The 576,716-nt window shown below is 44.1% G+C and overlaps 1 protein-coding gene and 1 non-coding gene across 2 annotated transcripts; both read left to right on the top strand.

The window, feature by feature from the left end:
- Positions 1-100,913: 100,913 nt before the first annotated feature.
- On the top strand, positions 100,914-100,988 carry Trnat-ugu. The gene has a single exon. It is a non-coding gene; the product is annotated as a tRNA-Thr (tRNA).
- A 121,614-nt stretch (positions 100,989-222,602) lies between these two features.
- LOC124803345 (tetraspanin-5) lies at positions 222,603-532,704 on the top strand. Its single transcript, XM_047264531.1, has 10 exons — positions 222,603-222,647; positions 223,248-223,316; positions 419,373-419,493; positions 453,313-453,386; positions 471,795-471,869; positions 473,188-473,286; positions 478,018-478,146; positions 486,784-486,834; positions 514,197-514,313; positions 528,505-532,704. Exons 1-10 carry the CDS (start codon positions 222,603-222,605, stop codon positions 528,571-528,573), a joined length of 849 nt encoding a protein of 282 aa, XP_047120487.1. The 3' UTR covers positions 528,574-532,704.
- Positions 532,705-576,716: the final 44,012 nt, after the last annotated feature.

Genomic DNA, 576,716 nt, shown 5'->3' with positions numbered 1-576,716 from the left:
AGGTGGTCGGACGACATCGCGCACCGCGTGGTGGCGGTCGTGTGATGCCCGATTCCTTTGATGACGGCCACGTCGAGCACGTCTGACCGCCCCCTGGCCGGGAAGATGGTGTGTTCCCGTGGGCCCAGGACCAGGGCGCCATTCCTCTGGGCAGCGCGAAGAAGTCGGCGGCCACTGATGTTCGTGAGGCGGGAGTTCCATTCCGGGTGCTTCGCGTTGAAGTCACCCGCAATGAATGCCCTTCCCCCAAACGTCAGCAGCTCGTCGATGTCCGCCTCCTGGAGGTGTCCACGCGGCGGCCTGTATGCGGCCACGAAGGTTATTTGCCCCGCAGCCGTGGTGACGTTCACCCCGGTGGCTTCCAGGGTGGCCATGGCTGGGAGCTGCACCTGGTGGTGCCGGAGTGAGGCGCGTACGTAGATGGCGGTACCCCCGCCTGCCGTCGGCCTGTCGTTCCGGTAGCAAACATAGTTTGCCACCTTCACGCGAACTCCTGGCTTGAGGTGAGTTTCGCAGATCAGACACAGGTCGATTGCCTCGTCCTGCATGAACTGACGAAACTCACCTTGTTGTGGGAACAGGCTGTTGGCGTTGAAGCCACAGATGGTCAGGCCATGGATAAGGACATTATCCATGATGTGGCTTCGCGGCGACGGTAGCGGCCTGGAGGGCCCCCGTTACGGCGGTGACGAGCACCGGCAGTTGCTGTAGCAAGGCAGAGAGGGAGCTCAGCATTGCTCCCAGGTCTGCTGCTTCCAGTCCTGGTGTTGCAGCTGCAGGTGCCGCAGTTGCGGCTTGCGGCGTGGCTGTGGTGGGGGGACGGGTTTGGCGTCCGCCCTGGTGTTGGACCTCCCGGGTGCCGGCTGCCTGGTTAGGCGGCGTGGTGGCCGGGAATTCCGCCTGCCGCCCCCTGGGGGCGTCCAAAGACTCCCCCTTGGTGGCAGAGGCGAAACTGGTGCCTGGTTGCACCTTTCGTGCGGGTGCCGCACGTCCTTGCTGTCGTGGGCGGCGCTTGAAGGCGGCGCAGCCTCTGTAGCTCGCCACATGTGGCTCGCTGCAGTTACAGCACTTGGGCGCCTCCTCCCTCTTCTTCGTGCAGTCCCGACTCTGGTGAGAGTCGGCGCACTTGACGCAGCGGGCCGGCATCGTGCAGTAGCGCGCCACGTGGTCAAGGCCTTGGCAGGAGAAGCACTGGGCGCGCCTCCCCTTGGCCTTGAGCGGCTCCACTTCCACACCAATCCTGGCCACCATCTGCAACTGGAAAATCTTGCGGTTTTCGAAGTTGTCCGGAAGGACAACTAAGAACAGCGGCATGGGCCTCTTCGTCCTGGGAGACTTCATGAGAGTGACCGAGCTGGCCATGTAGCCCAGCGCAGCTAGTTCCCTCTTGAGATGTTCGGTCTCCATTTTTAGCGGAAGGCGGCGGAAAACCACCTTCAGCTGCTTCACTGGCTCAGCATTGTGGGTGAAGCAGTGAAGCTTCTCCACCTCTATGAGCCGCATGGCAGCTCGGTATTCCTCCATCGTGCTGACCCAGACTCTGTACAAGTCCCGACCAGCACATTTGATCTTGGCGGAGGACGTCACCGCCTGGAACTTCTCGAGGAAGGACTGGTACGTGTCCGTCCACGATACAGTGATCGGTGGCGGAGCGGGTGCCCGCCTCTTGGGTGCCTCAGCAGCATCCATGGCCTCCTGTTCGTCGGGTACGTCGACGAATGCGTTCGCCGTCGGCAGCGGCTGCACAGTCTCGAGCCGCTTGGCCCGAGCAGTGTGCCGCCGCTTCGGGACAACGAAGCCGTCGTCAGTCCCCTTTTCTGCCTCGGGGGGGGCAGGAGCCTCCGGCATCTTCTTCCTCTGACTCCGCCTGAAATCAGAATCAGAGACTGCGGAGGACTCGTCCTCCTCCGACGCTGCAGGCCTCTTTCTAGAGGGCTGCGATGTGTCCATGTCTGTCCCCTCGATCAGGTCGCCCAGGTTTGCCTCTGGGATCACGCTGTCACGTGGCAGGACGGTGACGTCTTCTGTCGTCACGCCTGGCGGTGCAGCAATCGGTGTATATGTGGTCTCTTCACTGGAAGAGACCGGAGTGGCAGTCAGCAGGACTCCAGTTTCTTCTGTAACTGGGCCTGGTGGTGCAACACTCATCGGGGCCGCCACTGGCAGAACAATGCCGTCTTCATTCGACACGCCTGGCAGGGCTCCCGACGGTACTCTCGCCTCTTCGTATACCACGCAACCGAGTGACCTCAGGTGCTGCTGGAACAAGCGGAGTGCTCGTTCGTCAGCAGCGTATTCAGGGTAAACATTGCCCCGTGATAATCGGTGTACAACGAGGTACACCTGCTCTGGCGTGAGCGGGCTAATGCTCCTTGGTTGTACCGTTGCGTAGTCCATCGTCGGTAGCTGCGTCGTCGTACGTGGGGGGCCGGACGGGGCCGCCGACGGGGCTGGCTCGGTCGCCCGGGCCAGTCCCGCCGGGCAGCGGTCCGCCACACCCTGCGCCTGAGTAGCGTGGTCCTGCTCGCACGGCATGCTAACTCGGAATGAAACGGAGCGGCAACGCTCCAACAGGTCGTGGTGAGCGGGCGCGGACCGCAGGGGGAACGCTTGGTACCCCAGACCGTATATGAAACCCCCAGGAGCGGGTTTGGTGGGCGCGGACCGCAGAGGGAACACCTAGAACTGCAGCGGACGGAAAACGGAGCAGCGACGCTCCAGCACCCCCCTTCCTTATACCCCAGAAAAAAAATAATGAACAGAGCCAAAACAGAACAACTTTAACCCCATGGCTGAAAAGAGCCCAACGCATGCTCTATAACAGCCCGCCCTTCTCCATCTGAGAAGGGAATGAAAAGTGCAAAAAAAAAAAAAAAAAAAAAAAACAAAAACAAAAAACTCCAGCAGGTCGCAGGGAACGGGCGCGGACCACAGAGGAAGCGCCTGCAGCCGTTGGTGGAGGTGGAAGGCCATAGGCATAAATACTGGACCAGGTCCACCCTAGGAGTAGTCTTAGGTCGCACCTGATGAAGGTTACGAGCTACGTGACCGAAATATCGTGCAAGTACGACGCTGATATCCAGCAGAACACCCGACAACCCAAGATGTCAGTATTATCCTGACTGTTTACTGTTGACCTCTTCTCCGGGTCATTTTCCAGAATTAGCCCTTGTGCACCCCAGAAAACTGCGGTCTGTGTATTACTGAGATCAAATGATTTTGGGGGCCACATAAGACCCCTGGCACTCGTGGAATATTCCTACAGCCATTATAACACGGTTCCAAAGTGAATAATGGTGGATTGTCTTGTCGACTGCAGGCGAACCGTCAGCTAAACTGAATTGGATGGTTCCCGCATCGTTCGCTGCTAATGGACGGTGGCAGGGACGGATACTTCACGGGAATGAGAGGAAAAAAGGTCCTACGAACATGTGTCCTGATATCATTGCTACGGTAAATGCCGCTGACGAATGAAAGTTCCTCTGATCCCGTGTTTTCCTTGTGCGTTGCAGGCTGCGTGGTTGACGCAGCGTACTTTAAGTGGCAGATTGGTGCTGTATTGATGTCGGGAACAAGATGAAATGGTGTTTGTGTGCGGCCAAGCAGACGGAAACGGTCTAGAGGTAGCACGGCTATACCAAAGCAAGTACCGTCACATAAACCAAACACATTACACAACATTTCAAGCCCTTTTTGGACGTTTGTGTGATTATGGGTCCTTTCAGTCAGACTAACGTGCGTACTCCAGATTTGGAGAACCGTGTTCTACAGGATATTGAGACGACCTTGGTATAAACTTCATATCTGTTGTACGCACAGTTCGCCGCCTCCCTGCTCGTTCGTCTGTCTGAGAGGGCCCATGATCACGAAAACGCCCAAAATGGGTTAGAAAAGATGCTTGATGTAGTAGTCGTCTGTGACGAACTTGTTTTGGTGTAGTCGTGCTGCCTGTTAATCGTTTCCGTCTTTTTGGCCGTACACAAAACGCCATCTCGGGTTGCTACCGACATGAATACCGGACCATTCTGCTGCGTCAATCACACAGTCTACAACACATGAGGAACACATGACACGCGGTCAAAGGAACTTTCATTCATTAGCGGCGTCCTCCGTGGCAACGATGCATTTCCGGACACACGTTCGTAGATCCTTTTTTTTCCCCTCCATTTTCAATCAGGAATTCGTCCGTGCAGTTTGTCGGTTTTATTAATGTTCACCTTGTATATAAATCTACAGACCTTCGTACCCGTTGTCACTTACGAAAAAATTTCTAGCCGGCCTCTGTGGCTGAGCGGTTCTAGGCGCTTCAGTCCGGAACCGCGCTTCTGCTGCGGTCGCAGGTTCGAATCCTGCCTCGGGCATGGGTGTGTGTGATGTCCTTAGGTTAGTTAGGTTTAAGTAGTTCTAAGTTCTAGGGCACTGATGACCTCAGATGTTGAGTCCCATAATGCTCAGAGCCATTTGGACCGTTTTTGATAAAATCTCTTGGGTTTTGAGGCCGCATCATGTTGCTCTTCAACCTTCGTCAATGCCCGCATTTTGAATCTCTCTACTGGGATCTTCTTCAGCATTCCAGTTGTGTATCTCGATGAGTGAACACTGTCGAAATACAGTGTCGCGTTCACTCACAAAACGCTGGTCTCTCGTACTCTTTAGGAGAACTGGAGTTACTGGATAGAAATATTCTCCGCTGCTATTGATGGAACGTCTCATTGGGTAAATACTGAAAGTAAAAGTAGTTACAGCAGAGGGGGGGAATTCAAAATATTATTGTCGTTGTACCGCTTCTGTTCTTTCCTGATTGTTGTTTATGTTCCTCACTCTCCGCAGCTAGTTGTTCACTTCTTTGATAGCGGAGCCTGTGGCTGTCATCTCTGTTGAAATTATAATTTTTTCCTCGATATTTCGACTGCTTCACGGGCTTTCCTACTACAAATATTATTTTCTCTGGCCAGCAAGCATATATTCTTAAAATACATAACATGGTCAAACTCGTTTAGGTGCTTTGCCACCACTGTTTTTACCTTTTGTGTTAAATGTTTATGCCGTTCATGCTCTTTAACTGGATCTTCCACTGTCCTTCCAGTTCCGCCGATATATATACTTGGCACAGCCAAATGCCACTTCATACACGGTGTAGAATACCCGTTGGCATTCAAAACATCTTGCAGTCGTTTCGGAATGGACAAATACAGGTTCTGTGTGGTTTCCAAGCAAATCTTATAGCATTCTTCCTGCAAAATTGTGCCAAGTTCAGGTAACGATGATAGCGCTCACGTATCCTTCTGTCCAAAGTAAATCGGATAGTCCCAGTAATACTGGTGACTAGTGGGCATATCAGATGTGACAATCTGTCCTTGTCCTAACAGAACCAATCCTGGACGACGCCAGCTATGTTAATAGGAGCTCTGTCGTCTTGGAAGTCAGCATAGCCAGTGGGGAACAAACATTGTGCTATGGGATGGACCTGATTAGCCAAAATGGTCACATAATTCTTGATCGTAAAGCGGTCTTGCCGAGTACCCACGGAGCCCATGGAATACCACCGGATGGCAGCGCAAATCATCACTGAAACCCCGGCATGTTTTACTCTTTGGACGCTAACTCCTCCAGAAGTTAGAAGCTGCGTGGAGCAAGACTCATTCGACCAAACGACTTTCTTCCATTGCTCCATACTCTTCGCCAACACGTTTTTTTGTTATGCACATTTGCGTAACTAATGTATGGTTTTGGAATTACAGCTCAGCCTGCAGTTCCTTGCTTATGGAACTTCCTCCGTTTGGTCTTAGTGCTGACAGGATTTTCGAATGCAACATTCAATTCTGAAGTGACTTCTATAGCTGTCGTTCTCTTATTTTTCGCCGCAATCCTCCTCAGTGATCGTCTGTCACGATCGCTTATCACTCACGTTTCTCCTTGTTGTTCTCATGTTTTTCCGGTTTCCCTGTATGAGGTACAACTCTTCGATAAGGTGCCTCTTGAAACACCAAACACTTCGCTCCCTTGGCTATAGAAGCACCCACCATGCACACACCAACAATTTGCCCATGTTCAAACCCGCTCTGATTACGACGAACTCTTGCAGCGTGTTTGCGGACGTAGCATTGTTGCCGTTCGCCGTCAAATACAACAGCACAACTTAGTCCCGGCTAGCATCCACATTTTTGTTCAAACATGCATTTCTCGCCGTGTGTCCATATTTTTGTCTAGGCCGTGTGCTCCCGCTGTGTTCAGGCTGTCATTCACATCTGTTGCAGGTCGGTGAAAGTCTTTTATCGTGTGTTGACTGAAAAACGTAGTCCCTAAGCCAGTGGTTCCCAGGCTGGGGGTAACTATCCCTTTAGGGATAAAATGTAATTTTCTGAGGGCTAGAAATTAAGGGGGCAGCTGTGTTTCTGTTTAAGAGATCATTACTATAATCGTTATTTCGTGAGATTGTGATACTGTTTACTTAAATTTCCAGTAATTACTTTCTTTCAGTTACTAGCATTAACACGTGACACAATGTGGTAGAGGTTACAGATTGTAAAACAAATGTACGAATATCTTCCTTACACTGTCCTGTGAATACGGCCATACTTTGTACTATGACAGTAAATTTCGACATATATGTCACCTATGTTGAAATATCTCATGAAAATACCTTCATGTAGTTAGTTCCCACAATAGACCAGACGTTGCTTCACTATGGCTACTACACAGCCATAGGTCCTACACTGTATTATTATTATTATTATTATTATCTTTACTTTCTCAGACGTTATGTCTGGTTAAAAATGGAAAGTGACGCGGACCTTGATCAAGCGTGACCTCCTTTTAACTGTACGGTATATGTTACATTGCATTTAGGAACTTTCGGGTAATTGAACATGCATCAATAATTACAGATATCTGTAGTTGTATATATACGTTTGGATGTAGCTGTGTTGCATTGATGTACTGGTGGATATTGTGTGGTATGACTCCTGTAGTTGATAGTACAATTGGTATAATGTCAACTTTATCCTGATGCCACATGTTCTTGACATCCTCAGCCAGTTGGATGTATTTTTCATTTTTTCTCCTGTTTTCTTCTGTATATTTGTTGTATTGGGTATGGATATTTCGATTAGTTGTGTTAATTTATTCTTTTTATTGGTGAGTATGATGTCAGGTTTGTTATGTGGTGTTGTTTTATCTGTTATAGTGGTTCTGTTTCAGTATAATCTGTATTCATCATTCTCCAGTACATTTTGTGGTGCATACTTGTATGTGGGAACGTGTTGTTTTATTAATTTATGTTGTATGGCAAGTTGTTGATGTATTATTTTTGCTACATTGAAATGTCTTCTGGGGTATTTTGTATTTGCTACTATTGTACATCCGCTTGTGATGTGATCTACTGTTTCTATTTGTTGTTTGCAAAGTCTGCATTTATCTGTTGTGGTACTGGGATTCATTATTATTATTATTATTATTATTAAATTTATTAGTGACGCTGGTCCGACAGAAGGTATTATCAGCTTGAATTCTTCGAATTTCTGCCGGTTCAAAAGTAAGGAGTCCAGCAGTCAAGAGTTTTACAGACACTAGGCCTAAGATTAGAGCAAACATTTTAGTTTGGTTTAGAATGTGAGTGAAGCAAGTGGCAGTACGGAGAGAAGTGGTGCAGAGGAATCATGTTTTATAACAACCGTCTACCCTCGTTGAGGAATGTTAGCTTTCTTTTCTGAGGAGGAGCTGTTGGTGGCACTCACGATGCACTGAGAATAGCTTCATGATTTTTAGAGATAAATAGTTGAGCTGTGTCACTGACTGCAAAAAATAAGTACTGTATCATTTATCTTCCATCATTTTAAAAATGATTGTTCAAAGGAAGTTTAATTGTTTGGTGGTGATGGTGGTGGTGGTGGTGGTGGTGGTGATGGTGATGGTGTGTGTGTGCGTGCATGGGAGTGGGTGACTAAGTAATACATGACTTCACTCAGGGGTAATGGGCTCAGAAAGCTTGGGAATCACTGCACATAAACCATTCTTCCAAAGGATTCTGTCTCTGCAGTCGGTTACTGTATTCACAAATGATGATCTTATGTAGTGTGCAGGAGGATCCGAAAAATGTGAGGCCGCCTAAGGACTCAGATGATGCCATCGAGTAAATACTGATTACATGAGAATGCATCTAGAAGTTGCCTGAGTGGAATCATGTTGGCATATGGGATGTATCACCGCATGGGGTTTTTGATGTACTTTGCCAGCTGCTTCTATCAATGCTCACTTCTGCATTTTTCCACATCTAGCTGTCCCTTGCCTGTATTTCTGCACCCATACTTACCTCTGTGTTGTGTGAGCATAAGCAGACCATGTGCAAAATGACCTGTCAGTGGCACAGACACGCGTTTTCTTCTTCAGCACTGAGCGATTCCACAGGGGCAGCCATGTCAGGTGATGACTTTATTATATCTTATCAATATGATAGTAAGTGACATTGACTGAAAAGCTACTTTTTTACGTCCTTTCTGTGAGATTTTCTTTTACCAGCTTATGGTTGACCTTTTTCTTTTTTTTTGTTTGATCCTTTGTTTACACAACTATTTCTTTTTCGGAACTGCTATGCTACAGGGTAGGGAAGGGAAAGAGATTAAAATTGTTTGTAAGTTAACGGCAGCAGAGCTACAGGTGACACCAGGCAGAGGTGGTGACATAACTATGTGGCACAAAGAAACAGTCAACACTGTAAGTCAGTCGCACACATGAGCATATGTTGCTACATCAGCATCTACCGCTAGGCAAAAGTTACACATTCAGCAAACTTTCAGCAAGATAGATAGATAGGTAGATAGAGAGAGAGAGAGAGAGAGAGAGAGAGAGATAGATTTATTAGCTCGTGCCACATGAAGCAACAAGGACTACATTAGATGCAATAACACATTTCAGAGACTTGATAGTTTTGTTAAAAACTTGTAACAAATAATCAAGCAAACACAGCAGAATGAGGACCGCTGACCACTATGTTCAGTCATAATGATCAGAGCCTCTCATCATTACCTTCTGCTCATCTCCATAAATATCGCAGTTCTCCAGCTCTGAACTGAGTTGGCCATTGGATTCGATAGCATTTGTACCAAAGCACTCGATTCAATGAATTGTTTATTTATTCATGTCAGAAGCACCAGCAAGTTACACATTATGATGTATGGAACATTCACACACAAAATTTATACATAAAAACATAATACAGAATTGTAGAAATAAAACTGTTTCAATATTACAGTACATCAAATATAAAAAAATATGAACTACACATCGTGATTTTAAGCTAGATCTAAACATTTCTTGCTCAGAAATGGGTGATATCAGTTGCATTTGACTCTGCTGCCATAAGATCCGCTACAGTGCGTTTGGCAGGGCACAGTGGACAGGTGCACATTGAAGCATGGTTTGTAGCAGTCTATATTTGCAGAGATTAGAGTCCACAGGGTAGTCCCATCTATTAAGAGCATCTCTTGAACTTATGGTGCCAGAATGTCCAGGCTCCCCAGTTTTCATCACAGCCTGGTGCTTGTTCGTCTTTCGGCTCCATCCTGTGTTGAGTAGAGTCTTCCTCCAAAGGGGTGCTTTGGTTTTAGATTCTTCATAATCTTCCATTAATCTCAGGAAACTTCATCTTCATTTTAATCGCTGGTGAGCTGGTGGCAGACCATAGAGGAGGTGGCTTTCAGATTCTGCTGATTTAAATAATTTTTTGAATGTGCTGCCTCTCTACAACTGGCTGGAGAGGCATTGTCGGCTTGGTGGAGGATTTTGTCCAGAGGTGTGGGCTTCTGACACCCGACAATGATTTAGCTTGTCTGTCATTGCATATGCTGATGTGTTATGGTGTAGTGGCATCCATGTGTTAGATGTTTCAGCATTTCTTGTGAGTAGTCTGTTTGCAGTTCCAAGATAAAACATTCAAATAACCATGACCAATCACTCATGGAATTTCACAATGGTCACTGCCAACAACATCGCAGTGGGGAGACTGAGGGTCTTCCAACACCAATAGAACTCCTGGTGTTTGTCACATTAACATCACCGTCACTGCTGGATGAGAGGGCCATTTGTTGCCTCTGTTCCTGATCATCCCTGTAGGCACTTCTGGGTGGCAGGGCTACCTGTAAGGTGTGGCCTAGATCAGCTGACTATACTACTTCCAACAGTGTGGTACATCCCAATGGGTGATCGCAGGTCACTGTCACCTTCTGGGATGGGATTGAGGACGCTATAACAGTGCTGGAGAATATTCACACTTGACGGATTTGCCTGCAGACTGCCAGGGAACAGCCCCTTGACTTCTGCCGAATTGCTGGTGTAGCAGCCTTGGCGACCAGCCAGCCGAGTTGACAACAGGAGTCAGCAGGATCTGACTGTATCGCTGGCGTGAGGTGTCAGCCGAGCCTATAGAGAAGACGCAGAACTCTAAATCTGAACGAATAAATGTTAACTTGGTAATCACGTTTTATTAGTTCCGGGAGATGCTCTAAAGGTTTCGCAACACCGTCCTGACGTAAAGGTGTGTGTGCTTGGCACCTCTACAGTACACCAGTGAGAAAATACTGACTATATTTGTCGAATTATAGGTCATATTGACATATCCTGTTAATATTATCGTTTTCAGACTCGCTAGCAGTTGCTTAGAAGTTATGCAATATGTGTGTTTGCTCATAGGTTTCAGCTGCCGAACTGCACGTCCCCTACAGCAAGGTGATCATTCACAATAAAGCCCCCACTTCTGCCAATGCCATGTACTCTATCGCACCTTTTGTACAGGTGCGTGCGAATTAATTTGTTCGCACTCAACGTGTGAGGCACAGTGGCTCCTGTACCCCATAGTGATCAAGTGATTCTGATATACCTGTTCATCAGTTTTAATGAAAAACTGAACTGGTGAATTTGATTTACTCTCTGACCTGTCTATCCTTTGTTACTCTCTACAATGGCGAGCCCCCGCATTCAACACCTGTGGTGGTGGTAAGTTCCTACGGGACCAACTGCTGAGGTCATCGTTCCCTAGGCTTAGCCACTACTTAATCTAACGTAAACTAACTTATGTGCCAAGGACAACATACATCATACATACCCTTGGCCGAGGGAAGACTCGAACCTCCGACGGTGAAAAGTGGGGGGGGGGGGGGGGGGGGGGAGTTGCGCGACAGATGTTCTGGTGGCAGAATGATGATATGCATCCTCTTCTGAACAGGCCAGTTTCCTTCCCTGTCCTTGTCCTATCGCCTTGTTCTCCATGCGTAATGCCCTGAATGACCATGGCGCATTAGAAGATTGTCTTCCATTTCCTCCTTCCACCTTAAGAAGAACGATTGTATTAATTTTTTGCTCGGTGATCACAAAGTGGACAACACTTTTCATATCTGGAAATACGAGAAAAGAAAGGTATTCGCAAAGGAAGGAAATAAGAAACACAAGAAAATGCCATCAAATTTCAAAGTCTACTGAGTAGCCAACACTGATTAAAACGTGGTAAGAGAGAGAGTAGCTTTCAGAGGCAACATTAAGAAATGAAAATAACGGACCGACTGGTTCTATTTCACTTCGCAGTTTTGTGTTTCATACTGCGGTCTGGAACGTAGCGTACTTCCAATACAAAGCTGGAATTCAGCTCTTTCGTTAAGCAGTCACAAAGCAGAGGATACATAATGAAAGCCGAGTGGACTGAGCCAGAAGCACGATCAATAGCGTTTTGTGACACATTATGAATTTGGTCCCGGTTTGACTGTCGCAGACAGTACTAGTGTACAATTGTCGCAGATAATAAACGGTGAGAAATCAGTCGCGTGTGCTACAAATGTGTCAGTGCGTCTTGTAGCGCTGAAAGCGTAACGACCTCGATTTTTAAACGTTAAAAAGTTAGAGGGCTTTTGAGCACTTTATCATAGAAATAATGACGTGACTACCGCTGCGTTAAATGAAGTGTATTCACCTCAGTTTGTGGTGCCCATATTCTTAAAAAAGCATTATGATAGTTATTTTTTAATGTTTTTGTTCAATTTAATACTATTCTTTTTTAGGATATGTGAGATCCCGTTGTAATAAGTTTATCAGGAATAGTTAGTTTCATTCAGCCACTTTCATAGTGTTTCATACAATTCAACTGCGATGTTTCAAAATATAGTGCATTCATCATCAGGTTGTTGACAGTATGCGGTGTTTCTTAAATAAAATAAAAGAAAAAAGCTTACATAAAGTTCGTCTATTAGATGTCAAGAGACTGCTTTTCGAAGCTTAGTTCGCAGGGCGATCAGTCTGCTAATGAGTAAGCAGGCTAAAAAGACAGAATTGCACGTTATTACATAGAAGGAATTAACTGGAGAAAAAATAAAGGTGCTCACTGTGCCATATTAGGTAACAATTTTACAAAAAATAACGAATATTTTTAAGTTTCACGGCCTCATGGAAGCCATTCAGACAAATAATTTAGTCTGGGATAGAGGTCACATTCAAGGAACACAAAGACGCTTCCAGACTGATAAATTACGACAGATGAGTAGTAGCCAATATGTACGAAAGTACCTGCCCTTAATCATTACCTGCCGAAATTGTGAGACAACGAGCCAAACGATTTAATATTTAACGAGAATATTTCCAAAATAACCAAAAACAAAGTAGTGCATTATAATACATATATCGGTTTTAAACTGTGTACGAAATCCAAGTGGATGGATATTCCGCCAGGATACATTCATTGTATTTGACAGTTATTTGCTTCTTGCTTTAGTAATATCAGTTTACATTAACTAAAACAATGCGATACGAGGTTATAATCATCAAAACTCTCAGAATAGTGTCCTTCACGTCAGCAGGGCCCGAAAACTACCGACGAAATGCACTATCAAAACAAAAGAATGTCAGTGCATATATCCAACTCCCACGTTGTTTTGCTAGAAAGAGGAAGGGACTTAAAGTCCTGTCGGGCAGAAAAGAAACGTTATGGAGGATGACTAGAAAATCTTGCACCTGGAAAAGGAAGACAGAAAGCTGGACTTTCTGGAACGATCAGAAATAGCCGTTCATTAGAAATTCGGAAATGAGCTTAATGTGTAAGCTTAGGGACTAATGACCTTATCAATTAAGTCCCATAAGATTTGACACACACTACAGTAGTACCATGCGGGCATACAGGCCCTGTCAGTAAGGTTGCTTAAGGCCCTCGCAATGAATATATGTTATGTTGAAAAATATTGTTTTGTATCCAGAAGAGTAGTGCATAATATAGTGTATCGGAATCCTGAACAAAACTAACCTGCTTTCAGGAAAAATGTGTTGGTGTAAGCACTGTATGATGTAGCCACTACTGTCCGGTTCTACGGGTGTGTAATTTTTGCCGCTAAGCTGTTGTGGATGACGTACTACATTTTTTTACTGTAAACCTGTAACCTCAATATTTTTCTTTTTATAAATCTGAGGATGGCAGTACATATTGCCGAAATTAATAATCATGTAACTGCGTTTACACAGCGATCTTAGCAAATAAATTTGTTTTCAAAATTATACACTACTGGCCATTAAAATTGCTACACCAAGAAGAAATGCAGATGATAAACGGGTATTCATTGGACAAATATATTATACTAGAACTGACATGTGATTACATTTTCATGCAATTTGGGTGCATAGATCCTGAGACATCAGTACCCAGAACAATCACCTCTGGCCGGAATAACGGCCTTGATACGCCTGGGCATTGAGTCAAACAGAGCTGGGATGGCGTGTATAGCTACAGCTGCTCATGCAGCTTCAACACGATACCACAGTTCATCAAGAGTAGTAACTGGCGTATTGTGACGAGCCAGTTGCTCGGCCACCATTGACCAGACGTTTTCAATTGGTAAGAGATCTGGAGAATGTGCTAGCCAGGGCAGCAGTCAAACATTTTCTGTACCCAGAAAGGCCCGTTCTGGTCCTGCAACATGCGGTCTTGCATTATCCTGCTGAGATGTAAGCTTTCGCAGGGATCGAATGAAGGGTAGAACCACGGGTCGTAGCACATCTGAAATGTAACGTCCACTGTTCAAAGTGCCGTCAATGCGAACAAGAGGTAACCGAGACGTGTAACCAATGGCACCTCATACCATCACGCCGGCTGATACCCCAGTGTGGCGATGACGAATACACGCTTCCAATGTGCGTTCACCGCGATGTCGCCAAACACGGATGCGACCATCATGATGCCGTAAACAGAACCTTGATTCATCCGAAAAAATGACGTTTTGCCATTCGTGCACTCAGGTTCGTCATTGAGTACACCATCGCAGGCGCTCCTGTCTGTGATGCAGCGTCAAGGGTAACCGCAGCCACGGTCTGCGAGCTGATAGTCCATGCTGCTGCGAACGTCGTCGAACTGTTCGTGCAGATGGTTTTTGTCTTGCAAACGTTCCCATCTGTTGACTCAGGGATCGAGACGTGGCTGCACGATCCGTTACAGCCATGCGGATAAGATGCCTGTCATCTCGACTGCTAGTGATACGAGGGCTTTGGGATCCAGCACGGCGTTCCGTATTACCCTTCTGAACCCACCGATTCCACATTCTGCTAACAGTCATTGGATCTCGACCTACGCGAGCAGCAATGTCGCGATACGATAAACCGCAATCGCGATAGGCTACAATCCGACCTTTATCAAAGTCCGAAACGTGATGGTACACATTTCTCCTCCTTACATGAGGGATCACAACAACGTTTCACCAGGCAACGCCGGTCAACTGCTGTTTGTGTATGAGAAATCGGTTGGAAACGCCCCTCATATCAGCATGTTGTAGGTGTCGCCACCGGCGCCAACCTTGTGTGAATGCTCTGAAAAGCTAATTATTTGCATATCACAGCATCATCTTCCTGTCGGTTAAATTTCGCGTCTGTAGCACGTCATCTTCGTTGTGTAACATTTTTAATGGCCAGTAGTGTAGATTGCCTGCTGCGCTGACTGGTTGTGTCGGACAACCATAGGCTAGATTTTAGCAACGCCGATGGAATTTCATTGACTCCTGCTGACTTTTTTCATCTAGTGCTCTGTCAGCCTGCCGCCATATTTGTGTATTTCGCACTTCGTTACTGACATGAGTATCAGAACACTGGCATTCCTTCTCTGTGAAAGAGTTGACCACAGCCTAGCCGGAGGGCACAATTCCCAGTGGAAAGTCAAGGTTCGCGTAACAGCGTGAAAGCCTCGATGCGGACCGGGACGCTACGCCTGAGTGAGCCCCTAATCAGGCAGAAAGTATTCCCGTGTCGGGCCGGGCAACGGCGGCCTGCCCTGAAGATGCGCCGCCAGTGTCTGGCGGAAAGCTGGGACACTCGCCGGCAAAGGTCACCAGGCCGGAACAGCCGCGAGCGCTGCCTGCAGCAATCACTGCGAGCAGCCGATGCGCCGAAGGGAAATTCACCGCAAAATGTTATCCTACTGGCCTATTTTATGAGGCTACTTGTTGCCACCACGCCCTGTTTTTTAAAGGCGACCCAACCGAAACGGAAATGATATTTTTTGTCGTTTAACTACCATTGGGATGCATGTGTGACAAGGAAGATTATCCGCAAAGAACCAGCGGGAATTTGCTCATATCGCTATATATTAGTTTCCCACTGCGAAGGGAAGCCTGTTTACAGTGCTGTTTTTAAGTTTCGTGGGTAACCATCTGATCCGCTCCGCTCCATAGTGTCACGTGGAAATACAATGAAGTGCCAGCGAAACTGGTTTAGGAATGCGTATTCAAGTACGGAGATACGTGAACAGGGAGAATAGGGCGCTGCGGTCGGCAACGCCTTTATAAGACAACAAGTGTCTGGCGCAGTTTTTAGATCGGTTACTGCTGCTACAATGGCAGGTTATCAATATTTAAGCTAGTTTGAACGTGGTGTTACATTCGCGCACGAGCGATGGGACACCGCATCTCCGAGGTGGCGGTGAAGTGGGGATTTTCCCGTACCACCATTTCACGAGTGTACCGTGAATATCAGGAATCCGGAAAGAAATAGAATCTCAGACATCGCTGCGGCCGGAGAAAGATCCTGGGAGAACAGGACCAACGACGACTGAAGAGAATCGTTCAACGTAACAGAAGTGCAACCCTTCCGCAAATTCCTGCAGATTTCAATGCTGGGCTATCACCGTCAGCGTGCAAACCATTCAACGAAACATTATCGATATGGGCTATCGAAGCCGCAGGCCCACTCGTGTACCCTTGATGACTGCACGACACAAAGCTTTACGCCTCGCCTGGGGCCGTCATCACGGACATTGGACTGTTGACGACTGGAACCATGTTCCTTGGTCGGACGAGTCTCGTTTCAAATTGTATCGAGCGGAAGGGCGTGTACGGGTATGGAGACAACCTCATGAATCCATGGATCGTGCATGTCAGCAGGGGACTGTTCAAGCTGGTGGAGGCTCTGTAATGGTGAGAGTCGCCGTGTGCAGTTGGAAGGGATCCCTGATATGTCTAGATACGACTCTGACAGGCGGCACTTAACGTAAGCATCCTGTCTGATCAGTTGCATCCATTCATGTCCATTGTGAATTCGGATGGACGTGGACAATTCCAGCAGGACATTGCGACACCCCACATGTCCAGAATTCCTACATAGTGGCTCCAGGAACTCTCCTCTGAGTTTAAACACTTTCGCTTGACCTTATCTGGGATGTCTTGCAACGTTCTGTTCAGGAGAGATCCCCACGCCCACGTACTCTTACGGATTTATGCACAACCCTGCAGGATTCGTGATGTCATTTCCCTCCAGCAGTACTTCAGACATTGCATGTCACGTCGTGTTGCGGCACCTCTGCGTGCTCGCGGGAACTCTACACGACATTAGGCAGTTGTACCGGTTTCTTTAGCTCTTCAGTGTAGTTCCCGCCTGCAAGTCGGCAACCAAACTAACACGTCTGCAAAGCGTGCTCGTGTAGCGCCTTCGTGGACAATTAGTGTCATTGTATTGCACGTACGTATTGAAGTTTTCTGCAGTGCTGAATCGTGTAAACCTTTACGTTTGCGCTACAATGTGGTGGCCTATAACCTTGTGACCTACAAGAGTGGTAATCACAACTAAATTCAATAAATTAATTATGCATATAAAAAAATGAACTCTTCAAATGTATTTCTATTTTATAATTTATAGTTTAACATTCCGAGGAACAAGGAAAAAACAGAAAAAAGTTACGGTAGCAGTGGAAATCGAACGCGAGCCACCGAAGTGGCACTGCGCTACCATGCCAATATGTGAAGTGCTGCTCGAAAATTCCTCAGACTCCACACGTTATTCTTTAGAGAGCGCTTTACATTCTACTACGATTCACTCAGGCTAAATTAAAAACTTGAAAGGAAGTCTACATGTTTCTGCTCACAAAGTTCGAGTCAAATCATTAAGCCTCAACTCACGCCCTCCGCTTTTTAGTTTTAAATTTGGAATAGCCATAGAATAACCATGTTTGGTACTTTTCTTACACAAAAATCATTTTTATTTTTTTAAGGAATCGTCCTTGAGTAAATGGTGCTTTTATAAGTCGCCTAAGACAGTACACCACACCCAGTGGGAAAGAACGAACCGATTTTCTCAGTTTACATGGGCTAGAGATAGGGATGGGAAAAAACCACCGGTTAAAATCTATGCTGGTGTTTTTGTTCAGAATAACTGCTATTTTTCGCTATTGATTTGGTCTCAGTTGTAACATGTTTTTATTTTTTATAATAACTGGATAAAAAACCAAAATGCCAGTTAGCCAGTGCAGCAGTGCTAAAAGTGTTCGTATACATCATTTTTAAGGAACGAGTATGTATTATTTGTAAAATTTGCATTTTTTTCGAATATTGCGTTATTGTAGAAAATGGGAAAATCAATCAGTGCTGCTTTAAATGGTTCAAATGGCTCTAAGCACTATGGGACTTAACATCTGCCGGCCGAAGTGGCCGTGCGGTTAAAGGCGCTGCAGTCTGGAACCGCAAGACCGCTACGGTCGCAGGTTCGAATCCTGCCTCGGGCATGGATGTTTGTGATGTCCTTAGGTTAGTTAGGTTTAACTAGTTCTGAGTTCTAGGGGACTAATGACCTCAGCGGTTGAGTCCCATAGTGCTCAGAGCCATTTGAACCATTTGAACTTAACATCTGAGGTCATCAGGCCGCTAGACTTAGAACTACTTAAACCTAACTAACCTAAGGACATCACACACATCCATGCCCGAGGCAGGATTCGAACCTGCGACCGCAGCAGCAGCGCGGTTCTGGACTGAAGCGCCTAGAACCGCTCGTCCACAGCGGCCGGCAGTGCTGTTTTAATTAGATTGCCGACAGAAACGAGCAACAAATACGTTGCGCAAGAATTGGTACAGCATTGCCTGGACAATAGAGTATCTGTTACCAATTTGGCCGCGCGGAGTGACCGCGCTTTTAAAGGCGCCATGTCACGTGATGCGCCACCCATCCCGCCGGAGGTTGGAGTCCTCCCTCGGGCATGGGTCTGTGCGTGTTATTCTTAGTGTAAGTTAGTTTAAGTAGTGTGGAAATCTAGGGACCGATGACCTCAGCAGTGTGGTCCCTTATGAATACACACACTTGAACATTTTGAACCATTTGGCGTGGCCTATTAGGTAGGACGCGTGTACAAGCAGTGTGCAAGATTTGCCCCGTCTGGTGTGTATGGTAGTTTCTCACTGCTGCCATCGGTCGTAAATTGTGTTACAGATTGACACCATTCCTAGTCTGGAAGTATTTTACAAAGTACGGTATCAGTGAAGTACTATGCTCCGTTTGCTTTAAAAGATTAAAAAAAGGCAGGAGCCACAACGAACTTTTGATATAAAATAAGGAGAAAACAGTCAGTAAAAATAGAAAGTAGCTGATCTGCTGGCTGTGTCTACATAACATGCCTCCATCTGCTTATAGCTCATGGATACAGACAAATTAATCCGAAAAAAAAAAAATCCTCAGCCTCGGTTTTCACAGTATCACTGACCATTCGTAACGTCTAAATAGTGTTATGATCCCCGAATATAACATTATTTTTGACCAGAGTTTCAAAAGATTAGAATAAATGGGAGAGTAGTGGTGATTTTTTCCAGAAAAGCAGCGAACAGTGGACGGCCCAAGTTTTTTTTATTTGCCTATTTAATTTAATATTTTGATTCTCTGTTTTTTGAAACTGAGGGAGGCAAAATTTTTTAATTTTCGTCGAGTTCTACGTTTATTGCCGGAAATAATAGGGGTAATAGCTGAAAAAGCATTATTTCAGAAACTGTTTGTTTTGAGCGGTTTTAACATTCCGGTTAAATGGCGTTGAAAGAAAAAACGATATACCGTTATAACCAAGAACCGCTTGTTTCAGCAATAACCACCCTGTACTGTATGACAGCTGGAGTATACTCTTTCTCCTGATAAGTATACAAATGTTCGCTGGGCCAAGGGCTATCCAAAACTTTTGACTTCTTATCTCTGTGATCAATTAAACACGATTTGCGGCCCCCTGAAAAATCGCATTTTCGCACGCTGCTTTTTAGAACATATTTTTACAGTGCACTGTCCTATGCGAACCGATTGAATTTTGTTTCCTGGTAATGGCATGGAATTACGAGAAATATTATGTTCTGTCAGGTAACATTTATGAAAAAAAAATCGGACATTGATCTGTCGAAGCTGGGCAAGGTCGCCGTCCGTGCGTGGACCGCCTGCCATTCAGTCTGTTGTGGCGACCGTTCACGGTGTGATTGGTGGTCGGATCAGCGCCGTAGCTACGAAACTCGTCTTGGCACAGAGCCTAACTGTGCGAGGTCGCCTTTGATAACCCGTGGCGTGTTTGGGAAGCGATTGACCAAGCTGCACATGTCAGAAATTCCGTTTGTCACCACCGAGCGAGGTGGCGCAGTGGTTAGCACACTGGACTCGCATTCGGAAGGACGACGGTTCAATCCCGCGTCCGGCCATTCTGATTTAGGTTTTCCGTGATTTCCCTAAATCTCTTCAGGCAAATGCCGGGATGGTTCCTTTGAAAAGGGCACGGCCGACTTCCTTCCCTAATCCGATGAGACCGATGACCTCGCAGTCTGGTCTCCTCCCCCAACACAACCCAACACAACCCCCTTTGTCACTGTGACAGTAATTTTTAGCACGCCAGAATCAGGAACGGGAAGTGAAACGCTAAAGGTGTGCATTTTACTGTTCTAAATTAATAGTCCACGGGCGATGGACAAACTGTGGATCTAAAACAGTGAAGAACATATCACACTTCTGAAGATTTTTTTTGGCGCATGCTGATGTTTCAGGTATGTCGTTTAGTCACTTCACAAAATACGCATTTAAGCTGTCATCTAGCAGTGATAGTAATGGGACGCTGTGTGTCAGAACTTTGCAATCTGGTGTAGCCTTATGTGAATGGTATCTCTCTCTCGCACGGATAATACGAAGGCAACGATCCAAGCAATACAGTCCAAAGGAATGTAATGCATGGGGGCTCTTGTGTGCTGTTCCATTAGCGCAATTAATTGGTACTTAATCACGTCGTTATTGTAGCCATTACATACGGGACATAGTCGTATTACTGTACTAAATTAAACCATGTCCGCTAACTTATCGTGCTCATGTAAGACACATTCACGGTTGGCATACTGGTGCAGATTCGCGTATTGTCCGCAGCAGTTGTAGAAGCCGTGTAGCAGGCTGTAGGTGAATTGTTAGATGGTTTATATCTCGATTGGTATCTTGTCCCATAAATAAAGAGTTACAAAACAGAGATTAGAAACTATCTAGATAAAATAAGCTAAAGCTATTAATAGTGAGTAGCAGCATTGGGGACAAATTTACAAAGAAGCACAATCGGGTTCTGAAACGTTCTGCACCATTATGTTCTTCCTCATATTTAGTGCTAACACACACACACACACACACACACACACACACACACACACACACACACACACACACAGAGAGAGAGAGAGAGAGAGAGAGAGAGATAGAGATAGAGAGAGGGGTGGGGGGGAGTCCGATTAATTAAAAATTTTGAGAGTCAAACATCGTGGCGATATATGTACATCTTGCTCCAGAAGCCACTGCATAGTGTATGGCGGAGGATATTTTGTACACTACTAGCCACTTCTTTTCTTGTTCTACTCACAGCTGGAGCAAGGGAAAAGCGACTTTGTATATGCATCAGTACAATTCCTAAATATCTATTACCCTGTCTTCATAGTTCTTCCGAAAAATTTTCGTCGACGGCAGTAGAATCGTTCTACAGTCAGCCACAGATGTCGGTTTCCTATTTTCCTTTGTATTTCGTGTGTTTCAAGTGAAACCAACCACCAGTGCTGATCGAAACAGTGTGAGGACCTCTGGAAATTTCACGCTCGAACTGTAGCACAGACGTTGTAGGTAATGCATTTACCATGCTTCGCGACCATGCACCCACATACCGGCAGACAAGCGACAAGTCCACGTGACCGCACCCGCTGGGAACACGCATAATGTGACACGACTGTACGGTTCGGTACAGACAGACGGCACGAAGCCCTCAGAGGACGCGTCATCAATTAAAGCGGAACCCACCATTAGCGGAACGTACCGGCAGATAAACCGCTCCGTGGGTGGTGGGAGAGGGAGGGGGGGCGGGAGTGCGAATGGCTAGTGACCGACAGCGGCTTCCACTGCCCTGAATGATGCTCGGCTTCCCTCTGCATCGCCTCCCTTCATCCTGCTGCCCTGTAGGAGGTATCTCAGTTGTTAAGCTGGCTTCTCGAGCCAACTAATTTCAGACTTAATTATTAAGTGCTGATGTTTAATGGTAAAGAAAATATTCCAGTATTCGATACAAGAACAACTGTCAACCATAGTAGGCCTAATATGGAACTAGTTAACGTCGGTGTATCTTCCTATCTTAATCACTTCATAACCTACTGTCTGGCTCTTCAGCATACATTACTGAATTACCATTTGCGCGAAAAAGTGCAAGGCAGCTCAAAATGAATATCGTGATTACTTACGGCTGTGGCTATTCGATGCGTAGCGGTACCTCGCTAAAGAATCACAGTGAATGTAAAAGTAAGTTCAGAATTTCGAACGTTGCGGAAGCGCAGAGAATGGGAATACACATAAAGTGGCAAGGTTAACCGGAGAAACATTCTAATGTGAGGAACGGAAAAGTGTGCGTGTGTAATTGATCACTGGCCTAACTCTTCGGAAGTTACTGGATACAAAGTTCTCGATAAACTTACCGCGTCAATTTTGTATAAAATACCGAGTTTTCGATGACTACCTACATCGTCGTCGTCTGGTGCTATGTCTGACTATGTCAGCAAGTGTACCGAGAACTTTTTATCCAATAACTTGCGGTGAGTTAAGCTGATGTTCAAATAGCCCCTAACGACGATGATGACGATAGTCATCGAAAGCTAGGGATGTTATCGAAATTTGAAGCGGTGAGTTACGTTGATGGCCAGTTACACACGAAGTCAGATGTAGCCCCTGAAGACGAAGCAGTCGTCGAAAACTCTGGAATTTATCGTAATTTGATACAGCAGGTTTACCGAGAACATTTTATCCTAGGATTCCATCGCGTCACACTTCGTAGCCATAATAAAATTTACGTTTTTTGTTCGATCAATTTTTCCTCATTGAGCGAAGTGTTTTTTTAAAAACATTTACCAGGACATGGTAGAGAAATGATTGATGCCACAGCTTGATACCGATTTCACGGATTACGTCTTTCAGTAAGATGGAGCTCCCCTCATTGGGGTGCGGATAGTCATTCATTTTAAAGTTGACGTCTTTGAAATCGTTGGAGCCGTCTTACTGGACATACGCCGCTATCTTCCACTCTTGGCCGCCTTGGTTTCCGAACGTGACATCCATGGGTTGCTTTTATAGGGTTGTGTGGAAGATCTTGTGTATGCATCTCCTTTAGCGAGAACAATTCCATTACTAATGCTCTCGCGTTGGGGCCTGCTATATGCGGTTCAGAATGCACGGCGCGTTATGGATTATCGCTTTAGCACAATCAACTAAAAATTCTTGACATATTAAATCAAGGATTCAATCTTTATCAGTCTGCCAACTAGCATTTCACCGTTTAAGATATTAACTCGTACAGGCTACCATGTAGGAGTTTAAACAGTTTCAGTACTATGCAAGTTGTGCTATGATCATCCCCCCCCTCCCCCTCCCCTCTCCATCCCCGGCTAAATATTACTAATCCTTTCAAATCGTAGATCGTCAAGCACTCCACTTTCTGTATCACGTTAACCTTCACTACCTGCGTCTTGCACCAGCTGTTGAAGATCCGTCTCCTCAGATACCAGGAATACCTTCGCCAGTGCTAATTTTTCCATGCTAGTTTTTCCACAGAATCTAATATCGGCACTCCACTGTATCCTCCATACTTGAGTATTCTGCCTGGCACTGGACTTGCATTTGCGGGGCGCAGCAGTTTCAGTCCTCGTCCGTCCATTCAAATTAGGTTGTTCGTTGTTTCCATAAATCGCCTAGGGCAACCTATGGGATTTTTTCCCTGAAAAAGGAAAGGGCGTTTTTCTGACCAAACCTGCTCCAATCCGACCTTGTGCACCATCTGTATTGACCTCTTTGTGGACGGGACATTAAGCCAAAGTGTCCTTCTTCCTGCCTGCTCCGAAAGTATGAAAACGTTCCTGCGATCTGCCCGTCCCATTAACTTTAACCTACCCTTTCCCTTCCATTCCAGCTTAACGCTCCAACTCACCGCTTCCCTGCATAAATGGACTCCCCACCTTCTTCCTACTGTCCAAATTCCGTCTCATGGCGGTTCCGAAAACTCATCAAAGAGCCTTTCTCGTACCACTTTGTGAGAATGCCGTAGTCACCAACTCGCATAAAATAATAGAATGACTGTTGTAAAGCAAATTTGAAATTTTTCTATCCGTTAGGACGCGTTTTGCATACCGTATTGCAACTGAATGTATTGAATCATCCCTTTACTAAGAAGGAACCATCAGCGGATGTCCTGGGATGTTACGTTATTTTGGTCTAGAGATATTGATTTTAGATTTAAAACAGTTCGCACGTAAATTTTAATGTAAAATCCAAGGTTATTTACAGTTAAAAGTTTGTCTCATTTCGTGACCATTGTAATGCTTGCACACACGCCGTAACAGTTTTAAAGTTTCAGTTTGCATACAGCACATAAAGTGTGGTGAAAATTTGAAATCAAATCTCCGTCACTAACATAGGCCTGACACAGGAATTCCTGCTGCTCTCTTCTATTGGAACCACAAGCATATGCCTCCATCTACACTCCTGGAAATGGAAAAAAGAACACATTGACACCGGTGTGTCAGACCCACCATACTTGCTCCTGACACTGCGAGAGGGCTGTACAAGCAATGATCACACGCACGGCACAGCGGACACACCAGGAACCGCGGTGTTGGCCGTCGAATGGCGCTAGCTGCGCAGCATTTGTGCACCGCCGCCGTCAGTGTCAGCCAGTTTGCCGTGGCATACGGAGCTCCATCGCAGTCTTTAACACTGGTAGCATGCCGCGACAGCGCGGACGTGAACCGTATGTGCAGTTGACGGACTTTGAGCGAGGGCGTATAGTGGGCATGCGGGAGGCCGGGTGGACGTACCGCCGAATTGCTCAACACGTGGGGCGTGAGGTCTCCACAGTACATCGATGTTGTCGCCAGTGGTCGGCGGAAGGTGCACGTGCCCGTCGACCTGGGACCGGACCGCAGCGACGCACGGATGCACGCCAAGACCGTAGGATCCTACGCAGTGACGTAGGGGACCGCACCGCCACTTCCCAGCAAAGTAGGGACACTGTTGCTCCTGGGGTATTGGCGAGGACCATTCGCAACCGTCTCCATGAAGCTGGGCTACGGTCCCGCACACCGTTAGGCCGTCTTCCGCTCACGCCCCAACATCGTGCAGCCCGCCTCCAGTGGTGTCGCGACAGGCGTGAATGGAGGGACGAATGGAGACGTGTCGTCTTCAGCGATGAGAGTCGCTTCTGCCTTGGTGCCAATGATGGTCGTATGCGTGTTTGGCGCCGTGCAGGTGAGCGCCACAATCAGGACTGCATACGACCGAGGCACACAGGGCCAACACCCGGCATCATGGTGTGGGGAGCGATCTCCTACACTGGCCGTACACCACTGGTGATCGTCGAGGGGACACTGAATAGTGCACGGTACATCCAAACCGTCATCGAACCCATCGTTCTACCATTCCTAGACCGGCAAGGGAACTTGCTGTTCCAACAGGACAATGCACATCCGCATGTATCCCGTGCCACCCAACGTGATCTAGAAGGTGTAAGTCAACTACCCTGGCCAGCAAGATCTCCGGATCTGTCCCCCATTGAGCATGTTTGGGACTGGATGAAGCGTCGTCTCACGCGGTCTGCACGTCCAGCACGAACGCTGGTCCAACTGAGGCGCCAGGTGGAAATGGCATGGCAAGCCGTTCCACAGGACTACATCCAGCATCTCTACGATCGTCTCCATGGGAGAATAGCAGCCTGCATTGCTGCGAAAGGTGGATATACACTGTAGTAGTGCCGACATTGTGCATGCTCTGTTGCCTATGTCTATGTGCCTGTGGTTCTGTCAGTGTGATCATGTGATGTATCTGACCCCAGGAATGTGTCAATAAAGTTTCCCCTTCCTGGGACAATGAATTCACGGTGTTCTTATTTCAATTTCCAGGAGTGTAGTTTCACATAGTTGAAGTTTTACGCTGCGGGGTTGTGCATGGCTGTCGATTTTCGCTGTAAAATTTATCAGCTTTTCTTTATATTGTTTTAAAGTCTCGCGCAGTTTGGATTCCTACCTCATAATCGTTAGAGATTTGTACCACGGATTCGCCTTTTCTAAATTACCTTAATTCAAATTTATTTTCGATCGTTAGAACAACAGGTTTGCGTTTATCTGTCATCTTCCTAGCACATGTAGACCGTTCGTAACTTCAACAACAACAAGAAGAGTGAAATAGGTTACCACTCATTTCCAGCGTTCTATGTTAGAAACTGCAGCGTTGCCGAGATCTGTCAGCGAGTAGGAAGTTACAACAATGCATTTCGCCTCACCATGTTTAACAATATCTATTCAATTGTATTAATACAAAACAGAATTTCTGTTAGGAGCCGTCCGAGAAGAAAATCTTAATATTTTTCTTTTGCTATAGGCTGTAACTAAATTGCATATGATCGGCCTTTAGCTTCTAGAAAAATGGGTAGGCAAACATGTGCACAGGAAAGTTGCTCCTAACAAGTTACAAGTATTTTTCTGAAGATGGAATGAGAAACAACAACAAAATATTTCAGAGATATTCGACTGTTGGATTGAGGCCTGCATAGTCCTACAGCGGCTAAACATGAATGAGATCCGTTCTAGTGTATTGTAATGTATTCTAGACGAAACTGTATTTTCAGGAGGTGGTGCCCCTCAGCCCGTAGATATTTGAAAAAATGCCATATTACCGCCCTTAACTGCTGATAAAATTCTTTATTTACACAACCAGTTTCGGTCGACTGACCATCATCAGCTACATAAAAATATTCACACCTTCATGTTAGGCAAAATATAAAATCATTAACGTCACATGATAAAACCATGAATTTAACGCTGCTATCATATCGTAAAATACACTGATGAGCCAAAGCATTATGACCACTGTCGACAGCGACGTTGGATGCCGCCTGGTGGCATTCAGAGCACGTGACGCGTTAACAAAAGTTGGTAAGCGGAGCAGACACGGACGTGGGATCATCCTAGCGAAGATAGGGGCTGCAAATGGGGAAATCCGTTGATACAATCGACTTTGACAAAGGAAAGATTATTATTACGCAGAAATTGTGAACGGGTATCTCTAAAATGGGGGAGCTGGTCGAATGGTCACGTGCTACTGTCGTGAGCATCTATAGAAAGAGGTAGAAGAATAGTGAAACTACAACTAGGCGCTAAATGGCTGGACATCCAGAGAACGTGGGGTTCGGAGGATTATCTGCTCTGTAGAGTAGTATAGATGGTGATCTGTGGCATCTCTGCAGAAAGAACACAATGCTGGAGCATGCTTAAGAGTTTAGGAGCACATCGTTCATCGTACATTGTTGGACATGGAGCTCTGCAGCAGACCATCCATACGTGTTCACGTGTTGACCCAATGACATCTTCAATTCAATTGTAGTGGGTACGGGACAATCGAGATTCGACCGTCGACCAGTGGAAACGTGTCGGATCTTTGGGTGAATCACATTTTTGCTACACTAGGTCGATGGCCGTCTCCACAAACGCCGCCATCGAGGTGAACGGCGGCTCGAAATGTGTGGCACCCCGAGGACGCAGGCTGTTGGGAGCACTATTATGCTAAGGGAGACATTCTCCTGCGCTTGCATGGGACCCGTGGTAGTAGTCGAAGGCACACTGACAGCTGCGAACCACCTTAATCTCTTCATGCCTGATGTCTTCCCCGACGGCGATGTCATCTATCAGCAGTATAACTGTCCGTGTCGCGAAGGCAGAACCGTGCTACAGTTGTTTAAGGAGCATTATAGTGAACTCACGTTGATGTCTCGGTGACCAAATTCTCCTGATGTAAACCCTAAGGAACTCATTTTGGTCGCTATCGGGCGCCACCACCGCATACATAAATCAGCGGTCCGTTAGTTACACGAATTACATGAACTGTGTGTAGACATCTAATGTCACATACCTCCGCAAAGCTACCAACAAACTGTTGGATCCCTGATACGCAGAATCAGTTATGTATTTCGTTCCAAAGACGGACGAACAAGCTATTAAGCAGTTGGTCATAATGCTTTGGCTCATCCGCGTACAGTATAACTTCAAAGAGTAAATTACTTTGCGCGGTTTTTATAGACTGACTATGAAATTTATTTTACGTTGTGGTAACAGTGTCTAATCCATGGTTGTATCATCTGGCGATAATGATCTTACTTTTAGTATAGCACGAAGTTGTGAATACTCCTTCATTTATGAACCTGGTGCTGGTCAGTCGACCAGAAATGTTGTGTGAAAAAGAATTTTACCAGCTCAAGGCTGACTTTATTCTGAATATTCCTTGCTTCGCTTTTTGTATTTTTCGTTCTGTGCCATGTCAAATGTTTTTACAAAGATTTAGGGAGAGGCAAGCTCGCCCATATTTTATGTAAGTGGCCAGTCAATGACAATTTACTATGGCATTCTTGTTGCTACGTTTTCCCTTTCCTTACGTTTTACTTTCTTATTTGGCGTTTTCCTTCATTTCTTGCTTTCTTTGCGTGTGTGCTTCAATTTTATTAGGTCTGCCCACATTCGTTCCCTTTGTGTGTCAGGGCGCTGATGACCTCGACGTTGAGCGCCCGTAAGCCCCAACACACACACACACACACACACACACACATACACACACACAAAATTCGATGAACCACGTACGGATAACCCGCAAACTAGATAATTCGCACCCGGATAATCGGGAGCTTGCAATGCCTCACTCAGATTTTAACTCTCATTGGCTCCTCTCCTATTATTAATAGTTCTGTTCGATAGCTGAACAACTTGGTCATTATCTTCCCTCTCTGCTACAGTGTACAGCCAATGTAAATAACAGATAGGAAAGAGTGCGACATTCTTGAACCCATTTCTCCAGAATGATGCAGCTCTGTCTCCTACTGGGAAATTCTCGCTGAGAGAAGGCCCGAACGGCAGTCCCTAAGTCGCTTTTCAATTTGAGCCTGGTGATGCCAGCCAGCCAGGTATGCCGGTAACTCTTGCCTGCCTGCCCGTCGCTGTTTACACCTGTCGCCAGCCAACATCCCGTTTGATATTGCGAAATCGACAGCTCTGTTTGTTAGAAAGTTGATTGGAAATTTTAATTCGCTACTGCAGCGTTATCTGCCCCACAGCCGCGTAGCCTCCTTCTGCAAATATTAACAGAACAAACACGGAATGCATTTATACCGAGAGCGGCTGCTCGCGCTGCGTGCAGTTGCGAGTGTTTTTTTTTTATTTTTTATTTCCTCGCTTTTCTATCAGTACTCTTTTCTTTCGTTTTCCCGTCGCTACCAGCTGAAGCCGCGGTGGTCTCATTTTATTTCTATTCGAACTTCGCTTTTCGCTCTCGCTGTGCAAACAGCGTGCCGCTCCCATCTTGGACGTCACAGTGGGCGGGCCCATCCGCCCACCCTTGCCTTCCCCCGCTCCGACGAAGTATGCGCGACCCGCAAAGCAAATTTGTTTGCCCGAAACACTCTCTTTGTTCTCCACGAGGTTATCTTTCTAAGAATTGCTACTTACCCTCCGTCAGACTGCCGCTCATCCATTTGGTCATCAACCCACGACACACACACAAACACACACACACACACACACACACACACACACACACAAGAACTCTGCTAAAATTCCAAACGCACATGGACAGTAACAATAATTCTGAAAATTGGGAATATCACAGAATATCCAGAATAAATATTCACTCGCTGATTTGAAACTTCCTGGCAGATTAAAACTTGTGACATCCGAAGAGCGAAGGTGCTAGAGCAAGGTTGGTGCCACGCAACGCAATCACAAGAAAACATAATCGCTGCAAGCCGCATCGACTAATCAACGACAAAGCCACAGCCAGAAACGTTTCGCAACGTCGCTGCCTTGGATCTTCTTCTAACAATGACAACGCGGCAAGTGCCATACTTCGAAGTCCCAGGAACTTCGCTCAGCAGAAGAGCGGTCAAAATAAGGGAAAACGTGCCTCTGCTTATCCGTAGGTAACTAGACCAATTTTGAAGAAGAAAGGCGATAAAACTTTTCCAGGTGCATTTTACTCCGCGACATTCTCAGACGAAATGGTGACACACTTGTTAGCGCCGCGACTTTTTAATTTTGCGCCCCGTGTTCGAAACCCGATTTTAATTTTTTATGTTTTTCATTTGTATACCCACGTCTGCAGAAGATTACTACATGAGTGTTTTACAGTGTGCGTTGATATAACGTTCGTCTACTAATTTATGACAGATGCATGAATTAAAAAGAATGGGGAAATTATTTGTAATTGTTTTCGGTTAAATTCTTGTAGAGTATCTTGATTCATAATCTATTGCAAGTTCCAGTTTTCGGAAAGTGATCCATTATGCGTGGTTTGCCGCGAAATTATTTCCAAGGCACGAAATATTTAGCAATGGTTGTAACCTTTCATCATACCGCACACACATACATGATCAGCTAGAACATTGTGGCCTTTGACCTATCCTATCCGTCCGAGCGATAGCAGTGTCACCTGGCGGGGAATGATTGCTAGTCAGACACACGCACGATGCATGTAGTATCGGTAAGTGCGCTGTCCATGTGTAGAATGGGGAAGACGCGCCATCTATCTGTGTTTGACCGAAGGCAGATTGTGATGGCCCAGAGGCTCGCCACGAACATTTCGGAAACTGCTCCACTTGTCGGGTGTTCAAGGAGCGCTGTACTGTGTGTTTTCAACACGTGGCGAAACCAAGGTGCATTCTAGAGATGGGCAAACTCGTTCATCCTTGGCAACTAGTTCACTGGTGACCGCTCTTTTTTGGGAACCGTTCATTTTTACTCGTTCACCGTTCACATGTGCATGGTATATGGTTCTTATGAAAAATTAGTAGCATAGGTGACTCAAGATGGAAGGCGCCAAGAGGGATTTGCCTCACCTCTGGAGTACAGAGGTTTTATTCATTACAGGATTATCGTAGAAGTAATTTTCGTGATTCTGCAAAAGCTCTCCTATAGTCAAGTGTAGCGTTATGTGACTGATCGCAGTGAAATAATATATGGTGCAGATTGCTCGCCAGTTACGCACGATTTGTTGACCGCTACGAGTGGAATAGATAAACAAGTAGTAATTAGGCAGTGAAGAAATAACAAATAAGCTAATGCAGACAACAACTTTGAAACAATAGATGACGCTTCGTGGGTGACAATGAGCAGCCTAGTACCAGGGGCCGATTTTTCAAAATGGTTCAAATGGCTCTGAGCACTAATGGGACTTAACAGCCATGGTCATCAGTCCCCTAGAACTTAGAACTACTGAAACCTAACTAATCTAAGGACACCACACAACACCCAGTCATCACGAGGCAGAGAAAATCCCTGACCCCGCCGGGAATCGAACCCGGGAACCCGGGCGCGGGAAGCGAGAACGCTACCGCACGACCACGAGCTGCGGACGCCGATTTTTCGTCCGCCACCCTGTACCACTGAAATAATATAGTAGGAGTTATCATATTCCCTTTACAAAATGTGACACTAGACACTCGATTATGGAGAGCAGGCTTCATTCGGTTGTAAGTCGGCTTACCTTCCATGACAATGAACATACTGTTTTACTTTGGATAAAAAAGACGGAAAATGGCCACTCGTGTGTACTGTGCCGTCTTCCTTTGCATGTTTAATAACAAAAAAAGCTTTGCCTTTTTATAAGTATGTCTTCTGCTCTTTGCCGGCCGGGGTGGCCGAACGGTTCTAGGCGCTACAGTCAATTCCCATAGTGCTCAGAGCCATTTGAACCATTTTTGTAATGCAGTCTAATGGGACATCTACACCTTCCATAATAGCCACTTTGTTTACTGCAGCGGATAGAGTAGCGAGTTCCAAGAGAAGTATCTTTAACACTGTGAAGACAATATTAAGCTGCCCGTTACTGACCCATCAAAGAGCGATATAGAGGTGGTTCGAGAGTACAGGTTCAGCCACTCTGTTGGTTCTTCTTCGTTGCAAACAGCGGAACGTGAAAATCACATGGAGTTTAGTACGACTCCCTTTGGCGTGGCTGCTTGAGCGTTGTAGAAGCTTTTAAGACATGCGCTCAGTAGAAGACACGCCTCTTTAAGCTCTGTTACTTGGAGAAAATCGGCTTTTTGAGGCACAGCCTTGAAACCTCACTCGATATCGACAGTTGACTATCACTATTTAAATCTGTGTAGAATATATTTCAAATGCTTCCTGATAAATTAAATTCTTTAATACTTTATTGAAAACGTTTATTACATCGATTGGAGCGGCTCCGCCTCAGAATCTTTAACCACGAACCGCCACTGAATCTAAGTAATAAGAGGGGAACTTTCGTAATTAATGTATTTTCTTGTAAATACATTTTAATCTTTGTGCAAAATTCTGACATGCACCTGGGGTAAACAAAACAAAGCCGCGGAGGAAACCAATTAAGCCGTATGGCACAAAAGGGGCGACTACCTTTTGTGTAGCTCCGCGCTTTTTAGCAGGCGCTCTAATATAGGTCTTTTCATTTCGTGGTTCTGCATCCACTGGCTAAAATATCTTCAGACCGTCTTCTCAGTTAAATTTGTGGTAAGAAGCTTAGTTTAAGGCAGAACTTAGCGTTGTTGGATAAGAAGACGAATGTTGACGAACGATGAAAGGGGAAAGTCTGGCGCCAGCACCTGTCGTGTCGCACAAGTTTCGCGCTGCACTCATTTTGCTGCGGCTAATTAAGGAGCGGTAGTTGGTGTCGGTACCGTGTAACGTTGCGGTGCGTGCCTTGCGTCTTGCCTTTTGCGCCTCGGAAGAAGTAATTCCCAGTTAGCGGTTGCAAGAGCAGCTACGGCAGCTGTAATTAATCGAAATAGCAATTATTTGACATCCTACTAACAAATTGCTGAGGGCATCCATTTCATATGGGAAATTATCTCCTTGCTTCAGAGTATGATGTAATGACCTAAAATTAAATCTACATCTACGTCTATACTCAGCAGACTACAGTGAAGTACATGGCCGAGGGTACTACCGGTCATAGGGCCTTTTCCTGTCTACTCGCGTATTGATCGTGGTAATAACGATTGTTTAAATGAATATTCGACATTCCTAAGGGAACGATACGTAATATAGTATTAGATTACGCTCTTAAAGTTGCTTCTTGAAACTTTGACACTTTCGCGGTATAGTTGGCGTGTATCTCTCAGTCTGCCAATTCAGCTTTTTGGCATCTCAATATAGCTCTCAGACGGATCAGACAATCCTGTGACCATTCATGCTGCCCTACTTTGAATAGTTTAATATAGCTTGTTAATCTTACACTGCGTGACAAAAATAATGGAACACCTTGAAGATAATCGGATATCTATGTGACTTCGAACGCGCATGCACCATCAGGTACATAAATGACTTGCCAGCCCAGCCATGCAGTTACTAAATATGTGTTGGAATTGGATGCATATGTTCATATCATACCTCCCTCTCGCTCTGTCCGTCACTTCCTCCCCCTCTTTCTGTCCAGCAACTCCTCCCCCCCCCCACCCCCCACTCTATTTCTGTCCATTATGTAACACATTGCGCATGCATAGGAAAAGAAATTCACTACTGTACAGCTACACTGTTGATGACAAACAGCTGGAGACAGCGTCTGCCTTTAAGTATCTAGGCGTAAAATATCCAGAGCTACATTAAGTGGAATGGCCATATAAAACAGATAGTGGGAAAAGCAGACGCCAGACTCAGATTCGTCAGAAGAATCTTAATGAAATGTAACTCATCCACGAAAGAAGTGGCTTATAAGGTGCTTGTTCGCTAGATTCTTGAGTATTGTTCATCTATCTAGGATCCCTATGAGGTAGGACTGATAGAGAAGATATAGAAGATCCAACGAACAGCGGCGCGTTTCGTCACGGGATCTTTTAGTTAGCAAGAGAGCGTTACAGACATGCTAAACAAACTCCACTGGCAGACGTTACAAGAGGGGCGTTGTGCACCACGGAGAGATGTTCTATAAAATTTTCGGGACAGCACTTTTCAGGAGATGTCGGACAACATATTGCTTCCCCCCACATACATCTCACATATTGACCACGAGGAGAAAACTCGAGAAATTGGAGCCAACACAGAGGCTTACCGACAATCATTCTTCCCACGCACTATTCGCAAGTGGAACAGGGTTGGAGGGATCAGATAGTGGTACCGAAAGTACCCTCCGCCACACACCATTAGGTGGCTTGCGGAGTATGACGTAGCTGTAGATTATCTCCTCTCCCGTTGTCCGCCCCAATAGCTGAACGGTCAGAGCGCTGGAATGCCACGCACGGGGGCCCGGGTTCGACTCCCGGCTGGGGTGAGGTGATTTTCTCCCCGCGGGGACTGGGTGTTGTGCTGTCCTCCTCATCATTTCATCCCCATTGTCGACGCGCAAGTCGCCCAATGGGGCGTCGCACTCAATAAGACTTGCACTTGGCGGCCGAACTTCCCGCCTGGGAACTCCCGGCTACTGACGCCATACGCTCGTTTCCATTTCCTCCCGCTTTCTCTGTCTATTTCTTCCTCCTCCCTCTGTATGTCCATCCCTCTCCCCCTCGACCTCTGTCCCTCTCATCTTCCCCCTTCCCCTCATCTTGAGGCTTGTTTATTGATATTGCAAACAAAACCTTGATTGGGGACTGAAGTCGCTTAAAATGAATGAGTAAATCGCGTAGGATTTTTGGTATACTGGGAATGAGAGAGACCTCTCTAGCTGCTGAATCTACGAGGATAGTAGCTTCAGTGACAGTATTTCGCACAGTTTAAAGCGGCGAACGGGTAGCGCGACAAAATTTCGAACGATTCAGATTCCGTAGTAGTATCCTGACCATAAGCCAGTAAGTCATAGAAACAACTTTCCTGCTTTCAGTTAAAACTCAATGCGAGGAGGAAATCAAAACAACACATTCTTATGTTTCTGTTTACCATTATTTGTAAGTTGAAGGAGTATATATGAGGCAAACAATTTGTCTAATGGTTTAAATGGCCTACTGTCGTAGTTTGATTGCGAGAAAGGAAATTAAACCACACATTTAAGCAACACAGCACCATTTTTTCTTTCTCTTAGTTTAAACAGAAAACCTCCCCAGTCCGCATTGTTATTTATAAAATGTATAGCCTATGTCCGTTTGGATATTTATTGGAGTATCGTCTAAACAATCGAAGTAAATCGGTCTAGAACATTTCGAGATTCTTGGTTACAATCTTTCCCATTATAAACTATTAGCTGAATATCCAGCATTGCCCACATATGTGTATTTATTCCAGTCTCCTAGTAGTCGACATCCTCTTTCCCCCTCTTTCTGTGTATCTTCTCCTCCCCTCCCCTCTCTCACCATCTCCTCGTTCCCCGCCACCTTCCCCCCTCCCTTCCCTGTACACAACTTCCATCCCCATACTCTGTCCACATATTCCATCCAAACCCCTCCCTCTCACACCATCTCCTCCTCCCCCTGTCTCTGTGCACCTCCTCCACCACCACCACTCTCCGTCCACATCTTCCACCTAACTCCACTCTCTTTCCATCTCCTCCTAAACCTCTCTCTGTCCATTTTCTCCTCCCCTGTCTCTCTGTCCATTTGAACCTACCCACCTGTTCCTCTCCACCTTCCGCTCTAATACCGATTCCTCATCCGTCCTCTCTCTTATTCCACCTCCCCCCCCCCCTCGCCATGTTACCACTTCCACCACAATAGGAGGCTTTTGGTTCTTACCCCACAATATTTCGTTGCAGATCGTGACTAATATATGTAGCAACTTTGATTGAAATCGTTCCAGGAGTTAAGGATGAGCTTTTTACCCGTAGCTTTGCTTGTCTATATAGATTTCACATGTATTTAATATAATTCACACATGTTTTTACACATACAGGGGGTTACAAAAAGGTACGGCCAAACTTTCAGGAAACATTCCTCACAAACAAATAAAGAAAATGTGTTATGGGGACATGTGCCCGCAAACGCTTACTTTCCATGTTATAGGTCATTTTATTACTTCTCTTCAAATCACATTAATCACGGAATGGAAACACACAGCAACAGAACGTACCAGCGTGACTTCAAACACTTTGCTACAGGAAATGTTCAAAAGTCCTCCGTTAGCGAGGATACATGCATCCACCCTCCGTCGCATGGAATCCCTGAAGCGCTGATGCAGCCCTGGAGAATGGCGTATTGTATCACAGCCGTCCACAATACGAGCACGAAGAGTCTCTACATTTGGTACCGGGGTTGCGTAGACAAGAGCTTTCAAATGCCCCCATAAATGAAAATCAAGACGGTTGAGGTCAGGAGAGCGTGGAGGCCATGGAATTGGTGCGCCTGTACCGATCCATCGGTCACCGAATCTGTTGTTGAGAAGCGTACGAACACTTCGACTGAAATGTGCAGGAGCTCCATCGTGCATGAACCACATGTTGTGTCGTACTTGTAAAGGCACATGTTCTAGCAGCACAGGTAGAGTATCCCGTATGAAATCATGATAACGTGCTCCATTGAGCGTAGGTGGAAGAACATGGGGTCCAATCAAGACACCACTAACAATGCCTGCCCAAACGTTCACAGAAAATCTGTGTTGATGATGTGATTGCGCAATTGCGTGCGGATTCTCGTCAGCCCACACATGATGATTGTGAAAATTTGCAATTTGATCACGTTGGAATGAAGCCTCATTCGTAACGACAACATTTGCACTGAAATGAGGATTGACACATTGTTGGATGAACCATTCGCAGAAGTGTACCCGTGGAGGTCAATCAGCTGCTGATAGTGCCTGCACACGCTGTACATGGTACGGAAACAACTGGTTCTTCCGTAGCACTCTCCATACAGTGACGTGGTCAACGGTACCTTGTACAGCAGCAACTTCTCTGACGCTGACATTAGGGTTATCGTCAACTGCACGAAGAATTGCCTCGTCTATTGCAGGTGTCCTCGTCGTTTTAGGTCTTCCCCAGTCGCGAGTCAGAGGCTGGAATGTTCCGTGTTCGCTAAGACGCCGATTAGTTGCTTCGAACGTCTTCCTGTCGGGAGACCTTCGTTCTGGAAATGTGTCTCGATACAAACGTACCGCGCCGCAGCTATTGCCCCGTGCTAATCCATACATCAAATGGGCATCTGACAACTCCGCATTTGTAAACATTGCACTGACTGCAAAACCACGTTCGTGATGAACACTAACCTGTTGATGCTACGTACTGATGTACACTCCTGGAAATGGAAAAAAAGAACACATTGACACCGGTGTGTCAGACCCACCATACTCGCTCCGGACACTGCGAGAGGGCTGTACAAGCAATGATCACACGCACGGCACAGCGGACACACCAGGAACCGCGGTGTTGGCCGTCGAATGGCGCTTGCTGCGCAGCATTTGTGCACCGCCGCCGTCAGTGTCAGCCAGTTTGCCGTGGCATACGGAGCTCCATCGCAGTCTTTAACACTGGTAGCATGCCGCGACAGCGTGGACGTGAACCGTATGTGCAGTTGACGGACTTTGAGCGAGGGCGTATAGTGGGCATGCGGGAGGCCGGGTGGACGTACCGCCGAATTGCTCAACACGTGGGGCGTGAGGTCTCCACAGTACATCGATGTTGTCGCCAGTGGTCGGCGGAAGGTGCACGTGCCCGTCGACCTGGGACCGGACCGCAGCAACGCACGGATGCACGCCAAGACCGTAGGATCCTACGCAGTGCCGTAGGGGACCGCACCGCCACTTCCCAGCAAATTAGGGACACTGTTGCTCCTGGGGTATCGGCGAGGACCATTCGCAACCGTCTCCATGAAGCTGGGCTACGGTCCCGCACACCGTTAGGCCGTCTTCCGCTCACGCCCCAACATCGTGCAGCCCGCCTCCAGTGGTGTCGCGACAGGCGTGAATGGAGGGACGAATGGAGACGTGTCGTCTTCAGCGATGAGAGTCGCTTCTGCCTTGGTGCCAATGATGGTCGTATGCGTGTTTGGCGCCGTGCAGGTGAGCGCCACAATCAGGACTGCATACGACCGAGGCACACAGGGCCAACACCCGGCATCATGGTGTGGGGAGCGATCTCCTACACTGGCCGTACACCACTGGTGATCGTCGAGGGGACACTGAATAGTGCACGGTACATCCAAACCGTCATCGAACCCATCGTTCTACCATTCCTAGACCGGCAAGGGAACTTGCTGTTCCAACAGGACAATGCACGTCCGCATGTATCCCATGCCACCCAACGTGCTCTAGAAGGTGTAAGTCAACTACCCTTGCCAGCAAGATCTCCGGATCTGTCCCCCATTGAGCATGTTTGGGACTGGATGAAGCGTCGTCTCACGCGGTCTGCACGTCCAGCACGAACGCTGGTCCAACTGAGGCGCCAGGTGGAAATGGCATGGCAAGCCGTTCCATAGGACTACATCCAGCATCTCTACGATCGTCTCCATGGGAGAATAGCAGCCTGCATTGCTGCGAAAGGTGGATATACACTGTACTAGTGCCGACATTGTGCATGCTCTGTTGCCTGTGTCTATGTGCCTGTGGTTCTGTCAGTGTGATCATGTGATGTATCTGACCCCAGGAATGTGTCAATAAAGTTTCCCCTTCCTGGGACAATGAATTCACGATGTTCTTATTTCAATTTCCAGGAGTGTACTTGATGCTGTAGAGCAATGAGTCGCATGTCAACACAAGCACCGAAGTCAACATTACCTTCCTTCAATTGGGCCAACTGGCGGTGAATCGAGGAAGTACAGTACATACTGACGAAACTATAATGAGCTCTAACATGGAAATTAAGCGTTTCCGGACACATGTCCACATAACATCTTTTCTTTATTTGTGTGTGAGGAATGTTTTCTGAAAGTTTGGCCGTACCTTTTTGTAACACCCTGTATATCACCTGCATCTCTAATGAGTTTCGCCCTGCAGTTTCATTCTCACGCAGCTCTATGTTCATGGCGTCGTATCTCCTGAATTGTGTTTTCTAGAATGATATAATTTTGCAGTCAGATTCAGTGGTATATGTGGCTACTGTCTGCGAAATGTGTTGTAAATAGAGTCGGTAGTAATTAAAATACCACGCATGATGTGGCACTTTTTCACGCGTCTCAACTTTCATGACGTCACATCTACTGAACTATGAGTCTTGCCATGATACAATTTTGTAGACGCAGTCACTGGCATATGTGGCTCTGCGAAATGTGTTGCAGACAGAGTTAATTGTAAAAAAGTAGTAAATTAAAACGTCATACATTATGCGGCAGTTTTTCATGGGTCTCAGTGTTTGACGTCATAGGTCCTGAAGCATGTGTCGTACAATGATATGATTTTGTTGGTACATTCAGTAATAAATTTGAATACTGTCTGCGAAATGTGTCGTGAATTGGAAATTTGTGCGGTTCTGGGCGCTACAGTCTGGAACACGCGACCGGTACGGTCGCAGGTTCGAATCCTGCCTCGGGCATGGATGTGTGTGATGTCCTTATGTTAGTTAGGTTTAAGTAGTTCTAAGTTCTAGGGGACTGATGACCTCAGAAGTTAAGTCCCATACTGCTCAGAGCCATTTGAGCCATTTGAACCGTTTTGGAAATTTGTGGTAAGTTCCTGTAGGACCAAACTGCTGAGGTCATCGGTCCCTAGGCTTACACACTATGTAATCTAACTGAAAGTAACTTACGCTAAGGACAACACACACACACACACACACACACACACACACACACACACACACACACACACACATGCCCGAGAGAGAGCGCGGCTACCCCGCGCGGCCATGTGTCGTAAATGCAGTTAGTAGTAAAGAAGTACTAAACTGAAACGCAATGATTTATGCGGCAGTAAGCGATAAGCGGTTTTCCTTTCAGCGTTTTGTGGAGGTTGTCACCGAGAGAAAGTTTCGTAAAGGTTTGAAATTATGACTGAAGTTTGTTACAAATCACTAGTCGCTCTCATTCTCAAATACTGGATGAATAAAGTATGGGTATTCACGCTTCGTGGGATACTCTGCTTTTTCAGAGTTACTCCATCCGTTTCATGGGTAGTGGTTCTTATCTCCACAGCAATTCCTTTCAGGCAGTAAGTGATATGTGTGCCAAGTTTGACTGAGATCGGTCCACTGGCTGAGGAGGAGATGTGGAACTTACAAAAGGTCAAGAAGTTTTCGTTATTTTTGGTAACAACGGTAAACAACGACTTATCTCTCGTAGTAGAATAGTTCAGAGTTCCAGTTATCAGTGACTGGTACAGCGGGCACAGAATGCATGTTTAGTATTGTTACCAGGCCTGGTAGCGTATAGAAGGGTAGTGAACAGCGCCAGGTTTTGAGTAATGACTGTGAAGAACACGGAGGTGCTTCGTACTCGCCTAACACTACGTTATGAGCATCTCACACAGTTTGAAAGGGCCTCATTGTGGGTCTACATTTCGCCAGATGGTCGAATCGTGCAATATACAAATTTATGGGGCATTCGGATGTAACAGTGGTCCAGTGTCGGACCACATGGGAGAACGAGGGCAGGTGTGGTCTTCGTTAAGGTTACGGTCGACCTCGTCTAACCACCAGAAGCCAGGATCGCCGTATTCTGCTCCAAGCACGTCTGTCTCTGCCGTCCAAGAACAAGTAATGGTGTCCCTGAAACGTTCTATGTCATTCCGCACCTGCTGGTCGGAGACCAGCAGCTGGATTGGGAACTACCATACCGTGAGTAGGTTGCCGTTAACACAACAATACGAACGGCTGCGTTTTTGAGTGCCGCCGTTACGGGAAGCGTGGACTGCTAATGAATGGCGTCGCATTGTATTGAGCGATGAATCGCGGTTCTTCACTACCCGAATGACCATCTTCGATGCGTACGGCGGCGACCTGAGAAGAGGTTCTGTTCTTCGAAAGTCGTAGAGGGTTACTTCGGTGTGACTCGTGGCGTCTGGTGCGTAGTTGCCATCGGCTGTGGTTTCAGGTTATTCTTAGTAGTGATTCAGCGAACTCTGACGCCAAGATGACACAGCGGTAAATCACGGACATCCTGCGCCATGTGTTACTTCTCATCATATACACTGCTGGCCACCGTAAATGCAACACCAAGAAACACAAGAGGTGGCATAACAAAATTTATTTTGTAGATAACATGTTGACCAAGTATCAAATGATTACGTTTACAGACGTCTGTGACATGTGGTTCCTGCCAGAATCAGTAGCCAGAGTAGCCGCCATTGTTGGAGATCACCGCTGCCACACGTCTCGGCATTGAGTCAAAGAGACGTTGGATGTGTTCCTGGGGTACAGCAGCCCAAGCAGCTTCCACACGTTGCCAAAGATCATCTGGTGTGGCAGCTGGGGATGTAATCTGGGTCACTCGTTGAGCAACCATGGACCACATGTTTTCTATCGGCGAAAGATCCGGAGAGCGAGCCGGCCAGGGAAGCACTTCAATCTGGTTATTGACGAAGAACCTTTGGACAATGCGTGCCACGTGTGATCGCGCATTATCCTGTTGAAATATGGCTGTGGCCGAGCCCTGAAGGTAAGGAAGGACAACTGGCTCCAGCACCTCGGATATGTAGCGCCGGCTATTTAAAGTACCGGCAATGCGTACTAGAGGCGTGCGAGAGTAATATCCAATACCGCCCCATACCATAATACCCGGTGCAAGACCAGTGTGGCGGTGCATAATGCCGCTGTCCAGCATCCTCTCTCCACGGTGTCTCCACACTCGAATCCGACCATCGTGGTGCTGCAGACAGAAGCGTGCCTCGTCAGTAAAGACAACGTCATTCCATTCTGCCGTCCACATCCGTCTGTCATCACACCATTGGCGACGGAGACGTCTGTGGTTCTGCGTCAATGGTAGACGAAGCAATGGACGTCTTGCGGACAGACCACTCTGCTGTAAACGGCGTCGAATGGTACGCGCAGACACTGGATGATGCGTTACAGACGCAATGTGCTGTGCTATGGTTCGGGATGTCACTGAGCGATTCGTCACTGCCATGCGCACAATTTGCCTATCAGCACGTGCAGTGGTGCACCGAGGTGAATGCGATCGACCACGTCGGTCCGTCGTACCCTCCTGCATCCAACGGTCACATATCCGCATTACAGTTGTTTGGTTTCGTCCAACACGACTAGCGATTTCTCTGTATGATAATCCACAATCTCGGTAAGCCACTATCCTTCCTCTGTCGAACTCGGATACTTGATCAAACGATGTTCGCTGTTGTCTACGAGACACAACTGATCGTCTTGTGAAACAACCATAAGGTAAACACACGTTCCGAACGTACACTCGTCGAAATTGCCAAGCCTTAAATGGCGCTATGAGGTGGCGCCACAGGCGCGCGTGATGTGCGTCTGCGCTGAAATTCTAATCAGTTGCATATCTCATCGCTGCAAACCCATGGTGTAAATTTCACTTGATTCGGATGCTTCCGTCAGGGTGTTGCATTTACGGTGGCCAGCAGTGTATGTCCAGATAGAACGTATGTTGGACCAGCTCGTATTTGATACAGGATATCTACATCTACATCTACATCTACATCTACATTGACACTCCGCAAGCCACCCAACGGTGTGTGGCGGAGGGCACTTTACGTGCCACTGTCATTACCTCCCTTTCCTGTTCCAGTCGCGTATGGTTCGCGGGAAGAACGACTGTCTGAAAGCCTCCGTGCGCGCTCTAATCTCTCTAATTTTACATTCGTGATCTCCTCGGGAAGTATAAGTAGGGGAAAGCAATATATTCGATACCTCATCCAGAAACGCACCCTCTCGAAACCTGGCGAGCAAGCTACACCGCGATGCAGAGCGCCTCTCTTGCAGAGTCTGCCACTTGAGTTTATTAAACATCTCCGTAACGCTATCACGGTTACCAAATAACCCAGTGACGAAACGCGCCGCTCTTCTTTGGATCTTCTCTATCTCCTCCGTCAACCCGACCTGGTACGGATCCCACACTGATGAGCAATACTCAAGTATAGGTCGAACGAGTGTTTTGTAAGCCACCTCCTTTGTTGATGGACTACATTTTCTAAGCACTCTCCCAATGAATCTCAACCTGGTACCCGCCTTACCAACAATTAGTTTTATATGATCATTCCACTTCAAATCGTTCCGTACGCATACTCCCAGATATTTTACAGAAGTAACTGCTACCAGTGTTTGTTCCGCTATCATATAATCATACAATAAAGGATCCTTCTTTCTATGTATTCGCAATACATTACATTTGTCTATGTTAAGGGTCAGTTGCCACTCCCTGCACCAAGTGCCTATCCGCTGCAGATCTTCCTGTATTTCGCGACAATTTTCTAATGCAGCAACTTCTCTGTATACTACAGCATCATCCGCGAAAAGCCGCATGGAACTTCCGACACTATCTACTAAGTCATTTATATATATTGTGAAAAGCAGTGGTCCCATAACACTCCCCTGTGGCACGCCAGAGGTTACTCTAACGTCTGTAGACGTCTCTCCATTGACAACAACATGCTGCGTTCTGTTACAACAGTTGTGGGTCAGTTCGCCTCAGGAGGTGGTACAACGGCTTATGACATCCTTCAGAATCGAATCAGTGCATGCATCCAGACCAGAAATGGTGCAACATTACAATGACGAGTGGAATCATCCTGCTAAGTTCTTGGTAAATTTGAATCGATTTATTAGTCACTGAAACACTATCATTTCTCTGTGAAGTTTCATTTCGTTTTGTCCTGTCCTTCTGGGTTCTTCACCTTTTTTGTCAATCAGTATAATGTCAAGGGTCTCACATATTTGAGCATAAACTGGATTAGCTTACACGATAGTTTGTATGCAGTTTTTTTTGTTGTCTGATTGCATTTTTCGTCGGCTGATTACATTTTTCCAGCATCCTTCCAATGAACTGAAGTTTTCACCTACGTGACATAGAACTGCATCTGTTGATCACCCTATTTCATTGCCTTAGAAATTGCTGCACCCAGGTATTTGACTGATTCACATTGATGTTCTCGCATGATGCTGCATAATTATCGTTTTTAGAAGTTTTGTATTTGTGAGCATTTAAAGGAAGTTAATTTTGCAGCTTATTCACATCGCACTTCATCATAGACTACTGAATGAGTCGCAAAAGTCTCAGTTTATTACTAATGGTTTATGCCATGTCATTAATATACCCCTTAAACAGTATTAAGTGTCGTAAGTTCCTTTGGCACACAGGGTTTTACTTCTACACCACCTTCAGTACCAAGAAATCCTAAATCCACATGCAAATTTCGTTTCTTACTTCATTCTTGTTTTATTAGCGGTGGTGTGGTATTGAGTAATATGTATTTCGGGAGTGAAGAAGTACTGAACCAATGTAATACCTTCATCCATATCTTTCTGGATGTTAGTTAGGGTAAGCGTGCGATGGGATATAAAGATAATCAAATTCATTATTGTAACAAAAAGTATACGAACTATTCCGCAAGAAAAATTAACGTTAACGAGTTAGGCTCGAAATTAAAATTACACAATGTTAGAGAAGAGACTTTATGAAACTACGTACTTACAAATGATAAGAGGAAATGTTCTTAGTTTTAGTATTTTTATCAGTTGGTAGTTTTTGGTGTTGTTTGTAACATAGAACGATAAACTGTGAAATTTCAGTGCAGTTAATTAAAAATTGTAAGTTATATGAAAATGTACGTCCATGACTTCGGAAATGATCAAAATATCATCATACAAAAACATATAAGTGGGTTTCTAATTTCAGTGCGAAAACAGTAATGAAATAGAAAGTAGTTGGTTATGACGTGAAAGTGATATTAAGGAAAATTGATCAAGTAGACGAAAGCACATAGACGACAAGTATTAACAGAACTTTATACAGAATCTCTGACCTTCGGAATTCCGCGTTAATGTGAAGTCCCCATGTTCTGCTTTTGAGAGCCCCTGAACGTTCTCGCTTGCAGTGAAAGAGAAGATCGACGTGTTCCCGGGTAATCTCACTCCATTTGTGTAAGTGTCAACAATGGTTGACGGCGGACTACGATTGTTAAGTTGCTGACCAACTATATCTCTGACATGTTGAAAAAGCGTGCTGTCGTTACTTTGCGTAGACAATTACCAGCTCATTGCCGCCTGCTATCCTCTTCTAACAGCTAGTTCCACACATGTTTGCAACGTGGTAACGTGCATTGTACGAGGTGAAATGTCACGATATGAAAAGCTCTTTTTCCAAAGGTTGATCAGTCTGCTCCGTTCGAGTTCACTTGCTGGTATTGCGATCTTTTACGTCAGTGAAGCCCAATGAAAATTATTGTCACGTTTCTGATTCTTTTTACCATCCTCCCCTGACTGAACTTGTTGTAAAACTGTCCATTCTGGTTAGAAAAGGTAGAGCAATGTTAAGCCTCTGTGTACCACATCTGTCTGCAATCTTCATTACGAGTACAAGACAAAAGTAAAAAAAAAAATTAATAAGTTTCAATTGTGAAAACAACATTGCAAGTGAGATCATTTCTCTCCATAACCGCCGTCTACTTCAGTCCATTTGAGACTTTTGTTGAGAAGCTTCCTAATCCCGTGCAGGTCCATTCTTGCATTGCCTCCACAACCTTGTCATCCAGTGCAGACTTGGTTCTGTGCAGGACCAAAAAGGTGAAATGGTTCAAATGGCTCTGTGCACTATGGAACCTAACATCTGAGGTAGTCAGTCCCCTAGAACTTAGAACTACGTAAACCTAACTTAGCTAAGGACATCACGCACATCCATGCCCGTGACAGGATTCGAACTTGCGACCGTTGCAGTCGCACGGTTCCAGACTGAAGCGCATAGAACCGCTCGGCTACATCGGTCGACCCAAAAAGGTAAAAATCACTTGATGTTACGTCAGGAATAGACACCGGTTCTTGGCAGCAGCTCAAACCAAGAGTCTGAATGAGGGCGGGTATGATCTGGAAGCAAAATGACACGTTTCGAAAGCTTCCCACTCCGTTTTGATTTCGAGTTTCGAATCTCGCTGAAGCTGACATTAGCTGTCACTACTCACTGCTTGATCTGTAGAAGTATAATGAATCAGTGGTGGACGTTTCATATTCCAAAACATTGTCATCATCAAGCACCTGCAAAAGCTTGGCTTTTGTGTCAGTTGAGGTGGCTCTGAACAAATACAAATTCTGCAATAGTTTCGAAATGCATGGACGATCGCAAATTTTTGAATTGTAGCTATTGCTCAACTCATGCGCAATACCAATAATTCTGGATCGACTATCATCACGAATCATTCGCTGAACCGTCTGAATTTTCCCGTTCGTTTTTTAAAGGAATGTCCTACATATCGCAGACAGAATAGAAGCTCACTTTTAAGGGAATCTGTCCGCTCGTTCATTTTTCGTTTCCTAAGAGAGCTATCACCATATTGCAGCTGCATTCTGCGAATAATCTCCGACAGAAAACCCCTCGTTTCCTCCTTGGTGCATATGGACAACAAGGCACTCTTAATAAAGTTCTGTGAAATCACGACGAATAGAATGGTTCAAATGGCTCTGAGCACTGTGGGACTTAACTTCTGATGTCATCAGTCCCCTAGAACTTAGAACTACTTAAACCTAACTAACCTAAGGACATCACACACATCCATGCTCGAGGCAGGATTCGACCCTGCGACGGTAGCGGTCGCGCTGTTCCAGACTGTAGCGCCTAGAACCGCTCGGGCACCCCGGCCGGCACGACGAATAGTGATATTGACCAAGATCAACAGTGAAGTTATGGAGCTGAAAATTATTTTATTTTTAATTGATCGACTCTCGATTTTATATTTATACTCTGTTTTACACTTCCTCCGACGTTGTATCTTTTCAGGTTATTCTTGTACTTTTTACGAACGTTACTACAGATAAAAAAAATGTTCTGTGTATCTTTATTTAAAGGGCAATAGGTTGATCTCGTTTAGGCAGTTATACAGTGAGTATTACAGCACGGCAGATTTCGTGCTTATCGGACATCTAGTGCCAGGATGAAATGCGTGTTATCATCCATGAAAGGCGTTATGTCCACTGCACGCACATGAAATTTTAAAGTGTGTACGCTTGCTTAATTTTGTTGTCCCGTAATGCAGTACAGCGACATTTATGTCGGAGCAGCGATAAGCGCCTACAGCGACAAATATCTTACCGCCGAAAAGTGTAAAGGTGTAACATAGTTTGTATTGAAACATCTCTGTTATCCACGTTTAGAGGCCGAGAGCGTAAGGGCACTGATAGTCTATACGTGAGTTGTATTCGCTAATATTGACGATGGGTGTTGGAAGTTTTGTTATATTACCAGACCAGAAAGAAAAAAATCGTCCACTTTAGGATTGTTTAGAACACATTTTCAATGAAATGACAGTTAAATTGAAAGAAATATGTTACTACCGTATGTGCGGCGTCTGTTCTTTCGGAAATGTCCCAAATATCAGACACCACACGTCTAATAGTAATATCTGTACGCCTTGGGGGCACTTCATGGTATCTTCAGTGTGGGGGCACCCTAGGTCCGACCCCTTGTGTGAGTCATAGTAAATGCTGAGAGCAATGAGGATGGTGAACAGGGGGTGCTACGGAAGTAGTGTGCGACAAGTTGGGAATTTGGGCTGTACGGGAAGCGTGCTCGGATAGTCCAAGCGCTGACGGTGACCGCTCACGTTAAGCGGGAAATTCGGGATCGAGTCCCGGTCCGGCACAAATTTCCAGTTGTCGCCACTGAATTATTTTAATGGTGTCGTGTGGCTGACGTCGGTATTTTTCTCACTTGTTGAAAGTAACTTGTGAAAAATTTTATTTTCACAGTAATAATTGTAGAAGTAGGTAGAACTAGATGTTGACAAAGATAGCCTAGTCTTTGAAGAGATCATAAACATTTGCAGCCGTTTGGTTTGTTTTCTCGGTGAAAGTTGTTTAGGCGACACGATTATTCTTTGTGAAGCTGCTTTCCCTGTAATTTAATGTTCAATAGCATCTGTGGCAATTGTTAAATTAGTCAGCAAGCAAAGGCATTTAGCAGTATCATCTATCACATCTATAGATTTTTTTGGACCTACGTGACTAATATTCTCCAATTAGAGTAATTTAAACGAAAGGCACGTTCAACTGTTTTCGTCTTCACGCGAACCTGATGTTGACGTATTCTTTGTCAGCATCTAACTGATGTCCGCCGCTAGGTTTTAACAAACTGAAAAAATATTGGGTGTTGGTCGCTCTTCAGCCTGTATGACTTCCATTATGGTCACACTGTTGTACACAATGGGATGCCCTTCAAAAGTATTTAGTGCATACAGAATGTTCTTATGTTTTCGCCATCGATATGCATACATTTGCTTGTTTCTCCTCTACGTCAGATGCCTCTGTTAGTGGGCAGTATGCCCCAATTCCGGTCTGACAAATAAGTGATTTTGAAGTTCAGCTCATGTTGTTCAACAAGATGTTCTTTATCAAACAGGAAAAGTTAGATAAGCTTCACAGTCTCCAATAACAAAACGTATGCCTTTACGGCTGTGGCAACAGCAATTTTGAGTCTTCCGTTTGACAAACGCAGAAACAAAACTGAAGACGTAAATCTTCCACCATCGCTTTGTTTTTCGTAATTACCAACATTATTGGTTATGAACTTTATAATTATCTTGAAAGAGTCCTTGTAACACAATAGAGCATCTTGTTTATAGTTTTTGAACACAGAACCAGAATGAGAAGGGCAACATAAACGCGTTTTCCTCTGCACTTGCTAAACAGTTAGGAAGATTCCAAATATTGTAGCACTCATCGGCTATTTTTTCTTAGATCATCGGCGTCTTCAATTTCAATTTTGACAATTTGACAACCTGTGCATCGAACATTAGGTACGATTTTCACAACAGTTGTGACTCCAACATGAAACGAAAACATTAGGCTTGTAAATGACTGAACAGTAGACAGAAATCTGAAGAAAAAACGGAATTCGGCATCGAACGGGCATTTTTTCAATTTATCTTGTGTTTATCATTTTAATTATCAGCAACTACAGTACGAAATGAATGGAAAAATTCGCATGATAAATTTAGTACTACCTTGGATTCCATTTCAAAGCCAGAACAAATACGGTACTCAGAACTTAGTTGTTGCCGGCCGAAGTGGCCGTGCGGTTAAAGGCGCTGCAGTCTGGAACCGCAAGACCGCTACGGTCGCAGGTTCGAATCCTGCCTCGGGCATGGATGTTTGTGATGTGCTTAGGTTAGTTAAGTTTAACTAGTTTTAAGTTCTAGGGGACTAATGACCTCAGCAGTTGAGTCCCATAGTGCTCAGAGCCATTTGAACCAAGAACTTAGTTGCACTGTGCTATCAAAGCTCCGTAATCATGACCCGATATAAGCTAAGGTTCATGCTTTGATTCAGTAACTGCTCTCTTCGACTCTGTGTGACACAGCTCCATTATAAACGACTCCTTCGGCATCATCGCATGTCACCGGTTGGACCTGGTTGCTTCCTGACAAGGCTTGAGCTCTGGGAGCCGTTATCTGAGAATTAGAGTGAAACTGGGTAGCGTCGGAACGAATGCTAAATTGTGCGTGATTGAACGTTGAAGTGTACTTAGCTATGCATTAAAGTTATCGTGCATGTGCAGAATGCCACAGAAATGTTGCGACAAACTTCGAGGGGTTGTAGAGGGTGTCTTGGGGAACAAATAGAGGATAGGAACCCATGTGGGAAACTCATCCAACAAAGCTACAGAGCTTCGAAGTTACAGGCACCAATGCCTGTCACCAGGCCATCCCTTCGGCAGCTAACGTAATTTTGTACGCTCGAAACGTTTCGCACTCTTGTTTGTTATTCATTCGGTGATCACGACTGATTGTCATGATCGCCGGTGGAGAAGATGTAGCTAGCTGCTGCGTAGACGGGCCTTGTCTCCTGCGAACTGGATACTCTTTTTTTTGCCTTGGTGGATAACGGTTTCAGACACGGATTTCCATTTGCAGTTTATTTTTACCCTATATACCGAAAAAATATCGCAGATCTTAGAGGTTTCTCGGAGAAAATAAATTACAGAAGGAAACCTATGTCCGAAACCACTATCCAACAAGGTTCAAATGGTTCAAATGGCTCTGAGCACTATGGGACTTAACATCTGAGGTCATTAGTCCCCTAGAACTTAGAACTACTTAAACCTAACTAACCTAAGGGCATCACACACATCCATGCCCGAGGCAGGATTCGAACCTGCGACCGTAGCGGTGGCGCGGTTCCACACTGACGCGCCTAGAACCGCTCGGCCACACCGGCCGGCTATCCAACAAGGCAAAAGAACATCGCATTCATTGAAGACACTGCCATTCCACGCAGCAGCTACGAGTAGCTCCATCTCTTACAGTAGCGTTAGCGGCAATCAGTCGCGATCACTGAATGACGAAAAAAATTGCGAGACGTTCCACCTACTGTTCGTCATCGTACCAAGTTACGTTTGCTGCCGAAGGGATGACCTAGTGGCAGACACAGGTGCCTGTAACATCGACGTTCGGTACGTCGTTGGATGATGTATCCGGGCAGGGTTCCTACTGTCGATTTGTTCCTCGAGACATCCTCTACAATCCCTCGAAGTTTATCGTAACGTTTCTGGGACACCCTGTATTTGCAAATAAAAGTTACATAATAAAGGAGCAATAAAGTTTTGACTGATCGTCATGGATGAAGCGAGGACACACATCACTTTAACGTGTCTCATCTATCGTGAGTACGGACACGGGCAAAGTTAGGGATGTCGAGACAATGACCAAGTGTTGTCATGAGTTTGCTGTAAGGAAGAAGAAGAAGCCCATCAAGGAAAACATGTAACCAAAGTTACAGTGGTCCAAGTGTGTGTGTGGGGGGGGGGGGGGGGGTGTAGGACCCAGCTACTGTTGTGGAAATGTTCCAGCACTGACACAGCATAATACACTCCTGGAAATGGAACACATTGACACCGGTGTGTCAGACCCACCATACTTGCTCCGGACACTGCGAGAGGGCTGTACAAGCAATGATCACACGCACGGCACAGCGGACACACCAGGAACCGCGGTGTTGGCCGTCGAATGGCGCTAGCTGCGCAGCATTTGTGCACCGCCGCCGTCAGTGTCAGCCAGTTTGCCGTGGCATACGGAGCTCCATCGCAGTCTTTCACACTGGTAGCATGCCGCGACAGCGTGGACGTGAACCGTATGTGCAGTTGACGGACTTTGAGCGAGGGCGTATAGTGGGCATGCGGGAGGCCGGGTGGACGTACCGCCGAATTGCTCAACACGTGGGGCGTGAGGTCTCCACAGTACATCGATGTTGTCGCCAGTGGTCGGCGGAAGGTGCACGTGCCCGTCGACCTGGGACCGGACCGCAGCGACGCACGGATGCACGCCAAGACCGTAGGATCCTACGCAGTGCCGTAGGGGACCGCACCGCCACTTCCCAGCAAATTAGGGACACTGTTGCTCCTGGGGTATCGGCGAGGACCATTCGCAACCGTCTCCATGAAGCTGGGCTACGGTCCCGCACACCGTTAGGCCGTCTTCCGCTCACGCCCCAACATCGTGCAGCCCGCCTCCAGTGGTGTCCCGACAGGCGTGAATGGAGGGACGAATGGAGACGTGTCGTCTTCAGCGATGAGAGTCGCTTCTGCCTTGGTGCCAATGATGGTCGTATGCGTGTTTGGCGCCGTGCAGGTGAGCGCCACAATCAGGACTGCATACGACCGAGGCACACAGGGCCAACACCCGGCATCATGGTGTGGGGAGCGATCTCCTACACTGGCCGTACACCACTGGTGATCGTCGAGGGGACACTGAATAGTGCACGGTACATCCAAACCGTCATCGAACCCATCGTTCTACCATTCCTAGACCGGCAAGGGAACTTGCTGTTCCAACAGGACAATGCACGTCCGCATGTATCCCGTGCCACCCAACGTGCTCTAGAAGGTGTAAGTCAACTACCCTTGCCAGCAAGATCTCCGGATCTGTCCCCCATTGAGCATGTTTGGGACTGGATGAAGCGTCGTCTCACGCGGTCTGCACGTCCAGCACGAACGCTGGTCCAACTGAGGCGCCAGGTGGAAATGGCATGGCAAGCCGTTCCACAGGACTACATCCAGCATCTCTACGATCGTCTCCATGGGAGAATAGCAGCCTGCATTGCTGCGAAAGGTGGATATACACTGTACTAGTGCCGACATTGTGCATGCTCTGTTGCCTGTGTCTATTTGCCTGTGGTTCTGTCGGTGTGATCATGTGATGTATCTGACCCCGGGAATGTGTCAATAAAGTTTCCCCTTCCTGGGACAATGAATTCACGGTGTTCTTATTTCAATTTCCAGGAGTGTATATGGTGTCACACACACTCAATATCTTGGTGATGGAGGCTATCAGTCTTTTAAATCTGTAACCGAGACTATTTTGTGACAAAATTAGGTGGTGTGGGCCGTGTAGAGAAATACGTTGGAACTGGAATGAGTTATTTGCTGCAGACAAAGACAAGAAACTAGAAGATAGTAAACTATTAGCTGAAGAAGGTCGTCTCTCTCATTAAGAAATTCATCATGGAAAATAAAAAACAACGCTAGCGCTGATGCTATGAAAATTTCTGCGTGGGCTGTGTTCTTCACATGCGTTCTACCAACAAACATACCATCCACTATTTGTGTCCTAAAGATGGGTGGTGCAAGGACAAAAGGAGAATAGAGACAGTGTTACATCCAGGAGCATTCCCTACCAGAAGCCACGGAATCCATTAAGCCTATATTCAGGTCCTCAGCTTAGTTCAGATTCTTGAAGCGCAGCCTGGTCTGGCTAAGATACCCAAAAACATCATTCTATGATATAAGTGTTATCAATACAGCTTCGCCTCATGCTATTCTATATTTGAATGGACAGTAGCGGTAGGATTGAAGTATTTAAGAACACTGACTCAACCCTGCAGTTTTTGCAATTCATACCCGCCATCATATCGACTCGTGCGGGATTGAAAATGAAGAAGCTTCAATTGCTCAGCTGGAGAAAATTGCCAGACAGGAAAAGAGGACGAAAAGAAGACAAGAAGACTGATTATTTGGAGGCAGCGCAACCTAACTGTGAGTGAAGTACAGAGAAAGCTTCCAAGTGCCATTTTTCCACCTACGATTTTTTCAGTGCTTAGGTACATTTTTCTCAGGAACTGAAAGGTATAAGGTGCTGGAATTTTCTGGGATGTTTTGTGAAGTCATGGTACGACTTTGTATGGGCATGTACAGCCTTTATTTGTAAATATTAGTGGTATTTAGAAAGACAATTTTACTCTACTTTTCGCCATTCAATATTGAAAATGTCACAAAAATTTTGCTTTCCATTATATTTTAAGAGTTATATCTTTCGGGATATTTGTGGGCTGTGTCACTACCCTCAAGAAACAAAGCAATATCGTCAGTGCTTGACCTGTAATGTGTGCTAATTCAAGGAAGGAATATTTATTTGAAGTGGTTGTACCGGCACCATTTCCTCCATGTAAGTCTGTTCTGTACTTCGCCTACCGCCTCATTAGACAAAAAATTATGACCACCTGTTATTACGTACAGCTCTGGAAAGCAATACAACAGCTTTTCTGAATGGCACGGACCCCGTAAGTCTTCTGTAGGTCTCCGGAGGTATGTGGCGCCAGATGTACACGCAGAGGCCTCCGAATATCCGCAAATTACGGACCGGTGTTTTGTGGACGCGCAGTTGGCGCCGTATAGCACCCCATTTGTGTCCTATCGGATTCAGATAAAATGACTTTCGTGTCCAAGAGATCAACGTGAGTTCACTGTCGTGCCTCTCATGCTACTTTAGCACGGATCTGACCTTGTAATATGGACAATTATCCTGCTCAAATAGGCCATCGCCATCGGGGAAGACATCAAGAACGAAAGGATGCATGTGGTGCGTAATAATGTTCACGTTGACCACAGGGGTCATTGGGATTTAGATTACTAGCACAGATGCCGTGGAAGACAAGGTGAATGCCCCCTACAGCCTAGCACTGTCCCCAGCGGCCTGCGTTCGTGGCGCGCTGCCTGTTCCAAGCAGCCACTCACCTGGATGACGGCGTATCTGGACACGACCATCGACCACGGGTAACAAGAAACGTGACCATACCGCCAGGCAATACGTTTCCATTGATCCACTGACCGATCTCGATGAACTCGTGCCCACTGCAGTTGTAATTGACGATCTCGTTGTGCCAGCACTGGAACAAGTAGCAGTCGTCCCCTGTTGGGTGTAATTTATATAAATATATGTAGGGTGAGTCTTGTAAGACGTAACACTCCCATTATTCCGGGGGCGATTGCACGTATCGACAAGCGGTGTTCGGCGAATCATAGCCGACTATGGGGCACATACTTTGGTACATACACAATAATCACAACGTTTATATTGTCCGAGATAATGAGGCAAGTACATGTTTTTTAAATGGGACGCTGTACTTTTTTTTGCCATCATTCGAACACTTGGAAAAGACACGTATAGTGATGTAACACATGTTGCTATTGTGATTCAAACTTCGCTTAAAAGACGCTGGGAAATATTGTACGATTGAAGGTCGAGGCGGTCGGGAGCGGCTGCAGACTATAAACACGCCTCGCGCGACCCGCAAACCGAGTTGCCGTGCTCTATGCAGCATGCACGGCCTACGCTACTAAGGTAAATCCTCATCCGCCCTTATTTAAGCAAAGTTTGAATCACAGTAGCAACATGCGTTAAATCACTATACGCGTCTTTTCCTGAGCGTTCGAATGATCGTAAAAAAAAGTATAGCCTCCTATTTAAAAAAACATGTACTTGCCTCATTACTCGGTCAACATAAACGTTGTGATTATTGTGCATGTACCAACGTATGTGCCCCATAGTCCGCTATGATTCGCCGAAAACCGCATGCCGATACGTGCGGTGTTACGTCTTACGCGACTCATATAGAACTGAAATTTCTGGAAGTCCAGGTCACAAATAATTTTTATTTTATTTTGATTACTATTTTCACCTACACACGAGCCATCTTCAGATCTAAAATATAAAATTGCACATAAAAATACAGCTTATAGAATTGAAAATTCAGGTCCAAAATAGAAAATTACACATAACAATACAGAAAAATTCAAAATTATAAGAAGAAGTAATTACAGGATACATACCATAAAACGCTCTTGATTAGTGTAATTACCATAATGTCTCAACACATCATTAAAATGTTTTTAAAAAAATTACAAAAATCCATACAGAATGTATAGGTAAAATAACTTTACATTGTTCATTACCAGTCACGTAAAACGCAGTTCCTAAAACTGGAAAATGTAAAATAAGGAAGCAACAGTAAAAATGAGAGAACATGTTTACATAAGCCAAAAAAAAAACTAGTTAAACCTAACTAACCTAAGGACATCACACACATACATGCCCGGGGCAGGATTCGAACCTGCGACCGTAGCAACAGCGCGGTTCCGGACTGAAGCGCTTAGAACATTCCACTGGGAAAAATATGTATGTAGAAGGTATTATCTTATATAAGGCGTTATTATGGCGTCGAAACTTAGTAACGGACACATTTTGATCGGTGTTTGTGTTATGTCATAACAGAGATTATCATAAGAACATTTGTACGACGTGGTGTATGAGAATACCATGAGAGTTGGTGACAACAACATTGGAAACACACAACGTGTAAACATCTGTGGACAGTACTGCAGTAGAGGGAGTACTGACGGCCACTAAGTTCGATCAGCTGCTTGAGGCGGTGATTGCTAGATGGCGTTAGCAGTCCGCTTTCTAACTTACGTAAAATATTAAAATTCTAAAAAAATTAACTCAAGAACAGCTGTTAGCTTAAAAGTAGATATCCTCAGATTAGTGAAGTAACTTAAATCACTTAATAAACTCAAATCTTGCGGTCCAGACTATATACCAGTTCCGTTCCTTTCAGAGTATACTGATGCAATAAGTCCATACTTGACTATCATATACAACCGCTCGCTCGACGCAAGATCCGTACCCAAAGACTGGAAAGTTGCACAGGTCACAGCAGTATTCAAGAAAGGTAGTAGTGGTAAACCACTAAATTACAGGCCCTTATCATTGACGTCGACATGCAGCAGGATTTTGGAACATATATTGTGTTCGAACATTACGAACTATCTCGAAGAGAACAGTCTACAGACACACACTCTACATGGGTTTAGAAAACATTGTTCTTGTGAAACATAAGTAGCTCTTTACACACACGAAGTGTTGGGTGCTATTGATAAGGAATTTCAAAAGCGATTCCGTATTTCTGGATTTCCAAAAGGCTTTTGGCACCGTACCACACAAGCAGCTTGTAGTGAAATTGCGTGATTATGGAGCTCGTACGGAAAGATATAGTTGTTCGTTTCTTCTGCGCGCTTTTCGAGACTGGAATAATAGTGCATTTTTACGGAAGCAGTTCGATGAACTCTCTGCCAGGCAATTTAGTGTGATTTGCAGAGTATCCATGTAGTTGTAGATGTAGCTGTGGATATAAATTTATTTATAACTGAATTATTAACGTTAACTTATTTCATCTTATAACTGAATGAACAGGACTGTAATTGATAATAACTAGAAATGATAAAAGAGCCTGCTAAAGTTACATAAACCAAGCCATCCAATTTTATGTAATATTCTAAAAAACTGATTTTTAAACAGTGTACTACACGTCTTCATGTAGATGACTCATGTGTAGCTGAAACTAGTAATCAAAATAAAGGAAATAAAAAAAAAAATACTTGCATCTTGTCTTGGACGGTTATCACAAACATGATCGACAATGTACTTTGAACGATGTTCTCCGAATCACTTACGCCTGCACGAGCAATGTAGTCTGTCGTCAGATCTGCCACAGATCGCCGTCTTCCTGCTACACAGAGCGAGCAAGTCCCCGACTTCCACATTCTGTGGTGAGGCCTGGACTTGCAGCACGTTGCTATCTATTTCACTGCTTTCCATAGATGCGTACGACAGTAGTACACGAATATGCATCCGGCTTCGCCGTTTCAGAGTTGGTCGTTTGCAGGCGCCGAGCCGTATCACTCTGTCCTTTGTCAAAGTCGCTTATGTCAGTGTATTCCTCTGCTGTCCGTATCGTCGCTAGGAAAATTCCACATTGTTCTCCGACCCATCCGAATACTTTCCTTACCGCGTCATGTGCCCGCAGCGCGACCAGGTGGCTTCATTCTCGCCGTGGGCTGTGGTGGTTGTGTCGGATGAAAAAACACTCGTCGACACTGTGATGGGTTCTTACATGTACTACTGGAGGGGGCCGATTGGATACTACAACAGACACAGGATGTTAGATCACTTTATTATAACTTGAACAAGATGAAATACTTAACTTTGAAACAGTCTATGACCGGAGAGCAGCCTGTGTATACAGGGTGTTAAAAAATGTACGGACACCAGAATGAGATTTTCACTCTGCAGCGGAGTGTACGCTGATATGAAACTTCCTGGCAGATTAAAACTGTGTGCCGGACCGAGACTCGAACTCAGGACCTTTGCCTTTCGCGGGCAAGTGCTCTACCGTCTTTTTGTTGATCGTTGTGTTTGGTCGTTGCGGACGTCACATGACATCCGTTCAAGATCGTTTTGTTGATCCTTCCACTCAGTTTTTTTATTACAGAGGCCAACCAGCTCTCTGACCAAACACGCTGAGCTACCGTGCCGGCGTCCATCTGAGCTACCCAAGCACGACTCACACTCCGTCCACACAGCTTTACTTCTGCCAGTACCTCGTCTCCTACCTTCCAAACTTTACAGAAACTCTCCTGCGAACCTTGCAGAACTAGCACTCCTGAAAGAAAGGATATTGCGGAGACATGGCTTAGCCTTTCGCGGGCAAGTGCTCTACCATCTGAGCTACCCAAGCACGACGCACGCCCCGTCCTCACAACTGTACTTCTGCCAGTATCTCGTCTCCTACCTTCCAAACGTACAAAAGGCTAGAATCATGGAGAACGTGCACTCTTGGTGACGCCCGGTTACTTTGTGCACAGCCAGTGTTTTGTTTTACATGTTCCTGTTGCCACGCGACGTACGTCATTGCTTGTTTACAGGCAACATCAACTGTTCTAGCGATCAGGACGACTGTTGCAAGCACACAGAGTTAGTCACAGACTTGCCTCGTGCGATGGCAGTGTACTCAAAGGCACTGATGGCAGATGCCCATTTCATATATGGATTAGCTGACGATAGTGGCTCTCGCGCTCAGCGTATGTATCCGGAGAGATTTCCAGGACGAGGGTGCTACGACAGGAAAACGTGTGAACCGTTGATCATCGGTTTCGGGAACAAGGGGCATTTAAGACTGATACTCGTGATCGGGGGAGGCGTAGAAGGAAGAGGACACCGTAACGGGAGGCTTCAATTCTTCATCCAGTTGACGACCCTAGTGTCAGTAAAAGACATGTAGCTGCAACACTGAACGTTGACCACATGATTGTCTGGCGAGAGTTACACGAGGACCGACTGTATCCATACCATTTACAGCGTGTGCAGGCATTACCAGCAGCTAATTTTCCTCTGCGCGTACTCTTCTGCGAATGATTTATTCAACAGTGGATTTTCACAATCTACCTATAAGGACAGACGTCAGCCCTCAGGCAACTGTTGAAGCAAGTCATCAATAAAGATTTTCTGTCAATGTTTGGGCCGGCATTGTTGGTGATTGCTTAGTAGGATCTCACTTTCATCCGTCCAGGCTCAAGACACAAAGCTGTCATAATTTCTTAGAGAATGTTCTACATGATCTTTTAGCAGATGTGCCTTTGGCTGTGCGACAGAACATGTACTTCATGCACGATGGAGAACCTTCTCATTTTAATGTTCGTGTTCTTCGGCTCCCAAATAACAGATTCGATGACAGATGGACAAGTAGAATTGGACCTAACACTACTGGACCTTTATTTTTATGGGCATTTGATTGCTCTTGTGTATGGTACGGAACCACGCTGCTGCTAAGGTCGCAGGTTCGCATCCTGCCTCGGGCATGTATGTGTGTGATGTCCTTAGGTTAGTTAGGTTTACGTCTAGGGGACTGATGACCTCAGATGTTAAGTCCCATATAGTGCTTAGAGCCATTTGAACCATTTTGAGTGAAAATGGTTGTGTAAATAAACAATTTTACCAGCAGCTGAATGTGGTAATAGGACATGTGAAGAAATTTAATAATTTTTTTCTTGCTGATAAATGCATAGATAATTATTCGACTCTCATAGCAAAGATTCATTTGAAGAGTATTTAACACTGTTGGACAAAAGAAGCTTTACGCTCTTCATTTATTAGTTTTAGTAATGGTTATCTTTCGTTGTTCTCATGTCCTGGCGATAAGATGTATAAACGAGGTGCTCGGTAGTTTCAAATGAACCATCTTGTGTACGGAACCACAGTACAGCGTGTTCAGAGTCACCGTGCCCATATTATGGAAGACTGCGAAACCATATGCAATACTCTAGGGACACATCTGCGCATCCGAGATACAGTACGGCGGCGGGCTGATACATGTGTCAGAGCCCATGGAAGGCATATTGAACATCGCCTGTGAAAAAGAGTTGCCTATGATATGCTGGTACCTTCTGTTCGTGTGTGTGTCCCGTGATAACTGAGTTGGAGAAAGTGAGTTGTAACATGTAAGTAAATTGTTTCCAGACCCATTTTGATACAGAATAATTCTTGGTGTACGTATGTAGAATGTGTCCAGTAATTTGTGCCGTACATTTTATTTACCGTCGGCGAACCTCAAAGTTTTTATTTCTTCTCCATGGATTTTAATACCTACCCCGAACTTTTCTCTTGTTTCCTTTATTGCTTGCTCAATGTACAGATTGAACAACATCGGGGATAGGCTACAACCCTGACTCACTCCCTTCCCAACCACTGCTTCCCATTCATACCCCTCGACTCTTGTAACTGCCATCTACTTTCTGTACAAATTGCAAATAGCCCTTCGCTCCCTGTATTTTACCCCTGCCACCTTCAGAGTTTGAAAGAGAGTATTCCAATCAACATTGTCAAAAGCTTTCTCTAAGTCTACAAATGCTAGAAACGTAGGTTTGCCTTTCCTTAATCTTTCTTCTAAGATAATTCGTAGGGTCAGTATTGCCTCACGTGTTCCAACATTTCTACGGAATCCAAACTGATCTTCCCCGAGGTCGGCTTCTATCAGTTTTTCCATTCGTCTGTAAAGAATTCGCGTTAGTATTTTGCAGCTGTGACTTATTAAACTGATAGTTCAGTAATTTTGTCAGAGACAGCAAAGGACTTGGAAGAGCAGTTGAACGGAATGGACAGTGTCTTGAAAGGAGGGTATAAGATGAACATCAACAAAAGTAAAACGAGGATAATGGAATGTAGTCGAATTAAGTCGGGTGATGCTGAGGGAATTAGATTAGGAAATGAGACACTTAAAGTAGTAAAGGAGTTTTGCTATTTGGGGAGCAAAATAACTGATGATGGTCGAGGTAGAGAGGATATAAAATGTAGACTGGCAATGACAAGGAAAGCGTTTCTGAAGAAGAAAAATTTGTTAACATCGAGTATAGATTTAAATGTCAAGAAGTCGTTTCTGAAAGTATTTGTGTGGAGTGTAGCCATGTACGGAAGTGAAACGTGGACGATAAATAGTTTGGACAAGAAGAAAATAAAAGCTTTCGAAATGTGGTGCTACAGAAGAATGCTGAAGATTAGATGGGTAGATCACATAACTAATGAGGGGGTATTGAATAGAATTGGGGAGAAGAGGAGCTTGTGGCACAACTTGACTAGAAGAAGGGATCGGTTGGTAGGACATGTTCTGAGACATCTAGGGATCACCAATTTAGTATTGGAGGGCAGCGTGGAGAGTAAAAATCGTAGAGGGAGACCAAGAGATTAATACACTAAGCAGATTCAGAAGGATGTAGGCTGGAGTAGGTGGTACTGGGAGATGAAGAAGCTTGCACAGGATAGAGTAGCATGGAGAGCTGTATCAAACCATTATCAGGACTGAAGACCACAACAACAACAATTCTTGTTACTGAACACTAACGTAGCACTTGATACAGTACAACATAATAGTCTCTTCTCTCAATGTACAATTGACAAACTTCGCTACATAGTTCTGTCTAGAAACAACTCCCGCACTGCTGGCTCTGAAGTGAGACGATGCTGTCGCTTTCCACGATGATTGCATCGTGGGGCTGAGCGGCACTCCGCTATAACGTTGAGTCAGACTGCAGCAGCGGCGGCGTGTGGAAAGTCTTGACGACGTATTTACGCCGAGCCTTTCATTCGTCGCGGCGTAGGGCAAGACAGCGCTTACTTGGGGTTCCGTCGCGAGTTACCAGTTTCGTCATGGTACTGTGGAGATTGTTTGCCTACGTAATTCACTTAAACTAGGTGCAGTGTAGTAGTGTGTGTCAAGCTAGCTGCTGTATAAGGAACTGTTTTACACATGGTTAGAAGCGACTCTTTTATTGAAAACCGAGTTGTTACACTAAGAGAGGAGTTAGTCTCACAGTCCGTGGAGGAGGTCACTTGGTAAATTCTACGGCGCTGAGTAAAGGCGCGCATGGCAACCGCCTCTCGCGATTAGCATCGGCGGCCAAGATCAAGTACAGTAGAGTCCCGTTAATCCGAACTAATTGGGACCGGACCTTGTTCGGATTACCGATTTGTTCGGATTAGCCGGAAAAAGGTGATGAGTTTCTAGAATGAAGTATACCAAGCAGATAAGTAGGTACATCATGGTAACAAATGGAAAGAAGTGTGAGAACAATGGCTCATTCTCACTCCCTGCCCTTCTTGTTGTGCATTGTTCAGACCTTTGTAGTGTCTGTGGTCAGTGCACTGCCAGTTGGCTCGCAGAGCGCTTGGTTATGCTAGTCATCGATCGCTGGCACGCGTAACAGTTGTGTTGTATTCGTTCAGGTTTAGTGGTGTACGTATTTTCGTCATGAGTAAACGGGAACATACAACGTTAACTCTCAAAGAAAAACTGAATGCTTTGGAGCGGATAGACAATGGTGAGAATGTATCTAAACTGGCAACGGAATTGCGTGTTGGTGAAGCAACCATTTGTGATTGGAAGAACCTAGTGAAGCTTGAACAGTCCTGTGCAACGTCTTCGGGAAAAACACTCGAAATTCGGCATACTTTGCAACAGTCCCAGTACGATAAAGAGGATGAAGCTCTTTTCCTTTGGTTTACGTAGGAAAGAGAAAGGGGAACTCCTTTGAGTGGAACACTGGTTCAGGAGAGGGCTGTTTACATGAACAAGTTAATGAATGGTGATGAGTCTTTTAGTGCGAGTACGGGTTGGTTGGACAGATTCAAAAAACGTCATGAAATCTGTGGTGTCACCGCCAGACACCACACTTGCTAGGTGGTAGCCTTTAAATCGGCCGCGGTCCGTTAGTATACGTCGGACCCGCGTGTCGCCACTATCAGTGATTGCAGACCGAGCGCCGCCACACGGCAGGTCTAGAGACACTTCCTAGCACTCGCCCCAGTTGTACAGCCGACTTTGCTAGCGATGGTTCACTGACAAATTACGCTCTCATTTACCGAGACGATAGTTAGCATAGCATTCAGCTACGTCATTTGCTACGACCTAGCAAGGCGCCATTACGTTACTATTGATGCTGTAAAACATGTACCGTCAAGAGCGATGTTCACCAATTATGGATTAAAGTTAAGTATTCCAGCAGCTCCGTACTTTTTTTACTAGTCTCAATTCCTTTTAACTGTTCCAGACCTCACGCCAGCCTGTGTGAGCTTAAACGCGTGCCTTTCGGCTTCCTCCTAGTGGATTGGCTGTCTTGCCAGTCCACAACAGAATCCATCAGCTAACAATTACTGGAGAGAAGCTTTCTTCTGACCGCGATCCAGCGAAGAAATACTTGGGCGAGTTTGAAAAGATGATAATAGAGGGAAGGTATTCTGCCGAACAAATTTATAGCGCTGACGAGATTGACCTTAACTTTGGGTCATTGCCAACAAAAAGCCTGGCATCAATAGCAAAAGACCATGCACCTGGTTTTAAAATTTGCAAAGATCGTGTGACTTTATTAGCGTGCAGCAACGCTGCTGGTAGTCACAAGCTGCCTTCAATGTTGATCGTTAAATCTGCTAGGCCCAGAACTTTTAAAAAATGGTTCAAATGGCTCTGAGCACTATGGGACTTAACATCTATGGTCATCAGTTCCCTAGAACTTAGAACTACTTAAACCTAACTAACCTAAGGACAGCACACAACACCCAGTCATCACGAGGCAGAGAAAATCCCCGACCCCGCCGGGAATCGAACCCGGGAACCCGGACGTGGGAAGCGAGAACGCTACCGCAGGACCACGAGCTGCGGACCCAGAACTTTAAAACTGCAACAAGAAGTCCCTGCCCGTATATTATTGCAACCAGAAAAAAGCATGGATGGATGGTAAGCTGTTCAAAGAATGGTTTCACGGGCAGTTTGTTCCCTCTGTTTCACAGTTTTCTAAAGAAAACTCCCCGTGCAGTCCTTTTGATTGATAACGTGCCATCTCACGCCACCACTGAGGAATTATGTGATGGAGAAATTGTGGCGAAGTTTTTGCCGCCGAATGTTACACCACTTCTACAGCCGATGGACAAGGCCGTACTGCAAACATTAAAACTGATTTACAGAAAACAGTTTTTAAGAATACTAATCCAAGATGATAGCATTCCTTTAGTGGACAAAATAAAAAAAAAACAGTGTGAAGGATGTTGTTTATTGGGCCGCTGAGGCATGGCAGAATATTTCAGAAAATACTCTGAGAAACTCGTGGAGACAACCTAGTTGAAAATGAAGAGGAAAATCAACTACAAATGATACAGACAATCCCTGGTGAAGAAGCTAGTGAAGGAGACATAGATGAGTGGATGCAAGCGGATGGGGCGCGTGTGGAAAACCTTACTGACGCTGTGAGTCAAGACCAGGAAGAAGTGGACTGCTGTGACGGAAGTGACAATGAGCGTGAAAGCGACAAAGGAGAGCTGGTGCCACACAGTAACGCAGCAGAAGCCCTTGACCTCGCGCTACATTATTTGGAGCAACAGCCCACTGCTACACATGCTGATTTTATGTTTATGAGACGATGGCGCAACGATGCGTCATATAACAGACTGTCTTCATTACGCCAAAAACCAATGAGTTTTCGTCATCTGAAAAGTAGGGATAAAATGTCCGCCGTATTTTAGTAAGTTTGACAGCTTTTCTTTCATTGTTATGCCTAACCTTTTTTCATGTTCAGATTAACCGAACATTCGGATTACAGGGGTTCGGATTAGCGGGACTCTGCTGTACGAAGTTCGCTCGGTGGTACCAACGTGGACACAAAACACACCGAGTCGGAATGTTTGTGGCACGGGTTTGTCACTCACCGGGCTGCGTAGCAGGTGTGGAGACAGCGCGGCGCGGGTCAACCTTCAAACTAGTCGGCGCGTGTCTCGTGTGTCGCCACGTGGCGTGCCCGTCGAGACGCGGGCGCGGGACCGGAACGTGCTGACACGACGAGGAGAAGATCCAGAGTGCGCGAAGACAGGCTGGCGTAAGCCTCGCCACACCCCGAGCCTACCTTCTTTGCTCCGATATCCAGCGACAGTAGTGTCCCCGTATCCGGTCGCGTGGCAGGGTCGATAGCCTGTGGCAGAAGTCGGCGCGCGAGGAAAACTCGCTGCGCTGCCTTAGCAGACTGGCCGACACACTACCATGTTCTTCGAAAGACACTACAGTGATCATAACGTTTTGGCTCATACGTGTATGAGCGAGTGTTAGTACACTCACGTTCAGAAAAAACAGAACGCTTTGAACGACTAGAGACGGGACGTCCATATTCACAGGACATGTACATTAGTACACTACTGGCCATTAAAATCGCTACACCACGAAAATGACGTCCTACAGACGCACAGACGCGGAATTTAACCGACAGGAAGAAGATGCTGTGATATGCGAATGATTAGCTTTTCAGAGCATTCACACAAGGTTGGCGCCGGTGGCGACACCTACAACGTGCTGACATGAGGAAAGTTTACATCCGATTTCTCATACCAAACAGCAGTTGACCGGCGTTTCCTGGAGAAACGTTGTTGTGATGCCTCGTGTAAGGAGGAGAAATGCGTACCATCACGTTTCCGACTTTGATAAAGGTCGGATTGTAGCCTACTGCGATTGCGGTTTATCGTATCGCGACATTGCTGCTCGCGTTGGTCGAGATCCAATGACTGTTAGCAGAATATGGAATCGGTGGGTTCAGGAGGGTAATGCGGAACGCCGTGCTGGATCCCAACGGCCTCGTATCACTAGCAGTCAACATGACAGGCATCTTATCCGCATGGCTGTAACGGATCGTGCAGCCACGTCTCGATCCCTGAGTCAACAGATGGGAACGTTTGCAAGACAACAACCATCTGCCCGAACAGTTCGACGACGTTTGCAGCAGCATGGACTGTCAGCTCGGAGACCATGGATGCGGTTATCCTTGACGCTGCATCACACACAGGAGCGCCTGCGATGGTGAACTCAACGACGAACTTGGGTGCACGAATGACAAAACGTCATTTCTTCGGATGAATCCAGATGCTGTTTACTGCATCATGATGGTCGCATCCGTGTTTGGCGACATCGCGGTGAACGCACATTGGAAGCGTGTATTCGTCATCGTCATCGCCATCGCCATACTGGCGTATCACCTGGCGTGATGGTATGGGGTGCTATTGGTTACACGTCTCGGTCACCTCTTGTCGGCATTGACGGCACTTTGAACAGTGGACGTTACATTTATGATGTGTTGCGACCCGTGGCTCTACCCTTCATTCGATCCCTGTGAAACCCTACATTTTAGCAGGATAATGCACGACCGCATGTTGCAGGCCCTAAACGGGCCTTTCTGGATACAGAAAACGTTCGACTGCTGCCCTGGCCAGCACATTCTGCAGATCTCTCACAAATTGAAAACTTCTGGTCAATGGTGGCCGAGCAACTGGCTCGTCACAATACGGCAGTCACTACTCTTGATGAAATGTGATATCGTGTTGAAGCTGCATGGGCACCTGTGCCTGTACAAGCCATCCAAGCTCTGTTTGACACAATGCCCAGGCGTATCAAGGCCGTTATTACGGTCAGAGGTGGTTGTTCTGGGTGTTGATTTATCAGGATCTGTGCACCCAAATTGCGTGAAAATGTAATCACATGTCAGTTCTAGTATAATATATTTGTCCAATGAATACCCGTTTATCATCTGTATTTTTTCTTAGTGTAGAAATTTTAAAGGCCAGTAGTGCATGTCCTGCAGAAGTGATTAGCATTTGAACGATGTCGGCGTGCGGGTTCAAGGTCAACATCGATATCGCGGCACAACACCATCTACTGGTAATCTGTACCTGAGGCTCTCGTTGTTGTTATAAATCGAAGGTAATGAATCGGTGTGGCTTGAGCAGACGTGCAGGATGCCTTGGAGACGGATGTTCGAACCGTACCGCCAAGTCAGTGAGTTTGAAAGAGGGCGCATTATTGGCGTGATTGAACGTGATGTGTCGATCCAGGAAATTGCAGCACGTGTGGGGTGAAGTATTTCGGCAGTGAAACGCGTGTGTGCCGAATGATTCATGGAAAGCTGTAGAAGACGACGCGATGGGTCAGGTTGTATCACACCCTGGAGAAGATCGACATCTCATCCGAATGGAATTGCAAGAGAGATCTGCGTCCTACTCGGCACTACCCCAGTAGTGGAACAGTGTAAAACATCACACACTATCAGGGGTGACAGTCCATCGCAGTTTATTACGGCATGGCTTACATTCACGCCGTCCCCTTCTCCTCTCACTTTTGACCAATGTGCAGAAACATGCTATACGACAATGGTGTATTAATGGGCGTCACTGGAGTCAGGAATGGCATCGGAAAATGTTTCCGGAGGAATCCAGGCTCTGTTTATTTGGAAATGATGGCTGGATTTAGGTTCGCCGCAGACTGGGGGAGCGCCATCTCAGCGCAAACTCAAAGCCCTATGGTGTGGGTTGCTATTACGTTTAGGCCGGTGTGGCCGTGCGGTTCTAAGCGCGTCAGTTTGGAACCGCGTGACCGCTACGGTCGCAGGTTCGAATCCTGCCTCGGGCATGGATGTGTGTGATAAGTTAGTTAGGTTTAAGTAGTTCTAAGTTCTAGGGGACTGATGACCTCAGTAGTTAAGTCCCATAGTGCTCAGAGCCATTTGAACCATTTTGCTATTAGGTTCAACCAGAGATCACAGGTGGTGCGTGTCCAGGGCACTGTGACTAGTGTGGCCTACGTGAATGACATCCTGCTACCCGTAGCCAAACCCTTTCTGCACAACACCCCAGACACCATTTTTGAGCAACACAATGCACAACGACATGTTGCTGCATAAACACATGCCTTCTTGCAGGATGTCAGCCTTGTGCCCTGGCCTGCCTAATCATCTGCCGTGTCGCCAATGGAAAACGCGTGTGATATGGCGAGATAACAGGTGTAGTGCTGTGACCTAATGCCAGCCACCACAGTTGAACTTTGAAACCAGGTGAATGCTGCATGGACGGCAGTATCACAGGACACCATTCGCGCCTTATTGTACTATGATGTCATCACGCATGAAACAAGTTATCAAGGTCCATGGCGGACCCTGCGCCTTCTAGGCAACAGGACACATGCTGAACCGAGATTACTCAAATGCTAATCATTTCTGCAGAACATATTAATGTACATGTCCTGTGTATATGAACGTCCTATCTGTAGTCGTTCAGGGTGTTCTGTTCTTTTTGAAAAGGAGTGTACATAAACCAAGCTCCGGAATATGCGAAGGAAATTTGAAAAGTACTTTGTATTCAGATGATTAAACTGACTTTGACATTTGACACTTTTGAGGCACCATACAGACAAGAAAATAAATCTCAGACCTATGACGTGAAAGCCAAAGGCACTGAATAGCAACATAGAGCGAGTTTCACGGTGCATGTTCGCACAAAACAACGTGGGTAATCAGTAGAGCACGTATTCCATTAACACAGAGCCGGCCTGCCTTGCGCAGCACGCTTCCGTCAGTGTACCGCGGAGTAGCGCCCATATCCACAAGGTCTATTCAGCGCTTCCAATAGGACAACGGCAGCCGTGCGGGCAACGGGTATAATGCGGTATTTGCAAATCAGTCTAGGTGCAACCGTTACCCTTTGTGCGGCAAAGAGCTGACGATCCGCCGGCCGCGGTGGTCTAGCGGTTCTAGGCGCGCAGTCCGGAACCGCGCGACCGCTACGGTCGCAGGTTCGAATCCTGCCTCGGGCATGGATTGTGATGTCCTTAGGTTAGTTAGGTTTAAGTAGTTCTAAGTTCTAGGGGAGTGGTGACCTCAGAAGTTAAGTCCCATAGTGCTCAGAGCCATTTTTTTTGCTGACGATCCTGTAGGGAAACGCCATTGGCGACACTGAAATGCGTCGGTAAAGCTGTGTCAGAGGTTCTCAAACTGAAAGAAGGGGAAGGAAGGGCAAGGGGAGGGGGGGGGGGAGCGTTGAAGGCGTCACCATAATTTAGAATTACAGTTCGTCTTTTTTTCCGATAAAATGGTTGTGATATAAGAAAAATTTATTCTGAATTATTTCGCTACATTTAACAGTTCGTATCTCGATGCAACTCGGCATTTCACACATTAATGAACGTTGCCAAAGGTGAAAGAAGTGATATAAAACTCGTAGAGTTGACCGGTAGTCGAACAAGATGCTTTTGGCTCCGTCGTCTGCCACTTTGCCACCGAGCCACAATGATTCGGAAATTGGCTACAATCGTTTGCTTCCTGTCTGCGGTTCTAGGCGATCTGTGTAGCTCCGTAGCGACCTCAACGACGTACTGAGTAATATGTTGCTCTGAAAACACTCACATACAGATATTAAGTTACGTCGGACAGGAAATATCAAGAATTCGTCCATCGATTTAGAATTTCCTAGTAACGTGCCCCAGCTTTGCGCGGGTAGCACCAAACTGTCTACGGCCGGACAACTTGGATGCCGTAGCGATAATAAATTACACATAATGTTCCAGAAGAAATAATCAGTATGCAGGGATATCAGACGGACTATCATTCGACGCAAAAAAATGCAGTAATCATGGGCTCTAAAATGCATACCTTAAGAGCTATGAGCACCTCTTCATCTTCGATAGTAGCAACATATCTGTTCTACTGCAAGCTCTGTGCTTTCCGTGTTTTCGGAGGAAGTACTATAAAAGTTATGGGCACTGGATCATTTAGTGCTCATAGCTCTTAAGGTATGCCTTTTAGAATCTTTGTTTACAAGGCCTTTTTGCTTCGATTGATCATTCCAGTCATATCCCTGAATACTGACTATTCCTCGTGGAACACCCGGTATACGTACACAAACAATCCCCGTGAATCAGACTGTGTGTTAGTAAAAACCGTATCAGAATCTCTACATTAATCCCTGAGATAAGCTTTCACGCAGCGACCAAAGAACACAGCTGGTACTGTCGTTTAACTGTATACATTCTGTTAGATGTATAGATGAATATGTAATATTGTATTCTGATTACCTGCGTGCACACAGGGTTTCACTTTAATCGTAAAACAAAAGATGAAATAAATATTAATTTCAAGCCGGCCGAAGTGGCCGTGCGGTTCTAGGCGCTACAGTCTGGAACCGCCTGAGCGCTACGGTCGCAGGTTCGAATCCTGCCTCGGGCATGGATGTGTGTGATGTCCTTGGGTTAGATAGGTTTAAGTAGTTCTAAGTTCTAGGGGACTGATGACCTCAGATGTTAAGTCCCATAGTGCTCAGAGCCATTTGAACCATTAGTTTCAATCTGTGGACCACTAAATGACACCTTGAAACTTGTGAAGTTAATAAAAGTTTGTAAAAACATAGGTAGGTCGCAAATTTAAAAGCACTGAGAACTTCTGGTGCTACTCTTTCGGGCAGAGAGCCATATCACAGAAACCAATTTGTGAAATGGACTCTTGCAAGAGCCATTAACGCGTTAAAGAGGAATAACAGCTTCGTAATTTGACTTAATTACGCTTTGTAATAGATATAGAAAGGACTGACTCGAATTTTGTCAATCTAGAAATCATACCTCTACGATCCATTATACGTGTAAATGACCTAAAATAAGTTGAGCTGTATGATGCGTGTGCAAGACACACAGGCCCCCCACCATCACAGACGAACGATCCATTATACGTGTAAATGACCTAAAATAAGTTGAGCTGTATGATGCGTGTGCAAGACACACAGGCCCCCCACCATCACAGACGACAAGCAGCCTTCGAAATAAAGGCGAAACGATCTAGATCTGGATACATTATTTTCCTTTGCACATTTCTCTTTAGTGTAATAATGCAAATTTTTCAGTTATTACGCTTCTTGATTACAGATTTCTGTTTCGTTACTCATACGGTTTTTTATCTATTCTTTTTATTGTTTATTTTAAAGCCTTACATGTTTCTACGTGCTATATAATAACAGTTCAGTACAGCACAATTCACTATAGTGCAGTTGTTATTACGTGCACCAGTTTAAATCCCCATTCGCAAACCCAAATTTAGCTTTTCAGTGGATTCTGCAGTTCTGTTAAGGCGAATACTAGGATGGAATCCTTTAAAAAACAAGGGCCGATTTCGTTCTCCATCCTCTTCCAATCTGAACCATTTCTCTGTCTCAAGTGACCTCGCTGTCGACGGGTCGTTAAACTCATCGTTCCTTCCTTTTATTAACCGCTACAAATGTAACCAGAAGATGAGTTTGCAAATTATAGAAAAATAAATTAATGATTTTCTCAGTCTGCTGAATGACGACTCTGTTGTGCCAAAACTCAGATTAAATTTTACAAAAACTGTGTGTAGCCTGCAGAGAAGTCGGAGAGAAAAAGCGGACCAAGGATGTGATAAATCCCACGACTGCTCATAAATTCGTTATTGATACCACCGACTAAGATATTCACGAAAAGAGGAGCGCTTATGAGTATTCAGTCACGATATAGAAACTTCTAAGGAAACAAAGACTGCTGTGTTGTAGGCGTAAAAGAAAGCATGCGGTGACAGGTGGAGAGAGGCTGATTGAAACGCATTTGGCTGTTAAGAGGGTGTGAAGTCTTCAGCGAATACCGTAGCAGAAGATAATTGAAAGATCTCGCACAAAACTCAAAGAAATTCTGGTCATGTGTAAGGGCAGTTAGAGGCATCAGAGTTCGTGTCCACACACACGTTGATGAAAGAGGAACTGAAATTGAGGGTAGCAGAGCAAAAGTAGGAACGCTGAACTACGTTGCCAAGCATTTCCTTACAAAAGAAAACGCAGGAGTAATGCCAGAATGTAATTGTCGCCCCATTGCAAAGTTGAGTGTAACATATATTAGTGTCAGTGACAACGAGAAACAGTTGAAATCGCTTAAATTGTATTAAGCTCTAGGGAATCCCTGTCAGGTTCTATACCTAATTTCGCGCTGTCTTAGCATCTCTTTTAACGATAATATACCATAGATCGCTTAAATAAAACCTGTACTCAGTGATGAGAAAAAAGCACAAGCCACACCTGTCTACCAGAAGGGTAACAGAAGTGACCCACTTACTTACCGTCCAATGTCCTTGACATCTATTTGTTCTACAATGCTACAACACATTTCAAGCTCAAAAATAATGGCGTATTTCAAACAGAATGGTATTTTCCATGCCAGGCAGCATGGATTCTGTTTACATTGATCATGCGAAATCCAGTGCGCACGTATCTCATATGACAACCTGCACACCAGAGATCAAGGCTGTCAGATAGATGCGCTAGTTCTTGACTTCCGAAAAACAAGACTCAGTACCCCATCCACGGTTGTTATTGAAAGTACGTCCATGTTGCATATAAAGCGAAATTTTGTGAATGGATCGAGGATTTATTGATAGGAAGGATGCAGCATGTTATCGTGGATGGTGATGTTGGGATTGTGTTAACTGAATCCATCTATTAATTTAGCCGAAACATCCATGGTAGCAGAAAAGTGGTTTTACCGCTATAGTTCCTTAAGGCTGGCAGCTTTCACACTGTAAGTACCAACTTATGCTTTCGCTTGACAGGGCAGCTATATCAGAAATGTGATAACACAATAAGAAATAATCAATAACTTTTATTAAGAGTACGTTACAAAATGGTACTTAACTTTGGTACCATTTGATGTGTGGTACTTGATGTCCTAAACCCAACACAATGATATCTAAATAATTTCGCTGTTTGTTAGCAGTCAGTGCTATTTTCGCCACGTCAGGGTAATACTGCAGACACTCAGTTAATATTCCCAGTTCTCCGTAAATAGTGACTACTAAGTCGGAATGTTATCTTCTCTATGGAGGGCACTAAACTGTCGTTTAACTTCAGGATTGGAACGGCGTTGAGAGTACGCGATAGGTTGTTATTTGTGCCTGTCGGAGGGAGGATTTCTCTCTCTCCTAGTACAAGGTGGGAGCAGTGTAGTCCACAGATGAATGCTCTTTCTTTGGTAGCAGGAAACACTATCGGCAGACGAGTACGCCGCAGAGGTGGACTGGCGCGGAGGCATAAATCAGTCTGAATTTGTCAGCACTATCTGGCGGATGCTGCTCGGGTCTGGGAGGCGCCAGGAAGTGGTTGTACCCGTGCGGTGACGGCCTTTCATGATATTGCTATGCCCCCTTCAGCCTGGCACACAACAGGAGAGATTGACAAACGTAGTAGCAGCTTCACGTGTTCCTAGAGTTGTAAAAAACGGCCATAAGCTAGTGTGTACTGCGGTAATTTGCATAGTAGCTTGGTCCGTTAAGGCTGTACCGCTATACCTGTATGCTAGGCGCGTTGCATACCTATTGGCTCAGAACGATTGCTTTCTTTACTTATGCGGCCAGTGTCTTACTAGATTCACCAAAAAACCAGGAGCTGTGAACCGTCTAGAAATTGAGTTAGGGTGTACAAAGGGTCTGGTAGCCTAGGAAACATTGTTGTTCTACACAGTTATCTTCCTGTCTGTTACTTAAAAGTAAACAGTGTTTATAGCAAAACTGAAGTTGTCAGTATTTTAGATTTTATTTGAAAAGTATTGATTTATAATGTGAAACAGAGGGCTATTCTGTTAAAAATAAAGAAAAGCTCGCAGACTTATCAAATAGCGCTAGAAAATGCAGTTTCCTAAACAAAACAGGTAAAATAAAAAACTGCAAAACAAAAATATATCAAGCAGCATTCCAGTACTTCGTCGAACTTAGAGAAAATATGTTTCTGTTATTCATAAACCGCTTTTGCATTTATTATTAATAACAGAAAACTCTTGCGTTTGATCATGATGAAGAATGTTTTATTCATTACAAAATAATAACAGTGTTTGTGTATGTAAATTGTGCTTGGATAAAAATTAATTACTTTTCGTACACAAAAGCACAGAAGTTATTTAATCAACTAATGTTTATTACTTACAAAATGCAATTTATATTCTGTAATGATAAGATATACACCATGGAGTAACACTGAATGATGTCTGTTCTAATTATGTGCAAAGCAAAGAGAAGTCGGTGGCCCCCAGGTTCTCCCTTACACATTCATTTATGTTTCTTTCACAACCGATGTTATCAGTACCACCGATACTCCCACTATTTAGTACGTCATTTAGGTAGCATACCAAAACTACCGAACCGTAGTTTTGGTAGAGTGCAGCTCTACGTGTGCCCCTGGGAAGTGTGTTGCGACTTTTTCTGTTCATGTTGTACTTAATGTCCGTACACTCAATGTTAATAGTTATCTCAGACGGTTCACGGACAATGTGGTTGTCTTTAATGAAGCACTGTACAAAACCTCGTATCATTTGGGCGTTGATATCATTTTAAAATGATAAAAAAATGGCAGCTTGCTTTAAGTATCCGGAAATGTAAAGTTGTGCATATCACAAAACGAAAAAAAGATCATGGTGCCCTAAGACTAAAAAGTCAGTGACACCTAGTTATAATCGGTCAAGTCATACAAAATGGGGATATGAAATGGAACTATCACATAGGCTCAGTCGTAGGAAATGCAAGTGGCAAATTTTGGTTCATAGGTAGGATATTAGGGAAATGCAATTAGTCTGCAAAAGAGCTGACAAAACACTCGAGGAACCCATCCTAAATTGTGTGAGTCCGATACGAAATCGTACTAGTTTCGACGAATTGCAGCTTAGACAGAGGCTTTCGAGCAATCATTATTCACGCGCTCCATACGTGACTGGACGGGAAGAAGCCCAAATAGCTGGTACAATGGGAAGAACCTTCTGCCATTCTCTTCACTGTGGTTTGTAGAGTATAGATGTAGATGTAGAGGGCGTGCAACTACTCGTATTGCGTCAAACCATTTTAAAATCGAATAGAAAATTCATTTCAATTTAAATAATTTTCAAGCAGTACGGAAGTAAAAACCCAGAGAAATTTGATTTATTAGAATGAAGAATGTTGGTCTCTGCAAAGCCTGATTCATAAGTCGAGAGAAATCCATAAACTGTGCTTTTTACTTAGTTGCGTCCTAGTGTCCACCCAATGTTATTATTACCACCTAAATGCATCACGCATGAAAAGCCTGGAAGAGGGGCAACTGTTAGCTGTGGGTATTAAGAGAGTTTCTGCCACATAATATACATACGCGAAGTCCATATACGGTGTTTTTGCGCATATACAGGGTGTTACAAAAAGGTACGGCCAAACTTTCAGGAAACATTCTTCACACACAAATAAAGAAAAGATGTTATGTGGACATGTGTCCGGAAACGCTTAATTTCCGTGTTACAGCTCATTATAGTTTCGTCAGTATGTACTGTACTTCCCCAATTCACCGCCAGTTGGCCCAGTTGGAGGAAGGTAATGTTGACTTCGGTGCTTGTGTTGACACGCGACTCATTGCTCTACAGTACTAGCATCAAGCACATCAGTACGTAGCATCAACAGGTTAGTGTTCATCACGAACGTGGTTTTGCAGTCAGTGCAATGTTTACAAATGCGGAGTTGGCAGATGCCCATTTGATGTATGGATTAGCACGGGGCAATAGCCGTGGCGCGGTACGTTTGTATCGAGGCAGATTTCCAGAACGAAGGTGTCCCGACAAGAACACGTTCGAAGCAATTGATCGGCGTCTTAGGGTGCACGGAACATTCCAGCCTATGACTCGCGACTGGGAGGACCTAGAACGACGACACCTGCAATGGACGAGCCAATTCTTCGTGCAGTTGACGATAACCCTAACGCCAGCGTCAGAGAAGTTGCTGCTGTACAAGGTAACGTTGACCACGTCACTGTATGGAGAGTGCTACGGGAGAACCAGTTGTTTCCGTACCATGTACAGCGTGTGCGGGCACTATCAGCAGCTGATTGGCCTCCACGGGTACACGTCTGCGAATGGTTCATCCAACAATGTGTCAATCTTCATTTCAGTGCAAATGTTCTCTTTACGGATGACGCTTCATTCCGACGTGATCAAATTGTAAATTTTCACAATCAACATGTGTGGGCTGACGAGAATCCTCACGCAATTGTGCAATAACGTCATCATCACAGATTTTCTGAGAACGTTTGGGCAGGCATTGTTGGTGATGTCTTGATTGGGCCCCATGTTCTTCCACCTACGCTCAATGGAGCACGTTATCATGATTTCATACGGGATATTCTACCTGCGCTGCTAGAACATTTGCCCTTACAAGTACGACACAACATGTGGTTCATGCACGATGGAGCTCCTGCACATTTCAGTCGAAGTGTTCGTACGCTTCTCAACAACAGATTCGGTGACCGATGGACTGGTAGAGGCGGACCAATTCCATGGCCTCCACGCTCTCCTGACCTCAACTGTCTTGACTTTCATTTATGGGGGCATTTGAAAGCTCTTATCTACGCAACCCCGGTACCAAATGTAGAGACTCTTCGTGCTCGTATTGTGGACGGCTGTGATACAATACGCCATTCTCCAGGGCTGCATCAGCGCATCTGGGATTCAAAAAATGGTTCAAATGGCTCTGAGCACTATGGGTCATCAGTCCCCTAGAACTTAGAACTACTTAAACCTAACTAACCTAAGGACATCACACACATCCATGCCGGAAGCAGGATTCGAACCTGCGACCGTAGCGGTCACGCGGTTCCAGACTGAAGCGCCTTTAACCGCACGGCCACACCGGCCGGCATCAGGGATTCCATGCGACGGAGGGTGGATCCATGTATCCTCGCTAACGGAGGACATTTTGAACATTTCCTGTAACAAAGTATTTGAAGTCACGCTGGTACGTTCTGTTGCTATGTGTTTCCATTCCATGATTAATGTGATTTGAAGAGAAGTAATAAAATGAGCTCTAACATGGAAAGTAAGCGTTTCCGGACACATGTCCACATAACATATGTTCTTTCTTTGTGTGTGAGGAATGTTTCCTGAAAGTTTGGCCGTACCTTTTTTTAACACCCTGTATAAACGTTAGCTGTAAGGATTAGACGAGTAGAGAGTTTTTGCTTAGTGTGTAGTTCATATTCGAACCAGGCATAGTAGTTCATAACATTGTATTGATTTACTACGTGTATTGCACATATCTGATGTCCGCTATCAGTTAAGTTGCTGATTAATTTATGGTTTTCTTGTTTCAGGTGAGTACACTCTTCTCGTCGCGTGAAGAAGTTAAACGAACTGCTGTTGTAAGTAACAGTATTTACATTTGCAAACCCATAACGAAGCAGCATGTAATTTCTGGTAAGATATTCTAATGGTCGGACCCGTTTTCTTGAAATAGAGAAATGATAACAGTTCTCTTTATATCTCTACATAACTTCCTACACTGTACACTGAAGTAATATAACAGTTGTTATAAGGAAGGAGTATGTTTTATTTCAACATAACACTTCAGTTATTTTCTTTTATATTTTCTTCAAGACAACGAACGTTGCCTCATTTCTGCCTGTGTATGTCCAGTTCAAACATTAGATACAATTTAGCTTTGTGAATCTGTCACAGACACCATTAAGAGCCATCATTCGATTTTTATCACACACAAAATGTACAATATTTTTCTGTTCAGTTGCTATAGATAATTATACTGCAAATGTGTTACCCATACGTTCTTTGTAATATTATGTCATAAGAAGTCCAACTTCTACAAAATCATACTATATATAATCTTTCATTTTCTTTAACTGCACAGATTGATGCCCATTAAACACATTATTCTTTGCGTCTCAGTCTATTCTTTTCAGTTGAAGCCTAATATTTATTTTGTTAATTTACATTGAGCTTACATGCTCTCATCTGACAGTCTCTGACACGGCACTGTCCTCTCTTGTTCCATTAAAATTCCCATTTTGGCCAATACAAGGCGCCACAAGAGTGTCCTTTTCTGTACTGCTTGGCGTGTGCGAATCACACAGTATTCACAGAAATAAATTATCCACATATCGAAACATAGTCTCACTGAGTTCTTACAAATGACAAAAGTAAATGAAACAAAATTACAACTAAATTGTTTGAAACATTTTATGTTGTGAAGGATAGCTTGTTACCATAAGGAACTGTAAAGAAAAAAATAAATAAATAAATGCGATACATGTGAGCGAACTATATTGGCCCGTCGCAGCGCGAAACAAAGACGTCAGCGCTCTCCATATCTCCACGACACCCACATAGCAAGTGAAAAGAAACGAAAGACGTTGTAGTTTGCATCAAACTAAAATAGTATTGTAATAAATTCATTAGAATAATTATAGACGCTTCGCACGGCTTGCACTAAGTGTATATGGCCAGACGGCTTGTTTGGCCTATCAGTAATAAATTACTTACACAAACCTACATCATGAATCAGTATATCTATTAATGAGAACTGTATCAAACTAGCTACAGTAGTTCCTGCGATTAGTCTTTACATGAAAACAGAAAAACGCGGCTGGGAACTTCAAATTATGACATGTTTAGATTGTGCTCAAGATTCAGTGTCCTCAGGAACTGCGGCGCAACTTTCTTGTTTTCCCGCCAGATACCATCTCCTCTGTAGCTGATTAGCTCGTAGCTTTGCCCCGAAATGTCGCACCAAACGCCAGTTAATTTTGAAACAGATAACAATACATATATCACACATTCATAATTACTATAACAATGAATTACATACAGAAAACGTCCACGTAAATTAGTCTATTTATTATTGGAAACCGGATCAGAATCCCTATGGTAGGTCAAGTCTGGAGATTGACCATACATTCAGACAGAAAAACACAGTAGGGGTTCAAAAATGGCTCTGAGCACTATGGGACTTAACTTCTGCGGTCATCAATCCCCTAGAACTTAGAACTACTTAAACCTAACTAACCTAAGGACATCTCACACGTTCTTGCCCGAGGCAGGATTCGAACCTGCGACCGTAGCGGTCGCGCGGTTCCAGACTGTAGCGCCTAGAACACAGTAGGGGACTTCAGTTTGTATGTAGGGTGCTAATAATTAAACTTTCGATACTTGAGAGGGCTCCGATTACAGACGTACGATCGTAAGACAATGATTCTCTGTGCAAACGTTTGTAAGGTTATGCGGAATAGAAATAATGTATAAACCATTGAAAGGAACACATTTTAATTTCCTCATGAAAGAGTAACATTTGTTAATTGCGTACCAGATTACTATTCAGGTTACAAACGTTGCTCAATGCCACGATCGTATGCATCCAAGACAGTTTGGAACAGCACTACAGATTGCGCCACTGCTGGAACATAGAATGGTCAGCTCTCGTGACACAGCTAACGCGCACTGCTTGAAGATCACATTTTGCGTCCAGCATCTACATCTACATCCATACTCCGCAAGCCACCTGACGGTGTGTGGCGGAGGGTACAGGGGAGGCAGGGCTAATGTCCATTTTATTGTATTATAGGTTAACCGGGGGCCTAGAAACGACGGAGAGGCTCCGTCCCCGCCGCAGCCGCAGTGGTCCACAACCCCACGACGACTACCGCAGTCCACTTCACCCCTCCGCCGCCCCACACCGAACCCAGGGTTATTGTGCGGTTCGGCCCCCGGTGGACCCCCCCCCAGGGAACGTCTCACACCAGACGAGTATAACCCCTATGTTTGTGTGGTAGAGTAAAGGTGGTGTATGCGTACGTGGAGAACTTGTTTGCGCAGCAATCGCCGACATAGTGTAACTGAGGCGGAATAAGGGGAACCAGCCCGCATTCGCCGAGGCCGATGGAAAACCGCCTAAAAACCATCCACAGACTGACCGGCTCACATGACAAATCCGCCGGGCGGATTCGTGCCGGGGACCAGGCGCTCCTTCTCGCCCGGAAAGCCGTGCATTAGACCGCACGGCCAACCGGGCGGACCTAATGTCCCTTACTGTTTTATTGCTAAAAGGCATAGGATGTGGTTAGGGAGCAGGTGGTAGGATGGGGGGGGGGGGAGGGGGGAGACTTCAGTCTCTTACGTTAGCTAGGCCAGACTGGTACTAATCATTATATTCGGGTAAGTGAGTATTGTAATCAAGTGGTTTCCAGCAATTTCGAAATTATCCGTATCTTCCCATCCCGTGATCATCCTTGGCAACGCTTCGGTCGGTTTGGAATCGCGGTCTAAGTTACTTTTAGGGGGTAAATTTATCTGTCAGGTTTACCAGCTCATTGGTTATGCACGCAATCGACCCATTGTTGCATCCCCGCCCAGACGGCAGTAACTTCTTAATTTGTGGCGCAGTTGGCCGTGGGCCTCTCCCGGGAGAAATTCTCAATTAGCCAGTTAATTCTAACTTCCGAATCATGTTCTTCAACCCCGGTGCATAAAGGAATACCTCTCCATATCCCTTTAATGCGTCGATCTTCATGAAGAGCAGCGGCACTATTGCTGTTGTTTTGATAAAACAGTTTTACGGGTAAAGACCTGCTCATTTTGTCCAGACCTATGTTGACTGCCTGCAACTGTAATGCACACTGAAGGTTGTGCCTCAGCCCTCCCAACGGCAAGCCATACAGTAACACAACTAACAACGCAAATCCAGCAGCGCACAGTCTGAACATCATTCCTGTTAAGTTGGACATGACTCTGCAAGGACGCGAAAGAATCTGCGCTCCAAGAAGAGAGTTCTCCGTCCGAACAGCACAGAGATCAGAGGTGTACCGTCACATCTCGACGGTAAAGTTCCGACATTTAAGCTGCGCGTGCTGCGTCAGCGGTACGACTCGCTGGCGGTCGGAAACCGTAACAGCGCCATTTGCTTTTCCGCGCACCACAAATTTTGATCGTTTTATATTACGCGCTCTGCGGGCGCTTCGCATCAAACTGTAGCGCCGCTGAGGAGAGACATAAACCAGGGGGCTGCCAACGGTCGCCGGCGAAACTTTGCCGCGGCGCTGTCAACGCAGCGCCGGAAGCGAAGCGCCGTATATTCTGCAATCCACTTCTACAGATTGGCTCCGCGTTCGGCCGCCGCCGCTGTTTGCTCTCGGGCGCTGCGCCTTGCGCTTTCAGCAGTCCCGCTGCCGTAAAACCCTGTTGGTTCTCCAAGAAGTCTCCAGAGTACACTTAAACGGAGATAAAGCGGTGAAGCAAATATGAGTCGTCTCATTTCTTAGCGATCGAGTAGAATCAAACTAGGGCAGGCAGCAGTACCAGTTTAAATATAAATGAATTTTTAATAGACCACTTTTTAAATCGGACTAAAATTCTCCTATCCCGATACAAATTCCTAACACCATACAGATAGCCCTGAAAATTTGTGATTGCTTATGTTTAATACACTACTCAAAAGAATTAGGGGAAAACGACTCTGAGCGTCTGCCATACTCAATTCAGCAATATCTGAGGACTGGCTATGTTACTAAACCCTCAAGTGACTCGTTACTTTGTTACTCCGCTTTTGTAAATATATTGCACCGAAACTACCTGCACACTGTATTAATTACTGTGATACTGTGTTACTACTGCAAGTGCTGTTTCTGCAGTTGGTTGTGGACTTTCATTATGTCAACTTTGATGTTGTGTGAGCCTAAAAGGAACATGAAGTACGCTTTCAGGTGATCTGTTTTCACGTTACATCTTGTGATGATGGTCTATGACCGAAACCGGTAGTCAAGTAGTTTTATTATAAACATCTGATGCTTTGTAATGCACTTTTTCAAGTACCTGCAGACCATTGTCAGAGGCCGCGCGGGATTAGCCGAGCGTTCTAAGGAGCTGCAGTCATAGACTGTGCGGCTGGTCCCGGCGGAGGTTCGAGTCCTCCCTCGGGCATGGGTGTGTGTGTTTGTCTTTAGAATAATTTAGGTTAAGTAGTGTGTAAGCTTAGGGACTGATGACCTTATCAATTAAGTCCCCTCAGATTTCACACACGTTTGAACATTTGAGCCAATTTCAGATGCGTATATTTGAGGCACTGTCGGTCTCCGCCTCACAAGGGAAGGCCTAAAGCACGGCCAACCGATTTGGCTCATATTTGGCTCGTCCTTTGTATACAACCTAAAATGAAAGAGCCTAAGATGTTCTGGGTCAACAGTCTCCGGTTTTCAGAAAACCACCACTAAACTGCATGGCGCAGAATCAGCTTAAAACTGATAGGTTCGATAGATACTTGAAAACTGAGCAATTTTCGTCATCGTATATGGAGTCTGCAAATACATTTTCCTAGAAATTGAGGAAATAAATTTTTGTGTCTGCCATTTCTGTACCCACAGTGTAAACGCTGCGAATGAAAAAACCGCTGCTGTAGCGACCAAGATATCTAGCTGGAGAGCAGAGAACCTGTGTCTCGATTCTGAAATTCATTCTACAGTTTTTTTGTTTGTATTTTTCTGCTATAGAATTTGGTAACAATAGGAAGATTAATAAGGCAGTCAGTAAGGAATAATAATAATAAGATAGGCAAATAAATTTCTCAAATGATTCACAGAATTTCTCATAATGTATTGCAGATTGTCAGTATGTCCTTACTGGATAAAATCCCATATAACGTCTTTCTTTTTTATGTATTGACATCTATTCATATAAGCAAAATTCAGTTTTATGTTATATGTCACTAACACACTCTTGGTAATTGGACACATTTGTACTCCCACTGGAAAGGCGGTGTACACGTTGAACCAGAAATCTAGCGACAAAATATCGACGGTTGTACAGTACTGTGGCAGCCGCCCTATGTTTCAGGAGTGCGGTTCCTTGGCGCGAAGAGCCCGATCGACGTGATTCCACAGATTCTCAATTGAGCTTAAATTGTGGTGTGGGGGGGGGGGGGGGGTATAGTGGTCAGGGGAGCTCGCTAAACTAATGCTGGTGTTCTTTGAACCATGCACGTACAGTGTGAGCTATGTAACACGTTGTACTATCCTGCTGGTAGATGCAATCGTATCGAGGAAAAAGAAACTACACTTATGGGTGGACATGGTCCTCAAGGATAAACGCATACCTGCGTTCATCCATTGCGCCTTCCACAATGACGAGATTACTCAGGGAATGCCACGAAAACATTCCCCACACCATAAAACTTCTTCGTCCCACCGGGACCCTTCACACGATCGTTCCAAGGTGTTTGCTTTCAGACATTTCACGCTGTATCCGCAAACAGCCACCTGTCCGATGGAGCATAAAACGTGATTCATCAGAAAAGGCCATCTGTCGCCATTCAGTGACTGTCCAGTTGAGGTACTGGCGTTATTCACTGAAGAGCCAAGGACACTAGTACACCTACCTAATATCGTGTAGGGCCCCCGTCAGCACGCGGAAGTCCAGCAACACGATGTGGCATGGACTCTACTAATGTCTGATGTGCTCCTGGAGGGAATTGACACCATAAATCCTGCAGGGCTGTGCATAAATCCATAAGGGTACGAGGGGGTGGAGATCTGTTCCTAACAGCACGTTGCAACACGTCTCAGGTATGCTCAATAATGTTCATGTCTGGAGTGTATGGTGGCCAGCGGATGTGTTTAAACTCAGAAGAGTGTTCCTGGAGGCACTCTGTAGCAATTCTGCACGTGTGGGGCGTCTCGTTGTCCTTCTGGAATTGCCCAAGTCCGTCGAATGCACAATGGACATGAACGGATGCAGTTGATCAGACAGGATGCTTATGTACGTGTCACCTGTCAGAGTTACATCTAGACGTATCAGGGGTCCCCTATCACTCCAACTGCACACGCCCCAGACCATTGCAGAGCCTCCACCAGCTTGAACAGTCCCCTGGCGACATGCAAGATCCATGGATTCATGAGGTTGTGTCTGTACCCGCACACGTCCATCCGCTCGGTACAGTTTGAAACGAGACTCGTCCGGCGAGGCAACATATTTCCAGTCATCAACTGTCCAATGTCGGTGTTGACGGGCCCAGGCAGGCGTAAAGCTCTGTGTCGTGCGTCGTCAAGGATACACGAGTGGGCCTTGTGCTCCGAAAGCCCACATAGATGATGTTTCGCTGAGTAGTTCAAACGCTGACACTTGTCGATGGCCCAGGAGAGAAATCTGCAGCAATTTGCGGAAGAGTTGCACTTCTGTCACGTTGAACGATTCTCTTCAGTCGCCCTTGGCCCCATTCTTGCAGGATCTTTCTCTGGCCGCAGCGATGTCGGAGGTTCGATGTTTTTCCTGATAATCACGGTACACTCGTGAAATGGTCGTACTGGAAAATCCCCAGTTCATCGGTACCTCGGAGATTCTGTCTCACATCGCTCATGCGCCGACTATAACACCACATGAAAACTCACTTAAACCTTGAGAAGCTGCAATTGTAGCAGCAGTAACCAATCTAACAACTGCGCCAGACACTTGTTGCCTTATATAGGCGTTGCCGACAGCAGCGCCGTATTTTGCCTGTTTACGTATCTCTGTATTTGAATATGCATGCCTATACCAGTTTCTGTGGCGCTTCAGTTTAATTTCAGCCGTCGTCGCCGATGAACAGCAGTCAGCATGAGTGTATGAACCAGGCACCTTTTGCCGATGCTCACACGCAGCAACTTTCGATCAACGGTCGTTGTATGCGACACTGTTTGTAGCCCCGTGGTTCATCTGGGCTGTCAGTTGGTCAAAAGTCCCACATATATTCGGCCGTACACATCTCCCCATCTGCCGTTCACTCCTGTGGTCTATACCCTGTGGTACACCACCCCTCTGCGTCGGTTTTGGTTAGCGCCATTTTGCCATGCACGGTATGCCTTAACCACAACGGCATGCGAACGGTTTACAAGCCGTATAAGAATCCTTCCACTGTTGTCCCGAAAGCTAATGATCATGTCCTCTTAGGCGTCAGGTGAACCGTTCCGTTTCCGCATAACAACTGGGCTGTTTTCCGTGTCCTCACTACACGCTTTATGCAGGGTGTATCATAATTAATGACGTAAGCGCATGCAGTTGAAAGTACACGATACTAGAAGCAAAAAAGACACATTAAACGTAGGGTCGAAAACGCATACCGTAAGAGCTACGAGCAATTTTTCATCTTTGATACTGTGAAGCAAATCTCTTCTACTGCAAGCTCTTTGCTTTCCACATTTTGGGAAGTAGTAGTATGGACCAAAACAAGATAAAAATGTCCAGTAAACATGTGCTCTAAAGTGCACATCTTAAAAGCTATGAGCACGTGCTCATCTTCGTAATTGGAAACACAACTCTTATAATGAACAGTTGTTCATAACTTTCAAGATGTGCATTTAAGAGCAAAGGTTTATGTGACCTTTTTTTTCTTGTTTTGGTCCATACTACTACTTTCCAGAATGTGGAAAGCAAAGAGCTTGCAGTAGAAGAGATTTGCTTCACAGTACCGAAAGCGAAAAATTGCTCTTATCTGTTAAGGTATGCATTTTCGACCATATGTTTACTTTTTTGCTTGTAGTATCGTGTACTTTCAACTGAATGCGTTTACGCCATTAAGTATGAAACAATTTGACTGTGTAGTTACTTGATTTGTCCACTTCTTTCTTCACGTCTTTTTACCGAATACAGGACGAAGTAATTGGAGCAAGTCATTAAAAATTTGTTTTTGCATTCAAAGAAAATTAATGTCTTAATTTTCTTCATTCCTTGGTCCTGGTCCAACTATTCTTGTCTTACTCATCATAAACAGACCGAGGGAAGTGGATCAGTGGTTAGCACATTGGACTCGTATTCGGAAGGACGACGGTTCGGCCATCCTGATTTAGATTTTCCATGAATTCCCTAAATCGCTTCAGGCACATGACGGAGTGGTTCCTTTGAAAGGGCACGGCCGACTTCCATCCCCATCCTCCCCTACTCCGATGGGACAGATGACCACGCAATTTAGTCTCCTCCCCGAAACCAACCAACCAAGCAACCATAATAAACAATGCTCAAGTTAATGCAGGTAATGAACTGTCTGCATTAACAGACATTTTCACTTGTAAAAATTAAACATTTCGGGACGGGATAAACAATAGCACAGAGCGAAGAGATCTGTATACTAGCTTTGATCAGGTTTGAGAAACTAAGATTGTAAACTTGGGCGTTGTTTGTCGTACCCTTGAACAGATAACAATGGTACTGACAAACGAGATTCACAGTTTACAGGCTACTTACCGCTGGCTATTCCGCAGTTCTCCATGCGGTTTGAGCGCTGTTGAATACGTAGGGCTCTTGCCCGCAGGAGTATTGAAGGGGTTATTCGTCACGCTCCTCGACCGAGGCAGAGCAACCGAGAAACACTTCTTTTTATATTGCTGAGTGATGAATTAACAACTAGCAGGAGCTCGTTGCCCTTGGGGGTGATTTTTTCTCTTTCCGGTGAGCGCAAGTGTCTACTGAGCCTTCTACGTGACAAAATTCACCACAGAATTAGTTCGTAGACGCATACAGAAGACTTAAAAGTTTGAGACGGGAAAGAAAAGTGAGAAACAAGACTACTACACTGTTGTGTCGGCTATGCAATCGGAAAAGAAAGGAGGGGACCCCCAGAGCTGGCTAGAGCACATGATTCAGTGTCTGTAAACAATTTATTCATCATCAATGATTGTGAGCATTGGCGAAGCGCTGGGTATTTGGCTGTAAAGAGCAGTTGCAATTTAATAGTCTAAATGCCCCCAGGTTTAATATGTCCATTCAGAAGCGTTTTACTCATATACCAAATATAATAACCCATTCTGTAGCTGATTGGCGCCGTTTACGCTTTTCACGCGGCAGCGGACGTGACAACACCAATTTCAACTGAAATGCGCGTCAGTGAGTGGCGTCAGATGAATGTAATTGTAGCAAGCTGTTAGCCACACGAGATTTATTATTGATTTATCTACAGACATTACAACAAAAAGTTTGTTATTATACATACACGGTGGATCACAATTAATAGAGAAGACTGACGTGCAGAAGTGTACAATAACAGATACAAAAACCATACTAATAAACGTGGGTTCGAAACGATTCGTTTGCGCGCGCACCCGTGTGTGTGTGTGTGTGTGTGTGTGTGTGTGTGTGTGTGTGTGGCTACGAGCCGGTACGAACTTAGTGGTAATTAACACAAATAGATAATTTTTTCGTCTGAGTCTCCATTTAAGTGGGCTCTAATTTATGACACACCGTGTGTACAAATTTTGCTCTTGGTTCCCTTTGACTCCCCTCTCAGCTTCGTGTCCCAAGCTGCTGCTCGTGTCGCATGGGCATTAAACCCGCCCGGTGCTTGGAGGCGTGTAATATACAATATGTGTAAGAAATGAAACCAAAAAAATAAAAATTGCTCGAATTAAAAAGTTTGTAAGGCAGAGTTACTGTTCAATCTATACAAAGAAACAAGCTTTTTCTTTTTTTGCGTGTGTCCCGCATCTGCGGGTGATCAGCACGACTACTACTGGATTTGGCCTGGTTAATTTTAAGCCTCCGAAGATGTCGACAACAGTCTCGCCGAGTAACCACTCCAGAAGTCCCGTGCCCGACCCAGGGCGAATCCGCCATTTAGATCTGAACAATCGTACGCGGACACCTGTGTAAAAGCGGCGGGACTTCACTTAATTGGATGTGGAAAACCATCTAAAAACCACTTCCAGACTGGCCTTCAGACCGCCCCCCTCTTCGTTAATCCGCCCGGTGGATTCGATCAGGGTCCGGCGCATCTCCTGCCGGCCCGGAGGTAGCGCTTTAACACACACGGCTATTCGAGCGTTTATACATCCAAGAAGCAATGACGGAAATAAAAGAAAGGTTCGAGACAGGAATTTAAACTCAGAGTGAAAAGATATCAACGATAAGATTGACTGATCATATTGTCACCCTCAGTGAGAGTGAGGAAGAATTGCAGCACTTGTTGAAAAGAAAGAACTGTCTAATGAGCTTGCACAATGTATTGAGAGTAATCCGAAGAAACACGAAGGTAATATCATGTAGCGGAAACGGGTTTGGCGATAAACGTAACATTCAAATTGAAGACCACGAAGTAGACTGGGTGATCCCAAATAACTGATTGCGGACCAAGTATGGAGGACATACAAAGCAGACTTGCACAAAGAGGGCATTCCTAGCCAAAAGAAATGTACTGGTGTGTAACATTGGTCTTAATTTGAAGAAGACGTTTCTTAGAATGTACTTTGGAACACAGCTCTGTATGTAATCCACGACTGTAGGGAAAAACGGAAAAGATTAGAATCGAAGCGTTTGAGAAGTGATGTTATAGAAGGATGTTGAATACCGGTTGAATTGGATGATAGGCCATGTTTAAAGACATCAGCCGACGTCCTCCATTGTACTAGAGGGTTAAAATTGTAGGGGACTTTTTTTCTTCACCAGGAAGCGCTTACTCCAGAGAAGATTAAAATAATTATCTCTTAAGAAAAGTCCTCTTGGCGTCGAAGTCATTAAAGAAGAAACGTGGGGGGAAGGAAGTCAGTCGTACACGTCGTGCTTCAAGAGCATATCGACATCCGCCTCAGGTAATTTAGGAATAATAAAAAGGAGAAAAATATGTCTTAATCTGGATGGCCACCAAGGATTTGAGCTCTTGTCCTCTCGAATTGACGATGTCAAATCGTGAATTATACACTACTGGCCATTAAAATTGCTACACCAAGAAGAAATGCAGATGACAAAAGGGTATTCATTGGACAAATATATTATACTAGAACTGACATGTGATTACATTTCCACGCAATTTGGGTGCATAGATCCTGAGAAAACAGTAGCCAGAACAACCACCTTTGGCCGTAATAACGGCCTTGATACGCCTGGGCATTGAGTCAAACAGAGCTTGGATGGCGTGTACAGGTACAGCTGCCCATGCAGCTTCAACACGATACCACAGTTCATCAAGAGTAGTGACTGGCGTATTGTGACGAGCCAGTTGCTCGGCCACCATTGACCAGACGTTTTCAATTGGTGAGAGATCTGCAGAATGTGCTGGCCAGGGCAGCAGTCGAACATTTTCTGTATCCAGAAAGGCCCGTACAGGACCTGCAACATGCGGTCGTGCATTATCCTTCTGAAATGTAGGGTTTCGCAGGGGTCGAATGAAGGGTAGAGTCGGGTCGTAACACATCTGAAATGTTGCGTCCACTGTCCAAAGTGCCGTCAGTGCGAACAAGAGGTGATCGAGACGTGTAACCAATGGCACCCCATACCATCACGCTGGGTGGTACGCCAGTATGGCGATGATGAATACACGCTTCCAATGTGCGTTCACCGCGATGTCACCAAAAACGGATGCGACCATCATGATGCTGCAAACAGAACCTGGATTCATCCGAAAACAAATGACGTTTTGCCATTCGTGCACCCAGGTTCGTCGTTGAGTACACCATCGCAGGCGCTCCTGTCTGTGATGCAGCGTCCAGGGTAACCGCAGCCGTGGTCTCCGAGCTGATAGTCCATGCTGCTGCAAACGTTGTGGAACTGTTCGTGCACATGGTTGTTGTCTGTTCACTCAAGGATCGAGACGTAGCTGCACAGCCATGCGGATAAGATGCCTGTCATCTCGACTGCTAGTGATACGAGGCCGTTGGGCTGCAGCACGGCGTTCCGTATTACACTGCTGAACCCACCGATTCCATATTCTGCTAACAGTCATTGGATCTCGACCAACGCATGCAGCAATATCGCGATATGATAATTCGCAATCACGATAGGCTACAATCCGACCTTTATCAAAGTCGGAAACTTGATGGTACGCGTTTCTCCTCCTTAGCCCCCTGCGGGTTCGGGGGTTAGAATAGGCACGCGGTATTCCTGCCTATCGTAAGAGGCGACTAAAAGGAGTCTCAAATGTTTCGGCCTTCTGTGATGGTCCCCTCTCGGGTTTGACCTCCATCTTTCTAAATTGTTCCGAAGAGCGAGCCAATTGGGGAAGGGCGCCTTACATGGTGCACTGTATCTGTCGTGCATTGAGACCTTTAGCCGGCTTTCTCGTCGTTGCAATGGTGTCCAGCTCATTTTCCATCTCTTGGGCGAGGATACGTCCATGGGTGCGATTTCCACGCTGCAGTGTGTAGTGTTGTTTTTCGCTGCGACGACGACCTCATACATTTTTGCACCTAAGATCCAGCACGGTAGCCAATCCGTTGTGGTGGGGCCGCCATGGACCCTGTTGGTTTTAGCCCCCTGACAACACAGGGATCGGTCTACTGATGGTTCAAATGGTTCTGAGCACTATGGGACTCAACTGCTGTGGTTATCAGTCCCCTAGAACTTAGAACTACTTAAACCTAACTAACCTAAGGACATCACACACATCCATGCCCGAGGCAGGATTCGAACCTGCGACCGTAGCAGTCGCACAGTTCCGGACTGCGCGCCTAGAACCGCGAGACCACCGCGGCCGGCTCTACTGATGCCTGCGCCGTTTACTCCCCATGCATGCCAAGGAGTAGATGCCAATCTCCTTGGGGCATCAGGACTCCCGGCAATGGCCATCCTGCCAGGTGGCCCTTGCTGTGGCTGGGTGGCGCCCATGGGGAGGGCCCTTGGTCGGAGTAGGTGGCATCAGGGTGGATAACACGCAATGAAGCGTGGCACATCATCTCTTGCTGGTGGCCAGCCACCAGCAGTCTCTAAGCGTTCGAGGGCTCATTTTAAAGGTAACGTTTATGACCCCAAATCGTTCCCATCCCTGGCCACACCATGGGAGGGACAAAAGGCATTGAATGACAGTGACACGTATTCGCCCCGGTATCTCGTCTGTACCAGAGCTGATGGGGAATCCTTTGTCTCCGTGAAGCCTCAGTTCTTTGTAGAGCATTTAGAGGACAAGTTTGGGGAGGTGGAAGGCTTGTCAGTTTTGATAAAAACGGCATCGTCCGCCCAGTCACGCAAGTTAATTGCTTGTGACAAGTTGGGGGATGTTAACGTTACCATCACACCACATAAGAGTTTAAATATGGTCCAGGGTGTTATTTTCCGTAGGGACCTACTTTTGCAGTCTGATGACGAGCTGCGCGCCAACTTAGAGCGTAGAGGTGTTCATTTTGTCCGGCGCGTTCATCGGGGTCCGAGGGACAATCAGGTTGCTACCGGTGCCTTCATCTTGGCCTTCGAGGGTGATACATTACCGGAGAAGATCAAGGTGATGGTCTACCGTTGTGACGTCAAGCCCTATATCAGTCCCCCGATGCGGTGCTTTAAGTGCTGGAAGTTCGGCCATATGTCTTCCCGCTGCACTTCCAGCCTCACATGTCGAGATTGCGGACGCCCTTCTCATCCCGATACTCCATGTGCTCCGCCTCCCATCTGTGTCAACTGTGGAGAGCCTCATTCACCTTGCTTGCCAGACTGCAGGATCTTACAGAAAGAACGCAAAATCATGGAATATAAGACCCTGGACTGACTGACTTACACTGAGGCTAAGCGGAAATTTGAACGGCTACATCCCGTGCGCATGATGGCATCTTATGCCTCAACTGTCACTCCTGCTCCAGCTCCTTTAGCTGCACCACAAACAGTCAGCTCTCAGAGTCAAAGGACCTCACCTGCCCCCTTGACGATGGGGGCCCCTTCCCTCGCTGTTGCTCCCACACCATCTACCTCGGGTGCAGCACCCACTAAACCACCGGGGACACCAGTCCCCACTTCTAAGCCGGAGAAGCGTAAATCTTCTTCGGCTTCTCTCGCTCGGAAGGGATCCCTTGGGTCACTCCCTTCCCAGGTTCCTACCAGCGGCACAGCAGACACCAACCAGTGGCTGAAGAAGCCACAGGTCGCTGGTCGTCGAGCTTCGCGATCATCTTCGGTCCCGGAGACTGACTCCAATAAGCCCTCTCAACAACGACAACCAAAGGAACAGCGAGAGAAAACGACATTGAAGACCCGTAAGACCAAGACACCTGCGGTGGCACCTACTCCATCGCTACCTACAAGCTCTGCGTCTGAGGATGCGGTGGAGATTCTTGCGTCCACTGAGGACCTCGATCTCGCCGGTCCCTCAGACGCAATGGATAGCACTTGCACGGGTGCTCCATCGGAGGCAGCAGGTGACCCAGAGGCGTAATCTGCCTTCCCAGTCCCGTCACGCCTTTCTCTGCCATGGACAATTCCATCCTCCAGTGGAACTGCAGCAGTTTCTTCCACCATCTAGCTGAGCTCCGACAACTTATCAGCCTTCACCCTTTCTTCAGCATTGCTGTTCAGGAAACTTGGTTTCCAGTAATGCGAACCCCTGCCCTCCGTGGCTATCGGGGTTATTATAAGAACCGGGCAGCTTATGAAAGGGTGTCTGGTGGCGTCTGCATATATGTCCTTAACTCTCTTCACAGCGAGTCTATCCCTCTACAAACAGCTTTAGAGGCTGTCGCTGTTCGGGTGTGGACGCCACAGGCTGTTACCGTCTGCAGTCTTTACCTTCCACCGGATGATGATGTCGCGCAGCATGTCCTGGCTGCACTGATAGCCCAATTGCCGCCACCTTTCTTATTACTGGGCGACTTCAACGCCCATAACCCTCTGTGGGGTGGGTCAGTGGCGACAGGTCGAGGCGCCACCATTGAGCATTTATTGGCACAGCTCGATCTTTCGCTGTTAAATGATGCTTCCTTCACACACTTCAGTGTGGCGCATGGCACGTACTCCGCCATTGACCTTTCGATCTGCAGCCCTAGCCTCTTACCATCTGTCCAATGGAGAGTGCATGACGACCTGTGTGGTAGTGACCACTTTCCGATCTTTCTGTCACTGCCACAGCGTCAGTCTTCTGGGGCCCTTGCAGGTGGGCAATGAATAAGGCTGACTGAGACCTGTTTTCCTCCATTGCTGCTATTGAGCCTCTCTCTAATGATGGCATTGATGCGGTGGTTCAATCGGTCACCACTGGCATCGTTACTGCCGCCGAATCTTCCATTCCCAGTTCTTCTGGGTCCCCTCGGCGGCGGACTGTGCCTTGGTGGTCGCCTGAGATCGCCGAAGCGATTAAAGATCGCCGGCGGGCGTTCCAGCGTCACAAGCGACATCCCTGCATTGAACACCTCATTATCTTCAAACGTCTGCGTGCGCGGGCCCGCCGCCTTATCCGCCAAAGCAAGCAGGAGTGCTGGGAGCGGTATGTGTCCACCATTGGCCTCCATGTCTCTCCATCGCAGGTCTGGGCCAAGATCCGACGCCTCTATGGCTATAGGACCCCTGTCAGCGTCCCTGCGCTCTCACTGAATGGAGCAGTTTGTACAGACTCCGACGAAATTGCCAACCGCTTGGCAGAGCATTTTGCTCTGAGTTCCGCTTCTTCCAATTACCCCCTGGCCTCCCGCTCCATTAAAGAGCGGATGGAACGTCGGAGCCTTTCTTTTCGCACCCACCATTCTGAATCCTACAATGCTCTATTCAGTGCGTGGGAATTTCACAGTGCCCTTGCCGCTTGCCCTGATACCGCTCCTGGGCCAGATCGCATCCACTGTCAGATGCTGAAACACCTTTCAGTGGACTGCAAGCGACGACTCCTCGACGTTTACAACCGTCTCTGGGTCGAGGGTGAGTTTCCGTCGCAGTGGCGGGAAAGCATTGTCTTCCTGTTTTGAAACCGGGCAAGAGCCCTTTGGAGGTGGACAGCTACCGCCCCATTAGCCTCACCAACGTTCTTTGCAAGCTTCTCGAACGGATGGTGAGCCGGCGCTTGAATTGGGTACTGGAGTCTCGGGGCCTTCGGGCTCCGTCTCAGGGTGGGTTCCGTAAAGGCCGCTCCGCCACCGACAATCTGGTGAGTCTGGAGTCGGCCATCCGTACTGCCTTTGCCCGCCGTCAGCACCTGGTCGCTGTCTTTTTCGACATGCGGAAGGCGTACGATACGACATGGCGTCATCACATACTTTCTACGCTTCATGGATGGGGTCTTCGGGGCCCTCTGCCGATCTTTATCCGAAATTTTCTGTCGTATCGTACCTTCCGCATGCAAGTCGCGGCCTCCCATAGTTCCTCCCGAGTCCAGGAGAACGGGGTACCACGGGGATCTGTCCTCAGTGTCTGCCTGTTTTTAATCGCAATAAACGGGCTCGCTGCGGCGGTGGGAAATTCTGTCTCCGCTTCCCTGTATGCTGACGACTTCTGCCTTTACTACCGCTCTACTGGCATTGCAGCTGTTGAACGTCAGCTACAGGGCGCTATCCGCAAGGCGCAGTCTTGGGCTGTAGCGCATGGTTTTCAGTTTTCGGTTGCCAAGACCCGCGTTATGCATTTCTGCCGGCGCCGAACAGTCCATCCTGAGCCACGGCTTTATCTTGCCGACGAACTCCTTGCTGTGGTGGAGACTCACAGGTTTTTGGGTGTAGTTTTTGATGCCCGGCTGACTTGGCTGCCTCATATTCGGCAACTTAAACAGGCGTGTTGGCGACATCTAAATGCTCTGAGATGCTTGAGCCACACCCGCTGGGGCGCCGACCGATCTACCCTGTTACGGCTCTACCAGGCGTTAATCCAGTCTCGTCTGGATTATGGGAGCCTGGCTTATGGCTCAGCATCCCCATCTGCGCTGTGGGTACTGGACCCAATCCTACACAGCGGAATACACCTTGCCACTAGTGCTTTCCGGACCAGCCCAGTGGACAGCATACTTGCGGAGGCAGGTGTCCCTCCATTGCGGTTCAGGCGCCAAAATTTACTGGCCGCTTATGCTGCCCATTTTTGTAGCTTGCCCGGGGATCCAAACTATCGTCTCCTGTTCCCGCGATCGGTGGTCGTCCATCTGCCAGAACGTCGGCCCCGGTCAGGTTGTACGATCGCGGTCCGCGTCAAAGAGCTTCTCTCCGGGCTTAGGGTTTTCACTGTTCCACCTCCTTTTCGGGCCACTTTGCGTACACCCCCATGGTGTGTTCCTCGCCCTTGCCTTCGGCTCGACTTGGCACAGGGCTCGAAGGACTCAGTCCCTCCAGAGGCCTTCCGCCGCCGCTTTTATTCCATCCTGGCCACGTATCAGGGCTCTGACGTTGTTTACACTGACGGTTCGATGGTTGCTGGTTGTGTCGGTTATGCGCTAACTCTAGGGGACCATTCCGAACAACGTTCCTTGCCGGCTGGCTGCAGCGTTTACATTGCTGAGCTGGTCGCCGTCTTTCGAGCCCTAAAGTATATCCGCTCCTGCTCAGGTGAGTCCTTCGTGATCTGTAGCGATTCCCTGAGCGGTTTACGAGCCCTCGACCAGTATTTCCCTCGTTCTCGTCTGGTGATGGCTATCCAGGAGTCCCTGCATGCTCTTGCCCGTTGCGGCCGCTCTGTGGTCTTTGTGTGGACCCCCGGTCATGTCGGTATCCCGGGCAATGAACATGTTGACCGCCTGGCGAAAGAGGCCACCAGGCAACCATCTCTGGATGTTGGCCTCCCAGAGACTGATTTGCGAGTGGTCCTCCGCCGAAAAGTTTTTGCGCTTTGGGACGCGGGATGGCGCGATCGGATCACGCCCAATAAACTCCGTGCCATTAAGGAGACGACGACTGTGTGGCGGTCATCCATGTGAGCCAACCGCAGGGACTCAGTCGTCCTTTGTCGGCTCCGCATTGGCCACTCCCGGCTGACACACAGTTACTTACTGCGTCGGGAGGACCCTCCTCTGTGTCGCTGCGGGGCGGCTTTGACAGTGACCCACATTTTGTTGGCCTGCCCCCTTTTAGCTGTGGTCAGGCGGACATTTGCGCTGCCTGATACGCTCCCTGCCCTTTTAACTGATGACCCTGATATGGCTGGCTTAGTTCTACGTTTTATTCGGGCAGGGTTTTTTTCATTTAATTTGAGTGTTTATGTTTTATTTTATTGTTTTGTGTTGATTCTGGCCTTTGGCCTACGGTTTTAAACTGAGTTTTTAATGTGTTCTCGGTGGTTGGCTTTTCCCTTTTTATTCGATGGTCGGCCAACCACTGCCACACTCCGTGTGATTTTAATTTGTTACGTCTGTTCTTTGTCTGAGTTTTTCTTGTTCTGTGTTGTCTGTTGTCTCTATTATCCGTTTTTTACTCTGTGTGGTAGTTTTTAAGTTTTGGAACAAGGGACCGATGACCGTTGCAGTCTGGTCCCTTTAATCCCACAAACCAACCAATCTCCTCCTTACACGAGGCATCACAACAACGTTTCACCAGGCAACGCCGGCCAATTGCTGTTTGTGTATGAGAAATCGGTTGGAAACTTTCCTCATGTCAGCACGTTGTAGGTGTCGCCAACGGCGCCAACCTTGTGTGAATTCTCTGAAAAGCTAATCATTTGCATATCACAGCATCTTCTTCATGTTGGTTAAATTTCGCGTCTGTAGCACGTCATCTTCGTGGTGTAGCAATTTTAATGGTCAGTAGTGTATTTCGGAATACCACATATTTCCATAGCTGAGAGTTTTCGCTCGTGAATAAATTCGTTGCGGATTCGATACGCACGCGGCGTCTTCGCAGTGGCTGCCCCTGCGGTATCGGGTCGTAATAAGCTGAACTGGCGGGCCGGCGGCTTAATTTTTCAGCCACCGGCCGTGCCAGGCCGGGGATGATGCAGATTGCAGGACCACCGTTGCACCCACAGGATACCCCCCCCTCTTCCACCCACAGGATACCCCCCCCCCCCCTTCCTCGCTCTCCCCCCTGCCGCTATGCTGCGCCTCCTCCTCCCTGCCAGGAGGATCCGTGTTTGCTCCTTTTCCCTCCACCCGATTCTCCTTCTTCACCTCTTCTCCCTCGCCGCGTAAACCAACCTGTTCGCGTCAGCGTTCTCTCCCCCTCTCTTTCTCTTTCTCTCTCTCTTGCGGCCAGGACCGGACCGGAAGGCTGGATCGGCAAAGTGGTTCTGCGCGATTCCTTTTATGAGCGTTTTCTCGCAGACTTCATCTGCACTGGCATCTGTAATTAAGAGCCACCGGTGTCTGTCCACAGGTTGGAACTGAAGCACAAATGCGATAAAGGAGCGCAGTTATTGTTGCTACCTACTGGAACATACCTGCTACCTGATGACTTTAATTTCACGCTCAATCATAATTCTGTTCTTCCAAAACACAGATGGTTAGATGTTAATAAACTTGAAATTGTAATTCCTAATTTAGATCGATTACGTGTGTAACTGGCTAATTTTCTTCGTCAGGCTTCTGAATGGGCTGAAGAGGCCTATCACGATTTTAACTTCACCCCTGTGTCAAACTCTTTACCTCAGAGTAGCACGTGCTCCCAGCCTCCTTAATTATTTGCGCTGTATACTCCATTCTGTATCCTTTCCTGCAGTTTTTTCCTCTCCTACTGCGCAGTCACCACGTGTCCTGTTATCCTGTCCTTTCCTCTAGTCAGTGTTTCCCATCTATCCTTTTCCTCGCCATTTCTCCATAGAACGTCCTAATTTCTTATATTATAAATTTTCAGCTTTCTTCTTTAACACCGCATATAGGATTGCCTCAATTCTCTCTCTCTCTGTCTTTTTTCCCCTAAGTTCACAATTCAGTTCTGTGCTCGAGACAGTTTCAGGACTTTCTGTGTTAAATTAAGTCCTGTGTTACGTAATAGTAGAATTCTTTTATCGAGGAATAATCTCTTTGGCTGTGCTAGTGTACATGTAATGTCCTCCTTGCTTCGTCCACCACGCATTATTTTGATTCTAAAGTGAACAGCGCCAAATTAGTACACGGTGTGCTTTACTAAGACTTTTCTTAAGTTCGAATTACACATTAATTTATTGCGTCATCTGGCTGAGCTAATTTCGGTGTTATTCTTTAACTAGTTGGATCAAGTTTTCACTTTTTTTTTTTGAAGGGTCAGTGTCACTTCTTCTAGATGTAATTCGACAGACATCCATCTGAATGTGTTTTTCACCGAACACGCGGCAGCTATAAACTTAACATAATAAATAGTTAAAGTGTGGCGTAGACGCCTGTTGCAGGCAGCGATATTTAGAGGAGTCGCAGATAGAAAATAAGAAATTGTTATATGTGACTAGATAATAAAAAAGTGAAAAGATGTAACTGTCTTCGATATCAAATAATGGCAATGTCTGTACATTTCTAAGGCAGTGAAGTCTAGAAACTAATAAACGTGGATACTAGAAAAGAGATAAAAATGAACCAATAAAACATGCAATAGATGAATATGGAGTTAAATTGAAGGGGCATGTGGAAAGAAGGTTACAGCGGCGATTACCACTAAGATTCATGAAACATGTACGACATGGTAAGAAATTCGAAGACCCTGGAAGAGTTGGCATGGCTGAAGCTGAGCCACGATCACTAAAGAGGTGTTACTTCTAATTCCTTAAAGTGAAAATTACCACTATTTGCAGTCTTGCTGTTTTACGATGAATCAGTATGCGCGCGGCGGCTATTACGTTCGTGGCGTCGTAAATATTTAGGACCAAAAGTGCTGACAGCAGACAATCGTATATATTTCGTGATCAGGAACCAATCATAGGAAATTAGTACTTCAGCTGCTGCGAATCTGGAACACTGTACGAAGAAGTAAATAGCACGTTGCGAGCTGCAGCAGTTGCTGGAGACTAGCTTTTGTTGACCTCGAGAGGACGTGGCTTCAAGGGGATGTTGTACCGTCCCACTTCGCTATTAATGTCCATGAGCACCTTAACAGTTGGGACCCTCATCATTTTATTGAAAGGGGAAGTTCTATCCCGTGACCAGTATGATCGTCGGATCTCACTTCTAAGGAATTGAACCTTGTGCTCTAGTAGTAAAGCGCGTGCATCGAAACCGAGAGGTCGTGGGATCGAACCCTAGCTGGTCCAGGGAGATGTTGAGTATCCCATTAAACTGTCGTCAAGGCTCAACGATACGAGCAGTTGCCAGGAACGACACGTAGTTCTGATGCCACGTCAGGTTGTAGGTCCCCTTTCCCCGGTTGGATAACTGGGGTAGGTTAGGGATAAGCAATTCGCCAAAGTGACATGTAGCAGGAACAGTGATACCAGCCTACTGAGCCACACGAAACTTACTAGAAATATTTTGCTTCGTGGATAGTTGAAGTCGTTGGCGTACAGGACTCTAGAAGAAACTGAAGAGAAGCGGTTTGGTGGGATCCTATGGCGGGTCTCTTTTTATGACAGACAAGATGAACATTTTAGAGAGGGCAACAACATTTTGTGTGCTGTTATAGTTATACTGATGGTCCTCACTTTATAGTCGCTACGATCTTCAGTTATTGTCATACATGTGTATATACATTCCGCAGGCGAATTTACGGTGAGTAGCGGAGGGTTGCTCATGTACCACTGTCCATTCCTCCCTTTCCCGTTCCACTCGCGAATAGTTCGAGGAGAACGATTGTTAGTAAGCCTCCATGGGCGCTCGAATCTCATTTTACCCTCATGGTCCTTTCGTGAGGTATCCTTAGAAGGAGGCAGTATATTTGTTGACTCTTGTAGGAACGTACGCTCGCGGAATTTTAACAGTATACCACCCAGTGATGCAGCATCTGCAACTGGAGTTGGCTGCGCATATCCGTGAAGATGTCGCATTTACAAAGGGATAAGGCGAAGGTTGTTGACGGCAATAAAAACCAAAATATTCATTTCCTCTTATCTCTCAGTATTCAGTTTAGGACTTTTTGCCACCAGTATAATTCCGACCAAAAGTTTTGGGACGCAGTGTAAAAGCATTTGCATTTATATCTATTAATTTCATACGTGCCTTGGTTCGGTTACTCAGTGACTGAAGAGCCAGACTACTTATCCAAAGGTCTGGGGTTCCACTCCCGGTATCTGTCACTTATCACTTATGTCAGTGCTGCTTAATGTGAAAAATGCTGAGGTGCACCGTGGTTCGGAGCCCATGCTCAACTGTAGATGCCCCTACAACTGCCAGGATAAATCGGTTCGAAGGTCCGAAGAAGGCTAAGCTGTACCACCTCAGTAGCACCATGCCTACGAAACTAGCCTTTGGGGCTAGTGGGAGCTATACCTCTTTCCAGTGTTTCATTTCTGCTCCCTCACTCTTCATCCGTTCTCCACACTTTCTAACTCCCTTTGGCCTCTTCATACTTGCAGCTCACGTTTCTGTTCCTATCCGGCCTTTCGATTCCTTTTTTGCTCCTCCTCCCACATTCTCTCTCTGTCTCTCTGTGGTAATTATATTTCTCTCATTCTTCTTCTGTTTCTTTCTCTCTGTGCTCTTGTCATCTTTGGTTTTACATGTGACTCTCTTACTTATAAATTTAGATGCTAGCCAAGCATGCATGTTGCGCTGTTGTAGTTGACCACGAACAACACCTGTGCAATATCCTCATCGTTGTGAGTGCATTATGTCGGAACTCGGATAATTAGAACGTGGACAAATTGTTGCAGCTCGTGTGGTGGGTGCTTCTGTGACTAAGTTAGCCGAAGCGGTTGGTGTTACCGTAATAAAAAAAATATACCGCATTCAGGGAAATCGAAAAAAAAAAACCATCATCCGAAACTCACAACGCAGACGAAAGTGTGATCTGAGTGACCGTGACAAACGGTTACTGAAGAAGATTCTGATGACAAATGAGGAAATGACAGCTGCCAAAGTCACTGTGGGACTGAGTGTTGCACTCGCGAATCCTGTCAGTATCAAAACAATAAGAAGGGACCTCCATAACTAAGGAACTGCTGGGCGAGCTGGAATTCAAAACCACTCATCAATGTTGGAAATGTCCGTAAATGGAAAACGTTATGTCGCAGCCATAAAGCCTGGGCTGAGGAGCAGTGGAAGATGTCATTTGGTAGGATGAGTCTTGTTTCACTCTGTTTCGAGTTTCTGGAGGAGCTTACGCCCCGATAGTGAAACATTTCGGGGTTCGGACATGATTTGGTCGGCCATATAGCGATATTCCATGGCCCCTGCGGTTATTCTGCAAGATCACGTTACTGCCGTGGATTATGTGACCATTTTAGCTGAATATGTTCATCCCATGGTACAGTGTTTGTTTTCCAATGGTGATGCTTTGTTCTAAGACGACGAGGCCCCTGTCACACATCTTTCACCGTCTCCAGGACTGGTTTTGAGGGTGCGAGGATGAATTGTCCCATGTCGCTGGCCTCCGCAGTCACCAGATTTCAGTGCTATTGAGCCTTCGTGGTGTTTTTGGATAGTACGGCGCGTTATCGTTATCCGCCTCCATTGCCACTATTTTTCAGGAAACATGGTGTAAAATGCATTGAAAACCATACAGGACATTCATACATCCATTTTGAGACGACTGCAAGCTGTTTTTAATGTCAACGTTTTTTCTACATGGCTACATGGTAATCTCATTTTTGTGGTATATGAAGATGGTATCTGTTCTTTCGGACATGTCCGAAAGAACAGATACCATCGCTGACCATTCAGCTCTCTAGAGTTAAGTGATAATTAAATCACGACCTTAAGTTGCCGACAGGCTTTGATATACGTCAACGGGGCCTGTTGAAAATGTGTGACCCGACCGGGACTCGAACCGAGATCTCCTGCTTACATGGCAGACGCTCTATCCATCTGAGCCACCGAAGGCACAGAGGATAGCGCGACTGCAGGGAATTATCTCTTGCGCACTCCCCTTAGACCCACGTTTCCAACTTTGTGTCCACGCACTACATTCATAGTGCCCCTGTCCATTACACTCATTACTCACGGCAGACAATCTTACCGAGTCCCGGGAATTCAGGCAATGCGTTTGCATCCGCACAGAAGAAGAAGGTCAATGGCCGGTTAGTCTTAACTATATGAAGATGTCCGAAAGAACAGATACCATCTGTGGCCACGCTGCTCTCTAGAATGAAATGATAATTAAATCAAGACCTTATGCTGCCGACAGGCGTTGATATACTGTACATCAACGGGGACGGTTGAAAATGTGTGCATCGACCGGGACTCGAATCCGGGATCTCCTGCTGCCCTCGGTGGCTCAGATGGATAGAGCGTCTGCCATGTAAGCAGGAGATCCCGGGTTCGAGTCCCGGTCGGGGCACACATTTTCAACCGTTCCCGTTGATGTGTATCAACGCCTGCCAGCAGCTTAAGGTCTTGATTTAATTATCACTTGTTTTTGTAGTGTTTTCATATTTTTGTCCACCCAGTACATCTAATTTCAAGGTCTTTGCGTCAAACGTCTAGGAGTGATAGATGACGGCATGGGGACTTTTGTTATAGTCAGAATGTTCACAGAGCTTGCAGGCGACGTTATGCGTCTTTTTGTATTGGTTACAGCTCTGAAAGATGGCACGGTTTGCATATGCACTTTGTGTTGCCTCTAATCCAGTCATCTGCCACGTGTGAAATTACATAAGTCCAGAAAAAATATAGTTTCTAAAATATTTTTCGACGCTTCTCGTTGGAGACACTCATCCTTAACGTTGTCTTGTTGAAGATCAATCGGTTTACTGGGGTGGGTTGTATGCGTGATCAGTAGACACTGCCACTGAGGGGACATCTTGTCGTCCCTGTGTGAGAGCCTAGCGTCGTCGGAAAGCGTAAACGAACATTTTGTCTCCCCGTGACGTGACCTGTCACCCCAGACGGTTGATGTAAAGACAGTGAAACACCCTATATATTTATGTGACCATTTGTCAAAAACTTGAACAAACACCTTTTGCAACGTGGACTGCTGCCAGACACCGACAGCGATGTGGAGCAATGTCGACTCAAGTGCTGTGGCCAGCTGCGCTAGGTTTCTCGGTTGAGGATACATGGTGCGAACAGGCCAGACGAAGTGGTCCTACAGATTGTCGCCTGGGTTTATATCCGGGGAGTTTGGTGGCCAATGATTATACGCTTTTGGACGTCGGATAAATTGCTCCGTTTCCGCTTTAAGACAACGACTGCACGTTTTACGCGTCCGCCAGACACATTATACGAGGTGCGACAATAAAGTAATGAGACTGATTTTCTTTTCGAGATGTGGCAACCCTGCAGGCTTGCGTAGGCATAATATCTTTGACCTTGGTCTATAAGCTCAGAGCACTATGGGACTTAGCATCTGAGGTCATCAGTCCCCTAGAACTTAGAACTACTTAAACCTAACTAACCTAAGGACATCTGACACATGCATGACCGAGGCAGTATTCGAACCTGCGACCCTAGCGCTCGCGCGGTTCCAGACTGAAGCGCCCAGAACCACTCGTCCACACCGGCCGGCTGAGAGTATGGTAAAGTCATCTTGATGCTGTTCGAAGCACGTACGCTACGAGCTGTGACACGTTTCATTATGGTCGTCGTCGATGACATCGTGCTGAAGAAAAACAATCTACTAGTAGGACTGTACATGCTTCCCAAGGACTGGAGCATACTTGAGTTGATGCATTGTGCCTTCCAGAATGACGAATGCCACGGAAACATTCCCCAGGCCATAACGCTCGTCCGGCGTGCATCCGTCCGACAAATTTTGCAGAGCCTCCTGAATGCCAACAGCCATCTGTCCTATGGAGCATAGAACATGATTCATCTGAATATGCCACGTGTCAACACTCAGTGAATGTCCAGTTGCTGTATTTGCGTGCAAATTCTAGCCTTCATTGCCGATGAGTAGCAGTCAGCATGGATGCATGAACCAGTGGCCCACAAGGAACGACGTTCGCTGAGGAGATTCTGTTGGTAGCTCACTGGTTCATCTGGGCGGTCAGTTGCACGTCTGTTCGCATGTACACATCCCCGCAGCCATCGTCCACCCCTGTCATCTATGGCACGTGGTGGGCGACAGTTGCCTCGGCACCGGGTTTTGATAGGCCCATTTTCCATGCATGGCCGCATGCGAACATTTTACAGACATAGTCTTTTCGGAAATGGTTCCAGCTTTGGCCTGAAAGGCAATGATTATACCCTTTTGGACGTCTGATAAATTGCTCCGTTTCCGCCTTAAGACAACGACTGCACGTTTTACGTGTCCGCCCGACACGTTATACGAGGTGCGACAATAAAGTAATGAGACTGATTTTCTTTTCAAGATGTGGCAACCCTGCAGGCTTGCGTAGGCATAATATCTTTGACCTTGGTCTATAAGCTGCTTCTAAGTCCAAGTGGCACATCGATGCAACTGCTTAGTCGTGAGTTGTGCTCTAATAAGTTAACACGTCCTTAACATTTGCTGGTTCTGGACTGCATGCCAACAACTACTCGGTATGTGTAGAATATTGTTCTATCCGTTTTTTTTTTCGTCCTTCCGACAGAAAGGTGACCTGTTTTTCCAATAGGATAATGCTCTCCCACACATTGCACGTGAAACTCAACGTGCTCTTCAAGACGCGCAGCAACTTCCCTGGCCAGCACGATCTCTGAACTTAGTGAAAAATTATGAATTACTGTCCTGGTAAACCTCTTACGTTATTTGATTTTCAAACAGCTGAACAAAACTGAACGTACTCAGACATTTCTCTCTTTCCTTATTTAGATCAACACTAAACTGACACAATTTTTTTTTAGCGCAACGCAATCTGACTTTCAATAATCCCTACAAAAGAATGGCCGTGACTAACAATAACCTATACCTTTCACAAATCACTTACCTCACAAAAATCTTCGTTACTCGAACCACTGCAAGACAGCGAGCGCCACTACTGCCAGCTAAATGAAAGATTCAAACTACGGAAGGCACTAACTACTGACAGGCATAGTTAGCAAATGAAAGATTTTGATAGAGAACAAACAATGTATTTACCTTAATAGTGTTCAAAAGTCATAATATATATAGCAGTTCATGACTTCCATTCTTACAAATGTGCTGTTTCTGATGGACACACGTCCAGATCATCCGCTCTCAAAAATCCGCCATCTCACTTCCCCACATCCACCACTGCTGGCGGCTCACCTCCAACTGCGCAACGCTATGCGCTGTTAACATCCAGCTGCCCAACACTACAATGGCAGACAACAATGCAAACTAGCCACAGACTGCACACAGCACAGCCAGTGATTTTCATACAGAGCGCTACGTGGCGTTACCAATAAGAAAACCTAAACAGCCTACTTACAGTGTTTTTGTGTCTCTAGTCACGGAAATGGAACCGCATAATACTGCGCAACGGTATGCCATTTCGTTTTGCGTTAAATTGGGTGAAACCGCGACGGCAACTTACAGTAAGCGTCAGAAGGCTTTTGGAGAGGAGGTTATGGTTCAAATGGCTCTGAGCACTACTGCACTTAACAGCGGAGGCCAACAGTCCCCTTGAACTTAGAACTACTTAAACCTAACTAACCTAAGGACATCGCACACATTCGAACCTGCGACCGTAGCGGTCGCGCGGTTCCAGACTGAAGCGCCTAGAACCTAGAGGAGGTTATGTCAAGAGCTCAAGTTTTTGGTTGGCATAACATGTTTAGTGAAGGCGGAACGAATGTTGAAGATGAGGACCGCAGTGGACAACCATCAACCTCACGGACGGATGTCAACTTGGCCAGGGTGCGTGAACTCGTACGATCTGATCGAAGATTATCCGTGAAAATGATTGCAGAAGAACTAAACATTAATCGAGAAACGGTTCGTGTAATAATAACTGAAGATCTTGGTATGAGTAAGATTTGTGCAAAAATGGTCCCCAAATGCGCCATCCCATACTGCTCTGTCAGTACAGCATCTTTTAACCTCAAAACAAATTTCAGTACTACCACAGCCACCTTATTCACCAGATATCGCTCTGTGCGACTTTTTTCTATTTCCAAGAGTCAAAACGGCGATCAAGGGACACCATTTTCAAACAACACAAGGTGTCCAAGAAAATGTGACGAGGATATTACAGAAGATGATTTCCAAAATTCACCTGCCTCGAGATGACTGGGTGTTTGTGTTGTCCTCATCATTTCATCATCATTCATGCAACTGGCAAGATTGGACTGAGAAAAGGTTGGGACCTTGTACGGGCGTTGATAACCGCGCAGTTGAACGCCTCACAATCCAAACATCATCACGAGTTACAGAAATGTACCATCAATGGCAGAAGCGCTGGGAAAAGTGTGTGCAATCAGAAGGGAATTACTTTGCTGAAGGAGATAACACTAAACTTGACTAAAACGGTAAGCAACTTTTTTTTCACATCAGTCTCACTACTGTATTGTCGCATCTCGTATATACCCGCCACTGCTAGTGCTGCCACCAACCGTGTGTGTGTGGTTATTGCATGTTGCCATAGGCGGTGGTGACATTAATGTGATTGGACCGTACATATAATGTGCCCTCGTTATGTATGGAATCCCTCGTCGTCCTGTCTGCGTATTTATCTCCCTCTCATTTCGTCCTCTCTCTGTTTTCCTTTTTCTTTTTTCCTTCGTTTTTACAGCTTAAATAATATATAACCCCACATGTCGAGGTTTTACGTGTGCCTTCTCAAAGGGGAATGCCATTTCGACTGCAATTACAGTTTGACTTTTACTTCGCCTCTCGTCGTGCTCCAGAGCCATACAGCCCTCCCCGGAAGGCTAAACTCGTGGAGATTGGGGGCGGTTGCCGACTGCCGACGTGACGTAGGTCCCGTGTTGGTGCGGCAGCGTTCCCTCGGGCGCTAGAAATTGCCGGTACGTCGGCTCAGCGACTCGCGGGAACTTTAATGTCTCGCGGGGCGAGTGCTATTGATTCAGGGCGGAATGCATCAGGGTTGCCACTCCACTTGGAATGAAAAAGGGAAACCTCTGCCTGGCTGCGCTCGGTTCCCGCGCGAGCCGTCGTTTTGAAATATGGAGCTCAGCGGTGCGTCTCCGTGGAGCCGCTTCCCCCCCTCTTGAGACACAAAGCTTTTGAGCGAGCCAATTTCATCCGATGAAAAGCGAGCTTGCTCGTGCGGTATCACAGAGGGACTTGTAGCCTCTTCTCGTTTGTTGAGTGTTTTTAAATTTAATTGGATTCAGCTATGAGTATAGATTATGAGGCTAGACTCGTTTATTTATTTAGTTATTTATTCCCATTTCTTTACGGCCAACTAGGGCCCAGGTGACAATTTATGTTCCTTTTCCTTCCTCTTCTCTTTTCCTCCGAGTCTTTCATCATTTCCTATTCCTCTTCTTCTTTCTTCAAACCACTTCACGCGTGTGTTCTCTCACGGCTTCTGTCTTCTAATACACTCCTGGAAATTGAAATAAGAACACTGTGAATTCATTGTCCCAGGAAGGGGAAACTTTATTGACACATTCCTGGGGTCAGATACATCACATGATCACACTGACAGAACCACAGGCACATAGACACAGGCAACAGAGCATGCACAATGTCGGCACTAGTACAGTGTATATCCACCTTTCGCAGCAATGCAGGCTGCTATTCTCCCATGGAGACGATCGTAGAGATGCTGGATGTAGTCCTGTGGAACGGCTTGCCATGCCATTTCCACCTGGCGCCTCAGTTGGACCAGCGTTCGTGCTGGACGTGCAGACCGCGTGAGACGACGCTTCATCCAGTCCCAAACATGCTCAATGGGGGACAGATCCGGAGATCTTGCTGGCCAGGGTAGTTGACTTACACCTTCTAGAGCACGTTGGGTGGCACGGGATACATGCGGACGTGCATTGTCCTGTTGGAACAGCAAGTTCCCTTGCCGGTCTAGGAATGGTAGAACGATGGGTTCGATGACGGTTTGGATGTACCGTGCACTATTCAGTGTCCCCTCGACGATCACCAGTGGTGTACGGCCAGTGTAGGAGATCGCTCCCCACACCATGATGCCGGGTGTTGGCCCTGTGTGCCTCGGTCGTATGCAGTCCTGATTGTGGCGCTCACCTGCACGGCGCCAAACACGCATACGACCCTCATTGGCACCAAGGCAGAAGCGACTCTCATCGCTGAAGACGACACGTCTCCATTCGTCCCTCCATTCACGCCTGTCGCGACACCACTGGAGGCGGGCTGCACGATGTTGGGGCGTGAGCGGAAGACGGCCTAACGGTGTGCGGGACCGTAGCCCAGCTTCATAGAGACGGTTGCGAATGGTCCTCGCCGATACCCCAGGAGCAACAGTGTCCCTAATTTGCTGGGAAGTGGCGGTGCGGTCCCCTACGGCACTGCGTAGGATCCTACGGTCTTGGCGTGCATCCGTGCGTCGCTGCGGTCCGGTCCCAGGTCGACGGGCACGTGCACCTTCCGCCGACCACTGGCGACAACATCGATGTACTGTGGAGACCTCACGCCCCACGTGTTGAGCAATTCGGCGGTACGTCCACCCGGCCTCCCGCATGCCCACTATATGCCCTCGCTCAAAGTCCGTCAACTGCACATACGGTTCACGTCCACGCTGTCGCGGCATGCTACCAGTGTTAAAGACTGCGATGGAGCTCCGTATGCCACGGCAAACTGGCTGACACTGACGGCGGCGGTGCACAAATGCTGCGCAGCTAGCGCCATTCGACGGCCAACACCGCGGTTCCTGGTGTGTCCGCTGTGCCGTGCGTGTGATCACTGCTTGTACAGCCCTCTCGCAGTGTCCGGAGCAAGTATGGTGGGTCTGACACACCGGTGTCAATGTGTTCTTTTTTCCATTTCCAGGAGTGTACATCTGAATTTCCTTCTGAAAATATTTCTTTCTGCTGCTGATTAGGATTTTATCTCGTGAATTGTTAAATATTTTCAACATTTTCGATCAAGCTTGTTGTTAAATTCTTCTCCCAGAGAGACCTGAAGTTCTGTCAGCCTATTCTCATGCATCATGAAGAAATGTCGAATAAATATCAGTCGTCTTTTCCTGATTGTTTCTGTTTTTTTCTTTATTGTGGTATATTTCACCATTGCTTCGAAATTTTCAAGCTTCTGACATTGTTATCAGACCATGGTTCTCAAAAACGTTCAAATGTGTGTGAATTTTATGTGACTTAACTGCTAAGGTCATCAGTCCCTAAGCTTACACATTACTTAACCTAAATTATCCTAAGGACAAACGCACACACCCATGTCGAGGGAGGACTCGAACCTCCGCCGGGATCAGCCGCACAGTTCATGACTGCAGCGCCTGAGACCTCTCGGCTAATCCCACGCGGCATGATTCTCTCACTAATATTTCTACACTACTGGCCATTAAAATTGCTACACCAAGAAGAAATGCAGATGATAAACGGGTATTCATTGGACAAATATATTATACTAGAACTGACATGTGATTACATTTTCACTCAATTTGGGTGCATAGACCCTGAGAAATCAGTACCCAGAACAACCACCTCTGGCCGTAATAACGGCCTTGATACACCTGGGCATTGAGTCAAACAGAGCTTGGATGGCGTGTACATGCACAGCTGCCCATACCGCTTCAACACGATACCACAATTCATCAAGAGTAGTGACTGGCGTATTGTGACGAGCCAGTTGCTCGGCCACCATTGGCCAGACGTTTTCAGTTGGTGAGAGATCTGCAGAATGTGCTGGCCAGGGCAGCAGTCGAACATTTTCTGTATCCAGAAAGGCCCGTACAGGACCTGCAACATGCGGTCGTGCATTATCCTGCTGAAATGTAGGGTTTCGCAGGGATCGAATGAAGGGTAGAGCCACGGGTCGTAACACATCTGAAATGTAACGTCCACTGTCCAAAGTGCCGTCAATGCGAACAAGAGGTGACCGAGACGTGTAACCAATGGCACCCCATACCATCACGCCGGGTGATACGCCAGTATGGCGATCACGAATACACGATTCCAATGTGCGTTCTAGAGATGGACAAACTCGTTCATCCTTGGGCACTAGTTCACTGCTGATAGTTCTTTTTTGGGAAGCGTTCATTTTTACTCGTTCACCGTTCATTTGTGCTTGGTATATGGTTCTTGTGAAAAACTGAAAACTAGTAGTGTAGGTGACTGAAGGATGGAGGGCACCTCCCCCCTGGAGTATAGAGTTTTTATTCATTACAGAATGCTTATACACTTTTAGAAGTAATTTCTGTGATTCTGCAGAACCTCTCGTTTAGCCAACTGTAGCGTTGTGTGGCTGATCGCAGGAAATAATATAGGGTGGCGCACGGAAAACCGGCCCCGAGTACAGACTGCTCGCCAATTACGGACGATGTGTTGTCCGTTACGAACAGATACAACAAACAGACAAACATGTAATAATTAGACAGTGAAGAAATAACAAGCTAATGCAAGCAACAATGGCGAAACAATCGATGACGATGTGTAGAGAGCTGGAGAAGAGAACATGAAAATCTCACGCGACGCGCATGGGCTATAGCACATGTAGTCTTGTAAACCTGTTGGTGGCTGTTTTCCAACTTAACAGACCACAAGTGTCTTCTATAAAATTCTTCGATTCGACTTCCACTACATAGCTATGATACGGTGTAAACAATAATCCTTTACACCCTATATATACTTCACGTTGTCTCTGAGTTCGTAGGCGAAGTAGACTTTATGGAAGCATAAAATAAAATTTAGTTTTCTCATCATACTTGCGTCACACGCTTAGTAAAAATTAGGTTTTTATGTTGCATTATTAAAGTTAATGAAGCAATAATAATAATAATTAAGTTCGCAGTTGTAAAGTTTTTGGTTTGAAAGCTCCTTCTAAACAAATGTTTTTGAGATAATAAGTAAATACGATTTTATGGCAATATATGTCTTTTAAAATGGAAAAGCACCGTTTTTCCTACTGAGACAAAATGACCCACAACCCATTTCTTTTTTTCAAAGAAACCAAACTAGCAGGTAATGCAAATTAGAAACAACCAAACTTAAAAGTAATTAGAGCCTTCCTAAATGTAATGTTTTGTATATGAAAGATACACGAAAATCGTTTTATATGAATTTTCTTACACTAAAAATTTAGGAAATTATTGAAAGTTAGTTGCTAAATCAAGTCGATGAAACCAAAGAATGTATGAATAACAAAAAAAACTTGCCTCGTTATAAGTATGTCTTTTGCTGTTCATCGATATAATGAAGTGAGCTGATATGCCCTTTTGTTACCTGAAAAGACGTACCTATTACATACAACGTGATTTTTATGTAATTTACGTAACTATAAAATACAATTTGATTACCGGTCGTGGACGCTGAAGAGCCAGACCCAAGTGGAGGAACAGTTTGGAACACATGTGAAATGGGCGAGTGCAGTGAACGAAACGAACTAGATACTGAACTAACTAGGAGCAGTCGGTAGTGGAACTGAGACAGGTGGTCATGCGAAGAACGACGAGTGCGGCCGAGGGAGACCGAGACTGAGACGAGCACGCCACCGAGGCTGGAACGAGAACTGCCGAAGTGACCGCCGCGACCGAAGTGAACTAGTGAACTATGAAGCGATCGTTCCTCGTTCCCGGGAACTATAAGTAGACCGCCGCGTTCCTTGAAATTCGTTCCTCGGTCCTTTCGTTCATCTTGGTGAACCGTTCATTGCACCCGTTCGTTCGCGAACTACTCATCTCTAATGCGTTCACCGCGATGTCACCAAACACGGATGCGACCATCATGATGCTGTAAACAGAATCTGGATTCATCGGAGAAAATGACGTTTTGCCATTCGCGCACACAGGTTCGTCGTTGAGTACACCATCGCAGGCGCACCTGTCTGTGATGCAGCGTCAAGGATAACCGCAGCCATGGTCTCCGAGCTGATAGTCCATGCTGCTGCAAACGTCGTCGAACTGTTCGTGCAGATGGTTGTTGTCTTGCATACGTCCCCGTCTGTTGACTCAGGGATCGAGACGTGGCTGCACGATCCGTTACAGCCACGCGGATAAGAGGCCGCTGGGATCCAGCACGGGGTTCCGTATTACCCTCCTGAACCCACCGATTCCGTATTCTGCTAACAGTCATTGGATCTCGACCAACGCGAGCAGCAATGTCGCGATACGATAAACCGCAATCGCGATAGGCTACAATCCGACCTGTATCAAAGTCGGAAACGTGATGGTACGCATTTCTCCTCCTTACACGAGGCATCACAACAACGTTTCACCAGGCAACGCCGGTAAACTGCTGTTTTTGTATGAGAAATCGGTTGGAAACTTTCCTCATGTGAGCACGTTGTAGGTGTCGCCACCGGCGCCAACCTTGTGTGAATGCTCTGAAAAGCTAATCATTTGCATATCACAGCATCTTCTTCCTGTCGGTTAAATTTCGCGTGTGTAGCACGTCATCTTCGTGGTATAGCAATTTTAATGGCCAGTAGTGTAGTTTGCCTAACTTATAATTCAATGCTAGCACACTCACTAGTGTAGAGGCACTCTGGTTTCGTTGCCATACTGTAATGCATTATTTATGCATGTCTTGATTTTTACTCTATTTAATCCACACGCTCTTTCTACTTTTTGAATCCATTCGTTTATAGTGCATTTTTCTAACATATTTTTATCAGTTTTCTATCGCATATAGTCCAACTTTTTGATCTTATGTGTTTCAGCCACGTCCGTCTGTAAAAAATTTTCATGTATTTCTTATGTTAATATCTGCAGAGATTCGGAATCTAGCTCACTGACGATCTGTTACAAGCGACTGATTTGTCTTCTGCGTTTCCTAAATTTTCAGGTGAAACAGAAAAATCGTCTGGAAAAGCCACTCTTCGTCAGTACACAGTTTCTTTCTTTTCAGATTTATTGTTGGTACTTGATATTCTTTTAATATTGAATTGTTACTATTTTTTATAACGCACACTCAGAGTAAGGCGCCGTAGCAGTTACCACACTGGACTCGCATTCGGGAGGACGACAGTTCAAATCCTCAACTCGCCATATAGATTTAGGTTTCCCGTGATTTTCCTGAATCGCTTAAGGTAAACGCCGGATTGGTTTCTTTGTAAGGACACGGCCGGTTTCCTTCCCCGTCCTTCCCTATTCCGATCTTGTGCTCCGTCTCTAATGACCTCGTTGTCGTTCCTTCTTCCTATGCACACTTAAAGAGGCTGGAGATTTTTTTTAAAAATTGGCTTTATTATATCAGATGCTAGTGTACTTACGTTGCTGCACCATGGAACATTACCTCTCTGCAGGGTATCCCACGCCAAGTGAATGCTGTTAATGTAAATAAAATATGTGCAGTTACTGTTCCATTTGTAATATACAGATAACAACTTCACGTTTTATAATATTATTTTGTTATTTTGTTTATGGCTGTAATTTTCTGCAACCTTTGTGTATATATTTTTCAGAATTATCTTTTGCGAATATATTTTTATTACGCTTTACCGGTTTGTCATTTTCAGAAGCTTAGTATCGATTTAGCAGATGCAAGTATCTTCTTCATAAGAGCTTAATCGCAAGGTTCGTCCAGAAATGTACGTAATGTATGTTATTATTGTAAACACAGATTGACAGTTTACAGTAACTGACTCACATCTATGTATTTTCAGGCTTGTGGTTCAAATGGTTCAAATGGCTCTGAGCACTATGGGACTCAACTGCTGAGGTCATTAGTCCCCTAGAACTTAGAACTAGTTAAACCTAACTAACCTAAGGACATCACAAATATCCATGCCCGAGACACGATTCGAACCTGCGACCGTAGGGGTCTTGCGGTTCCCGACTGCAGCGCCTTTAACCGCACGGCCACTCCGGCCGGCTTTCAGGCTTGTGTGTGTATGTCGTCGTATGTTAATGAATATGCGCATTGTGTGTACATGTGGTGTGAGTTGTGTTACGTAGGTGGTATTTTTTCCATTCTCCTCCCCTAAAGGTAGAGAAGGCCATACGAGTAGACTTCGGGACTCCGCAGCTAAATACCACGCAAGTAGGTAATAGGGTCAAGAGCGTCCCAGACACAAATACACTGGTGTCCAAAATTAAAGCAGCAAATCACTATTTCCTCGTCCTGAGTCTCCAAGGAATATTGAAACTAAAAGTCAATCGCTTGTCACCAAAGTTATCAAGCACTCGCTAACAGCTAATACACCCCCCACCCCGCTCGCAAAAAAAAAGTTGTCGGCTCTATCCCCCTCTCTCTCACTCATACACAAACACGGTATAAACATCATAACTAGAAGTTAGTCTCGAACATATGCTTCGTTAGGTTGGCAACAGGCAGGTAAACATAAAAAAGAAGATGAAACACATAATGGAGTCGCAATATTTACGTTGTGAAAAACAGTGTACGACGGAATAGTTGTATCGAGTGACGAAAGAACAATAGTCCACCACCAAAAAGAGTGAGAAACATGGTGAACAGTGTGTGGAAGGCGCGAACACAAAGATGTGATTGTATGGCAGTGATGAAAGTGGTAGTGCGACCTCCAGACCAGATGTGAGTCAACGCAGATCAGCAAATCGTAAGTAATTACTTTTTTACAAAAACATCGTGAAGTGAACTGTTTAATGATCTAAAACTAGCTCTGCTGTATCGTTATAGATCCCACTGATGATGCCTTAGAACAGGAGAAGACGAAACGCGTATGGGATAAATAAAGTAACTAGCAGCAGGAAAAGGCAGTTTTATTTACAAAACAAGAATAATCCTCTATACATTGGGGATATGCTTTTCTCTCCTTAACGCCAGACATTTTGCGACTAAACTCACTAAAGACGCCGGGGAACACTTGCACGAAGTTAACGGACAGGTTACACTGAACTTTACACGTGATCTGACAACAGATAAGTAGTTTTTCCACCAAGTTATGGCACCTGCTGCCGTTATTCAAATCCTCACATTTCGTGAACAGGCGGTAATTTTCGGGCTATTGTCACCTACTCCAAATGTTTGCCATGTATCAGTGCGCAGTAAGCAGTAAATAACGTGTGTGTGTGTGTGTGTGTGTGTGTGTGTGTGTGTGTGTGTGTTTTGTCATCACTGATCCAGGATTAGCAACTGATCTTCAAGGCAGTGAGCTGTTTCCCCTCCTCGGGACACGCACATGAGCATAAGGGCGATAACTTCGCGCTCAGACTGAAAGCGTTAAAATTTAGAAGGTGGAGAAATGGGGTTTCGCATGTATGGAGTAAACAATCCTTTCACTGGTCAGCTGCAAATCCAAAGAGAGCCGAGCTTCAGCGGGAAAAAACTAAAAAATGCGTACCGGGTGGAGTACGATGCGAGCTCCTCGCCCTGTGTGTCAGATGCCGACCGAAATGGCCGTGCGGTTAAAGGCGCTGCAGTCTGGAACGGCAAGACCGCTACGGTCGCAGGTTCGAATTCTGCCTCGGGCATGGATGTTTGTGATGTCCTTAGGTTAGTTAGGTTTAACTAGTTCTAAGTTCTAGGGGACTAATGACCTCAGCAGTTGAGTCCCATAGTGCTCAGAGCGATTTGAACCGTTCTGTGCCAGATGGTTCAAATAGCTCTGAGCACTATGGGACTTAACTTCAGAGGTCATCAGTCCCCTAGAACTTAGAACTACTTAAACCTAACTAACCTAAGGACATCACAAACATCCATACCCGAAGCAGGATTCGAACCTGCGACCGTAGCGGTCGCACGGTTCCAGACTGTAGCGCCTAGAACCGCTCGGCCACCTCGGCCGGCGCTCTCTGTGTCCCAGGGGTCCCTTCCACAGGCCGGACTGAAAGCAGTCGCAGGCCGAGTCCACCAATGGCGTAGAATATGCGGAAGTGTTCAGTGTGGGTGAGGAGGGGTGAGAATTTGATGCTATGTTAGATGAACCACGTTGGGGACAGCGCTTTAATGTGAGACGTTCTTCACTTTAAAAGTCAGACCAGCTTCTGCGTGATAGCGAGACGGGTGGCACTGAACACCGTGTAGTAGTGAAACAAAGCAGGATCACCCTCTCTTCGAGTAGTTGCTTGCCACTCTGTTCTGTGCTTAAATCCGTCTCGACGCTTGGGTGTTGGTCCTCTGTCGATGTAGCAGGGGCTCGGGATCTCTTTCCGCTCACCTTTCGCGAGACAGGGTGGGAAGTAACGGCGGACAGATAGCATCTGCCTCGCGGCAGGGGCAATCAGAAACGCATTACGCGCCGTCATTCCGCCCATAGCTCTGCCACTGCGTCTCTCCGTCCGATTAAAAACCACTCAGGCGCGGCGTCTGCAGGTCCCCGGCGACAGGGAATGCCGATGTTAGAGCCCCGTCGCCTGCCACATCCTCGGCAGACACGACGTCGGCGATGCCGTTTCTCTTAAATCTTCCTGCGAAGCGACACAGCTGCCGAATTGCTGATAAAAATACAGGGTTATTACAAATGATTGAAGCGATTTCACAGCTCTACAATAACTTTATTATTTGAGATATTTTCACAATGCTTTGCACACACATGCAAAAACTCAAAAAGTTTTTTTAGGCATTCACAAATGTTCGATATGTGCCCCTTTAGTGATTCGGCAGACATCAAGCCGATAATCAAGTTCCTCCCACACTCGGCGCAGCATGTCCCCATCAATGAGTTCGAAAGCATCGTTGATGCGAGCTCGCATTTCTGGCACGTTTCTTGGTAGAGGAGGTTTAAACACTGAATCTTTCACATAACCCCACAGAAAGAAATCGCATGGGGTTAAGTCGGGAGAGCGTGGAGGCCATGACATGAATTGCTGATCATGACCTCCACCACGACCTATCCATCGGTTTTCCAATCTCCTGTTTAAGAAATGCCGAACATCATGATAGAAGTGCGGTGGAGCACCATCCTGTTGAAAGATGAAGTCGGCGCTGTCGGTCTCCAGTTGTGGCAGGAGCCAATTTTCCAGCATGTCCAGATACACGTGTCCTGTAATGTTTTTTTCGCAGGAGAAAAAGGAGCCGTAAACTTTAAACCGCGAGATTGCACAAAACACGTTAACTTTTGGTGAATTGCGAATTTGCTGCACGAATGCGTGAGGATTTTCTACCGCCCAGATTTGCACATCGTGTGTTCACTTCACCATTAAGAAAAAATGTTGCTTCATCACTGAAAACAAGTTTCGCACTGAATGCATCCTCTTCCATGAGCTGTTGCAACCGCGCCGAAAATTCAAAGCGTTTGACTTTGTCATCGGGTGTCAGGGCTTGTAGCAATTGTAAACGGTAAGGCTTCTGCTTTAGCCTTTTCCGTAAGATTTTCCAAACCGTCGGCTGTGGTACGTTTAGCTCCCTGCTTGCTTTATTCGTCGACTTCCGCGGGCTACGCGTGAAACTTGCCCGCACGCGTTCAACCGTTTCTTCGCTCACTGCAGGCCGACCCGTTGATTTCCCCTTACAGAGGCATCCAGAAGCTTTAAACTGCGCATACCATCGCCGAATGGAGTTAGCAGTTGGTGGATCTTTGTTGAACTTCGTCCTGAAGTGTCGTTGCACTGTTATGACTGATGTGAGTACATTTCAAGCACACCATACGCTTTCTCGGCTCCTGTCGCCATTTTGTCTCACTGCGCTCTCGAGCGCTCTGTCGGCAGAAACCTGAAGTGCGGCTTCAGCCGAACAAAACGTTATGAGTTTTACTACGTATCTGTAGTGTGTCGTGACCATATGTCAATGAATGGAGTTACAGTGAATTTATGAAATCGCTTCAATCATTTGTAATAGCCCTGTAATGTATGTTCTGCAAGACGTTTTGAGCCCCTCTTTATTGTTTTAGTCATATTCGCCAGAATTATTCAAACGTTTACGTCCCTCTCAAGGTCAGTGCTTGGTATAGGCTTCCACACTTGTCCCGCGTTCGTTCCTCCCGTTTGCAAATTTAAGACTTAATGTATTCCAGGCCGGAAAGGAACCTTGCCGTTATGTTCGAATATTGTGAATTACCTCAAAGAAAAAAAAACCGATTTATTGATAATTAGCCAACACAGAGTCACAGAATATCTTTCTTGCGAAATACACCTAGCTCTTTATTCTCACGAAGTAGTAGGTGCTATCGACGGGGAGGATCTCAGATTGATTACATATTTGTAGATTTCCTGAAGGCGTTTCACAGCGCTCCTCACAAGCGACTTCTAATCAAATTGCGTGCCTGTGGAATGTCGCCTCAGTTGTGCGACTGGATTCGTGAGTTCCTGTCAGAAAGGTCACAGATTGTAGTCGAGGGGCGTTCAATAAGTAATGCCACACTTTTTTTTTTTCTTGGCCAGTTTGAAAAAATGCGAATCTCGTTCTGGGATAAGGTGGAATATTCTCGCATGAGTCGGTATAATTTCATGAAGTTCGCATAGTTGCCTTCAAGATGACGTTTGTAACGGAAGTGCGTTGCAGGCAGAGAGCTGTCATTAAGTTTCTTTTGGCTGAAAACCAGAGCATCACAGATATTCATAGGCACTTGCGGAGTGGTTGCCCATATCTGGCATTGAACAAAACTAAGGTGAGTAGTTGGGTGTGTCACCTGTCTTCATAGCAACAATGTCGCGCAAAGCTGGCCGATCTCCCGCTGTCCGCACACAGCTGTGGCGCCTGCAATATGGGAACATGCGGGCACTCTCATTACAGGAGATCCATGGATCACAATCAAATACCTCATCTGGACGTTTCAGTTGGCAGTACCGCTTGGGGTACTCAAAAGGTGTATGTCCCCTGGATTCCTCGCCGCCTAACAGAACACCGTAAAGGACAACGACGGATCTCTGCGGAGTTGCTTGTGCGTTACGAGGCTGATAGAGAAAATTATTTGTCGAATATCGTCAAAAGCGATTGAACATAGAGAAAATTATTTGTCGAATATCGTCAAAAGCGATTGAACAAGGGTTCATCACTGCGAACCGGAAACAAAACGGCACTCCGTGAGGTGGCCACACCACCTCTCCTCCGAAGAAAAGATTCAGAGCCGCACACTCAACCGAAAAAATAACGGCGTGGTTCTGATGGGTCTCTGAAGGGGTTATTCTGTTTCATCTCTCCCTCGTGGTGTATTTATCAACTCTCAAACGTATTCTGGTACCCTCAGGAAATTGAAGAAACGATTTCAGCATGTTAGTCGCCACAAAAATGCTAGCGAACTTCTCCTTTTCCATGACAAAGCAGGGCCTCACCCAAGTCTGCGCACCCGAGAGGGGCTAACAGTACTTCATTTGATTGTTCATCCTCATCCACCCTACCACCTCGGCTCTTGCACCTTCCATCTGTTTGGCCCCATGAAGTACATGGGCCGGCTGGCATGGCCGAGCGGTTCTAGGCGCTACAGTCTGGAACCGCGCGACCGCTACGCTCGCAGGTTCGCATCCTGCCTCGGGCATGGATGTGTGTGATGTCCTTAGGTTAGTTAGGTTTAAGTAGTTCTAAGTTCTAGGGGACTGATGACCTCAGAAGTTAAGTCCCATATTGCTCAGAGCCATTTGAACCATTTTTTGAAGTACATGGACGATGAGGAGATTACTGATGCAACAAGACGTTGGCTCCGACGTCGCCCAGTACTGTGGTAACATGCGGGCATACAGACCCTCCCAGTAATGCGTCGTAATGCCGTCATATTGAACGGAGATTATTTTGAAAAATAGGGTTTGGTAGCCAGAAGAATGGGGAATAATATGGCGTATTGGAATCCTAAATAAAACCGACATGCTTTCAGGATAAAAAAAGTGTTGCAATATGTATTGAACACGCCCCCCCCCCCTCCGTAATTGACGGAAAGGCATCAAGTAAAATGGAAGTGATATTTGGTGTTACCAAAGGACGTGTGATAGACCTTCTGCTGCTCCTGATCTACATAAACGACGTAGGAGAAAATCTGAGCGGCGCTATTAGGTTGTTTGCAGATGGTGCTGTCATTTCCCTACTTGTAAAGTCTCATATTAAATAGCGTGTAAGACAGGGGATTATTCTTTCGCCCCTAGTGTTCACTCTGCACATCGAAGGAGCAATTATAGAAATAAAAAAAGGTTCCAGAGTGGAATCAAAATTAGAGATGAAAGGATATCAGTGACAAGATACCCTGACAACATCGCTATCCTCAGTGAAAGTGAAGAAGAATTACAGGATCTGCTGAATGGAATGAACAGTTTAATGAGACCAATATGTGGATTGAGAATAAATCGAAGAAAGACGAAAGTAATAAGGTGTAGCAGGAATGAGATTAGCTATAAACTTAACAGCAGAATTAGGGACCAAGAAGTAAATTAAATTAAGGAATACTGCTACCTTGTGGTAGCAACATAAAGCACGACGGACGGAGCAAGGAGGACATTAAAAGCAAACTAGCACTGACCAAGAGAAGTCTACTAGTATCATATATGGGCCTTAATTTGAGGAAGAAATTTCTGATAATGTACATTTGGAGCACAGCATTCTATGGTAATGAAACAGGGACTGTAGGAAAACCGAAAAAGAAGAGAACCGAAGCATCTGAGATTCAATGCAACAGAAGAATGGTTGAAAATTGGGTAGACTGATAAGGTAAGGAAGAGGGGATTCTCCGCAGAATCGACGAGGAAAGAAATGTATGGAAAACATGAGAAGAAGAAGAAGAAGAAGAAGAAGAAGAAGAAGAGTCAGGATGGTAGGACATCTGTTAAGACGTGAAGGAATGACTTCCAAGGTACTAGAGGAAGCTGTATATGTTAAAAACTGTAGACGAAGCCAGAGATTGAAAACATCCAATAAATAATTGAAGACGTAGGTTGCATGTGCTGCTCCGAGATAAAGATGTTGGCACAGGAGAGAAATTCTTGGCGGGCCACGTCGAAGCAGTCATAAGACAAGTAATAAAAATGATCAAAACCAATTGCAAAATGATTTATTCAAGATATCTCTATGGCTCAAAAAGTTACAATTGATTCGAAATGATGAAAAGTGTGGAGTTATGATTGTTAAAGGAAACCTGGTAAATTTCGATTATACGATAAATCACACAAATGTAATGCCCACATGCATAGGGAGAAATGATCATCGTAGTAAACTAAGAGGCAGCAGACCTCGTACAGGAAGATTTAAGTGTTCCTTTTTCTTCCGCGGTATTCGAGAACGGAACGGTACAGAACGAGCTTGAAGTTCGTTCGATGAATCCTCTGCTGGGCACTTAATTGTGAACTGCAGGGTAATCATGTAGATGTAAATTAGAGGATGGGCACTGGTCACAATCGGGGTTTCACACACACGCACACACACACACACACACACACACACACACACACACACACACACACACACACATATGAGCGATTAATGCAAATGCTCCATACGTCCTCTGAGATTTAATTTTTTTTTTCTCCACTGATACATTAGACGGGCGAACAGGTACACATACGTCAAACCGTTGCGGAAGCGAGCTAGATAGTCTCTACTCTGCGCAGTTTAAACATTGCATGCTCCAAATTGTTACGTAACAAATCTCGCACTAGCCCGAGCTGCCTGTATTGAACTCCTCACTTTTGCCGCCATCTACGAGGAGAAACCATTAAGTAATAGGTCTTGCGTTAAAAATTTTGTCGAAGGTTGTTGCCTGTTATGACCTTGAGTCCGAAAAATTTCCACAATAGTCATTAGTTATCTAATATACCAGCGTAATGTTTAGCGTTTTTCTGTGGCACCACATTTCAAAAGCGTCTTCTCTCTTCTTGTCTGAACTGCTGTGTCATCCACGTTTTATTTCTGTACAAGACCAGACCCCAGGCACATACCTTCATAAAAAATTCCTAAAATTTAAATTTCTATTCTGTGTTAACAAATTTCTCTTTCCCACAAATGATGTTCTTGTTACTGCCAGTTTGGATTTTGTAGCTTTACTACTTCGGCCATCGTAATGTAAATCACTTACAAGGAACCCTTGAGAGCGAGATTGCAAGTTCAGTCTTTAGTAAGGCCTATTTGAATGTGTTGTGTGAACAATTATGACAGGAAAAATATTAGTTGCTAATGACTCACCGTGTGCACGAGGAGTGCGACGGAAAATGAGTGTTCGGGAGGTGCAGACATCCTTTCAGGCGTAGCTGCGATAATGTGATAATATGCTCTATAGACACGTACAAAACAAACATCGAGAGGCTGAATTTGCCCAGTGGTTCTATGTAGTATGAATTACAGTGCCACGCACTTTTCAGGACGGATAGTTTGCTCCACTGGAGTGTGATTTTTATTTGCAGACCAGGGCTCAAGCAAAAGGAGGTCATTTTGACCAGCTATTAGCCAAAAGCAATGCTCATACAATAGTTGTAGTTCTCTTGGTCCCGTTTTACCACTCTCACTTGCTGTGAACGAAAATATTCCATAGTGCCCTTGCAAGATCACGCACACGAGAAGGAATCTTAGGGGGGGGGGGGGGGGGGGAGGGGGGGGCAGAGCACCTGCTGCTTCTCGCAGCACAATAAGTAACTTTCCAGCCATTTTACCATCCAGATTAACAGTCTGCATACTTGTACACGTTAGCTGATCTTGGCACAACTCTCTTGGTACCTCTAATTTCCAGGGGTCCTTTCATATGCATTTCCTCTTCAAACCCCGATTGGTCGGAGCTGAAAACAAATGTCTTACTGAACGATGGGATAAGTTTGTATATCTCATTTACAAATATCCTGGCCGATTTCGCAGTTTGCTGTGTTTGTTTGATATTTCATTATCTTACGTCTTCTAGTTCCGTAGCACTGTTTGAAGTTAAGGAACCACCCACCGATTCCCTTGAAATCTCTGTAATCTATATCGCACGCAGTTTGATGTGTATGACGTAGTAGGCAACTGTCACACACGTCCTGCAAATTGTATCGAGAATCCCTGAAACGCGTTAACACCAGTTTTTCTAACAAGTACGCCTTCACTTACTTTGAATGTCCGTAGTTTTTTTAAACACTACACGGTCATATTGCTGTCGACTTATTCAAAATGTATTCATATATATATATTTACTGTGCGCGGGTGATCTTCCATGTCTGTAATTATGTTTAGTACCCGCTACTTGGACAACGTCTGTCCTTTACTACATTTCATCGGAGAAGGGATTTGTAGTTCCCTAACCGACAAGGATGATGAACTACGAGGTGCATTCAAGTTCTAAGGCCTCCGATTTTTTTTCTCCGGACTGGAAAGAGATAGAAACATGCGCATTGTTTTAAAATGAGGCCGCGTTCATTGTCAATACGTCCCAGAGATGGCAGCACCGTACGGCAGATGGAATTTTACCACCAGCGGCGAGAATGAGAACTGTTTTAAATACTTAAAATGGCGACGTTTTCCTTACTTGAACAGCGTGCAATCATTCGTTTTCTGAATTTGCGTGGTGTGAAACCAATTGAAATTCATCGACAGTTGAAGGAGACATGTGGTGATGGAGTTATGGATGTGTCGAAAGTGTGTTCGTGGGTGCGACAGTTTAATGAAGGCAGAACATTGTGTGCCAACAAACCGAAACAACCTCGGGCTCGCACAAGCCGGTCTGACGACATGATCGAGAAAGTGGAGAGAATTGTTTTGGGGGATCGCCGAATGACTGTTGAACAGATTGCCTCCAGAGTTAGCATTTCTGTGGGTTCTGTGCACACAATCCTGCATGACGACCTGAAAATGCGAAAAGTGTCATCCAGGTGGGTGCCACGAATGCTGACGGACGACCACATGGCTGCCCATGTGGCATGTTGCCAAGCAATGTTGACGCGCAACGACAGCATGAATGGGACTTTCTTTTCGTCGCTTGTGACAATGGATGAGACGTGGATGCCATTTTCCAATCCAGAAACAAAGCGCCAGTCAGCTCAATGGAAGCACACAGATTCACCGCCACCAAAAAAATTTCGGGTAACCGCCAGTGCTGAAAAAATGATGGTGTCCATGTTCTGGGACAGCGAGGGCGTAATCCTTACCCATTGCGTTCCAAAGGGCACTACGATAACAGATGCATCCTACGAAAATGTTTTGAAGAACAAATTCCTTCCTGCACTGCAACAAAAACGTTCGGGAAGGGCTGCGCGTGTGCTGTTTCACCAAGACAACGCACCCGCACATCGAGCTAACGTTACGCAACAGTTTCTTCGTGATAACAACTTTGAAGTGATTCCTCATGCTCCCTACTCACCTGACCTGGCTCATAGTGACTTTTGGCTTTTTCCAACAATGAAAGACACTCTCCGTGGCCGCACATTCACCAGCCGTGCTGCTATTGCCTCAGTGATTTTCCGGTGGTCAAAGCAGACTCCTAAAGAAGCCTTCGCCGCTGCCATGGAATCATGGCGTCATCGTTGTGAAAAATGTGTACGTCTGCAGGGCGATTACGTCGAGAAGTAACGCCAGTTTCATCGATTTCGGGTGAGTAGTTAATTAGAAAAAAAATCGGAAGCCTTAGAACTTGAATGCACCTCGTACATGCCTCGACACCTGTTTCAGTATCACTTTCACATGTTAAGCACGTATCGTTATCATTGTATACTCGTCTACATCGTCCGCACAGACGAGCGTATACGAACGACACATTCCCCTGACTCATATTGCAGAAACGCCAATATTTCATCTGCCACTTGTTTCTCACTCTGCGAAATTCCTTGTGTTCCTTCCTGATAAAATGTCAACTTTGGCAACTGTTGTTGTAGATATAATACAGTGTTTGCTTTATTTATCGTTGCCATTGCTGTGCTTTGTATCAGCAGCATTAGTACTGCAACACTGCTGTAAATTAATCATCAACTAAGCAGTTCAGCGACGCTGCGTAGCCTCATCCTCTGCTCACCACTGGATACCTCCAGTCCCTCCGCCTGTTGCCATTAGCAACCAATATGTGGTTGCTTGGTAGACAGTATGTGGGCCGTCGAATGCCGTAAACATTATTGACGTTTTGCGACCTCGCACTCAAGGCGTTCCTAGTAAGCTGTTCAAATGTGTGTGAAATCTTATGGGACTTAACAGCTAAGGTCATCAGTCCCTAAGCTTACACACTACTTAACCTAAATTATCCTAAGGACAAAGACACACACCCATGCCCGAGTGTGGATTCGAACCTCCGCCGGGACCAGCCCCACAGTCCATGACTGCAGCGCCTGAGACCACTCGGCTAATCCCGCGCGGCTCCTAGTAAGCAGCGCCTATTATATTTTCATTCCATTACTCTTGTTTTACTTTTTGTGATGCTCACTTTGTAACCTCTTTTCAGTAGACTTCCTGATGACATTTGGTATATGTACCTTTTCCAAAATTATGCCGGAACCTCGATCAAACTGGAACAGAAGTATCGATACTAAAAGTCTTTCTTTACTAGAGTTTATCCCATTGTACTGTGTTTATGATTTGGAAAATTCGTTTTGTTTTTATTTTTGGTCGCTTAAGGATAGGAAGTCGTCTATGCCGCCTGTCTGTGAGCCGTATAAACGGCATTGTGTGTGTTGTAGTGTTGTTCGCAGCTCGTGGTCGTGCGGTAGCGTTCTCGCTTCCCACGCCCGGGTTCCCGGGTTCGATTTCCGGCGGGGTTAGGGATTTTCTCTGCCTCGTGATGACTGGGTGTTGTGTGCTGTCCTTAGGTTAGTTAGGTTTAAGTAGTTCTAAGTTCTAGGGGACTGATGACCATCGATGTTAAGTCCCATAGTGCTCAGAGCCATTTGAATCATTTTTTTGTTGTTGTAGTGTTCTGTTTTTACGTCGTATTTTCTGAGGTATGTGTCTGGTACCATCCAAGCATTTGTACACACGAGCGTGGAAACCCCTCTAAAAACCACATTCAGAATCAGGAAGACTAGTGTACCAGGCCAACCGTCGGTAAACGCATCACGGAACGATTCGCCCACGTCCCTGTGTCGTAAGTTAGCGCGTTGCGCTTTAAACCATATGAGCAGCTCTGCCGATTGAAAATGACTGGTATTTTTATGTATGTTTAAACTTTCTTTTAACACAAAGAACGCAAGGCTATATTTTCATGAACAAAATTGAGTATAAAACCAAATACGCAACTAAGCAGTAAATGAGAAGTTAAAGGAAAAGATAATCATACGAATGTCAACATGATTCCCCCTTTTCTACTGCAAAACTGTGCTACAGTTTTAAACAAGCGGAAACGTTCCATGTCTTAGTGAGTAGTATAAATTACGCTGACAGATGTGAAAAGTGTTACACTATGGCCGCGCAGGATTAGCCGAGCGGTCTAGGCGCTGCAGTCATGGAATGTACGGCTGATCCCGGCGGAGGTTCGAGTCCTCCCTCGGGCATAGGTGTGTGTGTTTGTCCTTAGGATAATTTAGATTAAGTAGTGTGTAAGCTTAGGGACTGATGACCTTAGTAGTTAAGTCCCATAAGATTTCACACACATTTGAACATTTGAAAATTTGTTACACTATGTACACCTCGACAGAACTTTACCAAACAGGTACTCCAGTATTTCAACGCCTATAGTGTCTGTTGATTAAAATGTCGTCCTTATGCTGGTTTATTTTCAATACAGAAAATGCTATTCTAGCAGATGAAGAATGGTGTGAGTGCATGATGGCTGTTGGATGTGACTAATGTTGCTGGAACCCTTCAGGCGGAGATCACTCCACATCATACCTGTAGGACAAGCATGTGAATCTCATCATTATCTTTCTGACTCTGAGAAAGTTCGAATCATTGGTATGTGGGACATGAGAATATCATACCGACTGATCGCACAGATAACTGACAGCAGAAGGAGTGACGATGAAATAGTCTCAGGACAAATATGGCAAGAAGAACTACACCACATAAGAAGATTGTAGAATTGTTCGAACTCGCCCTGACAAACAGACGGCTGGCAACAGCTGATATCCGGGCAGAGGTTACAGAGTGTCACTGGCAACCATTGGGAACAGATTACTGAAAGCAAGGTTGAAACCTCGAGTTGTCATACGTCGTTTACCTCTGACACTGTAACACAGAAAACACACTTGCATGGTGTACAGAAAGAGCTGACTGGGACATTTAGTGGAATTCTGTGGTGTTCAGCCATTATTTCCGCTTCTTTTTGTGACAATGAAAATGAGCGTTTAGCGTCACTGGCCGGAAGGACCCTTACGAGGCAGGTCCGGCCTCCTTGGTGCAGGTCTTATTACATTCGACGCCACATTGGGCTACCTGCGCGCCAGATGGGGATGAAATGATGATGAAGACAACACGACACCCAGTCTCTGAGCGGAGAAAATCCCCGACCCAGCCGGGTATCGAACCCGGGCCCCTTAGGACGGCAGTCCGTCACGCTGACCATTCAGCTATCGGGGCGGACTGTTTGTGACAATAAGGACGATGCAATGTGGTCCATGGACGACCTGGTGAAAGGTCATAGTAAGCGGTTATTCTCGATATCCATAGCTCTAAAATTCTGGAATCATGGTATGGGCAGGTACTGGATATGAGAACACGGCTGATTTGGTAAATGTTGAAAGGAGACTGAACGCTCGCCAGTAACTGACAAGAATGATAGGCCTTGTTGTAACGTCCGTCATGACCAGGGTACGAAGTGGCGCATTCCACTAGGATACTGCAAGACACCCCACTGCTCTGCACATCGCAGACGCTTTGAGCACGTTTGGGATGGGATGGAAAATATACTCCCATGCCAGCCTCAAGCAAGCAACGTGAACTGACACTGGATGCGTTTCAGGGATGGTAAGAAAATCCACAAAATGCATTCGGTGTATATTCACAATGCTAAATTGATATTATGATAGACATCGATTGCGCTGCCCCTCCCGCCGGAGGTTCGAGTTCTCCTTCGGGCATGGGTGTGTGTGTTGTTCTTAGCATGAGTTAGTTTAAGTAGTGTGTAAGTCTAAGGACCGATGATCTCAGCAGTTTAGTCCCATAGGAATTCACACACATTTGAACATTTGATAGACATCAGTTCCGAACGGAACGATAGTTTAATCGTTTAATGGTCGTAATACACTGTCTAATCAAATTAATGTGTCCATAGAACAAAAACCTGCGTAACTACCTATTGTCAGCCAGATTTGGCTAGCTCTCCGTGCTATGGTCTAGCGCCAGTGTCCTAACACGCATCCCTACTACGTTAGCTAACATCATATTGGCTCTAGGCGCGGTTTGCTAACAGTTACCTCTGCAAACGTAGCTCACTGTAATATTATGTACATAGACCATCTTTGCTAATCCAGTGTAGACGTTTACTATGCAAATCGAATAGGGGTTTGTCTCTGCAGTCATATCCAGTGATTTACGGGATGTTTCTTAATATGCGCATCTCACATTACTAGCGTTCACACACCACAAAAGGAACGTTAAAAGAACGGCGTCATAGAACCCCCAAGAGCTGTTGTAATTATATTTATTCATTTATTCGCAGATAACCATTTTTGGTCAATCGACCGCCCTCAAGTCACAGATTAGCACCACATCAAGAATAATGAAGGTTCCTTGGCTTCAAATACATAGATGTTTTTAGCTGCAGCGTCTGTCTTATATACATGCATTTATTATGTTATTATCTATTATCTTCGCCAGCCACAAGTGCAAAAATCGACAGTCAGTGCCAGTGGCAGTTTATGAGTAGACTTTGGCCAGACAGTACGCGGATCACTGCGATGTACTGCCAGTTTTTGCGCTTTTCGACTGAACGAAAAATAAATAAGGTAATACGTGCACGTTTGTACATCTCTGTATACGTCCAAAAACAGCCTCATGGAATATCCGACGTTATCCTAGATAGGAACTGGACAAATATATTGAAACACCGCAAGATTTGCAAGCTTCAACGTAAATTCAGATGATATCCAAGCCTACAGGCTGCGCTGTTGTTCTTGAGCTCGAACGACAACTGTGCAATGTCCTCAGTGCGTTTGTCGGTCGTGATCAGAACAGTGCTCTTTGTAGTTATGTCGGAGCCAAGTGAATTCGAACTTGGGTAAATTGTTGGTACACTTACGGTGGATGCTACAGTAACCAGGGTAGCCGAAGTGTTTGGTGTTGTAAGAGGCAACGTATCGAAGATTTATACCGCATACAGGGAAAGCGGAGAATCATCATTCTAAACATATCAAAAAAGTTTCGCATAACCCCAGTTCCCAGAATTTCTGAAGATAGACGTTGACTGTGGATATTATATCACAGACACAGTCCAAAGGGACTGTTCAGAGATGTCACTAAACCCACCCAAAGATGTAAACAACCATGCATGAGCAGCGCCTATTAGACGGAGAGAGTCCGACAGCCGATCAGTTTGTCATTCCTCCAGGAAGGAGGTGTTGTCTGTAGTTCGACCTTGCCTAGACGGCCAATACCGCGGTTCGATCGCGTCCGCATTGTTACTTTGTGCCAGGAAGGGCTCTCAACAACGGAAGTGTCCAGGTGTCTCGGAGTGAACCAAAACGATGTTGTTCGGACATGGAAGAGATGCCGAGAGACAGGAACTGTCGATGTCATGCCTCGCTCAGGGTGCCCAAGGACTACTACTGCAGTGTGGATGACCGCTACGCACGGATTATGGCTCGAAGGAACCCTGAAGCAACGCCACCATGTTGAATAATGCTTTTCGTGCAGCCACAGGACGTCGTGTTACGACTCAAACTGTGCGCAGTAGGCTGCATGATGCGGAACTTCACTCCCGACGTTCATGGCGGGGTCCATCTCCGCAACCACGACACCATGCAGCGCGGTACAGATGGGCCCAACAACATGCCGAATGGACCGCTCAGGATTGGCATCACGCTCTCTTCACCGATGCGTGTCGCATATGTCTTCAATCAGACAATCGTCGGAGACGTGTTTGGAGGCAACACGGTCAGGCTGAACGCTTTAGACACAGCGTGTGCAGCAAGATGGAGGTTCCCTGCTGTTTTGGGATGGCATTGTGTGGGGCCGACGTACGCCGCTGGTGGTCTTGGAAGGTACTGTAATGGCTGTACGATACGTGAATGCCATTCTCCGACCTCATCGGCAGCGTAATGGCGAGGCATTCGTCTTCATGGACGACATTTCGCGCCTCCATCGTGCACATCTTGTGAATGACTTCCTTCAGGATAACGACGTCGTTCGACCAGAGTGGCCAGCAAGTTCTCCAGACATGAACCCTATCGAACAAGCCTGGGATAGATTGAAAAGGGCTGTTTATGGACGACGTAACCCACCAACCACGCTGAGGGATCTACGCCGCATTGCCGTTGAGGAGTGGGAAAATCTGGACCAATAGTGCCTTGATGAACTTGTGGATAGTATGCCACGAGGAATACAGGCATGCATCAGTGCAAGAGAACGTGCTATTGGATATTAGAGGTTCCTGCGTGTGCAGCAATCTGGACCACCACTTCTGAAGGTCTCGCTGTATGGTGGTACAACATGCAATGTGTGGTTTTCATGAGCAATAAAAAGGGCGGAAATGATGTTTATATTGATCTCTATTCCAATTTTCCTTACAGGATTCGGAACTCTCGGAACCGAGGTGATGCAACACTTTTCATTGACGTGTGTATAAGTCACAACGTGGACGAAAGTGTATGTTGAGTGATGGTGATAATAGTTGAAGGGGATTATGACGAAAAATTAGAGGACGCTAGCTATATAAGTCACTGCAGAACTGAACTTCACACTCGCGAACGCTGGCGGCACCAAAACATCAAGAATGGAGCTCCAGAGGCAGGGTACTGCAGAGCGAGCTGGAATTTCAAAACCAGTCATCAATGATGCAAATGCTCTTACCAATAAAACGTGGTGTCGAAGCCATAAGACCTAGATTATGGAGCAATGGCCACCATTTAGTTGGACAAGCTTACTACCCCTTGGTTTGGAATTTTTGGCCGAGTTTACATCCCAGGAGTGAAACGTGCTGGGGTTCTGTGATGATTTGGACGGCCATATCGTGGTATGAAATGGGCCTCATGCAAGATCGTACTACTGCCAAGACGTATGTGACCATCTTGGCTGATTAGGTTCATCGCATGGTACAGTGCTGGTTCCCCAATAGTGATGCTGTATTCCAAGACGACAAGGCCCCTGTTTACACAGCTCACATCGAGCCGGGCTGTTTTTCTGAGCCGTGGATGAGCTGCCGCATCTGCTCTGGCGACCACAGCCACCAGATCTCAGTATTATTGAACCTTTGTTGTCTACTTTGGAGAGAAGGGTGCGTGACCTCCATCCACCTCAGTCATCGTTAACTTACCACTATTTAGCAGGAAAAACGGTGTAAGAATCCCTTGAAAACCATACAGAACTTATATTTCTTTATTCCGAGACGACTGGATGCCGTTTTCAATGGCAATAATTTTCGTACACCGTATTAGGCATGGTAATGTGTTCGTTGTTGTTATATATTTTTGTCCATGTTCTGTAGATCATTTATGCAAAATGTAAGAAAAGGTATTCCACGTCTTGAGACATCGTATGGATGAAAACAAGAAAAATATGTCAAGTAAATGTGGGTTTTAAAACGCGTAGGCTGTGAACACTTCTTCAGGAGAAGACATGTATTTCATAGGAACGAAGATGAACAAGAGCTCATAGCACTTAAGGTTTGCATTTTAGAATTCATATACCATTATATTGGCCTGTTTTTGTTTTGGTCAGTACTGCCTCCTCCAAGTATATGGAAGCGTGAAGTAGAGTCGATATGTTTCACAGACGAAGGTGAAGTGCTCATAGATCATAACGTATGTATTTTAGATCCCGTATTTACTGGACATTTTTTTCATGACTTGGTTCTTACTACAGCCTCTGAAAGTTGCGTACCTTACAGTCTTAGCAACAACAGTATTTCGCTGTCAGAGTACCAAAAGATTTTCGTTTATAACTTCCGACTGCATAGTTTGCGGGCCATGGCCTCTTAACCTTCTCCTTCATCCCTGAAAGTTTGTGACATCATAAAGGAATCATTCTTATAACGTTATCTTGTGGTACGTCTCAAGTGACTTTTATGTGTGAAGATTTCTTTCTGTTAAAAATGACATACTGTGTTCTATTTGCTAGCATTACCTCAGTCAAATCATGAAGCTGGTCAAATCATTAAGCGACATTGCGGATATGTGTGGAATGTATTCCAGAAGTCAGAGAACACGGCATGGACTTCGGCGCCAGTATCTACTGCCTTCTGCGTCTCGTGGACGAACACAGTGAGCTGGGCTTCACTCGAATGTTGCATACACACCTACCACAGAAGCGGCGGACATGCCCGCGTATAGATCCCTCGCGTGACATTTACAACCAGGACTGCGCCACCCTCCAATTTTATTTCCACCGCTGTGTCGCTGACTCGCGAGCTGCCTACGTCCGCGAGCTAAAAAGACTCGAAATGGATGCTTTGTTAACACAGCCTCTGCCCCTGTTCCAACTTGTCGGTCGGTGGCTGTTGATTAGTCACAATGAACGACCTGTTCTAGGTAGCAGGTTTGTCTCTCTTCCTCTCTGCTGCATTATGTTATCCTCATTAATTGGGGCCGATTTGGGCGAGCCCCTGTCCGAAATATTCAAATCCGAATTACGGATACATTTTCTAAAATAGCTGCCTGGTTATAATTAGAAGTATAACATACAGTGATACAGCAATTTATTAAAACCTGGATGAATTTAAATAGTAATTGAAATAATGTAATATAATGGTAGTGCAGAATGGCAGAACATGGCTGGAGGTCAAATGCGGGACCGTAGGAGCACGTGAAAAATAAGTACCGCATGTGGGAAAATTAAAGGGACTTTTGGAGTAAAGAGAAGCAGGTATATATCAAGAGCTCAGATGGCAAGCCGGTATCAAGCAAAGACGGGTAAAGCTGAAAGGTGGAAGGACTATATAAGGGAAGTAAACTTGGAGACCGTATTATAGAGAGAGAAGAGGAAGTAGCGGAAGAATAGACGGGAAACACTGTACTGCCAGGATAATTTCACAGAATACAGAAAGACCTAAGTGGAAAAAATGGAATAGACGACATTCCCTCGGAATTCTTGAAAACTCTTGGAGAGCCACCTGTGACAAAAGTTTTCCACTTCGTGTGCGAGATATATGAGACAGGTGAAGTATCCTCAGATTTTTTTTTTTTAAAATGTGATTATTCCAGTTTCAAAAAATAACTGCTTCTGACAGGCGTGAATATTACCGAACTTTCGGTTTACCATATCATGGTTTAGAATATTCATGCTAATTAGTTTCAGAAGAATAGAAAAAAAGAGGTCAGGCGTGAGTAGGATTCGCTCTCTGAGGGTTCCGCACAAACTTAATTATGTATAAAGACAATTCATTCATCCCCGGAATCGAGAATTTATACGATTTTTGCCTGTTATCGACGGCAAAATACCGATACCGGGAATTCCATGACCTCGAAATTGTTTTAATTTTAAGTTCGAAGTTGGATGATAAATGACAAAAAAAAAATATTTTTCCTTGTTATATAATCACAAATTAACACTTCCCGCACTTTTTTTTTCTTCTTGTACTTTTAAGTATTGCTTTTGGCCGAATTTTATGATTCTAGGTTAGCAGGAAGTATCCTACAGATTCTGAGATTGAGTTTGCGAGTGTCAAAATATGTGACGTAAAAGGCCGTATCTTTTAGTTGCATTGACTTAGAAGCTTACGTTTTTGACGCCGCCAAGGAACGATAGACCTCCCTTAATGTGTGACATAAATTTTAACTTGATACGTCCACACGTTCCTGAGGACAGACAGACACACAGACGGACAACAGATTGATTATACAAGTGCTCAGTATTTACCGAATGAGGTACGGAACCCTTAAACTAGTAAGGCCCAACATGAGGACCGTTAGTCTTCGTTCCTACGGCTTATCTTAGAAGATAGGTTAACGAAAGGCATACCTAAGTTTATAATATTTTTTGAGTTTGAGGAAAGTTTTCGAAATGTCAGGACTACACTCTTTGAACTTTTGAAGGTAACAAGGGTATAACACACAACGTCAAAGGATATCTGTAACTTGTACAGAATACAGACTGCAGTTTTAAGAGTCGGAGAACATGAAAAGGAAGCAGTAGTTGAGAAGGGAGAGAGACAGGACTGCAGCTTACCAGCGATGTTATTCAATCTCTACATTTAGAAATCAGTGAAGGAAACGAAGGATAAATTTGGAAAGGGAATTTATGTTCGGGAAGAAGAAATAGAAACATTGAGGTTTGCCGATGACGTTATAATTCTGTGAGAGACGGTGAAGGATACGAAAGAGCAGTTAACAGAATTTGGGGGGCGCCTTGAAAAGAGGTTATAACATGAACTCCAAGAAAAACAAAACAATGGTAATGGAATGTATTCTAATTTAAAGCGGGCGATGCTGAAGGAAACAGATTAGGAAAGGAGATGCTAAAAGCAGTAGATGATTTTTGCTATGTGAGCAGCATAATAACTGATAATAGTCTGAAATGGGGAGGAGGTAAAATACAGACTGGCAACACCAAAAAAAAGAAGCATTTCAGAAAAAGAGAAATTTTTTATCATCAAGGACACATGTGTAAGTATTAAGAACCTTTTTCTGAAGGCATTTGTGTCGATTGTTGCCTTGCACGATAAGCATTTCAGACAAGAAGGGAACAGAAGATTTTGAAAGGTATTGTTACAGAAGAATACGGAAGATTAGGTGGGTAGATCGAGTGCCTACCGTGGAGGCACTGAGTCGAATTGCAGAAAAACGAAGAGAATTTGGCTATTGGGGGGGGGGGGGGGGGCAGGCACCGAAAATTGTAGAGGGAGACCAAGGAATGGATACACGAAGCACATTGAAGTGGTTGTAGGTTGCAGTAGCTAGGCAGAGACGTCGAACCATATAAAGCATGGGGAGCTATATGAAAATAAGTCTTCTGTCCGACGTCCACCACAGCAACAGTGATATCACAGTAAAGAATAACAGGGTTAAACAAATGACAGTTTAAGCCATCAAAGAGATGCAGTTTTAAACATCTCGTCACATTGAAAAGAAGTTGTTTCACAATAACTACTGTACCCTTTAGCGCGTTATACGTTAAAATTTAGTGTGCGCTCGTAGCTGTTAAAGGAGAAGTGTTCCACTTGTGGTCTTCGCATTTTAGTGCAGTATTGCACTCATCTCTATACTGAGTTACGAATTCTTTCGCAGATCTCCATGTCATCTTGTAATGTTTGAGATGACTGTACAATACTCTGCTTCAGTCCTTCAACTTGAATGCTGTGCTCTTAATTTTTGAGATGACACTAGGGAGAAAAATTCAGAGGACTGAGGTAAGGGGATCTTTGACACCAAGGTTCAAGCGCTGTTCTGCTTGCCCATCTTACCCTGTCCGCCGGATCATTTATGTACATTGGAAGTAAGAGCGCTCCTGTCACACTTCCCTGAGGCACCCTCACCATCAAGGACAACTTACTGGGTTCTGTTACTGAAGAAGTCTTCAAGCCACTCCCGTAACTGGCAATCTCTTGCATATGTCGTACGTTTGTTAACAGTCTGCAATGGGGCACGGCTTCAAATACTTTTCTGAAATCTAGTAATATGGACTCTGCCTTGTCACCCTCCTCCCATCACTCAACAACATCTCATTATCTTCATTCATGAAGAGGGGAATAATAAAATGTATGTAACTGGACCGTTAAGGGTTCGAGTCAGATTCCCGAGGATACAACGAGAACAATGCTACATCATCGCAAGATCAGAAGAAAAGCAGGTAAGTTCGGAAGACAGACGTAGGAAAGCTTGCAGGACACAAGAATTAAATGAACGGATCAAGTGAAGGAGAAGAAGCAACACAGGAAGGAAGGAAGGAAAGAGAGAAGATTAGAGTTAAACGTCCAGTCGATGGGATGGCATTACTGTCGGTAACAGTTGAGCATATGTGTTCTGAAGAGTAGTTCGCCACGCGTGTAAGGCAACGTTCCGGACGGCGATGCAGGCGGCTTAAGAGGGATGTCGTCTTAACATCAGAAATAAATTGTGGCGGTGTCCAGTCATGCATGTACCACATTCCCAAACCATGGGTCGTGGGTTAAATTGCGTCCGAGTTCGATGAGACTTACTCAAGGAGTTCATATTTCAGATACATTTGTACTAACTGAAGTTAGTGGCAGAACGAAAATACGTTCACAGTCATCTCTAAAACAGCTCATTGGTGGATCCATGTTTAGTGGAAGGTGTTTGAACCTATTCTGTATTCTTTGACTCGTGTCAGTTTTCGTTATTTTTTGTGCTACACCCTGTTACACGCATTTACTTACAGGTGTAGTTTGTCAAGGAATGGATATGCCATTATACGGGAACTACTTTATTTTTCGATCTCCGATCTGTCGTGAAATGGAAATCACAGCCAAAATCAGAAACGATTTATTTGCAACAATTAGCTAAATTTTCCAGCTACTTCTCTACATATTCGATATTTGTCGTAGAGTGGTTCCAAATTTCCAATATTCTTGTCATTAACTTCGTCGGTCTGCACCTTGTCGTTCGTATCACATTGCTGTCCTCATAGCCAGCGGATCATGTTAGCGAAGAGATGAAATTCAAAGACAGCGAAGTCCGGGCCGTAGGGTGGCTGATCAAACACTTATCACCGAAAACGATGTAGGGACATCTTCGTTGCACCTGTAGTGTGCGGCCGAGAATTGCCATGAAAAAGGAAATGCATGACGATTACGTTATGTGAGTTGTATGAAATCAGGTGGGACCTCTGAACAGGACTTCGTTCTTGGCGGGTTTCACTTAAAAAGCCCTCGTAGTAGGAACCAGTCTATTAGTTGCCTGAAGTAAAGTACGGTAACCATGTAAAATCTGTTTAAAACAGCGCAACCTAAGGCGTTTTATACCTAATGTACGATACTGCTCTACTTACAAATTCTTGCAAAGAAATTTTTTTCATAATGCAAATAATAGCTAGTGCTACACTGTTCAGGTTAGCAGTTATCTCTCAAACGGTCGTTTGCGGCCCCATGTTTACTGTGACGTTTTTGCTTCTGCTGGTATTATCGTGTGCTTTCATCCGCATTCCATTTTCGTTATTAATTATGATGCGTTCTGTATAACTGGTAGATGTGATGTCCTTACATTAAATTAGATTGACACGACATTTACCTCTCGCACGCGCACACGCACACATACCCGAGGCCAGCCGGATCGATGAGGAGGGGTGGGTCAAACTGCGTAGCCGGCGACCTCCTGCGCGACGCTTCGCTCTACCATGTTTTATACATCAGCGATAATGCCGCTGCCGGTAACTAATTCGGCTAGCGCATCTGGCGAGCTGCGCGGTGCTAGCCCGCATATTCCGGGACGCCGTAACACGGCGCCGACGTCGGAGTGAGAATACGTAATTCCGCAAAGTGCAGCAGCGCCTCTCCGCGGACTAACGCGCCCATTGAGCGCCCCTGCAGCGTTAGGCAACCCGCCGCCCACGTGAGACGCCACTGTGCGGATATCGGGACTGGCTGGGACGGGGCAACGTAGCGTGGCCGTTGTCTGCGACGCGCTCTTTGCAAGTCGCTGCTCCGCTCCGGTTTCATTTGTACTTGTTCTTTAATGGTGCATCTGAGAATGAGATTTCCCTCTTTAGCTACCTGCGTCGCCGTCTGGAGCGTTGCACTGCACGCGTGGCGAACAACTCCTCGGAACATATCTGTTCATCCGTTTAGCCGTCGCCGTTGACTTGATGTTAACCTTTAATCTTCCTTCTTTCCTTCCTTTCTTTTTTCCTTCCTTCTAATCTTGCTTCCAGTCCTTCAGGTCAATCGTTCGGTGATTCCTGTGTTGTACAAGCTTTCGTACGTCTGTCTTCCGAACATTCCTGCTTTGCTTCTACTTTTGCAATGCTGTAACTTTCTTTACGTTATAAACCCTGTTACAGTGTTAAATTACAGTATTAAATGGGTATCCACGCAACATCATACCTACCTAATACGTTTCATCTACATCTACATCCATACTCCGCAAGCCACCTGACGGTGTGTGGCGGAGGGTACCCTGAGTACCTGTATCGGTTCTCCCTTCTATTTCAGCCTCGTATTGTTCGTGGAAAGAAGGATTGTCGGTATGCTTCTGTGTGGGCTCTAATCTCTCTGATTTTATCCTCATGGTCTCTTCGCAAGATATACGTAGGAGGGAGCAATATACTGCTTGACTCCTCGGTGAAGGTATGTTCTCGAAACTTTAACAAAAGCCCGTACCGAGCTAATGAGCGTCTCTCCTGCAGAGTCTTCCACTGGAGTTTATCTATCATCTCCGTAACACTTTCGCGATTACTAAATGATCCTGTAACGAAGCGCGCTGCTCTCCGTTGGATCTTCTCTATCTCCTCCATCAACCCCACCTGGTACGGATCCCAAACTGCTGAGCAGTATTCAAGCAGTGGGCGAACAAGCGCACTGTAACCTACTTCCTTTGTTTTCGGATTGCATTTCCTTGGGATTCTTCCAATGAATCTCAGTCTGGCATCTGCTTTACAGACGATCAACTTTATATCATCATTCCATTTTAAATCACTCCTAATGCGTGCTCCCAGATAATTTATGGAATTAACTGCTTCCAGTTGCTGACATACTATTTTGTAGCTAAATGATAAGGGATTTATCTTTGTATGTATTCGCAGCACATTACACTTGTCTACATTGAGATTCAATTGCCATTCCCTGCACCATGCGTCAATTCGTTGCAGATCCTCCTGCATTTCAGTACAATTTTCCATTGTTACAACCTCTCGATACACCACAGCATCATCTGCAAAAAGCCTCAGTGAACTTGCGATGTCATCCACAAGGTCATTTACGTATTTTGTGAATAGCAACGGTCCTATGACACTCCCCTGCGGCACACCTGAAATCACTCTTACTTCGGAAGACTTCTCTCCGTTAAGAATGACATGCTGCGTTCTGTTATCTAGGAACTCCTCAATCCAATCACACAATCGGTCCGATAGTCCATATGCTCTTACTTTGTTCATCAAACCACCGCGCTCGTACCTCGGGTTCTGTTGACGGTAAAATGGTGGAGTCAGATGCCTTAGATAGCCCCTGGGTTAGGGACCATTTATATACCAAACAGAAGGATCGTCTTAATGTCAGTATCCTACAGTACAGCGTCAAAGTATGAGTATTACACACTTCCTCCTGCTTAGGCAAATGGAATGAATAGGTTGGTTCTTTTTGCACTTGATGTGGTTCAAATGGCTCTGAGCATTATGGGGCTTAACATCTGAGACTATCAGTCCCTTAGAACTTAGAACTACTTAAACCTAACTAACCTAAGGACATCACACACATCCATGCCCGAGGCAGGATTCGAACCTGCGACCTTAGCGGTCGCGCGGATCCAGACTGAAGCGTCTATAATCGCTCGGCCACATCGGCCGGCCACTTGATATGGTTTGCGATGGGCTTGATGGGACTTACGAAGGAACCATTAGTTCATGGGCGGTTTCTCTGGAAACCCCACAAAGACGGTTCTTCTTTTTTTTAGTACATCTTTGCCGTCACCGGCGGACCAAAACCCAACCGAGGATTTCTAGACAACTATGCATACCAGATGACTGAAACTTGTACGATATATTCCTAAGATCCTGATCTCCTAAGAAATTCTGAAGATTTTTAGATATCTTTCCAAAATACAAAGTTTTATAGTTGCCCTACTTATACACGCAGAATATGCACGTAAAAAGCTGTGTGAGGCGAAAACGTGACTTGTAAAGTAACTAAACTATCTTAATTTTACCGAACAATACGTTTCGTTTCATATGAGTTAAATGCCCTGCTGTAGCACGGAAAGGAGTGAACTAGCAGAGAAATGCTCCTATAGGAGCACAAAAAATGCAAATGCGTTCCTGTTTATTTAAAAGACTCTAACCGGAAAATGGGGCTTTAGCTGCCTCATTCTACCTTCCTCAGCACCAAAAATTTTCCAAAAAAATTGGTACGCGAACATATTCGCGTTTTTTTATGCTTAGAGAGAAGAGCGCAATGGCAGTGACAAAGAGACGGAAAAGAAATAAATACCGGAAGATAGTAGATAGTGATTGTGGTATAGAAAGAATGAAGTACTGTAATGACAGTGTGAGAGATAAGAGAGGGACACAGTGCCAGTGGACCATAGTTGACAGTGACTGAACAGTGCTAAGGGGGAGGAGGGGGAATAGGAAGTGGAATTGGGTGGGAGCCAGTGATAATGAGGGAGAGACAATGATGACGAGACACTGTAAAGGGAGAGCAGCAGTAGGAAGGAAGGCCTCATTCCTTCCTTCTTTCCTACTGCTGCTGTCTCTTCTCACTGCAGCAAGGGAGCAAGAGGGAGACAGTGACAGTGAGAGGAAAGGAAACTGTAGGCGCAGGAAAGGAGTGGGAGGACTGTTGCTGGGACACAGGAGGCAGTGACAGTGAGGCACAAGGAGATAATGAGTTGGGCTGTATGAGTGAGTGAGGGAGGGGAACTTGGAGTGGAAGGGTATGAGTGACTTAAGCGATGGACTAGCGGGTGTGAGTGAGTTACAGTTAGGGGAAGTTGTGGAAAAGCGCGAATACATTCGCCGCCAAAATTTTTGAAGGTATTGAGGAAAGTAGAATGAGGCAGCTGGTACTATCAGTCAGTCTCTTTTAAGTAAACATGAAAATATTTGCGTGTTTTATGCTACGACAGCAGCGTTTTCCCGCCTGTTAATCTTCATGAATGAAGATAATGAAATTTAAACTGTTGCTGAGTGATGAGAGAAGGGCGGCAAGGCAGATTCCATATTCCTAGATTTACGAAAAGCATTTAACACCGTGCCCCGCTGTAGACATTTAACGAAGGTAGGGCGTGCGGAATAAGTTCACAGGTATGTGAGTAGATCGAAGACTTCTTGAGTAACAGAACCGAGTACGTTGTCCTTGACAGCGAGTGTTCATCAAAGACAAGGGTGCCGTGAGGCAGTGTGATAGAACCGCTGTTATTTTCTATATACATTAATGGTCTGGCGGACAGGGAGAGAAGCAGTCTGCGGCTGTTTACTTATTATGCTGCGGGTACGGGAATGCGTTGTCGTTGAATAACCGTAAGAGTATAGAAGATGACTTAGACAAAACCGGTGGCAGCTAGCTGTAAATTTAGGAACATTTAAATTAATCCATATGAATAGGAACAACAAACCCGTAATGTTGAAATATGGCATTAGTAGTGTTCTGCTCGACAGAGTCATTTCGATTAATATGGGTGTAACGTTGGAAAGCGATTTGGAATGGAACGAGCGAGTAAGGATTGTATTAAGGAAGGCAAATGGTCGACTCCAGTTTATTAGGAGAATTTTAAGGAAGTGTAGTTCAGTTGTAAAGGAGACCGAATGTTCGAGGCTAGTACAACCTATTCTTGAGTACTGCTCGAGTTTTTGGGATGCACACCATTTCGGGTTAAAGGAAGACATCGAAGCAGTTTGGAGACGGGCTGCTAGATTCTTTACCGTTAGGTTCGAACAACACGCGAGATTACGTAGATGTTTGTGAATTCAGATGGGAATCCGTGGAGGGAAAGCTACGTTCTTTCCGAGGAACACTATCGAGAAAATTTATCGAACCGGCATTTGAAGCTGATTGCAGAACGATTCTACTGCCGCCAAAGTACATTTCTAAGGAGCACGGAGATATACAGATAGTCGTTTTCTCCTCGTTCTATTTTCGAGTGGAACAGGATTCAGAAACGGCTAGCAGTGGGTACAAGGTATCCTCCGCCAAGCATCGTACGGTGACTTGTGGAGTATGAACGTAGCTGTAGATGTAGAAGTGGGAAAAGATCTTTTTATTAATAGTTTAGTTAAAACCTATTGCATGTCTACCACAGAGAACTACCGAGCCGCCGGGCAGTTTCGGGAAATGGAGTTCCCCGGAAACTAATGTGGATGCTCGGAACACTCGCCACGGAGCAAGAGGCAGTACATAAAGCACCAGCGGATGTTTTCTGAATCAGAAACAAATTAAAATTTGATTACAAAACAGTCTGTCGTTCCATTATATTTATTCTGGACTGAAGTGTTTATATGAGGATTTGAGCGTTAAAAGTGGCCTCTGTTTATCTACAACTTATACAAAATAGGTAAATGTTTCAAATTTTTAGTAGCCGGCCAGAGTGACCGAGCGGTTCTAGGCGCTACAGTCTGGAACCGTGCGACCGCTACGGTCGCAGGTTAGAATCCTGCCTCGGGAATGGATGTGTGTGATGTCCTTAGGTTAGTTAGGTTTAAGTAGTTCTAAGTTCTGGGGGACTGATGACCTCATAGTGCTCAGAGCCATTTGAACCATTTGAACCAAATTTTTACTGTAATTCAGCGTAGTCACCAGCACTGTATACACCACATTTCCAGCGTTAGGGAAGTCGTAGTATAACCTTAGCAGCATTAGTTGTGTTGATAGAGTGCAGCGGCCTATTGCCCAACTAATCTCTGTAATAATTCTGAAGCGAATGTCACGAAGTGCTTCCTTCGGCTTAGGAATGAAACTGATGTTTCAAGAGCTTAAGTCTGGGGTAGTACAGCATTTCTCAGCTCCGTCGATCGAACAATTCAACCACAACTTGCGCCCTATGCGCCCGAGCATTGTCCTGAAAAATGATGGGCGTGTCCTGGAGAAAGTGTCGGCGCTTCTTTCTGTAAGCTGTTCATTTTTGGAACACAACCTGCGGCCAGCGTAGGGAAAAAGCGACAACACTGTCTGCAAGGCCCGCTCATCATTTTCCCGGACAATGCTCGGGCATTAATGACTTCCCAAATTGAAGGAAGAACTTCACGGCATTCGCTTCAGTGCTGTTATAGAGATTTGTCGGAACATTGGCCGCTCTACTCGAACTGTCAATACAACTGGCGCTGCTAAGGGTATCCTACGACATCCAGCAACGGGTTATACACAGTGCTGATGACTACTTTGAAGGAGAGTAAAATTTATTTAAATAAATAGTTGTCACTGTTAAAGTTCCAGTCCTCCTAGTTGCGCCCGGCCAGGGCTATGTCACCTAGCATTGATATTTTAAAAAGCATTTATGAAGTTTAATACTACGAGACGCAGTGCCCGTAATTCCGTTGGGGAATGCAAAACGTTTTTAAACCAGTGGCCAGTCTTTCCTTTAGAAAATGAACTGGTCCGAAAGAGTACTCTATTTATTTCCAAATAAGTTTGCTTAATTTTCAGTTTTAAATCCTGCGCCGAGCTAAAGTTGTTTCTTCCATGGATTAACATTTTGTGTTCAATTGTTTTGTTAATGACGTTTGTAGCATGTATGACCCTATTTATGATTTTTGTACTGCTAACTTAATTTTTACAAGTGATTTTTATTTAGGTTGCTTATTGCGGTGGTTCACCTGAAACAGACTCTAAAACGACCATACATCCAGGCTGAACTGCAGCCCTCCGGATTGGAGTCTGTCTAATAACTTTTAAATACACTAGTGTTTCTTTTAAGAAACGAAACCTCCACAACCTAAAGGAAGACTTATCGCGAATCTTGGCGAGCGAAATGAATGAATGCAATGTGATTGTCACAGTTTGACGTAAGAATTACTTGTATGGATGATGAAAACGGAATGTCGTGAAGAGTAGCGAAAAAAGTCCTCTTAATGTACTTTTAGCACTTTACTGGTCACGTGAACGAATATTTCGTCGAGTATTTTGTGACAGAACCCTGTTTAAGCACTAGCTCTTTCGCCAGTTGGTTCCACTATTTTTAACGCGGAATTCCACAGAGACAACACTAGGCGTCAGGTTGCCACAAGTCGCATGCTACATATTATCTAGTGTTGTCATGTTTTGGTGTGCGACATGAAACTCTGTTTCGAAATTGTCCAGAAAAATGTGTCGCAGAATGCAAGTTGTCTTTGTTTGTACAATGCTCCTCACTCAAGTGGTTCAGATGGCTCTGAGCACTATGGGACTTAATATCTGAGGTCATCAGTTCCTAGACTTAGAACTACTTAAACCTAACTAACCTAAGGACAGCACACACATCCATGCTCGAGGCAGGATTCCAACCTGCAACCGTAGCGGTCGCGCGGCTCCGGACTGAAGCGCCTAGAACCACTCGGCCACAGCGGCCGGCTGCGTCTCACTCAGTTCCATTGAAGCAACATCAGAGATTTGCACCATGTCCTTGCAAACGGGAGCAGCAGCTATGTTCTTGGTCGTAGCGTTTAAGAACGAAAGACAACGAAAAAGAAGAAAGCCAAGATGGCGGAGAAAAGAATTTATTGTTAAGGGTCAAGAAGCTCGTAATGAACTTTTTAGGAAATGGCCATGAAGCTTTGTTACAAAATTACACCAATAAGTTTAGACAATTTTAGGTATCTGCTAGATAACCACATGCCTATGATAAGATGATCAGTCACTAAATAGCAGTACCGGCTTTGTCAGGTTGGTAGCGACTTTGGAGATACTTAGCTACAGTCACCTCTCATTGATGTACATGATACGGATCTGTGAACCAAGTACCTCAACGATTAGCCCACAAATATGCAGGACTATAATGTGTGTCATTCAAAACGATTGCACAAGTGATACATACGCATCGCAATGCTGTCTTTAAATTCTTGATTTTCTTCTTGATTGCAAACACTGTAATCATATTTTAAGGTAAGCTTATCGTTCTGTAACCTGTGATCTTTGTAGTCACTTCTTTTAAAGTCTCAAATACACGTGAATTTTACAATCTTTAATAAGTGAAATCTTTTTCTCAATCGCTCACCGCATATTGCAAGTCAGAAGGCGTACGGATACACCGACTGACGGATGGCTGCTAACAAGGTGCAACACGTTCGTTCTTGTCGACAGGCCGGACATGTTGCTGCCATGCGGAGAATTGCTTCTGTCACCCTGCTCGAAGTGCTCCTTTGGAAATGCGCCTTTACTGCATCGAGAGTTGGTGGTTAACAAAGCTATAGTAGTAATTAACGGTATAGTGTTGAAAGAATAGTAGCAGCCTCTTTTCATCAGATAGCACAAAGCATCATGGTTATTTCAAATTGACACTGAGTTTCAAGGGTACTTTCAGTGTGAGGTCGATATGCCGTGATAGCATAAAACCTCTTCATCGACCTTAATTTTGTATTTCGGAAGTTCGCCGGCCAACGTTAGCGGTACCGAAAAGTTCTTCTGCACCGTCCACCATACTGGCGTGGGATCTCGTAAAGCCAGACGGGCGTCGGTGGGAGGAATCTCGTGGCGGCACAAATTATGTGAGGGACTGCAGCAGTGGTTAGTTAATCAGACAGTTAACGGGTGACAATGTCAGCTATCAGTACTAATACATTTGTGAAACATCGCGCGCCTCGTCTAGACTGGCGAGACAGTGATAAATATTCTGTAATGATAAAATGATTCTCAATATTTTCTCTGAAATTAATATCTTTCAGGACTACCTTTCACAGTTATAAAAATCCTTTGGAAAGACATAATCGTCGTTTTTTACTTTGTACGCTATTCATTCATTAACTCCACTGTTGCTAATTTGTTCGTTTTCAAGTGAACTGTTGCCTTATATAGGAAGTACTTCACAGGAATGAAACATTCCATACAACATACGTGCAAATTTTACTGGCTACAGAAAAATAAGTGTTAGAATGTAAACCCAGCAAATATAGAAGACGACAAGCAAACGTAATTGATTAGCTTCAGAGTTGCCTTCTGTAGATTCCACTTCCGGCTGCAGTGTGATCTCGAATTCTCTTGACGATACCACGTGCAGCTCTTCTGAGATCGTCTTGGCGTTCTTTTTTGTGAGCCGCGCTATTGATAATCCGAAGGATCAGTTCGTCTATTGTGCTTAATTTTTCTTTTTAGGTTTTGCCTTTCAACCATCACTGTATGCGAAATTTCAAAACAGTAATGGTCGGGGGGCTTGGTGGCCAAGAAATATGACCATTTCTGCGGAGCCATGTTGCGAGGAATGTTAAGTTTTCACCTTTGTTAGATGATGTGGCACGCGACGACTAGAATCTGCAAGCGCGCATTCATGTTGGAAGAATATACCCATTGTTGTAGCCGAGGAAATTTGTTCCAGTAACGCTGGAAGCCTGTTTTCAAGAACGTTTATATAACAGGACGTTGTAAGATCGTGCAGTAACATAGCAGAACTAATCAACTGATTGTCGGCCGGGGTGGCCGAGCGGTTCTAGGCGCTACAGTCTGGAACCGCGCGACCGCTATGGTCGCAGGTTCGAATCCTGCTTCGGGCATGGATGTTTGTGATGTCCTTAGGTTAGTTAGGTTTAAGTAGTTCTAAGTTCTAGGGGACTGATTGTCTGTTACGCTACAGTACAAGTACATATTTACAGGGAAGCGTTCGGTAAAATGTGTCTGCACAGAGGCATGTAGAATTCGTCGGACCTCCGAGGTGACTTACGAATGCTACTGATGCCGTCGCGAGGGGAAGTACCACAATCAATAAATAGTGTTAATGGAATTAGTCGGCGGTTTGCAACTAGGCAACGACAAATTCCAATCGTCCACCTTTATCTCTTTTTCGAAGGTGTGGAATCTGCTGTCAGTTACAAGGATAGAGGCTGTACACACGTAAAATCCAACATGTTGTTGCATATGGACCACCGATACGGGTAGACTTCTGAGTGTGCTTGTCGAAGCATTACGTTCTACAAACTAAATAAGGTCTTCTATTTCACCTGTATTCTGTTCATTCGCACGTTCAGATGAGAAGTGACGGCTGAACACTTCACCAGTCATTCACAGTTTAGTGAAAACCCGAGTAAACACGCTTGAATATGGTACTCCGCGGTTAGGAGATCGTCTACCGTATTCTTTACAAGCAGCAACAGCAGCGCTTCCATTACAAAACTCGTACAAAAAACCATAACGTCAGATTCAGCATTTGTAAATATGTGTGCCATGTTTAAACAGTGCAGTGGGATTAGCCCGCAACCCACAGTATCAGTAAAAATTTGGTTATGTAAGTTCAAGTACAACTTCTCAACTTTAACTTTCAAACCAAAAGAGATCGATAAATGGCAGCTGGAGTGCCAAAACGCGAAATGAAGATCTGTCTTAGTAACTGGCTTTATCTCCATTACCAATAAAAACTGGGCGCATGTTATTTGTAACGTTTTATTTTAAATGGTTTTTGGATCACTTCCTAAAATATCAACTGCTTTTCCTGAAACGCCCGTATATACTTAAGCACTCCGTCGTCAGGCCACGAGTGGCCTACCGGGACCATCCGACCGCCGTGTCATCCTCAGATGAGAATGCGGGTAGGAGGGGCGTGGGGTCAGCACACCGCTCTCCCTGTCGTTATGATGGTATTCTTGACCGAAGCCGCTACTATTCGGTTGAGTAGCTCCTCAGTCGGTATCACGAGGCTGAGTGCACCCCGAAATATGGCAACAGCGCATGGCGGCTGGATGGTCACCCATCCAAGAGCCGGCCACGCCCAAAACCGCTTAACTTCGGTGATCACACGGGAACCTGTGTATCCACTGCGGCACGTATGTACTTACGAGATATTTAAAATTTTGACATGTGCTGAAAAAAATTACTGTACTACACTTGAAAATAACTGCATGTCTGAAATAACAGTAATGAATTCTCCGAATAAATAGTTGTAACAGTCAAAAGGAACAATGATGTCTTTCAGAAAGGTGTATAGGGAGCCAATACACCAGGAAGAACATATGGTGGCATGAACTGCCGCGAGTCTGTTGAATTGTAACGAAAAGGCACTGAAGATGGCTATTTATAGGCGAAATCTAGATTTTCAAGAATAATAAATACTAATGGGATTGCGACTGACTGCTGTGTGCCTCTCCTCCCTTCTTACTATTTGTTCGCATGCTTTTGCAACGCACCCATTCGTGTCCACTGGTGTTATTCACACCCGTGTGAACGCTGTCAGTTTGCGTACTCGCAACGCGCTACACTTTCAGATCGATGTCCCGTAAATCTCCGTAGGCCGACATGCATCCAGCAGATAGTGGGCCAACTTCCGTAACCCAGCTCCTTGCCCTGTGAAACATGGAGCACGCCAACGACAGGCCACACAGCTCGTGACCTCCATACAGTTCTTTTCTCCACGTTCACAAACTTTCGTTATGCTCTTTCTTTTGCGCCCATTCCGTAATTTCCTTTTTTGTTGACTACAAATGCAATTCATTTAATTAAGTTTATAATATTCATCATTTTTATTTGCAGCTCCTTGTATTGGCCGCGTTTGCAGTTAAAATTGTTGGATGTGAGCCCCACCAGAGCAACAACACACACACAAATCAAAATGGCACATACTCACCTACAGTAACAAGATTGTTCACAGAATAGGCAACATATTAAAGAAACAGGGACTCCAAATTGGATACAGGACGGAGAACACAACACAGAAAAATATCAGAACACAAGAAACACCCATTGCTGAGCATTATGGAACTTAACATCTGTGGTCATCAGTCCCCTAGAACTCAGATCTACTTAAACCTAACTAACCTAAGGACATCACACACATCCATGCCCGAGGCAAGATTCTAACCTGCGACCGTAGCGGTCGCGCGGTTCCAGACTGTAGCGCCTAGAACCGCTCGGCCACTCCGGCCGGCGATAAATTTAACAGATCAGGAATATATGAACTCACATGCAATACTTGCCAGTGAGTGTACATAGGACAAACATGCAGAAACTTCAAAACAAGATATTCAGGACATCTCAGAGCTGTAAAAAGCAACAGCTCCCATAGCACATTTGCTGACCACCTTGTAGCCAACGATCACCAGAAAAACAAAATAGAAACAGACTTAAGAATACTAAAACCCAGCCACAGCCTATACAGCAAACTGACTATTGAGGAAAACTTCCATATGCAGAAGGCAATAGCCGTAGGAAAAACAGGTCTTAAACGAATACACTACACTCTGCAAGGGCACACTATTTAACACATAAAAGGAACTTTACAGATAAAAACAGCATAAACAGATAGTCTACATACACACACACACACACACACACACACACACACACACACACACACGAAAAATAGATACACTAAAATCTGCAAAGACGCACCATTTACACACAAAAGGAATACCATATAAAAGACAACACACACAGCTAAGAAGCACACAGAAAACGCACACACACACACACACACACACACACACACACACACACACAAGATAAAATGCAAACAAAATTCAAATTTGGCGCCGAACTCTCTGGTGAACAATTTAACACTGACTGGGCTGGGACACACAACAAACCACAACCACACTGTGTTTTGCTGAAGTGAAAAGTGTTTTACTACGTTATTTGTGGAAAATACTTATTATAGTTACGTGTGCATCACAACACCTCAGCATGGTGCGGAGAATGGAAGTGCTTGCCACGCGAAAACGTAAGTAAAAACGAAAATAGGCGCGAAAACATCGCGAAAAGCTAAATTACATTCTAGAAGATAGGTTAACTCCCAGCATAAAACTTTCTCATCAACACCGTTTGGTTGCAAATGACGAGCTACCTGTAGTAATTAACACAAAAGTGATCCAGAAAATTCATGCACACCAAATGTAAAGGTATTTACAAAAAGAAACGATCGGTTGTTTAAACTAAAAATGCACATAATTTTATAATTATACAACAAAAATGTTCACATTGGAGAATAAATATAAACGAAAACCCACTGGTAATGGCACAGTGGTGCCGAAACATGTTTGGGTACTGTGAAAAACGGTGTTTTGCATAACTGGCGGACCTCACATCCAATAAGTTTATAATGTTTATTTATTTTCCAGTCCAACAGGTTTCACATATTCGTATGAGGCATCTTCAGCATTTCTTATACCTCCTAGGTTCCACGCAAGAGCCAATGAGTACATGAATAGGTGTACCCATTGGCTCTTGTGTAGAACGTAGATGAATACAACTTAAGTTCCACTAAACTATATGCCTCAATTAGTCATTGTCACTATTAGACATAAGCGTGCTTGCTAATTGTGACACGCTGTTAAGTGGAAACATGTTTGGTTGAAAACGAAGGTAAACATTCAAATATAAACGACTGATAATATTAACTATTATCTACAGATTAAACATCATATACATCACAGATGTTTGAGTCTTGAAAAACATCTCTGGAATCATACAGTTTCGTTTGATTAAAGTGGCTGTGCTTGCATTTCAGGCAGAACCCCCGTTTCATATGCAGCCGAGGTGCTACTCCAGTACAGTTGGAGAGCCTCTACAATGCTGTTTGAGTTTAAGGGTAGTAACAAGTGGGCTGAGAGGAATGGGAATTTGGATTGAGGAGGGAAGCGTGTAATGGTAGTCGGTACAGTTGTGCGAAACAGCTGTACCACGGTTGCGTAGTGGTTAGTGCATCTGCCTATTGAGCAGGAGATCCAGGTTTGAATCCTGGTCTTGATACAAATTTTCATTCGACGCTTCAGTCTGGATATACGCATAAATCAGAAACTAGAAAGTTGCTTCATGAAGTTCTTCCCCCTCTAGTTCAATGTTGTACGTCTTTTTAATTACTCTATCTACTTCATCTAATCGTCAGTACACTACTGTAACTCTAAATTAACAAAAGGCTTATATTTTCTTTTACTTTGAACTGGTTATCGTCCACGTTTCATTTCCGTATAAGGTTACTCTACAGATAAATACTTTAAGAAAAGACTTTCAGAAACGTAATTTTGTATTCGACGTTAGCAAATTTCTCTCTTTCAGAAACGCTTTTCTTGCTGTTGCCAGTCTGCACATCGTATTCTCTCCGTCTCACCCATCGTCACTCATTTTACTGCCCTAGTAACAAATCTCCTCCAGTACTGGTAGCTCTCATTATCTTATCTAATTCTCTCTGCATCGCCTGAATTAATTTGACTGCATTTCATTACCCTTTTTCTTTCGTCTCATAATTTCTTCCGAAGACGCTATCCCTCACGTTCAACTGCTCTTGGAAGTTGCTTTTGCCGTTTCTGATAGGATTACAATGTCATCCGCCAACCTTACTGTTTTTATTTGTTCTCCTTAAACTCTAATTCGGTCTGGTCCCTTTAATCCCACAAACCAACCAACCTAAACTCTAATTAATTTTCTAATTTTTTCTTGGTTTTCTTTACTGCGTGCTACAGTTTGAATAACATCGGGGATATGCAACAATGCGGTCTCACTCCCTTTTCAGTTGCTACCTCCGCCGCGCGGGGTAGCCGTGCGTTCTAAGGCGCCTTGCCACGGTTCGCGCGGCTTCCCCCGTCGGAGGTTCGAGTCCTCCCTGGGGCATGGGTGTGTGGTTGGGTTGTTTGGGGGAAGAGACCAAACAGCGAGGTCATCGGTCTCATCGGATTAGGGAAGGACGGGGATGGAGGTCGGCCGTGCCCTTTCAGAGGAACCATCCCGGCATTTGCCTGGAGCTATTCAGGGAAATCATGGAAAACCTAAATCAGGATGGGCGGACCCGGGATTGAACCGTCGTCCTCCCGAATGCGAGTCCAGTGTGCTAACCACCGCCACCTCGCTCGGTCCATGGGTGTGTGTGTTGTCGTTAGTGTAAGTTAGTTTAAGTTAGATTAAGTTGTGCGTAAGCCTAGGGACCGATGACCTTAGCAGTTTGGTCCCATAGGAACTTACCACAAATTTCCAAATTGCTGCCTTCATTTCATGCCCTTTGACTCTTATAACTCCAATGTGGTTTCTGTACAAGTTTCAAATAGCTTTCTCTCTCAGAATTTAATATGTAATAAGTTTTTTCGCATCGGATGCCGCAGTCACAAAGTTATTAAAAACAATTCCACTGTCCGTCTTGCCTGTATTACGATCCTCAACATTTACTTCACACGACCAGCTCATTTCTGCGATTTGCCATTTCGGAGTACTTACGCTTATCGTCGTTTTTCATCGATGAGCAGACTGGAACTGATGTCATTTGAGGAGGTACCTGAATGAGAATTGGCGGTTCCCAAGGTCTGCAAAGTCAAGGTCGGGAGATCAGTTTGCTGACCCCGGGTCCCTTCATATCGCATACAAATGGCACCATTGACATAGAATGGCTCGACGGTCAGTCCTTCACGATTAGGACGTCTGTGACCATAACGGTGGAGCATTACTCTTATTCCAGTAAATTTTTGCAGTCATTTAAATGCTGTAGTAGATTCGAACGAGAACAACGTTACATACTCGCCAACGATTAAAATGACATTACTGCCATAATGGCATACATATAGTGGTCAGCCAGAACATTATGACCACCTCCCTAATAGCCGGTAAGTCACCCTTTGACACGGACAACAGCGGCGATGCGCCGTGGCATAGTAGCAATGAAGCCTTGGTAGGTCGCCGAAGGGAGTTGTCACCCCATTTACACACGCAAGTCACTTAATTCCCGTAAACTTCGGGGAAGGGCCGATGGGCTGTGACGCCACGTTCAATCACATCCAAGATGTATTCAATTGGGTTCAGATACAGCGAGTTGGGGGGTCAGCACATAAATTGTAACTCGCCACTGTGTTTCTCGAACCATTCCATCACACTCCTGGTCTTGTGACATGGCGCATTATCTTGTTGAAAAACGCCACTGCCGTCAGGAAACACGATCGTCATGCAGGGGTATGTGCTCTGCAACCAGTGTACGGTACGCCTTCGCCGTCATGTTGCCTTGCACGAGCTCCACTGGACCCATGGCTGCCCACGTGAATCTTCCCCAGAGCCAGCTTGTCTCCATCCCGTAGTACAGGTGTCAAGGAAATGTTCTCCTGGAAGACCAGTGTGCCCAGCCTATGACGTCCGACATCTGGAATAAGGGATGACTGTCCAACTCTACGACATCTGGACGTGGTTTCACCTTGGTTTCGCCACGTGTTGAAGACGCTCACTAGAGCACTCCTCGAACACCAGGCAAGCTGTGCAGTTTCCGAACTGCTCGTGTCGATCCTCTGGGCATCACAGTGTGCCCTTGGTCACACTCAGATAGGTTCCTCGTCTTCCCCATTCACGTATTATGCAGCAACACCAACAGGTTTATGTTAGTTTTGTGTGAGTGACCCACATAAGCTCTATAGGGAATTCTAATGTACTATTACCGCCCTTGGTAATTATTTCTAATTGTAACATGTTGGCTTTGTGAAGCATATAACGCACTTGGCGAAGCCACAGCGTCTGTCCAGACTAGTCCCAACCACAAAGGAAGAGATAATAATAAAATTAATCCTTTTATTGTGATCACAGATTCGAACTTCCAATAAAATTCCCAGTAAATTGATACCAAACAGAGAACGCTCGGCCAATAAACCAACAAGTCGCAATCTTAATAACTCAATTAATACTAGTAATTTTCGCAGGACCGCAGGTATTGTCTTCAAAGAGAATCATTGGTTGGAGTGGGGGAGGGGGGGATAACTTTGGCATTCCCTATTTATTTAATGCAGAAAACGTTCAAGATGGCGAAATCTAGCTTGGTTCCCTACCCGTTATTTCGGATGTCGGTGAAGATACGTGGTGGAGGATACAAAGTCATCCCCGTTCTGGAAATCTGCCCCAGTTCAGGCCACCCACCGTGAAGACAAGAATTCGGTCTCTCCAGTCGGCCACAACAGCCGGGACAATTCCACCTCTATCTTCTGTTAGGTTGGGTACAAAGACCTTTTTATACACCACTGAGGTGCATTATAGTTCGCCGACCGATTCTTTGAATAGTACGGGGAGCAGTTCTCGTCCCCTTTCCGTTGCAGTTACGGAAGGTGTCGACATCGCAAGGTTCGTCGTGCGGCATTTACCACCATTTTGTGACAAGTATCGCCCTCCATTATATTGGGAGCATCCTCGGGTTAACTAGCCGCTGATTGCTGGAGATGTTTACAATTACGAAGCACGCTGCAACTACGACGGTAGTTACATCTGCACCGCGTGATACCGCGCTGAATATCGACAAGTAACGTGGTAAGTTGTGTAGCCCGGCCCCTGTTATTGTGACGGCTGGCTTCTTTGTTGTAGTGATTCATATTAATTCATTTTGCTCTCTCTCTCTAGGGATTGGTACGAAGAACTTAATTATCTGTCAGATCGTTTCTTCTTTTGGCGTGTCGTACAGCTACTCCATCATTGCTTGTCTGACGGCTGCTTTATTGTGAGTGATACTTTAGGAACATGGGACAAATCTGCCTCTCATTTATGTGTCCATTTCTGAATAGATGCTTTGTTAGACGATACTGACTCTGATTGGTCCGTAATTTCCCTGCAGTCTCTTTAATTAATTACAAGGCGACTAAACACCGTCTGTAGGAAACGAAGACCGACGTCTGGGACGGAAGATATGCAGGTGAATGATTTGCTTGGGAACAACGATAGTTTTACAATTAATTCAGACTCTTAAGAGATGACAGAGACCCCAGCCATAGCTACAGCTATTCTCCCAAACACCTCACACGCTACACACTCAGTAACTAACTGTAGTTTGAAATTCTCCCGGCGTTCCATAGTTACGTTGTAACACACACACACACACACACACACACACAACAGAGAGAGAGAGAGAGAGAGAGAGAGAGAGAGAGAGAGAGAGAGAGAGAGATTGACTTACTGTTCATATCTACTTTGGTCACAGACGTTTACCGGATTGGCTACCAATGTCTTCCGACTATTTCCTGTGGGGTTATGTGATGCGTCAAGTGTTTACACGAACAAAGCGAGAACTATTCCTGAGTCAAAAGACAAAATTGAGCGTGTCTTTTCGGAAATATATCCAAAAATGTGCGAGAATGTCATTAAAATTTTCGTTGAAAAATGTTTGTAAACAGAATTTTGGCAAACAATTATCCAACATTGTTTTCCATAAGTCACCGCATTTTAAGTCGGGTAGTAACTAACACGTAAGCTTTTTTTAAAATTATAATATTTTCTGAAGTTGGTACTGGAACGTTATTCGCACTGAATAATACTATGTATGATATGTTACTTGGCAGAGTTATAAAGCTCAATTTCACAAGAAAAAAAATTCGTTGGTTTTTACGTATTTTGTCCACCTTTTACACTTTGGTTGTTTAAATTTTTGGAAAACTACGTCGGTCATGAGATTATTATGTGTAAATCAGTCATTTCTGCCGCAAAAATGTTTTGATTGGATCGTACATGATTACAAATAGAATATGTCCAACAGCTCACCTAGATTGTCAAAAAATCTGTCAACTTGTTCCTTGCTGAAACTTGCTACTCGGTGAAAGCTCGTGAATTCATCTGTCCTCAGCCCGAAGTCCTCATGTCTGTTCATAAAATCTTAGTAAAAACATTTTACTTGCTGTAACTTTTTTTCTTATTGAACCAATGCTTTATTTTCAGATACTGTACATGTTTATATACTAGATTTAAGAAGTCGTATATACTCAAAGACGTAAGCTGGCTATATAAAGTTTTGCACTGATCGTACATTACTGTTTCCTGTTCGTCATTGAAAGTTCTTGGAGAGGATGTATAATTTCCCAATGTATTGATTGTAGCTGAATAGTATTTCATAATTGTTGTTCTGATTGTAATTTTAGCAAGTCTTAGTGTTTCTGCCGTTTTCGTCATGTTATTTTCGTCCCATTTATGTCCTGACTTCCCCATCTTGCCCGTTAAAAATGTAAACTGTAAAAATTCAACATATTACGCTTTCAATTTTGTGCGAACCTGAAAATGTTCTGTGCGATACAACCCTAACGTGGAGATGTAGTTTTACATCCCCATTGCTATTACTTGGGTTAGATATTGTCACAGCCTAAATACATAGAATAATATCAGATGTATCTAGAGTTGTAAAGCTACAGGACGCTAGTGTAGACTATCTTAAGTAAGCGTAGCACTCTGTCTTCAGGCCATAAGTGGCTCATCGGGACCATCCGACCGCTGTGTCATCCTCAGCGGAGGATGCGGATAGGAGGGGCATGTGGTCAGCACACCGCTCTCCCGGTCGTTATGATGGTTTTCTTTGACCGGAGCCGCTACTATTCGATCGAGTAGTTCCTCAGTTGGCATCACGAAGCTGAGTGCACCCCGAAAAACGGCAACAGCTCATGGTGGCCCGGATGGTCACCCATCCAGGTGCCGGCCACGCCCGACAGCGCTAAACTTCAGTGATCTGGCGGGAACCGGTGTACCCACTGCGGCAAGGCAGTTGCCAACTAAGCGTAGACTATGGTAATTTTCGTAGTAGCTTTAGTTAGTCAAGGTCGCAACCACATTACCTATATGTTAAATGAGTTGCATAAATATCGACCGTCATCTCTTTTCGATCGGTTTGTTTGCGTGTGCGATCAGTGTCTTAGTAGATTCCTCTAGAAATCGGAAGTGGTGAACTGTCTAGAAACTCAAAGATACACTATAAAGGCCCACGTAACCAAAATAACATTTTTGTTCTACACAGTTATTCCCCTGTCTGTTACTTAAAAATAAACAGTATTTATAACAAACTTGAACTTGTCTATGTTTCATTCAGATTTCATTAGAAAATTGTTGATTTGTAACATGAAACAGAGGGTAGTTGTAAAAATGAAAAAAAAATAACAATACATATGTGTAATTCAGCGCTAGAAAACGCAATTTTCTCAACAAAAAAAAAGGTAAAATTAAAAAGAAAAGTAAGACAAAAACATTTCAAAAATGGCTTCAGTACTTCGTCGAGCGTGTATAAAACATGTTTCTGTTATTGCTAAATAACTTATCAGTTGTTTGCTAAACGCTTATGAGTAATAACAGGAAACTCTTGCCTTTGATCTTGATGATGAACTTTCTGATGAGTACAAAATAACAACAATAGTTCTGGATTTTTTGTGTTTGTGCACGTAAACTGCACTTGCATGACAAGAAACTGTTTTGGTTAACTAAAAGCGCAAAACTTACGGGAGCAGCTAATTCTTGTTTCTTATAAAATGCAATTTATATTTCCTAACGATATAAAATGTACAGTGGACTAGCGCTGTATGATGTGCGGTTCTAATTGTGTGCAAAATAAAATAAAAAAGAGCAGCTGTCTACTCCTAGTTTCTCTCCCACGCATTGGTTCAAATGGCTCTGAGCACTATGGGACTTAACATCTGTGGTCATAAGTCCCCTAGAACTTAGAACTACTTAAACCTAACTAACCTAAGGATATCACACACACCCATGCCCGAGGCAGGATTCGAACCTGCGACCGTAGCAGCAGCGCGGTTCCAGACTGAAGCGCCTAGAACCGCTCGGCTACAGCGGCCGGCTGGATGGTTGTAAAAATAAAAGAAATAACAATACAAATTTGTCATATAGCGCTAGAAAACGCAGTTTTCTCAAAAAAATGTAAAATTAAAAAGAAAAGTAAGACAAAAACATGTCAAACATAGCTTCAGTAATTAATCGAGCGTATATAAAACATGTTTCTGTTATTGCTAAGTAACTTCCGCGCTTATCAGTAATGACAGTAAACTCTTGCCTTTGATCATGATGAATGTTCTGCTGAGTACAAAACAACAACAATAATTGAGGATTTTTCGTGCTTGTGCACGTAAACTGCACTTGCATGAAAAGAAATTGTTTTGGTTAAGTAAAAGCGCAAAACTTACGGGAGCAGCTAATTTTTGTTTCTTATAAAATGCAATTTATATTCCCTAACGATATAAAACGTACAGTGGTCTGACGCCGTATGATATGCGGTTCTAATTATGTGCAAAATAAACAAAAAAAAAAGAGTAAGTGTCGGCTCTTAGTTTCTTTCCCGCGCAGTCATTTATGTTTCTTTCCTTACCAATGCTACCAATATTACCGGTAATCCTACCATTTACTACGTCATTTACGTACTGTATCAAAACTATCGAATCGTAGTTTTGGTAGGGCGCAACTCTGGTTGTATCTAAAGACACAATAAAATGTTATACTACTTACTTATGGACAAAGCAGGGCATTGCAAAGTTGAGTTGGTGCACCGGAAAACTCACTAGCAACAGAGACCATGTTATAATTCCGAAACGCGCTGTTAGTTTGATTCAAAATCTCAGGATTGGTCTTGTGTCTTCATAATTCAGACTGCAGTGGCGCGCCACAGACGCTGTCACTAGCGCTAGAGGTTTCGATCTTAGAGTTTAAAATAAAAATATTTCAACATCTAGAGTAAGTAATGTGTTTGTTTGAAAAAACTGCGCATTCTCATTCGAACACCCTTTATAAATGAGTACAGTCGTTTCTAATGGTATCGGAGCTTGCGTCTTGTCACGTCGGACGCTGGAAGCCGGCCTGCTCACAAATGAGGAGATCCTGTGAGGCTGCAGTGGCAGGGAGGAGGAATGAGTGGACGTAATTGTGGGCCGACTTGGCGCGGCGGGGTCCGCGAGGGATCAATGTGATAATAGGGATAAGCGGCACGAGAAATAACATCCCATCCTTCCGCCCGCAACTGGGTCACCGCCCTAAAGGGGATAGATGGCTGGGTCGGTAGGTAGGGGGCGGGCGGCCGCGCACAAAGGGCGCACCCCCAGCTCCTGAAGGGCTGGAGGGGCAGCGCGTGTCGCGGAAGCCTCGGTCTCGCCGCGTTAAAGCTCTGTGTACGTTACGTACTAGCCCCAAAAAAATTGTTCAAATGGCTCTGAGCACTATGGGACTTAACATCTGAGGTCATCAGTCCCCTGGTACTTAGAACTACTTAAACCTAACCTAAGGACATCACACACATCCGTGCCCGAGGCAGGATTCGAAATTGCGACCGTAGCGGTCGCGCGGTTCCAAACTGAAGCGCCTAGAACCGATCGGCCACAGCGGCCGGCCAACTGTCTCCACTCTGTGCTTTATTCTATTTCACAGTTGCTGTCATCTTGACGCGGAAGACCGGTTTCATGGCGTCTATCGATGCAAGTCTCCTCATCTTCTTTACCTACATCCATTTGAACCTGCTTTCTTGGCCGTAGCCTCCTCCATTATTAAACTTACGATTCTTTGACGGTGTAGGGTGACTCCTACCAAACGATCTCTTCTTGTACTCTAGTCTCTCTATAACCGCAGTTTGTCATCCTCCTGTATACCGGAAAACACTGGAGAGTTTAGAGCAGTGGTCGCCAAACTTTTTTTTCCCCAAGAGCGAGAACGGACATTGTGTTTTATCACCTCGTGCCGCTTGTGTACCAATCTTATTATTAACTGGTAACCTACATAAATTGGTATGCTATGAGTCTAGCTGTTGTAAGGGCACGATACGTTGGCTGCCGCTCCGCCCACAGCTCGTGGTCGTGCGGTAGCGTTCTCGCTTCCCGCGCCCGTGTTCTCGGATTCGATTCCCGGCGGGGTCAGGGATTTTCTCTGCCTCGTGATGACTGGGTGTTGTGCGATGTCCTTAGGTTAGTTAGGTTTAAGTAGTTGTAAGTTCTAGGGGACTGATGACCATAGATGTTAAGTCCCACAGTGCCCAGAGGCATTTATTTTGGCTACCTACCGCCCCCCCCCCCCCCCCCAAGCACTGTTCGTTGAAAGTCGGCACCATTCGGAGCACTTCGTGTGTATTGTTCTGTTTCAGATTCAAGCCTCCTTGAGCTTCCCCAAAGCATTGTAATTGCCTGGCTAAGTTTTATTGTGTTGTCAGTGTAAGCGAATAATTAATTTTTTTGCAACAGTAACTCTAAATGCACTGCTGATTCTGAGACACGATCACAAATAATGTTTACTAAGTGTTTTGAATGTCATTTTTGTCCTGCCCATTGTTTTATATTACAGCATTCTTAATTTAATTTCATATTCCTTGCTACAAATGTGTACCGCGTTTTAATATCACCGTCTCTATAATGCACATTGACGAATCCATGTCACTTCTGTGTCAAAATTTGTACCGTAGCAATGCATTTGTACGAGTCGCGCGTGCTTGTCGGTTGTCAGTACTGCAAGAAAAAACAGTAAAACATTCCCCGTGTCACATCTCTGACTCCCCTGCCCGTGAGGTCAACGACCAACTTTACTTAGCTCACAGCCGAATTCATCAGCGTCAATTAAAATTAGGCAGATCTTAGAATGTTACTGTTAATACAGGGTGAGTCAGGAAGAAAGGTACATGCTTTGAGGGGTGATAGTATTAGTGATTCTGAACAAGAAAACTTCATTTGGTCGAATGCCATATTCCGAATGGTTTCCGAGATAGAACATATTTAATACCAATTTTGTACGTTTTTCTTGAATAGCTCGAAAACCGCACCCTCCAGAGAAAACGTGTCGCAGTACAAAATTAAACTATATTAAATTTCCTGCAAAAAAGATCCTGTTCATTGTTTCCTGGAACTGATGGTTTGTGCGAAGAGAGCGCGAGAATGTTGAAAAACTCGCTCGATGCGCTATAGCTTACGTAGCTTTTGTAGGCCAATGTGAGGTAGTTTCCTGACTTGAGAGACCACAACTTCCTCTATCAAACTGTTGGTGTCAACCTGCTGCCTCAATATGCTACCTCAAATTGGCCTACAAAAGCTACGTAAGCTACAGCGCATCCGCGTCGAGCGAGTTTTTCAACATTCTCGCGCTCTCTTCGCACAAACCATTAGCTCTAGAGAAAAAAATGAATAGGATCTTTTTAGTAGGAAGTTTAATATAGTTTAATTTTGTACTGCGACACGTTTTCGCTGGAGGGTGCGGTTTTCGAGCTCTTCATGAAAAACGTACAAAAGTGGTAGTAAATGTGTTCTATCTCGGAAACCATTCGGAATAGGGTATACGTCCGTATGAAGTTTATTGTTCAGAATCACTAATACTATTACCCCTCTAAGAATGTACCTTTCCTCCTGGCTCACTCTGTGTAAGTGCCTTTGTCTGTTACTGACCTACTCTCTTGAAAAACACTAAACGTCAATTTACGTTTTTGGATTCGGCTGTTATTTACAAGATGCACGTTATTACAACACACGGCTGAGAACCGCAGGCTGCACTAATAACTGGTTCGGGCCGAATGCGGCTTCTCCACAGCCAATCGTGGCAATCAGTCGGCTACGGTCCGTCAGTGTACAAGTCATGTTTGTTGCAGAAAGCGTAGTGGCAGTCGCCGGCGCCTATAACTTGACGTTCTGTAGCCTCGTTGGATGACGTTTCCGGATACGGGGTCCTATCCTCAATTTATTCCTCAAGACATCCTCTAGAACTCTTCGAAGGCCGTCGGTATCGTATCATCATTATCACATGCACACCCACACCCACACGGTTGATAATGGAAACGAGACTAAAAAAAGATCAAGACACGTTCATTGGATTTGTTGACCTGGAAAAAGCGTTCGACAATGTGAAAACTGTACTAGATGTTCGAAATTCTGAGAAAAATAGGGGTAAACTGTAGGGGCAGACGGATAATATAAAATATGTACAAGAGCCAAATGGGATTAAAAAGGGTGTACGACAGGGATGTAGTCTTTCACTACTGCTGTTCAATATATACACTGAAGAAGCAACGGCGCAAATAGAAGAAAGATCCAACAAAGAAATTAAAATTCTGGGTTAAAAGATATCAATGATAAGATTTGCTGACTATATTGCTACCCTCAGTGAAAGTAAAGAAACATTACAGGCTCTGTTGAATGGAATGGTCTAATGAGAAAAGAATATGGACAGGTATCAGAGTTGATGACCATGAAGTAGATGAAGTCCAGGAATTCCGCTATCTAGGCAGCAGAACAAACCATGATGGACGGAGCAAGGAGGAAATAAAAAGTAGAGGAACATTGGCACAAAGCGCATTCCTGGCCAAGAGAAGTCTACAAGTATCAAACATAGATCTTAATTTGAGGAGGAAATTTCTGAGAATGTACATTTGGAACACAGCATTGTATGGTAGTGAAACATGGACTGTGAAAAAACCGGAACAGAAGAGAATCGATTTGAGATGTGGTGTTTCAGAAGAATGTTGCAAATTAGGTGCACTGAATGAAGACCTTCTTCGCAGAATCGACGAGGAGAGGAATATGTGGAAAACACTCACAAGAAGATGAGACGCCGGCCGGGGTGGCCGTGTGGTTCTAGACGCTACAGTCTGGAGCCGATGGACCGCTACGGTCGCAGGTTCGAATTATGCTTCGGGTATGGACGTGTGTGATGTCCTTAGGTTAGTTAGGTTTAAGTAGTTCTAAGTTCCAGGGGACTGATGACCTGAGAAGTTAAGTCTCATAGTGCTCAGAGCCATTTGAACCAAGATGAGACGGGATGGTAGGACATGCGTAACACATCAGGGAATAACTTCCATGGTACTAAAGGGAGCTGTAGAGGGTAGAAACTGTAGAGAAAGACAGAGACTAGAATACATCCAGCGAATAATTGAGGCATAGGTTGCAAGTGCCACCATTAATGTTTACTTTTCTATGTGTAGCAGGTCAGATAGTGGGGAGGACAGTGGAGTTAAAGCGGGTAATCTATAATTATGTGATGAGTTTGCGGAAAGACTGTTAGACACAGGAAAAAAAAAAAAACATCCAATACACTCCCCTCCCATCGGGTCGCCAAGTACAAGTCTTTTTAACTGACGCCACTTCGACGATTTGCGTATCGATGAGGATGAATGACGATGAAGACAGTACGCCTCCAGTTCCCGAACAGAGAAAATCCCCGAATTAGCCGGGAATTAACCTAGGCCACTCGCGTGGCATTTTGCTGCACTGGCCACCCAGCCTTTTTTTTTTTTCCTCGGAAATCTTTTATTGTACTTGAACACAATGTTATACGAAAGTTGATACAAACAACCACTCTCAAAAAATTCTTCAAATTGTTACATTGATGAAAGAAGTGAGCTTTAAAAGAAAATAAGCAAACAATAAATTAAGGGGTAATATCGGTCAGTATTACCATCTACAGCAAGAACTGATTTTAACTTCTTCTTGCGGAAGATGTTCTATGGTATGTTGCTGTGTTGCTTGAGCTGCTTATAGATAGAAATTAAGTAACAGAATTTTTTTTTAAATGTCAGAGAATTTGTCAAAAAATATTTTTTTATTTTTTATGTTTTTTATGCTTGCTGCTGTTATTTTGCGCCCATCCTTTCAAAACAATTTTATGAATTTTGGTAAACATTTTTGGAACACAGTGATCAATAGATTATTATATTTTGACTAAAGTTCAGTCTTGATCACACCATTTAAGTTTCAATGACATAGGTAACCGGTATCGGTTATTTTTACATAACAATTGTCAGACCTGTGGATTAATTTTAGGAAATACTAGAAACCAATGTTTAAATAAAATGAAAGTGTCTAATGACGTCAAAATTTAACAAGGTAAGATAAAATTAATTATACCCATGGCTCCCTTAGGATGGTAGGCGGAGCTCTCCTCAGCTGCTACGAAGTCAACTGATGGTTATGAGTGCTGAGCACGAGATTGGCAGTTGTGAAGTAATGTGACAGGAAGTAGGCGGAGCCTCTGCATATTTAAGCTTGTGCTCAGCACTCATAACCATCAGTTGACTTCGTAGCAGCTGAGGAGAGCTCCACCTACCATCCTAAGCGAGCCATGGGTATAATTAATTTTATCTTACCCTGTTAAATTTTGACGTCATTAGACACTTTCATTTTATTTAAAGATTGGTTTCTAGTATTTCCTAAAATTAATCCACAGGTCTGATGATGGTTATGTAAAAATAACCGAAACCGGTTACCTATGTCATTGAAACATAAATGGTGTGATCAAGACTAAACTTTAGTCAAAATATGATTTTATGAATGTTTCCGTACTTCTTTTTGTGTTGTGAGTACTTAATAATTTTATGTTATTCACACTTAATATAAATGTGCAATTCAATACTCAAGTTGGTGTATATTAAGGTAGCAATTATTAAATGTGCGCCTACCCCCCTAGCAGCCTTTATATAAATCATATCCCGTATTAGGGATACAACCGCGTGGCGGATATACAGTGCGACAGCGATATGCACGTATACAGATGGTGATAGTATCGCATACACAAGGTTTAAAAGGGCAGTGCATTGGTAGAGCTGTCATTTGTACCCAGGCAATAGGTGTGAAAAAGGTTGCGACATGATTGTGGCCGCACAATGGGATTTAACAGACTCTGAACGCGGGGTGGTAGTTGCACCTACACGCACGGGACATTCCGTTTTGGAAATCATCAGGGATTTCAATAATCCGACATTCATAATGTCAAGACTGTGCCAAGAATACAAAATTTCAGGCGTTACCTTCCGCCACGAACAACGCTGCGGTGACGGCCTTCACTTGACGACCGAGAACAGCGGCGTTTGCGTAGAGCTGTCAGTGCTAACAAAGCAACACTGTGGGAAATAACCGCAGAAATCAATCTAGGATGTACGACGAACGTACCCGTTAGCACAATGCTGCGAAATTTGATGTTAATGAGCTGTGTCAGCTGATGATGGACGCAAGTGCCTTTACTAACAGCACGTCATCGCCTGCAACGCCTGCCGTGGGATCTGGACCATACCGGTTGGACCCTTTGGTGGCTGCAAAACCATGACCTGGTCAGATGAGAGCAAACGCCACGCTGTCCTAATGGATACGTTCATCGTACGTCCCACATTGCTTTCTGCGCTTATTTCCCGCATTGTTACACTACTGGCCATTACAATTACTACACCAAGAAGAAAAGCAGATGATAAACGGGTATTCATTGGACAAGTATATTATACTGGAACTGACATGTGATTACATTTTCAATTTGGGTGCGTAGATCCTAAGAAATCAGTACTGAGAACAACCACCTCTGGCCGTAATAACGGCCTTGATACGCCTGAGTCAGACACAGCTTGGATGGCGTGTACAGGTACAGCTGCCCATGCAGCTTCAACACGATACCACAGATCATCAAGAGTAGTGACTGGCGTATTGTCACGAGCCAGTTGCTCGGCCACCATCGACCAGACGTTTTCAATTGGTGAGAGATCTGGAGAATGTGCTGGCCACGGCAGCAGTCAAACATTTTCAGTATCCAGAAAGGCCCGTACAGGACTTGCAACATGCGGTCGTGCATTATCCTGCTGAAATGTAGGGTTTCGCAGGGATCGAATGAGGGGTAGAGCCACGGGTCGTAACACATTTGAAATGTAACGTCCACTGTTCAAAGTGCCAACAATGCGAGCAAGAGGTGACCGAGACGTGTAACTATTGGCACCCCATACGATCACGCCGGGTGATACGCCAGTATGGCGATGACGAATACACGCTCCGAATGTGCGTTCACCGCGATGTCGCCAAACACGGATGCGACCATCATGATGCTGTAAACAGAAACTGGATTGATCCGAAAAAAATGACGTTTTGCCATTCGTGCACCCAGGTTCGCCGTTGAGTACACCATCGCAGACGCTCCTGTCTGTGATGCAGCGTCAAGGGTAACCGCAGCCATGGTCTCCGAGCTGATAGTCCGTGCTGCTGCAAACGTCGTCGAACTGTTCGTGCAGATGATTGTTGTCTTGCAAACGTCCCCATCTGTTGACGCAGGGATCGAGACGTGGCTGCACGATCCGTTACAGCCATGCGGATAAGATGCCTGTCATCTCGACTGCTAGTGATACGAGGCCGTAGGGATCCAGCTCGGCGTTCCGTATTATCCTCCTGAACCCACCGATTCCATATTCTGCTAACAGTCATTGGATCTCGACCAACGCGAGCAGCAATGTCGCGATACGATAAACCGCAATCGCGATAGGCTACAATCCGACCTTTATCAAAGTCGGAAACGTGATGGTACGCATTTCTCCTCCTTACACGAGGCATCACTACAACGTTTCACCAGGAAACGCCGGTCAACTGCTATTTGTGTATGAGAAATCGGTTGGGAACTTTCCTCATGTCAGCACGTGGTAGGTGTCGCCACCGGCGCCATCCTTGTGTGAATGCTCTGAAAAGCTAATCATTTGCATATCACAGCATCTTCTTCTTGTCTGTTAAATGTCGCGTCAGTAGCATGTCATCTTCGTGGTGTAGCAATTTTAATGACCAGTAGTGTACCTTTCTGTTAGCTGACAACTCTACGCAAATGTTGCTGTTCTCTGTCGTTAAGTGAAGGCTGTCAGCCACTGCGTTGTCCGTGGTGAGAGGTAATACCTGAATTTTGGTATTCTCGGCACGCTCTTGACACTGTGGATCGCGGAATATTGAATTCGCTAACGATTTCCGAAGTGGACTGTCGCATACTTCTAGCTCCATCTGCCAGTCCGCGTTCAGTCTGTTAATTCCGGTCGTGCGGCCACAGTCGCTTCGGAAACATTTTCTCGTTAATCACTTGAGTACAAATGACAGCCGCGCTAATGCACTTCCCTTTTATATCTCGTGCGCGCGATACTACAACCATCTGCGTATCGATATCCTATGACTTTCGTGACCTCAGAGTATAGTTAAAAATGATTCAAATGGCTCTGAGCACTATGGGATTTAACATCTGAGGTCATCAGTCCCCTAGGACTTAGAACTACTTGAACCTAACTAACCTAATGACATCACAAACATCCATGCCCGAGGCAGGATTCGAACGTGCGACCGTAGCAGTCGTGCGGTTCCTGACTGCAGCGCCTAGAACCGTCGGCCATCGCGACCGGCTCAGTGTATAGTTCCAGCGAACGATAGCTCACATTACTTACTGCTAGCAGATCACAGTCGTCGTCTTAAAAGTGCACCCCACTTCAATGAGGTCGGTGATGGGTTTGAAATATGCTAGTCCCTGCTGTGGACACGCAGCCCGCTACTGCTGTGTTCCCTTCGCGTGCCTTCTCTTCCCACTAAAACCGTATCTGCGCGCCAGTGCGTGGCGTGCCGCGGTGTTCGCTGTTGACGCTGGTGCGGTGGTGGCCAGCACAAAGCCGCGCTCACAAAGTGCTAATCTGTTCCTGCGTGTCCGGCCGCTCTTTACACAGCCTCTGTCGGAGAGCTGCCGCTCCTAATTGAAATCGATCGCAATGTGATATTCAAGCCGGTGGTCGGCAGCGTGATGTATGAACCCCGGGGACGTACAGCCCGTGTCCCGGTGCACCCGGCAAGGGTGCGCGGCGTTACGTCTGGAAAACGCAATATGCAGCGAGCCGGGACTTGCGGGATGGCCTGCTTTGCAATTCATGATCCGCGTGATCGCGTCGTTTGCAACCGGAGGCTGCCTTTGGCGCTGGTCCCATTCGCGCACATTCCCGAATGTCTGTCGGAGGGCGTTCCGGCCGACGTCGAACCATTTCATTATGTAATTGTCAAGCCCGTTCGTCCAGGACGCACAGGCAGAAGTAGAGAGCGCGTTCCTTGTTTTTCGGAAAGCGCAGTTACGGTTTCGCACTGTCGCTTGATGCTAATGAACAAAACACGAGCGTACCGTATATCAAAACAGGGGTAACTTCGGGCGTGGCCCAAGAGTGTGCTTTTGCGCCATTACTTTTCACAATATACAGGTTGACGCAAATAAGACATGCCATCCCAGATATATACGGAATCAAGTTAGAGGGTGATTATAATGGGCCGGCCGGTGAGGCCGAGCGGTTCTAGGCGCTTCAGTCTGGAACCGCGAGACCACTGCGGACGCAGGTTCGAATCCTGCCTCGGGCATCGATGTGTATGATGCCCTTAGGTTAGTTAGGTTTAAGTAGTTCTAAGTTCTAGGGGACTGATGACCACAGATGTTAAGTCCCATAGTGTTCAGAGCCATTTGAACCATTTTTTTCTTATTATAATGAAATACATTTTCGGGATATGGTGCCCCACAGCCCTCGTATATTTGAAAAATGTCTGTAACCGCCCTGTTACATTGTTAGAAACTTAGTCAGCTGGTGTCGTAATTTTGAAATGAGAGTTAGTATGCCGGCCGCGGTGGCTGAGCGGTTCTAGTCGCATCAGTCCGGAACTGCGCGACTGCTACGGTCGCAGGTTCGAATCCTACCTCGGACATGGATGTGTGTGATGTCCTTAGGTTGGATAGGTGTAAGTAATTCTAAGTCTAGGAGACTGGTGACCTCAGAAGTTAAGTCCCATAGTGCTCAGAGCCATTTGAACCATTTGAAGTTAGTATGAATGTCGTGTAACAAATATTTCGCGTGCAACGCCGTTGCGACACAGGCAAAGGTCAAGTGTGGAAACTACGCCATTGAATATTAAAAGTAACGTTATTAAGGAATACATCTGACTGGCTACGCAGAATAAGAGCGCACGTACATTCGCGATTGAGTGGTTCAAAATAAGAATTAATACTGGAAGGAAAATTGGTCGTAAGTATAGTTTCGTCGGTACACACTCAGTTGTATGTGAACGTATAGTTAGGATAGAGACACATACGTTCTAAGTACTATCATTCACCGTGGCCCGGGTAAAAAAGAATTGTGGAAAAAATGCATTTATTCATCTAAGAAATAAAACAATCGGACTTCGTAATTAAATGAAAATAATGATTGCAGGTTGTGAATGTCGCGGCAAATATGACCTAAATATTGAAACTGATATTGGCGGCCACGAAGGGAAAGAGATGAACACATTCACGTACCTCTGTTGTTGAGCAGCGCCGTCGTGAAGATCGTCGCATCCATCTAAATTCTCCATACAAAATTAAAATAATAATAATAATAATAATAATCTTCCAGAGTTACAGGGATACATGGTGTCGTAAATGAGAAAATCGTATTGTTTCAGAAGTTGCTTTCATTATTTAGCACAATTTCATCTGAAACTACCGAACACTTCGTTTGTACATCTTATCGCCAGGACATGAGAACAACGAAAGATAACTTTTACTAAAACTAATAAACCAAGAACGTAAAGCTTCTTTTGTCTGTCATTGTTAAATACTCTTCAAATGAACCTTTGTATGAGAGTCGAATAATTATCTATGTATTTATCAGTAAGAAAAAAATAATTAAGTTTCTTCACACGTCCCATTGCCGCTGCTGGTAAAAGTCTTTATTTACACAACCATTTTAACTCGTATGACCGTCATCGGGTTCATGTATTCGAAATAAAATAATACATAAGTAGCATTAAAGGCTTAAACTGTCACGAATCTGCTAACTGGTGTAAATGTTAACAACACCACACACGTAATAACTCACGTACTCAAATAAAATTATTCCCAGCGTCACATTAAGCGAAATATAAAATCATTATCGACAGATAATAAAACCATAAATTACACACCGAAAATAAAAGTATACCATAACACAATAATCTCACTCATTACGAAAACCACATATCAAAAAAACATAAATGGTTCACATTTGCACAGAGTTCAAATGGTTCAAATGGCTCTGAGCACTATGGGACTCAACTGCTGAGGTCATTAGTCCCCTAGAACTTAGAACTAGTTAAACCTAACTAACCTAAGGACATCACAAACATCCATGCCCGAGGCAGGATTCGAACCTGCGACCGTAGCGGTCACACGGTTCGAGACTGAAGCGCCTAGAACTGCTCGGCTACTCCGGCCGGCCATCGATAGTGACTAGTGTCTTGTTATTATCAAGTCGTGTGACAGTCATAACAGAAACGTTGCACTAAATGCGCGGTGACAGAAAACAAAATGTAAAGATGTAACAGCTTGCATGTACTCATAGGAATTAATGTGTAAAGAGCTATAGTCACATTCATATGTGCACCGCTTCCATCGTACTGTAACTTTTATGAGACGTTTTTAAACTTTTGGCGCTTGAGAGGGTCCCCATGAAAAACGAGTTATTGTAGGACAGTGAAACATTGTGGAAGCATTTGCAAGGACGATTGAAAGCGAAATAACAAATAAACCTTTGAAAGAAACACATTTTCATATTTACATGATTGCGTGCCACGTTTCCGTTGCAGGCTACAAATGTTGTTCGGTGTGATGACCAGGACAGCCTCACTAAAGTGATGGAGAAAATTTCGTTGTTAATTTTTCATCGCTACGGCATTTTCCTGTTGTAATTCCTAATAAACTGCCGATGTTTTTGCGCTTGAATGCGATGTATCCTGCCATGTATTTTAACGTATCGCTGAATCACTAAGGTCGCACCCTCCAAGCAAAACCTCATCTGAAATATCGTTATTTGACGTGGCAGTTGCTTTGTTGCACAACTAACTAGAAATGAAATTCTCAAATTCGCCCACTATTTCTTCTGCAGAATTTTCGTCTTTGTCCTCCACAATGGAAGCACCAAGTGACAAAGGTATGTTTGTAACATTACCAATCAGTATTAGTGGAGGTGTTCTATTTTTCACGCCAAAGAGCGTAGGTTTATTATAAAATGCACCAAGACCCCGAATACTAGTAAAGAAATTTTAATCTTGATTCAAAATGGTTCAAATGGCTCTGTGCACTATGCGACTTAACTTCTGAGGTCATCAGTCGCCTAGGACGTAAAATTAATTAAACCTAACTAACCTAAAGACATCACACACATCCATGCCCGAGGCAGGAATCGAAGCTGCAACCGTAGCGGTCGCTCGGTTCTAGACTGTAGCGCCTAGAACCGCACGGCCACTCCGGCCGGCCAATCTTGATTCAGTCAGGATGTAGGTTGCCCCGGCATTTTTCACATCTGAAAGTCCAAAAAAGCGAATTTATTGATGTAACAAATCCTTTTTTAAATGAGAGCAGATTGTTTCTTTTCCCTGCTCGCATATTCGAGCAAATTTCCAAAAATCTACTCAGTGAATTTTTTTGAATTTAGAGGTTGCAGCCATAACCACTTCTAAGAGGTACTTTGTGACATTGGGTGTATCTCGAGTTCAACACATCGAAAACGCTGTTTGCGGGATAGCCGCACGGTCTGAGGCTTCTTGTCACTGTCCGCGCGGCTACCCCGTCGGAGGTTCGAGTCCTCCCTCGGGCATAGGCGTGTGTGTCGTCCTTAGCGTAAGTTCGTTTAAGTTAAATTAAGCAGTGTGTAAGGTTGGGGACCGATGACCTCAGCAGTTTGGTCCCATAACACCTTACCACGAATTTCCAAAATATTTTTCACATTCATATAAACTTCCGATATGTGATAGGTGATCGAAAGATAACTTGTCTGGTGCTACTAAAGATCTTCAATTACAGTCTTTGTAAATACTGTACCTTCAGGAAAGGTGATTCCTCCGTGAACCAAGTGATTTCTTAATAATCTTAGTTAATGCGGTACGTCGTAGAAAGCCCATATTTTCCTTGTATTGCCCACAGGGTTCGAAAACCACGTCGTAGTTGTGGGTTCATCGCGTTGTTTCCATAGTTTTTAATTCTTCGCACCCGTATCGCATGTGACCGCAACGACACGAAACACAACTCGTTCAAGCTCTGTAATGATTGTCTGCAACAAATTACTTACCACTGTCACATCAAAACCGTAATATATTGGCTGCTTACACTTTGAAAATGAGCCGCCTGTCATGGCTACTTGAACGTTCTTGCGTCGTCCAAGTATGACATCGTCAGATGAATTGTAGCTCACACGACTGTTAATGTTCATTTCATCAAAGATTATTGTAGCCGTGGCCTCAGATGGTGTGAACATCGCTGACATAGGCGTAATTAAATCCAGTACTTCCTTTACGATGTTTGCTTGACACTTAAGCTGTTTGGTCCATTTTTGGAGTGTTGATCGATAGGATAAAGGATTGTTCGTAAGTAAGCAAGCTCACAAAGTAAGGGCATTTGTAATGTCCTCCGAACACAACTTTCCACGGTGTTTTTCGTCATAAAGTACCAAATTTATTCTTGGGTGAAACCCTGTATGGTATTAACATCCTAACTTACTTCTCCCATATTCTTCCTAGCAGGAACAGATGTTTTGAAAGGCACACGTCGTTTCTTAGCCTTCTTCGTAGTTGCAATTTTTTGCTCCAGTAATGGGTTTCTGCTCTTTACATCAGAGGAAATTTCTGTGTTAATTGACTTGTCAAGCTTTGTTTTCTGGGAGACCAAACTTCCAGTGTTTTGGGAGTCCTATTCCGCATTGCTCAGACGTTACGACGACGTTCTCTCTGTGTTACGTTGTTTTCTTTGTGGGCAGAACCTGCAGCACCAGGTTTATTTCCATGCCAGTTAGGTATTTTCTGGGCTGGAACTGCATCTGACTTCAGCAACTTTCTTGTAGATAAGCCCAGCAACACATTTTGCGTGTCCCGTTTTTAATCTGGCCCGTTTTTAATCCTGTGGTCGGAAATGTTCAGAACGTATCCCTGTATTTTTAATATTGCTCTTGTAGCCACCTTTACAGTGAGAGAACCATTCAGGTTGGAGTTCTGAGTCTTTCGAAAACCGATAGCGGAGAGCACCTTCAGTTCTATGCCCCAACTTGACAAAAGTGTAGTAGGATTTCTTTTTTCTCATTTTACTCGAGAAATATTGTGAACAAATTCTAATATTAGGAAAGCTCCATCTCGTACCGGAATGCGCCACAGGTCACGAACTACTTCCAGGGAAGCGGGATCACAGCTCTGCAGGCAGCGGTATGTCCGGTGAGCGCTGTGCAGTGGCTGCCCACTGACGTCGCGGATACCTGGAATACACCCTCTGGGGCTGGTGGACATAATTGCGAGATTCCACATAGCTGCCAGTCAGAGAGAAATACCTGCGAATACGCTCGGCAGTAGACTCGAAGCATTGTTCGAATTTATGTTGGGAGAATTTTGTCTGAAGAATGTAAGCTGACTTATATGCAGAAAGGTGCGTGTTGGTGATTATTTGCATCGAAATGTGAAATCCTTATCACGAAGAGCTACGCCATCCTATAGATCGTCCAGTTTAATGCAAACTGGAGTAGTAGTATGAACCTGCAGACACAGTGAGTTTTAGGAGGGTCACTCCAAAAGAAATACACACTATTTTTTTTAAATACATCTTTTATTCTACGTGTTTGAAAGTTTTACAGTGTGTAGATACATGATTTAGGATATTTTCATTTCTCCGGATAATATCCATCCCTCTCAACTGCCTTACGCCATCATGGAACCAGCGCCTGTATACCCGCACGGTAAAATTCTGGACCAACCTGTTGGAGCCACTGTTTGGCATCGTGCACAAGGTAGTCATCATCTTCCACGAAGAGAGTCTTTCAGTTTCCCAAAGAGATGATAGTCACATGGAGTCAGGTCAGAAATGTAAGGCGGGTGTTTCAGTGTTGTCCATCCGAGTACTGTGATCGCTTCCATGGTTTTTTGACTGACATGTGGCCGTGCATTGCCGTGCAACAGCAAAACATCCTGCTTTTCCCGATGTGGTCGAACACGACTCAGTCGGGCTTGAAGTTGCTTCAGTGTCGTCACATATGCGTCAGAATTTATGTTGGTTCCACTTGGCGTGATGTCCACAAACAACAGTCCTTCGGAATCGAAAAACACCGTAGTCATAACTTTCCCAGCAGAAGATGTGGTTTTGAATTATTTTTTTTCTTGGGTGAATTTGCATGATGCCACTCCATTGATTGCCTCTTCGTCTCTAGTGAAAAACGATGGAGCCATGTTTCATCACCTGTCACAATTCTTCCAAGAAATTCATTTCCACCATTCTCGTACTGTTCCAAACGTTCGCTGCATACCGTTTTTCTTGTTTCTTTGTGAGCCACTGTCAACATCCTGGGAACGCACCTGGCACAATCCTTTTTTAATGCCAACACTTTCAAACACTTCCTTCCCGTATCCCAACGTAGCGTGACAATTCGTTTACTGTGATGCGTCTGTCAGCAGTCACCAATTCGTTAACTCTCTGCACATTGTCTGGAGTGTGTGCAGTACGAGGCCTGCCGCTGCGAGGACAATCCTCAATATTGTCGTGCCAGCTTTCATCACGTAACCTGCTTGCACACCGACTAACTGTACTGCGATCGACAGCAGCATCTCCATACACCTTTATTCAACCTCTTGTGATTGTTTCCCACTGTCTCGTTTTCACAGCACAGGAATTCTATGACAGAACGTTGCTTCTGACGAACGTCAAGTGTAGCAGCCATCTTGAAGACATGCTGTGACGGCGCCACTCACGGGAACAGGTTGAACTAAGTTTGAAAACAAGCGGGAAGGATGTATCTACACACTGTAAATCTTTCACACATGCAGAATGAAAACTGTATTTTTACAAAAATAGTGTGCATATCTTTTGGAGTGACTCTCGTATTTGGAAGAAGAACCTTGCTCTTTTCTGAACGAATTAATGAATTCTACTGGAGAATCTGTCATCCAGTTTTCATTTATTACGCTGTAATAGCGCATCGATGGATTCCGGTCGCTCTATAGCGAGAGAGTAATGACTTTACCTGAGGTTTCAGGTTTCGCCGTGAAGTTGCAGCTTTGCCGACTAGCGGCTGACTAGATTCTTCAGCAAGCTGTGTAACCACTGTCTTATTGAAAGTATAGTAGAGAATTTTACGCCGTTCAGTATACTACTCTAATTCAGTATACTACAGTAATTAGAAGCACAGAATTTTCCAGTTGTTTACGCCTCTAAATAGAGGTGAATCTTTGTGCAAAGAACTTGGAGTAAGGTTCTCCGTCTGGAATTTAATACTTTTCATAATGTTTAAATCAACCAATACGAAGTTATTTCAAGTTAGCGTCCTTTCCTTTACTTTCATTCATTTTTAGAGAGAGAGAATAAAGTGGCGACCGTGGGAGGACACAGATTTTCTTTCCAAATAATAAGCTTGGTTGAAATCGATCCAGTGATGGAGGAGGCAGTGTGGAACGTAGATACAGAAATACTATGATTTTTATAAATATGTAGACTTTTATCTCGAATGTTATAAATGTACAGCACAGAGGTAGGAAATGAAATATTTGATGCCGCGCGGGATTAGGCAAGCGGTCTTCGCCGCTGCAGTCATGGACTGTGCGGCTGGTCTCGGCGGAGGTTCGAGTCCTCCCTCGGGCATAGGTGTCCGTGTTTGTCCTTAGGATAATTTACGTTAAGTAGTGTGTAAGCTTAGCGACTGATGACCTTAGCAGTTAAGTCCCATAAGATTTCACACACATTTGAACATTTTTTAAAATATTTGATGAGCTGAAACTGTCGCAGTCTGTTTGGGGCTCACGACCGTAGCAGAACACCTCACGAACTAGTCACTGTGCGCATGTCCCGTTTGCGTGCGCCCCTGGCCGCGTGGCGCGTGCGGCTACGCACGCTTCATTACGCACGTTGTCAGCACAGCCGGCGGGGCTGCCCCGAGTGTGCCGCCTGCCGAGTCTCCCATGTGTCCCAACGCGTCTGAATGGGTGCGCATAATGCATGGGCCGAGAGTCAGTACTGGCGTTCCCTGCAGGTCATGAGGTGTGGGAGGGGATGACGTGAGACTCCTGACCGCCCCTCCCCCAGGCCCTCCCAAAAAATAGCGCATTCTAGTAGAAAAAAATGGCTCGAAGCACTATGGGACTTAACGTCTGAGGTCATCACTCCCCTAGACTTAGAACTACCTAAACCTAACTAACCTAAGGACATCACACACATCCATGCCCGAGGCAGGATTCGAACCTGTGACCGTAGCAGCAGCGCGGTTCCGGACTGAAGTGCCTAGAACCACTCGGCCACAACGGCCGGCTTCTAGTAGAGGCGTTTATATTTTTACATACAGGCTTGTTCCGGAATACATCTGGGGGTTCAGGACAAGAAAGGGCGAACACTACAGCACATACAGAAAAATGACAGTTATCATTTGACAGACCATCTCTCCAGGTTTTGATTCTTAACACACGCCATGGTGTGTACCTCCACCTGGGGACGTACGGGTCAAAACACAGAGACGAACCATCAGTTCAGTATTGTCGCATCGAACTAGTTCATGCTTGCAAATCGGCAACCGAATGAACAGGTTCCTTCTCCTTCCCGGAGAATCCGCGTCAGCGACTTAAATGTATTGCATGCATGTAATAGATTTCGATAACATCCGGTACTTTAGCAACGTATTTTAACCATTACTCCACATCACCGTTCTGCGTATTGCTCCATTTTTAAACCTCTCGAGAATCACGCGAAATTCCGTTTTTTAGAAATTTCTCACAAACGAAAGCTCACTAGCACGAATGGCTGCAGAGTGTGATAGTCGTACCTGGGTCCTTGTTTGAAAAAGTCAATCCCCGGGACCGATCCTCATAAGATGTATCAGGTTGTTTCCATTATTCTTAGTAAAATAATTATATGACTACTTAAATTTTCAGACATACGTTTTTTTAGATACTATATGTTTCTGAACTGTAATTTATTGAATGTAATGGTAATGAGAAGCACCAAGTACTGACAACCACAAATTATTATTACTACTGCTATTATTATTATTATTATTATTGTTATATTAAAGAATTTTGCAGTAATTAAACAATTAATTATTATTATATTGAAAGAGCTGTATATTTTAATCTAATTTTTATTAAAATCGTAGACATCTGTGGCACTTCAAGATGACACCAAGCTATATTTGTGATTTGGGGGTTTGAAGATGGTACCAAACAGCACTGATATATTGCGCGGGCTGGCCGCGCGCTCTAGGGCGTCTTTCCATGTTCGCGCGGCTACCCCCGTCGGAGGTTCGAGTCCTCCCTCTGCCATGGCTGTGTGCGTTGTCCTTAGCGTAAATTAGTTTAAGTTAGATTAAGTAGTGTGTAAGCCTAGGGACCGATGACCTCGGCAGTTTCCATAGGAACTTACCACAAAATTCCAATTTTTTGCACTGGTGTCACGTGCGTATGCGGTCAGTATTTTACTGCGCATCCAAGAATAACAACAAAACGTACACAAGCAGCTGTCGGCCTCTTCAGTCTTCATCAGTAGTGGGGAGAGGTGGCGGGCGCCATAGCGTGTCATATCTGCTCGAACATTAATAAACGAATAACCCAGTGCACGGTGCACGGTCCAAATTGCAGACTGCCCATCTAACGGATTCCAGAACCAAAAAAATTAATTTTAAATGTTTCAAGTAATTATTGAAAAAACTTATGTTAAAGACTTAACGCAGCAACACAAGTATTACAGTTAGAAACTATATATATGTTTTAAAGCAGTGTACCTCACGGCCTGCAAATTGCGTAGACTATATTCATCCAGAATTTGAGAATGAAAGAAACTATATGTATGTTTAAAAGCAGTGTACCTCACGGCCTGCAAATTGCGTAGACTATATTCATCCAGAATTTGAGAATGAAACCACTAAGCTACTTTCAACAAAGTATACACATAATTTCAAACCTTTACGAAACATCAAAGTGTTCGACGTAATTTAGATGTGTTTTAGTGGTCGCTCACATTTTTGGTCCCGTGTTCGAAACCCAATTATTGTATTTTCTTTATTTACACTATTGGCCATTAAAATTGCTACACCACGAAGATGACGTGCTACAGACGCGAAATTTAACCTACCGGAAGAAGATGCTGTGATATGCAAATGATTAGCTTTTCAGAGCATTCACACAAGGTTGGCGCCGGTGGCGACACCTACACCGTGCTAACATGAGGAAAGTTTCCAACCGATTTCTCATACACAAACAGCAGTTGACCGGCGTTGCCTGGTGAAACGTTGCTGTGATGCCTCGTGTAAGGAGGAGAAATGCGTACCATCACGTTTCCGACTTTGATAAAGGTCGGATTGTAGCCTATCACGATTGCAGTTTATCGTATCGAGACATTGATGCTCGCGTTGGTCGAGATCCAATGACTGTTAGCAGAATATGGAATCGGTGGGTTCAGGAGGGTAATATGGAACGCCGTGCTGGATCTCAACGGCCGAGTATCACTAGCAGTCGAGTTGACAGGCATCTTATCCGCATGGCTGTAACGGATCGTACAGCCACGTCTCGATCCCTGAGTCAACAGATGGGGACGTTTGCAAGACAACAACCATCTGCACGAACAGTTCGACGACGGTTGCAGCAGCATGGACTATCAGCTCGGAGACCATGGCTGCGGTTACCCTTGACGCTGCATCACAGACAGGAGCGCCTGCGATGGTGTACTCAACGACGAACCTGGGTGCACGAATGGCAAAACGTCATTTTTTCGGATGAATCCAGGTTTTGTTTACAGCATCATGATGGTCGCATCCGTGTTTGTCGACATCGCGGTGAACGCACATTGGAAGCGTGTATTCATCGTTGCCATACTGGCGTATCACCCGGCGTGATGGTATGGGGTGCCATTGGTTACACGTCTCGGTCACCTCTTGTTCGCATTGACGGCGCTTTGAACAATGGACGTTACATTTCAGATGTGTTACGACCCGTGGCTCTACTCTTCATTCGATCCCTGCGAAAGCCTACATTTCAGCAGGATAATGCACGACTGCATGTTGCTGGTCCTGTACGGACCTTTCTGGATACAGAAAATGTTCGACTGCTGCCCTGGCCAGCACATTCTCCAGATCTCTCACCAATTGAGAACTTCTGGTTAATGGTGGCCGAACAACTGGCTCGTGACAACACGCCGATCACTTCTCTTGATGATCTGTGGTATCGTGTTGAAGCTGCACGGGCAGCTGTACCTGTACACGCCATCCAAGCTCTGTTTGACTCAATGCCCAGGCGTATCAGGGCCGTTATTACGGCCAGAGGTGGTTGTTCTGGGTACTGATTTCTCAGGATCTCTGCACCCAAATTGCGTGAAAATGTAATCACATGTCAGTTCTAGTATAATATATTTGTCCAATGAATACCCGTTTATCATCTGCATTTCTTCTTGGTGTAGCAATTTTAATGGCATGTAGTGTATCTTATTTTATTTCCTTCACTTACCTACTCATGTCCGTAGAACATTACTACACGAGTGTTCCTTACCAAGTTAGAGGATGCAAGAACTTTATATTTACTGTAAAGTTGCAATTGGGTTTCACAATAAGTGTCGTACATTTATTATGTAATAGATGTGCGCATGGTATTTTCAAGGATAACAATCTTTATAAATTCTAATAGTCTTATATTTTTCTTATTTAAATCCCTATATTAATTCTTACATTTTGTTCTTATTTTTATTTGGTGCATTCACTTGTAGAAAATTTAGAATCATAGAAATTCCAAACACCATGAGCATCACGTGAACGCACGTTTGCCGCAGCGGCATTTCTTCAGATGTATTTCACTAGGGGAAGAAAAATCCTCAATACTGCTGAAAATTTCAAGCATTGGAAGTAATTTCACAGCAGACAACGCATAACCGATCATTTTTCCGAAAGCTGGCGCAAGGAATTGGTTATGGATCAAGATACACTCAGGAATTTGGTCGAAAACAGCTTCAAATATTTTTTTCATTCAGTTATCTTTTTTTTTTAAGTTCATTCACTGGTCCTAGTACTATTAGACAAATAAGGACAACGTTATTTCAAAATACATTCCAAAACTTTCGTGTAGTAATCTACAAACATGGGTAGATCAACGAAAAACAAAGATAAAAACAAAAATCGGGTTTCGAACACGGGGCGCAAAAGTGTGAAGGCAGCCACTGTGCCATCGCTTCCGTCGAATCATTTGCTCGCTCAAAGGCACATAAAGTACCTCGAAAACTTTGACCGTCGTTTTCTCAGAAACGGTATAGTATCTAAGCCTCAGCCGATCCACGTGTTCGCTTATTTTGACCCTTCTTCCACTGAGCGGCGTTACTTGGGAATCGGATTATGGCACTTGCCATATTCTCCTCGTTAGTGCAACACGCGCAGGCTGTCGACAGTAACTTTACGGGTTATGATCGGCGCACGAGCGATGGGATACAGCAACTCCGAGGTAGCGATGAAGTGGGAATTTTCCTGTACGACCATTTTCACGAGTGTTCCGTGAATATCAGGACTCCGGTGAAACACCTAATATTCGAGATCGCTGCGGCCGGAAAAATATGCACCAAGAACGGGACGAACGACTATTGAAGACAATCTTTCAGCGTGACGGAAGTGCAACCCTTCCTCAAATTGCTACAGATTTCAATGCTGGGCCATCAACAAGCGTCAGCGTACGAACCAATGAACGAAACATCATCGATATGGGCTTTCGGAGCCGAAGGCCCACTCGTGAAAAATTTTGCCTCGTCGGACGAGTCTCGTTTCAAATTGTACCTTGCGGATGGACGTCTACGGGTATTGAGACAACCTCATGAATCCGTGGACTCTGCATGTCACCAGGTGACTGTTCAGGCTGGTGGAGGCTCTGTAATGGTGTGGGGCGTCTGCAGTTGGAATGATATTCGACCTCTGAACGTCTAGATACGACTCTGACAAGTGATTCTGTCTGATCACCTGCGTCCATGTCGATTGTGCATTCCGACGGAATTGGGCAATTGCAGCAGGACAGTGCGACACCCCATACGTCCAGAATCGCTACAGAATGGCTCCAGGAACACTCTTCTGAGTTCAAACTCTTCCGCTGGCCACCAAACTTCCCAGACATAAACATTATGGACCATATCTGGGACGCCTTGCAACGCGCTGCTCTGAAGGGATCTCCGCCTCTTCGTGTTCTTACGGAATTATTGACAGTCCTGTAGGACTCATGGTGTCAGTTCCTTCCAGACATTAGTCGAGTCCATGCCACGTTGTGTTGCGGCACTTCTGAGTGCTCGCCGGGGCCCTGCACGATATTAGGCAGGTGTACCAGTTTCTTTGGCTATTCAGTGTATTTCTGTCGCTGAGCATTAATTTATCACTTGACATAGAACAAGACAATGATCTCTTTCACTGACGATAAACACATATGCAGCGTTCTTTTTAATAGTATTCTTGTGCTGCCGGCTCGGTAGAGAGCCGACGTTGTCGTCTTCTGTGATGATTGCTGACTGGTCTAGAGGGGCACTGCGCTGACACGTAAGTGAGCGAGCTGATGCGGTGGCGGATGGGAACTCTTCCGGCCGTGTCTGTGTCACCGTCTGTCGTTCAGCGTTGCTCCTAGCAGTGACTCTGGTTCCGTCGCGAGGTACGAACGTAGGCATCTCACTCTATGGACGACACCACACAAACAATGTAAACCCCTTTTTGGGACACCCCGTGTGTATGAATTGCAGATGGTTAACTTTGATTTTTACTTTTAGCTATGTTCGAGTTTTTGAATATTTTAACGCGTGAATTTTCAAAGAATATTCTTCAGAATTTATTTTATTTACTAGCGTTTCATCAAGAACATTAACACATTTAACCACACTATGTAAACATGGAAGTAACTGATGAAATCATAACCAAATTCCTTTTAACAAATGGGAGTTTTATTCACTTTAATAGTGCCTAAAAGCATTTTTTTTAAAAAGAAACAGATTTAAAATTATAATCAGAAACCATCCTCCAAATATCAAAGTTACAATTTATTGAGAGGCAGAAAGAAACAAGTTTTGACTGTACGAGCTTTTGGGCAGAAAACCTTGCCGCTCCCTTTTTACACGGCCGTAGTTACGACCGCTCACAACAGCCTCTGAAAGACTACACTGGTGCAAATCTGCAACACACCAGATAACTTTAAACTAAGAGTTTTAGCAATTTACACAAGCACACAAACTATGCAACCCCCCCCCGTAGGAGGGATGGAAATGGTACAAAACACTAACAGTTAAAATATTAACCTTGCCATCGGAGGTGCAACTTGATTTTAACTTCTAAGAAAAGTCTTACGGTGAAAGGGTAGCAACTTTATATACTAAAATCACCATTTAAATAAAAGCCCATGAAATAATGCAGTCTTATATAAAATTATACAAGATTGGCCAAACAAGTTAACGTGCTCTACAATACACAGATACCGCCTCTCAAGATGATAGGCAAGATCAAAATATGTTTCAGGAATTAGGCCGTTACACTCCAAGCAATAAATTCGTTAACACACCAAATCCGCCAAACTTGACAGAGGCAGCTACTAACGTACGGTAGATTGATAGGGAGATTACCGAACAACCCGCACCGCAGGTTGCTCTAACCCGCCCCTATTCCACAAGGGAAAAACAGACCACCCAATTCATAGCCACCTTCCCGCGGGTGGGCAAACGGAGAAGAATGGTGGGACGGCCCCAAAACAAAGCGGCTGGTGACCTCACCAAGAAAACAAGTAGAATTTAACAAGTAAATGAAACAACATATCTCCAATCACTTAACTTCTAACAAACTGCGATTTCTCGTGAAGACCTGGCGCAGCACCTCCAATGCTCTCCCGAACCGTCCGCTGCCACCCGCTTCAAGGAAGGCGCGCCTATCTCCCGTCTCACGGCGTCGCAGCTCGCACCGACCAGACTGGTGATGGTGTGGGTTGACTGTCGTTGCTGTCGTGTCGACCGCGAAGTCACTACCCCTCGCTATACGCCGCAGCCCACTGGACTCACGTGGCGACCTCACATGAGCCGACGATCAAGACGGACAGGTCATCTTGTGTCTCAGTGCGCGATCGACCAACCGATCGATCCAACCGCGAATGACCATTGCCTGAGCAAACTCGAGCAGACTGGCGGCCTAACGCACAAACTCAGATGCAGGATCTAAGCCCCGACCGGGGGACCACTCGCTGAGTTCTCTTACTGGCGGAGTGGAAAGACTCTCATTTTGCCGGCTTTAAAGGTTGATCCGAACGACAGAGAGACACTAACCGCCTAAAAAATGCGGACGAGAGACAGACTAGCAAGCTGGGGACGAGAGACTGACCCAGACTGACCGACTGGCGAGCCCATAGCACCCCTTAAATGCACATGAACTGGCAACCTTTCCCCTCTCCCACCAGAGGGAGACACCAAAGCTGGGATTGCGTCAGCGGTGCCACCGCCAGAAACGAAGGGCGACTGCTTCACACTATGCGCCGCAGCACGCTCTTCAAAACAGCAATTTTTACCACGGCTCAGCGCGGTTCAGTCAAAAAATTATGAACAATGTTTGCATTAAAATACAACCGGCTATTGTGCAGCCACCGAATCCAGATTTGAACCACTGAATAATACTGAAAATGGAAAAAGCGCCTTCCGTGAAATGAATCAAACGATCAGCCGTACAGTTATTAATGTCACCGTAATTCTGACATACAGCTTGTTTTACGCCGTAAGAATGACATCGCAAGCTATAATAAAAGAAGCCGTGTCAGCTGACAGGATCGTTGTGGGAAGTTCTACAGACTGTTCAGTGATTTAGGCGCGTTACTAGCAAGCGACTGGAGCAACAGTTTAGATGGTTCTATTCTAATAAACAGTTTGGTGGCAACACGGCACTGAAAAGTTCACACTACGGCGGAAACCGTTGCGTGTGAAACAAGGCTCAGAACCCTGTAGCGAAACATTCTGAAAATGCGAGTACTGAGATCGATGCACTAGACTCGTTTTAAACGCCTCCAAAGCAAGGAGCTACATCTAATATAGAAGTTTTATTGCCAGTATAGTTTCGACACGTTTCGCTTGCGGTCCATTCGAAGGCAATTAGGGCCCGCCTAGCGCCTTGCAACGGCCTTTGTTGGTGAGCACAGCGGGCGGGCGAGCCGGCGGGCCGCGGCCCTTGCGGCAGCTTTTAGTCGTCGGCAGCTGTTGCTGGGAGTTGCCGGAAGTTGAGGGCCGTTCACCTGCCAGCGCGCGCCCGCCTGTGAAACCAGCTCCGGCCGGTGCCGGGCACAAACTTTACTGCCGGGCAAACCCTCCACAAGTGGCGGGCTTTCCTGCGGCCGCTACCACATTTATTCGACGCGCTAATGATCGACAGCACACGCGTCCGATGCCTAAATCGTTTTACGAGTGCTATCCAGAGCCGAGAGGCTTGAAAGTGAAGCAGTGGTTGGGAAGGGAGTGAGACAGGGTTGTAGCCTATCCCCGATGTTATTCTATCTGTATATTGAGTAAGCAGGAAACAAAAGAAAAATTCGGAGTAACAATTAAAATCCATGGAGAAGAAATAAAAACTTTGAAGTTCGCCGATGACAAAGTAATACTGTCATAGACAGCAAAAGACCTGGAAGAGCAGCTTAACATAAGGGACAGTGTCTTGAAAGGAGGATATAAGATGGACATCAACAGAAGCAAAACGAGGATAATGGAATGTAGTCGAATTAAATCGGGTGATGCTGCTGGAATTAGATTAGGAAATGAGAGGCTTAAATAGTAAATGAGTTTTGCTATTTGGGGAGCAAAATAACTGATGATGGTCGAAGTAGAGAGGATATAAAATGTAGACTGGCAATGGCAAGGAAAGCGTTTCTGAAGAAAAGAAATTTGTTAACATCGATTATAGATTTAAGTGTCAGGAAGTCGTTTCTGAAAGTATTTGTGTGGAGTGTAGCCATGTATGGAAGTGAAACACGGACGATAAAAAGTTTAGACAACAAGAAAATAGAAGCTTTCGAAATGTGGTGCTACAGAAGAATGTTGAAGATTAGATGGGTAGATCACATAACTAGTGAGGAGATATTGAATAGAATTGGAGAGAAGAGAAATTTGTGGCACAACTTGACTAGGAGAAGGGTCGGTTGGTAGGGCATATTCTGAGGCATCAAGGGATCACAATTTAGAATTGGAGGGCAGCGTGGAGGGCAAAACTCGTAGAGGGAGACCAAGAGATGAATACACTAAGCAGATTCAGATGGATGTAGGTTGCACAAGGTACTGGGAGATGAAGAAGTTTGCACAGAATAGAGTAGCATGGAGAGCTGCATCAAACCAGTCTCTGGACTGAAGACCACAACAACAACATCCAGCAAGTAACACACAGTTTGATATAAATATTATCAATATGAACTAAATAAATTTTATTATACAGGACTACATTTTAAAGGTACACTTTTAATCTACTTTCTACATAATCTCCATTCAGTTTACGGCATTTCCACTGAAGCGCCAAAGAAAATGGTACACCTGCATACTATCGTGTAGGGCCCACGCGAGCATGCAGAAGTGCAGCAATGCAACGTGGCATGGACTCGACTAATGTCTGAAGTTGTGCCGGAGGGAACTGACACCATGAATCCTGCAGGCCTGTCCATAAATCCGTAAGAGTCCAAGGGGATGGAGGTCTCTTCTGAACAGCACGTTCCAAGGCGCCCCAGATATGCTCCATAATATTCAAGTCTGGGGAGTTTGAGGACCAGCGGAAGTGTTTAAACTCAGAAGATTGTTCCTGGACGCACTCTGAACCAGTTCTGAACGTGAGGGGTGTTGCATTGTCCTGCTGGAATTGTCCAGTTCCGTCGGTATGCACAATGTACATCGATGGATGCAGACGATCCGACAGGATGCTTACGTACGTGTCAACTGTCAGAGTCGTATGTAGACGTATCAGGGGTCCCATATCACTCCAACTACACACTCCCCACACCATTGCAGAGTCTCCACCAGTTTGAACAGTCCCCTGGTAACACGCAGGATCCGTGGATTCGTGAGGTTGTGTCCATACCCGTACACGTCCATCCGCTCATTACAATTTGAAACGAGAGTCGTCCGACGAGCAACATGTTTCCAATCATCAACAGTCCAATGTCGCTATTAACGCGCCCAGGCGAGGCGTAAATCTTCGTGTCGTGCAGTCATCAAGGGTACACGAGTGGACCCCCTCGGCTCCGAAAGCCTAAATCGATCATGTTTCGTTGAATGATTCGCACGCTAACACTTGTTGATGCCCCAGCATTGAAATCTGCAACAATTTGCGGAAGGATTGCGCCTCTGTCACGTGGAACGGTTCTCTTTAGTCGTCATTGGCCCTGTTCATGCAGGATCTGTTTCTGGCCGCAGCGATGTCGGAGATTTGATGTTTTACCGGATTCCAGATGTTCACGGTACACTTGTGAAATGGTCGTACGGGAAAACCTCCACTTCATCGCTACCTCGGAGATGCTGTGTCCCATTTCTCGTGCGTCCACTGTAACACCATTTTCAAACTCACTTAAATCGTGATGACCTGCCGTTATAGCAGCAGTAACCGATCTAACAGTTGCGCCAGACACTTGTTGTCTTATATACGCGTTCCTGACCGCAGCACCGTATTTTGCCTGTTTACATATATCTGTATTTGAATACGCATGTCTATACCATTTCCTTTGGCGCTTCAGTGTATACTACCTGGCACACAATTTTCAGTATCCTCGCTGCAGGAATCTTCCGCCCACCATAGCAACGGCCGGTTTACACCAGTAAACACTTCGGCTTCGGTATCAGAGTGTTGTGTAGAGCTAAATCCGGGTTGTACGATGGATGATCAAATATTTCACATCCAAAACCCCGCAGTAGCTCTCGGATACGTTTGGCCGTGTATGGACGTGAATTGTCGTGAAGAAACGAAACTTTTGCGTTAAGTTTTCCCTAATGCTTATTTGCGTCGCCCGCCTTGAAATTTGTGGCACAGCTTTCGCAAGAAGAAGGGATCGGATGGTAGGACACGTTCTGAGGCATCAAGCGATCACCAATTTAGTACTAGAGACAATCGTGGAGGGTAAAAATCGCAGAGAGAGACCAAGAGATGAATATACTAAGCAGATTCAGAAGGAGTAGGGTGCAGTAGTTATGACCTCTGCAATTTGGTCCCATAAGACCTGACTACAAATTCCCAAAATTTAAATTCTTAGGTTTTTTTTCCGAGACATCACAGTCGCCATTGACTGAAAAATTATTTATTTTCATCCTTGAAATTTCGGCCTGAAGGCCATTACCGACTAATATGCTGCAGAAAGCTGTCCTTTAGCAGTTGTCAGAAGCAAAAAATCTTCTGACATGTGTAAATGAGACTGTCGTAACTGCACGTTGAGTCTTTACAGTGTAAGAATACTGAAATGCGATAACACGACATGGGGGCTCCGGGCGTGGGCCCTTAGAAGCAAATGCAATATCAAATTTTATTTCTCACAACAATTATTGCGTACACTCTAGCATTAAATACTCTTGATCATGAAAAGCTGAAACCCCATGTATCTCAGAGAAAACAAGAAGTCATCATTTGCTTTAAAACTTTACATCCAGGTATAAACACAGATACGTTATTGAGATTTATTTCCATCATGAACTGCGTGCTCCACGACCGCGTTAATGAGATCGAATACGGGAGGAAAGTCAGCATCGGTAGTAAATTTTTAATCTGTTTAGTGGAGATGGATTTCAGCTACTGTTTAACTACCGTCAGTGTATTTATATCCGAGTCATTATGACCCATCATCAGTAAAATCGCAAATTGTACCACGGCGCCATTACAGATAACAAGCAGTTAACTGATAAATGTACCCCATAAGTATAAATTATTTTATGGGTCCAATACCAAAACTGATTACGTGAAATAAAGACCAGCCGCCTTCAGTCACAATCGTGACTTTATTTCAATGCACGATTCATTTCGAGCCTGGGGGTTCATCTTGACGTTCTTTGACAATTTACATCGATTATTTTACAAGTTTAGGTTTATTCTGGTCCTGGTAAGATTGTTGTTGTGGTCTTCAGTGCAGAGACTGGTTTGATTCAGCTCTGCATGCACTCTTCGTTTCCGAATAACTACTACAACTGACATCCTTCTGAAGCTGCTTAGCGTATCCATCTCTTGGTCTCCCTCTGCGATTTTTACCCTCCACGATTCTCTCTAGTACTAAATTGGTGATCCCTTGATGCCTCAGAACGTGTCCTACCGTCCGATCCCTTCTTCTTGCCAAGCTGTGCCTCAAATTCCTCTTCTCCCCAATTCTATTCAGTACCTCCTCATTAGTTACGTGATCTACCCATCTAATCTTCAGTATTCTTCTGTAGCACCACTTTTCGAAAGCTTCTATTCTCTTCTCGTCTAAACTGTTTATTGTCCATTTTTCACTTCCATACATGGCTACACTCCATACAAATACTTCCAGAAAAGACGTTCAAAAATGGTTCAAATGGCTCTGAGCACTATGGGACTCAACTACTTAGGTCATAAGTCCCCTAGAACTTAGAACTACTTAAACCTAACTAACCTAAGGACATCACACACACCCATGCCCGAGGCAGGATTCGAACCTGCGACCGTAGCAGTCCTGCGGTTCCGGACTGCAGCGCCAGAACCGCTAGACCACCGCGGCCGGCAGAAAAGACGTCCTGACAGTTAAATCTATTCTCGACGTTTACAAAATTTCTCTCCGTCTTAAACGCTTTCCTTGCCATTGCCAGTCTACATTTTATATCCTCTCTACTCCGACCATCACCACTTATTTTGCTTCCCAAATAACAAAACTCATTTTCTGCTTTAAATGTCTCATTTCCTAATCTATTACACTCAGCATCACCTGATTTAATTCGACTACATTCCCTTATACACGCTTTGCTTTTGTTGATGTTCATCGTATATCCTCCTTTCAAGACACTCTCCATTCCGTTCAGCTGCTCTGCCAGGTTCTTTACTGTCTCTGACAGAATTACAATGTCGTCGGCAAACCTCAAAGCTTTTATTTCTTCTCCATGGACTTTAATTCCTACTCCAAATTTTCTTTATTTTCCTTTACTGCTTGCTCAATATACAGTTTGAATAACATAGAGGATAGGCTACAACCCTCTGTCACTCCCTTCTCAACCACTGCTTCCCTTTCTTGCCCCTCGACTCTTATGACTGCCATCTGGTTTCTGTACAAATTGTAAATAACCTTTCGCTCCCTGTATTTTACTCCTGCCACCTTCAGAATCTGGTAAGATTACAGTGGTATAGTACAAAGTGGCACATTGTGAATATAAGTTTACAAACCTGAGACAAATGGAAAAATAACTTACTGTTTCCAGTAGTGGATATATTGTGTATGTTTATGTACTTTTCATCCTACAGCACATTTGTAAACACAAACAGATCAAAGATTTTCAAATTTGAAAAATGTGCTGTAGTGTGAAAAGTGTAGAGAAGTATTAGTCCACCTCGTTATTATTGCACCTGGAAGTGAGGGCATTCGGTCGACTTATCGTGAGTTTCTGTTGTGGGGTTTCACGGTGACAACCTGAATCTTTTGATAGTATATGCGCAACTGTCTTGAAATAATTCACAGTGCGTTGAATTTTCCTTAGTCACCATTGTACTTTGTCACCGAGTTTTTCCGACAACGGCCACTAGAGACCAAGCGAAATAATCTCGTGGTTGGCTAGTACGTAAACATGTTTACTCATACTGTGGTTCAAAGCAGTGTATACACCACTCGAAACAGTAACCTGCTTTTCAATTTGTCTGAGTTGTGTGAACTTCTATTCACAGTGTGATCGTACCAGGACCAGAAATAACTTAAATCTGAAAAATTATCGATGTAGATTATCAAAGCAGCAGAAGTTGAACCTCCAGCACTCCAAATGCATCATGCATTGAAATAAAATCACAATTATGACTGAAGGCGGTTGTTCTTTCTTTTTTTCCAAAGTAATACAGTCACAAGAGAAACACTGATAGCAATGGATAAAATTAAGACAAAATTGTTTAGTTAAATCTGTACACAACTGCTGTATTCAACATCCAAAGCTTAATCTTTAAGCTTAAAATCTATAAATCGCAAACATTGTTAAAAAAAAATTACCCATACATTGACGCACATTGAAGGCGAATCAGTTAAACAATTTCTAAAAAAACATGCAATAACATTAGATATGCGCTGGACCAACCAAAGGCATGCATCACGCGAACCCAAGTGGCCCAGCTTACGCCTCCACAATGTGCCACGGGACAGACAGACCGTCGCTCCTAGAGAACGGACGCGTAAAAAGAGGAAATTACACTTTCTAAAACAGACAATCACCTTGCAGTTTCAAGCTTGATAACACTCTTAAAAGGCACGAGGCTAAAACACATGCCTCGAGCATGGATGTGTGTGATGTCCTTAGGTTAGTTAGGTTTAAGTAGTTCTAAGTCTAGTGGACTGATCACCTCAGATGTTAAGTCCCATAGTGCTCGGAGCCATTTGAACCAGCTAAAGCCGGCCGCGGTGGTCTAGCGGTTCTAGGCGCTCAGTCTGGAACCGCGTGACTGCTACGGTCGCAGGTTCGAATCCTGCCTCGGGCGTGGATGTGTGTGATGTCCTTAGGTTAGTTAGGTTTAAGTAGTTCTAAGTTCTAGGGGACTGATGACCACAGATGTTAAGTCCCATAGTGCTCAGAGCCATTTGAACCAGCTAAAACACATACATATTACCGTCACAACATTGCCTTTTAACCAACGACTATAGTTAACATAGTCCTCTAGTGCACGGTGAAAATTGCTGCACAGTGATTACTTATGGCCGTCGCCTTACTTTTGCCTTGAACCAGGACATAACTTGCAAGAGTTAAAATATTGAGTGCACGAAGAGAAATGGTGCACAGTGAATTTTGCAAGCGGCGAACCTCTTGTCTTTAGAAAATATCACATCACTAAAGGTACCGCGTAATTTAATTGATTACAGGCAAACAGCTTGCCTTACAGCTGCCTTTAACGTTCTTTGAGAAAATCAACAGGGTTTTCAGTGCCCCGATGAGAAGCGTTGCATGTTTAAAAACTTAAGGAACAATGCCAGTGAACGGACGTCGAGAAAGAACCGTCTTTAGGAGTCTTAAGCATTAACAAACCGAAATAGTTCCTAAGGCCGGTATTACACTATCAAATTTTCTTTGACAAAGTTACACTGTCAATAAAATTTAATAGTGTACTACGGAACTTTGTCAAAGTTCGATCTTGGTCATCGAGCGAGGTGGCGCAATTGTTAGCACACCGGACTCGCATTCGGGAGGACGACGGTTCAAACCCGGGTCCGGCCATTCTGATTTAGATTTTCCGTGATTCCCCTAAATCGCTTCAGGCAAATGCCGGGATGGTTCCCTTGAAAGGGCACGGCTGATTTCTTTCCCAATCCTTTCCTAATCCAGTGGGACCGATGACACCCCCCCCCCCCAGAGCAACCAATGATCAAATTTTCTTTGATGACATGTAGTGCCTTACTATTTATTTGGTTAAAGAAAGCGTTCGTCTTCCGTTTATTGCATGGAGAAATGTAACCACGTGGAGCCCTAGCTTTGAAATTCTTATGATGCGTCGCATTTACAACTAAATTGACAGAAATGTTCGAAGCAGATGAAACACAGTATAACTTGCGGCATCCTGAATACAAAAATAGCATAAGGAGAAGTGAGAGCTGTAAAAAAAAAAAATCAGCGGAAGCCATTAGCCGTGAAGTACGGTCAGCATGTACCCCGAGGATATAATGGAGAAAATCTACTACTTATATAAAAATGAAAATATTTCCTCTTGGCTATAGTAGGTACTAAACAGTTATTTACCTTCAGATATTTCTCCGTCAGTGCTTTATAAATAGCTTCACACATTTCTGGTGTTATTTTCGTCAACGTGCACTGCGACGTTCGAATGCTGTACCGTAAATTTGAGTATCTATCATCTATTGCAAGAAATCACAATGATACAGTTAGGCTGGCCGGCCACTGTGGCAGAGCGGTTCTAGGCGCTACAGTCTGGAACTGCGCGACCGACACGGTCGCAGGTTCGAATCCTGCCTCGGGCATGGCTGTGTGTGGTGTCCTTAGGTTCGTTAGGTTTAAGTAGTTCTAGGGGACTGATGACCTCAGAAGTTACGTCCCATAGTGCTCTGAGCCATTTGAACCAGTTAGGCTGTCTTTTGCGGAAATGGCGTTTCTGAGGTTCTACGTCGTAATACGATGTTCCACTCTCTTGAGCACATACTGAAACGTACTGTCGTCCATTGGCAACTAATATTCGTACGACGTTACGTCTTCGACTTGCAGTTTCCTTAACAGATTTTATGGAATACCTTTAGCATCTCGCCGTGATACACATGGCTTCACCCAAATAATTTCCTCCTTCTTTTCTTCTGCTCCTCTTCCAAAGGTAAATACAACGCTGTTGCGGAGCAAAGTAATAACTTTCATCGGTCATTCCGAAGGAACTATGACGTCAGAGATCTTTCTCAAAGAAAATACGATAGTGTAGTACCGGTTTAACCCCTGCTTAGCACAGTTTAACAACGACAAGGATGGAATGACAGCAACGTCGTTTAGCAGAACGGCTCACAACCACACATCATTGATAACCAGTTACCGCCAGGGGGAATTTTAAAGTAGACTATGGCGGCAGCCAGAATTTGTATCGAGGAGGGACACGTGCCAGGGTAATCCGTGCCGTTGTATGAACCACTGTGCCGCTCGGCTTATGGCTAACGCTTGTATCTAGTAAACAAGAGACCAGGTTTCTATTCCCGGCCTTGGTACAAATTTTCACTCGGCGCTTCAGTCTATACACGGTTCACGTTGCCACATTACCACATTGCCAAGAAATTCAGAGCTCATTTTAACAATGATTCTCACCGTTCCCAAAACTGTAGTCTATATGTGCAGGCCCACCCGTAGGTGAGCAGCAAGCACACACACACTTGCTCTATCGCACCCAAACACACCACCATCAGCAACACTCCTCTTGTGTTCGTCTACCACGCCTTCTCTGCTCGTCGAACAGGAAGCCGCTCTTCACACATTGCACCATACCGCCCGCTTACGTCACGTGGACACGTGGCGTCCCTCCATTGTCGTTCTGGTCCGTAACAGCACTCTCCCTGTCCAGCGCATGCTCCAGCCGTTTACTTCTCTCACTCGTACGCCAGGCGCTCTCGCGTCACAAAATCTGGAACTCAGCGCTAGAAAAATGGCTCTGAGCACTATGGGACTTAACATCTATGGTCATCAGTCCCCTAGAACTTAGAACTACTTAAACCTAACTAACCTAAGGACGTCACACAACACCCAGTCATCACGAGGCAGAGTAAATCTCCGACCCCGCCGGGAATCGAACCCGGGAACCCGGCTCAGCGCTAGATTAAGAGACGCTGTGAGCACGTGTGTTAATATAGCGTTGTAAAGTACATCAACATTAAACGAGTCGACGCTACATATCTCGCGGAAATGACACAATTCACATATACTCTTAGCAATTTTAACACTGTGCCGTTCGGCGACACCACAGTGGTGTGTACATAGTAACGCGCAGTGGCCGGTGACAACACTTTAGTATCTTTTTCATTCTGTTGATGTTTTGTTCAGATAACAATAAGTTACACACAACAAGTTTTTTGTTTTGTTTTTATAAGTACTTGTGCCCTTTCATCATGGCAGACGAAAGAGCCGATATGATTATTTACGATAAATGCGCAGACGTGTTGTCTGACGTCCCGGACAACTTGGCCGATTGGGAAGAAGACAACGGATATGAAAAAAAAAATGAAAGTAAAGCAGAATTGTCGGAAGATAGTGAAATACGTCCAAGAAGAATTCGGCGAACTCTACGATTGCCAACTACTTCGGATGAGTCAGCCGAAGAAGACAGAGTATCATTTACTGAGGACCAATAATAAATTCGAAGGATCTCCGGATCCACACGTATTTCCCAAAGATACGCAGAGCGTCTTGGATATCGTAGAATTATATATTGGGAGCAATCTATTTGAATATATTAGCAACGAAACCAACAAGTATTACAGTCAAAATTTCTGTAGAACCAAGAAAGTGGTTTCGGATTGCTAACCTTATGGGCATTGTAAAAAAAGCAAGGATCGATGATTACTAGTCAATGAATCCGTTGATAGACACACCGATATTTCGCAAAACGATGTCCCGCAACCAGTTCAGACAAATATTATCATTTTTATCTTTTTCCTACAGCAACAAGAAACCGGATAATGCCGACCGGCTTTTCAAAGTGCAATTCGTAATTGATTATTTCTCCAGAAGTTTAAAGAAACGTTTAATCCAAGTCAAAACATCTCAATTGATGAAGGAATGACACCGTGGAGCTGACAGTTTAAAATTTAAAGTTTGAAATCCGTCGAAAAGTACGAAATATGGCATACTCATTCGGATGCTGTGTGATTCGAGTACTGGATACATTTCGTCATTCAAGATATTGCGAAGGCATTGCTAATTACGCATATAAATTTTTTTTCGTAATTTTCTTTAGGTTTCTGTTCTTTTTCTTTTGTTAATATGGACGTTTCTAATTGTGATTATGTAACATTCTACTGTGGTTTTTAAATGTAAAGATGTAATTGTGATTATTTCGTTTGCCAATGGATAAATATGTTTCTTGCTTTGTACCTGTGGTAAAGTTTGTAAAGTTCTCTTTTGGAATGTTATTAATTGTGAAAGATGCAGTCAATAACATTTATTAAGATTTATGTAATTTACGATAACGATATAACATCTGTAGACAGAGGACAGCGATAGTTATATCGATAGTCGAAAGGATGTTGTGTAGTACAGGGGATGGTGGATGGTGTGTCTGTGAAGCGTGCGCGGAAAAATAGTACTGTGTTTTATGAAAAGCATACGTAATTGTATGGACAGTGATACCGAACTATCAGATTGTTAATTCTCTTTACCATTGCGGTATGTAATGTCATCGCCAGCAAACTTTAAGAGCAAATAAACCGGACTGTGAAAGTGCCGCTAACAATACTTTGTTGTGGCCGACACGAACAGTGCTTTTATGCGAATGAACTTTGCTGGTATTGGTTTTGGGTGGTGGAACTGTTGTCTATCACATTCGATCAAGCCGTGAAAGTGAAGACTTTAATTAACTGTGCAATGTAAATGACTTTCAGTGACGTTGTCGAAGTTTGAAATGCGAGAACAGAATGGACATTGTTTACGGTGTGCTCCACACACAAGAACAATTCTATGAACTGTGTATTTATGTCTAAGACTAGATGAATGTGACGAACTGTGTACTTATAGACGATAGGGCCACGGACAGTGCATAGAGTGTAAAAACGAGCGATGTCTACGTAATGTACTTTGAAAGAGAGGACATGTCAACAACGGTCGTATACTGGCGTCTTGTGGTTTGTTAATCACCACGGGGTTAATGATACAGCTGTGCCGGAACTTTATTTGCGTTTCGCCGGAGAAGATTAACCAGCGGAACTGCCTCTGTCCTGCTCTCATCATCGTAACCCGCCGACATCGTGCTGCCCAACGCAACGCTTCGCGTGCAACAAAAAGTTAAGAGATTTCCCCGAACGCTATCCCCTGACCTAGAAACTTTCTTTCTCTATTAAAAGTAAAAGAATTACAGACTCTATTCAAATAAATTCTTTGTTTAGTTTATGTTTGCTTTCAGATAACGAAAATAAAATTACAATTAGTGAATTAAAAGTTGCCTGGTAGTCATTGTTGAAACACCAGTAAATATAAACTTCTTCCTCTCATTAGAACTAATTCTCCTCGCATGTCAAAATTATTGTAGTTATTTTATGTAGTTTTATGTATTGTTATGAGACTAGATATATGACAGTGACTAATAAGAGTATTTTGTCGCGAAATATGGCGTTGCGCAAAAATTACGGCGACCGCCATAATTGCTTGCGTTCTGAACAATAACGTAAAAGCTGATATTCCCGTATTGGCGCATTTCGTGACGTGAGCGTGAATTATAAATGTCAGCTGTCAAATCACGTAGGGACTGTTAACCCAGTAATAAAAGTTTTTGATATTGTATTGCTACGAGTCGTAGTATTAAGAGATACTGGTTATACTCAAAAGTGGGTAGATGTATGGTGAACCCCCCAGTGTTCATGCAATTATTAGCAGTATTGTGTGTGATTCACGAAAGTTTGTCACTTTTGCTAATTCCTTTCAGATATTGTCTTAGATGTCTTTGAAGTTTCAGAGAATATATACACAATTTTGTCGGTTCAGGTTAATTTCAGAGCAGTTTCTCGTGAATATTAGAGTTTTCAGTTCATAAACAAAGTGGGATTGTGACTAATTGAGAAGTGTAACAAAGAGTGTGGTTTTCCAACTAGAATTTTGGATGACTTCACAGTTCAGATTTTGATAATTATTTTTCCTGTCCTGGACAACCTTTAGCAAAAACAGTGATGGAACTATTGACACCTTCTTATGGAAAGTGGCATCACCCCTACATGGATAATTATTATAACAGTGTAGAACTTGCAGAGAAGTTACTTGAAAAGAAAATTCGAATTTGTGGAACGATACGGCAAAATAGAGGATTTCCGGAAAAATTAAAGGGCGCAAAAGTCAATGTGTTTGAAGCTTGCCATCAATTGAAAGGTGAAAAGCAGCCGGCGACAAGCCAAGTAATCCGAATTAGCACTGCCGGCGGCAAGCGAATAAATCTGTACGAGACGTGCGGACGGCAAAGTGTTAACATCTCTTATATGAATACCACCAAGTTACTATTCCTTTACTCTGTTTACATGCCGGTAGACTACGAAATTTAATACACATATTTGCACCTCTGGCAGCAACGACGACTCATCCTGGATGGGCACCGAGGCAATCTGAACTTGGAAACAGATGCGGGCACGTCATTCCGTGCTGCTTGAACTCAGTGACACAATTCATCAATTGCAATGACTAGTGAGTGGTGGCATTCCAGCGTCTGGGAAACCCATGACCAGAGAATTTCAACGTGCTGGCCGAGGAAACAGTTGAGCACCCTCTGTGTCGAGGTAGGTCAGAACAGTACGGGCAACTTGCGGTTTTGCTTTATTTTGTTGAAATGTGACGTGGTTGAGAGATAACGCCACGTAGGCGTCGAACATACGGCACAGCCACCAGCCTCAATGCGTCACAAATGTAACGACTGCTGTCCAAATTAGCAGCTATCCGAATCGGAGATGATCGTGCTACATACCCACACTCCCCAAACCTTCACAGCAGTAATCGATACCTAATCAACTTCAAATTATCTCCTCGCAATGAAATATGAAATGGGCGAGGGGAATTTCCCCCTCCCCCCCAATCTGCAGGGAGGTTTAATCCGTCTGAGCTTGTTCCCATGGAGAGAGGACCACTTTTCATGTCACTTTCCTCTCGAAATTGCATTCATAATTATTATTATTAATATTATTGCACACCTAAGATGCTAAACTTCGCTGGCCTCAGTCTACTTTTAGTCTTTATGTTGTTGTTGTGGTCTTCAGTCCAGAGACTGGTTTGATGCAGCTCTCCATGCTACTCTATCCTGTGCAAGCTTCTTCATCTCCCAATACTTACTGCAACCTACATCCTTCTGAATCTGCTTAGTGTATTCATCTCTTGGTCTCCCTCTACGATTTTTACCCTCCACGCTGCCCTCCAATGATAAATTTGTGATCCCTTGATGCCTCAGAACATGCCCTACCAACCGGTCCCTTCTTCTTGTCAAGTTGTGCCACAAACTCCTCTTCTCCCCTATTCTATTCAATACCTCCTCATTAGTTACGTGATCTACCCACCTAATCTTCAGCATTCTTCTGTAGCGCCACATTTCGAAAGCTTCTATTCTCTTCTTGTCTAAATTATTTATCGTCCATGTTTCACTTCCATACATGGCTACACTCCATACAAATACTTTCCGAAACGACTTCCTGACACTTAAATCTATCCTCGATGTTAACAAATTTCTCTTCTTCAGAAACGCTTTCCTTGCCATTGCCAGCCTACATTTTATATCCTCTCTACTTCGGCCATCATCAGTTATTTTGCTCCCCAAATAGCAGAACTCCTTTACTACTTTAAGTGTCTCATTTCCTAATCTAATTCCCTCAGCATCACCCAACTTAATTCGACTACATTCCATTATCCTCGTTTTGCTTTTGTTGATGTTCATCTTATATCCTCCTTTCAAGACACTGTCCATTCCGCGTTCAACTGCTCTTCCAAGTCCTTTGCTGTCTCTGACAGAATTACAATGTCATCGGCGAACCTCAATGTTTTTATTTCTTTTCCATGGATTTTAATACCTACTCCGAATTTTTCTTTTGTTTCCTTTACTGCTTGCTCAATATACAGATTGAATAACATCTGGGAGAGGCTACAACCCTGTCTCATTCCATTTCCAACCACTGCTTCCCTTTCATGCCCCTCGACTCTTATAACTGCCATCTGGTTTCTGTGCGAATTGTAAATAGCCTATCGCTCCCTGTATGTTACCCATGCTACCTTTAGAATTTGAAAGAGAATATTCCTGTCAACATTGTCAAAAGCTTTCTCTAAGTCTACAAATGCTAGAAACGTAGGTTTGCCTTTCCTTAATCTTTCTTCTAAGATACGGCGTAAGATCAGTATTGCCTCACGTGTTCCAATGAAATAATGTTTGCCGTTATTAGCAGTGACGCTGAGAAGTTATCAATATTTAAGCGTAGGTCACTTCAGTGTAGTTGTTCTGCATTGAATCTGAAATACTATAGTAGCTGTGCTTCATTATGAGCACTTTCGAGAAACATATGATCTTTCGTTATCATTAGCGGAGCGCAGTCCACCAGTGCGCTAGAATTCCTCACTGCGTGGAGGCTGAGAGGGTAGCTGTGGTAGACTTGTATTTAGTATGGAAATTAAGGTTGAAGAAATATATACCCATGCGTGTTTTGTATCCCGCCTGGAAGGCGGCGCGTGGGTCTGCTCATGAAAACTGAAAGGTTGGCCGAATGACGAAAGCGAGTAGGAGCAGGATAAAACACTTCGTACTGAGTGTAAAATTATAGATGTTTACTATACGCAGAAACCAAGTTAATAAATGGTTACATAACTTTGCAATGATGAGCACGTAGGTGCGAAGTCTTAGACCCGTCGTAAGTAGCGCAAAATCTCTATATGAAGCGAAGTGTCCCGGCCGTCTGCTCTTGATCAAATGGGGCAGAATCTACAGTGGCGCTCGTAGAGCTGAACAGTGCCTGCTAGAGGGCGCTGTCTTCGGTGTCGGTGTAGTGCCAACATAAGAACTTGCACCTACGCCGTGGCATCGTAGCTATCGATACCACAACGGGCATTGACTGTAATGCAGATTCGTACTACCCAAGCATCCTGCACACATTGCCACGAGTTACAAAAACGTCGAATGCAGTACGGGTAAGATAAAAGATCGAGTAAGTTAAAGAAAATGCGTGAAACGTATCTTATGTAATATGCAGAAACTTTCGTTTTAAAATCACATATATATTGGCTCTGAGCACTATGGGACTTAACATCTATGGTCATCAGTCACCTAGAACTTAGAACTACACTCCTGGAAATGGAAAAAAGAACACATTGACACCGGTGTGTCAGACCCACCATACTTGCTCCGGACACTGCAAGAGGGCTGTACAAGCAATGATCACACGCACGGCACAGCAGACACACCTGGAACCGCGGTGTTGGCCGTCGAATGGCGCTAGCTGCGCAGCATTTGTGCACCGCCGCCGTCAGTGTCAGCCAGTTTGCCGTGGCATACGGAGCTCCATCGCAGTCTTTAACACTGGTAGCATGCCGCGACAGCGTGGACGTGAACCATATGTGCAGTTGACGGACTTTGAGCGAGGGCGTATAGTGGGCATGCGGGAGGCCGGGTGGACGTACCGCCGAATTGCTCAACACGTGGGGCGTGAGGTCTCCACAGTACATCGATGTTGTCGCCAGTGGTCGGCGGAAGGTGCACGTGCCCGTCGACCTGGGACCGGACCGCAGCGACGCACGGATGCACGCCAAGACCGTAGGATCCTACGCAGTGCCGTAGGGGACCGCACCGCCACTTCCCAGCAAATTAGGGACACTGTTGCTCCTGGGGTATCGGCGAGGACCATTCGCAACCGTCTCCATGAAGCTGGGCTACGGTCTCGCACACCGTTAGGCCGTCTTCCGCTCACGCCCCAACATCGTGCAGCCCGCCTCCAGTGGTGTCGCGACAGGCGTGAATGGAGGGACGAATGGAGACGTGTCGTCTTCAGCGATGAGAGTCGCTTCTGCCTTGGTGCCAATGATGGTCGTATGCGTGTTTGGCGCCGTGCAGGTGAGCGCCACAATCAGGACTGCATACGACCGAGGCACACAGGGCCAACACCCGGCATCATGGTGTGGGGAGCGATCTCCTACACTGGCCGTACACCACTGGTGATCGTCGAGGGGACACTGAATAGTGCACGGTACATCCAAACTGTCATCGAACCCATCGTTCTACCATTCCTAGACCGGCAAGGGAACTTGCTGTTCCAACAGGACAATGCACGTCCGCATGTATCCCGTGCCACCCAACGTGCTCTAGAAGGTGTAAGTCAACTACCCTGGCCAGCAAGATCTCCGGATCTGTCCCCCATTGAGCATGTTTGGGACTGGATGAAGCGTCGTCTCACGCGGTCTGCACGTCCAGCACGAACGCTGGTCCAACTGAGGCGCCAGGTGGAAATGGCATGGCAAGCCGTTCCACAGGACTACATCCAGCATCTCTACGATCGTCTGCATGGAGAATATCAGCCTGCATTGCTGCGTAAGGTGGATATACACTGTACTAGTGCCGACATTGTGCATGCTCTGTTGCCTGTGTCTATGTGCCTGTGGTTCTGTCAGTGTGATCATGTGATGTATCTGACCCCAGGAATGTGTCAATAAAGTTTCCCCTTCCTGGGACAATGAATTCACGGTGTTCTTATTTCAATTTCCAGGAGTGTACTTAAACCTAACTAACCTGAGGACATCACACAACACATGTATATTCCCTAACAACTGGTACAATAATAATTATTAGACTTTTTTTTATAAAGTGCGTTTTAATCATCAGCTGCTCGTTCCATTAGTCATCTACCGGTTCCAGTAAGTTATTTCCCATCCTCCAGGATGTGGGATATAACAGATTAGTTAAAAGCATCCCATATTTCTTTGAATATGAACAATATCGAAATTATTCAGAGAAATTGTACAAACACCTGACGTAATTTGCCTTAGAATACTGACAGTCATATCCCTTGTCAAATAGACAGACATCATATTCCAAAGGAATATGGAATGCCTTTAAATAATCTGTTATACCCTACGTCCTGGATAATGGTTAGTAGCCGAAACCGTTAGATGACTAATGGCACAAATAAACAGCTGATAGTTAAAATGCATTTTATAAAATAATTCACAGTTGTTGAACCTCTCCTTATGGAAACATTGGAAATTTTAGACTTGTCCACAGAAGCACGTCTTTCTTCGTTATTCGAGAAAATCATATACCACGGTTGGAACTCTAATAGTGGCAACTATTTATTTACAGCACGTACAAAATAGATACGTATTTCAAAGTTTTACTGACCTTCAAAGTAGTCACCAGCGTTGTGCAGATTCTGTTGCCAGCGATGTGGAAGTCATAGGACACTCTTAGCAGTGCCAGTTGAGTTGACAGTTGGAGCGGCGCGGTCTGTTGCCCGACGAATTTGCAGCATTTCTGAAGCGAATGCCCTGAAGTGTTTCCTTCAGTTCAGAAATCGAGTTGAACTCACGAGGGCTTAAGGGAGTGCAGTAGGTAATATAGCACTTAGCAGCCCCGTCAGTCAAACAAATCAGTAACAGCTTGCACTGTACGTGAGTGAGCATTGTCCTGGAAAATGATGGTCAGGTCCTGCAGAAAGTGTTCCTGCAGAAAGTGTCATCACTTCTTCTCTAAGCTGGTCGTAGGTTGTGTGCCAAAAATGAACAGCAACAGTGCCTTAAAAAATGTCCTATTTTTAGCACCTCTCGTACTTTATCACTATATTGTTACTGTTCTATGATTTGACTGCGTTACCTATACCTGTACATTGTACATTACGAGATGTATGTTGCATTTTTATGTTCATTAAGGTCCAGCCAGAGCACGACACAGCTCATATCAGCCAGTAACCTGCCGACAGTACAAAGTTCTCTGTCCTAACTGAAACAGATTGTACCTGAAAGTGTTAACTACGGAGGTAGCAATGGCGAGTTCCGAATAACGTACAGGGCTATTTTCTTTTTTTGCCTAACCTCAGATCGGTATCGAAATTAAAACTACAGTGAAAATGCTTTGAAGCTTTGTGAAGATGTGTTGCTCAGTGCCTCTAGTGTGCTCATTACTTCCATTTTTCCACTCTTCTGTAAGTATGCTTGCGGAAGCCCGCCCGGTTAGCTGTGCGATGTAACGCTCTGCTTCCCGCACGGCAGATCGGTGTCGAGGTGCAGTGTACCGGCCAGCCTATGGATGGTTTTTAAGTCGGTTTTCCATCTGCCTCGGCGAATGCGGGCTGATTCCCCTTATTCCGCCTCAGTTACACTATGTTGGCGATTGCTGCGCAAACACTGTCTCCACGAACGCGTACACCAAAGGTCCCGAGTTCGAGTCTCGGTCTGGCACACAGTTTTAATCTGATAGGAAGTTTCACATCATCGCACACTCCGCTGCAGAGTGAAAAATCTCATTCTGGAAACATCCCCAAGGCTGTGGCTAAGCCATGTCTTCGCAACATCCTTTCTTTCAGGAGTGCTAGTTCTGCATGGTTCGCAGGAGAGCTTCTGTGAAGTTTGGAAGGTAGGAGACGAGGTACTGGCAGAAGTAAAGCTGTGAGGACGGAGCGTGAGTCGTGTTTGGGTAGCTCAGTTGGTAGAGCACTTGCCCACGAAAGGCAAAGGTCCCGAGTTCGAGTCTCTGTCTGGCACACAGTTTTAATCTGCTGGGAAGTTTCACATCAGCGCACACTCCGCTGCAGAGTGAAAATCTCGTTCTACATTTCCACTGGGGTCCGAACCGCACAATAACACTGGGTTTGGTGTGGGGCGCTGGTGGTGTGAGTGGACTGCTGTTGCATATTTTGGGGTTGTGAAACACTGAGGGCTACGGTGGGGTTAAAGGCTCTCCGTCGTTTCTAGGTCCCCAGTTCCATACAATACAATACTGACGGGAAAAAAACACAGCACCGAGAAGTAATTGTGCGAGATAAATGAAAGTTGGTAAATGTGTTTCTACATCTGAATGATGATGTCAAATCCTGTTTCGGGACACTATACTCTAGTAGCGCCGCTATGTAAGATACAAATCAGGTTTTTGCTTTAAATACACGATGTAACGGTCGTGAGCGTTAGTTACCTTTGAAATTGGACGTGGTGAGTTGACGCCATTATCGACACCTGACTTAGTTTGAACGAGGGCGCTTCTACAGGCTGTTTCACAACGTAGTACCGGCCCTGCCGCGGCGCGCGCTTTAAATCTGTGGCGACGCCGTGTACTGATACGTCCCGGCTGCTGCGTTCATTTTTAGACAAATGCGTTAAAACCATAATGAATACAAAAAACGATAGCTTCTTCGGAACAAAACATTATAGAGTAAATAATATTAACATAAGAACGGAAGTCAGGATTCTACTACAAACATAGAGCCGAATGCCTATTCGTGTTAATGTATGTTCCTCTATTCATAAGACGAACCAGATATAGTGCAATCAATCTGTAGAATTTGAGGCTTATTCTTACTTTGTGTTTCTATTAAAAGGTAGAAGTTTTCTTTGAAAGGCTGCACTGAAACTTGCAGCACGAAGAGTGTTTAAAAAGTAACCAGAAATTTATAATTTCGTGTGTTGTATTGGTTCGATTTGCACTACTTTGTCACTGTCTTCGTAAACATGTCTGAAAAGTATCTGTACAATGTTATGCACATTGGATATTTACTCTACTGTCAGCTGTCAAAAAGGTCACATGTGTTTTGGTACCATCAACTATTATTGGTTTTGTGTAAAAATAGATTAGAGAATCTGTACTAAATTTTGTTATAAGAATGGAATAAAGTGTATCAAATTTTTAGAAATGTTAAATATTGCTTTTGGTGAATCTCTTATGAGTAAAAAAATGGCTCTGAGCACTATGGGACTTAACTTCGATGGTCATCAGTCCCCTAGAACTTAGAACTACTTAAACCTAACTAACCTAAGGACATCACACACATCCATGCCCTAGGCAGGATTCGAACCTGCGACCGCAGCGGTCGCGCGGTTCCAGACTGTAGCGCCTGTAACCGCTTGGCCACCCCGGCCGGCTCTTATGAGTAAACCAAGAGCATACAAGTGGTATAAATATTTTAAAGCAGGCCTTAAAGGACAGCGGTTTTACAAGAATGGATGAGATTAAAAACGCACAGTTAAGAGACCTATGAACTATCCCGAGGAAACAGTTTCTAAAATGTTTCGGGAATTGGAAAAAGCACTGGCATGAGTGTATAGCATGTAATGGGAAATATTTTGAAGAGTATTACTGTGTTGTAGATTAACAAGTAAAGTTCTTACCAAAAAATAAAAATTAATATGTGAACGCACCTCGTATGTCAAGCTTTTTACATAGAAGTCCAGAATCGGTATACATGTTTGGAAAGGAATATCAGCAGTGTTTAGAAAAGCTATTGGACGCATGTTTTAAGCAATATGTCTTAAAATCATGTGAATAGTAACCGAGTTAGAGTTTTAGTGACAGAATACATTCAAATGCTGCTGCTCTATAAGCATCAAAGGTTTTACGTAATTGAATCACGTTCTACTAGCGAAAAGTTAATTGATTTTACTATGAAGATCTCAAGTTATTCCTGATTTTGTACAACTAGTGATAAAGATGTTTATTGCTTTGGATCACATTTGTATTTTTCTTCGAAAACTGTCTAACACTTCTACTATCATGTAGTACATATGTACTAAAAGAAACTTTATAGTGTACGAGCAGTGTCAGGCTAGTTTTCATTCGCGGTGATTCTAGTAAACCATGCGTCCTATTGTGGCGAGGCTGACATTTGCATAAGCTGTAGCCCTTTGATTGGGACTGGAAATATTAGCCAACAGTCCTTTTTGTGTCGCCTCCTTAACACACGCTGTAATAACGTTAGAGACAATCGAACGCTCGTTACTCCGCGCAAGTACCTCCTTCGAATTCCGCACATTTTCTTGCAATGCAGGGCGATTATCCATCACTTCCGGATATCGAAGTATATCAGTGAGTACACAGAGTCAACTGACTGACACTGGCAACTAAGATCCCACGAACAGAAACGACGTATATCACTACACGCCGATCTACACTGCTAGGCAGGTAACGGGCAACAGATTTTGGGTGCCCCTATAGGCCGGTGGCAGGGTTCTTCCGCGAAAGGCCACTTCCCCCACCAAAAGCGCTGCTCGCTCTTCAGTTTACAGACAGACTATAGTGTAGCAGGACTACGAGAATCTGGATTCACCCTCTGCGACGGTGCAGAAAGACTAGGAAAGAATGTTGGCACAGTACATGAGGGGCGCCGACGGTGGTCACGAGAATGTATGGCCGCAAGAAGGCCGGGCTCGGGACGGCCAAGTGGCACTAATGGCTTATTGCTTTGGCGCATCGAACTGCATCTGCAGCAGCAATCTGAGCAGCATTTGGTGTCACAGTGGCACAACGAACGGCTACGAAACGGTTACTTCCAAGAACAGCTCCGAGGCAGACAACCTGTAGCGTGCATTCCGCTGACCCCAAACCGCCGCCCTTTGTGACTCCAGTGGTGTCAAACGAGAGCTAATTGTAGGTCAAGGTGGAGGTCTGTTGTGTTTTCCGGTGAAGGATAGTTCTGCCTCGGCGCCAGTGGTGGCTGTGTGTTGGTTAGAACGGGGCCATTTGAGGGCCTGCACCCAACCTGTCTGCATGCTAGACAAACTGGATCTACACCTAGAGTTATGGTCTGGGGTGCGATTTCGTATGACAGCAGGAGCATTCTTGTGTTTTTCCCACGTACCCCGACTCAATATGGTGATTCGACATGTTTGCTGCCACTTATGAACAGTGTTTTCCAACGTAACACTCGCCCAGATAGCGTTGTTGCAACCCATCATACTCGACTGAGTGTCGACATGTTGCCTTGGTGTGCTAGATGATCAGATCTGTCTCCAATCGAGCACATATGGGATGTCATCGGACGACAACTCAAGCATCATCCACAAACAGCATTAGCCGGCACCTGTACGGGACAATGCGTGCACGTTTGCTTTCTTTCGTTCAACACGATGGCGGTTACACCGGTTATTAATGTAACAGCATTTCCCATTTGCAATGGCTTATCTCACGCTTACATTAACTTGTGATCCTATAATGGTAATAACTTCAATATGTTAGTGGACAAATGTAATCCCGAAATTTCATTACTGTACATAAATTATTTTTTGGTGTTGCGATTTTCTTCCGTCAACGTAATCCGTATCAGTATATTACAACTATAATTTAGCAAACTAATCTTTCGACAATATTCGCATCTAACTATAGAACTTCATTCCTTTGAGAGAAATAACGTCTATAGTTTACATTGCTTTCAGTGATTCGCAGTACAAGCACAGCAGAGTCATGTTGGCTTATGTAAGGCATTTTCATATGATGGATTATTTGCGAACGGCACTGTAATAACTCCAGCAGCGACTGGAAGCGCTTTAATATCTGGAGCCGAATGAATTTTTATGAAACGGGTCGTCATTTGCTGGTAAACGTTATTTACACTTCGCGTCAGGGGCGGAGAGGTCGTTTGTTTCTGCTGGTATTCGTTCCACAATGGGCACCAAACATTAATTGCAGTAGCCTGCTTCTATTCCAGCACTATCGATTTATCGCTAAAAAAGATTATCGCCGTCTCTCGCTTACAGATAAAAATCATATTGGTTCTTTTGTGCGTTCCTGATTGTTTTTGCCTTTTTTTGCATTGTGTTTGGCTTACGCCGTAATGCGGCTTGGACTATTTTATTTTAATCTTTGTGTGAAACAGGTAGCGTTTAGACAGCACCACTGTCGGTTTACGAACTACTTGCTGTGTAAGTGATCCCTGAACGATTTGAAAACGAAAGCATCGAGATAGGACATAGTGTGGTACTGGTCGACCTGCAACTAAAGCTGAAAATAATCTTTGCTGGCTTAGGTGCATCACAACAGAGAACACAGTGAAACTTACGTGAAGCATCAGCTGCAAGAAAGTTCGGTGTAATGTGGATCTCCTATTTCGTGAATGCCGACCGGAAGTAAGAACTAATTTTTTACACTTTCAGGATTTTATTATGTATTTTTTCAGTCTGATTTTATGGATTGATTTGCTGGTGTAAATCTGAGGTATTCCACAGCTGCAAGCAAGAGCATAAACGGAAATCGAAGTAGTGATTGAAAGTACGTGGCCATACGCAAAAAAAAAAATGCATTACAAGAAACACTTGCAAACCGTTCGTTACATGTTGGTGTAGTCTGAGTTTGCCTCTCACATAATTCTTAGCCATCCAGTACAATTCAATAGTAATATTTAACTTTTTATTTTCATCATGTAAATTAATTTCTTCGGTTTAGCAAAGACATATTTTACTGTACTTGTGTATCACACACAGCGTGCATAATCTCGTGGCCATGGCATCTTATTGTTGACGCTCGCAGTTAAAGCGATAGGTATAACCTTCTGAAGAAGCACAGTAAGTGCCAGAAATCGTTAAAGAAATTAAATTTCTTTTATACAACTGGTTGTTTACAATTTTTTAAGATCTTTACCGCTTTTGTATGTTTGAAACTAAAGTTTTGTTAAGTATGTGAAGCTGAGTCCCTTTTTGTAAAAATCAAACTTTCGTGCAGCCATAAAACGTTGAATGGCACGTATTGAACTAATGTTCCGAGAATTTAACGGCTAGCACACACTACGCGTGCCAGGGTGTGTAAAATTTAAAATGTGTAACAGAAATGCGCGAGAAATTTGTCGCACAAAAGTAAAGCTTGGTCACACTAGCACTTTTACAACGAAGAATCTGATTTCACATACACTCCATGTGGTTTACCAAGTTGGCTTCCTTTGCATAGTCTGTTCTCTCGTAAGTGTAACGTTAAGTGAATGTGAATGTAACCCTATTCGACGAGCGTATCACCAATACAAATGTAGATATTGTTAAATCATCGCTGTAGTCTAAATTTCATCATCGATTTGTAAAACATTGATATTTTTAACGTTGGTGTTTAGTTTCCTGTGTCAACGTTCGACGTTCTTAAATGAGGATTTTGTATGATGGCATAAAAAGCAACTTACAAATGCATCGAATATCTTTTTTATTAATCGATAAATACAGCAATAATTATTATGTCACATCCCACAATCAACGTTCTGCCCATAGATTGTAAAAATAATATTTTTGCTACACGTTTCCCTTCCAGCCTTTTGCGTTGTTGACGGAGACCATAACCTGCTTTTGAGAACAGCCTTTCGCTATCTCACGATGTGGCTATGAATCTCAAATATTTAACTGTAGTTTTCTGTGGCTTTGGATAGGTATCACTCATGATGGGATTGAATACTTCTTGCTTAAGATCTAGAAGGCGGTCTTTCAGATAATATCTGCGCTGTGATAGTAGGTCTCTTTCGAAACGAGTTTGGTATATATTTCTTTCCTGTGTTATTTTATAATGTTCACTTCATAAAACAAATCTGGTTTGTGTGCTATTCTAATGTATCAGCGTGTTGTCCACACTACTTGAGACCATGGTTCAAATGGCTCTGAGCACTATGCGACTTAACTTCTGGGGTCATCAGTCGCCTAGAACTTAGAACTACTTAAACCTAACTAACCTAAGGACATCACACACATCCATGCCAGAGGCAGGATTCGAACCTGCGACCGTAGCGGTCGCTCGGTTCCAGACTGCAGCGCCTAGAACCGCACGGCCACTCCGGCTGGCACTTGAGACCATGAAAGCATGAAGTGAATAAGCAATGAAAGGAATTAGCCCACACGTAGCTACAACAAAAGCCAATGATCCTCCGCTAGTTTTTTCATAAATATTGCTTTCACCCCAGATTAGACGTTTGATAACTTGCAACTGTGTTGCTCTTGTGTATCTATGAGAGATGTTGAGAAATTTGTTTATAGTGTTGACAAGTAGCCTGGCTTTTTTGCAAACGTCGAAGGTCGATATTTTGCCTTTAAAGTAGGTGGTATGACGTTACGTCTATATTGAAACTACGTTACCGATTATCCTTAAACAGCTTCAACAGTGTCATATGTCAACACTTGAAGTAACTCTGATATTCAGGATCGTTACGCAATCAGCTACTGAAGGGGTTATGACATCCAAATTTGATTATTTTTCAGACCTCGAATAATCACACTTATGAGGAGTTAACAACAGGAGAGACTCTGGATGAAATATGTTGATATAAAGGAAAAGTTGTCGAAAAATTTTTGACGGAAAAAAAATAAAGCGTCGAGAATTTTCCTCCTCACTCTTAACGCTAGTGACACACCTGTTTTGAGAGACGTCGTTTCTAAGACATGAACAGGCAACCGGGCATCCCGAACGCCGTCATAAGATGCGCCTTTTCAAGAAAATATAAATGTTATTCAGTATATTTTCTTCAGTAGTACGATGAGCGGTGCTATAGCGAACGTGGCAATAAAGCGTAATTTGTGACATTATTGTCTATTTCTTGGTAGGAGGGATGAATAGTCGTCGACATATGTAGAGGTAAGTCCAGGCACGCCCCAGGATAGAGTCATTGAACGCATGTTGTTCATGTATAATTTAATGACCCAACAGACAAAATTAGTAATAAGTTACGACTTACGGAAGTATTCAGATATACGAACAATGAAAGGCAACAAAATTGTCCGGCCCGAATAATTTACAGTCCAAGAAGAGAGCACTGCGCGTGCCCAAGTTCAGAAGTGCCAGTGTTCACGACTCTAGCATTGTGTGGAGCCTCAGCTTTGTGTTTACATCGTCAAGTAGAAGCAATATAATAGTTGTGTCAAGATTCATTCAATTTAACTCATCGTGTCTCTTCTTTTGAAAATCATTATTCGAGCACGTAATGGTTGAAATATAAGAACTCCACGTCGGTAGAACAAGTGCAACGACGAGCGTTTCACAGCTCTTTGAACGGCTGAGTGGATTAGCTGATGGTTTACAAACGTAAAGGACGAGAATTCGAATCTACCTGGAGTCAACTGTCATTTTGTTTATTATTTAGACCTTTACAGGTAGTCTTTAAACCTTAATTCGCTACAAATTGTGCAGTTGTTGGCTTTTCTACGTTCTACATTCTTTCAAAAGATTCCATTTTATAATAGTCTAATATTCAAACAAACAAACAAATGGTCATAGTAAAAATATTGAAAATGGATGTATGTACTTGTAATTATTTCGACAGTCGCTGTATCTCTATGATTATCAACCAGGAGAAACGTATCAGCTGATTGGTATACGTCATAGTCATGCCACAAAATGGCTCATGGGAATGTTCGCGAGCGAATAACTGCTTTGAAAACGGTATTTATGCATCTGAGGCGGGACATCCTTATGGCGTTGATGCTTCAACAGCAAGAACATGGATTAGATGGTTTAGAGATAATAGTGATATAGCGAAACGTCCAACACCTGGAAGACCACGCGGAGAGAAGGTGAAGAATTGGTCGGGGCGGCCCTGAACGTTCCTTTGTCACTCATCCGGGAACGAAGGAGAGCTCCACAATTGCCGGACTTCTCCGACGGGTGCGCAGCTGAGTCCACGAGCAGATTCCCTGCTCTGGTTAAGAGCACACAGATGGGCAACGCTGTGATGTGCGCTTCGTGACATCTCACACTAGCATTAGGATTCGTAGCTGGTTTCAAAGGAGGGAGACTATTACTCAATGCCTTCCGTGGCCTCCAAGGTCACCTGATCTCTATCCCATAGAGCAAGTATGGACTCAAGAAGTTGGCCAGACCCTCTTTCGGGAACTGTGCATGACCTATGGGATTTGGTTCATTCTTCAGGGTAGAGAATTGCGACGCACGAGGACTTTTCTTCCACAGGCTTGTAAATTCTATGTCTCGAAGGATCCAAGCTGTTCTTGATGCTAATGGCAGTGTACAAAATACTGATGCTATACGTAGCGTACTCTTTATTTTACGGTCTAATAGGAGAACTATAGTTGAAGAACGAGTATTAAACTGGAAGCAAAATCCTAACTATTAAACTGCTTCTATTTGGTGATGTAAACTCCGAGCTGGAGCTCCACAGACCTCTAGAGTTGTGAACACCAGCATTCATGAACTTGGGCATGCGGAGTGCTGTAAATTAATCGAGTCGGGCAATCTTCTTGCCTATCACTGTACGTGAGATTTCAAAAAGGTACGAAGACTGGCAGCTTCCTTTAAATGTTCAGAAAAGTAAATCAGTGTGCATCACAAAATGCATAAACGTAGTATTGCATGACTACAATAACAGCGAATCACAGTCGGAAACAGTCAACTGATGCAAACACCTCGGTGTAACAATTTATAGAGATATAAAATGGATTGATTACATAGGCTGCTCTTTGATAATTGACAGACTTCGCTTCATTTGTTGGAAGCTGGGAAGATGCAACCAGGCTACAACTGAGACTATGTATTCTCATGTGATCCTAGAATAGTTCTCAATTGTGTTGGACCCACAATACGAATGGTAGGAGATATTGCACAGAAGGGGATATGTGGATTGTAAAGTACTCCTTATTTTCAGATCTTATATTATTTCCTTATTTTTCCAGACTTACATTTTGTATCGCGTCTGCAGATAACAGTACCACTCAACGAGATCAGACAGTACTGCAGAATGCGTAGCAGGGAGTAATATTTCAGTTCCCACGCTGTCTGAAGTAGTCGCTGAACCATCTGGCGTTGCCAGCAGCTGATGTGGTGAAGCGTTATGGCTAAGGCCGGTATTACACTATCAAATTTCTTTGTCCAATATCTTTGTCCAGTATCTTTGTCAAAGATATTTGATAGTGTCAACGAGTTAAAATTTCATAGAGTGGCTGAGATACTAGTTACAGCGCTCCTAGCGGCAACCAACGCTAACTCGGCCGCCATGTTCTCCTTAGTCAAAACATTAGGAAAGCGTTACTGTTGTTTGTGTTGGAAGTGTGTCAGCTGTTGTGATATTACTGCAATATTTAACTTTTCTAGTTGACTTTTTTGTTACAAAATATGAAGTCAACATGCCTGCAGTGTGTTCAGCGTTCAACTGCACAAATCGCAGCGATAAAACAACAAATATTTCATATTATAAGTAAGTATATTAGTACCGAAATACGACACACGTTTTTTAATGTTTATTAAAGAGTCATTTGCATTGGAACTGTAATTATGCTTAAGACAAATGCAGGAAGTAATTTATTTATCGTTGATTACAGATTTCCTTTAAAAGATAAGGAAATTACAAAAAGATGGGTTATAAATATGAAGCGAGAAAACTGGTTTCCTACTACAGCCAGTTACCTCTGTTCAGCTCATTTTGAAGAGAAATATATGTACCACACAAGTGTCCAGAGGCGCCTTTTGTCAAAACCAGTACCTACTGTCTTTAACTTTCCACCACATTTACAAAAGCAAGATAAAGTATTACGACCACAACCCAGAAAGCGATCTTTCGACAATTTGCAAGATAGTGCTATTACAGTGACATCATTAGCACAAAGTAATTCAATAATTTAATTTTACTCCGTGTTCTTATTACTTTGAATTACATACTTTCTATTATAATCTTATGGTGTAACTCTGTTATAAACTTATGATGTAACTACATTCTTTCAGCGCCTGTCGGACCCACATCTGTTTCTGCTGACCACAATTACTGTCTACCAAGCCCTAAGAAGTTGAAAACACAATATAACAGAGTACAAGCAGAGAATGTGCGACTAAAGAAGCGGATAAAGCAAATGAAGCAACTTAGTGTACGACACAAAAGAAGAATAGTGCAGTTACAGACTTTAGTTGCTGGTTTGAGAAGAAGGCTATGTAGTTCAGTTTCTGATATGTTAAACAGTGAACATGTAGTTGGTTTGTTGAAGGAGCTATTGGAACTTCAGTGCAGTGCTAAAGTATGCCATTATTCTCAGCAAATAAGGAAATTTGCCTTGACCCTACACTTTTATTCTGCCAAGGCATACAGCTACTTACGAAAATTTGTGAAATTACCCCACCCAAGAACGCTTCGACTTTGTTATTGAATTACTATGCTTGTGTTAACTACTTGTAAGACATATTTCAAATAAATTCTCGTTCACAGTGTACTGGTTTTTGAGGCTTTGACTGTTTACTTTGAAATAGCGACAAAAATATCGCATTTCTGCGCCCGTTACTGTTTCTAATAGTTACCCACAGCATGTTTAGAAGTTTCACCGTAATATTCTGGTGGTACCTGCTCTAATTGCATTAATTTATGGGCAACAAGTAACGTTATAGTGGATTGACAGACTTATTTGAGTTGTCTTGTAGTGTTATCTACATCTAAAAGTTTAGCCATATTTCGACAAAAACATCCCTTTTTGCTGTCAGTGTACACTGAAATCACTGCTGTCTATTGCTTGCTCTAGAAAAAATAAAGCTAGTATGGGCTATTTCAAGTAAGTCGAACGCAGTTACAAGGGGGCGGGACACAGCAGACGAATGCCTTGACTAAAGAAAACATGGCGGCCAGAACTTCAATTTGCTTCAAACATGGCGGACCTATAGCCACTCTATGAAATTTTAACTCGTTGGATAGTGTAATAAGGATCTTTGACAAATGTCGTCCAATATTTGATCAAATCTAGGCCGAGGCCGTATATTTGATCAAAGAAATCGCTTGTCTTCTGTTCACTGCAATGCGATATGTTACCACGCGGAGCGCTAGCATCGCTGCAGCGTTCTGTCGTCTGTAGTGTTTTTATAACCATTGCCGGTAAGTACAATTGGTGTGTGCCGACAACTACAGAATTAATAGAGATGTCTGAAGCTTATGAGGCGCTTTACAACGTGAGGCACCCTGAATAAAAAATAGATTAAGAAGATTGGAGACCTAACCTGACCTAACCTAACATAACATAACCCTCTCCTGTAGCAAGGAATCGGAGTGTTATAGTGAGCCTGTCTTCTGAAGATGTAGCAGTTCTTAAGTGAATATTGTACTTTGTGATATGAGGATACACTTCATTGAGCACATACAGAAATGTATGCTCATCCATTCTTAAGTAATTGATGTACGACTTGACGTCTTCCACTGTAAGCTCACGTAACAAGTTTTGTTGAATGCTTTTATCGTGTCGTCGTAAAACCCACGGCTTCACCCAGACTAGATTAGTTTTTCGTTCCATAGATCCGTGCTGAGGAGATCCTCGTGGATATGGAACATGTCGATTTTTTTAAAGCTGAAATAACAATACTAATAGTATGAATAAATACATCATTTGCTTCTATTAAAAATTTCGCCAATGGAGTAGAAGGAGTTGGCCAGTAGTAATTCTTTCAGGCTCCTTTTAAACTGATCTTTATTTCTAACTAAATTTTTTATGTTTCCTGGCAAATTATTGAAGATGAGTGTTCCTGAGTAGTGGACCCGTTTTTGAACTAAAGTAAGTGCTTTTAAGTCCTTGTGTAGATCATTTTTGTTCCTGGTATTGTATGTATGAACTGAGTTGTTTGTTGGAAAAAGAGATATATTATTTACGACAAATTTCATTAAGAAGTAAATATACTGAGAGGCAGTAGTTAGTATACCCAGTTCTTTGAAGAGGTTTCTGCAGGAGGTCCGTGAATTTACTCCACAAATAATACGTATTACACGCTTTTGGACCTTGAAAACTTTTGTTTGACTTCAAGATTTACCCCAAAATATTATCCCATATGACATTATGGAATGAAAGTATGCAAGCTTTTTCATTTTTATGTTGCCTATGTCTGCTAACACTCGAATTGCAAATACAGATTTGTTAAGGCCTTTCTGCAGTTCTGTGGTGTGCTCCTCCCAACCGAATTTATTATCAAGTTGTAATCCCAGGACTTTTAAGACTGTCAACCTCGTATGTATGGTTCCATTTTTTCCCTCCACTTCTTTTCCGCATGTGCACACAATGCAATTGGAGTACGTAGAACTGCTGCGGTTAATAACAAGTTGTTGTCAGCCATCTTGAACTTTGACGAAAAATTTGATGACAGTGTAATACCCCTTCTAGCGCTACGTCAAAGATCTTTGTCAAATATATTGGACGGAATATTAGATCACATCTTTGATCAAATCTTTGACAAAGAAATTTGATAGTGTAATACCGGCCTAAGCTGTGAGAAAGACATTTACATCAGAGCAAGATACGTAGGGAAATCACAGCCGTTCCTGCGCGAAGCAAGTGATTTTGTGCAATAAATGTTTACTAATAAAAGCCACTTTTTATGCAGCAGGTATTAGGAGAAGCCTGCTGGTCACAAGCACTTTCTTACAACAGTATTACCAGACAAGAAAGCGGACGTTTCAATAAACAACTGAATAGTGTCTAAGATAACGAAGTTTTACGAACAGCCATGATGTTTCGTGATTATAAGTACGAGATCTAGAATGCGCGTCATAGTCACTAGTAGCCGATAGGATGTCTTCCGGAATTGTTCTATCGTAAGAACACGCTCACAAGAAATTGCCAATTTTGAGTTAATAAATGATATATTGCTTCATTATTATCAGATTATGTTGTTATCGTAAATAGCATGTGATAAGGGCAATCACAGACATCATTTCCAGGAATCTAGCCTCCAGCAACATCACTTAGAATTACAGGACACAACGTTGCACTTTCCAGAGAATCTGATAACGCTGATGCTGCTTCTGCGAAGGCCATCAATTACGAGAGCTTTGCGGCAAAACGGGTGGGAAGAAATCCTACACGGCGACTCACTAAGATAATCCACGGACGGGTTGTCATAATCTCCGTATATCTTGGAAGGAAAAGTACGGCCAGTAATACTGTAATCCTCTTATACCATCTTCTACGGCGCAATAACTAAATTGAGGCACCGCAGGAGGCTTAGTAAAGTGGTAGGACTTTGCAAGAAGCTTATTAAAGAATGTTATATTCATTGTCTTTTACTGTTAACTATCTCATCGAGTCAAATAGGGAAAATAAGTAGTGTGCTACGAACCCCTCATGCGAGAGGGTCCCACGGTAAATGTTTATGTGATGTCTAAAGCATTTCATATTTTGTAGTCCCGGAACGATAGTGGTTCCGATTTGTCCTCTTCGAAAGTATTTCAAACGATTGTCCCAGTCGTCGTTTCCTTTTCAGCGCACATTTTCCCAGCTTCCGGTATCAAGCCGACAGAGCTAGCAACCAGATGGAGCTGAAAGCTCAGCTGTAGTAAGGGAATGGCACTTGATAGGACCCGTTACTGCCTTCATCTACTTTAACGTGCTAATCCTGGAAGTTTGATGTTGCAGTCATTACGGGCGTTCGTGATATCGAGCTGCCCGTAGATAATTCTGTTCAGTTAATTTTAACGACTGAAAGATAATATCTCCAGACCATTAACGAGCAGTGATGGACAAAACGAATGACTCCGACAAGCCGGTTGCATCCCGAATGTTTTCTGAAATAACAGACAGATTCATACGGATGTTTTCATTCGTTTTCGTTGAGCCGATGTTATTCCTATTAGCTTTGATGCTCGTCCTGTTATGAAAAGTACCATACATTTTTGTTATTATGTTTACCGTACGTTCAATCGTTCTCATTTGTGCAGTCTGTTTTTGAACAATTTCCTCGCATTTCTGAATCGAAAAATCTTCTGACATTGCCAGCAAACGTTGTGTCCGGTGAAACTCACTTAGTTGCGGTAAAGTGATTTAGGGCAGCCGCTTGTTTAGACGAAACGATTAAGAGCTTCGAATTTCGAAATTTATAAAGGTCCAGCTACAGACGTTATTTTTATTCACCGATAAAATATTAATTCCAGCACCATTTCAGACTCTTAACGAAGAAGCGAGTTAAGGAGCAGGTTTGCAGATATGGAGTGTCTCGAAGACTTCTTAAATAATAGAACTCCTTACGTTGCCCTCAACGGCGAGCGTTCATCAGAGGCAAGGATATCGTCAGGAGTGCGCAACATAATTACAGGATTAATCCAGAATGAGATTTTCACTCTGCAGTGGAGTGTGCGCTGATATGAAACTTCCTGGCAGATTAAAACTGTGTGCCGGACCGAGACTCGAACTCGGGACGTTTGCCTTTCGCGGGCAAGTGCTCTACCAACTGAGCTACCCAAGCACGACTCACGCCCCGTCCTCACAGCTTTACTTCCGCCAGTACCTCGCCTCCTACCTTCGAAACTTTACAGAAGCTCTCCTGCGAACCTTGCAGCACTAGCACTCCTGAAAGAAAGGATATTAAGGAGACATGGCTTAGACACAGCCTGGGCGATGTTGCCAGAATGAGATTTTCACTCAGCAGCGGAGTGTGCGCTGATATGAAACTTCCTGGCAGATTAAAACGGTGTGCCGGACCGAGACTCGAACTCGGGACCTTTGCCTTTCGCGGGCAAGTGCTCTACTAACTGAGCTACCGAAGCACGACTGACGCCTCGTCCTCACAGCTTTATTTCCGCCAGTACCTCGCCTCCTACCTTCCAAACTTTACAGAATCTTTCCTGCGAACCTTAAAGAACTAGCACTCCTGAAAGAAAGGATATTGGCGGAAGTAAAGCTGTGAGGACGGGGCGTGAGTCGTGCTTGGGTAGCTCAGTTGGTAGAGCACTTGCCCGCGGAAGGCAAGGATCCCGAGTTCGAGTCTCGGTCCGGCACACAGTGCTAATCTCCCAGGAAGTTTCATTTACAGGACCACTGTTTCGAAATCCCACAATTGCCTTCCATTGCGTCGTAATTTTGCTCAAAGGAGCGGACCACCTTCTTCTGTAATGGTACAAAAGCTTGGCACCCTGCGACTGCACCCTCGGGATCGACGACGCTGCTAACAGCAAAGTGTCGACACGTACGAAAAAAAAGAGACCAGAGCTGAGAAGTTCGTGTGAGCTCTAAGAAGGGTTAATGACGTCACCTTGGCACCAAATTTCGCCACAATTCCGCTGAACGCCACCGTGGACATGTCACACGATGCTACCCACAGTTGATCCTTCTTTTGACGTCTCTGCGATAGGTGTTAGAACTGTGACACCCACAGTTTAAATCACGCGATTTTCTTATGCATGGCCGAGGAAAACATTTCGGACACACCGCTGTTCAGAATCGACACGAAAAGGCGTCAGTGGGTGGCATAAACGGCGTCAATGAAACGACCCTTTCCTTGAGGCGTTGATCCCCACACAATTCGCGGTCGATAACGACAGTTCGCAGGTGATGAGCAACAGCAGTATTTCTTGACATCCTTTGATAGTGCTGACACTCTCGTATCTTTCAACCCTTCTCTAAGGATATTGTGAGGCTGAATCCCCATGGAATGTGATCGCCTTCCTTGGAGCGCAGCGCGACCGCAATTTTTGTTCTCCATTACAGGTTCGAATCACTAGTGGCCGTTCAAAACTATTCGACGAAATTTGAACATCATCCGAAACAATAAATTGTATTTAAACTTTTTCAATCCTGCTTTTTCCATCCGTCTGTGGCGTGATCACTCATGAGTGCAACATTAACATGCGCGTGAATAAAACGGCAAAGGGTCCTTCTAAGGCCTCCCTCACTTCTGCGAAGAAAACGAAGTAAATATTCCTGAATTCAAATCAAGGAGAACTACCAAGATGAGAAACGTAGAAGTAGATATCCTCGGAGTAACGAAGCAGCTTAAATCACTTAATAAAGGCAAGGCCTCCGGTCCAGATTGTACACCAGTCAGGTTCCTCTCACAGTATGCTGATAAAATAGCTCCATATTCAGCAATTATATACAACCACTAGCTCACAGAAAGATCCGTACCTAAAGACTGGAAAATTGCTCAAGTCACACCAATACCCATAAAGTAAGAGTAATCCACTGAATTACAGGCCTATATCACTAACGTCGATTTGCAGTAGGGTTTTGGAACATATACTGTATTCGAACATTATGAAGTACCTCGAAGAAAACGATTTATTAATACATAGTCAGCACGGATTCAGAAAATATCGTTCTTGTGAAACTCAACAAGCTCTTCATACTCATGAAGTAGTAAGTGTTATCGACAGGGGACGTCAAATTGATTCCATATTTTTAGAGTTCCGGAAGGCTTTCGACACCGTTCCTCACAAGCGTCTTCAAACCAAACTGCATGCCCATGGAGTATCGCCCCAGTTGTGCGACTGGATTCGTGATTTACAGTCAGAAAGGTCACAGTTCGCAGTAATAGACGGAATGTCATCGAGTAAAACAGAAGTAATATCCTACGTTCCCCAAGGAAGTATCATAGGCCCTCTACTGTTCCTGATCTATATTTACGACGTAGGAGGCAATCTGAGTGGCCGTCTTAGATTGTTTGCAGATGATGCTGTCGTTTACCGTCTTGTAAAGTCATCAGATGAGCAAAACGACTTGGAAAATGATTTAGATAAGATATCTGTATGGTGCGAAAAGTGGCAATTGACCCTGAATAAGGAAAAGTGTGAAGTCATTCATATGAGTACTAAAAGAAATCGACTAAATTTCGGTTACACGATAAGTAACACAAAACTGAAGGCTGTAAATCAGCTAAATACTTAGGGATTACAATTACAAATAACCTAAATTGGAACGATCACATAGATAATATTGTGGGTAGAGCAAACCAAAGACTGCGATTCATTGGCAGAACACTTAGAAGGCGCAACAGGTCTACTAAAGAGACTGCTTACACTACGCTTGCCCGCCCTATTCTGGAGTATTGCGGTACGGTGTGGGATCCGCATCTGGTGGGACTGACGGATGACATCGCAAAAGTGCAAAGAAGGGCAGCTCGTTTTGTATTATCGCGAAATAGGGGAGATATTGTCACAGACATGATACGTGAATTGGAGTGGCAGTCATTAAAACAAAGGCGTTTTTCGTTGTGACGGGATCTTCTCATGAAATTTCAATCACGAGTTTTCTCCTCCGATTGCGAAAACATTCTGTTGGTACCCACCTACATAGGAAGAAACGATCATCACGATAAAATAAGAGAAATCAGGGCTCGCACAGAAAAATTTAAGTGCTCGTTTTTCGCGCGTGCCGTTCGAGAGTGGAACGGTAGAGAGACAGCTTGAAGGTGGTTCATTGAACCCTCTGCCAGGCACTTTATTGTGAGTAGCAGAGTAATCACGTAGACGTAGATTTAGAGAACACCCTCCGTGCCACCCACGCAACTTTACTGAGCACGTTGGAGACGTGCCTGTCAGAAACTTTGACACCGATTCCATCTGGCTACTGCTTTAACGCGTAAAAATTAACCAAACCCTTCGCAATCTTACGTCGGTTTGCCTACCTTCAAGCGCTAGAACAGCCGCCGGGCTGAATTGGTGTCTACGTTTCTCGCAAGTATGTCTCCTCGTACGGCGACATAGGACTGAAACACAAGCATCAATGTGCATTACAGTTGCAGACAGTCAACATTTGTCTGGACAAAGTAAGCTAGGCTTTACTCGTAAAGTCGTTTCATCAAAACAACAGCAATAGTGCTGGTGCTCTTCGCGAGTATCGACGTATTAAACTAATACGGAGAAACCCTCTTTTCTCTTTGGGGTTGAAGAACGTGATTCGGAAGTTCGAATTAACTGGCGATTTGGGAATTGCTCCTGGGAAAGACCAAAAATTATTAGAGAAGTTACTGTTGTCATTACTGTCAATGATGGGCGCAATGTGCGATATTCACGCAGTGCACGAGCTGTGTAACGACAGCTAAATAGTGCATTGTCCACCGTTCGAAAAGTGACGCGAACGACTGTGAAATGGTGTCTGTACAAAGTTCACATTAAACTCTAAAACCTAAACTCCGAACAGGCCTTAGAAGGCCCAACGGCGCCGACCGGCCGCCGTGTCATCCTCAACCACACGCTGTCAGTGGATGCGGATGTGGAGGGGCACGTGCTCAGCACACCACTCTCCCGGCCGTATGTCAGTTTCCGTGACCGGAGCCGCTACTTCTCAATCAAGTAGCTCCTTAGTTTGCCTCACAAGGGCTGAGTGCACCCCGCTTGGAAACAGCGCTCGGCAGACCGGATGGTCACCCATCCAAGTGCTAGCCCAGCCCGACAGTGCTTAACGTCGGTGATCTGACGGTAACAGGTGTTACCATTGCGGTAAGGCCGTTGGCACAAACGTCACAGTACGCACCTACTTTAGCCACATGACACAAGCATTCGAGTAGACTTCGCTCTTACGTTTCTTGCAAGGGTTGAAGTTGACTGCATGTGGCACTGGAACATTTTGTGGAGTGATGAAGCCCACTGGGGCAGCGAACACGCAGAATTTGGGAGCGTCACTGCCGACGAACGTTCCCGTGCGTAATGAACGCGTCACTATGTAATGTGACTTCACAGTACAGTTGATCCATTTTTCCTTGAGGAACTCGGACCCCAAGAATCAAGGACATGCAGCGAGGACGGCACACATTACTGTGATCTGCTTCGCCAACAGGTGATTGCTGCTCAATTGGAGATAGCTGCTTTGGACTCAAGTGTTTTGCTGCACAACGGAGCTCCGTCTCACATTGCTCTTAAGTCGGATACTCGGCAACACTTTAGGAGAAAACCGAATCATTGTGCGATCGTTCCAAACTGCGTGGCCACCAAGATCACCAGATTTGAACCCGTGTGATTTTTGGCTTTGTGGTTACCTGATGGACAGGGTTTATCAACAGGACACTAGGACACGCTGGAGATTGAAGATGAATATAGTGAGGAAGGTACCCAAGATACCACCTGACATGTTTCGGTCAGAAGTAGAGAAATCTCTAGACCGGTTCCAGCTATCGTGGATGCAGTTGGTCGTCACACTGAGTAATGTTTGTAACCTGGAACGTAGATATGGTATGCTATTAAAAGTGTTAACCTCTCACGTGGAAATTAAAATTGGTTCTTTCAATTATTTATCCGTCGTTTCACTTCCGAATTTGTCTTCCACATGTCTTAACAAATGTTTCCAAACTTCCATTGTCCTGCGATCCCTCGTTTGTCTTGGGGGCCCTCTCAGGTACCGAAAGTTTAATTATGACCTCCCTGCAGACGAATTTTCGAGACTTTTGTTGAGTGACGGAATAAGAACAACAGCTGAAATAATTGCACTGATAATTTTGTGAAATATCGGCAAAGAACTTCTAAGCCTTCACCCCGCTTTGCATTCAGGGAGTGTAGTATCGTGGAATGCGGTGAACACTAGGAACAATGGTGTCAGAGGCGCAGCGTCCACAACCTGCCGTTGTTTCTGAAGAAACAATTTGATCAGTCAGTTGTTGGATTGTATTCGTCCTGGACTGACCGCTTTATTGTTACACCAGAGCTAAAGCAGTTATCTTTAATTAGTTTTCACCACTGCGTAAATGTCGATTCTGTAATTAGCATTTTTATACGGTTTACCGAGGCTTAGCCTATGTGATCTCGAAATGCTGACATGAGCAACTTTTCACTAAGATAGTTATATAACTATCCCTAAAGAAAGATTAGTAAAAAGGAGGGATAATATTCCTTTCTTTGCCCAGCAGTAAATCCCCTAGCTGAGTGTAAGTTTCATGGCGGGGTGTGTGTTATTTGATAATATATGAAGCAGTCGGGCTGTGCCATACCATTGAGAATGGCTAGCCACTAGCTGAAATCTGGATTTGCGTAATAAAATCTAAAATTGGACGACTGATTGCTGTACTCTATAATTTATAAGCCACATAAGTCTCCGAGTGCACCCACTTTCCGAATGGAAGGTAACCTGATGTAATTGATCTTTGTTTATCGTCATTCCTCTCTCGTTAATTACATAAATATTTTGACTTAAACATTTTATTGTTAGTTTTATATACGGCGTTCGGAAATTCCCGTTGCAAATTCTAGGACTTGTAGAGGGGACTGAGTACGTAATATTTGGAATAGGAACCCCATATACGTTTTAAGACGGTTTCAGTTCAGATGTGTAACGTGTCCACGTCTGCCGAGGGAAAGAGAAAAGTCGCTTGTCCTGATATACAGGACGACGTGTACTACGTCAAACGGTCACATGATTTCACTTAATGTATGCTAAGTTTGATTTGCGAGACTCCACTCCTGTACAGACAGAGAAAGATCTGCAGGCAAGAGTTCTGGCCGCTGCACTAGAAACTGAAGATACCGTGTTTGATGTTGAGTGTGTAGCAGAACATGCTTCGTAAATACAGTGTCTGTAACAACCTCATGGTCGCAATATCGAACCGCTGTCGTAATGCATCAGCTCTGTTCTGTACGTATAGTATGCTGGGTTGTTTTTTGTTTTGGAATAATGTTTTTGTAACCCGCCTGGGACGCGGCGCGAGGGTAGGAACGGGAAAAGGTAAGACAAGTCGGTACTGCAAGAAAATGGCTTACTGGTGCAAAAACAAGGTGATAAACGATTACATAACTTTGTACGTAGGTGCGATACTGAAGGGAAGTACCCTGGCTGGCTGCACCTGATGAAATGAACTGACTGCTGGCAGCGGTGGTCTAGCGGTTCTAGGCGCTCAGTCCGGAACCGCGAGACTGCTACGGTCGCAGGTCCGAATCTTGCCTCTGGCATGGATGTGTGTGATGTCCTTAGGTTAGTTAGGTTTAAGTAGTTCTAAGTTCTAGGGGACTGATGACCACAGATGTTAAGTTCCGTAGTGCTCAGAGCCATTTGAACCATTTTTTTTTAAATGGACTGACTCTGGAGCGATGCTCGTAGAGCTCACCAGCGCCGGCTAGATGGCGCTCTCGTCGGTGTCGGTGTCATAGTGCCAACTTAACTGGCACCTAAGACGTGGCATTGTTGCTATCGATACCACAAATGTAAATACGTAACGTTTAAGTGTTGATACAAACAAATTTACTTGAGTGATAAATGGATGTTTCCTTTCGAATTGTTGTCTAGTAACTGTACTGCATCACCCCTAATTCAGTTGGGTTGGGTTGTTTAGGGGAACAGACCAAACTGCGAGGTCATCGGTCTCACCGGATTAGGGAAGGACGGGGAAGGAAGTCGGCGGCGCCCTTTTCAAAGGAACCATCCCGGCATTTACCTGGAGCGATTTAGGGAAATCACGGAAAACCTAAATCAACATGGCCGGACGCAGGATTGAACCGTCGTCCTCCCGAATGCGAGTCCAGTGTGCTAACCACTGCGCCACCTCGCTCGGTCCTAATTCAGTTCATCAAGCAGAAGTGTATGAGTTATATATCTCAATTGAAACCGTCGTAGAAGGGAAACGGTACGTTTCCGGATGTGGGCTCTTTCTCAAGATATTCTGTACTCGCTCCCCTCTACAAGTCCTGGAAGTTTGTAACGGCAATTTCCGAACATTCTGTGTGCAACATTATGTAAGTACCAAACATCGGCTATTATATAAAACAAAATAACGAATACAGATGATTGATTCACATCCTTGGCGCTAATTAGCGGCACCTTGCAATGGCTCTGAGCACTATGGGACTTAACTTCTAAGGTCATCAGTCCCCTACTTAAACCTGACTAACCTAAGGACATCACACACAACCATGCCCGAGGCAGGATTCGAACCTGCGACCGTAGCGGTCGAGCGGTTCCAGACTGTAGCGCCTAGAACCGCTCGGCCACCCTGGCCGGCAATTAAGGTGTCATGCCACGCTTCGTTAATCCGCACTACTGCCTCTTGGCGTAGTAGGCTTGCTCAGAACTAATAGCTACGTCAGCTGACGTCAAACTTGCAACAGAATGCCCGTTCTGCCGTATCACTCGTGGTGCTGGGACTACGAATTGGTCGCTTGATTCTGTTTCACAGTCGCGTGTCTCAGAGCCATTACGCTTTTGAAAGAACGCCTTTGACGAGCAGGCCCGGTATTTGTTCCGTCCTTTTGATGGCTCCCAGCCAAACTGCCGACTGCCCTCGGGGCACTGCGGCGAAACAATAGCCTAGGCGCTGGAAGAGCCTCCCTCCTTACTCACTCTTCTCCGGCCTTCGGCGCCTCCGCCTATGAATTCCTAATTTCCTCCTTCCCCCTCAACTTGCCCCGGTGGCGTAGCTTTAATTTCGCAAGCCCCTTCGCCCCGGAGCGGCAGCGGCAGCGGCCAGTTGTGCAAACAAAGAGAGACGCAGCGCCGTTTCTTACTGCAGCTGTTACGCTCCTCTTCCTCTGTGCCTCTCCTGCCCTCCTCCTTATCCAGGACAGCCTTCTTGGCGCGGGCCCCTCTCCCGGCTCCCTTCCTCCCGCCCTCGAAAGCGTTCGCCCGCCTCTTAGCGGGATATTTACTCGCGCGCGCGCATCGTTTATTCATCCGCTTTCACGGCGGACGAACGCCGTCGTTTTGCTACCGCCGGCACCGCGCCGCGCCAGTAAATTGTTTGTTTGTCTGTTGCAGGTAAGCGGATTGGCAGAGCTGGCGGCTGTGGCGGCTGCGCGGCGCAACGCAGAGCGAACCCCGCCTCCCGTGAGTCCGCGCTGCGCCGATAAGCTAAGCCCATCCCGCGCTTGTTCCTGCCCATCTCGCAAACGCACTGTTCGTGTAACGCTTTCCCAACTGATGCGCATTTCGTGCGAACGCACTTAATCGCCTGTCTGTCTGTCAGCGTATGCTCCTTTGCGGAAGGAGCTCTACTTAACAGCTAAACACCGAAAATTGAACGTGTCAAATGTACGCGTTCTACTCACGAAACAAACCTACCATCACTGATGTCACTTTACGGACTTCCACTTTCTAAACCAGTGGCTTCCAACCTGTGGATGATAAACCACTGATATAATTTAATCTTCTGAGAGTTGTTATAATTTTTTTTTTTTTTTTTTTGCGTCATGTATGGAGGTGAAACATGGACGATAACAGTTTGGAATAGAAGCTTTCGAAATGTGGTGCTACAGAAGAATGCTGAAAATTAGATGGGTAGATCACATAACTAATGAGGAGATATTGAATAGAATTGGGGAGAAAAGGAGTTTGTGGCACAACTTGACAACAAGAAAGGACCGGTTGGTAGGGCATGTTCCGAGGCATCAAGGGATCACAAATTTAGCATTGGAGGGTAAAAATCGTAGAGGTAGACCAAGAGATGAATACACTAAGCAGATTTAGAAGGCTGTAGGTTACAGTAAGTACTGGCAGATGAAGAAGCTTGCACAGGGTAGAGTAGCATGGAGAGCTGCATCAAACCAGTCTCTGGACTGAAGACCACAACAACAACAACATTTGGCAAATGGCTCTGAGCACTATGGGACTTAACATCTGAGGTCATCAGTCCCCTAGAACTTAGAACTAATTAAACCTAACTAACCTAAGGACATCACACACATCCATGCCCGAGGCAGGATTCGAACCTGCGACCTTAGCAGCAGCGCGGTTCCAGACTGAAGTGCCTAGAACCACTCGGCCACAAGGGCCGGCTTCTAGTTGAAGCGTTTATATTTTTACGTACAGGCTTGTTCCGGAATACATCTGGGGGTTCAGGACAAGAAAGCGCGAACAGTACAGCATATACAGAAAAATGACAGTTATCATTTGACAGAACATCTCTCCAGGTTTTGATTCTTAATACACGCCATGGTGTGTACCTCCACCGGCGGACGGACAGGTCAAAACACATAGACGAACGATCAGTTCAGCATTGTCGCATCGAACTAGTTCATGCTTGCAAATCGGCAGCCGAATGAACAAATTCCTTCTCCTTCCCGGAGAATTCGTGTCAGCGTCTTAAATGTATTACATGCAAATGGTCCAAATGGCTCTGAGTACTATGGGACTCAACATCTGAGGTCATCAGTCCCCTAGAACTTAGAACTAATTAAACCTAACTAACCTAAGGACATCACACATATCCATGCCCGAGGCAGGATTCGAATCTGCGACCGTAGCGGTCACGCGGTTCCAGACTGTAGCGCCAAGAACCGCTCGGCCACTGCGGCCGGCACAACATTTGTTATCAGGGTAGGACTCAAACGTCCTGTATGGGTACCGTCATCAATGCCCTTATCATCGACCTATCTAGCAGCATGCGCTAGCTGGTAAGCGTTACCAGTATTTTCTGGTGTTCGCGCCTTTTCTGGCGGCAGAGGCACTGTCGTGTCGCGCCGGGAATGCTTTGCAATAACGACTGCACGGATCAGCGACGCCAGATAGCGCTTTTTTCGCAATTTTGGGGAAAAACACTTTTGGCAGAATTTCTGGGGAAACGGATACCTTGGGGAAATTTTAGGGGAAGAAAATTTCTGTACCAGAGAAGTTTCAAAGTATTCCTATTTTATCTGCCTAGCCTTGCTAGTAATGCCATCTCCGACATTTTAGTTCAAACACCACCATACTTACCTAGTTTTTTTAGATATTACTAGATTTCACTCTCTCTTCAAATCAATAGGTACACCTTTCATTTTGTGGGAGACGGTAGGCTCACCATGAAATTACCTCTTCGTGACATCACTGTGACTTTTACATTCCCAGATTCGACCGTTCGGGACGTTTCCCGACTTTCATGGTCATATGGATTTCTGAAGAGACGCCATATTGGATTTCGCTGTTTTAATTAAGGCTTGTATTTGAGGGGTTTTATATTATAAGATTTGTCATATGAATATATGCTATTTCAGCTACTGAGGAATCTCACGAAAGCACATCGGTATCCGTATGATATACTATAATTAAATGCATGATAACCATCAGCAGACGTAAGCAAAAAACAAAGGCACGGCTTTTGTGCGTAGTAGTGTAGCGGACAGATGTGTCGAATTGCGAAGTGAGATGTAGGTGAGGCGCTAAAGGTAAATCAATATAACAGTTGCAATAAGACGCGTGGTCTGAGGCGCCTTGCCCCGATTCGCGCAACTCCCCCCGTCGGAGGTTCGAGTCCTCCCTCGGGCATGTGCGTGTGGGTGTGTTGTCCGTAGCGCAAATTAGTTTCGGTTAGATTAAGTAGTGTGTAAGCCTAGGGACCGATGGCCTCAGCAGTTTGGTCCCATAGGAACTTACCACCACCAAATGACATTAGCATGAGGAAAGGAAATTAAGCGCTGCCAGAGTAGATTTTTCATTTTTATGGGCAGGCTACCTTTTTTGTTTACAAATTAAAATTTTTAGTTCATTTGTTATAATTTTGTGATATATACGATAATTTTACGACCGTGAACACACAATTCCACTTCTTCAAGTTTCCAACGCTATGCATAAGCTTCCCGTACTTAATGATTTAGAGGAGTATTTGGGTTAAGATATCAGGGGAAACGTTGCGAAATTAAGGAATTCTTTTGTCTGTTACGGGAGAATTACGAAAATTTAATATGGAAATGGTGGCACAGATTCAGTAGTGGTTTCAAGTCGGCTCTGTGAACATCTGGGTAAATCGTCGCGGGAAATTAACACAGGATGCCAAAGTAAGAAGTATTTAGCAGTTGCACTGAGGAGTATGTGTAATTGATGTCTACAGTATGTTATTAAGCGAATCTCCCGGAGCACGGAACCGGAACCCAGTTGCAGGCTGCCTATATAACGACGCCCAGGGCATCAAAATTTTGATTTTAAATATTTCATATGAACAGTGATCGAATTTAAGAATTTATAATGCTGATAATCTACTCATTAAGAGGTATAATCTTACGAGAAAGGTTCAACATGCTGAGGCAGTCTTCACAGTTACAGATTGTGTATTTGTCTTGAGACAGCGTAAGACACTGCGAACAAATACCCGGACTATATTCATCCATTACCTGAGAACTTCCAACAAACTTCACGCATAACAAAAAGTTTCTACATTTCCGCTATTCATGCAGTAGAATAGCCGCACCAGGCAAGATGTTTTAAATTATTTCTTCTTTAATACTAAATGTATTCGCAATAATTGTGCAGGCAGTGCCCACATAGCACTGAATTTACTTTCAAAATTGTATCATTGTACGACACATAATTCAGAAAATGTGACGACCTAGTTATGAAGTGGAAAGATGAGATACACATAGGTATTAAATCTGGATCTAGCATACCCTTAAATACTCTGTTATATGCTGATGACCAGACAGTTATATAGGAAACAGAAAATAGTTTAAAAAGAGCAGTATATAGATTGAGGCAAAAGAAAATATGTTACAACTTAACTATATCTGCAGATAAGACAAATATAATGCCTTTCAAAGGAAAGCATCCAATCAGATTAAAAGAAATGTAGAACAAGTATCTCGTTTCAGTTATCCAGGATGTGATATTAGTTATGACAGAGACATTGAGAAGAAGGTTAATAAATATCAGGCAGTCTGCGAACAATTGGAAGAACTTTGGGAAGAAAAGCAAGGAATAAAGCACAAATGAAATTATACAAAGTTATGGTTTTACCTGCTCTTGTATATGGTTCCGAATCATGGACATTAGTTATATGAGAGGCTGTAATAAAATGGATAAAATAAGGAATAAAACAGTAAGACCAGATTTAAAATTTTTTCGGGCAACGGCCTTGCCGCTCTGGATACACCGGTTCCCGTCAGGTCACCGAAGTTAAGCGCTGTCGGGCGTGGCCTGCATTTGTATGGGTGGCCATCCGGGTCACCATGCGCTGTTGCCATTTTTCGGTGTGCGCTCAACCTCGTGATATCAATTGATGAGCTACGCGACCGAATAGTAGCGGCTCCGGTCAAAGAAAACCATCGTAACGACCGGGACAGTGGTGTGCTGACCACACGCCCCTCCTGTCCGCATCCTCAGTGAGGATGACACGATGGTCGGATGGTCCCGATGGGCCACTTGTGGCCTGAAGAAAGAATGCTTTTAAAATCTTTTCAGTTAATAAGATAGAAGAGAATAGAATGAGATGATAGGATCATGTTACTAGAATGACAGAAAGTACACTGCTAAAAAAAGTAATGAATTATCGCCTGACTAGAAAGAGAGAACTAGGTAGACCTTGTAAGAGATCGATGGATTACGATACCTAACCCTTGGATGGAGATGATGATGATGATGATGATTTTGTGTGACAGTTAACAGACACGTCAGGCGTTAGTAGGTACACAGTTTATTTTCTCTGTCGGACATGGTGTGTTGTGAGTTGTGTCCGTTAGAGGCCTGATCGCTAAGCATTAAGTACTCGATACTTCTGGTAGAAATTCTACGGGAGGCCTTACAAGCCATACGTAAAAGATTTAATACACAGTAGAGGTTCAATACACGGTAGACAAAGGTACGTCATCGCAAAATCACAGTAGAATCATACTGAAAGTCATATAAAAGGCGACATATTCTCAGATGTTTCAAGCATAGCAATATGGTAGCGCATGTCGGCTAGTAGCATTCGATGATTGCCAGATGTTGTAGTAGGTGACTCAGAGCGTTGTATCGCTTCGGGCAGCTGAAAAACATGTGGTTGATACCCACTTCTGCTCAGTGGGGATGCAGTCAGACTAGCTCGATGCAGATGCTTCTTGTAACCGTCATGGTTGAAGGTGAGGCATCTTGTACTGTTATTTTCTGAGGTTATGATTTAATGGTGAGTTTGAATTTGAAGGCGGCCGTCGTGGCCGAGCGGTTCTAGGCTCTTCAGTGTGGAACCGCGCGACTGCTACGGTCGCAGGTTCGATTCCTGCCTCGGGCATGGATGTGTGTGATGTCCTTAGGTTAGTTAGGTTTAAGTAGTTCTAAGTTCTAGGGGACTGATGACCTCAGATGTTAAGTCCCATAGTGCTCAGAGCCATTTGAACCAATTTTTTGGATTTGAAAAAATCTCTGTATCACTTTTTTTGTTAGAGTAACATTTATTAAATTATAATCGCTATTATCATCAACCATTTGATACCTGTTGCTGAATATAGTATTTTTCTAGCACCTCCGTCTAATCCGCCTGTCATAGTCACGAGTGTCGCTCGGGAAAGCTGGGTGTCGGTAAAGCTCCATATGACAGCTAACATATCTGATTTTCTCTTCGTCGCCATTTCTCGAGATGTGGAAAGAAGTAATATATTGGGCGAGTCTTCATTCAAAGAATACGCTTGGAATCTCAACAGTAAACATCTTAAGTTTGAAGCTCATCTGTCCGTCTTCAGCAAAAAGCAGTACTTTTTTTCTTCTATTACCCAGACATGGTTCGCTGGAGTTTCAGCATCATCAGTGAGTTTTTATTTTCTTTCTGTTAAACAGGAAAAATATTTTGAATTACTTACACACGTATAAATTTGATTTTTTAAGGGAGTATTTACAGATTTGAAAAACAAAATTTTGTATATATAACTCGTTTATACATGCTGTGGTTTTCCTTTTTTTTTTTTAATGTTTTGAGTTACACTTGTTTTCCTTCCACAATTTGTTATCTGCAACCTTATAGAAATTAATGCAGAAATGTTATTTACTTCGAAATTTTACGACCGAAAATGTTATGGTTGCGCTTAACACTAATTAATTATGTGTGCGTGTGCGTATGCGTGTGTGTGTTTGTGCGTAGGTGTATATTTGCAATGTATTTCACTCCCTTTTTAGGTATAACATGTTGCGCGCGCACACACACACACACACACACACACACACACACACACACACACACACACACACACACACAACAACAACAACAACAACAACCTTAAGCATAAGATTTATTGATATTTATTGTAACCATAACATTCCCAGTCGTAAAATTTCGTTTTAAAGAACTTTTTCTACATTAAGTTGTTGTGATTGCAGACGACAAGCTGTGAAAGGAACACAAGTGTAGAGAAAAACATAGATGTGGTAACAAGGTATACAAACAAAACTCCGTCTGTTATCCTAAATTCTTTCTTAAAAATTTATAGGCACAGAACTAGCTCAGACTAATGAGCAATACTCAAACAGTCGGTTGACCAATTGTTTTTTAAGCCATTTCTTTCATAGATAAATTACATTTCCTTTAATTACTCGCAATGAATCTCATCTTGGCGTCTGTTTTTCCTATGATTGAATTTACGTTGGCATTCCACTTGAAGTCTTTCCGGATAGTTACTCCTAGGTATTCTGCTGTGGTTAGTATTCCAGTGATTTGTTGCCGCTAGTGTAATGGAGCAGCAGTGTATATCTGCGTCTGTTTACGCACAATGCGCTGAATTTCTGTACGTTTAGGCTTAACTGATATTCATTGCACCTATTATCGATCTGCTACAGGCCTTCTTGCATTTCGCAACAGTCTTCTGAAGTTGCAACCTTGCTGTAGACAATGGAATCGTCCACAGCCTCACGGAACGCCAGCGTCATCCACTGTATCATTAATACAAATTGTAAACAGTAACAGGCCTACAATTCTCTCTCTTCGGGTACTCCAGAAATTACCTATTTGCTCCGTTGAAAGGGACTTGTCGCCATTCTTTTTCTTCGTAACGTGTCGATGACAACCATTTAAATAAAGTGTAGCGCCTCAGCAAGGTGTACTGCTTTTGGACTTACTGACTCCAGATCCTCTTGCGGCACGGTGCTTAGGAGATGGTGTGGACAGTGGATCATCGTCTGCCTAACACCACGTGCGCAGGACACATCTCGATTGTCGCATATTCCCATTTTAAGGTGGTAGTTTTGTTTCGGCCAATGCCCAGGTGATGCGATTATGAAGTGATCTCCATGTCGGCTGTTTCCTGCGGGTAGCTTCTCTTTTGGTGGTATCCAGTCACTTTTAGCTCTTTCCTGCCAGCGTTGAAGCCTTCTTCCGCCGTTGACTTCACTAAGGGCGAGATACCTGAGATGAAGCTTTTCCTGCTGCGAAGACATCGAGTGTGATTCGGTCGTCTGTCATCAGTATTGGTTTTGCTCCTTTCGGATTTCTCTCGTACTATCCGCTTGATATCGGGTGGAGCTATTCCAGCCAGGACCTGGAGCTTCTCGACTGGATCCTCTGGACTGGGGTTGGTGCCAGGCATCGTCTCGCCTGGCGGCAAGTTTGATAAGGAGCATTATCAGCCTGTTTCGTGTGGCAGAATTGGTACCGCACAGGGGAAGCATAGTCTCCTGCCGACTAGCACAAGGCTAGAGTCGAAGTACGTGTGGGCTTGCTCCCCAACTTGTGCCGTTAAGTTTTTTAAGGACAAGCGTTCGTCATTGTATAGTGGTACGTGATTATGGGCATTCAAATTGTTCAAATGGCTCTGAGCACCCTTGGACTTAGCATTTGAGGTCATCAGTCCCGATTTTGGACATTCTGAGGAAAATGTGTGGTAAGACACTCCACCTCCGTAGCTGAGTGGTCAATGCGGCTGACTGCCATATGGACGATATGGGTTTGATTCACGAAACTTCCAGGGATTTATGATTGATGGGAAAACTGGTACCACACTGAGCCTCGTGATGCCAATGACGAGCTACTTGACCGATTAGTAACGGCTCCTCGTAACGAAAACTGACAGCGGCAGGGAGAGCGGTGTACTGAGCTCATGCCCCTCCATACCGCACCCAATCACGCCGTTGTCGGAGGATGACACTGCGGGCGGTGGGAAACGATGGGCGCTCCTGCACCTGTGGACGGACATTGTAGGGAAAGATGGGTAACATGCAAAATTTACAAGAACCAGTAGGTGGAAATAAGAGCAGACTACCGAGTGCTCGGACTAGTAAAGGTTTAAGGCACTGATGCAGGACTTCCGCCCTACTGTTCAAGCTGTACAACGAAAAAGCAGTGACGGAAATAAATCTTCGGGAGAGTGTAATGGGACACCCTTTTCTAACATAACCTTTTATTTTATAGAAGTAGCCGATACCAGGATTAATTCTGAATTTGTTATAGGTTAACATTCTCGACTGTTTCACTGAAAGAATTTCATTTGATTTTGTATACGATTTACTAAACTCCAGAATAAAATGTATAAAAGAAATTAATTTGTTACACTCTGTATGTGCGGTTAAAATTATTTTTCTCTTAGAAATATCTGGCGTACTTAAAATTCAAATTATTAATTGCACAATCTAACGCTAATTATTAAATTTATTACTGGATTCACGTATAAAATAATGTTATAACTTGGTGATGATTCTTCTTTTGTCAGCAAAGTGGGTAAACTCTTTCGCTTTGTAAACTCTGTGGAATACTGCGCCGTAGGGTGGTGGGGTTTCGGGTTCCGCTGGATAGGTCAGGAGTCCACTACACGCAACAAGGGGCTACACGGGTAGCAGGGCTTGTGTGGCGTGGGCTGGGCGGTTTTTTAGGTTAGATGGCCTTGGGCAAGTACAGAACGGGCAACAGCCTCAACGGGTGCAGGGCAAAGTCAGGACAAGCGGGGACCAAGCAGCGATCGGTATTGTAATTGTCAACTGTCGAAGCTGCGTTGTTAAAGTGCCGGAACTTCAAGCGCTGATAGAAAGCACCGAAGCCGAAATCGTTATAGGTACAGAAAGCTGGTTGAAGCCAGAGATAAATTCTGCCGAAATTTTTACAAAGGTACAGACGGTGTTTAGAAAGGATAGATTGCATGCAACCGGTGGTGGAGTGTTCGTCGCTGTTAGTAGTAGTTTATCCTGTAGTGAAATAGAAGTGGATAGTTCCTGTGAATTATTATGGGTGGAGGTTACACTCAACAACCGAGCTAGATTAATAATTGGCTCCTTTTACCGACCTCTCGACTCAGCAGCATTAGTGGCAGAACAACTGAGAGAAAATTTGGAATACATTTCACATAAATTTTCTCAGAATGTTACAGTTTTAGGTGGAGATTTCAATTTACCAGATATAGACTGGGACACTCAGATGTTTAGGACGGGTGGTAGGGACAGAGCATCGAGTGACATTATACTGAGTGCACTAACCGAAAATTACCTCGAGCAATTAAACAGAGAACCGACTCGTGGAGATAACATCTTGGACCTACCGATAACAAACAGACCCGAACTTTTCGACTCTGTATGTACAGAACAGGGAACCAGTGATCATAAGGCCGTTGCAGCATCCCTGAATATGGAAGTTAGTAGGAATATAAAAAAGGGAGGAAGGTTTATCTGTTTAGCAAGAGTAATAGAAGGCAGATTTCAGACTACCTAACAGATCAAAACGAAAATTTATGTTCCGACACTGACAATGTTGAGTGTTTATGGAAAAAGTTCAAGGCAATGTAAAATGCGTTTTAGACAGGTACGTGCCGAGTAAAACTGTGAGGGACGGGAAAAACCCACCGTGGTACAACAACAAAGTTAGGAAACTACTGCGAAAGCAAAGAGAGCTTGACTCCAAGTTTAAACGCAGCCAAAACCTCTCAGACAAACAGAAGCTAAACGATGTCAAAGTTAGCGTAAGGAGGGCTATGCGTGAAGCGTTCAGTGAATTCGAAAGTAAAATTATATGTACCGACTTGACAGAAAATCCTAGGAAGTTCTGGTCTTACGTTAAATCAGTAAGTGGCTCGAAACAGCATATCCAGACACTCCGGGATGATGATGGCATTGAAACAGAGGATGACACACGCAAAGCTGAAATACTAAACACCTTTTTCCAAAGCTGTTTCACAGAGGAAGACCGCACTGCAGTTCCTTCTCTAAATCCTCGCACAAACGAAAAAATGGCTGACATCGAAATAAGTGTCCAAGGAATAGAAAAGCAACTGGAATCACTCAACAGAGGAAAGTCCACTGGACCTGACGGGATACCAATTCGATTCTACACAGGGTACGCGAAAGAATTTGCCCCCCTTCTAACAGCCGTGTACCGCAAGTCTCTAGAGGAACGGAAGGTTCCAAATGATTGGAAAAGAGCACAGGTAGTCCTAGTCTTCAAGAAGGGTCGTCGAGGAGATGCGCAAAACTATAGACCTATATCTCTGACGTCTATCTGTTGTAGAATTTTAGAACATGTTTTTTGCTCGAGTATCATGTCGTTTTTGGAAACCCAGAATCTACTATGTAGGAATCAACATGGATTCCGGAAACAGCGATCGTGTGAGACCCAACTCGCTTTATTTGTTCATGAGACCCAGAAAATATTAGATACAGGCTCCCAGGTAGATGCTATTTTTCTTGACTTCCGGAAGGCGTTCGATACAGTTCCGCACTGTCGCCTGATAAACAAAGTAAGAGCCTACGGAATATCAGACCAGCTGTGTGGCTGGATTGAATAGTTTTTAGCAAACAGAACACAGCATGTTGTTATCAATGGAGAGACGTCTACAGACGTTAAAGTAACCTCTGGCGTGCCACAGGGGAGCGTTATGGGACCATTGCTTTTCACAATATATATAAATGACCTAGTAGATAGTGTCGGAAGTCCCATGCGGCTTTTCGCGGATGATGCTGTAGTATACAGAGAAGTTGCAGCATTAGAAAATTGTAGTGAAATGCAGGAAGATCTGCAGCGGATAGGCACTTGGTGCAGGGAGTGGCAACTGACCCTTAACATAGACAAATGTAATGTATTGCGAATACATAGAAAGAAGGATCCTTTATTGTATGATTATATGATAGCGGAACAAACATTGGTAGCAGTTACTTCTGTAAAATATCTGGGAGTATGCGTGCGGAACGATTTGAAGTGGAATGATCATACAAAATTAATTGTTGGTAAGGCGGGTACCAGGTTGAGATTCATTGGGAGAGTCCTTAGAAAATGTAGTCCATCAACAAAGGAGGTGGCTTACAAAACACTCGTTCGACCTATACTTGAGTATTGCTCATCAGTGGGGTATCCGTACCAGATCGGGTTGACGGAGGAGATAGAGAAGATCCAAAGAAGAGCGGCGCGTTTCGTCACAGGGTTATTTGGTAACCGTGATAGCGTTACGGAGATGTTTAACGAACTCAAGTGGCAGACTCTGCAAGAGAGGCGCTCTGCATCGCGGTGTAGCTTGCTCGCCAGGTTTCGAGAGGGTGCGTTTCTGGATGAGGTATCGAATATGTTGCTTCCCCCTACTTATACCTCCCGAGGAGATCACGAATGTAAAATTAGAGAGATTAGAGCGCGCACGGAGGCTTTCAGACACTCGTTCTTCCCGCGAAACATACGCGACTAGAACAGGAAAGGGAGGTAATGACAATGGCACGTAACGTGCCCTCCGCCACACACCGTTGGGTGGCTTGTGTAGTATAAATGTAGATGTAGATGAATATTGTGAGTACCGCAGAATGTAAGTAGTGGGGGGTATGCGTGTGATGGAGTTCGACGTATTTAAAGGATCGACACTAACAACGTAATTTGGAATATTAAGTGGAAAGTATGAAAACGGTGTGATATTTAATAATGTGACAAAGAATAAAATTGAAGAAATATACAGGCAAATGTTCATCAGTTATTGAGTCATCAGGAACCCACAACGTTAAATCAAAATTTCTGCCGCAAGAATGTACCTCTAGACGCAAGACTTGCAGCCAATAACGAGAGAAAATCAAGATAAGCAAAATGTTTTTCTTTTGTATAATATTCGAAAAGTGTGAAAATAATGAAGAGACTAAGAGAAATTTAATGGTGATGTGTGGGCGGGTAAGATTACAAGTGGAATCCTCAATCAGAGTGATGGGATGTCACTGAAATATTCGCTGATGACATTGCTATCCTCAGTAAAAAGTGGATGAGAATTGCACTACATGTTGAACTGAATGAACATTGTAACGTAAACAAACTATGTATTGACAGTAAACCGAAGAGAAACGAAACTAATTAGGAATAGCAGGAATGGGATCGGGGATAAACTTTAACTTCAACATTTTGGACCACGAAGTAGACGAAGTAAATAAGTGCTGCTCTTTGAAAGCAAAATAACACATGATGGAAGAAGTAAGCAGGACATAAAAAGCAGACTAGCACAGGCAAAGAGAGCATTTCTGGACTAAAGAAGTATACAAGTCGCTTCTAATTTCAGGAAGAAATTTCTGAGAATGTACATTTGGAGCACACAATTGCATGGAAGTGAATGATGAGCTCTGAGAAAACCGGACGAGAAAAGAAACGAAGAGTTTAAGATGTGATGTTCTTGAACGTTATGAAAAATGAAGTGGGTTATAGGAAAAATCGGCGAGAAGAGAAGTATTTGGAAAACACTGACAAGAAGAAGGAAATGGAATAACAGGACATGCGTTAAGACGTCAAGGAATAACTACTGTAGTGGGTGCGTAGTGTAGGTTAAAACAGGGATTGGAACCTGTCCAACAAATAAATGAGCCCATTGGGAAAGTTCTGCCCTGAGATGAAGTGGTGTGCACAGGAGAGAAAAAAATAGTAAGGTTCGCTTAAAAGATCCGTAATGCTAATGTTTAGTGTGTATCGGGCAGAGTCTGGTATTATTTGGACCGTCCTGCTTGTCAGTGACTTAAGCTTCTGTAGAATCTATGTTCACAGCCATGCACCACACCCTCGACATCGTGTGGACGATGACTTTCTTTTTTGGGCTGACTTCCGTTATTTCTGGTAACTCTGAACCTTCAAGGAACGAGAGCATGAGATAGGAAGCTATGCTACCTGTACTGCGGGCTCTTTTCGTGTGTTGGCAAAGCTGAAGGCCTAGGAGAGATCGTGCAGTTTCACCACAATGCGGACAAGCGGGAGAGGTCCCGATATGCCAGTAATTATCACCGTTAAAAAGCAGTTACGTAACTAATTATTTTTTTTCCAGGTATATAATTGCAGTCGTGGTAGACATGCTAAATTACACGCCATAGCAGGGTGTCAGACGACCCGGAACCAAATGCCGCATCCGAGGGATAAAGTAGAGGCGGGATGCGCCAGTTTGTTTTGGGTTCTCTGTTACTCTGCTTATTGGCGCAGATCCAGGGTTGTTTCAAATGGCTCTGAGCACTATGGGATTTCTAAGGTCATCAGTCCCCTAGAACTTAGAACTACTTAAACCTAACTAACCTAAGGACATCACACACATCCATGCCCGAGGCAGGATTCGAACTTGTGACCGTAGCGGTCGCGCGGTTCCAGACTGCAGCGCCTAGAACTGCTCGGCCACCCTGGCCGGCGCAGATCCAGGGTTTGGTTCTTGGGAGGGGAGAAGTAGAGGGAGGTCGTGGTTCGTGGTTTCTTAGTGTATCTTTCCTAACCCCCCCCCATACACACACACACGCACAAAGAGGCCTCTCTTGCCGTCACGACCACTTTTAACATCCCTAGGCTGTTATAATAACAACAGTAAAACATATATATTAAGTATTTTAATATTGCTAGGAATAATTTGGTTACATCAGTTAATGCATAATTTTTCCACGCGTTTCAAGAATTCCTGTTCACAAAGATACAGTATTTGAAGACTACCAGCCAGGATAGGCACGCGCGTTAGGACGCTGCTTCCGGGACTGGGGGAGATGCACCGACCCCGGATGCAATCCATCCGGCCAGCTTGAATGTGGTTTTTAGGTGGTTACGCACATTCCACACGGTGATATCGCACTGATACCCATGTGCCACCTTGGTTACACAATTTGCACACATTTCAAAAACTCATTCAAAGGGGGGCGGGGGCATAACGATAGGAAGGGCATCCAGCCACCCTGTACGATTAAAATTGCTGAATGCAGATTAACTTGCCGACCCCGTGCGTATACGGGATAACGCCAGGAAAAATAAGAAAAATATATCAGTAGAATTTGAAAAGTATTATTCGGGAGGACGACGGTTCAAATCCCCGTCCGGCCATTCAGATTTCAGTTCCCTGTGGTTTCCCTAAATCACTTAAGGCCAATGCTGGGATGGTTCCTTGGCGCGGCCAGATTCCTTCCCCATCCTTCTTTCATCTGAGTTTGTGCTCCATCTGTAATGACTTTGATGTCGACGGGATTCAAAAATGGTTCAAATGGCTCTGAGCACTATGGGACTTATCATCTAAGGTCATCAGTCACCTAGAACTTAGAAACTACTTAAACCTAACTAACCTAAGGACATCACACACATCCATACCCAAGGCAGGACTCGAACTTGCGCCCGAAGCAGTCGCGCGGTTCCGGACTGAAGCGCCTAGAACCGCTCGGCCACCGTGACCGGCTGTCGACGGAGTGTTGAACACTAATCTTCCTCTGAAAAGCATTCGCAAAAATTTTACAAGTACATGTGTCACGCAACAGTTACGATAACATCAAAATTTAAACGAATTTCATTATTATCGGTATTTCACTTATCAGTACGATTATGAACACAGATCTGCAGAGCTTGACTGTGAAGGGTAAAGCTGTTTGTTTCAGTTATTTCCGCCTACATTCCGAAAGTTGATATTTCTTTGAATAGATAAAAAAAATTGACATAAGATGACTATGTGGAAAGCGATCATACGATATACATACATTTTTATTCAACTGTCTTGATCCCAAAGTTTTTTTGAACAGAATTACTGGTTTCCACTAATCAGTAACCATCTTCATATTCTACAATAGATTTAAAAGAAAATACACTACTAGCTACCAGTTACTTCTTTCCCAAAGTAAATGCCTTACCATTTTGGAGAAACTTGAAATTTGTGGCAGTAAAATACAGCCTCTTGATTTGGTTCGTAACTAGCAAAGTGATTTCAGTCAGAACTTTTATTTCGAAATCTTTGAAGAACTTATTTTCTGACGCTTGAGTTCTTAGTATGAAGTGTTATCGTGCGCTGTCGAATGTTTACAGACGTCTACAGGGCAGCCGTCTTATGCAGATCTTTGTGTGCACACAGCACAAACACAGCACACGGGTCAGTGCGTTGCTCCCTTCGAGAGCGCCTGCTACCTCGAATAGCGCAAAACGAACTGTAGTCAAGGTCAAATAAGATGGAAGCACGGGCAGCCTGCGTCCTGCGTCATCTAGCGGCGACCGCTGCATTTCACTGCCTTCCCACTGTAAATTATACTGTCTCTCATTTATTTCATTGGAGTGTTCTCGTAATTTACTTCTTTTCTGTTGATTTACGACCTTTTCCTTTTCATTTTCATTTTTATTACTTATTGTTCTAATCACAATATAAAGTGGAATTTGAGTAACAGACTAATATATATGTTCTCGAAGCTTATTCCATCTTCTTCCTGTGTAAGACTATAGTGTCACCAAGACATTTTTCTTTTAGAATGATTTCTGTAATAAATTTTTATTTCTCGAACATTTTGTTAAATTCTCATCAGCTGTAAACTATCAGAAGACGTGCACATTCTTCATTGGTTAAAAAAAATTATTTACTTACGTACAATTGTAATTATTTGAAATCACTATCCTTTCAAATGAACCTTGTTTTAATTATATCGTATAATTATCTGTGCGATACGTTGTACCATGTAAGAGTTAGTTAGCATTGAAGTTAGCCAGTCAGCCTGTTGCGCGTACAAATTCAAGCGGCCCGTCAGGGACGGTGTCGTCAAACGTGTGCTTCGTTTGGTTTTCTCAAACGCAACAAGAGATAATTTTAAAACTGGGGCAACTAAAATCGTTGTACATAACTGCTTGACAATTTGTACAGAGAAGATTAAAAAAACATGTATTAAAACTATTGAAATGAAACTGAATGAAATGCCCAGTGGTCCGCTGTAGCTGTGTTTGTTCCTAAGAGGTCTGTTCAGAAAATTTCGGAACTTTGTCCACAAAATTTTTTCTACCCTTACCTTTTAGTTATTGTGCATGGTCTCCTTCGATATACCGTCCGCCTCGATTGACACACCGCTTCCGATTCCACTTCCGAAAACGGTCTCGTTGCTCTTCTTGCTGGATCACGCGATGCGCCCTCTGCGAATTTTCTTTTGCTCGTCTGTCGTACCAAATCTTCGTCCTCTCAACGCTGTTTTCAACTTTGGAGAGAAGGTTATTGAGAGTATGGAGGTTGAGACAGCACAGTGGTTTCGTTTTTTGTGCAACAATCACGCATTAACAGAGATAAATGTGCGGGTGAGTTATTGTGATGCAAGAGCCATGAATTGTCTAGCCACATTTCAGGCCATCTCCTTCCCACAGTTTCTCGTAGGCGTCGCAACGCGTCGCGACAGTACCATCGAGTAATAATTTATCTCTGTGACACGAATTAACGATGAACTAATCCTTCAAGGTCAAAGAAAACTATCAACATGGCTTTGACATTTGACCTGACCAGACGAGCTTTTGTTGACCTTGGAGAACTTCTCCTGACCCATGAAAATTGAGCCTTGGTCTCAACATCATAACCGTAGACCCACATCTCATCACCGGTTATGATTCTCTTAAGGAACATCTCGTTCTCATTTGCGCGATCCAGAAGCTCTTCACAGATTGTGAGCGAAGGTCTTTCTGGTCTTCACTCATGAGCCGGGGGACGGACTTGGCGGCAACAAGATGAATTCCAACATGGTTTGTCAGGATTTCATAACATGATCCAACTAAAATGTCACGTTCTTCTGCGGCCGCTCGGACAATCTTTCTTCGATTGGCATATACAGTTTCGTTGACGTTCCTGACATGAGAGTCGTCGGCAGACGTCGAAGAGTGTCCTCAACGAGGGTCATCTTTAACTTCTGTCCGGCCGTTTTTAAATCACGTGAGCCATTCGTAACACGGAGTACGGCTTAAGCACTCATCGGTGTAGGCTTCCTGCATCATTTGGTGAGTCTTTGCAAAGGTTTTCTTGAGTTTCACGCATAATTTAACGCAAACGCGTTTAGCCTCAAACTCTGACATCTCATGGAACTACGAGCAGCATGTGCCATCTACAGTACTGAACACTAATAACTAACAGAATACAGCTATGAATCTTCCGGCAGTTACACATTAAGCAGAGGTGTGTGCAGGGATGCTACCCGCATTTCGCTCCAACACACCATTGGCACGAAATTACGAATGTTCCGGAATTTTTTTGAAGAAACTTCGTATAAACCCACACAACCGGTTCCGCTACTTTTAAGTTGCATCTTCAGCTGCAAATATAAATGCTGTCATAGGTTACGGAATACAGCAGAGTAAGAATTGGCGTAGCTAGGTTAAGTTTCAGCCTTCCTCAACCGATAAAAAGCCATCGTCTGTTGCTAAAACGACCGTCGTCAGTGATGAATGTCATGCCTGAGTTAAGTTGCGGACGGTACAATTTCTGATTGAAATATGCTGTTGTTGGCCTATGTAGATGATATTCATGGAAGTACTGGGTCTTTGCCACCAACACAGCAGCTAACAACATAAGCTACGAGCGTGTGCTGTGACTGCCGTCCGGGCACTGAGACGATGGCGGAAATTTCATCATTAACCTCCTTTTCCAGATTTTGTTTTGTACCAGGACTGCTGACTATCTGCAAACAAACAAAGAATTAATTACGCAGCTTTATTCTTTTGATATGATACTACCCCTCTTATGTGAATTATAAAATAAAAGTGAGTGTAATCCTCGCGCTATGGGTATGTGTTGGTTCATCCTTTGCATGTTATCAGTGTCAGCGTGAGGAACTAAACGTAAGGAGGAGTTCTATCGGTGGAGACACGTCATGAATAGAGAACGTAGCGTTTTCCGGGAAGGGTGACAACATCAGCGCGCCTTGACATTTGTCGGCGTTCCTGGAGTAGAGCATTGGAGCCTGCGGCAAGCTGCCCGCGTCCCACCACCGCTGTGCGGGTTGCCTACTGTTGTGGCGCTACATTTCACGACTTGGCTCACGTACAGCATTTTCCATGTAGTTCTGCACCCTGCCGCCGGTTAATTGGGTGTTCTTGTTGTCGACTTGCGTCCGATTTCGTCCAGAGTTCCACGCGCCTACATCTACTCGTACACTGCGCAACAAAATTGACTGATCATTTTCTTGAAATCCGTAATTATCTCCATTGCAATGCATAAGTTCGAAATTTGGCCCAGTGGTGCCTAAAATGTTGTTCTGTAATGGTGCAAGAGCGTAACAGCCTTCACCGTCTGGCTCGGCAAGGCTTCAAACAATGAAGTGTCGACACATATGAAAAATAGGCCACACCTCATATGTTCACGTGATACGTCTAGGATGGTGTTGGACGGAATTGTGGTCAAATTTGATTCCAATGTGACATTATTAACCTACCATACAGCTCGCATGAGATTCTGATCCCTGACCTTTTCTATCGCATGTATCGACACTTTATTTGAAGCTTCGCCGAGCCCTAAGGTGAAGTCAAAGGGCACCACGCTTTTTCACTATTACAAAGCAATAAGACATTGCAACTCCTTTGTTGTTCAGAAGTACGATGCAAAGTTCCTTGCATACATATCCGCAGGAGCAGCCACTGCGGCGACGACAGTCGTTAGGAAATACATGGAATTCGCGTATACAATATTGCAATACCTTTTCCTTCGCACATGCATGCATGTCCGGAGGAACATTATACCGTATATCTGAACAACACAGGCACTGGAATAGCGTATTTATCCGCCGACACCGATGGTTCAGATGACTCTGAGCACTATGGGACTTAACTTCTGAGGTCATCAGTCCCCTAGAACTTAGAACTACTTAAACCTAACTAACCTAAGGACATCACACACATCCATGCCCGAGGAAGGATTCGAACCTGCGACCGTAGCGGTCTCGCGGTTCCGGACTGTAGTGCCTAGAACCGCTCGGCCACTCCGGCCGGCCGCCAACATCGAGCAAGTGACTTTAAAGTAAAAGCCTTCCAGGTACGATACATCATGGATTTACGAATGCAGGTTATAAGCAACAGGTTGACGACATTTGGAAATTTGGGTCTGGCCGTGGAGTGTACCCGGATAGCACTAATGGTAAGGCGACCTCTCGAATCCCGGTCTAGCACAAATTTTCATAGTCGATATTCCATTATACATCTGACGGTTGTCCATATTGGCAACTGTGAGTACGTTTCATGTATTACACAGGAAGGTTGGAGGCAACTTTCACCCAGAATTCAAACGTATGTGCCACAATGGGAGACAATTACAGGGTTTCCAAAAAATACCGCGCAGTGTTTTAGTAAAAACTGTACCAGATTATGGTTCAAATGGCTCTGAGCACTATGGGTTCAAATGGTTCAAATGGCTCTGAGCACTATGGGACTTAACAGCTGTGGTCATCAGTCCCCTAGAACTTAGAACTACTTAAACCTAACTAACCTAAAGACATCACAAACATCCATGCCCGAGGCAGAATTCGAACCTGCGACCGTAGCGATTGCGCAGTTCCAGACTGAAGCGCCTAGAACCGCTCGGCCGCTAGTGGCCGGCTGTACCAGATTACCTACAGTAGTTCCTGAGAATAGCCTTCCCATGTAGACAGAAAAATGTAGTGGGGGCTATAATTTGTAATGTGTATATATATATAGATGGAATTACTATTGTCTGGTTGTGCGGTTGCATTGAAATGCTTATTTGCATATCCTAGCATGTAACTACACTTCATCCCCATTCTACGTTTGTTGCGTGCCGCCTTCATGTTGGTGCAGTTTTAATGGTCAGCAGTGTGTGAAGCCCATCCTCTTATTACGTGTCATGCACGTCAACAGCACGTACGAAAGGCGGCTGTACGCGCACCGGAAGAGCGACGCAATAAAGCGGTGCTCCGGCGCGCCGGACCAGCCAGCGCTGGCGAGACCCGGGGGGAAGCGGTGCGGGCAGCCGCGGGTCCCGCTCGGCCGCACACGTTACACGGCGCGCAGTGCTCTCTGGCGCGCGCTAATGAACTGTGACGCGCCGGCCACCGGCCACTGCCGCAGCGACGCTCGCCGCGCCGCCGACTGTGACGTGGCGTAGCGGGCCGCCGATTTATCCACGCGGAAACCCGCGGTGAGCTATGCGGAGCGTTACGCAGCGCGGCCCAAATACACAACTCTCCGGCCCTCTCACCAGTGTGACTTCCTTGGTATCTGATGAGTTGAGCTAGAAAGTCACGACGTTGTTGCGACAAGTACTATCAGCAGTCAAGCACTCCCCGCGGCGACAGAAAATCATTTTGCGTAGGTATTTAACATTTTGCCAAATAGTACCTCATGTATGACTCTTGTGAATAGAACGATCGATGTGGCGCCGTGGTTAGCACACTGCATTTGCATTTGGGAGACGTTGCTTGATCTATAATACAATCGCACCAAAAAGTGTTGGCACACGTGCGTATTTATAGTTGCTGGTTACAAACGCCACACCTTCCGGTACACAGCGCATGTACGTGCTACCTCACATACCAGACATTATAATTCTGCCAACAGTGCCTACCATTAACAAAGAAATGCAGCGTTAAGGGCAAACAGGTATCTGCTCTGCTCTAAAAAGTATTGGCACAGAGCATGGCTTCTCGGAATGTTGCTGGGTTTTCAGATACCGGAACGCCATCTGCTGACACAATAGACACTGCGTGTTGTTGACGGCCCAGTCGCTAGTAGTTGCTGTGCTGCGCGATAGTGGTCAGCATGGGGCCGAAGAAGAAGGAACATTCAGTGGCGTTGCGTGAGAGAGTGGTATGGCTCCATCCACAAGGGAGAAGCTATCGAGAAATCGGAGTTGAGGTGTCTGTTTGTTGCACCACGGTACGAGCTATCATTCATAAATATAAAGAGACTGGAACAACAGTGAATAAGTGCCGTCCTGAAGTCCAAAAGTGCCTACAACCCGAGAGCGTCGCCGTATCATCGCACATGCTCGGAAGGAACCTGCTACAAGTGCAGCAACTATTGCTGAGGTTGTTCAGACAACGTCCGACAAGACGGTTGGTGCTCAAACTGTACGAAATATGCTGAATGAGGCTGACATGCATGGACGTTCTCCCGGGAAAAAGCCCATACATATCGGAAATTAACCGGCTGAAACGCCTGCAGTTTCTCAAGGACTACATCAACAAGCCGATGGAGTTTTGGAGGAGGAGGAGGAGGAGGAGGAGGAGGAGATTAGTGTTTAACGTCCCGTCGACAACGAGGTCATTAGAGACGGAGCGCAAGCTCGGGTGAGGGAAGGATGGGGAAGGAAATCGGCCGTGCCCTTTCAAAGGAACCATCCCGGCATTTGCCTGAAGCGATTTAGGGAAATCACGGAAAACCTAAATCAGGATGGCCAGAGACGGGAGGAGTTTTGGAACACTGATATTTACCGACGAATCGAAGTTCAATGTTTTCGGATTTGATGCAAGAAAGAAAGTTTGGCGCAAGCCCAATACGCTCCTCGACATCAAACACATGCATCCCACAGTCAAACACGGTGGGGGCGTTATCATGGTCTGGAGCTGTATGGCTGCGTCCGGTGTTGGAAATCTAGCTGTAATCCACGGTACAATGGATCATATGAGATACATCGACGTGTTGCGAGGTAATTTACACGCTAGTGCACAGACATTGGGCCTTACTGGGGTGTTTCATTTCCAGCAAGGCAAAGACCCAAAATATACCGCCATGAAAACCCGGGAGCGGTTACTGTACAATGCCCCCAGAAGGGTTCTAACACCACCTCAGAACCCTGATTTGAACCCAATTGAGAACCTGCGGGCTCATCTTGACACACAAGTCAGAAAAAGGCATCCGTCCGGTAAAAACGACTTGGAGAAAGTTCTCCTGGAGGAATGGTCGAAATTTACCCCTGATATCACCCAGAATTTAATACAAAGCATTCCTAGGCGTTTATGTGCTGTTGCAGATGCTAAAGGGATGCACACTAGCTATTAGAAGGTGAACACCAATGAAGAAAACGAACACACTGTCCGATTCATACGCGTGTTCCAATATTTTTTTGGATGCAGAAGAGCGATGTTTATTTTCTAACACTCAATCCTGGCTGTTAAGGGACCCACACTGATGAACAGTATTCAAGAATCGGTCGAACAAGCGCCTTGTAAGCCACTCCTGTCATGGATGAGTTACATTTCCTTAAGATCCGGCCTACGAATCTCAGCCTGGCATCTGGTTTTCCTGCTATTTGCTTAATGTGATCACAGATCCAGATAAATATTCGGTCAGGATAGATATTTCTAGATACAATTTCATCGGTCTGGATAGATATTCCTAGATACAATTTCTTCCATTCCATTGTTCCACCTAATACAGCAACCAGTGTAAGATCTGAGATAAAAATACAGTCTTGGTTGCGAAGGTTTTTATTTTCAAATTTCAGTGACGCGTTTCGCCAGTGGTAGGCATTTTCAGATTATCTGCAATGGAAAAAGTTGCAAAAGTAGGTATAAGGAAACGTACTGATCCCACCTTGTGGAAGATCGTACTCTGTTGGATAAGATTTTATGCAAACTTAACAGAAACTGGTCACGGAGCACGCCGTCCATAAAAATGATTAGACGATGCGAATAAATCGGAAAAATGCGATTAGGATATGAAAAAGCTGAAAATCCCCAATGACTGTCAAGTGGGTTCGTGATAAACACTAGGACGATGAAAGATCTTAGACCGTTTCGGTTCTTTTCAGGAGCCCACTTGACAGACACTGTGTGTTTTAAACTCTTTGCTATCATAATCGCATTTTGTCGGTTTATTCGCATCGTGTAATCATTTTTATGGACCGCGTGCGCCGTGCCCAGTTTCTGTAAGTTTTCATAAAAACTTTACCGTAGAATACGTCATTGCACAAGGTGGGATCAGGACGTTTTCTTATACGAAGTTTTGTAATTTTTTCTACTGTAAATAATCTGTAGACGCTTACCACGGGCGAAAAGAGTCACTGAAATTTGAAAAAAAAATAATAATAAAAACATTCGCAACCAAGACTGTATTTTTATCTCACATTCCTAGATATTTTACGGTGGTAGCTGTTACCAGCAGTCTGTCATCAGTTGTGTAGTTTTAGAGTAGTGGATTTCTTTTCCTATGTTTGCGCAGTTTCTTACATGTATTCACCTTCAGGGTTAATTTCCAGAGCTTGCACCATTCATCAATCCTTTGCTGGCGATTCCCCAAATCAATAGTGTCTTATGGCGTTGCTACTTTTTTTATAGACAACTGCTTCATCCGCGGACAGTCTTTAAGAGATTCCATCGTTTTCTGCTAGATGCATTGTAAACAGCAACTTTCCTATCACACTTCCTTGGGGTACTCCGGAATCTACCTTTACATCCGCCGATTTTATTCCATTAAGGGAGACGTGTTTAGTTATATTTGCAGTGAAGTCTTGAATCTAGTCGCAAATCTGTTTCGATACTCGCTGAGCTCTGTTTTTTTTTCACTAACCGACAGTAAGGGATGGTATCAAATGCCATCCTGAAGTCAAGGAACACGGCATCAACCTGAGTGCCGTTGTCGATACCGCTATGGATCTCGTGGAGGAATAGAACGAGCTGGGTTTCGCAAGTTCTCTGTTTTCAGAATCCATGTTGATTTTTACAGAGGAGATTTTCGTTCTCCAAAATATGCCCCATAATTCTACAACAGATTGTCGTCAACCACACAGGTCTGTAATTGCGTGTCCTGAGCTTTCTTTCAGTCTGTAGGTACCTTTCGTTTCTCCAGCGATTTACAATAAACTGCTGTTAGTAGGGGAGCGAGTTCTTCCTCATTATCTTTGTAGAATCTTGTAGGCATTTCATCTGGTCATGAAGCCTTTCCACTAATAAGAAATTGTAGCTGCTTTCCTATTCCGTGATCGATTATCTCAATACCTGCTGTTTCGACGTTCGTACGGTTATTGAAAGGAGGGACTGTGTCACGATCTTCCACGTTGAAACAATTTCGGAAGATCGAATTCAGTATTTCAGCCTTCTGTTTTCTTCCGTTTCGGTGTCAGTTTGGTCACAGAGTGAATAAACAGAGCATTTAGACCCGCTTACTTTACATAAGGCCAGAACACCGTGAGGTTTTTACTCAGATCGGTTGACAAAGTTTTACTTTCAGATTCAATGAACGCTTCTTTTATTGCTCTCTTTACCCTTCAAATCCCAGTCCGGCCATTCAACTTTAGGTTTTCCGTGATTTCCCAAAATAGCTCCTGGCAAACGCCACGATGGTTCTTTCGAAAAGGGCACGGCCGATTTCCTTCCTCGTCCTTTCATAATTCGAACGTGTGCTCCGTCTCAAACTCACGCACTGTTGAACATTGTCTGGGCGCTGTTTCATGATAATCATGCGTGTACTCAGGAAAACGTGACATCACTTGTCACCATATTAAATGCGCTTCATGCAAAAACTATATCTATTTAAAATTGTACAGTTTGCTAACACAGTTTTATGGGTAGTGGTGGGTAGATCAACGGAGTGCAACAAAGACATTTTCATACTTTCAGAGACTGATCTTTTAGCCACCCAAGCTTTCTTGGTTAAAATATTGAAGCGCCAAAGAAACTGCTATAGAGATGCGTATTCAAATACAGATATATACAAACAGGCAGAATACGGCGCTGCGGTCAGTGTCTGGCGCAGTTGTTATATCGGTTACTGCTGCTACAATGGCAGGTTATCAAGATTTAAGTGAGTTTGAACGTGGTGTTATAGTCAGCGCACGAGCGATGGGACACAGCATCTCCAAGTTAGCCATGAAGTGGGGATTTTCCAGTACGACCATTTCACGAGTGTACCGTGAATCTCCGGAATCCGGTAAAAAATTAAGCCTCTGGCGTCGTTGCGGCCGGAAAAAGATACTGCAAGAACGGGACCAACGACGGCTGAAGTGAATCGTTCTACGTGACGGAAGTGCAGCTCTTCCGCAAATTGCTGCAGATTTGAATGCTGGGCCATCAACCGTGTCAGCGTGCGAACCATTCACGAAACATCGTGAATCCATGTAAGGTGTACCACTGTCTTTGGCTTTTCAGTGTACATGAACTTATTTTTGTTTGATGGTTGAGAAACTATGGAGTACTAGCATGCTCACATGCATTGCACAGTTCCGTAATTTCAAACATGCTATCACGTATTGCAGCATGCTTTATTTAATAACGATTGCTTAACAGCACTTAAAGCAAACGCCACGTGTTTTATTTCAGTTTAGCCTGCAGTAAAGTGTGTTATTACAGGTCGGGGAACAATAGCTGCGGTGTGTTATCTTGGTGCCGGCCGGAGTGTCCGAGCGGTTCTAGGCGCTACAGTTTGGAACCGCGTGACCGCTACGGTCGCAAGTTCGAATCCTGCCTTGGGCATGGATGTATGTGATGTCCTTAGGTTAGTTGGGTTTAAGTAGTTCTAAGTTAAGGGGACTGATGACCTCAGCAGTTAAGTCCCATAGTGCTCAGAGCCATTTGAACCATTTGCTATCTTGGTTGCGCAAGTAAGAACTTCAGGATCAAGGAAAAACATCTTTAGGAATATTCAGAGAACAGTGAACAATAAATTACACATGTCTATGTCGATTCAAATTATTATCAGTAACTGCATTTGGTTGTTCTGTATGTCAGTCATTGTCAAAATCTTGACTGTTGAAAACTTGTTAGTCACAGATGATTGATCAAACTTCCTTTTCCAATCAGTATACTCCTTTCAGACAACTCCGCTCCACTCTAAATTAGTAGTGTTGCATGGACACAATTTCATGTCCATAAAGTCACACCGCCATATAATATTCATGTCAGACTACACATCAGTCACAATTACAACCTTCCATTCTACATTCCGTATACTATGCTGAAATATTACGTAATTAGAGTGTTGCACTGTAACATAACACAAATAAAAACTCAAAGCATAAAGGTTACACTTACGTTGTGATATACGATCTACACAGCAATAATAATAAGAAATATATACCTAGAAGGTTGCACTTGCATAAACGAAGGTAGTTCAGACTAGAAGGTCGAAAACGAAAATTGCAGAGTATGTGTCGTACGCTGTGGCAAACAATGAACGACGGAGTGGTAGCAACCGATGCTATTTGCGAAGTGTTTAGCTGGCGCCGTGCACGTCTGCTTGCGGCAACCTGCAACGCCTTCATGCCTTGTGGGTTGTCGGTACTGACTGTTAAAGGCAGGAAGTACTTTTTCGGAACAACAGCACGAGCAGGTGCATTTTCGTAATTTTCTTGTGGCGTGTGCACAGTGATCGTGTGCTCACCAGTGAGGGAAGCGGCATATCTGGTTGTGTGTACTGTACTGAGATCATCAACTGTGATACTTTCCTAAAGATTCTAATTACTTAGTAGCGCTGCACAAATGACTACATGCAGACGGCTACAATACGTGATTTATCTGCATATAAATACAATGCGAACACGGTAAAAAGAGAACGATTTTCCTAAAGAAGTAAAAAAATCATGTGTTTCATGTGCATACTGGGAAACCGATTGGTATGTAAAGTAGCAGTTTAATATGTTTTTCTCGTTTACAATTTTCGATTCGTTATGGCAACATGGGCACTCTACTTTGTCATTGGTTCTGCCAGTTTTATTTTCGGACTGATTCGTCGTTGCCAGAATTTGCTCCATGTACGAGGTTGAATCAAATAGAAATCGGATTTTTTTTATAAGTTTATTTAAGATTCAGAAGAATTCATACACACGAACTTATTGTTAGATATAGTCTTCTAACGGGAAACACATTTTTCCCAGCGGATGAACTGTTTCTTGATCCCGTTTTGGTAAAGTGAACGTTGCTGTGACAGCAGCCAGTTGTGCAAGAACACTTCGGCAGCTCCATCGGCGTCAAATCGGTGTCCTTCGACAGCTTCCATTAGCTGTACAGGCTAATGAAAATCGGATGGCAATAAGCTGGTTCAAATGGCTCTGAGCACTATGCGACTTAACTTCTTAGGTCATCAGTCGGCTAGAACTTAGAACTAATTAAACCTAACTAACCTAAGGACATCACACACATCCATGCCCGAGGCAGGATTCGAACCTGCGACCGTAGCGGTCGCTCGGCTCCAGACTGTAGCGCTTAGAACCGCACAGCCACTTCGGCCGGCCGGCGATAAGCCTGGACAGTGGAAGAGATGTTGTATGGACTAGAAAATTCATGAATTTTTTGTTAGATTTGCACGCCTCGAGACGATGAAATTTGTGCTCTGCGTGACACCCACCTTCCGAAAACTTACCGAAATCCAAGTAATGATCGTCTGAGCACTACCGTATCTTCTGCCAATCTCACTATCAGTTTCAGCAACTTCATTCGGCAACAGTCTTTAGTACACTGGATAAAAGCCCGCTTGGCTAGCCGCGCGGTCTAATGCGCTGCTTCCCGAGCGGTTCCCGGCACGAATCCGCCAGGCGTATTTGTGTCGAGGTCCGATGTGACGGCCAGGCTGTGGATGGTTTTTAAGGCAGTTTTCCATCTGCCTCAGCGATTGCGGGCTGGTTGTCCTTATTCAGCCTCAGTTACACTATGTCGGTGATTGCTACGCAAACAAGTTCTCCACTTACGGGTACACCATCATTACTCTACCACCATACAATAACCCTGGGTTCGATGTGGGACGGCGGGAGGTGGATGGATTGCTGTAGCCTGTTGTGGGGTTGTGGACCACTGTGGGCTACGGCGGACGAAGCATCTCCGTCATTTCTATGTCCCCAGTTCAATACAAAATACACACACAAACTGGATAAAAATGCGAATATTCTCCTCATTCCCGCTGGCCCCTGGCCGAACTCGGTGAGCTGCATTCTCAATGTTTCCCGCCCACGTAAAAACTAAGTCTGCCATGCGTTCACTTGAGAGTTTCTCAAGCTATTGTCACGGCATTGTGCCGCCAGTCTTTTCAGAATTTCGAATTGTTTTACGCCCACTGTTGTGAGAAAGTTGATTCTAAGGCGTTACGCAGGAGGTGACGTTACCCGTTGCTCTGACATTGCGTTTCTGATTATAGAAACGGTACGTTCTCGCTGCGGAGAACAATCACTGCAAACGAAGGCAACAAGGAGCAGAGATCGCTCCACTTTCTGTTTGCAAAAAGGAACGTAAAACAAAAATTCCGGTTTGTATTTGATTCACCCTCTTATAATTAGCTTTCATTATGATTAACTAAGATCAATAGTTAGTTCAGAAACATAGTTTTACATGTATATGAATGTGTAGTGACAGTTGAAAAGCTGTACCAAAACTGGAACTCGATTTGGGATTTCCTGTTTATCGCGAGAAGTCTTCTTATCTGAGTAGGCCAGACTCAAACATTCTGAACACTACTTCCAGAGGATCACCGTGAGCTATGTTGCAATAGCAGCGCTGGAGAAATGGAGTCGATGGAAGACTGTAGGTTCCCCTGCCACATATCGTAATTGATTGCGGATGCTGACACGGGTGAATGTGTACGGTAATAGCAACAAAACAGTTTCAGTCTACATGGATCCACAAATGGATCGTTTGCGAGAGAACTGTGAATGTTTGGTTACGATCTGCCACTGACTTCAGTACGGAATGTTGTCCTATTTAGTACCAATGTATTTCAAACGTAAACACCCCTAACGGATTTGTTGTATACGACTTCGTACGCAGTGGTGAGGAGAGGTGGGCTACAGAGCGATGTGGCACCTGTCGTCGTAGGAAAGCTGGACAGGAGCGGAAAAATTAGCGAACAAATTAATCACAGTAAACAGAATATTTTAATCACAGTAAACAGAATATTTACCTAACGTGTATTTCTCCAGACGAACGAATACTCAATGCAAATACTGCAGCAAGAAACAGAATCCATCTACCTCAGAGTCAACCAAGAAGAGTCTCTCTCACGTACTGTGTTGAGGAGTCCTGACTAGACGGCGTCCGCGTAATGTCACGTGGCGGTATAGCTCCAAGTGCGAGTGCGGCTGAGTCGCTGCCGCCGGCCATCCCATAATGCGGCTGCATAGGGAGCTCGAAGTACAGAGCTGCCGAAGTTATTCCTTAGCTTGCGCACACCATTGAGTCAGCCAGATCCCGTGCGACCTCTGTCGGCATCAGACGGAACCTTGGAATTCCGTTGCTACGACCCCCGAGGGGTAGTATCGATACGTGATCCGCAATATTCGGCTGTTACGAATGGCCGTTGCCTAGAAAGTGGTACGAGGAACGTTCTCTGGGACATGTGATCGGCATGTCGCCAATCCATCCAGCCGTTATTGCCAGTAAATGAATCCTGATGATGCCGCTACTTCTTTGTTCCAGCAGTTCCTCGTCTGGCCTCTTGAGACTGGGTGCACACCGTATCAGAACTACCTGCCTATCTCAGGAAAAAAAGTCTAGTAGTATCGACATGTGATCCGTAATATGCGGTCTGTTACGAGTGGCCGTTGCTTAGAAAGTGGTACGAGGAACGTTTTCTGGGACATGTGATCGGCATGTCGCCAATGAATCCAGCCGTTATTGCCAGTAAATGAATCCTGATGATGCTGCTACTCCTTTATTCAAGCAATTCCTCGTTTGGCCTCGTCACACTGAGTGCACGCCGTATTAGACCTACCTACCTCAGAAAAAAGTCTGTGGAGGTAGCGAAGACAGTCAGTTTCTTCATCGTTTCTTGTCAGCAATTCTGTGTCGATGTCACAAGATACTCGCACTCCTCAAACACCATCGATGCACATTTAGTATTATGAATGCATGCTGAAAAATAATCCCTGCAAATTTTTCACTCTGTTTTTTATTCTGAGGTATTACATGTCGTGCATATCAGTCGATCGACTTCCCTGCTTCGTCGACACAATGGCAAACCTCTACGAATTGTAACGTGTAACAAGGCCATGTGTAACGTTATTATGTCGGTGTGTGAGAGACAGAGTGCTGTAATCGAGTTCTGAATGCGAAGAGTTCGTCGACACATGGAGCACTCTCTCCTTAAGCATGTCAGTACCAGACCAAGTACGACATCTGCAACAATCCGACGCCTTGATTACTCTTCTGTCGATCATCCTCCATACAGTCCTAACTTGGCCTCATCCGATTTTCATCTTTTTTCAAGCCTTAAAGAAGAACTTCGAGAACTTTACTTTGATAGTGATGAAGCATAGGCGAGATTGTCGTTTTGTCAACAAGGTCAAACATTCTACAGGGATGGTATCAACGAACTGTTCTCTCATTGGAGAAGTGTGTCGTCGCCATGGTGAATATGTTGAGAAATAAATATGTAGACATAGGCTGTCAGTAACATTTGTTTTATTTGAAAACCTTTAAGAGTTTTCACATAAAGCATTTCGAGGCATTACATTTCAGCATGCCCTCGTACGTGTTCCGCACGCAATTGTACACTGCCTAGTCACATGAAAGTGGCCCCCTATCAGAAGCCTCAATAACCACATTTAACAGTGCAGACTGTTGCGGGACGAGCAGGAAGAGGGTTATTAAGGCGCTGGAAGGTACCAACGTGTATGTCGAGCCATAACGACTCATGTGCCGTAGGCAACTGCGTTCCGTTTTTCGGTTGAGGATCGATGGCACATACAGCCTGACCAAGTTGGTTCCAGATTTTCCATTGGGTTTAAATCCGGGGAGTTTGGTGGCAATGGGACTACAATAAACTCATCCTGGTGGTTTTCGAACCACGCACGTACGCTACGAGCTGTGTGGCACGTTGCATTGTCCTCCTGGTGGATGCCATCATGCAGAGGAAAAACGCACTGCAAGGAAGAATGAACATAGTTGCATACTTTTCCTGATGCATTATGCCTTCCACAGTGAGGAGATCACCCAAGGAATGCCCTCTGGCCTGAATGCTTCCGACGATTGTTGCAGGGTATTGGATTTCAGACGTGACACGCCGTGCACGTCAACGGCCATCTGTCCGATGGAGCATAAAACATGATTCGTCTGAAAAGGCCACCTTTCGCTTCTCACTGGACGTCCAGCTGAGGTGCAAATTTCAGCGTTCGACCCTAGTGAACAGCAGTCAGCAAGAGGGGATGAACCAGGTGCCAGCTGCTGAGACCCTTACACAGCAACGTTCGCTGAACGGTCGTTTAGAAGACACTGTTGGTACCTTCTTGATTCATCTTGGCGACGAGTTGTCGATGCCGATTTGGATAGCGTCTTTTCGCCATGCGTGATGTACTTAACTAAGGCGGCGTGCAAATAGTTTACAAACGTAGCAATTTCAGAAATGCTTACACCATTGGCCCGAAAGCCACATAGCAGTTTCAGAAATGCTTACACCCTTCTCCCGAAAGCCAATAATCACGCCCTCTTAAGCATCAGATGAATCACTCCGTTTCCGCAATACGACAACGACTGCACCGTTTTTCCGAGAGTATCTCCCCCCCCTACACGCCATCTGTCGTCTGTAAGTTGTTATTGCACGTTGACGGGGAACATTGGCTGTAGTCACATTACTGTGACTGGACCGTGTGTTTCCTGTTAAAGTAGGTGAAGTTACAGCCAAATTTGAAGCGGTGTTGATTGAAAAGTGTACATTTCAAGTACATTTTTACTAACTAGGTCAATATTTCATACAGAAGTAGGTGGCCTATCGTAACCAAACATCCACAATTATGTCGCAAAGCTTTAGCTATTAATTATGCCCCCTTCCCCACACAAACACACCTGGATGGGCAGGGGAATATACCGCAGTATCCTCCCAGTTGCGAGTCCATTGCATATGATGCAACAAAGAAAAGAAAGAGTCGGCGTAGCATTATAACTGTGAGGTCCGCAGGATTTGTTGAGCCGCGTAATTGAAAAGGGTCTTCTTCCTCCGCACGCAATGGCCCCTTCGCACGCGATTTAAGAGAGTTGTGTCGTAAGTGCATCTGTTGAGTGTAGATTGCTGTAATAGTAAGTGGGCGTATTGTGTGGTGTCATTTTTGTGTTGAGGATGCTGCGAGAAGGAGGTAGATGACGTCCGGTGGCGGCATATTGCGTGCGGTTATACCCAGTTAAATTCGCGCCCAGAAAAGGTCGAAGAAGGTGTACTAATCCTTGTGTCCGAACTCCGGAACTTGCTCCTGCAGGTAGAACGAGGACTGGAGATGCTCAAATGAGAACTGAATGCCAAAATTTGTACGTTGCAAGTGATCGTAGGTTATATTTTCGATCGAACTCGGTCACAAACTTTTTCCTTACGATTAGTTCTTCAGAAACTAAAATGGAAAACGCAGAGCCGGCCGAAGTGGCCGTGCGGTTAAAGGCGCTGCAGTCTGGAACCGCAAGACCGCTACGGTCGCAGGTTCGAATCCTGCCTCGGGCATGGATGTTTGTGATGTCCTTAGGTTAGTTAGGTTTAACTAGTTCTAAGTTCTAGGGGACTTATGACCTCAGCAGTTGAGTCCCATAGTGCTCAGAGCCAATTGAGCCAAATTGGAAAACGCAGAGCATAATTTAAAACAAAATATGATCCGTAGCCATGGATTAGCATAATTATGGAATGTACATAAGTATGTTGTCATACCAACTTAAAAGCCAGGATTATGCGCGTATGTAGGTGGCATAAACTGTACATAGCTTCGCCTCCCATTTCTAGCGCTACGTGTACGCGTCCTTTGCATGTGTCTACAAAAGATGAAAAGCATTTTAAAATTGTGTGTTGGGTAAGACATACTTGGAAAGGACAGAGTAGCCATAATAAATTAACAAAAAAATGTTTAAGATGATAATGCATAGCGATTTTTCGTATTAGGAAAAAAGCAATACATCGCAAAAGAGGGAAAAAGTAGGGTTTAAACTTCATAACAGCTAGAACTAGTACAAGATTCATATGTAAGAGGGCATACCTTAGAACACTTTGTAGACCTTTGATGGCGCCCTATTTCCAGCAGTAAGATGATTACATTGCTCCTCATTTGCATGGCTGCGTCGACGCGGTTCCGATGGGTCCGCAGAGCACCTCACTGCAGGCGTGCCGGCGTTTCCGGTATAATTATACGAGGGCTCCCACTGTGCAGGTAGGCCGTAAGGTAGTGAGCAGGTAGTTTTCCAGGAATACTGGACGCAAATTTCAAAGATTTCTGTATGGGCTCAAATTTCACTGGGTGCAGTTTTCATATATCCGTAGCTTACGGCTCTCGAACCGGCTCACATGAACTCTGGAACTTTTGTCTGCTCAACACCCAAAGTCCGCAACTTGTTCGAACTGCAGTTATCGCCAGACCCAAATTCTGCAACTAGCTGGAGACCCGAGTATTTTTGTTTTCGCTCCCCGCAACGCGTCAGTAAGCGATATTGTAGAAGTGTTGCTACGTTAAGCTGTATAGTATTTTAACATATGTATTACAAAATTTGATAAAACTTAATAAATACTCTGATTAAAAGGAGGATGACGATAAAAGTGTTCAAAGAAAAAATAATAATAAGGTTCAGTCGCAAGTATTTTTATTCGGAAGCTGTTTTAAGCTAAAGATAATATTTAAGCTCCGTACAACACTTACAGGTGTTCAATTTGCCCATTTCACCTTTTGGCATTGCACGACTTTATTCTGGGTGAATGCTTATCTTTCTTTGGGCTTGTCAGCTTTTGGTACGGAACTAGAGGCGACATTATTTAGCCGAATGTTGGAGTCTGTTTGTACACTTGTCAAGCTACTCACAAATATGAAAATGTTACGGTGACGTGATTCAAACAAAGTAACGAGAACGAAATCCCTTGGCTGCATTCGTCATTATCCAAAGCGCAGACGACTCGGCTGTCCAGATATAAGTACTCGATCTACTACCTGAAGGGTAAGTTGCAGAATCTGGCTAGGCGTCTTTCTTGAGCTTTTCTGAATTGCAGGATCAGTGTCCGCTTCCTCCAACAGCTCCGAGAAGATTGCAGGCTTAATGTCCCTGTCGGAAGGACGGATCGAAACCAAGTGTCACTTGCCCTAACTTCATGAGGCACTGCAGAGAGGTTTGGAATGTAATCTAGCCACTGGCTCAGTACCTGGTGATGAGAAAGTTTATACGTCGGTGACAAACAGCATAAGTTCACAGGCCTCCACGCTCATTTATTATACCAGGAAGCTGCAATTGTATGAGGGTTCATTCAAGTTTTGTGCAATTAGGCTACGAGAATATTTTGACTGTACTGACATTTTCAAGCGATCCACAGTTATATAGCGCTATTAGTATATACAATTTTTTCCTTACAAATCTGATCGGTTTTTAACTGTGTGTCGAGTATTTTCTGTTAAAAAGCAGTAAAAATCGTGCGTACTAATAGCGCTATATAACTTTAGATCGCTTGAAAATGGAAACGCAGCCGAAATAAGCTTCTCTCCTAATTGTACAACTCTTGAATAAAGCTTTGTAAAGTAGCAGCGTCCTGGTGGAATAATATATATAAAATGTTGTCACAAGATATTTACTAAGCTGCAGGCCCCGAGGAATACAAAATAATTTCAGGTATTCAGTAGTTTAAAGCGCTAGAGCAACTAAACTGCAACTTAATTGTTAGGTCTTCCGTAATGACGCGGCTTAATACGGAAGATTATTTTATTCAAAACAGCATCCATTTGGGCATCGCTTGCAGTGGCGTAGTGTGCCCAATTGTGGAGTATGGAATGATGATGGTTTGGATTGTGGGGCGCCCAACTGCGGGGTCATCAGCGATCGTACGAAGTCCCAATTTTTACACAGCCCAATTTTTGTACACAGTCCAGTCTAATCTCTGTCACGAATGATGATGATGAAATGATATGGACAACACAAACACCCAGTCCCCGGGCAGAGAAAATCCCCAACCCGGCCGGGAATCGAACCCGGGAACTCGTGATCCAGAGGCAGCATGTAGAGTATGGTATCAGCACATTGCACGCTAAAAGACATATGTCGACAGGGCACCATGACCAATTTCAATGAACAGAAATACAAACGCTTTGTAGGTCAGTTCTTTGTATTACTGGACCACGGGTTTCGACCCTTTTTATGTCGTCTTCAGACCCATTAATTATTAAAAAGAATACAAAAGACGGGACGATAGCACAAAGATAATCGTAAAATGGCATAAAAATATAGAGACATCGAGAAGTAAAAATAAAACAGTCGCGGATGACCCCGTGTATGTACAACTTGGGACGTGTGATCGCTGGTTCCGAGAACTGCAGGTAACGATCAAAGAGGGTGTCTCAGGCTACACACAGGCGGGGTCTGTGTATTTTCTAGAACCCGGCGGAAATATCCGTCGCCCAAATAGGCTCGTGTGTGGCCCTCCAGTAAGTGGCGACGGGACGCCTGGGCTGTGCCCCGGCCGCTGCGTCCCATTGTGCGGTCGCGCTGACGCCGGCGGCGCACCAGCAGGCGCGGAAGGTAGGCAGACGCAGGCAGCGGCGCTCGGCCAGTGTAGTCGGCGGTGCGTGGAGCGGCCGGCGCTGGCGTATTGATCTGCAGCCAGCCCTGTCGGCCCTTTGTCGGCTGCCGACTCAACCCGCCGCCGCCGTCATCGGACTTCCGGCGTCCGCAGTGCTGACCCACACCTACAGCTATATGGGCACGTGGCCACTAGCTGGTACCTATGGTACACATCACGCCTGCGCCACTCTCGCCTTCCCACCTCGGTACAGTGACCATTCTGATGTGACAGTCGTGCTTTTTGTTGTTGTGTCGTTTTCAGTACTAACAAGGAGAGGCCACGACGTTTGGAACGCAGATTTACTGAAAACTTCATACACTCGTAGTACTCCCTTAACACAACAAAATGTTTGAGCAGTAGTGCGTACTTCTCAAGCATTATTGAGAACATCGCAAAATAATTTCGGTCGTCAAATATATACCTGTGCCTGGCCATTTTTACTAACAAGCGAACCTCCCCATCGCACCCCCCCCTCAGATTTAGTTATAAGTTGGCACAGTGGATAGGCCTTGAAAAACTGAACACAGATCAATCGAGAAAACAGGAAGAAGTTGTGCGGAACTATGTAAAAAATAAGCAAAATATACAAACTGAGTAGTCCATGCGCAAGATAGGCAACACAAAGGACATGTGAGCTCAGGAGCGCCGTGGTCCCGTTGTTAGCGTGAGCAGCTGCGGAACGAGAGGTCCTTGATTCAAGTCTTCCCTCAAGTGAAAAGTTTTCTTTCTTTATTTTCGCAAAGTTATGATCTGTCCGTTCGTTCATTGACGTCTCTGTTCACTGTAATAAGTTTAGTGTCTGCGTTTTGCGACCGCACCGCAAAACCGTGCGATTAGTAGACGAAAGGACGTGCCTCTCCATTGGGAACCGAAAACATTTGATCGCAAGGTTATAGGTCAACCGATTCCTCCACAGGAAAACACGTCTGATATATTCCATACGACACTGGTGACAGCATGTGCGTCACATGACAGGAATATGTTGTCGACCCACCTGACTTATACACTTGGCGAATGGGTAAAAAGATTCTTCTACCTTGCCCGATTTAGGTTTTCTTGTGAATGTGATAATCACTCACAAAAAAGTGATGAAAACATAAGAGTTTGTCACATAAACTGCAACAAATAACAAATAAATGCAACAGTTTCACAGTCGCACAATTTTCCCTGTGCTCTGTCAAAACATATGTTTTGTTTCGATGTTTGTTTAGGTGTAGCGTCCCCATACTACGGCGGAGTTACCTCGCATCGGACGGATGGACGGACAGATAATAATTGTCTGAAAATAAAAAAATTAAACTTTTCACTCGAGGGAAGACTTGAACCAAGGACCTCACGCTAACCAGGGAACCACGGCGCTCCTGAGCTAACATTAACCTTGATGTTACTTATGTTGCTTATGGACTACTCAGTTTGTATATTTTGCTTATTTTTTTCATAGTTCCACACAACTTCTTCCTGTTTTCTCGACTGATCTGTGTTCAGTTTTTCAAGGCCTATCGACTATGCCAACTTATAACTAAATCTGTGGGGGGTGCGATGGGGAGGTTCCCTTGTAAGAAGCGGCGGCAGCCGAGTGGTTAGCGTTCAAGCCCCGTAATCGGTGGATCGCTAGATCGAGCCCCGTTCATCCGTTTCTTTTTTTTCCAACACAGTCATATTCTTTGCTATTTATATTACAATTGATATAATGGGAAAAATACGTGTAATCGGATGAACTTTTATTAAATTTACAATGTTATTTGGCAGTCTACAAATTTTTATTATCACAAATAATATAATATTCATAACTATAGACTAGTAAAAACGACCAAACGCATAAAGTGATACTGAAAATGTATGCTTGTCCGTGATATGAGAAATCCCTTATACCTGGAAGGAGCACGAAACTACTTGTTACCTGCAAGTTTTGACCGGCACAGACAGCTTTCAAAGAACGAGGGGAAGGCCAGGCTCGAAATGGGATAGAATGAGGATCATTGGGTGGTTAACTCGCATAGTGGTGAGACCTTGCTTATGTAGCAGGAAGAAATAACGTACTTGCGAATTGTTCGTGAAGTGTAAAACCTTACATCGTGACTGGAAAAATGGAAGTGACACACGGTTTGTCGATAACTGCGGACCAGGAATGTCATGCAGTTTCGAAACGTCGGTTGAAAGATGCTTTCGTATATTGTGATAGTCTTCTTCAAGAAGACCTAGTCGATAGTTATGAATGTTATTTGTGATAATAAAAACTTGTAGACTGCCAAATTACATTTGAAATTTAATAAAAGTTCATCCGATTACCCGTATTTTTCCCATTATATCAACTGTAATATAAATAGTAAAGAATATGACTGTGTTGAAAAAAAAATACTGACGAACGGGACTCGATCCTAAGATCCATCGATTATGGGGCTTAAGCGCTAACCACCCGGCTTCCGCCGCTTCGTGATAAGAATGGCCACGCACAGATATATATTTGACTACCGAAATTATCTTGCGATTTTCTCAGTAACGCTTGAGAAGTACGCGCTACTGCTTACACATTTTGTTGTCCTAATGGAGTACTACGAGTGTACGAAGTTTTCAGTAAATCCGCGTTCCAAACGCCGTGGCCTCCCCTTGTAAGACTGCGTTGATAAAGGCTCTGAACGCTAGTCTTTCCTGTGCGTACTGCCACACGCGGATCCAATTTTAGCAAAGGCCTCGACGTTTCTACGAAGGTGAGTCAAATGGAAACGTTAAATATTTGTTTAAATATTATTAATTGTGCAGAAGTGGTACAAAGCTATATCACTTTGCAACATAATCTCTCCCACGCTCAATGCAAGTCCCCCCTCGCTTTCAAAGTGCACAAATTCCTTTAGAAAAAAATTCTTTTGGTAGTCCGCGCAACCGTTCATGCACCGCGTGGCGTACCTCTTCATCAGAACGGAACTGCTTTCCTCCCATTGCGTCTTTGAGTGGTCCAAACATATGGAAATCACTTGGGGCAAGGTCTGGTGAGTATGGTGGATGAGGAAGACACTCAAAATGCAGGTCTGTGAGTGTTGCAACTGTTGTACGGACAGTGTGGGGCCTTGCATTGTCATGTTGCAAAAGGACACCGGCTGACAACAATCCACGTCGCTTTGATTGCAGGCCGAGATGATTTTTTAGATCTGTGTATGATGCACTGGTGACAGTGGTCCCTCTAGACATGTAATGCTCCAAAATGATGCCTTTTTCGTCCCAAAAGAGTGACAGCATGACCTTCCCTGCTGATCTGTTCGAAACTTCTTTGGTTTTGGTAACCATGCTGAAATGTCATTCAGTGTCACTCGGCTGTTTTCCTTCACTATGGCTTCAACTGTTGCAATGTTCTGTGGAGTCACATCTCGTTGTGCCTCACCTGGACGAGAAGCATCTTCCACTGAAGTCACATTTGCGAACTTCCTACTCCATTTGTAGACTTGCCGCTGTGACAAACATGCATCACCGTACTGAATCTTCATTCGTCGATGAATTTGAATATGTTTCACCGCAAAAACCGAATAACAGAACTCAGTCTTTCCCTGGTGCAAGTCGCAAGTGGGGCGGCCATCTTTATACTGATACTGCGACGGTATGTGTGCATCTGCATTATGCTGCCACCTACAGGCCATTCTGCACTCTGTTTGTAGCACGCTTACCAACTTAAAGGATAACGGGGTGAAATTTCGATTTGTTATTACAAATTTATGGTTTTCATTTGACTCACCCTCGTACATAAACTCTAAGAAAAAAAGATAGACAACAGACCACGAAGGAATTATCCGAATAAGACCCAAATCGGTAGTTGTGATGCACTTGTAGAGACTAACAGACGATTACAGTTTCAGGAATATTGTGTGATTTATTAAAGGGAAAGTGCTCCACATAGTGAACAAGTTAATAATGCGGTGGTCCACCTTTGGTCCGTATGCAAGCAGTTATGCAGCTCGGCATTGATTGATAGAGTTATTGGATGTCTTCCTGAGGCATGTCGTGCCACATTCTGTCCAATTGGCGCGTTAGACGGTCATAATCCCGAGCTGGTTGGAGGACTCTGACCATAATGCTCGAAACGTTCTCAGTTGGAAAGAGGTCCAGTCACCTTGCTGACCAAAGTAGAGGATTCGCGAGCACGAAGACAAGCAGTAGAAACTCTCTCTGGGTGGTGGCGGGCATTATGTTGCTTCCCGTGAAGAGAAACAAAATGGGATATAGAACATTGTCTGCGCATCGCTGCGCTGTAAGGGTCCCGCGGGAGGCAACCAATGAGGTCCTGGTATGAAATGAATTGGGACCCCAGACCTTAAGTCTTGGCTGTCGGGTCATATGGCGGGCAATGGTTCAAATGGCTCTGAGCACTAGGGGACTTAACTTCTGAGGTCAACAGTCCCCTAGAACTTAGAACTACTTAAACCTAACTAACCTAAGGACATCACACACATCCATGCCCGAGGCAGGATTCGAACCTACGACCGTAGCGGTCGCGCGGTCCCAGACTGTAGCGCCTAGAACCGCTCGGCCACCCCGGCCGGCGGCGGGCAATAGTCAGGTCGGTATCCCACCTCTGTTTCGGGCGTCCGCAGACACATCATCAGCCTGGAATCTCTTTGACTGGAGTAGAATTGTCTTCAGTGACGATTCCCGCTTCGAATTGTGCCCCAATGATCAGCGAACGTGCCTGCAGACGCCCAGAAAGCTGTAGATAACCACATTCGTAGCCTTCGATTTGCTTTCGACGAAGAGCTGCGTTCCTGGATACAACCATGGTTTAATAGACAACTGCAAACATTTTTCCACCAAGACATTGACCATCGTTTCTCACTGCGGTGTAAGTGTATTAACAGTTATGACGATTGCTTTTGCAATAGAAAACACTTTACGTAATTTTTTTCCTTCTGTCTCCTTTTTATTTGTGTGTTTTATATGTGAGTGGCTGAAGCAGGGGCAGGGGATTCGTACGACGAGAGTAACAAACCGTATTCTATCTCCAGACCTTCAGCTCAGCATAACAACTGCAACCTACATCCATTGGAACTTGCTTATTGTAGTTAAGCCTTGGTCATTTGACGTTGCTTCACCTCATCGTAGTTTTGCAGATTTATTGGAAAAAGCCGGCCGCTGTGGCCGAGCGGTTCTAGGCTTCAGTCCGGATCCGCGTTGCTGCTACGGTCGCGGGTTCGAATCCTGCCTCGGGCACGGATGTGTGTGATGTCCTTAGGTTAGTTAGGTTTAAGTGGTTTAAATCCAGGGGACTGATGACCTCAGATGTTAAGTCCCATAGTGCTTAGTGCCACTTGAACCATTTTATTGGAAAAAGGCCTGAAGGTCGTAACTAATTGCTGGCTTAATATATCAGCAACTGGAGTGGGCTTTCATTAATTCGGAATATATTTGCGAAGCCACAGCACTCTCTAGACGTGGAGAAACTTTGTCCGTGATTCGATTCAGTGACGTTCTTACTCATTAGTCTGAAGATGATCACAGTAGTGGTCGAAACCGGTCATCGTACTAAATAAATTGTGATCAAGACTGTTTTTCATAGTAAATATTTGTAACTTATTGATCACTGTCGCTCCCATAATGTATTCAAACGTAAACGGAGTGATTTATCTGGATACTTATATGGATATGGTGTCTGTCGTTTCGGACATGTCCGAAAGAACAGACACCATATCCATATAAGTATATAGTTCTGGCAATACCGGCCATGACCTTCTTCTTCTGTGCGGATGCACACATATTCCCCGAACTCTTACGAGACTTGGTAAGAATGTCTTGCACGAGTATAGAGTATGTTGGGGTGGGACATTACGAATGTAGTGTGTGGACATACAAGCTGAGAATGTGGGTCTCGCGGGAAGCGTGCGCTGGATAGTCCCTGCAGTCGTACTATCCTCTGTGTTCTCGGTGGCTCAGATTGATAGAGCGTCTGCAATGTAAGCAGGAGATCCCGGGTTTGAGTCCCGGTCGGGGCACACATTTGATATATATCAACGCCCGTCATCAGCTGAAGGTATTAATATAATTCTAATTTCATTCTGATTTATCTGGTGTCCGAAAAGGCATGGTCATTGCTTTCGGTGAAAGGGTGGAAGCATTTTCCAAATGGCTAAGTTCGTGTGTCACCGTAGTTATTGGCGCTATCCTAAACGGGAACTGTGGGAGCTGTGGAGCACCACCGGCCGCAGACGACAGGGGTGAACGACGACTGCGAAGATATGTACGAGGCAATGGCCGTGCAACTGCTGAGCAACTAACCGCCAAGGTGAACCCAGAGGCTACCAAGGGTATGTCCTCAACGACCTTTCAGTGAACGTTGCTGCGTATAGACCTCCGCAGCAGTCGCCTGGTTCATGCAACCATGCTGACTGCTGTTCACTGGTGACAAAGGCTGGAATTTGCACGCCAGTACCGCACCTGGACGTCCACTGATTGGTGACAGGTGGCCTTTTCAGATGACTCACGTATTATGCTCCATCGGACAGGTAGTTGTCGGTGGCTACAGCGTGAAACGTCTGACAGCAAACACTCGGCAACAATCGTCGGAAGGGTCCAGACCGCAGGGAATTCCCCGGAAGCCGGCCGAAGTGGCCGAGCGGTTCTAGGTGCTACAGTCTGGAACCGCACGACCGCTACGGTCGCAGGTTCGAATCCTGCCTCGGGCATGGATGTATGTGAGGTTCTAAGTTCTAGGGGACTGATGACCTCCGAAGTTAAGTCACATAGTGCTCAGAGCCATTTGAACCATTCCCCGGAAGGGACAACAATTCAAGGCAGGTATGTTGAAGACCATGTCCATCGCTATATGCCGTTTTTTCCCTTGGCACGATGGCATCTACCAGCAGGACATGTATGTTCAAATGTGTGTGAAATCTTATGGGACTTAACTGCTAAGGTCATCAGTCCCCAAGCTTACACACTACTTAAGCTAAATTATCCGAAGGACAAACACACACACCCATGCCCGAGGAAGGACTCGAACCTCCGCCGGGACCAGCGGCACAGTCCATGACTGCAGCAGGACATGCAACGTATCGCCGCGCGGGATTAGCCGAGCGGTCTAGGCGCTGCAGTCATGGACTGTGCGGCTGGTCCCGGCGGAGGTTCGAGTCCTCCCTCGGGCATTGGTATGTGTGTTTGTCCTTAGGATAATTAGGTTAATTAGTGTGTAAGCTTAGGGACTGATGACCTTAGCAGTTAAGTGACATTAGATTTCACACACATTTGAACATTTTGCAACGTATCACAGAGCACACAGTGTACATGCATAACCTGAAGAGCATCTGGATGGGTTCACTTTACTCCCCTGGCCACCGTACTGCCTGGTTTTAAACCCAATCGAGAATCCGTGGGACCACCTCCATTGCACTGTTCATGCCATGGATCCTCAGCCGAAAACTTGGCGCAGCTGGCCACGGTATGGCTTCACATCCCTGTCTGTACCTACCAGAACCTCATAACACACTTCGTGCATGTCTCGCAGCGGGGCGCGCTGCAAAAGGTGGTTATGCAGGCTGTCGACAGATGGTCACATTAATGTGGTGGACAGTGTAGCCACACCCAGTATAATTCAGCGTGCCTATTGTGTACTGGTATGTCCTGAGCAACTTTTCAGTCTTCAACTACGGATCTTTCTTCGAGTGTGGTTGTAAATGGTTGCTGTAAGTGCTTCAACAGCCTGTAGCCGACTCCGCTGCTGCCTCCGCCTGTGAGCCATAGAGGACAACAACTCAACTCTGGCTTCGAAAGAGCAAAGACGATAAAATGTAGTCGCGCTTTAAGCTCTCACAACAGGGACCGGGCCGCTGTCCTTCCGTTTTTGAAAGCGCAGAGTCGGCCATTTACCGCTACCCTCAGAAGGTGACAGGCACTTGCCGTTTCTCGGAGAGAGCGACGCGGAGCACGCTCCTGCGAGTGGCCGGCCTCGTTCGCCACCGGTGAAATATTAAAAGGCGCGAGCGGCGGCCGCGGATTCCCTTTGTAGGCGCAGGGCCGGGGGAGGTGTGCAAATAGGGCGGCACGCTGTACTTAGGCCCGGGCTGGCACCTGGCGCAGCGCGACGGGACAGCGCGCGACAGGGGGAGTCGAGTGCAGTGAAAGGCGCGTTATCCCTGGAGGGTTCTCCTCTTTGTGCTCCTCGCAGAAAAGGGTCCTTTCTGCCATTCACCCACGGCCGCGCCCGTGTCCGTAACGCCGGTTTAACACACCACGTGTCGCCGCCCTTTGCCGCTACACAACTGGAATGCGCCGAGCGGACGTTTCAGTCTGTGGCTTGCATTCGAAAATGTACAGAAAAAAAAAACAAAGAAGGGCTGCACATCTGAAGGAAGTGGGAACTGTTTTGAGACGTCTCAGATACGCAGGATGTGTTCTCTACATGACCAGAAACCTACTCCTCACGCCATCCCCACCCACTCCGATTCTTTCAAGAAGCGAACTGGCACGATATAAAACAGTTAGTTTTTCACGTATCTCAATGTCATATCACCTGAACTATTTCTCGTACAGTGATACAGAATGGCTCAGGTACAATGGTACAGAGTGGGCCAGGACGGAAGAAACGTGCTTTGAGGAGTGTTAGTATTAGTGGCTAAAAATGGCTCTGAGCACTATGCGACTTAACTTCTGAGGTCATCAGTCGCCTAGAACTTAGAACTAATTAAACCTAACTAACCTAAGGACATCACACACATCCATGCCCGAGGCAGGATTCGAACCTGCGACCGTAGCGGTCGCTCAGCTCCAGACTGTAGCGCCTAGAATCGCACGGCCACTCCTGCCGGCTTAGTATTAGTGATTCTGAACAAAAAACGTCATATGAATATATGTCCTGCTGTCATAAAAGCTGTCTGAGTTTAGTACCTAATCTTAATACAAATAACTGTACTGGAAAATCCAACGCTTGAGCCATGGTTGCAGTGACCTTGTCCTGGGTGTTGAGACAGACAGAAGAAGGCCACTGTACTATTGCCGAAACGTTCCTTTGTCCAGCGTAGTTTTTTTTTACATTATGAAGCGGTACGATACTGAGAAAACTTTTATGTCAGCTGACTCTAGCCACGGAAGCCAGCCGAATTATACAGGGTGGTCCATTGATCGTGACCGGGCCAAATATCTCACGAAATAAGCGTCAAACGAAAAAACTACAAAGAACGAAACTTGTCTAGTTTGAAGGGGGAAACCAGATGGCGCTATGGTTGGCCCACTAGATGGCGCTGCCATAGGTCAAATGGATATCAACTGCGTTTTTTTAAATAGGAACCCCCATTTTTTATTACATATTCATGTAGTACGTAAAGAAATATGAATGTTTTTGTTGGAGCACTTTTTCGCTTTATGATAGATGGCGCTGTAATAGTCACCAACATATGGCTCACAATTTTAGACGAACAGTTGGTAATAGGTTTTTAAAATTAAAATACAGAACGTAGGTACGTTTGAACGTTTTATTTCGGTTGTTCCAATGTGATACATGTACCTTTGTGAAATTATAATTTCTGAGAACCATGCTGTTACAGCGTGATTACCTGTAAATACCACATTAATGCAATAAATGCTCAAAATGATGTCCGTCAACCTCAACGCATTTGGCAATACGTGTAACGGCTTTCCTCTCAACAGTGAGTAGTTCGCCTTCCGTAATGTTCGCACATGCATTGACAATGCGCTGACGCATGTTCTCAGGCGTTGTCGGTCGATCACGATAGCAAATATCGTTCAACTTTCCCCACAGAAAGAAATCTGGGGACGTCAGATCCGGTGAACGTGCGGGCCATGGTGATTCGACGACCAATCCACCTGTCATGAAATATGCTATTCAATACCGCTTCAACCGCACGCGAGCTATGTGCCGGACATCCATCGTGCTGGAAGTACATCGCCATTCTGTCATGCAGGGAAACATCTTGTAGTAACATCGGTAGAACATTACGTAGGAAATCAGCATACATTGCACCATTTAGATTGCCATCGTTAAAATGGGGGCCAATTATCCTTCCTTCCATAATGCCGCACCATACATTAACCTGCCAAGGTCACTGATGTTCCCCTTTTCCCAGCCCTCGTGGATTTTCCGTTGGCCAATAGTGCAAATTATGCCGATTTGCGTTATCGCTGTTGGTGAATGACGTTTCGTCGCTAAATAGAACGGGTGCAAAAAATCTGCCATCGTCCCGTATTTCTCTTGTGCCCAGTGGCAGAACTGTACCCGACTTTCAAAGTCGTCGCCATGCAGTTCCTGGTGCATATAAATATGGTACGGTTGCAATCGATGTTGATGTAGCATTCTCAACACCCACGTTTTTGAGATTCCCGATTCTCGCGCAATTTGTCTGCTACTGATGTGCGGGTTAGCCGCGACACCAGCTAAAACACCTACTTGGGCATCATCATTTGTTGCAGGGAGTGGTTGACTGTTCACATGTGGCTGAACACTTCCTGTTTCCTTAAATAACGTATCTATCCGGCGAACGGTCCGGACACTTGGGTGATGTCCAGGATACCGAGCAGCATACATAGCACACGCCCGTTGGGCATTTTGATCACAATAGCCATACATCAACACGATATCGACCTTTTCCGCAATTGGTAAACGGCCCATTTTAACACGGGTAATGTTATCACGAAGCAAATAACGCCCGCACTGGCGGAATGTTACGTGATACCACGTACTTATACGTTTGTGACTATCACAGCACCATCTACCACAAAGTGAAAAAAGTGGTCCAACTGAAACATTCATATTTATTTACGTACTACACGAATATGTAATAAAAAGTGGAGGTCCCTGCTTACAAAAACGCAGTTGATATCCGTTTGACCTATGGGAGCGCCATCTAGCGGGCCAACCATAGCGCCATCTGGTTTTCCCCTTCAAGCTAGACGAGTTTTATTCTTTGTAGTTTTTCGTTTGATGCTTATTTCGTGAGATATTTGGCCCGGTTACTATGAATGGACCACACTGTATTTATCCTATTCTTAGCACTTTCGCCGGCCGCGGTGGTCTAGCGGTTCTAGGCGCACAGTCCGGAACGGCGCGACTGCTACGGTCGCAGGTTCGAATCCTGCCTCGGGCATGGGTGTGTGTGATGTCCTTAGGTTTGTTAGGTTTAAGTAGTTCTAAGTTCTAGGGGACTGATGACCACAGTAGTTAAGTCCCATGGTGCTCAGAGCCATTAGCACTTTCCGAGAAAACTAATGAGAACAGTAGAAAGAGGACAAGTGTAGGTATTAGTAAATGAAAAATTGTGCTCTAATGTTTTGATTAATTGTGTGCATTTTCTCAAAAAGATGTTAAAAAAGTCCACTGCCATTGCAATGCATTTTGCAGCTCTTGTAGACAGCTGCTGTGTTGGTGATCTGAGCTCATTCGTATTGTCCTTTATTTGAGCACTTGTATTTAAAATACGAGCGAGAAGTTCCTCCTTTGTGTCTACTCTGTCTTGTTGACTTCGCTCTTAAGCCAACCCCACAAACAGTAATGTAATGGAGTGAGATCCGCGTGACCTTGGTGGCCAAGAAGCTTCTCCACGGTGACCGATTCAACGCCCAGGGTACGTTTCAGTCAGGAACTGTCACTGGCCAAGCGCAAGTGAAGTGCGCATTGAAATAAATGCTCAGTGAAGGCAACATTATGTAGCCCAACACCCTCATAAAATTCAAATGGAGTAGCAAACAAGGAAAGAGAATCCCTATACAAGAGGAACTGGAAGGGGGAAACTTTATAGGCTGTGCCACCAACATGGCGGCCATCTTGAAAGCCGCCATCTTGGATTCAACTCCAAAATTTCAGATTGGGATGTGATCATGTGACATATCAAACAGATAGAGAATTTCACCAGAACAACAATGTTGTTGTTATTTTAAACATTGCCTCATTCATTCTCGGGTTATAGCCAGTTACATGTGGCAGCGGTGGGACGCTGGGCAGCATGTATGTTATGTGCCGAAGAGATATTACGCCGATGTAACACAGTCCCGAGAGACCACCAACAGTCATAGCAGAGGCTCGATATGTTGTCCATTATGTTGTATTGTTAATGCTATCCTCTGAACCCAGTCCTGATGAACTTTGACCAACACATCTGGCCGAATTTGACCACACACATCAATAATGCGCTGCTTTAGATGATGCAAATCCCGTATTTTCACAGAATAAACCAGCGCTTTGACATGACCCCAAAGATAAAAATCCAAAGGAGTCAAATCTGGTGAACGTGGTGGCCACTCCACAGCACCCCTACGACCAATCCACTTTTGAGGGAACTGCACATCCAGATAAGCTCGCACATTGTGCCCATAATGTGGTGGGGCTCCATCATGCTGGAAGAATTCCGCAAATGTCCCGTCCTCCGTTAACAACGAGGGAAATACTTCTTCATCCAATAACCTCAGATAACCGTTGGCTGTTAACGTACCATCAATAAAAAAAGGTCCAACGACTTTGGTACCCCTCACACCACACCAGACCATCACTTTTTGTGAGTCGACCGTTTTGGAACCATCAATCCAGTGCGGCTTTGTGTCGGACCAGTATCTGTGATTCTGCTTGTTCACTTCACCATTGATAAAGAAATTGGCTTCATCACTGAACAGCACCTGACAGGGGAAACGTGGGTTTATCTGCAGCTGCTGTGTCACCCATTCTGCGAACTGTACCCGACGGTCTGGGTCATCCTCGTTCAGGTGTTGGAGGAGCTGAGTTTTGTACAGGTGCCATTTGTGCTGTGATAAAAGTCTTGTCACAGGCGAAGAGTACTCCGTTGCGGACTCTTGCTAAATGATTCCAACACGCTCACTGTTGTTGCTTCATCGGGCCGCCCGCGGTGGTTTCGCGATTAAGGCGCTCAGTCCGGAACCGCGTGACTGCTACGGTCGCAGGTTCGAATCCTGCCTCGGGCATGGATGTGTATGATGTCCTTAGGTTGGTTAGGTTTAAGTAGTTCTAAGTTCTAGGGGACTGACGACCACAGAAGTTAAGTCCCAGAGTGCTCAGAGCCATTTGAACCATTTTTTTTTTTTTTTTTTTTTTTGCTTCATCGGTGGCGGATTTTGGTCTTCCAGCCTTAGGTTTATCTGCGACAGAACCTGTTGCTCCGAATTTGGCCATAAGCTTGGCAACTGCGCTGTGAATGATGGGCTGTCTGGTTGGGTGAAGATTGTTGAAATCCTCAGCAGTCACCCGTGTACTTCTTTCCATGATATCAAGATGATTTCAATGCGTTCTTCATGCGTTAAGGACATTTTGTAACCTGTAAATAAGGAAACAATGATTAAAACGTTAGCATGAGTAAATGATACCTAACAGTTAAACACATGTAACATATCAGGCATGGGATAGTCACTTTGCACCGTTTCACGCTCCATTTTATGACTTCTCAGTACGTAATATTCACGCTGCCAAGCGTCCCACTGCTGCCGCAAGTAATTGGCTATAACCCGAGATTGAATAAAGCTATATTTAAAATAATAACGGCATTGTCTTTCTGGTGAAATTCTCTATCTGTTGGATATGTCACATGACCACATTCCCATTTGAGTTGAATCCAAGATGGCGGCTTTAAGGATGACCGCCATGTTGGTGACATAGCCTATAAAGTTTCCCCATTCCAGTTCCTCGTGTGTAGGGACTCTGTTTCCTTGTTTGCTACTCCATTTGGATTTTATCAGGGTGTTTCCAGACTTTTGGACAACCTTGTACATATATAGGGTGGTCGGAAATTCCAGTTACAGAGGGGAGTGAGTACATCGAATTTTGAATAGGAACCCATGTCCGGAAACCTCATCCAACGAGAGTATAGAGCGTCAGAGCTATAGGCGCGGGTGTCTGTCAATGGACGTATAATGGACGTATACACGGGGTGATTCCGTGATGATGTTACAGACTTTCTAGGTTGATGGAGAACGATAAATGTATTAATTTGAAGTAAGGATCCCTCTATCGGAAACGAACGAGTTGAAAGTTATAAACTAAAACCGTTCTGATATCTCTGGCAGTTGAATACATGTACCGGTTCTTGTGTTGCGAACGTTGTAGGGTTGGTATCTTTCAGTGGTTGTAGTGTGGACAAAAACGAGAAAGATGTCCAGTAAACGTGGGCTCTAAATTGCATACCTAAAGAGCTATGACCATTCGTTCATCTTCGCTAATGTGAAACACACCTCTACTGAGCAAGTGTTCATAGCTGTTAAAGTACGCACTTTACAGCCCACTTTTATTGGACATTTTTTCTCATTTTTGTACACACTACTACCACTGAAAGTTATCAGCCATACACTCTATTCCAATTTTCTGGACCTCTCGAACCGAGGTGTTGCAAAACTTTTTATTGATGTGTGTATATATATAAGACCAGTTCTCTTAATGGCCAGATTTTGACCGCCTTTTAAATTCGACCAGGAATTAGATGAATAACTGAAAATCAAATTTTTTATTGCCATTGACGTTAGATATGCGATTTGCCACTGAGACTGAGTGACCAGCTGATTGGTCTAGCTGTTGATATATGTTGAGTTATTGTACAAATATGATCCCTCTGCTATTCCTTGTAGTGTTTCAGGCTGTGTGGACGTCACATACTTAGGCGAAGTATCTCAGCGTGAAGCCAAAACACTAAAATCGTTCGGCTGTATTATTACCTACAGTGTGAGCAACACTGCAACCCAGTGTATTCTCAATAGAAGAGATAATACTCAGTTATCAGTGAACAACAGAGTATGCAGAAGTGCTTGTCCTGATTGTGATAAGTTGTGTGTTGGTCATCCGGGCAGACACATAGCAGCTAGGCGGGTTGAAATTAAGCGCAGCTGGTGGTTGCCGAATTGGTACTCTACATTTGATGTGCATGTACTGAGGCCACAGTTACCAACCACAATCCCTCGTCTTCTATGTTCCAAACAAAGCCCAAATACACCGAAGAGCCAAAGAAACTGGTACATCTGCCTAATATCGTGTAGGATCCCCGCGAGCACGCAAAAGTGCCTCAACACGACATGGCATGGACTCGACTAGTGTCTGAAGTAGTGCTGGAGGGAACTGACACCATGAATCCTGCAGGGTAGTCCGTAAATCCATAAGAGTACGAGGGGGTGAAGATCTCTACTGAACGACACGTTGCAAGGCGTGGCTGATACGCTGAATAATCTTCGTATCTGCGGAGTTTGGTGGCCAGCGGAAGTGTTTAAACAAGAAGAGTGTTCCTGGAGCCACTCTGTAGCAATTTTGGACGTTTGGGGAGTCGGATTGTCCTGTTGGAATTGCCCAAATCCGTCGGAATGCATAATGGATATGAATGGATGCAAGTGATCATACAGGATACTTACGAACATGTCACCTGTCAGGCTCGTATCTAGACGTATCATGGATCCCATATCGCTCTAACAGCACACGCCCCACACCATTACAGAGCCTCCACCAGCTTGAACATTCCATTGCTGACATGCATGGTCCATGGATTCACGAGATTGTCTCCATACCCATAATCTTCCGTCCTCTCGATACAATTTGAAACCGGACTCTTAAGAACAGGCAACATGTTTCCAGTCATCAACAATCCAATGTCGGTGTTGACGGGCCCGGGTGAAGCGGTAAAGCTTTGTATCGTGCAGTCATCAAGGGTATACGAGTGGCCTTCGGCTCCAGAAGCCCGTACCGATGATGTTTCGTTGAATGTTTCGCACACTGACACTTGTTGATGGCCCAGCGTTGAAATCTGCGGCAATTTGAGGAAGGGTTGCACTTCTGTCACACTGAACGATTCTCTTCAGTCGTCAGTAGTTCCGTTCTTGCAGGATGTTTTTCCGGCCGCAGCGATGTCTGAAATTTGATGTTTTACCGGATTTCTGACATTCACGGTACAGTCGTGAAATGGTCGTATGGGAAAATCCCTAGTTCATTGCTACCTCGGAGGTGCTGTGTCCCACCGCTCGTGCGCCGACTATAACACCACGCATCGTGTCCCTTTGGCGATGTAAAAAATTTAAGCTTCTGCGTCAATGCAAACAAGAGTTACAGCCATTTATGTCACACATTTTGATCCCTCGTAGGTATAGATATTGATAATATGCAAAAATCATCGAGATTCTCGATTCCCTGGATGGATGAACTATCTATACATTGTGAAAATTAGTAAAACCGAAAACTACAGGGACGGATTCCTGATTGGAAACTGAGGAAAAAAGGTCCTAAACATGTGTCCGGAAATGCATTGTTGTCACTGTAGTTGGCGCTGACGAATGAAAGTTCCTCTGACCATGTGCCCAGTGTGCCTTGTGTGTTGCAGGCTATGTGATTTACGCAGCGTACTGTAAGTGGCAGAATGACACGGTATTCATCTTGGGAACAAGCCGAGATGGTGTTTGTGGATGGCCAAGCAAATGGAAACGGTCGAGAGGCAGCACGGCTATACCAAAACAAGTACCCTTACAGACACGAATCACATCACACAACATTCCAAGTCCTTTCCAGACCGACGAACATTCAGGGAGGTGGCGGACTGGGTTGCGCAGTATACTGAGACGAACTGTACTACAAGCCCCGGGCAATTGGCTCACCAACATGGTGAAAGCCAGTACGATTATGTGTATTCAGAAGCAGATTTCCCTACGGAAAGGATTTTGTCGACTGTTTTTGCACCAGACTTTCAAAGCTATGGAATTTCTGTCATCAGCAGTCCACGATACGACCTGTTTACACGTACATTGCCACCCACGGAGGCCATTTTGAATATCTGTTGTCACGTGGATGCGCTGCATCTCTGTACTGTGTTCCGGGACGATTAGTTGTCGTTGCACCATTCATTTCCAGACATATGTACATAGGACTTTTTTCAATTTCCAGTCAGAAAACCATCCCTGAAGTTTTTCTGTTTTATTAATGTTCACCCGATATACGTAATAACTTGTTGCGGAACCCGTGGTGCACGAACTCTACTCGCACTTACCCGGGTTTTACATGTTCTCTTTGGTCTGCCTGCCCTGCGAAGGGTTCCCACATGTTTTTCTTCACGTCATTTTCTGAGACACTATGCTTCACTCTCCCAGACGTTTGTGTGTGTGTGTGTGTGTGTGTGTGTGTGTGTGTGTGTGTGAGAGAGAGAGAGAGAGAGAGAGAGAGAGAGAGAGAGACTGTAACCTCTGGTTGCAGTGAGCACAAATAGTCATAATTAGCTTCCTAACGAAGGAACTGGTGATTATTGTCTAAATCCTAGAACTCCATAGTGAGAAAGTTTGTACAACGATTCGCTGGAGACTTGATGGTGAGGTAGGAACCTAGTGTCAAACAGTGTGTGCAGCGTAGATTAGTTCAAGTTAGATTAAGCAGTGTGTAAGCCTAGGGACCGATGACCTTAGCAGTTTGTTCCCATAGGAACGTACCACAAATTTCCAAAAACGTTTCTGAAACAGTGTGCATCCGTTCGTACACTGAGAGTGCCCACAAGCATGCTGTGCCTGCAGTATTTCCATCGCTCCCGGGCTGCTTCACTATGCCCGAATGAAATTCATTTTTTAGCGGAGGGTGCACTCTTTTGAAATTTGCTTGGAGGGTTAAAACTGTGTGCCGGATCGAAACACGGACCCGGACCCGGAACCTTAATTTCCACGACCAACGCTGTTACAGACTGAGCTAATCAGGCACATGCCATCACAGCTGCCCTGGTGCGGCACACCGTTTCACTCTGCCAGGATGTTTCCACACTTCGCTGCTGAGTGAAAGGTTCATCCTGGAAACAATGGCCTAGGCTGCTGGCTCAGCGATATGTCGGCAATATCCTATCTCCCAGGAGTTTTAATCCTGCAGGTTATGCAGGGGAGTTTCTGTGAAGTTTGAAAAGTAGGAGACAGGTTCTGGCCGCAGTGAATTTTCACAGGTTGGGGGTAAGTTGTGCTTGTATAGCTCAGTAAGAGAATAGAAGCCTTTGATATATGTTGTCACAGAAGAATACTGAAGAGTAGGTGGCTAATTGGCGTAAATGGTAAAGGCAGATAGTCGACTGAACTGAGAAGAAAAGAAATGTCATGACGTAACTTGACTAATGAAAGGATCGGTTAGTATGACTTATCCTAAGGTATAAAGGAATTATTGATTTGGTAAAGGAGGGAAGCGTAGGGCGAAAATTGTAGAAGCAGACCCACGCTCGAATACAGTAAGCAGTTTCAAATGGTGGCTTACAGCAGTTACGCAGAGTGGAAGAAGACTGCACAAGATAGCCTAGCGTGGACAGCTGAATCAAACCAGTCTTCGAACTGGTAGAAGGAAGCAAGACCAGGATTTAACGTCCAGTCGTCATCAAGGGCATTAGAGACGGTTCGGACTAGAGACAACAAGAACAACGTGCCTTCGTTTTCAGTCAGGAATGTGACAGAATGTAGAACAGCATCGAAAGTGTAAAGGATGTTCCAAAATTCACTCTAGTTTTATATCTTGCGCCTTTTCTCCTATAACCTGTGCCAACGGAAAAAAAGAAGCAGCGCTACACGAAAGAACAACGCGTTTTCACTGTTGAGTAGTATTTGAAAAATACTGGTTTGGCTACTACGTTTCGCAATTTTCACAGAAAATATGGCCGTAACAAATGGATGCTGATTTTTCAAACAAACTCATCATTAGCGAAGAGGCTCATTTTCTTATGGATGGCTTGGTTAACAGATAAAATTGTCGCTTGTAGGGTTCACTAAATCTTCCAGTGATAGTTAAGAAAGAAATGTGACCACGACGTGTCACTGTTGGGCGCGGATTTTTGGCAGGAGACATCATCGGACCATTCTCCTACGAAAAGCGGTTGGTCAGGCTATAACAGTTAATGATGCTCGCTATTGCGACATGAGAATTCAGTTTTTTGTACCTAAATTGCGAAACGTAGATGTGGATGACGTGTGGTTTCAACAAGGTGGTGTTACATAGTCGTACAACTGGAGAAACATTTCAATTACTGCAGGAGTCATTTCCTGGTCGTCAAATTTCCCGGTATGGTAATCAGAATTGGCCGCCCATATCACACGATTTAACACCGTTGGACATTTTTCTAATGCATTTCTTGAAGTCTTAGGTTTATGCAAAGAATCCCACGACCACCCACGCCTAGGAGGAAACTGAGTGCGGTATAAACGAATTCCGCCACATTTATACAAAACAGTCGTAAATTTCAACAGAAGAGTATGTACTTACCAGCAAAGCCGTGAAGGCTCTTTACCGTATGTACTATTCAGTACATAACACTATTCTGTATACTTTATGAATCAATTAGCCTTTCCCCCACGGCTTCGCCTGCGTATGTGTTCGACATGTATACTGAACACGCCTCCTCACGTCCCTTTCTGTGTCCACCTCTTCTTGCCTCCGGCTATCCTCTTCATCCTCCCCAACTCTATCTCCTCCTCACCCCACTCTCTCTGTTGCTTCATCTCTCTCTCCTCAACTCCTAACTCCTGCTCCCTTGTCTTTGTCCATTTCTTCCCGCCCCCCCTCTCTGCCTACACCTTCCTCCCCCTCCCTCTGACCATATCCTCCTCCCTATCTCTCTTTTATCTCTGCCTCGCACTCTTCCTTTCCCACCTGCTCACGGCCCCTCTACATCTTCCACTTGCCTCACGCATCTACCGCTTCTCCCCTCTCTCTGTCGATTTTCCCTTCCCCCTCACTCTGTCAACAATCTCAATCTGTCCCAGCCATGCTCATAAGGATGTGTACTCCTGCAATACAGTTCAGTGAAACAGGCCAATACTATTTCCACAACAAGCATGTCATGCAGGACAGGATGCCCATCAGGGGCATGAAAATAATACAGGCCGCCATGCAGGGCAGGTCGATAAAGCAGGCTGTACTAAAAACAGAACGCAACTTTTGTGATGGGCAGCCTTTATGTCGGGGCTTGGAAAACGGTTTTTTTTCTCTCTCTGACAAGTAGTCTGTCTCATGAAGCAGGTTGACCCGGCAGGCCAATATTGTTCTCACACAACATGCTGTCATGCTGGGCAGCTTATTCGCCAGGGGCTAGAAAACCACCATTTTGCCTGTATGCTAAGTATTGGAGTGAGGAGTTAGTAAATCCCACGTGCTGAGCTCATGAGGCATGATGTTTCTGTGCCAAATGAGGTTTAAATCACTCCAGGGATTTGGGAATAGATCCCAGATATACACACATTTACTCTGCTTTATGTGTATAACAGATAAAAAAATTGCAATTTTTAATATGAATCTCTTTTCCATAACAACTACTTCATGTGTTATTTTTACCTGCTAGCCTGCATCTTTTGAGTGTGGATAAAGCCAGGTGCTTCTTACGCGATTAGTGTTTCCTTACCAAATTCTGATTCTTTGAAGAATCTCCCATCTCCCGTGCTCTGGAATCCAGCAACAGACGGACCTTGGTGGTATTTGTCTGCGGCTATGATTTGGCGACGTGACGTGTTTACCTGCACAGCCAGTAAGCGCTCCTGGAGACATCCCTGGAAGGGTCTTTTCGGAGTCGAGGCGGGCGGGATGAAGAGCCGCGGAATCTGTGACGGGGCGGGGTGGCGCCGCAGCGCTGCTGAATTATTCATACGGCCGAGCCGCACCCTTTCTGCCGCCGTTTGTCGCTTTCCTTTCAGTCGTCACCATTAACGCGTTTGCAGCCGACGACTCCGGAAGGCGCAGTTTATTTTCTGGGACCTCGTGCGACGCTTTATGATAGAAGTTGCCTAGTCATAGAGGTGCTGGTGTCTCGCACGTGAATATTCGGGAAGAAAGTAAATGGAAAATGTTTCTGTCACCGGCACGTAACCACCCTGAAAAAACTTTCCTAGCGGAAGCGAGTACTTTCGTGGCGTGGTGTTCTTTTTCCTGTATTTAGGACTTGCAGATACAGGCTGGCCGAGAATTCGACGTATCCCCTTCGACTTTGTAGGCCTACAATTGAGGAAGTGAATAGTTGATTTATTGGTAACACTGCTTTGAAGCCGACGAAAAGCTTTGGTTACTCAAAAAGCCACAACGCTAAACACTTGTTACACTGAAAGTAATATATATATATGAGCGAGGTTTCTACGGCTGCCGCCGCCTCTCGCATCCCAATCTCCATCGTTCACGGTCATTCCAGTCTCCTTCATTAAGACCTCTCGCCGCCATTGCTTCGTGGACGTCGTCTTTCCAGCATCTCGCAGGTGTAGCGCGCTTTCTTCTTTGATGCGGAGTCCATTGCCATACCCGTTTTGGCCATCTTGTGTCTGACATACGTTGTAAGTGACCATACCAGAGTAGGCGCTTCCTTTCTATGTAGTTTAGGATTGTGCTTTTGACATTCATAACCTCTCTGATCCTATCATTTCTACTATGGCCAAGTCTGGAGTATCCACAACTCCGTCTCCAGAAATCCATCTCGACAGCCAGCAGGCGATCTTTCTGCCTCTGAGTTAGTTCCCACAACTCTGCACCATATGTTGTGATACTTTCAATAATTGTGTGGTAGATGGTATGTTTTATTCTGCGAGTTATGTTTTTGTTCCAGAGAATACCATATAGTTGTTTTATGGCTCGCTTGCCCTGGCCTATTTTATTGTTTGCATCATCCATACTTCTACCATTGGACGACAGTGTCACTCCTAAGTACTAAAAATTATGACATCCTTTAACAGTATCAGAACCAAGCTGTAAGTCGTTAGCAGTATTTTCACCCACTTTCAGATATTCTGTTTTAGATACGTTTATGACAAGACCCCATTTTTCATATTATTCTTTTAATTTGCGGAGCATGTAATTTGCATCTTCCTTATCTCCAGCTACTAACACTTGGTCGTCAGCAAAATATAGAGTGAATAAGATCTCGTCATCTATAGGGACACCCATTCCCCCGCATTTCCTTTTCCATGATTTTAATGCCTCCTCTAGGTAGATCTTAAAGGGTGTAGGGGCAAGTGTGCATCCCAGGCGTAGTCCCTTTGTCACCTCAAACTCTTGAGATAGTTGTTTTCTCGCTTTAACCATTGCCGTACAACCTTGATAGAGGAGTCTGACAGCTTTCACAAAGCTCGGTGAAAGTAATTATTTCATTTTTAACACTTTTTTATGCAGTCGTTTTCTTGTCTGTTTCTCCGCTACAAGTTTCGTAGTTAATTTTAAACTAATTTCCTGACGAGCTAGAGACTTGAATCTTTCGACATAGCTCAGAACTGGATGACAGTGCAATATTACCCCTCTTTAGTGGCTAGTGTGTGGTGGAGGGTACTTTCTTTAGCACTATTTCCTGATGATCTGGAAACTTTCGACGTAGCTCAGAGGTGGACGGCAATCCAATATTAACTGCTTTCTTATCTGATACATGGCAGTAGGTTCTTTGTATACCACTACTATTTCCCCCTTTTCCTGTTTATGTCGCGAATATTTCGCGGTGGAAACGGTAGATGGTAAGTCTCCGAGTGAGCTCCAGTCTCTCTGATTTTTGCCTTTACTCTCTTTTCGCGAGATATACGTGGGGTGAAAGCACATGTTAGTTGACTCAGGTAAAGAGAAACTGAAATAATCCTGAAATTTACAAACTTTAGCAAGTTGGAGCGTACTCTAGACCACTGAGTAACTAGAAAGTTATCCTATGTGCAAGGACGTCTATGTGAAAAATACTCGTCAAAAGAAAAATAAAGGAAACTGATATTTCCACTCGCTAATACCGATGTGTTGTAACAGATTCCAAACTATCCCATAATTTACAAAGACATGTTTCTCATGTCTAGACAATCAGCAAAAGTGTCTTTCACCTGCTAGATGCACACATCACAGACCATGTTCCGTCAACTAAATAAAGGCGCGAAACCTGCAGAAGCAATGAACTGAACAAATTACATAGGCGGGAATAATGGTCTAGCGCAAACACACCTCCATTTTCAATCTTCTCAATTTTCCACGCGATCACGAAAGCTATCCAAGACGTACTAACTATCAGTTCACTATTCGATCGTCTAGAGGATAACACAGTTAAGTCATCTACATTCGCACGGCTCCTATCATTAACGGGAAACGTGAATCATTCTCGCACAGGTCACCTATGCTGCATGCATACACAGAATCATCATCCTAAGAAACCACCTTCATATGTATTTTATGCCTGTACTTACAACTCAATGTTAGGATCGCGGTCTCCATTGAATGACATTTGAAAATGAGCGAAGTATCAGAAATACACCCTGCTGACGGCAGTGACTCTGGAAATCGAAATACCATTTTTATGTCTTGACATACTCTTTCCTCTGCTATCACAGTATTCCACTCATCTCCTTTCCACATGTCGGAACGCAAACACATACTTAATAAGCCTGATGCTCAGTGTGAATCTATCACGTATCCCCTACTACTACTAAGTATAATACTGCAAATAAATGATTCCACATGATGCAAAATAATACTGAGAGAAAATCAGCGATGGGTGAAGATGTCTCATATGTTTTTCTTGCAGGTGTTACCACTGTGTCTTACAAAGATAGGTGTAATCCACCAGATGTTAAAAAACCCGATCGCCACAACTACTGTATGTTTCTGTCACAAGCGGTCTTGGTTCTACAGGTGCACACAAGCATCCATGTTAAAAGCTATACTGGTTTATAAATCGAGGTATGGCATTACCTCCAAATAAATTGGTTTTCCGGACAAATGCCGAAACGGTGATCATAGGAGTGTGTATTATCAGACCAGCAGTCCGCTTACACGTAACCCACGATGCAATCTCGTCATAAAATCACACAATTTTGAAAGTGTTCCGGCAAAGGAACGTGATATGAAACAGCTATCTGCAACTCCCTCACGCTGCTAGATATTTCTCCAGTATGTGTAACTTATTCTGTCTCGATACCATGTCATAGGTTCTGCGATATATCCACTGCGTTATAGGCGATGCGGTAGCGTTCTCGCTTCCCACGCCCGGGTTCCCGGGTTCAGTTCCCGGCGGGGTCAGGGATTTTCTCTGCCTCGTGATGACTGGGTGTTGTGTTACGTCCTTAGGTTAGTTAGGTTTAAGTAGTTCTAAGTTCTAGGGGACTGATGACCATAGATGTTAAGTCCCATAGTGCTCAGAGCCATTTGAACCATAAAGGCGATGAGTGATTGATGTTTGAAATCGATTGAAAAACTTGAAACATACAAGGCTAAAAAGCAGAAAATAAATATTTAAATAAAAATCTTTTTAATGTAACACATTTCTTAAATAGGCTAAAAACTATAAAATAATTTCTCCAAAGCCCTTACAGATCCTACGACAGTTTTGAAAATTTGTGTTTGTGAATTTTAATAGCTATGAAAATACTTGTAGAATTGAGAATGAAAAGTGCAGGGCGCATACAATACACAACTGAAGCATAAATGATTCACTTTCTTACTGTTATCTACGTTCATAACAGTAGTATGCGAATAGCAGCCGGCTTCGCCGTTTTTAATATGCTCGTTCCAATCTGCCACATCACAACAGTTTTCCCCTTCACAAAGCCGCTTATGCCGCTGGATTTCCCCACAGGTGGCCTGTATCATCGCAAGTGATTTCTCAACTGTTTCTGTTCCACTTACATACTTTCCGCACCGTGTCACGTACCCGCAATTTAACCGGGCGGCATTCAGTATCGCGGTGATCAATGGTCATAGTACAGTATTTTGACTCATTCGTGTTATTGTATATTCTGTACTTTGACAAACTCGATTATGAAAGTGACGTAACTGGTGCCTTGTTCAAGTTTGAGAGAGATTGACATTTCTGTTGTGTTCCGTAGTAATTTCTGAGAGATGGAACATAGCTCGGGGTAAATACTTACCTCAGGGAAGTTGACAAGACGCGGTAAGCAAGTAGAATGAAAAAGTCAGAGTCGGACGGTGGCGCTTTAACTGAGCGAACGTGTAAAACGTAGCCGTGCGAGTCCAAATACACTACTGGCCATTAAAATTGCTACACCAAGAAGAAATGCTGAAGATAAACGGGTATTAATCGGACAAATGTATTATACTAGAACTGACATGTGATTACATTTTCACGCAATTTGGGTGCATAGATCCTGAGAAATCTGTACGCAGAACAACCACCTCTGGCCGTAATAACGGCATTGATACGCCTCGCCATTGAGTCACACAAAACTTGGATGGCGTGTACAGCTGCCCATGCAGCTTCAAAACGATACCACAGTTCATCAACAGTAGTGACTGGCGTATTGTGAGGAGCCAGTTGCTCGGCCACCATTCACCGGACGTTTTCAATTGGTGAGAGATCCGCAGAATGTGCTGGCCAGGGCAGCAGTCGAACATTTTCTGTATGCAGAAAGGCCCGTACAGGACCTACAATATGCGGTCGTGCATTATCCTGCAGAAATATAGGCTTTCGCAGGGATCGAATAAAGGGTAGAGCCACGGGTCTAAAACATCTCAAATGTAACGTCCACTGTTCAAAGTGCCGTCAATGCGAAAAAGAGGTGGCCCAGACGTGTAACCAGTGGCACCCCGTACCATCACACCGGGTAATACGCCAGTATGGCGATGACGAATACACGCTTCCAATGTGCGTTCACAGCAATATCGCCAAACACGGATGCGACCATCATGATGTTGTAAACTAAACCTGGATTCATCCGAAAAAATGACGTTTTTCCATTCGTACACCCAGGTTCGTCGTTGAGTACACCATCGCAAGAGGTCCTGTCTGTGATGCAGCGTCAAGGATACCCGCAGCCATTGTCTCCGAGCTGATAGTACATGCTGCTGCAAACATCGTCGAACTGATCGTGCAGATGGTTGTTGTCTTGCAAACGTCCCCATCTGTTGACTCAGGGATCGAGACTTGGCTGCACGATCCGTTACAGGCATGCGGATAAGATGCCTGTCATCTAGACTGCTAGTGATACGAGGCCGTTGGGATCCAGCACGGCTTTCCGTATTACCCTCCTGAAGCCACCGATTCCATATTCTGCTAACAGTCATTGGATCTCGACCAACGCGAGCAGCAATGTCGCGATAGGATAACTGCAATCACGATAGGCTACAATCCGACCTTTATCAAAGTCGGAAACGTGATGGTACGCATTTCTCCTCCTTACACGAGGCATCACGACAACGTTTCACCAGGCAACGCCGGTCAACTGCTGTTTGTGTATGAGAAATCGGTTGGAAACTTTCCTCATGTCAGCACGTTGTAGGTGTTGCCACCGGCGCCAACCTCGTGTGAGTGCTCTGAAAAGCTAATCATTTGCGTATCACAGCATCTTCTTCCTGTCGGTTAAATTTGGCGTCTATAGCACGTCATCTTCGTGGTGTAGCAATATTAATGGCGAGTAGTTTATTAATAATGGAATTGAAATAGAATAACCCAATATATTAGCCCATAGATGCGCTGTAGTCTTATCGCCAACTATAACTATGTGTGAGAGAATGTTAAATGCAGCAACCATATAACAGCGGTGGAGAAAACTTACGACTGCCTGGCGCACTTCATTGCAGCCAACAGTACTGTGACGTCCTTTGGTTTTGTAAAAGCACAGCACCAGTGAATTTTATATTACGTCGGTATACTAATGAACTAGACTTCTGCAAATCTGTTCTTAACCTGCGTGATATTGCCTGTGTGAGGTTCCTTGCCTAGTCCTTAATTGAACTGAGAGTCCTTCAGTGTAATACTATTGACAGCCATTAAATACTCCAACAGTTGTGGTAATAATGGTAATTGCATTGCTGTACTTTAGTAAGCTAGCTAAGTGAAATGGCGCGTTATTAGCAAAATGATACGGTTGTAAACGGCAGTTTTTTATGGTCTGGAGTGAAACGGTGCTGTATCTGCGTTGTTTCCTCTTTATCAAAATAATTAGTCACCCCTGTGCGCACGTGCAGCCTTTACAAATGGCGCAAGCAATCGAGTCACATGCTCAACTGCGTGCACTGCCTCATCTTGAACATAAGGCGGCAGCGGTCGGCGAGACATTTATGTTTCAAGCGGACATTGTACGTAAAAGTGGGTAAATGTAAGGACGTGATAGAGTCGTCATATCGAAGACCATATGGGGAATGAAGTTGCTGGATTTGTTGGTGTTTTGCGGCGGGAATTTGAGCGTGTCCACAAGCAGTGGTGTCACACACGTGGCCACGAAACACGACGTCAGAGCTGTGGTCGGAAATAGTTCCTGACGGAGAAGGACCGAAGACACGTCGCGCGTCATGTGAATCAGAATCACTTCCAAACCCGCTTTGAATTGCTGCATGCGTTGGACGAAGAGCCGTTCTATTCCAGTCCGACGGAAACTAAATGCGGTGAACGTCTGTAGTCGTCCACCTCGCAAGAGGCCATTGTTCGCATTAGGCACATAACGCACTTCAGTGAGCTAGAAATTATCTAACGTGGACAGTAGCTGACTGGTGGAGTGTGATGTGGTCTGGCGAATCACATTTTTGCCTGTATTCAGATGACGCACGTCGTCGTCGAATACACCTAAGGCCAAATGAAGCATATCACCCTGAATTTGTGCAAGGTCAGGATCAAGCAGGAAGTGGGTCTGTCGTGTTTTGGGGGTGTTTTTCTTATTACGAAGCGGGCTCGTTCGCTGAAATGAGCACTAACATTAACCACCATGTTTATTCAAACATTCTGAATGATCATGTGATGCCTTTCAGTCAGCATCTGCGCAATGATCCTGCTATTGATACCCCTGTTTTTCTAGACGACAACAGCAAAGTTGAACCGGCTGGAAGAATATGTGACTGGTATTCTGAACACTTCCGCACCCTGTTACATCTCGACTGGCCTGCAGAATCATCTGACTTGAACCCCGCAGCATATCTGTGGGACATGTTGAAATAACAGGTAAAACGTCGACATCAGCAACCTCGCAATTTGGTGGAATCGCGGCATCAGATCCTCAGCGAATGGCGTGACCTAGATGCGATGTACCTGCCCATGGGTGTGGACTTATTTTCTAACCGAATCTGGGCGGTCGTTCAGTCCAAGTGTGAAATTACATGGTATTATATGACGCGTGTAATGATTTCTTTAGAGCTGTTTAACTTTTTTGTGCGTCGAGATTATTATTACTATTGAACGGGTTTAATTATTGCTTTCTCGTATAAATAGACGTAAGGGCTAATTACAAGCAATATGGATACTGTGAGATGTCATTGATCTGATTAGGATGTTCATAATAATAATAATAGTGTTGCAGTAACAAATTTATGCAGTTCTTCCAAACTGGTGAAAGAACATGTTGTTTCTCTGGAGTTTCTTGCAAGGAACTCAGTTCCGTAGTATTTATAAAGTACATTGTATACGTCAAGAGTTAATTTTATATGATCCTTCGTTTACGATAAATTGAAGTGATATTAAATGCTGAAGAACTACGATAAAATTGTACGTGTTACGAACTGAAAACCAGTGATTACATCCTCAAATTTGGTGGAAGTATATGCCAAAGTTTATGTCTTACCTACGCTTAACTGTTGCTATTGATCATTATGCTTCGCTGTTACACTGAATAAGCTTTGTCCTTAGCTACATAATTAAATATTAACACAGTCAGGTCAGCTAGAACGTGCCGTAATACACAATACTGTTAGTATAGTATTGCTTTATTTCAGCATTGCATTGTGTAGCGCAGTGTGTGTCGTGAGAGGACGCAGTTTCACTGTTGAGGAGCGATTGATGGCGTGTGTGTGGTTACGCGAAGGTCCACAGACTGACCAAACAGTGACAGAGGTAATTAGAGTGTTTAGAAATCGTTTAGGCAAGGTCACAACTCATGAAGAGACCCTGATTGATAATGACAAACGAGCTTCTGTTTCACGCAGTGTCGAAGAGAGGCTGCGTAGAAGAAGTAAGAAAACGGTGACGAAGCTTGTGCCGCGGTCGCACAGTGAAATGAGCAGTCTCTAATGTAATCCAGTAGCAAAGGAGTAGCTGAACTTGGAGTACAGCCGTCAAAAAGAGGGACTATGTTAAAAATCGTCCATGTGCGAGTAGGACTCGCGCATTGAGGGCTCCGTACAAACTTAATTATGTGTATATATAGTTCATCCATCCTGAGAATCGAGAATCTCAACGACGTACTGAAATATGACTACAACTTACATTTTATGTTTGCATACAGAAGTATTTTCTGTTACGATTTTGATGGATTATGCGTGCAATGTACGTTCAAATGGCAAAAAGATCTTTTTAAGTGGTATATTTGCAGTTTAAGAAGTTTCAGATTATTTTCTATACTTACACTGTGAAACCTTGCTTCTTGCAGAATTTCATGATTCTAGGTAAACGGGAAGTAACCTATACGTTTTGAAGAGTGAGCTTTCGAGTAACAAAATATGTTACATAAATGACCGGTTCTCTTGATTACACTGACTTACATGCTTACAATTTTTACGCCACCAAGGGAGCATCAACCTTAATATCTGAAATAAATTTGAACTTGAAACGCCTAACCGTTCATGAGAAAAATGGTTCTTAACATATGAGCAGAAAGTCAAACGGAAAACGAGGCGATCTTACATATAAGGTACGAAATCCCAAAAAGATTTGAAAATGAAAAAAATTAGACCGGTATTCATCAGTGTGAGATCTGACAACACATGAAGCATGCTTTGTTTTGTTGACACAATTTCCAAATGCGAGGTCTCTCTCAGAACTGTTATTTCCTGAAGAATGTGAGACATATCGCAGTTCACTCACGGGGAATATGTTTTTGTGGTCTAAGAAAAAATTCTCATAATGTAATGGGTGTTGGAAGGGAACCTCCCTCGTTTTATGATGTGCGCCAGGATATCATCACGATACTTTTGGACTATATTTTTCTAAGCGGTGCGTACATCCAAATTCTTACTTGATCTTGCTGTTAATATTGTCGACACCTCAGGTTGAAAGGAAGAGAATCATGCCTTCTGTGTGGCTACAGTAGTACGGAGCTCCTGCACATTTTACTGTTGAGGTCTGCGAGTAGCTTGTTGAACAATTACGACGGGGCTGGGTTGAGTGAGGTCCAGCAACATCTCAAGCACCATCGAAGCGGCCATGACGAAGCCTGGGCCTTACTACACCAGACAACCTATAATGAGGAGTAACCAAGTCCCATATGGCTCAGAGTCAGTACAGAACAAATGAAGAATTGCGCAAGTGTATTGAGGAAGCCTTTCGAAGCAAACTCCCGACATGCACCGTAACGTGTCATGGAGGACGGGGACGCATTCATCTTCGTGTCAGGCAGGACGATGCACATAGAGATCCGCTGGATACATGTTTTTTATGTCAAAATTCTGCAATATTCGGTTTACTTTTTTGGCCTAGGAGTACAAGCATTTTGGGATCACACTGTTCACGTATGGGAATCTAAATTAGAGACCCTCCCTCGTTTTATGATGTGCGCCAGGATATCATCACGATACTTTTGGACTATATTTTTCTAAGCGGTGCGTACATCCAAATTCTTACTTGATCTTGCTGTAAATATTGTCGACACCTCAGGTTGAAAAGAAGAGAATCATGCCTTCTGTGTGGCTACAGTAGTACGGAGCTCCTGCACATTTTACTGTTGAGGTCTGCGAGTAGCTTGTTGAACAATTACGACGGGGCTGGGTTGAGTGAGGTCCAGCAACATCTCAAGCACCATCGAAGCGGCCATGACGAAGCCTGGGCCTTACTACACCAGAGAACCTCTAATGAGTAGTAACCAAGTCCCATATGGCTCAGAGTCAGTACAGAACAAATGAAGAATTGCGCAAATGTATTGAGGAAGCCTTTCGAAGCAAACTCCCGACATGCACCGTAACGTGTCATGGAGGACGTGGACACGCATTCATCTTCGTGTCAGGCAGGACGATGCACATAGAGATCCGCTGGATACATGTTTTTTATGTCAAAATTCTGCAATATTCGGTTTACTTTTTTGGCCTAGGAGTACAAGCATTTTGGGAATCTAAATTAGAGACCGATCTAGTAACATGGAGCAGGCACTAATACAGCGTTGGGATCGAGGTGTGAGAAGAGGGGTTCATAGTTTGTTTTGGTTCTCCACCCCCCAGCCTCCAAATGGAATTTACTGTCACCACCACTTTTAATGTGTCACATATTCCTAGGGTATATAAACACCAACATATAGGCAAGCGACTAGCGTGGCTTGCGCGTCTTTCTGATGTGCTTGTGGCAAGTGTGGAAACGTGAACTATGCCGATGTTGTTAGCAAATGCGTCCAAAGAGTACCAACGTGCTGTTATTCTTTTTTTCGCTGCCGAAGGACATACCGGTAGACATCCATCGGAGAATGAATAATGTGTATTGGGCAGCATGGTTGCGGAATGGTGCGCCAAGTTCCGTGCTGCTTCATGATAATGTACGTTCACATATCACAAGTGTGTAACGCAGAATTTAGGCCAACTCAGATGGGAGACACTCGATTACCACATGCCCACACGAATATTACGCCTTCAGTCCCTTAAAAAAGGCCTTGAATGGTCGGTGATTCCTGTCGTATAAGGACAGTTAGGGATTTATTCAAGCAGCAGCACACGGTGTTAAATGGGTATCTTCAATTGGTGCGTCGATGGGATGATTGTCGGCCGGTGTGGCCGAGCGGTTCTAGGCGCTTCAGTCTGGAACCGCGCGACCTCTACGGTCGCAGGTTCAAATCCTGCCTCGGGCATGGATGTGTGTGATGTCCTTAGGTTAGTTAGGTTTAAGTAGTTCTACGTTCTAGGGGACTGATGACCTCAGATGTTAAGTCCCATAGTGCTCAGAGCCATTTTGAATTTGATGGGATGATTGCCTCAATGCTCACTCAAAATTTGACTGACTGACATACCGATTATGGACTGCATGGTCTTCGAACGGGAACTTTGATCACCCCTTATGTTTTAAAAGCAAGATAAAATGCACAGCCTCGCCTGTAGCAAACAAGGAATTCCTAAGAACGCTATATGCAGCTATAATACTAACTGCATCATTGTAAATACCAGTTACATTTTATTTTTCAAAATGGTTCAAATGGTTCTAAGCGCTATGGGACTTAACATCTGAGGTCATCAGTCCCCTAGACTTAGAACTACTTAAACCTAACCAACCTAAGGACATCACACACATCCAGGCCCGAGGCAGGATTCGAACCTGCGACCGTAGCAGCAGCGCGGTTCCGGACTTGTAATTTTTCCTCCTATCTATGTAATTATGTAGTTCTCAATTCGTTCGAGCAATCAGTCATTCATAATATGAAACACAGTCATAGCTCAGTCACTCAAAATGATTCAGAAATTTTACTTCTTAGAATGAAATCAGGCGATGATTATTCTTCTCTGGAGGCTCGTGCTTTGCGGCAGTCTGCTATTCTGTACAAATAAAACGCCTCGTAATTTTGGGAGCGTTGTATAATCAGTCGGGAAACCTCAGATCAAGCGGATATTTGGCTTTGATGAAGTTTAACCTTCCGAAGAAGTAATGGAGCTCTTGGATTATGAAATGCAGGTTCGTATCCAGTCTTTCGGAACTTCCCTTCTGATTAACAACTACGCAATATATCTATGAATATCACTAATTCTCAAATGTCAAATACACACCTTTTGTATGAAGGAGCAATATATATATATATATATATATATATATATATATATATATTTCCCTTTTAATCGTACAATTTCGTATAAGTTATCTTATGTCATAAATCTCAATAATCAGATTACAGTTCTTCCAACAACGCTCAGGCTAATCGGCACGAAGACAATCTCGGAAGCTTTTTTTTTCTAATAACCACCAGAGAGAGTCCTACAAAGAATAATTATGCGCTCATGGCATAGCTGTTGTATGAAACTAGTTTGCACATGGATTCTGCGAGTATGAAGATAGAAAATTAGTAAACGTCATTCAAAGGTAGAATTGTATCAGAATAATTCATCGAATGTAAAGAGATATTACAGACTGAAGCGCCTAGAACCGCTCGGCCACAGCGGCCGGCCCATTTTATTGTAGTAGGAAAATTAACCTTTATTGGATGCTGCACTACACGTCATAGTGACACAGGTACGTAACACTGTTTATCAGCATAGTCACAAAGTGTCTGTAAATGACTATTGCAACCATCTACCAACTGTTTCCTGAAGACAGATATCCATTCCTAGGTCATGGAGCCATTTGAAAGCCGCATTAAAAATCTGACGATTGCAGGATGTGTCAGGATGTGTTCTATCAACGGATCCCATCTATTAATCAAGTAGAGCAATTCACTTAATTTTTTTTTCTTCACACCGATAAACGGTCTCTTCATTACTTGTTCGATCTGCCCACCTTATCTTCAGCATTCATGCTTCTGCTATTGATCTCTTATACCTTGGTATCTTGTCCGACCTTGTGTTAGCAAGTGTAGTCGGCGTATTTGTCGTCCTCTTTGCTTCAAAATGCTTTGCCCGACTGTAGGACTCTCCAGTCCTGACTGTCTGCGTTGCCGATCGATGCTTCCTCGAAATTCTTCTCGACGTGTGGAAAAGGGACGTCCGGTGACGTCGTTAGCGAAGATGCGCGCGGATATAGTATCGACTTTGGCAAGGCAGAAAGAGATGGCAGGGTATTCCCCCTTCTGTCTACAGGCGTGCCCCCCCCCCTTTTCACCCTTCTCTGCTTCCCACTGAAATGCGCGCTCAGAAATACACAAGTAACGAGGCGGACTCCGTACACAGGCCCTTAGCGTGCATCTTCCGGGCCCCTCCCTGCTTTCGTGTCCTGAGGGTCGCAGCCCACAGTTTGCCAAACCGGACTACTCTTCTACGTGCGTATGCTTTCGCGCAACTAGTAGGCTGCAGTAAAGTTATTGTGGGTGTGCCACCGCTTTATCGTGTACTGTGACAATCTTTAAAATTTTTAACGCCAATGAATGAAAAAAAATGTTATCATAATCATTCAATGTTGTTGTTGTGGTCTTCAGTCCTGAGACTGGTTTGATGGAGCCCTCCATGCTACTCTATCCTGTGCAAGCTTCTTCATCTCCCAGTACCTACTGCAACCTACATCCTTCTGAATCTGCTTAGTGTATTCATCTCTTGGTCTCCCTCTACGATTTTTACCCTCCACACTGCCCCCCAATACTAAATTGGTGATCCTTTGATGCCTCAGAACATGTCCTATCAACCGATCCCTTCTTCTAGTTAAGTTGTGCCACAAACTTCTCTTCTCCCCAATCCTATTCAATACCTCCTCATTAGTTATATGATCTACCCATCTAATCTTCAGCATTCTTCTGTAGCACCACATTTCGAAAGCTTCTATTCTCTTCTTATCCAAAGTAGTTATCGTCCATGTTTCACTTCCACACATGGCTACGCTCCATACAAATACTTTCAGAAACGACTTCCTGACACTTAAATCAATACTCGATGTTAACAAATTTCTCTTCTTCAGAAACGCTTTCCTTGCCATTGCCAGTCTACATTTGATATCCTCTCTACTTCGACCGTCATCAGTTATTTTGCTCCCCAAATAGCAAAATTCCTTTACTACTTTAAGTTTTTCATTTCCTAATCTAACTCCCTCAGCATCACCCGACTTAATTCTACTACATTCCATTATCCTCGTTTTGCTTTTGTTGATGTTCATCTTATACCCTCCTTTCATGACACTGTCCATTTCGTTCAACTGCTCTTCCAAGTCCTTTTTGTCTCTGACAGAGTTACAATGTCATTGGCGAACCTCAAAGTTTTTATTTCTTCTCCATGGATTTTAATACCTACTACGAATTTTTCTTTTGTTTCCTTCACTGCTTGCTCAATATAGAGATTGAATAACATCGGGGAGAGACTACAACCCTGTCTCACTCCCTTCCCAACCACTGCTTCCCTTTCGTGCCCCTCGACTCTTATAACTGCCATCTGGTTTCTGTACAAATTGTAAATAGCCTTTCGCTCCTGTATTTTACCCCTGCCACCTTCAGAATTTGAAAGAGAGTATTCCAGTCAACATTGTCAAAAGCTTTCTCTAAGTCTACAAATGCTAGGAACGTAGGTTTGCCTTTCCTTAATCTAGCTTCATCATTCAATGATTCTAAATATTCGCCTTTAAAATGTATTCACTATTTCTTTAATTTTTTCGTGTTTGAGAAAGTATTGTTTTCATGAATGCATTACTTTGGTAAAAATGCTAACAACACAAACTACTTCAGCCACTAATCGTTGTTTTATTACAGTTCACGTTGCATTTCGAGCCCAGGGAGAGCTTTGGCATCAGTTTGACATCATTGTTGAAAGAGCTTAAAACTCATCCTATTACGTCCTATTACGTCCTATTACGTGTACCTGGGCATGCTACAAGTTGATCCAGTGTGCTGTAATGGAGCTCTAATTTCTTACAAACCTAAGATAAACATGAGAACTGCTTCCTGTTTCCAGTAGCATTTCCATAGTCCTCTGGTACAGAATGTGTAACCGTATTTACATTTATACAAACACTTTTATTTTCACAGCAGATTTACACAAAATGTAAACAAGTCTAACATTGTATGAAAGTAAGCTGTTACGTTTGTACCTGTACACAGACATTATTACGTCTTAGATAATACAAACATGTAATTTTTTTATCAATACATTGATGTTATTCCCAAAACGATTTGTTTCTGTGTATATATCAGATGTAACTGTATGTTGTAAAATGGTTGTAATTGTTTGATTCTGGTTCCTTTAAGAAAAATAAGTTTTTGCATTTTCTGAAGAAAATTGTGACAGTTGATTTTTTTTTTCTTTATTGAGTTTCTATTCCCTTCGAAGGGGGCGGGCTGGCAGCAGCTTAGTATGCCGCTCTTGAGCCTACAGAATTTGTTTGAAAAAGATGAAGATAATAACTCATAAAAACAGAGCGTAAATGGTAACATGGCGGAAAATCGTGGAACTTAAAACATAGAAAAAAGCGTTGATGATGCTAATAAAATACATATGGAGCAGACAGGTAAAATAATAGACAGACAATTAAAAAACACGGCGACAGTCTGGTTTCCGTTCGCAAGAGATATAAAATTCACACCCAGCGACAGCATGATTTCTGTTCGCAACACTTTGGAAAGACGAACAACACTGAACATTCAGTTGAACACTGCACGAAAAAGTTGGCACAAATATGACATACCATAGCCCCATAGCCGAGGGCAGACGGGGGACGGGCCGAAACCTGGACAGATGACGGGAAAGAAGGGGGGAGGGGGGAGGAGAGGAAAAACGAAGGGGGGAGTGACAGTTGAAGTCAGTTTGTTCTTTTAACAGGTATTCACCCCCATCCTCTAAGGACCGTCATGCACCACAGTGTACTCAGCGCCGGTTTTGGATGGCACCATTTTGCCATACATAGTACCCTTTAACCACGGCGGCACGCGAACTGTTTAAAATTTTAGTCTTTTCGGAAATGCTTTCACCCTTGGCCTGAAAGCCAATGATCATGCCCCGTTTTCCGCGTCCGCCAGACATGTGTTATATACCCTGCACTGCTAGTGCTGCCATCTGCCGTCCTGAGTGGTTGTTGCACGTTGACGTTGAACAAAGCGGTGGTCCCATTAATGTGAGTGGTCCGTGGGTTTCGAATTCGTTAGATGCCATAAAATGAGATGTTTAATTTAACATTTGTTTATAATTCAGAAAACAGATGAAAAGGAAAAAACCAAGCGGAGCGGGTCCTTTCCAGCTAGTGGCGTCATACAAATCGCCAGCAATTTCCTTAGTGAACCCAGACCACTTCGACGTTTACAACAACTAGGTGACTTAGCGTCGAAGACACTGGACTCGTATTCGGTAGGAGAGAGGGGTCAGACCTTTGTTAGACAATGCATATTTTTGCTTTACTTTGTTTCCATAATTTACTTCAGATAAATGCCAGATTGATTTTTAGAACCGTCCACTATCTCTCTATATTGAAATGAGCTAACGTGCTGTTCTCAAATTAAGTATGTTACGTACACCAGTGCCCGAAGAGAGAGAGCGACGAGATGGGATACACTGCCAGTTTGGGAGGACGGTATTTTTATGAAGTACCTGAGATGCAGCTATTAGTTTTGTCACAATACTGCTACGATAGAAACAGTACAGCCAGGCGGTGCCGTGCTCTACTGTCTCCTTCCGTTGCATGTAAATGGCTAACTGCTTCACGATTCAGCGATCGATGGAATGCTCTTGACTGTGTCCACAATATCTATATTTCAATTGAAGGGTTGTCAATTGTGCATTAGTTCGTGTTTGGTTTGTGACCTGTTTGTTTACAATCAATTACAGCACTGCCCTTTTGTCCCCCCCCCCCCCACCCCCCACCCCAGCTATGAAGTCCCAAAAATTTAATGACGTGTCCTGGATGAGCATCACATGCCACAAATATTTAAAATTGTACATACAAACACCAGACAAAACATTAGACAGCCTTTAGAAGGGCACACAGGTCGTTTTGGAGCATACCAGTCGTTCATTTGACCCTCCACTTTGACGTAAGTCATCGCAGGACGTGCTGTATATGCGCCTGTCTGTCGTATGGCTTAAATGCATGAAAGGCGTCCTTTCACGTTATGTGAAAACGCACTTGGACGAAGACTTGGTGGTTACATCATAGCGTGGAATGACACATTCCACTACATTGCGGAGCGTGAAATGATGAATTTTGGGAAGTCAGATTTCTGCCTTGCGGGGAGTATCTTGGTCAATGAGATGCGACGTCGTGAACTTGCAAGCAGTTTTCCGAGCCTCCATATTGTATTGAGTTAAATTACGTATGTAGTGGGTTTTCTTTATCACAGAGTACGTGGTATGAATATAAGCTGTTTCAAAGCATCGGAAAATTGAGGATCTCTCGCAATCGCGTCATGTTAGTTATGATTTGTTATAATAAAATGACAGGAAACTACATATCGTATTCTTGTATTCGACGTGTGCTATGTAAGTATACCGTTTCAGTGCTACGGCACAATGATTATCTATCAAAAGAGCGTCGTTTTGATGCAATGTATCATAGTTAAATATGGAATAATGACATTTGTAGGTACAGTCTCCACACAGTATATGTCATATACGCAGGCCCAACTTCAATGTAGAAGTTGTAGCTAAGTTGATAGTATCTGAGCTATGTAGCGAGAGGTAGCAGGTTCGTTCAACTCCATCAAAAAAAATTCTCTTCGCCTTTTGTCTTCTACAAGCTTGCGGCTCTTTTTTTTATTAATTTAACAGAAGTATTAACTGCAGTAGTCGATGTTATTTATTATAAATAATGTATTGCTGCAATTCTTGTTGCAAAGACCAGCGGCTAGAATGTTTCCCCATTAGCCAGAAATGATAGCGCAACTGCCAGTCCATGTCAGACAGCAAACACGAATTAGGCAATGCAGCATCGAGAATACGGATACTAAGCATACGCAGACTGACAGTAGACACTATAACTATATTCAGTTTAAAACCGAAAATGGGATGAAAGTTCAGCTGAGTTAACGAATAACTTGTACTGGTGTGTATGTCAAACAGTCGTACAGCATTATTCGCTGTTCAAGACATCGACGAGTCCTGAACCTTCTTCGTGATTTCCTCCGTTTTTCTTCGACAGTCGCTAACGAGAGTGAACACAGCAGTTTTAAGCGTGTCCATTTTCGTGAAGAAACAGTGTTATTTACTCGCCAGGTGTCGCACATTTCCGCTGGACAGCGCTGAGGTCGCGAATCACGTTGAGGAGCACGTTTCGTGTGATGCAGCAGGTCGGTTCACAGCGTGCGCAACCACGAGGGACACCATGTCTGACATGCTTCGCGATGAGAAACACGTCCCGCGTGAGGACAGCTCTATTAGAAGAATCTAATTGCGTGGAAACGACTTTTAATATCGGCGCCAGGCAGCGGCATTCCAGATATGGCGACAACTGAGATACCAGCGGGCAACAGGGAAATTTCCACTACGAGGACTTGCAGCGGCAGGCATCGTGGACAACAGAGCCAGCAACATTCTGCCGTTGGTGTCGTACTAACCGCGCGTGCTGACGTTCGTGCTCGCCTAAGATGCCGTTTGCTGGCGCAGGATTTTTCGCAGGCGGCTTGCAAATTTAGGATATTTTATTTCGGCAACTTTTGAACAAGCCCAAACGGCCCTTGCAGTAAGTTTCTTCGTGTTGTATTCAAATGTTCCAATTCATATCCATACATAAAAAAGTGTGTACATACAGGATGACAATCATTGAACTATATGAAATAAAACCGTCATAACTTCTTAACGGTTTGCGTTAGGACATTCAAATTGCGCACTGGGCCGCGGGACACGATGGGAATTAGTATGGTTTGGTTTAGCGACGAAGCCCACTTTCATTTGGATGGGTTCGTCAACAAGCAAAATTGGTGCATTTGAAGGACTGAGAATCCGCATTTCGCGATCGCGAGTCTCTTCACCCTCAACGGGTGACTGTGTGGCGTGTAATGTCCAATCACAGAATAATCGGTGCGATATTCTTTCAGGGCACAATGACTACCGAACGGCACGTGAAGATTTTGGAAGATGATTTCATCCCCATTATCCCAAGTGGCCCTGATTTCGACAAAATGTGGTTCAAGCAAGACGGCGCTCGACCCCATCGAAGCAAAAGAGGCATGGGTCTCAATTGGCGGCCATAATCTCCATATCTGAACACATACGACTCATTTTTGTGGGGCTGTATTGAAGAAAAGGTGTATAACAGCCATTGCTGATCTGAAAACACCCTTGCGGAAGGTGATCGACAGCATCGATCAGCGTGTCATACAGAATTTCGCTACTCGTGTGCACCACATCATCGCCAATGATGGCAGGCGTATCGAACTTGTCGTAACCTAAATCTGAATATCTGTTGCGACGTTTACGTGTTGAATAAAGTGTGTGCACGCCGTAGTTTGTAACTAATTTACTGTTTTTCGTATACGGCAATAATTGTCGCACTGTATATGTGTATATATGTACATCCATTTTTATAATATGTATGTTCCACGTCTACTCCTAAACCAGAGGACCTATTTCAGCCGAACTTCGTACATGTGTCGCTTATTGTCTGGCAAGAATCGCTGTGGGGATAATAACCACCCACTTGTGAAAGGGATGATGTGGGGTTAAAAAGCAACGTAGCCCACGACACGTGAATAATCTTAATTTAGCTGTCCATTATTCGAGAATTAAAGCACTTAGTGGCTTGCAACATAAATTATACATAATTTCAAACCCTTACGAAACCTTTTCTCGTCGACAACCCCTACTAAAGGATTGAAGAGAAGAAGTTTATAGTGCACTAAATTCTCGCTGTTAATGCAGAAGAAACTGCTGTGTGAAGCATCAAATTTTAATTTATTACTGCTTTAGGACTAACTATATTCGTGACGTATTGTACAGATAGTATTCAGACATATCACTGAAATTGCTACCAAAATTATTCCAATGTTCGACACGCTGTTCAGAAGATACGACTCCATAAATACTGAGATGCGTGAAATCTACCGCATCATGTATGACGTTTTAATTTATTCCTTCTTTACCACTAACTTTGTTGATAAAACATTTCACAGACAGTGCTCACGTACACCTCTGGACGTACCTGCAAAATTATGTAGTTGGACGAGACGTAGATTTGGAGGTATGTCGTAAACATTGAACTGCATGGTAATGAAATAGCAGGGTGAAATTCGCTACATGTACAGGTGAAAAATGTGTACAAATACATGTAAAATATGTTAAATATTTGTGAAATATGTTTGTCATGTGTGTCTGCAGGCAAAGCCACGGGTAAAAAGTTAATACTACACCTCTCGAACGATTTTAAACAAATTTGATGTACACATAAGTTACAATGTGGGGAGAAGTACTGTGGAGATAAGAATCACCAGCCTATTGGGTTAGGGGAGAGGGAAAGGGAAGGAGGAGGTGGAAAAACAGAGAGGGGGAAGAGGAGATAGGCACAGATAGGGAGGGGGAGGAACAGATGAGCAGAGAGAGCGGAGGGGGAATTAAAAAAAAAGAGGAGGAGACGGACAGAGAAAGGCATGAGGTGGAGATGGATAGATGAAGGACGACGAGGAGAATGACAAAGTGAGTGACAGGAGGAGATGGACAGAGAGTGGGGGGGGGGCAGACAGAGAGAGGGGGTGGAGGAGATGGGCAGAGAGAGAGAGAGAGAGGGAGGGGGGGGGGGGGGAAGGAGGAGGTGGACTAATAGAAGACTGGAATAAATATATACCAGGATAACGCCGGCTATTCTGCTAGTGTGCTGTTAATGACACTACTACAGAAAAAAGGGACACTAAAGGACAGACACCATGCATTCATGCACTACTGACCATTAAAATTGCTACACCACGAAGATGACGTACTACAGACGCGAAATTTTTAACGTCGGATTGTAGCCTATCGCGATTGCGGTTTATCGTATCGCGACATTGCTGCTCACGTTGGTCGAGATACAATGACTGTTAGCAGAATATAGAATCGGTGGGTTAAGGAGGGTAATACGGAACGCCGTGCTGGATCCCAACGGCCTCGTATCACTAGCAGTCGAGATGACAGACATCTTATACGCATGGCTGTAACGGATCGTGCAGCCACGTCTCGATCCCTGAGTCAACAGATGGGGACGTAAGCAAGACAACAACCATCTGCACGGACAGTTCGACGACGTTTGCAGCAGCATGGACTATCAGCTCGGAGACCATGGCTGCGATTGCTCTTGACGCTGCATCACAGACAGGAGCGCCTGCGATGGTGTACTCAACGACGAACCTGGGTGCACGAATGGCGAAACGTCATTTTTTCGGATGAATACAGGTTCTGGCGACATTGCAGTGAACGCACATTGGAAGCCTGTATTCGTCATCGCCATACTGGCGTGTCACCCGGTGTGATGGTATGGGGTGCCATTCACGTCTCGGTCACCTCTTGTTCGCATTGACGGCACTTCGAACAGTGGACGTTACATTTCACATGTGTTACGACCCGTGGCTCTACTCTTCGTTCGATCTTTGCGAAACCCTACATTTCAGCAGGATAATGCACGACCGCATGTTGCAGGTCCTGTACGGGCCTTTCTGGATACAGAAAATGTTCCACTGCTGCTCTGGCCAGCACATTCTCCAGATCTCTCACCAATTGAAAACGTCTGGTCAATGGTGGCCGAGCTACTGGCTCGTCACAATACGCCAGTCACTACTCCTGATGAACTGTGGTATCGTGTTGAAGCTGCATGGGCAGCTGTACCTGTACATGCCATCCAAGCTCTGTTTGACTCGATGCCCAGGCATATCAAGGCCGTTATTGCGGCCAGAGGCGGTTGTTCTGGGACCTGATTTCTCAGTATCTATGCACCCAAATTGCGCGAATAGGTAATCATATGTCAATTCTAGTATAATATATTTATCCAATGAATTCCCCTTTATCATCTGCATTTCTTGTTGGTGTAGCAATTTTAATGGCCGGTAATGTATATCTCTCCTCTTAGTCTGCATACACAGAGAGGCCACTGTGATGCTATACGCCGAACTGGCTCAGCTCTCTTCTTGTATAGGCAAGATGTGCCCCGGCCTATAGTTGTAATAGAGTGACCGCCCACGCGAAGTTGTCGTAGCAGATGTGCAAGTCCGTCACGTTTCGCAGTTTTTCTGAAAGTCACTAACCTTGTGTCTTCAGAGATGTTCCTTCGCTGCATTGTAAACGCTGATCGTGCACTCGACAGAAATGTCCGATATAGTGCTACATAGGTGATACTTGGAGGATATCATTAACTACTTGAATTTCAGTAAAGAGTACGAAGTTTGACTTATTAAGGGATAGCATTTAATGATTCCTGTGGCTTTTCGCATCACGGTTTACGGTACACTTCCAGTTTGCAGTTGTAGCCAGATTACACTTGAAGCGCCTCCGACACTCTTTATGTGACCGTACTACTGATCGCTCCGCGAATGTGCAATTATGAACATTATTTTTAAGGGTTTAACAGTTGGTAAGAGCCACCGTTTACGAAGGTCCCGCTGTCAGTCTGCTACTACCAGCACAACCTTCAGGCTTGCTGAAACAAGGGAGTCTCTGAGTCACTCGTTTCAGCCAATGCCGACCACTAAACTTCCGTTTTACGACATACAGCATGTCCCACAAATGTTGCAACGAACTCGTAGGGGAGGTGGGGCACATAATAAGGATTGAGAATTGCATAGCAACCCGTGGCTGCAAACGCCATGGGTAAGTGGTAACAGAGATCGAAGATCAGAATGGAAACAAGAGTGTGATTCATTGGAAACATTTATTGGACCTATAGGTAATGAGTACACATGGTGCACGACGTGAACACAGCTGTAATGATACAACGGTTCTCGAAGTCTTCAGTATCAGATGCGACACGTGCTCGACACCCTCGGAGCTTTGGCTGCCGGACACGCTCGAACACACTGGTAGTTTCTTTGGCTGTAGCAGCTGTGCAGACGCTTCTTGCTACAAGATCTGTTTCAGACTCCACACCATCGTGATACGTCAGATATTTCATTTCTCCTCACAGAAAGAAATCAAGCCTCGATAAATCCGGTGAATGTGGGGCACAGGAAACCGGTCCTCCATGCCCAGTCCATCGATGCGGGAATGACCCATTCAAATGCATGCGAACAACCAGTCCTAAATGAATAGGCGTTCCATCATAAAGCAACCACATGCTCCGCCTCACATCTGCTGGAAAATCTTCCAGCAAGCCACGGAGAACCTATTACAGAAAGGTCTGATAATTCGCAGTGATCAAGTGGGATCTTAAAAGGTACTGCCCGACAAAGCAGTCACCGACCGAGCCCGCCCAACTAACTGTGAAACACTGTTGTGTCGCGTGATGCCGCACACCGTGGCCTCATTGCGGCCAGTTTATTGCAGAAACCAATGGTCGAAACGCACATGTGCAGGATGGTCATCGAGGTACAGTAACTGCAACCTTTGGAAATGAATGGCGTGTAAGGACTCGCCGGTCTAAACATGCTGGATACTGCTACGAGACATTCTTAAGTCTAGGGCAACGGTACACACGCTGCCTCTTCTTAACGACACATACTCGCACAACTTTCGATGCTAGCGTGAAAACAAACTGTGGTGCGACTGATATCTGTCTGGGAAGCGTTCTCGATAAATAGATCCAACGGCTCGTGCATTGCACTCAGCTATTCCATACATTAATCACCTGTCCGCAATGTTCGTATAGCGTTCTATGCTCCTCGTGTGCTGGCTAGCGCTCGAATAAGGAAGTCTTCACTTTCCCCTCAAGTACTCTCGTGTGCAGCACCACCTAGCGGGTACGACGGCTGTTGCGGCCATTGGTTGCGATGCAATTCTCAATCCTTACGGTGTGCCACATATTTCCTATAAGTCTGTCGCAACATTTCTGGGACACCTTGCATATTAGGGCTTAGGTCAGCTAATCGCAAGTTTCTGACGTGGGTGATGCCAGGCCACGTCACCCAGGTGCCACTTTGGAATCTCCACATCACTGCGAAGCCGTATTGTCCTTGTACTTAGATAGTAGCCTTTGCGTGGTATTGCACAACCTTATGCAGTTACAGATACCTGTTATTACAGTAGGACTCCTCTGTGAGAGGTCATAGTGCTACTGTGTCAGGTGCTGGCATTGATTGCGTCACTGTAGGCGTGCCTCTGTGTACTGAAGCTTTAATGGTCGCCGTAATGACACTCTGCGATGCCCCAGGCGTCGTCGCTCTGTCTCTGTGGATACCTGTCTTGCTGCAGTCAAGCTCATTTCGTGACTTCAGGTGCGTGTCGTGACTGTACTATCATGCACGGCCGAACAAAGTCTTGTCATCACGATGGCTAGACGTGTGAGGCCGTCTCGATACGCCACGACCGTGCTGTGAACTCCGTCATGTGTCGATAGACGTTTCTCCTCCTTTAAAGAGGCATAACACAATCGTATCACAAACAACCAGCATTCGAATGAGATTTCTACATCAAAATTCACTGCGTAAATTTTCTGTTTATGCAAAATGTAGATAGAATTTCCCCTACCTTCTGTTGCCCAAAAATGCTGCTCTTTTCCATACGAAAGTTCATTCAAAAAAGGAAGAAAGAGACACCACGAAGGAATTAGCCGAATGGGACGGCAATCGATAGACTTGAGATGAGGTAGATTTACAGATAAACAAATGATTACGATTTCAGAAAAATTGGATGATTTATTCTAGGGAGATTCAATAATTGAGCAACTCAGTAACGATTTCGTTATATCCCCAAAAACCCATTATGGTTGGAGGGCCCTGCCCAGATGATTCAGAAGTTCTCTGTTGGGGAGAAGTCTGGCGACACGGTTTGATAAGCACGAAGACAAGCACGAGAAACTCTCCCCGTGTGCGTGCGGGAATTATCCTACAGAAATGTAAGCCGACGGTGGCTTGCCGTGAAGGGCAACAAAATGGGGTGTAGAATATTGTCGACGTACCGTTGTGTTCTAAAGATGCCGTGGATGACAGCCAAAGGGGTCCTGCTATGAAAAGAAATGGCACCCAGGCGTTCAGTCCTGGATGTTGGGCCGTCCAACCACTGTCCAGGTCGTCTCCAGATACGTCTTCAGCCTCGAATCTCATTGGCTGGAGTAGAATCGTCTTCATTGGAAATTCCAGTTTCGAAATATGCCGCGATTACCAGCGAAGAGCTGTCTGGTGACGCCCTGGACAGCGGTGGGATACCAACCTGACTGTCGCCTGCCATACGGTTCGACAACCAGGAGTGGTGGTCTGGGACCTCTTTGGTTATCTGTCGCGGCACCCTTATACCGTACGGCGACGGTATTCTATGTCCCGTTTTCTTCCCTTCACGACAAGCCATATTGGGCATACATTGTAGCAAGAAAATGCCCGCCCGCAGAGTTTCTTCTGCTTGTATTCGTGCTTGTCAAAATCTACCTTAGCTACCAAGTTCATTGGATCTCCCTCAGATCGAGAACTTTTGGAGCATTATGGTCAGAGCAGTCCGTCATCAGGCCACAAGTGGCCCATCGGGACCATCCGACCGTCGTGTCATCCTCAATGAGGATGCGGATAGGAGCGGCGTATGGTCAGCACACCGCTCTCCCGGTCGTTACGATGGTTTTCTTTGACCGGAGCCGCTACTATTCGTTCGAGTAGCTCCTCAGTTGCCATCATGAGGCTGAGTGCACCCCGGAAAATGGCAACACCACACGGCGGCCCGGATGGTCATCCATCCAAGTGCCGGCCACGCCCGACAGCGCTGAACTTCGGTGATCTGACGGGAACCAGTGTATCCACTACGGCAAGGCCGTTGCCCATTATGGGCAGAGCCCTCCAGCCAACTCGGGATTTTGACGATCTAACGCGCCAATTGGACATCATTTGGTACAGTATCCCTCAGGAGGAAATCCAACTCTTTATAGGCCAGTGCCAACCGAGTGCTAAGAGCCAGACATGGACCAACTTTAAGTGACTTGCTCGATTTATGAAGCTCTTTATCTTGAATAAATTATCCAATTTGTCTAAAATTGGTATCATTTGTTTGTGTGTACATGTACGTCACATCTACCGATTTCTGTCCCATTCTGATGATTTCTTCATGGCACATCTTTTTTTATTTTTTATTTTTTTTAAAGAGATTATGTGGTACACTTTATGCCGATTTGGGGCTTGTTCCATGCCGCCTTCGATTGTTAGTGCTGCACTTCGTGGCGCATGACCTGAAGATGATTTGCAACGCAGGTTGAAACCGGTGGATAGTATATAATAAGTTATGGTCCAGACGGTGTTTATTTATTCTACGATTTGGCCAAACATTTACACTGCACTACTTCGCTTTATCGCCGCTACCCACTCATACAGAACAGAGTTTTTAGTGTACCGATCTTGCTTTCCTGATAAAATTCCTGTATCCAAAAATAAAGATGGTCTTTATTCCATTACCAAGAAACTATACACAATAAAAAAACTAAAGAACAGTTTTGGAAGCAGCTTACAAAGGCCATTTAGGAACACATATTTATTTTCAGTCATCTTATATCATGTAGACTGTTGTTATTAGAAGATATATACGATATCTTCTGTGTATTTATGTGAAAACCGGTTAGTATTGCATGCAGTACATGTGGACTGATTAATTATCCCGGTTTTTGTAACTCTTTTGGACTGGGCAGGTACGGCAGTTGAGTGAACAAAGTGGACACAAGTGAATAATGACACCGTGTGTCGTGACAGCGGTAGACCGGCCGCTCTGGCTTGGCGCCTCTCTCCGCCCGTGCCACGGTATGCTGGGCTGCGGCCATTAAGCGCGCCACTAATTTGAGGGCCGGCATTTGCGAGATAATTGCCGTGTCAGCCAGGACTGGCGACAGGTACAGAGACAGCCAACTGCATCACTGGACACCTCGGCAGCGATATCGCTTCAGCACGGCCACGCTGCAGCTCGCATGGGCCGCAAGGAGCCACACACACACACACACACACACACACACACACACACACACATTCAAAGCTTAGAGGCGACAAATATCCCCGCAGGAAAAGCTGTTATGGCTTCGGAATGTTTGAAACAATACAAAAACTTTTTGTAGTCTGTTCCCTTTACGTCCAAAAGGTAAGAAAAACTGTTATAAATGGTTAATATTTCGCTGTTCTTGGAGTTCTTACGAGGTATACGCTGCTTCATACCCGACCAGTATAACTCCACATTGTATGAATAGCCACGAAGCAATAGTATTTGCTTTAGCCACATACCATATAGCAAGCTAGAAGTGCTCCTTTGGTTTCACTCCTCAAATCGGTGTCTTGTTATACCTGATTCCACGTTGCGACGCTACCTAACCGTACGTGCAATGCTGCAAAATTTCATCAGAGCTCTGTGACAGTTTTGCCAAACTTAAACAGCTTGAAACTGGAACTACTATTAAACTTCCTGGCAGATTAAAACTCTATGCCGGACCGAGACTAGAACTCGGGACCTTTGACTTTCGAAGGCAAGTGCCCTACCATCTGAGTTACCCAAGCACGACTCACGTCCCGTCTTCACAGCTTTAATTCTACCAGTACGTCGTCACCTACCTTCCCATCACAGGAGCTCTCCTGCGAACCTCGCAGAACTAGCACTCCTGGAACTACTGTTAGTATGAGAGAGATTCAAATGGTTCAAATGACTCTGAACACTATGGTACTTAACAACTGAGGTCATCAGTCCCCTAACTAACCTAAAGACATCATACACATCCATGCCCGAGGCGGGATTCGAACCTGCGACCGTAGCAGCAGCGCGGTCGCCTAGAAACGCTCGGCCACAGCGGCCGGCAATATGGGAGAGCTATTTGTATCTGATGTGTAGTAGTATTTCCAAGATCATTTTTTAACCTTATCAAGGTGGTTTCTACTACGGAAGTTTTTGGCCTTTTTAATGGAGCAAAACCGAAGAAAATAATACCTGAGAGTACTGTAACTAGGAAACTTTTCAGAGACTTACAGAGCACATGGAGAAATCTCGAAAGATGTTCACTCGAATCTCCTTATAAAGAAATACTAATATAAAGACGGAAAACTAGGGAAAAAGTTTGTCCAAAAATCTTGAAACAGTTCATGAAGATACTCGGAGTAGTATATCAAGGTTCTGTCCAAAAATTTAAAAAAAAAATTGTACGTGATCTGTTAAAAAAATTCCGGAACATTCTTAATTTCGTGCCAATTGAGCGAAATGCGGTTGGCATCCCTGCACACATCTGTGTGTAATGTGTAAGTGCCGGAAGTTTCATTTTTGTATGTCTGTTAGTTATTGTTCAGTGCCACATAGAGTAGAACGTTGTGTCGCACAGTTTGCGAATTTCGAATGGCACATTTAGAGGAATAACGCGTATGCATTGAATTTTACGTAAAACTCAAGGAAACCTTTACAGACACACACCAAATGATGCAGGAAGCCTACGGTGATGAGTGCTTAAGCCGCACTCGGTGTTATGAATGGTTCACACGGTTTCAAAATGGCCGGACGGAAGTTAAAGATGACCGTCGTTGAGGACGCCCTTCGACATCCACCGACGACACTCATTTCAGGAACGTCAACGAAATTCTGCGTGCCAATCGAAGACTGACTGTCAGAGATATTGCAGAAGAGTCTAACGTTTCAGTTCCATCATGTCGTGAAATCCTGACGCAGTATCTTGGAACGCATCGTGTTGCCACCCCGTTCGTCCCACGGCTCATGATGACTCAAGACCAGAAAGACCTACGCCTCGAAATCTGTGAAGAGCTTTTGGATCGCGCAAATGAGAACGAGATATTCCTTAAGAGAATCGTAATTGGTGATGAGACGTGGATCTACGGTTATGATGTTGAGAAGTTGAATGGACGATTTGAAACGGTAGACGAGATAAGGGAAAATTCGGAGTCGGCGCTTGGCGCGATCCAGCAGGCGGCGTAACAAGACTGCTTCCGCGAGTGGAATCGGCGTAGAGAGCAGTGTGTCAATAATGGAGGAGAGTATTTCGAAGGAGACCTTGCGTAATAAGTAAAAGTTAAGCGTAGATCAATTTTGTGGACGAAGTTTTGCAATGGATTGCATTACAAATGTAGTAGTATTCTGATCATGAGCCGATGAGGCTGTTGTGTATACAATTTTTGTTTAAAAGTATATACAGGGTGTTACAAAAAGGTACGGCTAAACTTTCAGGAAACATTCCTCACACACAAATAAAGAAAAGATGTTATGTGGACATGTGTCCGGAAACGCTTAATTTCTATGTTAGAGCTCATTTTAGTTTCGTCAGTATGTACTGTACTTCATCGATTCACCGCCAGTTGGCCCAATTAAAGGAAGGTAATGTTGACTTCGATGCTTGAGTTGACATGCGACTCATTGCTCTACAGTACTAGCATCAAGCACATCAGTACGTAGCATCAACAGGTTAGTGTTCATCACGAACGTGGTTTTGCTGTCAGTGCAATGTTTACGAATGCGGAGTTGGCAGATGCCCATTTGATGTATGGATTAGCACGGGGCAATAGCCGTGGCGCGGTACGTTTGTATCGAGACAGATTTCCAGAACGAAGGTGTCCCGACAGGAAGACGTTCGAAGCAATTGATCGGCGTCTTAGGGAGCACAGAACATTCCAGCCAATGACTCGTGACTGGGGAAGACCTAGAACGACGAGGACACCTGCAATGGACGAGGCAATTCTTCGTGCAGTTGACGATAACCCTAATTTCAGCGTCAGAGAAGTTGCTGCTGTAGTAGGTAACGTTGACCATGTCACTGTATGGAGAGTGCTACGGGAGAACCAGTTGTTTCCGTACCATGTACAGCGTGTGCAGGCACTATCAGCAGCTGATTGGCCTCCACGGGTACACTTCTGCGAATGGTTCATCCAACAATGTGTCAATCCTCATTTCAGTGCAAATGTTCTCTTTACGGATGAGGCTTCATTCCAACGTGATCAAATTGCAAATTTTCACAATCATCATGTGTGGGCTGACGAGAATCCGCACGCAATTGCGCAATCACGTCATCAACACAGATTTTCTGTGAACGTTTGGGCAGGCATTGTTAGTGATGTCTTGATTGGGCCCCGTGTTCTTCCACCTGCGCTCAATGGAGCACGTTATCATGATTTCATACGGGATACTGTACCTGTGCTGCTAGAACATGTGCCTTTACGACACAACATGTGGTTCATGCACGATGGAGCTCCTGCACATTTCAGTCGAAGTGTTCGTACGCTTCTCAACAACAGATTCGGTGACCGACGGATTGGTAGAGGCGGACCAATTCCATGGCCTCCACGCTCTCCTGACCTCAACACTCTGGACTTTCATTTATGGGGCATTTGAAAGCTCTTGTCTACGCAACCCCGGTGCCAAATGTAGAGACTCTTCGTGCTCGTATTGTGGATGGCTGTGATACAATACGCCATTCTCCAGGGCTGCATCAGCGCATCAGGGATTCCATGCGACGGAGGGTGGATGCATGTATCCTCGCTAACGGAGGACATTTTGAACTTTTCCTGTAACAAAGTGTTTGAAGTCACGCTGGTACGTTCTGTTGCTGTGTGTTTCCATTCCATGATTAATGTGATTTGACAACAAAGTATTTGAAGTCACGCTGGTACGTTCTGTTGCTGTGTGTTTCCATTGCATGATTAATGTGATTTGAAAAGAAGTAATAAAATGAGCTCTAACATGGAAAGGAAGCGTTTCCGGACACATGTCCACATAACATATTTTCTTTCTTTGTGTGTGAGGAATGTTTCCTGAAAGTTTGGCCGTAACTTTTTGTAACACCCTGTATATGTGAAACACTTATGTGGGAGTAACAATTTGTCTAATAGTTTAAATGCCCTGCTATCGTAGTTATAACGGAGTGCGAGAAAGAAATCCGAGACCGCCAATTTTCACAGCAGTCGATTTTAAAAGAAAACCTGTACATTGTTGCTTATCCGTGCTGTAACAGATTTGTCTGAAAAGTCCGCGCGCAGGATCGGGGTTTTTTGAGGTATGGTGATAGCGGGGGTGGTGGTGGTGGTGGTGGTGGTGGTAGTGGTGGTGGTGGTGGTGGTGAGGGGGGTGTCCTTTGTACACGGTTCCTATTTCAGCTAGCAGTATGGGGTAAAAAGTTTTTGGTGCAGCCCGAACCATTGGCCATTTGCATAGCCACTTGAACATCTGACTTACCGTAATTATGTTACAGAATATTAGGAAGGTTTGAACGACAAACCGGAGCTGACGCCCAGGCAGATTGTGTGAATCGATTAATTCCTTTTGCTAAAGATGTTAATTGAGCTGAAATCTGCGCTCACCGAATGGTACAATTTGTATGTGCACACTTCGGATTTTACATGCAAAAACAACCACTCTTCAATATGTCCGGACTGGAGTGAGATTGATAGTTTAATATTGATCCACCAGTGTATCAGGTATTAGTCTAAGATAATTTTTAACCGTTTGAAAAAATACTGCGTCGTTTGGGTTTTGCATGCAAAAGACACGTTTTCTATGAGGTTTTTGAAGCGCGCAAGTTTCTTACTTTGATGTTGTACGAATCGTTGGACGAAGGGAGATAAATGGATAAAGTCAAAATGAAATTCTTTTATCCAGTAATATTTACGCCCTGTCGATGTATGATACTTTAAAATCGAGGCAAACGCAGCACGTAAAATTCGTTCTTACATGAACTGAATGTGTGGAAACGGTTTAAAGTGAATCAGATAAAAAAAATGCATTCTGACGGTAAAATTTAAAACTCGCTTTAAAAATGAAGCTTCATTCAAACTTTACGTGCAGAAAACACGTTTTGTGTGAGTTGTTTTACGCACGCCACTTCTATGTTTTAAACTTGTGCGTATAGGTTCAAATTTTGTAAGAAGGTAGACAAATCCATGTAATTAGTGGTGATCATGTCTTCTTGTGAAAACTTTATCCACTGCCACGATATAAGCAACATGTATCAAAAGTTAGTAAAAATGTCTATACCGGATCAGGCGTCGCCCGAGCCATCCAGAATTTACATCGATCGCCAAGCTATAGCGGTCTAATGTCAAAATTATGATAGAATAAAAGCTGGGAACCAAAAAGGGAAAAATGCTCTTCGTAACACAAGGACGAATATGTCGTAGGCAGAGTTAGGGATGCGAAAGAAGCTTTTTGACTTACGTCGCAGCTTCAAAGACATTTAAATCAAAACATTCTGACGTATTTGCGGTTTCTTACGAGTCAGTACTACTCTTCCACCGTAGTGAGCGGCACGTAACCCTCCGATTGTTAGATCTGTGGTGAGGGGTGTAAGAATAAATAGATAGAAATTTATGTGCTTCCGGAGAGTGGGATGCGTCTGCAATAGGAAGTATCGGAGAGGATGGGTGCATTTGTAATCGGAAGTAGTCTAGAGTGGGGATGCTGCATCCTAAACTTTAATTACAGCTCCTGTCATTCTGCACGACGTGGCAACTGCCATGTTGGATGACATGATGTCATGTTCTACATAACATCATGCATCATGTTGCTTTACTCGACACGATGTTTTATATTACATGGCATGAGTGCTAACATTAATAAAGAAAAAACCGCGAATATGTCAAAATGTTTTGATTTTAATGTCTCTGAAGCTGCCAGATAAGTTGAAAAGCTAGCTCTCTGCTTTTATATCCCTGAAACTTCCCAGGGCATATTCGCCTTTTTTGTGCTAGGAGCATTTTTGATTCTGGTATGGCTTATGTCCGTCTAAATCATGTTAAAAACTGAAGTAAACGTCAAGAACTTTTGAGACCTTTCTCATTTGTATTCTATACTACTTATTGTAGTTTCGAGTTCCATGCCTTCAAAGAGGGCAAAGTCTCAACGAGGAGCCACAATTTGCGTCCTGACGTAATTCCCACGTATACCCCAGATTAAGACGCATATCCAGTTGCCATACGTACTTAGCGATTGCGAACTGTTACCAGGTTTTTGAGTATGAAATAAAGTCAAGTCGTAGATCAGTTTTTGGTGCGAGTCTTTATGTATTACTGATGTAGTACTCTATGGCTGGATCAGAATAACAAAGTGATTCACAGTCAGACACGGAAAATGTCGATTCTGTCGGTTAACTATTATACGCACATCCATTATGGCTGCATTAGAAACATCAGTTAGTTCTGTACTGTGTCGTACGTTTTCCATTAATCTGCAGTTCGCGTTGCGAGATCGTAATAGTCTTATCACCCTTCTGCTCGCATTCATTCTTTTGCGTAAACAGCAAAATAGTAAAACAGAACCAGCAATAGAGAGAAAGGACACGATGAAAACGAATGGCAGTAATGACGTTAGAGACGTAAATGTCGTCCGCAGAGCTATAAGGCAAAGGCGAACGACACACAAGGCGCGGCCGAGCTCGTTCCTTGGTTGGTTTTTGCTGTGGTAGCTCTATTGTAAACAACCATCACTCAGTGTAGTTCGTTTCTGATTGGGGTATAAACACGAAGCGTTTTGAAAATTTAATATTAATTAAAATCTTATGGCATTGTGGCTGTGGCACCCTAAGGTGTAAGTTCAGCCGTCTGCTCGTAAAGGATTTTCTCCTGCCGAGCACAACGGCCTTGTTCCTTGCTGATAAGTGAGTTATATGTCCACTGTGTATTTGTAGAGTCTAGGGGAGTGTACTGGTGTGTGTAGAGAGTGCTGATACGCTCGTAGTCCACTGAGCTGACAAAAGTACTGGGATAGCGATATGCACATATACAGATGGTGATAGTATCGCGTACACAAGGTATAAGAAGTCATTGCATTGGTGGAGCTGTCATTTGTATTCAGGTGATCCATGTGAGATGAGACCTTAACTTTTCCCGGCGAATCGAATGTTCAAATGACTTACGGGTTTGCTGCCGGGTGACGTCGTCGGACACCTCGGTGTCCGACAACGTCACGCAGCAGCAAACCCGTAAGTTATTTGTCCATGTGAGATGTTTTCCGACGTTCTTATGATCGCACAATGGGAATTAAAAGACTTCGAACGCGGAATGGTAATTGGAGCTGGACAAATGGGACGTTCCATTTTGGAAATCGTTAAGGAATTCATTATTCCGAAATCCACAGTGTCAAGAGTGTGCCGAGAATACCTCTCACCACGGACTACGCAGTGGCCGACGGCCTTCACTTAACGATCGAGAGCAGCGGCGTTTGCGTACAGTTGTCAGTGCTAACAGAAAAGCAACACTGTTAGAAATAACAACAGAAATCAATGTAGGACGTCCGCTGAATGTATCCGTCAGTACAGTGCGGCGAAATTGGCGTTAATTAGGCTACCGCAGCAGACGACCAATGCGAGCGCCTTTGTTAACAGCACGACATCGCCTGCAGCGCCTCTCCTAAGCTCATGACGATATCGGGCGGGCCCTAGACGACTGGAAATCGTGGCCTGGTCAGAAGAGTCCTTTTTCAGGTGGTTCGAGTGTGGCGCAGACATGGGTTCAAATGGTTCTGAGCACTATGGGACTTAACTACTGTGGTCATCAGTCCCCTAGAACTTAGAACTACTTAAACCTAACTAATCTAAGGACATCACACACGTCCATGCCCGAGGCAGGTTCGAACCTGCGACCGTAGCAGTCGCGCGGTTCCGGACTGCGCGCCTAGAACCGCTAGACCACCGCGGCCGGCCGCAGACATGGGTCCAAGTTGTCAATAAGGCACTGTGCAAGCTGGTGATGACTCCATAATGGTGTGCGCTGTGTTTACATGGAATGGACTGGGTCCTCTGGTCCAACTAAACCGATCATTGATTCGCAATGTTTATGTTCGGCTACTCGGAAACCAGTTTGAGTCATTCATGGACTTAATGTCCCCCAACAACAATGCGGAATATCAAAGGGCCACATTTGTTCGCGATTAATTTGAAGAACATTCTGGACAATTAAAGCGAATAGCTTGGTCACCCAGACCGCCTGACATTAGTCGCATAGAACATTTGTGGGACTTAATCGGGACGTCAGTTCGTGCACAAAATCTTGCACCGGCAAAATTTTTGCAATTGCGAACGGCTGTAGAGGCAGCATGCCTGAGTGTTTCTACGGGGAACTTTCAACGATTCGTTTAGTCTACGGCACGTCGAGTTGTCAGCATGCCGTTCAAAAGGAAATCCGTAGGGTCTAGGAGGTATCCCATGATTTTTGACACCTCAGTGTATGAAGATGAAGACTGAGAAAGGGAAAGGGTGAAATCCGGTGCAGCACATAGCGCACTCATTTCAAGTGACACCAACGGGGCCGCGAAGCTTAATGTCCCCATCCCACAGACGGATCGCCGTCAGCAGCGTCACACGGGCTCACTTCACGTAACACTGAGGAGAGGTTAGGAATTTAATCCACGGCATTGGCGCAAAGACTGATGATTAGAAACTTTATGCCACCACCTCTCCTTCTCTTGTGGGCCAAATGTAGCCAGTCTGGCCAGCTTCATCCAGCATCAGGATTCGAACTGGCTTACCTTCGAGTCGATCGCCAAATCATTGGCGTGCGTCAACGACCTTGACTAGGGTGGCGGCTTAATTTAACATAATTTTCAACTGACCGAGGTTTGAGATTTCAATTGTAGGCGGTCAGTGTGAGATAGATTTTGCTAACAACGAAGAAGAACCTTGTGGATGCGAGAGATCCTGATCGATCTCAAATGAAAATGAAATGAAATGAGCGTATGGCATCGTTGACCGGGAGGCAGTATCCGGGGAAGTTTGGCCACCAAGTGCAAGTCTTATTTCAATCGACGCCACATTGGGTGGCTTGCGCGCCAGTGATGGGGATGAAATGATGAGCCTCCCGCTTGCATGGGAGGTGAGCACGTTACCACCCAGCTAAGCAGGGTGATAGAGTCTATTGAAAATAAGAAGAAATTCTCCAAAACGGACTGTGATTAATGCAGGATATTGCAATTAACAGTTTACTAGAAATATAGTTTACTCTGTATGAGATGTAACTTAATGATTGCTCGTGCTACATGAGTTATAATAGCGAACTTTCTTCCAAAGCGCAATCGTTGAACAACCACTTCGTCTCAGTCTATTCAGTCATTCGCCCTGTTGCAGTTCCAGTAGTTCCGGTCCTACAGCTGCCGAAAGTTTTAACGGTCCGGTCGCATTAATGTGACCAGCGCCTGTGTTGGACGCCGATGTGCAAGAACCACTCACAGACGTCACGTGGCAGCTCTAGCAGTGGAGGTTATATAAAGAATGTCGGGGGGGGGGGGGGGATGTAGAAAATAGGGCATGATCATTCATTGGCTTTTGGGCCAAGGGGGGAAGCATTTCTGAAACAGCTAAGTTTGTAAACTGTTCGCGTGCTATGCAAAACTGGCGCCAAGGGACCTGTGGTGGGATAGATGTTAGGGATGAACGATGGGTGTGGCGATGTGTATGGGAGAATAGACGGGTAACTGACGGCCCTTACGAACCAAGGTACTACCAACAGTGTCTCCTCAGCCACAGTTCAGCGAAAGGTGATGTGAATAAGTATCCACAACAGGCACCTGGTTCACTAACCCACGATGACTGCTGTTCATCAGCGACGAATTCAAATGGACGTACTTTGAGTGGCGGCAGCTGGTCTTCTCAGATGAATCACGTTATATGCTCCATTGGGCAGAAAGCTTTTGCGATTTACGGCGTAAAACGTCTGAATGCTAATACACAGCAACAATTGTGGGAAGGATCCAAGCTGAAGGAGAAAGCCCTATGATCTGGTGATGTTTTCGTGATATTCCTTGGGTGATCTCGTCATTCTGGAAGTAATAATGGATCAACACAATGCGTCTACACTTGGGGACCATGTATACCGCTACATGCAGTTGTTTTTCTCTGGCAAGTTGACATTTCCAGCAGGAAAATGCATGTCGCACAGCACGCAGTGTACGTGCATGCTTTGTAAAGCACCACGATGAGTTTACTGTATTCCCTTGGCCATCAAACTCCCTGGATGCCACCCAATCGAGAATCTGTGCTATCACCTCGATCAGGCATTTAGCGCCCTTTATCCTCAACTGAGAAACCTAGCGCAGCTTTCCACAACATTGGAGTCGGCATGGCTCCACATCCCTGTCAGTAATCGAGCAGAACCGCATTGACTCTCTTGCTACACATCTCACAGTGGTTCACGCTGCAAAAGTTGGTTATTGATGCTTTTGATATGTGGTCACGTTAATGTGGGTGGACATTGTAACAGGCCATGAGTGATTGGGAGGGGCGTGTAAAGTTGTATTCAAAATGAAATCACCTCTCTCTCTGTATGTATGCATGTGTGTGTGTGTGTGTGTGTGTGTGTGTGTGTGTGTGTGTGGTGAGAGAGAGAGAGAGAGGGGGGGGGGATGGTGGAGGGACATGGAACATAGGCTGTAAACCATTACCACTAACACCGAGCATCCTACGAACGCCAGAGCAAGTGTGCTTTCTCCTTTACAGCCAGGGTACAGAGCTGTAAAATAAACTTGAGAGTAAAGTGTCCCGTCTGAGGGGCTCTGGCATTTCCAGGACACTTGCGCACCGGTAACGGCTTTGTTAAGCCTCTGCTTAAGCTGCTTCACTTGAGTTTACCATCAGCCCAAGTTGCGCGACGAACGGGCGACTGAACCGTAGTAGAGACCACATCGGAGCATTAAGGCAGCAGGTGTACAGACGCCATCTAACACTCTCCATGACTTTCGCTCAATTTGAAAGCCATGTGTCTTAATCACATGTGATATACATTATCCTAATTTGTACGTCGTGTAATACGGGTTTCAGATTCTATTCAGGTCCAACACGTGGACGGTAAAGGCGCTGCCGTTTCGTATTTTGCGTAACTGCGGTCAAGATGTCGCGCGGTTAGTTTACGAATTGGAAAGACAACTTAGATGTCATTTTAGTGTTCACACATGGGTAGTTAAGAGCTATATAGAGTTCGTTTAGTGAGGTGTAGAGTGCAGTCATAATAAGATATTGGTATGCGTTTGTCGTAGAGAGACAGCTGGTGGTGAAACCGATGTTGACGTACCTTGAAGCTGCTATATTTAAGCGAAAAATTTAGACAAATGCTAAAGAAAAAGTTTGACTGGTCTACACGGTACGGTGTTCTGTAGAAAAGTGTGTTTCGTGTTACCACCAATTAGCATTATATAATATCTGCTACACTTTCTCTTGATATAGTTTTTAGTCTCTCTTACACCTGGCGACAGACATACGTCTTTTCTTTCAATCATTTTCTGTAGTTTATCAGCATTCACAAAGAAGAACATTTCTATCAACATATCACTCATTGTAAAGTAAAATTACTGACATGACATAGGATGTTTTCTTGATACAGGTATGTGGAGAAATGAGCAATATACCAAAGTGCCTTATTCACACACAACAAATCTTTTCTCTGCATCTGCAGATATTAAAAGTAATGGGTGAGGCTGGTCTGAGCCCATAGTGCATTGTGGCTAAATCTATGATGTCATCGATAGTGTTACCATGCATTGTTGACAGATCTGCCCCCTATCCCACCCCTCTTCTGTTATAGACCAATTACTGTCTATATAAAGTTGTGGGAAAATCGAAAGTTGATGGGAATTTCAAAATCGTCCAATTGTGATAGAGGGTTTTCCCCAACTCCTATGACATCACATTTCATATTCAAGTTGTCCTAAGTGTAAACTGGTAGGAAGTAAAAAAAAAGTCCTAGATGAACTATTGTCATATTGACGGGAAATCCAAGATGACAGAAGTAGGTCGCTTGGCCTGCTTATAGAACCCAAAATGATGGGTACAGGGATGCGGCCTAGGGTGCATGTTTACCAAGTCACTTGTGCTAAGTATGGAATCCAAGATGGCGAACCTGGGGATCAGGCCCAACCTGTATGGTTGTGAGACCTCATATGTGTTCTAAGTTTAGAATCTGTCCTTTTATGACGTGGTGGGACATCTCACACACCTTTCATGTTTGAACAATTTCCCCCACCCCTCTGTTCCCAAAGCGTGCTCATTTGTGCTGGTTAAACATTTGCCATCCTGAGTTTAGACCCCAAACGCTGAATTGCCCTAAATTTAAAAGTGTGTACTGTTTAATCAACCAACATTGCTGCTAAGATAGGATAGGAACAATGGTGTCTTTATTTAAACATAGATGTGGCTTCAGTGGTCTCTGTGCCATGCCACATTAGATGTCTCGCGCTCGTGTACCTTGCCATGCCGGAGAGAGGCACTGATCTGAGCAGACTGAGTCGCCACATATACTGGGCCGCATGCGGTGGTGGTATATATCCGAAAGACGCCACAATCTGACATACTGCCCCGTGCTATTTATGTTACACCAGATGATCACAAACTGTCGTATGAGTTCATGTATTCTTGTAGAGAGATGCATGCAGTATAGGTGTACTTGCCCTTAGCACGCAGTAAAATTGATCACTGTTAATGGAGAATAAGTACATGCCTTCTTGTTGAGAAGAAATGAGCAATGCAGATGTAACTGCGTATTGTATGCTGTAGCACTCTCATGTTGTAAACAATTATTTGACTAGGTTGATGTAGAAAGAAAGAAACGAATGACTAGAGATACGCGAAATAAGTTTATTCGTTCCATCTTGTTTAAAACAAATTTCACATTTTAACAATTCAGCTAATAATACATTTTATTACAAGAGTATATCGCCCGCAAGTTGAATTACTTCAGTTAATATGTTTTGACAGAAAAAGAAGGTGCAGAAGCTGTATACAGTATTTACAGAACAATTTACCTGAGTATAGATAATATATACAAAATAGGTTTCATAGATTGACGCACTTTCTTTTTTTTCTTTTTTTTTTTTTAATCCAAGAGCTGTTATATGTTTTCAACGAGTTTTACAGTTTGGAAAACTTTTGAACTATAGTTTACTATGTTCAACACATGAAAATGAATATTTACAATTCGCCTGCGAGGCATATTGTACAAAAAATAAATAATCCTGATTTTGCAAGGTCAACAATAAGAAATGAACTACGCTAACATACACACATAGTGTGCAATCACTATACACAATATACAGTGTAATTCGTTGTACAGAATATCCACTCATACACTTGGTGTTACAGTATCCCTTTGGCTTCCCAGCAGCAAACTTTCTGAGTTGGTAGTGTAGACCGCCGCTTACATTTGCGTCCCGCGTTCGAAACCTGATTATTGTTCTTATCTATTTTATTTTAATATTTTTTTTTCAATTTTCTACCCATGTCCGTAGAATGTTAGTGCAAGAATATTTCTTATCAAGTTAGGGGATACAGGGGCGTTATATTAATTGTATATTGACAACTGTGTTTCACAATAAGTATCACACATTTATTTAAAATATATGTGTGTCTAGTATTTTTAGGAGTTACATTTTTTAAATTCTCATATTCTTATATTTTATTGTTGGATCAGTTCTTAATTTTTATATTTTATTCTTATGTTTATTCTTCAGGGAGACTTGGTTCATTCCGTTGGATTATACGATCATAGACACATTGGAAACATACAAATTCCTAACAGCATTACACGAAGGCAGTTTTGCCTCAGCGACGTTTCGTCGTATGAATCTCACTCGGGAAATAAACGTCGTTAAAACTGCTGTGGGTTTCACGCGTTGGGAATACTTTTGTTCTGTTGGCAGAAGAGCCAACACCGTGTTACTAGAGAAGGCCGAAATGCACGCGTTTTAGCTCACGCAGGCTGGCATGAGGAGGGAAGGACTATACTGACGTGAGATCTGGAACATGACAAGGAATTAGAATTCAGACATCGGACGTAGCTAGTTTGATACTTAACTTTAATCCATTAATGATGAACGTCGCTCTTGACGGTACATGATTCACTATTTTATCTGTTCAGATTATAGTAACTGAATATGGCGCCTTGCTAGGTCGTAGCAAATGACGTAGCTGAAGGCTATGCTAAACGGTCGTCTCTGCAAATGAGAGCGTCTGTAGTCAGTGAACCATCGCTAGCAAAGTCGGCTGTACAACTGGGGCGAGTGTTAGGAACTCTCTAGACTAGACCTGCCGTGTGGCGGCGCTCGGTCTGCAATCACTGATAGTGGCGACACGCGGGTCCGACGTATACTAACGGAACGCGGCCGATTTAAAGTCTACCACCTAGCAAGTGTGGTGTCTGGCGGTGACACCACAACTTTCACAGCAAATCACGCGTAACGTATCACTTTCCCGAAAACTGGCGCTTCCAGTTGATTATGAATGAAGTTGCACTGTAGAAATTTCACCGTAAACAATTTCAAGTAATTTTTCCGTTCATTTCTGGTCTTTTTTGCTTTTTCTCTTTATTTTTAATTCATTCACGAGGAATGTAATTAGTAAACGAATAAGGAGAGCATTATTTGAATATTCATTAGAAAATATTCGTGTCCTGATCTTCCACGGACACGGTAGACTAATGAGAAAACATAAAAGTAATAATCGGATTTCGAACAGTGGGCACGAGAGTCTGAAACCGCGACGCAAGCCACTGTGCCACCGCCTCGGTTGAATCATTTGCTCGCTAAAAGGCACAGAAATTATCTCCAAAATTTTGACAGTCGTTTTCTCAGAAACGGTCGAGTATCTACGGGTAAGCCGAGACACTGAGCCAAGTTTCTGCAAAATCAAAATATGGCACTTGTCCCTTGTTATCCTTGTCATAGTAGCTCTTGCACACAGCGTTCTGTGGATATGCCGCACACACACAGACCTCTAACTCTTGGCTGATGGGGATGTCAGAGCAATCAGCAAGCGTGAATGGGAGGGGGTCCGGCAGCTTTGTCCAATGTGCAGCGGATTGGTTGTTCGAAAACAGCACAGGAAGCTGCATTATGATTTTCGGATTACTTCACGATATGGCATTTGGCGGCCTGATGTATTTGCGGGAATACTCTTTACAATCGACGGGCAACTTTCGAGGAGAAGCTCCCCCGAGTAAGCGGTGAAGGTTTCAGATATTCTGCGGGGAACGTGTCGCTATTACGAGCCATTCCGCACAGTGAATCACGGGCTAAAGGGGCGGCTGACTGGGTGAGAGGTACTTGGCAGAGCTATTCCAAACACAGCGCCGCTCTCAGTCACCGCTCGCTTTCCAACGAGTCGCGAAGCATAAATATGCAAGTGCGTGCCCGCCTTACCCGGCTACCTCCGCTCCCCTCCACCTCTCGTTTTGCTTTTCTTTTTATGGCTCTTCGCCTTTCTTTTTATCCTCTCTCCCCGTGCAAGAAGTGCGGAAGATGATGTACTTGAAGCAGTTATCCAACGGGTGTCTCATAAATATCCAAAGGATCCCTGGAGCTCGTACGTGCGCGTGGTATCAACATACATTTGCATGTTCGCGTGCCTCCACTCGGCAGCCCTGTACACAGCAGGGGTAGTGTTTCGCTGCTTGTTGATTGTTCTCCGCTGGAGCACTCCACACTACGCAAACTTAAAGTATTTGTGTAGCATCGTAACGGAGGAAAAAAAACTATGTTAATAGTAAACTGCTGTCCATTAGAATTACTGGGTACAGTATAGTAAGAAGAATGACTCATTACATTTGTTGCTAATTTCTGTATATACAGCGCGCAAAATTTAGTACACAGAGCAGCAATCTCTGCCAGCAACGATGACATTAAACAGTCTGGACATAGAGCCGAATTGTGCACAGTTTGTTTAAATACGTCGTCTACGTGATAGAAGAAAATAATATTCAATTTAAAAAGTTATAGCTTCTTGTTTTAACACACTGGAAAATAACTAAATAATTTATGTTCGTAACTCCACAAAAAGAGTAAAGTTTCATTTTTCACTTGTCCAAATATATATTCCCTTTACTCATTATTTTGCAAGGCATAGAGAAAAACAGGTTATGTGAAAAGAAATTAGTTTTCGTGGCCGTCATCCGAAGCAAGTATATAAATATTCGTCCAATAAATTCAGATGCCTTTATCATGATGCAGTCTATTGTGTTTCTTCCAGACGCTTTTCGCCTTTTACATCAAGGCACCTTCAATGAATTTAATGTGGAGTAATACAGTTTTGTCTTTGTATGCGATACTTACAGATTATAAAACAGTTAGCTTCATAATTTTTACAGAAATAAATTGCTATTTACTGTACCCGCCCCCGGTAGCTGAGTGGTCAGCACGACAGAATGTCAGTCCCTAAGGGCCCGGGTTCGATTTCCGGCTGGGTCGGAGATTTTCTCCGCTCAGGGACTGGGCGTTGTGTTGTCCTCATCACCGTCATTTCCACCCCATCGACGCACAGGTCGCCGAAGTGGCGTCAAATAGAAAGACCTGCACCTGGCGAACGGTCTACCCGACGGGAGGCCCTAGCCACACGACATTATTATTACTATTTACTGTTATTTGGCCGTAAAAATAATTGTAAGTAGCAATTTATTTCTAGAATCAATGCGACAGACGACGAACCGTCAGACTTTCGGAAAAATATTACCCAAACAGATTCGAGGGCAGCAAGGGCAGATAGGTTGAACTCTCACACAGTCGGCTTGACATTTCATGCAGCCTAGCTGCTGACAAGAACAATATGCAGAAGAATATAAAAGAAAATTGAGGATCTACTAGATAACGCTCAGTTTGGCTTTAGGAGAGGTAAAGGCACCAGAGGGGCAGTTCTGACCTTGCGCTTGATAATGGAAGCAAGCCTGGAGAAGAATCATGATGCGCTGATAGGATTTGTCGAGTAAGATGTAGGGAAAGACGGGTGATACACAATATGTGTAAAACCAAAAGGCAGCAATAAAATTGGAAGACCAAGAACGAAGTGCTCGGATTAAAAAAGGTTTAAAGTAGGGATGTAGTATTTCGTCCCTTCTGTTCAAAATGTACATCGAAGAAGGAATGACTGAAAATAAAAACTTGAGAAATTCGGGATTTCCTTAAAGGATATCGTAGGTCGTTGTCTCACGTGTATTCTCCGGATAACTGAGACTTTCTCCTAGGTGGAGAGGCCTTCGTGAAAGTTTCGTCCAGTCTATATAAAGAAAGAGAACCGTACAAAAGGGGAAATTACGAATCCAGTGACCGCAATGAACGGTCGATTGTGTGCATATGAAGTGAGTTGGAAAAAGTAATATGCAGATATTTTTTCTATATCTATTTTGCGCGCGATTCAGGACCCACTGATATTTTACTGAGGTATAAAGCCATTCGGTAATAAAGTCACAATAATTTTGTTACTTTCCACGCGCATTATTAAAAAACAGTTGCAAGATGGTGTGGATCGTTAAAGGAAAAAGAGCCAGGTTAATTGAGATTGTGTTCTGGTCACCGCTGGCATGGAGGAAGACCTTTTTCCTGGATGTGTTCGAGTGGTGCCACTTCAGAATGGCCAAACTGACAAGATGACCACGCCTACTCGTCCGCACCGATTTCATTCAAATCTATGGCGTATGCAGGACTCGGCCACAAATGAGTCAGAAGTGTGTGCTCCAGATGGCCAAGCGTTTAGCATTCTGGTGCGGTTTGGGCGAGGCACGAACCATTGATGTTGGCGTAGTTTTCAGGCTCCGTTTGGCACAGCGGAAGGGGTACAGAACGGCCGTGGTGATGTGTCCCTTCTGCGGAAAATATTTTTTAATTTTTCAATTTTTACGTTACTTGTATTTCAAATAGACATATTGTATTTATTAGTATTTTCGTAAAAGGCATGAAATGGAGAGGCAGAGGGAACTTTAGGACTAAAAATAAATTTCCAGGAAGGGATTTTTAAGCTGCACACCAGAACTTCGTATACAAAAATTATTTTATCGTTCTGCAGTTGATAATTTTCACAAACTGGGTTGATATTCATCGTAACGTATTTTTCGTGTGTAGCTGCCGTGGGCTACTAGAGGGTCAACATGAAACTAACGGGATACTAAGTCCTGTACTCTTTATTTTTATCCCTTCTTGGAATGTTACGAGGGTGGTTTGAAAGGTTCTCGGAAACACCACGAGAGGTCAGCACTAGCGCAACGAGTTGTTCACCTGATATTCATTGAATTGTTGCCTGTAAACACGTGCCACGTCAGTGCTCTTGGAAGAGAACTGTGGCGGTGACGTGGCTCTGTTGTTGTTTCCGCGTAGTGATTTGTACAGATGGAAAAAATCGAGATTCGAGCAGTGATTGTGCTTCGTAAAGAAAGGTATGAGAGCAAAGGACATTCATGCCGAATTCCGGAATACACTGGGGGACTCTGCTCCTTCATATTCAAATATTGCCAAGTTAAAAAATGGATTTAAATTTTGTTGGGAGAGCTTAGATGATGATCCGCGCAATGATCGGGCAAAATGTGCCACTACTCAAGAAATCATTGCAAAAGTGCACAAAATGGGCACGGAGGATCGCTGATTGAAAGTGCGTGAAATCGCCCACGCTTGCCAGATGCCATCTGAAAGGGTATATCAAATGTAAATGACGAATTGGAAATGAAAAAATTATCTGTAAGGTGGGTGTCGCGACTCTTGACGCTGTGTCAAAAACATGTGTCGTCGCCATGGAAAAATTACACGAACTAAGGTATGAATTGCTGTCATGCCCACCTTATTCACCTGATATGGCACCATCAGACTTCCATCTCTTCCCAAAACTGAAAATTATTTTTGGTGGACGAAGATTCACTTCAAACGAAGAATTGATAGCCGGAGTTTATAACTGTTTTGCAAGCCTGGAGGAAACTCGTTTTCGAGGCAGTGGAACATCGTTGGACCCAGTGCATTTATCTACTAGGAGACTACACTGAAAAGTAAAAAAACGATTCAGTGATGTAAGTACTTTTTTTGTATTCCGTTCCGAGAACTTTTCAAACCACACTCGAATTTGCGGACACATCGTGGACGCTGTAGGTACAGTTCTTTCTTTGATATCATTTGCATTCCTAAATTTTATTTTACATTTCCTTTTCACCCCTTGTATGAAGGTACCAATCAGTACATTGTATTGAGCATTGTTTCGGTTTATTTGCAGTGTAAGCAGCGTAAAAATTGAAAATGAAAAAACTTTTCACATGGAGAGTCGACCCCACGACCCTTGTGTAGTGGTTCCTCCCGTAAGCGTACTACTTAAATCAGTTGTTCATGGCAGCTTTTAATACCAGCTGTCCAAACACCAATAACTCTGAATTATTTTGGGTTGCCAGTCTTACTGTAAAGCGTTCACCCCATGAGACCGGGTAATTATTCTAAACTGAAATCAGTGGCTCATCTCACAGTCGCGAAGACCCAGCGTCCGTTGATGAGGATCATCGAACCATGGAGAAACTACACGCAAGTCTAGCCTACCATCACACAAATATTATGGCTGACACTGAAAAAGGAATGACGGGGCATAAAGCATTTAATTCAGGTGGGAGACTAACTATTAAACGGATATGACAGTATAAATTCACATCCTTCAATATCTATCCTTTTACTCTCTGACAAGTAAGGTCTCCTCTAGGCCCGCCCGGTTGGCCGTGCGGTCTGACGCACGGCTTTCCGGGCGGGAAGCAGCGCCTGGTCCCCGGCACGAATTGTGTCGAGGTCCGGTGAACCGGCCACTCTGTGGATGGCTTTTAGGCGATTTTCCATCTGCCTCGGCGAATGCGTGCTGGTTCCCCTTATTCCGCCTTAGTTACACTATGTCGGCGTTTGCTGCGCAAATAAGTTCTCCACGTACGCGTACACCACCATTACTGTACCACGCAAACATAGGGGTTACACTCGGCAGGTGTGAGACGTTACCTGGGGAGTCCACCGGGGACCGAACCGCACAATAACCCTGGGTTCGGTGTGGGGCGGCGGAGGGGTGAAGTGGACTGCGGTAGTCGTCGTGGGGTTGTGGGCCACTGCGGCTGCGGCGGGGACGGAGCCTCTCCTGTCGTTTCCAGGTCCCCGGTTCACATACAATACAATACAAGGTCTCCTCTAGTGTCTGCATTTATATAATCTAATAAAAGCTCCTTCTTTACACTATGAGAGACATGGTTTGAACTAGCCACTGATATACCTTTAGACACTTCCAGTCCTTCCTGACAGTTAATGAAACCCCCAAACTACCGATCCTCCAGTTTTATACCGATCAGGATTATTTGCTGTGTCCTATCTTTGACAGTGACCGCTGCGCCTCTGCGTTCTCCACCGTTCCTTGCTAAACTGCCTTCTCGCCCTACGGGGTGCTTGCAAATGCTCGCGCCGCTGTTACCACTTCATCATCCGACTAGAGCCCCGTCTCCGGACTAACGCTCACGGCCTTCATGACTCTTTTCACTCGCGTACTCCGGTACATTACTCTTCGTGTCTCATTCGCCGTCTCATAAACAACCTCAGTGACGAACTGTTATTGGTCACTCCGCTCCTAGCTAGCCCCGTTGCCTTTCTTGCCCCTTCCAGATGAATTTACCGATACAAAGGTGACCTGGGCACCACAGCTGTTAACTGTCCACGGGAAAGCAACATTCGTCAACCGCATGGTTTTCAAAACAGCCTCTGAGTTCCCAAAGTCGCCATGGTGTCACAGCGGCTCCAAGGGTCGCAAGGCGTCTTGACAGACATTACCGATGTATTCCTCATGTAAAGCTAAAATTCATGTATTCCATGTATGAAGTGCTCAATCAGCATTTGATCTATATAATCTGTGTAAACATACATTAGCACAAACCATTTCAGATGACAGTACCTCGAGGTTGTACCGAGACCTTCTCATCTGAAATACGTAGAAATAGACCATTATTAAGCAATATGCTACTTAGACTATATTACTCATCCAAACACACCATATCACTTCCCTCTACATACTACAAATTATTTTCACCACGCTCACTGTATTACATTTTATTTTTTTATTTTTCTTTGACTTGCATTATATAAATTAATTCTCATCAACTAGGTAGTAACAAAGTATATGGAACCATTTTAACAATTGGTAAGCGTTCAATACGCTGTAGCCTCAGAGAAATCTTTGTATATTATGTTCTTTATATTATTGAAAAAACATTAACAACTGTATACCAATAAGATTGTAACAATGAGAAGTCTTTGCTATTAGATTCAGAAGCATCCAAACCACCTTACACTTCCAGGCGGTGGGGGTGACTCTGTACTATTAATGAAATAAATCAATAAGTAAATAAAATAAATTACCGATAACGCGCGCCCGCATCTCGTGGTCGTGCGGTAGCGTTCTCGCTTCCCACGCCCGGGTTCCCGGGTTCGATTCCCGGCGGGGTTAGGGATTTTCTCTGCCTCGTGATGGCTGGGTGTTGTGTGCTGTCCTTAGGTTAGTTAGGTTTAAGTAGTTCTAAGTTCTAGGGGACTGATGACCATAGATGTTAAGTCCCATAGTGCTCAGAGCCATTTGAACCGATAACGCGACAAATTCCCAGTGTCCAGCGTTCTCAGAGCTCTCGTCTCATCGGCCGACAGTCCCGATGTTGCCCTATCGGACTTCCACTTGTTCCCTGCATTGACAATCACACTCTAAGGGATTCACATCCAAATCTCTGAAGTGGAGCGGATTGTGCGGCAGTTGGTTGCATCGCAGATCGCAGGGAATTGAGTTTTATCGCAGTGGTTTCTTCAAACAGGTTGCACGCTCAGATTGCACACTACGACAAATGTCTCAATGTCGGTGGCGACTAGGTCGAAAAATAATGCAAGATGTATATTTCATGAAGCCATAGTGTATTTGATTTTGACAATAAAATTTCCGTGCGTTAAAGGATGACGAAACTTGCTTTCGGAAAGTCCAAGGTAAGAGACTGTCGACTGCTTTTGAAATAATAGACAGTTTACTTACTTTTTAGGATTCCGTACGTCAGCCGGTAAAATCTGAATCATGATAGAATCACTTTGTTGTCCGCCTGTGTGTCTGCCTGTCCGCCTGTTACAAACCCTCCATCTGATGAATGGCTTGGCGTATCAATCTGAAATTTGTCACTTACTGAGGCTTACGATTCCTTGGCGGTGTAAAAACTTAAAGCTTCTAAATCAGTGCAGTCAAAAGATGCAGCTATTTGTGTCACATATTTCGATACTCGCAAACTCACTCATTAAAACGTGTAGGATACTTCCCGATGACTTAGAATCATGAAATTTGGCAAAAAGCAAGGTTTCAGAGTACAAGTAATGGAAAAAAACAGAAATTGTTAATTTGCAATTATATCATACGAAATACCTTTAGGGTACATCATGTTCACCTAAAATCACGAAATTTGGCAAGTGGAAAGGTTTTACAGTACAGCCAAAGGATAAAATACGAAAAATGTAAATTTGTTGTTATATCACACGACAAAAATGTTTTTATCATTTGTTATCCGATTGATTGTGTGTTCGTCCGTCTGTTAAGACCCCCTTTTCTCAGGAATGTGTTTGCGTATCAAGCTTAAATTCATGTCACGTACTACGGTCTATGGTCTCTCCGCAGTACATTAAAAGTTAGCTTTGAAGTGACTGCAATCGAAAGACACATATTTTGATACTCGCAAACTCACTTATTAAAACTTGTAGGGTACTTTCCGTTGGTCTAGAATTACGAAATTTTGCGAGAAGCAGTGTTTTGCAATACAAGTAAAGGGAAAAAATCGGAAAACTATGAATTTGTAGTTACATCACACGAAAAAAGTTTCTTTTGTCATTTATTATCCAACGTCATACTTGAAATTAAAAGGTCCTCGAAAGTCCTGGAATCCCCGGGACGGATATCTTGCCAGTACCAGAGACGGAGGTTCGAGTCCTCCCTCGGGCATGGGTGTATGTGTTTGTCCTTGGGATAATATAGGTGAAGTAGTGCATAAGCTTAGGGACTGATGACCTTAGCAGTTAAGTCCCATAAGATTTCACACTCATTTGAACATTTTTTTATCAGTGACGATAACAGGGAAAAATTATCGACATTTCTATTCCTGGAATGAATGAACTGTCTATACACATAATTAGGTTTGTACGGAACCCTGAGTGCAGGGTCCTACTCATATCTGGCCAATTTTTTCCCATCTGTCTCGTTTTCATTCGATTGCCTCGTATACAATTATTTTGGTACACTTTAAATAGGATAAATACACTCCTGGAAATGGAAAAAAGAACACATTGACACCGGTGTGTCAGACCCACCATACTTGCTCCGGACACTGCGAGAGGGCTGTACAAGCAATGATCACACGCACGGCACAGCGGACACACCAGGAACCGCGGTGTTGGCCGTCGAATGGCGCTAGCTGCGCAGCATTTGTGCACCGCCGCCGTCAGTGTCAGCCAGTTTGCCGTGGCATACGGAGCTCCATCGCAGTCTTTAACACTGGTAGCATGCCGCGACAGCGTGGACGTGAACCGTATGTGCAGTTGACGGACTTTGAGCGAGGGCGTATAGTGGGCATGCGGGAGGCCGGGTGGACGTACCGCCAAATTGCTCAACACGTGGGGCATGAGGTCTCCACAGTATATCGATGTTGTCGCCAGTGGTCGGCGGAAGGTGCACGTGCCCGTCGACCTGGGACCGGACCGCAGCGACGCACGGATGCACGCCAAGACCGTAGGATCCTATGCAGTGCCGTAGGGGACCGCACCGCCACTTCCCAGCAAATTAGAGACACTGTTGCTCCTGGGGTATCGGCGAGGACCATTCGCAACCGTCTCCATGAAGCTGGGCTACGGTCCCGCACACCGTTAGGCCGTCTTCCGCTCACGCCCCAACATCGTGCAGCCCGCCTCCAGTGGTGCCGCGACAGGCGTGAATGGAGGGACGAATGGAGACGTGTCGTCTTCAGCGATGAGAGTCGCTTCTGCCTTGGTGCCAGTGATGGTCGTATGCGTGTTTGGCGCCGTGCAGGTGAGCGCCACAATCAGGACTGCATACGACCGAGGCACACAGGGCCAACACCCGGCATCATGGTGTGGGGAGCGATCTCCTACACTGGCCGTACACCACTGGTGATCGTCGAGGGGACACTGAATAGTGCACGGTACATCCAAACCGTCATCGAACCCATCGTTCTACCATTCCTAGACCGGCAAGGGAACTTGCTGTTCCAACAGGACAATGCACGTCCGCATGTATCCCGTGCCACCCAACGTGCTCTAGAAGGTGTAAGTTAACTACCCTGGCCAGCAAGATCTCCGGATCTGTCCCCCATTGAGCATGTTTGGGACTGGATGAAGCGTCGTCTCACGCGGTCTGCACGTCCAGCACGAACGCTGGTCCAACTGAGGCGCCAGGTGGAAATGGCATGGCAAGCCGTTCCACAGGACTACATCCAGCATCTCTACGATCGTCTCCATGGGAGAATAGCAGCCTGCATTGCTGCGAAAGGTGGATATACACTGTACTAGTGCCGACATTGTGCATGCTCTGTTGCCTGTGTCTATGAGCCTGTGGTTCTGTCAGTGTGATCATGTGATGTATCTGACCCCGGGAATGTGTCAATAAAGTTTCCCCTTCCTGGGACAATAAATTCACGGTGTTCTTATTTCAATTTCCAGGAGTGTATTTATTTATGTAAGTCTGCAGACTTTCGTGGCCGTTGTCACTGAAGTTAAAATCTTCTGGCTTATTAGGCCGCGTCATGTTTCTTCTAAAATGTTCGACATTTCGACCCCTCTGCTGGGATCTTCCTCAGGATCTTTTGGTGTCCACTACTGCTAGAACACTGTGAGAGACGAGTGTCGCGTCCACTTATAAAGGGGGAATTTTCTGGCGTTCGTGCTGGTGAAGTGATAGTATTGTTTAAATTTATCTATTTATTTATTCGCCTCTTTCCTCTTTCCCAAGTATCTGTATCTATTGGTGAGAAATTTGGATGTCATCCGTGTCTGGTCCACGATGTGACCTTCATCGCGCACTACCATATGGTGTCGTAGTTATAACGCGGTTTTCGAAGTAGTGGAGGAAGCTAAGCCCCACGTGCACGTGGAGACCCGTCAGCACCTGACACCACCGCTGGCACTCGTCATAATAGCGAGACGCGGTGGCGGGGGTGGGGGGGGGGGGGAGGGGACGTAATTCCGCTGGCGCCAGCAGCGCGCTCGGGGCTCGGCGGTGGCGCGGACACGTTCCCGACCGGCCCTGATGCCAGCCAATTACTGGCCAGTAATTGCGTCAGCGCCACTGACGGTGGCGGCGGCGGCGCCGGCGTCGCCGGAAGCGAGCGTCGCGTCGCCCGCCCCCGCAGCCTCCGTCCGGCGCCGCGGCGGCGTCAGCGCCCCGCCGCGGGGTACACTGGCGCCAGTGCGTCTGACCGCCGTACCGCTGTGTACGAGGGCTGTTCAAAAAGCATCCGACATTTATTTATAAAGTCAATCATTATTCAGACAGAATTGTTTGACATTCTAGTCCACAACAGCGTTTATGGCGTATGGGCCGGGAATGCTCAGTAGAGAGGTGCGCAGCTAGCCAATCAGCGCTCAGTCTGTTTCCGCGTTCTGTGCTGCGTAAACTTATTTCTCTGTGTTCTGTGAGTTTTCTACACCTAGAAGGTGCCAAGTTCAAAAATGGTTCAAATGGCTCTGAGCACAAGGGGCCTTAACATCTGAGGTCATCAGTGCCCCAGATTTAGAAGTACACTACTGGCCATTAGAATTGCTACACCAAGAAGAAATGCAGATGATAAACGGGTATTTATTGGACAAATATATTATACTAGAACTGACATATGATTACATTTTCACGCAATTTGGGTGCATAGTTCCTAAGAAATCAGTACCCAGGACAACCACCTCTAGCCGCAATAACGGCCTTGATATGCCTGGGCAATGAGTCAAACAGAGCTTGGATGGGGTGTGCAGGTACAGCTCCCCATGCAGCTTCAACACGATACCACAATTCATCAAGAGTAGTGACTGGTGTATTGTGACGAGCCAGTTGCACGGCCACCATTGACCAGACGTTTTCAGTTTGTGAGAGATCTTTACAATGTGCTGGCCAGGGCGGCAGTCAAAAATTTTCTGTATCCAGAAAGACCCGTACAGGACCTGCAACATGCGGTCGGGCATTATCCTGCTGAAATGTGGGGTTTCGCAGGGATCGAATGAAGGGTAGAGCCACGGGTCGTAACACATCTGAAATGTAACGTCTACTGTTCAAAGTGCCGTCAATGCGAACAAGAGGTGACCGAGACGTGTAACCAATGGCACCCCATACCATCACGCCGGGTGATACGCCAGTATGGCGATGACGAATACACGCTTCCAGTGTGAGTTCACCGCGATGTCTCCAAACACGGATGCGACCATCATGATGCTGTAAACAGAACCTGAATTAATCCAAAAAAATGACATTTTGCCATTCGTGCACCCAGTTTCGTCGTCGATTACACCATCACAGGCGCTCCTGTCTGTGATGCGGCGTCAAGGGTAACCGCAGCCATGGTCTCCGAGCTGATAGTCCATGCTGCTGCAAACGTTGTCGAACTGTTCGTGCAGATGGTTGTTTTCTTGCAAACATCCCCATCTGTTGACTCAGTGATTGAGACGTGACTGTACGATCCGTTACAGGCATGCGGATAAGATGATAGTCATCTCGATTGCTAGTGATATGAGGCTACTGGGATCCAGTTCGGCGTTCCGTATTACCCTCCTGAACCCACCGATTCCATATTCTGCTAACAGTCATTGGATCTCGACGAAGGCGAGCGGCAGTGTCGCGATACGATAAACCGCAATCGCGATAGGCTACAATCCGACCTTTATCAAAGTCGGAAACGTGATGGTACGCATTTCTCCTCCTTACACGGGGCATCACAACAACGTTTCACCAGGCAACGCCGGTCAACTGCTGTTTGTGTATGACAAGTCGGTTGGAAACATTGCTCATGTCAGTACGTTGTAGGTGTCGGCACCGGCGCCAACCTTGTGTGAATGCTCTGAAAAGCTAATGATTTGCATATCACAGCATCTTCTTCCTGTCGGTTAAATTTCGCGTCTGTACCATGTCATCTTCGTGGTGTACCAATTTTAATGGCCAGTAGTGTACTTACACTTAACTAACCTAAGGCCATCACACTCATCCATGGCCGAGGCAGGATTCGAACCTGCGACCGTAGAAGCAGCGCAGTTCCGGACTGAAGCGCCTAGAACCGCTCGGTCACAGCGGCCAGCCAAGGCGCCAAGTGTTTCACAAACAGGCAAGGGACCTTATTAAAGTGCTCTCTTTCTTCAAACAGGCAGATTCAGGCAAACCGGCCTGCGGTGTTGCCAGGGTGCAGGAAAGTAACGTAGTTGGTGTCTATGCACTTTCAGCCGACTTGACACGCAGCATTCCTTGTGACCTATGCGGCTAGTGACCATTAACGCTTCTACACATCTCTCCCAGCGCTGATACCGCTGTTGGAAGGGTCGCTGGTAAACCACTTGTGGTATGGTCCGCGGCTGCTCCGTCGGATTATCCATAACGTCTTCCCTGCTTGGTCCCTTTCAGACACTCTTTCAGTTTAGGAAGGAGCGAGAAGTCACTCGGCGGTAGGCTCTGCGGAGAGGGAGGCTGACAAATCATAGCCGCGTTGTGTGACAAAAACCTCTGAATTAATTGAGAACGATGAGCAGGTGCGTTGATGTGGTGAAGATGCCAACTGCCCTCCTATCACTAGTCCGGCTGTTTGCGTCTCACTGCTGTATCAAGGCGGCGCAGATCTTCTTGGTAGTATTCATCATTTACATTAGTGCCTTCTGTGGCATATTCGTGATGGACCACGTTATGGAATAAAAAAGACGGTCAGCATGATTTTCACAGTCCTGCAGACGTGCCTCGCCGGTTTGGGTTTCGGGGACGATGGATTCTTCCATTGCAATGACTGGAACTTTGTTTCTGGGCGTGCAATTGAACCTAGGACTCATCGCCAGTGATCACTGTGTTAAGCATGCTGGGATTTCTATCCACAGTAACCAGCATGTCCTGTGCGATTTCCAAACGAAGTTGCTTCTTCTCAGTTGTTAGCAAGTGTGTACAAATTTTGCCAAGATCCTCCTGGCGTCCAAATGTTCCGCTAAAATGGAATGAGTGGATCCAATTCTAATTTTCACCGAGTCTGCAAGTTCTCTGGTCGTGATTAGTCTATCCTGCAACACCAGGATCCTTAAGTGATCAACAGCTACTTCATTTGCGCATGTTGAGGTCCTATGTCAACGTACTTCAGTCTTCACTGATGAGCAGCCATCTTGGAAGTGGTGTACCATTCTTTTATCTGTGTAATACCCATTGATTCGTCCCTAAACACTTGTTTCATCTTGCAGTGTTTCAGCTTGAGAAGCACCAAGCTTAAAACGCGTGTTCACTTGTCAACTTCTAGTCAGCGACTGGTTGTTTCCGCAGTCCAGAGTTGCCAGGTTTTTCCGTTTCTCTGTAGCAAGTTGCTGAACAAAAAATAGTTTAATTATCGCCATATTTCTATCAATAAATATCGCCATTTTTAATCAGTTAACTAACTTTTGCTGGTTCTAAATCAAATTGTCCTGTAACTCGACAGCGACTGTCCTGAAATACGTTCAGTGAGCTGGCTGGTTGTTCCAGCACGTTCGCATTCACATATGTCAGGCTGCACAAAGAAATATTTCCCGAATCCATATGTTACGTAAATATCTATGAATGGTAAATCTTTAAAATTCACCTTTGGTGCTTGTCACAGACCTATCTTATGACTGAAATACAGGAGTTTCTTAAAATGATTCAAGATTGTGGACAATCTTTAGGAGTTGGTAAATAAATATCGTAACATATTTCTTTGCTCTGATCTGCTGTTGAAGCAACTTACTTGTCGAGCTTAATTTTTGACAACACACGATAACGTACTGACCTTAGGTCAATATCATTTTTTTAGGTGTGCTAGATCGTTATGAAAAGAAGCTGTTGTTCCTTGCATACCATTTTGCACATGTTTGAAGACCATTCTAATGTAGCTAGCAACATGATCAACATTTTGACGACATAATAGACAAGCCTAATTTCGACATTTGTGTGCTGAAAAATTAGATTGATTTCATTTATCTCAGAAAGAATGGGTTTCAAAACTGTTAAATATGCATAGTTGATACCATCTTTCAAAATCTGATTTAGTGTCCTTAACATAAATAGTTTTTCTTTGTGTACCACATTATGAAAATGCAGTTTTAGTGCAAGTAAGAAGGGCGTACCATTGTTTTGCTAGTAGAGTGTCACGTTTTGTTGCATCATGATGTAATGCAACATCAGCCATGAGAAACAGGGCAGTTATCATATGTTTAGCCGGTATCATAAACAATGATATCCTATATCACAAGAAGGACTGCTTTACTTTCGTTTCATTTGCGTTCAAGTAAAAGAAAATAGCCAGTAAGTCGCGAAATAATTCTTTTAGCAGCCAAATTTAAATGCTGATCGCCAGAACGTTACTCTGGTTAATACACTGAAAAAAGAAAAGATATCCCGGCAAACGTAGTGAAAAAAATCAGGCATGGACATTACGTTTGGTTTCAACAATAAAAAATAAGGTTGGATACTTTTTGAACAGCCACCTTAACTGTCATCTTTTCATCTGTTTTTTCTCTCTCTCTCTCTCTGTCACCTTATGTTAAAGCTACTAACAGTAATAAGGCGGAGCGTTGCGGGACAGACGGTGTGGGTGGAGATTCCTGATTCTGTTCCAGATGTACAAGTTGTCACCTGATCGCTTCAAGGTTCAGTGTAACAGCACAATATATACTGGCCTCAATGGGTAGAGGCTGAGACCACGTCTCTAGGCTAAGGGCTGAAACTGAGAAAGAGGTGTAGCAGCATATGTACACTTCTCTAGGCCCCTCGAGTGAATGTAGCATTACGACATAAACATAAAAATGTGATATGATAATAATGGTAAATAAATGGTAAATAATTTTTCTGATGTCAAGAACATATGTAGCTGATCACAGAGGATTTAACGTATTAACGTAGGTTTATCTTACAGTGTATTTTGAATTTAGGCATAATGTACTGTACTAATACATTAACATAATACGATAAGAAACACTACCATAGGTGGATAGTATCTTTATTTTGTTGAGCATATAATGGAGGGTGGGTAGGAAGCTCCATCACCCCTTAACGCCTGTTTAGTATCAATTGTTGGGATTCATATTTACATGTTTTGTAGTCCCAGTCGATTTTTAATTTGTAGCCGTGACAGTTGTGAGCGCTCATAGCTACACTGTTGATAGGAGGAGGAGGAGGAGATACGCAACGTCCCGCCGATATCGAGATCATTAGAGATGGATCACAAACTCGGATTAGGCAAGGCTGTGGAGGGAAATCGGCCATGCCCTTTCCAAAAAAAAAAAAACAATCCCGGCGTTTGCCTGAAGCGATTTAGGGAAATGACGGAAAACCCAATTCTGGGTGGCCGGATGCGGGTTTGAACCGTCGTCCTCCCGAGTCCAGCGGCCTAACGACTGCGGTATCTTCTCCGTTACACTATTGAGGAGCGCTTAGTAGTGTCTGGTTAGCCGAAGGACAACACACAGGGCAGACAATGAGATTATGGTAGCATTCCAGGAAAGATTTAATAAGGCTCCAGAGCGTAAGGCAGCACTGGTTTGGGGAAAGACGCGCTTCTGCTTGTGACAGTGTTGAAGACAGGCCGCGGAGTGGAAGGTAGAAGACACGAGAAGAAACATATCCGGGAGTCTCTGTTTCGATTGAACAGTCTTCTTTGAAGTCGACATTTAAACGTGCTTCGGATCTCAGTGTACCAACAACAACAACAACAACGCGATTTCATATGAAAAAAACGTCAGACCTTTCCGACTGACATTGTAAACTGAATGACCGGAATGACCGCGTTTTAGCGTGCCTCGCTTTGTTATCTCAGTTTCCAAATGCAGTGAACAATACAGAGATAACGATTTGAGATTAATATGCCATTTACCGCAATTCAGGTGCTAGAAATATTGTCGTTTGGGCCAACGAAAATCCTCATAGCACAATCGAGTTAGAAAGGAAACTGCCTCACATGATGATATGGGCAGCGATGACGTCACAACAGCCGCTTTGACTGTACTTTTTTTCAATGGACTGTGAGTGGGGCAAATTATTTACACATGTTATCCTCAGCTTCTGGAGGGGGGGGGGGAGGGGAGAGATAGCCTCACGGAACGCATAAGGTTGCAACAGGACGGAGCGCATCCTCAGTATGCTCCTGAAGTGCGCGAGTTTCTAAATGAACATTTTCCAGGACGGTGGATAGGTCGTGGGTCATCAGCAACATCAGTTCCTCTGAAATGGCCACCGAGAAGTGCTGACCTCACCATATCTGCCAATCCGTTATGGAGAGTCATTAAGGCGCACATATCTGCGAGCCATTATGCTACCAACGAAGAACTGCTCAATGCAGTTGAAGATAGATTTCACACTATAACACCAACATGCTCAAGAGATGTCAAGAAGAACATGGAAGCATAAGGAAATGTGCCTATAGGATGATGGGAAACATACTGATGTATGGGACACTTACTAAGTAACTACGATACTTCCCTGCCTCTATTATTGTAAATTACGATGCAACGTTTCTTCGGACATGGATGAATATTTTTGCCGTACCGGGACCCGAACCCGGGTTTCTCGCTTATCGCGAGCGGTCACCTTACCATTAAGCCATCTGAGCACGACTCACGGCTACACTCAAAACTTCCATATGTCGTCAACCATGTGTCCACAACCTCCACTCGCATATGCATTAAGTGTATTCCCGTCCAGCAGGGACAAAAAAATGGTTCAAATGGCTCTGAGCACTATGGGACTCAACTACTGAGGTCATTAGTCCCCTAGAACTTAGAACTAGTTAAACCTAACTAACCTAAGGACATCACAAACATCCATGGCCGAGGCAGGATTCGAACCTGCGACCGTAGCGGTCTTGCGGTTCCAGACTGCAGCGCCTTTAACCGCACGGCCACTTCGGCCGGCCCAGCAGGGACATTTTACTTGAAAATCGCTTACTCGGTGTCGGCGGATAAATATGATATTGCACTGACTGTGTTATTCTAATTTACGATGCAATCGACTTTCAAGTAAAATGTCCCCCCCCTGTACAGGAATATACGTACAGCTTGGGGACGCAAGGTTGAAGACATATGGGAGTTCGTGTGTGGCCATGAGTCATGCAGGGATAGCCTAATGGTAAGGCAACCGCTCCCGATAAGCGGGAAATCTGGGTTCGTGCTCTGGTCATTGTTGTCATTCCATTATAGTGCTGATGCAAGTGCGAGTATATTTCATGTGCTTAGTACGTAAATTAATTCTTGTGCTAAAACAAAGCAAATAAATTAGCATTCGGTACTAGGGGCTACGGGGATTTTTCTCCAGTCCTATAGATGTTACACGACCTTCGAGTGTGCTTACAAAGATCAAAATTCAATCTCGTCTATTAAATAAATAATGTTAGTAACAGTATGATTTAATTAAATTAAATTAAATTTGAGGTACGTTTTCTTTTCATAGCAGGACACCTTTGGTTGTGATCTGCCCCTCTGCCAACAGCACAGCGGTGCGTCAGCTATATTCTACGCCCCGTTTTGTTACCCTTCATGGCGAGCCATCCTGGGCTTACATTTCAGCAAGATAATGCCCGCCCGCACTCTTGTGAGATTTCCTACTGCTTTTCTTCGTGCTTGTCAAACCTTCCCTTGGCCAAATGGGTCGACGGGTCTCTTCACAATTGAGAACCTATGGAGCTTTATGAGTAGGGTCCTGCAACTGTCTCGGGACTGACGATCTAGGGCACCAACTGTACTGAATTTGGCACGACATCCATCAGGAGAACATCCAGTAACTCCGTTAATCAGTGCCAACTCGAATAACTGATTGCACAGGGGCTAGAGTTGGACCAACGCGTTATTGACTTGCTCAGTTAGTGAAGCTCTATCTCTTCGATAATTCATACACTATTTATGAAATTGTAATTATTTGTTTGTCTGTATGTACACCACGTCTTCTGATTTCCGTCCAGTTTGGGTAGTTGCTACACTACGTGATCAGAAGTATCCGGACAACTAAATGAAACTGACTTACAAGTTCGTGGCGCCCTCGATCGGTAATGCTGGAATTCAGTATGGTGTCGGCCCACCTTGATGACAGCTTCCACTCTCGCAAGCATACGTTCAGACAGGTGCTGGAAGATTTCCTGGGGAATGGCAGCCCATTGTGCACGGAGTGCTGCACTGAGGAGAGGTATCGATGTCGGTCGGTGAGACCTGGCACGAAGTTGGCGTTCCAAAGTATCCCAAAGGTGTTGTGTAGGATTCAAGTCAGGGCTTTGTGCAGGCGAGTCCATTACAGGGATGTTATTGCCGTGCAACCACTACGCCACAGGCCGTGCGTTATGAACAGGTGCCCGATCGTGTTGAAGGATGCAATCGCCATCCCCGAAATGCTCTTCAACAGTGGGAAGCAAGAAGCCGCTTAAAACATCAGTGTAGGCCAGCTGTGATAGTGCCACGCAAAACAACAAGAGGTGCAAGCCTCCTCCATAAAAAACACGACCAGACCATAACACCACCGCCTCGAAATTTTCCTGTTGGCACTACACACGCTGGCAGATGTCGTTCACCTGGCATTCGCCATACCCACACCCTGCCATCGGATCGCCACATTGTGTACCGTGATTCGTCACTACACACAACTTTTTTCTACTGTTCAATCGTCCAGTGTTTACGCTCCTTACACCAAGCGAGGCGTCGTTAAGCATTTACCGGCGTGATGTGTGGCTTATGAGCAGCCGCTCGGCCATGAAATCCAAGTTTTCTCACCTCCCGCCTAACTGTCATACTACTTGAAGCGGATCCTGATGCAGTTTGGAATTCCTGTGTGATTGACTGGATAAATGTCTGCCTATTACACATTACGACCCTCTTCAACTGTTGGTGGGCCGGCCGGAGTGGCCGTGCGGTTCTAGGCGCTAGTCTGGAACCGAGCGACCGCTCCGGTCGCAAGTTCGAATCCTGCCTCGGGCATGGATGTGTGTGATGTCCTTAGGTTAGTTAGGTTTAAGTAGTTCTAGGCGACTGTTGAACCAATTGTTGGCGGTCTCTGTCAGTCAACAGAAGAGGTCAGCCTGTACGCTTTTGTGCTGTACGTGTCCCTTCACGTTTCCACGTCACTATCACATCCGAAACAGTGGACCAAGGGATGTTTAGGAGTGCGGAAATCTCGTGTACAGACTTGTGACACAAGTGACATCCAATCAGCTGACCACGTTCGAAGTCCGTGAGTTCCGCGGAGCGCCCCATTCTACTCTCTCACATTGTCTAATAACCACTAAGGTCGGCGATATGGAGTACCTGGCAGTAGTGGCAGCACAATGCACCTAATTTGAAAGACATATGTTTTTGGGGGTGTCCAGATACTTTTGGTCATATAGTGTATGTGATGCGTCGTTTTTTTTGCGTTATATAGAAATGTAATTCAACAGGATGAAGAAGCGAAGAACGAAACAAAAACAGATGAATGATGGTTCAAATGGCTCTGAGCAATATGGGACTCAACTGCCGAGGTCATTAGTCCCCTAGAACTTAGAACTAGTTAAACCCAACTAACCTAAGGACATCACAAACATCCATGCCCGAGGCAGGATTCGAACCTGCGACCGTAGCGGTCTTGCGGTTCCAGACTGCAGCGCCTTTAACCGCACGGCCACTTCGGCCGGCCAGATGGATGAATTTAGTCTTGTACCCAGACTAAAAGGCGAAGCCTAAGAGCCTCTCGTAGCTGCAGAAGAAGGAGAAAAAGAGGAAATACAAAAAAGTCTTACAAGTTTGGCTACGTAGTTTTTCGCGCCGGAGTCCGTGCATAAAAATGTTTCGAATTTCCTGATTTGACGCGGCAAGTGAACCAAGATTTTTATAACAAGTCTTATGAGTTGTTTAGTCCAGTAATCACGATAGTTTATGACGGAGGTACTCGTTCATGACTTGTTATTTCCAGCATTGCGCGAAATCCTCTTCATTAAAAAGAACTGAACCACGTGCCTCAGTCCAGCGAGCATTCCACGGCAGGTCCGCAGTCGCTCGTCACACGCGCTAACCCCTCCCACCCATTCGCAGACCGTGGTGTATTGTGCTTAGCGGGCCACATTTTGTGGCGTTATTAGATATCTGCTGCCACGGCGGGCACGAGCGAAAAAAAAGAGGGAAAGGAAAAAAAGAAGCACGCGCGCTGGGCGCAGGGAAAAAGAATGGGGTTGGAGGTGATGGGTAGTGTGGCTGGCCAGGTAGGGCGCAGCTATTGTCATCGAGCCCAACAACAGTATTTCAATGAGAAGGGAGGCGCGCTGTCGTGTGATAAAAAAAAAAAAAGAAAAAAAAAGAAAAGCACCGCTGAGGGGAGTTTGTTTGGCCTGCGTGTGTGCGCTGGGGCCTAAAATAGATTAACGCTATCTCAGCACACGAGGGCGGCGCTGCGGCGGAACTGAAACGACCGACTGACAAATTCAGTGCGGGCGCAGCTGCGCCGGCGCACGTGTGGAGTTGTCGAGAGTGAAACGGTCCGGACCCTGTCGCCGTGCTAAACGGGAGACCGCTGTCTGCCCACACCAGCGACCTGGACTGTCGAAAGTGCCCGTCTCTCGGAGACTGTATGAGGGCACTTTTTAATGGTGAGTAAATTAAATTTTCCGCCTCCCCCATCCCCTTGCTTTCTCACCCTCTTTCTAGTTGTAAAACGGGGCCACTGTAACTGATTCATTCGTTCTTATATTTCTAATTTTCCAAAACATTACGTGTACAAATGTGATGTATGCACGAATAGAACCGTAAACTCACCACTCCGCCTTGTGACCAGCAGTTGGCGTTACGAGTGCGGTGCCTTGACAAAATGGCGACAAAATAAGAAAGGAGTCTTTGTGTGTTGGAATACGCGGGATATCAATCTTTTTCAACAGTGCAACGTGCGCCGCGCGGGGTAGCCGCGCGGACTAGGGCGCCTTGTCACGGTCCTTGTGGCCCCCCCCGTCGGAGATTCGAGCCCTCCCTCGGGCATGCCTATGAGTGTTGTCCATACCGTAAGTTAGCTTAATCTAGATTAAGTAGTGTGTAGGCTTATGGACCGATGACCTCTGCAGTTTGCTACCACCATAAGACCTTACCACCAGTGCAACGTGCATTCAGAAGGAATTATGGGAAAGAACCGCCGTGTAAACGGAGCGCTGTGCTTTGGCGTCGACAGTTTAGGGACAGTGGTTGTCTGTGTACCACATGCAACTGTGGAGAGGGTGAGGGTAGGTTCGTACGCAGCCCAAAAAAATCAACGGGCCGCAAAAGCCACGAACATGGAACACGGCAGCAAACTGTGTGGAAGGTTTTGCAATGGCTGCTACATCTGGAAAGCTACCATCTGCAGCTCTTGCAATAATTAAAACCGGAAGATAATGGCCGATGCCTTCGATTTAGCGTGATAATGCTGGAAGCTCTTTGAGAATTAACATCTCGTCTCCAAGCTGGTATTCAGCGGTGAAGCAACCTTCTATTTATATATATATATATAGGTTATTCGTCTCAATTTGAGAGTCTAGAGCACTGAAAATCCTCATGAAATTGTGGCGCATTAACGATATTCGTCATAGGTTAATGTTTACTGTACAGTGTCATAGATGAAGCCGTATGGGACGTTTTTCTTTTGTGAGAAGACCACGACGTGTACGTCTTACTTTGATATGTTGCAGTTGTGTTTTTTTCGACAACTGACCGCTGATTCCAATAGTTTCGCCGGCCAGGGTGGCCGAGCGGTTCTAGGCGCTACAGTCTGGAACAGCGCGACCGCTACGGACGCAGGTTCGAATCCTGCCTCGGGCATGGATGTGTGTGATGTCCTTAGGTTAGTTAGGTTTAAGTAGTTCTAAGTTCTAGGGGACTGATGACGTTAGAAGTTAAGTCCCATAGTGCTCAGAGCCAATAGTTTCATGTTCCAACTTGAAGGGACACCCCGTCATTGGAGCGCCGCTGTCTGTCGCTACCTGAGCGACGAACTTCCGCAGTTCGTAGTGGTGAAGATGATGTGACCCTGTTCCCGTGGCCGCTCAGGTCGCCTGATCTAACGCCTTGTGACTTTTTCCTCTGGGCGCATGTTGGACCCCGTTTACCCCCACTATTAAGAACACTCCAACAGGTCAAAGAGGGCGTCAGTGCTGCTGGATCACCTTCGACAGGATTTTCCTACATAAGGAACGGGACGAACTTGACTACAGCTTGGACGAGCTTCGTGTGACCAGAGGTGCATTAATAGAACATTTGTAGGACGCAAAATACGAACTTGGTGAGTTTACGGTTCTATTCATGCATCAGTCAATTTGTACATGGAAAATGTAGAGCTCTGAAAACGATTGGATCATTTAAAAGTAGCCATGAATATCTTCTCCAAGTTCTGCGAGAACGAATTTTCTTGGTGAAGTACGGTTTGGTGAAATGTTTGATCGGAGTGAAAGCAAAGATCCCCTAGAAATTACACTGTGGATTTTTTGTACGAGTTTTCTTAGCGAAACGAAGATTTGAAAATAAAAAAATAGGGGATCAAATTGACGAGCATGAGGTCCAGTTTTGCCAAAATAAACTTTAACTGCTTGAAAGTAATCAGGATAATCAAGAAAAACTTAATTAGTAATTTGAGGGAAAATTGCTACCTATATATATTTCTACCCATATAAATGAAGTATAAAAAAGTGCATCCCAGCTATTTTGCGCGTAAATGGTTACATTGGTGTTATGTTTAACTTTAGAAAAGCATGGAAAATTAAAGAATACCCAAATGTTTTATGAAGTGATTTGTCTAACATGATTAGAAAAACATTGGACACGCCTTTGAATGATGCTAGAAATTCTGGGTAGCAAATGAAGTGCCGATTATGAATTAAAGTTCAATATTTACCTTAGAATTTTAAAGAATAATAGAAAATATTTTTCTGGTGCAGTATGCTTTTTGTGAGACGCTGAAGTTAAACAATGAACCTTATATTCTCTGTCAGTATCTCATTTGCTGTGCATGATTACGTGTAACATTCAAAGGCATGTCAAACGTTTCTCGTATCTTTTATATTACTTAATTTTAGACAGGTCATTTCACAAAATATCTGGGAGTATTTTTCAGTTTCCCCATGTTACCGCTCTTTAGCCATTGATTTTACCGAATGGGGAAGTTCAGATTAAAATAACAAACAATTTATGAAATTGCTATGGTGTTTATGAAAAGAACGATGGAGGTGTTAAAAAAATGGTTCAAATGGCTCTGAGCTCTATAGGACTTAACTTCTGAGGTCATCAGTCGCCTAGAACTTAGAACTACTTAAACCTAACTAACCTAAGGACATCATACACATCCATGCCCGAGGCAGGATTCGAACCTGCGTCCGTAGAGGTCGCGCGCTTCCAGACTGTAGCGCCTAGAACCGCTCGGCCACCCAGGCCAGGACGGTGGTGTTATGTAAATCGAAATGAGGACAACGTGATGTGGGCTCCTGGCAATTGAAGACAAGGACGTAGGAGGAGTTGAGGAAGCTGTCAGAAGGAAGAGGATGAGAGATCTCTCTGTGTGGAAGGGAACTGATACTTGGATGCAGGTATTAGGATACGAGTGAGATGCTTGTTGGGCAACGAAAGGTTGGGTTGGGAATTTTCACTTCGGTTGAGGTGGATAGGTCAGGTTACGCTTGAAAGTGAGGGTAGATATGAGGGTTGAGCTCACGTTCTGAGTGGGGAAGGCGATTAAAATTTCTATGGGAATATTGGAGTGCATGGAGTAGGAGGGACAGTGAGATTGTTTGACAGAGGCATCGCTGCAGGCCATGGTTCTCAAGGATTGGGGAGACTATGAGATGTTGGAACTCAAGTTATGGGAGATGTAGGAGAAGCGTAGGTGTTCCAAGTGTTCTTGGAGATGTAAAAATTTGATTAAGTAGTAAAGATGATCGGCGGGGAAGGGTACACGGATGCAGGAGGAAAGCCGGAGTACACTGCACTGTGGAGTTTGGAGGGATTGTTTTTTCTTAAGGAAGGGAGTAGTACATGAAACATTGACTTAGGGAAGAATGAGAATGGATGAGGGTCTTCTGCGTATGGAGAATGATAGGAGGATGTAGTCCACAAGTTGTGGCTGTTAGTAATTTAATTCTAGTGTTGTTTTTTTAGTAGGTGACGATTCCACGTTACTTTCGGATCGACTATTAGTCCAAGGTATTTTAGTATTTAGTAAGAATGTCTGGACGGTCCGGTTGTGGATTGTGATGTTAAAGGTCTTATAGATGGAAAGCTCTTGTGGTTTTTACTGCGATTGTTGCATGGGTTTCTGTAGAACTGATGAAGAGAGAGCACTGTTGTGAAATTGTGAAGGTGTTTTTAAAGGGATTGTTGGCACGATAAAGACGGCGTCATCAGCTTATTGGAGCAGTTACGGAGAAGGTGACATTGGCTGTGTACAGGAGATAAAGGAGCGGTTGCCCTGGGTACTTACGTTGTTGGATGAAAAATACGGGATGGGTTGTATTTATTGTTACATGAGATACCGGTTAGTGACGAAGGAAGCAGTTAGGTGGATGTAGTAGATTAGAAGTGTGTACAAGCGGCATTTGCACAGGAGACCTAAATTTCGCATTTAGTCGTCGGATTTCTCAGTATCTGGGAAAAGGAAGAGGGAGAGTCGACGCTTGTAGTACTGCTGATATAGGAAGTGTACAGGTTGCTGGAATTGAACGTCCGTGGAGAAATTGGGACGGAAGCCACATTGGGTCATGGAAAGAGGGAGGTGCTGTTGAAGGTGTTTATTGAGGCGTTGGGTGAGCAAGGACATACAGGGGGATAGGCAAAATAAAGTGAATAGTGGTAGTAATGGGATGGTTGTGTTTGACGGTCAACACGAGTAAGGCACGTGTCGCGCTGCACTAAGCACGTTCAGTACGGACTAGACATCAGTGCAGGTTCCTTACGAGTAGTGGAGACCTCGTATTTGTATTCAGAGGCCGAGGTCGAAGTGCAGTGAAAGACCTAACAGAATTCCAAAGAGGGCAGATTGTGGGGGTCCGATTCGTTGGAGTATCAGTAACCAAGACAGCCAACTTATTGAATGTTTGGAGAGTAACTGTTTCAACAGTGGAGCTAGCCTACACAAAACATGGAAAGAAATCATCGTGTAAACGTAATAGTGAGCGCGAATCAAAACTAAATGACAGAGGTCGTCATGCGTTAACACTAATTGTGTCAAAATAACACAAAACTTCGGCGGCTAAAGTGACTGCAGAGCTCAATAGCCATCCTCGAGGCCCGTGTCTATCGACACTGTTAGCTGAGAACTGCATAAAGCCAACATTCATGAATGAGCTGCTATACCGAAACCATTAGTGATGACAACCAACGCAAAGAAACGTAAAACATGGTGTCCGGAGCATAAATCCTGGACGGCTGATCAATGGAAACACGTCATATGGTCCGACGAGTCAATCTTTTCGTTATGTCCAACATCGGGCTGGATTTACGTCTAGAGAACGCCAAAAGAAGCCTACAATCCTGTTTGCTTGATTCCAATGGTTAAACATGGAGTTGGAAGTGTGATGGTGTTGGTAGCCATATCATGGTATTCTGCTGGTCCCATCATTTCTCTCAAAGGCCATGTTACAGCCGACGATTTTGTGACCATTTTAGGTGATCAGGTGCACCCCGTGATTCAAATGTTGTTCCCCAACAATGATTCAATGTTTCAGAACGATAATACACCTATTCACACAGCCAGGACAGTACAATCGTAGTGTGAGGAGCATGAAACTGAACTGCAGCGTCTTTCCCTGCCAGCACAGTCCACAGACTTGAACATTATCGAACCCTTGTGGGCGGTATTGGAGCGCAGACTCCGGAGCATATTGCCACCTCCCTCGTCACTACAAGAGTTGTAAGAGGTTCTGATCGAAGAGTGGCATAAAATTCCACTAGAGACTATACAATCATTATATGCCGGTATTCCAAGAAGAATCACAGCTGCATTACGGACAAATAGGGCTCGAGGCCCTTATTAATAAACCATTCCCAAGTAAGTACAGTTGTTCACATTATCTTGCCTATCCCCTGTAGCTGAAGACTGAGGCAAGGCTGATGGGGCAGTAGGAATAGGTATCATTGGACGGTTTATTGGGTTTGACGAAGTTTGATGCAGTTAGGCACTTAACTCGACGAGTTATTTGTTCGTAAGAGTGTCGTTAAGTCCTTGTACCATCTCCTGAGGCAAGGTGACCAACAGCTGTTGTGTCTGATTTCTGATATCCGGAATACTGGCACTGCGATGGAGTTGACGTCCACTTGTGTTCTATCGAGGACAGATCTTGAGATCTTTCTGGACGTGGAAATACCTCAACATCATGCAAACAGTTCTTAGAGAGACGTGCCGTGTGGTGGCGAGTATTGTCCTGTCCAAATATGGCATCACGATACTGCCGCATGAGACTTAGCATATGAGGAGGTCGTAAGTCAGTGGCATGTGATTGCACCATCAGAGTTTCCTCAGTCACTACCAGCTGCGACTTAGTCATACCCGTTGGTTCCCCACACAGTGATGTTGGGAGTAACGTCGTTGAGTCTCCGGAAACATTGCAAGAATGGGATCCCCCAGGTCGGCCCCACACTCGCGGACGCTGGTCGTCCAGGGGAGTGCAGCACAGCGATTCATCGCTATATACAGTGCGACGTCATTCGTCAGCAGCACATGCTTCCCGATCACAACACCACTCCAAACGCAGCGTTTTGTGTCGGGTCAAGAGGCAACCTATGGGACGATAATTCTCTAGTTTTTCTATGTTCATCCTCGTGATTGATGGTCTGCGGGACGTCGGTCGTTCACTTGCGTAATAAAAAGAAACACCTGCATCTGTCGTTTTTGTCGTTATTTTATTATATTGCAACCATATTCGCTGTACGTAGTCACAGAAACTGATTGCAATTTATTAAACTGACATCAAAACTACGGCTACAGTTGTTTCGTTTTATTACAATAATTCGCCAGTTCGACTGCTGCTAGTCTCTAGCCAGTGGTGCCGGATGACAAAGGATAGTGTAGGGGATCCATTACTTGTTTTCTGGTGGTAAGCGCAAATGTGAAGGGGTTCGATATTCTTGGTGCACAATACGGCGATCCTCCCTTGTGGTGGTCGACTTGGACGTTGATGACAGGTACTGAGCGAGGTGGTTCATGGGTCAGTACACTGGACTTGCATTTGGGAGAGCTCAAATCCGCCTCTGACTGTCTGGTTTTCCACGATTTTCCTAAATCGCTCCATGCAAATGCCGAGATGGTTCCTTTGAAAGGGCACAGGGGCTTTCCTTCCCCATCCTTCACAGGCTCCGATCTTGATCTCCGTATCTCATGACCTCATTGTCGATGGAACGTTAAACCTTATTCTTCCTTCTTGTTTTGACAACGAATGCACCTGCCCTCACGTTCCCATGCCATCTGGACAATGTCACATGCAAATGCCCCACAAGTCAGGTTTCATAATTCGACTAGCCGACCAAACAGAGACCCCCTTTGGAAACTTTGTCAGGTGGGACAGCGGTCACTCAGCATCTGTCGCTGTTCCCTGATCTTTACGCGATCAGGCCCAGAGGACATGCGGAGCTACAAGGCTCCGCTTCAACTGGATTTTGTTTTCTGCCTTCGTCGACAATCGCTGCCTACGCCGATCTGTAGCAAGTCCTCATGGTTTCCATCTCTTTACCTTTTCTTTGGTCTTTCTAGAGGTGTTATTTCGCAGAGCGTAAAATCCATTTTGATGTTTATTCATCCGAGCTACACATTCTACCGATACAGGCTATTTGCTTGTGGTCGGGCGTACAGTGTTTGGTCTGTTGTAGATTTGATGCAGCTCACACTTAAGCGAGATCCTCCGTTTTCCAGTGATAGGCATGAGTTATGCTCCTCACCTGATATTCGGTCTGCGATTCGTTTATAAGGAGGCAGATGCTTTACGCTGCCACTTCCAAGCTTTCGCTCTTCTGCACCAGGTTTTCCTTCATTTGGGCAATAGGACCATGTCGGAAAACGCGAGATGTATTTTTTCTTTCTCTCTACCTCGATCCTGTCGAAGTTCTTATGGAAAGCTTCCCTCATTATTGTTTCGAGCGCCAGGTTGAAGAATATCGATGACAAGCCATCTACTTGTCTCAACCTTGTGTTTATTTAAAAGCTGTCTGTAACATGCTTCCCAAGCCTCACTTTACCTTTTGAACAGTGAGATAAACTTGAACTGGACTGACGAGTTTCTTGGGAATTCCAAACTCGATTAGGCCATTCATCAGGCTCTTCCGGTGGATGCAGCCACATGCATTTTTAAAATCTACGGAGAGCACGGGATATCTGCCATATTTCCACGTCTTCTTGGTTAGCTGTCGCAGCATGTACTCGTACATGTCCACAGTCGAATGGCCTTTTCTCAAGCACCCCTGATATTCACCAATCGCTTCTTCTCCAAGTGGCCGGATTGTGTCCAGTATACAGTTGGACAAGGTCTTATGCCAGACTTCCAAGAAGGCGATTTATCACATTTCTTGTATGTAGGGCGATGATGCTGTTCTCGCCACTTGTATAACCTACCAGGCCTGGCGACAACGCTAGACACTAACAAAACTAATGCACTTTGCTGGTCGTTGAACCTGTCACAGAGAATTGCAATTCTAATCATTTACATACCAGCCAAATTTGCGCACGTGTACTAATTATATTGACAACCGACCATGTCTTCTGGGCGATTTTCTTTTTTTGTCAGGTAGTGAATTTTAGGCTGTGTGACGGCTTGTGAACAAGGTCTGGATCTCAAAAGCACTGCAACTGTAACACTAAATGGTGCAAAATCTAAGGTAAAATTCAGAGGGAGAAATTCCTTAATATTTTGATATTAAAACAGGAGTGAGATAAGATTGTGGAGTGTCTCTACTTTTAAACTGTGCCTTAGAAAAAGTAATCCATGAGCGGCGAAAACTAAATTCGGAGCTTAAAATTAACGAGACGATCAAATTAGAAAGGAAAAATGTTAGCCCACACTGATTAGTTTCTGTAGGCGACCTGGCAGTTATACGTCAGGAGGTAGATTGTTGACAGCAGGTACTTTCACTCTGTGAATATGCGCCTTCACCTGGTTGAAATGTACCGGTGAGGACAACAACAGGGCATACCATCGCACAAGTAGTTGAAAAGTATCCTGTGTAAAAAGTGACTTGTGATTTCTAGAATTCCTTGTTCTTTGCCATTTCCGTGACTCCTAGTTTCCATGCTTCTACACTGAGGGGAAAAAGTCGCATAAAAAATGCAGAGTATCGAAATACCGGGAATGCATTTGTCTAGGTAACATATTTAAGTTATAAACATTGCAGGTTCACGTGTTGATGTAAGCGCGAGATAAGCCATTGCATATGTAAAAAGCTGGTACATTAATAACTGTGTCACCGCAAACATGCAAACGTGCGTGCGTTGTGTTACGCGGGTGGTGGATGTCAGTTTGTGGGATGGAGTTCCATGCCTGTTGCAAGTCACTTTGTGGGATGGAGTTGCATGCCTGTTGCATTTGATCGGTCAACACGGGAACCATTAATGGTGTTTGTGGATGACACTGGATTCAAAATGGTTCAAATGGCTCTGAGCACTATGGGACTTAACATCTGAGGTCATCAGTACCCTAGAACTTAGAACTACTTAAACCTAACCAACCTAAGAACATCATACACATCCATGCCCGAGGCAGAATTCGAACCTGCGACCGTAGCAGTTGCACGGTTCCGGACTGAAGCGCCTAGAACCTCATGGCCACCGCGGCTGGCGATGACACTGGAGTTGTAGTCCGATGATGTCCCGTATGTGCTCGATTGGAAATAGATCTGGAGATCGAGCAGGAGAAGGTAAGACGTCGACACCCTGTAGAGAATGTTGAGTTACAACAGCAGTATGTAGAAGAGCGTTATCCTGTTGGAAAACACCACTTGGAATGCTGTTCATGAATGGTTGCCAACAGTTCGAATCGCCATATTGATGTACATATTTGCAGTCAGTGTGCGTGGGATAATCACGAGTGTGCTCCTGCTGTCATGCACTCCATACCATAACTCCAGATGTATGTCCATTATTTGTAGCACGCAGATGGGTTGGTTGCAGGCCCTCAACTAGCCTTCTTCTAAGACAGGGCAGTCACTGGCTCCGAGGCAGAACCAGCTTTCACATGAAAACACATCTCCGTACCCCTACCCTCCAATGAGATTTCGATTGCCACCATTGAAGTCGCAAATGGCAGTGGTTGGGGTCAGTGAAATGCACGCCACAGGGCGTCTGGCTCGGAGCTGTCCTTGAATTAACCCGTTTGTAACAATTCGTTTTGTGACAGTGGTGGCAACTGCTGCTCAGATAGCTGCTGCAGATGCAGGACGATGCGCCAGAGAATACTCCGAACACGGAGGTCCTCCCTCTCAGCAGTGCCACGTAGCCGTCCGGAGACCCGTCTTCCTCAGATCGTGCATTCTCGTGACAGCTGCTGCCGGCAGTCATGTACAGTGACTACATTCCTGGCAAGTCTTTCCGCAATATCGCACAAGGAACATCGAGCTGCTTGTAGCCCTGTTACACTACCTCGTTCAAACTCAGTGAGGTGCTGATAATGGCATGTTTGTCGCCTTAAAGGTATTCTTGAGTAACATCAATTTACGAGGCCCAATATCAGAGGTAACTACCGCTCACGCCAATTACTGCGTGTATTTAAAGCAAACCTGATTTGCATCCTCATAATCTAGCGCCACTCTTACGTGACTAGTTGAATAGACATCGTCTTTCAGATGTAGAAACACGTTTACCAACTTTCGTTTATGTTGCATAACTCCTCCTTAGTGCTGCGATTTTTTCCCGCCAATGTACAGGGCGGTCCATTGATAGTGACCGGGCCAAATATCTCACGAAATAAGCACCAAACGAAAAAACTACAAAGAACGAAACTCGTCTGGCTTGAAGAGGGAAACCAGGTGGCGCTATGGTTGGCCCGCTAGATGGCGCTGCCATAGGTCACACGAATATCAACTGTGTTTTTTTTTAAATAGGAACCCCCATTTTTATTACATATTCGTGTAGTTCGTAAAGAAATATGAATGTTTCAGTTGGACCAATTTTTCGCTTTGTGATAGATGGCGCTGTAATAGTCACAGACGTGTAAGTGCGTGATATCACGTAAAACTCCGCCAGTGTGGACGGTATTTGCTTCGTGATACATTACCCGTGTTAAAATGGACCGTTTACCAATTGCGGAAAAGGTCGGTATCGTGTGGTTGTATGGCTATTGTGATCAAAATGCCCAGCGGGCGTGTGCTATGTATGCTGCTCGGTATCCTGGACGACGTCATCCAAGTGTCCGGCCCGTTCGCCGCAAAGTTACGTTATTTAAGGAAACAGGGACTGTTCAGCCACACGCGAAACGTCAACCACGACCTGCAACAAATGATGATGCCCAAGCAGGTGTTTTAGCTGCTGTCGCGGCTAATCCGCACATCAGTAGCAGACAAACTGCGCGAGAATCGGGAATTTCAAAAATGTCGCTGTTCAGAATGCTACATCAACATCGATTGCACCCGTACCATATTTCTATGCACCAGGAATTGCCTGACGACGACTTTGAACGTCATGTACAGTTCTGCCACTGGGCACAAGAGAAATCTAAATGCTGCAATGTATGCTGATTTCCTACGTAATGTTGTACCGATGTTAATACAAGATGTTTCACTGCATGACAGAATGGCGATGTACTTCCAACATAGCTCGCGTGTGGTTGAAGCGGTATTGAATAGCATATTTCATGACAGGTGGATTGGTCGTCGAAGCACCATACCATGGCCCGCACGTTCACCGGATCTGACGTCCCCGGGTTTCTTTCTGTGGGGAAAGTTTACTATCGTGATGCACCGACAACGCATGACAACATGCGTGAGCGCATTGTCAATGCATGTGCGAACATTGCTGAAGGCGAACAACTCGCTGTTGAGATGAATGTCGTTACACGTATTGCCAAATGCCTTAAGGTTGACCGACAACATTTTGAGCATTTATTGCTTTAATGTGGTATTTATAGGTAATCACGCTGTAACTGCGTGCGTTCTCAGAAATGATAAGTTCACAAAGGTAGATGTATCACATTGCAACAACCGAAATAAAATGTTCAAACGTACCTACGTTCTGTATTTTAATTTAAAAAACCTACCTGTTGCCAACTGTTGGTCTAAAATTGTGAGCTATATGTTTGTGACTATTATTGCGCCATCTATGACAAAGCGAAAAAAGTGGTCCAACTAAAACATTCATATTTCTGTATGTACTCCACGAATATGCAATAAAAATGGGGGTTCCTATTTAAAAAACGCAGTTGATATCCGTTTGACCTATGGCAGCGCCATCTAGCGGGCCAACTATTGCGCCGTCTGGTTTCCCCCTTCAAGCTAGACAAGTTACGTTGTTTGTAGTTTTTTGTTTGATGCTTATTTCGTGGAGATATTTGGCCCGGTCATGATTAATGGACCACCCTGTATATTCGACGAATGTCACCTGTGATATTTGGAATGTGATAGGAGTACGAGAATATGACCGCTTCTGCTTCTTTTCTTTATCTTGGGAGGGGGTGTTAACACCTACAATACATGCTCCGCCATTCCCCCCCCCCCTCCCCCCCTCTCCCCCGTCACCACTCCACATTGGATACGCACCAGAGTCCACAGTTCCCTTCTCACAACTCAGATGTTTCTTCAACCTCCTGACTATCGGCGAGTCCTTGAGCTGAGTCAGCCCTTCAGGGCCACCGGCGCGTATCTCGGCCATCGCCAGGCTGCTATCTGCAGGCAGCATCTTATTGTCGCTGCAGCGGCACGGCGCGGCCCCTTTGATCATAGCCGCCTTTGTTAAATCGGGACCCGCCGGGACCTCAGTAGGAGCACCGCGAGAAACCTGTGACTCAGGGGGCGCAGTGATTGCAGACTCCCCCATTAATGCCTGGCCGCGCCCCGGGGTGAGGGGGGAATTCAAAACTCGCGACCTGCGACTCTTAACGAACCGCTCCACCAAAATAACACATCTCGCGCTCAGCTTTTTGTCTTCTTTTCCACCTCTTGACTCCGCGCCGTCTGCATCCCGTTGCGCCTTGATTTCTTTTGAAGCCTACCTTAAACTACTGTAATGTCTGTGTGCGCGCGCACTCACCGCGAAAAGTAATACCTCTAAATTTTTCTTCTGTGAAAACTCCTTAACCTTTTTAAATAACATTCTACATCTCTGTTCTTCGTGTCTACATATTTGTTCCTCAAAATAATCCCAACGAAATATCGTCACCATAGAATGTTTGTTGACGGATGCAGAGCCTCATCTCTCTTTACAGTGCTTCATCGCTATCAAAGTGAAGTCCGCGAAGTGTTCTTTAAGTTTTGGAAACAGATGAAGTTACGGTGGGGCCAAGTCGGGACTGTATGGGGGATGAACACAAAGGCGTCGGATTGTTGCGGAAGTCGCAGTGTCCGTGTGTGGTGCGGCATTGTCATGCTGAAAGCGGGGTGCTCAACGTCTGAACGAACACTTCGAACTCGATTACAGCAAACTGTTTCTCAAGCAATGACGTAATTACCCACACACAGCCATATTACACGCCACAATTCGGAGTCCTCTGGTGGCAGAGGTCTGCGAAGCGGGAAGTCGACCGAGTAATAACACATGTAGTACCGCAACCGATATTAAGAACGGAATAAACAATTCAGACGCATTACTTTTCCGTACGCCCTCTTGTGTAGTCACACCTATACATCTACGCTCAAACTTTGTTCCGAAATGTACACTGGTGTCCGGAATTAAAGCAACAGCTGTTTCCTCGTCCTGTGTCTAATTCACTATATAATCATATAAACTGTCAACAGCTTTACGATCGTGTTCTGCACGAAAGATGGCATTCCGACCAACGGACAACCACGCCAGCAATGACGTCAGTGCACCTATCAAGCGGGGTAGTGTTTTCAGGGTAGTCCCACATCCACAGTAGCTGGGTATAGAGTTCCAGACAGTGCAGTATGGCACAGAGAAGACGCCTACAAACTCTCTGCTTTGGAGGGCCATAGGAAGAGTGGAAGCTGGAGAGTCACTAACTGATCTTAAAGTGAATGGTTCAACTGGCTCTAAGCACTGTGGGACTTAACATCTGAGGTCATCAGTCCCCTAGACTTAGAACTACATAAACCTAACCAACCTAAAGGACATCACACACATCCACGCCCGAGGCAGGATTCGAACCTGCGACCATAGCAGCAGCGCGGTTGTGGACTGAAGCGCCTAGAACTGCTCGGCCACAGCGGCCGGCTTAAAGTGAATGGGTACGTCGTTTCTCGGATGAGGAGACGGTTTGTAGAGACCGAAATACTGTATACCGGAGACAAGGGCAGGGCCGACCACTTGTGACATCAGAAAGCGTGGACCATTATTTGGCCCTAAGGGCACGACTATACCGCCTTTGTACTGCACTGCATCTGGCATCTGACCTCGCAGCATGCCTTGGACGTGTTCTATCGAGGCAAACGGTGTAGAGAAGACTTCAGCTGAGTGGTCAGTATTGTTGGAGAGCTGCTGTCTGTTTACCTCTGGCGGCTCTTTAAAGGAGGGAACTTCAACAAAGGAGCCGTCAACATGCCACCTGGACGGTCGAACGGTGGGCAAATGTTCTTTTCACAGATGAGTCCCGATTTGATCTGGAGAGTGATTCTCGATGGATTCACATCTGTAGGGCACGTGGAATACGATTTAGAGACGCAAACATTGTGGAAACAGGATCCCTAATGGTGTGGGCAGGGATTATGCTGACCACTGGAACACGTATTTGTGAAATTGTACGAGTGAATCAGTAAGATTTAATTGCTGTCAGGTATACTGAGGAGGTCTTGGGACTTCATGCGCAGTTGTTGCGAGATGCTGTGGGCCCAGACTTCGTACTGATGGACGATAATGCTCGTCCTCGAAGAGGCACGGGTGGTTAATTTATTTATTTTTGAAAACGTAGGATATTGCACACATGGCGTGGCCTGCTCGCTCTTCTGCTTTGAATCCATAGAGCATCTCTAGGTTGCATTAGGGAGACGGGTTGCATCACGTTAGCATTCACCAACCACTTCCGAGCAGCTCTGCAGGAAGAATGGGCGTTATTGTCTCAACGTTAGATTGATGACATCATTCACAGCATGTACCGTCGTTGTCCTTCCTGTATTGGTGCCAGAGGTGGCCACACGCCATACTGAGCACATTTAACAGTTGTCGAAATGTGTGTGCAAATCAATTAAGTTGGAAAAAAACGATAAAAATTTTTATCTACTGTTAGGCATGTTGCAGTTGATTACGTTCTGTATTCTTTACATTGTTTCTACTTTACTGTCACCTTTATGATGTTTCGTGGCACAATGAACGCAACCTTGCAGAATTTCCGTTTGTTGCTTTAATTTTGGACGCCAGTGTAGTTTATACAATACGTTGTGCATTTGTGGGTGAACGAATGTGTGTAATTCAGTTTACCCAGTGAAATAATATACAGAGTGTATCATAATCAGTGGCGGGATCTGACTTTGGTGGACAAAATGCGGTAGCGAAAGGGAAAGAAAATCAGTCTTCTAAACATTCATAATAGATTACGGGTTGTTAGGTTTGGGTCTTTCGTTGAGCGAGCGGTTGTATAAGATTGCGTAATATGGGGCTGTTACATCTGCATACTCCTAAAGGAACCTAATGTTATTAAGAGGTGATAGTTGTATCTCTATGCTGAGGATATCTACATGAAACGTAGTCGTGTTGATACCTGTTCTTGATTCGAATTGTGGAATGTTTATTGTGTCTCCTTTGATGGAGGAATTTCAGGAACCGTGTTTAGTAATTCAGCTTTAGTGGCTTTGTCATCGGTAACATTACCTTTGCTATCTCATAGTCAAGGTATTGATTGCGTTTTGCCGCTGGTATACTTTACATACGACCAGAATCGTTTTGGATTTTCTGCAAGATGTCGAGACGGAGCCTCATTGTGAGAGTTATTAGGTCCATCTGACACTGAATTCCCCGCTAAATTTCGATCTTGTGTAAACATTTATAATCCTGAAGATTTTGCTTTCTTGTATATCTGGCATGTTTTATTCGTTGCTTCTGCAACAGTCCGTTGAACTCTTTTGCGTACTGTAGAGGGTCTGTTTCGTCTCTCAATTGCTGTTAATACTATTTCTTTGAATTTAAGTCACATCTGGTCTATGCTTACATAGTTCGGAAATAATGGAGGCTGTTCCTGATGAACGCGTCAAGCGAATTTATATCTGCTCTTTTTAAAGTAGATATATTTTAATTTTGGTGGATTTGGACGTTACAATATTCAGTCCGTCACAACGACCTTGTGGTAACTAATTCCTATATCCGTCACGATGCTCCGTGTTTGCTCAGGGCTATTTGTTGCTAAGAGGTCAAGTATGTTTTTGCAACTATTTACACTTCGAATGTACTCCTGAACTTAATTGTTCAAAATACAGCAATACAGTGAGGTGACAAGAGGCCATAAGATAGCGATTTGCACGTATACAGAAGGCGCTAGTACCGCGTAGACAAGGTATAAAAGTGCATTGCATTGGCGGAGCTGTCATTTATTCAGGTGAGTCATGTGGAAAAGTTTCCGACGGGGGTTCACAGACTTCGAACGCGGAATGGTGGTTGGAGCTTGACGTATGCGACATTTCATTTCGGAAAGCGTTAAGGAATTTTGTGTTCCGCGATCCACAGAGTCAAGAGTGTGCCGAGGGTTCCGGCGTATCGACAAGCGCCGGCACGAATACGAAGACCACAAGAGCAAAGAAGGCGGTGAGACGTCAGCCAGTAGCCCGCTGACAAGGACCACACCACGACAGGAACGCCCTCTAGCCGAAGAGAATATAAGTGCCGCTCCTGCCAGCCCCGTCCGGCTGTTATTACGAGGGTTACTCCAAAAGAAATGCACACAATTTTTGTAAAAATACCGTTTTCATTCTGCATGTGTGAAAGTTATACAGTGTGTAGATACATCATTCCCGCTTGTTTTCAAATTTAGTTCAACCTGTTCCCGTGAGTGGCGCCGTCACAGCACGTCTTCAAGATGGCCTCTACACTTGACGTTCGTCAGAAGCAACGTGCTGTTATAGAAAAATCCTGTGCTGTGAAAACAAGACTGTGGGAAACATCCACAAGAGGTTGAAAAAGGTGTATGGATATGGTGCTGTCGATCGCAGTACAGTTAGTCGGTGGGCAGGCAGGTTACGTGATGAAAGCGGGCACAGCAATATTGAGGATTGTCCTCGCAGCGGCAGGCCTCGTACTGCACACACTTCACAAAATGTGCAGAGAGTTAACGAATTGGTGACTGCTGATAGACGCATCACAGTGAACGAATTGTCACGTTGCGTTGGGACAGGGGAAGGAAGTGTTTGCAGAATACTGAAAGTGTTGGCGTTAAAAAAAAAGTTTGTGCCAGGTGGGTGCCCAGGATGTTGACAGTGGCTCACAAAGAAACAAGAAAAACGGAATGCAGCGAACTTTTGGAATAGTACGAGAATGGTGGAGATGAATTTCTTGGAAGAATTGTGAAAATCACACCTTCTGCTGGAAAACTTATGGCTACAGTGTTTTTCGATTCCGAAGGACTCTTGCTTGTGGACATCATGCCAAGTGGAACCACCATAAATTATGATGCTTATGTGACGACACTGAAGAAACTTCAAGCTATACTGAGTCGTGGTCGACCACATCGGGGAAAGCAGGATGTTTTGCTGTTGCATGAGAATGAACGGCCACATGTCAGTCAAAAAACCATGGAAGCGATCACAATAATCGGATGGACAACACTGAAACACCCGCCTTACAGTTCTGACCTGACTCCATGTGACTATCATCTCTTTGGGAAACTGAAAGACTCTTCGTGGAGCAAGGTTTGAAGATGATGACTCTCTTGTGCACGCTGGCAAACAGTGGCTCCAACAGGTTGTTCCAGAATTTTACCGTGCGGGTATACAGGCGCAGGTTCCAAGATGGCGTAAGGCAGTTGAGAGCGATGGAAATTATGTGGAGAAATGAAAATATTGTTCCTAAAGGATGTATTTACACACTGTAAAACTTTCAAACAATGTAGAATAAGAAATGGATTTTTAAAAAAATAGTGTACATTTCTTTTGGAGTGACCCTCGTAGGACAGCACTAGGAGAGCACTATGCGCGGAGTGGCCGTGCGGTTTGAGGCACCATGTCACAAACTGTGCGGCCCATCCCGCCGGAGGTTCGAGTCCTCCCTCGGGCATGGGTGTGTGTGTTGTTCTTAGCTTTAAGTTAGTTTAAGTAGTGCGTAAGTCTAGGGACCGATGATCTCAGCAGTTTGGTCCCTTAAGAATTCACACACGTTTGAACATTTTTGAGCACTACGATAGCAGTGACGTGTGATCCGTATCAATCGCTTACATATACCTTATGTACAGCAAAGGACTTCGTTTGCATGTCGCCCATCACTTTAGACACCATTGTAAATTCACGGTATTGTGAATCTGCTTATTTGTGATAATAACTATTAATGTGCCATAAAAACGCGGGAGAACTGCCGTAAGTCAGTAACATCTTGCCACGATATTTCGGCACAAAGTATTTTGGCCATCTTCAGGTGAGTACAGCTGGAGAAGTACTGGCGAATACGCGCTGAGCTCTGCGCGTATTCGCCAGTACTTCTCCAGCTGTACTCACCTGAAGATGGCCAAAAGACTTTGTGCCGAAATATCGTGGCAAGATGTTACTGACTTACGGGAGTTGTCCCGTGTTTTTATGGAACAATCGGTACGCGGGGAAAATTTCAAACATCACTATTAATGTGATTTGCTTGAATTGTTGTATAGCATTCCGAGGACGCAGCATCCATTAGAGACCCTATACGAGACGAGTGGGCGGGACCCCACGCCGAGATTACCGAATTTCAGGCATTACCTCTCACCCGGCCAATGCAGTGGCCGACGGCCTTCAATTAACGACCGAAAGCAGCGGCGTTTGCGTGTAGTTGTCAGTGATAACAGACAAGCAACACTGTGTAAAATAACCGCAGAAATGAATGTGGGACATATGACGAACGTATCCGTTAGAACAGTGTGGCGAAATTTGGCGTTAATGGGCAACGGCAGCAGATGACAGACGCGAGAGCCTTTGCTAACTGCACGACATTGCGCCTGTAGCGCTTATCCTGAATTCGTGACGATATGGGTTGGACCCTAGACGACCGGGTAAAGGTGGCCTGGTCAGAAGAGTCACGGTGGTAGGGGTCGAGTGTGGCGCAGACGCCGGCAAGCCATGGACCCAAGCTATCAACAGGGCACTGCGCAAGCTGGTGGTGGCTCGATAGTGGTTTGGGCTGTGTTTACTGGTCCAACTGAAGTAGTTATTTTCGTCTACTTGGAGACCACTTACAGCCATTTATTCAACAATGATGGAATTATGCATGACAATGCGCCATGTCACCGGGATACAATTGTTTGCGATTGGTTTGAAGAACACTCTGGACAGTTCATCTACATCTACATTTATACTCCGCAAGCCACCCAACGATGTGTGGCGGAGGGCACTTTACGTACCACTGTCATTACCTTCCTTTCCTGTTCCAGTCGCGTATGGTTCGCGGGATGAACGACTGCCGGAAAGCCTCCGTGCGCGCTCGAATATCTCTAATTTTACATTCGTGATCTCCTCGGGAGGTAAAAGTAGGGGGAAGCAATATATTCGTTACCTCATCCAGAAACGCACTCTCTCGAAACCTGGACAGCAAGCTACACCGCGATGCAGAGCGCCTCTCTTGCAGAGCCTGCCATTTGAGTTAGCTAAACATCTCCATACGCTATCAGGCTTACCAAATAACCCTGTGACGAAACGCACCGCTCTTCTTTGGATCTTCTCTATCTCCTCTGTCAACCCGACCTGGTACGGATCCCACACTGATGAGCAATACTCAAGTATAGGTCGAACGAGTGTTTTGTAAGCAACCTCCTTTGTTGATAGACTGCATTTTCTAAGGACTCTCCCAATGAATCTCAACCTGGCACCCGCCTTCCAACAATTAATGATCATTCCACTTCAGATCGTTCCGCACGCATACTCCCAGATATTTTACAGAAGTAACTGCTACCAGTGTTTGTTCCTCTATCATATAATCATACAATAAAGGATCCTTCTTTCTATGTATTCGCAATACATTACATTTGTCTATGTTAAGGGTCAGTTGCCACGCCCTGCACCGAGTGCCTATTCGCTGCAGATCTTCCTGCATTTCGCTACAATTTCCTAATGCTGCAACTTCTCTGTATACTACAGCATCATCCGCGAAAAATTCGGGCGAATGATTTGGCCACCCAAATCGCCCGACAGGAAAACTATCGAACGCTTGTGGGACATAACCGAAAGCTCAGTTCGTGCACGAGATGCTGCACCGGCAACTCATTCGTAATTGTAGACGGCTATAGTGCACTATGTCTGAATATTTCTTCAGGGGACTTAAACGACGCGTTGAGTTAATGCCACGTCGAGTTGCACGAAAGGAGGTCCGACACGGTATTAGGGGTGTATCACCTCAGTGTAGGTGTCTGCTACGGAACTTGGTGATGAATAAATTTGAGGCCGCAGACCGCCTCTGATCAGCCTCAGTGACTGCCGCACACGAATTGCTCCGTCGCACCGCCTCGGCGTCCCAGTGGAAGCTGCAAAGGCAGCACTTGCACCTGCCAGAGGCCGGCACGTCTCTGGGCAATTGTGTCGGCAGCACGCCCGTGGGAGCCCCGGTCCGGCCGGCGGAGAGGACTCGGGTCAGGGGCGGCTGCAGCTGTCGAGTGGTTAATGGCCGCCGCGCCGGCACAATGGCCCTCCTGACGACGTGCTTCTCTCGTCGAAACGGCCGCAATTCTGCTCGCGCCGCCCTGCTCTGCCCTGCGTTACGTGTGCGGTCAAACACGGGAACGTCGCTCTCTGCGCGTGTGTCGTTTGTACAGAAACCAGTCACTCCTCTGCTTCAAACCTCGACGTTAACTCCTACGCAGTAATGGACGTGCGAAGTAAAATCACAGATTTTTCTACAACTGTTCATTTCGGATATTCTCACCCCTTTGATTACTGCAGTTTCAAGAGAAATAGGTACGAATGTCACATTTATGTAAGATACAATAATAATAATAATAATAATAATAATAATTTTTCTTTTTTTTCGATGTTATTCACGACAGTGCGCTAAAACAGAATTACTAAACGCTGTTTTCCGAAATTCCTTCACAGAAGAAAAAGTAAATACTCCAGAATTCGAATCCAGTACAACAGGCAACATGAGTAAAAAATGGCTCAAATGGCTCTGAGCACCATGGGACTTAACATCTGAGGACATCAGTCCCCTAGAACGTAGAACTACTCAAACCTAACTAACCTAAGGACATCACACACATCCATGCCCGAGGCAGGATTCGAACCTGCGACTGTAGCGGCCGCAACATGAGTAACTTATATTAGTTGATGGAGTAATACATTCAGATTTCGCACAATTTTTGAAATATAGAAAGGTCATGAATGCACAACTCTTTATTAAGCGTTACACGTATCAAAATTTCAGCATCAGACTGAGCAGTATTTTAAAATTTAGTATAGAGCTCAAAATGCAGATGATAAACGGGAATTCATTGGACAAATATATTATATTAGAACTGACATTTGATTACATTTTCACGCAGCTTGGTTGCACATATCCTGAGAAATCAGTACCCAGAACAGCCAACTCTGGCCGTAATAACGGCCTTGATACGCCTGGGCATTGAGTCAAACAGAGCTTGGATGGCGTGTACAGGTACAGCTGCCCATGCAGCTTCAACACGATTCCACAGTTCATCAAGAGTAGTGACTGGCGTATTGTGATGAGCCAGTTGCTCGGCCACCATTGACCAGACGTTTATAGTTGGTGAGAGATCTGGAGAATGTGCTGGCCAGGGCAGCAGTCGAACATTTTCTGTATCCAGAAAGGCCCGTACAGGACCTGCAACATGCGGTCATGCATTATCCTGCTGTAATGTAGGGATTCACAGGGATCGAAGGAAGGTTAGAGCCACGGGTCGTAACACATCTGAAATGTAACATCCACTGTTCAAAGTGCCATCAATGCGAACGAGAGGTGACCGAGACGAGTTACCAATGCCACCCATACCATCACACGGGGTGATACGCAAGTATGGTGATGACGAATACACGTTTACAATGTGCGTTCACCGCGATGTCGCCAAACACAGATGCGACCATCATGATGCTGTAAACAAAACCTGGATTCATCCGAAAAAATGACGTTTTGCCATTCGTGCACCCAGGTTCGTCATTGAGTACACCATCGCAGGCGCTCCTGTCTGTGATGCAGCGTCAAGGGTAACCGCAGCCATGGTCTCCGAGCTGATAGTCCATGCTGCTGCAAACGTCGTCGAACTGTTCGTGCAGATGGTTGTTGTCTTGCAAACTTCCCCATCTGTTGACTCAGGGATCGAGACGTGGCTGCACGATCCATTACAGCCATGCGGATAATATGCCTGTCATCTCGACTGCTACGGATACAAGGCCGTTGGGATCCAGCACCGCGTTCCGTATTACCTTCCTGAACCCACCGATTCCATATTCTGCTAACAATCATTGGATCTCGACCAACGCGAACAGCAATGTCGCGATTCGATAAACCGCAATCGCGATGGGCTACAATCCGACCTTTATCAAAGTCGGAAACGTGATGGTACGCATTTCTCCTCCTTACACAAGGCATCGCAACAACGTTTTACGAGGTAACGCAGGTCAACTGCTTTTTGTGTGTGAGAAATCGGTTGGAAACTTTCCTCATGTCAGCACGTTGTAAGTGTCGCCACCGGCGCCAATCTTGTGTGAATGCTCTGATAAGCTAATGATTCGCATATCACAGCATCTTCTTCTTGTCGATTAAATTTCGCGTCTGTAGCACGTCATCTTCGTGGTGCAGCATGGGCAGTACTGTACATTCATGGTAGAGACAGGCAACCATTCAGATTTGGTACAACTTTGAAATAAAGAAAGGTCATGAATGAACAAGTCTTCACTAAGCGTTACACTTATCAAAATTTCAGCATCAGATTGAAGAGTAAAATCAAACATTAGTACAGAGCTCACGATAGTCTGTCTGTTTTCGTGAGCTTTGTATTTTTGTTTTTAAACTGATGAAATTTTGAAACTCGTAACGCTTAACAAAAAACTGTCCGATCAAGACCTTTCTATTTCAAAGTTGTGCCAAATGAGTAACTTAGAAGTAGGTATCCTCGGTGTAGCGAAACGACTTAAAGCACTTAAGGAGGGCAAGGCTTCCGATTCAGATTGTATACTAGTCAGGTTCCTTTCAGAGTATGCTGATACAATAGCTCCATACTTAGGAATCATGTACACCGCTCGCTCGCAGGAAGTTCCGCACCCAGAGACTGGGAAGTTGAACGATTCACAGCAATACCTACGGAAGGGAAGAGGAGTAATCAAATGGTTCAAACTACTGTGGTCATCAGTCCCCTAGAACTTAGAACTACTTAAACCTAACTAACCTAAGGACATCACACACAACCATGCCCGAGGCAGGATTCGAACCTGCGACCGTAGCAGTCGCGCGGTTCCGGACTGCGCGCCTAGAACCGCTAGACCACCGCGGCCGGCGAGGAGTAATCAGCTAAGTTACAGGCTCATATCATTAACTTCAATTTTCAGTAGGACCTTGGAACATATACGGTGCTTGAATATTATGAATCACCTCTAAGAAAACGATTTACTGCCAAATAGCCAACAAGGATTCAGAAAATATTATTCTTGTGAGACACAAACAGCTTTTTATTCTCAGGAAGTAATGTGTTGCTATCGTCAAGGTACGTCAAATTGATTCCATATTTTTAGATTTTCAGAAAGTTTCCTTACTCCGTTCCTCACAAGTGACTTTTAATTATATTGCCTGCCTATGGAGTATCGTTTCAGTTTTTAACTGAATTCATCATTTCTTGTCAGACACTTCACAGTTCATAATAACTGGCGGAAAGTCATGGAGTAAAACAGAAGTAATATCTGGCGTTCCCCAGGGATGTGTTATAGGCCCTCTGTTTTTCCTGAACTACATAAACGATTTAGGGGAAATTCTGAGCAACCCTCTTAGATTGTCTGCAGATGATGGTGTGATTTACTGTCATGAAAAGTCACCAGATGATGGAAATGAAATGCAAAATGATTTGGACAAGATATCTGTACGGTGCAAAATGTGACAATTGACTCTAAATCATGAAAAGTGTGAAGTCATTCACATGAGCATTAAAAAGAATGCGCTAACTTACCCTTGCGTGATAAATCACATAAATCTAGAGGCTGTAAGCTCAACTAAGTACTTAGTGACTGCAGTTACGAAATACTTAAACTGGATCGATCACGTCGACAATGTAGAAATTATTGCCAGAACTCTCAGAAAACGGAATAGGTATACTAAAGGAACTGCTTACAATACGCTTGTACAACCTCTTCTGGAGTATTGCTGTGCGGTGTGGGAACCACATCAGATAGAACTGACGCTGACGGAGAACATCGAACAGGTTCAGAGAAGGGCTGCTCATTTTATATTGTCACGAAATAAGGGAGAGAGTGCTACTCATATGATATGCGGATTAGATTAGAAGTAATTAAAACAAATGTGTCTTTCGCTGCGGCAGGACGTTCTCAAGAAATTTCAATCATCAGTTTTGTCCTTAGAGTGTGAAAACACTTTTTTGGCGCACAACTACATAGGGAGAATTGATTATCGTAATAAAATAAAAGAAACCTGTGCTCGCATGGAGAGATGTAAGTTTTCCTTTTTCTCGTTCGAGAGCATAACGGTAGAAAATTGGCTTAAAGGTGGTTAAAAAAAAAAGAAAAAAGAAAAAAAATGTTCAAATGGCTCTGAGCACAATGGGACTGAACATCTGAGGTCATCAGTCCCCTAGAACTTAGAAATACTTAAACCTAACTAACCTAAGGACATCACACACATCCATGCCCGAGGCAGGATTCAGACCTGCGACCGTAGCAGCAGCGCGGTTCCAGACTGAATCGTCTTGAACCGCCCGGTCACTACTGCCGGTAAATGTCATTCGATGAACCTTCTGCCAGGCGCTTAATTGTGAAATGCAGCGTAATCATGTAGATGTAGACATAGATGAAACAATGTTTCCACAACTTACGTACTGTTTTCGTTGGGTTGTCAATTTATTTTACTTGGGTTGCAGTGTCTGACTACACTGGTGTGCAAAACGTAAGATTCACGCGTGATGTGTCACTGTCAAATAATATATAGCTTGATGAAACTTGGAACCGCACATAGGAAGAACTACTACGGTGTAGTACAGCAAATAAATGAAAGAAATATGCAATGGGGGGAACAGAAATGACACTTTTATTCAGAGACAATAATTACTCTGACGTCGCCGTGATTAATGATGGTAACATGGACATTACAAATGGTGGGACTTGGTTCTTAATAGGGTGTGTGATCACCATGGACGGAAGTGTATGGTCTGCAACGTGCTCCGTTCCTGGCCTCAGCGTTAGTAAGGCCGCGTCGTATATAATCGACTGGAGCGACCGACAGAGTGCGACATCTGGATACACGACACTCCAACTACAAACGGCATCTGGCGAGGCGATATGCTCGGGTGTTCTGCGTGCGATCGACGAACTCCTACTACAAGGTGGCTGCTAGAGCCGACCAGCTCTTTCAATAAAACGGCGCCAACAAACAGTAGAATATTGTAGCTCGAGAGTATGCAACGAAATTAGCTTTACTTATTAAAATAAAGCGACAAACGAGCGCTGCGCATGAAATTGACAAAGGGAGGAATCTTCACGGAGAATTTCATAATTTATACTATCAGCTACGAAGAGCACCAGACAGATTCTTCGAATATATGCGCACGAGCAGAGTTTTGTTCGACTGTCTCATCACATAATTAAAGACGAGTGGTTTTTTTTTACATGACAATGAATTTTCATTAGCCGGTAAGTGTGGATGAATGACAGACTGTCGCAGGTAGGGAAAAATGAGTGACGTCAACTGCGAGGTGTCTGCGGTATAGCGGTAGCGTCTTTGGTTTGTAGTATGAATCATTGTGGGTCCCAGTTTAAGACAGCCGGCACGGTAGCTCAGCGTGTTCGGTCAGAGAGCCGGTTGGCCTCTCTAATAAAAAACTGTGTGGAAGGATCAACCACCGAACTTGAACAGGATGTCTTGCGACGTCCGCAACGACCAAACACAAAAAAGAAAAAAAAAAAAACCTGCCCACTTCTTATGTTTTAACTGATTTAACTGTAATTTAGTCACCTGTTCTGTGTGTTTTATTTATACTCCCCCACTGCACCTCAAAGCAGCATATTTGTAAGGTCTTGCCAAAGTACTTGATCTGCCCTAGTGTATCACACACATTAAATTCGTGATGAAACACACTGAGCAATGATGAATTTTTTTCTGATATTTGATTGTTGGGAAAATAATTCATCAGTAATCAATGTTAATGTCAAGCGTTCCAATTAATCTAAATAGTCTGCATGAATAAAGCATACAAGGTTTTTCAAAAAGAATTCAAACATTTTGTGAAATGATTTGACCGAAAGTAAGAAATGAAATAGATTACAGAAGTATTTGATGCACCTCTTTTTCTGTACATGATTTAGAGCATTATTCGAAGGCATGTCAAAAGTTTCTTTGATCTATTGGCGCCCCGATTTCTATTCCAAGCGTTTCCCGTTGTCAAAATGCCGTAAGTTAAGAACTTGATTCGAAGGAAACCTGTTCCACAGTTAAATATCACACCAGTGGTATCTTTTTATGCGCAAAATAGCTAGGCCTTGGAGAGATGACCTTTTTAATACTGCATTTACATAGCTATCAGCAGCTGTTTGTGAATACATCAATTTTTCCCCAACTCACTAATGTTTTCGTAATGACGCCAGTTACTTTTAACTAATTAAGTATTTGTTTGCAAAACTAGACCTCACGCCGGTCAATTTGATACCCCAGTTGTCCGTTTCTCAGTCTTAATTTGGCTATGAAAATCTGAATAAAAACATTTGAGCTTAACGTTTCAAGTGTTAATCATATGTCAAAATATGTCATTTTTCCATGCTGCCATTTGCAAAATACCTCGGTTCAGAAGTGGCTCTGAGCACTATGAGACTTAACTTCTGAGGCCATCAGTCCCCTAGAACTTAGAAATTCTTAAACCTAACTAACCTAAGGACAGCACACACATCCATGCCCGAGGTAGGATTCGAACCTGCGACCGTAGCGGTCACGCGGTTCCAGACTGAAGCGCCTAGAAGCGCTCGGCCCTCGGTCTTCAACCATTTATGAGATGTGTGGCAATTTTTATGATCGGTTTCCCGATGTGTGGTAAAGCAATTGGGCGCTCCGCGCATACCATTTCTCGGATACAAAAACCAATATCTCGAGAATGGAAAGAGGTATCGCTCTGCTCTTAATTTTAAGTATAGTTTTGACATGTTGGTTACATGTCATATGCAATCATGTATTGCCTAAATTGAACTATAGGCAAAGTTTATGCCATGCGTTTTTACCTCTTCAAACTCGTAAAAAATCTGTGGAGTCATTTACTTAGCTGCATGCACAGTATCTATGACGAATAACGAAAGGAAGCTCAGTCCTTCGCGGAGAGAATATATCAAGCTGTAAGACGTGGAATGATAGGTAACTGATAGCAGTGTTCCGCTGAGAAGACTCACACCTATCGCTGTCTGTATCACGTGTAGTGTAGCGACAAGATTCACAAGATTCAAAACACGTTTGAAATCAGGCTTTGCCCATTGTATAGGTAGACCAGCAGTGGCACGGATGTCGCCTACATGGGACACTTCCGCAGGTATATCTGCAACTGTGTTTTGTCGCTTGAATCTGTCGCACTGACGGTGGCTTTTGTCGCTCACTTAGAATGGGGTCTATGGACTACTTCTGGTAAAGCATTTCATTCCTCCGCCAGCACCTTTGTAATTGCTAGCTGGTCACTGGGGCATGTGAACATTCTCCCCAACGTATCTGACACGTGATCCATAGGATTTAAGTTGGGGGAACGGGTAGGCCAGTTCATTTGCAGAGCTCGTCTAGCTGTACTGCTCGATTCAGTCACATATTGTCGTTCATGAAAATAAAGTCAAGACCGATTGTATCCCCGTAAAGACGCACATGGGAAAGGAGTACTGTGTCACAATAACGTTGATCAGTGAGTGTATTGTCGTGTCAAAGATTTGGAGGTCAGTACGCCCATGGTACACCATAACACCTAGAATACCAAAAAGATAATGTTCGACCATGCTGGACTACGCTCAAACGACACGAGGTGGGAATATGGAATGTGTCCAGGAATATTGCAAGCAGGCACACTACGTTAATGGCCCCCTAATGTGGTTTTTGGCATACTTTGAATGTCCAAGTCCCAGCCCCACTTGTTACTAATGTAGGCAGTAGATGGCGAAGGAGTGAAACAGTGGACAGACAAAAATTACTTTCGGTTGTTGCTTCTTTTGCACTGCTAGCTCTAAAATTGCAACACCAGGGTGCACAGAAAATAACGAAATTTTGTTTATTGTGCATGCACGGTGCAGTAGAAATAATACATGATTAAATATTATGTGATTTGGGGATGTACAAGGTGCGAGTTTAGTGCACAAAGCTACCGTACCGTCTCTGGCAGTAATGATGGCTCTAACCTGGCTAGGCATCGAGGTTGGATGACAGATACTGGTAAGTCGTACCATGCTGCTCTAGCTGTACGCTAGAGTTCGTCTGTCGTAGTGTCATACCAGTGTCTTAGTAACTCATGGTCAGATCTTTCAAGAGGGTGAAAGATCTGGTGAGGGTACTGGTCAGGGCGATAGTCGAACGCTGTATTTATTGAGACAGGTTAGAATGGAACTAGCAACATGCTGTCTTCTATTATCTTGTTGGTAGACAACGTCATGGAGACCTCGAAGAGGTGTTATCTTGTTGAAAGATAGCACACTGGAGTGTTTGAAGAGAGCGTACAGCCACTAGCCATAAAAAGTCATAAATGTAACGGCTGCTGGCTAAATTACCGACTAAGCGAACCAGAGATACTCAGTGCCACGTGCTAGGGTATGATGATGAATATAATCTGGCAAAGTTCGTTCTCCTTACTGCCTCATCTCAGTAACACGTTCGTCCTAATGTTTTATGCAGAACTGTGACTTGTCTCGAAAGATGACCTGGTTCCATTCTTGTGTGCATTAATCATCTTGGGGTTGAAGCTCTTTTCTTCCGTGTTTGCTTTAACAATATGTATGTTTTTGGATAGGACCCGCCTTTAGCAAAACACAATTTTGTTTTTTAACCCAAACATGTTTCACTGCAGTTGCAGCATCTCAGTCATGCTGCACTGCAGTGAAACATGTTTGGGTTAAAAAACAAAATTGTGTTTTGCTAAAGGCGGACCCTATCCAAGAACATACATCTTGTGTGCATTATTACCGTTGGGCACATCACTGTTTCGGCATTCTCTGTGCTCTGCCGTCACGGAAAATCACACCAGTTGTCGTCATGCAGTCCGTGGTGCTCAAGATGTCGTGACAGTGTCTGTGTAGATAGATGACTTGGTACAAATGATTCCCTTTCTCGATTCAGCGTACCTGAAATGGGTCCACGATCCTGCGCTGACGAGCAGCCACTCGTACGCTAGTCACTTGGGGCCATTAAGTGATGCATGGCCGTGGAAATTGCCCTCCTGAACCCATCGTATTCGCACGACGGTCATGTGATCGTGACCAATGGTGGCAGCAAATCAAGGAATGATAATGCGTGGCCTCAATATATCACGACCCTGCTACTGTTGAATTCCGACACTATGAGGTGGTGGACGTTTCTCCGTAATACACAAGTCATTATACTATCTTCTCGCAAGAAACTAAAATTAAATTGCCATTTTTTTCGCAAAACGCGTTTTCAATCCTATTATGTTACAGGAACTCTGTTGCGTGCTCCTAGACTTGTTCCAAGTTCCAAATAATCGAGGAAGATGGCTCATGGCCTTTTTACAAATAGTGCTTTTCTCTGGAGCTCCAATCAATGTCTCCTCCATGTAGTAGATGCACGGTTTTGTTTGTGTTGATGTTTCTGGTAAGCCTGTGTTGTTTTAAAACGATAACACAGGTTTTTGGTGCGTGGGCACAGCGTTTTGAGCCGCGACAAATATTTTGTAATTATAGAGAAATGAAGAAGGGTAAGCAAGACCTTTGTTTCGCGAGATTAGCACAAGAAAGCTATAAAACGATGTAAAGTAATGCCAGTACATAAAAATTACTTATTTGATTTTAAAGATGCTGCTGAAATATTGTTGTCTGTGCAGACTTGTTAGGTTTCCGAATGCGATATGAGCAAAGCGTCTCGTACCAATCTCTCTCAAATAGCTGTGTAGAAGTTCTTATTCCCAAACAGAAGACTGAAGAAACGTCAGTGTATTAAAAGGGGAAAGAACATGGCTGCTGTACGCCATGCCGAAACTTCATCTGAGAAACAAGACTTGTTTATTAACGGCGAAACGGGGAGATCTGTTGACGAAATTGCCATTTCTTTCCCAACAGCACAGGGAGTTCTACAGTAAACTTCGCAAAATCTAATGCCAAGAATGGAGTTGTTTAAGAAACAGTACTGAGAATTTCTTTTCCTTTGAATCTTAATTTTATTACTCTCTTGTAAAAGTGTAAAATACTTGAGAAATGGTATTTGCTGACCACAGTTCTACTAGATAAAACTTTAGTGCCCTGTTTCTGTACTTATACTGTCACAATAAAACACAGTGCCTCAGTATTAATGGCACTTGAAACAAAAACTTTCTTACTAGCACTTAAAACAAGTCAATACACTGATACGGCGCCTAAACATAGTCAGTAAGCAACGAGGGTCGTTCAGTAAGTGCTGCTACATATTTTTTTCTCTGTCAGCTTCGGTGAAAAAAAGCGGAATTTGTTGTGGGACGTCGTGGCATTATCGCGCTTCAACCGCTATAGTTTCATCAAGTTCCGATGGTGGCGATGCTTACTTAGCCTTCAGAATGGCGTCTATAACGGAGCCGAGAGCTGTCATTGAGTTTCCTTTGGCGGTAAACCACAGATATTCATAGGAGATTACTGCATGTCTGCGAAAACCTGGCAATGAACAAGAGCATGGTGAGTCGTTGGGCGAGGCGTGTGTCATCATCAGAAAAAGGTCGCGCAAATCCCCGTCTGATTTGTGTGCCGGTCGGTCGCACACATCTGTGACTCCTGCAATGTTGGACTTCAGACGAAATTTTCCTTGTCCTTGACAACACAAGGCCTCACACAAATCTGTGCATCTGAAAGAAGGTCGCAGAACTTCACTGGACGGTTCTTCTTCACCCACCGTACAGCCAGGATCTCGCACACTCTGACTTACATCTGTTTGGCCCATTGAGAATGCACTCCATGGGAAGAACGGTTACTGATGTAGCCATGCATTGGCCCCGACGTCGATCAAAAGAGTGGTGCCACGCAGGCATACAAGCCTTTCTAATAAAGTGGCGTAAAGCCGTCGGCACACGGACCGTGCATCCGAACGTTGAGCGTTGAGCGTGCCGAGTTCCTGAAGTCATAGCGTGGAATAGCACGTTCGGGAGTCTTTCCGAACATGCAGAGCAATATTTGGTACGTCAGATATTCTGAGCGTGCATCTGAGCGTTGACCAATGAGATGGCACAACGCCACCTACGTCACACGCACGCCGTCTCCCTTCAGTACAGAGTTGTGAGGCGCCATATTAGCATTCATTTCAAGCCTATATGTGTATATGCCGTTTCTGAGCACCAGCAAACTGAAAATCACTGGAAAACCCGTTGTTAACTGTGTGATTCGTTCAAATAAAATAGTGAGAAACATCATATTCGTGGTAAAATAATTATTGTAACTTGGGTATTATGAGAGTAGGCTATTTGAAGGCAGCGATTCACTGAAGATCCACTGAAAACGCATTTTTCTTGGTACAGTTTGTTATAATTAAATTTCAATTAGTATATATCTACGATTAAGGTTTTCAGCAGGGGGTTACATACTATGATTAGAGGCAAAGGGTGTGTTGTTGGTCTTGCATTGAGTTGTCTTGACACTTCCAAATTTTTTTCTCCTAACATTCGCGTTTTATTAGGTTCTGATACTTTATTATTTATTTAATATAAGGATATACTGTAAAATTTGATGTTATTTAAACCTTTTTTTCTGAGGGGTGACTTTGTTCGACTGGATTAATCTACAGGAGAGCATGCGCTACTTGTTTGAAGATATTTTGCTCCTTTTTCCTTTACGCTTTGTAATTCACATTTTGCAAAGATTCTGCTACTGGGTAGCAACAGTGGTCAAGTAAGACTGACCTTGGGGTTTTACTAAAATGTGGGAATGCTGAAATGCGGAGAAGTATTCCAAATTTGTACCGCACTGTTTGTAATGGAACTTTTATAAGCCTGTTCAAATGGCTCTGAGCACTATGGGACTTAATATCTGAGGTCATCAGTCCCCTAGAACTTAGAACTACTTAAACCTAACTAACCTAAGGACATCATACACATCCATGCCCGAGTCAGGATTCGAATCTGTGACCATAGTGGTCGCGCGGTTCCAGACTGAAGCGCCTAGAACCGCTCGGCCACACCTGCCGGCTATAAGCCTGTGTCCTTATTGATTGGACATGGTAATTTCCTTTTCGTGGACGATGGAGGAAATGTGCGTTTTAATAGAGCTAACGTGGGAATTTTACGCGCGCCCGTTCAGTAAACAGTGTGATTTACGAACAAAAACATCCCTCAACTGCCGCTGGAGTGCGCTGCGATCGTGTATACCACGTTGGTTCCCACGTACCGTATGCACAAGTCTCATTGTTCCTGAGCGTTCAGCGGCACGTTGAACTTGGCACTCTCAACGTTAATGTTCGATAAACGGTCCGTGTACCGACGACTTAAGGCCGTCGCATTGAACGGAGATTATGTTGGAAAATGGAGTTTTATAGCCAGAAGAGTGGGGAATAGTATAGTGTATTGGAATCCTGCTTCCTGAAAAAAAAAGTGTTGCATTACTTATTAAACGCCCCTCGTGTTTTTTAATATGTCTCATTTTTTTGCAGTGATGAGATGAGGAGCCTAATTTTTTGGGTACTAATGCTAAGTTATGTGCAAGAAAGAATCAGATGCTTCCTTGATTCTGCTGTCGGATGTGAAATTTGGCATTTAGAAGATTTGACATTTCCACTCTGTTTGACTTTTGTTTCATTCGTCCCTTATTGCCATGCAGTTTGTATGGTCAGCAGAGAAGAATTTCTCTCACAAGGGAACCTCCCCATCGCACCCCCCTCAGATTTAGTTATAAGTTGCCACAGTGGATAGGCCTTGAAAAACTGAACACAGATCAATCGAGAAAACAGGAAGGAGTTGTGTGGAACTATGAAAAAATGAGCAAAATATACAAACTGAGTAGTCCATGCGCAAGATAGGCAACATCAAGGATAGTGTGAGCTCAGGAGCGCCGTGGTCCCGTGGTTAACGTGAGCAGCTGAAGAACGAGAGGTCCTTGGTTCCCTCGAGTGAAAAATTTAATTTTTTATTTTCAGACACTTGTTATCTGTCCGTCCGTCCGATGCGAGTTAACTGCGCCGTAGTATGGGGACACATAATCAACTTCGCTCTCCATAATTCGAGGACATGTTCAGATTTGCTTGGAAATATGTAGGATTTGACGGTCTACACACGGAAAAATTTGAAAACGTTAAAAACATATGTTTTGACAGAGCACAGGGAAAACCGTGCGACTGTGAAACTGTTGCATTCATTTGTTGCAGTTTATGTGACAAACTCTTATGTTTTCATCACTTTTTTGGGAGTGATTATCACATCCACAAGAAAACCTAAATCGGGCAAGGTAGAAGAATCTTTTTACCCATTCGCCAAGTGTACAAGTTAGGTGCGTCGACAACATATTCCTGTCATGTGACGCACATGCCGTCACCAGTGTCGTATAGAATATATCAGACGTGTTTTCCTGTGGAGGAATCGGTTGACCTGTGACCTTGCGATCAAATGTTTTCGGTTCCCATTGGAGAGGCACGTCCTTTCGTCTACTAATCGCACGGTTTTGCGGTACGGTCGCAAAAGACAGACACTAAACATATTACAGTGAACAGGGACGTCAATGAACGAGCGGACAGATCATAACTTTGCGAAAATAAAGATAGTAAACTTTTCACTTGAGGGAAGACTTGAACCAAGGACCTCTCGTTCCGCAGCTGCTCACGCTAACCACGGGACCACGGCACTCCGGAGCTCACACTATCCTTGATGGTGCCTATCTTGCGCATGGACTACTCAGTTTGTATATTTTGCTTATTTTTTTCACAGTTACACAAAACTTCTTCCTATTTTCTCGATTGATGACTTTTCTGGAGACTAGAAATCTACTCTGTAGGAATCAGCATGGGTTTCGAAAAAGACAGTCGTGTGAAACCCAGCTCGCGCTATTTGTCCACGAGACTCAGAGGGCCATAGACCCGGGTTCACAGGTAGATGCCGTGTTTCTTGACTTCCGCAAGGCGTTCGATGCAGTTCCCCACAGTCGTTTAATGAACAAAGTAAGAGCACATGGACCATCAGACCAATTGTGTGATTGGATTGAAGAGTTCCTAGATAACAGAACGCAGCATGTCATTCTCAATGGAGAGAAGTCTTCCGAAGTAAGAATGATTTCAGGTGCGCCGCAGGGGAGTGTCGTAGGACCGTTGCTATTCACAGTATACATAAATGACCTTGTGGATGACATTGGAAGTTCACTGAGGCTTTTAGCGGATGATGCTTTGGTATATCGAGAGGTTGTAACAATGGAAAATTGTACTGAAATGCAGGAGGATCTGCAGCGAATTGACGCATGGTGCAGGGAATGGCAATTGAATCTCAATGTAGACAAGTGTAATGTGCTGCGAACACATAGGAAGATAGATCCATTACCATTTAGCTACAATATAGCAGGTCAGCAACTGGAAGCAATTAATTCCATAAATTATCTGGGGGTACGCATTAGGAGTGATTTAAAATGGAATGATCATATAAAGTTGATCGCTGGTAAAGCATATGCCAGACTGAGATTCATTGGAAGAATCCTAAGGAAATTCAGTCCGAAAACAAAGGAAGTAGGTTACAGTCCGCTTGTTCGCCCACTGCTTGAATACTGCTCAGCAGTGTGGGATCTGTACCAGATAGGTTTGATAGAAGAGAAGATCCAACGGAGAGCAGCGCGCTTCGTTACAGGATCATTTAGTAGTCGCGAAAGCGTTACGGAGATGATAGATAAACTGCAGTGGAAGAGTCTGCAGGAGAGACGCTCAGTAGCTCGGTACGGGCTTTTGTTGACGTTTCGAGAACATACCTTCACCAAAAAGTCAAGCAGTATATTGCTCCCTCCTACGTATATCTCGCGAAGAGACCATGAGGATAAAATCAGAGAGATTAGAGCCCACACAGAGGCATACCGACAATCCTTCTTTCAACGAACAATACGAGACTGGAATAGAAGGGAGAACCGATAGAGGTACTCAAGGTACCCTCCGCCACACACTGTCAGGTGGCTTGCGGATTATGGATGTAGATGTAGATGTAGATTGAACGGTGTTCAGTTTCTCAAGGCCTATCCACTGTGCCAACTTATAATTAAATCTGAGGGGGGTGCGATGGGGAGGTTTCCTTGTCAGTATGATAGAAATATGATATAATTTCAAGAGTTAGGTATAAGAGAGTTGATTGCAAAGCTTCGTACCGCAACGCCCCGCCGAAATGTGCAGTCGCGGCTCGGCCCGACCGGAATTACGGGCCGTTTCGGAAATGCATCGCCTTTTGGACAGGAAGTGGCGTTGCCAGAGCGGTGGTAACGCGCGGCCGCCTCGAAGCCGGTGACGACTCGGCCACAAAGGGCGGGCCTTTATCCCATTCCCAGCGCCGCCGAGTGGTCCGGCCGATGCGGGGGAATTTAATTTCCGCCCGCTGCGGCAAGGCGCTCGCTCGCCTGGCCTGACGACGCCGTCAGCGCCACCGTCCGAAACGCTCTCGCCGCCGCAGGACCGCGTGATTTTTTCCTCTCTGCGTCCACTGCAGTTTCGCCTTCCGAAACTTCGACAAACGCAAGACAGGCAAACCAGCTGATGGTACGATACAAAAATTTTTCAAATGGTGCGTTATTTTTAACTGACTCATTGAAAGTGGTTGTAACGTCCTTTGGATCTTCGGTCTTGGCCAACACTCAGCCGGAGAGCAATGAGATTGTTATTTCTTATGTATCGGTATCGACGTTACAAGAAAACATTGATGAACTGAACACGCGACTTGTGCGAGATATTTACTTCACCAAATGTCGTAATTAAATCGTTTATAATCGCTGGTTTATCAGTTGCTATTTAAATATTAACCCTTTATTTGGCAAATGGTGAAAATAAAATCAAAAAAATTGTTTCAGTGCTTATATTTATTTATTATGCTTAAAGAAATACAATTCAGTCAGTTTTAGAAATTTTTGACAAAAATTATGAAATGTTGCTTACAAGCAACATTGCCAGCAGGAGACCACATTTATACATATTACAGAAGAAAAGTATTTGCCAATAACCTCAAGCAAAAGGTTTCCTGTATGTGAATAATTTAATTTATAAACACATTTATGCATTCCTGCTGTGTAATAGAATTGTTTATTTTGCCTTCTAGTTCTTCTTGCACTGGAATTTTTGGAAACAGCTCTTCTTTGGAAGGAAGCACAATACTAAATTGCATTTTGAACACATGACTGTAGAAAATCCAGATGGACAATAACAACAATGACCTTTGAGACCGTATACAGGCCAGTGCTCCATATTATCAAATCGGACATCTTCTGTAACAGTCGGAGCTGTTGGCTTCCTCCTCTTTTTTGTGGTGGTGTTACGTCTATTGAGGGCCTTTCTACTTTCCTTTTCCCAGAAAACATCCAACCATTGGCAATATCTGCCCTGAATGACTTCAGTGAGGCCTTCTTGTCCAGAGATTCTCTTCGAAATACCAGCCAGGCATTTACAACACTCAGATCTAGCATAAATCCAAACAATCTCATGTACCAACACCTAGTTTTCATTGGTACTCTGTAGAGCCCTATCAGCATACCAGCAAGATCAACTCTCCCATATGCTTGTAGTACTGACATACAATGCTGGGACAGGGCACATCAGTTCTTCTTTTTTCATTGCTGTCCCATCATTGTACTGTTGAGAGTGGTTGGACACCACAAAATGAGCTTGCAAGTGTCACGATTTTATTGTTCTGAATATCCGTCGTAAGCATATGTAATATACTAACGGCACATGTCCCAACTATGGGCAATGTTGCTCACAGGCAACATAAAAGTTTTATACTATTTACGTAATTCAAAACAATATTAAATTGAAATATTTCTTCTCTAAACTCACCTCTGGGTAATCTGCTAAGATTACTGCCAATTTATTGAAATCCACTCTTTCAGAACCAAAATAAGACACCCCTGTTGCTCACACGAGGAGATCTCTGTAACACCACTGCACAAACTGCCATCTCGTGTGAAAAACCTTGAACTATTACAACTGGCATTCGCAGTGTGTAAAGGAACGTTACCTGGAGGCAAAATGCCAGTAAAAGGCACTGGGAAGTGTTTGTTGTCCCATAAGGCCAACGTAAATTTGATGTTGCTTGAGAGCAGCACTACCAAATAAAGGGTTAATGATAAGTTCAAATTAGTTCCAGCGACACCAAATTCCCTATAGACTGGTTGTATTCTCTAATCTATAATCAGTCGTATCAGTGTTATTAATTCCTAACGTCAAGGAGTTTCTATATAAACGCCGAGAGCTTCAGTCAAATAATATCGCAGCACGTCATCTCTATAAATAATCTTGTAAAACTTGAATGATAAATGCGTGAATTGACACGATATGCTGGTTTATTACCCAATATTAGTCACTTCCTAACAGAGCCGTGAGGAAGAAGCTTTCCCAGGTCTTGGGGGAATTATAAATTATAAACTTTGTAAATGCGTGAATTGACACGATATGCTGGTTTATTGCCCAATATTAGTCACTTCCTAACAGAGCCGTGAGGAAGAAGCTTTCCCAGGTCTTGGGGGAATTATAAATTATAAGCTTTGTAACTATCGCCAAGTTCCATAGTCCATTAGTTATTACGAATTAAATTGTCTGTCTGTGTTCACTTCCTAAATAGTGTTAACTTCAGGTTATCTAATTAAAATTCACTTCTGTCTAATATATGCAAGTCCTCTATCTGAATTCTAAATAACGTAATATTTGAAGTCAAAGTATCGTTTCACTGCGTCATAGTAGATCGCAATAATCAATTCTGACAAAACAATCTAATTGCGCCTACATATACGAGCATTCAAAAGTATGTCCTGCTTCGGCTAACTCTCGTAACGTAGTGACGATGGATTGAATTATCCTTAGCCATTACTCACGAATCTCAAAGAGTACTCACACAGAGTATTCTTTAGGAACGTTGGTTCCACTTTGCGAATTTTAATTATAATGATTTTGCGATTTACTATGATTTTGAATTTTGAGTTTCATTTTACTGGAATCCTATCTTTCTTTCGTATGTTAATAAATTACTAAGTATTAGATTCCTGATTCAATTACTGGTTAATATCCAAATAATAGTGTTAACTGGAAATTTGTTTGCTTGTTCATTTTTCATGGAATTTGGAACTCATTTTGGGGAAATCTTTAGGAATTTTGGAGCTAATTTTTGATTTTCGTTTCTCGTCCGAGGAAGTGGCATTACATGGTTCAGAGATATGCGGGTAGCTTTATAAGTTTTTTTTCAACAAACCAGTAACGGGCCCTATTTGAATGAGGCATCACTATGGTCCGACAATACATTTATCGTTGACGAAGAACGCACCGAGTCACATATATATTCGCTTTATAAATAAAAACCGCCTTTTTCTTGCTGCAATGTGGTTTATTTATTCCATACTTTTTATTTTAAGGCATATTCCCCGGAATAACTATTAGGCTGGCATCTGCGTGTCCTCTCATCTGCTCACTTGCTGAAGGTCGCACTGTAAATTCACTTGCGAAACATAGCACACTTTCGCGTTACGAACGTTTTTCTTCACAATTTTCATGTTGTTTGAGCTAAATGTTACGGAGCTCTAAAATTGTTCTGTCACTAGTCACTGACATTTTATTGAAAACTGTGATTTAAAGCCGTAGCTGTGTATGTTTGCTTCATGTCTCTTCCCACATTGCAAAACACATGTCTGAAGCTGCAACTGACTGATATTACGAAGTGTCTGTGTACCACAGTGGGTTATTTAGAATATGTGTGGCCGGCCGCGGTGTCCGAGTGGTTCTAGGCGCTTCAGTCAGGAACCGCGAGACTGCGACGGTCGCAGTTTCGAATCCTGCCTCGGGCATGGATGTGTGTGATGTCCTTAGCTTAGTTAGGTTTAAGTAGTTCTAAGTTCTAGGGGACTGATGACCTGAGTCCCAGTGCGTGGAGGCGGACGAGGGCATATACATGTGTTCCCTATCAAGATAGTGTACCGCACCACCAGATTTTTGTGGCTGAACTAAACTTATGTGATATCTGTGTTTGTCGTATCTGTGTTTACAGTGCGACACGTCCGGCCGGCGTATGATTTTGCACACTGGCATGGAATCTCGTATGTTCCTGGTCTCCTTAGACCGCGATCGTCTTTTACGGAACCTAGCATAGTTTGCAATCGTCCCGGATGACGGAAGGCACATTTTACTCTGCATTTGTTGAAGATCTCACCGCTGTTGATGGACACTACGCCAGTATAAGACAAAAATACCATCCTAGTGGAGTTCTCCGTTTCTTCTAGCTGCTCCTGAGGTCTAATGCACTCTGGTAGAAATGCATTGCAAGTCTGTGTCTCGTAGTAAACATTCTAGACAAACACAGTTTTTATTATGTCTCCCCGAACTTTAATGGTTTTTGAAAATTTCTACTTGGTTTTCCTTTTTATATTTTTCTAGCTTCTGGTTACACAGATGGTATCGTAATAGGTTTTAGTTTCTTAGAAATCCATTACTACGTTTGTTAGGTCGCTACATTCAACTGGAGAGTGCTGCCATCTTTGGAGATATTTGTACCTGAGGGACAATGGTCAGTAGGCCACCTCTCCAAGGGTACATAAATGGTACACTCGCGGCTGCGAGGTAAGAACAGTTTTGAATAGACTCTCCGTCGATCGGCTGTCCTAAGCCGTAGCCGCGCGTCATATTCGATAAATGGCAAACCTGTATATTTTAACTTGTGAAAATTAGCTTAATGTAAGTAATAAATGATTATCTATCAGCTGTCGTCATTCATTTACAATTCGAATGGACTCGGACCATTATACAGTCCCCCTACATTCATCGACCTCCGGTAACATGTAAGATTTACATTTTCGTCTGCCGGCGCAGACAATGTTGTTTACGTTGCATAGTAATTCGCCAACGTAAAACTGAACCGACCGAGAGAGGCACTCAAAACGTGTCCGCGCTCTGACTATTCTAGGCAAAGATTCAATAACGTGGCAGTCGGTTAGAAGCCTCTCTCATCTACTTACTCCCTTCGACCGTTCCAATTCAGTCTGATTTCCGTACAAGTTCTAGATAGGGTTTCAGTCCATGTATTTATGCTGATGAGAATTTCTAAGCGAACGTTCCAGTTAACGCTGTCAAAAGCATTTTGTAAATCTACAAATTCCAGTGTCTATATGTGAGTTAGTCCACCTTCAGTAAACACAGCGCTTCGGCCTAAGAGCCGTCAGGCGCATTTTCTCTGGTGTTTCGGCAAATATTTGCAGTTTAGTTTTTTTTTTTCGTGCGTAGCTGCTGATCACGTTTTTTACGCGGCAACCAGTGTTGACGCAAAGCATCGGTTTGTTTCCAGTTACAAACAAAATGCCTAGTAAAGCGGAATTTTAAAAAATGGTTCAAATGGCTCTGAGCACTATGGGACTTAACATCTGTGGTCATCAGTCCCCTAGAACTTAGAACTACTTAAACCTAACCAACCTAAGGACATCACACACATCCATGCCCGAGGCAGGATTCGAACCTGCGACCGTAGCAGTCGCGCGGTTCCGGACTGACCGCCTAGAACCGCTAGACCACCGCGGCCGGCGCGGAATTTTACATACCCATTCGATAGAGCTGCCCCAGTTAGTCAAGTGCGATACTTGTGTTATCGATATGTATTAGGAGGACAGTAAAACATGAAGAATAACCAGTACTCCCGCAGCGAACGAGTAGCGCTGCTGCTGCATGGCGTTAGCAGTCAGCGAGGGCCAGGGCAGTACCGTCGCTGCCGAATTTCTGGTTATTCTTTGTGTTTTACTGTCATCCTAATACATATCGATAACACAAGTATCGTACCAGACTAATCAGGACCGTTCTGTTGAATGGGCACGTAAAATTCCGCTTTGAAAAACATTTTCTTCGTAGCGGGAAACAAACTGACGCTCTCTGGCGACACTAGACGTCGCATGGACGACGTGATTAACACTATTTGTTTGGGCTGACTTCCAAACACCAGAGGAAAAGCGCCAGACGACGCTAATGATGTTAGTAAGTTAACTCTCATAATTTATTGCCTGTCACAAACCCGGCAGGTTAGCCGAGCTCGCTAACGCGCTGCTTCCTGGACTCGGGTAGGCGCGCCGGCCCCGGATCGAATCCGCCCGGCGGATTAGCGACGAGGGCCGGTGTAGTGGCCAGCGTGGTTATGGCTTTTAGGCGATTTTCCACATCCTCCTAGGTGAATACCGGGGTGGTCCCCATGTCCCGCCTCAGTTCCACGGTTCGCAGACATCTGAACACTTCCATGGATTACACTAGTCGCAGACAGTTCGGGTACACTAATTCCTTCCCGGGGTGTACGGGGTGGCGGCAGGAAGGGCATCCGGCCACCCCTTCAACTAAAATTGCCACATCCGATTAACCATGCCGACCTTGCGTATCCGCGGGAAAAACGGCACAAGCAAAAGAAAAAAAAAAGAATTTCTTGCCTGTTACAGTTATCGAATGAGAGTTCTTTATTACTAGTGGCTCACGGTATTAACTGCAAACCTATTACATTCCAGTAGATTTTCAAGTGGTGGTGCCCCAAACCATCATCAGGTACATAAAAGTATTCACAGCCTCATTTTGGGTGAAATATAAAATCGTAATCGTCAGGTGGTAAAACCATAAATAATATGGCTCTGAGCACTATGAGACTTAACTTCTGAGGTCATCAGTCCCCTAGAACTTAGAACTACTTAAACCTAATTAACCTAAGGACATCACACACACCCATGCCCGAGGAAGGATTCGAACCTGCGACCGTAGCGGTCGCGCGGTTCCAGACTGTAGCGCCTAGAACCGCTCGGCCACCCCGTCCGGCCCATAAATAATACACTATTATCATATCGTAATATAAATTACGTCGTCAGTCTACGAAAACTCTGCTAGGGAGTGTTCTTAAAACTGTCATCGGCGTTAACACTGTATACAAATTCATGCCACGCAGTTGTTCAGTTGCATCTGCTTGATATGAATCTGTTCACAGTATTACCGTTGATTGCAGTTTGAATATAAATAAATACCCTCCGTAGCACCGTTTTCGTAGGTTAACGACGTAATTTATATTACGACGTGTGACAATATATTATTCATCGTTTCGTCACTTGACGACAACGATTTCATGTTTTGCCTAAAACGAAGCTGTGAACCTGACCAACCTGACCTGATGAACTTGAAGGTGGTTAGACGACTGAAATTGGTTGTATTATCAGCAGCTTAAGGCGGTAATACTAGGTTTTTCATATTACATTCCTTGTACGTTCGCGATCGTCGCCCTGTTGGTATTCTGTGTGCTCCGCCCTCTACGGCAGTTAGCCTTGGCGCAGCTCAGGTCCGTCAGAAGTAAGCCCCACATGCAGGAGGGGAGCATGTTGGTTGGTAAACAGAGAGGGCCGCTTGCAGAGTGAATTGGCGAGTGTTCTGGCAGGGGGCCGGCTGCTTCGAGAGCAGAGCAATTACCTGGCAGCTCCCGCTAACCAATCTGTGCCCCCTGCTGCGCGGTTGGCCAGCAGGGGCCGGCACATGTGCCAGTACCAGTGGCGCGCTACCTGCAGAGCCGGCTGGAGCCCGTAGAACGGAATTCGCTACAGCTTATGAAAATTGCAAGAGCCAGAAGGAATTGCCTGCACTATTACAGAATCTGAGGGTGTACAGCGAAGTAGATCACAGAGTGATTGCGTGCAGCCAGGCCCAGCAGCAAACTATAAACTCGCAGGTCATTGTTGTTTGTCTAATATGGCGGAGACGTGGCTTAGCCATGAACGTTTCTACAATGCAAATTTCACTTTGCAGGGAAGTGTGCGCTGATATGAAATTTCCTGGCGGATTAAAACTGTGTGCCGGACCGAGACTAGAACACGGAACCAGGCGAGTCTTCAACACACTGCTAAGGTCATCAGTCCCTACGCTTACACACTACTTCACCTAAATTATCCTAAGGACAAACACACACACCCATGCCCGAGGGAGGACTCGAACCTCCGCCGGGACCAGCCGCACAGTCCATGACTGGAGCGCCCGAGACCGCTCGGCTAATCCCGCGGAGCCCAGGCGAGTGCTCTACCATCTGAGCCATCTGAGCTACCCAAGCACGACTCACGACCCGTCCTCTCAGCTGTAATTGCACCAGTATCTCGTCTCCTACCTTCCAAGCTTCACAGAAGCTCTAATCAAATGGCTCTGAGCATTATGGGACTTAACATCTATGGTCATCAGTCCCCTAGAACTCAGAACCACTTAAACCTAACTAACCTAAGGACAGCACACAACGCCCAGCCATCACGAGGCAGAGAAAATCCCTGACCCCGCCGGGAATTGAACCCGGGAACCCGGACGTGGGAAGCTGTAATTGCGCCAGTATCCCGTCTCCTACCTTCCAAGCTTCACAGAAGCTCTAATCAAATGGCTCTGAGCATTATGGGACTTAACATCTATGGTCATCAGTCCCCTAGAACTCAGAACCACTTAAACCTAACTAACCTAAGGACAGCACACAACACCCAGCCATCACGAGGCAGAGAAAATCCCTGACCCCGCCGGGAATCGAACCCGGGAACCCGGGCGTGGGAAGCGAGAACGCTACCGCACGACCACGAGCTGCGGGCACAGAAGTTCTCCTGCCGACCTTGCCGATCTCTGCAGTCCACTGCAGAGCGAATATTTCATTCTGTTGTTTGTGTAACTTTGAGCATCATGTGGTTTATCTTTGCAGAAACAAAATTCATGAAACTTTTTCAGGGCAAAAAAGTATTTTGACCAGTTGGAACACCTTTCCCATAGAACATTATTAAGGCAAGTATCTCTTGTAAAGTTTTGGCCACCAAATGTTGTAATGTATAAAGTCTTCTCTTTTCACAAGGACAACACAAAATTTGTCTTTCTTCGGAGGTCTTTCGCCTCACTAGCAGTGTAATATCGTTGCTGTTTTCTCAGTTTTCTCCTGATGACGCGGAAAACCCGATCATCCCTAACCCTTTCTGCAGTAAGTGGTACGTTACACGAGGGTAATCCCAAAAGTAAGGTCTCCTATTTTTTTTTATAAGTACATGTGCCTGTTTATTTTTACAATGGTTTACATCAGTTTACAACTGGAATATTTAGCCTTTTTCGACGTAATCACCATTTCTGTCGATGCTTTTTTGTAGACGCTGTGGCAGTTTTTGTATGCCCTTGTCATAACAGCTCGCCGCCATGCTGTTCAGAAAGTTATGAACCTCTTCTTTCACCTAGTCGTCGGAGCTGGATCGCTTTCCGGCCAAATGTTCTTTTAAGCTAGAGAACAGGTGGTAGTCATTGGGCGCCAAGTCAAGACTATAGGGTGGGTGGGTGATTATGTTCCACTGAAACTGTTGCAGGAGAGCGACGGTTTGCCGAGCGATGTGTGGGCAAGCGTTGTCATGGGGAATGTGTACGTCCTTGCTCAACATTCCTCTTCTCCAGTCCTGAATTGCCCGTTTGATTTTTTTCAGAGTCTCACAGTACCTGTCAGCGTTATTTGTGGTCCCAGCATTCAGCTCCGACGAGGAGGTGAAAGAAGAGGTTCGTAACTTTCTGAGCAGCATGGCGGCGAGCTAGTACGACATGGGCATACAAAAACTGCCACAGCGTCTACAAAAGTGCATCGACAGAAATGGTGATTATGTCGAAAAATAGCTAAACGTTCAGGCTGTAAACTGATGTAAACCATTGTAGAAATAAGCAGGCCTATGTACTTACAAATAAATAGGAGACCTTACTTTTGGGATTACCCTCGTATCTGTCGCTAGAGGCGTTTTGTTGACTGTGAACAAATTCCGTATCTGCAGCAACGATCCGCCTACCAATTTGAATTGCGAATCTCGATATTTCGGGTGTGTTTCCCTTCTGCAGTGTGCGCTTCATATACAAATATAAATGGGGGAACGAAATTAAACGAAGTGCTGCTCTTACTATGTGACGAGCCGCCGGAAACCAAGGATCCCCACACCTAAATACTCGCTAAATATCCCAGAACAACCTCCGAATTCTTTCCGTGCAGTTCTGGTTCATTCTGTAGATGAGATCTCCATTCTCTAAAAATGTCGTGATGCAAGAGTGTAAATATAAAGCACCGCCGTGCTGGCCACAGACGTGTCATCCTAAGCGGGGCCAACAGTATTTGCGGCCCCCCCCCCCCCCCCCCCCCCCGCAACGAGCATGTGACGTCACACTAGTCGGCTTGTCCGCTACACTTCGCGAATGGTCAGCTCCGTGCAGGACCCAAGGGAAATCAATGTTTAATTGAAAAGGTGCACTGTAAAGGTCTTCATTTTGTCGTGTGCTATCGGGAGCTTCTATGCGTTTAAATGCGAAGTTAAGAATTATGAAATTCGTCTGAAATAGTTACTCGTTCCCGCCTGAGAGGACTGCTGGTTCTCGTAAGACCTGCAGTGTCACGTGCTGTGACGTACGCCCCGCGGCCAATCTTCCTCGTGGGCCTCGTACTCAGCCAGTGACGTCATTTGGATGCTGTAAGGACGGGCGTGGGGGGCAGGACACCGCTTTGGCGATCTTTGTCAGTTCAGGAAACCTGGTGCCGCTGCTGTAATTTAATGTGAGACACATGGGTCCGCAAATTTGGGGAAATACCCCAAAAGTGGATGACAAATGTTGAACATGTGACGTCATCCGAGCACGTACATCGCAGCACGTGCAGCGACTGAGCTGAACAATCTGTCACACCTGATCACCTTAACAGGTGTCAAGTATTCACGTCGGTGTGGCTCCTAGCATACGTGCGTGACATTAGCGCGTTGGGGCTCAGGATTTGAGTCCGGCATCTGGCAGGCAGTATTTTTTTCATTGGGTTAGACAATTCTATTTATACATTGAGGTAAGATTAATTTTTTTATTTACCGGTCTCGATGTCTCCGCTGGTTTATTGCAAAGCACAGTACAGAAAAGACCTGCCGTACTGCCTCACAAGCAAATGAGTATAAGTTTCAGAATTTCGTCGTTACCAGTAAATGATCTTCGGTTTCCTTACTAAATTATGTCTGTAAACAAAAAACAAGGGACGAAAGGAAAGAAACATAGAATAAGAACAGCGCTTGCTTTGTTACAGCGAGGACAGTAATTTTGTAACTTCTACGTTTACAACAGATCACATTTACAAAAGGTGTTCGAAATTTGCACTGTTGTGCAGCAGTGCCTCCTACCGGCGCGTGTAGCATCGTCAAGCCCAACCGCTGCACGTACGGCGAGGTGCGTTATTTGACGACGTCACATGTTCAACGTTTGTCATCCAATTTTGGAGTATTTCCCCGCATTTTCGGCACCATGTGTCTTATATTAAATAACTTGTCGCAGCAGCGTCTACGTCGCTTCGAGTATTGTTAAACGTTAATAAGAATCACCCTGCATGTCCTGTGTCAATCATGTAACAGAAGACATTCAGAATTTGAAGCAATCAAATAGGGTGTACCACACTTTTAGATTTTAGATCCTCTGTTATTTCTGATACACGTAAATACTTCCACTTCCAGTTTCAGAAGGTGGAATTTTATCCTTTTTGCAGACGATAAAAGTATGGGAGTAAAAAGTACTACCAGTAATGAAATATTTGAAAACATCAACAGATTGTTGAAGGGAAGTAGGTTATTATTGAATTTCGGGAAGACTCAGTACGTACAGTTCAGTACTTGTCATGGAACTCTACAAGCTATAAAAGTCAAAAACAGGAAAAACAGAATGCTAACTTTTTGGGACTAGAGATTCATTGCAAAACCCTCTGTCTTCTTCTCTTTTTACAAAAGGAAATGTCCTGGATGATCTACTGACTCATCATCGCTCACCCCAATCCGCTAAGAGTGTGAAATACGGGATGAAAGAATTTGTCGCTATTAAGGCGATTTTGAATCAGAAGTACGAAAATTGGTACGTGGTTTCTCGGTCAGAAATTAAAAAAAAAAGTGTTGCAGTGGTTTTGGAAATTCAATACGTAAGGGGTGAAATACGAGATAAAAATTTTTTATGAAAATCTTTCGTTATACTAAAACATTTTTAAACGTAAATCTATGTTTATTGGTTGTTGTATTCTCAGTTAGAAATAAATAAATATGTTTCAGAGGATGAAAGTTCCTGCGGAAATATCTCCAGAAGCAGTTTGCACAGTTTGCATATGAGCACGGGAGATAAAACAAAGAAATTCGATTTAAAAAAAAAATCTGTGGAATACGACTATTTTCTATACACATGTCGTTCCTTTTGTTTTTAGGCCTCTTTTTCTGCTGCCGGAGTTATACAAGTAATACAGGTTATGAGCGGAAAAATGCTCCTATCGGAACGCAAAGAAGGCCTTCCTCAGAACCTATAAAAATTTTCAGAAACTACTGCCTCCTCTCAGTGTCACAATCTCCCTCTTGTTCTCTCTTACTGGTACTATCTTATTCACTCCTTCCCACTGCTGCTGTCACTTCTCACTGTCACTGTCTCTCTCCTGCTCGTTTTTATTGTCATAGAGTCTGTCTCTCATTATCACTGGCTCTCACCAAATTCCACTTCCTCCTTCTCTTTACTCCTCTCCCACTGACATTGTTTCCTTCGCTCTTCTCGTAACACTGTTCTCTCACTGTCTGCTGGTTATACCGCCACTGTGTTCCTCTCTTTCTCTCACACTGCTGTTGTCTCCTTCGCTCTTTCTATACTGCAACCACTGTCTGCTATCTTCCAGTATTTATTACTTCAACGTCTATTTCCCGCTGCCACTGTCTCTTTCTCTCTCAGCACAAAAAAGCGCGAATATGTTGGCATGCCAATATATTTGCGAAACATTTTAATGGTGCTGAGAAAGATAGAATGAGCCAGCTTTTACCTCACTCTTCAGTCAGAGTAATTTAATAAGACGAGCATAGTCGCACTTTTTGTGCTCCAATAGGAGCGTTTTACCTCTGGTTCCCTTCTTTTTCTGTCACAGCAGGGCATGTGACTCTTATAAAAAGGACTTGATTTGTCAGTAAAATATTTATAGTTCACTTTTGTAAAACTGAAGTAACGGAAAACTAACTTTCCACATCAGACCAGATTTTATGTGCACAAAAACTGTGCCTTTGCTTCAGTGCTACAACGTTGAGTTCCCAGGACCCTTCTGATGAAAACGGAGACGCTTTACATGATATTTCTCCGTGCTAAGTCGCTTTATAAACTACGTTTTTGCCTCACGCCGCATTTTAGTACACAAGTATTGTAATTTTGAACCTCCGTATCTCGGAAACGGGTAAAGATATCTAGAAAATTTTAAAGCTTATTCGAGACCATAATCTTAGGAATATAAAGTAAAAATTACAAAAAAATGCTTCAAATGGCTCTGAGCACTATGGGACTTAACTTCGGAGGTCATCAGTCCCCTAGAACTTAGAACTACTTAAACCTAACTAACCTAAGGACATCACACTCATCCATCCCCGAGGCAGGATTCGAACCTGCGACCGTAGCGGTCGCGCGGTTCCAGACTGCAGCGCCTAGAACTGCTCGGCCATCCCGGCCGGCGTAAAAATTACAGCCGTCTTGGAATCCTCGACTGGGGTTTGGTCCGCTGCTGACGGCGAAAAAATTGTGAAAAATGCCTTTTTGAGGGTTTCATTCATTGATTCAATGATGTGTATATCCGTCAGCTTAATTAAATCATGAATTTATCACGAATATATTCGTCATGAATAATTTTATTTAATTTTTACGTGATATTTTACGTGCACGAGTAGGGTAACTTCGAACCTCTGCATCTGGGAAAGGGATAAAGATATAAAGAAAATTTTATGGCTGTTCAACATCTGGATGTTAGAAATGCATCGTAAAAGTTTAAGCCATTTGCTGCGCATAGCCATCTTGGAACCCTCTGCCGGTTTTTGGCTCGCTGTTGGAGGCGAAAATACAGTAAAAGAAACTTCTTTTTTTGGGATATCCTCAGGAACTAATGGTGCCTTCATAAGTCCCATAAAGCTCACTGTAGACCACATCGAATGCTAAAAGAACCAACCGTTTCTCCATTTGCCTAATCATGAGGAATGTAATACTCGAAATTTGACCTTGTACTTGACCGTACCTTTTTATCTCCAATAGAACCCGGGGCGCCATCATCGGAAAAATCCTGTTTTAATGCACAGCGTTTTGAAACATATTGGTAAGCATGCTGTCTCGTGTAAAAGTAATATAGGTTATACAGGATGATTCAGAAGTAACTACACATAATTCGTGGGTGTGATATAATGCATCAAAATAAATGTAAAACGTTCAATAAAATTTTGTCGAAATTGCTTGATTTCAGATTTATACAGCAGAATAGTGTTCACAAGTGCAACACGAAATTAATTCTCCTTAGAAAGCAACGACACAAAGGGACTCGAAATTCAGCTTAGTTGCATACTGTACGTTTACCCCAGGAAATGTTCAAAAAAGTGTCCGAGTAGACGAAGGCAGTGACGTGCTCGACGTTTTACCACACTCGGAATGTTACAGATTCCATTCATTTCGTTCTGCTCAGTAGCACAACTATTGTCAATTCGGTGCTGTAGTTGTACTATATTCTAAACTGCAGTACCACACGCGAGCTCCTTGAGACGGCCCAAAGGTGAAAGTCCAGGGGTTAAGATCTGGAGATCTGGGGGACCAGGCAACTGGTCCTGCACGACCTGCCGACAAATCGTGATAAGGAATTTTGAGGTAGTACCTCGCCTCCCAACTGAAATGTGCTGAGGTATCGTCGACAAAGAAGATCAGTCGATATGAATGCGAACGCGACACACCAAAAGCCTGTATGGCTCATCAAATGGTTCAAATGGCTCTAAGCACTATGGGACTTAACATCTGAGGTCATCAGTCTCCTAGATTTAGAACTACCCAAACCTAACTAACCTAAGGACAGCACACACATCCATGCCCGAGGCAGGATTCGAACCTGCGACCGCAGCAGCAGCGTGGTTCCGGACTGAAGTACTGGCCCACCATGGAATGTCTACTACAAATGACAGTATGCATCACAACTCGGAAATAAAGCAGTTTCAGACAAAACTTTATTTAAGGTTTTACTCGTATTTTGATTCATGCATTACAAATCATCAGGTTATTTTTGAATCACCATGTATACTGCGAAAGGCAGGAACGCAGCATGTCATTCTCAGTGGAGAGAAGTGTTCCGAAGTAAGAGTGATTTCAGGTGTGGCGCAGGGGAGTGTCGTACGACCGTTGCTATTCACAATGTACAAAAATGACCTTGTGGATGACATCGGAAGTTCACTGAGGCTTTTTGCGGTTGATGCTGTGGTATATCGAGAGGTTGTAACAATGGAAAATTGTACTGAAATGCAGGAGGATCTGCAGCGAATTGGCGCATGGTGCAGGGAATGGCAATTGAATCTCAATGTAGACAAGTGTAATGTGCTGCGAATACATAGGAAGAAAGATCCCTTACCATTTAGCTACAAAATAGCAGGTCAGCAACTGGAAGCAGTTAATTCCATAAATTATCTGGGAGTACGCATTAGGAGTGATTTAAAATGGAATGATCATATAAAGTTGATCGTCGGTAGCCCGCAGCTCGTGGTCGTGCGGTAGCGTTCTCGCTTCCCACGTCCGGGTTCCCGGGTTCGATTCCCGGCGGGGTCAGGGATTTTCTCTGCCTCGTGATGGCTGGGTGTTGTGTGATGTCCTTAGGTTAGTTAGGTTCTAGGGGACTGATGACCATAGATGTTAAGTCCTATAGTGCTCAGAGCCATTTGAACCATTTTTTTGATCGTCGGTAAAGCAGATGCCAGACTGAGATTCATTGGAAGAATCCTAAGGAAATGCAATCGCCGGCTGAAGTGGCCGTGCGGTTAAAGGCGCTGCAGTCTGGAACTGCAAGACCGCTACGGTCGCAGGTTCGAATTCTGCCTCGGGCATGGATGTTTGTGATGTCCTTAGGTTAGTTAGGTTTAACTAGTTCTAAGTTCTAGGGGACTAATGACCTCAGAAGTTGAGTCCCATAGTGCTCAGAGCCATTTGAACCATTTTTGAAATGCAATCCGAAAACACTGCTTGAATACTGCTCAGCAGTGTTGGATCCGTACCAGATAGGGTTGATAGAAGAGATAGAGAAGATCCAACGGAGAGCAGCGCTCTTCGTTACAGGATCATTTAGTAATCGCGAAAGCGTTACAGAGATGATAGATGAACTCCAGTGGAAGACTCTGCAGGAGAGACGCTCAGTAGCTCGGTACGGGCTTTTCTTGAAGTTTCGAGAACATACCTTCACCGAGGAGTCAAGCAGTATATTGCTCCTTCCTACGTATATGTCGCGAAAGAGACCGTGAGGATAAAATCAGAGAGATTAGAGGCCACACAGAGGCATACCGACAATCTTTCTTTCCACGAACAATACGAGACTGGAATAGAAGGGAGAACCGATAGAGGTACTCAAGGTACCCTCCGCCACACACCGTCAGGTGGCTTGCGGAATACGGATGTAGATGTAGAACCTATGGTACTTGTAATGTCCATATGCGTCTGACTTTCCTCTGCAGACGGTTCAAACCCGCGTCCACCCATTGAGATTTAGGTTTTACGTGATTTCCCTAAATCACTTGAGGCAAATGCCGGGATGGTTCCTTTAAAAGGGTACACCCGATTTTCTTCCCCATCCTCCCCTAATGCGAGCTTATACCCCATCTGTAATGACCTCGATGTCGACGGGACGTTAAACACAAATTTCTCTCCCGCTGCAGGTGGCGAATCACGCAGCTAAGTAGCCACCCGTAGCCATCACGGAGAGTGTTCCCCACTCGTTCGTTGTCCCTTGCAAAGCGCCTCTGTGTGTGAGTGACCCCACGCCACTCGTCCTCCCCTGGAGTACTTGGTGACCACAGCCCGACTGTCGGGCCGACGACTCGCTGAGAATTAAACCCCGGCGACGGCCGGGCGCTCGGCTGCTGCGGCCGGTGGGAGCGCGTTTGATGTGTGCGGGCTGCGCCGCCGCAGCTGCCGACCACTTGCCGGGATTCCCCCACCGGACAAACTTTGCTCCGCAAACCGAAGCCCGCCATTTTCTCCCTCCTTTTGTCGCCGGCTCTCAAGTTCCTACTTCCGTCTCTTCATAAGAGTTTGCCAGGCGAGTGTGTTCTCCAACTCCACGAGCGTCAAGTCACGACTCCGGGAACGTTTGTAAACGGGAAAATCTGAACGAGTTGAGTGCCACTTTCGTAAAGATACTTTTCCGAACGAAGAAAAGCTACAAGCGTAGCCGAGTACTTACCTAAATAAACTATATCCCACCATCGTTTCTAAATCTTTTTAATTACAGAATTCCAATTTATGTCCTCTAATACGGGTTTCAAACAAATGTTGCCTTCTGGCATATTCTAGCATGTTATTACGTAGTTTTCCCCGAGATATACGAGACGTATTCAATAAGTAGAGCAACACTTTTCTTTTTTTTTTTCTTTTCTTTTTTTTTTAAGCACAGTAATTGTGAGAGGTTCCATGCCCTCTTTTGCATGTCCCCTCTCATTTTTATCAGTTTTATTAATGTTCTATGTTTATGTTTAGACAAGAAGAGAATAGAAGCTTTCGAAATGTGGTGCTACAGAAGAATGCTTAAGATTAGATGGATAGATCACATAACTAATGAGGAGGTATTGAATAGAATTGGGGAGAAGAGGAACTTGTGGCACAACTTGTCTAGAAGAAGGGATCGGTTGGTAGGACACATTCTGAGGCATCAAGGGATCACCAATTTAGTATTGGAGGGCAGCGTGGAGGGAAAAAATCGTAGAGGGAGACCAAGAGATGACTACACTAACCAGATTCAGAAGGATGTAGGCTGCAGTAGGTACTGGGAGATGAAGAAGCTTGCACAGGATAGAGTAGCATGGAGAGCTGCATCAAACCAGTCTCAGGACTGAAGACCACAACAACAACATGTCATTGCACGGTAGTAGCAGACCGAATAAGATTATTTAAATGGAAGTATCTGTACTGAGAGCTCAAAAATACTTTTCACTTGATTCCTAAACAACGAGGCGAGCATCGTAATACGCGGCACACTGCGTTTCCGGTTGGGAGCTGCACTTCCCTGTATTCTGAGGGGTTCGAACAGTGGGCTTAAGCGCCTGGCGTCGGTCGAGTTTCGCCTATCGTATGCAGGGTGAAACGACCTGCGAGACGTGTGAGTGTCGCCGTAGTTTGTGTGTTTACCGTTCCGGCGCTTCCGGAACGAAGATTCCTGGCACCGACTCACTGCATTGTCCTCTTGATTCGGAGAAAACTTGTGGACTGTGCCCTGCTGAGTGCGACTGTCTGGCACCGGACGGCCGGTGGTTTAGGCAGGTTGTTTTCGTAGCCGGTCAAACGGCAAGTTCAGTGCCCTTAGCTGAGTAGCAGAGGCATGATTGGTCAACTTAAACTGAGGCTAGTTGATGTCATAAAGCCCTGCTCGAAATTGGAGGGAACGGTCGCTATTGGCGCGATTGATGTTCTGAGACAGTGTGGGGGAATTTTGGAATCAGAACTAAATGCTGATTGCCGGCCGAAGTGGCCGTGCGGTTAAAGGCGCTGCAGCCTGGAACCGCAAGACCGCTACGGTCGCAGGTTCGAATCCTGCCTCGGGCATGGATGTTTGTGATGTCCTTAGGTTAGTTAGGTTTAACTAGTTCTAAGTTCTAGGGGACTTATTACCTCAGCAGTTGAGTCCCATAGTGCTCAGAGCCATTTGAACCATTTGAATGCTGATTCGCGGTTTTTCGAGGAGCGTAGGGAGCAGAGCAATGCTGGCTTCGCTACTTGCTTCGCATCACAGAGGGAGATTCGGGATCTGATCTTCGTCGGAGTCGGACGGTCTTGCGACTTTGTCGCTCTTTTTCGGAAGAACTTAGAATTCTCGGACAGCCTTCGAAGCCAGGGGTTGACACAGAGTTTCTGCACGGCAGAAGTCGCCGCCTCCATCAACAGGACGCTGCCTACCGACGACGTGCTGCAGATTTCAGGTCTAGTACAGTATTTTGCTGCTCCGGCATTGAAGGACCTTATCAATTTTATACTGAATCCCTCAGCAGCACGCGCGCTCGCTACAAGTCCATCTCGCTTGTTTCTCCATGTGATCCCGTATGAGCTCTCACTACTAATTGCGATACTGCTATATAGTCGGGAGATTAATATTTGATTCATTAGGACCTGCAGTCATTATCATCAGTCAACTGCATCACAGAGAGTATGAACCCCTTGTTCTTGAGCCAACTCTTATTCTCATAATTCAGTATACCCTATCCTTTAACCTATTGTGTGTGTTGGCAATCACGTGCATTTATGTCCTGACGTATAATAAATCTCATTGTAATATTTAATCCGCATATCATTTCGTAGATATAGGCAGAATCCCATTTCCTGTTGCTTATTATGATAAAGTTCTCTTTTTTCGAGTAGATAACGATTTTTATTAAATTGTTGTGAGTGTGCACTCCTTATTTTACCAACTAGCAGGGTCCACCATCATTTCCTTCCGTTACCGTTGCGCGCATAATTAATTAGCTGGTAGATAAGGAGGGGGTCGAGTGCATGTCTCGTTCTCATGCAAAATTCGTCTGAATTAAAGAGGTACAAACTCTTCTCCACCCCGGCACCTCGCAGTTGTATTCAGGATCCCAATACACCAAACTATTTCTCACACTTTTACTTACAAAACTCCATTTTTCAACATAACCTCCGTTCAGTGTGGCGGTCTTCCGCCCCCGTACTAACAAGGCCTGTATGCCCGCATGATACCACTCTAATGGTCGACGTCGGAGACAACTTCTCGCTGCTTCGATAACCTCCTCATCATCCACGTACTGTTTCCCGCGCAGTGCGACCTTCATAACCCAAACAGATGGAATTGGGAAGGTGCGAGATCCAGACTGTTGGGTGGACGAGGTACAAAAGTCGAACGAAGTTCTGTTAGTTGCTCTCGGGTGCGCAGATCTGTGTGAGGCCTTTCGTTATCATGGAGGATGAGAAGTTTTCCATTTTTGTGGCGGTGAAGGTGTACGAGAAGGTGTCGTCTTTGAGTGACTGTAGGAGGATACAAGATGACTTGGATATGATTTGTGATTGGTGTAAAGAATGGCAGCCAACTCTAAATATAGATAAATGTAAATCAATGCAGATGAATAGGAAAAAGAATCCCGTAATGTTTGAATATTCCATTAGTAGTGTAGCGCTTGACACAGTCACGTCGATTAAATATTTGGGCGTAACATTGCAGAGCGATATGGAGTGGGACAAGCATGTAATGGCAGTTGTGGGGAAGGTGGATAGTCGTCTTCGGTTCATTGGTAGAATTTTGGGAAGATGTAGTTCATCTGTAAAGGAGACCGCTTATAAAACACTAATACGACCTATTCTTGAGTACTGCTCGAGCGTTTGGGATCCCTATCAGGTCGGATTGAGGGAGGACATAGAAGCAATTCAGAGGCGGGCTGCTAGATTTGTTACTGGTATGTTTGATCATCACGCGAGTGTATTGGAAATGCTTCAGGAACTCGGGTGGGAGTCTCTGGAGGAAAGGAGGCGTTCTTTTCGTGAATCGCTGCTGAGGAAATTTAGAGAACCAGCATTTGAGGCTGACTGCAGTACAATTTTACTGCCGCCAACTTATATTTCGCGGAGAGACCACAAAGATAAGATAAGAGAGATTAGGGCTCGTATAGAGGCATATAGGCAGTCATTTTTCCCTCGTTCTCTTTGGGTGTGGAACAGGGAGAGAAGATGCTAGTTGTGGTACGAGGTACCCTCCGCCACGCACCGTATGGTGGATTGCGGCGTATGTATGTCGCTGTAGATACAGGAAGCGCTGAAGTCGTCTCTTCAATTTCCTGAGGGTAGCACAAAACACTTTAGACTTGATCGTTGCACTATGAGGGAGGACCTCGAAGGGAATAATACCTCCAAAGTCACAGAAGACCGTCGCCATGACTTAACCGATTGAAGCTGCGGCTTTGAACTTTTTCTTCTGAGGACAATGGGTGTGGCACCACTCCACGAATTGCCGTTTTGTTTCCGGTTCGATGTGATGAGCCTATGTTACATCGCCTGTGACGATGTTCGACAAAAAATTGTCACAGTCAGCCTCCTAACGCGGAAGCAACTCCACACAGATATCCGTCGTTGCTGTTCATGGTCTTCTGTTAGCGGCTGGGACCCCAGACGAATACACCTTAGGTTACCGCAACTGGTGGACGACTGTGTCAGCACTACCAATAGAGACGTCCAGTTGTGCAGCGAGGTGTTTAATTGTGATCCATCGATCACCTCGAATGAGTGTGTCCGCATGTTCCTACACTCGAGAAGTCACAGCTGTGTGCGGCTGACCGGCACACGTCCTCATATCCCATCATCCCTATCTTCCGTCTGCTTAAAAGGAACAGCCAGTTTTCCCCACATTATTTTCTGACGTTATCCTGATTTGGTGTATGCTTTGGTCTATAAATAAAGCTTACATTACCTTCTCATGTTCAACAAATAAATAAGTAAATAAATAAATATAAAAACAAATAAATGACAAACAACAATAAATGACAAATATAAAAAATGCTCCAGAATCCTTAGCAACAGATATTGTTCAGATAAAGAGGGTAAATAAATTTAAATATTTGGGAGAAATTATCCAAGAAAATGGCTTTGAAAAATTTGCTATAGAAGAAAGAGAACATAAAATGGAGAGAGCTTATAGAATAACTAGGAATGTCTACAACAAAAGGTGTGTCTAAAAATTTGAAGATACAGCAGTACAACTCCGCAGTAAAACCAGAATGTCTTTATTCAAATGAATGTTTAGTACTGAACTACATATTACACAAACTTGTAGTCCTAGAAAGAAAAATCATTCGAAAAATACTTGGACCACCAAAAAATACAGGGGTGTGGAAATTAAGAAGCAATGAAGAAGTTTATCGCAACATAGAAAACATAAATGAAACGCTACGAAAGAGGCGACTACTATTTTTTGGACACTTATACAGAATGAACAGCAACGGGTTAACCAAACAGATTTTTAAATATCTTTGGGACAAGAAGTCAACAATAGCCTGGATTCAAGAAGTTATGAAAGATTTGGAAAGAAACAACATAAGTGAAAAAGATGCAACAGAAAGAGAGAGTTTCAAGAGGAAAGTGTTAAAAAATGGAAGGATTTCAAGGCAGGAGGGAGATAAAGACAGGGTCAAAATGGTCCGAGGAGAGAAAAAGGATACATAATGAAAAGATGAAAGAATACTAGAGGAAAAAGAAAGAACAACAAAGAAGGAAGCATTGAAATTGGTGCTTGGTGCTTAGATGACCCAAACGAAGAAAGAAGAAGAAATATAAAAAAGCGAGGGAAAAGCAAAAAAGGTCTTGAGAGCATCTGCCTAGTAAATAGGAGACCCGAGTTCGAATCCCAATCCGGCACAATATTTTAGACTTTCCCCATTGATTTGAGTCAGTGGCCGCTCGCAGGTAATGTCTGTAATTCCTCGTTTCTTGTTTTTCATTTATTTTTTCCTGAGGAAGGTACAAACGTCGTGTTATATTCCAGTAAGTAATTTGCTGTGGAAAAATGGCAAAGGTATTAGATGAGGAGTCTTAACGAAGATAAAATAGTTGTAGAATATCAACAAAAGAGACCCAACTCAATCAATTAATTAATAATTACCTAACAACACATTACATTCGAGGACAGATCTACATGTCCATATTACTGCTGTATTGCCTATAATGGAACTACTGGCAACATTACTCACCTGCCATTTGAAGGGCCCTTATATTATTTCAGTATAAGTTTTATAGAATTCTTTTAAGTCTGTTTGTCTCAAGTATTGCATTTTTGAGTTGTGTCACTGTTCTTGCCGGGTTCCGACGTTGTTCGACATTTCGCGAGGACGTGTTTCGTTTAGTGGGTGGCGGTGCCGATACGAATCAACATCAAGGTAAAGGCGCGTCACCGATTTTACTGTTCTTACACAGGAGAGAGAGACTTTCAAGAGGAAAGTGTGACAAATGGAAGGATTTCAAGGCAGGAAGGAGGAAAAAGACAGGGTCAAAATGGTCCGAGGAGAGAAAAAATACATAGTGAAAAGATGAAAGAATACTGGAGGAAAAAGAAAGAACAACAAAGAAGGAAGCATTGAAATTGGTACGTGGTCCTTAGATGATCCAAACGAAGAAAGAAGAAGAAATATAAAAAAGCGAGGGAAAAAGCAAAAAAAAGGTCTTGAGAGCATCTGCCTAGTGAATAGGAGACCCGGGTTTCATTCCTGATCGGGGACAAATTTTCGACTTGCCCCATTTATTTCAGTCAGTGGCTGCTAGCAGGTAATGTATGTAATTCCGCTGTTTGTTGTTTTTCATTAATTTTTTCCTGAGGAAGGTTCAAACGTCGTGTTATAGTACAGTAAGTAATTTGCTGTGGAAAAATGGCAAAGTTATTAGATGAAGGATCTTAACAAAGATAAAATAGTTTTAGAATATCAATAAAAGAGACCCAAATCAATCAATTAATTAATAATTACCTAACAACACATTACATTCGAGATCAGAGCTACATGTACATATTACTGTTGTATTGCCTATAATGGAACTACTGGCAATATTACTCACCTGAAATTTATAGGGCCCTTACATTATTTCAGTATTTTATAGAATTGTTTTAAGTGTGTTTTTTTCTCAAGTATTTCATTTTTGAGTTGTGTCACTGTTCCTGCCGGGTTCCGACGTTGTTCGACATTTCGCGAGGAAGAGTTTCGTTTAGTGGATGGCGGTGTCAATACGAATCAACATCAAGGTAAAGGCGCCTTCACCGATTTTACTGTTTCTTACGCCGGAGATGGGTGACGGATTACCGGCCTGGGAGAGGACTGCCGGCTGGTTGCGCTTTCGAGTCACGGAGCGCTCTCCAGACAGGCGAGAGAGGAAGCCGGGAGCCGTGATCCCCAAGGAGCTGTCTCGCTTAGGTGGAAGGAAACCGGGCGAACGGCGGAACAAAGGAAGGGCCTCCCCACACGTCACGCGGGTTGACGGCTGGCGCTCCGCCGCCAGCGCCCGCACCCGCGCTGTTTGTCGCTGGCAGCTCGGCTCGCCAGCACAAAGGCCACAGCGCATCCGGCGCCGCCCACACCCCGCGAATGCCGACGGGATACCGCACGGATCACCCCACCGGTGAGCCGGGCCAGCACACAAGTTGGCTGCTCGCTGTTTCTGAACAACTCGGAAAACGACGGCTTGCCGACAGCGCTAGACCTGCAGCTTTCGTCTCTTGTACTGTGCCCTTGTCGAGTACAAACGATTAACCCTTTGGGAGACTGTGAGCCAGGAAGGAGTGTATTTTTATACCATGTTTATACGAGGAGCGTTCAATAAGTAATGCAACGCATTTTTATTCTGGAAGGAGGTTGATTTTACTCAGGATATGGATTGGGGCTAAGAAATGAAAGAGGAAGCCGCCTGGTAGAATTTTGCACAGAGCACAACTTAATCATAGCTAACACTTGGTTCAAGAATCATGAAAGAAGGTTGTATACTTGGAAGAAGCCTGGAGATACTGACAGGTTTCAGATAGATTATATAATGGTAAGACAGAGATTTAGGAACCAGGTTTTAAATTGTAAGACATTTCCAGGGGCAAATGTGGACTCTGACCACAATCTATTGGTTATGAACTGTAGATTAAAACTGAAGAAACTGCAAAAAGGTGGGAATTTAAGGAGATGGGACCTAGATAAACTGACTAAACCAGAGGTTGTACAGAGTTTCAGGGAGAGGGAACAATTGACAGGAATGGGGGAAAGAAATACAGTAGAAGAAGAATGGGTAGCTTTGAAGGATGAAGTAGTGAAGGCAGCAGAGGATCAAGTAGGCAAAGAAACGAGGGCTAGTAGAAACCCTTGGGTAACAGACGAAATATTGAATTTGATTGATGAAAGGAGAAAATATAAAAATGCAGTAAATGAAGCAGGCAAAAAGGAATACAAACGTCTCAAAAATGAGATTGACAGGAAGTGCAAAATGGCTAAGCAGGGATGGCTAGAGGACAAATGTAAGGATGTAGAGGCTTATCTCACTAAGGGGTAAGATAGATACTGCCTGCAGGAAAATTAAAGAGATCTTTGTAGAAAAGAGAACCACTTGTATGAATATCAAGAGCTCAGATGGAAACCCAGTTCTAAGCAAAGAAGGGAAAGCAGAAAGGTGGAAGGAGTATATAGAGGGTCTATACAAGGGCGATGTACTTGAGGACAATATTATGGAAATAGAAGTGGATGAAGATGAAGATGAAATGGGAGATATGATACTGCGTGAAGAGTTTGACAGAGCACTGAAAGACCTGAGTCGAAACAAGACCCCGGGAGTAGACAACATTCCATTAGAACTACTGACAGCCTTGGGAGTGCCAGTCCTGACAAAACTCTACCATCTGGTGAGCAAGATGTATGAGACAGGTGAAATACCCTCAGACTTCAAGAAGAATATAATAAGTCCAATCCCAAAGAAAGCAGGTGTTGACAGATGTGAAAATTACCGAACTATCAGTTTAATAAGCCACAGCTGCAAAATATTAACGCGAATTCTTTACAGACGAATGGAAAAACTAGTAGAAGCCGACCTCGGGGAAGATCAGTTTGGATTCCGTAGAAATGTTGGAACACGTGAGGCAATACTGACCATACGATTTATCTTAGAAGCTAGATTAAGGAACGACAAACCTACGTTTCTAGCATTTGTAGACTTAGAGAAAGCTTTTGACGATGTTGACTGGAATACTCTCTTTCAAATTCTGAAGATGGCAGGGGTAAAATACAGGGAGCGAAAGGCTATTCACAATTTGTACAGAAACCAGATGGCAGTTATAAGAGTCGAGGGACATGAAAGGGAAGCAGTGGTTGGGAAGGGAGTGAGACAGGTTTGTAGCCTTTCCCCGATGTTATTCAATCTGTATATTGAGCAAGCAGTGAAGGAAATAAAAGACAAATTCGGAGTAGGTATTAAATCCATGAAGAAGAAATAAAAACTTTGAGGTTTGCCGATGACATTGTAATTCAGTCAGAGGCAGCAAAAGACTTGGGAAGAGCAGTTGGAGGGAATGGATACTGTGTTGAAAGGAGGATACAAGATGAACATAAAAAAAAGCAAAACGAGGATCATGGAATGTAGTCGAATTAAGTCGGGTGATGCTGAGGGAATTAGATTAGGAAATGTGACACTTAAAGTAGTAAATGAGTTTTGCTATTTGGGGAGCAAAATAACTGTTGATGGTCGAAGTAGAGAGTATATAAAATGTAGACTGGCAATGGCAAGGAAAGCGTTTCTGAAGAAGAGTAATTTGTTAACATCGAATATAGATTTATGTGTCAGGAAGTCATTTCTGAAAGTATTTGTATGTATTTGTATGGAGTGTAGCCATGTATGGAAGTGAAACATGGACGATAAATAGTTTGGTCAAGGAGAGAATAGAAGCTTCAGAAATGTGGTGCTACAGAAGAATGCTTAAGATTAGATGGGTAGATCACATAACTAATGAGGAGATGTTGAATAGGATTGGGGAGAAGAGAAGTTTGTGGCACAACTTGAGTAGAAGAAGTGATCGGTTGGTAGGACATGTTCTGAGGCATCAAGGGATCACCAATTTAGTATTGGAGGGCAGCGTGGAGGGTAAAAATCGTTGAGGGAGACCAAGAGATGGATACACTAAGAAAATTCAGAAGGATTTAGTTTGCAGTAGGTACTGGGAGATGAAGAAGCTTGGACAGGGTAGAGTAGCATGGAGAGCTCCATCAAACCAGTCTCAGGACTGAAGACCACAACAACAACAACAACCAATACGCCATATTATTCCCCACTCTTTGATTCAAAACCATGTTGTTCAACTTCATTTCCGTTCTGTGCGACGGCCTTACGCCACCTTACTGGGAGGTTCTGTACGTCCGCATGCTACCACTCGGTCGATGTCTGAACCAACTTCTTGCTGCATCAGAAACCTCCGCCGGCCGTCGTGGCCGAGCGGTTCTAGGCGCTACAGTCTGGAACCGCGCGACCGCTACGGTCGCAAGTTCGAATCCTGCCTTGGGCATGCATATGTGTGTGATGTCCTTAGGTTAGTTAGGTTTAAGTAGTTCTAAGTTCTAGGGGACTGATGACCTTAGAAGTTAAGTCCCATAGTGCTCAGAGTCATTTGAACCATTTTGAACCAGAAACCTCCCCTTCATCCACGTACTGCTTCCCGCGAGTTACACCCTTCATTGGGCCAAACAGATGGAAGGCGGAAAGTGGTGTAAGGTGGCTGCAGAAGAACAGTCCAGTTAAGTTTTGTGAGCACTACCAACAGAGGCGTTCAATTGAGCAGCAGGGTGGTTGATTCTGATACATCGATCACCTCGAATGAGAGTGTCCGCACGTTCCAACACTGCGGGAGACACAGCAGTCTGCGGACGGCCGAACGCGGGAGATCGGACAGGTTTGCGCGACCTCTTCACGATGATTTCAGAAGCCTTGCTTTTATTCACTGCCAGGTCTCCGTTGACATTTTGAAAGCACCTCTGAATATCCACGATGCCATGGTTTTTCGACGAAAGAAAGTCAGTGAAAGTTCTCTGCTTGGAACGCTCATTCGTTACAGATGCCATTTTGAAGGCTACGTATAGTGCCGCCACCAATCGGAGCTTCCTGAAACTGTACGGTCTGAAGTGGGAATGTTCCACGACGGTCCTTCCGAATTTTTTCACCCGAAACTGGCCGAGAAAAAAAAGCGCTGAGTCGTTTATTAATCGCCCATAGTATTCAACCAGTAACTGGTATGGTGGTCTCATGCGGAACACTAGACGTTTGTATTGTTGTTTAGTTTGAATGTTTGTAGCGCTGTAGCGTTGGAGGTCTCAGTACCTTTCAGACAGTGCGCTCTGGGCTGCTGAAGAGTGTGGTTCTGACCACAACGGACGGGTTTGAGCCAGGAGACTAATTTGTCATACAGAGTATGAGATCTCTGCCGTTATTTCACAGAAAAGACAGGTCTGATCTAAGAGCACGAGCCGGCCGGAGTGGCCGAGCGGTTCTAGGCGCTACACTCTGGAACCGCGCGAGCGCTACGGTCGCAGGTTCGAATCCTGCCTCGGGCATGGATGTGTGTGATGTCCTTAGGTTAGTTAGGTTTAAGTAGTTCTAGGGGACTGATGACCTCAGAACTTAAGTCCCATAGTGATCAGAGCCATTTGAACCATTTTTTAAGAGCACGAAGAGCAGCTGGCACGGTTCTATGGGGAAAATGGGAGTAGATAATTTAGAAACGATACACTCCTTGCGCAAATATGGAGTACTACCGGACGAGGAATGAAGGGACTGTGTAGACTGTGGTGGCGCGAAGTGTGTAAAACTTCCTAAGAACAGTTTCGATGCTGAAATACCGTTACAATTTCATTGCGGATTGTGCGGAAAGCGGCCGAGTATCAGGAAGAATACATGGTTCGAAGCTTCCAAATTGTCCATCCAGACCACCGTAATGGACTTTGACATGATGACAAATGAGCAGTTAGAACCTAATTCTAAAGCTATTATAACTTTTAATAATTTGTAAGTATTATGCCTTTGACCACTATTGGGGTCATTATGACCCGAAAGAACACGTGTGAAGAGCGTTTTTAAGGAAGCGAGCAGAGTTAATGGATTAAAGGTCGTACCCAATGCAGGTAGGGAAGGGCAGCTGCCTAGATCGATGCGCGGTTGGAAGAAGCATTGAAAAGTCGCAGATAATTAACAATCTTGCGAGTAAAATATCATACGAACTCCTTGTAGAAAATAAGGAAAGTTGTCACCATGGGCTTCGCAAGGTCCCAGGAGCGGAAAATAGGGAGTAGGACCGCACAGTGAATGCGAGTGAAGTGGGAATGTCAAGTAGTGCAAGTGAAGTGAACAGTGACTATACTGCGGGTGTGGAGCTGATACCTTCATAGTCAAGTGTCCACATCGTCAGGAACACATATATTTAAACCCTACCTGAAGCAGAAGAAGATGACGAAGGGAGATAGGTAGATAGAGAGAGAGAGAGAGAAAGAGAAAGAGAGAGAGAGAGAGAGAGAGAGAGCTCGTACGATAGCTGGTGTAGATAAGCACAAATTATAGATTTGTATTATGCTTCGATACAGAAACTAATATTTTCTATGCAAAATTCATTAGTGATTTTACAGTGCAGTATAATGTTCCATAGTGAGTACTAACAACAGGGCTCTTGATCTTCAGAGCATGAATCACACCTGTAAGACCGCAAGTGCAAACACTAATAGAATTTAAGCAACTAGCTGTCAAGTGTTTCCATCCAGTGCTGACGCAGTCCTTATCTTTACCAAGCGTTTGATACTTTTCAGTTGTAACACCTCACGATTAGTACCTCAGGAATATTTAACGGGGAGCCTGTACACTTTAAGTGACCCACGTCAATAACATAAGGTAAAAGAGTGTAACGAGACACTCTTTCAGGAGGAGGAGGGGACGGAGAAGATTGGTGTTTAATGTACCGTCGACAACCAGATCATTAGAGATGGAGCACAAGCTCGGGTTAAGGAAAGGTGGAGAAGGAAAGCAGGCCGACATTTGCCTTAAGCGATTTAGAGAAAACGCGCAAAATCTAAATGAGCCCTTGATGAAATGCCTGTAAGTAAGGTATACGGGACTTTTGTCTGTTATAAGTAGAAACGAAAGGGGCAAGTAGAGCTCAATGAAACAAGCAAATAATCGTACTAAGCATAGGTTCGGCGGTCTAAGGCGACTTGTCACGGTTCACGCGATTGCCCCCGCCGGAGGTTCGAGTCCTCCTTCGGGCTTGTGTGTGTGTGTGTGTGTGTGTGTGTGTGTGTGTGTGTGTGTTGTCCTCAGCGTAAGTTAGTTTAAGGTAGTTTAAGTAGTGTGTAAGCCTAGGGACCGATGACCTCAGCAGTTTGGTCCCAAAGTCCTTACCACAAATTTCCATAGATCCGGAAAGCTATTATTTCCCCGTTACGGCGTACGCGCCAGTGTAGTCATGTCTTGGATGACGTTCCTTGTGGTTTTAGGATGCGTATGTGGTACACGCATGCAACGGCACACTTTCATGTGGTGTTCGGGAATAATACGCAGCAGGAATCTTTGTTAAGAAATGAATCAGTCGTAGCTTGCCAGTTCCGTGGCTTCTTAGTTTTGTTGAATGGGTTGTGTTTTTTTTTTGGGGGGGGGGGGTGTCGGAGGCTTTTATAAAAGCTTTGATGTACTGCAACCCTATTGATACTGCCGATGAACCCTAGGAACGCGTTGTGGATGATTGTCTATGTTTCGGAACACGCCAGGGATTTGTCAACGTGTACATGAGTTGACGATGAAATGCGCTAAAACCTGCCTTCGTATGGTTGGGGACTCCCTTTTAAGGTTGTTCTCGTACTCAGTGGTACCTCATACTGGGAAAACGACTCATTTCTGGACCTATGTTTATTAGGACTGTTTGATTTCATTGTTGTCTACACGCTCCTACACCCTCCACAAATAAATACATAGTAAACTTCACCATCCAACAACGCATTACTTTGCGTACAATGCGTCCAACTACGCCATGAAGTGTCGGCATAAGCCACAGCATCTCAGTATTAGCTAATTCTGGAATACCTTAGTGGAACATACGTATTGTGCTTTGTACTGAGCTACGAAAATAACAGTGAGCCAACGAGCACTTAAATGCTTAAATTAATCGATTCTGAAATAGCATCATGCTTTGAAAATCTAACCACAGACCACTAAAGAAAATAAAGCGAAATTCATCATTCACCACTTATTAAGACTGTGCGGTTGAACCTCCTTAACACAGACTAGGTGGAACCATAGGTTATCCGGATTACGGAAAATCGCTACAGTCCGGTCATTAAGACAAAAAAAATTACAAACTGCATTATTGAGTACCAATACAAACATTGGTAATATTCACTTTCACCTAAACACACAAATTACACATTATTTTTACATAAATTTTTACGAGAAGCTATGAAAAAATGCGTTTTGTACACTGCAATGACCACTCAGTTTCTTTTGAGCCACGAGATGAGATTCGTATGTCGTTTATATGCAGCACGATCATGCAGGCGTTTCACTAGTAATAGTTTGACCAAACTGTTTCTGTCTGACGTACCAAATAAACCGTTGTTGTATCCAGCTGCGGTGCCGTCCCAGTGTCGTAATGTCTTCAGTATGAGCACCAACTTCACCAGATAATACACCATCACTATCATCGCCTTCGTCTGCAGACGAACAAGCGGCAATAATATCGTCATCCGAAGTTATCATTTTGAAATAAAAGTCTTTTTCTTTCCAGTTAGTCTTCGAATCTGACCGTGTTGAAGTTCGAACACCAATCTCAGCTACAATGTTTTCCAACAGTACTCCTTCATCCATCTTACGCAGTGCATCTGACTTCTTGTCTGTAGATACAACCACATTCCTTGTCTTGTAAGTCATTTTACACTCGCTACAGACGGGGACAATACTGTAGTGTACAACTCAGTGTTGACTTGTTAGCTGACACCGTGCCAGAACCCGAGTATCGCAGTTGGATGAATTTAAATTTAACGAATGTCGTCGTCACTTTCGGATTACCAAATACTGGAAAAAATAGATCGAAGTGAAACCGGAGATCCGGATTAATGAAAGCCGTATAAACGATTTTCCACTGTACCACACTTTTATTTGACGGAGAAGTTGGTATCGTCTGCAAAAAAGAAAAAGAAAATCTAGTTTGTCGGAGCCTCGCACGGAGTGATACGTCGCAGACGGCCCGCTTTCGAGGGAAGCAGGCCATCCAGTTGTGGGTGTTCTGTAGTTTCCCTAAGTCCATTTAGGGGAAAATGCTAGGATTCTCGCTTGTGTTTTTAATTTCGTCCACCATTATTGTGCTGTCATATATTGCGCTCTGCCTGTTATGATTTCGACGTTGATGGGACGTTAAAACCTAATGTTCCGGTTTTTTCCTATCTTTGGGGGAGTTCTGTATCCAGCAGTAGATGTCAGATGGCTCATAATCGTTGCTACCGTATCATAGAGCAAGTAGGTCTGAAGCATGGGCATCCGCAGTAATTTACCCACGAGGGCGCTTCATTGATAAAATGATTCACAGTTCTCCACTCAGTCGTGTTTACATATACTGCGATGGAAAGAATGTTTCTTTAGTGTACGTTAAGTTCAAACTGTTATATTATTAGTATGAACGTGAATGCGACTAGCTTGATTCAAGAAATATTGAAAACATGAAAAGATAAAAAATTATTACGACCAAGAAAATTTTGACGGATAGGAGCAAAAATAAACAGGAAAAATGCCAAGTTGGTACTCCTCAAAGTGGAGAAACAGAATATAAAAATCACAGCATTTGTCACCGCGCTAGGCACTGCTAAATCTGCGATTTAGTAGAATTACAGTCGTCGATAGAAATGGTCGAAAATTTTGTAGTAAATATAAAGTGTACACTGTCAGGTTCCAAAAGGGAGCAAGTGCCCCCCCCCCTCCCATTACCACTCTTCTGCTTCCCTTCCTCCCCCCCCCCTCTTCCCCCCCCTCCGGCGACTCCCTTTGCGGACGCATATGGTCTGAAGATCAATTACACTAAGACTGTGTTCGAGTATTATGAATTACCTTGAAGGTAACAGTCTGTCGACACATAGTAGGGAATGATGTAGAGAGCTGTTTGTGGCTTGTTAAAAACAATTATTGACTGTATCCTTTATAAGAAAAAGAAAACATTTCACTTAATTGTAGGACCTGCGCAGAGAAAAGAATCAGTTGGCAGTAGGAGGGTTAAATGGTGTTTGGAGCAACGCGGGCGGGTTCATACGTGAGAATGTGTAGTACCGGAGTTTCAGCTGCAAGATACATGTGGTTTGGAATAGGAGTAACAACCATGGGTGTCATGCCATGGTTATGGGAAGGGGAAGAGAAGGATGGGCTGAGAGAGGATGGGGAGGAATGAGAGCTGATGTGGTGGGTAAACATCAAGACGGATTTCATTGTCTGCGAGAGGAGTGAATGGATTTTGCGTTGGTGGATAATATGCAGAGAATGTAAGTGAAGGTCCGGTGGGATTTGATGGTATTGGCTCGGCAGCAGGCCCTCTAGAGCTCTTTGTGCATTAAGTTTTTAGAGACTGTCTTGATCCTCTGTCGAGACCTGCGCAATTGGTTTGGTTGCCACGCTGTCACCAGCATAGCCCTTGACTTCATCGAAGCACTCAAACCTTTCCTCCCGTCACAAGCCATGCCTTCGATTTCCACTGAAAGAATAAGTATATTAAAGCAAAGAGTCGTTCTCGAGGTGTGCTGTGGTTGCCCAATACGAGGAGTTGTGCCCACTCCACGTATTAAGATTCGAGCCAAAATATCTCAATGTCTAGTTTCTGTCTTTTATTAACTGTTCTGTATCCATGGTGTGTTAATGAGGTGATGAAGTGGAGTTATTGAGAGCCGGAAACCAGATCTGAAGACAGGCAGGTTATGCGCGCACTTTATCTTAGGCCGTAATTGAGTGGGGTGCGGAGAGCAGCGAAAGACGACTTGCGCACCGTTGAATGGGGAGCGGCAAAAGGGGGCGATTTAGCTCCCACTCCTTCATGCAGGGGAGCCACGAGGTAAGGGAGCTTGCTGCTTTGTGCTTGTATCTTCAAAGGTAAAGGCGGCGCGTGGAGATAACGAGCACCTGTTGTTAGGTGTAATCGCAGTTGAATACGCATTTTTCTTTGACATGATAAAAAAGCTCGGGTTTAATTCAAATAAGTGTACCTAAATATCTACTAGCGCACTGCAGTATTTTTGATCACGAAGGGTTGCTGCGAGCGAGAAAAACGATATTGAGGAGAGTCTTCCGACTTCTAGTTATTATACTAATTACAGTTGATGATAAAAACATGCCGGAAGTATGTTTACCAGCATTCTGTACGTTATAATGGTACTACCAGTATAATTCCAGAAAGTCAATTTTCCCCTTACCCTGTCGGAAGTAAGCTGCTAAACTTAAAAGCCGTAACAAGTTACTGGAGAAATTAGTTGCTAGTTCATGGGGGCCAGATGAGTTCACGCTTTAGCACTAGTATATTCAGCACTAGTTGAACAATTCTCTCGCGTACCAGACAGTGATAATCATAGTATGTGATACTTTGAAACTTCCAGGCGGAACAAAATTGTATGCGGGACTGAGACTCGAGCTAGGGACCTTTGAAAAGACCCCGAGTTCGAGTGTCGATCCGGCGAACAGTTCTGTTCTGCTAGGAAGTTTCATATCAGCGCACACTCCGAAATTTCAGTCTGGATGTAATACTTTGTTCTCTACTCCTGGCCAGTGGTTAACCATACTGTTCAAAATCCTGCCACTATACACCAGACAGCAAAACGTAATTGGTTCGGTTATGGTCCAGGGTTCTACAGAACCGTTCTCTTTCCAACTGTTGGTAAACAAAAGAAAATTATGCAGTAAGGCTGAAACTCGATAAACTTGCGTGGAGGAAAGCTCATTTAACTGATACGTCTTTTACACCTGACGAAGCGCAGAGACATTAATGAATTCAGTTACTTCCTCGTGAACTAAAAATGGCTCTGAGCACTATGGGAGTTAACATCTGAGGTCATCAGTCCCCTAGAACTTAATTCTACTTAAAACTGACTAACCTAAGGACATCACACACATCCATGACCGAGGCAGGTTTCGAACCTGCGACCGTAGCGGTTGCGTGGTTCCAGACGTTAGCGCCTACAACCGCTCGGCCACTCCTGCCGGCCCTCGTGAACTACCAACATCTATGAAATGAAACTTCCTGGCAGATTAAAACTGTGTGCCCGACCGAGACTCGAACTCGGGACCTTTGCCTTTCGCGGGCAAGTGCTCTATCATCTGAGCTACCGAAGCACGACTCACGCCCGGTACTCACAGCTTTACTTCTGCCAGTATCTCGTCTCCTACTTTCGAAACTTTACAGAAGTTCTCCTGCAAACCTTGCAGAACTAGCACTCCTGAAAGAAAGGATATTGCGGAGACACACAGTTTTAATCTGCCAGGAAGTTTCATATCAGCGCACACTCCACTGCAGAGTGCAAATCTCATTCTGGAAACATCCCCCAGGCTGTGGCTAAGCCATGTCTCCGCAGCATCCTTTCTTTCAGGAGTGCTAGTTCTGCAAGGTTTGCAGGAGAACTTCTGTAAAGTTTGGAAGGTAGGAGACGAGATACTGGCAGAAGTAAAGCTGTGAGTACCGGGCGTGAGTCGTGATTCGGTTGCTCAGATGGTAGAGCACTTGCCCGCGAAAGGCAAAGCTCCCGAGTTCCAGTCTCGGTCGGGCACACAGTTTTAATCTGCCAGGAAGTTTCATATCAGCGCACACTCCGCTGCAGAGTGAAAATCTCATTCTGGAAACATCTATGAAAGTTTTTCAAAAATAGCTAGTTTCCACTCTACTCTCCTCTTTGCTTGTGGACGATGTGATGTGGGAAGAAGTGCGTCTGCTCTTTATCAATCGGACTGTTTTGAGTCTCGTGTCGGTGAGAGTGATACGGAACGGCAAGCGATCGTTTCGGCGAGCGCTTCCTGGTTTCATGGAAGACCTAAATAGAGCATCACTTATTTTTTGTAAACTTTTGACCCTCTGACGAGTAGAGCTGGCTGCTCAGGTCCGGTCCATTATCAGAGACTCGCTTCTTTTCAGCCAGCTGCCAGGCGAGCTAGTATTGGGACAGAGGAGTTCGCAGTTTCGAATAAATAGAAGAGGTTTGCAGCCCAGTATTTACCTGATAATCAAGGAAAACCTACCAAAACCTTTGGTCGTAAATGGGGAACTATTTCAATTAATTTTTGCGACAGAGTTTTCCAATGTTTCAAAAATAATGTGGATTGTGCTGTAAGGTAATACTTTTTCGTGTACTTTTTGACTGTCAGAATAAACACGTATAAGCGTGTTCACTTCTTAGGAGACAAAGATAATTTTTTCCTGCAACCAAATGAAATATAATTTAAGTACAATGTTTATAATCTATGTGGGAAAAGAGGGAGTACGAGTTAATTTCTTATTTTCGTTTTTTCGTGGCGAAAAACAAAATTTATGATTCACGCGGAAAAAAACTGTCCGTGACAGGCGAGGCTATTACCATTCTATATGAATAATGAGAACGTGAAAGACAGAAACTATGGACCGCCGACTCGAGTGACACATGTGAGTGAGTGAATAAATTTGAACAGGATCAGAGTTTTTTTTTTTTTTGAAAATAAGTGGCAGTGATCTAGGTATAATAAGTGGAGTTGCCGTGGCGTCACAAACTTGAAACCAATTCCCCTACACTTAGCTTCTGGTGGAAGCGTTTTATCAGAACTGTCACCTTGCGTCATTTATGGACATACTAATCCTAAGTGTAAGTGAATCACATTTCATTCCTGATTGGATTCTTCCAAGAGGTATTTTATTTTAAATTCATAAATTTTGGTTGTGCTGTTTACTTTTACTGTCATGGTTTTACACTAAAGCGCCTTCCCGGCGGGGTCAGGGATTTTCTCTGCCTCGTGATGACTGGGTGTTGTGTGATGTCCTTAGGTTAGTTAGGTTTAAGTAGTTCTAGGTTCTAGGGGACTGATGACCATAGATGTTAAGTCCCATCGTGCTCAGAGCCATTTGAACCACTAAAGCGCCAAAGAAACTGGTACAGGAATGCGTATTCAAATACAGAGGTATGTAAACAGGCAGAATACGGGACTGCCGTCGGCAACGCTCATATATAAGTGTCTCGCGCAGTTGTTAGATCGGTTAATGCTGCTACAATGGCGGGTTACCAAGATTTAAGTGAATGTGAACGTGGTATAGTCAGCGCACGAGCGATGGGACACAGCACCTCCGATGTAGCGATGAGGTGGGGGACTTTCCCATACGATTATTTCACGAGTGTACCGTGAATATCAGAAATCCGGTAAAACATCAAATCTCCGACATCGCTGCGGCCGGAAAAAGATACTGCAACAACGCGTTCAACGACGTGACAGAAGTGCAACCCCTCCGAAAATTGCTGCAGATTTCAGTGCTGGTCCATCAGAAAGTGTCAGCGTGCGAACCATTCTACGAAACATCATCGATATCGGTTATCGGAGCCGAAGGCTCACTCATGTACCATTGATAATTGCACGACACGAAGCTTTACGCGTCGCCTAGGTCCGTCAACATGAATCCATGGACCCTGAATATTAGTAGCGGACTGTTCAAGTTGGTTGAGGCTCTGTAATGGCGTGGGTCGTGTGCAGTTGGAGTGATATGGGACCCCTGATACGTCTAGATACGACTCTGACAGGTGACACGCACATAAGCATCATGCCTGAACACCTGATGCCATTCATGTCCATTGTGCATTCCGAAGAACTTGGACAAATCCAGCAGAACAATGATACACCCCACACGTCCAGAATTGCTACAGAGTGGCCCCAGGAACACCCTTCTGAATTTAAATACTTCCGCTGGCCACCAAACTCCCAGGCATGAACATTATTGAGCGTTCTCTTACGGATATACGGATCGCCCTGCAGGATTCATGATGTGAGTTTCCTCCAGCATTATTTCAGACATTAGTCGAGTCCATTATACGTCTTGTGAGGGGACCTCTGCTTGCTTGCGGGGGCCGTACAAGGTATTAGACAAGCGTACCAATTTCTTTGGTTTTTCAGTGTATTTCTATCATTTGAGATTATTCCCATTAATCTAACTCTAAAAGCACTCGGGTTGAATGCTGTAAGAAGGAAAGACTTAAGACCGACCAAACAAGAAAAAAAGCATGTTCTCAGCATTTTCTGGAAGAGGGCATCAGTTTCGTCAGTCCGTCTTAAGGAAAATGCGGGATTACGAAAGCAGCCTTTTCATGTCGCATACTTATCTTCTTGGTTATTCTAAACGTATAACAAAAAGAAAGTTATTTTACAGAGGTGAAATGCGTCGTATTGCTGGTTAAATGTGCGTTCAAAACCATAAAAATTTCTGAAAATGCTTTCGTGGCGCTGTGTTATTCAAGAAAATTGTGCGACGTTTTCTATTTAAAACAAGTGTTGCGTGCACGCGACAGGAAGTAAGAACAAGAAATAATCGTAAAGAGTAGTCTGAGGCATCTAAAATGACGGTGCGTTTTCAAAGCCGCGTGCTGTGTAAGTGTTGGTAGCGCCATCTCCCTTCATTACGCCTTCATGGTGGCAGTGATGTAACTGTAATTAATAAAATATGCTCTTTTTTTAGCTACGTACAACAGGATTATTTTTAATTTCTGTGTTGAGAGTTACAGAGGATTGTTCTGGACTTTTCTGAAGTAATGATAGAGAGGTTTTGTGGGCGGAAATAGCAGTGAGAATTGATAAAAGTTTCCAGATACTGTAAACGAAATTGTATTTTTCTCTAAACGACAATACAGTGTAATTTATCAGAGACATTTCTGTTTTCATTATCCAGGCTACAGCTTACTACTTTTTAAAATGACTTTAGTCTCCGCTTTGAAAGAGAGAGTGATTACAGGAGTTTGATGTTGTGTAGGTAATTAATTCTTTAATCAGATCACTTTGCACTTAACGTGGGGCCGCGTGCGGCTTTAAAATAGAGGGCGGCGCAGCTCGACATCTTATGCTGAAGTAGGCGGAAAAAAACTCCATTTCACGAGAACTGACCGCGAGTTTGTGTTATAGGGTGGCAGTGGTGATTTGTAATGGTAATCCTTAGCTCCTAGTGTGTGAATAGTAACATTCATCAAGAAATTTGTATGCATGTTTCTTTTTTCTGTAATCTGCATATCACAGCCTGCCCCACTATAAAGCCGCCAATGCAATTTTAAAAGCAAAACAGTATTTCTCGTAAAAGAAAAGTCTTAACGTCGCCAATCGTTACGTTACTAACAGCAAACTCACTGATTTATTTTCGGGTACAGATTTTGGCACGGTATCCTGGCTATTGCTATTTAAAGCATTTACTACGTAACGTATACCAGTTCGCTTCACGGACGAAATCCAATACACACAACCTATCTTTTTCAGCTGTGTAGGTACAGGGGGTGGGCAAAAATACGTAAACACCATAAATACAGTCGTGTGGTAGCGTTCTCGCTTCCCGCGCCCGGGTTCGATTCCTGGCGGGGTCAGAGATTTTCTCTGCCTCGTGATGACTAGGTGTTGTATGATGTCCTTAGGTTAGTTAGGTTTAAGTAGTTCTACGTTCTAGGGGACTGATGACCATAGATGTTAAGTCCCATAGTGCTCAGAGCCATTTTTGAACCATAAAAACAACGCATTACCACGCCTAATACGGTGTACGAAAACCGTTGGCATTCAAAACAGCTTCCAGTCATCTCGGAACAATACAGGTCCCGCATACTTTTGAAGGGAATCTTGTACCATTCTTCCTGCAAAATAATGGCAAGGCAACGGTGATGGAGGTGGATAGCAGTATTGCGTTCTCTCCGGAGTAGACCACGAAGACTCAATAATATTGAGATCTGGGGACGCTGGTGGCCAGCGGAGATGAGACAGTTCATCCTGGTGCTCAGAAAACCGGTCCTGGAGGATGCGAGCTGTGTGAAGAGTGATCGTGTCGTCTTGGAACACGACATCTCCATTGGGCAAGAAACATTGTACCATAGGATGGACTTGATCAGTCAAAATAGTCACATAGTCCTGGGCAGTAATGACATCTTGCCGAGTAACCATGGAGCCCACTGAAGCCCATGATACGGCAGCCCAAAAAATTAACCGAAGCTGCGCATGTTTCACTCTTGGGACGTAAACTCGGCCAGAAGTTGGTGTAAGATCTTCTACCACGATTATACCATCGATTAAGCGAGGGAAGTTGAGAATTTACTCCAGAAAATGATAGAATTCGGAGAGACATGTACCATGCTGGGATCTGGTTACTTCAGGTGTGGCCAAGGAGGTTTGCTGTAGCAACACTTGTCTTTGGAAACAAGGTAATCGTGACCTAGATGGGGTGGAGAAGAGAAAAAGAACGCTCAGAAGTGGAAAAAAATGTTGTTGTTGTGGTCTTCAGTCCAGAGACTGATGCAGCTCTCCGTGCTACTCTATCCTGTGCAAGCTTCTTCATCTCCCAGTGCCTACTGCTACCTACATCTTTCTGAATCTGCTTAATGTATTCATCTCTTGGTCTCCCTCTACGATTTTTACCCTCCACGCTGCCCTCCAATACTAAATTGGTGATCCCTTGATGCCTCAGAACATGTCCTACTAACCGATCCCTTCTTCTAGTCAAGGTGTGTCACAAACTTCTCTTCTCCCTAATTCTATTCAGTACCTCCTCATTAGTCATGTGATCTACCCATCTAATCTTCAGCATTCTTCTGTAGCACCACATTTCGAAAGCTTCTATTCTCTTCTTGTCCAAACTATTTATCGTCCATGTTTCATTTCCATACATGGCTACACTCCATACAAATACTTTCAGAAACGACTTCCTGACACTTAAATCTATACTCGATGTTAACAAATTTCTCTTCTTCAGAAACGCTTTCCTTGCCACTGCCAGTCTACATTTTGTATCCTCTCTACTTCGACCATCATCAGTTATTTTGCTGCCCAAATAGCAAAACTCATTTACTACTTTAAGCGTCTCATTTCCTTATCTAATTCCCGCAGCATCATCCGATTTAATTCGACTACATTCCATTATCCTCGTTTTGCTTCTGTTGATGGTCATCGGATAAAAAAAATCCGGACATTTTAAGTTCCGAGGCGAGGGAACACAAATCCGCCGTCAAACTATCTCTGACGTGCGAAATATCTAGTTATTGAATACAGAGAGAGGAATACACGTATCGTATCTTACTTTAAATTATTTTTGTCACGTCTTGTAATATTAATGTCTACTCCAGGGACACCATTTATTCTGTTCTATTTGCTACCAAAGCGGGAGAAACTTTTTTACGTTACAAAATAATGATCATTGCAAATCCTTGTAGAAACCTGATTTTGGATGCTTGACAAGATACATACTAGAAGTCCTCTCTGTGCAACTTCCTGGTTCAAATTTATTTTCTTGAGACAGCTTTCCACATAGCAATTATTCTGCAAATTGGTTTCTTCGTAGAATGCGGCTGATAGCAGTATTAGAAGCTAATGAAACAGTTTCTAGCAGACGAACAAAAGACACTAGGAAAAGAGGTCGCGGGAAAAGAGGTTAACGACTGCACAATTGCTTGAGTAGTCCGTTATGGTCCCGACATCGTATCGCCGACTGAAAGCGGCGTAACTGCTTTGTTCGGTGGCGTGCAAGTTATAACTCGGCCGCTCTGCTGCGGGCATTCGCAGCGCTCGCCGACGTGAAAAGCGATTATTGTTTCGCCGGCTGTTATCACGGTCTGCGCCAGCCGAGCTAGAATTCAATCCGGACGCACAATTTCCGAGGCGAGAGAGCACAGTTACGCCGGCAAAGTGGCTCTGACCTGCAAAATTTCGTTCGCCTGTGAAAGTATCGTAGCAGAAAAGCAGATTGTGCTGCTACGTTCACAGATTCCGTGCCACACTGAACACGGGGGATACGATTTTCCTTCATGATTATTTTTTCGCATTCGTGGAAGTATAGTGCCTAAAATGACGCGACAGTGTAGATTGAACTATAAAGGGAGATGATTGCTGTTCATAAATGTTCGCTTTTAGAGATCATTTTTATTGCCTTTTTATTTAACCTGATGAGAATAGCCCTCTATTACAGCAGATCAGGTTTTTACACATTCAGTACTGTTTATAACGTAGAAATGACATATCGTAACACGTGAAATTGCTGTATAAGTTATTTTTAATTGGACATCAGTTCAGAGGGCATTTTTATTTCTTGTTGTCAACTCGTGACGTGGTATTTAGATACAACTGCAAGTCGTTACATTCATCATAACAGTATTAACAGTATTTAGCGATTGTAGATATTTTATTCTAAATTCACGCTTCCACTGTTTTAATGTTTTAGCGTCGTATATGAATCATCATTATCAACCAGTTGACATTCACTGCTGGTTCAAGAACTGCTCTAGATTTCTGCATGTCTAATGGTCTTGGGCTATACGCATATCTACTGCTGCATCTTTTTGATGTTAACTATCATTATCTCTGGTGTATATTAGTTTTGCATTACCTGTTTCTTTATTTTTTTATTCATTAGGCTTCCAGTATCCATGTCTCCGTAACATGAAGAATGTGGAATGGTACGCAGATCTCACAACATATATGTACCAGCTTTTATAATATGGACCCTGCCTGTATGCTTTCTAACCGGCCTGCAGTCTTGTGCTACCAAACTAAACAGTGGCGCTTCCAGATGCCGACGAGAAAATCAGGCACTTCCCTCAACATCGAGACTCGCCACTGCACCCTCGTCACTTTCAGTTAAACCCACGAACCGGTCGCCCCAAATTATCACAACTGTATCTAATTACGTCCAATTGATGTGATGTGCAAATTATCTACTGCGATCTTATAGTCCAAGAAACCAGGGCAACACAATCTGCCACAATACTCATCGTTCGCAGCGACTGTACACAAATTTAGCCGCTGTTCCTATGTTGCTATGTCTTCTGACGATTGTATTTTTCTGTGTTTTTTGTGTTCCAGCTTCTCGGTCTTAGCATCCTGGCCGTGGGCATTTGGGCGTGGACCGAGAAGGACACCTTCAACAACCTCAGCCGCCTGACCAACATCGCACTCGACCCCGCCTTTGTCCTAATACTCATCGGTGAGTACTTTCTCTGTATTTTTTTCCCCACAGACGCTGTTTAATAGTGCTCTGATTGTTCATTTGACACTTGGGAAATAATTTCCATGACGACTGGGAATGGGATGACCCTACCCTAAAGATATTTAGACCAATGCAAACTCTACTACAGAGCCGGACTGATTATTTCCCTGCTTCAGGTTGCATCGGTGCTTGGGGCACTATAGGCAGAATACTATGACTAAAAAATTGCGGGCCAGGCATGTAGGATGGGCAAGATGTCAGGCCACCGTATAGGCCAGGAAAGCAGTAGTAGCATTCGTTCTTCCAAAGATCAGTAATGGAATACGTAGTTGCCTGACGACAAATACGAACGGCTCTAAAACCGCTCCGATGTAATAGTTGCTGTTTACATTGCCCTTTGTACTTTGGAGTCGTGCTCGCAAGTCGTTTGTAATAGTGCTCCCCAAACCATGGTATCTGGCTTTGTCCACTGTGCTGACTATTGCAGAGTGGGGTGCGGTCACCAGGCCAGCATCTGCCACCCATCAGTGTAGAGCAAGATGAAGCGAGTCGCATCCAAAACGCAACATTTTGTCTCGCAGTCCACCAGCGATAGGTTTCAATGGAATCTGAGGCGCTTGTAATTTCTGTTCAATCGAAGGCTACAAAATGGGATGGTTGCCACGAGTAGAAGCAAGCAAAAATCGAATTGACGACGCATATGGGTGTGTCGCAGTCGTGAGCTGATCTTGTAAAATTATCATCGATGGTTAAATGCTCGGCTTCATTGATTTCTCTGTAGCTCTTCCGCAAAATGGCATCGAAATCAGTTTCTTTTACTACAATATGCAGAGGGAATGACACCTGTAATGCTGACCTAGACTGCTGTTCCTCAGTAGGAAACTACTTCTATGGCAAGTACCTCTGCTTAGAACTGTACATATGCACAAAAAAAGAAAGGAAAAAAAAGAAAAAAAAAACTGAGATTTTACTGTACAAGATGATTTAGCTGCGCCTCTATCGTCAGTCATTTCCAGAATTGTGAGAACGGATTCACTAAACGACATACGGTATATCCCCTGGTTATATTTATATTAATTAGAAAAATGTCGGTATCAAGTATACTTTTTGAAATGAAACTCTGGGGAATTCTATTGCAAGTATTATCTTTAAGAGACGAATACACGCGCGTTACATTCTCTGAAACCCGATTACTATGTACACTGAAGAGAGAAAGAAACTGGTACGCTTGGGGCTAATATCGTGTACGGGCCCCGCGTGCTCGCAGAAATGCCGCAACACGGCGTAGCAAGGACTCGACTAATATCTGAACTATATGAAGATGTCCGAAAGAACAGATACCATCGGTGACCATGAGGCGCTCTAGAACGAAATGATAGTTGAATCAAAACACTATGCTGCCGACAGGCGTTGATATACATCAATTGGGACAGTGGAAAATGTGTGCCCCGACCGGCACTCGAACCCGGGATCTCTTGCTTACATGGCAGACGCTCTATCCATCTGAGCCACCGAGGGCACATAGGATAGTATGACTGCAGGAACTTATCCCTTGCACGCTCCCTCTGAGACGCACATTCCCAACTTAATGTCCACACCCTACATTCGTAGTGCCCCTGCTGATTACACTCATTACTTGAGGCAGACAATCTTACCGAGTTCCGTAAGAGTTCGGGCAATACGTGTGCTTCCGCAGGGAAGAAGAAGGTCAATGGCCGTTTAGCCTTAACTATATGAAGATGGTATCTAACCCCGTTGATGTATATCAACGCCTGTCGGTAGCTTAGGGTCTTGACTTAATTATCATTTTCATTTAATATCTGAAGTTGTGCAGGAGGGAACAGACACCATGAATCCTGTAGAAACAGGTATAGGAGGCATGTGTATTCATATAGCTCCATGAACACTCTTTTCAGTTCAAACACTTCCGCTGACCACCAAATTCCCCAGACATGAACATTATTGATCATATCAGGGGCCGGCCGGAGTGGCCGTGCGATTCTAGGCGCTACAGTCTGGAACCGAGCGACAGCTGCGGTCGCAGGTTCGAATCCTGCCTCAGGCATGGATGTGTGTGATGTCCTTAGGTTAGTTAGGTTTAATTAGTTCTAAGTTCTAGGCGACTGATGACCTCAGAAGTTAAGTCGCATAGTGCTCAGAGCCATTTGAACCATTTTTGATCATATCAGGGATACCTTGCAACGTGCTGTTCAGAAGAGATCTCCACCCACTAGGACTCTTACGGATTTACGGAAAGCCCCGCAGAATTCATGGTGTCAATTCCCTCCAGTACTACTGCAAACATTAGTCGAGTCTATGCCACGTCGTGATGCGGCTCTTCTAGGTGCTCGTGGCGGCTCTACACGACGTTGGGCAGATGTACCAGTTTCTTTGGCTCTTCAGTGTAGGATTGCAGTAATCTCAAGCAATAAACAATCAATTTTACAATTGCGGTTCTTCTTCTCTGCTGTTTCGTGCCCTTATTCTGTTCTATTCTCAGGGTCGACACGGTGATCTGGATTTGGCAATATTAGTCGCAGAGGATGGCCGGATGGCTTTCCTGTCGCCAACCCTTCCCTCCCGGGACGGAATTTGTGTACTCCAGCTGTCTGCGTCATCTGGTGTTATCCCGTGTGAAGGTGTGGGAATGTTTGCTCGTAGTGTAACTGAGGTGGACCATGCGCACCAGCATAGTCGGCTGTGGGAAACCGCCTCAGAACCACATCCAGGCTCGTCGGTATAGCGGCCCTCGTCGTTAATCCACCAGGTAGATTCCATTCGGGGCCGGTGCGCCTTCTCAGATTTCTCGTAAGTGGTGAGGTAATCCGCGCGGCTATCCGGCCATAATATATGAATACACCTTAAATCACCAGTGCCTTGTGTCCGGGAAAACTTGACGTTTACAAGGAAATAAACGAAATAGAACGAACTGAAACATCAAGTTTCGGGAGCTCAGCGTTTATCACAGGAAGCAGTTAGTAACACTTGGTATTAACGATAGCAAGTTCAGAGTCTTCTGCATTACGTAGGCCACGGAAGGACGGATAGACAGAGGAAGGGTTTCCGTCACCTGTATTCGAGCGCTGCTGACCAAGTGCCGCGGCAGCGTACAGTAATGCAGCAGGGCGAGGCGACGATCTCAGAGCAGCGATGGTGAGAAGACAGCGGCTTAACACAGGTGGCGGGGATCTGCTTGAAGTGTGTGCCGAAAAGGGAGCTCGGTCCTGCTTGCTCTACAGCAGTTTCCGTTGCCGTCTTCTTAGTTGACTCGATCTTCATAGTTGAGTCGCTTATGTCGGTATGGTCTTAGTCCATTAAACGTAGTTTTGAGAAAACTTGAAAAACTTTGTTCTATTTGGGTTCTGTGGCCACCTTCATAGCTGTGTCGATTTTCGCAGATGAATCGCTCCTTTTCAGTGCGGCCCTAGTTGGATAGACATAGTTTCGAGAAAACTTGAAAAACAATATTCTGTTTTAAAAACAATATTCTGTTTTACCAGATACCAATTAAGACGTGATTTTCGTCTGAAAGATGTAATCTGATTACATACATCAACCATACAAACATGAATCAAAATTATTTTATATAAAAAAAAAACTAGCTGACAACCCTCGCATTGACCACCTATTATTTTGTCGGCTTTCCATTTGTAGTCTAATATAAAATAATTCACTTCCTATTATTCGTGAAAACACATTTGAAATTATGAATTTGCGATGTATGAGTACATTATCCCGGAAACATTCAGTATTCTTGGCGCAGCTGCTTCGAGTGTGTACATGCGACTTAACTTCTGAGGTCATCAATCGCCTAGAACTTAGAACTGCTTAAACCTAACTAACCTAAGGACATCACACACTTCCATGTCCGAGGCAGGAGAATAGAATTAGTAGCAAAGAAGTAATAAATTTAAATGTCATGCAAAGTGCTGTAGTTTTCAACGCATCTGATTATTTATGAAGTCATATCTCCCGAATTATGATGGGTAGGTGTTCTTATACCGACAGCGATTGTTACCTGCTAATACGGAATATGTGTACTAAGTTTGCTTGAAATCAGCACTGTGGTTTAGGAGGAGATGTGGAACACACACACACACACAAATTTTTGTCATATGTGTGGATTATGGGCACCTAAATGTAAGGACTTGACGTTCTGCGGATAAAAACTCACTTGAAACTTCCTGGCAGATTAAAACTGTGTGCCCGACCTTTGCCTTTCGCGGGCAGATGCTCTACCAACTGAGCTACCGAAGCACGACTCACGCCCGGTACTCACAGCTTTACTTCTGCCAGTACCTCGTCTCCTACCTTCCAAACTTTACAGAAGCTCTCCTGCGAACCTTGCAGAACTAGCACTTCTGAAAGAAAGGATATTGCGGAGACATGGCTTAGCCACAGCCTGGGGAATGTTTCCAGAATGAGATTTTCACTCTGCAGCGGAGTGTGCGCTGATATGAAACTTCCTGGCAGATTAAAACTGTGTGCCGACCGAGACTCGAACTCGGGACTCCGCTGCAGAGTGAAAATCTCATTCTAAAAACTCACTTTTTCACCTTTTATTTTTGTAAAAGGAACGTAAATTCATTTGAAACAAGAAATAATGTTAATTTAATTATTAATTCAGTTCTTTTATGTCATCAGAATACTTCGTTATATCTCTGTTTTACTCATCACCGTAGTTGTAACTAGCTGTTTGCTCGTTTATTAGCTAAGACAAGGTAATATCTTCATAGAATGCTTGATTTCCTGTAGGGATATAAGGAACGAGTTTTTCTATGTGTTTGATCTTAGCCTTTCTAATAGAGACGTTCTCCAGAGCATAAGCAGGGGCTGTTGACAATATTGGATCACGCTGAGAGCCTCAGAGGTCTGACCTGTAAATGAAATTCTGAAATGATTGGATGAGAAAGCCAACCTTATTCTCTCGAGGCACTGATTTTTTCGCAGTTTCTTAAGAAATGCAGTTTTTTTATAATAGTCCACCCACCCACTTCTGTGACCTCAGACTGCTGTTGAATCACGTATTTCTTTAACTGAGATTTTATTTTTTGGACTGCTACAGACAACCAGTGTGTTATTTTATGAATACTATAAAAACCATCATTCTTTTTCAAAACTTCCTTAATCATGCTGGTCTCTGAGTTAGGACATATTAGAATGTACACGTATTGGAAAGAAGTGTTAAATGTCTATTGAAACGTTCTTATCTGTTAATGCTAACAAAAATATAATAAGAGGGTGCTTTTTGTTCCGACTCCCGCAGGCAGCTATTCTATCGCAGCTGGCACGTCAGTAAGGCTCATGATAATATACATAACAGCATTATTTCTTTGTTATGAGTACAAAATAGAGTCATTGTCAATTGCGCCGTGTAAAACAGTTCCTAAACTCATTGTATATATAATGTAGTGGAATTGCTAAAGCATTGGAATGTTCATTCCCTTGTTGACTTTCCCTTTTGATAACAGACTATAACCGATTACTTCTTCCAGAGTGAACACTGAGTTCTGCAGCTGCACGTAATTTGTGTACATTACTGAGATGCAGGCTTCTCAGTTTCTGTTTCAATTGCTAACGTGTGCTACAGGAGTCTACTTGTTGCCAGCCGGATAAGAACTTGAAATTTTGATCGTAAATTGGTAATAAAATCAGCGCAACCGATATAGTGACCATTTTGTTGGAAATTAGCTGATTTACTCATCTACCAAGGTTTTTCTTTTATTACTAAGTCTCTTTGGGCACACAAGGTTGCCTCTCATGTCTCGAGTACTTTTATCTGCAATTCACAACTATCTGATTCTGTTCACACGTTTTTTAGGTACAGAAAACATTGACAAAAGCACTTTGACGCCCACTTGTTGCCGCTGATAATCATCACTCAAAGCATGCTGTTTGACTGCTGCACTGTTGTTGTAGGTTCCTTTTTTTAGTCGACGGCGTCGAATTTCATGTGTATCAAAGAGCCACTGTATGAAGATGCCAGGACGTCCATCGTATGCATTTCATGTAAGTGAATGAGAATTTTGACCCGCTAAACCTCTGGTACCATTTCAAAACATTTTCGTTTCCACGTGCAGTCATGAAAGTGAGGTTGGAATCGTAAAATATAGATTACATTGTGTGGAATAAATAAGAACAGCACTGAAATATTAACACCTATGAAATGTGATTTATTTTGACACGATATTATTATACTTGGTTACAAAGTAAGTCCATTTAACTTACCTGCATGCACTTTCTTTCCTGTATCGTTAACATAATTCTCTCCTTTATCTCTAACATTTTTAATTATGTTCATCTTGTAACACTCTTTATTTTCTCTTTCTCTCTTGAGTCATTACTTTTTCTCTTTTCATATTCGCCGACCAGGTACATTTTATAATTATTGTACCAAATTAACAGATGATGATGCACAATAATAATCAAAATAGGCAATTGGTGCAGTTGACAGAGCAGAACGAGAACTGTCAACATACACTCCTGGAAATGGAAAGAAGAACACATTGACACAGGTGTGTCAGACCCACCATACTTGCTCCGGACACTGCGAGAGGGCTGTACAAGCAATGATCACACGCACGGCACAGCGGACACACCAGGAACCGCGGTGTTGGCCGTCGAATGGCGCTAGCTGCGCAGCATTTGTGCACCACCGCCGTCAGTGTCAGCCAGTTTTCCGTGGCATACGGAGCTCCATCGCAGTCTTTAACACTGGTAGCATGCCGCGACAGCGTGGACGTGAACCGTATGTGCAGTTGACGGACTTTGAGCGAGGGCGTATAGTGGGCATGCGGGAGGCCGGGTGGACGTACCGCCGAATTGCTCAACACGTGGGGCGTGAGGTCTCCACAGTACATCGATGTTGTCGCCAGTGGTCGGCGGAAGGTGCACGTGCCCGTCGACCTGGGACCGGACCGCAGCGACGCACGGATGCACGCCAAGACCATAGGATCCTACGCAGTGCCGTAGGGGACCGCACCGCCACTTCCCAGCAAATTAGGGACACTGTTGCTCCTGGGGTATCGGCGAGGACCATTCGCAACCGTCTCCATGAAGCTGGGCTACGGTCCCGCACACCATTAGGCCGTCTTCCGCTCACGCCCCAACATCGTGCAGCCCGCCTCCAGTGGTGACTCGCGACAGGCGTGAATGGAGGGACTAATGGAGACGTGTCGTCGTCAGCGATGAGAGTCGCTTCTGCCTTGGTGCCAATGATGGTCGTATGCGTGTTTGGCGCCTTGCAGGTGAGCGCCACAATCAGGACTGCATACGACCGAGGCACACAGGGCCAACACCCGGCATCATGGTGTGGGGAGCGATCTCCTACACTGGCCGTACACCACTGGTGATCGTCGAGGGGACACTGAATAGTGCACGGTACATCCAAACCGTCATCGAACCCATCGTTCTACCATTCCTAGACCGGCAAGGGAACTTGCTGTTCCAACAGGACAATGCACGTCCGCATGTATCCCGTGCCACCCAACGTGCTCTAGAAGGTGTAAGTCAACTACCCTGGCCAGCAAGATCTCCGGATCTGTCCCCCATTGAGCATGTTTGGGACTGGATGAAGCGTCGTCTCACGCGGTCTGCACGTCCAGCACGAACGCTGGTCCAACTGAGGCGCCAGGTGGAAATGGCATGGCAAGCCGTTCCACAGGACTACATCCAGCATCTCTACGATCGTCTCCATGGGAGAATAGCAGCCTGCATTGCTGCGAAAGGTGGATATACACTGTACTAGTGCCGACATTGTGCATGCTCTGTTGCCTGTGTCTATGTGCCTGTGGTTCTGTCAGTGTGATCATGTGATGTATCTGACCCCAGGAATGTGTCAATAAAGTTTCCCCTTCCTGGGACAATGAATTCACGGTGTTCTTATTTCAATTTCCAGGAGTGTAGTTCTTGACAAACACACCATGGTCCAGCTACTTCCGGCGAAAAAGAAAACCTGGTTATCTTAACATCCGGTTTACTCATAATATTAACGATATTGACGCATTTTTGTGTGGAACGGTGTGTCGACCCCAATCGAAGCCATTTCATGGCCAAACTCATTTTCGGAAAAAAGTGGACCGTGGCCTTTCTGGAAAGGAAGTATTCAGTTCCCCAGACAACCGACCAGCGTGCGTAGCGGGGTCCTGCGGCCTAGTTGCCACCGGTTTTGGCAGAGCTGCTAAATCTACGACATTCATTATCTCTCCTATCGATATGTCTTCGTCCATCGATGGCAAAGATGGAAGGAATGATATCTAAGGGTAATTCACCACTACTGTGGTAATGCTACTGCTCCTGTTTCTGTCAGAGCTTTGACAGAAAGCTGAACGTTAAAAACTGAATTATACTTTCGGTCTCAAAAGTATCCACACTTCGCTAAGTAATGTGGGATTAACAACTAGGCGTCACGTGAGACGGTTCCACCAGTATGAAAGGAAGCGGGAAGTATTGTGTTGTGAGCAGAGATGGAGTAAGAGCACAATGTCGGTCATGAGAGCTCACTGACTTCGAGGGTGGGCTAGTCATTTAGACGTCAGCTGAATGGCGAATCCGCCAGGGACTTTCCAAATCTTCTGAAGCTGCCCAGGTCGACTGTTCGAGATATGATTGTGAAATGGGAAAGCGAAGGGATAACCATAGCTAAACGACGACCAGGCAGACCTCATGTATTGCCAGATAGGGGCCGTAGACCATTTTGAAGGGCGGTTGTAAAAATTCTCATGAGATCAGCGGAAGAATCACTCATGCATGACCAGGAGTCCAGCTAACACAATCACTGTGCATAGGGAGTTAAAAACAATGGGGTATAGTGGTTGAGCAGCTCCTCATAAGCGACACGTTTCTGCAGTCACTACTAAGCGCCGCTTTAGGTGCTGGTTAAGAAAGACGCCTCAAGTCAGCGGATGACTGGAAACGATTGGTTTGGAGAGACGAGTCGTGATGTATACTCTGTGGCCATCAGATGCAAGGGTATGGGTTTGGCGAATGCCTGGGAAACATTATCTACCATCATTTTTAGTGCCAAAAGTGAAGTATGAAGGAAGGGGTGTTACGTTATGGGGGTGTTTTTCGTACTTAGGGATAGTCGCCCCTTAATCCGCCAAAGAAGACGCCAAATGCGGAAAAATTCGATCATATTTTGCAGCACTGTATACTGCTTACATTAAAGTTCAGAGATGATGATTGTATCAGTACTACAGTGCATCCTGTCATAAACCAACATTTATGAGGCAGTGGTTCATGGGAAACAACATTCCGAAAGTGGACTGGCATGCTGAGAAACCCAGTCTGAACCTGGTGGAATACCTTTGGGGTGAGTTAGAACGTCGTCCAATATCACTATCTCATGTGATATTGGCACATGAGGAAGAATGGGCTACCATTGCTCTATAGATATTCAGACGCTTCATCGAGTGTGTTTGCAGGAGAGTTCAAGCCACCACAAAGGTGAAGGGTGGGTAGCCCACTTATTGATGTACAGGGCAACACTTATTGAACTATATGAAATAAACGGAAATTAGTTACAAACTGCGGCGCGCGCACACTTTATTCAACATGTAAACGTCACTACAGATTTCGGATTTAGGTTATGACATGTCTGCCCATCATTGGCGTCGCTGTCGCACAGACGAATAACGAAATTCTGCATGACTCTCTGAAGTGTCGGAACATTGATGCTCTCGATGACCGCCTGAATGTTTTCAAGGCAGCAATGGTTTTTGGGGTTATCGCTTGTCTTTAATACAGCCCCACAAGAAGGAGTCGCAAGTGCTCAGATCCGGAGAATATGGCGGCCAATCCAAGCCCATGACAGAGGCCTCTGGGTATCCCAGAGACAGAATGCGGTCCCCAAAGTGCTCCTACAGGACATCAAACACTCTCCTGCTTCGATGGTGTCGAGCTCCGTCTTGCATGAACCGCATCATTTCGAAATCAGAGTCACTTTGGATAATGGGGATGAAATCATTTTCCAAAACCTTCACGTACCATTCGGTAATCACCGTGCCATCAAGGAATATCACACCGATTATTCCGTGACTGGACACTGCACAGCCGCGCGGGATTAGCCGAGCGGTCTGAGGCGCTGTAGTCATGCACTGTGCGACTGGTTCCGGCGGAGGTTCGAGTCCTCCCTCGGGTGTGTGTGTGTGTGTGTGTTTGTCCTTAGGATAATTTAGGTTAAGTAGTGTGTAAGCTTAGGGACTGATGACCTTAGCAGTTAAGTCCCATTAGATTGCACACACATTTGAACACTGCACACCACACAGTGACCCGTTGATGGTGAAGAGACTTCTCGATCGCGAAAAGCGGATTCTCAGTCCCCCAAATGCGCCAGTTTTGCTTATTGACGAATCCATCCAAATGAAAGTGGGCTTCGCGGCTAAACCAAACCATACCCTATACACTAATTCCCAGCGTGTTCCGTGGCCAGCCTTGCAGTGTGAACATCCTAACGCACACCGTTCAGAATTTATAACGATTTTATTTAATACAGTTCAATAATTGTAGACCTGTATTTCCGTATACTTTACAAGATAGTGTATTTCGTAAAACGGGAAATTGTAGTTTAAGTATTATTAAACACTTACTACACGCGAATAAAACAATTAATATTAGTTCAGTTTCAAGAAGTACACTTGTATTTTAAAATTTAGTAGCATCAGTAGCAAACAGGATACTCAAAAGAAAATGGTAATAAATATTTATACAGTACGTTATTCGTCATGTGACCTGTATGTCGTCGACTGTCTACTGTGTTTTTTTTTTTTTTTTTTTTTTTGCTGGTGCAATGTGTAGGAGTACTGGTATTGATATTGTACTCTTTACTTGTTCTTGACCTTTGAAACTTTTCAACCCGAGCGCCCCTTTTCTCTGAGGAAGCATTGCCTTGCTGTATAAGGACAACAACGCTCCATCGCTGTTGGTCATGAGCAGTCTTGGTGTGTGCAGTAGAGTGGTCGAGTTGGAGTGCGGGGTGGTCACGCGGAGCCGCATCGTGGATCAAGAATTTGCGAGGAAGTATAATCAGTTGTTGAAACTGTTCCATCGGTTCGTCGGAGAAGTGCGAGTCATTTGCGGAAAGGCGCGCAGGATCAGTTACGAGATTTAAGGTTGAAGCACTATCGTGTTTGTGAATCAATAATTTTCGTGGAGAAACATCTGGCTCGTAGAAAGCAGATGAGTGGGCTTCTGTAATCAGTGTTTACCAATTTAATCAAATGGTTCAAATGGCTCTGAGCACTATGGGACTTAACATCTGAGGTCATCAGTCCCCTAGAACTACTGAAACCTAACTCACCTAAGGACATCACACACATCCATGCCCGAGGCAGGATTCGAACCTGCGACCGTAGCGGTCGCGCGGTTCCAGACTGTAGCGCCTAGAACCGCTCGGCCACTTTGGCCGGCCCAATTTAGTCAGTGTGAATCTGAAACAAGTACAACTGTTCACGCGGGACCGGATGAGCGTAGGCATTGTTAGGGAAGTGTGTACGTGCTAAAGAGACAATAAAACAAAGTAATTTGACTTATACTGACATTTTCCATTTTTCAACTAAATGGTATTTGAAATTTAGAAGAGACACGTAATCGTATTAGACACATGGTCAGGCTGAACAGATTCCTTCCACATAATTGCACACTCTGGAACAATGCGACGCATTGTTATTGTAATTTTTAACTGTCAATACGAAAAATGCTCGACATTTCAGTCACATCCGTTGCTGGGTACACGCAGAATGAAAGCATTCGTGAAAGTTAAGACTGTGGGCTGGAGCTCCAGTCCGGCACACAGTTTCGGTGTGTCTCGAAGCCTCGTGCTATCGCATGGCCCAAGTATTGTACGTTCGTGTTCATTTCGCAGCCACTTCCCTTCGATGCCGGAATCCAGTGCGTTAGCTGCTTCGCGGGCCGCAGGTCGTTCCTCTCCGCTGATTCGCCCCTCACGCGAGAGACTCGTGGTAACAATAAGTGGCCACTGGAGGAGGCGGATAGCGCAGACAGCGAGATTGGGCGGGCACCGTTGGGAAATCCCGGCCATTGCTCACCGGGAATCCACTTGAGCCGCTGTTGAGTTATTGATGGCGGCTGCTGGGGCGGACAGAGCAGCGCTGCCCCGGGTCGCTGGATCACTGCAGCCGCACTCCCAATAGTCCTCGCGTAACGCACTCTCAGCGCCATGGGACACACGCGTTGCGTGTAACATCGCTTGGCTGCTGGCTCGACTAGTCAGGATGTTGCCGCCTCCTCTGCTCGACAGGCATGTTGTACCGGTTTTCGTTTGAGGCAGCTTTCTCTGCCGAATTTTCTCCGCATCAGGCAGAGTCAAGGGCCGGACTGAAAGGACGGGGGGGGGGGGGGGGGGGCTGTAAACTGAAACTGTCAGAGAACCACGGTACGTCCTGTTGTAAAATTGTAGACGCGATAGAGTATATACAGGGTGGAGAAAAATTGTATCACGAAATATTAACCCTGGATAGCTGATGCCTGTAGGAACCAAAATTAATAATGTTGTTTAGGTCGACAACGCACAATTTTTGAACTACGGTAACTTGGCGCCACGTGCTCCGATTGGTCACGGGATTGCCCTGTTGCTGGATGCTCTGGATAACGCCTGACCGCAAATGTTTTGCCTGCTGGAGGTCGCGATGTATCCAAGGCGACCCGCACGCTCGGTGGTAGCTCGCCAGCCTTCCACTCTGGGGGCCTGGAGGCGAATCCACCGGGGTCCCGACACATCCATTGTTCCGACGTCGTTTCCTTGTTTACGAGGGTACCCCTGCGAGAGTCACTAGAATTGATTAGTCAGAAGTTTGACGAGAAGACCACTGAACTTTTTGGGCATGTCTTGACTTCCATGTATTTTCTTTTTAATGGAGAATACTACTAACAAACGGAGGGAGTCACCATGGGTAGCTCACTCTCACCGGTGGTAGCAAATTTGTACATGGAGAACTTCGAGGAGGAAGCCCTGTCGTCATCCGAATGGAAACCTACCTGCTTTTTTCCGTTACGTGGACGACACGTTCGTCATCTGGCCACATGGTATGGATAAACTCCTTGACATCCTTACACATCTAAACTCCATACACCCCAACATCAAATTCACTATGGAGACTGAAACAGAGGGTAAATTACCTTTCCTTGACGTCTTGGTCAAGAGGAGGGCTGACGGCATCCTAGGTCATGGGGTGTATCGGAAGACAACGCACACTGATCTGTATTTGCACGCAGACAGCTGCCACCACCCTTCACAGAGGAATAGGGTATTTAAAACTCTAGTACATAGGGGCGCCCTATCTCTGACGCAGAGAGTCTACCCCAGGAATTGGAACATCTGAGAACTGTATCCCGAAAAAAAAAAATGGGTACTCAGAGTGGTAGATTCAACGTGCTCTCCGCCCAACCACTACAGCACAACCTGTGGAGATGGATGAAATCACGAGGGAGGAGGTAGGCACTGCGTTTATTCCATATACAGGCGCACTCTCGGAGAAAATCGCCCGCATTTTGAAGACATACCGGGTCGGAACTGTGTTTTGTCCTCCGAATAAAACTCGTGCACTGGTGGGGAGCGCCAAAGATGACCTCGGTTTGAGGAAGGCCGGCGTGTACCAGATTCCGTGTCAATGTGGCAAGTCGTATATTGGTCAGACGATGCGTACCGTCGAGGATCGATGCCGTGAACACCAGAGGCACACTCGACTGATGTATCCGAGCAAGTCGGCGGTCGCTGAACATTGTCGGAAAATCACGCTATGGAGTATGAACGCACGAGGATTCTGGTACAGACGTCGAGATACTGGGACAGCGTTGTTAGAGAGGCCATCGAAATTCGCACCAATGACGACCTCACAAACCGTGACTGTGGCTATAATCTTAGCAAGGCTTGGGAACCAGAGATTGGGTTAATCAAGAGTAAATCGAGCAAACGTATAGTTGTGACGACCACGGCGGACAGTGCCATCACACCGACGTCATTTCAGACGCCGTCGCAATCTGTTCATCCGCGCGACCGCGGCGCGGGGCGGGGCGCGGACGGCGGGGGGAGCGCGCCGCGGGCGGAGGGTATTTAAATCGGCCGCCGCCGCGACCGAACCCAGTTCCCCCTGGGCAGCCATAGCGTACGGATCTCCGTGCCGGCACGTTCACAGGAGCTCAGTCCGTCAGTTCACCTGATGATGGCGACATGTTTGATCGCCGAAATATTGTGCCCGTTGGACACTGTAGACCGGCAGTACACCCGTGGATATTTTGAACATCCATTGTAGCTTCATGATAAGACGTACCGGGAACAAACCCCGTCAACAGCTGTTGGTTCGCATTCAGAAAGTCTTCTATAAATTATATCGGCTCCGAAAAGGGTCTTTTTGTAGCTAGGACATGGTTTACTTAAGGTATGTGCTGGAACTGGTGATCCTCTGATGCGACACAATCTTGATAACGTCGAACAGTGTTTTGCCGAACTCTTTCAGAGATTCCTGGCACTGCCCTGATGTGATTGGTGACATGTAGAATGTGATCCATTAATTCCTCTTAGTTTCTAGATGGTTCCCACACAGGTGGGTGAGTTACAACCTTGAAGAATCCCCACAGGAAAAAAGTCTGTTAGCATGAGGTGTGGTTATCGCGGGGGCCATGTCCTACGAGAACCTCTGCCAATTGCCTGACCTTCGAAGAGTTCATTTAAATATCCGCGCATAGCACGACTGTTATGTGCGGGCGCCCCATCATGCTGCAACCACACGCGTAGCCCTATGTTCAGGGAAACATCTTCCAGCAGGCCGGGTAAAGTTTCTTGCAAACAGTGAAGTAATTTGCCCCGGTAAGTCGAGGAGGTAGACGGATCGGCCCAATCAGATGGCCAACCACAATGCCTGCCCAAATGTTGAGCGAAAATCGTTCTTGGTGTCCGTAAACGTACGTGACGTGAGGATTTCACCTTCCCCAGTAATTAACGTTTCCAGTGTTGTGAAAGCCATCCAGATAGAAGGTGCACTCGTCGGTAATCAACAAAATGGTGGGGAAGTCGGGATCTCGTGGAACACGTCGCAGAAACTACCGGGAAAACCCTAGCCTGTGTTCATAGTCCGCCACAGGATTTAGGTTTGGGCAGGATGGAAGCTTCTGAGGTCATCAGTCCCCTAGAACTTAGAACTACTTAAACCTAACTAACCTAAGAGCATCACACACATCCATGCCCGAGGCAGGATTCGAACCTGCGACCGTAGCGGTCCCACGGTTCCAGACTGTAGCGCCTAGAACCACTCGGCCCCCCCGGGCCGGCGTAAAATAAATGGATGCTGGCCGTCATCCCTCGATACCTCCCAGACTAACCGATGAGTGACCCCCATGTCGTGTCCAACCACTCGAGTACTTGCCGCAGGTGCTTTCTCGAAGTGCTCGAGAACAACCTCTTCAAATGTAGCATCCCGTCGTGTTCGAGGTCTTCCAGCATCATCATGATATCCCGCTAACGAGCATTTCGCCAAGTCGCCGGTGAACTGCTGTAAACGTTTGCAGGTATGGGTGGTGTCTAGCTGGGTACCATTCCTCATACAACCGTCGAGCTTCATGCACATTACCTTTGGCTAGTCCATAAACAAAAACCATATCTCGGTGTTCTTCAAATGAGTACGGTGCCGCCATGCTTACTTTATGACTAAATCGCAGGTGACGTGTGTGTGCTCCGAAGTGGAGCTTACGTGTGAATGCCTCTGATGTGAGGTGGAGAGAAACAGCAAGACCTTATTCGACACGTGTGCTTATCACGTTGGGGCATGGACGGGGCGTGGGACGTTTGTATGTGTGAACCAACAATCATACGTACGTCTGCCCGTCAACCGACAAACGGCAGCAGGGAAATTCCACAGCCAGCCAGAGCGCGTGGCGCCAAGTTTCTGTAGTTTAAAAATGGTGCGTTGTCGACCTACACAACATAAGTAATTTTGGTTCCTACTGGCATCAACTATCCAGGGTTAAAATTTGGTGACACGATTTTTCTCCACCCTGTATGTCTATGGAGTGAGCATAACCTACTGTGCATGTTCTCAACATCAAACCGGGATCGTCACGTGATTTTGGGACAACACTTGTCGACAATTTGCGATAACAGCGGAACCTGAATATTACGTGTATTCGCCTTGTTTTATAAACGTTTCTGCACGCGTTAGTTTTAGTAACAGCTATGGTGCAGTATTGTCGTTGCTACAGATTTAAAAAGGCGTATGTGAAAGGAGGACCAGTTATTCTTCTTAGGTATGTACAACAGATGTATAACTGTAAATGTTATATTGATATGAGGGACTTTGTATATTGAAAAATATCGCGACACATTATTATAAGGTCTTGTATTGAAAAGATAATTTCAGCGATTTTGTGGCTGTGTGCGTACGTGGCAAGTGCTAAATAAAATATTTGCGGGTTTGGTTGAGTAAACTGCCAGTCAGTGTATACATACTGATGCTATGTTCATATTTATGCGTGGCAGTCTGATTAATTTCCACCAATTTATGCAAGTTCTCATATCTTTGTGTGTATCTAAGTATTTTTGCATCAGATAGCTTCCTATACAGTGTCATTAATTAAAACAGAGATTCGACAATATGAGTATATGTAATAGAAAACGTAAAAATATTGTTGTTGGTTTTCTACTTCTTATCGCGTCACCGAAAAAAAGTAAATAGAGTGGTAGCTGCGATATGATACTGTGGCGAAAAATCACAGTAGCAATTACTCATCGCTTCTTGAAGTTAACTCCAGTTCCTGCTATCAAATAGTTAAGATGTCTGTAAAACGTGAATACAAAAATGTTTCACTTTACTGCGAATGCTGTACTCAAAGTGTTACAGTGTTTACCACTTCTTGATGCTTATTGCTTTCTAGAGATAGTAATTAGACATAACTGATGTACTATTAAAGTGCAAGAGTGTGAAAAGACAATGTTAGAACCGCCGAACAATAATAACACGGTAGTCAATCTTTTTACAGAATGTTGCAGTCACTGTATTTTCCTGCTGTTTGTCGTAAGTGCTAGGATATGAGGAATAGACTGTAAACCAACTAAGCATTCAGTCATCCGTTTAGTGTGACTCACGCCTTAGATTATCACGATTTCAGTTATTATTGAACGGTTGTATATCTGGGCAGACTAGCTTCAGTACTTAATGTCAGTTGCGTTGCGGAGTAAGACTATTTACTATTGATTGGCTGTGAGGACACTTGTGGTTACGATGGCTTCTCTTAAAAAACACTTTCAGTTAAAGTACTTGCACATTAGCTTGCCTTTGCTGTTTGAATGTTTTTGAATTGTTGTAAATGCTACATTCTGCAGATAAAGGCCAACACTCATAATTGTTTCGAAAATAATTTCGACAAATTATGGATGTAATGTGTGGTTGAGTAATGACTACCACATTTGCAATCCAATTGCCGTAGGTTTTACTATGGCCATACTTTTCAGTTAAATTCTACATAAGTGTCGGGACAAAATATAACGTTTTTCAAATATTATTATTTTTTTCTAAACACTGCAAAACGAGTAATAAACTGAGGTACGCTTTACACGCCCTACGCTACAGGCTTATCAGCTATCCGTTCCGCACTTCATTCCCACTCGTTTAGTTTCGATGTTTTTAGTTTTCATATTTCGATGTCCTGATTTTATTAGTATGTGGTATTAACGAGAGAAGCGCAGTGCTCGTTATCAGCTTGAAATGACAACGAAACAAATCGTACCGATGCGACTCATCCATGATAACCAGAAAAGTAAATGTATTTTAATGTGAAATCATGACTAGCGGACATTAAAAATACAGCGGCGAAACAGAAGTCAAGTGGTTCAAATGGCTCTGAGCACTATGGGACTTAACATCTGTGGTCATCAGCCCCCTAGAACTTAGAACTACTTAAACCTATCTAACCTAAGGACATCACACACATCCATGCCCGAGGCAGGATTCGAACCTGCGATCGTAGCAGTCGCGCGGTTCCGGACTGAGCGAAAACAGAGGTCCTCAATGAGTGTACTGCAGGAGAGGGTGAAAAAAATTAAAAATAAAATAAAATTTGCCTGCGCTAAATTTAACATTCAGAAATTAGGTACGAGGTACGGCAAATCAAAGGGGCCAGGCATTTAAAGTATCTTTGTGAGATTATAGAACCAACAGTGTTAAAAAAGGTTTTCGTTCATAGAAATTCAAAAGAAAATAAGGGAGAACGTATGACACGTACAACAAAACATGAGTGGCCATTACAATACGGTGATAAAACCCGGAGCTCTGTACGCGAGCGAAATTTTATTTTCGACAGAAGAGGCGATCTGCAAAACATGCTGACGAAGGGACGAAGGATTCTGAGGAAAATTCTTGATACAGAAAGAAAGGAGGACGGATACGGACTGAAATCCCATATACCAACATTGAAACAAACCTGGGAGCAAAGATTAAAGTTTTAATAATATGTTGAAAGACTCCTAATGACGAGGCTTACACATAAGACAATGACAATCCAAAGTATCCGGACAGTCCTGTGCAATGCGAAATTGACTACAATGTGTCACTAGAGGCGGATGCAGCTGTATGAAAGGAGGCAGAGAATATTGTGTTGTCAGCAAATAAGCAGTTTCTGGAGAATGGGTCGGTTAGGAGAGCTCAATGGCGTTGAACATGTACTAGTTTTCTGGATGTCACCTGAATAAAAAATTTATCAGCGTCGTAAGAGAAAGCACAGGTAAAATAAGTGGAAGTAGGGGACAGAAATCTGTCCAGTCAAATGCTCAGGTTAAAACAATGAGGAACCAAGGTGACTGAAGAAAGAAAAATAGTGTGCGGAGAGAGAATGAAAGCCATTTGGAAGATCATGAAAACACATGTAAGAGCGCTGCGTTAGCCGATATGGTCGATGCACAAATAATAATAATAATAATAATAATAACATATAAAGTTAGAGTTGCATTTAGAAATCTTTTTGCCCAAACTTATTTTCGGCAAATCCATAGATTGTGTCATGACAGTTAATCCTTTGTATAATCACCTTCGATTGTTAGTACACATAATTTGGCAAAGCTTTCGTTTCATAACAGTAGTCCAGAGATAATACTTATTCTTTTTAAAACAGAAAACGATGTTTACACTGAACATTTAGATACCGCTATCGATAGGTGCTTTCTTAAGTGCAACCACGAAACTTGGATATAATTCGTGTAGTACTTTTTCCCAGAACGACAACAAAAGGTTCAGTGGGGTTAGTAGAGTAATAACTAACACGGTCAATAATGACAACTGGCAGACAATGCGAATGTCATTATGTACACGAATCGATGCGAAACAGAACTAAACAACAATTGCGACCTAGCGACATTGACAGTCGTTCTGACTGAACTCGTCAATTAGCCAAATGCGATGCCGGGAGTTCTGCTCGCTTGCCTTCCTTTTTGTCAGATTACATGTAGTTCTTATTTCTTTTTCTTGTGCGACCAAATATTCCGGAAATAAAAGCGCCGATCGAAGTCTCGCGGCGCCCTCTGCCTACACGTTTGTCCTTTGCGTAAGTTCCGCCGTGAGTGGCTGTAGATCGGCAGTTCCTTTAGGACAGGCGCGGCCAAGATTTTGACTTCTGGGCCTTTCCCGGGTACGAGTGCCAAAGCGCTCAGCCTCACTTCACATTTCCCCCACTGCCACGCCACACTGTTTGAGCGTTAGGAGGGGGGAGAAGGTAAAACTGCGAGCACGCCGCATTCAAATGGCAGTGCAGTCGCCCTGTGTACTATTTGGTTTTATATTTCACGTTCCTCAACAGTATAGATCACAAACAAAACAAATTTTAAAGTAAGGGCTGTTCGCGCGTATAGTCCCGTAGTTCGTGCGGACGCCGCAACAAGCCACCGCGCCACTTGCCGGCATCCTTCCCGTTCACACTGATGCAAGTTGCAGCTCTGTAGCTGACGTGTACGCATCGCTGTGCTACTTTATAATGTTTACGATTATTGAATCGCCCGCCGCGTGTGAGATACGGTCAGTGATACGTTTTTTGACCGCAAGAAGCCTATCACCTGCAGAAATTCATCGTCAGTTAACAGAAGTTTGTGGGTTGAATGCAGTGAGTGAAGGTAAAGTGCGTCAATGGGTTAGAGAGTTTAAAAATGGCCATCAAAACGCCCATGACGAAGAACGCTCAGGCCGGCCCTCTGTGATCACTGATTGTTTGTTGGCTGCAGTCGAAACAAAGATTCGTGAGGACAGAAGATTCACAATTTCCACTCTTTCTTTGGAATTTCCACAAGTTTCAAGATCGGTTTTGTACAAAATTGTGTCTGAAAACCTCCTCACAGAGGTCCACAAAGGGAAGAGATTTGCCCCTTTATTGGACTTTTTGATTCGTTACGAGGAAGAAGGGGATGACATGTTGAGTCAAATTGTCACTGGAGATGAAACATTGGTTTCCCATATCACTCCCGAAAGCAAGCGACAATCGATGGAACACAACCTCACCCGTCAAGGTCAAAGCCAAACAGACGCTGTCAAAGCGCGAGATTATGGCAACTGTGTTCTGGGACCGGCGCGGTGTTTTGCTAGTGGACTTTATGCCACGAGGAACGACAATCAACTCAGATGCCTACTGTGCAACTCTAAAGAAGCTCCGCAGAGCAATTCAATACAAAATGCGCGGCATGCTGACAAAAGGAGTTTCGCTCCTGCACGATAACGCTAGGCCTCACACCTCTCAAAAGACTCGGGATTTGATTGATTCTTTTGGCTGGGAAGTTTTGGACTATGCACCATACAGCCCCGACCTTGCTCCTAGCGATTTTCATCTTTTCTGGTACCTGAAACACCATCTTGGCGGGTAGCGCTTCAATGACGACGATGAAGCGGCCGTGAACTCTTGGCTGTCGGAGCAGGCGGCCGAATTCTTTGAAGGGGGAATTAAAAACTTAGTTGTACGGTATGACAAGTGCTTAAATAAACAAGGCAACTATGTAGAAAAATAGGTAAAAGTGTGTAGAATCAGAAAATAAAAGTCTTTTTTTTACAAAAGTATTTGTATCTTTTTTTAAAAATAAAAACGGCCCTTACTTAAAAAACAACCCTCTTAATTATTTATGGCATACTGAAGACATAATTTTTATCTGGTACAAACTGTTGGCATACGCTCAGGCACAAACAATTTCAAAGACTTTTACACTCAAGTTGACTCGTATTCGTGTTTCATACTCGAAAACAGGTCTTTCATACAAATATGTCGATCGAGCTATTATAGCACTTTTGGAACTTCGTTATGGAGACTTGGAAACTCTGCCTGAGGAAAGGAATGCAGACGTCCCGCTCAGTTTTAACGTAAAAAGATTTGTCATTTAAACTGTCATTACCTTGCGGGTCAATCAATTACATCGTCATATGCACAGGGGCGCTTTCAACTGAAATGGAAAATGATATAAAAAACAACACAGAAATAGATGTAAGATTGACACTGTCCTCAAAATCTTTATAAAACTATCCTTGTTACTCTTTCAAGGTTGCAATGAATTCTTCAGACTTCGCGTTGTCTTTTACGGCAGTGAGCTTGGGGAAGTGGACTGTCGTTGTCACAATGAGTCTCTTCTACAACACGATTTCTTTTTAAACACATTTCCATCAAATCAGAAAGTTGTTACCTTGCAATGTTTTACTGTAGCAGTGTGAGTCAAGTCCACTTAAAATGCGAAGTCTGCAATCCATTCCAGATATTCCGATTTTCGTTCTTACACTCCTGTTTCTTTCATAAATTCAACAGTAGCAAGTTTTAAATCGAAAATTCGTTCTAAGCATGCCCCTTAATATAAAGAACGTACTTTGCAGTAATATATGAAGTCTCCATACTCTTCCTTCAATTTCACTGAAAACGGTTAAAACTGACAATAGAATAATGCGTGCGACTTCAGAAATTTTACTATTCGTGCGACCAGTTTCTTCACGTCCTCCAGCCCTGCAAATTTAGCACAGAGTGCTTTTTATGTACAGAACAATGAATCCCGTCTGTCGATCGTTGTAATATTTTGCTGCTTCATTGTCAACTAAATCCTAAAATTCTTTCTGCGTGCTACTGTAACGTCTTTTCATAGCAAATACGCAGTACCTTTCGTTATAGGAACAGGGAATTCTCATTCTTTTCTGCTGTCATAACTATTCATTTTAAAGGATATCGACGATATATCGCGAGACTACCTCTTTTTGTGTGTACAGCATTTGGACCTGTAAACGTCATTCATAACACGAACATATAGCGAAGATTAAACAGAGCTGACAGTACGGGTCTGTTGCACTCGGAGAATTGTGCAGACCGAAAAATGCCGAATCGCAATGATACATGAAATGTCCCGCTGTTCCGGGTGCTTCTGAGAAAGACCTAGCAAAGTCGAGTGACAGGCAATACCTTGGCCCGCCCGCGGTTCGCACATGCTGCACGCATGAAGTTTGGTATGTCATGGCCAGCCCAGCTTTAGAGCCTTACCGCATGGGGACACCACAGCAGTGCTGTGGTTTGTCGGTATAAGACGTCAACAGAGACATCAGAGTCATTTCTTCGGCTTGCGTGCATCAAAATGGATATAGAAGAGCTAGTAGATTTGTGGGGGACATGGAAATACAGTCAGTAAAATTGAAAGTAGCGTGCCCAGACGCAAGAAAGGTAAAAACGCGAAACTTTGCAGATGAGTACAGTGAAATCCGAAACGCTCGTGATCCATTTTTGATTCCAGCACCCATGAGCACAAACCCTGCAATGGCGCGACAATCAGGCAGGGGACCTTATTTAAACGGCGTATAGTGGACGCATCATAAACGTGACGACGACGAGAAGGGCGATAACAGGCGCAGAATGACAGGCAGACGTGTTAGACGACATGGATCACAGTTAAGCAAGATTGTGCAGGGTCCAGTCATCGACATTAAAAATGCACGCTGGTCGACACGCCGCGTGGTTCTCCAGGTGTTCCATCAGATGATGTTGGGAGCTATCGACACGAGATGGCATCCACGTACGACTTACAGAGTCTGGAACGACCAGGAAGTCGGTGAAAAAGAGGATCGGAGAATCGTACAATAGGCGACCAGGACTCCTACAGTGACTCGCTCCACGATAGTAGCAGATGCATAGGCGCCATTTGTTCCACAAACCATTTCCAGACGCCTTGCAGATGCGAATTAGCAATCCAGGCTCTCTTGTCGTGTACGGCCGAGACACCTGTGACTTCGTCTACAATGGTGCCAAGCCAGAACTACGTGGACTGCCGCAGATTGGCAAAACATTGTGTTTAGTGATGAAACCTGATTCGTTTTTGGGACGGTTAATAACCGCATACTGGTACAGAGACAGCCTGGTGAACGGTACAGATCCTTCCATGCTGTCGCGCGCCACACTGCCCGCACAGCCAACTTAATGGTTTGGGTGGCCATAGCCTACAATAGCTGTTCTGTTCTAATTGTGGTAGTGGTATGTGGCACCTAACGACCAGCCTTAGGTTGATGACATTCTTCGACTCCGTGTGAGACTCTCTCTGCATGGTCTACCAGGGGCACTTTCCAGCAAGATAATTCTCGTCCGCATACAGCTAGAGTTGCTCAAGACTTTCTACGTCATGTTCCGACTCTTCCGTGGCCGGCGTGTTCCCCGAACATGTCCGGACTTGTCCTCCTGAAACGCCAGATGCCACTGCGTCATTTGGAGATGGTTGTTCGTTTCTGGGACAGTCTACCTCTGGACGACATCAGACATCAAATCAAATCGATGCTCGATCGTGTTGTGGCCTGTATTGCAGGAAAAGGTGGCCTGACGCGTTATTGATGTTGCACTGTATTTGTATGCTTGTACTCACTGTATTTGTTTACTTGTCTTGATTTTGGGATCAAGTGAATCTCTCATCTGTGTCATTACGTATAATAAATTTCATATCCATTCGGCGCTCCTATCTTGGTGTGCTATTTTCAGTGTCCCTGAGTGTAAAGAGAATGCAGAAAAGAAGTTCTGGGTACATCCCCTTAATGTTAATTGATGTGTCGACAGAAGTACCGACACAGTGTGGTTTGAGGAGACCGAAATACACGCTATAAGCTCACGCAGAATGGCGTGAGGTCTGAAACAGGATACGTAATGAATGCTATAAAGAAAAGTACGTAGCTTCTGGAACACTTAACTTTCATCCATCCTTGGTACATCGCTATTGACAATACAAGTGAGACTCTATAGTTTTTAGACAATATACTGCTAATGGCGCCTTGCTAGGTCGTAGCCATTGACTTAGCTGAAGACTATTCCAACTATCTGCTCTGCAATTGAGCGAGGCTTCGTCAGTGTGCATCGCTAGCTACGTCGTCCGTACAACTGGGGCGAGTGCTAGTACGTATCTCGAGACCTGCCGTGTGGTGGCGCTCGGTCTGCGATCACTGACAGTGGCGACACGCGGGTCCGACATGTACTAATGGACCGCGGCCGATTTAAAGCTACCACCTAGCAAGTGTGGTGTCTGGCGGTGACACCACATTAATTTTGATATAAATGGGTTACTTCACACACTGTACAATGATGTGAGGAATTACTGGGTGAAAATTTTCTATTTCATAAGAATGTCAGTACCTGCATTTGACGAGTTAGTGGAGATCTCCCGAGATGAACTGAAGAAAGAGGACTCTCTTTTAAGGAAAGTCATCTCGACAGAAGAAAAGATTTTCGTGGTATTAAAGTCTAATCAGTAGCTACTTACGTGTTATTTGTTACGATATTTAAAGTTTTAGTCATATGTGTAAGGTATATATAGAAGTGATTAGTGAGTTTTTTGGGTATTTGAAAACTGCTTTATTGTAAACTCAAATTCAATTTACAAATATTTTAGATCGTATGTAGGAAACGTGCTACATTTTTTTGTGTCAGGAGAAGATGTAGTTCTGCTATTTCAGTATGGAAGTAGGTTTTGAGGAAAACTTGCATATCCCGGATTGTAAAGTGATTTTTCTGTGTTGTAAAGCTATTGTGATTGATGTGGAACGTCAGGAGCGGGGTGCAAGGAAGTTGACGATCGATACTTTCCTCTTTCTCCAACTGGCCAGTATTCTGAAAGTGCATTATTATAAGTATTTTAAATATGATTGTAACAGGATATATTCTTCGATCTGGGCCTCATGTATGATGCTCATGATTCCCAACGCCTTTTAGCCGGCCGGAGTGGCCGTGCGGTTCTGGGCGCTGCAGTCTGGAACCGAGCGACCGCTACGGTCGCAGGTTCGAATCCTGCCTCGGGCATGGATGTGTGTGATGTCCTTAGGTTAGTTAGGTTTAATTAGTTCTAAGTTCTAGGCGACTTATGACCTCAGAAGTTAAGTCGCATAGTGCTCAGAGCCATTTGAACCATTTTTGAACCCAACGCCTTTTTTCCAGTTTGTTGTATGAACAGACCTGAGATGCCCAACCAGAAAGCCATACGTATTAATGCACTCCTTCCGTGACGAGGAGGTACGCTAACCCAGTTGACAGTGAGGGTTGGTGTGCCGGCCAACCTGGATGTGGCTTTTAGACGCTCTCCCACAACCCGCTAGGTGAATATCAGACTGATACGCAAGTCGTGCCTCAGTTACACGATTCACAAAAATTTAGAAAAGTTTCTCTCACTTTAACATGAATAAAAGTACACGCTTACCGTTGGGGTTCAAATATTTCATCCTAGGCAGGACGGGGAGGGTCTTAACTGGATCTCGCAGGTAAAACTATCCATAACGCGCACGTGGAATTCGAAGAAAACTACATTTTATTCTGCTGCTGTGCCATCCTATTGCGGTAAACCCTTAAGGCAGAGACGACAGGGACGCAGTGGTGGAGTCTCTCGCACTGGCGTCTACTGGGTGTGCCAGAGTTGCCATCACGAAATTCTGCCAGCAGGTCTGCCTGCCGGGAAGCGCTGTCAGGGGAAAGCGCTGTGACTTATGGCCCGGTACGATCTAATAGGCCATCACTTCCTGCCACTCACCCGTACATTGTTTTCTTCCAATTTCACCTGTGCTCAGTGGATAGTTTTGACAAAGGATCTTTCATCTCCGACAGACAGATGAGACCAGCAATTTGGAATACTTCATTTGAGGTCTATTCAAACCACAAACTGAAAAAAAAAGTGTCAGGAATAGTGAACGTCATAAATGATGTCCTGTTCGAAGAGGACACCCCTCAACATTATAGTCACATTCAAGCTACCTTGTTTGTCTGCAGATCCACAGTCTCACTGTACTTAGTCCAGTCACATTAATGTGACCACCAACTATGTTTGATGTCAACACGCAATAAACGCTCACGTAAATCAGGTGGAATTACCAGCAGTGGAGGTTATACGAGGGTCACTCCAAAAGAAATGCACACTATTTTTGTAAAAATACAGTTTTCATTCTGCATGTGTGAAAGTTTTACAGTGTGTATATACATCCTTCCCGCTTGTTTTCAAACTTAGTTCAACCTGTTCCCGTTAGTGGCGCCGTCACAGCATGTCTTCAAGATGGCTGCTACACTCAACGTTCGTCAGGAGCAACGTGCTGTCATAGAATTCCTGTGCTGTGAAAACGAGACAGTGGGAAACATCCACAAGAAGTTGAAAAAGGTGTCTGGAGGTGCAGCTGTCGATCACAGTACAGTTTTAGTCGCTGAGCAAGCAGGTTACGTGATGAAAGCGAGCACGGCCATATTGATTGTCCTCGCAGCGGCAGGCCCCGTACTGTACACACTCCAGACAATGTGCAGAGAGTTAACGAATTGGTGACTGCTGACAGACGCATCACAGTGAACGAATTGTCACGCTACGTTGGGATAGGGGAAGGAAGTGTTTGCAGAATACTGAAAATGTTGGCGTTAAAAAAGGTTTGTGCCTGGTGGGTTCCCAGGATGTTGACAGTGGCTCGCAAAGAAACAAGAAAAACGGTATGCAGCGATCTTTTGGAACAGAACGAGAATGCTGGAGATGAATTTCTTGGAAGAATTGTGACAGGTGATGAAACGTGGCTCCATCATTTTCCTCCTGAGACGAAGAGGCAATCAGTGGAGTGGAATCATGCAAATTCACCCAAGAAAAAAAAAAAAAAAAAAACTGAAAACCACACCTTCAGCTGAAAAGTTATGGCTACGGAGTTTTTCGATTCCGAAGGACTCTTGCTTGTGGACATCATGCCAAGTGGAATCACCATAAATTCTGATGAATATGTGACGACACTGAAGAAACTTCAAGCTCTACTGAGTCGTGTTCGACCTCATCGCCAAAACCAGGATGTTTTGCTGTTACACGACAATGCACGGCCATATGTCAGTCAAAAAACCATGGAAGCGATCACAAAACTGGGATGGACAACACTGAAACACCCGCGTTACAGTCCTGACCTGGCTCCATGTGACTATCATCTCTTTGGGAAACTGAAAGACTCTCTTCGTGGAACAAGGTTTGAAGATGATGACTCCCTTGTGCACGCTGCCAAACAGTGGCTCCAACGGGTGGGTCCAGAATTTTACCGTGTGGGTATACAGGCGCTGTTTCCAAGATGGAGTAAGGCAGTTGAGAGGGATGGAAATGAAGTGGAGACATGAAAATATTGTTCCTAAAGGATGTATCTACACACTGTACAACTTTCAAACATGTAGAATAAAGAATAAAAGAATTTAAAAATTGTGTGCATTTCCTTTGGAGTGACCCTCGTACAAAGTGTGTCAGCAAACGCGGAAAACATAGCAGTCATTGTTTATCGGACGTCCAAAAGAGGGATTACCTTTTGGGCCATGGTGAAAGCATTTTCGAAACAGATAAGGTTGTAAGTTGTACACGTGCCGCTGTGGTTAAGGTATACTGTGCATGGCAGAATGGCGCTGTCAAAAACGTATTCTGAGGCAACTGTGATGCACCATGGGCTATAGATGATAGGGACGAACGATGGCTGTAGAGAAGCTTACGGGAGAACAGACATACAGATGTTGAGCAACAGACTGCTGCCAACAGTGTCTCATCAATGACTGTTCCCTGAATGTTGCTACATATGGACCTCTACAGCACTTGCTTGGTTTTTGCACCAATGTTGACTGCTGTTCATCAGCGATGAAGGTTGGAATTTGCACGCTAATCCCTCAACTAGAAGTCCACTAAATGACTACAGGTGGCCTTTTTAGATTATTTACGTTTTATGCTCCATTACACAAAACTCTTCAACAAACAACGGAAGGGGTCAGGCTTGAGAAGGGAACGTTATGGTCTGGGGAATGGTTTCGTGACATTTGCTGGGTGATCTCGTCGTTCTGAAAGGCACATTGGTTCAACACAAATTTGCATCTATGTCCTTCAGGCCATGAACATCCCAAAATGCGGTTTGGTCTTCCTCGGCGCAGTGGCATCTACCAACAGGACAGTGCAATGTGTCACATAGCTCTCAGTGTACGCGCGTGGTTTGAAGAGCACCAGGATGAGTTTTCCGTACTCCCTGGCCAACAACCTCCCTGAATTTTAACCGAATCGAGAATCTGTGGAATCATCTTAACAGACTTGTTTGTTCCTAGGACCTTCAACCGAGAAACCTAGCGTACCTGGCCAAGGCACTGGAGTCGGCGTGGTTTCATGTCCCTCTCAGTGCCTTTCAGAACTTCACTGACTCTCTTTCTGGACGTTGTGTAGTGGTCCACGCTGCACATTGAGGTTGTTCAGGCGTCTGACAGGTAGTCACATTAATGTGACTGGACAGTTCATTTTGTAAAAGAAAACAGTGTCCTTTGTAGGCTGTTAATTTGTTGGTTATTATCTGCATTATTCCAATTTCGATACTGAAGTCGTTTTCAGCCACATACATAGGGACACTACGCATCAATTCACGTGATATACGGCATACGAATCAATTTTTGAGTCTGCATGGGGGACCATGTATCAGTAATGTGCATATGAACATGGAGGTTGTACAATATGTGAAACAGCCACATGGAGTACTTCTTATGAGAATCTTAACAATGATACAATAAAGAACCACTTTATATTGTGTGTGAAATTGACTTCTAAAATGTGTATTGTACTATGAGAAGAGAGATAAGGTAGAGAGATGCGTTGTTGCCAAATTTGTTCAAGATGGCGGTCCTCTCTGGGTTCTCCCCCCACCATCTCTCTGTGAGGGGTAGATATGGCAATATTGCATTGATGACGTCATCACCCCATCCCTCCCCCACTTCCCTTCCTCTCCGCCACTTCCCCCTTCCCCTTCACCACTCCCCTCACCTCGGCCCTCTTGGGGATAGGTGGGAAGAAGACTCAGTCTGTGGTGAGCTGCTAGAGAGGAAGAAGGTACTGTCCTGGGAATTGTGTTTATTTATTTATGTGTGTATTATACTGCTGGAAGAATCTACTAAATTTTGGCAGGGAGACCTAACTGACTACTTGCTTCCTGCTTGAAATCAAATAAACACAACTGCTTAAAATTGATGGGATGATAGAAAAACGCTCTTGTGAAAAAACGGATCTCATGACATGGATACAAATTCGAGGGATATATTGTTCATTTACTTAAACATTAATTAAGTTAATTAATTAAATTTTTGGGGAATGTGTTCAGTTTATATATGTTGGCTTTGGACAGAGATGAGGTAAGGAACATACATATAAGCATACAGCTGAGGACTGCATCCATAGCCTCCTACACAAGGAATGGAAGGACATGGTAACGGATGAGCATAAGGGGAACACTTTCCAGCAAATAATGATGGTGAAACAGGATGGACTGAGGTAGCATTTCGCAATTCATAGAGACTACTGCATGTGCTTGGGCCGTTTGCGTTTTTTGAAATGGATGGTCAGTCCACAGTGCCGGAGACAACTTTGTCCTACTCCTAGACTGAATAAACCAGAGGTCCTCACCTTGGTGTATAGGGCTATAGGGCTCGACGGAGGACACTTGAAATATTTTTTGTTCAGTTTTCCGATTTTGTGTGTGTGTGTGTGTGTGTGTGTGTGTGTGTGTGTGTGTGTTCACATATCTGTGTACCTACAGCCGCTGCTGGAATAATTGTCGCCCACCGATCTACAGATATGTGGTAGAAGGCATAGGACAACAAACTATCACCGAAGTGTAGGAAACCTAATACACACTACCGTAACCGATGGAAAATGCGTCACTGCTGTAATTACACATCGAAATTGTTGTGAAAAACCACCACTCTTAAACAATGGATCATAATGCAACGCACACACTGAGAATTGAGAAAAATTTTGTGATAACCCAGCCACCAAAAAAACCAACCCCAAAAGATCTCGGCAGGAGGGAGTGGCAGCAGGTGCATGTGTGTTCACCTTGATGTGTGGATACAGAGTAAGCATCTGGGAACCAGCCTTGCCTCCCCTTCTACCTCTCATCGTCTGCCCCCCCTCCCCTCCTCCATCTCCTAGGTAGTGATACAGATTTTCCAGCCCTATTCAAACCTGTCGATGATGGTAGACAAAGAGCTCCATCTGCTTACAGTGATATAATGTTTCCGGTAGTTGTCTTATTACGATTATTTTACTCAGTTCCAGTGTGTGTGTGTGTGTGTGTGTGTGTGTGTGTGTGTGTGCGCGTGCGTTGCATATGATACATTGTTTATGAGTGGTGGTTTCTTAACAACAATTTCTACATACAGGGTGTTACAAAAAGGTACGGCCAAACTTTCAGGAAACATTCCTCACACACAAAGAAAGAAAATATGTTATGTGGTCATGTGTCCGGAAACGCTTACTTTCCATGTTAGAGCTCATTTTATTACTTCTCTTCAAATCACATTAATCATGGAATGGAAACACACAGCAACAGAACGTACCAGCGTGACTTCAAACACTTTGTTTCAGGAAATGTTCAAAATGTCCTCCGTTAGCGAGGATACATGCATCCACCCTCTGTCGCATAGAATCCCTTATGCGCTAATGCAGCCCTGGAGAATGGAGTATTGTATCACAGCCGTCCACAATACGAGCACGAAGAGTCTCTACATTTGGTACCGGGGTTGCGCAGACAAGAGCTTTCAAATGCCCCCATAAATGAAAGTTAAGAGGGTTGAGGTCAGGAGAGCGTGGAGGCCATGGAATTGGTCCGCCTCTACCAATCCATCGGTCACCGAATCTGTTGTTGAGAAGCGTACGAACACTTCGACTGAAATGTGCAGGAGCCCCATCGCGCATGAACCACATGTTGTGTCGTACTTGTAAAGGCACCTGTTCTAGCAACACAGGTAGAGTATCCCGTATGAAATCATGATAACGTGCTCCATTGAGCGTAGGTGGACGAAACTAAAATGAGCTCTAACATGGAAATTAAGCGTTTCCGGTCACATGTCTACATAACATCTTTTCTTTATTTGTGTGTGAGGAACGTTTCCTGAAAGTTTGGCCGTACCTTTTTGTAACACCCTGTATAATTACAGCAGTGAAGCATTTGTGTCATTTGTGGTAGCATGTATTGGGCTTCCTACACTTCAGTGATAGTTTGCTGCCCTGCCCTTTCTTACCAAGTATGTATGTCTTTGTACAAGTTCTTCAACAGCTCTACACTTGTACATCGGTAGGAGACAACTCTTCCTATGCTTAAGTGATAGTTTGTTGTCTTGTGCCTTCTAACCATTTATCTGCGTAAAAGTTCTTCAGCAGCTTTTTCACTTATAGATCGGTAGCTGGCTACTCTTCGTACAATTCAGCGATAGTTTGCTGTCCTGTCCCTTCTTACCATGTATCTGTGTATAAGTTCCTCAGTAGCTACACACTTGTACATCATTGGACGGCAGTTTTTCGGGCAGATGTTTTCCGACAGTTGACCACCAGTTTCGAGTGGTATTATGGTCTAGGATGAACATAAGCAATCGAAGAGGGAACAAAACCCGCTTTAAGCGTCCTCATTCGAGCCCGAAATATCAAGGCAAGCACCTGTGCTTCATTCAGTCTGGTGTGGTGGAATAGGAAAAAGTTATCTTCTGCTCTGTGGATTGATGGGCCATTACAAAAAATACGAACAGATCAAGCACAGGTAGCAGTTTCCACGAACTGCAAAATGCATGCGCAGTCCATCCTGCTGCATCACCATTATTTGCTGCAAAGTATTTCCCCTTCACTCATCCAGTACCATCTCCTTCCATTCCTTGTGCAGGAGACTATGGACACAGTCTTCAGCTCTATGCTTACAAGTACTCTTTCCAACACCAACGTATCGTAAATTGAACACATTTCCCAGCAATTTAATTAATTAATTAAATTATTGTTTAAATAAATCGACAATGCGTTGCTCGAATTTGCTTCCCATTTCATGTAATGAGATCCGTTTTTTCACGAGAGCATTTTTCTATTGTCCTGCCAATTTTAAGCGGTTGTGTTTATTTGAATTTCAATCGGGTAGCCTGTAGGATAATTGTCAGTTCGATTTTCCTATCAAAATTTGTAAATTCTTGCATCTGAATAATACACACAAGAATAAATGAACACAATTTTCAAGACAGTGCCGTATCTCTTTTCGTTCCAGCAACTCAAAGCAGACTGAGACTTTTTCCTACCAGTCCCCAAATACAGGAGGAGAGCGAAATGGGGGTGGGGAGGAGAAGTAGGGGAGAGGAGTGGAAGTGAGGGAGAAGTAGGGGAGAGGAGTGGAAGTGAGGGAGGGGGAGGAGTGGGGGTGGTGATAGCATAAGTGCGACATTGTCACATTCACCTTTCACAGACAGGAGGTGGGGGAACACCGAGGGATAGCCGCCATCTTGAATAAATTTTTCAACACTGCAAACTGTCCCAGCTCTCTCTTTATCCCTCTGTAGATTTGTCTGTGTCGGTTGCTTTTGTGGGGAATCATGTTTCTGTTGTTGATGATGATTATCAGAAGCAAAGAAAAGGAGAAGTGGGTGATGTTAGAAACATAAAGTGGAGCGTTGAGCCTAAACAGGTCACCTGGTGTGCAGAGCACCATAAACGCCTCCCTTTACATGTACTCTATTAGAACACACAGACTGAGGGAAGTGTCGTCGTGGTGAGAAATAGGACTCGCGTTTGGGATAACGGATGTTGCAGTTGCCATCCGGCCATCCAGATTTAGATTACCCTTATGTCACGACACCGCTTTAGGCAAATGGGGCTCTGGTTCCTTAAAAAAGGTGACAGCCTTTTACCCCTTCTGCGGTTCTATTGAAAAACACATACAGAAAAATGCAATGGGTTTTGGGTTCTATGTACGACAGGACATATTTTGTGCAGCTCCTAAGTACTTGAAAAATCCCATACTTCAACCGCTCTTAATTCATAGATCATCTTCTTCTGCAGTGTTAGTACATTTTACCATCGACTGTGTAATATATTTTACTTTCGACGATAGAGATGCAACGTGGCGTCTGTATTATTTGACATCATCCTATTTATGTTGCCTCGAAGTCTGTTGTAAATAATTTCATGCTGCCTGAAGATCATCTGAATACTGAAACCAGTTGTGAATAAAGAAGGATTAATCGGCGGCTAATGACGCTAGAAATGTCACGTTTTCTAAGACAGGTTGTTTTCCCTTCTGTAACGCTCTATGACTGTGAGAGATGTGTTTAACATGGAAATCATTGATAAGTGATGTTCAACCCTCACTAGGAAACGAATGATGTTTGCAGAAGCTTAGAATGAAATTGTGGTCCCCACGAAACGACAAATGGCTTCGTCTGTGCCCTGTACTCAGAGATTTTTAGTTGCGTCGTGTATGGCGAGGGAGAAGGAAGAAAACAAAGACTTATTGAACAGTCGTGGTACATTTAATTTATGTGCAGGATGTAAGCAGACCTGTACATTGTGTATGTGTTGTGTTCCAGGAACGACGACGTTCGTGATCGGCTTCACGGGCTGCGTCGGTGCTCTACGCGAGAACACCTGCCTACTCTCCGCAGTGAGTACCAACCTATTGTGCTGTACTCTATTGTACTGTTCTGTACTAGGCAGGGTTACAATGCATTACATGCCGTACGCAGTAACAACCTATTGTGCTGTGGTCTACTGCACTGTACTATACAAGGCAGGTGTACCATACATTAGACAATATAATCTTTAAATAAATCCTGTGTGAGTGAATCCGAGTCGCCACAGTAACTGATTCTAATGCCCTTAAAGGATGTAGAACAAATAAAGACTCTGAAGTTCGTTTTCGTTTGGAGCTCAGAGCAATGTCATAAATATAATAATGTAAAAATTCTAAAATGAGGAAAATAATTGGTAGGCCGCTGTAACGAAAAACCACGTAGAACTTATATACAGGGGTTGGTCAAAAACATCGAAATATCAAAAACACAATGCATTACCATGCCTAATACGGATTAGGAAACACGCTGGCATTCTAAACAGCTTCCAGTCGTCCCGGAAAAAATGCAGGTCCTGTGTTGTTTTCGAGGTATCTCATACAATTTATCGTGCAAAATAATGGCAAGCTTAGGTAACAGTGGTGGAGGTGGATAGCTATCGTACGCCCTTATCTCCAAAGTAGTCCACTAAGGATCAAAAATAAAGAGATCTGGTTACTGGTGGCCAGGGGAAATACAACAATTCATGCTTGTGCTCTCAAAACCATTCTTGGGCGATGCGAGATGTGGGAAGAGGATCGTCTTGGAACACAGCGTGACCATTGGGAAAGGGCATTGCACCATTGGGATGGGCCTGATCTGGCAAAATGGTAACATCGTTGCCAGTAACGTGAACTTGCAAAGTAAGCATGGGGCCCTTGGACTACTACGATAGGCTGCCCAGAGCATCACCGAACCCCGACCATGTTTCACTCTCGGGACGTGAACTTGATCAGAGGTTAGAAACAATGTGAAACAAGTCTCATCTGATCAAATTACACTACTGACCATTAAAATTGCTACACCATGAAGGTGACGTCCTACAGACGCGAAATTTAACCGATAGGAAGAAGATGCTGTGATATGCAAATGATTAGCTTTTCAGAGCATTCACACAAGGTTGGCGCCGGTGGCGACACATACAACGTGCTGACATGAGGAAAGTTTCCAACCGATTTCTCATACACAAACAGCAGTTGACCGGCGTTGCCTGGTGAAATGTCGTTGTGATGCCTCGTGTAAGGAGGAGAAATGCGTACCATCACGCTCGCGACTTTGATAAAGGTCGGATTGTAGCCTATCGCGATTGCGGTTTATCGTATCGCGACATTGCTGCTCGCGTTGGTCGAGATCCAATGACTGATAGTAGAATATGGAATCGGTGGGTTCAGGAGCGTAATTCGGAACGCAGTGTTGGATCCCAACGGCCTCGTATCACTAGCAGTCGAGATGACAGGTATCTTATCCGCATGGCTGTAACGGATCGCGCAGCCACGTCTCGATCCCTGAGTCAACAGATGAGGACGTTTGCAAGACAATAACCATCTGCACGAACAGTTCGACGACGTTTGCAGCAGCATGGACTATCAGCTCGGAGACCATGGCTGCGGTTATCCTTGACGTTGCATCACAGACAGGAGCGCCTGCGATGGTGAACTCAACGACGAACCTGGGTGCACGAATGGCAAAATGTCATTTTTCGGATCAATCCAGGTTCTGTTTACAGTATCATGACGGTCCCATCCGTGTTTGGCGACATCGCGATGAACGCACATTGGAAGCGTGTATTCGTCATCGCCATATTGGCGTATCACCCGGCGTGATGGTATGGGGTGCCATTGGTTACAGGACTCGGTCACTTTGAACAGTGGACGTTACATTTCAGATGTGTTGCAACCCGTGGCTCTACCCTTCATTCAATCTCTGCAAAGCCCTACATTTCAGCAGGATAATGCACGACCGCTTGTTGCAGGTCCTGCACGGGCCTTTCTGGATACAAAAAATGCTCGACTGCTGCACTGGCCAGCACATTCTCCAGATCTCTCACCAATTGAAAACGTCTGGTCAATGGTGGCCTAGCAACTGGCTTGTCACAATACGCCAATCACTACTCTTGATGAACTGTGGTATCGTGTTGAAACTGCATGCGCAGCTGTAACTGTACACGCCATCCAAGCTCTGTTTGACTCAATACCCAGGCGTATCAAGGCCGTTATTACGGCCAGAGGTGGTTGTTCTGATTTCTCAGGATCTATGCACCCAAATTGCGCGGAAATGTAATCACATGTCAGTTCTAGTATAATATATATGTCCAATGAATACCTGTTTATCATATGCATTTCTTCTTGGTGTAGCAATTTGAATGGCCAGTAGTGTACTTTCTTCCGTTACTCCGCGTTGTCCTGTTACTGGCATCTGCATGACCGATGAGTGGTTTTGGAATTCCAGCTGACCGTGCAATTCCCTGCTTATGGATCTTCCTTCGTGTTGTTTTGTTGCAGTGATTTTTGCAGTTTTCGTCTCATATTTCGTCGTATTTTTCTTCAGTGATCGTCCGTCACGATCTCTCGACACACACTTTCTTCCGCGCTGTGACTTAGCGGGTGATGTTTTTGCGCTTTCCCTGTATGCAGTATAAATCTTCGATTCTGTCCCTCTTGAAACCCCTAATGTCGTGGTTCCCATGGATACGGAAGCATCCATCAAACGAGCTCCAACTATTTTCCATGTTCGAATTCACTTAGCTCAGACATAACACACTCACAACTACAGAGAACACTCTTCTGACCACGTTTCCAACGTATTGTGGACATTGGCCAGCACATTCGTTTATATTGAAGGATGCATTTATCACAGTGTTTCCATATTTTTGTAGAAGTCCTGTACATTGATCAGTGGACTATTAACGTACATAAATCCCACACTCAGCGATGGCATTAATAGTGTATGTGAATCAGTTGTGTTAAACAATTTATCAGTCGAACAAGAATTGGTGTCCAGTAGATCTTTCCCGTTTCTCAGAAAGTGCACTTTGTTGGTACATGATCTGCTTAAGATTGGTGAAAGACGAAAAATACAAAAAAATTGCAAATATTCTAGCTGCTTTTACTATGAGCTGGTTTCTGATCATAAGGCATTTGTCAGGTAACAACCGGCTGGCAAACGCTGACGTAGTCGAGGTGGAAGGAATACAATTCTCTGGTTCAAATGGTTCAAATGGCTCTGAGCACTATGGGACTCAACTGCTGAGGTCAGTAGTCCCCTAGAACTTAGAACTAGTTAAACCTAACTAACCGAAGGACATCACAAACATCCATGCTCGAGGCAGGATTCGAACCTGCGACCGTAGCGGTCTTGCGGTTCCAGACTGCAGCGCCTTTAACCGCACGGCCACTTCGGCCGGCCAATTCTCTGGAATTAATATTTTATTGTACAGGGTGGAGAAAAACAAGCTGGCAATGAGGTTTGAGCCAGTTTGGGACGTCTAATGTAACAAAATTTTCGAAATTATGATTGGTCGGAAATGCAACGTTGTGGAGCTACGACGATAAAAGGACAGGCAATCAGCGACGAACGTCTGAAAATACGTGCATTTAAAGTCACTTGCTCCAGCTAATAACCTGTCATGCTAAGAACATACTTGTTGAGTAAGGTGTTGAAGATAATGGTACGCAAACCTTAAATTACTTTCCTTGGCTGGTTACATTAGACGCGAATTTCTGTGATGATAACTATTCAATCAACTCTGTTAAAATTATCGTAATGCCAATAACACAGGAACAACACTGCAGTAGGAATGTCAGCGTGTGGTACTTCAAGGTGCAGTGTTATTAATACTGAAACCCAAAGGCCATCTGTTTCAATTTTCAAGCAATCTTTGTCTCATATTTTACTTCTACCTAAAAAAGCACTATTTGGGTTAAGGAACCGATGCTTCAAACAGCAAAATGTCGATGCATATGAAAAGAAGACCAGAGTTTGGAAGTTCATGTGTGGTGTTAGATGGGTTAATGATGTCATGTTGTCACTACATTTTACCAGACAGTTCCTCCCAGAGCCACTGTGGACGTGGCACATGATGGAAATGACAAGTTTTCTTTCCTACATTTACCCCTTCCCTTCACGCCTATGCAATGGCGGTCCGCTCCGCGACGCCAAATGTTGAAATCACGTAGTTTTCTTATGGGTGGTTGAAGAAAACATTTCACACATAACACCACTCACAATCGACATGAAAAGGCCTCCTGAGGTGTCAGAAAGGGCGTCAGTGAAACTACTCCTTCCCTGGAGGAGTTTATTTACGCACATATCGTGGTCGTAAACGACAGTCTGCAGTTCGGTGAACAACAGAACGATTTTCTTGGTAAATTTTGACACTGCTCTGGACGATTCAACACGTCTCTAAGAACATTGTGGGCCTGCAACGTAAGTAAATGTGTTCGTACCCTTTTGTAGTGTAGTGAGAGTGAATTTTTTTCTCTGGTGCACTGGTCGGAACCACTAAAGACTGCTCAAAGCCATTAGACGGAATTTGAACTTGATCCGAAGCACCATGAGGTGTTTATGCTGTTTCAGCCCTCCTGTTTCGAGTCCTCATGTACCATTATCATTTTGGAAGGGGGAAAGGGTGCCCTCATGCGTGAATAAAACGTCAAAGGGTCCTCCTAAAACTCCCACATTTTGGGAACACTTTTGTATGTTCCTCCTGCGCACCTTGGTTAAGCAGTTTAAATATGTACCTATATAGGGACAAACAGATAACGGCGTTGCCCGTCGGATCACCGAAGTTAAGTGCTGTCGGGTTTGGCCAGCCGTTGTGGCCGTGCGGTTCTAGGCGCTTCAGTCTGGAACCGCGTGATCGCTACGGTCGCAGGTTCGAATCCTGCCTCGGGCGTGGATGTGTGTGATGTCCTTAGGTTAGTTAGGTTTAAGTAGTTCTAAGTTCTAGGGGACTGATGACCACAGATGTTAAGACCCATAGTGCTCAAAGCCATCATGGGTATTCCAGATCCTGTTCACAAGCGTGGTGCGCTCAGCCCTTGTGAGGCCAGTTGAGGAGCTGCTTGATTGAGATGCGGTGAGAAGTAGCAGCGCCAGTCACGAAAACTGACAACAGCCGGGAGAGCGGTGTGCTGATGACATCTCCTCCGTACCCGTGTCCGGTGAAGCCTAAGGGCTGAGGATGACAAGGCGCGCGGTCGGCACCATTGGGTCGTGAAGCCCTGTTCGGACATTTTGTTTTAGGGACAAGCATTCACCAACTCCAAGGCGTTTGCAGTACAGGCAACCACTTCAGCAACGTACAGCTATTAGCACTACACTGCTGCTGTAGCACCTGCTTGCTGGCGTAAGAAATCTGAGGGGTGTGGAGGGGGTTGACTATCCCACAGGCACCTAGAATCAGTGAATGGTTGTTACTGAACAGGCACATTTTTAAAGCGCCCTTCAAAGGAGCTTCGTTGGCATCAAGGGTGTTGCCGAACTGGAGGGACCCTTGCCGTTTTATTCACACATATCACTGTCGAACCTCCCAATGCATACGTCAGAGGAGGGCTAGGAAAGCGTAAACGCCTTTGCTGCTTCTAGTCACGTTCAAATTTCTTCGAATGATTTTGAACGGTACCTAGTGGTTGCACCCTTTATACCGGAGCAATAATAACGGTCGCGCTACAATCCAAACGGGTGAGATCACGTTTAGGGGATTTCACCCTGCGATGACTATAGAGAAGTGTTTGATCGTCTGGGGGTTGTCAGCACCTAGAATCAGTGAATGGTTGTTACTGAACAGGCACATTTTTAAAGCGCCCTTCAAAGGTGCTTCGTTGGCATCAAGGGTGTTGCCGAACTGGAGGGACCCTTGCCGTTTTATTCACACATATCACTGTCGAACCTCCCAATGCATACGTCAGAGGAGGGCTAGGAAAGCGTAAACGCCTTTGCTGCTTCTAGTCACGTTCAAATTTCTTCGAATGATTTTGAACGGTACCTAGTGGTTGCACCCTTTATACCGGAGCAATAATAACGGTCGCGCTACAATCCAAACGGGTGAGATCACGTTTAGGGGATTTCACCCTGCGATGACTATAGAGAAGTGTTTGATCGTCTGGGGGTTGTCAGCACCTAGAATCAGTGAATGGTTGTTACTGAACAGGCACATTTTTAAAGCGCCCTTCAAAGGTGCTTCGTTGGCATCAAGGGTGTTGCCGAACTGGAGGGACCCTTGCCGTTTTATTCACACATATCACTGTCGAACCTCCCAATGCATACGTCAGAGGAGGGCTAGGAAAGCGTAAACGCCTTTGCTGCTTCTAGTCACGTTCAAATTTCTTCGAATGATTTTGAACGGTACCTAGTGGTTGCACCCTTTATACCGGAGCAATAATAACGGTCGCGCTACAATCCAAACGGGTGAGATCACGTTTAGGGGATTTCACCCTGCGATGACTATAGAGAAGTGTTTGATCGTCTGGGGGTTGTCAGCACCTAGAATCAGTGAATGGTTGTTACTGAACAGGCACATTTTTAAAGCGCCCTTCAAAGGTGCTTCGTTGGCATCAAGGGTGTTGCCGAACTGGAGGGACCCTTGCCGTTTTATTCACACATATCACTGTCGAACCTCTCAATGCATACGTCAGAGGAGGGCTAGGAAAGCGTAAACGCCTTTGCTGCTTCTAGTCACGTTCAAATTTCTTCGAATGATTTTGAACGGTACCTAGTGGTTGCACCCTTTATACCGGAGCAATAATAACGGTCGCGCTACAATCCAAACGGGTGAGATCACGTTTAGGGGATTTCACCCTGCGATGACTATAGAGAAGTGTTTGATCGTCTGGGGGTTGTCAGCACCTAGAATCAGTGAATGGTTGTTACTGAACAGGCACATTTTTAAAGCGCCCTTCAAAGGTGCTTCGTTGGCATCAAGGGTGTTGCCGAACTGGAGGGACCCTTGCCGTTTTATTCACACATATCACTGTCGAACCTCCCAATGCATACGTCAGAGGAGGGCTAGGAAAGCGTAAACGCCTTTGCTGCTTCTAGTCACGTTCAAATTTCTTCGAATGATTTTGAACGGTACCTAGTGGTTGCACCCTTTATACCGGAGCAATAATAACGGTCGCGCTACAATCCAAACGGGTGAGATCACGTTTAGGGGATTTCACCCTGCGATGACTATAGAGAAGTGTTTGATCGTCTGGGGGTTGTCAGCACCTAGAATCAGTGAATGGTTGTTACTGAACAGGCACATTTTTAAAGCGCCCTTCAAAGGTGCTTCGTTGGCATCAAGGGTGTTGCCGAACTGGAGGGACCCTTGCCGTTTTATTCACACATATCACTGTCGAACCTCCCAATGCATACGTCAGAGGAGGGCTAGGAAAGCGTAAACGCCTTTGCTGCTTCTAGTCACGTTCAAATTTCTTCGAATGATTTTGAACGGTACCTAGTGGTTGCACCCTTTATACCGGAGCAATAATAACGGTCGCGCTACAATCCAAACGGGTGAGATCACGTTTAGGGGATTTCACCCTGCGATGACTATAGAGAAGTGTTTGATCGTCTGGGGGTTGTCAGCACCTAGAATCAGTGAATGGTTGTTACTGAACAGGCACATTTTTAAAGCGCCCTTCAAAGGTGCTTCGTTGGCATCAAGGGTGTTGCCGAACTGGAGGGACCCTTGCCGTTTTATTCACACATATCACTGTCGAACCTCCCAATGCATACGTCAGAGGAGGGCTAGGAAAGCGTAAACGCCTTTGCTGCTTCTAGTCACGTTCAAATTTCTTCGAATGATTTTGAACGGTACCTAGTGGTTGCACCCTTTATACCGGAGCAATAATAACGGTCGCGCTACAATCCAAACGGGTGAGATCACGTTTAGGGGATTTCACCCTGCGATGACTATAGAGAAGTGTTTGATCGTCTGGGGGTTGTCAGCACCTAGAATCAGTGAATGGTTGTTACTGAACAGGCACATTTTTAAAGCGCCCTTCAAAGGTGCTTCGTTGGCATCAAGGGTGTTGCCGAACTGGAGGGACCCTTGCCGTTTTATTCACACATATCACTGTCGAACCTCCCAATGCATACGTCAGAGGAGGGCTAGGAAAGCGTAAACGCCTTTGCTGCTTCTAGTCACGTTCAAATTTCTTCGAATGATTTTGAACGGTACCTAGTGGTTGCACCCTTTATACCGGAGCAATAATAACGGTCGCGCTACAATCCAAACGGGTGAGATCACGTTTAGGGGATTTCACCCTGCGATGGCTATAGAGAAGTGTTTGATCGTCTGGGGGTTGTCAGCACCTTGAATCAGTGAATGGTTGTTACTGAACAGGCACATTTTTAAAGCGCCCTTCAAAGGTGCTTCGTTGGCATCAAGGGTGTTGCCGAACTGGAGGGACCCTTGCCGTTTTATTCACACATATCACTGTCGAACCTCCCAATGCATACGTCAGAGGAGGGCTAGGAAAGCGTAAACGCCTTTGCTGCTTCTAGTCACGTTCAAATTTCTTCGAATGATTTTGAACGGTACCTAGTGGTTGCACCCTTTATACCGGAGCAATAATAACGGTCGCGCTACAATCCAAACGGGTGAGATCACGTTTAGGGGATTTCACCCTGCGATGACTATAGAGAAGTGTTTGATCGTCTGGGGGTTGTCAGCACCTAGAATCAGTGAATGGTTGTTACTGAACAGGCACATTTTTAAAGCGCCCTTCAAAGGTGCTTCGTTGGCATCAAGGGTGTTGCCGAACTGGAGGGACCCTTGCCGTTTTATTCACACATATCACTGTCGAACCTCCCAATGCATACGTCAGAGGAGGGCTAGGAAAGCGTAAACGCCTTTGCTGCTTCTAGTCACGTTCAAATTTCTTCGAATGATTTTGAACGGTACCTAGTGGTTGCACCCTTTATACCGGAGCAATAATAACGGTCGCGCTACAATCCAAACGGGTGAGATCACGTTTAGGGGATTTCACCCTGCGATGACTATAGAGAAGTGTTTGATCGTCTGGGGGTTGTCAGCACCTAGAATCAGTGAATGGTTGTTACTGAACAGGCACATTTTTAAAGCGCCCTTCAAAGGTGCTTCGTTGGCATCAAGGGTGTTGCCGAACTGGAGGGACCCTTGCCGTTTTATTCACACATATCACTGTCGAACCTCCCAATGCATACGTCAGAGGAGGGCTAGGAAAGCGTAAACGCCTTTGCTGCTTCTAGTCACGTTCAAATTTCTTCGAATGATTTTGAACGGTACCTAGTGGTTGCACCCTTTATACCGGAGCAATAATAACGGTCGCGCTACAATCCAAACGGGTGAGATCACGTTTAGGGGATTTCACCCTGCGATGACTATAGAGAAGTGTTTGATCGTCTGGGGGTTGTCAGCACCTAGAATCAGTGAATGGTTGTTACTGAACAGGCACATTTTTAAAGCGCCCTTCAAAGGTGCTTCGTTGGCATCAAGGGTGTTGCCGAACTGGAGGGACCCTTGCCGTTTTATTCACACATATCACTGTCGAACCTCCCAATGCATACGTCAGAGGAGGGCTAGGAAAGCGTAAACGCCTTTGCTGCTTCTAGTCACGTTCAAATTTCTTCGAATGATTTTGAACGGTACCTAGTGGTTGCACCCTTTATACCGGAGCAATAATAACGGTCGCGCTACAATCCAAACGGGTGAGATCACGTTTAGGGGATTTCACCCTGCGATGACTATAGAGAAGTGTTTGATCGTCTGGGGGTTGTCAGCACCTAGAATCAGTGAATGGTTGTTACTGAACAGGCACATTTTTAAAGCGCCCTTCAAAGGTGCTTCGTTGGCATCAAGGGTGTTGCCGAACTGGAGGGACCCTTGCCGTTTTATTCACACATATCACTGTCGAACCTCCCAATGCATACGTCACAGGAGGGCTAGGAAAGCGTAAACGCCTTTGCTGCTTCTAGTCACGTTCAAATTTCTTCGAATGATTTTGAACGGTACCTAGTGGTTGCACCCTTTATACCGGAGCAATAATAACGGTCGCGCTACAATCCAAACGGGTGAGATCACGTTTAGGGGATTTCACCCTGCGATGACTATAGAGAAGTGTTTGATCGTCTGGGGGTTGTCAGCACCTAGAATCAGTGAATGGTTGTTACTGAACAGGCACATTTTTAAAGCGCCCTTCAAAGGTGCTTCGTTGGCATCAAGGGTGTTGCCGAACTGGAGGGACCCTTGCCGTTTTATTCACACATATCACTGTCGAACCTCCCAATGCATACGTCACAGGAGGGCTAGGAAAGCGTAAACGCCTTTGCTGCTTCTAGTCACGTTCAAATTTCTTCGAATGATTTTGAACGGTACCTAGTGGTTGCACCCTTTATACCGGAGCAATAATAACGGTCGCGCTACAATCCAAACGGGTGAGATCACGTTTAGGGGATTTCACCCTGCGATGACTATAGAGAAGTGTTTGATCGTCTGGGGGTTGTCAGCACCTAGAATCAGTGAATGGTTGTTACTGAACAGGCACATTTTTAAAGCGCCCTTCAAAGGTGCTTCGTTGGCATCAAGGGTGTTGCCGAACTGGAGGGACCCTTGCCGTTTTATTCACACATATCACTGTCGAACCTCCCAATGCATACGTCACAGGAGGGCTAGGAAAGCGTAAACGCCTTTGCTGCTTCTAGTCACGTTCAAATTTCTTCGAATGATTTTGAACGGTACCTAGTGGTTGCACCCTTTATACCGGAGCAATAATAACGGTCGCGCTACAATCCAAACGGGTGAGATCACGTTTAGGGGATTTCACCCTGCGATGACTATAGAGAAGTGTTTGATCGTCTGGGGGTTGTCAGCACCTAGAATCAGTGAATGGTTGTTACTGAACAGGCACATTTTTAAAGCGCCCTTCAAAGGTGCTTCGTTGGCATCAAGGGTGTTGCCAAACTGGAGGGACCCTTGCCGTTTTATTCACACATATCACTGTCGAACCTCCCAATGCATACGTCACAGGAGGGCTAGGAAAGCGTAAACGCCTTTGCTGCTTCTAGTCACGTTCAAATTTCTTCGAATGATTTTGAACGGTACCTAGTGGTTGCACCCTTTATACCGGAGCAATAATAACGGTCGCGCTACAATCCAAACGGGTGAGATCACGTTTAGGGGATTTCACCCTGTGATGACTATAGAGAAGTGTTTGATCGTCTGGGGGTTGTCAGCACCTAGAATCAGTGAATGGTTGTTACTGAACAGGCACATTTTTAAAGCGCCCTTCAAAGGTGCTTCATTGGCATCAAGGGTGTTGCCGAACTGGAGGGACCCTTGCCGTTTTATTCACACATATCACTGTCGAACCTCCCAATGCATACGTCAGAGGAGGGCTAGGAAAGCGTAAACGCCTTTGCTGCTTCTAGTCACGTTCAAATTTCTTCGAATGATTTTGAACGGTACCTAGTGGTTGCACCCTTTATACCGGAGCAATAATAACGGTCGCGCTACAATCCAAACGGGTGAGATCACGTTTAGGGGATTTCACCCTGCGATGACTATAGAGAAGTGTTTGATCGTCTGGGGGTTGTCAGCACCTAGAATCAGTGAATGGTTGTTACTGAACAGGCACATTTTTAAAGCGCCCTTCAAAGGTGCTTCGTTGGCATCAAGGGTGTTGCCGAACTGGAGGGACCCTTGCCGTTTTATTCACACATATCACTGTCGAACCTCCCAATGCATACGTCACAGGAGGGCTAGGAAAGCGTAAACGCCTTTGCTGCTTCTAGTCACGTTCAAATTTCTTCGAATGATTTTGAACGGTACCTAGTGGTTGCACCCTTTATACCGGAGCAATAATAACGGTCGCGCTACAATCCAAACGGGTGAGATCACGTTTAGGGGATTTCACCCTGCGATGACTATAGAGAAGTGTTTGATCGTCTGGGGGTTGTCAGCACCTAGAATCAGTGAATGGTTGTTACTGAACAGGCACATTTTTAAAGCGCCCTTCAAAGGTGCTTCGTTGGCATCAAGGGTGTTGCCGAACTGGAGGGACCCTTGCCGTTTTATTCACACATATCACTGTCGAACCTCCCAATGCATACGTCACAGGAGGGCTAGGAAAGCGTAAACGCCTTTGCTGCTTCTAGTCACGTTCAAATTTTTCGAATGATTTTGAACGGTACCTAGTGGTTGCACCCTTTATACCGGAGCAATAATAACGGTCGCGCTACAATCCAAACGGGTGAGATCACGTTTAGGGGATTTCACCCTGCGATGACTATAGAGAAGTGTTTGATCGTCTGGGGGTTGTCAGCACCTAGAATCAGTGAATGGTTGTTACTGAACAGGCACATTTTTAAAGCGCCCTTCAAAGGTGCTTCGTTGGCATCAAGGGTGTTGCCGAACTGGAGGGACCCTTGCCGTTTTATTCACACATATCACTGTCGAACCTCCCAATGCATACGTCACAGGAGGGCTAGGAAAGCGTAAACGCCTTTGCTGCTTCTAGTCACGTTCAAATTTCTTCGAATGATTTTGAACGGTACCTAGTGGTTGCACCCTTTATACCGGAGCAATAATAACGGTCGCGCTACAATCCAAACGGGTGAGATCACGTTTAGGGGATTTCACCCTGCGATGACTATAGAGAAGTGTTTGATCGTCTGGGGGTTGTCAGCACCTAGAATCAGTGAATGGTTGTTACTGAACAGGCACATTTTTAAAGCGCCCTTCAAAGGTGCTTCGTTGGCATCAAGGGTGTTGCCGAACTGGAGGGACCCTTGCCGTTTTATTCACACATATCACTGTCGAACCTCCCAATGCATACGTCACAGGAGGGCTAGGAAAGCGTAAACGCCTTTGCTGCTTCTAGTCACGTTCAAATTTCTTCGAATGATTTTGAACGGTACCTAGTGGTTGCACCCTTTATACCGGAGCAATAATAACGGTCGCGCTACAATCCAAACGGGTGAGATCACGTTTAGGGGATTTCACCCTGCGATGACTATAGAGAAGTGTTTGATCGTCTGGGGGTTGTCAGCAGTGTCATGGGTTGTCAAGAACGACAATCCGTTGCGCAACACGCTGCATACTGAGGTTTTAGACCGCGAAGTGTCCGTAAATTGACGCACCAAGGGAAGGGGTGGCTGCACTGACGACCTTTGTGCCACATCGTGGGACCTTCTCGTGGCGATTCTGAGCGGCGGTGTGCCTGAAGTGTTTTTCTTGCCCCCCCCCCCTCCCTCCCCCCATAATAAAATCACGTGATTTCAACGCTGGGCGTCGCAGTTCTTACCTCCAATATGCAAAATAAGAGTGAAATATGGGTAAGAGAGAGCGTGAAGACTTTCCCAAAGAGCGACACGTCCATGATGGCATTGGCCAGAATTCTGGCGAAATTTGGTGTCAATGTGACATCATTAACCCACCCTACACCTAACACGAACTTCTGGGCTATGGCCTTTTCTCCCATGCGTCGACGCCTTGCTGTTCGAAGCGTCGCCAAGCCCAAGGGTGAAATCGCAGGGCGCCACGCTTTTACTCAGGGAAAGGTTGTAGGCACCTTTGAGATAAACTTCAAAAATGTGCGTCGCAAGGGAAGAAAATACGATGATTAAAAAAAATGTCAATTTAATTCTGTTGCCCATTATATCGTATTTAAAAAAGCTTTACACATTTGTACAGGACTAGTGTTACCTAAGACTAGAAGAAAAGTTTCCATAATTATCGTATAGGCCCCTATAGTGTTCAAATAACTTACGGGAATGCAGTCCGTATTTCGCCAGGTGCATACCCTGCCCCTGCAGCAAGCTTAAAATCTCGGTTTTCTGAACAATTCAGGAAATATAACACACACACACACACACACACACACACACACACACACACACAATGGAAACACTAGCACCACCAAACAAGCAAAGATGAGCCACATCAGAAGTTACCGGTGAAAATTAAAAACAATCGTGTGAGGCAGCGTTAATTCTTTCTCTTTGTTTTTTGACTAGAGACAGAGCAGGGTTCCACGCAGAATTGAAAAAAATACATTGTTACTTGTTAATTTAATTTCAACTGATTCCTTATCAACACTATCCCAATAGTTGGATGCCGGCCGAAGTGGCCGTGCGGTTCTAGGCGCTGCAGTCTGGAACCACGAGACCGCTACGGTCGCAGGTTCGAATCCTGCCTCGGGCATGGATGTGTGTGATGTCCTTAGGTTAGTTAGGTTTAAGTAGTTCTAAGTTCTATGGGGCTAATGACCTCAGAAGTTGAGTCCCATAGTGCTCAGAGCCGAGCCAATAGTTGGATGTGCTTCCAGTCTGTGCGTGTCTTTTGTATATTCCGTAGGCTGACCGGTGCCAAGACAGTATCCTCCAATAGCAGATTTGCTCGACTGTTGTAAGCTTCTGTGACGCTTGTGCTCAGTACACCGTTCCACCATAGTCCTGATAGTATGACCAAAGTGTGATATGACACAACTGCGGGAAATACGTTGAACATCCACCTCACGTGAATCAAGATCGCCCTTTGCGGAATCTAAACGGACGATAATCTTAGATAGTGGTCAGAAAACACATTTAATGTGATACTTCCGCAAATTACGACCAATCCTGTTGGAAATTCTCATGCGTAAGTTGAAAGGTCGTAGACTTTTGTGCTACCTTGATATTATCATCACTCACCCATTGGTCGATAGCTCAGTGTGATCTCTCTTTCACTATATCCATTCTGACGAAATATGACCTCAAGATGGGCTAACTCAGCTGACGAACTCTCAGGTCTGAGATGACGTGGACCGTGTGAACAAAGGTACGAAGTTTTTCTTCGCTCTGAGTTGGATGGCGACAACTGACAGCTTGTAGACAGAAGCCAGTGTGAGCAGGCTTCCTATAAAAGGCGTGTCCCAGAGTACCATGAACCTTCTGGTTGACCAACAGATCAATAAAGGAAAGGCAGCCTCTTTTTTCACCTCCATCGTGAAACGAATATCGGATGGATGGAATTCAAGTACTGTAAAAAATCGTTCAAAGCCTCACTGACATGAGGCCAAACAACAAAAGTATCGTCTACATATTTGAGAAACACTCTGGTTTCAAAGCCGCCTTCTCTAAGGCACTTCCCTACAAGTCTTCCATAAACATAAATTGGCCTATCAGGACTATGGAGAAACCGTATCATCGTATATAATATAACAACACAGAAATTACGACGTGTACTTCCAGCTACTTTGATAGTGTTGGTAAGGAAACAGTGGAAATGAAATTGGCAAGTAATCTTATAAATGGTGGTCTCTGAGTAAACTCTGCGTGGAATCCTGCTCCTCTCTCTCCCTTGTCAAAAAACAGAAGAGCAGAGTTAATGCTAACACCCCCCCCCCCCAGTTACTTTCGAAAGCACTTACTTGCTGCAGTTTTGCCTTGGAAAAGACAGTGTGTCCACTTGTCGATATATCGGCGGTTATTGACGACGTCACGCAGATGCACTCCTTGCGTTATTTGAACCTGGCAAAAATAGATGACAACACAGAATACCAGCAATTTACAATGATTTATTGATAGGAATTTTGCGGTACTTAACTGGTTCAAACGGTTCAAATGGCTCTGAGCACTGTGGGACTTAACATCTATGGTCATCAGTCCCCTAGAACTTAGAACTACTTAAACGTAACTAACCTAAGGACAGCACACAACACCCAGCCATCACGAGGCAGAGAAAATCCCTGACCCCGCCGGGAATCGAACCCGGGAACCCGGGAGTGGGAAGCGAGAACGCTACCGTACGACCACGAGATGCGGGCTACTTAACTGGAGTAGAGGACTGAACATGGCAATGTAGATCAATATTCACTTGCACTGATCTCTTTAAGCAGTGGTATAGTCCTAGACACAGTGAACAGTGACTTCTATAATGTCCAGTGTGGCTCTTCTTGGTGGCGATTGTAGATGAGTTCTGAAACACTGTCCTGAGATACTAGCCTGAGGTACGGTCTAAGTAACTAACTGGTGAGCGGAGCTGTGAGTCTGCTTATATCCACGTTTGGCGGATGTATGTCTACTTGGGAACTGTTTGTGTGACCCAAAGCGGAAGCCTGAAATGATTCTTGACGTGTGTGTCAGCGTTATTGTACAGTTGTCATTTCTTAATAGTTCAATAACAAAAGCACATTTCATCACTAGATCAAGCCATGCCTGACACTACATATGGCCCTTAAATCACATTGCCCTGTTCCCTTCATCCACCTGAACGTGTCTAGCTGCCATAGAAGGATCCATATTTAATTATCGGTACTGGTAGGGAGTTTTCCTTGTTAGGAGGAGTGAATGGGGGTGGACTCAGCTTCATGATGCTAATTGAGGAGCTATTTGAATGAGAAGTAGTTGTTACAACGTCGGGAAAACTGAAAATTATCGGGAGAGCAGTTTGCTGGCCGCGTCTCCACCATGCTGTATGAAAATGACGTCATTTGGTGGAAGGTCGGGGCCAACGAGAGGGCCTGTGACGTACGTCACAGCACGTGACATTACGGGTCTAATGAGGTGCAGTGTTCGTCTCCGGCGGAAGGGACTTACTATTTGTCACTAGTTTACTACAGTCAGGTTGTCAATAACACGTGACACAGTTAACGACTTGAGCAGGTACCTTTTCATTCATATACTGATTTCCTGCCTGTTCCCGGACGTAGCCGAGCGTTTGCGATATACTGGCCAATTCAAATGTACGTTAACATCTGAAAATGTAATAATTCGCGGAATAATGTACATATTGAGGTAGAAACTGACAAAAATGCCTGAAATCTTGTTGTTGTTATGGTGGAAGTGGTCTTCAGTCCTGAGACTGGTTTGATGCAGCTCTTCATGCTACTCTATCCTGTGCAAGCTTCTTCATCTCCCAGTACCTACTGCAGCCTACATCCTTCTGAACCTGCTTAGTGTATTCATCTCTTGGTCTCCCTCTACGATTTTTACCCTCCACGCTGCCCTCCAATACTAAATTTGTGATCCCTTGATGCCTCAGAACATGTCCTACCAACCGATCCCTTGTTCTAGTCAAGTTGTGCCACAAGCTCCTCCCTAATTCTATCCTGAAATGATATGGTATTTTATTTAAACCAAGAACGAGAACAAAACTGGCCAACAAATGGCGCTGTACAGCAACATGTTAGTGACGCCGCATGAGAATCTTGTATGAAATGAGCTGTAGTGAGAGAGGGAGTCAGATCATCCCTAGCATGGCTGATAAACACCTGCTGGAGGGTACGACTTATGCAGGATGGCGCTCCATCACATATTGCTACACGCGTGAAATACCTATTGCGCACATCGTTTACTGAGGATCGCCTGCTGAGCCGCCACGTCAGTCATGCTCGTTGTCCAATGTCCCCAGACTTCAATCCGTGTACTTATTGGCTGTGGGGTTAATGTGAAATCACAAGTCTACCACGATGCGACCTCATTACGGATGGTAAAAGACAACATGCGACGCAAATTTCTCACCATACCTACTGATACGCTGCACAGTGCTGTTCACAACATTGATCCCTACTACAGGTATTGTTGATGAGTGTTGGCGAAAATATTGAGCATTTGTTATAAAGAGCATACTGTGCTAAAACTCAATTGTTGTGCGAATTGCTGTTTTTGACCCATATGAAGCGCCATCTGTTGGTCATTTTGCGGATCTTTTTCTATTTCAATAAAATCCCATATGATTTCAAGCATGTGTGCCAGTTTTTACCTCCATACCTACGTTATTCTATGGAGTATTCCATGGACTTAAGGGTCACCCTCTATGTCGAGCAAGGCAACAAGTGTGACGTCACCAGTTCGTTGCGGGGCCCGTATTTCTCGTGCGCCTCGGTAGAGGACAAAACAGCGTCCGGCCAGCACCGAATACTGTGGAGCCACCTTTTTTTTTATTTACGCAATTCCATCCCGAACCGTCCTTCTTCCTAATTGGAGAATTTTCACCCTGCCACGACCTGTTAACAGCTGGATACTGTATGGACGGAACTGATACACCACACTGTATATGTGTACGTATGTACACTTTCTGAATTAACTAATAACAGTGTTTGCGGAATACATGAAGAACTGTTTGTATTTTTAATATAGGAAATACATTTCATGTATGAGTCCGCGATGATTGTGAGTATTTTGTGAACAAAACCTTCTAGGTCTGACTGCTGTATGGGGGACCCATGCTGAATATCCTGTACTGCCGGAGGCTTTTCCTTGTTGGGGGACTGGAAGGGGATGCACACAGCCTCCACAGCCTCTTTGTGCCTAACAGGTTTCTAAGTTTTGATCAGATGAAGGCAACAGCTGTAACGATATTATAGATAGATATTAAGCTGATCCTGATGGTTTTGTTCACGAAACTGTTTATGCACATTAGTGAGTTTTGTTAATATACTTTTTGTGTGGCAGACTGCCTTCAGCCTTTTACTCATTTACTGAACTGCTGAGCGCCGGCCCGCTTTGTGTTTCAGTATGCCATCTTCCTCGCCATCCTGCTGCTCCTCGAGATGACAGCGGGCGTCTTAGGCTTCATTTTTAAAGACTGGGTAAGTAGCGCGCCGCGCAGCGCAGCGCAAAGCTCCTTTCCGAAAGTGGCTGCTCCGCAAAATTAATGCGGCGTAATTTCTTTTTTCCGTAGAAAGACTACTTTGCTGCTCGTTTGTTATTAGGTATATTTCTGAAATTGGAGCACAAGAGAGGCTTAATTTGTTACTTCGTACAGCATCTGGTAAGCAGAAAACATATTTCTGGAAAGACTTGGCCGCCCAAAACACTGAACTGTTAGCGACCCGCTCGCAGTCTGTCTTACCTGTTTCAACTTAATTCGTGGCATAAGTGATGAGGTAATCATCCGATAATGACTTCATCATCATCATCTCCTTCCGGGTGTAATCTCCTGTTCCGGTCTCTAGCATCTATCCATCCATCCATCTCTTAGGACGTGTACCTATCTGTGTTTTTCTAGTGGGCTCATAATTCACTATCTGATTTGGCAATCTGTTTTCTGTCACTGCATCAACATGATCCTTCCATTTCATTTTATTCTCTTCTGACTTGTCGTTAACTGAAAAGATTTTTTAAACCTGAGCTTATTGTCTCATGCCTTCTGAACTCCCTACTTATTATGATTTTTATTTCTTTAAGAACGCTGAAAAAGAATTTTATTAGATGTGATTTAATTTGTATTGGGTTTGATTCCATGAGGAAGCAGATGTCCCAATGACTTATTTACGAGGGCTTTTTGAAAAGTAAGTTGCGATCGATAGCGAAATGGAAAAAAAAACTGCGAAATCCGATGAAGCCTTGCTCAGATTTGTTGTTCAGTGTCTGTAATACGCCTGTCGATCGCGTGACATCTTTCTTTTCAGTTCTGAGCGCACAGTGAGCATATAAAGATGCCCAGAAAACAGTATCTACCGCCACGTACGAGGGCCTGGTGAGAATTTTCGCCTGTAGCTATGCAGCCCACATAACATAACTGTTGTTATGATGCTTATACGTTATTTTAGTCTTATTACAGTACTTTCTCTAGTCTATCCCCAACTCTATTCAGATCCTCCATTCGTCGTTAAAATGTTATCTGCGTAAGCTGCTACCAGTACATTGTTAACAGCAAAGCGAAGGAAGAAACGGGTATGAGGCTTGTTGAAACATTGTCGGGCGATGACATTATTACTACAGAAAATCTGTGAAGGTTTTGTTAGAGTTTACACGGATTAACCTGCAAGAAAATCAAACTGTTTACCATAGTTATTCAACATATCATTCTTCCAATTTCAGGGCTGCAGTGTCACTTTTAAACTAAGCCTTTGTTTCATAGAGCCTTATTTCTGTCTTTCTCATTGTTTGCGTTCGTTTTTGCAGATAAAAAACCAAGCCACGGAGGGTTTCCAGGCTTTCATAATCCACTATCGGGAGGACCCGGACCAACAAAACCTGATAGACTGGATACAGGAGGACTGGGTGAGTAGACAAACTACGGACGCCCATTAATCACCGCGCTGCAAGCCGCTAGGCAGACACAGTAGTGATCTGCTGTTTTTTTTTTTTGGCTATATGTTGCTTGTAATTTACTGAAACACATTTAACATAAACAGAAAATTTTGTGTCTCCTATTGGCGGAGCGCTTACACATTTTCTGTGCGTAGTTAGTACTCCACACTAAAGAATTCCACGAAGTCATTGTATAGCGCCGTGCTTTGAAGCATCCATTTGGAACACTCCAGTGAGCACTTTCATTATTTTCTGTTATGATATTGCACAATAGTGAGTATGAGACTTGTTATTGCGCACTAGAAACAAAAATGGTTAATTACATGACGTGTTCATTGCGTTACCAGACTCAGTACGGCACTAAGAATTTCAAGCCTCAGCTTACTGACGCGCTGCGATTCGTGTGTTAATGTATTTTTAAACGATACACAAATGCATGTGGCTCATAATTATGCATAGAACGTAGACCTACTTGAAAGGAGAATGGAGGTCAGAGCGTCTCAGGAAATGACAGAAACTGCGTCAGTCTAAAAGGATGCTGGGCAAACACTGGACGAGGGTGGACCTAGCAACAGTCAGTGTTTTAGTTGTAAATTGTCTCAGATGCGTTAGGAAAGAACCAGAGCTCCAATCGCCAATAGAAAGGAGTGAAGTTCAAATCGTTATAGCTACGGAAAGCTGGCTGAGCCGGAAATAAGCTCAGCCGAAATTTTTACAAAGGACCTAACCAGGAAGCATACAGTTGGTGGTGGAGTTTTTATTGCTGTCCGAAGTAGTTTGCCTTGAAGTGGAAAGTTCCTGTAAGTTAGTGTGCGCTGAGACTATACTGGACAACGGGAATAAATTAACCTCAGCAGTACCAACGTACTTTCCAGTTCGCGTACTACCGGGGGAAGGTACTTTATTCACGGCCTAAAAAGTAAAAAAAAAATTTCATCTTTTGTTCTTGGCTTACATCTACAACATACTTTTTAAAGACGTAGTGATGTGTAAGTAAGGCTCAGAACTTGAAAATGTCTTTTAGCACTCTCCCAGCAGTATCAACGCACTTTCAGTAACAGTACTGACTACTTTATGCCCGCCACATAAAAGATGTAAGAAATGAATACTTCGTGACATCTACTCCTGAGACTTATATGTTTTGGATACGTTTATCTGAAAAATTTTGAACATTTACGTAACATGGTAGAAAAAATAATTAGAAACAAATATATTTTTTTCAAAAATTTAATATATAAAGTAACTGATTAGATTACAGTATTTTCAGTAGGTGAGCATAATGTATTCTTCCTTGCCTCGAGATGACTGGGTGTTGTTGTGTAGTTTTCATTATCATCATTCATCCCCATTACGAACGGAGGAAGGCAATGGCAAACCACCTCCACTAGGACCTTGCCTAGTACGGCGGTGCGGGTCTCCCGCATCGTTTCCCTACGCTCTGTGAAGGAGTTTGGGACTTCATCGTCATCGATAAATTACATAGAGGTAAAGACTGTGGATTCTACTGAACACTTAGATATTACAATTACAAATAACTGAAATTCGAATTAAATTCTAATGAGCTCATAGATAACGATGTGGGGAAAGCGAACCAAAGACTGAGATTTGTTGACAGAACACTTGGAAAATGCAACAGGTCTACTAAAGACACTGTCTAGACTAAACTTATCTGTCCTCTTCTGGAGTATTAGAGTGCGGTGTGGGATTTGCATCAGATAGTATTGACGGAGGACACCGAAAAAGTTCAAAAAGAGCAATTCGTTTTGTATTATCGCGAAATAGAGGAGAGAGTACCACGGATGTGATACGCGAATTAAGGTGGCAATCATTAAAACAGGCGTTCTTCGTTGCGGCAGGATTTCGTCATGAAATTTCAGTCACCAACTTTCTCCTTCGAAGGTGAAAATATATTGTTGGCGCCCATCTACAAAGGGAAAAATGATTTACTTCCGCCAGTAAAGCTCTTAGTACGGGTAGTGAATAGTGTTTGGGTAGCTCAGTATGAAGAGCACTTGCCCGCGAAGGGCAAAGGTCTCGAATTGGATTCTCGGTCCAGCACACAGTTTTAATCTGCCCGAAAGTTTCGTATCAGCGCACACTCCACTGGAGACTGAAAATCTCATGTTGACGGTAGACTGAAATCACTACGAAGTGTAATTGCATGAGTGGGGTAATTAAAATCAGACCCAAATTTTCTCTGATCTCTGTTCAGCAAGTGTATCATCTAGACCTGGGGGAATGGGGGAGGGAAGGGGATCGTTAAAAGCGGTCAATAATTCATTTATTATGGTTGTCATCCTAACCTATCCTTTACCCATACTATAGGTGGAGTCGCGAACGATGGAGGTCGAGTTTAGGCTTGTTCTGCGCACCTACGTCGCGGATGCTCCGACAGCTAATGAGCGTTCAGTATGTTCTGAGCGCCCTGCTGTGAATGCCGTAGCTAATGCGACCGTTAAACGTGATCGTAGCGAGCTGTTTAGTGAATTTCGATTCCATTTGTTGCGAGTTGTTATCGCTGATTATGGTGGTAAGTGATAAATTCTGCACAAGTAATGGAGAGACATAATTTATAGGATATACGCTCTCTTCATGCAGAAAGCACCTGTATGCCTGTACCGCAACTGTCGCTTGGAATCGTCACCAATGCAATTCCCGTCCGTGCCTCGACATGCGAGAACTGCCATCGTTCGTGGATCGCACTATGACTCACAGGAACTATCTACTCGAATTTCGCTACAAGCTAAACTACATCTAATGCATTCGCTACAAGCTAAACTACATCTAATGCCTTGCGGGTGCCCTAGAGGGGAAAGTCTTTTTTTAGCGGTAGAAGGAAAATGCTTATGTGCCTCCAGGGGTATGCTTATTTGGTGTTTCTTACGATGACATAGAAGGGCGTGTTAGAAGGTAATGCCTCCGAAATTTTTATGTGAAAAGTAATAAAGCTTTTTAAATAAAAAAAACCGTTATTAACATTCTACATTTTTATTGTTCAAGTCAACACATTTATTTCTCAACGTAATCACACTGGTGGCGGACACATTTCTCCCAACGAGAGTCCAGGTTGTTGGTTTCGTCTCTGTAGAATGTTTGATTTCGCTGACGGAGCGAAAAGCTCACACCTCTGTGCACCGCTTTATCACCACCAAAGTGAATGCCTCCAAGGTGTTCTTTAAGTTCTGGGAACAGATGAAAATTGGACGGGGAAATGTTGGGACTGTATGAAAGATGAGCGATGGCAGTGAATCTAAGACGAAGGACTGCTGTAGATGTCACAGCAGTCGTGTGTGATGTGACATTGTCATGCAGGAGGAGACGGTGCTCAACGCGTGGAGAAACTTTGCGAATTCTAAACTTGATTACTGCAAGCTGTTTCTCACGCACCGACATAACTATAAGTTTAAACAGGATGGTTGTGGGACCCCGGTTGTTCAATATAAAATGCAGATCGCAACACCTTCAGTCGTTTAAATTTCCAGTTTTATTTTGGCTTTTAGCGTTACACTACGCCATCTTCAGGCCATCTGACCGACTTGTAGGAGGAATCCCACCTGTTGTACAATCGAAATAGGGGTCAGCATACAGTCACGGGATCCACAGACTTCTTTTAAGACAGCGATTGCTTCGGTCATCATTGCAAAATGGTTAAAATGGCGCTGAGCACTATGGGACTTAACATCTATGGTCATCAGTCCCCTAGAACTTAGAACTACTTAAACCTAACTAACTTAAGGACATCACACAACACCCAGTCATCACGAGGCAGAGAAAATCCCTGACCCCGCCGGGAATCGAACCCGGGAACCCGGGCGCGGGAAGGGAGAACGCTACCGCACGACCACGAGCTGCGGACAGGTCATCATTGCAACTGCAAATTTAGACGACTGAAGGCTTGTGATTTTACATTTTAGTTACGTTGCAGAATGGTATGTTACACGCTAAAATTCGAAGATCTCTGGTAACAGTGGGCTAAAAATGTGTAGATATGAAGATTAAAGGTACAGAATGTTAACGACATTTGTTTTGTTTAAAAAGCTTTAGAAGTTTTCATATAGAAATTCAGAGGCAATAATTTTCAACGTGCGCTCGCACATAGGCAGAGATGGCGACAGAAAGGGAATCTGGCCACCCTATACTACTAACATGCAAAATCCAGATTAACAGACGGACCACGTGTAGATGTGGGAAAAGAGCAAAGAAAATAAGAAAAGATAAGTAGGAAGGGACAATGCTTCGGGAAGACGTTGTATACAAAGGTTCCCATGGCCGGAAAATGCAACGCCATTAAAAGAGCAGAAAACGTTGATAGTGAGTAACCACATTGATTTTAAGTTTTTACAAAAAAGTTATAACTTTTTTAGTACTGTTCGTTTTATTACTTCCCAGAATTATCGTCTTTAAAACTGATACACTTTTGTATGCTGTAGAACCAATCTTGGAAATGTTTCTCCTGCTCAAATGTTGGCATTTCGAAATCGTGGACAGGAAAGGATTCAACAGCATTTGGGAAATGACCGCTCACGCATTTTTTGTTTTCCGAAAGCGAGCAAAAGGATGGTAATTGATGCACATGCAATGATACATTAATTCAAGTGGACGCTGAATGTCTTCCGTTGCCGGGCTGCTAATCTGAGGCGTTCCAGCGGTTGTTGTCCAGCGTCCGTGCTGCCCTGAGTGTGTGGGCCGTGTGTGTTGCAGCTGCAGTGCTGCGGCATCGAGGGCCCCAAGGACTGGGACCGCAACAACTACTTCAACTGCTCCTCGCGCGAGGTCGGCAGCAGGGAGGCGTGCGGCGTGCCTTTCTCCTGCTGCAAGCGGAAACCCAACGTAAGTACCCACCCACCCAGTGGACGCTCAGCTCATTCACCTTTTGGCGGTTTAAAGATATATTATGATCGTTGTTCGCACAGCTGAATAGTCCGGAGAACCTAGCTAAACGGGAATAAACGTCTCTCCTAACCCTTCGTAAACTTAAATTATACTTTCATGCTTTTGGTGGTAATCTCGAATTATTTATTGGAATTTGTTCTGTCTAAAATAGTGCCACGGCAGGATTAGCAGCAGCACAGGGGGAAGAGTGGAAGTGACTGTGGGTTGTGGAGGCCTACATGTTTCTTATGAGACTCCACAATTTCTTAACAACAGAATCACAAGACAAATCTTCCATTAGGGACAGTGACCGAATACCGACTACAACGGGAACATGAAATGTTGTCATTCAAAAGTAATCACCACACACGCTAACACATTTATCCCACTGTGAGGCGAGACGATCAATTCCTTTTTCGTAGGACACCGTTGACCGCTGATGGATACACAACAGCACTCACCCTGAAATCGACGTCCACGCCTGTCTTTCTTCAGGTCGCCAAAAATCTGAAAATCACACGGTGAGCGATCAGGGCTGTGCAGAGGATGTTCATTGTTTCTTAACCAAACCGTTGAAGCGTCCAATTGGCCGTTGGGGGGACGGCGTTTTCGTGCACTAAGTGAGGTGGCACAGTGGCTAGTACACTGGACTCGCATTCGGGAGGACGACGGTTCAATCCCGTGTCCGGCCATCCTGATTTAGGTATTCCGTGATTTCCCTGAGTCACTCCAGGCAAATGCCGGGATGGTTCCTTCGAAAGGGCACGGCCGACTTCCTTTCCTAATCCGATGAGACCGATGACCCCGCTGTCTGGTCTCCTTCCCCAAAACAACCCAACCCGTTATCGTGCAGCAAAGTGATTTCGTTCGACAGCATTCCTGGGCGTTTCGACTTCCTGGCGCCTCTCAGTTTTTGCAAAGTGTCTTTGTAGTACGCCGCACTGATTACGGTTCCACGTTCGAAGAACTCAACAGGCAGAGGGCCCCTGCAGGCGAAGAAGGTTACATGGTAACAGCATTTCGAGCCCGAAGGCAAACGGCGACGCCAACAGCGGAAACATCTCACATCTCCCCAGCAACAGAAATCCAAAGCTGTTCACACATATCGGGGGTCATTATGACCTTCTCCGACTGCAATGGCGCGCTGCTCGTCGAGTTCAGCAAGCGTGGAACCACAGTTAGTGCGCTGTGCTATCGAGATACTCTGCAGAAATTGCAGACTGCCATTAAGTCAAAATGCCCAGGAACTGTGTCGCGCAGAATCATCCTGTTGCCTGACAATGTCCGCCCTCCACACTGCCAATTGGACGAAACCTACACTTCAGGGATTTGGTTGGGAGACACTGTAGCATCCTTCGTACAAAACGTGGACGTCGGTTTCTGTGTGACGTTAGGTGAGATTAGAATAGTGGGTGCAATTGTGGATCCGTCAGCAGCCGAACACTTCTACGAAACAGTAATTTATCATGTCGTCTACGACTGGGTTAAATGAGTTAGTGTTTATGGTGATTACTTTTGAATGGAATCATCCCATGGTTCTGTTGTGGCAGTGTTCGATTTTCATTCGACTGCCCCTCATACGAAACATGTGCACAGATAGTGTATTCCTAGAACCTTAGTAGATATTTTGTAAATAATATACAATGAATATAGCAAATCCTGAGACACAGCAAAGCCTATCTCAGACATACAAGAAATGAACGACATGTGTGGCTCTATACGATATTTACAGATTACATACATATTTTGTATAGCCGGTTACTTGTTCACCTAAGAATATATTCACTAGACTTAATTCTGATACAAGATGGAATTCAAAGTCGCTATTAAAATATTCGTTGGTACATCGTTTTAACTTCGATAACAACTGAGTGATCAGTTCCATTTTTTTTTTAAAGTGTTAGATTAAATGAGTCAGTGGTGCAATTGCTCGATAAGTCTTAGGATCAACTGAATCTCCAGCACTACATAATTTTCTTACTCGACAATAAATAATTTGGATTTAACAAGCAGAGTACAAGCCTCTCTCATCGAATGATACTGCACATTGAGAATAGTATCTCTGTTGGGCGTAGGCTCAATCCCGCGTCCGGCTATCCTGATTTAGGTATTCCGTGATTTCCCTAAATCGCTCCAGCCAAATGCCGGGATGGTTCCTTTGTAAGCGCACGGCTGACTGCCTTCCCTGTCCTTCCCTAATCCGATGAGACCGATGACCTCGCTGTCTGGTCCCAACTCTGTTGGTCGTAGAACTAGAACTCCGCCCGAACAGGCCATGAACGCCCAACGGTACCGACCAGCCGCTGTGTCATCCTCAGGCCACAGACGTCACTGGATGCGGATATGGAGGGGAATGTGGCGAGCACACCGCTCACCCGTTCGTATGTCAATTTGCGAGACTGGAGCCGCTACTTCTCTATCAAGTAGCTCCTTAGTTTGCCTCACAATGGCTAAGTGCATCCTGCTTGCCACCAGCGCTCTGCAGACCGGATGGTCACCCATCGTACTGCTAGCCCAGTCCGACAGCGCTTAACTTAGGTGATCTAACGAGAACCGGTGTTACCACTGCGGCAAGGCCGTTGACCCTTTTGGGTATGGCCGGCAGAAAATAGACGACTCGGAGGTTGAACATCATTAATCAGTCAGCTATTCCTAGGTTTAGCGCTTTATAAAATAAATCTTTACTTAATAAGAAAATAAGTGAACGCGTCTGTTTACATTTGCACAAGGGAAAACGCCGTAGGATGTATCCACTGAAACAGAGATTGAAATTTGTGAGATAAATCTCTAGCAGTAACAGTGAAATTTAGTTCAAACTGGACTGAACATTAATTCTATGCAAACATGAGAAAAAGCTTACACATATACATAAGAACATAGTTGCTGTTGCCTGCTTTAGATAACCAAGTGAGTGCAAAAATTAACCAAATGCATCTACATGTACATCATACTCTGCAAGCTACATAACGGTGTGGAGGATGCGTCTGGTACCACTAACTGGTCGCCCCTCCGCTGTTGCACGCGCGAATGGCGCGTGGGAAGAATGATGTCTATGTGCCTCTGTACTAGCTCTAATTTTCCGAATATTCTTGTCATGGTCATTTCGCGAGATGTATGTGGGAGGAAGTAAGACAATGTCTGACTCTTCCTGGAATGTGCCTCGTGGGCTTGCAAATCATTGGATTCGCGTAAAATAGGAATAATTTTATGCTGCGGGAGGCTCAAACGTCCTCGACACACACACTAACACTATGCAGGAGAAGAAAAAGAAACTAGAAGAATTACAACATGCACACGAACACATATAGCCGGTAAAGGTATGCTCCACCGGCCTAACACATCAATAATGAACACCGAAAATTCATACCTTAGAACTGAGTAGAAATAACGAGACGAAATGTTATTCAGATCGAATATACAGAGTTAATAATGCACAGATGTACGGATATACCTAACACGAATCAGTAAAGGACCACCTGACCGCCGGCCGATGTGGCTGAGCGGTTCTAGGCGCTACAGTCTGGAACCGCGCGACCGCTGCGGTCGCAGGTTCAAATCCTGCCTCGGGCATGGATGTGTGTGACGTCCTTAGGTTAGTTAGGTTTAAGAAGTTCTAAGTACTAGCGATCTCAGAAGTTAAGTCCCATAGTGCTCAGAGCCATTTGAACCATTTGAACCACGTGATCGAACACGTTATCTTGCAGAATAAACAAAAAAATTTCACGTTTCCGAAGTAATAAAGGAAGGAAAGAAACAAGAAACTGCTAATGTAAAACTACGATGTTGAAATAATCACAAGCACACTGTAGCCACGTCCGCTGGCGCAAGCGCCCAAAGCAAGACCACACAAAAGTATGGAAGTCACGAAAAATCAAGAGAAACACATAAACACATATAAGAAATTATATGCACTCGAATGTAGCTCAATTCGAAGCCTACTGATGATGGAGGAACTGGAGAATGTGAGCTGAAGGTTCCTTCGTTGTTCGAACACGTGGACCAAGCCGCACAAAGCCAGATCAGGAGAAAATACGAACATTTTGAAAATCGTTTATTCTGGTGAAAGAATGAACCACGTAAGAAAATTACCGCAAAGTAATTGCCAGAGGAAACAGATTCTGAGAACTGAAGCTCTGTAAAGCGTACACTATTTGGGATAGAACAAAGAACAGAACACATACTAATGGACAGAAATTACGGAATAGAAATGAAACTATCAAAACAGAAAAATTAAGAATATAAGAAACGCTAGCACGTTCACACCGGTAAATGAGGATACCAGCTGAAACCAGCCGTAGCTTCCACATTCTTAAGTTTCGGAAGAACAAGGTAACTACCTATAAAAATCGCAATGACTGCAAAACCCAGACACTCCGTAAAATAAACAAGCTATACCACATGATTATTAAGATCTGAAGCTGCAAAATAAATGCGTTAATTCTTCAGCTAGGCTGAAACTTACCCCATCTCAGTTAGTATACTCGTCTACTGCAAATAAGCTCCCACGAGCAGCCTCATTCACCAAAGTCCCAGGAACGAGTGAAGAGCAGTATAGCAAAATCGGGGTCCACACGTGTTGCGGAAGTGGTCAGAGGAAACCCTTTCCGCACCCTGCCAACTTCAGCACAGTAAAGCTTCGACCGGAAGGAACCGAACATCTTTGCCTCACTCTAAGCCTGTACAAGAGTTGGCTAAACTGTCACAGTAGCAGGCGGGAAGTTCATCTACAACCAGGCACCTTGAAAACACAATACACAATCACATGCACTCACTCTTGTCTTTCCAACAAGAAAGGGATGGGATGGAAACATAAGGATGCAATGTTAAAACAAGATAAGCAAGGGTGGGGAAGGTAGGGTTAAGACAGACACTTAATGGATCTACATACAGGGTGTTACAAAAAGGTACGGCCAAACTTTCAGGAAACATTCTTCACACACAAATAAAGAAAAGGTGTTATGTGGACATGTGTCCGGAAACGCTTAATTTCCATGTTAGAGCTCATTTTAGTTTCGTCAGTATGTACTGTACTTGCTCGATTCACCGACAGTTGGCCCAATTGAAGGAAGGTAATGTTGACTTCGGTGCTTGTGTTGACATGCGACTCATTGCTCTACAGTACTAGCATCAAGCACATCAATACGTAGCATCAACAGGTTAGTGTTCATCACGAACGTGGTTTTGCAGTCAGTGCAATGTTTACAAATGCGGAGTTGTCAGATGCTCATTTGATGTAGGGATTAGCACGGGGCAATAGCCGTGGGGCGGCACGTTTGTATCGAGACAGATTTCCAGAACGAAGGTGTCCCGACAGGAAGACATTCGAAGCAGTTGATCGGCGTCTTAGGGAGCACGGAACATTCCAGCCTATGACTCGCGACTGGGGAAGACCTAGAACGACGAGGACACCTGCAATGGACGAGGCAATTCTTCGTGCAGTTGACGATAACCATAATGTCAGCGTCAGAGAAGTTGCTGCTGTACAAGGTAACGTTGACCACGTCACTGTATGGAGAGTGCTACGGGAGAACCAGTTGTTTCCGTACCATGTACAGCGTGTGCAGGCACTATCAGCAGCTGATTGGCTTCCACGGCTACACTTCTGCGAATGGTTCATCCAACAATGTGTCAATCCTCATGTCAGTGCAAATGTTCTCTTTACGGATGAGGCTTCATTCCAACATGATCAAATTGTAAATTTTCACAATCAACATGTGTGGGCTGACGAGAATCCGCACGCAATTGTGCAATCACGTCATCAACACAGATTTTATGTGAACGTTTGGGCAGGCATTGTTGGTGATGTCTTGATTGGGCCTCATGTTCTTCCACCTACGCTCAGTGGAGCACGTTATCATGATTTCATACGGCATACTCTACCTGTGCTGCCAGAACATGTGCCTTTACAAGTACGACACAACATGTGGTTCATGCACCATGGAGCTCCTGCACATTTCAGTCGAAGTGTTCGTACGCTTCTCAACAACAGATTCGGTGACCGATGGATTGGTAGAGGCGGACCAATTCCATGGCCTCCACGCTCTCCTGACCTCAACGCTCTTGACTTTCATTTATGGGGGCATTTGAAAGCTCTTGTCTACGCAACCCCGGCACCAAATGTAGAGACTCTTCGTGCTCGTATTGTGGATGGCTGTGATACAATACGCCATTCTCCAGGGCTGCATCAGCGCATTAGGGATTCCATGCGACAGAGGGTGGATGCATGTATCCTCGCTAACGGAGGACATTTTGAACATTTCCTGTAACAAAGTGTTTGAAGTCACGCTGGTACGTTCTGTTGCTGTGTGTTTCCATTCCATGATTAATGTGATTTGAAGAGAAGTAATAAAATGAGCTCTAACATGGAAAGTAAGCGGACACATATCCACGTAACATATTTTCTTTCTTTGTGTGTGAGGAATGTTTCCTGAAAGTTTGGGCGTACCTTCTTGTAACACCCTGTATATACATGTAAAACAAACACGGTTTGAACAGACACGGACAGAAAATGTATGAAATCGTAGCTGATGAGGACGTACTCAGCTGCTGACACTTCCGCTGGGCATGGTTTACTAACTTGGTTGTAAGTATGCGATGCTAAAGACACGGAAAATGAAAAATTTAGTGCAGCATTATGAAATGGCTCATGCAGTGACCTTTGAAGGCTTACTAAATAAATGCAGAATAAATAGTACAGATTTTATGAGTAGCGAAGGTCTATACCTAAATTCATGTAACAGTAAATAAAATCCACAATGGATGGAACAAGAGTAAGAGCTCAACATTAATCATGCCAAAAACAGCAGAGTTAAGTTACACTATGCCACAGATCATAGAATGCACAAACATCGCGTTGTAGGTTTGACATGCTCGGAGCCCCTGACGGACAAAATGAAACAATTAAATGGTAGTTGTGAATCAACTCGCAAATTGCGATTATGGTTCCGCATCAGCTGTACAATATTTGAAAACAAATGAAAATTTGTTCTCGACCGGCGCTCGAGACCCGGTTTTCCTGCTTGTCGCTATCGGTCGCTTAACCAATTCGACTATCCGGGTTCGAATCCCGTCCGACATAAATTTTCATTTATTCTCAAATATTCTACAGCTGACGCCGAACATTCCTTTATACTAAGAGATCTTCCATCTCTGCTGTTCAATGCGGTCGTTCATTGGCATCCATAAAAATCAAGTCAGGGCCGAATGCACCCCTTAAACGATGCATGTAAGGAAGCAGTACAGTGTCCCAATAATGCTGACCGGTGAGTGTGCCGTATTGAAAGGAGCAACCATCACAAATCGCGTGACTTCAGTGCAATTATTGTCTTTGAATAAAATTGTCGTTTCTGCTAGTCTCATTTATGTCTTCCAGTTACCTTCTGTACTATGCTGTAGCAGTTCATTCTGTGTATGGACCATATTTCGTCGAGATATTTTACATGGCAGGTAAACTACATGAGAAAATTACTTCCGTCCTTGAGTTTTGAACACCAGTGCACTTGGATGGGCAGGCCGTTTAGATCTAGAGTTGATAACGTTTAGGGTTGTGCGGAACCAAGATGGAACCCTATTCAATAAACAATTCCCAAATATGTTTACAATATAACTATAAGTATTTGACTGAGTGGTGCCAACGGCCTTGCCATAGTGGAAAGACCGGTTCCCGCCATATGACCGAAGCTAGGCGCAGCCGAGCGTGGCTGGCACTTTGGTCACCGTCCGGGTCTGCAGAGTGCTGTGGGCAAGCGGAGTGCACTCAGCCTTTGTGAGGCCAATTCCGGAGCTGTTTCACTGAGAAGTAGTGGCACAGGTCACGAAAACTGACAACGACCGGGAGAGCGGTATGCTGGCCACATGCCCCTTCATATCCGCATCCGGTGACGCCTATCGACTGAGGATGACACCATGATCTGTTGATACTGTCAGGCTTTGAGAGGCATATTTGAACAGAGTTAAGATTGACTGATACTAATGGAGTTGCAGGTGCCTCCATTCAGTATGAACTTGCAGTTCTCTGACATCGTTTTATTATTTATTTTTATTTCTCATGTAGAATACCTCTCATTGATTTTCCCAAATTGCGTCAAATTAGTTGTGATGCAGTTGAGCTTCTGCTTGCTATTAGCAAGAACATTGTGATCATGAGAGGAGCCAGGTGATTACCGCCCCTCCCCCTTCAAAGATCAGCCTTCATCGAAGAAATAAGGCGCAGATTGTAAGGAGGTGAAGGGGACTGTCATATTGGTCGTACAGGACAGGGCGTCGCGTCGTGCTAAACATAAAGGCTTCTTCCTCGCTTTCACGCATTGGCGCCCCTACACCACGGGCATCCATTCTTGCACGATCAACCTTCTGGTTCATTCATGTGGCTTGTCGATACACCATTAAATTTAAATTTCTTTTTAGAAAACGTGTGGCTGGAATAAGAATGGATGCGTGTCAAAACTTATTTTTAAAAAGTTTTCAATTTTTATGCTGACGGGTTTATTCAGTTTTATTCGGTTTCATGTAGTGGAACGACGCACCTTTCCAGTTACTCTGAACTCTGAAACATGTTATTGTATTTCCTATTTTGATCATTTCTTGTTGTTGCAGGAAATTATCAAGAACAAACAATGCGGATATGACGTCAGGAAACCAGGTTATGTGAGTATCTGCATTGCCAAGTAGCTTGATTCTATACATAGTCTGTACAGTTCCAAACTCTAAATAACAGAAACCTATATCAGTGAAATAAAATGCCAACTGTGACTTATGCCCGTATCATAGATAGTACATGGGCAGAAAACTTTTCTTATGTAGTTTTCAACAATTTTGTACTTCACAGGTAAAAGCAGTCTGAATTTGTTTCGGCTTTATGCTTGAGTAATTTAAAACTGACCATTGTTTCATCTTTGAATGGAGAGGCGAACTTGCAAACACGACTCGTTACCGGTAGGCTGCCGCGATCAGTGCTGCGGCCGTTGTATCGGACAGGGGCAATGAAACGCTTCCTTTCTCTGGGCTTGTGGTGGGTGGAGCGTAACGAAACTCAATACTCTCATCACACTGGGATAACTAGGAACGAAACAATGTAAAGACAAATTAATTAAAGAAGAAAGGACAAAGGATAGATGATCCTCTGTCGGAGAGGTACACTGGTGGAAGTATCCTACGTAATTTTACCGTATTATTTGCGCTTGTGGTTAATAATTACGAAGGTCGTTCGATAAGTGCAGTAAAGTTCTGTGAAAGACCAGGAATTCTTACTAAAATGGTCTGGCATTCGTAATCAACTTCAAAAAGCCTTCGAAAGTCTCAAATGGATGTGAACTGCAGTTATTCATTAGCTGCTATTTCAACGGCTTAACGAGATCTGTGATATACGAAGCAGGGTAAAAAGGAAAAAAAAGGTTTTTTTTATTTTTGAAAGGTCTAAATTGAAGGTGTTGGAAAACTTTGCTGTCGAGAAACGAAGTGGATGGATATGATTTGAGCCTGGAGCCGTAAGCATCTATTTGAACGGGTACTGATGAGTTGCGTCGGAGGCAACGAGGATGAAACGATAAGCAGTCTGTCACTGGACGTCGTGATATGTAACGAAAAATTTCAAAATGAATGATTACGGGATGAATAACTATACAGGCATGTTCTTGCGTGAAAATACTTGTCACTTATCACAAGATACAATGGTGATTACTTGCATAAGACTCAACTGAGAAAAAGAACATTTGTATCATTCTTTTTTCGACCTAGAAGGTACCGTGAATATTCAAAGAATTTGCACAGCACAAATACAACGGTGATATAAGTGCTGATTTGCTGTCTATGTCTCTCCCCACCAAGAGCCGACCTAATTTCAGGTTGAAGGCTACGTGACGCAGGGAACGAATAGTTCTGCACGAAACGGGTGACACGAAAACTTATGTAAGGTGGATTTTATCGTACTGGGACGCGATGCAGTAGTTCTGGCACACGATATAGTCGTTCTGGCTTGTGATTCGCGAACTCGGAGTTACAGAATGTCGTGTGAAAGCACCATTTATTTAATGCAACATAAACTCTTAAGTATCTCACATAACAATAATCTTAAAGCGTTTGTAGTATTAATTTATTCGAATCCCAGCGACAAAACGTATAATCAAAGAATCTACAAAGCACATAAAACTTAACTTAGGCTTACTACTTACTTTCGACCGATAATGGATGCGGGAGAACATATCAAAGTACAATCTGTCGATAAATACACGCAACATCCAGGAAATTTCACATTGATTCCAGGCTGTCAATGAATTTTGATTCTAGGACACTTCAGAGTCGACGCATAAATCAAAACTATGGACAAATACTCGTGAGAGTAAAACAGGATGATGACGGTCTAACGCTCCACCAATAACGTGATCGTCAGAGATGCAGCTCTATCTCGCATTGGACAAGGATGGAACAGGACTTCGGACGTGTTGTTTTGAAAACAACACGGTATTCATCTTAAGTGTTTTGCGGAAATCGCAAGTAACATAAATCTGGATTGAGAAATGAAGATTTTAACGCTGCCTCTTACGAATGCGAGTCTTTGTCAGACTGCATTTTCGATACAGGGGTAGACGATGGCTACTGCTACTTCTGATTTGGAGGACATCATCCTGGTAGATTTCTTGGACAGAGAGAAAACAATAGCGAACCTTAATGTGCTACGTTATTGGTTCAGTGCAGAACCTTAGATAGGCCGTAATACCCTTCATTACTAAATCGTCTGTGCGAGACGTCGACTGAAATAGGACTGGTCTTTCACGAGTATAACGCTCCAACCAACGCAGTAGCATTCGCTATGACAAAAGGGCATCATTTATTATTCTAACTGACCCTTTCCCATCTTACTCGAAAAAATTTTTTCGCATGTCCTATAACATGAAAATTTGAGTTGGTGGAAGATATAGGTAGCAGACGAAGAAGGCATCACTTCCACAACGTCGTTTTACGCAGAATTTTACAAAATCTACTTATGGGATGAAAAAAATGGGAGCTTTGTTGAGCTGTGTGCATATTCGATGGAGAGACTGTAGAAAAATAGTGTACTGTTTTCACTAGTGAAAATCATAGATCGCTTATATACAGGACGTAGCAAACAAGCCTCATACGTCAGAATATTGTCTCTGAGGAGCATACTGTGGTGCTGAATCTAAATAATAGAAGCATTCAGAGAGCAGATCAATACTGTATACTGATGATACTTAATGCAGAGTATATGTTCGTGTTGAATATTATTGTGAAAGATAGGAACTACTTTTAGGATTATTCAGTATAAAATGGAAAAAGTCGCGAGAGGTCTGTAACATTGTGGATAAATATTATATGTCCATTACATAACTTTACACTCCATGGAGCACACATAATGGAATGCACCATATCACTTCCACAGGAAATTCGAAGTAATTGAAACCTGCTTGGAAGTCCTTATGCGAGTAGATGAAACATGTTAAGATAAATAAAAAAAATCCACAACCAGGCAACTGTCATCTAAAATATATAAAAATAAAGGATAGAAATGCATTTTATCGCAACTGAAATAAGTCTCGACTCAAATAAGTTGTAAACATTCACATATTTTATTGTCATACTCATAAAATATTTTTAGATTCGCAATCTGTGTGTACTGTGTGTATTAGATTGTGTTCTGGATCCACGAAGTACCATATCGAACGGTATGCTCGATTTTAAGCTCATCATCGATTTATAGAGAGGAGAGAGGCGAAGTAAGGTAGGTGATATGCAGCTGGGTGAAATATCAGGCGATTCTGTAATAATTGATTTTCAAATTCTCTATTTTGGTGAAACAATGGTCGTGTTTTAAATAAATTCGATGGAGAAAAAGAAAACAGATTTATTATTATATTTATGTGCAGGGTGGTCATAAATTATTGACTTGATTACATATTACGGTAACTATAATGCAGAAAGGGATACAGAGACAAGTTTTATGTTACGCCATAAACTGAAAACGTTTTCAGTGCGAGTTATTAGTCTGTAAAAACTTTCTAGGGAGCCCTGATAACATTGCATTTACGTATTGATTCAACGTTTTGTGGATTACGTCTACTATTACTGAGGATACTTCATTTCCAGAACTATTCCATAATTCTGGCAAGTCCTTAATTTTCGTTCCGTAAGCTGTGTCTTTAATGTGATCCCACGTAGAGCAATACGGGATGGGAAATTTTAATGGAGGGGGTTGTGTCTAACACGCCACGCCAAACTCTCACCGCACTGATAGTGCAACCAGTAGGAAATGACTTCCTTTTTTGCAATTGAAGGATGGATATACTTAAGCAAATGACAAAAATAAAAAAAGTATTAACGACGAGTTTATTCTCGAGTCTACACAAATTTAATTTTGGTCTTTTGTGATACATTATGTAACAATAGGAGGATTCTTAGAATTTGAGATTTGCCTGTTGTTGCAAGTATAATACTGGACAACTACCTGAACACTAAGAACAGGCACTAAAGGAACTTTTCGTCTCCATTAATCCTGGTGGGAATAGCTCGAATGCCATACGCTATGGTTAATCTTTTGGTCTGATTTGTTACGCAGTTCACTTTTATTTTTGTTTTATGTATCAGGAACATAGCGCGTTGTTGATTTTAGGATGGAGACCACTAGCTAAGACACCGGTTAGATTTCGGTAGACTTCGGTAAAATGTTTTTTGTGTCGTTTCCGCTGTCGCCTCTGACGCTTTAGAAATAAGACACTTAGAGTTCCTTTAAACTGTCAGAGACCTTGCTGTCGATTCTGTGTACAAATTCCTATTGATTTATAACTTATTTGACCTTTAACCGCGCCAGGAGCCATTATTCCACGTAGTCTTGCCTTTTGGACAGATGGTCGTCATTCTTACTGTCTTCTTGCAGTGTGTTATGGTATTCAGTGAGCTACTTCCCCTCCCAATCCTAGAAAACTTGCTTTAATTTGAACATTTTCATTTAAGCTAAATTAAATCTTTATGTACACGTACAGGGGATGGACAAAAATATGGAAACAACCAAGACACAATACCACGCCTAATACGGGGTAGGAAAACTGTTTGCATTCAATTCAACTTCCAGTAATCTCGGAATTGATAAATACAGGTCCTACATGTTTTACAAGGAAGTCGTAAAGCATTATTCTCGTAAAATAGCCACAGACTAAGGTGACGACGATGGAGGTGGATAGCGATCACGGAATCGTCTCTCCAAAGTAGTCTGCAAAGGCTCAGTAATATTGAGATCTGGTGATTGGTGGCCAGATGGCATCCTCGTGCTTACAAAGTCACTCCTGGGCTATGCGAGCTGTGGTATCACCACTCCTGTCACCTTAGAACACAGCACCACCATTCGGAAAAATACATTGTATTGTACCATGGAACGAAACCGACCAGCTAAAATGATCATATAATCCTAGGCTGTAATACGACGTAGCAGAATAACCATAGAGACTATGGAATATCACGATATTGCTGCCAAAATGATTACCCAGCCCCTGCCATGTTTCATTTGGTCAGAAATTCGAAAATTGAAACAGGACTCATCTGACCAAATGACATTCTTCCATTGCTCCATAGTCAGGGTTTATGGTTTTAGCACCATGTATCCTGTTGCGGGTATTTGTATTACTGATAAGTGGTTTTGTAATTCGAGCTCGCCCTGCAAAAAAAATGGTTCAAATGGCTCTGAGCACTATGGGACTCAACATCTTAGGTCATAAGTCCCCTAGAACTTAGAACTACTTAAACCTAACTAACCTAAGGACACCACACACATCCATGCCCGAGGCAGGATTCGAACCTGCGACCGTAGCGGTCCCGCGGTTCCGGACTGCAGCGCCAGAACCGCTAGACCACCGCGGCCGGCTCTCGCCCTGCAGTTTCTTTGATTACGGAGCTCCCTCCCTGCTGTCAGTTCTGCAGTGACTTTCTTTTTCGTCACAATCCTCTGTCACGATAACCAGACAGACATTTTCATCAGCGTTGTGCCGTATCGGATGATGTTTTTCCGCTTTCCCTGTATGCATTACAAATCTTCGGTACCGTGCCTCTTGAAGCACGACACTCTTTTGACTGGCGTGGTACGAAAGTACCGGCCATAAGTGCACCAACAATTTGCCCTGGTTCGAATTCACTTAGCTCTTATATAATGCACTCATAACTACAGAAGCACTGTTCATTCCATGACAGACATTTTCAACGTATTGAGGATATTGCACAGGTATCATTCGTGGTCAAATACGACAGGCTAGCTTTTTAGTTTGCGTTCAAATATACGTTCTCGCGGTTTTTCATATTTTTGTCCGATCCCTGTATAAACAGCAGTTCACTGTACAGCACATTTCGTAAGGCAATTCCTACAAATATTTAGGCATCCTGTCCTATACCATTAAAGTGGAATGAGGTAAAAAGTGGCTGTTTTTATGCCTCTGTATGCATCCTTATTCCTCGCCAGTAAAATTATTTCAGACGCTATCTTGAATACCGATTTTTTAAGGTTACCGAACACTGTTAATCAAGAACAATGTCGGCTTTCTCGCAAATATTCCGATTTCTGTTCCCTGAACATCTCTCTTACCATCCTAGAGTATCATCTTGGTAATGATTCCAAACACTTAGTGTAGTACTATAGAAAGTTAGCGCTTCAGTCTTCGTTTTAAGCGAAAAGGGTTGCTTTGAAGGGTTCATTCCACTGACTTAGTTTATTGAGTCCGTAAGTAGCACACTTCCTGCCTATTGTGCTCATAATAGCAGTCAAGTTTAGTTCCAAGTTTTAGTTTCCCTTTGCTGTATCGCTTTTCCAAATTAATCCGTCACGCTATAACACTTCAGGGTAGTCTTCGTAACTGTTCATATAATGGTACAGCTCATCAACGAATGCTACTGCATAAGAATTGCGATTTGTCCGTCGATCTCATGTGCATTACCCTCCACGAGTGAACGGATTAATGATTCACTGTTACCCTACCGTTCGACGGAAAACTACCGGGCACACAGCTCATCAACATCTGTTACCAGTTCACATATCACTGATACGGCTCAATTGTATACGGCCGTTCCACGCGAAACCTGGAAGACGACTGCCCTCGCCCTCATATCATATAAAGGCACGTGACCAGGAACACTTGGGCTTTGTTGAGTGAAACAGCAAGACAATTCCCACCTGCCTGAAGAGACGCATTCCGAATAGTCCGGAGAACCAGTGATGCGTAAAGTGTACAATTGAGTGCGTCATATCACTATTGACGGTAGTAACCTTACGTTAGGAAAGGAAATGTGGGGAAAGCTTTAATTGAGTGAATAATTTATGGCCACCCAGAATACTGTACTTTTTAAGTTGATAACATGAAATAAATTAGCCATTTTGGATTGTGATATGTGTTGGTGTGCCGGGTTTCTGCTTTTGTCTGTTTCTCCCCTGTCCCATTCCTCTCTGCCCATTAATCGTAGTGTGTCTGTTTGTGTGCGTCTGCGCGTAGCGCGAAATGGATACTGCAATTTGTGGCCATGATTGCAGGCCCTTGGCAGGCAGCCAGCCGCGGTTGCAAGGGCCACTGTTTAAATTACTTCCTCCGCCTCTGCGGCCGGCCGTTTCCCAATTAGAACTTGCGGCCGTGGCTAGCTGGAATTCTTACCCGACTGCGGGATTGCAGCTCCGTAACCGAATGCCCAGCTTGCACCCAGCATCCCGCAGCCTAACTCGCATTAACCCAGCTCTCCACTTGGGCACTAACACGGGGCTTGCGCCGCCACGCTCGCGGATAGTAACAGCTGTTTTTGCTACGTGACCACCTCGAGCGGCGCCTAACTGTCTTCCTCACCTAACTAGATGCAGCAGCCACAGAATTTGTTTTGGAATTTTAAATACTAATATGTGGGCAGCGAACACAAAGATCTTGCATACTAATACAGCAACATGAGCGCACCCCAAAGACTGAAAATCTACATCTACATCCATAATCCGCAAGCCACATAATGGTGTGTGGCGGAGTGTACTTCTGGTTCCACTGACTGATCCTCACTCCCCTGTTCGTCTGGAAAATGGAACGTGTGAAGAATGATTGTAGGTAAAGCCTCTGTGTTAATTCTAATTTCTCGAATTTTCTCATCGTGGCCACTTCCCGCGATTTATGAGGTAGAATTTTGCACAGAGCATAATTTAATCCTCGATTACACTTGGTTTAAGAATCACGAAAGAAGGTTGTGTATGTGGAAGAAACCTGGAGACACCGGGAGGCTTCAGGTTGGTTATATAATGGTAATATATAAATTTCGGAACCAAATTTTAAATTGTTAGTCATTTATAGGGGCCGATATGGACCCTGCTCACAAGTTATTGGCTATGAACCGTAGATTGTAACTGAAGAAAGTGCAAAAAGGGAGGAAATTAAAGAGATGGGACCTAGATTAACTAAAACAATGAGAGGTTGTTGAGAGTTTCAGACAGAGCATTAGTCAACGGCTGACTACAACAGGGAAAAGGGATACAATGGAAGACGTATGGGTAGTCTTGAGAGATAAAGTAGTGAAGGCAGCAGAGGATCAATTAGGTAAAACGACAGGGCCTAGTAGAAATCCTTGAGTATCACAGGAGATATTGAATTTAATTCATGAAAGGAGAAAATATAAAACTTCGACAAAAGAAGCAGGCGAGAGAGAATACAAACGTCTAAAAAATGAGACTGACAGGAAGTGCAAAATGTCTAAGCAGGAATGGCTAGAGGGAAAATGTAAGGTATTAGAGGCATATTTTACAAGGGGAAAGATAGATTCCACCTACAAGGAAATTAAGGAGTAATAGATGCGTTTTACTATTTGGGCAGCAAAATAACTGATGACGGTCGAAGTAGAGAGGATATAAAATTTAGTTTGGCAGTGGAACGAAAAGATTTATGAAGAAGAGATATATGTTAAAATCGAATTTAGAGTTAAGTGTGAGGAAGTCTTTTTATCCAGGTACGTCTATGAAGTGTAGCCATAAGGAGGTGAAACGAGGACGATAGAAAGTTTAGATTAGATGAGAATATAGGCTTTTGAATTCTGGTGCTACAGAAGAATGGTGAAGACTGGATGCGTAGATCGCGTAAGTAATGAGGAGGTACTGTACGGAATTGCGAAGACAAGAAATTTGTGGCGTAAAATTGACTAAAAGAAGGAATCACTTGATGCGACAGGTTATGAGGCATCAAGGAATCATCAGTTTAGTATTGGAGGAAAGTTTGGGGGGGGGGGGGGGGTAAAAATCGCAGAGGGAGACCAAGAGATGGATGTAGTAAGCAGATTTTGAAGGATGTAAGTTTCAATGTTTCTTTTGAGATAAAGAGCCTTGTACATGATACAGTAGCTTAGAGAGCTGCATCAAACCATTCTTTGGACTGAAGACCGCAACAACGTCCACGTGTGTAGTAGTAGTAGTAGTATGTTGTCCGAATCTTCCCGGAAAGTAGCCTCTCGAAATTTCAGTAGTAAACCTCTTCTAGCCTCTGCCACTGGAGTTTGTGGAACATCTCTGTATCGCTCTGGTAAATGGTCCCTTCTAACAGTCTTACCGGTAATCTTCCAAGTTTGATGAACGGTACTCAAGAATCGGTCAAACAAGCGCCTTGTAATTAGTTAATTGTAGTTAAATTTCCTTAAGATGCTTCCTATGAATCTTAGTCTGGCATTCTGCCATTCCTGCCAATTTTTTTGTCTGTTCATTCCACCCAAGGTCGCTCTGGATAGTTAGTCCTAGATATTTTGCGATATAATTTCGAAGATGAAAAAAAGCTATAAGAAACGATGTAGGGGAAGATTAATTTTGATCCACCGAAATACAGGTATATGGCAAGCAATACTGACCGAATAATCTTAGAAGACAGACTGAAGGAAAATCCAAATTTTTAGTATTTGTGAGAGGTAGTCATAAAGTTCTAACTATCGTTTCAAACAAATAAAGTTAGGTAATAATATTTTCCATTGTTTTTAGGTGTTGTTGTTGTAGTCTTCAGTCCAGAGACTGGTTTGATGCAGCTCTCCATGCTACTCTATCCTGTGCAAGCTTCTTCATCTCCCAGTATCTACTGCCACAAACATCCTTCTGAATATGCTTTGTGTATTCATCTCTTGGTCTCCCTCTACGGTTTTTATCCTCCACGCTGCCCTCCAATACTAAATTGGTGATCCCTTGATGCCTCAGAACGTGTCCTACCAACCGATCCCTTCTTCTAGTCAAGTTGTGCTACAAATTTCTCTTCTCCCCAATTTTATTCAATACCTCATCATTAGTTATGTGATCTACCCATATAGTCTTCAGCATTCTTCTGTAGCATCACATTTCGAAATCTTCTGTTCTCTTCTTGTCCAAACTACTTATCGTCCATGTTTCACTTCCATACATGCTACACTCCATATAAATACTTTCAGAAACGACTTCCTGACACTCAAATCTATACTCGATGTTAGGCACAAGTCTTAAATTCTGGCATACATTGAAATCCCATAGGCACAGTACCGTAGCACACCATTAGTGGAGCCGAAAGCAAATGGCGAAGCCCATTTATGAAGTGGTGTATCGTGCGGTAATTCGTTTTCTGTGTTTCATGTTAAGAAATGCTACAACAATCCGCGCGGAGTCGATGGACGTGTAGGACAGTAGTACCCCATCATGTGACAGAGTGATCTGGTGGCGTTGACGCTTTCAGTGTGATCAGACAAGTGTGAATGACGAAGATGTTAGGGGTAGATCATCTCCTTCTGAAAAATCGGGAATCGCAATAGAATTGGAGGCCCTGGTGGTCGAAGATCGGCGTATTATAATCGAGGCGATAGTGGGTAAAGTGAAACTGAATCACGGAGCAGCTTTTAACGTCTTGAACGACTTTCTGAACATGTTTCCGCTGACTTGAAGAACTTTGAAAAACCGAGGCAGCAGCGGAAATGCAGCTGTGTCAGGCCAATACACTTAACTGCCTAATCAACGTGGAAGAATGTTCGATGTATCACAATGATGAAAGGCAAAGGAGCAAAGCAAACAGGGGAACGTGTGGATTCGCCAGCGCGGAAAGAGGCGAAAAGCCAGCCATTGTGGGTCAAGTTGACGATGAATCACTTTTGGACCTCCATGGAGCAAAACCACACTTCTGGACAGTGGACAGTTCTTCGCAACGCTTTGTCTCGAGTTCCAGTTGTTCCAGTACAGCACTCGTGGCTGCCGCATCGCGGTCGCGAAGTGGGGGCGAGGCAGTTTCAGATAAGTTTTTACAGTCTGACGATAATTTATGGATTTGTAGTTTTAGCTTGACAATGTCCACTATGGACAAACGGTAGTTACTGTTATTCCGAAGAAGGTTGGGTTATCCCGATTGAAACCTAGGTAAATTCTAGGTAAACGGTGCAACTGAGGCTGTTGATTATTAAAATTAAAATTAATTCGTTACTCAACATTAAGGGCATCCTTAGCACAAAAAGGGGTGCCCAGTGCTGCATCTAAAATTTTTGATAACTTGCCCAGAGATATAAACTGTATGACAAATGGCAAAGCAAAATTTGAAAAGCAACTGAAGAGGTTTCTCCTTGACAAATCATTGTGTTCTGTAGAAAAATTTCTGTTATTGTAATGTGTTAATGGTGGTTGACAGGAATTACTAACTCACATGTATAGATTGTTTAAACTAAAAAACCACCTGGAAATGTTCAACATGTAACCATATTTACAAATTAATTTGCAATGTCACTGTAAAATGACTCGTTCCACACTATTAAAGTTTGTTGTGCAAATGATCCACGGAACTCGAATTTAACTAACTAACCAGCACATAAGGAGAAACAGCACAGCGGTGTACTATGTAAACCTCGTTGAGAGGTTGTGGAAGGCTCTCGAGATGAAGCTGTTCACTGTGCAAGAGAGTGCTTTTACTCCACCACGACGAAGTAGATCATTCTTCACATGACACAGTCCTACTTCTTTTGCTCTCAAATTTGGGCTCTTGACACGTCATCCAGTGAATACTTCGTTTCACAACGAGGCGATTTTGGAGGTGGAACGTTTCGTGAGCGGCCAAAATGCTAATTTTGTGTCCGATTGAAGGGTGAATTTGTGGAGGAGGACTGCCACCGTCGCCACATTCCATGGTCGCAGCTTGACTGGGTAGAGATGGTAATTAAGTTATGACTATCCCTCGGAGATTTAGGAAAAGCTCTTGACAGGAATACAATCTTTGAAATTCAGACGTTATTAGGAATAAAGTACAATTATGGAAAGATTATCTACTTCTTGTGCAGAAACCATCTGCAGTCCTAAGAAGCGAAGGCCGTGACAGGGAGGGAGTAGTTGACAAGATAATGAGATGGCTTGTAGTCTAGCCCCCACATTACGCAGTCTGCACGCAGAAAAGGCAGTAAAAGAAACTAAAAGGAAGTTTGGAAAATGAATTAAACCACAGCGAGAAGAAATAAAAATGTTGAGGTCTTCTGATGACTTTATATTGCTCCCAAAGAAGGAAAAGGCTTCGAAGACCTACTGAACGAAATCTAGGAAAGCGGTTTTAAGATTAACACAAATGAAAGTCAAACAAAGATAATGGAATGTAGTTGAATTGTGTGGAGTCATGCCGAAGGGATTAGTTTAGGAAGTGAGATGAGCTCGCCGGACAAAAGATTAGTCACCGCAATGCGCACGCACAGATGAATCGTTAAGCCTGTACAGACGGTGCAGCGGTAGAGTCGAGTGATGAACCTTTCGCGTACTGCCTCTACGTGCTCTACGTGAGCATAAGGCAGTGAGCGATCAGTGAGACATTTGTGTTTCAAGTGAACATTGTACGTAAAAATGGGTAAATATAAGGAAGTGACAGAATGACAGAAAGGGAAATCTGGTTCAGCAGTGCCCATGGCCATGTGATGTGTGAAGTCGTTGAACTTGATAGTGTTTCGCTGCGGAGTGTCTGACTTGCTAAGGCGATGGCGTAACACACGTGGCCACGTAAGACGACGTCGTAATTGTGTTCGGAAAACGATTATGACTGAGAGGGACTGAAGACAAGTTTCACGGCTTGTGAATCAAAAACTCTTCCCAACCCGACAGGATCTGCTGCAGGCAGCGGATGAAGGTCCATCCCAACCCGTTAACAAGAGGCCTCTCAAGAGGCCAAGCACATAGAGACGACAGCAGAAAAGTTCATCAGACTAGAATTTAATGTGATTGGTCTTCTGAACAATCCCCCATCCTATTACATACACTGTGTGATCAAAAGTATCCGGACACACCCAATAACATACGTTTTTCATGTTAGGGGCATTGTGGTGCCACCTACTGCCATGTACTCCATATCAGTGACCTTAGTAGTCATTAGACATCGTGAGACAGGAGAATGGAGCGCTCCACGGAACTCACGTGGTCAGATGATTGGGTGTCACTTGTGTCATACCTTTGTGCGCGACATTTCCACACTCCTAAACAGCCCCCAGGTCCAGTGTTTCCGATGTGACAGTGAAGTGGAAAACTGAAGGGACAACACAAAAGCGTACAGGCCGACCTCGTCTGTTGACTGACAGAGACCGCCGAGAGGGTCGTAATGTGTAATAGCAGACCATCAGACAGGAACTCCAAACTGCATCAGGATCCACTGCAAGTACTATGACAGTTAGGCGGGAGATGAGAAAACTTGGGTTTCATGGTCGAGTGGCTGCTCATAAGCTACACATCACCCCGGTAAATGCCAAACGACGCCTCGCTTGGTGTAAATAGCGTAAACACTGGACGATTGAACAGTGGAGAAACCTTGTGTGGAGTGACTAATAACGGTACACAATGTGACGATCCGATAGCAGGGTGTGGGTATGGCGAATGCCAGGTGAACGTCATCTGCCAGCGTGTGTAGTGCCAACAGGAAAATTCGGAGGCGGTGGTGTTATGGTGTGGTCGTGTTTTTAATGGAGGGGTCTTGCACCCCTTGTTGTTTTGCGCGGCACTGTAACATCACGGGCCTACACTGATGTTTTAAGCACCTTCTTGCTTCCCACTGTTGAAGAGCAATTCGGAGATGGCGATTGCATCTTTCAACACGATCGAGCACCTGTTCATAATGCACGGCCTGTGGTGGAGTGGTTCACGACAGTAACATCCCTATAATGGACTGGCCTGCACAGAATCGTGACCTGAATCCTGTAGTACACGTTTGGGATGTTTTGGAACGCCGACTTCATGCCGGGCCTCACCGACCAACATCGATACCTCTCCTCAGTGCAGCACTTCGTGAAGAATGGGCTGCAATTCCCCTAGAAACCTTCCAGCACCTGATTGAACGTATGTCTGCGAAAGTGGAAGCTGGACCAACACCATATTGAATTCCAGCATTGCCGATGGAGAGCGCCACGAACATGTAAGTCATTTTCAGACACTTGTCCGGATACTTTTGATCACATAGTGTACGTTATAGTAGTTAAGCAGACGTGGAAAATTGCATCTGAACAGTCTTCACAGTTGAGAACTGTAAGGTAAAACGTCGATGGTAAACGGAGTAGACAAGAGGGGAATAGCTCTTAAAATACGATTCCACAGGAAATGGTATAGATTAGATGCATAGATCGGATAACTAATGAGGAAGCATTAAAACAAATTGTGGAGAAAAATTTACGGCACAACTTAGTTAAAAGAAGATATGATAGGATATATCCTTGAACGTCAATGAATAGCAAGGACGGAAATGTGGCGGGATTCAAAGAATAGAGGGTAACCGAGGCTTTACTACAGTAATCAGGTTCAAACTGATGTATGTTGTTGTATTTACTCGGGGTTGAAAACACTTGCACAGCATACACTGGCGTGTAGAGCTGCATTAAACCAGTCTTCAGGACGAAGACCACAAGAACAACGATGAAAGTAATAGAGCTCTGAAACTTCACAAGAAAAATCAGTTGTTCGTGGGGAAGTGACGTGAGGCAGTAATGACAAAAATCCTGATAGCCATGTTGTGAACGGAGTAACAACCACATGCTGAGATGGAAATGCAGATACTATCGGTTTGTAAAATAAGATATATTTTTTTATAAACCCACTCACTGTAATTTTGATTGTAATCGCAAGCGTGTCCCTTCTCTGTACTTTTGATACAGTTTAAGTCACACTCGCAGATCAACTTTTTTTGATGCTGCTAAGTGTATCACGTCCAGAGAGGCCGGAAGTGAAGAAAATATTACACTGAAAAAGGGATAATACACGACTTCAGTGTAGTCAGACTTCACGAATGCGTCCTTCAAAAACGAAAGGCGCGAGCAGTGGCTTTACTGTTTTGTTTCGCTTACGACAACGGCACACCCAAAGAAAATTTACTCCTGTGAGACCTGACTATCTATACACTACGTTCGTGCAATTAAGTAGTCTTCTCAAGCTTACTACTGATGGTTTGCAATTAAATCTGAACAGCGTTTGTCTTGTTACGTTCGCGTAACGTATGAAAGAGCATAATTTTGTATAATGAGTTATTACGCAGTTACAAGTAATGTAAAATGAAAAAGTCTGGCAATTCTTTTTAAAAGTAGTGCGTCTGGTAATGTTCGCGTTGCGAAATGAGCATGTCTGGCAGAAAAAATGCGCAGTAATACTGCTCAGCAGTCCCGCAGAACAGAAAGGGACCGAAAAAAAGTCTCTGTGAAGCTCATACGCTACCCTCCAGATTGCCCACATCGCATTTCAGCGACAGCCGGAGATAAAAAGAATGAAAATTGTCCACAAAATTAATATACTCTGCGAGTTTTAATGTTAGAGGGGTTTATTAATAGTACTGTCACCAGCAACATTAGGTTCCGTCGTGAAAAAGTACTGAATTCAAGCAGAGGAGTGCACTGTTACTAAAGACATCTGGATCGTGCGCTAGTATTCGTTCAAATATTTCTAACTTCGTTGTCGACTCTGAGATTTTTTTTAGGTCAGCCTTGTTAGCGTATCCGTAATCAGAAAGTGATGCCAACTCCGCCCACAACATGGCTCTCTGGATCATTGTCTTAACTTCCTTAAGTTAATGCCCCACGAACAAATGATTGTCCTACGTGAAGATTTTAAAGCAACTTTATTTTCATCGCTACAAATCGTAAGGGTACACTCATCAAATACTTGCAGAAAATACTTCCTAATATGTAAGGTTATATTTGATGTTAACGTATTTCTCTATTTCTACATTTTACATCAACTTTAGTTCTGCATTCGACAGGTGTGTCGCTGCCCAAGTAGCACAAAATGTCCACTACTATCAGAATCTCATTTCCTAATGTAATTCCTTCAACATCATCTGAAATGGTTTGAGTGCACTCCATTGCCCTTAGAAGCAGTCTTCTGAGAACTTCAGCAGTTCAGATCTCCTACTGTGCTGTCTGTAGCAGCGTTCCATATTTTCGAACACAAAGGTCTTTTTGTCGTTCCCTGAACTCTCGTCTGAAGTCTATTTTCGAGTAGTCACCGGCGCCAGTCACCTGAAGATATCGTGCGTATGCCTGGATGAAATATTGCTGGATTTGTATGACGAGTTACGGCGGCTGACGCAGGCATGACCCCCTCGTTCGTATTTGGGAAAAGTGAGGATTCCAGACCACGTCCAGCATTCTGAATTTAAATTTCCTTAAATAAATGTTGAGATGACCCCTTGCAGAAGCCACGGTTGATTTATTACCCAATTTCTCCCCTGCAGATCTAAAGTAGCTACTACACCGTCTTTTACTACGACGATGTCAACGGAACGGTAAACTGAAGCCTACACCACTTCCTTCATTGGAATGGGAAGATGGCTTTCCTTGTGAAACATCACCCATTGTGTGGAAAGTGGAACTAGTTCTCCCGCACCCTATTTGCGTCAGAAGCTGCCTAAACTCCCCATGCTGCTCCGTGTTTAGTGCTTGGTCTTCCTGAAGTTGCTGCATTCGAAAAGTTTATTTCTCTCTGAAGTAATATATTAATTTCCCTGTGCGCTGCAGCAAAAACCACACGCTGTAGCGTGTCTCTATGCGAGCGCGCATGTCTTAGAATAAGCCCACCAGAGAACAGTGTCACGTGCAGGAGACATGGTCGGTATATCAAGGTGTACTGTCCAACGTATGGAATGATGGACCACTTGCGGCCACGCAACATGGCTAAGAAGACTGGTGATCCTAGCCGACACTGGCCACAGTTGAGTGTCACGCTTTGTCAGTGACAATCGGCTTCAAACCCGACAGCAACGTGCTGATGTCAGTGAACAAAGGTCGATCTCATCCAAGTTCTCAGCGAACACGGCGAAGGGAACCGCGTACAGTGGACATTTTGAGTCTTGTAATCCGCAAGAGGCCGTTTCTCACAGCGACACATAAGCTGCACGACTTGAATGGACAAAACACAAATTGAACAGTAGCTAACTGGAGGTGCGTAGTATGGTAAGACGAATCGAGATTTTGTGTTTTTTCAAATGATTCAAGTCTCCGACTGTACCGACGGCCCGTTGAGGAACACGCAATGTATGGAAGGTATAGCTCAGATCGGAGGTGGTTTTGATTTCTGTTTTGGTATCCAATCATTCGGGTTATCGTGAGTGTCAACCAGAATGTTTATTTCAGTATTCATGGCGTTACCCTTTCTTCTACGAAGGAGACTCAAATATAAACCTGACCTTTTTTTTTCAAATTCGAGTTTCAGAAAAATGCATACACACGAATTTATTTTTCTACATAGCCTCCTGAATAGAAAATGAATTTTCCCCCGCGGATAGGCAGTTTCTTGATCCCAATTTCGTGGAATAAAAGCTGCTGTGACACCAGCCATTTGCGCGCGTAGGCTTCCGACAGCGCCATCGTCGTCAAATCTTTGTCCTCGAACTGCTTGCTATAGTGGTGCAAACAAATGAAAATCGCAGGCCTCTCAGTCTAGACTGTAAAGAGGATGCTCTATCGTGGTTCACCACATTTCTGAATTCTTCCTTGAGTTCGGGCACCTGTGTGGGATTGAGCGTTCTCATCCCGGATTGGAAATGCTCACCTTTTCTGACGATGTGCAAAAGTTGGCAGTAGTGTGCACCGTTCATAGTACGATGCCCGTGGAGAAAATCTACCAGAAGAACTCCTTTAAAATGAAAAAAATACTGTTGCGAAAACCTTCCCCGCGGAGAGACGGATTTTGACTTTGGAAGGTGCAGATTTATTCTTTTTGCCCTTTTTGCGCGGTTCCATGCTGCTTTTTTTCCGATTCCTAGGTGTAATGGTACACCCACGTTTCATCGCATGCGACAGTCCAGTGCACAAAATGCTCCCTTTCAGTTTTGTAGCGCGTCAGTTGCCGTTTGCGCACCTCGAAACTACGAAATTTGTGCTGTGCGGTGAGTAGACGAGTGACTCACTTTGCGGGGACTTTCTGAATTACAGGGTTGTTAGTAATGATCGCCAACGACCTTGCCGCACTTTTAACACCGGTTCCCATCACATCAGCGAAGTTAACCGCCGTTGGGCTTGGCTAACTCTAGGATGGGTCAGCGTCCGGATCTGCCGAACGCTGGGTGTACTCAGCCATTGTGAGGTCTTGACTGAGAAGCAGTGAGAAGTGGCGGCTCCGGTCACGAACACTGACAACGGCCAGGATAGCGGTATGATGACCACATGCCCCTCCATATCCGCTTCCAGTGATGCCTGTCGGAGGTCAGTCGCTACCATTGGACCTTACGAAGCTTTTCGGACGGAGCAGTACTGATCGCGTGAGCACTACCGTGTCTTATGCGAACCTCAGTAGCAATTTCGGGAACTGTTATTCGACGATTGCCTTCAGTAAGCTGGCTAGCAATGCCCTGGTCCTCGTGCGATGTCCGTGAGGAGCATTCTCAACGGCCTCTCGTCTTCATAAAAACTGTTTTAGCTTTGCGGTACACTTGAGTCTACCGTAGTGTGCTGTCCCCGAACTGTCACACCACTGTTTTTCAAATTTCGGGCGGTTTTACGCACTTGATCATAATACGTTGCGCAGCAGATGACTATACTCATTGCTCTGACATTGTGAATCTAACTACAGGCACCCCACCACACCTTGACAGGCCCGCTAAATCGCGCTATCTTGGTTCAAATGGCTCTGAGCACTATGGGACTTAACATCTGTGGTCATCAGTCCCCTAGAACTTAGAACTACTTAAACCTAACCAACCTAAGGACATCACACACATCCATGCCCGAGGCAGGATTCGAACCTGCGACCGTAGCAGTCGCACGGTTCCGGACTGCGCGCCTAGAACCGCGAGACCACCGCGGCCGGCGCGCTATCTTGATCCTGTAGGTAATGTCTGGGAGTGCTACACGCAGCTAAAGCCACTCATTGGAAAATAAATCTCACAGAGCTACGAAATTATGGGGAAGCTTTACCCGCTGTTCGAAATAGTTCAAGACATTTTTCACGAGAGTAAGAGCGGGCGATTTAGCGAGCCAATCGGAGGGCGGTCCTGTGAACATGGCTCTTCTCATCTTGGAAGAGTGCCCACAGCATAGGCATCGTGAAGATATTGAAGAAAGGAAAACAATTGGTCACCATGTATGTAGAATACAGCGGAAAATTGCTCGTTTCGAAACACAAAAAAAAAAAAATATGTTCCTCTGTAAATGACTCTGACTGAAAAGTAGGGTACCAGCTGTCTCATTGAACCTTTCGTAGCACAATCTAAAAATTCTCCCAAAAATTTTGGCATGCGAACACATTCCAGCTGTATCTAACGGGCAACTCACGTCTCGCTCGCACAAGCTCGCGCAACTGTAAGACGCTCATATCCACTATTGCATCCCCGTACGTCACTCTTGTCCAGCCACTCCCTCTTGCCCATTTCCGCTCAACCATTCAGTCAAATTCACAATCACTCTCTCTTTGTGTCTCGCTAATTGCCACTGCCTTCTGCCTCAAAGCCACGGTCTCCTTTGTTCTGTCCTATTATCACTGTCTCCTATCGCTGTCGTTGCCTCCCACTTGCTATTCTTACAGCTATTACCTCATTCATTCCGTCCCACTGCTCCTGTCTCTTCTCATTGTCATTATGTCCCTGTTCCTCATTTATCAATGGCACTCATCTATTTCAGCGTTTTACGAGGGTGAGTCAAATGAAAACCTTAAATATTTTTTTTAGATATTATTTATTGTGCAGAAGTGGTAAAAAGCTGTATCACTTTTCAACTTAATCTCCCCCACGCTCAATGCAAGACCTCCAGCCCTTACAAAGTGCATAAATTCCTTTGTAAAAAAATCCACTAACGCACTGCCTGGCGTCCTCTTCATCAGAACAGAACTTCTTTCCTCCTATTGCGTCTTTGAGTGGTCCAAGTATATGGAAATCACTTGGGGCAAGGTCTGGTGAGTATGGTGGATGAGGAAGACACTCAGAATGCAGGTCTGTGATTGTTGCAACTGTTGTACGGGCAGTGTGGGGCCTTGCATTGTCATGTTGCAATAGGACATCTGCTGACAGGAATCCACGTCGCTTTGATTTGATTGCAGGCCGCAGATGATTTGTTTAGGGGATCTGTGTATGATGCACTGGTGACAGTGGTCCCTCTAGGCATGTAATGCTCCAAAATGACGCCTTTTTTGTCCCAAGAGAGAGTTAGCATAACCTTCCCGGCTGATGGTTCTGTTCGAAACTTCTTTGGTTTTGGTGATGAAGAATGGCGCCATTCCTTGCTGGCTCTCTTCGTTTCCGGTTGGTGGAAGTGAACCCAGGTTTCGTCCCCAGTAACGATTCTTGCAAGGAAGCCATCACCTTCTCGTTCAAAGCGCCGAAGAAGTTCTTCACAAGCATCAACGCGTCGTTCTCTCATTCCATAAGTCAGCTGTCGTGGCACCCGTCTTGCAGACACTTTGTGAAACTGGAGCACATCATGCACAATGTGGTGTGCTGACCCATGAGTAATCTGTAAACATGTTGCAGTGTCATTCAGTGTCACTCGGATGTTGCAGTGTCATTCAGTGTCACTCGGCGGTTTTTCATCACTATGGCTTCAACTGCTGCAATGTTCTGTGGAGTCACAACTCGTTGTGCCTGACCTGGACGAGGAGCATCTTCCACTAAATTCACACCATTCACTGACTTCCTACTCCATTCGTAGACTTGCTGCTGTGACAGACATGCATCACCGTAGTGAACCTTCATTCATCGATGAATTTCAGTAGGTTTCTGACCTTTACTACGCAAAAACCGAATAACAGAACGCTGTTCTTCCCTGGTGCAAGTCGCAAGTGGGGCGGCCATCTTTATACTGATACTGCGACGGTATTGTGCATCTGCACTATGCTGCCACCTACAGGCCATTCCGCTCGCTGTTTGTAGCACGCTTACCAACTTACAGGATTACGGCGCGAAATTTCGATTTGTTATTACAAATTTAAGGTTTTCATTTGACTCACCCTCGTACTTATCTTTATTTCTCTCCCACTGGCACTGTTTCTTCACTCTTTGCCAAGGACTGTTCTCTGACATTCACATATGTTCCACTGCCACCGTGTCCCTCTCTTTCTCTCACACAGCCATTGTATCCTTCGTTCTTTCAATACCTCAATCACTGTCTACTATCTTCCAGTATTTGTTATTGTTCTGTCTCTTTCCCTCTGCACATATCCTTTTCTCTCAGAATAAAAAAAACCGCGTATATGTACGCATGCCAAAATATTTGGGAAAATTTTTAAACGTACTGAGGAAGGTAGAATGAAACAGCTGGTACCCCACTTTTGGGTCAGATTTTTAAACGGGAGCGTATTCTACTCTTTATGCTGGGATAGGAGCATTTTCAGCTGGTTTGCTTCTTTTCCGTACTACAGAAGGCAGTGTCTCTCATATGAAAAGAACTGTACGAGTCAGTAAAATTTTAGTGAATTTGAAATAACGCCAAACTAATTTTTCTCCGCAGACCGGACTGTAAGTGCACAAAAATTTTGCGTGTGCTTCAGAGCAATAACAGCATAGGGTTCCCAGAACCTTTCTGATGCTAACTGGGACACTGTACAACATATTTATCCGAGCCTCGCCACTTTGTAAACTACGTTTCCGCCTCAGACCGTACTTTACGTGTACAAGTAGGGTAACTTTGAATCGCTTTATCTCGGAAACATAAAAATATCAAAAAAATCTTCGAAGTTGTTCGAGATCGGGATCTTAGAAATATATCGCAAAAATTTCAGCAATTTGCTGTGCATATCAGTCTTGGTATCGGCTGCTCGGTTTTGGTACCCAAAAATCATGCTTCTCAGTTTTCTCAAGAACCGAACATGAACTAAATGGCGCCTACATAAGCCCCTGCTGTGAGCAACGGTCTTTGCGAGTTAACAGACTCTGAATGTCCATGGCATGCATTTCCATTCTTACTATTTGCTCGGAATCTGACTGAGATGGACCGGCATTTACCGACATCAGCAACTGCTGTCGGTTTTAAAACTGATTTTCATTTACAAGGCGTGAATCTCGTCTCCAGTCAGTGTCTGCTAGGATCGTTCTACAACCACTACTCTTTCACCGTCTTACGCAGTTTCTTGTAGACACGTTGGACAGACCGGGTTGCTGCATCAAAAAGCCATGCAAATGCTTCCAGAGTGTAGTCATACGCACGTGAAAACATAACAACTCCTTCTTTGCTATTGTGTGTTACATAACGCGTCGACCCATCTCTGTGTGCTGATTCGATACGAACGACTAGTACACATACATCACCCCAAGGACTTGACATAGCGATGGAGGGTCTCATGGCTGCCTACAAAGCGACCGTTTACGAAGATGAGAAATATTTTCTCCGCCGAGCTTATCTTCCCTGTGTGTGTGTGTGTGTGTGTGTGTGTGTGTGTGTGTGTGTGTGGGCGCGCGTGTATGTACGTGCGTGTGCATGCGTGCGTGTTTATCCGTGTCGTGTCCTGTGTCCGTGTGCTTGTGCGCTTGGCTGCCTTAACCTTGCCGGTGCTCGTGTGTCCAGTCTGGCGAGCGCAACATCTATGACAGAGGGTGCTTGCGCGCGGGGGAGGAGTGGGTGGAGGCTAACCTGGTGCCCGTGGCGGGCGCGGCCGTAGGGGTGGCGGTGCTGCAGGTAACAATAACCAGCGTCCCGGCGCCTCCCGCACTGCATGCATGTCCACTGTACGTTCCGCACCCTGCATCTTGCGTGCATGTTTCTTTGTTTCACGGCGTGGACACTGCGCGTGCTCCCTGTGCGAGACTAAGGCTGACACGTGTATGTCGCTGCAAATATCTCTTGTTCTTCACCCAACGGCAGTGTACGCGAATGTAATACTGCAGCGTTCAAGTATGCCACAAAAACATTATCAAATGTAGCATGTCAAAGGTGAGTAAAAAACACAGTTCGTGATGAATTTTAATGGTCTTGATTGCAGTATTGTAATAAAAGCTAGATGATAAGTGGTTTCGGTTGACCAGCAACCATTCTCAGGTCGTTCTTGCTCTGTAATAGGTAACTAAGTAGAGCGCTAATCACAACATCAATACTAAGCGTAACTTGTTAGTATCCAGAGGCTGGCCAAAGCAAGACTGTTAGCGTATTAAATCAGTAGGAGAATGTGTACGTTAACAGTCGTGCTTTGAACAGCCTTTGGATATTGAGAATAACGCATGTTAACGATGTGTTGGTTAGCATTGTACTTAGTTACCAATTACAGGCCGGCCGCTGTGGCCGAGCGGTTATAGGCGCCTCAATCCAGAACCGCTCTGCTGCTACGGTCGCAGGTTCGAATCCCGCCTAGGGCATGGATGTGTATGATGTCCTTAGGTTAGTTCTAAGTCTAGGGGACTGATGACCTCAGATGTTAAGTCCCATAGTGCTTAGAGCCATTTGTACCATTTGAACCAATTATAGTGTAAGAAAGACCTGACTGTGTTTGCTAGTCAACCGAAACCAGTTATCATCTAGTTATTACATTATATTGCAAGCAACACAATTAAATTTTACAATAAACTTTACAGATCGCTATGTCTCCATCACCGGACGGTGTTAGATAGTACAAAAAATACGATTTTTGCAAGGAGTCACTGTACGCATACAAAGAAAATTATTGTACAATTATTGTACAATTCGGTGTGACAGCTAGCAGACTCACTAGACTGTGTTAATGAGAACATACGTGCTGGCTGATCTGCAGATTTAAGGAAACCATTTGGTAAAATAGGTCTCATACATCTCATAGCCTCATTCATCATCTTCGTGATGAACAGCCTGTCGTTTCATTAATGGTGATGACATTTCGAAATTAAGTGACTCATTGAACAAAATTCGAGTATTTTCCAATGAAAAATATGAGTCTCTATGACTTTACATTTGGTGTATGTTATAGTATACAGTGCTGTATACGAGATGTAGCTAATACACTGAGTTTTCCTGTAAACTTGGGAGGAGATCTACATGTTTAGTTAAAACTTGAGAAAATGTATTGTATGGAGCGCACAAACTTTTATGGGCACGAATGATACGGCGAGAGTAAAATGATCATAACATCTCTCGTATTTTATAAATACTTTGAGATATTAATAGGAGTTTTGGCTAATGGTAGCATACGAAGAGGAGACTATTTTACCAGAAGTTTAATATGAGAGCCTTCCTTATTTACTACGATATAAAATCATCCAGCGATATTTTAGTGAAATTATGTAATTTTTTTAGGGCCGTCGATGGCTGGTGAAACGAGCTGTGGGTATTGCAACAAAATAAGTGAAGAAATTCCATATATTTTTATACCATGTATGATCTTTTTCACAAGCTATTGACCTGTCTTGGCCTCAGTTGCTAGTTTAATAATACACTGTTTCAGGATTCTGTCGCGATTTCAACTGCATTTGAATCATAGTGAGATGATTTTTTTTGTAAACTCCACTGTATTATCGCACAGGAAGAAAATTTTAACATCGCAACAAGGAAGTGTTGGTTTTCTCAGAACTCTTGAGAACGGATTTCACTGGAGACCCGTTGGTTGAGCAACGGTGGCACACGTTTCCTCTGCTGCCCCCTTAGGCTCACTATGCGGCCAGTCTTTGACATTGCATGAAACACAAGCATGTTTCTTCGAATCAAGTAGTATTTCTTACGACATTGGGCCTTGCCGAAACGATCTGCAAATGCGCTCATATATGTGCAAAAATATAAAACAACACTACAAATCACAATTTATTTACTGGAGGTAAACGGCTTCGGTTATAATAACCATTATCAGACCAAGTTTCTGGAAAACATAATACAAAAATGGCTTATAAGACCGAATGACATTGTAAGCAACAAAGAATCTTAAACATTTGTCGTCGTTGGTAACATACATATAAATAAAATAAACTCAATCCAGACCACGCTAGTGCACGGAGATGCTGTGAACACCATAAAGTGTCCGCCACCAGCTGCAGACTAGATAGCGAGGAATTTAAGTTATAAAAACGTGGCTCCACCCATTTTTTTCTTTATCAATCATCTCTCTGGTTTAATGTGGCACGCCACGAATTCATTTCCTGCATCAACCTCTTCATTTTAATGTAACACTTGCACACAATGTTCTAAATTACTTGTTCGATATATGACTATCTTTGTCGTCCTCCTAAGTTTCTATCCTCTGTAGATTCCTCAAGTACCATGGAAATTACTCCGTGAAGCCTCAATAAACGTCATATCATCCTATCTGTTATTCATGTCAATCTCTTCATAGGATCTGTCCACGCCGATTCTGTAGAGAACCCCCTGATTCCTTATGTTGTTGGTCCACCTAATTTTCAACATTCTTCTACAGCACCGCACCTCAAACTTCGATTCTCTTCTCTGTCGATTTTTCCACAGTCCACGATTCACTTCTATACAATGCTGTTCTCCAAACAAACGTTCTCGGAAATTTCTTCCTCAAATTAAGGTGAATGGTTGATAGTAGTAGCCCGTATCTCGTGGTCGTGCGGTAGCGTTCTCGCTTCCCACGCCCGGGATCCCGGGTTCGATTCCCGGCGGGGTCAGGGATTTTCTCTGCCTCTTGATGGCTGGGTGTTGTGTGCTGTCCTTAGGTTAGTTAGGTTTAAGTAGTTCTAAGTTCTAGGGGACTGATGACCATAGATGTTAAGTCCCATAGTGCTCAGACCCATTTTTTTGATAGTAGTAAACATATTTTCACCTTGAATGATATCTTTGCCAGGGCTAGTCTGCTTTTGATGTCGTTCTTGCTTCTGCCATCATGTGTTATTCTGCTTCCAAGGTAGCAGAATTCCTTCATTTCGTTTACATCGTGGCCCTTAATTTTAATGTTACGTTTATCGTGAAACACTCGCGATCATATTGGCTATTGTTTGCGGTTGAATAATGTAACTGTCTCACCTTTATTTTCAATGGTCGTGACCTAATGTATAATCGCTGATCCGTTTTAACTGGTACGGGAGTTGTTACTGCTCAGTAATACTATTTCTGAGAATAGAAGTTACGCATTAATCAAGGTAGTCAAAGTTTTCACCAAGTGAAATTCCTATATTCTCGTTTAACATAACTGAAAAGAATCACCACCATCGTCTTACACATCTGTTAACGTGTAATCTCGACACAGCAGGTCAGATACATTGAAATATTGTCACAGGGTGTTATAATAATTTGCACACGTTATCCTCACGGTAATCTATTGCACGGCACTGTAGACGCGGACGCGTAATTTCGGCACTCCGTATTTGGTTCAAAATGGTTCAAATGGCTCTGAGCACTATGGGACGTAACTGTTAGGTCATCAGTCCCCTAGAACTTAGAACTACTTAAACCTAACTAACCTAAGGACATCACACACATCCGTGCCCGAGGCAGGATTCGAACCTGCGACCGTAGCGGTCGCGCGGTTCCAGACTGTAGCGCCTAGAACCGCTCGGCCACTCCGGCCGGCAACCCGTATATATAATCGACTTTTGGTAAAGACTCTTTGTCACCATGCGGTATAATTTTTAACGCCATTAGAACAACCGCTTACACACTGATTGAAATGTATCTGACCTTAGTATCACTCTCTGGGCATATTCGGCACTTTACCATCGATTCTTGGCCTGTCCTCGACCTATGCGAGTCAAATATGGTTCTCTCTAAAGAAGGGTCCATGCATTCCATACAGTCGCTAATCTCGTTTCAGGTACACCTTATTATCTTCGTCTTTCTTCGGTTTTCTGTCAGTCCGTAGTGTATGCTCACGTGACTGTTCTTTGCATTCAACAAGTCCAGCAAACATATTCCTCTCTTTCACCGAGGATAACAATGACATCAGCGAATCTTGTGGCTGAAGTCCTTTGACCCTGAATTTTGATCCTACTCCAGAATCTTCCTTTTATTTCCGTCTTTGCTTCCTCGATTTGTAGGGCTGCAGCGAAAGACTTCATTCCTGTCATATACTCTATCTAATCCGACCACGTCGTTGTTGGTCTTTCATTCTTGGTTTTGTCTCTTTGTTCCTGATCTGCACACGAAACGATTAAAACCTAAAAAATAGTATGTACAGCATTATGTTTTGGTATACTGTACATGCTAATTGAAGGTTTTAATTGCCTTGTATAATGATACGTTGGGGAACGATGGATGAAACGTTGCTTTCATAATTGCTACCCGTGCTGATCAGTCAGCAGTTGGTGATGGATACCCTCTGATAGTACACAGCAGCTCCAGGCAACGAAGCACTGGGACCTGTGCAATTTTTTTTCTTAAGGTTGTTTTCTGTTTAAGATTCGTGTTTCGAATAGTATAGCATCCACTTGTATGGCCAATTTTTAAATATTTTTCCAGAATCTTGATATGACGATGGTTACTCTCTTATAGCAGATACACCAAATTTCAGCATTATGCAGAAAATTCTAAGTGATTATCAGAAATAGAAAAAGAGCTGTTCTCGTCATGTTGCCTTAGACTCGCACATGTAACGCGTATGTGTCCTGCTGCTGCACACGAGTGTTGGTATGCTGCATGTTTACTGCATGTTGAGTTAGGTCCTGGCGGCGGGGCGGCCTACTAACTGACTCAGGTAAAGCTGTCCGCGGCTGCAGAGTGTGTACGAGTGTGTGACTTTGCAGCAATACGACGTGGCCAAGATCATCAACGAGAAGGGCTGCATCCAGGCCGGCGAGGAGTGGATCGAGCGCAACCTGCTCGTCGTCGCCATAGTCGCAGTGGCCACCGCCTTCCTGCAGGTCTGTTACCTTTCGCTAGCGCTCTCTCTACGTAGCACGCCACGCTGCTAAAGAGGTAAGCGTGGAGGTGATCTTGCGACAGCATCACTTCGGTGTCATCCACAAATCTTATCTTTTGTACCATATTGCTGTTGTCGCACGAGTATTAATGGATTCTTTCTCCGCTGCCTGGTATAACATCTGTATCCTCATATATACCCTGCAAATGACTGTGATGTGCATGGAAGAGGGTACTTAGAATGGTACCACAGGCTATGGTTTCTTCCCGTTTCAGTAGCGTATGGAATGCGGGAAGAATGTCTGCACAGATCTCTCAGAATTTGCTAGTCTTCGTGATGTTATGGTAAGTGACACGTAGGAGATGAAGAATCTTTACATTGTTTATCGTAACTTTGTAAGTAGCCTTTCGCAGCGTAACAGTTTCATATTTGACCATGTAAAGCACCTATTTCAAACTTTGTACGTAAACCCCTGCTAACTTTCCGTCTAGCTCCTTACCTACGTCCCTGCCCTTCAAGCGCAGTCCATTACCAATTGAGCTACCAAATCACGGCTCGGGGGCAGTCTCAGAGCTGTAGGGAGACGATGTATTCCCTGTGCCTGCCTCTCATATAAAGTTCTTGAGCACTTGTGGGCAACCGGCACCCTGCAATCCAGCCCACGGAAGAAATTCCTAGGCGAGAGCAAGACGCTCGAATTGTACTTCACCCTGCCATTTCGTGCGGTGCTTACAACATACGATTTGTGCCTATCATCTGCAGCGGTATATTGTCAATACGTCAATATAGTGACCGTCTGACGGGTAGTATTGTTATGTTGTCAGTACTAGGAATTTTGACGAACAGTGTTGATACCAACCAAAGTGTTCCCAGTACTACCGACACGTATTGAGCCTGTGAAGGCGAATTTTGCTAGTTTGGCCGATATATCCTAAGTTCAAGCGTTTTCAACTTTTAAGCGTCGCAAATCATACACTGTTTGATGACATTCATTTAAAACCAAAAAATCTCCCAACATAGCATCGATTAAGTGGGTATTCTAAAGATAAAGGGAATGGTAACCAGTATTGGTTGCTGTACCCCTTATCTGTACCGTAGCCCAGTAATTGGTACCAAGTTGGGAGGTTCACAGCGTCTGCCATGGTACATTTACGCGATGTCGTCGTATTTCATAGTTTTTCGCTTTTCTCTCCGTAGTATTAATTGCATTACTTTCGGGATGAACATAAAATGAATATACTCTTAAAACACCTGTTTTGAGGCATAATTTGTTGGCTTGGCGTGTTGGGAAAGGGGTGCCATTCATAACACCATAATCTGTGATGTCAAAGACGCTATAGTTTTGACTTTATGCGCTTGGAGTTCAGCTGTCGCTTCACATGATTAGGTGGCCCACGAGGTTAAGTAAGTGTGTAAATCAGGTCTGCAGGTCACCAAATGTTGCCCATACCTTCCCTGGAGAACGAGGCTAGTAACAACATCACACACAGCACTACTTATTCCTAATAATGTTTCGGTATTCTAATGGGTAAGATGCTCAGGAACTTCCTAAAGACAGATGAATTTTTGTCGCTCTTGTTGTGATCTTCAAATTGCCTTGTTAATCAAGGTCATTAATGTACGTCAATGTGGTGGCGCTGGACTTGGAGGTGACTCAATTCGAACCATGGTGGTGGATGAAATTTTCATTGCCAGTATTTGCCTGGTAAGGGGAGGAGAGGTGCAGACGTAAAGTTTCTGCTCACTTATATCTGCTACAATGTCCTGGATTAAATTACAGAATTCTACACACTGTCCCTCAGGGACTCTCACCTAGTGAGTACGTGGCTGGCGACAACGGGGCCCTGAGCTGAGTCCTGGCATTGCTTCCACTTACTTATGCCAGGCTCCTCACTTTTATCTTTCCTGTCTGGCCATCCTCGGCCAGCTCTTCTTCTTTTCCGACCCTGAGGCTATTAGGTTTCGAGGGCTAGGGGTCTTTCATTCTCCAACCTATACTTTTCATGCAGCGTCTGACCCGGAGCGGGCGACTGCGAAAGGCGTCTGCATCCCGTGTTAGGGGCGGCCTCCAGAACTGCGGAAGGCAACGGAATACCACTGCAGATTATCTTCCGTGCATAATGCAGTCTCCATTTTATACGCAAAAATGGCTTCCTCTCATGTTAAATCATTGCCTGGAGGTAAAATAGTCCCCCATTCGGATCTCCGTGGGGGGGGGGGGGGGGGAGGGGGGACCTGGAATGATAGAACTCTGCTACAAGCAGGAAAACTAGAAAAACTTAAAAGAGAGATGGAAAAGAATCACATGGACCTCGTAGGAGTTGCTGAGGTAAGATGGAATGGACGTTGAGAATTACAGTAAGATGAATATGTATTGTGCTACTCAGGAGGAGAAATAAAAGGAATGAATGGAGTAGGAATGATTATGACAAAAGAATTGGCTAAATGTGTGGAATACGTGGACTGTGCAAATGTCCGAGTTATTGGTCTAAGGCTGAAAGGAGCACAAAAAGATTTACTGAATGTCCAGGTGTATCAACTTCAGACCATGCTGACCAAATTTTAGACGAAACATACAGTGTAATAGAGAGAATAATGGACGAAAATAAAAAATGGTGCAAAATAGTAATGGAAGACTGGAATGCCATTGTAAGAAAAGGGAGAGAGGGAAACATAGTAGGCAGCCATGGTCTTGGAAAGAGAAATGATAGAGGTGAATGGATAATTGACTTCTGCAGAGAAAGGCAGCTGATAGCGGTAAACATATGGTTCAAGAACCACTAGAGGGGGCTCTGCACTTGGAAATCACCAGGGGATAAATACAGAAACCAAATCGATTCTATACTGGTAGAAGAAAGATACAGGAATTGAATCAAGAGGGTGCACACATTACCAGGTGCAGATATTAATAGCGACCACAACTTACTTATGGCAGAAATAGAAATAAGAATGAAAAAACTGAAGAAGGTGACCATGTTGAAGAAGTGGGATCTAGATAAGATAAGATCCAACAAATAATAAATTACAGAAATGCTGTCACGTGAGTTTACAAAGACATTACGAGACAAAGAACCACCTGATAATGTCAACGAGTACTGGAATATGCTGAAAGAAGGAATCATTAAAGCAGAACTGCAAAATATAGGATATGTAAAAGGGAAAAGGTAAAAAAAAAAAAAAAAACCTTGGGACACACAAGAAACGATTTCCAAGATGAAGGAGAGAAAAAAATTTAAAAACAAGAACACTGAAGATGCAAGAAAGATATACCGAAAGTTAAATAATGAACTGCGAAGAGAAACAGAGCAGGCTAGGAGAAAATTACTGAAACAGGAATGTGATGCAGTTGAAGAACTGGACAGGAAGGGAAGATACGGCTTACTATACAACAGAGTAAAGACTATGAAATGGGAACAAAACAGAGCAGGAAGTGCTACTATGGAAATTTTGAGTAAAGACGAAGAGGTAGTTTACAAAGATCGTGATGATGTCCTCCAGAGATGGGAAGAATATCTAAAAGAGCTATATGACACAAATCCCAAACCAGAAACTCTGGAACTTGAATCACACAACAGTGTAAGTGATGACGAGAAAGGACCAATCATTATAATGGAAGAAGTAAAGTCTGCCTTAGCTGCAATGAAAAATGGCAGAGCGCTTGGTACAGATACGATACCGTGAGAAATATTAAAATGCTTGAACCCAGATGGAATAAGAGAAATATTGAGGTTATGTAGTAAAGTTTGTGACAGTAGTGAACGGCCTGAGGAATTTCAGATAACAGTAATGATTCCATTACCGAAAAAACAAGGAACCAAGAAATGCAGTGAGCACAGGACAATCAGCCTCATTTCACATGCAGCCTAAGCGATGTTAAGAATAATTAATAAAAGACTTGAAAAAGTAATGGAGGAGAATCTTGGCTAGGAGCAGTTTGGCTTTAGACGGAATACGGGCATCAGAGATGCAATAGGGCTCCTACGAATATTGGGAGAAAGGGTTACTGAAAAAGTAAGAGATATATGTGCCTCATCGATCTAGAAAAGGCATTTGACAGTGTGGTTTGGGACTAGCTGTCGACTATAATGAGGGAAAAAGATAGTGGACTGGAAAATCAGATGACTTGTAAACTCATTATATCTTAATCAAAAAGCTTCAGTTAAAGTGAGAGGAGAAAGTACAAACTGGATCGGACTAGGAAAAGGAGTAAGACAAGGATGCTGTCTATCACCTACTCTTTTCAACCTCTACTTGGAAAATATGATTGACCAATGCTCATTAGATGACAAAGGAGTATAAATTGGAGGAAGGAGAGTAGGGTGTTTGAGATTTGCTGATGACATGGTCCTTCGAGCTGCAGGGGTAAAAGAATTACAGGATTTGGTGGACACCATTGAAGCTAACGGAAAAAAATTGTGGAATAAAAATTAACACAAAGAAAACAAAAGTATTGGCACTAGGAGGAAATAAAGAAATAAAAATTATGGTGAATGGAGAAATACTAGAACAAGTGCAAAATTTTAAGTTTCTTGGAAGCAGGATAGACACTGACTGGAAGCGCACCGCAGAAATTAAAACGAAGATAGCAATGGCAAAAGAGGCATTTTATAAGAAAAGGAGAATGTTCTGCAGTGGTCTGGACAGAGAACTAAGGAAGAGACTCATGAAATGTCTTGTATGGAGTATTCTACTGTATGGCGATGAAACATGGACTTTGAGAAAGGAAGACAGAGAAAGGCTGGACGCTTTTGAGATGTGGACATGGCGGAGGATGGAAAGAATAAGTTGGATGGACAGAGTAAAAAATGAAGAGGTACTGAGAAGAGTGGGAGATTAATAGAAGTAATGAAAAAACAAGAAAAAGAAATTGGATTGGGCATATATTAAGAAAGATTGACGGATTGATAAAAACAGTTTTAGAGTGTTATGTAGAAGAGAAAAGGAAGCGAGGAAGGAAGAGATTTCAGATACTGGATGACGTGATGGATGGTACAATATACAGCAGCCTTAAGAAGGAAGCAATGGACCGCAGAAAATGGAGAAGCAAAGGACCTGCTAAAATAGCAGAAAACTGATGATGATGACGCACTGTCTCATGGGGTGAGGTTATGTGACGACACCGTTGATGATGATCCGTCTGTCGGATGGGGGTGTCAAGTTTGGCGGCCCCCATGGTGCTATTCGAGTGACGGTACTGAATTTCAACTTCTCCTTCTCTCATTATTATCATCATGCAACACGAGCAAAACATTACACTATATTTGAATCCACTTCATTCGCCTGTACTCTGCAAATAGATATACAAAGTGTGTCTCGCTTATCTACATGAAAGGGGTCAACGTGCGCCTACAAAGAACACCCTTTCCGACTGGCACCTGACCCACCCCGTGGGATAACCAGCCAGTAGTGCCATACTGCTTCTGCATTTGTGGCCTTCAGTCCGAAGACCGGCTTGATGCAGCTCTCCATGCTACTCTATCCTGTGCAGTCCTTTTCACTTCTGCGTAATTCAGCAACCGACATCCATTTGAACGTGCTTATGGTAGTCAAACATTGGTCTCCCTCTACAGTTATTTCCCCACGCACTTTCTTCCATTACCAAACTTACGAATCCTTGATAACGCAGGACATCTCTTACCAAGCGATCTCTCCTTTCAGTCAAGTTCTGCCATACATTTCTTCTGTTCTCACTCTGATTCAGTACATCCTCATTAGTGTCATTAGTTATCCGCCCTACCCATTTAAACTACCATTAAAGCTTTTCTTGTTATTATCAGTCTCCATTTGGAAACTTCTCCAATTCGGTCATAGTAAGTGTATTTTTTTATCCTAATAGCAAAATTCATCAATCGCTTGTAGTGTCTTATTTCATAATCTAATTACCTCAATATGTTCTTTGTGTCTTGTCAAGACAATGCCCGTTCCATTCAACTGGTCTTCCAAGTCCTTTGCAGTCTCTGACATCATTGCAATGTGATTTGCAGATCACAAAGCTGTTTTTTCTTCTGAACTTTAATCAACTCTCCAAATTTCACCATACTTTCCTTTACTGCTTGCTCCATGTACAAACTTAACAACACTGGGGATAGGCTGCAACTGTCTCAACTATGCCCTTGCTTTTATGCAATTTGACTATTGTAAACACAGTGTGGTTCCTGTTCAAGTTGTAGATATATTTCACTTCCTGTGTAATATCTCCATTACCTTCAGAATATCGAAGACTGTGTCCCAGTCAACATTGTCAACAGGCTTTATTTCAAGCTACAAATGGTTTAAACGAAGGTTTATCTGCCTCCACTCTGTTTTCCAAGATAATGTTGCAGATTCAATATTGCCTTGTGTGTTCCTACATTTCTATGGAAACCAAACTGATCTTCCCCTAGATCGGCTTCCATCAGTTTTTTCCATTCTTCTGTGAATAATTCTTGTCAGTATTTAGCAACCATGACTTATTAAACACATCGTGATACCTGCCAGCGCCTGCCTCCTTTGAAACTGAAATTATTGCATTCTTATCGAAGTCTGAAGGTATTTTAGCTGTCATACATATTTTTCTTAAGAGGTGGAATTGTTCTGTGATGGTATGTTCTCGTAAGGATCACAACAATTCTGAAGGAATGTCTATTCCGCTGTTTTGTTTCCACTTAGGCCTTGCAGTACTCTGTCAGATTCTTCTCGAACTGCCATATCTCCCATCTCATCTACATCTCTTCCCTTGCCAGAATACCGTCATAGAGCTTTTTCATTTGTATAGCATTTCTGTATAAACATTTCACATCTCAAGCTACCTTCCTTTACTTAGTAGTGGCTTCCCATCTACGCTCCTAAAATTCACACAAGTGCTTCTCTCTTCTCCAAACGTCTCATTAACTTTCCTGTAGTCTGCGTCTTCGTTTACTACGAATACTTACATGCTTCCACAGTTTTGCATTTATCCGCTAGCCGTTCCTGCTTTGCCAGTTTGTTCTTTCTCTCTGTCACATTTTAGACGTATCTCTTACCTCTTGCCTGTTTCACTTGCCGCATTTTTATGTTTTCCCTTTCTGTCAGTTAAATTCAGTATCTTGTGCATTATCCATCGATTTCTACTGGGCCTTGTCTGTTTTCCTACTTGTACCTTTGCTGTCTTGATTATATCAACTCTCAAACCTATCCATTCGCCATCTGCTTTGTGAGTGTTCTCTCTTCCATTCTGTTGCTGTCTACTTCTGAGTTTGAACTTCTCAATAACCTATGATTATTTCAGCTTATCTGGTTCCCATCTCCTTAATTTCCTAGCTTCCTGCATTTTTCAGTTTTACAGTTAATATCCAATACATTATGATAAGAGTCAACGTCTGCTTCTGGAAATGGTTTGCAGTTTAAAATCTGTTTCGGGGTCTCTTACTACTATGTAATCTCTGTATCTCTCCAGTTTCTCCTACGTACGCGGCCATCTTTCATGGTTCTTGAATTGTGTTAGCAACGATTATATTGCGCTCTGTACAAACTTCCACGGGGCAGATTTCCCTTTCATTACTTTGCTACAGTGTATGTAATCCTACTTATTTCAGTTTCTTCTAGTCCGTCATAATTAAATTTTCGTCTTTCTTAACTACTTCAATATTTTCTTTTGCCTCATCGTACATTTTTTCAATCTCTTCATCATCTGCTGAGGTATCAGGCGTATAGATTTGTGCTGCCGTGATCGGTAATGGTTTTGTTTCTGTCTTGTATACAATAATGCGTTCACGATGCTGCTCTTAATGGCTCAGCATCATTCCTATTTTCTTATTAAATATTACACTAACTAATGCATTATCCGTATATGATTCTGAACACGTGAACAAAAGTCCTAGTCTTTCTGCTGCTGCACTTCACTAATTCCCATTACATCTAACTTCAGTCGATCCCTTTCTCTATCTAAGTTCTTTAAACTGTTACCTGGCGAAAATATCATTGTGAGTAATTCCAGATCAGAAATTTTTTCTCTAACATTTGTTAGTCAAGAGGTTGCATACATGGTAAACCATGCAGTAGTGTTGTATGTCTAAGAAAATTTAACAGCTGCAGTTTCTCCTGGTTTCAGCCATTCACAGAATTAACATAGCAAGAGATGATGTTACATGAACAGAGCAACTAATGATGAGGCTTCTGCTGCTCAGGAATTTATGACATTCTGACCTCTCCACAGATGAGTTACACAGATCAGCCAGAACATTGTGACCACCTACTTAATAGCCGGTATGTCCGCCTTTAGCACGGATAACAGCAGCAATGCAGCATGACATGGAAGCAATCACGCCTTGGCAGGTCATTGGGTGACGTTAGTGACTCATCTGCACGTACAAGTCACCTAATTCCTGCCGGCTGTTGTGGCCGAGTGGTTCTAGGCGCTTCAGTCTGGAACCGCATGACCGCTACGGTCGCAGGATCGAATCCTGCCTCGGGCATGGGTGTGTGATGTTCTAAGGTTAGTTAGATTTAAGTAGTTCGAAGTTCTGGGAGACTGATGACCTCAGATGTTAATTCCCATAGTGCTCAGAGCCATTTGAACCATTTGAATCTAATTCCTGTAAATACTGGGATGGGGGCGACGAGCTCTGATGCCACGTTCAATCACATCTCAGATGTGTTCGATCAGGTTCAGATTTGGCGAGTTGAAAGGCCAGCACATCAATTGGAACTCTCCACTGTATTCCTGGAACAAGTCCAGCATACTCTTGCCTTGTGACATGGCGCATTATCTTGATTGGATAAAATGACCGTCATGAAGGGATGTACGTGGTCTGCAACCAGTGTACGATACAGCTTGACTGTCATGGTGCCTTGCACGAGCTGCACTGGACCCGAGGATGTCCACGTGAGTGTTCCCCAGAGCATAATTAAGCCACTGCCAGCTTGTCTCCGTCCTGCAGTACAGGCGTCAGGGAGCTGTTCCCATGGAAAACGACGGATTGGCGCCCTCACATCGGCATGAAGAAAGTATAGGGATGCATGAGATCATGAAATGCTCTTCCACTGCCCCAATGTCCAGTGCCGATGGTCATATGTCCATTTCAGTCATAGTTGCCGATATTGTGGTGTTAATATTGGCGCAGATGTAGGTCGTCGGCTGCAGAGGACCATTGTTGGGAGTGTTAGGTGCACTATGTGTTCAGACACAGCAGTGAAGTTTGATGTTAGTTCCGCCACTGTTCGCCGCCTGTCATGTTTTACCAGTCTGCCCAGCCTGCAACGTCTGACCATTTTAATGAGAGATAACAACCCTATGACGTCTTCGACCTAGTTTCACCTTGGCTTTGCCATGTGTTGAAGACACCACAGCACTTCTTGAACACCCGACAAGTCTTACCGTTTTTGAAAGGCTTGTGCTGAGGCTCCAGCCCATTATTATCTGCCCTCAGTCCTATTCAGAGAGATTGTGCACCTTCCTCATTCTACACATGGACATCATGGTCACTGATACTACATGCACTGTGCATGTGTCTGACTAAGATTGCTCGCCAGGTAATGCTGCCATCGCCTGGATAGCTTTATATCGATAGTAGGTTGGTACTCATAATGTTAAGGCTGATCAGTGTATGTATTCTTAATGCTAAAATCACTCTTCTCCACTCCTGTGGGACAGTGATGTGCCCTCCAATTCTCACAAACTCTTTCAACAGGTTTAGCATTTTCCTGCTCTGTATATACTCTGTCCAGTTGCATTAATAAGACCAACTGTCAGATCCTTTGGCACTGCAGACCACAGCAAGATATGCAGGAGGAGAGCCATTGTGGTTCTGGAAGCTACTGAAAGGGACGCGGAGCCATGTCGACTCCACGACTGTGGTATGTATACATCTCCACAGTTGTCATTCACCCCTGTCATCTATGGCTGTGGTGCACTACATTTGATTCGGCGCCTGTTTTGAATAGCGCCGTTTTGCCAGGCACTGTATAGTTTAACCATGGCGGCACACACACACACACACACACACACACACACACACACACACACACACACATTCATTTACAAACTTAGCTGCTTCGGAAATGCTTCCACCCTTGGCCCAAAAGGCAGTGATAATGCTCATGTGGACGTTAGATATATCACTCTGCTTGTGCACTACGACGACTTCCACATCCCCCAACATGCTTTATATAACTTTCAGTGCTAGTGCTGCCATCTGCCGCCTGCGTGATTACTGCATGTTGACATCGAATGTAGGAAGTGGTCACATTAATGTGACCATGTATTACATGAAGTAATCAAAATGAATGCAGAGAGGAGCTATCTGGATGCAATATGTACAACTGTTTGTGTTTGATCATTGTGGTAACGTTCAGAAACAGACAATCATATTATCCCCTTTGTTGTTAGTGACATATGTCAAAGGCCACCTAAGAAGACCACAAAACCCTGTGGAGTATTGCCATTCTGCAGTGCTGGGCAGACATATGGCTCTGGCTCTCACGTGCTGACCATCTGCAGAATACCTGTCAGGTTGCTTCTACCGATGGCCAAATACTGGCATTTATAAAAAAGAGTACGGTCATGACATGATTCTGAAAACCCTGAATCGTTTCACGAAGTCCACAGTAGAAGGGGAGATCTCCAGCAGGAGCTTGCGTGGGAGAGGGACTGTGTTTAGTTGCTGATGTAATGCTGAGTGGTCAAGATACACAGCCCAGGCAGTGGAAGAACAGTTCACAACACAGACTGTGACCATCAACCAGAATCCACTCTTCTGTCATCACAGGTATGTCGGTGAGATATACAGTTGGGCCTATGGATTCTACAATAAAGAAAGAGCTCATTTCAACACTGTCTGCAGCTCATGACATGGGTCCTGTCACAATAAGCGGTTGTATCATCCACGAAACAGGACCCAAAGGCTCCTCTACACCTTGTTAAACAAAAAAACAGGAAACTATAACAATTCAGAGAGGAAGACGATCTTAATTTGCCTTTTTAAGGAGGACGCGACATGCTGTCATTTGCGATAAAAATTACTTGGTTAGGATGATGAACCACAATTTGTGTGGGCCATTGAATCAGGACTGCTCCTCAGTCATTTACTTTGTGGGTTTAGAAGATATCATTCCATCATTGATAACCTTAAGGAAGCATTCTCAGACAAACAACATCTTGTGTTACTTTACTTTTTGATACCACTTTGGGCATAATATGTTCTGATAGCTACACCAGTGTGGCTTAAGTTACTGTCATTCCAGTCAGAGCGTGAGAATGATATTTTACAAGGAGACTTTGGTTACCATCTTTGTCATTGCCAACTATAATGTAAGATCCACGTTAAAAAAAGATTAAGTGGAGTGGTCCTTCTTTGTGAGTCCATCTGTTTTGATAATGAACAGTCCAGTTATACTGACCAGTGAGACCTTCTCATATGAGTATGATAAATGCTATCCACTACGATTTATAGAGGTTTTGGCACTGGTACATGCAGAACAACCACAGTAACTGTCATCCGTATGGAGTCTGGAGAAGAGCTGCTATTAGTCATACAGTGACAATCCTCATGGTGAGTCGGTCTATTGACTTCTTTTCTACAGTCTTCTGATCTACAGTAGTTGATATTCCATTTGATTGAATGCCCACTTACGGAAATAATATTTTCAAATAACCTTTGAGAGATAGAGCCACTTGGAATTTGTGCTGAAGCTTGGTGGTCATCAGATTTCAGTTCTCTCCCGGAGGTGAAGTCAGCTGTTTAACCTTAATGAAAAGGCACACAATTATTTTCGATTTAGAGAAGTACAAGAGGGAGTCTACAATGGATTTCATTGAAAAATAACATTTCTTAGCGCATTGTGATAGCTCTGTAATTATTTGTCAATTTGCACTGACGGTTCTAACAAGAGGATAACCTCAGCCTCTGAATGGTTTGCTCCAGTCATATTGTGAAGAGCCACTTACCAAAGCTTTAACTCTATGAGCTTACCAGAAATGAATGCAGTCCGTTCACGACATTCTCCTTGATGTACGCTTTTTTGCGAAGAAGGTGATATTCCACTGAGTAACAGGTCATTTGAAACTTAGGAAAGAAGCAGACAGATATTGCAGTGGAAGAGGCCAACACCATATCTACGTAGAACACTGTTCACTTCCTATGTATTCATTGACCTTGAAGTTGATGCAAAGGAGGAGTGACTTCAAAAGAAAATGGTAGCTGGAAACATCTATATTTCACCAAGGGTATTGTCTTAACGTCCTATGAGCAATGTGATCAGTGGAGCCAAAGTAGAAGTTCTGTTGTTGGCACAAGAACAAGAAAAGATATCACCTGCATCCTTTCAATCCATGATGGCATTTGTCTTACTTGATGCAGCAAAGCCACGGAAAATCTTCATCTACTTGCCAGGAAGGGTATTCACACCTTCTGCCCCCCCCCCCCCCCAACCCTCTCCTCCTGAATATGAGCCCAGGGTATTACCCATTGGGCAGTCTCTCTAAGAGAGATTGTCCATGGTCCACTACTATTCCCTCTCTGACATAAGCAGCATCACCTGTTTGGCCATGACTTATTACCATATGCAGAAAACTTCAAGAACACCTTGTTCCTGTCTATTATTGTAGTCTTATGTAACATCTTGAGCAGAAAATTAAAAATTATCATCTACTTGTTAGAAAATAAAATATTATAGTTACACAGTTTGAAATATGTAGGAGAAATCGAATGAAATATGAGATAAAACTGTGTCTGCCAGAGTTGCCACAACAATATAAGTATTGCATAATGATTATAGTGATTGTAAATTGTTTTTGACTTACTGAATAGAGGACAGCAGTCACTGGTGCAACGTACACTTTACCACATAGACAGTATAGATCATATACGTGCAGGGTGTGAGCAGTTTGACCTTCACACATCAGTTCTTGGCAACTTTTGCAATACACTGACTTGCACGCACTGATTTTTGTTACTCATCTGCATGTATGTAAAAAGGAGAGCTCAAGATGGAGACTAAAACATCAAAAAATGAAGGAAACTGAGATATGTTTTGACATTCGTTGAATTATTCATTACTGGAGTGAGGCCATATCAGAAGCTTTTTGTACAGACGAAGACTACAGTGGTTTGAAATACAAGATCGTAATATTTGTCAATAGAACGAATGAAGAGAATGATAGAGAATTAAAATGAACCAGTACCTCTGTCATTTCCTTGAATATACATCTTTTGTGAATGATGTAGGTTGTTTGTTATGAAGTAATTGAAAAGCAATTGTGTTTTTACCAAGCTAGAAACTGAAAAACAGAAACCTTCTGATCAGAATTGTAATACTTAAACGAATCCCATTGGTTCTGAGTTTTAGAGTGTGTATGTCTGTATGATGTTAAAGTGTATTATCGCTCCTGTTAATATAGTGTTCTATTGTAGTATTAGTGGAAGTAGTTGTAGTTTTGTTCGAAAATGCATTACTTGGTAAATTCAGAAGAAATAGATGTAAATTGTAGATTTTAGACGACATACGAAAGTGGTTATGGGCAGATTTTTATTTTTTGTTGTACACAACTCATTGCTACTTTTTTATTCAGCCATTTCTTCTGTAACAGTAGTTTTAACATTGTTTTCTACACTGCTTTTTAAAGTCCATCTTTTTTGCTTGTGTATGTAGGATGGTTTAAAAGCAGTCACAAAAGACACACACTATTTAAAAAATCAGCCAATACATTATTACTCCTCACATTCTGATATTTGTTGAACTATTTATTAGGGAACAGGTGTTTGTCAAGTTGTCTGTACAGGCAAGACAATCAAAGATAAACTGTGATGAGTTGATTTTTATGTTCATGTTGTATATATTTCTTTGTACTTTTTCAGTCACATACTACAAATAGTGTTTGAAGTTAGTGTAATAACCTAATAATGTAAATAATATTTTTCTAAAAATTCTATACTATTTGAATAAACACATTTGCTCATATTTATGAATAAAAAAGAAAAAATATGTATCATTATGTACCAGTATATTTATGCTTATGAAAGTGATGCAAGACTCAGAAATCAGACCATGTATCAAAGATAAGGAAAGATAAACATTATTCAGTGCATGAACTAAGTCGCTAAGTTTCATTGGATGAGCAGTACATCTAAATTATTTTCATTTAAAGTACAGTACTTAAGTTTTGAATAGGCCTTACATTATATATTCTTATATACGAATATATCTATAGTTTGACAAATTGATCATTTTTGTTACAGATACTGGGGATCTGTTTCGCCCAGAACCTCAGGGCTGACATATTTGCACAGAAAGCAAAATGGCATTGACAGTTTCGGGCCCCCACTGCTGTCTAGCGACAAACATTTTTGAAGCAAGGTGTAAGAAGGATGCATAAACCAGTGCAGCTTTAAACTGCTGTTGGACATCCTTCCCATCTTTCTTCTCAGTGTGGGGCCCGTACAAAAAACTGTTGACAACAAACTCAACTATTGAGTTTATGGACTGCTAATGCATGGACAAAATAATATTTGCAAGATTAACAATACTAATTCAACATTCTACAGTGATGATGCAATTGTAATAAAATGATATTGTAGTGCTGTTGCTGATTTATAAAGTGATGTGTCAAACTTCATATATCCAAACAGTGTGGAATATAAATAATATTTTCTGGAACAATTGGATATAAACTTGGAATAGTAATATTAACTGAGTTCTATTGCTGTGAAACAGTATTTTCTGTTAACTGCAAAGTGCTATTCCATATGCAAAGAATATATTATGCTATCTGTTTACAAAATGTGCTATTGCATTTACTATAATACCTGCAGGGAAGAAAAAACTCTTTGCCAATGTAATTTTTCATCACATGGTATGTGAAATATTAAACTTGTATAGTGATTGAACAGTGCATCTTGGATTACTATGCTGGAACATTTTTATCCATTTGCTTCTGTTGCAGTGCAAACTTTTTAAAAAGGTTTTTTTAGGGAAACTTTTTTTACAAATTCAATATATTTCTGCATAAATATCTTAACCCACGAAAATTCAAAAATCGTTTTGATTTTCTATGTTTCGTAATCCTGTTTCAGGATAAAATGGGCTACACAGTGGCTGCAACGTTATAACTAGGAATGTTGCATTGATTTTCTGTTTGGTCTCCAGAGAAGTAAAAATAATTAGGCATTAAAACTGTTTCCATTGACTGGGCATAACATTGATCATGCTATAGTATTTACATTCAGTTTGTTTCCAAATTATTGTGTCATTGAGAATATATAGTGTAGCTCAGTAAAAATTAATTTTTAAGTGTCACTATTGCTATAAGCAAATTGACCTGCAGAAGTTCATTCAGATTGATACCTTCATTGTGTTCTACAGGATGTTTACAAAGTGTATTGACTTATGGGTTGTGGTGTTGTTACCTTTATTTGTTAACTTATTTAATTTTTTGTGACCATTCAGTAATATGCAGATAACATTATCAGTCATTTCTGTAGAAAATATTGGATTGTAAGTGTTAAAGAAATACGAAATATGACCACAACATATCCAGGATAGGATACAATACAAGTGAAAGCCTGCTGCAGTAATGGTGAAAAATTTTTACCAACATGTAACTTACTGTAACATAAATAAATTTTTGTATGTTGAAATGTTTAGTTAATTATTTCATCTTTTTTTAACACAATTACCTTTATTACATCATATAGAGTCTTCACTGTTAATGTTGCAAAGTTGAAGAAATATTGTCATTTTAAGGTTAGTGATAGTATCTGAAAGAATCCAGATAAGTCATAAAGTCATCCTTACCAGATATAGTACACCATTGTGACAGGTATCACATGTAAATTCGTTCATAAAATATTGTTCAGTAATATTATTATGCGAAAAATACTCATTCATTTGCTTAAAGATTATGATATATATTCACTCTCTGAAATTGTATAAAATCTAAATTTTTATATTTGTGTGAATAATGTGTGAGGCTGTGTAATCTTTTCCAGAAAATAAGGTTTATTTCCATGTCTCATATTTCTCAGAGCAGAAGATGATGTACTCTCTCTGTGAAATTTTTAGTTTATTTTGGTGGTGGCACATCTGTGATTCTAATATTAAGTGGGTCACAATCTCAGCATTAATGTTTTTGTAATTTTCACTGAACAGTTTCCTCCATTGTACTAACACAGTTACAGCATTTCCGGCTTTTACTTTTATTTGTAACTGATATAATTTATTGTTACATAACTTAAAACTATTGTTTTCATATAAATGTGAGAATGACAAATCAGATTCCAGAACTCCAATGTATTTTGATGAATATAAGCAGTTTAAATGGATTAGCATTTCATATTTTTATATCTTGAAATTACTAATTGAATATTCTGTAACCATAAATTCTTTTGTACATGACTATGTCCTGCAAATTATAAGCTACTATGCAGCTAAGGAAATACTTGGCTTTAAATTGCATATGTTTTGAATCTTTTGTATTTTTTTAGTATTCTATCATTTTAATTTTTATGAAGGACCTATAAAAAGTTATTTTATTCTGCCTTTGTTAAATTTCTTTTAGTGAATTCTGAAGTACTTTAAGGAGAGTGTACTAATGATATAGCTAAGTAATGTTAACTTGTTGAGATGCATCTGTTGAACCAGATGAAAGGCTTGCTATGTGTGCTGACCAATAGATTCTGACAATCATTGTTTCATATTAATGTAATTTTGTCCTTAAAAGAGATGGGCAGCTATATATGAATGTTCAGAGGTCTTTCTGACATTGATTAGTACAGTTTTGATTGAGTAGCAATAATTTTTGAGGGGGTAAAATGTAATCAACAGCATGCCATTCACATTGTCTTTGAGTTTATTAATTTAAAAACTTATATACCTTGTGTACTCACTCTTCCCTCAGACATAATTATTCATTTTTACATTTCATAGACATTTCTTACATGTGTCATAATCAAAATGTTTTCCTTTAATGCTAAAAAACATAATCTAAGTAAGTTTCAAACTGTACACTTTTGGAATTGGGCATGGTTGTATTCCAAAGTTAAATATGTAGAAGAGTCATATGGAATAACTGATTTTGATTCACAGAATCGTCATGACTGTGGTTATTTGTTACTGTCAGAAACAATTATGTTGCTTTACCCAAAGCTTCTTAGCTACTTTCATGCATGCTGTCCATACAGTTACATTTCTCTGGTAAATCAAATGTATCACAAGTTAACAACATGTTGTTATTATTTATTTGAGAATGATATTAACAATCAGTATTGCCACAGGTGTATGTATTTGTGTTATGTCTATGAAAAGTTCATTTAAAGACCAACTGTTATTATGATGATATGTCTGCAGATTGACTATTGCATGTATTTGTTCCTGGTAGGGTTGCCAATAAAGCAGTAGAAAAGTATACTAGTTAGTATTTGTCAGATTTTCAGGTGTGTTTTAATTTGAAGCTATCCTAGATTGTGTCAATGAGAAATAAATATTTCATGTTCTGATAACTTATCCCAAACTGTTAACTTCTCAGTATTTTGTGTTTGTTTAGACATAATATTATTATGATAGTTTCAGTGCAACATCTGCGGGAAATATTTGCCATTGCCTCATTTTGCTCAAAATTGCTAACTTGGAGTTTGAATGCCAGATAGGACTTTCATTTTACAATTACATTACTATCATTTTGCTGTCTGTTTTTGTATTACTGAAATAAGCACTACATTGGAGCTGTATACTATTCTTGAATATAACTATAATTAGTTGACAGTATTGCTTTTAACTGTTATTTTAGTTGCTGTTTCACTCTACGCACAACTGAAAATTGTTAGTATATCATGAGTGCTGTAGTGGCTCAAGTAAATATATTTTGTGTATTGTATTGTAAGTGGCCAATGAATACAACCTTTATACAATCTTAAGAAATAGTCACTGGAGGTGTTTGTCAAAATAACCTGTGAACTACAGATCATTTATTATACATCCTTATACTGATCAAGTTGTGTATTATTTTCACAAAATTATAAAGGCACATGTTCCTTCTTCCGTTGGTAAACCGGGAAATATATGCAAATAACTCATTTTGCAGATGTAATATCTCAAAACAAAGTTGTTTGAAACCGAGGTGCCATTGCTCATACGAGCTTCCAAAAGCTAACAAATAAACTATGATTTTCACTCAGGTTCAAAACACCATATTTGTGATCAATCTGTGTGTCATTTGAGTGGTTCTCGTGGAATTAGCAGCAAAATATAAAATTATCATCTAAAGACATGTCTTTTGATATTTTTGAGTGCACTTTTTGCTGAGTTCCATGTGAAAGTGAAAGCAATGTCACGAGTTTCAACTGTATGCCAGAAATACTGTGTAATCCAAATTGTAATTTACAAATTGCTGTTTTATTAATAAAAACCATTTGTACTGTAATAAACAAATCATCAGACATTCACCAAGCTTTCTCTTTTCTGTTAACTTAGTCAGAATGGAGTTTTCAGTGACAATTATAATTTTATATTAAACAATTTTTTATGTGAGGAACTGTATGTAGTGAACCTAAACTGTATTATTAAATCATCCTGATTACAAAGTTGGAGTTGTATATGAGTATTTATGGGATGAATTTGAGATGTCTGTGATTACAAGCTTTGTAAATGTCACCTACAGTTCTTACAAACCGTAGGCTAGCTGCAACACAAATTAGTTCCATCTAGACATGTTTTCAAGGTCCTTGCATCAGATGCTTGCTTACTGTGAAAGTAATTTGCTTATCACAATGTTTCCTTATAACATAGGATGATCGAACAGCTTTATTGCCCTGAGCCTTCTTACTTCCCCATGAGTTACTAAATGGATATTTCATGATGCAGTTGCCTGTTGTGGTTTCTGGTTAGCCTTTTGCAGACAAAAGGTTACAGAAAATGATTGGTTCACTATATTATTAATCAAATGGAAGTAGTTCAGTTTTAGAAATGTTTGGATGAAATCTCCACTTATACTACTACAAATTTATGGTTTCTAGGCACTCTTACAACACTTTTTCTGTCTTCTATCATAGTAATTAGAACGGCTGCTGTTGTGTGGTTCACATAACCATACGGGATGCAAGTGAAATTAGTCAAGTTATTGGTGTTTTGGAGCTAACATGGAACTTCCAGGTGTTCCGTACTTTACTGTGAAGGTGTACTTGGACTGTCACTGTCTAGCCCATGTGGTATCATATATAACAATTAGAATGATGAAAAGCATTAATGTTTTCACCTTCTTTTCGTATTAGATTGTACAGACTCTTTACAAATCCAAATATTCGGAAACACTGTTTACTCATTGGAACCAGTAATCAGGTAAAGGGTTACATGTTTGGCATTCTCTAACATCCTAATTTTTAATGTAGTGAGATGTGAATATTGGTTGACTGGACTATCAAAAAGGTAAGTGCCTATTAGATGCTTAAGGGATATTAGTGAGATCATAACTTTTGGTCTGTTTTTGTCTAATATAATGTAACAGTGGGAGGTAGTGGGAAGATCTATGCTCTAAATGCCCCTCTTCTGAACTGTGAAGTAAAATTCACATTCCTGCAACGACAAAGAGTAGCTAACAGCCCAAAAACCCTAATTTGAGAAAGAAAATACTAAGAATGTGTGGTTGGAGCACAGTATTGTGTGGACATGTATCATTGACTATGGGCAACTAGAAAAGAATTAAACTATGTGAGATGTGGTACTGTAGAAGGATGTTGAGAATAAGGTGTACTGATAAGACTAGGAATGAGTGAGGAGATGAACATGTTGAAAACATGGAGAAGAAAAAAGGGTAGGGTGGTAGGACAGGTTTTAAGATGCCAGGGAATAACTTCCTTGGTACTTGAGGGAGCTGTAGAGGGTGAAAGTTGCAGGGGAATACAGAGACTGACTTATATCCAACAAATTATTGCGGAGGTTGGGTGTATGTGCTATTCTGAGATAAGCAGGCAGGTACTGGAGAGGAATTCGTGCTAAGCCATATCAAAACTAGTCTGAAGACTGCTGAAAATGAGCCCAAACACCATTGAGGAACCGGCAAGAAATTTTTTGCGTCACCTGATCACTAACAAATGTTGGTGAAAGCTCTTTCAGTAGCATTTAATTTTTTTTTTCAAATATGCAAGCATTTTCTCAATTATTGAGTGTCGGTAGACACTATAAAAAAGATGTTATACATTGCGAAGAGCCATGACGATTATTCCACTTGGGACCTGTGGAATGGTACATTAGCTTATTTGTTTTACTTGTAAATATTTGTCATGTATTGTTGTTTTCTGACATTTTCTACATCCTGGAGGACCTCCTCACTACGGATCAATTGGAATGAAAGTACATCTAATTTAATCTAATCTTGTTCTCAAAATTCTGAGAGCCCAGTCACCGTACTGGTATGTGTCAACAAACGTTCAACAAATCCAAGAATCACGTTGCATAATCATAATGGTGAAAAAATTGGAGACATTCTAACCTATATAAATTGTTAGGGATAAACATTGTTTACAAATATTACACACGAATAAAGTAGTCTGTGGGGAATATTTGTGGTATATGATGAACCTTTGTGAAATATAAATGCAGTTGTAGACAGTTGGTGTCATAAAGAAGGATAGCCGCAATAGTTTTTTGTGTATAACATCCATGAATGGGAAAGGAAGAAAAGGCCTGGGAAGTAATTTTAGTGTACTACATACCCTTCGTCGCACACTAAACGATGACATGCTGGGTACGAATGAGGGTTTTGTGTATTCAAATTTTGACTACAGTGATCGTTTGGAAGGAATAGTTTCAGATTTCGCGATTGTTGCTGATGTTCTGTACCGTAGTCCTCTAATCCTAGATCAGCCCAGTTTTCAGAAACTCGCCCCTAGCGCAGTTTTCAAGGAGTATGTTGCTTGCTCCTCTTATCCAAGATTGAACCAGTTTTGAGCAATCCGCCAACAGCAAAATTTTGGAGGAGTATCTTTTTTGCACCTGGTCACATAAACTTGTTGCTCACCATGGCCTTAGACGCATGTTGCCTTCATTGTGCACATAGACGTGTGACTAACAAACTATAGCGTATTTGTTCAGCTACCTTTTGGTACTCCTATTTGTATCTGCTTGTGAGTCAAGGTGCTGTGGTGAGGTAAGATCCTATTTTTGTCCTCTTCCTACTGCAAGAAATTTGTACGCTCCTCATAGATGAGCATAATGAGTCCTTCTGCAATGTGATATTGTGGTGGTGTTATGGATGAACAGGAAACCCATTACCGGCTCATAGGTAGCTGTGCCTGAGGAACGTCAAGAGCACGAACGGTCGAATCATCAGAAACCGTGTTGCACGTCTCGCCCTGTGAGAACCAGTGGAGAAATTTTAAATGTAGCTAAGAATTGGCAGATTCAGGTGATCAAGAACCATCTCGGCTCCTCATCTGCCTGGGTACATACTGCAAGTGAAAATTTCTTTAATCAGCAGAGAAAGAACTTGCTCCTCTTCTAGCAGCAGGGTACTGTAGGTTGATGGAGGTGCGAAGAATTCCAAAGTGATTGGAAAAGTAGCAGGTCATTCTCATTTTCAGGAAGGGTCATCGAATTGCCACGAAGTACTACAGGCCTGCAGCTCTGACGTCTGTCGATTACAGAATTTTGGAACATATTTTATATCCACGTATTATGACATTTGTCGAGACCGAAAATCTCCTTTGTAGGGGTCAAGATGGCTGCCGAAAATAACGGTCGTGCGAAACCCGGATCACTTTGTTCGTCCACCAGACTCAGCAAGCTGGAGATAGCGCCGCCTAGGTTGACGCCTTGTTTCCTGACTTCGAAACGCGTTCGATACGGTTACACACTTATTCCTCCTGTGCTGAACAAAATAAGAGTATACGGAATATCAGGCCAGCTGTGCGACTGAATTGAAGACTTTCTAGCAAGCAGAATGCAGCAAACCATTCTCAGTGGGGAGAAATCTTCAGACGTAAACGTAACTACAGGTGTACACCGAGGGAGCTTTTTGGAAACTTTATCTTTCCCAATACATGTAAATGATTTAGTGCATAACGTCTAGGATCCATGAGGTCGCTTTGCTATTTTACCCAGAGAGGTTGCAAAGTTTGAAAATTTACCGCAATGCAGGAGGACGTGGATCTACGCTTGGTACAGTGATTGTCAGGTAACCCTGAACAAAAACAAATGTAACGTAGTGTGTGTAAATGATGAGTACTGTAGGATATCTTGTTGGCGATGCCGTTGTCTGGAGAATTGTATCGCCGTTGGGTGTATGTTACAGAATACGTAATAACTAAGGTCTAGGCGTATTGAATGTCACCTCACTCAAAATGTAGATACGAGAGTAATCTCAAAAGTAAAGTCTCGTATTTTTTTATAAGTACGGAACTCTGTGTGGCAGTTGGTCACACTGTTATGAAGAGTGCTTCACGCGCTGTGTGTTAACATGCGCACGCCGCGCTGAGGCGCTTTCTTGGCTTGGCAGCCGTTGAGAATGGAGATCCCGTTGGATGTTACCGCCAAATGCGAATTGCGCGCATTTATTCGCTTTTGGAACGCAAAGGGCACTGCGCCGATTGAATCCTTCGCCAATTGACGGAAGTGTATGGTGAGTCGTGCATGGGAAATTCAGAATCGGAGAAGAGGAATGTTGAGCAAGGACGTACCACACATCGCTCGGCAAACCGTTGGTCTCCTGCAACAGTTTCAGTGGAACATAATCATCCACCCATCCTATAGTGATGACTTGGCGCCCAGTGACTAGCACCTGTTCCCTAGGTTAAAAGAACATTTGGCCGAAAAGCGAGTCAGCTCCGACGACGAGGTGAATGAAGAGCTGGTGTGACATGGGCATACAAAAACTGCCACAGCGTCTACAAAAATGCATCAACAGAAATGGTGATTATGTCGAAAAATAGCTAAACGATCAAGCTGTAAACTGATGTAAACCATTGTAGAAATAAACAGGTCTATGTATTTATAAAAAAAATAGGAGACCTTACTTTTGGGATTACCCTCGTAAATGCTACGCAGTAGTCATAAAGAAGAGAATGAAGGCGTTGGTATACGATTACAACAGCAGTTCTAAAATTCTGGAACGCCTTGAGTAGTCCTTCCATATTTTAGGTCCTGATTAAGTAAATATCGAGGCGCCATACAAGGATCTGCGCGTAATAGGTCGGCTTAGATATATTCCACACCGAAGCGCCAAAGAAACTGGTATAGGCATGCATACAAAGATGTATAAATAGGCAGAATACGGCGCAACTCCTATATAAGACAACTGTCTGGCGCAGTTGTTGGATCGGTTACTGCTGCTACACTGGCAGGTTATAAAGATTTAAGCGAGTTTCAACGTGGCGTTATAGTCGGCGCACGAGCGATGGGGCACAGCATCTCCGAGGTAGCGATGAAGTGGGGATTTTCCTGTACAATCATTTCACAAGTACACCGTGGATATCAGGAATCAGGTAAAACTTCAAATCTCCAACATCCCTGCGGCCGGAAAAGGATCCTGCTAGAACGGGACCAGCGACGACTGAAGACTATCGTTCAACGTGGCAGAAGTGCAACCCTTCCGCAAACTGCTGCAGATTCCAATGCAGGGCCATCGATAAGTGTTAGCGTGCGAACAATTCAACGAAACATCATCGATATGGGCTTTCGAAGTCGAGGGCGCTCTCGTGTACCCTTGACGACTGCACGACACAAAGCTTTATGCCTCGCTTGGGCCCGTCAACACCGGCATTGGACTGTTGATGACTAGGAACACGTTGCCTGGTCAGACGAATCTCGTTTCAAATTGTATTGAGCGGATGGACTTGGGTGGGTATGGAGACAACCTCATGAATCCCGTGGATCCTGCATGTTAGCAGGGGACTGTTCAAGCTGGTGGAGGCTCTTTAATGGTGTGGGGCCTGTGCAGTTACAATTATGGGGCCCCTGATACTTCTAGATACGACTCCGACAGGTGACTCGTGCGTAAGCATCCTGTCTGGTCACCTGTATCCATGTATGTTCATTGTGTATTCCGACGGACTTGGGCAATTCCAGCACGACAGTGAGGCACCCTACATGTCGAGAATTGCTACAGAGCGGCTCCAGGAACACTCTTCTGAGTTTAAACAGTCCTGCTGGCCACCGCACTCCCCAGACATGAACATTATTGAGCATATCTGGGATACCTTGCAACGTGCTGTTCAGAAGAGATCTCCACCCCCTCGTACTCTCACGGATTTATGGGCAGCCTGCAGGATTCATGGTGTCAGTTCCCTCCAGCACTACTTCAGACATTAGTCGAGTCCATGCCACGTCGTGCTGCGGCACTTCTGCGTGCTCGCGGGGGCCCTAGACGATATTAGGCAAGTATACCAGTTTCTTTGGCTCTTCAGCGTATATCAGCGGCCGTCAAACTGCGCCCCGCGGGCCACATGCGGCCCAAATCATGTATTCATTCGTCCGCGGTTCTCAGTCGTATTTAGTAGTAATGTGCATCCAGCAGCTAACAGCCTAATCCAAAAAGTCAGCTAATGTTGAGAGCTTCTTAAGAGTGTAGTTTTTCTGTTCAGTATCAAACAAAGATGCGTATAGAGAGAGAGAGAGAGTAATATTTTAAGATGCGCTTAATTTTAACTGACGTTGGTGATGTCGGCCGGCAGCAAAGTTGGGAGCGTCCCTGAGGAGCAGAGCTCTAAGTAGTGCAGCCACTCCGTGACCTGTGAGGAGGAATGTGCTACTGTTTTTTTCCAGTACTGACAATTCACAGGCTTGCGATTTGTTAACCGAAAGGAGCTGGATTCGATTCCAGGCCGGGCCGGAAGTTTTGTCTGTTCTCGGACGGGGTGTGGTTTTGTTCTTACGTTCGTATGGTCATAATTGACATTCCACTATTGAGATGACGTCCTGAAAGCCAATATATTAATAAAAGTAATAAAATAATAATTAAAAATCCCGTGGGCTTGCGTGACTCGTACCGACCAGCTGCTATGGTGTAAATTTTTGACATGGAAGTAATATGGTTTCGTTAATATCTGTTATAGAGACTGCATTTTCAAATTCTGTACGTATTTTCGGCAAAGAACATGAAAGTAGAATAAGCCAGTTGAAATGCAACGCAATGAGTAGAATTAAAATGACATTCAAAACATTTGTGGCAGTCTCTCATATTGCAAAAAGTACAATTTAATCAACAATGGGCTTCCAGATGTTCTACCAAGTTGTTTCCATTTTCTATACAATATTTCGACGACCGACACAGCCGTCTTCTTCAGGTGCTGCGAGTTTTGCTTTTAGGTGTACTTACTGGCTGGACTCCAGCCGAACTGTGAACTGTTGGTGTCACGCTGCTTCTTATAACTGAGTTCGATTCCTGACGTCTATTACCTCCTTTGATGCTAGTTTGTTTTTCAGAGCTCTCACTGTTTATTCCGTCAAAAGCAAATTCTGTCAGCGTTTTGCAACTGTGGCCGATATGATGACAGAACACCCGCAAGTATGTTATTATTATCAATCGCCTCGAGAAAACCCGAGAGATCACGTAAGTACAATTACTATTGTTAATTAATCGTGCGCTCACACAGAGGCACTTCGTCAGGTAATTACAGGGTCTCAACTTCGGGGTCGTTGAATGTGGAAGGAATCAGAATAGTTGACACTATGTGTTCCGAATAGTGCCGACTTTTAACGACGAGAATTCACGATTGGTGCCAAGTTATCGTCCCTTTGCCATTGGGGGATCATCACGGAGTAATTTATGTATATTACCAATTAACACTAAGATCGGTAAAATATGCGGCCAGAGCTGTCCTTCAGAATGCCGTATTTGCTCTTGAGCAAAAATGTTTAACGACCAGTGGTCTATATGGCCAGAAAAGATCCCTGACAGCTGGCACGTTTCAACCACGAACAGTGAAAGATTGCCATCAGTGTTCTGCCTGAAAGCTATAGTCGACTAGAAGTGCCAAAACACTGAGACTTGCCCATAGAATCGGAACCATAATCCCGTTACGTGATTAGTCGTGATAGTCGCACGAAGCATGGGAGCAACCAACATTTCAACTGTCCGAGATCTTGTTCTCACAGTAATGACTATAAATGGCCATGAGGTTCTAGGCGCTTCAGTCCGGAACCGCGCGACCGCTACGGTCGCAGGTTCGAATCCTGCCTCGGGCATGGATGTGTGGGATGTCCTTAGGTTAGTTAGGTTTAAGTAGTTCTAAGTTCTATGCGACTGATGACCTCAGATGTTAAGTCTCATATTGCTCAGAGCCATTTGAACCATTTGACTATAAATGCGGAAGCGTAACAGAGGTGCCCAGGTAATTACAATGGATCTGTCTGAAGAAAGGCGAGATTGTTCTCGGTGAAAGCCGGTAGGTAAATTTAGTGAATCGATTTGGAGACAGATTATTAAACATTGTTACTGGCTACGAAGGACATTACAATAAATAAAAGGAATGAGGCGTATACAGAGGGGTGCAACTACTAGTTATCCCGAGCTAAATACATCAAAGCAGTAGGGTGCAGAATGGCTCAGACAAGTGTGTTTCGCCAAGCACCGTGCAATATACAGTGGCTTGATCAGTACAAAGGGTTTCAAAAAGGACTTTACAAATTTAAAAATTCTTATAAATTTATTGGTAGAAGATAAAGAGCTGGGTTTAGTGTTATTCTGAAGGGAAATGCATCAAGTTTTTTAACCATAACCTAAAGATGTTGTATTTGGCTTCCGTTGGTTGTCACACACACATCCCATCGGAAGTCAATTTCTTCCCAAACTCGCTGTAGCATTGCATGTGTAACTTGCTCAGTGGTGGCGTAAATTCTTGCTCTAAGTTCAGGTAGAGAAGACGGCACAGGAAGTACAAACACGATATCCTTGATGAATCCCCATAAAAAAATCGAGTGGTGTCAGGTCTGGGGAACGTGGGAACCACGCAATTGGCACATCACGGCCAATCCACTGACCTGGAAAACGGTCACTGAGAAATTCCCGAACGTCAGCCAGGTAGTGGGGTGGTGCACCATCTTACATGAAGTAAAAATTTCATTCTTGGTCATCCTCATCAGTTTGTGGCATCGAAAATTGTTGTAACATATCCAGGTACGATGTCGTCAGATGTGCTTGGACGACCCGATGATTTGCCATGTCTTACCGAGCACTCTGTTTCTAGAACATATTTCTGCCACTCATTAACTGTAGGCGTACTAGGAGGATCTTTGGCGTACTTGGTACGAAAATTACGCTGAACTGTTGTCGCCGACTTCGATTCTTCAAACTAAAACACTCAGCTAGTACGGTCCAGTGAAGGTAGCCATCTTTAACGAATCTACCGCTAGTTTTCCTTACGGCGCGATTTGGCACTAGCGAACTACGCGTGACGAAGCTTGATGTATTTCCCTGCAAATTGATAATACAGTCATCTCTGTAGGTACTATGAATTAATTTATATGAATTTTCAAAGTTATAAAGTCATCTTTGGAACACCCTGCGTTTATATAGATGCAACCCTGTAGTGTGGTGTTATCTTATGAAACTCGAACTGTAGTCATAGTCAACGCTTTGGAAAATAATCCTGATGCACCAAAACATGGTACTACTAGTATCAGATTGTGATACATTCCGGGGGTCTTCGGTGAAAGTAATCGTCCAAAATTACCTATTTCTGAAAACCAAAAATACAGCACTCTGTGGAGTTCAAAGATCAGAATTGAGTAATAATTGTTAATGTCAAAGTGGTTACAATCCATTCTCATCTTTTTGTAAGGGCTCAAATACACTGTTGTTGTGGTCTTCAGTCCCGAGACTGGTTTCATGCACCTCTCCATGCTACTCTGTCCTGTGGAAGCTTCTTCATCTCCCAGTACCCACTGCAATCTACATCCTTCTGAATCTGTTTAGTGTATTCATCTCTTGATCTCTCTCTACGATTTTTACCCTCCACGCTGCCCTCCAATACTAAATTGGTGATCCCTTGATGCCTCAGGACATGCCCTACCAACCGATCCCTTCTTCTAGTCAAGTTGTGCCACAAATTTCTCTTCTCTCTAATTCTATTCAATACCTCCTCATTAGTTATGTGATCTACCCATCTAATCTTCAGCATTCTTCGGTAGCACCACATTTTCAAAGCTTCTATTTTCTTCTTGTCTAAACTATTTATCGTCCATGTTTCACTTCCATACATGGCTACACTCCATACAAATACTTTCATAAACGACTTCTTGACACTTAAAACTACACTCGATGTTACAAATTTCTCTTCTTCAGAAACACTTTCCTTGCCATTGCTAGTCTCAAATACACTAGCCAATCAAAAATACGTAGAAACACATAATTGGATATTAATATGGGGTCTGTCCAGTCTACTCCTTTCTACCTCAACATCTACATCTTCATACATATTCCGCAAGCCACCGTACGGTGCCTAGCGGAAAGTACCATGTACCGCTACCAGTGATTTCCTTTCCTGTTCTGCTCGCAAATAGAGCGATGGAAACACGACTGTCTGAAAAGCCTCTGTGCGAGCCCTAATTTCTCGCAGTTTACCTTTGTGGTCCCTAAGCGAAATGTGCGTTCATGGCAGTCGGCCTCAGATGGCGGTTCTTTTACTTTCTGCAATAGTGCCTCCGCGAAAAGAGGCTTGAATTCCACTGCGGACACTTTCAGTGAGCTGTCTGGATTATCTATAGACGAATAGCAGCCTATACGTTCTTAAGAGCCGAAACCAGGAAAGGTACTGATGTTGGACGCTGGAGTCTGGAGCAAATTCAACGTTATAGCTCATCCAAGAGGTGGTATGTTGGGTGCAGGTCGGGACTCCGCGCACGACAGTCCATTTCAGGAATATTATTTCCACAAACGATTACCTCACACATGATGTTATGCGACAGGATGCATTGTCAGACTGATGCAAACAGTCGTCGTATCCGAACTGTTCCCCTACTGAAAGCATGTTGTGAAGTATGTTCATAACCCTTCTATCGGATTGCCACAGAAGATGGAGTGGTTCAGCTCCTATCATCCAGTATACAATGGCGTAGCTCTTTGCACCACCTCAAGCATCCCGTAGCATTGACTACAGGAATATGTGACTTGTGAGGAACTTCTCGATCGTTATACGTACCCCATTGTTTTGATCTCTCTACTAACAGTCTTTGTGCTAGCTGGACTCATAGTAGCATTCTGGAACACACGAGTGATTGCTTCCGCTGATTTCATGCTTGTTTTTACAGTTACCCTCCGTAATGCTCGGCGGTCCCTATCTGTCAGTACATAACGTCTCCTTGGTATTTGTTTATGTTGTGATTATTTCCTCGCGTTTTTACTTCACAGTCAGATCACCAGCAGTCGACATGGTCTCCGGTACAATGAATGAAATGCTAATGCTTCCATATTACATAGAGGTGTTCGGATGCTTCTGATCAGATAGTGTGAAAATAAGTGGCACCACTATGTAGCCAATCATTTGTCACCTGTGCATTATAGTTTTCAGTTGACGTCGGTGTTACAGGATGAAGTTATTGTACATAAAAACCACCCTACAAGAGATAATGTAGACGGTCACAAGTGACCTTCCATGCTATCAGTATTTTCAAAGTCAGTTATTTTTGTCATTTTTAAAAATTTTTTTTAGATGCATGAAGAGAATCGATTCGAAGTTTGTATCTGTAGGTGAGGTACATGCATGGACAGTTTATAAACTGAGAGCAATAAGTACCTTCTTCTATTTAAGGTGAATATCTGTTTGCGTAGGCTGTACTATATTTTTGTCTAATATGGTGCACGTGAAAATTGGAACAAGTTCAGCAGTGATTCATTTAGCATCCGGCAAATTTGAATCAAAAGGTGGTCCTCCACATAACAGATTTTTTCTGAGAATGATGCTGTAAAGAGGGGAGGGGGTGAACCTCATGATTCTGTTCTAGGTCAGCTGCTTTTCTTGATGCGCTGATGTATCACTGATCCGCCGCTAACCCTCGCAGATTTTTCAAAAACTCACAGTTTTCATTTTGTGTGAGTAGTATATAAATTAATGAGTGTGGTCACGGTATACAGAGAAATATTGTTGTTTAGCTGCACCAGAACACAGTCCATATAGCTTCCGACTCTTTCTCTCATAGAAATAGGATATTATGATTACAGTGTAATCAAATAGCTAGTGAACTGAACGTTTTATGTCAGTGGTCGTGAATCTCGGTTGCATAAGAGCCAATACTGACACTGTGTTTTGGCACTTCGGACCACATAAGTAGCGATCGTATTATTAATTGCTAAGCAACATAAATTAGTATATTGTCAGAACGAAGAAGAAGCTTATTTGAACAATTGAAAATTCGCTTGAGAATTGCTTTAAAGTCGAAATCATGAATGTGAAAAATAAATGAGTAATTAATAGTCAAATGCGGAAATTTATTTCAAAAAATTCTACATGTTTGTGGTCCCCCACGAAGAAAGATCAAGGTTGTGAGAAAGATCAAGGTTGTGACGTTGTAGTTGCCAGAAGAGGTGTTGCTGTGTTGTCTTTGCGAGCGGATGATTAATTGCTTGGTAGTAGTACTTGTACATATACTTAAATGAATTATGCAATAAGAGACAAGCTCTATCCTACTCATTGCGTTTTATTACAACAGCCTTAATTTAATTTCATATTCCTTGTTACATATACACTGATGATGCCAAACATTATGAAAACCTGCTTAGTGTCTTGTTTGTCCGTTTTTGGAACGAAATCATCACTGATTCTGCGTATCAGGCATCCGACAGTTTGTTGGTATGTTTGTGGAGGTATGTGGCATTAGATGTCTACGCACAAGTCATGTAATTCGTATAAATATCGGACAGCTGATTAGCGTACTTGGTGGTGGGGTCTGACAGTGACCCAGGTGGGTTCCATAGGACATACATCGCTATAATACTCCTCAAACCACTGTAGGACAGTTCTGGCTCCAAGACATCGCCTTTGGGAAAGACGTGTAAATGAATGCATGTGATTCGCAGCTGTCAGCATGTCTTCTTTTACTACCACAGGTCCCATGAAAGCGCAGGAGAATGTCTCCCATAGCATAATACTGCTGCCACCAGCCTGCATGTGTGGCGCGCTGCTCGTTGCGAGCCGCCGTTCACCTTCATGACGGCGTTTGTAGAGACGACCATCGACCTAGTGTAGCAAAAATTTGATTAACCGAAGATCAGACCTATTTTCATTGAATGGCGGTCGAATCTCAACTGTCCCATACCCACCGCAATCGCAACTGACGATGTCATTGAGTCGACATGTGAAGCCGATTCTTTTCCATTGATCGATGGTCGAGTCCCAATGGTCCCGCGCCCACTGAAATCGTAATTGACGATACCGTTGGGTCAACATGCAAACACATAGGTGTAGTTTGCTGCAGAGCTCCATGTTCAACAACGTATGGTGAACGGTGTGCTCAGAGACACTTGTGCATGCACCAGCATTGTGCTCTTTCGGCAGAGATGCCAGATATCACGATCTATCCTACTTCACAGAGCAGAAAATCCTCCAAACCCCACGTTCTGTGAAGAGTCGTGGACGTCCAGTCATTTAGCGCCTAGTGGTAGTTCCACTGTCCTGCCTCTTTCTGTAGATGCTCACGACAGTTGCACGTGGACATTCGACTAGCTTCGCCGTTTTCGAGATACTCGTTGACAAGGTCTGCGTAATAATAATCTGTCCTTTGTCAGACTCGCTTACCTCATTGTATTTCCCCATTTGCAGCCCATATCTTCACTAGGGTAACCATCCGTCCATGTTTGCTCCACTTACATACTATTGTTACCGTGTCACGTGCCCGAAATGCCACCAGGCTGCATCCAACGTCGCGGTGGACGGTGGTCGTAATGTTTTGCCTGATCGGTGTATGTCCTGCTTTTGTACTTGGTCGTCTCTGTAATGTGCATTCATGAATCTACGTACATTACTTTGGTGTCAAAAATTGTACCACTCCAGCTGATTGGCATTAGTCGCGCACACCCATGAGTTGTTAGTGCTGGAAGACAGGCAATGAGACAGTCCCCCTCTGGCATGCTTTAATTCCGCAGTGGCCGCGCTACGTATCTTTCTGCGCCTGAGGTAAGCGGTAAACTTCACTTACTGAATTCACTAACGTCAATTAAAATTAAGCACCTTTTAAAATATTACTGTCTCTGTTATTCCTTTCTTTTTTATTTTTTCTGAATGATAAAGAAAACTACTCTCATAAGAATCTCTTAACGTTATTTACGTTTTTGGATTCGGCTGTTAGTTGTTAGATTATTTTATTATGAAATAAGGCTGACAACCGCTGCCCGTCGTGTGACGATCAGCATTTTATATTCTTAACACTGAAAGGTGGATTAAAAATTTTCTCACATGTCACTTTCGGACTTGTTCAGAGACTGAATGCTACTGATTTAGCAATAAGAATGTTCTCGACTGTCATTGTGCAATAGGCAGCCCTAGCTGGAAAAAATAATCACGACTGTGTACATCCATGTTCTCAGTTTGTGTTACGATTTATTGAAGTCTTCCGGTGAACATTGACTCTCGCGACAAAATATGGCTCTACAGTCGCAGGAATGGGTCGTCTGCCGCAGTAATTCTGATCCAATAACAGCCCCAGATGTTTACTATGGTTTTTGTCGAGCACGTACCGATTAAGCACGTGAAATATATCATATATTGGAGCAATAACTGAACAAACATATACGCTAAAGAAAATAAAGCGGAATGTACTAAGCACAATGGTGTAGTTAAGTGCAACAGTGTAATTTGCACTTTCAGTTAAAACGCAACAAGAAATGTGATGGCCTCACATAAAATTACGAAATGCATATAGGATCCCAACTGAAGTTTAATGAATAATTAAGATCATATCTAAGTTCAGTTACGACTGCATGAAAGGAGAAGAATACTTCCTGGCAGATTAAAACTGTGTGCCGGACCAAGACTCGAACTCGGGTCCCGAGTTCGAATCTCGGTCCGGCGTACAGTTTTAATCTGCCAGGAAGTTTCATATCAGCGCACACTCCGCTGCGGAGTGAAAATCTCATCCAGGAGAAGAATATTTGGCCGATTCCTCATCTAAATCAGCTGCCTTGAAAGCTACCCTGAAAGCAAAACCAAAGTCCTAGCTGTACATTACTGTAGTCTTTCATCAATGTTGCTGCTGCACAGTCCGCCAGTTTGTCATGAAATAAACTAACATTGTCGCCAGGTTAAGGGTCTCAGAGTAGCGAAAGCAGTGTGAAGTCCCCATGTTCTGCTCGAAGGACAGCAACTCAACAAAGATAAAAACTCAGAACACAGGAGACACCCACAGATAAATTCAACAGATCAGGAATATATAAACTCACATGCAACACTCATCAATCGGTGTACATAGGACAAATATCCAAGAACTTTGAACCAAGATACTCAGAACGCCTCAGAGCCACAAAAAGGAACAGCACCCATAGTCCATTTGCTGACCACCTAATAGACCATAACCACCACCCAACCACAATAGCAACACATTTAGAAATACCGAAATGCAGCCACAACCTATACCACAAACTGACAACAGAAGAGAGCTTCCACGTACATAAGGCAATATTAAAAGACAAGTTTTAAATGAAAACACTACACTCTGTAAAGCCACATCAATCAACACATTAAAGAACTTTACACAAAAGGCAACACAAACAGCTAAATGAGCTTGCACATACACACACACACACACACACACACAAATATACGCACAGAAAGGCAGAGAAAAGTAAATAAAATTCAACTTCAGCTCCAAACTCTCTTGGAAACAAAGGAATGCCGACGAGGTTAGGAGACACATCATAGTGCTCACCGTATTTTTCGAAGTAAAAAGGCGTTTAAAAAGAAAGACATTACACAAAGTTCATTAATACATGCGTGCAATATCCTCAGAATGCAAAAGAAGAAAGACCAGTCACAACAAAACGTGAGTAGTAACAAATATACATGCAAAACATTTTGCTTCGCCAAAATCATGTTTTAAAAAAAATCAAGGGATGTTTTAACTTGCCAATCAAATTCGCATTGCATCGTTTGGTTTGTAGATGACCAGCTATCAGAGGAGGACACCATGCAGTTGGGCCTGCAAATCCATATAACGTAAGACCACAATAAGAAGCAAAACGAACAAAAACTTTCTTTAGGTCTCAAATTGTAAGATCAGTTACAACCTAAAGTACGTTAACCTTTTTTCAGTTTTCAGAAACAGAAGTCCACTGATGATGGCACAGAGGTGCTGAAACATCTTTGGATAAAAATAAAAAAAAAAAACATTGTGTTTGCAAGAAGGCAGACCCATTGATGTATAATTTAACTGCAAATGCTGAAAGAAAGGACAGCAGGTACGGATCCAAAAGATGAAAAGCTCCAGTAAATTCAGAACCAGCAACAGAAAAGGAACTGTTTGCATTTGTTCCCTTTCTAGGCGCAATCTCATATCAAGCTGCCAATATTTTCCAGAGGACAGAAGTTCAAATGAGCTTCTGGAGCAATAACATTGTGAAAATTAGCATTATCCACAGCACAGAAACCAACTGCCAAGGCCTTGAAAAATCAAGAATTTACAAGATCGTTTGTGACAACTGGCCCAGGTTTTATCTTAGACAGAACGGCAGAAGGTTCAGTATGTGTTACTGTAAACAACTGGATGCCTTTAGACCAAAATTTTTGGATAAATTTGCAATAGCCACTCCCATGAACCACTATGGCACACTGTTTCTAACATTAATGACAACTTACAGGTATTACAGACCATTAACAATGTCAGGAAAATGGATCTCTTAGGAAAACCAGAAATATATAGTCACACCCTCAATCCACCCCAGTACGTTCTAAATGAGCAGCTGGAGCTAGTCAATGTATAATTTCTGAGTAATTTAATTAGACTGTTCTCAGAAATCAAACACAAACTGGACCTCTAACAGTGAGAAAACTGACAAAAAAATAGCTGTTTAAGATGTAAGTATAAAATTTTATAAATATGAACTGTCATGATGACAAATGTGTTGCTCTAAGCTTACTTTCCAACTTTTTAATTCTATATGCAACTAACTTGTAAACTGTAAAGATAATCAAATGTCTGTGTATACAGATATGTGTACATATATGTCTAAATTAGAGTACGCAATCAGGTAACTGTAATGTATGCATCAAAATTTTTGCTGACAGGTACATTTCCCTGGTCGATAGAAAATGAATGATATATTTGTATGTTTGTTTAATGATAATCTTTGCATTGCAAGCAGAAACATCGAGTGAGCAGCACATGTGTGGTGCTGAACACTGACATTAAGAATATCATGCAGTGTGCCACAGTCATTTATTTGCAATAAGTGTGCTGTTTACGATTCAGTAACATATACATTGACCTGGAAAACCACATGGCCAAACCAAAACAAATTGCCATCTACAAGGAACTTACGTAAGTTAATACAACCATTTCATATTATATCTAAATAAATGCAGGCATTTGGCATGTTTTTATTAATGAAAAAACTTAGTGGTACTAAATATTCAAATACTGTGGTTCCGTGTAGGAGCAGATGACAAACTGTTGATCAAAATGTCTGTGTAACTGAAAATATTAGACTTCTAAAGATGGGCACGGTATTCCAAAACAGGTAATGGCACTAAAATAAAACATTATAAAGTGTTTGTGGCTGGTTGCGTCATTCACAATAATTATGCCATAGAGCATTTCTGAAATTTCGAACTGGAAGTCCCTGAAAAATAATGAAACTTTCTGGCAGATTAAAACTGTGTGCCGCACAGAGACTCCAACCCAGGACACCGTTTCAATCTGCCAGGAAGTTTCATAACAGCGCACACTCCACGGCAGAGTGAAAATATCATTCTGGAAACATTGAAAAATAGTTACGAAATACGGAATTTTTATGTGTTTTCGGCACTTGAAACTGTTTAGTGTACATCCCGGAATTCTATCGCTGCATGATGCGGCGTTCTCTTGTCACAGCTTCTACTGTCTTGCGAGTCGAGCCCTTAATCGCTCATTGACAACGCTCATAACACAGTTAAATATAAGTAGAGGAACATAAGTCATATGTTAACAGAAAACTTCTTTCGACATTGGTATGGGGTGTACACAAATCAATACAAGATTTCCAGAATGTCAACATTAATTTTATCCCCTGTGACCAATGAAAAATGTGAAATATTTATTTAATGTTCCAAATTTATATTTCTTGTGGACCATGAACATACAGTTGAGGACTAAATTTGACAGCCCTGTGAGCAGACTTAGTCGTTTTTAGACAAAACTGGGCCAGAGACAGGAATAAATCTGTATATTTTGAGGAGTGCCAGTCATACGTAATTACATTTTGAAACCACAGAGAGGGAAACTGATAGTTTAGTAGCGATTGCAACTTGAGAATACTGTCACGATGGTAGACTAAAAACCGCAATTACTTTAAAATACCATCCACTGACAGAAAAATTCACTGTCCAACAGTCACTATATTTTTCGTACAATTTTCAATCTGAAGTATCTCAATTTTTTGTCAGGCAGAGCTTGACATGGGCCAGTTAATGATTCAGAGCTTTCATCTCCTCTTGAAATCCAGAGTACTGGCCAGGCATGACTACAGTCCCAGGGAGCATAGGCAAGAGTCACATCTATCTTAAGAGTATCCGTGGAATTTTTCAAGCATCTGTGAAATTTGCAGTTCCTTCGCTAGTTATATTGTACTGAATGGGCACTTACGTTGTAAAGCTTAAATTTTCACATGCAAAATCTGAAACCTTCCTGATTTGCACAAATCGTGTATACAAGTCTTCACAATAATTTTTATTGCAGTTTCATGGTCATTCCATATCACATCTTTAACAGGAAGTGCTTTGAAACCTAGGAAACGCTAGTGTCTGTCGTCATTGGAAGTCTCTATGAACAACGGATTATCCATTTCAGAGGCAATCTTTCACTGTCAGATTGGTAGTGCCCTTACGAGGTTTGAGAGTAAATCTGTAAGCTTATGTCAACTGCCATTGATGTTGATATTTTTTCGCATTATACACAACTGAACACTTTTAAGTTTTCAAGATGATCATAGGCTTAAATTGGCAGCTGAAAACTGGGAGGATTTTGCGTATGTGAATATCTATTTTTACGTCTTTACTTAACATGTAATTATGTAATTATGGTTCACTGTGCATGGTACATTATGTACCACTATAACTAACCTCTCTCTGCCCCCCCCCCCTCCCATCTTGCTTCAATTGTAAATTACATGTTGAAGCCATTGGTAAACCAATGTATAAGATGAAGTTTCTCTGATGATCCTTACTTGAGGTATATATTGTGGTGACAGTATTCTCCACTGCAGAGAGTACTGCACCAGAATTGATAAGCTGTGCTCGAATTGCCCATAGCACAGCAGCTGTATGGGTTGGCAGTACAAAGTATACTGATGAGGTCCGCCAGGGGCCCCAGCTACCAATGAATGGGCATCATATGTGTGGACAGTGACTGGTCGATGTCTCGTTAAATACTGAAGCACTGAGCTACGGTGGATAGTTCTCTTCAGATCGCCAAATCATGTCCAGTCTCCAATTACAGCCGAGTCTACAAGCCTCAATGTTGATCAGTCATCTCCGACACTTAGGCTCCAAAGGCATCATAGTACAGCTCTGAACTGTATGTAGACATCACTCAGAGGCACAGTGATAGGATTTTAATATTCTAAGGAACTTGTAATAAATGTGTTGGACACTCCACAAGAAGTAACAATACTTAAGTAGAGTGTTCCTTCAATTTGAATAAATGTCATTTTATTACTAACTGTTGGAAATCTTTCTGATTGACCATAATCTACACCATTCTCCTGCATTCCCAACATATATCGAACGAATTAATATAATGTTTGACTGTTTGTGGGATGGCAGATTTCGGAACATGAACGTAACTGGCTAATACATGACGCTGAATGCCTCTCTTGTACACATGGCACTGGAAGTAGTTGAATATAAATGTGAAGTTATTTGTTCTTCTTTGACACAGTTCGAATTTTATATTATTTTTATCTGAAAGAAACTTAGGAACGTTTTGCAAAATTAAACTGTTACTAGCGATGCACATAAACGAAATTAAACATTTTCTAGTTAACATACATCAAATGTCATTATTCGCTTCCATTCTCCTAAGGTTGAAATAAAAAAATCTAGTTACATTTTATCCTGCATCTTGATGAAAGACAATAGAAGGTAATTAATCCTTCTCTCAAAATCTAAAGCTGACTTGGAGAAAGAAGAGACAACCAATAAATTCCCCGGACACCTACTCCAGTATGTTTCACATAGATTATTACTGAATGCTGGTCGTATAATTTGGTACTTTGAATTACTGTGCAATACATTACATATGGCTCAGCGCAGGGTCAGCTACCAATCCCCATACTAAGCATCAATCATATACAAATCTTACTTCATTTTATTACAGTTTTCATATGCTAGCGATACTATTCGTTGGGTCATTCATAAGTACTGTGAACATTAACACTTCATAGGAGTACTCTTGTAGCTGCTTTCAAATTCGACAACTTCTTCTCATTGAGAATGACGTCCTAAGTGCTGTTCTCTAGGACATCGTCAAACTAGCTTTTCTTTGACCTTTGAACTAACTTATCAAATGTTCAAATGTGTGTGAAATCTTATGGGACTTAACTGCTAAGGTCATCAGTCCCTAAGCTTACACTCTACTTAATCTAAATTATCCTAAGGACAAACACACACACCCATGCCCGAGGGAGGACTCGAACCGCCGCCGGGACCAGCCGCACAGCCCGTGACTGCAGCGCCCTAGACCGCTCAGCTAATCCGCGCGGCAACTAACTTATCCATCCAGTTATAAGAGGGGGCTTTAGTTCAATGTGGATTCTGAAGCACGGCGCAGCTAAGCATTTTTCACATCATCAAACATTTCGAGAGATGAAAGAAGAGGTAAGTGACAGATAACAATCCTAGGATCGAGCAGGAATCGAATTTGAGGCGTTTTTGATATGTAGTTTGGTTCTTTACCGTTTTTTTCCCTCTGAGTCACCTACCCACACAAGTATATAGTATAGAGTATGCGATAAAAAGTATACGGACATCTATCATTGGACATTAATATGGGGTGTACCCATCCTTCGCCCTGCTGGGGACGCTTCCAGAGATATATCTGAATATCTGAGAAGGAATGGCAGCCCATTCTTTTTCAAGACGTGTTACGAGACTCATGTTGGACTCTGGGCTACGGAGCGATGTAATCGATTTAACTCATCCCAAAGGTGTTCCACTGAATTAACATTGGCACTCTGAACAGACTAGTCCACTGGACGAATATTATGGTCCACGAACCATTGCCTCACAGATGCTATATTACAACAGAGTGTGTTATCATGTTGACAAAGAATCGTCGTCTCCAAACTGTTCCTCTGCTGTATATGGAACAATGCTGTAAAATACGTTCATATCCTATAGAATTTAGCGCCTTTACATAACCTCAAGCATCGCGTGTCATTGACTACAGAAATGAGAAAATGCTCGACAATTGTACCTCATCCTTTCTAGTTCTCCATGCACAGTCATTGTGTCAGCTGGACTGTTGTCAAGAGAATTCTGAAGTACTTTGAAGTCAGACTTAAACTGAAGAAAATCAGGTTAGAACGTAATCGTCATTAGCCTTTGACTGACACAAGCTATAATGATTTGTTTGGGTTACATTTTAAGAACTGTACCTCTACAACTGATAAACACTGGACTCATTTTGTATGGAGTATTACTGTTCTGATTGGCATACATGCTAGTACATCATATTAACTATTCATTCTGAAACGACCAGGATATGTCTGTTAGGTCTAATTGATGAATAAAGTTAGCTAACCATGACACAATTTATTCATCAAGAGTCTACTGGTATGTTGGTTTCCACAGGGGCGATTTGGTGTCTCCAGAAACATCATCGTCATAAGCAAGTATAAGTTGGGTTCCTTACATGTACACTGTCCGAAAAAACATTCATCATCATGTAATGTAAAAATAAAAAACAGTGATATATAAAAAATATACTGCAGTCTGCCAATGTAATCGTATTCTTAATGACTCAATAGTAGCGGTTCAAAACACTTTCTGAAAATGCCTGACAAGAATGTTTTTAATAGTACAATAACCTTTAATTTAGCCCGACACATATCAGTAATTAATAAACTAGCTCAGTTCTCAGGGTAGTTACGTAATAGTCGATAGTTAAGTGTCCTTTCCTTCTTTACCCAACTCCACAGATATTATTCCAGGCTCATGAGAAGTTGTGTGCTTATTGCACCAGAGAATATTTAGTAAGTCTGTTCGATTTAAACTATTGCAATATGTAACTTAATATCGTGGTTTCGTCGCATTTAATTCTTTCTGAAATTGTTTAATTAAATTAATTATTTTTGAGTGTACTGTTATTGAAATTTTTGATTTTGAAATTAATTCATTATGAGTGTTTGGTTCTAATGACTGAAAATCTTTTATTTTTTCTCAATTGTTATTGAGCTCATTTCCAAACATGTCCATTTATTAAATTTAAAGTATCATTAAATTTATAATTCAAGCACAATAGTCTTAAAACAAATGGACACAAATGTCTACAAATTACTTCATCAAAGTTGTATTCCCTCAATACGGTGTATGGATTAATTTTTTGCAAATAGTTAACTAGTTATTTAGGTATGTTTCCTCCATATGAATCAAAAACATATTTTACATCTTTGTTTCTATAATAATGAATCCAATGTGTGGCAACATGATCAGATGTACCTAAATTTGCTATTCCACATTCAAAATTTTTGGTTTATTAGGTAATTTATTAGTCATAAAAATGCCATGAAAATACTTAAATTTTCACTGTTTAACTAATTCTTCTATGTCAAAATTACATAAAGGATTATTAAATTTTTTGATTACTTCTTTGAAAGTTTTTTCAACTTCCTTTCTTTTCTATTACTAAATTATGTCCTTTTCGTTCCTCTAATTCTTTATCACCTTTCTTCTTATTTATAACTGCATTTACAATACTGCAGAACCACCAGAAAGTGAACCAAGAGCAGTTAAATGTGTAAACAGCCAAAAGTAATGGTAGAAATCTACCTTTGTGTAGTGTTAGTCCTTAACCTTCTTTATTTTTTGTTAGATATTCAACAGCCTTTTTCGCAACAGGGATAACTAATGTAACAAGTAAATTTTTACATTATTTCTTTACCTTTCTTATCTGAGCATCAGGTAAAAATTTTGCAATATTTTTTAATTCTTTATTATTGAGTTTAAGTGATTTTGGTTTAATTTTGCCACTAGATAGCACAGTATAAACCAATGTAAAGTTAATGTATATAGATTAAAAATTAATAAAGATTTCTTTATAATCCTCAGTTTTCAATACCCATTCTGACTTTTGTTTTCCATACAATACTCTCTAACTGCATTTGAATCTATTTTTCCCCAAATGAAGCATCTGGAGCATGCATTCATTCTTTTGCAAATAACTGAAGTTTTTTTATCAGCTTTCTTTCATCTAAAACTTTATTATCTATATATGAAATATATTATTCTTTAGATACTTCATGTAATGGATTGCTTTATCTTGTTTAGATAATCTGTCTTCTGATTTTGTTCCCAGGCCACAATAATTATAACTTAGAAGATGCATTTCAAATGGTAAGTATTAAACAGTCCTCTAGCATATTTTTCAGTTTTCCAAAATGTGTGTGGTAAATTATTCAAAAAGTTAATTAAACATGGAATTCTTTTGGATCATTACTAATAAAATCACTAACTTTATTAGTTAACATCTGGGTTATACCAACATTTTCATTTTCATAATTTTGGTTTCCCACTAATTATTCTCCATAGATTACTGCTGATCTATCGATTAATTGATGAACGTCATGCACCCAAACAATTTGATTCGTTTTTCAGAATTTTTTTTACTAAACCTTTCCCAGCTATTTTTAATGAACCATAAACATTTCTTTCTGAAAAACTGATATTCCTCAAAAATTGTTTTTATCAAATTGTTATATTTATTTTCTTTACTTGATTCTTTATAATTTGGAATACTTTTATTATGTACACATTGAGCCACATAAAATTATAGCATAATTTTGTAAATCAAGAGAATCAAATTCTGTACCTAAATGTTCTACTAGTGTTTTTAGTGAAAAGATCCATTAATCCATCTGTTCCCTTGTATTCTTACTCACCAATTTTTAAGTTATCACCATTTAATCCCAGTGATAATTTACTAATATATTTATCAGGACCAACAGGTCTTAATCCAAAACATTATCTTCATAATAAAAATTCTGACATTCCTTCACTTACATTTACTTTTTTAACATTTTTTTTTAATTGTGTTCTTTGTTTTTCATAATACTCTAACGAATCATTTATTTCCGTTCCACTTAATGAACAATTTCTTTTATCACTACCACATAGTTTAATTGGTGGAATATAATTAAATTGTTCTAAATAATGTCGGTTATAAGGAAACATTTGTTTGTCAACGTCTCCATTTTCTTCAGTTGATCTTAAATTTTTTCCTCCTATTACTTCAATTACTTTGTTAACATCTTTAATTGTATCGATAGTTGGTTAATCCTCTTTTAAAAATTTTCATAGCTATTTTTTGGTTGTTTTTTCCATTTCTTAAACTCTTCTTTTAGTTGTTTCTTTTGTCTGCTATTTTGTCTGGCTTTTTTTAACAACTTCTGGATAGTATTTTGCAAACACTTATTAAGGATAAAAATATGAAAATAGTTATTAATTTTTTATTCAGTGTTTATGATAACACTTCCATTCAATGTATATGTCCAACATTTATGATCAATCAATTTCCATTAGGATAGTGGGTGCACCCTGCAAATGTGACAATTTATAAATAAATAGGGTGCAGCAGTCAGTCATCCACTTTTGCAGATTTTATTTGGCAAATCCAGATTTTGGCTAGTGCCTAGACATTATCAATGCACTAGTTTCTATTTTCGATGCATGACACTTCCCTGTTGTTCGAGTGTCAGTCACAGTTCTTTGAATACTACTGTACTGCTGCCGGAACAACAGGGAAGTGACATTCATCGAGACCAGAAAATAGTGCATTGATAATGGCTAGACACTAGCGGAAATTTGGTTTTGCCAAATAAAATCTGCAAAAAAGGATGACTGATTACTACACTGTATAATTTATAAATTTATGTTCAATCTTTCCATTCAACAATTATGTTCAACTTTTAAAACATTCTTTACCTTTTCTCTATATTTACTTCCTTAATGTTTCTTGTCATATCTCTCATAATAAAGCTAAATTTATCTCTTTTCCGACATTTACTACATCGTTCTGTAAATTCGTTGAACTTTAAATCTCCAACTACAAATTCATGATAAATGTGATTTAAATTTGTACCATCTTGCCTAAAAATATTTTAAAAATTAAAGTTATCTCTAACTAATTGTTTTGGTATTTTTCAATATGTTTGACTTAAATAAAAACAAACTATTACCTTATCTCAACAGGTAGTGAAATTTTCTCTAAATATATTTGATTTTTGCGAATGAAGTCATCAAAAACTATAACTGAATTATCATCATATTCCTGTAGTGGAATAATTTTAATATTATTTTCAATATAAGTTACAATTTTTTCATTAATTTTATCTTCTCATAAATCCTTAATATTTCGGTTGATCTAACTTTTTGAGTAACCACACATAGGTAAATCTTTTGTCAGTTTAACCATACTGGTACTAGATGATAATTATCAATCATTAATGCTGTTTCTCCTCAACAACTTTGTACTATTATGCACATACAATAGAATTTGGAAAAAATTTACCACATGTATTTTATAATTTATTTTCTGGAGTTGTTAGTTCTGGTGCCAATATATAATATATTTACACAATTTTTACAAATAGAAATGAGTAGTTTATTTCAATTGATCTATAAATTTTCTGTTGTGAGAAAGGTTGTTTCAGCAAGAGAAACTTTTAAAAACGTTTCACTAGTTGGTTTTATTCAAGTTTTTTAGTTTCAAATGTTACATCATTAGATAGCAAACTTTACTGTGGTGGAGAGGCAATAGAAATTCCTGTTGTTCCATATAGATTGAAAAATCTAGAAAAATTTATGTACTCTAAAAACCCTAATATTCACATTAAGGAAGATAAAATTTAAAATGTATTTTATTGAAAATGATGTAGGATTATGCATGAGTATAAATGATGATTATATTACAAGTGTGATGGAATTTAATAATCAAATTACTGAAGCTAATAAAGAAACTGTTGCTAAAATGTAGCAATTTGAATTAATTAATGTGAATTTTAATTTGGGTGATGGAATATTTGTTTATACATAATGATCATTTTCATAGGGAAACTAATATTATTGCTTCATTTAAAAATAATGCTGTATTTGTTGGTTCAATAGTTTATGAACCAAATCATCCTAAAAAATATTCCAATTTTTGATACCATTCAGCATTTAGAAATAACTATAACTCATGAAAATGAAAATTTGATTGGCTTCAATGGTGCTTATGTAACAGTTGTTTTAGAAATGAATTAATAAATTTTTCCCTTAATGAATCATGAACAGCAATGAGAGTTATCAACCTTGCTCATTTCCTGCTAATGAGAGATCGATAAATAATTTAAACCTTTATTAACAAGGAAAAAGAAATTAATATTCATATTGTTGATGGTTGGACTCATTCTAATAATTTACAACTTTATATTAATATTGGAATATTATTATATTTTATATATTTACTATTATTATATTAATAAATTCACTATATATCAATATTGGTGTTGGCTGGATTCATCGGAGTAATTTACATTTTTATATGACCTTTGATGATATTCACACAGATGAAACCGATTTTTCAACATATTATGATAAATTCAATATTAGGCTAATTGATAATTATGTATTAAAATTGTTTGATGTTATTACAATTAAAATGGAAATGGTATTTTATCTAGATCGATCATCCTTATATTTCTTCCTCAACTCTAATTCAGTTAACTTCAACCCTATCAAATAAATCAAATATCGAAGGCCATATTCTTCACAATGGTAAAATGAAAACCAAACAAAATAATGTACTTTACTGATTAGAATTATTTGGGGATTTTAAAGATTATAAAGAAATTATGTGGAAAGAAGATTTAACTGTAATTTTTACTTGGAGTTCGAGAAAAGATCAAGGAAATTCTATTCATCCTTGAACTACTGATGAAAATAATAGTGCACTTCTTAAAGTTAGCTAAACGGTTGTTAAAAGTGTGGAAATTTGTGCTCCTGTTGTTAAATACCAACCAGAATATTCACTTAACTAGATCAAGAGAGACTTAAAATTCTAATAATTACAATTTGTTCTTTGAACAACAAAAACCTGAATTTGCTAGATTACAGGGAATGAGAGATTTTAAACTAATACTAATTATTATAATTCTACCAAATCTTACAAGCCTTGCTTTATTTTTTTTGTTTTCCAAAGTAACTGAAAAAATAATCACTTAAATGGTTCTTCTTTACATGATCATGTTAAATTACAAAATATCTATGTGAAAAAAGCGAGAAATTAAATTTTCCGTCAAGAATTAAGGAACTTTGATCCTTTAAATAACTTTTTAAAAGCTTACAATGCTTTTAGAGATATTAGAAGAATAATCCGAACAACTAATGATGTAAATGTAAGTCCATTCAATTTTATTCAAAATTACCTTATCTGAGCAGTTAGTATGTCTAGGACAATGAATATTGGAACTAGTCAAAAAATAACATTCAAATTATGTGAATCCTTTCATGAAAATGTAATTAATGACAAAATTTCATATGCTATTGTGTATGGTACGAAGAGTTTGTCTTATGATTTGCAACACAGAATCCTTTCTGAAAATTTTTAATTACATACATTAATAAAAAATAAGAAAAAGTAAATAAATTTGAACTCAATTTTTTCATTTATTTTTGAAGTACTTTCAAAAAACTAGAGAAGTTTAAAACTGAAAACTTAAGATTTTTCAAAAATTAAAACATTTTCAGAAGATTTCTATATAAATAAAAATGAATGTTTATGCTAGCATTGAAAATCTATTGACTGAACTTAACAATTATAGTAACATTTGTGGAGAAGTGTTTACCAATTTATCAGAGCTTAAAAAACATAAATCTTATGCCATTTCTAAAGCTGAAATTTTACCTATAAAATTTTGTTGATAAAGTTTTATTACTTTTAGATGATAAATATGAAATTATCTTCTGGAGCTATATACTAAAATCTTTACAAATAATCATGATAAATTAGATAAAATTGTTGGATTAAATTTTATTTATCGAAATAAAGAAAGTATATGAAGATTATTTTATTGATGTTATTGAATTTGAATACATTTAGAATATTTTGGACTTTCAAATTTAATTTTTGATGATTAAATTTTAATGAAATAAACACTTTGTTTTTTTAGATTAGATGGATACTACAACATTACAATCTTGGTTTCTATTTTGAAATTTATTGACCAATGTTTTCTTTGGTCCAGAATTTGCATAAATATATTGCTTATAACGACTGTTTGGCTCAGTGGCACACTGATGGCTATTAAGGAAATTATGCTCATATGGTGTAGCAAACGAAATTAGGGATTGGGTGGAGGATTTCTCAGTACGGAGGACACAGCATGTTACTTTGTGTGGAGAGTCATCAACAGATGTAGAAGAACATCAGATGTACGCAAGGGAATTATGATGTACCCCTGCAGTTCATGCTGTATGTTAATGACGCAGAAGGCAATATTTTTAGTTGATTCAGACATTTTTCCAATGATGCAGTTACTTAAAATTTTGTATGTCTGAAAGAATCTACATAAATGAGCAGCCTGATTACGATAGGAATTCAAGGACAGTGGAAAGATTGCCAGCCTGCTTTAAATATTCAGAAATGTGAAACTGTGCACCTCACAAATCAGAAACACATTATTCCAGGACAACATTATCAGTGGGTCACGACTGGAATCACGTAACTCAAGTAAATGCCTGTGTGGAACTAATTGTGAGGGTATGTCATGGAATGATTAGAGCAGTAGCAAGTTGCCATCTTCAGTTCTTTGGGGGTATATTGGCAAAATGCAATCAGTGTACAAAGGAAACTGTTTACAAACAGATTACAGAATACTGTTTAAGGGTGTAGGTCCTATTTCATGTAGAAATAACAGAAGGCACTGATCGTATGCAAAGAAGGGCAGGAAAAATGGTAACAAATATATTGACCTTTGGAAGAGTGACAAGGAGTTACTGAAAAACTTGAACTATCAGATATCCTAAGATAGACACTAACCATCCAGACAAAAGCCTATGTAAAGGTTGCAAGAAACAGTGTTGTATATGTAATCTTGGAATATACCACTACCTGTCGATCCTGTAGACGTTATAGATACAAAAACAGCACTCAGAAGAAAAGAATCGAGGAGAAACAGGTATGTGTGATACACACAAGTGTGGTTAAATATTCGGATCTGTGTACTTGTGTGTGTGTAGCTGTATGTGAGACTTTATTGTTTGAGGGACGCAGAATTTGTCTTTTGAACCCCTCTTCCTCTCATAACCTCTCCACGCTACCTTCATACTTCACAGTGGTTTGCAAAGTTTGGATGTAGATGCAAACATTACGATCTGCAGGTCAGGCACTCTAATAAAGGCTATGCCATAAATAATGTAACTCTTGAAATGACTACCATTTCAATTCTACACGACCCACTCAAATTAATGTTCGACATCAATGTGCAGTAACCCCTCTCAGAAGGCGGGTCGCATTTCTGACAGGGGAGGATATACACTCCTGGAAATTGAAATAAGAACACCGTGAATTGATTGTCCCAGGAAGGGGAAACTTTATTGACACATTCCTGGGGTCAGATACATCACATGATCACACTGACAGAACCACAGGCACATAGACACAGGCAACAGAGCATGCACAATGTCGGCACTAGTACAGTGTATATCCACCTTTCGCAGCAATGCAGGCTGCTATTCTCCCATGGAGACGATCGTAGAGATGCTGGATGTAGTCCTGTGGAACGGCTTGCCATGCCATTTCCACCTGGCGCCTCAGTTGGACCAGCGTTCGTGCTGGACGTGCAGACCGCGTGAGACGACGCTTCATCCAGTGCCAAACATGCTCAATGGGGGACAGATCCGAAGATCTTGCTGGCCAGGGTAGTTGACTTACACCTTCTAGAGCACGTTGGGTGGCACGGGATACATGCGGACGTGCATTGTCCTGTTGGAACAGCAAGTTCCCTTGCCGGTCTAGGAATGGTAGAACAGTGGGTTCGATGACGGTTTGGATGTACCGTGCACTATTCAGTGTTCCCTCGACGATCACCAGTGGTGTACGGCCAGTGTTGGAGATCGCTCCCCACACCATGATGCTGGGTGTTGGCCCTGTGTGCCTCGGTCGTATGCAGTCCTGATTGTGGCGCTCACCTGCACGGCGCCAAACACGCATACGACCATCATTGGCACCAAGGCAGAAGCGACTCTCATCGCTGAAGACGACACGTCTCCATTCGTCCCTCCATTCACGCCTGTCGCGACACCACTGGAGGCGGGCTGCACGATGTTGGGGCGTGAGCGGAAGACGGCCTAACGGTGTGCGGGACCGTAGCCCAGCTTCATGGAGACGGTTGCGAATGGTCCTCGCCGATACCCCAGGAGCAACAGTGTCCCTAATTCGCTGGGAAGTGGCGGTGCGGTCCCCTACGGCACTGCGTAGGATCCTACGGTCTTGGCGTGCATCCGTGCGTCGCTGCGGTCGGGTCCCAGGTCGACGGGCACGTGCACCTTCCGCCGACCACTGGCGACAACATCGATGTACTGTGGACACCTCACGCCCCACGTGTTGAGCAATTCGGCGGTACGTCCACCCGGCCTCCCGCATGCCCACTATACGCCCTCGCTCAAAGTCCGTCAACTGCACATACGGTTCACGTCCACGCTGTCGCGGCATGCTACCAGTGTTAAAGACTGCGATGGAGCTCCGTATGCCACGGCAAACTGGCCGACACTGACGGCGGCGGTGCACAAATGTTGCGCAGCTAGCGCCATTCGACGGCCAACACCGCGGTTCCTGGTGTGTCCGCTGTGCCGTGCGTGTGATCATTGCTTGTACAGCCCTCTCGCAGTGTCCAGAGCAAGTATGGTGGGTCTGACACACCGGTGTCAATGTGTTCTTTTTTCCATTTCCAGGAGTGTATAAAGCATGTTAAGGGTGGGGGGGGGGGGGCGGATAATAGTGCAGTCGTTGTCGTAATGCGGAAATGGAGCGATTTATCTGACGTCCAAATGGGGATGATCATTGTTTTCAGGCCAAGAGAGGAGGCATTTCCGAAACGGCTAAGTTTGTAAACGGTACATGAGCTGCTATGGTTAAAGTATACTGTACATGGTTAAATGGCGCTATCAAAAATCGGCGCCGGGTCAACTGTGGTGGAGTATGGGCCATAGATGACAGGGGTAAATGATGGAAATGGAGATGTATAAGGGCGAACAGACATGCAACCGTTGGGCAACTGACCACCCAGATGAATCAAGGGGCTACTTACTGTGTCCGCTCAACGACTGTTCGGCGAAAGTTTTTGCATGTGGGCCTCTGCAGAGGCGCCTGGTTCATGCATTCATGGTAACTGCTGTCCATCAGTGATGAAGACTAGAACTGGCACGTCAGTACCGCAACAGAACGTCCACTGAGAGGCGACAGGTAGCCTCTTCAGATGAATCATGTTTTATGCTCCATCAGACAGATGACAGTTGGCGTCAAACGCCTGAAGGCCAACAAGTAGGGAGCGTTATAATCTGAGAAATGTTTTCATGGCATTCCCTAGATGATCTCATCAATCTGGAAGGCACAGTAGGTGGCCAACACCATGTCCATCCCTACATGCAGTTTGCTTTTCCTCAGCATGATGGCATCCACCAGTGGGAGAACGTAAGCAGAGCACACGAGTGGTTTGAAGAACATCCAGGATAAGTTGACTGTACCGCCCAACCCCCCCCCCCCTCCCCCTGGGCCACCAAACTTCTCCAATTGAAACCCAGTGAAGAATCTGGAGGCAAACTCTCTCGGGCTGTTCAGGCCTTGGATACTGAGCCGAGAACGCTAGCACAGCTGGTCATGGCACTGGAGTTGGCATGAGCACAACTCTGTCGGTACCATCCAGAGACTGACTGACTCTCTTCGTGCACCTGTCGCAGCGTTCCACACTGCAGAATGTGGTTATTCATTTTGACGAGTAGTCGCATTAATGTGACTGGATCGTGCAGTTATTTAGCAGCATGAACGTTGGTACGTTTTTCATCTATTCTCTTGGTGGTTAATGGTGGAGCCTCCCACGACGGAACTACGGATTGTCACAGTGAAACCTTTGAGCAGTGTTTGTGTTAGTCATTCTGTGGCAAACATCGCGGTCGTGAGCTATAATGTTGTGGTGGTCCGGTGAAATCTGTTTTCCGATGTTTAGAAGAACTGGAAGAAGATCTGCACTATGGGCCTATAAAATCCAACTGACACAAGAACTGAATTCAAACGGTCACTAAAAGCGCCGAACAATCGCGCGCTGGTTGCTTGCAAAACAAGAGGAAACAATAATTACGCCAAGAAAATAATGTTCACCGGTGAGGAGCAATTTTTGCTGAGTGGCTTTGTGTCACGCAAAATCGCAGGCTCTGGGTTACAGAAGTTCCTCTAGTAGTTATGAAGAAACCGTTATGCCCACAACGCGTGACTGTGTGGTGTGGCGTTTGGACTGAGGACATTAAGTGGCCCTTGCTTGTCCGAAGATGGAGCCGGAAATGCATTAATAGTGGACGACGAATGCTATCAGTGCATGGTTTTGTGATCTGTGATCGTGTGGATGCTGAAGAAGTTGGGTTTCAGTAAGATGGCGCAATCTGTCACATATCAGTTTCAACAATGGGCTTGTTACGAGAGGTTTGCCGGTTGGGTAATTTCTCGCATTGGTGACGTGAATTGGTCATTTAGATCTGTCATGTGACACCATGTGATTTGTTTCTGTAAGGCTATCTGAAATGTCGATGTGTACACCAACAAACCTCGATCACTTCCAGAGTCTAAGGCCGAGATCTTGCATGTACTTTCAGAACTAGCGGTGCAAGTACGCCGAAAAGTTATGGAAAATTTCATCGAAAGAACAAGAGTGTGCCTGTAGAGTCGTGGAAGGCATCTAAGTAACAGAGTAGTGTCCAGACAAGAATGTTGCAGTCATAAATTTTAATGGTATCAGCTGTAAGCATTGTAGAGTGTTTATTCAAGGTCACAATTAAAGATAACTCACACACTCTTAGATAAGCGCATGCATAGTTACTGGTCTGTCGTTTTCCCACATGCAGCGCTGCACACACCACGTAGGTAAAATGGCGTCTCCTGAGCGTAAAGCGATTTGTGTCCTACAGTTTGAACGAAAGTGAATTTGTAATTTCAGTTCAACACATTTAGTTTAAAGTTTAATTGTGGTTCCCCATATGGCAAAAACATCCGCCGCTGGTATAGTCAATTCCAAACGACTGGATGTATGTGTAAGGGTAAAAGCACGGGATGACAAAATGTGGTTGAGGAGGATGTTGACGATGTCAAAGCCTCTTTTCCTTTGTAGTCATGAGATGTCTGTTCGGAAAGAAAGTTTTGAAGTTACGTTACCAAAGATGACAGTGTGGAAGGTTTTAAGGAAACATTTACACATGCATCTAAACCGGTTACAGTTGCTACGTGCTTTAAAACCAGATGACTATATGGCGGACGTTATTACTTTGCAAGTGAAGTGTTGCAGAGGGAAGATTTTTCTTCCTCGCCTATTATTCAGTGATGAGAGGCAAATTTTCATGTAACTGGTATCTGTACAATATCGAAGATATTCCCCAAAATTAAATGTTGTCTGTGGTGTGTCCCGACGTCCGGTGTACGGACCTTGTTTTCGCTGAAGTTACTGTAGAAGGGGTGGCTTATTTGGATATGTTGCAAGAATGGCTGCTTCAACAAATAGATTGTGAACCAGCAAACTTCACTTGGCAACAACGTGTAGCCCCTCCCCATTGGCTTCTATTTCTACGAGAGTGGCTGAACGTCGATGTCTATGGCTGTTGAACTGGTTGTCTGGTCAGTGTGACCGAGCTCTTTTCCACCTCGCCTCCATATTCACCTGGCCTCACACCATGCCATTTTTTTTCTTTGGGGATTTAGAAAAGATCGTGTCTACGTTCCACCGCTATCTAATAATTTACCACAGTAGAGACACAGAACTAAAGAGGCTATTGCTTCCATTACTCAGGATATGTTAACCAAAGTGTGGGATGAATTGGATTTTAGGTTGGATGTGTGCCATATCGCTAAAGGCGCACATATTGAAGATTTGCATGAAAAACTACGTTTACCTTCAATTTGGTATATGATTTGTACTAAATAGTGTAAACTCTTGTAATACACCACTGAAACTGGGACATTCTTTTATGGACATCCTGTATACTTAATAGATAATCACAGGTAGCTTACACTGAAGTAATATGTAAATTACCGAATTCTTTCTGACATGTATTTTTTGATGGATGAAGGAAAAGTTTTCTTTATGCTGTATTGTCCTTAGGCGATATTTTAAAATGATTTTAGACGCAACACTTGTAAGAAAATATGTGCCTGTTTTTAAAATATAATTTTTACACATGATTTCTTTTTTATGGGTCTGCCTGAGCGGTCAGCGCAGATGGTTGGCATGTGAAAGTCCCGGGCTCAATTCCCAGTACTCCCGAGGATTTTTGATTTTTCCTTGGTGGGAAGACTGGCAGGGGAAGCACTCGGCTTCGTGATGACAACGGAGGAGCTGCTTGACGGAGTAGTAGTTGCTCCATGGTCTGTAAAGTCTTCAAAATGGCCAGGTGAGTAGCTTGCTGACCACATGCCCCTCCTCACCGTATCTGGATATCGCCGCGCGGTAGAGAATGAAGCGGCGGCTAGAAGGCATCCCTTGGGCCTTCACGGCCTGGCGAAGAGCTCGTTGTGTTAGGAACTAAAATATTTGTAACAAATTGTTTGTAATTAAGCTATCATTCATTAATTCCTATGCAAGACAGTAATAATAATATTCAGTTGTACAGAGGATATAAGGAAATTTGGAAATTTGTGGCATGTTCCTACGGAACCAAACTGCTGAGGTCATCGGGCCCTAGGCTTACAGACTACTGAATCTAACTTAAACTAACTTACTCTAAGGACAACACACACACCCATGCCTAAGGGAGGACTCGAACCTCAGTCACGGGGGAGCTGCACGAACCGTGGCAAAGCGTCTCAGACTGAGGATATAAGGAACAAACCACTTTCGTGTACTGTGGCGATCACAAGCGTCAGCGCACTTCTGTACTGGCTTGCTGATATTTTTGTAGTGATGCCCAACGGTTGGCAGCTCTTGTGCATATAAATTGACTGAACATTAACAAATGTATACATGAGGTTTGCATTGGGGAAAAATATTTCTGACGCAGTTAAGACACACAAGGATTAATTACATCAAAAATTTTTTGTTTTATTATTCAATCAAAACTTTTGTTCTTTATGGGACACCCTTACCGTGGTGCCGGCCGGAGTGGCCGAGCGGTTAAAGGCGCTACAGGCTGGAACAGCACGACCGCTACGGTCGCAGGTTCGAATCCTGCCTCGGGCATGGATGTGTGTGATGTCCTTAGGTTAGTTAGGTTTAAGTAGTTCTAAGTTCTAGGGGACTTATGACCACAGCACTTGAGTCCCATAGTGCTCAGAGCCATTTGAACCATTTGAACCTTACCGTGGTGCAATGCGGCATATATTCTGCCATGTACTTTACAGTTATTTGCAGAGTGTAGATGTAAGTGCAGAATGCTCCATTCTGATTTAGGGCAGTGTGAAATACAGTGTAAAATACGTTTTTCCCTTTCTTATCGGTTTTCGGTCATGGCCGCACAGTCATTCCGCTACATGGGGGTTGTACGCGGGCCAATCAGGAGGGGTAGCTGTGCCGCCATGTTTAGTTAATACGGCGCGCGGACGTTACGTGCCCCACGGGCGCAGTTTGGCCAACTCCCAAATATAATTACAGCTGCCGCAGCAGCAGCCCACCATCCCACACGCCCGAGCTCATTTTAAATTACGCGCAATAACTTAAAACTTACGTGGGAAGCAGCAGACAACAATGCGGTTCGTGATCGGGACCCTCTGTGGCCCAGTGGATTGCTCTCCGCACCAGCGAGTCCCCGTCGGCAATCAGTGACGTTCAACTGCAGCAGGCCAAGTACCAAGTAAACAGCTGGCCTGAGCGAGGGCGTAGAGGCAGCGAGGGAAATGTTGATACGGGGAGAACAGTCGCAGTGTTCTTTTGTCACGTCGTTGCTGCCTCTGCATTCTGGTGGCACTGGCATTGCAAGGGTAGCCTGCGCGGCTACGTGGGAGTGGCAAAAGGGCGGACCGACGGCGGCGCGGCGAGGGAAGGCAGGGGAAGGGGGGCGTGTTGCGAGGTCATACAACCCTCATCCCCACCCCCGCAAATAAGATTTTGTGGTTGTCTTTTTACATAAGTCAGTTTCCAAATTTCACCGCTTTCGGAGAATGAAGTAGCATGAAAACCGAAGTACCTCGAAAATGACAATATTATAGAAATTGAAGGCTTTTTTTTAAAAAAAAAACACAGGATATTTTTCAGTGGCCCGAGTGTTGGCCTGTCCACGAGGATAACCCGTCCAGTGACATCTTAGCCATGTAAAGACGCCCAGTCACAAGCGGACAGTACCTGTTGTCCAACGACGAATCCGGAGAGACTCGTGAAACCACAGGTATGACAGACGACCCACAGTAACATGTATAAGGGAAGACAGAAGGGAATGATCCTCCACCAAGAAAAAAAAATGGTAACCGAAAGGTTATCTTTCGAAACTACTGAAAGAAACAGCTTTACCCTCATTTCCATGCTCGTACAGGCATAATCAGTTCACACTCGCAGTGTTACTTGAAATACTGGTATAGGTAAATGCATAGTTTGATTTTGCACGATTTATATTATGAAGCTGTTAATGATGTACTTGGTTTATTGCTGTCATACACTGCCCAATCACATTAATGCGACCACAGGCTATGTTCGACGTCAGTGTGCAATAACCATTCAAACCATTCACAAACGGCAGGTAGCAGCATTATATAGACCATGTCGAGGCGAGGGGGTGGGGGGGGGGGGGGGTAGAGAGAGAGAGAGAGAGAGAGAGAGAGAGAGAGAGACACGCGGGATTGGTACGCGACAAACACTGTAGTCATTGTCGTAGCGCGGAAACAAAGCAATTAATCTGACGTCCAAAAGGGCATGATCATTGTCTTACGGGTCAGGGGTGGAAGCGTTTCCGAAACGGCTAACTTTGTAAATGGTTTGTATGTCGGGTATGGCAAAACAGCGCCATCCAGAATCGGTGCCGAGGGTCATAGATGACAGGAGTCAACGACGCCTGCGGAGGTATTGTACAGCCAAATAGATATGAAACTGCTGAGCAGTTGACACAGAGATGAACCAAGGGGCTACCAACTGAGTCTTGTCAACTACCGTTCACTGACCGTTGTTGCACATGGGCCTCCGCAGAAGGCACATGCTTCATGCACCCAATCTGACTGCTATTCATCGTCAACGAAGGTTCGATTTTGTACGCCAATACCGCCACTGAACATGCACAGCGTGACGACAGGTGGCCTATTCAGATGAATGACGTTTTATGCTCCATCGGACAGATAGCGTTTGACTTGTATGAAACGAAAAGTGTGAAACCCAAAAAGGTGGGAGCATTATGGTCTGGGAAATGCTTTCGTGGCATTAGGTGGACGATATTGTAATTCTGGAAGACACAGTGGATCAACACAAGTACGCATCTATTCTTGGGGACCATGTCTATCACTATTTTTTTCCCCTTTGGCACGATGGCATATACCAGCAGGACAATGCAACATGTCTCACCGCTAGCAGTGTACACGCCTGGTTCGAAGAGCACCATGATGAATTTACCGTCATCTCCTGGCGATCAAATTCCCCGGATTTAAACTCAATCGAGAAACTGTGGGACCACCTTGATCGCACTGATCGCGCGGTGGATCGTCAACTGGGAAACGTAGTACAGCTGGGGACGGCACTTTCAGAACATCAGCGACTCTTTTTCTGCACAGTCGCACTGCGAAAGGTGGTTAGTCAGGCTTCTGACAGGTGGTCACATTAATCTGACTGAACCATATAGTATTATCTATGACCCCAACCCATTTCGCCAGTTTCATATACTCCCAATATTTTAAACGCCTTTTGTAGCACAGACCTACAAGGATATTATGCTGTACACTGACGAAGTAAGACATTATAAGCATTGGCAATCCCGAGATTGAGTGCCACCTGGTGCACGTTCCATAGCAGGCAAAGCGTATTAGTGGACTAGAGACGAATGGGAATACAGCGGCAATACGAGCTACATATGGGAAAACCCACTGAAATATGCAACTATGGCAAAGGGAAGACTTTTATACCTGGGGCCTGAGAACGAGCATATGGTAACAGGGAATGTGGTCGGCTGTTTGCGTGCTTAGTGTAGTAAGCAACTATAGAAAATGGTTGAAGTGTGCTGATATCACGAGTGGGCGACAAGAAGTTGGATGTAAATGCCTCATCACAGAACGTGGGGGTCGGAGGCTACCCCATTCTGTAAAGTAGGTTAGGCGGTACCGTGTGGCAGATCTGACGACAATACGATCCTGGCTCAGGCTCAAATGTTTCGTGCCACATTGGTGAAAGCACACTGATGAACATGGGGCTGCGCACGTGTTGATCGGACAACATTGTCACTAACGATTGTAGCGGGCAAGAGATCATCTACATTGGGCCTTTGATCAACGAAAACGTGTTGCCTGGTCGGATGAGTCAATTTTCCTGTTGTCACAGATCGATGGTCAAGCCGTATATGCTACAATTCGGGCGAACTGCAGCTCGAAACATGCGCTACAGGCATAGATCAGTAGAGCAGTGTTACGTTATTGGGGACATTCACCTGATGCTCCATGAGACCAGTGGAACCGGAGACACCATGGCAGCTGTGGACTACGTGAACATTAATGTGTACCACCTGCGTCCCTTCACGCTCAATGTCTTGCCCAACGCCGGTGGCATCTTCTGGTAGGATAACTATCGACTTCGCAGCGCCAGAATCGTGCTACTGTGGTTGGAGGCCCTTGATATTGAACACACACTGATGTCTCGGCCACCAGATTTGCCTGATATGAACCTGATGGATCACACCTGGGGCACTATTGGGAGACAGCTTCGCGTTTACAAACCAGCGGCCCATAATTTACGGGAGTCGTGTTAGTAACGCGTAGGTATCTGGTGGAAACTTACCAAGCTCTTGTCCAATCCATGCGAGGCAGAACAGTTGCTGTTCTGAATTCCATAGGTAGCTCAACACGCTATTAAACAGGTGGTTACAGTGTATTGGCTGTTCAATGCATTCCCATCAAGCTATAACTTTGCTGATTATGTTCAATTATTGATTTAAATTATAATTTGGTACAATGTGATGATGCTAGTTTTTAGGTAAAATCCTTGAGCTGAGTGGAGTTTGCTACATCTTTCTAGACGTACTTCACAAGCGAAAATACGTTTGGCAAAAGATCTAATTGTAACATAAATGATACAGCATACATAGGCGAGTCAGGAACACAGTTTCATTATCCGCTCCACGTGTTCTTTTTCACCAGTAACAACTGTGTGACAGCAATGTCAGTGTTACTGATGTGCTCCTAATATAGGAGTTACTCTATTGAAGTTAGTTACAATGAATCTAACGTGCTATCTCACTTCATTTCAATAAATTAGGCAACCCGAAACGAGTCTTGTCCATACTGAAGTACCTCCCAGTATCTCTAAGTGTTCAGCGGGAAACGCCATATGGAAATGCAATTACCCACATATATCTGCTTATATGATAAAATAAAGACAAAAAAGACATCAACCATACATTGTCATTGTTCACACACATACAGGGTGATCGTGAAAAAATGCTACTTTCTCAACTGTTGCGAAAACTTAATGTAGGTCTTCTTGATTTACAAATGCAGTCGTGTTAATGCGTCTTTGGAATTTCATGCGACGTATAGCACTAACATCTTAAAGATCACATCACTCAGATGAGAACCACCTTTATCGGAGCACTCATATAGAGCTATGAAGCTGATAAGCAAAGTATTCTCCAATACGGAAATGGAAATAGCGGCGACGGATGTTAGTCTCCAGCGCCTGGAAGTTTGCAGGGCGATTTTCGAACATTCTAGACTTAGGTTACCCCTAGAGGAAGAAATCTGGAGCCATCAGATCGGTGTAAGTGCCAGCGAAGCCACATCAACAGATCGGGACATGAGATTTCCAAGAAACGGCTCACGCACTTCGTCCATTGACGGACGGGCGGTACGTGCAGTTGCACCGTCCCGTCGATATCTCGCCAAAGGACGGAGATGCTGTTGTGCAGGAACGACAAAAGTCCGTATCATGGACGCATATCGCTCGGAAGTCACATGTTGCACCATTGTCACCCCGGAAGAAATAGGCACGGACTATACCAGCTTCATTGAGTTCACACCACACCGTTAATTTCTGGCTGTGTGGCGATGGACTTGCTGTGGAGTCCAAGTGCCCCAAAAACGGCAGGTTTCCTTGTTAATTGTCCGCGAGAATAAGAAGTGTGCCTCGTCAGTCATCCTGGAGTAGCCACCCACATTTCCAGAAATGCATCGCAAAACTAAACACTTACAACTTTGTCTATAGACCTTAAGCGTTGCGCTGCCTGTATCTTAAAGGGCCGTGTATGCAAATCTTGGTGTAAAATGCGCCGTTCATTGACGTAGCTCATGTTTAATGCCTGGAATCTGCTGCGGAGCGATCGTCGAGGACTTTTCTGAACTGATGCCCGTACACGGTCGATGTTTCCCGAGTCGTCCAGGAGACTTGCTATCACGCACTGAGCCATCCGTGCGCCACTTAGGTATCCAACCCCGTATGGTATGGCCATCTGAAACGTGTCTGCGATGGTTTAATCTGCGGTAACCTCGTTGGGTCGCTACTACTGACTTGGCTTCAGTGTAAAGCTCTTCCACAGGGACACGATCCTGCACACTCCACTTCTCCATCGCAGCTGAACTTCCCGCTCCCTTGCAATGCCGCTAGAGTGTCACCGACTACCTGCTCACGCTGTCACAATAGCCAAATGAAAAGGATCGTTCTTTCCGACTGACCCTGTATATTGTTTTCTTTGTTTACTAATAAATATTCTGGTTAAGAGCAACATTCAAACACAAGTAACTTTTTCTTTAATAGCAGTGGAATACGAGGGGTAGGAAATACGAAAAACAATCAAGAACTAGAAATGTCATATTATTGATTTTCTCAAACGCTTCAGTTCTGCAACATTTTTTGTACATGCCACTGCTGATTTTGTTGAGGAAAGCTATAGAAAGATGGCTTATTATTCTTACACCTTAAGCCGTCTAGCTTGCTTTTATCGAATTATTTTGCCATGGTTTCGCTCCGCCTTCTAATTTTTTGGGTAACTGGATTGTTCTCTTGAAATTTTCCGGTCACAGGGTTTCTTGTGCGGCGAGCGAGAGGCTATATGGGCTCGTTGTGTTCCTGTGCTTTTGATTTCGACGATGATGATGTTTGGTTTGTGGGGCGCTCAACCGCGCAGTTATCAGCAGCGCCCGTACAAGTGCTCAACCTTTGCTCAGTCCAGTCTCGCCACCTTCATGAATGATGATGAAAGGATGAGGACAACACAAACACCCAGTCATCTCGAGGTATGTGAAAATCCCTGACCCCTCCGGGAATCGAACCCGGGTCCTCGTGCTCGGGAAGCGAGAACGCGACCGCTTGACCACGAGCTGCGGACTTTTGACTTCGAGAGTTTCGTCTTGGGTCCGGTGGTGGTTCTTTACGAGGTGCCGTGAGTGACGGGGATTGCGACGAGAGGTACCGCGGCAGCCAGCTGCAGTGAGTCTAAGGTGGCTGTTACTGTGTGGTCCCGCTTGCCATTGCTAGAGGCAGGTGTGTCTCGAAGGGCTCTATTAGTAACCTGAAGATACCTTGTACTATTTTGGAATTATGTGGAGTGGACACTTGCGGAGCGTGCAATGATTTGATGACTTGTGTTAGACTACCGTGGGTGTCTTGTCAATTATCTTACTCTGGTATCCTGAGGCCACCGTATTAATTCTAGTTCTCTTAGAGAGCTAAGCTATGTGCTAGTGGTTTTATTCTACCGAGTCCTCCAGAACGCTGTGAGTTATACTGCTTATACTGTTCCCGCGCCTTGGTTACACCTGAAAGTCAAATTACCTTTATTTTCACGTCAAAGTTTCAACACTACTGTTACCTCAAGTTGGTCGTGTTTTGTTAACAGCCAAAAAAATATCTGTTGTACGTAACAAGCATGTAAGTGCCATCACTTACGTTTCAGTAATATTGGTTTCTTATGCTAACAAACTTATACTGAAATGTTCTTCTTTGCTAATGCATCGTACACTGAAGAGCAAAAGAAACTGGTACACCTGCCTAATATCGTATAGGACCCTCGCGAGCACGCAGAAGTGCCGCAAACGATGTGACATGAACTCGAGACTAATGTCTGAAGTAGTGCTGGAGGGAAATGACACCATGAATCCCTCAGGACTGTCCATAAATCCGTAAGAGTACGAGGGGGTGGAGATCTCTTCTGAAGAGCACGTTGCAAGGCATCCCAGATTTGCTCAATAATGTCACGTCTGGGGAGTTCGATGGCCAGAGGAAGTGTTTAAACTCATAAAGGTGTTCCTGGAGCCATTCTGTAGCAGTTCTGGACGTGTGGGGTGTCACATTGTCCTGATGGAATTGCCCACGTCCGTCGTAATGCACAGTGGACATGAATGGATGCAGATGATCAGACAGGATGTTTACGTCCGTGTCACCTATCAGAGTCGTATTTAGACGTATCAGGGATCACATAACACTCCAACTACATACGCCTCACACCATTACAAGGCCTCCATCAGCTCGAACAGTCCTCTGCTGACATGCAGGGTCCATGGATTCATGAGGCTGTCACCATACCCATAAACTTCCATCCGCTCTATACAATATGAAACGAGACTCGTTCGACTAGGCAACATGTTCCCAGTCGTCAAATGTCCAATGTCGGTGTTGACGGGCCCAGGCGAGGCGTAAAGCATTGTGTCGTGCAGTCATCAAGTGGCACCGAAAGCCCATAACGATGATGTTTCGTTGAATAGTTCACACACTGACCCTTGTTGATGGCCCAGCATTGAAATCTGCAGCAATTTGCAGAAGTGCTGCTCTTCTGTCAAGCTGAACGATTCTCTTCAGTCGTCTTTGATCCCGTTTCCCGTTCTTGTAGGATCTTTCACCGGCCGCAGCGATGTTGGAGATTTGATGTTATACCGGATTCCTGATATTCACGGTACACTTGTGAAATGTTAGTAGTGGAAAATCCCCACTTCATCGCTACCTCGGTGATGCTGTGTCCCGTCGACTATAACACCAAGTTCAAACTCAAGTAAATCTTGATAATCTGGCATTTAGCAGCAGTAATCGATCTAACAACTGTGCCACATACTTGTCTTTTCTAGGCGTTGCCGAACGCAGTGCCGTATTCTGGCTGTTTGCACATCTCTGTATTTAAACACGCATGCCTGTACCAGTTACTTTGCCGCTAAAGTGTAAATGCCACCATTATCGCATATTTGGTTAACAACTCAGGGAGCAGCCTTTTGACAGTGGGGCTTGTACCTGCGTGTTATTCGCAGCCAGGCTCTTAAGTTAAGTAATCTGGTTTTCAATTTGTCGTGTTGTAGGCTGTTCAATGTTTTAATTTGTCATGCTGTAAGCTAGTTAACGGCAATTACTACTTTGTTTTAGTAAAAGGGAATCGCTATCTAATTCTAAGTTGTCTCTACTGTTTTCCCTGAACTACCACTATTTGAAATAGCTTTTGCTTGTGATGTACGTTATTTGGTATTTGTGTATTGAAACTTAAATTTTGAAGTGTTCGCTAGCCGAGGTTACGTAATTTTGTTGATCTTTTAAAAATCTGTTTACTACAGTGAACTTTGTGAGAACGTCTTTTAAAAGTTTTAATAGTTTGTACGGTAATTTCAAGTTAATTCTTCTGGAATTGGAGTACGTCAAAATTTGCGAAAGCGCAGTTGAGTTTTCTGAATCAGGCTTTAACTTGTATAGTTGTTATCTAAGGTCTGTGAAAATGATGTCAGTTTTGAAACCTTCTTTTTC

Source organism: Schistocerca piceifrons, chromosome 6 (assembly GCF_021461385.2).
Source record: "Schistocerca piceifrons isolate TAMUIC-IGC-003096 chromosome 6, iqSchPice1.1, whole genome shotgun sequence".
Classification (NCBI taxonomy): domain Eukaryota; kingdom Metazoa; phylum Arthropoda; class Insecta; order Orthoptera; family Acrididae; genus Schistocerca; species Schistocerca piceifrons.
This window is presented reverse-complemented; position numbering and strand designations above follow the sequence as displayed.

What these genes read in the sequence shown, in the direction of transcription:
- LOC124803345 (XM_047264531.1), top strand. Translation starts at nt 222,603, where the DNA reads ATGCCCGTTCTGCCGTATCACTCGTGGTGCTGGGACTACGAATTG. An exon ending in GCTTCATTTTTAAAGACTGG is followed by an intron (nt 471,870 to 473,187) that starts GTAAGTAGCGCG and finishes TCGTTTTTGCAG; the next exon opens with ATAAAAAACCAAGCCACGGA. An exon ending in TGGCCACCGCCTTCCTGCAG is followed by an intron (nt 514,314 to 528,504) that starts GTCTGTTACCTT and finishes TTTTTGTTACAG; the next exon opens with ATACTGGGGATCTGTTTCGC.